This window comes from Anser brachyrhynchus (genome assembly GCF_964034855.1).
Source record: "Anser brachyrhynchus genome assembly, chromosome: 1".
NCBI lineage: Eukaryota > Metazoa > Chordata > Aves > Anseriformes > Anatidae > Anser > Anser brachyrhynchus.
Genome location: NC_137694.1, coordinates 192,807,692 through 193,384,407, shown reverse-complemented (window position 1 = coordinate 193,384,407; position 576,716 = coordinate 192,807,692). Strand labels below are relative to the sequence as shown.

The window sequence follows — 576,716 nt, the reverse complement described above, 5'->3', positions numbered from 1 at the left end:
TCAACATCTGAAGTTTTATGAAGATGGATTCTCAATCCTCTGTAGAGGCATCCTTCAGCAAGAAGTTCTGCAGTCAGTGATTTATAAAATACAAACAAATATGTTTTTCAGGCACTTATTCTCAAGGGCTGGATTCTGGATTCTGAATTTTGGACTTTTTCTCCCCCAGCTTATTTTTCACTGCTCATTATTTTCTGTGAGTCACAGAGATGTGGGAGATGTTTGACTGTAGAATGGAAAAATTCTTAGTTGATTTTTTTTTAATGTAACAGCAGTATCTTCTTCAATTGTACTTTCTGTCTTTTAGCAGCCAAGAAAAATGTAAATTTTTGCCGTTCATTTTGTAGGCTATTTAGCCAGTTAGCTTACCTGATTGGTGATAGACTACTTTTACTAGCTTTGGTCTTAAAAGATGGACACAGCTGTGAATGGCTCTTCTAAGGCACAGCTCGAGGGGAGGATACGTTGTGGTGCTGACCTGTCTCTGGAACTGTGACGAAGTCAAAAGAATCCAATGCCACATACAATAATGAGAAATATGGCCATCCGAAAAAATACTGGCAAGAAATTTTCAGTGCTTTAAGCAGTACTTTGAATCTTGCACGCACTGGTACCTTCGGGATTATTATTTCCTGCAGAGCAATATATTTTGCATCCAAATTAGTTGCACTCTAAGGATGTTTGCTTCATTTGGCCCTTACCTTTTGCACTCTGTGCTTTGTGTTAGTAATTTTCTTTATTCTCTTGTTAAAGAATCAGAGAGATATGACTAAAAAAAAAAACAGTTGAAAGCAGTTATTACCTACAGTGTATTTTATTTGTATGATATCCTGTAATTGTATTGTTTTGACTTTGTTAGGAAATTTAATTTCTTAGCAGAACTTGCAATGTTGCAAGTTAAAATTTCTTAATAACCTTTTGTTTTTGGAAGACGCCATCTGCTGTAGCTTCCACTTGTATTTGTGTGCTTTTAGTGGTTTTAAAATTAGAGTCTGTTTAACTGAAATTCAGAATACCAAATTCTTCCCTAATAGACAACAGCACAAGACAGTTAATTGAAATTACTGGGTCTATTACAATTACATTATTTCTATATTGTGTATTCCAGAGGAAGTATATATTGCATACTGATTTTCCTAACTTACCAGAAGTACAGAAGTCTGCATGTACTAGGCAATATGCCCAAGCAGAGCAAGTACTAGGAAGACTTGAGTTCTGGTCTTGGTGCTACTATGGTATTTGGGAAATCGTAAAAACACATGCAGTATCTTAGATTAGTGGTCTGCGTAGATGTTATCTTGTCCCTTCAGTGTTTTATATGGACAGTTGCTTCATCTTCTCATACTGTTCTTTTCTGTAAAATTAACAAAATTATAAAGATGCACGGAATATGATTTAGGCATCAGCTTGAATAGACACTGGATTTGAGATAGTTTAAATACATTATATTCTCAAAATAGCCTATGTAATAGCTAGAGTATTCATCTTTTAATGCATTTAATGCTTTAGAATATCTTCTGTAGTTTGCTTGAGGGAAGATCAGATTATTGAAGAATATAGCTCTCATTATGATGACCTTGATGTTACGACTGCATAGAGAATACAAATTAAAAAATAACCCACCTAATGTGAATGGGAAAAAAATACGATACAGATCTAAGATAGAGATCTTACACAAATTTCATATGTAAGCTCCTATCATTGCATAATCATTCTCAGAACTGCTCGCTTCATTGCTTACTTTGTAGTTTTTTTTTTTGTTTTTGGTTTTTTTTAGGAAACTCTTCAGTTCTTAGATCTTGTACCTATTAGTGTTCTTAAAAATGAAAGAGTTGTCTAAGTGGTTTGTTGTACTTAAATGAATGGAAGTAGTAATAGAAGTAGGTTGATCCTTGAAGATAGCTATCGTTTTAGAGAACAGTGCTGCCTGGCTTACAATTTCTGCTTGTCATTATCTGGATATCTAGCATTCTGAGGATATGTAATTCCAAGTCAATGCTTCTGCAGGGATCTATATGAAAAACAAATTATGCAATTTTTTTGTCTGTTTCTTCAGGGATTTGATAAGTACAGATTTAAGCATAGTGTTTTGAGAGAATGCAGACACCACATAAACCATAGGGTTGTGAAGGAAAGGTATTCAGGTAAAAATGTCTTGAAATATAGTGTATTATGCAACCTGAATTTGTCTGAAGCCCCGATTGTTAGCTGTTGTTGTATTCATTTAGTTTTCAATATTTAACTCTTAATTGTGATATCTCTCTGTAAAAATTACTTTGTTCCTAATATTTAAAATCTGTTTCCAGGCTGCAAGCTGCTATATAAACAAGACTTTGCAAGACGGTTAGGACTGAGATGTGTTACTTGTAATTACTGCTCGCAGCTGTGCAAAAAGGGAGCAACTAAGGAACTTGATGGTGTAGTGAGAGATTTCTGCAGTGAAGAGTGCTGTAAAAAATTTCAGGACTGGTACTACAAGGCAAGTAACTCAGAATTTTTGACAAGAGCTCCAGAGTTTAACAAAACAAAAATGCACATGTGAGGATATCTCAAGGACTGTGCAGCAAATACGGCTTACTTCAGCAAAGCATTTGCTGCACAAAAAGCAAATGTATTAATTTCATCATTTGAATTTTCTTAGAACATAGAGCAGCATTTCTATGATCTGATTTATTAATTCATTTGGCAAAGCAGTCTTGAGTTACAGAAGAAAAAAGAAAAAAACTACTATGTATTTGTTACTTTACAATTCCAATTTTCCCCCCTCAATTGATACTATATTTTTCTTGTCAAAATTACTTACATATGTATTCAGAATGTTGAAAACACTGTTAGTTAGCAGCTGTATGATACCTTAAGCTTACTGATGATAAACTAGGTTGGCAGAGTTTATCCTGTTCCTGCTTTTGCCTCCTTTTTTGCCTTTTCCCTTCTCCCACAGTTTGAACTGCAGAGGCTTTCACTGTTGATTATTTCCCAGTGGAAAGGATGCCAAAGGGAAAAGCAAGACCAAATGGATTTCTAATAAAAGTTTAAAACAAATGTGATGGCATCTGTTTCTAAATCTCTGGAAGCTTAACTACCTTGTGAAGCACAACCAGCAAAGAGTTCACGTTAAGAGGTTTTTTTTTTTGTTTTCATTTTTTTTGAAAGAAGTAAAGGTGAAATTGGACTGGGTTTAACCTGCGATTAGTACCATGGAACATCCTGGAAAGCTACACTGATAATATCAAAACAAGAGCTATACTTGTGGATGCAATTGAAAAAAAAGACAATACAAAATTTGTCACCTTACCAAAACTCTGTTCAGAGCCTGGAAGGCAATAAAAAGCTTGAAATGTTAGAGGTCTAGATAAAAGTCCTGTAATTCAAGATGATCTACCTACCATAAAAGACCTAAATCTGAAGACATATCTGATATTTTGGAATGGCAGGTTCCAGAAGTGTTACTGCCCAACACTGTAAAGTCTTTATTTTGAATAATGTACATAGGGTCCTTTTAGAATTTTCTGAAAAAAAACTACTGAAGACCAGTATCAGTTTCTTATGTCTCTTGTGATAATAGGGTGATGAAGCTTGGCTGCAGAGTTCTTAGACTTAAAATGTTATTTCATACAATAATATTATATCAATATGCCTTAAAACTTGAGGTATGGGATGAAGTTTATCCCTTATTAAAAAATGCCTCCTAATAGAGAATTCAATAAAGCTTTGGTGTGCTTTAGAAACCTCTTGGTGATTCAGCGAATAATACAGTCTGGGGATGTGTGTACCAAACTAGTGTCATATCATAAACTTCTATGGAAGTTTGTACTGTGATTCAGATTTGGGAAACACTTGAAAACTCTGGCGTTAGTTTATCCTTCTGATCTGTGGGATAAAGCAATAACTGAATTAGCCCATTAAGTCTGCTTAAGAAATGGTGTTGGTACCGTGGTACGGGAAAATAAGATATGATGCCATGAAAAAGTAATTCAAGCAGACTTACTGGCAACTAGTGACTTTTGATACTTTTGATGACACTGAACTGTTAGATATTTTTACTTTCTGAATCTTGTCCTTGCTAGTGGAACTAGTGTTACATGATGTTGAATTGTTGATTGTCATTTTTTTCCAAATACTTCTTAAAGCCTTTGCCTAAAGTTCAGGTTAAAGAAGCTGGCATTTTTTAAAGTTCTGGTTATAGAAGCTTGGGATTTATTGCATAGAGAAGACAAGTACTAGGTTAGGTTTGGGGTGTGTGTATTTTGCTAAAACTGACTTTTTTTTTTTCCTTTACATTCTTGCTGGTAACTCCTCCCTCTTTTTATAAAAGTCATTCCAGGTATCCTAGGTTTGGTAGCATATTGTTAGTGAACATTCTTACCTAGTCATAAGTAGGTAATGATCAAAATAGAGAAAGACAGAATAGATATAGGCCCCTCCCTCGATTTGTACTTCATTTCCTGTTTTGTCTGTTAGCTTCTTGAAAGAATAGATACATATGTATGAGCTTTGTCTCATTTATGCAGTGTCCAGTGCTATTTTGGAGTTTCAATTGAATGTATACATAAAGAGAAATAAGTAGTAATAACCTAGTAATGTTTTAACGTCAGCATTGTGCTCATTAAACAAGTGTTTGTCTCCATTTTCTTTGTCTACTTTCTTTTATGGACACATTTTTCTCATGTAGTTTTATCTGGAAAACATCTTAACATTTACAAAATAATTATTTATGGGAGGGCTTCCCTGAGTGCAAAAGTTCTCTTCACAGAAAGCTAGAAAAAGATAGCAGAGGTAGAAGCACATCAGGCTTATCTAGAAGTATTCCTCAAACCTAATGCAAGGGATTGAAATGTAAAAGAATAGTTAGGTCATCATCATCTGGTGAATGACAGCTGAAATTGGTTGGTACCAAGTTCTGAGGATGTTTTGTAGTATGGTGTCCAATGCACTTCTGAGAAGAGAAGCAAAAAATTCGGTGTCTTGAGGCTAGTTCCCTATGTTATTAGTGCTCCTCCTTGTAAACTTTAATTGCATGCTGTGGTTTGGATCATAATTTCACAGTCATTTTTCAGATTTCAATATAAATATTTTAGTAGCCTGTTTGATGACAGTTTCAATCATTTGATGTTTCTCATACAAGAGAACTGAAAGTATCTTGACAAAGATTATACAGTTTTGAGAACAGTACAGAAATTGGTTTCTTAAAATACACATTGTGAAACATTGCTGAAAATACCACAGCTCAAGTGCAAATATAGGTCATTCCAGTCTGCAGTGGAATAGTGATTGGATTGAACATGTATGGTAATAATTGCGTATTCAGTGGAGGTCAGATGTCTACAGCCAAAACTAAGTTGGAGGTGAGGAGCTGCAGTCTGAGGCATAAGCAAATAACAATGATTGTCAGCCATGGTAAAATTTGAAATGATGGAGCCAACATTAATCTAGAAGGTAAAGGCAGCAAGACACCCTTATGAAATTTCTCTTGTCCAAATTTAGCCATTGTATAGTTAGACATCTCAATTTCAAGCAGTTACCCTTTCTTGTATAATAAGGCACTCTCGGGAAACATCTCTTGCTTTCTACTTTTGCAGATGGAACCAAAGTAGCTTGGAATAGACAGCCAAGATAAGGTGAAATTAACGTCAGCCCAGATCTTTGGAGAACATTGGAAACAGGTCAATGGAGGATTAAAAATGTAAATAAAAAGCCCCACATGTGAAAACTTATACTTTAAACCAACTTTGGGGCAAACAGAATCGATTCTTACATTTTTAGTTGGACACAAGCGATTTGAGCATGTTGAAGTGTGGGGAAGGAATTGGACCAAAAAGCAGTCGTGAGTGGAATAGGAGTTAGGTGAAAATGGAGCACAGAGGGTATAGGTGGATCTTTTAGACATACAGTGTTAGAACAGACTCAAAGGCAAGGATTTTGGAGATTCAGTTCATGAGTAGTTCCAGTACCTTAAATAAAAACAAATGGGAAGGAAGGAAAAAGCAGAAAACCATGATTTCGGGTTTTTCCTTTCACTAATTTCAAGGTCAGGGAAGCGGGAGAGTAAGCAGGTAGTAGGAAGCTTCAGTGCATGGGAAGGTTTATAGAATTGACTGCAGTTATGGTTATGGAAATATTTAGAATTAATGTAGTAAACGTGGAGATGAGAACTGTAGCATCCATACAGGGGAATATTGGGTTTGCTAAGGAGTGGTGGTTTACCATGTCTAAGGAAACTGATTGTTTTTTTTTCCAGCTAAATACCATAGTAGCAGTCCAGGGGAGACATTAATTCACTTATTCAAAGGCTTAAATGAAAGAGCAGAAAATAGAGGGAGAAAGCAATTAGTAGCCCGAAGACTGTAGTTGCTGCATTTTACAAGATTTAGCACCTTCTTGCTTTGAAGGACAGAGAAAACTGAGAAGAAAATGGCACTTTGGTAGTCAAGCTGTGTGCAGTAGGTGAGAATAGGTGGGCTTTTCTGTACGGGGGTCAGCTGTCACTCTTAATGATCATTGTTAGAGGGGCTTGAGATTTAAAATTAGAGTGAATTATACAATTTTTTATTTTTTTCCTACTGGTATTTCATCCTTCTGGTGGTTTTGTAAAGATGCATTTGCACTGAAGTTGTGAATTCAGTTTCCCTAAACTGATAACACCTAGGCTATTTTGATAACACTCCATGCTTCGTCTGCTTCCCCACTTCCAAGAATACAATTTACTTGCTCTTTTGTCCCTCTGAGAACATCTATGTTGCAAAATGAATTGTGGACCAGCATCGGCAGAAAGTCAAAGTGACAAATGTAACCAAAAGTAAGGGATGGGGAGGCAGCGTGGTGCTGCAAGGCTCCTGCCCTTGTGTGGCAGGCAGGTGCATAAGCACTACTGCTGGCACCTGCCCCAGGGAAGGGGAGAATACCTGCCCTTTCTGTGGCACCCTTAATTGCTTTATTTGCTTTGATTGCTCCCAGGCAGGTTGAAACATGTTTATTTAAAGGAAATACGTGCATACGTATATGTACTTGAAGCTGGTTATACTGTTAGAATCAAGTCTCTCAATATATCATTCATAATATTTGAAAACTACAGCTAAAAGCTGAATTTCCTGCATTGCCAGAGAATGGTGCTGGACTGGTCAAGTACAATGAAGGGACTTAACATTTAATTACCTTTTACATTTGAACTAATTGGCCTTTTGATACATTTTTTGGAATTGTAAGAACTACAGTTGGACCATTTTTTTCAGCCATCAGAGCCTTGTGCATAACTGCAGTGTTGTGTATGGTTTTGCATATTAATGTTTTATGTTGCATACTATCATAATTTCCCTCCTCCTTTTCTGGCTATACTATTAGATTGAGTTATTTGGGATTCCTAAGCATCCATAAAGTGTTTTTTTTGGGGGGTGGCTTATTTTTAAAGACCACTTTGGGATGGAGATTGCAAGAAAATATCAAGGGGAACAACACTGCAAACAGTTCTTCACTTACTGAAGATCTGAAACTGGGACTAGTACTCTTCAGATGATATTTTATAGCATGGCTAATTAAATTCTGTGGAACCAATTTAGTAGAAAAATGTCTTTATTAGTGATGCCTCATGAAGTTATCCTGTAGGCTGGTGAATAACAAAGTTTTGAGTTTCAAGTTGTGTGCTAACTGGAATCCTCTTTAGGTTGAGAGCTATTTTTGTTGCTTTTAAATCATTGTGAGAGAATAAATTTGAAGGAACTAATTAATAATTGGAATCTAAAATTGTTGTCAAACTACCAAAATAATGGAAATAGAAAAGTTATTTACACCGAAGGGCCCTGATCTGACACCTAGAGAAGTGATTTTGTTTTCTTTAAGTCACAAATGGGGGAAAAACAAACAAACAAAAAAAAACCACAAACCAGTCTTGGGGGAGAGTATCCTACTTGTCCTGGGTTCAAGCAAGTCATTAAGGAATCTCACTTTTGTCTCTTGTTTGCAGAAGGTTTTAGTAGAATTAATGAAAATTGATGTGCAAAAATGAGCAAATTTTAAGACTTAGTGTTTAATTGAAACACAGCATGTTAATTATATTAATTATGGGTATTAACCCTCAGCAAACACTTGAAAGTAAAGTGACTAATGTGTATAAATGTGGGTTAGAGGGTTGTATAAATATAGAGCCTACATGAGTGAGACTTAACTGTGTAGCAGTAACGATTCTTCAGTACTTTCAAAAACGTAACCTTTTAAAATGTAAAAGTATTTTTTTTCCAAGGCTTATTTAAAATGTCACAATCTTTCTTTGCATTAAGGCTGCACGATGTGACTGTTGTAAGTCTCAAGGAAATCTCAAAGAGAAGGTGCAGTGGCGTGGAGAAATGAAACACTTCTGTGATCAGCACTGTTTGCTCCGTTTCTACTGTCAACAAAATGAACCAAATCTGGCAACCCAAAAAGGACCTGAGAACTTACAATACGGTACGTGCTGCCTTACCCTTGCTAAATGGCAAACAAAATGCTTCTTCTAAGTGAAAAATTCAAAGCTGCTTGAATTATTTTTTTGTTGTAATAAACTTGCTTGTGTTAGAGACTGCCCATTTTTGTTTTGTCACCAGATGCATTATTTATTGAGTTGCTAGATATTTTTTTATCCTAACTCTGTATTTTAATGCTCTTTTGAGAGCGGAAACATTTTCAGCTAATCAAATGCTTTTGTAATCACTTTTTTCAAAAACTAGATCTTTTTAGGTTAAGCGTAATTTTAGTGTTTTACCTTCATGGGGATAGAAAGTGGCTTCCTCTTTCATTGTGCTCCAGTGTTTTGTTACTTGCTCTGTGGAAGCATTTCTTTTCAAAACATGTTTTGGTCAAAGAGACCAGATAAACGCACTCAGAATTAAAAGGAAATGAAGAAATTGAATTAAAAGGAAACAAATGAAACAAACTCAAAGAAAATGAGAAAATGAGAATTATCTAGATGTGAGCAATGCATTGCCTTTTTTTTTTTTTTTTCCTATTGGCAATAGGTACCTTATATGTTTTCTGATGGGGCCAGAATGCATGTTCACATGGTTTACAGTGATCTAAATTGCTCGTCAGCATGCAAGTGAATCACCTTTTCAATGAATATAATTATATCAACACAGCTTCTTTGTATGGCTGTTTTCATATTTGAACTTTCCGATATATACTTTTATGAATGAGGTTATAGTCACATCTGTCTGCAGCATTGATTTGGCTTTTGGCTTTGTGTAAGGTCTGATGCCAGAGTAGTGAGGTGTTTGTGATGAGCAGTGTTGAGTACAGTTCTCACCTGTGGTACAGCGCTAAACAGTGCTGTTAATTTGACATTACCCTGATGATACGTGTTGTCTGAGTTGCTTACTGAAATCTATTACGATCATGAAAAAGGGGGAAAAAATCTAAAAATGTTTTCTTGCATTTTTTAGATCAGGGCTGTCAAACTCCTCGAACAAAAATAACAGTAAGTACATATTTTTAACATACATATAACCTAATTGGAGGCATTTAAAATGTGAGATCCTGGTGGCTAAAGATGACACTGTTAAAAATACCACAAACCAATGTCTTTGAATGATACTAAACTAAATTTGTGGGTATTTTTTAGTCTTTGTCACGTCAGTAGTTGAAATTAACTTTTAAATGTTCATATTTTATCTTTTCAATGTCTTCTGACATTGAAGCCTTTTATTTTACATCTGTGCTGCACGAAAGTGTAGTTACTCCATGAAGTCTGTCTGTTTTTTTGTGTTTAGACTGATTAGGTGTATTATTGAGTATAGAAGGGGAAGAGAATTTCCTTGATCAGTTAGAATATTGAGGTTGTGTTTCAGCTTTGAAGGGCTGAAAACAAAGCATCAGTTCTTAAATTCTAAGTGCTAAGAGTAGAATAATTGGAACACAAGGCCTGACTGACTTTGCTGCAAGTGGCAGAGTATGGAAGCACCACCTTCTGCAGGATTGCTGTCTGTGAGGGTGGACATCATGAGCGGAGCAGTAGCCTTCACTTTGAGTTTATCAGTTTTTGTCAACTAGTCATAAATACCATTATTAATAATATTTTTTTCATTGAACTTAGTGAATTTGGTTTGAAACTTGGTTTTGCTTTGTCACAAGATCTCACTTTTCTGTGAAAGAAGTATCTCAACTTCTTAATGAAAATATGGTTCTGTAAGGCAATTCTTAGTTTTAAGTGAAAGTACTGTGATGGCATTATAAAACACATTAATGAAAAACACAGAAAATAGCTGGATACCTGGGTAATAATAATTGGAATAGTTGACTGGAACTTGGGTAACTGGAGATACCAGCAAGCTAAACCGTCACGTTAAAAACATTTGGTATTTTATGTTTAATAGCTTCCAAAGATATTAATATGGTCTATAACTTTTTAAAAGATCATATAAAAGCTATGATAATAATAAATAAATGTGATACAATTATTTTTTACACTTTAGAAGGTGTTCTGCCTGTTAGTCTTCTGTTATGATTTTACGTTCTTTCCATATTTAAAAGGACACGTGGGGCTAGTCTTACAACATATGACCAAGTAAAAGTGACGGTCTCTGTTTCTTAAATCAGGTTCTAAAAGAGGTGCCAGGGGACAAAAAAACATGTTAGGAGCAAGATTTTTTTTTACCTGTTGACTGTAAAAATGCAGTTTGAGCATTGTGATATTCCCAAGTATTTGTTGACGCTATTGTAGAGCCAGCAGGGGGAGCTCAAAGTTTATACTTTAAGTATTAAAATTGTTTAGAGTGTTTTATCTAGAAATGATCATTTTTTTTAAAGTGATTTTTGGATTATAGCATACTTCAAGAAGATCAGACTTTGAGCCAAAAAATAGTTTTGCTATTCATCCTGGATTCTTTTTAACAGCTAAAATTATTTTAAAGTTATAAAATAGCTTAGATTTTACTTCCATGTATACAAGAAAGAAAAAAAAAAGTTGTTGATTGAAGTGCTAGCCCAGAATGAGCAAAACACTACTATGTTACATTCATTTTAGTAGCAGCTCACTACTAGAAATGCAGAATAGCACACAGTTAAAGAATAATAGTTAGTGCTGTTGTGTGCTTGAGCTTTCTCTTCAGTATCTTGTGCATGGAAAGTATCAACTGATACATTACATCAAAAAACCTTGTGTTGTTGCACTACGTTGACTTCAATACGTTTTCTTTTATTTGCTTGCCTGTAGGGCTCAGCACCACCACCTTCTCCAACACCTAACAGAGAAATGAAGAACAAGGCAGTTCTTTGCAAACCTTTGACGATGACGAAAGCCACATACTGTAAACCTCATATGCAGACAAAATCTTGTCAGACAGGTAACTCTTGAACCACTCTTTACTTTGTTACAGGCTTTTTTTTAAACCGTTATTCTCTTGGAACATATGGCAAATATTTTGATTTTTTTCCCTAACCTGCAGGTGTAAAATATATTTAAGTACCTGGCAGTGTTTGCCTTTTTCTTTTTTCTTTTAATAGAAGATGATTGGAAAAAAGAGTATGTCCCAGTGCCTATTCCTGTACCTGTCTATGTTCCGGTGCCTATGAACATGTATAGTCAAAATGTTCCTGTTCCTACAACAGTTCCTGTTCCGGTAAGTCAGACCAGCTTTATGTTTAAATTGGCATCCATTCACTTGAATGCAAGGGACCACTTTGTACTGCTGACTGTTCTCATTCTGCTCCACCTAAATGACTGCAGGATACTGCTGCACAATTTATTGACTTGGGATCAGAAATCTGACAGTGGCATATAATTTCCTGATTGTTCTTTAGGACCCATCTGCTTGCTTGTGTGAAAATCTTGCACTGCTGAACATTTTAGAAACAATTCTGAGTGATTTTTTTGTTTGCTGAATAACCATTAAACAACTAGATTTGTTCTTGTTTGTGATGGAGAAACTGAAAGATTGTGTTAGGGAGGGATGGCAGAGCAGGATAAACAAGAACAAAGAAAGGCAAATAAAAGAATCTTGTACTGGGAAAAGAAAGTAAGTTAAATTTGTTATCATTTACGTACCAAATCTCATCCAAACAGTGGTTAAAAAAAGAAAAAAATGAATTCATGAAATTCCATCTTTCACAAACAAGTCACTAAAAGAGGATGTTGATTTGTCCAAACTGTTAGTCTGAAGTTATAGTCAGAATGAGGTGTAGAGCTCCAAAATTCCTTCTGTTCTGATTTTGACACACTATAGTTCGTTGTATCTTTTTTTTGTGTCCTTTCCTTTTCTCCCTTCCATTCTGAATCATTTGTATTGATTTTTTTAACCTGTCAGCAATTTTTTTAGCCCACACTGAAGTGATATTTTTCTAATCTGTTTTAATTCGGTCTTCTAGAAGGGTATAGAGTTGGCATTCCTGTGTTGGTCACTGTTGTTGCTTTGTTGCAGCATTTTTTTAAATCTCTTCCTCCCTGTCTACACAGGTGCCAGTTCCAGTTTTCTTGCCCACTACTCTGGATAGCACAGAGAAAATCCTTGCAGCAATAGAAGAGCTGAGGGGAAAAGTGCCCTCAAATCCTCTGGAATCTGAGCTACTGACTTTGTCGGGGATGTTGCCTGAACATGATGGAAAAGCAGAAGTTTCTGACATGGCCAGTGAGTTAGTTACCATGTATTAGACTCTTTGGAGTGCTGGGGTGTATGTAAATAAAGAAGTTTTTTTTGATGGTTCTGTCAGTGCAACAGTGCTATTATTGAGTACTTATATTAAGTTGAAATCTTAATTATTTAAATATTTTAGAACATTTTAGCACATTTGAAGTAAAAAAAACTTTTTGAAGTCTCTTGCATGACTTTGGTGGGCAAAGTCATTTGTCTTATCTTTGTCTGTAAAAATATAAACATTTCTTTGCTTGTGCCAGCGTCCTGGCTGATAGCAAGCGGTCATCTGTGTTTGTACCCACAGGTTTTCTTCTCAGTGTAACTCAAAACAAGTCATAACCAGACCACTCTTCCTTCCAGACATGCTCAAGTCAAAACTTTAGGGGAAGTGTTCTCCACAGCTGTGTCCTTGAGGTTCACACCTCACATGGGTGTGAACAGCTTCCTCTGAACATGGTGGGAGACAGCAGGGGCCCATTCTCTTTGTGGTGATACTTTACTATGCACATTTTACGTTGTGTGTGCGGAAGCAGGGGTCTGCTAAAACTTAGAGAAACATACATTTCACAAGTGGAACTGCGGTCAACAAAACCAGATTACCTAATGATGCTTTGGCTCTTGATTGATTCTCACATGCAAGTATCATCTCTCTGAAGATAGTAACACATCAGCTGATACATCATTGCGGTTGTGATGCTCAGATGGCTTGTCATCCCAGCAGGGCACCTAAAAGGAGAGAATTCTCTCTGGGATCACTTTACATCTGAAGATCAAAAAATCCTGCATATCTTGTAATGCTGTTTTTTTTCCAATGCACATATCTATGTCCCTCTTTCCTAGCTCTGCTTTCCAAAATCCTCAAGTCTCTTCTGTAACTTTTCAAGAGAATTTGCTGTCTCTTTCAAAAAATTAGACTTTAAGGTTTTTCCATGACTCAGGTGAAGATTTTTTTTTCAAGCTCTTTCAACAAGTGTATCAACGGTGTTGATAAAGGACATGAACTAATGACTTGGGCCTGGTATATAGGAAGCCAACGGTGATAGAGAAGTTGCCAGTCCCAGGAGGCATATTGTTCCTTAAAATGTTGCCATTCTCTCACTAAAGCTGGACGTTTCTGGTAGCACTGCAAGGTTCTGGAGTACCGTGTCCAGTTCTGGGCTTCCCAGTACCAGAGGGACCTGGGCACACTGGAGAGAGCCCAGCGCAGGGCCACCAGGATGATGAAGGCACTGGGAGCATCTGTGCTGTGAGCAGAGGCTGGGAGAGCTGGGACTGCTCAGCCTGGAGAAGAGGAGGCTCAGGGGGATCTCATCCATGTCCCTAAATCCCTAAAGGGAGGGCGCAGAGAGGCCGGAGCCAGGCTCTGCTCGGTGGTGCCCAGTGCCAGGACAGGAGGCCATGGGCACAGCCGGGCACCCAGGAGGCTCCCTCTGAGCACCAGGCAGCACTTCTGTGTCAAGCTTTTGTTTCTCTCAGCCTGCCTTCCTTGTTTGCTTTTGAAGGATATCTTTCACTGACTTGAAAGTCTGTTCTGTTTGCTGGCCAAATTATGTAGAAAAGTAGTTATATATTTCAAGCCTATTTGTGTTCTGTGATAGGTTGATATGATCCAGATTCCCCAGTATCTGGTATTCTGTACACTAAGAGACTCATCTTAATGAAGAAGGACAGATGGGATCATAAGTATCTTTTCTGTTTAAAGGAAATCAGATTGAAGAAGTAAATCTGAGATCCCCAAAACAACAAAATCTAGCATCGTGATGAGCAGAAAAAGCAGTTTTAGAACCAATCAGGTTATAACAGTCTAAGTCTGTCCAATTTGACTAATCCACGTTAGTTAAAATATAAGTTTTTTTCATTTTTCTTTGTTTATTTTATTTATAGGTGTGATAGTTGAGTCAAATCTACTGAACTCAGAAACAGAAGCACAGAGAAGCTTGCCAGATGTTCCATATGAACGAGACCTTGATATTGAAATAGACTTTCCAAGAGGTATTTTTTCTATAATTTTAATATATATTGTAAAACAGACATTATGGACAGCCATTATACTTTGTTTCATCATCCTTTCACGGGAGCTTAATTTGATTGCAAAATCTACTTGGCTGACTCTCTTAGTAAAACTTTGCCATGCTGTTGCAGTACTGGGGACTTCCAAAGGACTTTCTCCATCTTTCTAAACATGGTATTTTAAACAGCATGGAAAGATAAGGAAGGAGTTAATCTTTCATAAGGTTATGGCTTATATGGATGTATCTTTTTTTTTTGGACATGGATTTAGGAAGGATATTTTGGAGGCTTGAAGTTTCAGACGGCATGTATCATGGAAAACAATAATGAATTCATCCTGAATCACCAGATATTTGCATGTGAAGTGAAATGATGGTTTAGAGTGGAGATGACAAGTAGATACTTTACTCGGACAGATAACGATAGGACAAGGGGGAATGGTTTTAAATTAAAAGGGGACATTTAGATTAGAGGTTAGGAGAAAGTTTTTCACTCAGAGAGTGGTGAGGCACAGAAACAGATTGCCCAGAGAGGTTGTGGATGCCCTGTCCCTGGAGATGTTCAAGGCCAGGTTAGCTGAGGCCCTGAGCAACCTGATCTAGTGGGTGGTGTCCATGCCTACAGCAGGGGGTTTGGAACTAGATGATCCTTGAAGTCCCTTCCAATCCAGGCCATTCTATTATTCTAAGACAAAAGGACAAATTTCCCACTGAAGTTTATTAGGAAGTAGCAGACTAGACTGCTGCACTTCACTTGTGTTACCTTTTAGTATCTTATTCGCGTCCATACATGTATTTGAAAAAGTTAATATTTGAATTAACAGGAAAATCACTAGTTTGAGACCTTTCTTGAAAGAAGGTCTTGGTTTTAAATTTTACAATTTCTACTGTTCTCTACAGGATGCAGGCAAAAAGTCTTTATTTCCTTACGCTGTGTCCTAATCAATACAAGAAAGCTCCTGGCTATAGGTAGAACTCCTTAGATGTAGCTTCTTTGGACGTATAACTCATACCTTCCCTGGGTAATTTCTATATCTGCTGTTGAAAGTCTCCTTTTGCCTTGTGCTGTAGATATCCACACTACTTGCCCAAACTGAGTTTCTCAGTTTGCTGCATGTCTAATTTGAAGATCAAGTCTTGGAATTAGGAAAACAGATTGACATTAATCTGAGGAAGTATTATTAGCAATATGTACCCTCTTTTTTTTTAACCCTCTTAATAAGAATGTTTTTTTCTTCCATGCTTTTTTTTCCTTCCTTATGTAAAAAGCCTAAGTGGAATAGTAAACAGTAGCAGTTTATAGTAGATGTTAATTGTCTTGGAGTGCTTCTGGTATTAGATTCTTTGTGATAGCAGGAGAAAGGCTGGTGTTTAGTCTGGGGTAGAGTTCTTAAATCTTTGAATGCAAAGGATATTTTATTTGGACCAGTTTTCCTACTTGTGGTGATTACACTTGGTGATAGTTTGAATAAGTTCTTGAGTAGTAAGGTGGTAAAATTGGAATAATCTTCAGAAGAGCATTGTTTTGAATGAAGTCATTGTTTGATAGTTGCATGAGAGATGAACCATCTTCAGTAAAGTAAATAAATTTGGAACTTATACCATTAAATCTATTCATATATTCTGTCATTCTGCTGTGTTGCCTGATGTAATAGACCTTCATCCTAACCCAGAAATGTTAAATAAATAGTACTTTGTCGTAATGCATTTTTATCTGTTTACCTGTATTACCATAATATCCGTCACAAGCTAGGCCTCCACCTTGTAAATATAGACTAAAAGCAGTTTCTCTGAAAGAACTGACATTCTTGACGCATTTTTAATCACATACAGTAGCTATATAAAATGCAAAACATGACTACAAAAGAGAACAGTCAATGAGCATAGTGCTTGTATTAAGTTAATTTGTATTTTTCCATTCATAGTTGCTCATTTTCATCGTAACTTAAACTTCTTGATACCAAAGACTGTCTAGGCAGGAAAAATTGTGTGAAGGTCCAGAGTAAGAAATGCTGTCGTAGTGATGTGAGATAGTTTTTGAAAATGTTCAGCATTGCATACTTTGCAATTTATTTCAAAAAAGCATTTTGGTAGTTTTGCCTTACCTTTAAAGTAAGAATAGGCTTATTCCATCTTAGTAAAATCCAGTCCTCGTTAACGTTTCATGTGTGCTTTTGTAGACCCTATATGTTAATGCATGCTGATATAGTTCATTGTCTTTTCAAATCAGTATTATCCAAAAGGAGTTAAAAATTAAGTTTCTGTTAATGTATTTTCAGCAACTGAGGAGCTTGATACAGAAAATGAGTTTTTATTGCCTCCCGTTTTTGGGGAAGAATATGAGGAACAGCCAAGGCCTCGCTCCAAAAAGAAGGTAATCACATAATTCTATTAAAAAGGCACAACATTTTAGTGGGCAAAAATATGCCATGATTTTTTCAATTTTCATACTGCTCATAGGCTCGTATTGCCTATGTACCTAGGGTATATAGTACCCTATCTTTTTGATGTAAATTGATACATAAAATAAGGACTTTATTTTAGTCCTCTGACTGTTAACAGTAAACTGTTAGATTTAATAGGATGATAGCAGTTTCTAAATTCTGATCCCATTCTTGCTATAAAAGATTCACGTTGATAGATTTGTGGATGTAGTGTGTCAGTGCTTCACCTGTTTTATATACTTACTGTATTTTCAATAATGTTTTTCTGCTTCAATTTAAACAAAACTCTCATGATTTAATTTTATAGTAAAATAGAAGAATGTTGGCATTACCATGGCTTATAGTGAGACAATAGCACGTACTGTATAAAATGGTTAAAAGAAGTTACTTTATTTGCTTGTAATTTTCCTAGATTTTATTTTCAGTTAAAATCCTAGTTTAGACATTGCAAACAAATTAGCCCTATTCTTTTATTTAGAAGGAAACTAACAGGCAATAGAGTTTCTGATGCCTGGCACAAAGCTGATAATAAAACTTACTAAGAATGAATGGGTCTGGTTTTAAATTTGGAGTCTGTACTATTGGTACTATCCCTTTAATTACACTGCTAGGCATGCTTTAATTTTGGACCAGTGTTGGCTTTCCCATTGATGGGTTCAGCTAAGCCTAAAAGTTGACCTGACAGATTGCTAGCATCTTTAACATCCTATGCATTGACAAAATGAAATCCTAAAAACACACTGAATTATTGGGTGCCTTATGTTCATTGCTTAATATGATATAACCAATGCAGCAACTCCATTATCAAAAATCTTTTGTCTGTTTTAGAAATCAGTTTGAAAGGTGAATTAGAAATGACTGTCAGCTTAAGTAAACACTCCTCTTAGAAGTATATTCAACACAGAAACTACCTGCTGGCTCTAGCTGAAGGAAACGTATGTTCCTTTATACTGAACCTTTAGTTTGTAATTTGGCCTGCAGCTTGCTTATTCTGCCCAGCTTCTGTTATTCCTGTTAGAAGCTATTAGTAGCATTAACCACTTTGTTTCAATGGCAGGGAGTGAAGAGGAAAGCGGTGTCAGAGTACCAGTCTCATGATGATAGCTCTGAAAACTCAGAGTGTAGTTTTCCATTTAAATATGCATATGGTGTAAACGCGTGGAAGCACTGGGTGAAGTCTCGGCACTTAAACGAAGAGCTGCCAGAATTAGAGGAACTGAAATCAAGTAAGTATATCCAAAAGTCTGGCATCCAGATTTTAATTTGGTAGTGAGAATTGCTGATATTGTCTGATTTTTCAGCTGGAATTTTTAGTAGAAATTTTCACATGTCCCTAGTGTTCCTACAAAAACTGTGATTATTTTACCACAGAGTTGCCACACTCTTTTTTTCCTAAAGAAATTTTCCCTACTTGGCTCAACATTCCAGGACTTACACTTCTAGTGAAGTCAGGACAGAACCTTTCTAGCTCTTCTTCATGCCCATTTAGGTTTTTTGTTTGCATCCTGATTTTCCTTGTATTCTAACTTGCCTTAGAGTTTGCACCTTTTTTGGGCTTCTTCTGAATTGCAAGGGAGGGGCATCCTACTTCTTGTAGGATGAAGAGATCTTCACCAAAGGCTGGCATTACAAGGCTTTGGAGTTCTGACATGGTGTGGCCTTCACTCCTGTGGAGCGCTGCTGCTCTTTCTGCAAAGCTCTGCTGTATGGACATGTATTTACACTGAGGGGAAAAGAAGGGACTGCTGGTACTCTTGCTGTTCTTCAGTTCCCACATGCATCTTAGCATTGTTGTGTTATGCTGTTGGATCTTTGGAAACTGTCATTTCCCCTGAAGGTCTCCCTCTACAACACTGTGTTCACTTCGGCATCTTGGGCTACTTCCTGCCTCTGTGTCATCCTCAGCTGTGCATGACAGTAATTCTTCAGTGGGTGATGCTGCACTTGGTTAATTAATTAGACTTTACTCTGGTAGCCTCGCCTATTTTAATATAGGCCTAACATTTGAACTACTTGTTACATTTAGACTCATTCATTGGTTAGTGTAGAGGACATCAAGCCAGTTTTTCCCCCTTTAGTCCAAAAATACCCCATCCCACCCCCAGCATGTAATAATACTGTTGTATAATGTAGCGTTTTTTCTTTATTTTACAGCAAAGTCTGTGAAATTAAAGGAAGATCTATTATCACATACTTCAGCTGAGTTAAACTATGGGTTGGCACATTTTGTCAATGAAATTCGAAGGCCAAATGGAGAGAACTATGCACCTGACAGCATCTATTATCTGTGTCTTGGGATTCAGGAGGTTAGTAGAGGCTGTAGAGATGGGAAATTGAGCTGTTGATTTGACTCTAATCCATTTCAGTGGGAGAATGGAGATAATGTGGATTTATTGTCTGAGAAGAGGCTAGGAGCTATTCTTAATATAATGGCTGTGATCTGGAACACAGAGAGGCTGTTGTATATATCATATTATAGAAAGCTGTCTGTAGAGAAAATGAGTTTGCAGACCCATGCAGAAAACTCAAATGTAAGCTGGTATATTATAATTTTAAGCTTTTTGCTGGGTTAAAGCAAGGAATTTGTAATCTAAAATGACACAATTTTTCCAAATGCTGTGCTTCATTTGATTGCTAGAGATGGCTTAATGTAAAAGAAGAATGAAATTAGGAATGAGCTGTAAAGATTTTACTAATTCAGTTACTTAGCAGATAGTGGAAACAAGCTATTTGAAGTGTTGTTTTGGGAGAGCGTAATTTATCAAATATTGAAGATGGGGACAGTCAGTTCTCTCTCTGGAATGCAAGAAACTGTGTTGTATTTTTTGCCTTCCACCCCAAATTGCAATTATATTTCAAAGCAAAAGGGAGGCAGTTTAGATGTATTTTATGTGAAGGCAATAACACATCACTAAATATGGAAAAAAAGCTATTCCACAGCTTATCTTTTAAGCAGAGAATGTCTTATTTTTTGGTACATAAGGCAAATCATAGATAAAATAAACCATGTTCAGAGCTGAGAACACAGAAAATTTCATTTAAGTTAAAAGGCAATAAAAATGCATATGATGTGGAAAGCAAGATGTTCACAAACTTTGTCATCCTGCTTAAACTTTTTTAATGTATAAGGCAAAGTACTTGAATGACAAATATTCAACAAATCTTTAAATCAAATAAATATTTTAACCAAAATATTTTAAAAAGAAATAGTGCTTCTAATAACTTTTCCGTATTAAGAGTATACAAAATTAAAGAGTTAGTTGGTATCGTTCCCTCATGGTTGAAATTTCAGAAGTGAGCCTTCATTGGCATTTTAGTCAATATTGCTACAAAGCATGTTTCAAATTCAGCTAGCTTTCTGCCACTGCACTTGCATGATCTGCTGTCTCTCTGTATCTTTCTGTTGAATAGAAAATATTCATATTGAGCTGATAAACATAGAGGAGCTATGTGTTTATAAAATGGAACTTGACTAATAACTTTTCTCTTTTTCAATTTTTCTTTGTGCCATTGACATTGTTTATTTTGTCTATTGTGAAAGCTAATTATACAGAGAATAAGATTTTTTTAGCTCATCAGAACCAGTGTTTGTGTTGTACAACACAAATATCAGGAGCTCTAACACATCTACAATGCCGAAACATTAAAGGAATAACTACTATTTATACGATTATGTAATTATTGCTTATATTTAGCATCCAGTATTTAATACAGGTGGTGTTAACAGCCCCACTTCGTTGTCTGGCCCAGTTGCGCCACTGGTACTCAGATTTATAGGAATTTTTGCCCTTGTTCTGAAGAGTTTGTGTTTCACAGAGGCAAGAGGAGCACAAATCTGGCAAGGGTTGCGGCAAACTTCTGTGTGCTAATGGCAAATTGTGTGCATTACCCTTTCGAAGAAAGAGGTTTAAACACACTATTGGTACTCTAAACACAATGTAGTTACCACAAAATGCAAACAAACTCCATTGCCTTCCAGTATTTTCTTACTTCTTCTTTCCATCTGACAACCCCCATATGGGTACTCCTGAAAGACAGGATAAATTGTCTGTTACTGTGTAAAGGGTATTGGCTCTGTTTAACTCAGAAGGGGCTCAGAGAACATTAAATGATGCCAGATAAGGATAAAATTATGCCAAAGATCAGCAATATTTTACTAACTTGGAGTAATACATCAAAGAAAGAGAGTGGGGAAGATGTGAGTTAGAAAGAGAGCACTCTCCCCCTCCATCAAAGTTACCAAACTCACTATGGTGAAGCACTGGCTCAGGCTGGAGCTTTTCTTCCTGGCTGTAGCATGGCTAGAGCACAGTGGAAGTGCTCAGGAGTCCATCAAGTCTTCAGCTGTCTTTCTGACTGTAACTTGTTTTTTTTCCTTAAAGGAAGCACTTGAAAAATCTGTTACAGAATACTAGTCCTTGATTCAAAGCAGTACCTTTTCTCCGTTCAGTTTCACTTGCAACTGAAATTGTTCTACCTCTGACCAGAATTGGTTCGATAATGATTTTGACATCTTTGAAGTACAGTTCTTGAAAATACCACACTTCAAAGTAGAGGTTGTCGCATGATGGGGTGGCCATCTAGCAGAAAGGGGTCCTGTGGAAAAAGGTGTTAGCCTGCCTTGCACTCCTGCTGCATCATGGCTCTCAGACTTTGTCCCAGTATAAGATGACTTTTTGCACATGTGGCACTGAGGGGAAGAGGGGCACTGAGGTGTTCGCAGCAGTGGCAGAAAAAGTGATCTTGGTGCACTGGGAGAGGTGGAATTAAAGCCAGTTCAGTTGGTCACCTTTTCCTTCAGCCCTTGATAAATCTGTCTGCATACTCTCAGCAAAATGCTAATGAAACAAGAGTGCATAATCTAATAGTAAGTCTAATAACGGGGTGGTTTGGGCAAAATTCAGGCTGTTATTGCTAAGCAGGTGTTTAAATGTGCTTTGGGCTGTAATTCAGGCTGTTTTCCATTGCAGAAAGCAGCATGCCCAATGGTGCCTTCCTGGTGGCTCTGGTTTCCTTAGAGCTCATAGAACCATTAAGGTTGGAAAAGATCTTCAAGATCATCTGGTCCAACCATCACCCTACCACCATCTCACTTGGAAGCTGCTAATGCTAATCCTGCCCCCTCCAGAGCTTGTAGTGTAGCAGAGCATAGCACTATGATATAGAAATGAAGGTTTGCTGACATGCATTTGGTAGTTGTGTAGCAGGGAAGACCCTAATGTGGCATTATCATGTAGACCCTGCAGCATTAATGGTCTGTGAGCCTCACAGATTTTTACAGGGGATGTCAGGGTTTAGCCAAACATATTCTGAACCAGAAAACCGTAATGTTTTTAGTTGAATTGTCACAGGCTTGGGTAGGAATTGGTTTCAAATGAGTTTTCGCTCTGATGTCAGTATTGCTGCCAGTGCTTGATTGAGACCTATGGGAGTGTTTAATACAGAGAAAAGGAAAACTCAATGAGGAAAAATGTTCAAGGGAGAGAGAAGCAAACCCTATGATGCTTATAGTAAGCAGTATTGTCTGGTTTGGAATTGCTTTGTAAAATCAAAACCAATGTATTTAGAAACAATCACATTTTGGGGAATATTGTACTTTGAAGAATACCTGCCTGAAGGAAGATGTGCTGGAAGCTTCTAGGAAGTGTGTTAATTCATTTTTCCTTATTACAAAAGTAAACTGCAAAGATAAGCAAATCAAGATATGCTGAACTGTTTAGTAAAAATGAGTGCAGTTTAATGTTATTTCAAGTAGGTGTACAGAAATAGATACCATTTCCAGAACTGGGTACATTTTTTGTGTCTGTCACATTTATTGTATTCACTAACAGGCTTGTTCACACAAAGATAACACTGGAGTGGAAATTTTAAGAATCCAATCCTCCGTTTCTTAGAAATGTCTCCAGAGAGGATAACATCAAACACTAGTATAGCCTTCAGCCATGAGTTCTTGGTAAAGGTTCAGAAGAGTTTCTGTTTGTAAGGTCAAGAGGGTGAAGAAGATAGACAGCAGAATAGGCAGGTGCCTTGCATCAACCTATCATTTTTCTTGTACTGCTTTTTTTTTCTCTGACTTCTGTGTTGTAGATGCTTTTGTCATTGACCAGACTTCACGAATAAAATGGCAGTTTCTTGCTAAATGTATTTTTTCTTTGAAGAAATAGCTGGAGGAAAAGATGAATTAGTATTATTTTTTTTCAGTGACTCACCGTTCACTGATACAATGTTGGATACAAGAACATTTTAGAGAAAAATGTTAGAGTTGTAATTAATCTATGATTCATATCTAGTTAAAAATTTACAATATACATTGCATTGGAGTTTTAAAACTTTTCCAGTATTTAGTAGGTTTTCATTTTATTTTCAGATACTGTTTTTTTTGAGAGTGCAAGTATTGTACTGACAAACAACCCTGTAGTGCACAGGATTTGGTCTAATCTGACATTGTAAATATTGTCTGTTACTCTCTTCTCTGTAGTATTTATATGGAAGTAATCGAAAAGACAACATATTTATTGATCCAGTCTACCAGACGTTTGAACAGGAATTAAGTAAAATCCTTAGAAGTTGGCAACCAAGCATACTTCCAGATGGTAATTTTCTTTTTGGTCATGTATGTTTTTCATCTCTTAATAGCTCCGTGTTCTTAAACATGTAGTTATATAGAAACATTTTATGTATTGTGATAGTAACTGATCAAAATATATAGATAGTAACTGATCAAAAATCACAAAGATTTCATCTAAGACTTCAATTAAGATTGTACCTGTAATTCTTATCTTTTTTCTTGGTAATCCATGTTGCAAGAATTGATTTTGCCACCACCTGTTAGTTTTAAATTGACTATCCATTTTCAGGAGAGAGAAACCAGAAAAAGCAGCTTGTTTTCAACTTTTTACCTGAGCAGGATTAATTTTTGCCCAAGTGAGTTCTCAAATGGGAAACAGGCAGGTGGGCACTGGGCTAATGAGCTATGTATTAAGCCTTAACTGGACTGGGAGAACTCTCAGTTTTGAGCCTTTTCCTCAGGAATATTGTTGGTTCATGGAGAAAACGGAAGTGTGGTATTCTAGGAAATTTTTCCCAGCAGATCAATTTTGGTACTAAACTGCAGAATCCATTCTTCTTCCATCTGTGCCACAATCTTCTTGTGAGTGAGGGCTCCTTCTTACCAGCCCCTTTCCTCTCTCTACTTGATATTGTCTTTTTTTTCTGTATAGCTTTGGAGGGCTTTGTTTCTGGCCCTCCCTATACAAACAAATTCCCTGGAAGTAATTTCCAAGTGAGATATCCATGAGCAATAAGAATGAAGGTGTGGCTATCCAGAAGTCTTTCATGAGCAGATTAAAGAAAACTCAAAAATATGCTTTTTTGAAGGGACTAAGATTAGCCCCTTGAACATTTGCTTTTATGTAATAAAGTGAGGGAGTGACATGTAAGAAATACTGTTGCAATAATTAAAGAAATGTATTCTGTGTAAAATTGCATATACTGATATATTCCTCATCAACCATCTCTTCCTGAAACAGTGGGTGCTGGTGTCTTTACTGGGTGTTTTTTGAGGGCATGGATGTATAATAAAATATGAGAGGCTTCTCTCATAAGCATTTTACTACATTTTACATCAAGCAAGAACTTTATTCTTTTACATCTCGACAGTTTATGGGCTAATCCATTTTCTCTTTTTTTTTTTTCCTGAAGGGTCGATATTCTCTCGAGTTGAAGAAGATTATCTATGGAGGATTAAACAGCTAGGATCACATTCACCAGCTGCTCTTCTGAATACGCTGTTCTACTTTAACACCAAGTATTTTGGTCTGAAAACAGTGGAGCAGCACTTAAGACTTTCTTTTGGCACTGTTTTTAGACAGTGGAAGAAAAATCCTCTAACAATGGAAAGTAAAGCTTGTCTTCGATATCAAGTGTCTTCCCTATGCAGAGCTGATAGTGAAGGTAGTATGACAGTTCCAAAATAAGTATTGCAGGAGCATATAAGTATTGCATCCACCTTTCACTCATCTGAGGGACATCTGGGCACCTTGCCAGGAGCCAGAGTTCTGCTGTTGCGTAAAGTTTAGCAGCCCTTGGCTCCTGGATCTTTAATGGGAGTATGTTGTCTGTGGAGACTACAGTAATAGTCTGCAGTAAATGATCCCTTTCAGCTCACTGGTCTCCATGATACATCTGGGACTTTGTTGTGGCTATGGGTTGCATTTCCAGTGTGCAGATATACATAGCTGTGGTGACTGAATTGCAGTACCTGGTGGGTTGAATTTTAGTGAGCCCACTCTGGGGCGTTTATTGAAAAATGTGCAATAACTTCAAGTTATGGCTTAGATGTTCTTGGTTTTCTTCTTAAAGATAAAATTACTACTGGAAAAAGGAAACATGAAGACGATGAACCAATATTTGAACAAATTGAAAACACATCTGATCCAGCTAGGTGCCCTGTGAAAATGTTTGAATGCTATTTGTCTAAAAGGTACGTATGAAGTGGTAATACAGAGTAGACCTGATACAAAAGGGGTACGTTTTGATGATGAAATATGCTCAAGCAAAAGAATGAATTGAATTCTTCTAAAAAATATGAAACGAAAGCATGGAAATTTCCAGTCCTGTAAATGGGCAATACCTGAAAAGTGTGGGAGCAGTGGAGTACTTCAGTATTGGTTGTCAAGGGCTCCATCTGGGAATGACAATATGATTCAATTTTCTTAACCAAGCAACATCAAACATCTCTGCAGAGAAATATCAACAAGGAATCTGGTAGGTTTTGCTACTGAGGGTGTTCGTGAGGTCAGCGTCTCTTCAGTAAGAAGCTGGTCAAGACAATGGATTTACTTCACATTAAGTCATCAGGAATTTGAAATGTAGATACTTTTTAGGTATCTCAAAGTAAGTTAAAATATTTTTGTAGTAGAAAAAATATTACTGACAGTGACCCAGCATTTAGAAATAGTTTGTTTCCTTCCAGTCTGCTCAGAAATTAATACATTAAAAAGGAAAAAAAAAACTTAGGGAAAATTAAAAAAAAAAAAAAAAAATTAGCAGCTACATGTTTTGGAAGTGTTTGAAAAGGGGATTTTGTGGGAAGTATTTTTCATTAATTGGAACAGCCACCACAGCAACTGATTTTAGTGGAGTTTTTTTTTTACGTAACTGTAAGTGGAATATAGGCAAGTGATACAGGAGAAGAAAAATTACACAGTAGATCAAAGGAAACAACACATGGTATGTGTTAGGAAACAATGTTTTACTCTTAAAACTGAAGAAAGATGTAGACAGAAGTGCAAGTATATGATGTTATAAAGAGAAACTTATGGTTGTCTGTTAATGCAAGCACCTCATTTTTCATTAATTCAGTTATGGGTGTTGGGGGGGTGGATTGTTGTTTTTTCACCTTTCCACTATCTACTGTCATGATCTGACGAGGGTATATTATTATGCTGTTGAAGGTGGTTTTTTTTTTTTTTTAACTGATACTCACATCCGGTAGTGGGGAGGAGATCAAATCACTTTTCTTTAGAAACATCTCAAGTTTGTGAAAAAGAACATATGTAAGTCCATTTGGAGCATTGTTTAGGGTCCCACTGTCTTGCAGATATTGAGATATTGGTCACCACTGCCGTCTAGAGCAGCAGACTGCTTTTTCTGGTTCCAATTCTAACAACATGTACTTTGCATCTTTGAAATCATGTAATTAACATATTTAACACTTTAAAATCTATTGTGTGTGAAATATTGTAAAAATTTTAGGTAATGTTAGCTTTTTGAAATATACTTGCCAAACTGTGGTTGAAATATACTTGCCAAACAGTTGACAATTGCAACTGATATCTGAGGGATCTTCTCATTCACAGTTGTGAGCAATATACCGTTGCTTGTTCCTGTAAAAATACTGGCTTTTCCAAAAAGTGGGAAGGGGGGTTAAAATATTTATATTATTAGAATATTTTAAACCATCGGATTTTTGGCGTCTAATCTGGCAATCTGATTGATGTGAGAACTGAAAAAATCAACATTCACCCCATCAGATGAAAGTAACACATGAAATTTTATCAGCCAGTTTGGGAAGATGGGCTTGATATTTTTACTAAAAACTGTGAAATACAGTTGGCTCCTGAAGTCTGTAGTATTTATCATATAGTCATAGAATAGCTTGGGTTGGAAGGGACCTTAAAGATCATCTAACTCCAACCCCCCTGCCATAGACAGGGATGTTACCCACTAGATCAGGTGGGCCAAGTCCCCATCCAGCCTGGTCTTGAACACCTCCAGAAATGGAGCATCCTTTTATGAAGGATAGAGCGTGAATGAGCACTTGTATATGCAGGATTGAAAATTATTTCCTGAGACTTGCTTAAATGGGCAAAATACTAGAATTCCTAGTGATTTAGAGGATATGTCTGAGTTGGATCAAGAATGTATATGAATTCTAAAATATAACAGGTCAGGTGTTAGGGTATTTTAAGGCTTAGTGACCAACCCTCTGAGTGAAATAGAAGGAATTTTAGTATTTTTCCACATTAATCTTCATTTCGTAACTTGCCTAAATACATGTAGAATTTCATTAACACAGTGTCAGAAATATTAATGTATTAATACGTTCCGTGAAAATGTTATTCTAACTCCCCTTGTTTTCCACCTTGTAGCCCACAGAATCTGAATCAGAGGACGGACATGTTCTATTTGCAACCAGAATGCTCTGTCTCCTCGGATAGTCCTATCTGGTACACTTCCACCTCACTGGACCGCAACACTTTGGAAAATATGCTCGTACGGGTTCTTTTAGTAAAAGATATTTATGAAAAAGACAATTATGAACTGGATGAGGACATAGATTAAAACAAACTTCCAAAAACATTCAAGAAAACAAACAGCATTAGATATAGTCATGCTGCTAGACCTTTATTATGGAGAACATTTCAAGTTTACCCTTTGTTTTATGAGTTTTGTAGCAGTGTGTACCCTCACCTGGGTATTACCATGTAAATAATCTGTGAGTGAAAGTTTCCATTATTCTGCGTAGTGATTTTAGGACACATAACAAACACATTTCAGATTCTTTTTTTTTTATTTTATTATTTATTTGATTAGGTATGTTTGTAACTTTTTACATTGCAAAATATGAATGAGAATGTGCCATGTGTAATTTTTTTTTTCTTGTAGTAAGAGACAACCATATTGCACAACTTTGCTGTTGCAAACTTCCTTGAAAGGACACTCTTTTAATGGGTTCTTAAACCGGATGGTTGTGTATGGGTAGCACTACTAAAGTTTAGAACTTGCTGTGTCTTTCAGAATTTTTAAATAAATTGTAAACTAATAGGTTTTTTACTTTTTAGTTACTGAAGCCTTATAAGGTTATGTAGAGAGATTCCATCTTATGTACCAAAAATAGACAAAAGAGAATGCTGTCAATATTGGTGTACTGTAATGTGAATCTATTCTGGTGAAAACATTTCTTTTGTTGCCCTTATTAAAACCTTAGTGTCCTTTCCTTATTTGTGACTCTCTCTCAATTGCCCCTACAAATAATATATGTATATATATAAATAAATGAGCATAAGCTTAAAGCATGTGATCATCAAGACATGTATTTTGTTTAAAAAAAGGCAAAAAAGGCAAAAACAAAGAAAAGGGAAAGATTAAAAAAAATGTCTGATGACAGTGCTGTATAATTCTTTTCCATTACTTTTCCTGCCATAAATGCTGGTACCTCATATTACTGTAAATCTGTCTTTGTAGCCTTAGCGAAAGGAATTTTAATGCTGTATTACATAAAGTAATACAGTGTACTAAATTTGAACTTCTTTGTCCTTGCATTGCTGTACTTAAATACAGTGAATACTTGACTATGGGTGGGAAAATTCTTTTGACTAATGCCTCCATTCAAAAGCCATATGATATGTGATGTTGCAGAGAAAGTTGAAAGATCATTTTTTTGAAGAAAACTCCTTTCATGTGTTCTGTATCTTTTCATTGTGCTTATTTTGCATAAGGAGTCTGATTTCCAGATACATGTTTATCTGCTCAAGTTTTGTTCCTTGCTCTTGTTTAACTGATGTGAGCAATATGGTGGCTGATACAATGACTTTGCTATTGTACTGAAAACATTGTAGTAGAATATTCTACTATAAAGTAGTAGTCATGACTTTTGCTTTCTTAAGTAACTTGAATTATGTTGAGAGGAATCATCTGTTAAAGGGGAAACTTTGTGTATGCATATATATACACCACCTTAGGACTCATTTCTTGCAAGGGCTGCATGGCTTTTTCATTTTCCTTAGATTAAAAGAATGCACATAAGGACTTATCTTTCTATGTAGAGAAATAAAGCTTCAGTTGCTTTGTTTTGGTAAGCAAGTTTATTTAAACTTCTGCTATTCTTGTGTGTCCATGAATACATATTAACTTTAGATATCACTATTTCAAAAGTAGATGTGTATATACTTATATATTTTTTCATTTTTTTCTCTTGACTCTAACCTTCCTGTGAAATCAAGAAATAATACACAGCAACACTCAGTAGATAACTTATAGCTACAATGCTCTTTTCCCTTTGTGAATGCACAAGAACTTAGTTCTTTAATAAGTTTTTTGTTGTTTTGTTTGTTTTTCAAGCAACAGCAATACAGTGTATCCGTGATACGTAAAAGAAATGAAGTTGAGCATCGTAATCATAGTTTTGTTCTGACCACTCTGGTTGACATCTCACTTGACCATCTTAAATTTTAAGTATGGGAGCATTCACTACTATTTACCTACCTAAAATGTATCATGTGATTAACATGGAATATTTCTTTTAAACATTCATTTAAATGTTTTGAGAAACGGTAATAAGAATCACTTGTATCCTCTTCTGTGTAATTTCAGACTTCAGTTACTTCAGCATGGGCTTCAATCTCGCCCTGTTTCAGACAGTGTTTAACCACAAACACACTTGTAAAACTACAGACTTTTATCATGAAACCTGAAGTACCCTGAATCAGGACTAAAGTTCAGTGTGTGTATGTTGAGTGTTTAGTCTCAAACAGAATCTGAATTGTTATTATCAAAATCAGATTGTCTATTTCTTAAATAATAAGGTTAGTTTGAAACATGGTATGCTGAACAACGCATGTACATTTTCAATGTCATTAGAAAACAAGGAATGCTCTCTTAATTTTATCAGAAATCATATTATCCTGAATTCATCACATTTACTACACAGGATTCACCTTTCATCAGTAAAAATATTAAAGTTAGGATTTGAAATAACTTTTACATACAGATCCATGTTGGAAACAAAAAGGTTTGACAAAAAAGTAAGTTATATTCCAGAAGATGGAGCTATTCCATCGTCAACCATAATGTTTTCCATGGGTTTAGCATGTCAAGGCCAAACATTGTAAACTTCTGAGATACAGTGGTCAAGAATGCATCAAGGCTCAATGTAAATGTGCTCTTCCTAAATTCGAGTGTTAATGATTGTTGTGCAGCAAAATGTGCAATGCTCTGTCCTACACAGAGCTCCCAAGCTGACTATATGCATCTGAATCCTGCCCTCTCTTTCCACCGTGAGAGGGAAGTGTGAAGTGGTAACCTGGATATTCTGGCCATCTCTGTAAGCTCTGGCACAGCTCACCTGCAAAGTGCATGTGGGAAGTGCTCTACATCTCCTCCATTGGAGATCTAGTCTTGAACAATTCGTCAGTGAAGTTGTAGCCTCAAGATACTGGGAAAATGAGAAAGCAGCTGTAAGCAAATTACATAGAAAATATGCCTCATTATGAAAAAATGAAAAACTCATGCGATCTTCAGAAAAGTAATTTGCTTCGTCAGTCACATTTTTTTCTGTGTATAATTGTGCAGTAATTTTGGGAGTGTGAGAAAAATGCAGCCTAGGTGTTTTTGTAATTACTGAACTAAGCGTAAATTACTGAAAAAAAAGGTTGTCATTGTGGAGTAATTTCGAAGGTGTACAATGTTATTTGCCTTTAAAATGCCACTGTGTGAATCTATAATGCAACAAAATTTGTTTTCTTATTATCTATGACTTTGTCCTATGAGAGGCTGTGTAAATAGGAGAGGTGGCCAACAAAGCTGGCAGTCCTGAAAGCTGGCAGAAATGTCTTTGGGATGGAAGAGAAAAGATGGGAGTGGTAATGGGCATGCACACCATATTTCCATTTTAGCAGACTTTTTTCTTTTGGGGGAGGGTATATGAAAGTTCCTTCTCATTCTAATATTCTTTCCCATTTTGTTCTGCTGCTGTTAGGAAGGGCAGTTATGTATTTACATTACATTACAAGTAGAAGGGAGTATGATGTAGACTAAGCTGAGTGGGAGCTTTCCAGCTTCCTCTTGCACCAAGGGCATCAGGACTTTCAATGAAACTGAAATTCAAAATATTTTAAGGCCAAGGAGTTACCGAGATTTAAAATAGTATGAGACCCTCATAAGTGAAACAAGACTGTCTGGGTTACAACAACAAATGCTAATGATGTTTTGGAAATGTATTAAAGCTGCCTTGACGTTTGAGTTACCCTCTGTTTAGGGCTAGACTGAAGCCGTAGGGTTTGTGTGTGTCTCCTGAAGAGCCTGATCATGGCTAACAGCACAGACTGTACTCTCCCCATGGCCTTGGGGATTTGTCAAGTCAGAAATAAATCTTTTCAAATTAAAAATCTGCTACAGTAATGTTGAAATCTGAAAGCCTTAGAACATGAGCCATGGCACAGGTGCTTGAAACCACAACGTAATGGGGCAAGTGCTTCAATATCTAGGCTCATGCTAGTGTTTGTAGTGGTAATTGCCTGTCTGTTTGGACATCCACAAGCACAGCAGCCATCTCACAGGCATAAAAAGATGATGTGGGGATGTGGGGATGTTCTTTGCACTGCTCCATCTGGATCTGCCAGCCTTGGGAGAGTGGCTCTGCCTTGGCAGGGCCCCAGCTTGCTGTGGGCGGCCCCGAATTAGGCCATGGCCAGAGAAAGCTGTAATGATAATTCCACTTCTTCCTTATCCTTCAGTAAGGCATAATTTCACCTTCGTGTTACCTTTACAAAAGTCCTCACCATCCCCAAGCCAGTTCTCACAGGCAGAATACCAGAAAGGATTTGAGTGAGACACTTGGGTGGTGAGCATCTTCAGGGATACGTGGTGGTGGCTGGAGAAGCTGGTGTTGTTGGGTGAGGGGAGTGCGCTAATGCAAACAGAGAAGGGACAGAAAAGATTGGTTGTATCTGTGTTGAACAGTTTACAGGATTTAGGACTGTAGGCTTTGCACTCTGAAAGTCCCTTCCAGGCTTCTGTCCCTATTCAAACTTGCTGCACAGCCTGTCTCAAAGGATTTCACCCAGCTACTGCTCTATGCTGTTAGTGGGCTTAGAAACAAGGTAGATATTTAAAAGCATTTTGTATAGCTAGTTCTATTTTCAGGATATCAGTATTTTGGTGTTTCCAAATGCATTAATTTCATACAACTGGAAAATTTTTGTATTTCCTCGCCTAAGAATCATTTGTCTTCATAGAGTAAAGCAATTGATACAGCAGTTGTGGCATATTTGCTTGTGCATAATTTGAGCAGGGAAGGATGCAGTTAAATCCCTGTATGGTGTACCAGGTACCAGCAAGGAGTCACAAAACTTTACCTGTTTAATCAAATATTTTTCTATCTCTAGCCTCTTTTTTTCTTTTTCTCAAAAGAAAAAAAAAAAAAGAAGAAAATATGTAAAGAAAGTTGAGTCCTTGGAAACAGCCCTTAAGGACATCGTCAGTCGGGTTTTCTCTGCTGCTGGCCGTCAGATGTGAGAGCTGGCTGAGGTGATCCTTGTGTTTATCACAGCTAGGAAAAGCAGCCCAGAGTCTGCTCCCCTCATGAACCATGGCATTATCCAGGCAAACCAGTGGCAGTCCTGGAAACGCCTTCGAGTCGAACGATTTCTGCAAACTGAAAGCAAATACAGAAAGAAAACGGGAAGGTGGAGCTGAGCTTTCATTTCTCATTCAAGCGATTTGTGTACTCTCAGACTCTGCAGATGTGAGCATAAGCAGGAATTGGACACAACCTGAGTTTTGCTTCCCCCATGGCATGGAGATTGTTGGAGAAGTGGCATGTGGCCCTGGATGAGGCCTGCTCCTGCCTGCCATCCCGTTTTGCACCATCAAAGCCTGTCACATCAGCGCTGAGAGCTTCCCAGAACTGCGTGCCAAGCTGAAGTCTTTATTTTACTGGTTGTACCTGCCTTTGCCCAAAACTGTGAAAACGAGGGTTTGACTGGAGGGCAAATGCTGAAAATGACTAACCCTCAGTGGTGCTTGCAGGTTGTGCAGGAGGTGAAAGCTATTGACAACAAGGCCCAGGGATGCCAGGAAGGGGAGCCAGCATTTTGTGTTCGAGAGGTCTGGAGAGAACAAGACCTAGCATTGAACTGCCTCCATTTTTCAGCTGTTGCCTGACTTTGAGGAAAATAAGCAAATGGTGAATTGGTGGCTCATTCTGACCTGCCATTTCCCCAGCAAAGGCAGACTGGTTTGGTTTCTCTTAGAAGAGGTCCTCAAGAATAGGTCTTCTGCCAGGTACAAGGAAGGGTTAGGTTTGTTAGCATTTATTTTCCTTTTTTCCTTTTTTTTTTTTTTTAATAAGTGCTCCTGGTTCAGTCACAGGGGAGGGAAGTGCTCAGGGCATTATTGGTTGTGTCATGTACAGGTAAGATTTGAGAGCCTGTGCCTAGATAGTTTTAAGTCCTCTATTTTGCTATTGCACTAAAATTTTGGTTCATAAAACATTAAGCCTCCATGTTCTGTCTTAGAAATGAACAGGAACATCCTTGTCATCTGTATAATTTAAACTGCTGACGTTTCCTGTGTGACAAATCACTAAAAGTGCTTTTCTGGTTTAAAAAAAAAAGACGTATTTTATTTCTTGGTATGTTTGCTGAGTAAACAATATGCTTCCAACTGTCATGAAGATGTTTTCTGTTTTCAGCATACATTATGCAGGCGATGTGAATGTAGTATTTGCATTTCTAGTCTTTAATTAAGCATTTTTGGAATACCCTACTTGAAGCTAAAAGGAAGCTTTTCAGCTCAGGACAAAGCTGTGTCACCGTGGCAAACAAAGGTACCCGCCACCACTGCCAAATGATCGACCTGGACAAAAATAATTCCTGAAAGTTTCCCCTCCTCGTTGCATCTGAAAACATCTTCTATTTGTTTTTTCTCTAATACCAGAAAGGAAATCCATGTTAGTACATAACAAATCAATGATAGTAATCAAAAGAATAGATACTGAAAGATCTACAGTCTGATTTCCATTAACTTAAAAAATAAAGCTTTATTTTATTTATTTATTATTTATTTATTTATTAAGATTAAAGCTGAAGGTGAAAGTTGTTTAAGAAAAAGTTTTAAAAGAGAGCAGGAGCAAGAGCATTAGTTGATGGGCTTAAAATCAGCTAAGGCAGCTAAAAAATAAATAATTAAAATTCTCTGTGAGCGTGTCCTTCAGTTCAGGTTTGTTGGAGGACAAGAACCCAGGTGTCTTTTGCAATGTACAGACTTGTTCATACACATTTTCTTATATCTTGGGTAGTTTCTACAGGCAATGTTCCTGAAGTGATATACTTTAAAGAAGTATCTATAGATTGCACTGTCTGTTACTATATTGTGAGAAAAATCTCAAATAATTTTCTTCAGGATCTTCTGTGAAGCTATTTTATTTGCGATTGCAATGGCGGGCGTCCTGTCAATCAGGAGCGCATTTTTGTAAACAAATCATAACCTTCTATTCCCTACTTCCCGATGCCTGATCACCTTCCCCGTTTCCTCTTTGGTTGACTACTACAGGTTCACAAGCTACTCGACGCTCCTCTATACCATATACGTTCAAATTTTCTTTTTTTCAACCCTTTAATTTCTCCTTTCTTAAGTTCTGAGAACTTGTGATCTTTGTTTTACTGTTCTCACACTGCTCATCCTCTTTTTCTCAAGCTTCTACCTTATTTTGGAACAGTGAGGCCTTATACTGTCTACTTATCTACTTAGCATTTCTCCTTATTATGACCACACAACTACCTTGGAATACAGAAAAGTAATTCTCTACTGCAAAAACACAACTTTGTTTCTCACATATGTATTTATATATGTGTGTATGTATGCTCACCTGGAGAAGGGACCATGTTACACTGCAGCCATTGTTTCCTCTGGCCCTCAGGCAATAAGTGTTTCTTATTCTAAAATCTCGCCTCATCCACAAAGTCCAACATTCATTTTCACGTTTAAAAAAACAATGTCTGCTAACTCCCCAAGGAGGACATTCTTGTTGGTGTCATCATCATGGCAAAATAATGTGATTTCTCCTCCAGCTTGACTGGAGAATCCCATAAAGGAAGCTCTTTGGAGAGGAGGTACAGAGCAGTAACCTAACTCTTCACATCAACTGAATCCCCTGAACCGTGAGAAACAGCTTGGGTTAGTTAGGTTTTGGTACTTTGCCAAAATAGAAGAGGATCCTATAAAATTCCTTAGTAACAATATGGTCGGAGTTTAACAAGGGTCCAGACTTTGTGGTGCAATCATTGACCTTTCTGGGGAATGAAAGCCTAGCAAAGATGTAGAAATGATTTCTATGGGAGAAGGACTGAAATATCCAGACTGTTTAAGCTCAGAAGGGAGGAAGTGAATAATGGGATGTCAATATGAGGTGTCAAGCAAAAGAATTAAAAGTTAAAGTGAAGAGAGCCACCCCTTCACAGCACCTTGTTAGTCCACATAAACCCCCTGGGGTGTGATCTCAGGGTGGGAGCAGTGCTAAATCTTCCAGGTAAGACTTGTGTTTTTGAGAGCAATCACAAGAACAGTTTATAGTTATATATTTTTTTTCAATTATTAGAAAGTGAATTCGCTGGCCTGTATATTTAAGCAAGTATCCTAGCTCCTTCTGTTCCTTCAGCAGCACCCTGGGACAGATGGCTGCAGTACAGGTACAAACAGGTGAGCAGAAAAGCCTCAGAGAAGTAAGACCACGTATGGGATGTATTGTGCTTTGCCTGCCCAGAGGCACAGCAATTCCCAACACAAGGAAGGAGGTTCCTGAGTTACAGGGGAGCTGCCTCTTGCTACTGTCTTCTGAGATGAGTTACCAGGAGGAAAAAGATTTCCTGGTCCCAGCAACATGCCCATGGCCACTGCAGGGCAGAGGTGCACTGGCGTGGGATGCATTTGGTCTGATGAGTGAGGCCTGGAGCTACCGGTGGCAACGGAGGTGCTGTTCCTGGGAAAAGCACCTCTAACCCCCTCCTGTGTTCACTCTTGTGTTTGGCTGCTCCTGTCTGTCCATTCCTGTTCACTAATGGAGAAATTCAGTTGACCTGCTGGAGAAGTTCCCCACTCACAAGGAGCAAAGCAGTGGCAGTTCTGCTGCAGAACACGAAACTGCTTTCACGTTTTTAGAACATATGTTTCAGAAGATATGGTGGTATCAGCTACGTATGTTTTCTTCTAACACAGCTCCCCTCCGTTCAAGACTAGGAAAAATGTATGAAATTACATATGCGGGGGTGGGGGTGGGGGTGGGGGGGAAGAGAGATGGATGTTCTCAGTTGTTTGTGTGTTTTTTTGTTGTTTTTGTAGAAACATTTCTCAATAATATATGTATAATATTTTATAGAAATAGGATGTCTGTTAAGATTTAAAGATCCAAGCAAAAGTGACCAGATGTTGAAAAAGGAATGTGACCACAGCAAGACTTCAGATTGAAGAATTAAATCTGAGTTTAGTTTCAAAAAAAAAAAAAAAAAGGCCCAAAGTGATGTTAGTGTGAAGAACCACGAGCAAAAGGTGTCCAGTATCGCCCTGGTGCCGCCCACTGTAAGGGTTCATGTAGTGGAAGCATCCAACAGGAGACTCACCTCACTACAGATCTCACCAGCTGTGAGGTGGGAATCACATGAACCCACGGGGCTGGGAGGGTGCATGGAGTTAGACCTCCTTCCAAAACCCATGGGAGTACGCTGGGGTACTCGTGCAGATTCACCTCAGAAGTTGTCCCAGATGTTGATGGATGGTTTGGATCTGGAGCTGAAGGCAGTGAGTTACAGCGTAAAGATGTTGCTCTGCTGCACATATCAGTTGCAGAAGGTGACTTTGCTTGGTTGCCTTAGCTTTGCAGTCCTGGGGCATGTTGGCCCTGGCAGGGTTTTGATGATTTATGATTGCAGAGCCTGGCTGAACGTCCATCCAAAGCCTACTGTGACTTCTCACACACATCATGGCACATGTTAGGTTTGTAACATAACATTAAAAACTGACGAGCAAAATGCTTTTATGAATGTCTCCTGCAGTGGATGGACACACACAAAAGCTGTCCCTCAGAACTCCTGTTTTCCTCTTGACATCTCAGCAGAAGCCTGCCAGCTTTCCCTGCTGTAGAGTTTTTGGTAGACCATAGAGGTGCATGTGAGCACTGGCACAGGCTGTCCAGAGAGGCTGTGGAGTCTCCCTCCTTGGACAAGCCACCTGGATGTGGTCCTGAGCAGCCTGCTCTGGGTGTCCCTGCTTGAGCAGGGGTGGGACCAGATGGACCCAGAAGTGCCTTCCCACCTCAGGCATTCTGTGATGTTGTGATGTGAAGGATAGGGAATTAGACGTAAGATGGCTTGTTTGAATGCAGATCTGGAAGCTCTGCTAAAACCTATTTTTATTTGATTCTTGACTTCCACGGGAAGTCAGCACTCAGGTGCCCAAACTGTACCTTACAGAAAATGCAGGTACCAAGGAGAATGTCAGGAATCTTCCAAAGACTTAGACTGCCTTGTACAGCTCTTTATTTGGAGAGATTTTGAAGGTGACCTTTTATAGCGCAACATTTCTGGTTCATGACAATCACTTTGCTGAACTGTTGGTAGAGGAATCAACAGAGCCAAGTCTGTTGTTTCAGGAAGGTAACTTAGCACAGTAGTAAAGGCCTTTGAAACAGCTTTAATGGTTTCATAAATTGAGATCATGACACAGTGTGGACTGTAACAATCACGGTTTGGACTCTGTAAAAGATCTGTTTCTCTGTCTGATTAACAAAGACAGCACAAAAAACCACCACCACCAAACCCTCTTGCATTCAACTCCCAGCTTCATCACCATGTGTTTGAAAGGGCTAATCCTCATCACTAGTGGGAATAGCTCAACAGACAGCCCTGATAGTAGTAGCTATGAACACTGGGAATGTGGAACAGGTCCCTTTTGCAGGTTACCAAATGTGTGATACAAGTACTGGGAATCTGGCAAAGGAAAACATTTCACAAGGGAGAAGCAGGGAGCTTTTGCTCGAACAGCAGTACAAATTCCTCAGATTGCCTTTGCTTATTTGGCAATGTATGAATTATTTGCAAGATAGAGGAAAGAGAGGTCTGTTCTTGCCACGACGCTGATCATTTGCTTGTTACAAGAAGAGCTTATGATGACTGCATACATGAATCCAGCAAAAGGCACAAAGGAAATCGCTGTACAAGCAGCGTCTCCCACTGGGGTCATGTTCAGCAGTGATCTTTGAGCACATGTAAGACACCGGACACAAATAACTGCTTCTTTTAACAGAAAACGTTCATTTAATACTAAGCATTTTGCCTGGTATTTTTCCTCAGTATCAAGCAGTATTTCTTTAACACAAAACCACTATTTGTATTTTAACCTTTGCAAGCAGCTCATCTCACAGCTGCTGTATTACCTGCCGCTAGCAGGGCCTGACCCAGCAGTGGCTGCAGGAAATGAAAGTGGCGACATTGGTTTCAGGGAGCTTTGGACACAGATCAACGGACATGTCGCGGTGATTATATTTCTCAGTTACAATAAGACTTAAATTGGTTAGATTTTTTTTTTTTCTGTAAATGGGTTCATTAACTCCATTTACTATATATTGCTGTAGTACCTGCCAGGTTTGATTTCCACATGGTTTGGGTCCGAAGAAGTTCAGCAGTCATCCTCATGGAAGAAACAATATGTGTCTGCAGGCAAGTACCTTATATATTACACTAATCCATTACTTGTACTCATTTTCAATATAATTTTCAACTGTTCAATGTTGTAGGTGCTGTGAAAAGGTTTCTGGCTAAACAGAAATCTCACTAGCTGTGCTGGGTAAAACAACTCATGTACATATAAATATATAAGTGAAAGCAGACCACAGTGCAACTATTGCACACTTCTCAATGAGGCAAAAAAGAACGATCAAGAGCAGATTGGAAAAAATTCAGAATTACGGAAGTCTGTGGTAATTGGTGATTAATTTATTTTAAAGTAGGTGATCAAAACCAGTTCCTTAAATAGTACCTGATGATGTCAGCCCGTAAATTAATTAATTAATGGCATACAAAGATAAATGATACATCAGAGGTATTTCTACTAAAATACGTCCTCTTGCAACAGAAGGCAATCGTTTGAAATCTTTTTCTTTCTTTTTTTTTTCTTTCTCCAAATTTGGTGTTGCTGACAAGAAGAGAGCCTTTTTATGCCATTGTGCAAGGTTTCTGAGACGGTCACATGCGCGAGAGCGCAGTCAATGCATAACAAAGACTGCTGTGCATAACTGACACCACATACAATGAAAGGTTGATGTAACCACATTTCAGTTAACTCTGTGAAAAATCAGGCACATTAGCAACGTGGGTTTCACAGGGTTTCGTGTTAGGGTGAAATGAAATACATCAATTACACATTACTGTTAACAAGGAAAAGATTTTCATAATTCCGTTTTTTTTTAAAGAATGATGCGGAAAACAATAATTTAGTTTCAATTCTCTTTTTTTCCTGAGCTTCCATTTCAGTGTGCTATGTGTCCAAACAGCCCCAAGCTGGCATTACTGAAGCATTGACTTGCTCCTGCTGTATGGTGAATAGTGTGCCCTTGCCGCATGGTTTGGGGAATATGTGCTACATATTTGGGAAAGATGTGCTACAACAAAGCAGGACAAGAAAAAGACAATGCTAACCAGAGATATTCAAACAAAAATGTACAGTTAAAAACCTGTCAGAAGAAATTTCACCGTGCACATTACTTTTTTGCTATTTGATAGACCAGGGATAAATGAAGTGAAGCCACAGAGCACAGCAGCAGACCCACACCACCCAAGCACTTCAATGCAGTTGTTTCCCCCCTTCCAGCCCAAACGTGCCTGCAGAGCCAATCTCACTCACTCTATACACAACCAGATGGCATCCAGCCATCTGCCCAGCCAGGATGACACCTCCAGGGGAGGACACAAAGTTTCCCCACAAGTGTCTTTAGGACAGTCCATCCTCCTTGTTCCCCACAGGAGAGCACCACAGCCATGTGAAACTTTGGGATGACAGAAACAAGAACACCATACCTTTTCTGGGACATGCTGAACTCACTGTCCAACTGCTTGTGTAAGTGCCCAGTAGACATCAGGTCTGTGGTAGACATCAACATTCGCAGGGAAGCTTATCTTAACATGTCTGAGGAAAACAAAACAAAACAAAAAAACTCTCTTCAGCCAGGCACACTGGGATGTCTTGTGACTGCCACCCACAGATGGTACTTGAAGACTGAAAAGATGGAGGAAAGCAGACTTCTGTGCAGTCTCATTTTCTTCCTGGCTCTAATTCATCATTGTGGAGCTGCCTGCTGCAAAGTGCCACTGCTGTGGTTGTGACATCTTGGCCAGGAAAATGGATCCAATGCTGCCTCAGGGTGTCTTCTGCTCTTGGAAGAGGAAGATACAGATGTCATAGAATCATATAATCATAGAATCATAAAGATTGGAAAAGACCTCCAAGATCATCTGGTCCAACCATCACCCTACCACCAATGTCACCCACTAAAACATGTCCCTAAGCACCACGTCCAACCTTTCCTTGAACACCCCCAGGGACGGTGACTCCACCACCTCCCTGGGCAACCTGTCCCAATGCCTGACTGCTCTTTCTGAGAAGAAATGTCTCCTCATTTCCAACCTAAACCTCCCCTGGTGAAACTTAAGGCCATTCCCTCTAGTCCTGTCACTAGTTACCTGTGAGAAGAGGCCGACCCCCAGCTCCCCACACCTTCCTTTCAGGTAGTTGTAGAGAGCAATGAGGTCTCCCCTGAGCCTCCTCTTCTCCAGACCAAACCACCCCGATTCCCTCAGCCGCTCCTCACAGGACTTGTGTTCCAGGCCCTTCACCAGCTTTGTAGGCCTCGATGTCTTTCTTGAAGTGAAGGGCTGTCAAATCAGTCACTGCCTTCCTGGCACCTATGGGACGTGCTGGTTTAAATCCAGCCCAGCCACAACCATCAAGCATGCAACAAGAACAGTCCTCTGGGCTCCTGGATGCTCAGGGCAGAGTGAAAGACACCATCATTGATGGGTCCTCCCTGAACGTACCATCCAAGGATGACAGGTGGAATTTCCTCTCCCAGGACAATAGAGGGGTCCTGTGGCCCTTTGGCTGACAGAAAGGAGATGTAACCCTGGGTGTATGGGTATAAGGCTAAGAGGAGAGCTGCCCCAGACATGATTTAACATCTGATTCTCTCAGTATGGAGGAGAGGTGTTGGGAGACAGCACCTGGCAGCTTGGGAGAGGTGGCTGCATCTGAGACCAGAGAGGCTGTAGCATCTGCCACCTCCTGTGCAAGTACCTGTGCTTCTCCTGACACCTGCTTTGTGAGCGGCACCGTGCTGAAGACCTTGCACCACATGCGCAGGAGCTCAGCACTGAGGACCACGCACCATGTATGCAGGAGCACCACGCTGAGGACCATGCAGCATGTATAGCGGAGCACTGCAGTGAAGACCAGGCACCATGTACACAGGAGGGCCACACGCCACATATAAGTGAAGATCACACTCCTTGGGTTTAGATGGCGGCTGCAGTTTTTGTGGCAGTTTTGGGAAATGTTCAGAGGTGAGTCAGGATGAGCTGTGCACAAGGTCACCACATCCTCCCTCAGACAGAAAGCTATTGGATTCTTGCTGAGAGAAATCACTGGCCTAAGCCAGCCATGCCAAGGATGTCCACAGCCCTGGGGCTGACAGCAGGTAATGTTTGCAGGCCAACAGAGGCCTTATCCATGTTTCCTTCTGTGTTTTATGGAGAGCAAGCCTTGTTGGGGAATGTTTTTCATCAAGAAAAAGAAGCTTTATCACAGTAAAAATAACATGCCTGCTGCTGGGATCCCTCCTGGAGCTGTGTGGTGTTTGGTGTCTTCAGTCATCTCTGCTCTGAGCCCCACAGCCAGCATAACTAATGGGGTCTTTCCAGAAAAAATGATATGGGAGGAGGTTATAAAGCATCTCTAACTCCAGACTGTTTTCTGCCTCATCTGCTCCATGCGTCCTGTGGTCAGATACATGGATTACAGACATTTTCCTTGACCTGAAGATACACAGAAACATCATTGCAGCTTTTCCTGTTAGAACTCCCCTTGGCTACCTCCACATTCAGTACGACTACAGGCAGCTTTAGGGCACGACTCTTCATGCATATCCCAGTGTGACATAAAGCAAAACTGGAGAATCACATTGCACAAGTGACTGTTTCCCACCATTGCCTCTAAGGCAACACAAATTTAATCTCATCTAAACTTGCACGAGGTGAATCACATCCCACATACTATTAAGTAACCCAAATAACTCTCAGGGTCTTTTACATTCTCTATTTAATTTTCTAGATGTAAAGGTGTAATATCGTGACCCGTCAAAAATCAAGAAGCTGTGACAGAGAGCTGTTAGAGGAATATTTCCATGTTAATAGCCATATTACATCTGTGTATTTTCATAGCCTGCATGCACTTGGGAGCCCTGAGCTGACTGTGAGCAAACCCACAGCCGGAAAGCAAGCGATGAAATTTCCCTTCCTCACCCAGCTGCTACAGAGTATGAGGAGGTAGGACGCTGCTCTAACTACCGTCACATATGTGCTTAGAAACTGCTTGAAATAGTCATTTGGCTATTTAACTACTATTTTTGCTGAGTAAATCCTGATTTAATGGCAAAGTAACACTTTCATGCAGTGGATTCTGGAAGAAATGGAGGACTGTGGGAGCCAGCAAAAGGGTCTGGTCTGGCTGCTCCCATCCCATGGGGAGATAGCCTCTGACAGCTGCAGGAACGGTCACACCAATTCCCACACTGGACCCTGTTCACATATTAGAGCTGTACAGCAAGGCTGCAAACAGAAAGGGATAGCAGCAGACTGATGTCCACAGGGCTGGGCCCAGCTAGGAGGAGAGCTGAGATGCAACAAGACCATGAAAGCTATGAAAAGACAGGACATCATCAAGAAGGTCTTGAAGAAGATCAGGACATCACACTGGAAGAAAGATCACACAGAATCACACACAGAATGCTTTGGGTTGGAAGGGACCTTAAAGATCATCAACTTTGTGAGGTTCACGTGGTTTCCTGTTCAGTTCTCTCTGGATGGCATCCCTTCCCTCCAGCGTGTTGACCACACCACACAGCTTGGTGTCATCAGCAAACTTGCTGAGGATGCACTCCATCCCACTGTCCATGTCACCAACAAAGGTATTAAATGGTGCTGGTTCCTGAGGAACACCACCTGTCAGTGATCTCCACCTGGACACTGAGCCATTGACTGCAACTCTTTGAGTGCGACCATCCAGCCAATTCCTTACCCACCAAGTGGTCCATCTGTCAGATCCATGTCTCCATTTTAGAGATAAGGATGTGATGCAGGACAGAATCAAATGCTTTGCACATGTCAAAGTAGATGATATTAATTGATCTTCCCCTATCCACCAATGCTGTATCCTCATCATAGAGGGCCACCAGATTTGTCAGGCACAATCTGCCCTGGACAAATTTAATTCTAAATGGGCTTTGTCTTTCCTAATCTGATCCCTGGCTGCTCAGAAAATTTCTCTGTATCCCTCCCAGGCTGTCTGTTCTCCACCCTCTGTCAGCCTCCTTTTTCTGTTTGGCCAGGAGCTCCTTGTTCATCCATGCAGGCCCAACTTCATCTTTGTTGGGATGTGTTGTTCCTGAATAAAGTTTTTACAGAACTATTTTCTAAAGTAGTCAACTATTTCTAACATCTAGTATCTTTACTGTTTATTCTAAATAATTGTAACCAATTCTGTAGTTCACAGATTTGTATCAGATTTCATATAGTACTAACGCTACCATAATGATTTCTCTTAGACTATATATATGCCACTGCAGTGCTTTATCAGCTTTATTTAATGACATGCACAATAGCCCTTTGAGGTGAGTATTGGGGATATAGAAAAGCTGAGACATGGGAAGATATTTATTAAAGCTATTTTGTGAACAGTCTACTGGAACGGATGGTCTCTGAGAAGACAAATGAGGAACCAAGAGAAGAGCTATATGCACTGTGGAAGAGGGCTTTAAAATGGAGAAACAGGTTTCTTTAGTCATATTTCTTCATTATTCTTTTTGTTTTGTTTTGTTTTGTTTTGTGTTGTTTTGTTTTCCCCAGAAGGAATGTGCTGCTACTGGGTGGAAACCTCCCATCCTTGCACACCTGGATTTCAGCAAAGCTGGAGAAGATTTGGTTTAGGAGATGAGTTAAACTGGCTCAGCCATGGGTGTGACTTGGAAGTGTGCAGGTGGATGTGTGTGGGGCCCAGGACCAGGGTTACAAGTACAGGTATGTTACTAGCCTCACCCCAACCACACCAAGCACTTGAACTGCTAAATAAAATAAGGTCCAGACCGAACCCTGGCCCTGGGGCAAAACACAAGACAAGCTCACCCTGGCACTGCACCACCAAGTGCCCAACCCCTGTGGGCTGGAAGGGATGTCCTCCCTCCCACCCGCCGCTCAGCTCAAGCACAGCGTACTCTTCTTTGGCTCAGCTTCAGGCAGTGCCCCGCTACCTTTTAATTTCACATTATTTTGATATGCAGAGCTCTTTAAAGTAAGAGAAAGGGAAAGAAACAAAAAAAAACAAGATTTTTGGACTGGTTTTGTCAGTCATTAGAAACATGAAAGCTATTTACATGGTGTTATCGGCAAACAGTCTGAAACAAATTTGAACCACAAGTTTTTGAAAAATAAAAGCTTTTGCTCTATTATGGCTTGATTTATTTCATAAGGCCAACACTGCGTTACCTATCATAAACCTACCTAATCACTATCCTTCAACCTTTTGATATTTATCCTCATCATATATTGCCAGCAAGCCAAGAAAAAAAAAGTGAACACCACAAAGTAGTGTTAGTGCATGAAGTATGAAGCTGATATCGTGTTAAATAAGGTTGTCTTGAGTGATGTCCTGTATTTCTGTGAAAGAAGGTTCTTGCTCACTGTTTCAGCTGTTCCAGTTTATTTTAAACACATCAGGACATTTTTTTTGGAAGATGGAGATTTCTATCAAGCGGTGTTGGCCAGACTCCAGAGTTCTTCTATTCATCTAGAGCTATAACAGTACTGAACACATAGCTGTGAGTGTGAAAGCAATTTTCACCCCTGCATTTTTGTTTCTGTTCAATCCTCTTGTCCTTTTAGACAGCATAATAGAAGTGCTGCAGTAAGCAGGGTCAAGTAGGATATGCCGGTGAGAAATGTTAAAATGAGACTATAGGCTGTGATTATGGGCTCTAATGTGTGATGAATCCTTTTAAATCACATGATATGAACAAATGTCACCATTTATTATAAAACAACAAAGTGTCCAGCTACAGGAGGAATAGAATGGATGACAACTGCATTTTTAAATGCTTTGTTTAAGCAAGTACAATGTGATCTTTTTAGGCAACTAGGAAAAACTGAAGTTAAAGTAATTGCATTTCCAGCCTGTTTCAGTTAGAACAAGTACCTTTTCAGGGGATGAGGATTCAGTGCTCTTTATGACTCTCATGGGCAGTCAACATCCACCTCCTTCTCTCAACTCAAGTGGAAATTAAAATTTGTTATTAAGATAAAATATTAATTAAATATTTAATGAATTCATGATGCGTTATTAAAAATGTAAATATAGGAAGTTCAAGTCCAATTCTGTTGTAAAATTACTTCTAGTTCTTGCTTTTATTATCATTTTCTTAAGACTTTGGTTTATGCCAAGATGTAGAAGAACTCTGCAAATAATACCATCCATTTTGACACATCAAGAACTCTCCATCCAATCTTCTAATTAAAAATATCACAAAATATTTCTAGTGTTCAAGACAATCAAGAGGTGTTATACCTGAAGGGACAACAGGAACCACCATGACCTAGGAGCCAGTCTGTGCAGACATCCGTGGTCGCTCCAGATCTTAGAGTTGACCTGTTGAATATATTCTGCTATATATGAGCAATTGAGTTAATTCTTTATCTAGTTTAATTCACAGAGCCAGGACAGGGCAGTAAATCCAGGCAGGGGTACTGAGACTATCAGGGGGAAGCAACCACTTAAGCTGCCAGCAGCCAGGTAAGCTTGTTTGATCATAAAACTGGGGACACAGTCTCTCTGAGTGGTCTTTTAAATTGCTCGGAAGTTCTGTCAGAAGCATGAAGGTACTGCTGGGCTTTCTGGTGCCTTCTGCCAACCCAAAACAGGCTGTCATGCTGCCCTCCAGACTGCACAACAACTCTGATTCTTCAACTTTCTTGAGCTGGATGACCAGCTGAGGAACCTGAATGTACACAAGTGCATGGGACCTGATGAGATACACGCACAGGTCCTGAGGGAACTGGCGGATGTAGTTGCTAAGCCACTGTTCATCATGTATTAAAAGTTGTGGCAGCCCAGACAATATCCACTGTTCTCTCCTCATCTACCAGGCCAGTCATGTCATCGCAGAAGATTAAGTTGGTGAAGCATGACTTCCCCTTGAAACTAAGAACTTTTTAGTGCAGCAGGCACGCTCCTTCAGACATGGTGCATGGGTTGACAACTTCAGAAAAAGAGATTGCCTGCATGCTGCTGCTGAATCACTCTGTTCCAGGCCTGGTGAAGAGTTATAAATAAAACAAATTAAACAAGTGTATAATTGGGCATTCTGCAGCACTAACTTCCTCTTCAAATGAAGCGTAAGGGTGACAAAGTAATTGCAAGTAACACAGCTGTACCCATGTCCAGTCATGTTCAAGGCTTACAAAAGGATAATAAAAGAATTATAAAGTCAATGTTTTCCAATCTGAGAAATCAGGACAAAACAGGAAAGAAAGAAAGAAAGAAAGAAAGAAAGAAAGAAAGAAAGAAAGAAAGAAAGAAAGAAAGAAAGAAAGAAAGAAAGAAAGAAAGAAAGAAAGAAAGAAAGAAAGAAAGAAAGAAAGAAAGAAAGAAAGAAAGAAAGAAAGAAAGAAAGAAAGAGAAAGAAAGAAAAAGAGAAAGAGAGAGAGAGAGAAAGAAAGACAGAAAGAAAGAAAGAAAGAAAGAAAGAAAGAAAGAAAGAAAGAAAGAAAGAAAGAAAGAAAGAAAGAAAAAGAGTATAACTGTGTATTTCCAAACCACAAGCAGAGAGCGAATGACTCAGCCCAGGTTGGATAGGAAATTTGCAGGAAAGTTGGAATATAAAGCTGTGTCTTAATTTTTCTCTGATTCCTCAACCATAAAATCAGTATTATGTTTTTTATATATGGAATATCTCCCTTAATTTCTTGGTAAAGGAAGTCTCTGGTGTTGATAACAGCCAAATTATCTTTATACGTAACGGTATATGTTTACAAAGTTTGCATCTCATTAGAATTCATGTTTGCCAAAATTCACAGAGAAATCACTATATCAGCTCTTTGGTTAGCATAGGAAATTTCTGAAGCCCAAGGCAAAAACTGTCTTCTCTGGAGACAGGGAATTGCTAATGTCCATGGGAAACCAGGAATTACTGGAGAAGACGGGCATAGACTTGGCTGTATATCAGAAAGTCATTTTCTATAGCCCTGACACCAGTTAGGTGACTGCAGCCAGGAAATAAGATTCACACATCAGCTATGCATCATTTGCTTTGTCAGACAGACTTTTTCTTGATTTGAACCCTTTTCTACCATTATTTCAGTCCCTGAATATCTGGCAAGAGCCCAACGAACTGCTCTGTGCTTAAGGAACATGACAAAGCACTGCAAAATGCACAGGTGAGATGATGAAGGCAGCTGCTGACTGCTACGGCCACAGTACTTTCTCTGCTCACTTGGTTTCTGTCTTCCTTTACTGACGACAGCAACAGGAGTTCAAAAGGTGGCCATTGGATCAGAAACCCTTTCACACAGCTTTGCTGGAAGGAAAGGGAAATTAAAGTTAACAAGAAAGAAATACCACTGCACGTTATCAGAAATCATGTCCATAATTTCCCATGTCCTGGAGCTGCATGATTTACTGCTGAACTAACACAATAATGCTAGAACATTGCAATACAATGCGTCATCTAAATGATCAGCATGGATTTTTTTTTAATGTTTTAAAGTACAAAGTTAAAAAGGACTAAGTCTGCTAAAGGGAAGATCAGTCAAGGAAAAGCATGCTGGAAAAGATTTAGGCTGGGACTGCAGCACAACATTAGAAGGACCAGTTGTCAGCAACAGAAAAACATCCCTAAGCAACTCAAAATTAATTTAGATCACAGCAACAATTTATTCTTCACCAGGTAATGAGCACAGTACATTGTCTTGCTTCAGAGTTCCCAGGAGAATTAATGTTCAAGGCAGGATGTTGCCCTCTGAAGCTGGAGGAAGAGAAATGTCAGAGGACACCTGGCTATTTAGCCTTGCTACCTTCTCAAGAGCAAGGGTTATGTTTTTCATGTGAGTAGTTCACATACCCAGATACTCCCTGGGAAACCAATAGAGCCTGGCCTGATTATTGAACATTGGCATTTTCTTGTCTGTTCTTAGAGAAAAACATCTCATTGTTCCATAGGTAACTTCACAAGTATGTCTGTAAGGTGACCATGATCTCCACGTCCAGCTAGGTCTCTCTTGGCAGCTCTATTCTGCTGATGTTGGGTGTGGACATTATGTGACCTCAGTGTCTTTCCAGCCTTGACCTTTGTAGAACAGCAATTAACAAAATCTCTATCAACAGCTTAAATGCCAGGAAGAGCACCTTTTCATAAAGACTTGTGAAAAAACAAAGCACTAAAACGGGGGTCACTGTAAGCAAACAAGCACATCAGAAAAGTGAATTTTTTAGTTACACAAATTTGACCTTAGAAAAGCATTTTATTTCTCCTGGAGGATGCTGAGATCCCACACCCTTGTGCTGGGAGCCAGGTAAGTTCTTGCCTGTGGCTCACCAACCCCAGGACTTCCCTGCCCACCTCTTCCCTGCCTTACAAAAGCATTCACCAGGATAAAACATGGGAGAAATAAAGAGTTTGTCAAGCACTGGGAAGTCAGAGGTCTCTCCCCATGGAAAGATGCACAGCTGCTGACTTGAGGCAACCTACTCAGCCCCTGGCCTAAGCCCCCCCTCCTCCTGAAGTTGTGGATGCCCCATCCCTGGAAGTGTCTAAGCCAGGTTGGATGTAGCTTTGAGCAACCTAGTCTAGTGAAAGAAGTCCCTGCCTGCAGCAGGGGGTTTGGACTAGATAATCTTAAAAGGTCCCTTCCTACCCATACCATTCTATGGTTCTATGACATTGTGATAATTTGTGTCGGCAGAGACAACTGTTCTTGTTTCTGCACCTGCATTCCTCATTGCAAACAGTCTTTCCGTGCTCTTTTATGGGCCTAAATTTGCTGCATACCCCAGAAACCACAGGATGGACAACAGGACTCAACCCAAGTTGGCTGGGTTGAGTCCGTCCCTCCCAAGGTTCATGGTGTTTAATGGCAAAGTACAACACTAGACACATGGAGTGTGGCGATACGGGGCATGGAGGAGTACTGTGTCTCCATGGGACACAGCTAAATACCTTCATTTATTCTCTTATCCAGCTAAGTAATAATCATGTGTAGGATTTACTCTGCCTAAGACTACCTATCTAAGGTAGCTGCCTTGGTTGTCTCTGCAGAGAGAACAGCCTTTCCCCATGGAAAATACTCCTAGAAGAAACACACCTGAGGACTAGGGGTAAATCACTGCCTGGAGACACCACTGTCACCCCATTGCCTACTGGATGAGCTTGCATTGATGGGATGGACCAGCTGTGCAGCACTTGTTTTGTCTATCATAGCTGGGCCATTTAGAAAGGGAATTTCCATTCCCTAATCCAGGCAGCCTTCGCATTTGATGAGCTGCTCCAGGCTTTACCATTAAGTACCCTTGGACTGCTGAGTGAGCCCTTCAGAAGTCACAGCAGGGGTTATCAGCAATGCAGGGAAGGGAGGAGCAGAGCGCACAAAACTTCCAGGAAAAAGACTATTGTTTTTCCTTGCCATTTTCTAAGAAAAGCAGCAGCATAAACAGTCCATGTGGGAATATGGGCATACAGAAACTGAAATACCACAAAATTCATGACTGTATTTCTGAGGTCTGAAAATATGAACAACACACACTTCTGGTATGCGCATACAAAAAAGCCAGGTAGGATCAAACTAAACAGAATTGTCTTATTTTCCCACCGGAGGAAAGCTTATTCAGTTCTCCAGCAGGCAGGCACTTCTGAAATTAAGAATCATTGTTTTATTAGTGATATGAATAAATATAAAGCATCAGAACAGTGTCTATAGAAGTGGAAATCAGAGTGTGGAAAAGCATCTTCTGGCTGTATTTTAAAAGGAGTTTCATTATTTTAGGATGTCACTTTTAGGTTTGAGCCCAGGCTTGTAGAAATGGGAGAAAAGCCTTCGAGACTTCTATTTCAAACCCTTAAGCTGTAAGTTATTTCCTATTTAAATAGGCCCATTTTCTTTAGCCTGCAGAGAGTGGAAGCAAGTACAAATAGCCTGGGAGGGATTCAGAAATATTGTCCAAACAGCCAGGGATCAAGTTAGGAAAGCCAAAATCCTTTTAGAATTAAATTTGGGAGAATGGGGGCTGCGGTCAGTCCCTGACGCTTCGTCTCCACCGCTCCCTCACGGTCCCTCTCTGCCCCCGCTCCCCGTGGGGTCCCTCCCACGGGATGCCGTCCTTCCCGAACTGAGCCTGGGGGGCTGCCCACAGGCCGCAGCTCTTCCAGAACTGCTGCCACACGGCTCCGTACCACGGGGTCCATCCCCCAGGAGCAAACTGCTCCAGCACGGGTCCCCCACGGGCGGCAGCTCCCCCCAGACCCCCTGCTCCTGCGTGGGCTCCTCTCCACGGGCTGCAGCTCCGGCCCGGGGCCTGCTCCTGCGGGGGCTCTCCATGGGCCGCAGCCTCCTCCAGGCCACATCCACCTGCTCCACCGGGGGCTCCTCCACGGGCTGCAGCGTGGAGATCTGCTCCGTGTGGGACCCGTGGGCTGCAGGGGGACAGCCTGCTCCACCAGGGGCCTCTCCACGGGCCGCAGGGGAACTGCTGCTGCGTGCCTGGAGCACCTCCTGCCCTCCTGCTGCACTCACCTTGGGGGCTGCAGGGCTGCTTCTCATTCCTCACTCTACCAGCTGCTGTAGTACAGCAGGTGTTTTTTTTTTTTTTTTTTTTTTTTTTTTTTTTTCCCCCTTTTTCAATCTGCTTTCACAGAGGTACAAACAACATCACTTACTGGCTCAGCTCTGGGCAGCAGCAGATCCCTTTGGAGCCAGCTGAAACTGGCCCTTATCTGACACGGGGCAGCCTCTGGACTCTTCTCCCAGAAGCTACCCCTGCAGCTCCCCACCACCATCACCTCTCCATGTAAACCCACCACACTCAGAAACTCATGGATTGCGGTTTTCTTTTGTTTGCCACTAACTGTATGTAAGACAGCTGTAACTTGTTCCATCTTAGGGCATCTTAGTAGCTTCCTGGAAGTAAATATCCTGTGTTAGATCTATTCACAAAAAGACGGTGGTGTTGATGCTTAAGAAATGTTCAGAATGCCACAGGCAGTTCAGAATGCCACAGGCAGCCTGAGCTAAATTCTCTAGTTACATTGTCTACACTGCCTATAAGAGATTTAAACATATATTTCACAACCTGCATGAAGACAATGTCAGTATAATAATAATTTTAAATGAGATTCAGGTAAGGAAATGACAAAATGCTACAGCATCCTATATTTATCTCATTGGGATTTCCTTTTCTCTCAAAATAAAACTGAAAGCAGCATATTCTCTTCGGGGCAGTAACCACAGCGTAACTTCCCAACATCATGTGCTGACATTCAATTTGTGTTGGCTCTGTCTTTGCATCAGTCATTATTGCATCTGTGAGTATCTTTACGTGTTTCAGTCTTTGCATCATCAGTGCTTGTATCTCCCAGTATCTCTTTGTATTCTCATATTGTATTTTTGACATTGACCTGTAGCTGAAGCACACCAAAGTCATATCTGTGCAGTATCTGCAGCAAGACTATTGTAGCAGAAATCATCTCCAATCCCCTCTGTGTGGCACAGCATCAAGGGAAATGTGATTTTTTTTTGTCACCCGAATCCCATACCAAATTAGATTCCTAACAATAAACTGAAAGCATTTCTCTCTTTGTATTAACCATTTTACCTCAAATTTTGTGTAAAAGATGAAAGTTACTGTCTATGGAAAATATCAGTTTGATAATGCTGAAATCCTCTTCTTCAACAGATCAGAGACACCCTGTTGCCTCCACACTAGTCCTGAGTACTTCCAGCTGGGATCTCAAGTGCTGGCGTACCAGAGGGGAAAGGGCAAAGGACTGAGTGTTGGTGCACTTTCTGTGCTTGACCCCATCGCTAGCCCTGTCAGCAAGTTGCCTCTTGTGACGGTGGCTTTGAGTGTGTAAACATCAGCGCAGGACGGGAAGACGAAGAGCCAGGCACCATTTCCGTCCCTGCAGGCTGGAGGGAGTCACGTCCACAGCACAGAGGCTCCTCCCCACCACCAGGCCAAGGTCTAGTTCATGTCTAGGCCTACTCCGAAGCACATGCTCTTCTCTTCCTGAGATCTACTTGGCATTATAAAAATGGTTGTCTTATTAGTGCAGCAGAAATCCCACAATATACTTCCAGTCACTGCCTCCCGAGACAAGGCTGTAAGCTCCTCCAGCCTCTGTTAGCTCTCCCAGTGTTTTGAAGACATTGTGTTTGGGTTTAGCCACCAACACTGCGCTTTCTCAAAAATAAAATCGTACTGCTTGAAGGATCCCACAAAATGTAATGTCTCAAAACTTGGGAAGTTTCTTGTTGTTGTCCAGTGCATGGAAAACCAGTGAACACAGTGCAGTAATACAGTGCAGTTGCCTTCTCATGATAGACAAAAAAAGCCTGGAGATGTATGGAGTTTGCCTCTCTCAGATCATTTCCCCATGTGACACTGTTTACATTCCCATCAGTCATGCATTGGAGCTTGCCATGTTACACTGAAGCCCCATCACCAATGGCATGTCCTCAAATTCTTCCTTAGTTTGGGGCTTCCCTCTAAAATTATTCTGGCTTGTGTTTTAGGGGTTTGGTGGCACATAATTCAGATGAAAGAAGACTATGGTAAAAGTCATGGAACTGTATGGGATGGCTTGCAATGTCCTTAGCTAGTTAGTGGAGGTATTGAGACAGGGCAGGGATTTTTAGAGCTGTAGTAAAGAACAAAATGATATACAGAATAAACAGTGTTATAATTATAAATAAATAATTTTAAATAGGTTGTTTTCTGGAACACTCATAGTTTGGCTATTGGACACAAACTTCTAAATCATGGTTGCTGAATTTCAACTATTATTGTGTATTGCTTGTACAAATTACTATAGCCTGCTCTTGAAAATGTACCTCCTTTCCAGTAGCTAACAGTATGTCTGTACAACTTAAAGCTTCTCACCTGCAGATGTGAAAGCACTTCTTAAAGCAGGTGAAAGTCATGTGCCCCTTTCAGAGATGGAGAAAGGGAGGTACTGGGAGCTTGCAGGACATTCTCAAGGTTAACGCAAAGGCACTGCTGAGAGACTTGAGGTTTTGTGGCTGTTGGACCAACGGTGAGCAAAAAGAGTATGCTCTAAAATGCTGGGGGAACATTTGGAGAAGAGTCAGTACAAAAGTAAGCCACTGCAGCAGACGGGCAGTGAGTGCCAGAGCTTGCCTGCTCTGTAAATCAGTCTTGGCAGGAGGTCACTTTTAGGAGAGGTTAGTCCAGCCAGCTAGCCCACCTTGGAGATGCTGGGCTGGCATACATGGTTTGCAATTCCCCATCTTTTTGACATAAATTCAGAGATACAGAAAAATGTTCAGTCAAGCTGACAGATCAGTTGTGTTTTGAAAACTCAGTATGTGCTTTTCAGGCTTGGTGACCTGCACTTTGCAATTATTCTTCGAAACAAACCAGCTGAGCTTGCAGGAGTAGGGGACATGAAGCTGATTACGCCTCCTGGGCCCACTTCACTGTGTCATTCATGCCTATCTCTGAGCACTGTAATGATAACACAGTGTTGTATACAGAAGGGAAAATAGTTGCTTGGTAACTACTCTACATTTTGAACTTAACTCTTTACCCTTCAAGGTTGTCCATGTCTGGTGTCTTCTTAAGGACCATCCAGCTTTGACTCCATTAGACAGAATTTTATGTTAGTTTCTTACGTGTAAATATTATACAACTTAGCCTGAAAAGCAGAGCCCTAAAATTTTGTTTGACCGCTGTTGGACAAAAGAGCAGCCAGACAGTGAAGGTGCTGGTGACAACGCACAACAAAGGTCTCTGCAAAGCTGTGGAGGAATGTTCCTTGTGAGGAGCCCAGCTGGGACTCCCTGCAGCCAAAAGTTATCTTTCTTGGCTAGTAGCTGTAAGCACAACCAAGTTCCCTTTGCATATCACAGATATTAATTTGTTATTTTTCTAGGACAAAATGTTTATAAGTCAAGCATGGATGTATTCTGCGAGCAGCCCCTTTTTGCTCCAGGGAGGCAGTAAGATCTCAGCTGACCCACTCCACAGCTGGCTGCTCTGGGGGAAAGATGCAGAAAGACCCATTATACAGTTAGCAGAAAACATAGCCAGAGACTGTCGTACAGGGTCTCCGTGCAACTGGGCTCCTGCCACAGGCAGATAAGCATCCTGAAGTGAGCAGATTCCCATGTGTGCAGATATGTCAACACTGTTGACTGCAGCACAGTGCAGAGATGCCTGAGAGCATTAAAATGAATAATCTGGGGTCCAGAATCACAATAAGAGTCAAACCAAGGACTCAGGGATAGATAGAACAGTTCATAAAAGGAAAAAAAATAATGTATATATATATTTCTGAGCTATGAAGAAGGGAAAATACACTTTCAGCCTGTCATTTCTAGGTGACACTAGCCAACCTATCAGAAAAAAAAAAAAAAAAAGTATGGGCAGAACTCTCTGTTTGTCCTTGGAAGTTTTCCCAGAACTAGGCGGATTTCTATGTCTGGCTCTCTTTGTGTGTGTTTATCTGTGAGATATTTAATTTGCATGAGCCTGTTTCATTTTTCATGACCAATTTTACAGCGTAACCCATGTACCTTTCAACTTTGTTTCTTTAAAGACTGTTATCTTTTAAGCTATCTTTTAAGTCTGTCTCAAGAAATCACCTAAGAATCTGCTTAGAATTAAGCTAAGGGAAGGTTCATAATAGAGTTAAACTAAATCAGTATATAGGCACTTTCACATAAGGGATATTTTCAGAAAAATACTGAGTAGCACCTGATCCTAAGTGAAACTGGTCTTTGAATTTCGTAAGTAAACAGTGTTTAGGTGTTGATGAGCAGATTTAAAAGCAGGGATTTCGAAAGACTGTAGATAATTCATAAGCACAAATTAACACTGACTTTCACCAGAGCCTGTAATTCCTTATTATCCTATAAACTCCTTAAAAAATAAAGTCTGTGGAAGAGGTTGCTTAACCTTTTTTACAGGGTTAATGCTGCCAATCTGCCTTGGTGAGCAAGCCCCAGGAACTGGCACAGTTCTCCTGCCTGTCAGGTAGCTATAATGTTCATGACATACAGGCACCAGCATCTGGCACACGTAGTGATTTCCAGAGACATTTCTGAAGCTCAGGTACATCCTGCTGCTGGGCCCCAAGGTCCTGAGAAGACCGTCTCTGGTGAGATACTCTTGGGATTTGGTTCTGTCTTCTCCAGCTGGTTCATCTGTTCTACACACCATCTGACAGTGCCTGGGGAGGTGCCCAGGCCTGCAGGGGACATGGGCTGACTGGTGCCAGGAGCTGACATGGCTCAACAGTGTCAGCTGCAGGCGCAACACTCAAGCAGACTCTGCAGGAAGAGGTAGTACCATTAACAGTATCCTACAAGGTGGCACAGAAAGCTCTGAGAATCAGCACTAATGCAATACCACTCCACAGAGGTCATGCATTAGAAATGTTTACCCAGAAAGACAGCAGTCACTGAATCACCCATGGTGTAGACAGAGCCCAGCTGTAAGAATGTATAGAGAGATATCCATAGGAAATGACATCAAGATGATGCCCATGAGAGACCAACAGGATGGTAGCATTTAGTAAGCAAAAAATGTTTGGAAGTGAAGGGTATGGACTGTCTCTTGTCTATGCTGGGCTGGAACTGATAAACATCTTCAAGATGAAGTGTCAGATGAAGAGCAATTGTAGCTTGGAAATTCCTCTGGAAGTGTGTGATAGCCTCAAGGAGATGACAGGTAAACTCATAAGAAGTTCTCCCCAAATCACAGAATCACAGAATGGTTGAGGTTGGAAGGGACCTCCAGAGATCATCTAGTCCAATCCCCCTGCTCAAGCAGGGTCACCTAGAGCATGTTAAACGATGGCATCCAGGTGGGTTTTGAATATCCCCAAAGAAGGAGACTCCACAACCTCTCTGGGCAGCTTGTTCCAGTACTCCATCATCTGAATTGTCACATCTGTGACTGTGATTCCAAGTCAGGTGGAAAGAAATCCATTAAGGAATCCAGCCAGGAGATCTCTTGCTGTCCAGAGATCCTGAGGAGCTCTGATACTGGCAGTGAGGCCTTTGTGCTTTCCCAATGGCCTCACTGCCTAGACTGCTAATGCCACCACCCAGAGCCAGGACTAAAACAAAAATGTCCATACACTCAGTCTCCAGAAGGCTCTGCCACTTCCATAGGTGAAAGACCAACTAAACCTGGCTCCCACGGCGGCCAGTATCACAGTCACTAAGAGCAGTGCCCCAAGCTCTAATGGCATGTTGCCTCAGTCCCTGCCAGCAGGGTCCTTTCCATTGAAGAGAGCGTTCCCAAAGTACCAGTGCTCTTTAGCAAACCCCATCAACCAGCCAAGCTCCAACTTGTGGGAGAAAAATGTTGAGAGCTCCCAAGAATCATCAGCACTTTAATTCCTGCCTGAACTCCAGGCTGTCACAGCAGCCATATGGGAGAAAGTCTGCCAAGCCGCAGATGTGCCACAGGCTGGATGCAGTTCAGATGAAACAGGTCAGGTCAGTGGGGTCATGAACCTCGCTGTAAGCCGGGGCTGAAAATTGCAAGGCAATACTGCCTGATGTTACAAAGATGATCAAGATTGTCACAGACAACACCGGGTAAGGCAGGAATGTTGATCTGCTTGAGCATAGGAAGGCTTTACAGAGGGATCTGGATAGGCTGGACTGATGGGCCAAGGCCAACTGTATAAGGCTGAACATGTCTAAGTGCTAGGTCCTGCATCTGGGGCACAGCAACCCCAAGCAGTGCTACAGGCTGGGGGAAGAGTGGCTGGAAAGCTGCCCATCGGAAAGGGATCTTGGGGTACTGGTTGATAGCCAGCTAAATGTGTGCCAGCTGTGTGTTCAGGTGGCCAAGAAGGCCAGTGGCGTCCTGGCTGGCATCAGAAGTGTGGCCAGCAGGAGCAGGGGGGTGATTGTCCCCCTGTACTCGGCTCTGGTGAGGCCTCACCTCGAGTACTGTGTTCAGCTTTGGGCCCCTCACTACAAGAAGGACATCGAGGCCCTGGAGCATGTCCAGAGAAGGGCTACAAAGCTGGTGAAGGGCCTGGAACACAAGTCCTGTGAGGAGCGGCTGAGGGAACTGGGGTTGTTTAGTCTGGAGAAGAGGAGGCTCAGGGGAGACCTCATTGCTCTCTACAACTACCTGAAAGGAGTTTGTAGCAGGGTGGGGGTCACTCTCTTCTCTCAAGCAACAAATGATAGGACTAGAGGGAATGGCCTCAAGTTGTGCCAGGGGAGGTTCAGGTTGGATATTAGGAGACATTTCTTCTCAGAGAGGGTTGTGAAGCATTGGAGCAGGCTGCCCAGGGAAGTGGTTGAGTCACCCTCCCTGGAGGGATTCAAAAGATGTGTAGATGTGGTGCTTAGGGACATGGTTTAGTGGTAGACTTGGTAGTGCTAGGTTAACAGTTGGACTTGATGATCTTAGAAGTCTATTCCAACCTAAGTGATACTGTGATTCTCTGATTCTATAAGATTGCTTTAGGATGCTGGAATGGACCCAAAAGTTAATAATAACAACAACAACAACAACAAATGCAGGCAGGAGAGCGTAAGCAAGTTGCCTGAACAGCTCTTTTGAACCACAGACACTGTCTTGAGCTCTAATCATAAGAAAAGCATCACAAGCAGTAGCTTTTTAAACTCTGAGAATAGCTAAACTTCCCTACTCTCTGCTAAGGCCTCTATTCCATAAAGAAATTGAAAGTCGCCCCGAGATCTGTAGTTATTTATAAACCATCTTCTTGTAGGAAACTCTATAAATATCCTGAGTGATAAGCGTGCCCTTATTCCTCCGACAGTGGCCAACTAAGAAAAAAGGGAAATCACTTTTGTCCTGCTGAAACTTCCTCATCCACCTCCTCTGTCCCCAACCCACCCCAGCAATACAACAGCAAAATTGTCAGGGCTGGACCTGACCTCACATCACCTGCCAGACCCGGATCTCTGTATCTGACGAGGTGATAGCTGGGCATTTGACCACCCCACACAGCTAATAAACCCAACAGGAGACAAAGGACATTTGGTAGACAAAGCAAGAAAATAGACGTTACCCAATGTAGAAGATATTATTCTAACTGCAAAGATTCTTGCTAGGAACAGGTCAAATAACTTCAAATCTGGTCCTAGCTATCATACCAAAGATTAAACAAACAAACAAACAACACAATAAAATCCTAACTTCACCTCACACAGGAGGATTCCTCGCCTAGTTCTTCCAAAATATATTTCACAATGCTTTCAGTTTACTCCCTTCTTTGTTCAATTCTGTTTGATCCCTTCTTGCTGCTGAAGTTTTTGAAAGGGCTATTGCAAACTTACCTGCAAATCAGAAACCTCACTCCTGCCCAGCTAGCTGTGTACATCTCTGATTGCTCACTGTCACACCGTGGCAGTCCTGGGAGTCATCCTCTCAAGGAGGAAAATGAGGGCAACTTGCTTGATTTTACTCAGTTCCTGTGAGGTCTCACCTGGAATAGTGTGTCCAGTTTCAGTTCAAGAGGGATGTGGAGAACCTGGAGAGGATCGAGCAAGGGTCAGTCAAGATGGCCAGGGGCCTGGAGCCCCAGGGGGATGCTGTGGGAGATGGGCTTATTTAGTTTGGCAAATAGAAAGCTAAGCGAAGGTGTAACAGGAGGCTAATGCACTTGGGAGGAGGTTACAAACACAATAGAGCCTAATGCTTCTTGCACGTGGCAGATGGTGTAAAAAAGTGGCAACGGCCACAGGCTGCAGCTTGGGATGTTCACAGTGGACATCTAGAAAAACAGAGGATATAGCTTGTGAGATCACCATCCTTGGGGGTTTCTGACACTGATACTGATGGCCTAAAATGCACAGCACATCTGTTCCTCTGATGCAGTCTGAACAACCAGTGATCTCTAAAAGAACCACGTTGCTGAAGGCTGAGGAGCTTGGTGGGAATAGCAGTGGCTGTATCACTTATAACACAGCATTTGGAACTGAAAACTACAGAGAAATCAAGCCTGAAAACAGAGAAAAAAATGTTACATTATCTTCTCTAAAGATGAATTAATATTAAATTAATTCTGGATCTGATTTGTTTCAGTCTTCACTCTCTTCAATTCCTTTTATCACTCTTGAGGACTATTCTGTAAGAGCATTTCAACCCCTTTTGAATTAAGCATGTAACACAAAGAGTCACACATTTTAGAACTGGTGAAACAAACACGCTGTTTCTCTGTATCAAAAGTGTACAAATGAGTTACAGCATACATGTCCTAGAAAAAAAAAAGTCCTGTCCGGCAGCTATAATGTCACTCTGTAGTTAGGGTGAACATTTCTGCTGTCACTAAAATACCACAGACGTAGCCAATTGAACAAAAATGGTACTGTCTAAACAAACTCAACACACAATGGCCAGTTCCTAGCCTCAGAGGTTCAGCAGACCAACTATGCTCCAGACAATGCTGAGTTTGTTCAAAGTGATGACACTTTTAGTTGTGCATGCTTATATATGAGTTATTGTAAAGTTGCTTCGGGCTTAATTCATTCCTGCTGCAACACCAACGAGTGTACTTACAGCAGAGATTAATTTGGCCCATTATGTACTAAACTTGCAGATCTTTCTTTAAAAAAGAACTATTCTTTCTGCAATTGATCTTGTCCACGGCAGTCATTTAAACACAAAGGAAGTCTTATCTGTGTTTCACCAGTGTGATGGAGTTATACTGGATTTACGTTGTTGCAACTGAGAGAATTCTTTCAGCTGAAAATAAAGACAGCTACCCACATTACATGCAGATCACTGCACTTCTCCTATACACCAAAAAAACTTGTAATGCACATTTCAGTGTCATGCATGACTTGCTATAGCAGCCGTAGGGAAAAGGAATTCAGAGTGGTACACAAAACTGTGTTAGAAAGTTAGGTCATGGCTTTATTTGTAACAGATTTTCACACCTAAGCAAATACATTTAGGCTTTCCCATTACACATGGATGATGAGTAGTCCATCCTCTCTCCAGTTTATTCGGCAGCAATGGGATTATTATCCCATCTGTATCCTCTGTGGAGATGGCGCTTCAGCACTCTGGATATGAAAGCTTTGAACTCAAGGATGAAGGAATAAGATTCAAAACAACAACTAGGTGTCTAAAACAACTATGGATGGAATTTAGGTGCCTTCAGGGAAGAGCTCAGAAATCACCCCATCATCATCACCTCTGCTTTGTTTGGCTTGACACTACATGAGGTGCAGCTACACTTCACATGTTGCAAAATAACCTTAAAATAATACAAAACAGAAAAAAAAAGAAAAAAAAAAGAGCTGAATTCCAGAATGGTACTTTGCTTCCAAAACAATCATCTGTTTTTTTCCTTAATACAAAATGCTTTAGAGAGAATTTCTCAGAGTTTAATTCATGAAAGATATATGAAAACATATTGCTTCTTGATTTGAAATCTCAGGCTTTCTTATGAAATAGAAATTCTGAATGTTAACTGGCTGTAGCTACAACTTACATCTTGCAGTGATGAGCTCCTGTTTCACAGACTAAGCCAACAGAAGTAGGCACAGTCCTTGCCTGAAAGCATTTCTTTTGTGGTGGTTATAAACTTTCTGTAAGAGAAAGAAGCTTTTAAAAAGCAATTGGTGTCAGGACAAAGCCAGGCAGGGAACAGTGGTCTGTGCTGGAAGATGAAAAAATCCCAAATGGCCATTGAGTGGTTTCAGCACTAGATCTTTACCATTAAAATATGCCTGGAGCTTGCCTCTACTGCCTTCTCACAACTGGTTTTGTCTCCAGCTTGCTTCCTTTCACATCATCCTGACATTTATACTCCAAATGAAAGAAAACTCATCTAGTGAGCTGAGTGCACTGTGCAAAGGTTTTTCTAGGTTCAAAATGGATTTGTTCAAGCATACTATAGGAATAGCCATATCGGTACATGAAGTTTTACAGGCTTGGAAAGATTTGCTTGGTATTTTAGTTGTCCTATAAACATATAAATGACAAACAGGGGATGTTTTTGATCCTACTTGATAAAAGCAGTGTGATCGGTGGGCAGCAATCTTGTTTGTAACTCTTCAGCCCCAGAAGACCAAAACTCTAGGAAATTGCTGTCATTCTGAGGACTGCTCAGGTATTTTTCCTTTGAAGAAATGTTGGTTATGCTGTGGCCAGAAGCTGTGGTTGCAGCATACTGCAGAGGACCCTGTGCTAACTGGGACCTCTGGGCGTTTGGGTTTCCACAGCAGGGAAGTGACAGACATCTCGTGGCCCTCGGGCAGATCCCTGACACTTGCCTGGCACTGATAGCAGGGCTGGCCTGCATGAGCAGGCAAACGTAATGCAGGGATCATTTGGTAGACCCTTGGCCAAGAATTTCTCCCTCAAAGCATTGGGCTTGACTACATGGAGCAGAGAGTTAGTAAAACTCCAGGATGCTGCGAAGCAGGACAGCTAGTGGTGCATGTTTCTGGTATCCCAGCCAGGTTGGATTTGCTACAGGGTTTTCTCAGTCCTGTCCAGGTCACGCCAGTGTTGCCTGTCTTGTCATGAAAATAGATGGTTTGGTTTACAAAAACTCACTGTTCTATTTGAACAAACCACACGTGAGCACGTCTGCTAAATGTGACAGTGCTGAGTATAGCTTCGCGGTCATACGTACATTAGGACAAATCATGCTCAGCATTGTGATAGCTATTTGTGACAAAACTTCAGCCACACTAAACCGTGGTTAATTTAAATAACTTTAACTGATGCTGTCAGTCCTTACTGCTCATTCTGTTGTCTGATTTTGTTGTTTTTACTGAATTCCAATCTCAGTCACGGGACTGTTTAAAGATACATACCAGGCCCTACAGGGGGTACAGGCGGTCTGAAAGACAGATGCAAATTTATGACTGAAGAAAAAAAAAGAAAAATTTAAATCCCTCCTAGAGAGCAGAGAGGCAGAAAGGAGGGATGGTGAATGGGGGTATGAAAACTACCTCTGTTTTAGAGACCTGGTACAACGTATTTATATTCAGCATGAAACACCCCTTAACAAAGAACTAGTAAGAAATGCAACTACTCTATGATTCTGCTTTTCCTCATCTTCCACTGCTCATAATGAAGAAGCTACTTTCTCAGATTATCTGTGACTAATTCAAAGAAGAACAAGTTTGCTTAGGCAAACCATTCTCAGCTGCTTACTTCTGCATTTTGTGCTGAATTTTCATAACAAACCACACTAGATAAGCCATGCAAAGCAAACAGTAGGTTCCCCTGTGGGGCTGGATAACCCAACCATAATTATCCCTTAATATCTGCTCAGAAGACCACAACATTCCTTAAAGCCAAAGTCTTTAGAAAGTTTCATCTTGCCAAATTGGAAGTGAGAATATACACTGGCTGTTAACTGCTTTCTCCTCCTTTCCAGTTCTCATTTAATTTAGGAGTATAGAAATATAAGACGTATTTTTTTGTGTGTGTGGAAAATAAGGTTTTTATTTCACTTTCCCACCATCTACTCACAGACTTTGGTGGATCTTGTATAAACACAGGAGAAATCTGTACCACAGAATAGAGAGCAGAAACCTGTTAAGCACTTTGTATTTTCAGAAATATTCTCTAAATAGCACAGGAACTCTTTAAAAAGCCATGTCTCACATTACTCAGAACAGCCAAAGCCTGGACATTTTTATATGTTTTATCATGCTTTCACGGGACAAATAAATAGGATTGAGGATGAAGAATTGCAGGTATTTTATTTTATTTTTCCCCTCTGCAGCTGTGCATGATCTCATGATTTTGGTGTTAACATACTTGTCCCTGCTCTCTGCAGCACCAGGCACCTTAACACCTGTAGCCACTGCCATAAGTGCTGAGTGTCACCCTTGAAAATGGGGTATGGCAAAAGTTCCTGTCATTGGAGACCCTCCTCTTGATCCCGAAAAAAGTTCTGATAGACCTTATACTACTAGTAGTGACACAGAGATATGCAGATCAGCTACTTTGAGAAAAAGGGAGGTAACTACTATGATGGACAGCATTTTGTTGCTATCTATCACTAATTCATTTTTTTAAAAGAAAAAAAAAAACAAAACACAAAACAACCAACCACCACACTTACACAATGAAGTGTAGGTGGTGCAAACCAACTGTTCTACTAATGCAGTAGCAGTACTTTCAGTTACCAGAAATTCTGGCCTAGTAAATTCTTGCACATACCTGTAAGTTCTAAAATGTACGTTTCCTCAAACACTCTTTTCCTGGACTAGGACTCTCCAACAGTGAATTCTTCCTAGACCATCTCTATGAGATGGTCTCTTCTGTTTTGAGATTTTGGATAAACATCTGCTTATTCCATTGTCAACTGAAAATAGACACAAAGATGGTTAGACCTGAGACACACCCAGTTGCCAAAAACGCTGCTCCTCATTTGGCTTCCAGTACCGCTGTACAGTGCAGGGTCACAGGAGAAGGTTGGAGAGCTGCCCCCAACACACCTCCTCCACTCACCACCACGAGCTTCGCTGTGCCCTGCCACGGTACGGGGGGAGAGGCTATACTGGTGTACGGCTATCAACTTGATTGCAGCTCGTAGTTAGCAATCGGACTGATGCACCAGAGGTGAGAACACAGCCCAAATTGGACTCAGGTCAAATTCGGAGCTTTGGTAGCAGACTGAATCTACATCATTTCACACAGATGTCGTTGAGGGGCAATAAGGACAGATATTTCTAAAGGGATTTTCACAATTGGTCTTTGTACCCTGCTTAAAGGTAGAGAATTGCATGATGCTACTTCATTTTTAAACTCTGGGAGGCACAATGGGAACATTAAACTTCTGTGGTTATTTCTGTGTTGTTTTTTTTTTGGGGGGGGGGGAGTTGGTTGGTTGGTTGTTTTTTTTTTTTACCATTTCCAAACAGAGAGTTTTGTTCCTACACACTGAGATGATTTTGGTTATTCCTCCACAATTCTCATCAAGCTGCCTTGCTCAATGTGGCAAGGCAGCCCCGGAAGCAAACAATATCCCCACCATCACACAGGCCTTTAGAGGTTAAGAGTAGCAACACTCGTGCTTCATGCTCCTGCCAGCAATTCTTTGGGAGGCTGGATGCCCTGTGAAGGCAGCGTGGCTGCCTCCCAAGATCGGGAGAGCCCAGTGCACAGCCACGCTCTGTACCAGCTGGTGCTCTCGACTCTTTTTGGAGTACTCTGCCCGTTCTTCAAATGGCGTGGTTGTGGAACTTTGCAGTGAAATCTGCATCTAAATGAAAAGAATGCAACATATTCTGGCCACATATATTTGTAGTAAAAAGTGCTCTTGGTCAGGGACAAGGGAGTTCTCTTTACCCATGCAGCTGGTATCACTATTACCACTTTATTCACATTCTTCCTTGGCTTCTTCCCACTGCTGTGCATTATCTTAGAACTATCCATATTATAGCCTTGTCAGTTTGCTTTACCCTTTCCCAGTCTTCAAAGACGTTGGATAAATCTGCTTTACCATACGGATGCATCAGGTAGAGCAGACACGGTATTGCCTGAGCACAGGAGGCATCAAAAATACACTAGGCTGGGCTAACACAAGAGAAATACCCAGTGCCACAGGATAGAAAAGCTCCTGCCCTCCCAGATCCATGGCACTGGCGTATAAATGATGTACATGAAAGTAAGATTTACAAAACTCCTATACTTACTTTATCTTTTCTACAGTCACTTAATCTAGCCCACATTGCTGCTCTTCACAAATTAAACTTGGACCTGGACTCAAGTACATCATACATTTTCAGTAGCAAATTGGGTTACACTCCTGTGTGCTAAACTGTGAACTTTGCCTACAAGGGGCAAATCTCAAACACGGTGGGTACCCAGCATTATCCCTAGTAAGGACACTAAAAACCACTGGGCATTTATAGTAAGAGTCTCGTTAGACAAACCAGCTAGATGCATCATAGTCTGTATAAGTGAAAGTCACTGGGGTAAAAGATGGGAGTCACTATTAACACCATAACAGCATGAGATAAATGTGTGTGTCAAAATAAGAGCCAAGTTTAAACGTGCGTCTGGCAGAAGGCAGAGGAAGACCTCCCGCTGATTTCAAGGCGGCCAGCATTTCACCCCTTGCACTTGCCAGTGCGGGTCCTGACCAGCCACGTCTTCTGGACTGTGAACTTCCTTTGAAGGCACTGGGAGCTCTGCATGGAGGTGGGTTTCAAACATCCAGTTCTCCAACAGCTGCAATTCAGCAAGCATGCCATGTGAAGAAGAGAGCTAACTGACTTTGCTTAACTGTTCAGTCATCCCGGTATTTCAAAAGACCATCTACACAGCCATGAAAATTTAATCTAGAAGAGACAATACTGTGGTACAAAAAGTTTATTTAGTCAAGAGTTTGTAAACATTTGAGGTAAATTAACATTTACATCGACTTGTTTCTTACAGAGTTTAATACACAAGGCACTTCTTTGAAGACAGCACTTTTTAACTGTTTACTGCTTTTATGGTTATTACAAGTCCCTGATGGCCCAGAAAACTTGTTATGTTTGTTGTCAGGTTCTGTCATGTAAAAGACAAACATTCAGGAAGCAACAAGAAAGCTCTGAGTAAGCTTTCTTATGCTTTACAACCCTTTAACTGTGAGAAACAGTGTCAATGGGAACAGGAATATATTCTCCATCTTAAAGTACGTTCACATTTCTTGCATAACTCTTCAAGGACTAAAACTTCTGGAATTTGATTGGCATCTTACAATGAACTTAAAATGCAAATCTACAATTTCTTTTTCACATCAGTGTTTTTTGCTTATGCAAATAGTCCCATTACTTTAATGATCTTATTTGCAAGAGTAAAAATAACTTGGATGAAATTGCATTTGCAGGCTCAGAACCATATTGTTGGCTAGAAAACAAAACATTTACCTTTTTGCAAAATCTCCTACGTGTAACAGTGCAGTGTTTCTCCACGAGTAGTTTGTCTGGAATTTTAAAGCAGGCTGTAAATTTAGTTCTTAAAGGACATATACCACAGCTAGTTTTTGTCATTGAACCTCTACACACACAAGAAGGCGTATCAATAATAATGAACTTAATTCAATAATAATGAATTTACTGGGTAATAATTAAGTTTATGGTGAAAAGTATCTTTTTCCATAGTGTGCTCCCTATATATCCAGCTCCCATAGTTTAACCATACAGAGAAAACTGATGCTATAGATCAGTGATCAGGTTTCATTTTCTTTAATGGTACTGCCTTATGTCCGAAGAGTTCCTGTGTTAGAGTAAGACATTTCTGACATTTCACTTTTAGGTTTAAGATTTTGGCAGAGTCGTTCTTTTACTTCTCATACAAATGTAAACTTGGAAAACAATTTCATCCAAATGTGCAATCTGAAATCAAAAACTGAATGTAAACTTCAGAAAATCAAAATTACAAGAGCACACTTTTCACAAGAAAAATCAAAGTAAATGAAACAAAAACATTTGGGAAAAAAAAAAGCCAGCCTGTTCAAATCCATGGTGTTAGTGTATGTATTAAAAAAAAAATAAAAATAAAAATAAAAATAAAAATAAAAATAAAAATAAAAATAAAAATAAAAATAAAAATAAAAATAAAAATAAAAATAAAAATAAAAATAAAAATAAAAATAAAAATAAAAATAAAAATAAAAATAAAACGAGCTGGGGGCTCAATGCTCTGCTTTTGCAGACAAGCTTTTGCAGACTGTTATCACTCACACAAACTCAGCGGAATGCAACAATTCGTATCAGCAGAGGGGATGGTCCCATGAATCACTGAAAAAGGACCTAAGTATTCATCTGAGTTTTAAAGCTTGCCTTAATTATTTTACCGATCCTATACTTATGTATTCATACCAGAAAATAATCTCAAGAGCTGCAAAATGTCAGACATTTAATTAGCTCCATGTGCCTTTATAAATGACAAATATACTGAGCCAAATCAATCCCTGGAACCATTTTGCACACAACTGGCTTCCAAATTACACCAGAGAAGAACACAGCTCATCTACTTCATCAGTGGATACTACTTATTTTCAAGGATTTAGGATTTTTCAATGCCATCATGGACCAACAAATTCAAGGAGCACTTTTTTTAATCTATGAAAAACCAAGAGATTGATTTTCATAGACAAAATATACCACTTTTATAAAGGGAAGGTTCTAGCAGGCTGTTTTCATTTAATCAAAATAGAAAGGGAAAAAATGTGTGGTTTAAAATCATCTGTACTTGGTTTTCTTTTCTATTAACTGACAGCTGCACTAATTAAAAAGCTCAGTGACAGAAAACAGATCAACTGTGCCCATGGCCAAGAAACTATGTATTTATGTGCAGTATAGATATATTTTTATTACATCTTTGTAAAACTATTATGAAGAATGTAATGTTGCCATCAGTGATTTCAAAAATGTGTTTCATAGAATTCCTGCGGTTGGACGGGACCTCTGGAAGTCATCTAGTCCAACCCCCTTGCTCAAAGCAAGGTCAACTAGTAACAGGGAGATGACTCACTGCAAAAAGAGTAGCACATCATACACCTGGTAGCCTGTTCAAAGAGTATCTTTTTTTTGTTGTTTTTTCTTTTTCTCTTCTTCATAGTTTACCTTAGATTTTTATTTTTTTTTCCACTTTAGTTAAGACAATCTTCCCACATTCTATTAAAAGAGAAAAAAAAATTGAGTTGTTTTGTTTGGTTGATTGATCAGGCATGATTCTGTTCCTCTTCCGCAATAACTGGCTTCAGGTTGGGGGTGTGAATACAATCTTTCAGGCTTGTAGCTTGAATGGCCATGTGAGCAGGCTAAATCAAAGTACTATTTGCTACCAGCCCCCTCTTTGGGATTAACTAATGCCTAAGAGTAAACAACTTGAAAATTAACAGATATTTTTGCCAACAGACTCTGTTCTGCAAGTTAGTGAGTGTTTGTGCATTTTTTCCAGAATTACGGAAGATAGCAAACTAATCTTTTTTAATACCAAAACAGGGCAAATACCTTTAATCATTGAAACACTCACCTTTTGATACATTAACTAATACCTATGTACTGAAAATACCTTATTAGACACTAAATAATTTCTATCTGTAATTCTTATTCAGGAAAAGAGTGAAAAGGATTGGGCCCTATCATAATTTTTCCATTAGTTCCAAATTAAGATCTGTAGTCTTATTTTAACACTGTGCATTAGGACAAATCCGGAGTTTGGTCCTTATGCTTTACTCACATATGTTGAATTCAATGATAATTCATGAGCAAAGATTAATTAAAATATTCCAAATCTGCCACATCAATGGGATTTTTTTTTCCAACAGATCCCAAACGTGACACGGCAACTAAAAGGAGTGGTTAGCACTAAAGGGGAGTTCAACTGAAACAGTTACCTGGGCTTAAAGGAAGAAGCAATTACTGCACTCCGAATAAAATTGTAGGTAACCAAGGAGCTTGACACTGTAGAGTTACTTGGTGGAACTTAAACAAGGTGATCCTAAAAGCACAACCTGTGAGTTGTAGCTTTGCTTTCTCAGACTAGTATTGCTTTGATGTGGAGCCTGCTCTGTCAGATTACTCTTAGGGACTGCAAAAGACTTGCATTTCTCCCCCTGAACTTAACAGAACAGAAAGAAAAAAAAAGAAAAAAAAGAAAAAAAGAAAAAAAAGATCTTTTACAGCTTTCCGGCAGTAGTTACTCTGCCTGAAAATACCATACATTCCACAAAAGCACCCAAACTCTCTGCAGGCCTAACCACACACATTAATTCAAAAGGGCAGACTAGATATCAGTTGATCCTAAGTTAAAACTATCTCTCTTCTTATTTCTTTATATACAATATGGATGCAGTCCTGCAGGGGACACTCTCTAAGGGCTGCAGTAAGTTACAGACTGCAAGATACAGGGCTCCATCAAACAAAAAGTCAGTTTTGCTCTCAGGCCTCGATATAAAAAAGCACATATTCCAGTTGGTCTGGTTTATAGAAACACACTCCAGAGAGACTTTGGCTTCATTCTTCAGAAGCATAAAGGAAAGGAAAATACAGCCCTTGAGTTATGGTGTACTAAAACACAGAGATGCATATTGCATTCTTGCAGCAATTTAATTATTTGGCATTTACCAAAACTTAAAAACTGCTACTATAGATGCTAATACGGCTGAAATTTTTGAGTGCTAAATTCTGCCTTTGTTTACATGTAGGCAACTGTATCACCTCTACGTTCAGCACAGTTGCAGGAAAACAACACAGAGCAGGATTTAGCTTTTAGCTTTCTTGCAGAAAGGGGTTTTATGGCTTATAACACAGAAAATTCACAAGAGCATGCCCGAAGCTGAACACCTAATAGTAGATATATTTACTGTACTGCTGTACATTGACTTTTAATGCAGTGTCTGCCCCAAGATCCGTGGCAGCAGAAAGACTTCTCACCTGCTTCACTACAAGCAGGTCAAGAAGTCACGAGACAGCACACCCAAGGGTTGCAGAACAGTGCCTCTGACCATGAGAAACTCCTTCTGTCTATTCGAAAGGAGTAAAAAAAAATCTTTAATCTTGAGTGGTGGGAACATATTTTAATTGTCGAATAAAATAAACACGTTGAGGAAAACATTTAACAGCAGAGTAACTGGCAATTGTAAGTGTTTGCTACAGGGTGACCCTGCTTCGCCCGAGGAAGGGCTGCACTGCCAGGCCAAATACTCTGACCACGCAAGGGGCTATCCCAGTGTGTTCGACTGCTCTTCTCCAGTTACAGTGCTTCCAATTGACAGCAGCCATAGGACCGACTCTGAGCTTCAGTTCCTTTGGATTTTGCTTAGAACAGAAGTTGGGCCTAATCCTGTGTTCCTTTGTACCCAAACTCTTACCAGCCTTACCAAGCATGCAAAATTCCGACTGATTTCTGCAAGAGTACTTGTCACAAAGGATAGGAGGACTAAGTCAGTTAAAAGGAAAGCTGCACCTTAGAAAAAAGTACCCAGCAGTTTCCTCCACCCGTTTTTAAGGGAAATGCACGATTTTCAAAAGCAGGATTTTAATGTCTTTATCTAAGGCCCCAAATCTACACTCCTTCTGGCTCCCAAAACTCCGTATGAATTCTAGTTTTGACTGAATATGGCCTGCGAGATCCATCCCCAAATCTTGCTCCTTGTTAAAATGAATGGAAATTCTGCAAGTGACTTCAGTGGGATCAAAACAGACCCTTTAGCCACTAGCATGTTGCCCAGATATTTTAGCCACCTTTTCTGCAATACAGTGTTGTCTAAATCTGTTTTTACGGACTTGTCAGACACTACAGATTGCTGTTAAAGGACAGGGTAGATCATAACAGGAAATAGTGTTGCTTTGGGACTTTCACCATTAGTTAAGTTTCTTTCCCCTTACATTTTCTTGTAAGATCAAAAATCAAACTAAAATGAGTAAGTACACATCCAAGTAAGTTTAAACCTACAGATCAAAATTACTCTAAAAATGTTTAAATACTTAAAAATATGCACTCAAGTTTACTTCTAAAAAGCTTTTTTTCAACAAACTTAAGCTGGTATCTAATAGTCTAAAATGCAGAGCTGTACTTCATCCTATTGTTTGTCCACAGGCAACGTATGGGGCCACAATGTCTTGAAATCATAATCCTTGCTTTCTGAAGAGAAATTGTTCTGTGTAATCATTTCTGAGGTGTGTGGTTTACATTCCTGTCCTCTGCTAAGCAATTTCAGAAGCCATCTAAAATTATAATCAAACATGCTGAAATGTATTTGTGGGCTTAAAAAAAATGGTGTGATCATGGTTGGCAACACTGGATAGAAGGTCAAACCGAACACTTCCTAACAGGTCAAGAGTAAAAAAAAAAAATAAATAAAGGAGAAAGATGAACTTCAAAGTGATAAAATCTATTACAGGGGTTACCTAAACTTTGCCCAGCCAAGAGGATCACACTGGCAACTTGCCATGAGCACAAAGGCTTCATTAAGCTGTGATATACGGAAGAGACTGCCGTCGCCTTGGTCTTTAACATGGCAAGTTGTTCCATAGAGGTGACGGGTGCCAACAGGCAATATGCCATCCTGGTGTTTGCCATCGGGCTCTATTAGGATTTAAGAGGAAGAAAATAAGTCATGGTGACTGCTCACGAACAGCTTGTGTGAAAAGGCTGGAAGGCAAGGGCGTGAAGGAGATGATGGGCAGGCACATGGGCACTAAGGGTATCAATGTTCTTCTCAAATCAAAGTCAGCCTTGGGGCACAAGACCAGCTCCCATCGCCACCTGCTACCTGTGCAGGCCTCCACTACGGCTGCCCTTGGGAGATCCGCCACGGACATTAAAGAGAGGGGGGTTGGTCCCCTGGCCCACGGGCTGCACTTCGGCCACCCCTGACCTATTAGAAAATGTTGCTATTTTTCCCCACTACAACTCACAGAGTGCAAAAAAACAGCAAGCGTCAAAGTTTGAAACCCAGGCCTTTCCCCGCCCGCGCCGGGCCTGGCACCCCCGGGGGCAGCTCCCCTGCCCGCTCTGCCTCCAGCCACCTGCCCCGCTGCGCCGAGGCGACCGCGCTACACGGCCAGGTCGTCTGACCTGGCTCTGCTGCTGCTCGACTTACTGGCCCTGCTCAAGCGCCGCGTGTCGACGAGCAGCGGCGGCTCGTGCATCTCCACGGTGGTGCAGGCGGCCGAGACGGGCCGTTCCTCCGCCAGCTCCTCCTCACCCTCCACGTCCCACTTGGTGCCGCTCGCCCCGCTCAGGCTGGTGCTGCTGCTGCTGCTGGCCGCCGCGACGGGTGGCCCGGCTGGGGGTGGGAGAAGCTGCTCCAGTGGCTCTTCCTGCTCTGGGAGGGGACGCCGGACGCTGCTGGGGGTGGAGGAGCCCGGCGAGCTGGAGGGAGCCTTCCCCTGCTGCTCAGCTGCCATGTTGACCCAGTTCTGCTCGGCTGCCAGCGCATGGTTTTTGCTGTTGAAGTAGTTGATGACGGCCGGCGTAGGCGTGGGGATGGGCGTCGGGATGGTGACAGGAGTGGAGACGGGCGTGGGGGTGATGGCACGGTGCCTCTCCTCAGGAACTGGCGGAGCCACGGGGTAGCTTGCCACTGAGGCCGTGTTGGAGGGGGGCCGCGCTCTGGGAGCAGCCGCAGCGTAGTACGGTGCCATGGTCACCGGGGCCAGCAGCGGCGTGACAGCGCGGGTGTCAGGCAGAACGGGAGGGGGTGCCGTGGTTGTTACCACCACGGGTGGTGCCGGCGGCGGCAGGGACACGGGTTTGGTCTCCCCTGTTACCATGACCGGTGTCAGTGTTGTGATCGGCATCTCAAGGCTGTACTGGCTCGTCATGCCCTGCTTGAGCTTCTTCCACCCCAAGTGATATATCTCAAGCATGTTCAGCAGCAGAGAGACAGAGGCCACCACCAACATGAAGATGATGAAGATGGTCTTCTCAGTGGGCCGTGAGATGAAGCAGTCCACGGTGTGTGGGCAAGGTGGGCGGCTGCACTGGTAGACTGGCTTTAGTTCAAAGCCATATAGGAAGTACTGGCCCACAATGAAGCCCACCTCAAAGAGTGTCTTGAAAATGATGTTGAAGACGTAGGTACGGAGTAGTGCGCCCCCCATACGGATTCTACCGCGTTCGTCACGGATTGGGAGCTTCTCTTTCCCCCTTTTGGCAGGAGGATCCTTGGCGTTATTGCTGCCTCCACCACCACTGCCAGACATTGCTGCTCCTGGGTAGTTGTTGTCTTTGACGCTTCCCTTCTTTTTCAGTTCCTCTTCTTTCTCTTTCCTCTTCTCCTCCATGCGTACAATGTGCAGCACATGGCCCAGGTAGATGAGGGTTGGAGTGGAGACAAAAATGATCTGCAGCACCCAGAAGCGGATGTGAGAAATGGGGAAGGCTTTGTCATAGCAAACATTTTCGCAACCAGGTTGCTGAGTGTTGCACGTAAAGTCTGACTGCTCGTCTCCCCAGACCTCCTCAGCAGCGGCCCCCAGCACCAGTATCCTGAAGATAAACAGCACCGTCAGCCAAACCTTGCCAATAACCGTGGAGTGCTCCTGCGCGTTCTCTAACAGCCTCCCCAGAAAGCTCCAGTCGCCCATCGTTCCAGTTTTCTAACCTACAATAAGAGCAATTAGAGCAACGTTAAAACATCTTACAATTACACAATGCTGCGACAGAACAGATTGTTCCTTGACAAATGACATTCTTAAGTGCACTTCCTTTGGCAGAACATTGCACGCCTGTGCTCAGAATTACAAACCCTGCGTCCCAGGCAGCCATGGGTCTGGGGGAGCACAGGAGCAGGATGCTCAGTGCTCTCACTAGCCACTACAGGTGTGTCTACACACAGTGGCAGGCAAAACACACTCAGAACTAGAATTTCTACTACATTTAAATATTTGAACAATGTCATCTCTCTGTTTCTTCCACCTGAGATGCCTCTAGCTGTTCCTGACTATTTTTAGAAAGGAACAGATGGAAATTGGTTCAATTAATTAGAATATTCTTACTCATAAAGTGACTGCACTTGTATCACTGTGTGATACAAAGTTTGGCTAACGAACTTTTTTTTGTTATCAGGATTTATTTATTATAGCATTCAGGGGACTAGTAGTATCTCAGGTCTCTGCTATTTTAACCCTATACAAATAGATGATTATTCAAAAACTATCAAATGTACAGTTTAATTCTATGTGTACACCATCAACACAAATGTTCTCCAAGCTTACTCATGTTTGAGTCTGTTTATTTCTGGAAAGAGAATTATTGGAATATCTAAAAATATTGGGGAAAATGACAAATTCTGAGAGGAACAGTGGAAAGGTTTCTATACTGTTTTCCCTAATGTCCTGCCACTTGTGGTTACTGTACTGCAACATCAATAAAATTATTTCTAAAAAAAAACCACCATAGCTCAGGGCACTTCAGCAACTGTGCACAGAGAAATAAAATGACATGATCTTACTTCTGTGAGAAACAACTGGCATATATTTTCAGTGGCTTCCAATAATTCATATATGATGGGCTTCCCACGTTCGGTTCTAGTCAGTGACACAATTCTGATTTGGAAAGACTTTTTATTTTATTTTAAAGATTTATTTTTTTTTAATCAGATTCCTTGTCAGCTGTCTTCAACTGAGAAACAAGCTACAATTTGCTAGTATCGCTTCTGTTATCCCTCGCTTGTTTTCAATTGGAATATAAGTAAGCATACTGCAATATATGTAAGAAGTACATTTCATACTCCTAACAAACACACTTCTACCTTTTAGATGTCATCCTTCAAATGAAAACAAACCACAAAACTTTACTTTCATCTGTCTTCGATATTTTCAGGAATAATTAATTGTAATTACAAATCAGATACAACAATCAACACGCAAGAAAAATCACTATTAAAAAAGATATTATCCTGCCATCCCTCCTTTAAAAATTTCAACTTACTTTTATTAATATAACTGAATTACACTTTGCTCTTTTTAGCTTTATACTTAATTTTTTTGTCTAAATACCTGTGAATGTTACTATTCCTAAAATGAATTCATCATTACATGTAACAAATTACCAGTGAAAAAACTGAATATTTTTGGTATTTAATTTATTGTGATTTCCAGCAACAGTGTTGCTGAATTTCAAGAGGAAGCATTTCCAAAGTCAGTACTGAACATCTTTGAAGCTGTCAGTTAAAGTAGTTATTTTGTTAGTTTTGTATATTGTTATATTTGTATAGCTTGATTTTACTATGAGGAACTGAGATACCTGTAATTGCAGAGTAGTATTCTTCCACACAAAAAGCAACATTTTTGGAAATCCCAGAATGCTAATACACTTTACCCTCAGAAAGTTAATTCAGCGTAAACTTCCCTATCTAAAAATAGATATTTGATTTCCTACAAAAACACATTGCCTTTAATATTATAGAATTCCTTTTCCAGCACAGCGTGATAAATTGTAAACTATGGTATTAATATACTGATTTTGTACAGTAATGCTTCTGGTCTCAAAACAGTTTTTAATCTTTCTCTTTTTTTTGGAAATATATTCAGGGTGTTTCTAAAGAATGTATTTTTCTCTCTCAAAATATTAACCCAAGGCTGCATAAACTTTGTTAGGATATTCTATTTCTTTAACACTAATTTAGTATCTTTACATGATTTTTAATTTTTATTCTCAATCTTATCAGTTTAGTTCTATCTTAATGTTGTTCAGTAATTTTCTTATTTTGACTGTAAAAGTTGTTGCAACAGCAACAGCAAAAGGAATAATGTGATATTGGGTGGATTCAAGAAATTTAGCATAATACCAAAATCAGCACTTCATTTATCTTCTGTCCTTTGCATTATTCTATCATTTTAAGTTATCTCGCTCTTTGTTTTCTGCCCAGATACGCAAAGTGGAAGGTTCAAGTAATAAGTAGTCAAAATTAAGGTTTGTTCTTTGGTTACTAGTATTCGTAATAGAAAGCTTCTGGACTGGAAAAATTTAACACACCAAATTTTCTTTATCTTCAAAATTTTGGTCCATTTTCAGCATGGTCACCCTTGCTTCCATTGGGCTAGGTGCCGCAAACTGTTCTTAACAAAGAGAGATAACACTTTCTGTTGTTCCCCAAAATGAAGTCAATCTGCCCTCATGAAAAATTATAATCCATGCAGTGTAAGGTGAACAGACAGCAATTGTCTTTTTTTTTTAATATGGACACATCAATAAGCAATGTTCACTACAATTAAAGTAGGATTTTTTGTGCTTTTTGGAAGAATTATCTACTGAGTAGTGGAAGAACAAAAATAATAATTTGTAAAAAGCAAAGGAATCTAACTTATTTTCAGTCTTTCTCCATCCACTAATACTACTGAAGATGTTTTTTTCCCTTTTTGCTACAATGCCCAGTCTGAGATACTTCAGGACACCAAAGGTATGACACAATGATGCATTTCTCAAAGGATACACTTAAAAGGGATTCTAATTGCTTACATTAATAAAAGATTTATATCGAAGTCTGAAAATCCATGCAGTACACAGACAAAAAGTCCTTAAGAAGAGTGGATACTTCATAGCATCTAAACTGCACAGAGGTGAAAACCTCAGTGTTCATCTCAGTAATAACTGCAGCAATCGTTGCCTTCACCACAAACCTGTATCACCTATACCAAAATATGGGAAGGACATAATTTCCAAAGACAATGCAAAGATACTTAGCTCCAATGGCTAGAGGGTTTGAAGAAATCCAGGTCCTTTATCTCCCTTCATTGTTAATAAATAAACCAGTGAGTAATTCCTAAAGCCAATGTAATGCATCCAAAAATAACACCAACCATTTTAAAGGGGTGTTTTGATATAAATAATGATTAAATGACATCAGACTAAATCCAAGAGCTCACAGACCTCATGGAATATTTGAGTAGTCACCACTGAGTTCAACAACAAAATACCTACATTTAAATTTAAACAGACATTACTCAGTATTTTAGCTGAGAACATTTCCAAGCTTGCTTTTGTAGTATTAAACTTCAGCTGCATAGTACTACTTCCAGCACTGTTGGTCATGATTTCAAATACAAAGACAGGAAATTGCTTAGTCCTAACCTCATATATGGTTTGTGAAGGGAGACATTCTTTCCTTCTGTGATTGGAAAAATACAGATTAAAAAATGAAACATCTGTCATGAAATGTATTTCATGAAATTATTAGAGAAATGCTTGCAAAAGAATGACAGAGAATCTGTCTCAGAAAACAATTTGATTCAATAGTATGAAAAGCTAGGATTTCATGCACCTTGGGATTGTGTCATAAGAACTGGGAGCTGTATATTTTTTGTGTCACTTAAAAAAATCATTCCGCTGAGACAGAAACTGAAAAATAGGCAGGTCACAAAAAATGGCATGGAATTATGTTTAAGTATCAATGTTCTGCCATTAGTTACCAAGTTTAGTACAAGCACGAACAGACTTTGTGGATGTTGCATTTGTTTGTGAGTGTGACAAAGAGAATGAGCAAGACAGAGAATAAATTTTAAAAGCCATGATGTCAAATATATCCCTCTACAGGAAAGAAATAATTATCTGGCATTTATAACTTGCCAGGTACTTCCTCTATTTTTATTTCTGACCCCATCACAGAAGAGGTTTATCACTGTCAAGTGTATAAAATAAGATATTTCATTTATAATTTCACTCATACATGTATGTTTATATAGGCATATATATATATATATATACACACACAACTAATTACACAGCTAGGCTGCATATACTACCAGATTATGACAGCTGGTGTGTTTATGATTTTGTAATACTGGTATATCTAAAAAAGTCCTTTAGCAATTATTTTGAGACCTAACACATGTCTCTGTCAGAATACGAATTCAGCCCACATTTTCTTTCATTTCTTGTGGTAGTCCGTAATATCTTGGGATTTGGGTTTTTATCTTCAAATTACCTTACCCCTAATTTGGGGTTTTTACCTTCAAATTACCAAATTATCTTCAAATTATTTTATCTTCAAATTTTACCTTCAAATTACCAAAATGGGTTTTATCTTCAATTTTTATCTTCAAATACAAACCAGTATGAGAAAAAAAATGCTGTTAAAAGAGAACACAACTTGCAATACTTCCTTGTTTTTACACTAAAAGATCAAGTAACTACATATCAGTTTTTTGTCTCTGGTAATCCATAACCAATGAAAGTAGTAGTCACTTTGCACAAAGTTTGCAGTGGACTGTGTCATTCCAGACAAACTGGAAGATCTGGAGGGACAGAATGAGCTACTATAATTCCCAGTGAAAACTAATGGTATTTGGTCATGTAAATAAATGATACACAACAGCTGAAGTTTCATAATTTGTTTTATAAACTTATTTTGAATGAGGGCTTGAAAGATATCTTTCTTATGCTCACAGTGTAACAGTTTCAGAGGCTTCTATTATCACTTTCATCACATTTTAAACACTTGTGAGAAAAAAATCCCCTGTTTTAAACTCACTACTACTGTGAAGCCCCTTCCTTAAATCCTAGGCAAAACCTCTTGACTTCAGTGAAAGTTTGTCCTGAGTAAAGCAAAAGTGCAAGGAGCCCAGGAGGAGAACTACACTCCACCTGCTAAACTCCTCTGTTCCCGGGCATAGCAAACCTTTGCTCAGATTCACTGCTCACAGGAAAAATGACAGGAACAGAAAGTAACCCCTTTCCTTCCCCAGCATACTGAAATGCCACCTAAGAGCTCTACTTTGGAATTAAAAGACAGCGACTTACCAATAAAACACTCTGAAAGGTGAGAAGAGTGTGAAGCTACGGAAGAGTGGGCACTACGGAATAGCCGTCGAGCGTGAGGGGGACAGTCCCTACATCCCGAGTGAGTGAAGCATGAATGAGACAGATCTGTCAGGTGTCCACATACGATCAGCCACATGGATCTAAAAACTGCACAGTAAGGAGCGTCCCACCCCCTGCCCCAGATGTACAGAGGAAAGATGAGCTTTTCTGGCAGTTCAAAGATTCAAGACCCTTTTTCACCACAGAGAAGCAGGCACCCAGAGGACAGGCTGAAGTACGATGGGACTTCAGGCACGTTACAGTAACTGCAAGGCAGTGCCAGATACCCTGTTCAAACTTCTTAAAGTACATTTTTGTCTTATGGAAACGAATTAATTTTTCTTCTAGTTTAATTCTGAAGTGCTCTGGTAGGATTTTCCCTTTTCCCTTTGAAGTTCCCTTAAAGGGAAACTCTAGTTGTTCTGGCTACTCAGTTCAATTCCTTTTCACATCTATGTCAGGCTCTTACACAACTAACACACACTCAGGATTCCTAATAACATCCCAGGCTTATGTGATTTCTTCAGCGAGTCAGGGATGGACCCAAAATACCTCTCTGATACTCTTTTTGCCTATGGGGAAAAAAATGACACAACCTTCCTTCCTGCTAACACTGGCCAACTTTTGCCTAATCGAGCTATAAATATCTTCCGAAGAGTTTTAAAGAGCATTTACTCATTTAAAATACTTTGCATCCCTTTAGAGTCCCAAGTGAACAAGTGAGTAACTGGCATGTTTTTGGTTAATTCTCAGGCCACAGATGTGACCAGAGTGAGGCAAAAGCCTGGTCCCTGTGTGGCCCGAGGGAGGCCAGCTAGGTGTTTTCCCCATGATCGGGTGAAACCCTTGATCGGTCAGGTAAATCAGAGCTCACTGCATGAAACGTCAGAAGCAGCTTGGGTTATGTTCAGTAACGCTGTCATTCTGTGTGGCACCGTTCACAAGGGTGGAAGTAAGTCTGCCTCCGCGGTACGTCTTGGATTTCATTGCTCTCCAAGTGTAAAAGTGGCTTGCAATGCACACTGATGCTCAAAAGTTAGCGGGAACCCTTAAGGATGAAACAACATCCCCTACACACACACCCTTGCACGGCAACAGCTGTGACAATCCCTGACACACAAAAAAATCCGGCTCCCCCCTCTCCCCTGCATTTCCCGAGGTATTTTATGAACTCTGGACACTTCCCCCTGTTACCAGTCCCCAACCAGCTCCCTCGGCGGGTCAGCCCGTGAGCCCCCGCCCGCCCTACTTACGCGAGGCTGTTTTAATTAGCGAAAGCCGAACTCCTTCGGGGGGAGCCCGGACAGCGTCCGATCATTGCTCGTTTAACCGGGCCCGGGGGGAGTCACAGTAAGCCCCCAAATTTTAGCTCGGGCTATGGAAGAAAGCAGGGGGGCGCCGCTCCCTACCTGCTGCCTGGCCGCGCCCTCAGCCGCCCGCCCGCGGCGGGGCCCCCGCGGCAGCAGCGGGTCCCCGTCCCTCCCTCTTCCCCCTCCCCTCGCCCGCCTCCCTCCCCAGCCTGGCCGGGCCCCGGAGGCCCCGTTCCCGTCCCGGGGCCGCTCCGTGGCTATGGCCGGCACACCGCTGTCAGCAGCGGCCGCCGCTCCCGGGCGGCGGTGGAAGAGGGCAGGGCGCCGGGGCGTGAGGGGCACCGACCGCCGCCATGTCGCGGGGCGCAGCAGCGCCGCACGGTGGCGGCCCCCAGCCCGCCGGTGGCCCGCTGCCCGCCACTGTGCTTTAGATATATCCGAAATATAAGTTATTCGCGCAAAGGAGTTGGTTTTGTTTCCCTCAGACCAAGCCCGAATCCATAAATGGAGGCTCAGGGAGCAAAGAGCCTCCCACTGTAAGCGAAGAGCAGGTTTGAAACCACCTGGTGAAACTAAACACATACAAGTCTATGGGACCTGATGCCGTGCTTCCCCAGGTCCTGAGGGAACTGGCTGATGTAGCTGGCAAGCCTCTCTCCATCGTGTTTGAAAAATCTTGGCAGTCAGGCGAAGTCCATGGTGACTGGAAAGAGGGAAACATCACTCCCATTTTTAAAAAGGGTAGAAAGGAGGACCTGGGGAACTACAGGCAGGTGAGCCTCACCTCTGTGCCTGGGAAGATCATGGAACAAATCCTCCTGGAAGCAATGTCGAGGCACATGCAGGACAAAGAGGTGATCCAAGACAGCCTGCATGGCTTCACCAAGGGTAAATCGTGCCTGACCAGCCTGGTGGCCTTCTAAAACGGAGTGACTGCATCAGTTGACAAGGGAAGACCAACCAATGTCGGTCCTGGACTTCTGCAAGGCTGATGACACAGTCCCACATGACATCCTGGTCTCCAAATTGGAGATATATGGATTTGTTGGGTGGACCATTCAGTGGATAAGGAGTTGGACTGAAGGTTGCACCCAGAGAGTGGTGGTCAAGGGCTCTATGTCCAAGTTGAGGCCGGTGACAAGTGGTGTCCCTCAGGGGTCTGTCCTGGGACCAGTACTGTTTAATATCTTTATCAATGTCATAGACACTGGGACTGAGTGCACCCTCAGCAAGTTTGCGGATGACACCAAGCTGAGTGGTGCGGTTGATACCAAGGAAGGAAGAGATGCCATCCAAAGGGACCTGGACAAGCTTAAGAGTTGGGCCCACGTGAACTGCATGAGGTTCAACAAGTCCAAATGCAAGGTGCTGCACCTGGGCTGGGGCAATCCCAGACAGGAGCACAGACTGGGAGAAGAACTCACTGAGAGCATCCCTGCAGAGGACTTGGGGGTTTTGGTGGACGAAAAGCTTGACACAAGCCAGCAGTGCGTGCCTGCAGCCCAGAAGGCCAACTGCGTCCTGGGCTGCACCAACAGAGGGGTGGGCAGCGGGTGGAGGGAGGGGATTGTGCCCCTCTGCTCTGCCCTTGTGAAGCCCCACCTGGAGTGCTGCGTCCAGGTGTGAGCCCCCAGCACAGGAAAGATGTGGGGCTGTTAGAGCGGGTCCAGAGAAGGGCTACAAAGATGATCAGAGGGCTGGAGCACCTCTCCTGTGAAGAAAGGCTGAGAGAGCTGGGGACGTTCAGCCTGAAGAAGAGAAGGCTCCGGGGAGAAATCAATGCACCCTTCCAATACTTAAAGGAGGCTTATGAAAAAGATGGAGAGTGACTCTTTGCTCAATCAGATAATGACAGGACAAAGGGAAATGGTTTAAAACCAAAAGAGGGGAGATTTAGATTAGAGGTTAGGAGGAAATTATTCAGTCAGAGGGTGGTGAGGCACTGGAACAGGTTGCCCAGAGAGGTTGTGGATGCCCCATCCCTGGAAGTGTTCAAGACCAGGTTAGCTGAGGCCCTGAGCAACCTGATCTAGTGGGTGGCTTGCCTGCCTATGGCAAGGGGGTTGGAACTAGATCATATTTTGAGGTCCCTTCCAACCCAAGCCATTCTATGATTTTACGATGAAGTAAGTCTTTCTGCTGCCTGCGTGTCCTGTACAAAGAGCTCCCGGCCCCACAAGCTGGGGTGCTTTGCATGCAGCGGTTATGACCCTATGTCAGGCCATATCCTTTCACTGACAGAAGAGAAGTGGCATTGCATCAGCTCCTTATGGGGTTTCGAGAGCCTCCTCAAGTTCTACAAATGGCAAGGCTGGGTCTTCAGGGTTTGAGAGCCTATACCTGTGACTGAGCCTATGTTAAGAAAAGAAGGCATTATGGGCAATATTTTTTAAAAGCATTTTTTCAAAGACTCTCCTCAGTCAAGGATAGCTGCCATGCCATTGTGTGCAGACCATTTAAAGAACCTAATATATTGCAACTCTGTCCAGATGATGATTTAAACTCGTCTCTTAGTATTTTCAGCACCAGTACTCAAATATTTTGCTATCCCCTATATTTTGATTAGTCTTTTTTGTGTTCTTGACTGTTACTCTGAGAAAAGAAAACATTGGACAGAATGATTTATTCTAGCACAATGACTCTTCAGCAATAGCATATAGTTTCTGTTCATAGCTACTCTACAGTCAGAGAGCTGTAAACTTGACCATACCAGGTTGTCTTCAAAGCTCTCTGTTGCTCTATTCAGTAAAAATAACATTCATGAGAAATTTTGAGACACTTTGAAGAGCTGTGTGTAGCAGAGGACCAGTGACAAACTGAGCCAGAGGATCCACATGTGCCTGTATCCTTGCAATGCTTGGTTGCTACCTCTTAAATCTTTCAGCTGAAAATTCTAAGGAGGAAGATGTATGTTGACCTAAGCAGTAGTGGTGGCACTTGGACGAATGATTATCACCAGAGGTGGGTGATATATCCAAAACACAGTGCTGCCATGATTGTCAGTGTTGTAGAACCACAGTGTGGATCCTGAAGCAGTGGGGCATGATGGCAATGGAGGGAGTCCCAGCAGCCCCTGTAGCTCCTGACATTACAACTTCCTTCAAGCAGCAAAGCCCCTCAGCTGAAAGGTTTGATTTTAGGAAGAAGAAGAGAGAGATCTCACTTCCAACCATCTGTCCAAAAGGTTTAATACTATGAAGTGCTTGCTGTTTCCGTGATTGCTTTTTCAGTATCTTGCAGGTGTGAAGTGGTATTTCCCACCAGCTGTATAAACTGACCTTAACACTCTTTTCTTAGAAAAATGTTCTTGATCAGGAGAGCAGTGAGGTTATAGAGGAGCTTTTCAGTACCACCACCAAGGATTTTTAAGATAAAATTCAATACATCTTCAAATGGGGATAATCTGATGCCGTGGCTGCCCACTGCGGGTCTGCCTATCCACGAACAGTTTCCTTTCCAGGAATTCCCTTCTGGGTTCTTACAAGAAGAGTTTTGCACTGTCAACAAACCTCTCTGGGACAGTTGTAGAAAATTCACAAGTGAGAAGGCCAAATCCCCAGGGGAAACCTGAAAGGAGCACCTTTAAAAATAAAGGACTAATTATGTACTGGTGAATACACAAGCATGTAAGCATGTTGAGGAGGCATGAGGGGTTATTTTTTAGTCATTTACCAGAACATGAGGATCTGAAGCCAAATTAGGGGGGAAAGAGAAAGAATAGTACTTGTCTCCCTGAGGAATTTGTTCAGAAGAAAGGTATGCTTGGGTTTAAAAAATGGTGGTAAGAAGTGTCTCTTCCCCTGGACACTCTGATAGTAGGATTCCCATGAAGGGGCCATCCTGCCAACACCCTCATCGGCACTTGTCTTTAAAGGTTTAGAGCACTGCCAGATGCCACTTCAGTGTGCGCCAAATCCCTAGGTCCTTTTTATGTTCAAAGGCCTCTCTCCATTGTTATTAACACTAGATAGCAGCATAAAACTTAAGTCCATATTTACTTTTTTACATTAAAATGAATATTTACATAATTTTCATCTTCCATCCAGGCCTCCACACAGGTGATGACCCTGGTTCCTTTAGCAGAAGAAGTGGAATTAGAAGTGGTACATCGCTATCAGCAGTGCTGATAGCACTTGTGTCCACGCAGCCTCAAAAAGAGCTATGAATACCTTAATTTCTGCTTGTTGTGGCACCCTGCATGATATGCCAATAAAAAGAATTTACTTGACATGCCACTGTGCTACAGAAGATGGCACCAAAGATATTTAAATGCTGAGAAAGGCTGCTGTTCCCTCAGGGCGCACAATTTCAAGCAAGAAGCACTGAAGTCTTTTCTTCTCTAGTTGTTTTCTACATGGATGAATCAAAATACTTTGGAACCTATTAGCTATTAAATAGATTGGTAATAAAAAGATTGAATTTCTGGCTTAATCTCACATTATAGTTACTATTATTATTGTACCAATTAGTAATTAGTGTTCTGTTAGACACTACTAAGAAGCATGTTAGAGAACATATTAACAAATAAGAGCTGATGACAGGAAAAGTTATTGTGATTATTTTGTATTATAAAAATTATATTTTATTTGTAATAAGAGTTGTTGTGATTTCTAGTTTGTAGGAACAGAGGCACAGGAAGACTTAATAACTTATCCTAGGTTATACAGAAAATCTGCAGCAGAGCTGAGAATGGCACTGACATCCTAGGCTGGCGTTTTACCCAGTAGAGCAAGCTTTGTCTCAAAAGTCCTTTGGAAATTGTGGGAGGCCTAACACAATGAAGAAATCAGGCTGTTCTGGGATGCGTACCAGTGAGATGCTTTCAGGTCATCCTCTTGGGAGCAAAAGCCCTATGTGATGAAGAAGAGGAAAAATTACAACTGTTCAAGCTAGGTGTTTGTATGGAGGAGGAATCAAAACGAGAGATGCAGGATGTGCAGAATCTTAAAAGGAATGGCACTTTTTATCACTTGGTCATGGCAAGAAGTTTTTGTTTGTTTGTTTTCCAAACTACTGACAGAAAAGTGAGGAAATAAAAGACAAATATTGATATTTGAAATATATTAATGCCTGCCACAAGCCTGTCAGGAAGCTAACTGAGCTGAAAACAGAACAAAAGGCAGAGTTCAAATAGTTCTCTGTTGAGTTAGTGAGTTAAAGCAACACCTACAAGGGCTGAGGGGGGATTGTGTTGCAGCAAGGGACAAGAGGGCAGTAGGTGAGAAGCAGGACTAGTAGAGAGCAGGGAAGGTACAGCAGCGAAAGAGGGAAAAGGTAGGAAGACTTTTGCCTTTCTAGTAGCAGCCACCTATGAAAATACACCCAGAGGCTGTGATTTGAAATTGCATTGCGTGTAGCAGCAAATACGACTTAACATATTGCCATTCCCTCCACCCCTTCCGCTCATTCCCTGCAGCTCTTCTTGCCCAACACCATGGCCTACTGCCCCACAGTCACGTCAGCATAAGCGTTTATTCATGTGCCCTCCCTGTAAGTCATATCAAGGAACTGGTCCAGCTAAAAATCAATGCACCAAAGCAAAACACTTGTTTCTGTATCAGCTAAAAGAGTCACCAAATGCAGTGCTGAGCGCAGCTGTGCAAACAACCATGCTGGCACGATACAGGTCCTGGAGTGGAGGCGCTGGGTTGGATGGGGAGGGAGAGACACAGATGGGGTTAGGGGTGAGTAGGAAGCGATGACATCAACGTTAACATCCTAAACGAGTGCTACCAGTGGATGCTTTGTAATGCCAAACCACAACCAAAGCTTCTGTACAAGGAAACTGCCCGCCTGATGTTCTTGTCCATTGTACTCAGGGTAAGAGCAAATAAAATGTATTTACCAGGAATATACCTTATTGACATACATCATGACTTTGTCAAGGCCTCAAACACCAGATACCTTCCACGGAAAGGAACAGCAAAAGGAGCGGAAAAACAAGCAGAGCTCATGTATGGGAAACTTTCTCTGCAAAATTCAAACTGCTGCACAATGCGATGGCCTGGTTTGAACTGAAAGAAACCGGTAAAACAAAATGGCTTGCTATCACTGTGAAACTTCTGGATGCAGACCAGGCTGCAGAGAGCTCCACCTACATATAGTCAACTGGGCAGCAAAACTGAAAATTGGTCTGGGTTTTGGTCTTCCTCCTATTGCAAGGAATGCCTGTGTTGTGAGATATAAAACTGAGGCAGAAAGAGCTTTTTACCCACTCTGCTGAGGAGAAAAAAAAAAAAAAGAACAAACTATTACCAACTTCACTTATATGAATTGCAATTTTACTTGGATAAGTGTATGCCACCTTGTATGCTTTTGTCAAGTGGAATTTATTATGGTGCAAGAATGTGTTATTGCAATGGCTAAAAGCAGAAAGAAACCCTGCTGACAGAGATCATACTGGATAGACCTGTGCACTGACATGTAGACTTGAATTCATGTGAAAAAGATTTTGATTTAGTAGCTGAGCTTTGGCTCAGCAAAAAGAGCCTGTACAACTTGACTGTTCAGTTGGTGCCCCCTTAGCCACAGATTTTAGAAGTTCCCTTTGTCCCATAGCAGAATCCTGTATCTAGACCACCCTCAGCAAATGTTGGACTAGGTTGCCGTTTAACAATCTTCAGTGATGAAAAGTCCGTCATCTAACTCAGTGCTTAGCCCTCTTCACAGCATGCTTTTTGCAGTGATTAGCCCACATCTCATTCCAACATAAGCCTTTTACTTCTTGCCAGCAGATATAAAGAACAGCATCCTCATCTTCCTTGCCACAGTCTTTTGCATAGTTGGGGAGTTCTGTGGCTCTTTCTTCACACTTTTCCAGGCTGGCCCATTTCTTTCAAGCTTTCCTCACAAGTTCTGTGTTTTAGATATTTGGTCATCTATTATTCCCAACTCCAGCTGATACATGGGCTTTTTTAACAGAAGGTGCCCAGAAGTAGGATCCAGATAAGGACTTCAAGGTCCTAAGAATACTGGAAACATTATTACAAACATCATATTTTTGGCAAACCTTTAATACATACCAGTATGATATTTTTCCAAGTCAATAACGTTATTGACTCATGTTCCATGGATGGTCTACTACAAACTCCAGCTCTTCCCTTCAAAAATTGTTCATTGCGTCAGAACAGTTCTCCATCCTACAATTTTTCAAGTGCTCAGTGTTTCACAACGATAGCCTTTAGTCCTTCCCAACTTCCCAAGTCCTTCTCAAACTGCTTTGGTTATACCATTTCTCCCGGTGATAAGGATCTTATCGAATTCCAGGACTGCCTTCCCAAGCACCTGCAGTTCCTCCCAGCTGCATAGAGTTTATCCCACTTGGTGGATCCTCACACTTTGACAATGAATCATTAACAACTATTTTACTGCTATATACAAAACCTGTTATCGTGGCCTAGGCAGAAATCATTCCTGACAAATCCATGTTGCAATGTCTCAGTCTTCTATCAGATAACAGTTAGATAATGATTCAGTCGGGTTGTTCCTCTGTGTCTGGATGCACATGTGTATGGATGTGTTTGGTTTTGTTAATTTGTGCTGGAGAGATTGTGGAGGCTCCTTACACCGTATATTAAACACTCAGTCCTTGGACAGGACGCAACATCCAGGCCAGGGACATGACTAACCATAAGCAGGTATTACAGGAATGATGTAACACACAATAGGTTTGAAATCTTTACCACACAATAATTATAAAATATTTTTTCTGGCACCCGTCATTGCAGTGATCTTAACAAACAATGCTTGATTAAACATCCCTGCTCCCTGTGAACACGACATAGTTATCGTCTTTATCTTTCAGTTGGGAAAACTCAGGAACAACGGGATTAAGGGCTAAGTCTGTACTAGGACTGCTATAATACTTTCAGATCAAGTGAGATGAGTCTTAGGACAAGAGCAATGTTGGATACCAGACAGAAAATTTTACAGTCTCCCTATCAAAAGAAGGTGCTGCAGTCTTGCTAACGGGTGGATCTCTTGGAGGAGTAATTTTTTTATTCTCTTAGGGACTGAACCTCAGTCAGAAAATATCTGCAAAACATTTTAAACAAAATGTCATGATTCTGGCTTAAACAGTTTTAAGACTGCTATTTTCTTTCACAGCTGACAAGCCTATATTACTGTAATTGCCAAGAGGACAGCAAAGATATATGCTGCCTAAGCCAGTAAGCCCAGCACAGCTTGCCCACTGAAAAATGCTGCCTGCTTCGGACCCGTGTGGCTGCAGTATTTACTAACCTGGGCACTGTTCTGGGCTATGAGTGACACGCTGAAATGTCGTTTGGTTTTAGTAGTGCACAGAATGCACACTGCTGTTTGAAACAGCAGCCTGATAGCAAGGCTTTATGTGAACAGCTTCTAAGATACAATGAAAAAGCAAATAGAAAGCAGCATTTAAACATGATATTGTATTCATCCAAAACCTGCAGTGATTCATAGCTTGGCTGTATAAGTTCCCCTACCAGTTCACTCTAAACACATTCCCTTAAAGTCTAAGTCATGTTGGTGTGATAGCACTCCTTTACCAGAAAGGCTGATGCAAGCATCTGGCTACCTGGCAGGATGCTTGGAGAGAATTTTATTTTATTAGTTGGATTGCTGTGGGCATAGAGCAGGTGGATGTAAAAATAATCACTGAGTTACCGTCGGTGATTTACAGGGCAGAAAAAAGGAGGAGGTGAGTACAATTACACGGCCAGTTCTGGGGATGAATTCTAGAGGGACCAGCCATGGCACAAGTAAGCTGTCTCAGAGGTGGAAAGTCAGAAGTGTGACTTGTTCCTTCAGCTTGCTCCATTAAAGCTTAGTACATTTCCAAGCCTAGGGCATAAAGACGTTTCTGATGGCTAGGAAGATATATCAAGAAAATACCCAAGTCAGAGCTGGGACAACTTTACAGAAGTGAAATATATTCTGTAAAAGAAAATGACAACAAGCTGGGTTGGCCAGATGGGGAAGAAAGTACATGTAGCTCCTGAAGTATTTTGAAGATCATTACCATTAGCTAATTAAGTCTTGGATAGTTACCATTACGTTTGCTATTGCCTTAGCTACAAGCAGGTTTAAATGACTGTGTACATACTATGATGGTGAAAATCCAAGGAAAACTGTAATTAACACCCAGAGTAGTGACTGCCCTGGTTATCAGAACAGGTAAACACAAAACACAGTGAAATTCATTATGATTTTGTTGCCCACAAGCCACATTAGCCTAGGTTGTAGGGGAGGGAATTGTAATTAGGGAAAATGAGAAATTAATCTCCATAGGGCTGTTTTTAGTAATGTGCTCCTGGTGTTGTGTATTTGCTGTTGTATATTTACTTTTTACCAAAAAAAGCAACTTTCGACAATGCTGCTGTTTTGAACCGAACCTCCATGGTACAGGAGTGCACATCTCTGTATGGACCCTATCATTTGTCTTTTATATTCTTGCTGTTGGATAGAAAATAATATAGTACATTGGTTCATGATAGAAAACCTTTAATAAAGGTACTTCTATATCCAGGAGTCGGATAGGATCCACCCGAGGGTACTGAGAGAACTGGCGGAGGAGCTGGCCAAGCCACTTTCCATTATTTATCGGCAGTCCTGGCTATCAGGGGAGGTCCCAGTCTACTGGCAGCTAGGAAACGTGATGCCCATCTACAAGAAGGGTTGGAGGGTAGACCCGGGGAACTATAGGCCTGTTAGCTTGACCTCAGTGCCAGGGAAGCTCACGGAGCAGATTATCTTGAGTGTCATTACACGGCACTTGCAGGGCAACCAGGCGATCAGGCCCAGTCAGCATGGGTTTATGAAAGGTAGGTCCTGCTTGACGAACCTGATCTCCTTCTATGACCAAGTGACGCGCTTGGTGGAGGAGGGGAAGGCTGTGGATGTGATCTACCTTGACCTCAGTAAGGCTTTTGACACCGTTTCCCACAACATTCTCCTCAAGAAACTGGCTGCTCGGGGCTTGGACTGGCGTACGCTTTGTTGGGTTAAAAACTGGCTGGATGGCCGGGCCCAAAGAGTTGTGGTGAATTGAGCCAAATCCAGTTGGAGGCCGGTTACTAGTGGAGTCCCCCAGGGCTCAGTGCTGGGGCCGGTCCTCTTTAATATCTTTATCGATGATCTGGATGAGGGGATCGAGTGCACCCTCAGTAAGTTTGCAGATGACACCAAGTTAGGTGTGTGTGTCGATCTGCTCGAGGGAAGGAAGGCTCTGCAGGAGGATCTGGATAGGCTGGACTGATGGGCTGAGGTCAACTGCATGAAGTTCAACAAGGCTAAGTGCCGGCTCCTGCATCTGGGGCGTAAAAACCCCAAGCAGCGCTACAGGCTGGGAGAAGAGTGGTTGGAAAGCTGCCTGGCCGAGAAGGACCTGGGAGTACTGGTTGATAGTCGGCTGAATATGAGCCAGCAGTGTGCCCAGGTGGCCAAGAAGGCCAACAGCATCCTGGCTTGCATAAGAAGCAGTGTGGCCAGCAGGTCTAAGGAGGTGATTGTTCCCCTGTACTCAGCTCTGGTGAGGCCGCACCTCGAGTACTGTGTTCAGTTTTGGGCCCCTCGCTACAGGAAGGACATGGAGGTGCTCGAGAGAGTCCAGGGAAGGGTAACGAAGCTGGTGAGGGGTCTGGAGAACAAGTCTTACGAGGAGCGGCTGAGGGAGCTGGGGTGGTTTAGCCTGGAGAAGAGGAGGCTCAGGGGCGACCTCATCGCTCTCTACAGTTACCTTAAAGGAGGCTGTAGAGAGGTGGGGGTTGGTCTATTCTCCCACGTGCCTGGTGACAGGACGAGGGGGAATGGGCTAAAGTTGCGCCAGGGGAGGTTTAGGTTGGATGTTAGGAAGAACTTCTTTACTGAAAGGGTTGTTAGGCATTGGAATGGGCTGCCCAGGGAAGTGGTTGAGTCACCATCCCTGGAGGTCTTTAAAAGACGTTTAGATGTAGCCCTTAGTGATATGGTTTAGTGTAGGACTTGTTAGTGTTAGGACAGAGGTCTTGGAGGTCTCTTCCAACCTAGACGATTCTGTGATTCTGTGATTCTGAGTCAGAATGAGGACTTCTGGCTTCCTTTTAATGTAGCCTTTCTCCCATAGGAGTTTTTGTTCTTTGTTTTGTTTTCTCTAGCTGGGTCTATGAACTAATAGTGAAGTTTGCTTTCCTCCCCTTCTGACAAGCATAGTTGTAGGCTTGGTTTCAAGGCTTTGGGGTGAAAGTTTAGCCTTGATGAAGCCAATGGAAAACCTCTGGTGATTTCAGCCAAGGTTTAATTCTAGCCTGTCCCACTCCTACACTTCCCAGTTTGGATACCACATTATTTGATGCTTTACATCCTTGCTCTGCTGTACTCTAGGCAGTAAGGAGTCAGCCTTCTTTACAGTCAGGACTTCAGATTTGCTGCCTTATTCTTCAACAGCCTTGTAACCTTCATTCTGCGAAGTCCAGGAACCACATGCTAAAGGTGTAAACACTGTGTATTTCAGGAAAGAACACACACAATTCCAAAACAGCATTGTATTTTAATCTGTATCAAATCTATTTGTAGGTCAACCATGCAATGTAGAACAGAAATAGGTGCAAAGTGTTTAGTTCCTATTATCTGAACATTTTTTTCCCTACAAAGCAGCTATTTAGACAAATAAAAACATAAACGGAAATCTCAGAGACAATAAACACCTCCTGCTAGAGCTATTATCATCTGATATTGCAGTTCCAAACTGAACTCCTCTCTTGGCCACGTCCAGCCACTTTCCCAATTTCTGTCTTTTTTTTCCTTGTATAATACCTGGTTGCCAAACTAGTAGCTGAAGATAATTAACCTCATCTTGCTGGCGTTACCAGTTGTGGTGCAGCTCATTTGAAGTTCCAGTTAAAGGCACACTGGGAAAACAAACTCTCCCCCTGGCGGAGTGGGTTAGGTTGTTTATGAGCCTTTTCCAGCTGCAGCTCTGCTAGTACAGGAATGATTTACACCACATACTTGATTTCTAGCACTGATCACACGTGGCCTTCCACTATGGGCTCATAAAGTCTGCAGGATGTAGCTGGTAGCAAAGGCAGTGTAAGTGGTTGAAAACAACCTGTGGCAGAAGGCTAAATGCTTACAGTAGCTCTTGGCTATTAAATGCATTATTGGCGCATACGTTTTCTATTGCAGTAAACAGATTTTCATTAGACATGTTAGACAATACATGGCACGTATAAGTAATACAGAAAACAGACACCACAAAAGTGCTTTAATTATGCTTTCGGCAGAAAATAAAAATCTTGTTGTTACAAAAGAAATGTAATACTAGAGCACCGGGAATGTAGATAGTTTGTTCTTTGTACTCACACACGGAACAATGCAGGAACTTTACCAAGCACAAACCTGATATGTGCCAAACTTTGCTCTTTAGAGTTGAATTAAGGTTGTTTTCAGAGACCAGGTTTCCAGTTCCTCATTATTGACTTTCCATCATTTTGTTCATGCTTCCAAGGATGCTGTTCCTATTATTTTTTTCCCCACTCCCCTGTTAGAGGGAAGGTTTCCATCTGCAGTCAAGCTGCGATGCTGGATACAGCACACAAGCAATGGGAGCCTGCTTGTGCTCCGCTTCCAGTACACAGTGACAGGTCACGAGTCTCAATTAAGGCAGCTTTGTTTATCCAACAGTGATAAATTTAAAAGTATTTGAGGAGACAGATGCAAAAAAGAGAACCTAAGATAACGCTCATTCTTTTGGGAGGAAAGCTAGTTCTTAAAGCTAAGGAGAAACAGGCAGCTTTCTAGAAGTGAGTTCAATGGGCAGGCACTTGGGAGGTACACAGCATTGCTGTATGTGCTGGTGTAGCTGCCTAGGACAGGCATAAAAGCAGAACATGTTTCGAGACTATTCTGGAGAGATGAGACTGACTCACATAGATCAAGTTAGTATGCTACAATTCACAGCTCAGCAACGTGAACTTCAAGAAAAACATCAAGTTCCCAAGATCCTCCTCATTTCTGATTGGGACACTTTGCTATTTCAGCTCCGCAAATTGTCTGAAATTCTTGCTGAACATATGGTAACAAGAGGAAGGGTGTTTCAGTCTCACAACGTGGAATGTCAGAGATTGGGAGTGGTTTGATGCACTTACTTGAAAGGTACCTCAGAGTGGGAGAAGGTTTCACGAAGAAAAGCTATACAGGATGAATGAGTAATAAGAAAAAAAGAGACTGATGGAAGGAGCACCAATGGGTGCAATCTACTTCACATCAAGCCGTAAGTGTTGAAGCACTTCTGGAAAACAAACAGAATGAAACAATGAGGCATTTTTTCTTGATCTTTACTAAAAAAAAAAAAAATTAAAGGTACACATCTGAAGGAAGCCCAGTCAGGAGATACAGTCTTATCAAATAAAGTCTACTATACTGTGATTCTTCACAAAATGTTGGGGAGGCAACAGCCCTTTTCTTTCACCTGATGAAGAGAAGGAAAAATAAACTTCATTCCTCCCACTGCTGCAGCCCCTTTGAGTGCAGGGAGGAGCACTGACTACAAGCAGTTGAGACTGGCCACCCCCAGCCCCATAGGAGTGGCTCCACAGTGCAGGAAAGAACATAAAAAATTAAAAAATAAAAATAAATTGCTGGTCCCCAGCAAAGCTGATAGCATTTGCTAAGGAGTTCATGTCTCTCCAGAATGCTTAGAGAGAATAGGATGCATTCTATAATGGTCATGTCTGTCTTCTCCAGGAGCTGGAAGTTCCTCCCAAAAAACCCTTCATCCCACTTTTGACCAAAACCCTTTGTTTTTGGCCTGCCTCTGAAGCTGACATTGTGTTTGATTCCCTGCTCTCTTGTGGACACTAGAGCCTTCTCTGGGCTTTTCCACTCCCACTTTTTGAAGAGTGACCATCACAGCAGGAGGCATACTTGGAAGAGCTGCTGCCAAAAGACTTTTCTCTCTACTTGTGGATGAATTAGCCCATAATCTTGAAACTTGCCTCAGTATCAGCTTCCCAAGCAGGCTATCATTATAAAAACATAGCCTTTTATTTTTATCCTTTTCTTTGAGTGTGAAAATATTGCCAATTGTTTTCTGACACCTAAGAAAATTTGAGGGAAATGGGGAGCTAGGAAATCCTGGAACTGGGAGATTATTTTAAAGCTGCTGTTTTCCTGGATTGTTTCATGCAAATTTTTGCTACTAGGTAACACAACTCAGCTAGATTCAACGTCATGCAGATCCCAGACACAGCAAGCATGAAAATAGTAAATGTAGTTTTCTCGGTGGGCCGAGACACAAAGCAGTCCACTACATTGGGGCAGGGCCACGCATCACACTTCACCAGGCGAGGCATCTGGTACCCATCGTACATGTAGTAGAACACGTACATGAAGACTGCTTCAAAGATGATCCTGAAGAAGATGCTGCTGGTGTATGTCCACCACAGGGGACCTCGAATGTGAATCTTTTCGTTTTTCAGCTCTTCTATATCAATTTTCTCACCGTTTCTGAACCGCCGTTTCTTCTCATGCCTGGTGTAAGCTACGTGCATGGCCACCAGCAGTGCAGGTGTGGAGACAAAGATCAGCTGCAGGGCCCAGAGTCTGATGTGAGAGATGGGGAAAAAGTGATCATAGCAAACATTTCTACACCCAGGTTGCAGAGTATTGCAGACAAAATCTTGTTGTTCATCTCCCCAGACTCTCTCTGCAGCCACAACCAGGATCATGATGCGGAAGATGAATAGGACCGTGAGCCATATCTTCCCAATGCTGGTGGAGTGTTTGTTTACACCTCCCAAAATTGCCTGCAGAGATCCCCAATCCATTTTCTCTTCTGTGTCCTTTTACCTGTAAGATGACACAAAACACCAAATAGTTACTTTTTGAGGGGCAAAGAATAATTTCCATATCTTCTATCAAGAAGAGGACTTCCTAGCACTCACTTGAGAATCATAGTAAAATGCAAGTCACTTTCATTAATACCACCCATATGTTCATGGATTCAAACAGCCTATTAGATTCTCTCCTTCCGTATATTTACAATGGAACAAGCATACCTTCTTAACAAGACTTTGGGTAGGAAATAAGTTACACCTTCAAATATATTTCCTCCCTGCATCCTCTGTGCCTTTACTTCCCTTTCCTGAGATATTTCTCTGTGGTTCGCCCTGTGCTTTGCCTCCCAATGCATTTCCCAAAGCAATAGAAAATGATATCACCGCATAAGTTAATGCCACATCTGGACAACACAAGTGATTTTATAGGATTTCTTTGCCAATACCACAGCCCTAGAAGGCTGGGCTGTGCTTACTTTGCTTCCCAGGTAAGTACTACTTGACTATCTCCGGCAGAAGCCCTCACTCCTCCCAGACACCTCCAGCAGGCCCCCAAGGCTGTCTGCTGAAGCTCAGACACATCCTTTGCTTGGCAGGGCCTTCATCACTGTAAGTACAGCATTTGATTATGCCAATGCTGCTGAGAAACCTCAAGCTGGCTCTGTTGGGGCTGCATGCATAGATAGCCCTAACCAGCAGGCACAGGAAGGCACTGCAGAGCCTGCCCTTCCACATTCATCGCTATCTCATCAGAAAAGGAGACGAGCAGAGCCAAAGAGTTGAGAGACAAAGCCCTTAGCTAAAGAGTTTATGTTGATTTTCTAGATGCTATCACACCCCAGTAAAATAAACAGGAGACTGAACGTCAGAGAAACTCTATTTCAGCTTTCCTCCCTTCCTCATACTCTTGAAGAGAATCTATCCTCTTTACCATATGGAAAAAAAAAAAAAGCTTAAGTTTTGCAGAAGTCAGAGTTCAGTCTCATCTTTCACTGGTCAGCAGCCATTTGGAAACTCTCCCTAAACCGGACAAAACACGAGATCCTTAGCTGGGAGCTCACATAGCTGGTCCAGCCAGGTTAGGGCTTGAGCTGCTGTGCAGAGCAGCACTGGCCTGCACAGGAGCCATGGAGCCCCTTCTCCCCCTGGAGCAGTGCACATGCTTTAGGGAGAGCACGGTACCTTGCAACAGCACACTGGTAAAGTCTTCAAATCCTCTAACTCTCATATAACAGGAGAAAGAAGAATAAATAAATACAACTTCTTCACGCCGCTGCCGTTACGGTATGAGTGAGGGCCCGGCATGCCCCAACACATACCCTTGGTACGAGGGCCTAGCTTGTACAGACAGGCCTCGAGGCACGAGGAGCAGGTCACATTTACTGTCACGAAGAAAGGTTAAATTGGGTAAGAAAATAAAAAAGCCTTGAGAAGGTGCCTGCAATTCCTCCCGCTGTTCATGATCTCACACTGCCGAGACTGGCAACGTTTTACGCAGCTTTTTATGTTGACCTGAACCCATGGCCGTGATCAGATACCTGCATCTTTTGGTTAAGAGTTCCTCTTTTTGTGTAGTCATTAAAATAGCTACGTAAGAGATATATACATATAAATCAGTGAAATCTTCAGGAGGGGCTAATCGGGACCGAAGGAAGGTTATCTGAGTGCGCACCCCATCGGGATGAACCACCCTGGCTCCAATAGCCGGCTCACACCACGGTTTTGAACCAGCGCTGCAAAATTTGGGGAAAAAGAGTAATAATAATACCACAGGACAGCTACAAGACACCTCCCTGCTCAGCTGCCCCTTCCCAAAGCGCCCCGTCTCCATCAGGCACCCCCCCTAACCCCGACCCCACCGGCGGGCAGGAGCCGCCGCGGAGCCTCACCTGGCGCGGCTCAGCTCGGCGCGGCTGCGGCTCCGGCGGTGGCAGCGGAGCGGCCGGTGCCCGGCTCGCCGCCCCGCGGCTCTGAGGTCCCTCCCCGCTCACCTGCCGCCGCTTTTAACCCGCCCCGAGCCCGCCTCCGCCCGCCGGGGCCGGGCCGGGGATCGGGGCCGGGGCTGGGCCGGGGTTGGGCCTGAGCCAGGCCGGGGCTAGGCCAGGCCGCCCCCCCCCCCCCCCGCCATCCCGAGGCACCAGCCCCTTTGCAGTCTTCTGAACCGCCCCCCCGCTGCCCCTTCGCAGTCTTGTAAACACCACCGTTCACAGCCCAGGGAAGGGTTTTTGTTTTTCTTTTTAAAGCGCCGTGACCAAAAATCCTGCCGGAAAAGAACGCTGTGCTGCAGCGGGTGTGTGAAAAGGCTGGAAGATGGTGAAGTGCCGTGCCCATCGCTTGTGAGATAATAAAAACTTCTCCGAGTACATTAAAGCGCCGCTGGAAATGGTTGTGTTTATTTTTTTTGTCGTGTTATCTGTCCCGCGTATTGTACTAAGCACCCAGCTGGGGTTTATGAGGCGTGTCTGGAAGTAGGAACGCTTTCATCAGCAGTGATTCAAATGTAATTTAAGCTTGATCTGGTAATTTGTATAGATAACAATTACAGAAAACTAGCACTTGTGTGTATGTGTGTGTCTGCAAAATGGCCAAGTGACTTTGCTTCTGCACTGGGAGGTTTAGAAAATAAAGTCAGGTATGTAAGATCTTGAAGAAGAAGAAGAGGAAGAGAAAGAAGAACAAATGTCTGAAAGAATCGACTTTGTTTTAAAAAATAATATCAAAGTTTGAAAAGTCTGATGGCGGTAACTGTACTGCTTGAAAGAAATCCTCTTCTCATGTTGCTCACTGCTACTATCTATGGTGGCATTCACTCACAGCCAAACAAAAACGATGGTAAAGCTGAGTGTTACCTTTATTTTCTTTCATTTCTGTTTGCTTGCTTTTATGCAGGAGGAAGTACCTAACACTTTATTTGGGAAGGAGAAGGGAAAGTTGGCCAGAATTCTGTCCAAGCACGAGCTCAGAGATGCCTGCACCCCGCTGAATGCCCGGCTGGTTGGCAGGAGGTGCAAGATCCAAGTGCTACCAACTCTGGCATCTTTAAAGGTTCAGCTGTAGGGGTGGTTTGTTCTGGTAGCACTGCCGGTGGTGAATGTTACCAAGTGTGCATGTTTGTGCAGTACACTGATTCTCGTGGGTTGTAAGATAATGCAGAAATAAAAGCATTTCATAAAAATTGGAAAATACTGTTGTAATTTTCTCAATGAAGAAACAGTTATTAGCTTATTTCCAGAGAGCAGAATTCTTGGCATCATCTTCCAATAATCTGTCTTAGCTATTTCCAAAGTTTGTGTCTCCGTCTCTTCATTTCACAGGCCATGGGCACCTCCAGAAGCTCTGTCTGGATGTATATTTATAATAGCCTTTGATTCACTTTCTGGCATTGCTTTGTCTAATGTTTTGATGTTGCCTGCATCTGAATTATAAAAATATTTTGAATTTATCCCATGTGTATCTCAAAAAACACAAAATCATGGAGTAATTATCTCAAAGGCTTAACTATATTGTGAAAAAAAAATCATTTCATTTATTTAAGACCTATTTTTATATAATTTCATGGGACACTCTTTATTCCTCACCACTAGGAGTAATAGCCAGTTATTTTTCCCTGTTCGACTCCTCTGTGCATTCATGAACGCAGAAATTTGTGTCATATCCTCTCTCCATCCTTTTTATTTTGCACCGCAAAGCCTGATTTGTTACATCCTTGTCATGTAGGAGCTGCTATATAATTTTATCATCATCATCACAATTTTTTGTGCCTTTTTATGAGGATGGTCCAAGTACCTGCAGTATGCACAGTTGATATGTACAGAGCAATGTTTTCTGTTGCATCCTCCATCATTTTCTAGTAATCCTTATTTACTTGTTTCTACTTTTCAGGCATCTCAGAGCAATGAGTTGACTTTTCCATAGTCACTCCAAGTTTCTTTCCTAAGACTTCTGGCAGCTAGAACCGGTACCTCCTGGGGCGCACACATATACTTGAACAGGTATACTTCAGATTGATTTTCCTCCCTGTGTATTAGTTTACACAAGCTGACACCAGGTTTTGTTTGCCATTTTATTATCTGCTATGGATAAGATAATTATCCACTATGGAGAAGATCTTCTGCTATCCCTTATGGACAGGTTTAGTTTTGATTACGATGAAGCATCAGTTTTTTAATGTGCTATTCACAACATTTTGATTTTTCCTAAGTCATATGTGTAGCAACCTCTTTATTCATCACTCCTGATTAAAGCAAGGCTCTTTCAACACCTAGCACCTTCCTTGCTACTTGTCACTTGGAATTATTTTTGACCAACTGGAAATATAGCTATAGAGTCAGATTGTATTTCGGAAATAGTTTTCATTTCTTCAAGGCTGGGCTAAATATGTTACACCTGACATTTTTCACCAACATCAGCAATAAAAGCACCTTCCCAGTTCAACTCAGCATGTGTAACCGGTTTGTCTCCACATTAATTCTTCAAACACTCATTTTAGTCATGCTAAGACCAAAACCACCACAGTTTGATAGCCTTTGAGCTGTCTGTTTGGTCTACTTCGATATCTTTGCACACACATTAGTGTCTGAAACACGCATCCAAACATTATTTTCATGTTCACGTAAATTGCCATCCCAGCGTTTACACAAATGAGCCTTTGCATTTTATGCAACAGTGCCTGAAGTATTGTTGACAAAGTCAGGCTAACGCAAATACCTGGTCATAGGAGCTGCAGTCTGTAAAGCCCTGCCCTCCAAGTCTACTATGTGGCACTGAGTTCCTAAAATGCACCACAAAGACCACTGAAACGAGAAGCCAGTGCAGTAGACATCAACCCTTCCTTATGCTCACTCACTGCCCAGCTCAAGAAATTCAGGAGGTTCCTGGAGAGGGATGCAGCACCTAGCTTTCCTCCACGAGCTAGATCCATCTTTACCACACCATTCCTTAAAATTACTCTACGAAATTATTACATGAAACAGCTTGGGCATAGAATAGAATATTCTTGTAGAATAACAGAGAATTAAAACCAGTTTAATTCAGGTGTAAAACAAAACAAAACAACAGTGTGACACTTTAAAGTGACACTTTTAAAGTGTCAGTAGCAGCCTGTGCCCTTGTTTCACCCCTTTCTGGCATCCAGAAGGATTCAGTTTTGTAGTGTCTGTTCGCCTTTTTTCCTTAATTCAGATGGGTTTGTATGGCTGCCTCACCATCCCAGGTCCTTCACCCAAGCCTTGAGGCTCTGGAGGACACTTTCCCATGGCCAGACCTCACAGCTCATGGGGTGTCCACAGGCCCACCTTCCCCTGGCCACATCTCACACGAGCAGCTGGCCCTGCTTGTGCACAAAAGCTCAAACGCCTTCACTGGTAAAACAGAGATGGTGGGTAGAGCCTGTATTTCCCATCTATTGCTCAAAAAATGTTTTGGGAGAGGGTCGCAGGTCTCTTGTCAGAGAGGTGGGATGGTCCCTTTCCACAGAGGGGTCCTGTTTCACCCCCAGCTCTGTCAAGAAATGTGCCGCAGACCCAAGCAGAGGAAGGTTCATGAGAGATGATCGTGATGTTCTTTGCTTCTGGGGCTGTGCTTTCCTCTGTCCCTAAAAAATAATCTCCCCTCAGGGGAGAGCGGGTGCAGGGTACAGGCCAGAACTAGTGGCAGACCTAACTTTTGGCTAATTCCTGTCCTTTGTTATGCACATTACATACCTGCAAATGAACTATTAGAGTTTAGGCTATTAGAGTTTTATCAGGTTTGCCAAGAACACTTTAATCTTTGATGCTTATCTGAGGACCTTTTGTTCTTCCATATCTCTTGGAGCACACAGAGCTTAGAAGAAGCCCACATTAATTTACTTATTCAGAGATAAGAATAGGAAGAAGCCAGTGAGAGAAATCGGTGGCAAGCACTGAAGACTGAGGAGAGAAATTGCTAAGGGCAGGGTTGATGGAGCACAATGAAAGCTGTAAAGGACAGAGAGTGGGCAGTGTCTCTGAAGGAAAGGCTGGATGCCAGCAGTGGGAGAAGGGCTGATTCTGTACATCCCCACAGAGGGAAGGGGGGACGTGGGAGGAGAGCTTTCAAAATAAAACTTCTGCTGTAAATCAGTGGACTCAGTGACAGGAGCTCAAGCGAAAGGGTGGGGAGAGCGCAGACAGCATCCAAAAAAGGACGAATGATTCCACCATGGAAAGTGGGCTGGATTCACATTTTGCATTGTTTCAATTCAATCTGAGAAAAGTGCCTTTTCTGGTTCCTTTTGTCAATATTCAAGTCACTGACTACGTGACTAATCCAGCAGTTTGCTGAGGTCTCAAGTGCAAGTCCTGAATCAGATTAAAAACAAGGACAGCATGATTCAGTAACGACTTGGTTGCACCTATGTATGCATCATATTAACCCAGTCATTTATTGAGCGCAAATATATGGTGGGAAACACTTCCTCTTGCTCACCTATTCGGAGACAAAGGAATTGAACTGGGTTTGGGAAGGATCATGAGGAACTAAAGGATACAGATAAAATCTCGGGCTCTTAAAAAAAAAAAGGCAAAAAAAAGAAAAAAAAGGAAAAAAAAGGGAAAAAAAAGAAGTGACTTTTACAAAGAGGTTTCCAGGCAGAAGCTACACACCAAAATGTGCCACCCACAGATCTATGCTGAGTGACAGCTGTGGTCTGAAATCACATGTATTTGCATGGCTCTCAGGGTCAGCTGCAACCTCAGGACCCTTTGGGTGTCATCTCCAAGTCCAGTGCTTCTCCCTGGAGCAATGGGACATGTGAAGCCATAGGAGATGCCTATGGGCATAGGAGATGAAATAAGGACAGGTCAACTTCTCAGACACATACTATTTGTATTTTGATTCCCCATTTTTTCTGCATTCCCTGATTTTAGACTTTTTTTCACTTGTATTTCTGCTACTTGTCACTCATCCCATCAGATGGCTCCTTCGCAGCTCAAGGCCAGAAGTTCTTTCTTTATTCAAGAAGGTCTCCATCGCCACTGAGACGTGAAAATAATTTAGCACTCTGCAAGGTGGTTGTGTGCATAATTTGGAGAATGCTTAAAACCTGCTGACTTTTGGTGGCCGTCTGTACTCAGTGCAGCAGATTCAAGGAGAGGATAGCGTGACAGGGTCAAATACTAATGCTGGGGGGGGGAAAATCTTCAGTGCCTGCAGAGCATTTGGGCACTGAAGCATGCAAAGCTATGTGCAAAGCTGGCACTGGTCCTCCTATGCAGAAACAACACCAGGAGGGTGCTTGTGATGACAAAACCAAGCAGGCAGCTGCATGCTGAAGCTTGACTGCTGTTAGTCAATGGGCAACAATTTGGAGCTGGAAAGTCAACTGAAATTATGCAAGACTGTGAGACTCTGGTTTGTACAGGAAGTAATAAAGGGAACTGAAGCAGTAGGCTTCAGGAAGAGCTGTTTGACCAAAGGCCATTGAGTATATTATGAAAAAAAGGGTATATTCCCAGATTATACATGTGCTGAGAAGGTAATTGGAAGCCTACCACATGAAGTAACAGAGGCAGCACTGGGGAAGTACAAGCCATGAGCACCTTAAAGAACACAAAGTAGGTGAGGTGGTAGTGTCTGCCTGGATCTGCCCCTCCTCTTTGGGAGTAGGCTGTTCTGAGTGAACGCTGTGGTTCATCAATGTCTATGCTGGACACCAGACAGCATTCAGGAAGGGTTCAAACAGCGTGTGCTCATCGATGTTCCACAGACTTGAAAAGATAGCAGCGATGATCTGTACGCTACCTCATACCAGCAGAGTGGGGAGCGAAGGCAGCCTGCCGGAATGATTGTGCTGACCTGGAACAACCAGACGCAAAACCCAACAGCAAAGTACATGAAAATACTGCTGAGCTGAGGGCAGCTCTCTTTGTCAGAGAGAGGCAGGGTCTGCTTCTCTTGGGGCAGGGCTATGGAATGGTATTGCTGCTTGGAAGGACTCCTCTGGGTTCTATGGCATATACAAACCCCAGACTGGTAACACGAGTCGCAGATAGTGCACTTGATATGTAAAAGCTGATAAGCAAACACAAGAATAAATCCAGGGGAAGTATTAGATACTTAGGTAACACAAGTAAAAAACAAATGAACAAACAAAACAAAAAACAAACAAAAACCACATAGATATACATTTTAATGAAATAATTCTTCTGCAGTTGACTAAAATGTCCTGAGGCCAGTGAGTATGACCCTTTCTGTGCCCATATTTTTGTTTGTGCTCCATTCCTTTGCTGCATTTCTGCAGGTGATAAATGACTGTTAAGTATAAACAGGTGGATTTTCAGTATTTGAGGGCCTGGTTGATAACGACCAATGCTTATGATTTAAGACCCACACTCTGATAAATTTGGTCTACAACAGAAGATGATAGCCAGACTGCGTGAGCTGTTCATAGAACGAGTCAGTAATTAATGGCAGTTTAAATCATTGTGAACAGCCTTGGGAAGTGTGAAGTGGTTGTTGCTTTGTATTTTATAGTCCTTGTCTGTAACAGGTTGAAAAGGAGTAAGGATGTTGGCTCCTCCCTGGCTTTGGGCAACAAGAGGTGGAGAAGACTGAGGATGGCAATATCCTTGGGGTACAAGGGCTGCTGGTGAAGAGGTCCCTGGACCCCTTCTCTGTAGCATGAACTGTCTGGCTGCTGTTTCAGGCTCTCCCTGACATCTTTATGCACTTCACAATAGCACTTCCCAGTTCTGGCTTTCCTAAGGGTCCCATTTCCTTGCCTGAAGGACAGTGCCTTCTCAGCCCTGTCACTCTCCCCATTCTTTTGGTCAGCAGCTGCCACAGGGTGCAAAAACTAAGAACTTGCCTCGGTTCTGCATTTCCTTTTGCTGAGGACCAAGGAGTCCCCAGTGTGCAGAATACACCCAAGGAGAAGAACGGCTGTTCCCTGGGCCTGGCTCAGGCTGTGGAAAGGGACTTCCAATCTCTTTGGGGAAAGAATTGTATTCAAAAAGATAAGCTGCAAACTGCTAGGATCTTCCCTGGAAGGTCTCTCCAGGATTTCTGTGCAAATGCAGGTGTGTTGGAGCTGCACAGAGCCGGGGGAAAGAGCTCAGGAGGTTCCCTACTCTTAGACTAAAACAGCTGAACTCGGACCAAGCCGAAGGGACCAGATCATTAAGGAATGGAGCAACAATTACTGCTAAATTCATTTAAGGAGGGAGCCTCCCTCCCCTGGGGACGATGGAGCCCCAGGGAAGGTCAATGTTGCAGGCACCAAGGTCTGTTCTGTTGATTGCAGAAGTCCCAGCAGAGCCCATTGCAGAGATCTGTGGGCAGGGATCTTGGAGACACAGAAGAAGCAGAGCCATCATGCCAAGCAGTGCCAAAGAGCCACACAGCATCTCTTCAGACATGCCACCGAGATTGTTTCCGAGCAATGTATGCATTCAGGCTTACAAAATAGCCAGACGGTCACAGGACATATCACTTTCAACCAATACCCCAAGAAAAGGAAATAATAAATTCCTTGGGCCAGGAATGTTTCTGCCTCTGCCCTTCACTTTATTTAAATACAGCATAAAGGGCAGGGAAAGGTGGACGTCCAAGAAAACTACTGTCTTTTGCAATGTTTGCATTACCCAGGTACTCTGAGCACTTGAAGGCTCCAGCTAAGCAGCTACTTGATGACTTGCTGGGGTATTTTTATGGGTCAGTAGATCATTTCTTTTATTAAGAAATATGTTTCTGACAGGTTACTACTCACTCGAAATTCTTTCACAATGCCTAAATGTTCCCGTACAACGTTACTTTATTACGAGTAAATGGTGGCAGAATAAATTGACTACAAAAAAAACCCACAAATGTATTCCTTTGGTATCTGACCACATAAATCATTTTGAAAGAGAGGCTGGATTTTGGGAACCCTGAAGGGGAAATGCCAAAATCACACACATTGAACGACTGCAGCCTTGTGTGAGCTGGAGCTTCCTTGCCAGAGCTCCTCTTGTCTCAGCCCCCAGCCACCAACTTTACAGCAGCTCCTTGCATGCTCAGCTCATGGAAAAAAAATGTGAAATGAATCAGGACTAAGCTGATTAAGAAGTGTTATTGCTAGGTGTTTAATTGTTATGTGTAGAGTGTCAGTGTAAGGGTGCTCGTAAATCAATCGCAGTAGTTTCTATAATTTCAAAGGAGATAGAATCTACTGGAAATTGTCCGACAGACAACATTTCCGTGAAGCTACAAGGAAATTCGAGGCGGGATTAGTATGTGCAGTTTCCCGTTCCCACCAGGGACTGCTGTAGAAACACTTTATTTCCAAACTGCAACCCGCAATCACAGGTGAGTACATTCTTCCTTGTGTCAAGACACGTTGCATTGTAGTGAAGCTTATTGTATATGCTGGGAACAGGAATTTTGCCTATAAATCAGCAAAATACACACGCATGCCTATAGCTCCAGGGGCATGAAATGTTGGCATAAAACAAGATTGTTCTTGCCCTTTTAGTTATGCATAGCTCCGGTTTGCCTACTTAATTGGATTTGCATCTCTCTTTCTTTTCTATGGCACTCAGCCAGTACTACCCACTAGTGTAGTTGTACTGCCTGCTGATATGAAAATCACAGCAAGATCAATAAAAACAACCACATAGGTTTTTCTTTTTCCTTTAGCTCATTTGAACTGTGATATGGCAGAGCTGGGAGAAGACCTCCTCTGGCATGAAAGACACTTCCACACCTCTTCCCACCAAAGGCTTAGCACCTTGCTTTCTCCTAAGAGCAGCTGCTGGTGCTGATGATTTCATGCTAAATGCATAAACCGTCCCGGGAACAGAATCCCAAACCAAGGATCTTCTCCTTTTTCACACCTGTCTCATTTATAGAATAGCTTTTGGCTATGCGTATATTGCACTACATTTCAGTAGATTACATTATGCTGCAGTACACAATGCTGCAATAGGACACTTGCAGACACAGGTGATGGCTACAGACATTCGTAACTATTGCAGCCCAGCAAGAGCACTCTGTAGGAAGGGCTGGTGCAGAGGATCACACTGCATACATGTCTATGGGGTTTGCTTTGAGCCAGCCCCCATGGACTGATCCCCCTGGCAGCCAGAGCACATGGGCTGTGCTTCAGGAGTATGTCTTCCAGTTTTGCTCAGTCTAAAAGAGACTCAGGCTGACTCTCTACAACTACCTGAAAGGAGGTTGGAGTGAAAGGGTATCGGTCTCTTTTCTCAGGTCACAAGTGATAGGATGCAAGGAAACAGTCTCAGGTTGTACCAGGGGATGTTTAGATTGGATATTAGAAACAATTTCCTCACGGAGAGAGTGGTCAAGCATTGGAATGGGCTGCCCAGGGAGGTGGTGGCATCACCATCCCTGGAAGCATTTAAAATGTGTGGACGTGACATTAAGGGAGTTGGTGTAGTGATGGGATTTGGTATGTCAGGTTGATGGTTGGACTTGATGGTCTTGAAGGTCTTTTCCAACCTGGATGGTTCTGTGATTGTGACTCCACAGTGCAATCCAAAACAGTGGGGTGAAGATAACCAGGAGATTCACTTCAGCACTGTGTTCCCACCTTGGTGAAAATGACAGTGTAGAGACACCCTTAGCTTTTCCCAGACTCACCCAGGATATGGAGATTTTGCTTTGCTTGGCCTGAGAGGACTCAAACCTTTACCTCGTACTCCCCACACAGTGCTATAGCCACCAGGCTGCAGGTAGCCCATGCTGGTGTTGCTCTCCACCCTTCCTGCAGGATTTATCCAGCTTGGCAGAGGGGAAGAAGTCAGGACAAAAGGACAGGGGAGACAACTTGTGGGAGAAGATTCCTTAAGGTCTGGGGACTCATCTGGGAAAGGGGGAAAAGCACTGAATTTACCCAATGTTCAAATTGGTTTAGCATCAACAAATGAAGCTAAAGTAAAGCATATAAACTTTAGACAAATTGAAGCATACCTACCACAGTTTCGCAGAAATTTATTGAGATAAATATAATGTTTAGTTAATCTGATCAGCTTTTCTGCTTTAGACATAGCCCAAGAAAAACAGATAGTCCTTCTCTCTCAAGCGTGCCATGTCCTCCAAATCCTGCTTCAAACTTGCAGACCGGGCCGTGCAACCTCTTGAAGCCCCTTGGCCCTCTCATTTCTGGTATTTACTTTCATTTTTGCTTGTGTGTGGAAATCAAAAAAAAAAAAAAAAGTAGTATATCTTCCTAACAGTTCCGTTAGGAAAAGATGCATTTGTTGCTGGTTTTGTAATGACCTTTAATACATGGCTATCCTCCAGTGATTAATTTTTCGATGGTTAACTGGATAATGCCTTCCAGCTCTTCAGTGAAGGAGGCTGTGTAAAACCAGAACTGTTAAAAAAGCCAGCAGCGAGCGCTAGCTTGCTGAGCAGTGAGTTAAGCTGGTGAATCATGTGTGCACCAAGCAATGCTGTACGTCCCCAGGCCCAGGGGAGGCCATGCCGCGTCCTCCTTCAGCTGAGTCCTGCGGAGAGGCCCCAGGGCAGAGCATAGCTCTGGGTCTGGAGGGGGTTGTGAGCAGCTGCTGGGATGCCTTCCACTACCCAAACCTTCGACTGCTGGTCCAGGCTTTCCTGCACAGTGATAAAGGCATTAGATAGGTTTGGGATGAGATCCAAGACTCTTCAGGTACTTAAGATTTAAATAAATATCAGACACCTACGTTCAGAGCTGCAATAAAGAAAACCCCCATTCAGCTGCCACCCAGCCCTCCAGGTATTAAATTCACCCGGCACCTTCCAGTGTGACCTGCGAGTCCCCGGGCACCCACAGCTCCGCTTCACCGTGTCTCCTGACGGTGCCAGGGCCTGGCTGCCCCTTTACACTGCAATGGCAGCTGTGGATTTTGGGGTGTGAATCACCCACCCTGGCGTGACCAAACACCCGCCCACAAGCAAGAAATCTGTTTTAGCTCCTAATTAGCACAAGGGACTTCGGATGGAAGTACCTGCTTTCCCTGGGACGGAGAGTAGTGTTGACAGGAGAAGAGGGGAGATGCCAGGAGCCAGTGGGAGAAAGTGTGGGCAGGTCGGGTTCTCCCTTAGCATGCTGCAAGCTGCAAGCAGCCTCAGCCGTGACACTGAATTTTGCAACAAGCAGTGGATAAACACAAAAATTATCAGGTGATCAGGCTGCGAGGAAGGAAACCTGAGTAGTATGGTATTCCCCTTTGATCCATAACTCCTCAGCCCCCATGAAATTTAATATAGTCAGTGCAGTTCCAGCGTCTGACCCTCTGTGGGTATCATAATCTGCCCCCCTCCATGCCAGCATGATTGGATGGCATAATTATCAATTTCATTATTAATTTTCTTAATTATACATCTGAATAATTTGATTTATCTCTGTCATCACTATGTGTGGAGCAGAGGCAGGCAGGCCAGCTCTCACCCCTGAATCAGTTCAGTTCAGGGGAAATCAGGGCCTTGGAGGAGGAGTTCAAATTTTTCCTAGAATGCATTTTAACTTCCATTGACCTCCTACCCTTGTGTTGCTGCTAAAATGATCTTTCTCCAAAGATCTTCAGTTCTTCTCTGATCTTGACTAATTCACTCTTGTAGTTTGATGATTTTGTCTTCTCTCAGCCTATTTAAATACTGCTTTAACAAGAATAATAATCAGGGACGCCAAAATAAAATTGAACCTTCAACACAGTGTTTTAAGTGTTTACTGGGAGCGCTAATTTATTCTGTATTAGTACAAAATATTAACCATGTGTCATACTTGTGCACCTGCATAAATGCCTATATATATATATATCAATCATTTCATATAGAGAAAGCTTCAATAAAAAGGCCTGTGAGGACACAGGACAGCCATGCTTCCTTGCGGTTTGAGCAAGAAGAGGGATGTGCAGGTTTATGTTTCATTGAGGAGTGGGGAAGTGATGTCCGGTATCAGCACCCCACTGGTGGTCCTGACTGGTGTCCTTGGTGGGGCTGAGTACCTGACTGCATGACCCCCCTGGGTCAGCAGTTCCTGGGGAGCTCAAAGCCTCCCAGGTGGCTGTGGTGTGTGAGGTGTGAGCACTCCTGCTCCCTGCTCCAGCCTTATCTGCGCTGGGAAACTTTACGGGAACTAGTTAAATTTTGACTAGATAAGAAACCAAGAAACCGGATACTGAGTAACCGTGACTGTTTTTTCAGACTGTCTATTAAAGCTCTGGAGGATGCTTTTAAACTGGTTTTTATTATCACCGACAGTACTTGTCTTGCACGCCTACCTGGGAGATAGTTTGATTAAACCCCAGTCACGCACCCTATTAACAGCATTAAACTCTCCCTCTGGTGTCACCCAGGTCTAGAAAAACACCATGAGAGTCGTTACAGGTGTCGCTGTTGTGGACTTCAGTGCCGGGGACAGGCATGGTGTTTTACCTGGGCCAAGGGTTTCACCAGCTGCTTTCCTTTCCAGCCTTCCCATGGATCGTCGGTGGCACCAAAGGACATGGTCTGATTCTTCCTGGAGGTTGTTGTCATGTTTTACGTGATGTTACTGTTGTGTTTTTGTGGTTTTGTGAGCACGACTACATGTCAGCATGGGCCTGCCGGTCCATGTTGTGCTCGGCCAGCATTGCTTGCAGTGGGTGGCCTTGGTGGCAAGGAGGACTGCTCACCCAGGCGGCAGAAGTGCCGCGAGGAGGTCATGGCTGCGGTGTGCCGTGGGATCTGGTGTTGCAAAAGGGCTGTGCAGAAAGAGGCTGGGTGGCATCACTGAGTTTTTAAGGAGTTACACCCTTCCCACAAGCCAGGCCCAAGCCCGGGGAGATCAACAGGGATTTTCTGAGTGGCAGTGAGGAGCCTTGGATCAAGCCCTGAAACTTCTGCAAACACTCAGAAAGTGCTGATGTGGCTTTTGCAGGAGGAGGCTGGAGCAGAAGCTCTGGCATGGGTGGGTGGCCTGGCAGCACAGCCAGGAGGTACCCGGGTGGGGACAAGACACAGGGAGCGGTGTTGCTGTCCCTGTGCTTCTTGGCACGGACGAGGCAGGGTGCTGGCTGCGGCCCTTGCTAGGGCTTGAAGGCTGAGTCAAGCCCCTGCCAGAGCCTCTCCCTGTCTGTTCCTCCCACGGACCCACCTGCCCGTTGCTCTGTGTCAGATGAGGCGTTGGGAGAAACCCACCTGAGCCCTGCACACTGAAGAGGCAGCTGTGCTCCATAAGCTCACATCGGGGGTGCAGAGTCCCCATCAGGGTGTTTGCTGGGGTGGAGATAGTCTCTGCCCATGGGCCTCCCTGGGGGACAGCAGGTGTAGGATCTCAGACCCAGCAGTGGCTTCAGAAGCTGTGCTCTCTGACAGCAGAGCAGAATTTTTTCTGTGATGATTGCACACCAAGCAACTTCACCAGACACAGGTTACATCAGAAAGGGCATGGGGAACTCATGCCCCTCTGCCTGCCCTCTGTGGTAAGAGCAGCATCTGGTAACAAAGAAAAGAAACAGGGCAATTGTTCTTAGCCAAGGTCCACAGCTGCTCCCTTTCCAAAACAATAAAATTTTACAAATCTTAATTTGAGCTATGAGTGAGCATAACCAAGATCCACACAAAAGGGACTCCTGGGCAGGCTGTTGGGCACAGCCTTTCCAGGCTTGCTGTGCAATGGTCATCGCAAGTGGCAAAGGGAAGAGCCAGCAAGGCAGGGAGTGCTACTTTATGAAGGATAGAAATAGATTTATTTCAGAACACAGCAATAAAGCTTTGGTTTAGTGAGGGATATAGAGCTAAGAGTGGCATTTAGGAAAACACACCAAGCAATTGGGAGCAGAGGTCTGCCTCGGGTTGGTGGTGGCAATCCTTTCTGGCATGCTGCGGCAGCGTGATGGTAGGTGACATGGTGGGGCACTGTGGTACGCTCCCCTAGGCCTCTGCTCAGGGCACCCACACTCTGATCTGGTGTGGACCAACACAGCAAGGAGCTCACAAATGAGGCACTGGGCTGGGGTAGGAAGGTTAGCGACACAGGAGGTTGAGAGGGGTTTCAGAGCATCTCGCCACTGGTCTGGTTTGTGGTTTTGTCATCTGGGGTTGCTGGGAAGGGGTTAGGTGAACGGATGAACAAAACTAAGGTTTCAGGGGGTTTGGCTGAGAAGAAAGAGGGACAGAGGAGAACATGCAGTGGGGCTAGAGTCAACGGCTGCTTTGTGTAATGGGAGCAGAGCCCAGCAGGTGCAGAGCCTCTCTGCTCTGTGCCAGTGCGGCCTCACCTCAAGTACTGTGTGCAGTTTTGGGGTGCTACAGTATCAGGACATAAAACTACTAGAGAGTGTCCAAAGGAGGGCTACGAAGATGGTGAAAGGTCCAGAGGGAAGATGTATGAGGAGTGGCTGATGTCCCTTGGTGTGCTCAGCCCAGGGCAGAGCAGGCTGAGGGGAGGCCTCATGGCGGCCTGCAGCTCCCTCACGAGGGGAGCGGAGGGGCAGGCGCTGAGCTCTGCTCTCTGGGGACAGCGACAGGACCCGAGGGCACGGCATGGAGCTGGGACAGGGGAGGGTCAGGCTGGGGGTTAGGGAAAGGTTCTGCACCCAGAGGGTGGCCGGGCACTGGGACAGGCTCCCCAGGGCAGTGGTCATGGCACTGAGCCTGCTGGAGTTCAAGGAGTGCTTGGACAACACTCTCAGACATCTGCTCTGATTTTTGGATGGTCCAGGAGTTGGACTTGATGATCCTTGTGGGTCTCTTCCAACTCAGGACAGCCTGTGACTCTAAGAGCCAGTCTGGGCTCCTGCCTGTTTGATAGGAAAGCAGGTGAGGGGGGATTTGTAGGAGAGCTTTTCCAGCGGCTCTGATTAGTCATTTGGCACCACAACCAATTTAAGCAATCTCTGCCCCAGGCATAACAAAGGGGAAAGTCACAGGGTGGGGTACAATGCCAGGGACGGGCAGGGACAATTAAGCCATCTCCAGCTAAGAAACTCACTGAACTGCCATGGGGTGGTGGTGTCAGCACGGCGCAGATTGCCAGTCACCAGTGGGTCAGAGACCCCATAACACCTTATGAGGCCATGGGATGTGGCAGGCGGTAGGAAGGTGACTTGGAGAAACCAGAACAAGCGCCTGCTTTTGCCAACTTTGCCAAATACTGCAAGCTGCAATTTCCTCGTGATCCTATGTACTTTAGCTTAATGCAATGGGAGATTGGGAATACAATTCAGAGGGCACTGAAAAATTAAGGGACTTTTCCTTGGCCATAACAAAAGCCAGATGATGTTTCAGACAGAGTGCCTGTGGTTAGGGTTGCACGGTAGTGTGACAGGAAACATCACGGCTAAACACATTTCAGTCACAACTGGTCCTCCCTGTTGAGTCAATAAATTTGCACTAGCGTAGCCTTGGACAAGTTCTGGCTCCTGTCTGTGGTGTAGATTAGACAGGGACTGGCACATTTGTTTCTGGTCCAACTGGCTGTCAGGACACTCCAGCAGTGGAGAAGGGTTGTTTCTGCCAGCATCTTATCAAGTCCTACTCATCACACATGAACCAACCAACCCAAACCCATTTACAGTAACACCATACATACAGCTGTGCTGACGCACAAGGGATCACAGACACCCAATTTCTTCATTTAAGCTTTGCCCACTTATCCAGGCTTAAAATAACAGACATGATATTCTGAAAAAAAAAAAAAATAGAATAAAACCACTGTTTGAAAATGTGAGTGGGAAATGAAAATACCATATAGAGAGCTACTGTTACGTCCCAGTTTGGGGTTTAGCTAGCATGCCCTTTGTGGTAAACCAAGTAAAAATACTTGTCCTCCATCTGAGGATGATGTGTTTACCTTAAGGTGTTTTCCAGATTTATTGACGTTCGGCATGAGGCTATTTCAGTTTGAGCACCTCAAGTGATGAGGCATGATCAGGCATAATAATTAACCAATCTCCCTGTACAGCGCACAATTCACAGCATGCCCCGGATGAAAGTCCACAGCTACAGTTGCTCTGTGAAATATAGCTCTGGATTGAAAATAGCTGCCTCTTCACACCTCCAGCCCAGCACTGCGTGAAGCCTGAAATCTGTGTTTGTTCTTTGACAGAATGGGGGGGAGGCAATTTGCTGGGCAGGGGTGGAGAGGTACTGCCCAAGCACTGACCTTACCCATTGTAAAGGAGCAGCTCCACAACAGTAATTAGGTTTATACAATTGTCTTAGCAGTCCACATAGCCTGTACTACTTGGAGCTGCTGCAAGGCCATCATTTGCATGCCTACAAAGGCAAGCTCTTGTATTGCTCTTCCTTTCTGCTTGGATTTTCAGTCAGCAGAGAGAACAATCCAAGCATACAAATTTACAGTTTTGTACTTATACTTTTTTTCCCCTCAAGCTTGCATGTAGATGCATTCAGAAGACTATCAATAACTTCTTTTCAGAACAGTGATTAATGAAAGAAAGTGAAAATGCAGGGAAGATCAGGAGTTTGCCAGTAGAAGAGAATAGATAAGTGACAGCCATCAGTTTAGGGCCTCATCTGGGGACAGATCTGATGTTAGATATCTTCTCTCAGTGCTGCTTGTGCCTGCACCCTATTAGGATCCTACATAAAGCAAGAAATAAACCCAAAGCTCTTAGAACATGGCCACAAAGTAAGAAAAAGTGAGATGCAACAGAAAAACAGAAGGGAAATTTAAAACTGAAGGTGATTTATGCACCTGGTGCAATCGCTGCTCCTAGGGATACCTGCACTGGCCCTTTGAAAAAGTTGCTTCATGGTACAAGAACAATGATGCTAACCCATTTGCTCCAATATGAAAAAGAGCAACTACAAGGACTGTGGATTCATGACTTACTGTGAAGAGAGGCAACTGAAAATAGGAGAGAAAGCACCATAGCTAGAGTCTTGCTACAGTCACCTCTTTGACCTTTCAGGATCCTTTACTTTCAACAGCACATCCATCTCAAAACCACATACCGCTGTGCAGAGAGGAGTTACACATTCCCCCCCTGTAGTGGAGGTACAACAGAATCCGGATATCAACTCAGGCTTGAAATGAGTGGTGCATGCACATGTGTACTTCGGATGTAATTCCTTGCTCAAAAACAGAACCTTTCATAAACTGCTCAAGATTTCACTAGCAGTCACATATAGACTCTCACTTCATTGCCAAAGTTTTAAAGTGTTTGCCTTTTATTCAGACTTTCTCCATTTCCAGTGTTTAAGATACTTTTCCATGTCTTTAAAACCAAAGAGGCCCTAGTTTCATAACAGCACCAGTCTACCACAAAAAAAGTTAAAACACAAAAGGTTCCATGATGTGATATAGCATAAAGAATTAAATACAGCTAATACATTACAGACAAACATGTGTAAGTGGAATATTTACATAAAATTTGGTATGTTCTTATAAAACTGGCAGTACACAATGAAAAGATTAATAAGAATACTTATATCTTGTCTGCTAGATGTTCAAAGTGGGTCTACTCAGACTGCATCTAGTATTGTCACGCTGGCTTTATGCATGACTTTGCACTCAGAACCTAGCTACCCTAATTATCCACTACCTGTGGTGGGTTTTCACACAGCTTCCCCCATAGCAGGGGCTATGCAGGTGCCTCAAGTTACCTGTCCAGACTCAAGCAGTGCTTGCAAAGCTATAAAGATGTGGCCTACTACCATCTCCTCTCTATGAGTATGGTATTTCAGGGTTTACTTGCATAAGCCTGCTAGTCAAAACAGAGTCAATTACTTACTGTAACACCTTAAGTAACATGGAATCTTAGACTTTACAAAAATATTTTAATTGTCAGTTCACAAGTAAAAACTATCGCTATTACAAAACATCTTGTAACATTAGAATGTCTATCTTGGAAAAAAATTTTGTTCTTATTGCTGTTGCAGATAGTTTACAGAAACTGTATCAGCATGAAGGTATTAGTGGGTTTCCCAGTTGCCAGCTAGCTTTTAAGGATGTTTGTAGGAAGATACACTTCCCTATTTAACCCTCATAAATTTCACATGTTTAGGCTGCCCTGGCTTTTCTTTCCCTTCCAAACAAGTGCATAATTGACACATGCTACTACATTGCAAAAATCACACCCAATGTAAGTTGTTTAGCGTAACAAATTTCATTTGCAGCCTTTAGACAAAGAATATTTACTCCAGAAAGAGTAAGTACCAGCACTGACACTACCTTAGCTACTTGAAAATCCTATAACTGTGTTCTGACAGCTATCAGATATTAGCTCGTTCATTTCATTTTGTTTGGTTTCTTCTTTATTCTCGTGGTTGGGGTGATGTTTTGCATTTCCAGCTTTTTTAGATCTTCTGAGAAAAAATTTTGTCAGTAAGTAACATAATTCGGCCACATTTAAAAGAATGCAAATGCTGGACACTGCAATCATGAAAATAGTAAACACTGTCTTTTCAGTAGGTCGAGAAACAAAGCAGTCTACCGTGTTGGGGCAAGGCCAAGCATTACATTTCATTAAGCGAGGCATTCGGAACCCATCATACATGAAATAAAATGCATACATGAAGACTGCTTCAAAGATCAGTCTGAAGAAGATGCTGCTGGTGTATGTCCACCACAAGGAACCCTCAATACGAAACCTCTGGCTTCTGATTTCTTCAATGTCCTTGTACTCGCATTTCTTGTCTCCCTTTCTGAACTGCCGTTTCTTCTCATGCCTCCTGTAAGCTACGTGCATGGCCACCAGCAGCGCAGGTGTGGAGACAAAGATCAGCTGCAGGGCCCAGAGTCTGATGTGAGAGATGGGGAAAAAGTGATCATAGCAAACATTTTTGCAACCAGGTTGCAGAGTGTTGCAGACAAAGTCATCTTGTTCATCTCCCCAGACTCTCTCTGCAGCCACAACCAGGATCATGATGCGGAAGATGAATAGGACCGTGAGCCATATCTTCCCAATGCTGGTGGAGTGTTTGTTTACCCCTCCCAAAATGGTGTGCAGAGATCCCCAATCCATTGTCTCGTTTTAATCGTATGACCTGAGACAAGACAAAAACAAACAAAATAAAGATTAATCAGGATGGGAAACAAACACTGTCAAGCACACGTTATAAAATAAAGGCAATGTTGGATAATTGCAGAGCATTAACGGGCTGTGGTAACATCTTGCTGATAGAGTGGTCTTACCTATAAGCAAAGTGACACCATAACCACATTTCATCAGGCTGTATTTCATTACTTGATTACAGAGATGGAATCAACTTCATCTTACTTCAACGTGTATTTGGCAACTGAAAATATCTATTAGCTGCATCAATGAGGAAAGTCAGGCAAGGAAAATTGATGAAAACGGCCTTAAATTAAAAGCTACAACCATCAGTAAGTTTTGACAGCAGTTATGAAGAATAGAAGATGACATCAGTCAAAGGTAAGGTGTTATGCTGAAACGTAAGCAGAATGAGAAATTACTAGAGCCTCTGGACTTCTCAGGGTGTGGTGAAGAAGCTCTGTGAATGTTACAGAAAACTGAAGAAACTGGAAAACAAAACCTGTATGATCCATTTTCACGAGTACGTTCCAGGAATAAGAGATAGACCTTGAGGAGTGCTTCTACCTTACATGAGAAGATCTGGATAACCTGCAATCCAAATTTTTAAGGATGTGACTGTAGGGCGCTCTGCACTGTTAGTTGAAGCAAACTCCACAGTAGGGAAATTTTGGTCATGATCCATCTTCTTATCTTGAGGTGGATGTTTAAAAAAAAAATCAATATTATGAGATTCATCCCAAAGTTGTGTTTCTCTCCACTAACTACAAAAAATAGCCTTGGATAACCAGTCAGATGCAGGACTTCATTCTCCATGCCTATCCAAGTGAATTTCCCTTAATAACACTGCCTGGAATAGGGGAGAAGTCTAAGAGGCTGGGAGAAAGCTGAAGTCAACATTTGAAGAGTTCAAACAAGCCAAAAGTAGCTCAGAGACTCTTCAACAGAAGCAGCATTTCAGAGCACTGTAACGAGTTAGAGAATCACAGAATGGCCAAGGTTGGAAGGGACCTCTGAAGATCATCTAGTCCAACCACCCTGCCAAGCAGGGTCACCTAGAGCACCTTTCACCTTTGCCTCCCCCCTGCCTCCCCAGGAACACTGCAATTGTTTGTGGAAGCCAAGTAAATCCAGCCAACCATTCACAGAAAGCGTTAATAGGCATTCCACACCTCCACCCCCTTCAGACAGACTTACACAGAGGTAGTTTGCACATTACTCTGAAATTAAGAAACCAACATTTCTTGTGCCCATCAGGCAGACACTTTAAAAGCACTCATTGACCTCTGTTCTGAACTGCCTTGTCAAGGCATTTCTCAACTTTATGAATTCCATCGTCTTCCAGAGGTCATCTTCCTTTGGCATTTACAGCACAGGGCACCAATAAAAAAGTAATCCTGTTTTTTGGAGAAAGGTCAGTAGCCACTGGTGCAAAGGCCACTGCAGTTATCACGTGATGTAGTTAAGATTTTTACTAACTCTGAGCTAGGTCACATTGCACAAGGAAGAAAATGAAGATATATCTTTGGAACTATCTTCTGCATTGCACTCCAATTTCGAACAATGGGAAAAATCTTACTGCCTTCCAACTGAATTACACACACCCTGTAAATCACATACAATACAAAGCAAAGAATATGATAGCTCAGGCAAATTGAGGAAATTTAACCATTATGTGAATACAAGGTTGTTTTTACATGCTTATGCACACTGGAGTATAAGTCCTGTACAAAATGGGCACCATGTCAACTGTGCCATCACACACATCAAAACCCCATCATTTAAATCTACCAGACTCCTTACATTTCTTGTTTCAGCTGACAGAAGAGGGCACGATGACTATCTCCTTACAACATAAGAGTCTGAGAAGTGGAACATGTGTACTCCCTTCCCATAAGCTTTCCTTTATCGACATACACCAAAACCGCTGCCTTGCTGTTGCTACAGCTTCACGAGAATTTGTTTCCACGTACAATCACTCCTTGTCTCCCTGTGCAGAAGGGGATTCCAAAATAAATCACCTCAGGGTGTAGTTAAAGGGTACCTTGTCTTCGGTGGCAAAGCCAGATACAGATGCTTCCCCACCACTAGTCGTTCCTGAGGTCACACTGCAGCTCTCCATCTCCTGCAGCACTGCAGGGGTACATTATAACAAACAGCCAACTAGTTTGTTCAGAAGTTATTCCCAGTACAATTATGTGTTGTTCCCCCCCCCCCCCAACTGACCCATTTCACTAGCACACAGCCCCACAAACCATTTGAAAGGCACTTAAAAATATATACATATATATTGCAATTTATGGAATAGATTGAGCAGCCAGTGGGGAAAAATGGTTGAGGAAGCATCACTGCTGAGGACAATATATTATGAAACTATATCATCCACTGGACTTGTTCCATCTCCTTCGAGAGTATATTGTACTTCAATCCTAGTGAAAGCATGTTTGTATCTGGATGTGTGCAGAAAAAGCCACTATGCTTCGGAGAGGCAGTCTTTCTTCATCTGACCTGACTGGCAAGTAAAACAAGTCTCAGGCTCATTGAGCCACTTCCTCTCCTTCCCCCCCTCAAGAAGTCTTTGCCTGTCATATCTGCCCAAACCTTCCCCCCTCCACTGTTCCCACCCGCCTTTCCAAGTCCTCCAACTATCTCCTCTACCCCTCCTGCCACCATCCCGTTCCTCCTGCTGCTTGCAGAGCTAGTCACCAACCTTTGCCCCTCCTTGCCTTTGACTTGATTTTATGCTGGTGGAGAGGCATGTGACTTCTGAGACATTTGAGAGATCGATAGAAGCACTGATCATCAGATACTGCAACCAGTAAAACTCCCAAAGAGCAATGCAGTTGAGATTGTAGGGCCATATTCAGGCAACTTGAATTCCATCCAAGTACTCTGGAACCAGTGTTTCCTACTAGCTTGCTTTAAACATCTCAACAACGCAATTTAGAGAACATAATAAAGGCAATTCAGAAACTGCTCTGCAGTGCCCACCTTTCTCTCCAGTAAAGAGACACAGTGACCAAAGCCAAATTCAAGGTAACTCAGAATGGCCCTTCACACTATTAACCCATCAATTCAGATTGTTCCAGCTAGACATCCAGCTTGGGCTATCTGTAGTGATGTGATGGCTCATTTACTCCTAACTTACTCAAAAGCTAAGGTATTGACTCATGATCAGACGTTATCTTTCTTCCGAATACTTGCTTTCAAGACCATGTTACTAGGAAGTAAAATATTAACTGTCTGGCTGACCAAAGGAGAAGAAAGCAGGAAAACTATTCCCCTTTAACGGGTGCTAACTCTTATTTTCAGAGTCACTCCAGATACTATTTATGTGTAAGCCGATCCACCTAAATGTATACAGAAGTTACAGTTTGCAGTCAGCGACTTACCTGTTTTGCTCATCCCAGAAGTAAAGCATGTTATAGGAATAAGTTAAACACAAACTTGGGTGAAATAGGGACATAAAAAGAGTAGAGTGGGAGTAGGGACTGGGAATGAAAATAAGAGGAGGATTAGAAGAACAGACGATAAGCCAGTGAAGCTGAGGAGCTAAGCATTTAGAATGCACCTTTACATGAGACAAAGTTAAGTGTTACATTTTCTTAAAAAAAAAAATGGGCACAAAGATAAGCCTTTACAGCTCTCAGCATAAATCACTGTCCTGCTGTCAGCTGAACCTTCTGTTCCTTCACCTGAGAAATCAGAAGATTGATCTGAGAAATCCGAAGAGCAGGATAGTACAGCTGTTTCAGTAGGAGTTAAAAGTGATCATTAGAGATCACCATGCTCCACCGAAGAGCTAGCAATAAAGGAAGTAGTTCTAGATGATCACACAACCCATGGAGAGGCACATGAAATGTAGCTCTCATCTTGCTGCTGTCTAGCCCACTAACAGTACCTGAGCTTTCTAGGGGGGGAAAAAGAAAGCTTAACTATTTCCCCAGCTTTTGGGCAAGTCTTGAGCTCTGTGCTGCCATGACTAGACTGCTTACTACTTAAAATAGTTCCTATAAGTCTACATTAAACTGCAATCACAGCATTCTGCATATACCCACTAAAATCTCTGCAATGCACAAGACCAAGGACAGTTGCCATTGAGCACCAGCATTTCGGAATACAGCTAGTTAGCAGATGCTTTCTTTCTTTTCCCCACTCTGTTAAGAACTGTTACACTGAGAAATCATTAGTCAATGGTTAAAGCCATGGCTTCAGCACACACAGTTAAAAGTACAGCAAAGGTGAAAACAACATAAAATACATTATTAAGAGTACCAGGAGTCACCAGTCTGGTGTGACACCCTGCCACTTTCCGTAGTGCCTCCAGATACTGATATAAGATCAGTAATCTACAAAGAAACGTCACTTTATTCAACATAGGAATACATTAGCTGAGATAAACTTCAGCAAAAAAAACACTCACTGGTCCTGGCCAGGGCAGTGGACAGAGGTAACTCAGATGCCTGAGAGCGGCAGTTCCAACACAATTTCATCCAAGAAGAAATCTTTAGAACATCTGATCTGCTCCAGATAAAAGGTAAAAGCTATTTTATGGCCCCCATTCACACAAGAAGTATTACTGCTTGTTGAGGTACAGCACATGTTTAACAGCTCTGCTGATACAATCTTCCCTTCAGGTCTTGATCTAGACAGTTACATTGTAAGCACCAGCCAGGAGAGGGGCTGCCACCAGCATCAAAGTGCCTTAGAGCTATATATGCTGTCTCCTATCCAAGTTTGAAGAACAGCCAAACCTGGATTTCAGCAGCTTGTTACCAGCATAAACTAGACCCCGTGTTGGCAGAGTGAAGTTATTTGTAAGCAAGAGTGCAAGCGTGAAGATTTTATTATATTGTTGAGTTAGTTCTGGTGCTATAATGAAAAAGAAACAAAGTATTACCCGGACAGATCCCAAGAAGCTCTTAAAAAGATATTTAACTTCTTCCAGAGACAGCATCCTTTTATCTCATCATGAGAGGTTGGCATAGAGGCTACAGCCCTTAGTTGCCAACTCCCAGACCACCTACTTACCTTTAAGCCTGTGCCATGCCTCAGTTTCCCAGACACTAAGTGGGATAACAGTCTCACGGGGTTGGTCTGCCGTGCCCCACTGTAGGCTTCACAGATTCATACTTTGTTATCAGTGCACCAAAACAGGTAAGTAAGTACCAGCTCCACGGTGAAGCACAGAGCTTAAATCTGTTCAGGATGTTCCCACTACTGAAGAACACAGCTCCCCACATTACTATAGCTTCAATGCAGAGTTCACACTGTAAGATGCAGCTCTGAATTCAAGACTTTGTCAAAGCAAAATCCTTTCGTTTCACTATTAAACTTCCTGCTATTTTAATTTTACAGCAGGATATTCAGAATGTTCCAACTGCATGCTCCTCAAGTGTCAATAGCTCTACTTCTTTACTAAGAAGTTGAATAAGGATCAGAAGAGCAGTCTAACAATCACAAAAGCCTGTGCAATTTTCTCTAGTAGCTCTTAAACTTTGTTCTGCACACCTATCTGCAGATCAGAGTGGAAACTGGAGAGCAACAGAAGAGCTAGGACAGATAGGAGTTACAGTTTATCTGATTTGACACAGGAACAGGCAAGGACTAATCAGGAACAGGAAACCTCTGACAGGTTTGAACACAGCAAGCATTTTACATTTCTTCTACTCAAGTTTATGGAAACAGGATGCATTTTTTGCTCTATCTAAGCCTTGTGTAAAACCCAGAAATAGCCTTTAACACGACAGATTATGACCCCACACGCATGCAGTTAAATGTTAAAAACATTGCTAAGTAATTATCAACAGCTTTAAGGGTTCCGCTCCACACCGACTGCCGCATTAAGCCTGTCCCGTGTTCATGCCCTTACAGACTTTAAGTCATTTCCCAAGCATGTTCAGAAACACATGTAGCTTCTCCACCAGCCCACAACTGTAAATTAAGAATTAGCATCCTCCAGAACATCTCTGCACAAAATTCACTCCACTCGTGGAAAACTGGGCATCAGAAAAAACAATCATGCTTGAAGGCATAACACGGCAGAAGAATTCCAACTGGAATTTGGCCCGTCAGCCATTTCTGAAGGAAAGGTTGGCAGGGAAAGACTGCTTAAGACTTCTTGCTTCAAAAAGGAACTCAAATTCCTGAGGGTTATTTCTTTACTGATGTTGGCATCCTATTTCCCCTATTTTTAAAGAACATCTTTGGTTCGCTATGCTTTGCTCCCAGTCATGAAAATAGCAACATTATTTGCAGAACTTTTTTTTAAACTAGTTATTTAATTCTTATTTCCTCCTCCCCCACCCAAGGGGAACATCCAATATTCCCCTCTACAAATTCACCATGTTTTGGCAAGTTACTGTCTGTCACACACAGAGCTTGCACCCTTTCGGAAATACTGAATAAATTTATATACGTGATGATTTTATACTGCAGTCTAGTTTTTCTTTGAATGTGTATTTTGTTAGCATTTCTTTTTAACAAAAACAGAGATAGAAATCAAGTTTTCCCTTTAAAAATATACATTACAGGAAGAACCATGCATGAGATCAGGAATAGAATTAGTTTTCAACTTTCTTTTAGCAATTAATAGATGTATTTGGTTTTTTCCTCCACTCCTTTTGTTTTGACAGCACTTTATCTTTCCTCATGTATCATCACTTCAGACTTTTCTTTACGCAAAAGACTGTTTAGTCAGGCAAGACTCAGTCCTCCTGTTAGATAAGTTATCAGTCATCACTAATAGCAATTAAAAGCAGTGACAAACAGAAGGAAAACAGCAGAAGAGAAACAAAAATTCAATCCATGTTCCTGTTTGCAGAAGTTTCTCAAACCATTTCTTTCACTGAAGCTGTTCACAGGAACACCAAGAAGAAAAATCCAACTTATAAAGTGTCCTTTCTACTGACAAAGTCAACTGAATAAATGAAATGCTTTTTAGAATAACTTAAACCTCAAATTGCTGCTAATTTACCAGATACTGAGGTATTCCGCTGTATCTTTTTCACTGTATAGTTACTTTTTGTAAAAATTAAATGAGGCTGCCCAAGTAATCTGTCTGGGTTAGACTTCAAGGGATGCAAAACAACAACACAGGCAGAGGCCCAAGCTTTAGAGATCTGAGAGAACTAGCCCCATCAGGATAGAAATGAATTCTTCCAGAGATGTATCTCAATTCATGACTTCTTATTGCTCCATTTTTAATCTCTGTGATATGTAGCCCTTCTACCAATGAAGAGACTGACAGTTCTGGGGACTCAAGTCCTGATGGATGTTCACTAGAGGAACAATCTCATAGCTCTGCAAGCATGTTGTAAATCTCACCTGGGAAAATACCCTGCAAACCCCAGCTGACATGTGGGGGTGTCTCCTTCTCCAAGCTTACTGCAGAAGGCTGAGGCTTGAGCCACCACTGCCTTGTCCTCAGCTGTCTGTCTCTACAAATGTCTGTACATCTTCCTGCCTGCTGCCTTTCCTACCTTACTTTAGGTCAAGCCTCTCAGAAAGCAGGGTTTCCAGGCTGAACACCAGAGACCAAGGGAGACTAGAAACTACATAACTTCACTAACAAAAATCAAGGATGAAACTGTATTTTGTTCTACTGTCAGCTCAGTGCACACACATATGTTGTGGTAAGCACAAATACAACCCAGACCAAAACCCATATATCATTTCAAACAAACCACACTCAACAGCAAGCTTATTAGTGATCAAAGTCAGAAAGACAGGGTTTTAAAAAAAGAGTACACTTAAGACAAACGGCTACTTCCTTCTTTTAACGCTCTGCCTGCTCTCTTAGAATATTTCTATGCCGCGTGGTAAAATCCAGTGAAGCACAAAACAAAAATACATCCTTCTATGTGTGTGTATGGGGGAGAATAAAGAGTAAATAAACAAAGAGAGATTCTTCAACACAAGAGATGGGAAAAGTAACACCTAGGAAAACCCAGTGACAGGAGAAAGAGCCGTACCCTGAATGCCACCCAAAAGCAGCCAAGTGCCATCCACTTCAGCATGCCAAGCACTCTTGTTCTTACTCCAACACGTCTCTTGAGTTTTATTGAAACAGCACTTGAGTGTCCACCCCGACACCCGGAGATACGTTTATTTCTGACTCACACCTCTCATTTCCTATTCCCCCGTGATTCTGAGGAATGTTTCCAGTGTGTGCCCAGGTGCTCACCAGACCTGTCAGTTGCACTGATGCAAGCTGTTTATCTCGGTGCAACTCTCAGCATCGGTAGGTGTGTCGCGAATTACCTGTAATTGCGGAAGCCTTTAGCTCGCTCGGGTTTTTAGCCGGTCGGGTGCTTCACATAACGTGCTCGCAGAGAGCTGCTGATAGAGAAGCGGGGGGACAAAAAGAAAGAAGAAAAGAGTTGTTCGGCACTCAGGAGCACGCCGGAGCTGGGGAAGGGAAGCGTGAGGCCGGGCTGAGGGGAGCCGGGAGCCCGCCCGGGCAGCGCCCCAGGGCTCGGGGCCGGGCTGAGGCGGGTCCCGGCCCCTCACCGGGCGGCACCGAGCGCGGCGGCCCCGAGCCGAGCCGGGCCGGGCCGGGCCTGCCCCGCACCCCCGTCCTTCGCCTCAAGGAGGGCACCGTGGAGCGGCCTCCCCCGGCGGCCGGCCCCAGCTCCCTCCCTCCCTCTCGCCTCACCTGCCCCGTCGGTGCCCACGCAGGGAGATGAACGCCCCGGGAGCCCCCTACCCCGGGCTGGGCTGGGCTGCGGGTCCGGCGGTGGCAGCGGAGCGGCCGGTGCCCGGCTCGCCGCCCCGCGGCTCTGAGGTCCCTCCCCGCTCACCTGCCGCCGCTTTTAACCCGCCCCGAGCCCGCCTCCGCCCGCCGGGGCCGGGCCGGGGATCGAGGCCGGGGCAGGCATGGGGGCGCCCGGCCCCGCGGCGGGGCCCGGCTCTGAGGGGCCTCTCCCGTGCCCCTGCCCCGCTCCGTCCCTTCCTGCCTGGCCCCCGTACTCTGCCTCGTCAAACGCAGGCCTTTTCCTCGGGACAAAACAACGGAGGCCTTTACTTATGAAAATCATTACAGAATTACTGGCAAACGGCAGCCGGAAAAGCCCAGAGCTGCTGGCTTTCCCAATTTTGTCCTAAAAGGTGATTGAAATGCTACAGCAGCACCCAACAAGCCTGCAGGCTTCCAGCGGGCTGCAGATCTGTGTCACTACAAGACCTCTTTGCAGAGCTTTCTGTTTCCAAGGAATACAGTTGCTGAGGAAACACTTCAGTTTCTTAACCTTTGGGTTCAAAAATCCCTGCCTGAAACTCTGAGTTCTCCATCTTGCACACATGAACATCAAACTAGAGGTTTCTAATCCTCTACCTAAATTTCTGAAGAAAACATACAGTACAGTAGTACTTTTCCTCAGGTTTTGGACTTGGTTAAGGTACTGGTATAAGGGTTCAGATGGCAAACCACTTCTAGTTAAATTCTTCTGTCCTTTATCTTCACTTCCTAGAATAATAAAATAAATAAATAGATCGAAAATCTTTTGCAAAAGTCAATGGTTTCTTTGATCACATGCTCAGTTTTGAGAGGTAGAAGTGTCTGACACAAGCAACTCAATCTGGACATTTGAAAGAAAAGAAATTTCCGTCAGCTGTGATTCAAATATCACCCCCCGTTTCTGTGGCACTCATCCTTCATCCTTGCCCTCACACCTGGCTCCACGCAACCTGCATGGTAGGACCACGGGGAAATTCATGTTTTAGGGGATCTCAGGAGGTCTATCCCGACCTCCTGGTCCAAGCAGGATCAGCTCTTCTTTCGGACCACTCAGCCATTACTCAGCATCTGTAGGGGCTCAGTGCTTGCATCAGCTGGAGTCGGGTCACCGCCGCATCTGCAGGACCAGACCCAAGATACATGATGCTACGGTGAGCTAGACAGGCATAAATACCTCAGGCCTGAGTCTTCCGTCGCTCGCTGCCTTCTGTGGAAGTTGTGCATTCAGACGACGTTCAAGGTTCATGCGTACAGCGCGAACGAGGAAGGGAGGTGCCTCAGGACCCGGCCATGTGGCTGTACTTTGTGAAAGGGAAGCCCATCTCTCCATGTAAGAATAACTTTGGAGGAAACATCTGGGACTCATGTATCTTTCCCTCTCCAGTCACATTCCATCTTGATTCGGTGACCTCTGAAGAGTAGAATTTGTCCCCTCTGTCATTACCAGGTCAAATTTTTTTTTAAAGATTGTGTATATTTAGCTGCGGCAGAGGATTTTGAGTTTGTGCTGTTTCGGAAGTCCACATTTACTGCCAAAAAAAAGTTTTTTTACAATAGGAAAAGTATTATGAGAAATGCGTGGAGACAAGACTCCGTGAAATTACCTAAAGGAGATGAGCCATGGCATGGACCTCTCCTATCTGCCTTGCAGGCAGGTCTTTCCTGCACTGCCTTCGGGAGGGTGTTGCAGTCAGATGCCAACATCTGGCCTTTCTCCTAGAACAGAAACCTACAGTTCTGGCAGCAAGAAAACTCTTCCATGATGTTCTGTGTTCCCAAAAGGAGGCAATTTCCAAAGCAATTCTGTAGCTGGAACCATGGTGGGAAGCAGCGAGTGAACAGGTGACTGGGGAGCAAGGGGCCAGGCTTTCCTCTGCTAGGTCATTTTTTTCATCTTTCCATGTACTTACACACGGTGTCAGGTGCTACTTGTCCCACCTGGTAGTGTCAGCCTGCTGTTTGACTCCAATTATAAGTAATGATGCCAGGGATACGAGAACACGAAGTGTTGGGAATGTAAGGAACATAAAAAGGGTTTTATAATCCTATGATTTTCTCTTTAATTATGGAAGAAAGGTTGAAATATAATTAGTAGTTGTCTACATATTGGAATTAAATTGTACTTATTTCTTTACAGACAAGGAATGGTTTATGCGTAATTTAGTCAGCATAGAAGTACTGCTTGATAAACCTGTGAAATAAATACATGTAAATTAATTACTTTTGAGCTATGACAACTCCTCCTTCTGTAAGAGCTGCAGCTGTGCACTATAATGTGAATGAGTAAAGTCTTCTTGTTGACATAATTTTTAAGTTAAAAGGGGGAAGGAAGGGAAGGATAGAGACAGAAACCATCTATTATTGACATGTAAACAAAGATGAAAATTAAAGTTACAGGGCTCAGAAATTCCATGCTACTAGATACATGGTAATTCAGATGCAAAAGAAACATTTTTCTAAATACAATTTTTGGAAAATAAATAAATACATAAATAGAGATGATTGCCACAGCATAATGTTAAGGACCAAGAGTATTTTTAGATATAAAGCCTAACTTTAGGATATAAGCCAGTCTCTTTGCTAGTGCATAACTTTGTACTTGTCCTAGTCACAAGTAAAGCTGACTATCCTACGAGAACATTTGCATCATTAGCAGCTTTTTAAAAATGCTTGTATAGTTCAAGTTCTCATCGTGACCACCCTAAGCAAACCAGAGCTTGAGACAGCCAGAACTTCTGACCGAAATTTTAACATCGTTTTCATACGGTTCATTAAACTGAAGATTTGCACAAAACGTTTCCAACTTCTCAGTATTTTTATAATTCAGAAGGAATGAGAAAAGGAAGGAAGTTTCTTTTCCATTTTCCCATGGCAGACCGCAGTTCAAAAATTGCACTGACGACTGGAAGTGGGAGTTTTTTCTTACTGCAGATTTCTGGTTCCTTTCCAAGCTTTCATATCTCTATTTAGACTCTTGTAGCCTTCTGACTATTTTAGCCATTCAGAGGAGGAAAAAGAAAATTAACTCCAGTGCCTCAGTGTGAAAGTATTGTGCAGGTATGCCTCAAAGTGTGTGCTCTCTTGTGGCACGTTTTGTTTGTACGCAACAGGCATTCATATGGTGCTGATACTATATACAAAATTTTGAATGCAGCACCAATCCTCTTGTACACTGCTCAGGAATCTGCTCTTTTTTACTACTTATTTTCAGTTTAATTTATCGGCAGACACTCTTATGGGGATTGTATTAGCCCTGGTTTACATGCTGTTTGGAAATCCCAAGACCTCATCTATCCAGAAACAACACCCAAAGAGTCACTTCCTCTCCAATATAATTACTTCAATGAAAACGTGTGGTGTTATAAAGGTTGTCCATGTAATATAGCTGCTCATTAACCATTGCAGCTCCTGAAGCATTTGTAATTCTACTAATGCCTGACTACTTTTCACCACCAGCAGCAACCTTACAGGTACTTTCACAGAACAAGTGGGATTGCACTTGTTTGAACAATGGGGCAGATGGCTGTTACCCATATCTTTCTGAGCTCAGGTTGTCCTCATCAATGAAACCTTCCCTCTTTTATTTTCAGTTAACTGATATTCATGGCATAGCCCAAGACAAACACACCCTGGACAGAGTGCTTTCTTGTAGGATAACTCAGCGAGCTTGGTGATGTTCTCCGCTTTTGGAGACAGAAGGAACAGAAAAGATAGAAAAGACCAGCACCACAAACTCAAATGATAAGGGAGACCAGTGAAAGGGGATGAAAACGGTTCCTTGTACTGCTAGTACATGAGCAGCCTGACTCGTGCCAATCCATGTGATTTGTAGTGTTTACTTCAAAAAGGACGTACACAGACATTTTAGTACAAGTGCCCTAATAGCCATGCTCACTCAGGACACCACGGGAAAGTGCACCTCTCACGCATCGTAGGTAGGGCAGGCTAAATCGTCAGCAGGCGCCCGTCTCTCAGGTGATTTCTTAAGCTGACAGCTCCGGATATCCAGCATCACCCAGATTTGGAAGGGAGGGCCTTTCCCATCCCTAGGCAGCCCAGTAATTTTCACAACGCTATTGCTAATTTGGAAGCTGGCAGTTTCCACCTCCCCACCCCTTTGGTTTATTACAGACATTTCATCAGACCAGCTGCAGTCTGCCATGTCTTTCTTTACTTGCTCTGGGCAAGGGGGGACTAGGAGGGCTGTCAGCAGCAATGCACGGTTGCTGCTGTGATGTTTCTCCTGAAGCAGGCGGCTGCAGCGAGAATCCCCCTGCTCCCGTGGCTGCTAGCCCAGGCTCCGGATGTACCATGGAGGCTTCCAGCTGATTTAATCAGTTCGTTGTTCTCTGGTTTGATGTAATAAGTTCATTGTTCCCCAGTTCAACTTAATTGAGTCATTGTTACCTGATTTAACTGACCGATTGCTGCCTGACTTGATTTAATTAATTGCCGCCTGACTTGCTGAATATGCAAGCTCCCACTGCTGGCTGCCAGCATGGCTCACAGCTCCTAGCCTGGGCTGCCTACCTCTGCCCCCTCCCCTCTAACAACCCTGTCTTCTCCTGGGACCTGCTTTCTGATCTCTAGCCGCAGCCTTTGGTCCCTTCCTGCTTCTCCATTTTGTTCCTGTAGCTCTTCCTCAACCCAAGGAGTTTCTCTCCCTCATCCTCTAATCCTCCTCTTCCTTTTCCTCTGATTTTCCCTGGCTTTTGCCCTAAGCCTGCCTCCAGCCTTCCCCCCAGAGCTCTCCCCACTGTGTCCCAAAGTAACCATCCCTGCTGCAGTTCCTCTGAAGCTGCTCCTGAGCTTCCCCAAAGGCATTTTACTTGCTTCATGTGTCCTAGATTGTACTTCCTATAGTAGATTTATTTTTTTATCCTCTTCTGCCTAGCAGTCCTACACAGGCAGCAGCACTTGCCTGGTGTTTTCCTTTTTCCTTTACTTCCACTTGTTGCTGGTACCCAGCTTTCTCTTCCTTTAAGGTATCATCAGGAAGCCTCTCCCTTGGTGTCTGTTACCTAGCATCATACAGGCTCTTTGCTCTTCTTTCTTCCTTCTCTACTTTGCATCCATTCAATTCCTTTGAGATTTCTATTTCCACTGTAATTGCTCCTTATCTTTTCCACCACTCTACGTTTTTCACCTGAAATGTTTTTCTGATGATGGCTCAGGCTTCTTACTGGCCCCCAGTTCATTTTCCCAGTCTCCCCCAATCTTCTTGGCTTATTCCTCTGCATGTCCTTCTGTCTCCATTCAGCAGAAAAATGAGGTGTAGGCATTTCTTGCCCTCTTCTGTCTTCTGTTCTGCTCTACTCTCCATCTGATGCTAGGAGTAGACATGCAATTTTGCAAGCAGAGTTACTTTTTTCGAGGCAGGTGTGTCTGGTGGTAAGTCTGTATTTATGTTAATGATTGGGGTGAGCCCAGGCTTCCCTTGGCCACCTCAGTTCAGTGCATACAGGTAAAGTCAGCTCTGCCTGAACTGTCAGTCTAGTATGCACAACTTCTTGTGTGATCATACATCCCTCCTGGCTTTGCATTGACCAGGCCCTGTTGGCCACATCACTCTTTCTGGCCCATGCTTACACTTTGTATTTACTTGTTTTCTCTTTTTTTTCTCCATTAAGTGCCTTGGAAGAGAGTCCAGGAAGGATTCCTTGTCTGTACAGAGTAATCCTCATCACTTGGTGGCAAACTGACAGGTGGCTTCTGTATTACCAGGAACAGATTTGAGGTGTGTTGCTCATCCTTCCTCTGGCTTTCTCTTTTTCACTAATGTGCCAATTTTTTCTTCCAGAGAGAATCTCACTGTCTACAAAGATACCTGCACTGGGTTTAAGTGACAAGGGATTGGTAGCAGGGGGGTAGCAGGGGTGGCCTCTGTGAGCAAATGTCAGATCAGAGCCAGCTCCAAAGGGACCCACCACTGGCCAGAGCCGAGCCATGATTGACACTGGTTGGGTCTCTGGGAGAAAGACTGAAGAAAGGGAAAACCTGCTGTGCTACAGCAGCTGGGAGAGAGGGGTGAGAGCTGAGAGAGAAGCAGCCCTGCAGCCCCCAAGGTGAGTGCAGCAGGAGGGCAGGAGGTGCTCCAGGCACGCAGCACAAGTTCCCCTGCGGCCCGTGGAGAGGCCCCTGGTGGAGCAGGCTGTCCCCCTGCAGCCCACGGGTCCCACACGGAGCAGATCTCCACGCTGCAGCCCGTGGAGGAGCCCCCGGTGGAGCAGGTGGATGTGGCCTGGAGGAGGCTGCGGCCCATGGAGAGCCCCCGCAGGAGCAGGCCCCGGGCCGGAGCTGCAGCCCGTGGAGAGGAGCCCCCGCAGGAGCAGGGGGTCTGGGGGGAGCTGCCGCACGTGGGGGACCCGTGCTGGAGCAGTTTGCTCCTGGGGGATGGACCCCGTGGTACGGAGCCGTGTGGGAGCAGTTCTGGAAGAGCTGCGGCCTGTGGGCAGCCCCCCAGGCTCAGTTCGGGAAGGACGGCATCCCGTGGGAGGGACCCCACGGGGAGCAGGGGCAGAGAGGGACCGTGAGGGAGCGGCGGAGACGAAGCGTCAGGGACTGACCGCAGCCCCCATTCCCCGTTCCCCTGGGGTGCTCAGGGGGAGGAGGTGAAAGAGGGTGGATGGGAGGAAGGTGGTGTTAGTTTTGTTTTTAGTTTCTCACTGCTCTAGCTTGTTAGTAATAGGTAATAAATTTCTCTAATCTAATCAGCCCCCACTCCCCATTCCCCTGTGTTGCCTGGGGGGAGGAGGTAGGTGGTTTTGGTTTGCTTTCAGTTCTCACTGCTCTAGTCTGCTAGTGATAGGTAATAAATTTTATTAAACTCCATATGGTGAGTCTGTTCTGCCTGTCTCAATAACTGTTGAATGATCTCCCTGTCCTTATCTCAATCCTTGAATCCTTTCCATCATATTTTCTCCCCTTTTTTTCTTTGAGGAGGGTGAGTGAGAGAGCAGCAATGGTGGAGGTTCAGCTGCCCAGCAGGGTAAAACTACCAGAATATCTCTCCAGCCTGTTCTTCTAAAGCTTCCCTCCAACCTTCAGGAGGAAGGCTACACTGTGTGGCTAATGCTCTTCAATTTCACTTGCAGTGAATTAGCCTGTCTCTGCATTGCTTTGCATGGATGGCAAAGCCATTGTATTCCTAGCACGTTTTTGTTCTGCCTCTGGTTGTTAGATACCAGATTACAGTGATGTTGAATACCCAAGAACCTTGGATGACGGTTTGGGAGAGCTGGGTTTCGGCTTTTTGAAAAACAGCCACACAAGTGCTGTTTTCACCAGAAACGTTCATCTCTTTATTTCCTGCAGCTACAAATTCACTTCAGTTTGTCTCTTTTTCTTGCAGGTTCATACACTCAATAACAACTCTCTAGGGAAGACCTCAGCACGGTAGGCAGGGCAGGATGCACAACTTCTGTATATTCCTGTTAATGCAAGCCGGTCATATCCCTGCTGCTCTGTCACCCATTCTCTCTCCTGTATAAGTGACCACCTTTGAATTCATCTTTACAGGTCCTCCTATTATGAGCTTCAGACAGCTTGCATGATTTACAAAGGTTGTCTGACTTTCCAGAAGATACAGACACTGGCAATCCCTCTCCCATTACTAGTATACATAGGTATGACACCCAGCCCTGTTCTCATAAAAGCTGCTGCCAAACCTCTCAAAAATGTTATGAGAATAGGATTGGTCCACAGACATTTAATTTCATTCTCCACTATAGTAATTAAAATAACATTAAAATTAGATCTAAAGTTAGACTTTTTAAAATTACTAGATGTTAGACTCTTCTTGACATCTTCCAATTTGGTAAGGCATCTTTCTGACAGTGGCTCCATTAAAAAGTCATCACATCACTGAGCTGATACTTTTAAAATATGGATGCTCAAGGCTTTTAAAATGTGGTGCACAGATTAAGAAAGACAGAAATGAGGACAACTACCCTTTAATGTACAGCCAGCTTTTCCACCTGTATTTGCAAAGCACCCCTGTGGCAAGAACAACAGCTGCATAGATAGTAACATAAAGAAAGTATTTACGGCCTTTTACCTTTATTTGGTGTGAGGTATTTTGTCCTCCAAAATGTTAATGACAGCCTAAAATTGTTCCCTTTTTCAGCTCCACCCTGCCCTTCAAAGACATCTGCAGTTTGGGAAAACACTGATATGAAGCACTGCACACTTTCTTCAGAAATTACAAATGAAGTTAACCTGTGCGAGTAATTTCAAAGCAGTGTTATAGGCTTTCACTGGTATCACTATATTGATGTAATTACTCTGTTGTTAATACGCTTAAACAAAGAGAAGGGGAGAGAGAGAAAAAACAACAGCAACAGCAACAAACAGCACTGCTACGAGATTATTTATGCAAGTGGTTTTAACTCAAACTGAAAAAAAAAGTTCAGATGTAACCATTTCAAAGGACTTGCATCCAAGGAAGAGTTGTTACATACTGCATGGTTACATTCATAGGGCTACAAAGATGGTGAAGGGTCTAGAGGGGAAGACATATGAGGAGCAGCTGATGTCCCTTGGTTTGCTCAGCCCAGAGCAGAGCAGGCTGAGGGGAGGCCTCATGGCGGCCTGCAGCTCCCTCACGAGGGGAGCGGAGGGGCAGGCGCTGAGCTCTGCTCTCTGGGGACAGCGACAGGACCCGAGGGAACGGCATGGGGCTGGGACAGGGGAGGGTCAGGCTGGGTGTTAGGAAAAGGTTCTGCACCCAGAGGGTGGAAGGGCACTGGGACAGGCTCCCCAGGGCAGTGGTCATGGCACTGAGCCTGCTGGAGTTCAAGGAGTGCTTGGACAACACTCTCAGACATCTGCTTTGATTTTTGGATGGTCCAGGAGTTGGACTTGATGATCCTCGTGGGTCCCCTCCAACTCAGGATATTCTGTGATTCTACCATTCTCTGATGTGGTTTTTCCCTGTCCCATGGGTTGTATGTAGCTCAGAGAGGTCACCCCGTTACCCAAAAAGTTTGTGTCATCTTCCAAAACATGCAGGCAGAGCACCTTCAGCATGGACTGGGGCATGGGGTGTTGCTTCCCCGCACAATGTGTTGTGAGATATTCGTCATGGTGCTACTGCAAGGTAGTACTGCTTATATACTGGTAGGTTGTTGAGGTCTTTTTTCCCTCCATCAGTAAATCCAAAGACCTTTCTCTCCTCCTCTCTCTTTATCATGTAGTTTTCCTTCCTCTCCATTTCAAATTGCAGAACTATAGTGAAGGACAAGACATTTCTCTGCATTGTCCTGATGGGAGTCAGGATCGCTGCGTGGGTAGGTGGCTTCATCCCATGTCTCCAGGGCTGTGGATCACCTTAACAGCAGCAGTTTCCACAACTTCCCTTTCCACCACAACATCTTTTCATCTTTCCTTGTCCATGGTAGAAGATCTTAATGAACACAGGACAGCTACTAACATGACAACCCTTAGTTAACATCAGTACAGCTACTTAAAAAGGCCAAATCCTACACATACCTTAGATATGCATATTAACAAAAAGCCCCATTTCCCCCAATGCATATGAACAATACCACCTGCAAATGTCACCACAATATATTCAAGAGTTGAAAATTTTCCAGTTAAATCATGCTGGTAATTGTCTTCTCTGGCTGATCGGGGTGGTGGAATACCCCTAATTTGGAAAGTATTGTTATACCTGACCTGAAATAGGACCAGCTTCCAAGGATGAGAGGGGCCTCTCTGGGGAGGTCTCTTAGAGGCAACATTTCTGGGGGTAGGCCAGGTTTCTGTGTAGGTCACAGAAAACTAAATTAGCTTGATCTCACATTCCTTACACACACATGCACATGAGATCACAAAAGCCAAGAAGCCATATGCTGGATGTAGATAACAGCAGAAGATGGCCAAAGGAGTTTAGCCACTTGTGTCTGCTCCTATTTGACAGTCAGTAAGAGACATGAATTTGGGAAAGAATACAGAGCCATATAAATACACAGGCTGTCCATCTTCCTTATTGGCTCAGTCAGGAAGAGTAAATATGTATGTATACACCTCTAGTTCAGCTGCTCCTCTTTCACAGCATCCAGGTGTACTGCAAAAAAAATGGTCTCGCTCTCTGAAGATTTGCCTTTTTTTCTGCTCTATCATTATTTGCTATTCAATGTTTACAACTGTTTTTTGCAGCTGTGCAAAGTATCCTGCAGGACAGAGGTTCCATGTATTAAACCTTAAGTGTGAGTTGATACAGGCCTACAGAATTTAGCCTTAGTGACCCAGTGCTGGGTCCTTATGAAGTGCAGGAACTTATGAAGTACGAAGAAAGCCATAATGAATTAGCCACAAGGTTCCTGAGTGACTAAGCTCCCAAGAATTTTGCTCTCTTCTTCCGTGGCTGCTTCTATGGCTACTTAGAGAAACTGCACAGTAACACAGTCTCACTGTTTTCCTGTATGTTTTTTACTTCTATGTATGTTTCAGCCATGAAAGACAATGCTTTGTTTTGGCAAAAAGAATTATTATGTAAGTATATTTATGGGCCTTTGACTTTGCCCCATCAGTTGGTAACTGCAGCTGCACATTCACTAAATGGATAGTAATATAAGAAAATAACTTCAAATGCCATCTATTACATTGTCGTTTTCACCTTGTAAATGATCATATATAAGAAATATCACTACTGAGGTTCCTAACAGCTGATGTCAATCTTCAGAGCTTCAGTTGTGTGTTTTTTCTGCTGTCCCTGGAGATCTGAGGGTCTGACAAGGATATTTTTATACATCCACAAAATCATTCAAAGGGATTATTTGCATAAGCAGGTATTCACCTATGTATATGTTTGCATAATCAAGCTCTAAACAAGTAATGGCATCTGTCCAAACCCCATGTGATAGAAATGCAGAAAGTTGCCACTGTCCTCAAATGCCAAATGTTCCTTAATATCTTTGGCCAAGGAGTAAAAACAAGGCTCCCTACTGGTGCAGAGCTGAAACTCCACCAGTAATTCACATTTTTCTTCATGACTTAAAGTGATCTTTACCCATTAATTTATTGCCTGTTCCCAGACTTCCAAGGTTCAGAAGGAGCGGGCTCTCCTGGAGCTGCCCAGCTCTCCCTGCACAGCTGGACCAGGCTGATCTGTCACCTTGAACCACGATGAGGTCTGTGTGACGGAGGTTCTGGGGTTCTTATGACTCTCATCCTCCCACGTCCTCTTTCCTCCCACACATCCTGCTGCTTGTCACTTGGGACTTGTCACTACACTTGACACCTTTTACACTCTCAGTAAAGGCCTGTTCTTGCAAGCATTTTGATTGCCTAAACAGCTCAAAAGCACTGGCAAAATAATAATGGATTTCCTTGAGTTATTCCAAACAGATCATGACTTCAAAGGCATGATTTGCAAAAATTTTTTGTCAAGTGCAAAATTTTGCGACATCAGCCACTGGATTTGAAGAGGAGCCATTCCCAATGTGTGCTCACAGATGCATCTCAAAAGCAAAACATTCTAAGAAAACACTCCTTATGCAAGTTGAGTAACCTGAACTCTGAAACACAGGTATGGGCTGAGCAGAAAGCCAGCATCATCTTCCAGCTCAAGCGCTATTGTCCCCAGCTCTGACACTTGCCTAACTTTAAAAAGACCTAAGGTGTGCAGATGCAGTGACTAATTGAAGGTCTTGACAGACCTCCCCTCTACCTCTCAGCTCAGAATGACTAAACTGGGCTGCCAGGCTCTGCAGGAAGAGAAAGAAGGAAGGGGACTTCCCGGCTTTCATCCCTCTGCAATGATCCTCAGTCTGCGTGAATCAAAGCCCCAGAGGTAATCTCTCTTTCAGCAACAAGGATCCCCAAGTGGGATGGCCCAGGGTAGTCAAGCCAGTCTCAACAGAGTTGTCCTGGTTAAAATCATAGCCTGGCTTTGACTTGGTCAGGTACACTTCATGAACTGTATGAGGTCCTACCCGAAGAGTTAAGAAACATATCCCCCACCCTGCAGGAGATCATCACAGAAATCCTGTGGGATGTCTTCCATCCCCTACTGCATGTGGGCCTTGGAGAGGGTGCCGCAATCAGCCAGTGACTATTAGCATCTTTCTGGCATTTCTGTTGGGCCTGTTAATACTATCAAGGAGTTTTCATTCAACCAGCACTATTGGTTTTCAGTGGCCAGTGAGTGCCTCTTATCTAATTCCTGCTCAGCAGAAAGGGATGGACTCCCTTTCTACCTGGGTCAGCCCACACCATCAAAAACCACCCTGGGCCGCAGCTGCTCCTAGTGAGCCTTGGGCTAACATACAGACATGCTCCCCCTGCCCCAGTGTTCAGCCTTCTCCTTGCCTCTCTTCTCCACCAGCCCTGCCAAGCTGAGTGGGCAGGGGTTGGGCAATGCAGGGCAGTCACACCCTCTGCTTTTCGCGGTCTGGCATAATGATGTTATTTTCTAAAGCAGCAGAAAGGCCTGTGTAGCACCTGTGGCTCCTGAGGGATGCAATCTCCATTTTTTTTCTGCTGCTTTATGTGCATGTCTGTGTGGTAATCTGCAGTGTGGGGATTACAGAGCTGACTCAGGCTGTGGAAAGACTTCTTGTCTTCTGGCACTTAAAGGCCCCCATTGAATCCATGCTAGACGTGTTTAGGTCACAGGGAAACCTCCTTCCTTGTCATGCAGCAACCAGTTTGGCTCCTAAGGAAGGACTCTTCCCACTTATCCTATCAAGCCCAGTGATGGATGGGCTTCTGCATATTTAGTCTTGCCCATCATGCCTATGGGACCTCATCCCCTCTGCGGTACACACCAGCTAACCTCTCTGGGACTCTACCAATCAGCAGTTTGTATGGTTGGAGATAACAGGCCCAGGCCACCAACTCCTGTGGCTGCAAACCTCCAGCCTCCCAGGTGTCCTCACAGCATGAGGTCTTCCTGCGTCACTGCATACATAACCTCATGTATTGGGTTTATGTGGCAAGGTTTTGGTAGGGGGGGGGCTGCAGGGGTGGCTTCTGTGAGCAGAGCCCAGCAGCTCCCCCATGTTAGATAAGGGACAGTTTCAGCCAGCTCCAAAGTGACCTGCCGCTGGCTGGAGCCAAGCCAATAAATGATGTTGTTTGTGCCTCTGGGAGAGCATATATAAGAAAGAGAAAACGAACTGCTGTACAACAGCAGCTGGGAGTGTTGTCTGTAGGACTACAGGAGAGTGAGGAGTAAGAACCAGAAGGAGGGCAGGAGGTGCTCCAGGCACGCAGCACAAGTTCCCCTGCGGCCCGTGGAGAGGCCCCTGGTGGAGCAGGCTGTCCCCCTGCAGCCCACGGGTCCCACACGGAGCAGATCTCCACGCTGCAGCCCGTGGAGGAGCCCCCGGTGGAGCAGGTGGATGTGGCCTGGAGGAGGCTGCGGCCCATGGAGAGCCCCCGCAGGAGCAGGCCCCGGGCCGGAGCTGCAGCCCGTGGAGAGGAGCCCACGCAGGAGCAGGGGGTCTGGGGGGAGCTGCCGCCCGTGGGGGACCCGTGCTGGAGCAGTTTGCTCCTGGGGGATGGACCCAGTGGTACGGAGCCGTGTGGCAGCAGTTCTGGAAGAGCTGCGGCCTGTGGGCAGCCCCCCAGGCTCAGTTCGGGAAGGACGGCATCCCGTGGGAGGGACCCCACGGGGAGCAGGGGCAGAGAGGGACCGTGAGGGAGCGGCGGAGATGAAGCGTCAGGGACTGACCGCAGCCCCCATTGCCCTTCACTGCTCGCGGGGAGGAGGTAGAAAAGGGTGGATGGGGGGAAGGTGTTTTTAGTTTCTCACCGCTCTAGCTTGTTAGTAATAGGTAATAAATTTCTCTTATCTCCCTATGCTGAGCCTATTCTGCCCACGACGATAATTATTGAGTGATCTTCCTGTCCTTATCTCAACCCTTGAACCCTTTGCATCATATTTTCTCCCCCTTTCCCTTTGAGAAGGGGGAACGAGAGAGCAGTTGTGGTGGAGCTTAGCTGCCCAGCTGAGTAAAGCCACCACAGTGACCCTTCGCAAACTACCTCCTGCTCTGCCTTCCCCATCCCATGCAGCAAATCTTTTTCATACAACACTTTCAGGATCTCCCATAGCTGTGGAGGAGGAAAAATTTGCCTGGTAGCCATGAAACCAGATTTGCTTTGGTTGCAGATTTTTCTCCACCCTGTGAAAACAGCAAGGAGCTGACTTTTTTTTTTTTTTTGAACTACAAAGTTCAGCTTCTCCATACAAGATTGTCAGACACTCATCTCAGCCAGGGTTGGTGGGATGGGCAAGAGGGGAGATGACTGACTGAATGTAGCTAAAAGATCATCTCTGACATAAGATATGACGTAAAATAGAACCATAGAATCATTTAAGTTGGAAAACACCTCTAAGATCATCAAGTCAAATCATTAACATAGCAAAAGCCATTTGAAAAATCCTACCAAAATCCGTATGAAAGCCAAGTGAAAGGCAGACCGAAAGACATTAGACTGTGTTTTGGTCATGTATACAGTCCTCTGCCAGGAGGAGAGAAAGACTAGAAAAAAGGGAAGGGCAGGTATGAAATGGGATTGGCAACCATCATCAGCTTAACCAAAATGGGCACTTAATAATGTTTGGAAGTGACTCAGATTTTGATGCTGTCTTTTAATTTGGGATCGATACCTGCATAGATCGCATGGCACATTGGTAGGAGGAGTGGTAGGAGAACATAGGTGACATTAGAGCAGGATAATTGTTTATGTTTGGTGTCCAGCCAAAATTCACATTGCAGAAAGGTCTAAAATGCAAGTTTGACAGAACAGTCCAAATAGAAAGGGAAGTTTGGCCAGTGTGTAAAGGCCGACCCACACCTTGCTCAAACTGCGTCCTTTTTGTATGTGTTGCCTTAAATTTAACAAAGCAAATCCCATAACAGCAGTTGTTTTCAACTAGGGCAGGTGGATTCAGATCTTGAGAAACCAGTGGTCTCCTGCACGGAAAGAAAATGTGAATAATCCCCACAGGGAGTTTCTGCGGGCAGGATCTGTCCACGCTTACCCGCCTCCCTGTTCTCGTGTTTCCTCAGTTTCCCTGCAGAAGATGGAACCACAGAAAGCAGGCCCTTTGATGGGCTGTTTCCACTGTGCCACAGGGCTAATGCATTACCCCAGCATGTTCAGGATATGAAAGGGAAGCCAGGGTGGCTAGGAAGCCTTTTAACTCTTCGCAATTATAAATGTTTCTGTTTAACTTTCAGAATCCCACTTCCCTTGGGGGAAATTGCTGCTTCTTTTTCTTCTACCACCCAATGTGAGTGCAAACCTGTTATTAATGGCACTCCTTTCCCATGGATGCATTTTTCTTGGTTCAAGAGATTCTAGTAAATTCTGAATTTCAAGGGGAAACTTGAGTCTTTTTTTTTTTTTAATTGAAGCATCCTGTGTTTTATGAGAGCAGAGGAGTTCTCTCTATTCCAGTATGTTGTCCTTCACCAGGACCCTCAGCATCAGGGACTCCTTCCTTTTCTGGTACTTTATATACATCTCTGCCCTTTCTTCAACCATAAAATAACCACACCAGCAAGAAAATAAAAGTCACTGCCTACTTGTAAAACAAAATTATATGATAAATTAACAAAAGCAGAGAATAAGCCAGAGGTAAACAACTCTCTTCCCCTGCCTTTATGAGAGATGAGTCTGGTTCATTAAACCCCCATCCCAAATGTAAGCAGGAAGGAGAGTTGCAAGGATGTCCAGAGGGTTTTATTCTCTGGACCAAAATTGAGGTCTCCAAAGCCTGTGTGGTCTGCGGACCGTACCACCAGCTGAGTAGGGGTAGAAAATGTTTTCTTACCTTGCTGGTTTGCTACCTGGAGTCTCACTCTTCCAAGCAGTGACCAAGACCTCCCTTCCCATTTCTGCTGGCTCCTAAAGGAGCCTATTTTATTTTTATTTTCTTCTAATTTTTGTAAATGTTTGCTGTGAAAACCACCTTTCTGAAGTGGATACAATCCATATATAGCCCAACCTCTGAATCATCAGAACTGCCCCATTAGTGAGGGCTCTCTGGCCCTTTCTGTGCCTTCAAGTCCATCTCATCAGCATAGAGTAATGCTGATGGAGGAAAGGGAATCAGACCCTTGCATTTTTCATGCCTGCATGGCTTTGTCATGACACTTATCTCCTCTTACCCATTGACTTTGTAATGAACGTGTACAAGGTCTTCCAAACCCTCTTGGGAAATCAGACATCCACTTGCTTTCCCACCCAACGTCCTATCCTAACCCCCGAGAACAAGTGTTCCCCAGGGCTTTTCATTCAGGGGGCCCTCTGGCATGTGGCTGGTGTCTTAAGAAGGAAAACATTATATGAGCTGCTCACGTCTCACCTTGAGTCAACCTCTTCCCTCTTTGCAAAGCCAGGGAAAGGCTTTCAGGATGGCACTAGCTAGTTGGGGGCTGCTGGCGCTGCTGAGCATGTACTTACCTGCTTTCAAGCTGCTCCAGGGCACGTGCAGTGCTCATCGAAAGCTCAGGTCCTGCAGATTATAAAACCTGGGGACCCAAATCCCTGCAGGCCCAGTAGAAAGAGTGCAGTATTTGAAAGAGTGGCAGAAGTGCACAGTCTGGTCCTGATGAGGTAGCAAAGAGACTTAATGAAAAAAAAAATAAACAAATCCTAACAAGCACGGGATACTAATTTTAAGAAGTAATTCACATATTACATATTGCTTAAGGGCAGAATTCATGCTGCCTAACATACTTTCCCAAGTTTGCAATGCATGCCCTTTGCAACACAATAAGTAGGTACTTTTTAACACTTTCTGCGTCCACAAAGCTGTCTGTATAACCCATGCCACATCAGATCTTCACAAGGCATGATTTCAGGAATACATATTATTGTTGTGAAGGAGATCCCTGATGAGATCCATCCTTGCTTCCCTGGTGAGACCCATCCTTGCTCTCTCTCCCTGAAGGGTCGAGGCTAGAATTGCAACCTCACTGAGCAGGGAGGAGGAGAAGATGCCCATTAACCCCTTCATTAAGTGCTGAGATGACAGTCACAAGGCAGGGTGTGTCCAGAAGAGCCAGATGAGCAACTTTTGCAGAGAAATGAGACCAGAAATCCCATTTGAATCCCACAGATCTGTGGACAGTGCCAGCAGTAACAGCACTGAGTTTTGGTGAAACTTTCCATTTCCAGGGCTCAGAGAAGCCCATGGCGATTAACCATCCAAGTTCACCCTAGGGAAACAAAAATTTCCATTTTAAAGCTGAGGAACACTTAAGCAGGGAGAAGGTAACCAGAGTGCCATAACATCAAGCAGTCATCAGCACAGGACAGCTGTCCCCAAAGAGTTTGGTAGAAGGGCACAAGGCCACTGAGATATTCTGCCAAAAGTCATGGCTGCAGGAGTTGCCAAGGTCTTGTTTTCTCATACAAGGGCTAAAGGGTCCCGAGGAAAGGGTGTTCTTTGACTTCTGTAGGTGAATGGTATTTGGGGTTGGTCACCTGCACGCAGGGGAACCTCAGTGTGTGGTAAAACCTCTGCTCAGCGATCTGTACCAAGATCTCAGCCACCTGCTCTGGATCAGAGCCAAAACAACATCCCGTAAGAGGAAACTCTGGGAAAGAATTAGTGGATGTTTACTGAAAAACAATAAAAATGTATAAATATTGTCCAGATCTGAACTTCCAGCATCCCAGGCTCTTGGTGTCTTCCTCAAGATAAACACGTGTCAGAGGAAAGAAACAAGTACCTTATCAACCAAATTACAAGCAGGCCAGAAGGCAAAGAATACGTTGCATGAGATAAATCTTCGTGTATAGAACTACCCGTGTCTAAAAGCACAACTAAATCATTTTCTGACAAAGACCAATGCACATTTCAAATAAAGCTGACTTTCCCTTCCCAGTTCTTTTCTCATTCCATCTTTCTTTCTTCTCTGTTTTTACTTCTCTGAATTTCATGTTGGTAAATATTTCTGCCTGTTGCTCTGATAACCATATCTGATTACAGAGGCTTGAAGCATAACCGATGATGAAAGACAACCTGAGGGATACTGGACTGCGCACACCACAGGGGCGTGGACATAAACCCCTGAACTATGCCGGCTGTGTGACCAGAGTCGTTCTACCTGTAGGTTAAGTCAAGATAGGAACCTGCTTGCTGGCTGCACAGGGGGTTAGACCAAACCGAAATCCCTCATGGTGGCTAAAAAAAAGTGAGGAGAGGTGGTTTGAGATGGGGCTGAGGATGCAGGAGGGTGCTGAGCCCACCAACACCTTCCCCAACACACAAACTTCTGGTCAACCTCCACCCTGATGGTGAGGCCCCAGCCTGTTTAATGGGAGGAGAGTGTTGGCCCTACCAGCCATCAGTGGGGTTTTTCACCAGTGGGGAGCAGTGGTGCTGGGGCTCCTTGGGCACCCAACTCGAGGTTGCCTCTGCTTTTCCTTGCCTTCAAAGCCGATCACAGCACGGGCTCACGGCAGCGTGCGGCGGCAGGCACCCGTCAGCCCTTTGGGGGGGTTGCAGAAAGTGGTTGAACATGTCTGATCAGGACAAGAGGATGAGTAATGGCCCCAGACTGGCCTGGGCAGCACCAGGGAGGCTTCATGACTCGCTGGTGCGCGGGTGAGAGGGGACACTTCTTGCTAGAGCCGAGGGCAGGGCGAGAAAAGCCTCCTCGCTCTCCTGGAGGCCAAGCGGGGTCTCTCCTCCAGCTCAGGAGCCTGTGAACAGGAGATTTGCCTCCTGTTTTAGAACATAAGGGGGCAGTTTGCAGGATTTTGCAAATGCTGGCTGGTGATGGATTCCCTTTGTGAAAACCCAGCCTTGCTGGTTACCTGGGGTAGGTGAAAACCTTTGCACACAACACAGACAACCAGTGGATGTCAAACCAAAACCTGCTTCCCACAGTCCTGCAGATTGTGGAAAAAAAGAAAGAAAAACTCATCTTAAAGTACCAAGTGCTTTAATATAAACAGCTAATAAGAAGTGTACTTTACAGTAAGAACTTGTGTGATCTCCATGTCAGAATCCTGATTTTGTGAAGCCCCTGAGTGCCAGTTCCAGGGTGGTGCTGGGCTGCGTGCACCAGAGGTTTTTTAGGTGGTGCTTTAGGAGGCTCAGGCCTTAAAGGGAACTCCCAGAGGAGTGCTATGGCCACAGACATGTCGCTTTTAACACTTAACAATTATCCAACGCTTAATGCCTCTGTTCACCTCTACCTGTGGCATTAAGGCAGCTGTCAGTAAAGTGACACGGTGTGTTTAAGCTTTCCTTGTTATTTAATCAAGGCAGGATAAATAAAGCAGCTTTCTGCAGGTTTGCAGATGCCCACACAGCAGACCTGTGCTATCTCAGCTCTCCACCAGCCAGTACAACGTCATGAAATGATTGCTGTGTTTCTCCAGACTCTTGGGCTGTGTTTAACGCTGCAACAAATCCCTCGCAGTGGGGCACCGCGGAGGATCTCCGGCCAGAAGAACTGGGAGAGGTGGTTGCTCCAAGCGGGGCTGTGTTTGTGCACTGGAGGTGGCTATGAGCGGAGAGGGAAGGGATTTTTCCTGCAAAGCGTGTGGCTGAGGAGGAGGCAGGAGTGGGGGTGACTCAGAGCCCAGCCCAGGCTTCCCTCCGTGCCGGCCACAAGAGCTGGGCAGGAGATTTTAGGGAGGAGGAGGAGGATCAAGCCACTCATCATCCACTCCCTGCCCTCCACCCATTCCCTCTCTGCTCATCTAGACAGGGCTGGAAATGGCAGCCACGAGCGAGGGCAAAAGGTGCAGGCAGTCTGGGTGGGGGTCCGGCTGGGGACACCCCTGTGTCCAGCCCGGGTCATCATGGTCACCAAGGAAGTCCACCTGGGAAGAACTGGGAGAGGACAAATGTTGTCGTCACGAGCGATGACTTGATGCACTTTAATGGACACTGAGATCTTCTCTGAATGAATTAATGGCAGTGGGGGGATCCTGGTCAGGATATGGCTTGACAAAGCAAGGAGCATTCAGAGAGCACAGGAATCAGAAGAAACTTATGGAATCATAAGGATAAATTAGGGGAACTTGGCTCATTTAGAGACGAATACTGGGAACAAAGATGGTAACAGCCCTCTATCACATAAAACTTTCATAAGGAGGTGACCATTTTACATTATCTGCTGAGACATAGACGTGAAGAAATAAGTTGTCCTTCTGCAAGAAGGAATGTTTTGACTGGCTACTAGGGAACATCTCCAAAACGTACAAGGCGTGGAGCACGGGAAGAGGCTGGAGACTCCTTTTCCATAGAGATCTTCGCAACTCCTCACACATCACCATGATGTCTCCCTCCATCCTCGGGTCCACAGTCCCTCCACAGCCTGCTGCTGGTGGGACACGATGGTGCGGAGCCTGAGGCCAGAGGTCCTCCAGGTCCCTGCCTGGTGCACACGTCATTGCCAGAAACACGGCACTAAGTATTCTTGGCAGGAGCTGTAACTTGGCTTGAACAAGCACTTGATAAGATCCGTGAAGCTAAACAAGGATTGCTACTCTATAAGAAAGTGTTGAACACCAAGTATGCCCCACTTTCTGTCATCTAAAGCACTTTAATTTTGTAAGCGTCATTCATAACACATCTGGTGCCAACTATTTTCATCTACTTATAGGCAATATTAAATGAGATACTGCTTTAATTTTGCTGAGCCAGACAGAGATAATATCCCCAGGAAGCAGTTCAAGTTTGTAAAAAAAAAAACAACACAATGTAGGTTGCTAAGTGATAACCATTTGCAAAGCCCAAATACTTACACAAAGAAAGTGATTAATTCAGGACATTCTTTACATATCACCTCTATAATTTTTTTGGCCGTAGCCCATTATGTACCTTTATCTCACAACCTACTTTCTTTATTTGTCTTACCACCAATTCTTTTAATCTGCAGGTTTTTTTCCCCAAACTTACAAATCTAATGCGCCCAGCCTTCTGTATGCTGCAGCCATCCTCAGTCCATGGAATAATGCCCATGGACCTGCTGTGCACAGATTCGGACACATTTGCACTTTGACACCACATAAAGGTTCCAAAGAATGGTTTCAGTACTGGGACTCACTCAACACCCGTGGCTGAGCCACGTCTCCATTTGTCATCGCCCATGGAGCAGCTCCTGCATGCAGGGCATTTACCTGCTCTCTGCAAACTCCTGCTGCTGCACAGCAACATTTTTCCCTCTTCCTTAGATGAAGACCTAGTTGATGAGACAGCTGTAAAACCAAGATGGCAAAACTGATGTTTGCAGGGTGATGGAAAGTGTTGTCACTAATTCGAACACAATGGCTACCTACGCTGAGTTACCTGCAGCAATCAATGCTCGTTGCTGAGCATTCAGATCTTCCATGGAATACCTCTCACAGCCCCCAAATGCAAAATCTTTGTTGAGAAAAATGGTGAAAATCATGGGAGCTTCACAATTCCTTGGCTGTCCTTAGTACTTGACTTCAATCAGTGGCCTAATTGGGTTTTGCCAATTCCTCGAGAGCTGCAATCACCTCTGTGCATTTTTTTATGACAACATTGTCACTTGAGCGCCTGTATGATTTACTGCTTGCCCTGCGAGGTGCAGCATCCTGGAGCAAACGCCTCCAGCAAGGAATGAGCACAACCAGTCCATGTTGTCCTCCAGCTCTCACTCCGGCTGTTGGAGGTGACCGCCTTGTCCTCGGCCACTTTGAACTGATGTGAATCCACTGACAGCTACTTTCACCAGGGCTTTCAGTACCAACTCCCATTGTGTCTCTAAAGAAGTCTTGAGAGCACCCTCACTCCATCTGCTTTCGGAGATCTTTTCTGATGTTTCAGTGGCTTTTCCTGCTAGTTGTACAGCCGTGCCCTGCTCCATTTGATTCTCCTGTCAATCATGCCAGAAATAGCAAAACCCTCAACCTCCCCATTTGTTTCATACATCCTAGAGCTGCCGTTCATGTGCCATAGACCTCTAAGAGCCAAGAGCAGATGGATACTGTGGTGTGGGCCCCACTGAGAGGAGCGGCAAACAGCTCCATCACAGTGTTGATGTGGGGCTGGACTGTGCACGATGAAGAGCTGGATACCAGATGCACTGGATACCAGATGCAGCTTTCATACCAGTTACCTGCCCCTAGAGCCGGCTATAGGCTGATAAACCAGGGAGGTCTGCTTCACTGCCTTCCCACATGGCACAGGACAGCCCTTTTGTACCTGGATTAGAACAGTTCAATTGGAAGGGATCTACAAAGATCATTCAGTCCAACTGCCTGACCACTTCAGGGCTAACCAAAAGTTAAAGCATATTTTTAAGGGCATTATCCAAATGCTTCTTGAACATTGACGGGCATGGGGCATCAACCACCTCACTCAGAAGCCTGTACCAGTGTCTGACCACCCTCACGGTACAGAAATTTCCCCTCATGTCTAGTGTGACCCTCCATGGTGCAGCTTTGTGCCATACCTGGGAGCATTCCCAGGGAGCAGAGACCAGCACCTCCCTCTAGAGCTGCTTCCCTTTTCTGTTCCCAATTCTGTCGCTGCCTCAGTGTTAACACTGATCCCTCCTGACTGGCTTCCCAATTAATTCAACTCACCAATGCTCACATCGCGATGGATGGCACAGTCTGGTCCTTCACCTGAGCCTCCTTTCACACCCCCTTCACCTCCACCATCTCTGTTCCGTTATGACTACTGTCATTGGCCTACATTCGTGTATCTTGACCTTATTTCCCATTTCCTTCATGCTTTCCCCTTTCTAACAGCTATGAGTATGAGCTCTTGGTGATTTCTTCATTACTTTGTGCAATGGTGATGTCTCAGCAGCCTTGACTTATTCATACCTTTTCTGTAACAATTTTATTCTATGGCTTGTGTAGATTTACCACGTTTGCTTACACCTTTCTGTGATGCGCACTCTATCTTGGATTGTTTCCTCGAATATTTGTCCTCTGGTTTACCGTGAGCCTTTCTTCTTAGAACCATCCAAAGTGCTCTGAAAGTTGCTCTTTGGAAACCACCTTCTACGAGTGAACACTTGCTTACTGTGATCCAGCCCTTACTTATTGTGATCAGGTGTCACCCCACCTTTTTCTTGGTCTTCCTCTTGTCTCTTTGTTAGATGAACTAATTGCCGGCTGCATGAGCATTGGGTGTATGCTTATATTAAGCATTAGGCAATGTTGTATATTTTGTTTTTAATTTGTATGTTTATAGGGATGAAGGGTTTCTGATTTGTGCTAACTATATCTTCATCATCTCTAAAAGATGTGTATCTAATCTTCCCTAAAAGACCTCAAAGACCTTTGCAACTGCTCTAAGCAGCTTGTTTGGTTGCTTAACTTACTCTTAGGAAGATTTTTTTCTTTCTTAATTGTAAGCTGTGAATCAAACTCTCTTAATGCTTTTGTTTTGACCTAAGATAAACTTGGTACAATCTTGTAAAAGCTGCAATAATATTCCTTAACTTATTTTATTAGCAGTGGAGTCCAAGAGTGTAGGAGCAACATTCATGACCACATGAGCAGTTATAAATTAGTGGGAAATGGAAGAACAGCCAAAATTGCGGGCATCAGAAGGAGGAGATGAGGAACTATGTGCAGCAGGTGATAAACCTGTTTGGTTTACCGCTGTCTTAGTGTGATGTGGGTTCGCCCCCCTGTCAGGCTTTTCTAACTTGCCAGGCTTAGGGCTGAGACTGTGGCTTGAGAAAACAACCTCTGCCAAGGTACAGGCTTCGATCAGCCTCTGTCCCCAGCCCAGAGCCCCTGGGAACTGCAGAGGCCCCAGGTGTCCACCTGCCTCCACCTGGGGGGGGAGAATGGAAAAGCAAAGATGCAGCTGAGCAGTGAGGGGGCAGCTGAAAGGAAGAGGAAACTCTAAGGGACCCCTAAACAGTCATGGATTTGGGGAAAAAACATAGAAGAAAATGGTGTAGAAAAGCAGGAACTGTATAAAGCTACAGATTAAAAAATAGCTAGGAGAAAGCATGATGAGTAAGAATAAATGGCATAAGCAATGAGAGTGGCCCAGGACCATTGCCCATTCCTGGCCAGGGAAGGGAGATGCTGGCACACACCTGGGGATGGCCACACGTAGCCTTCTGATGTCACGGCCACGCTCCGGGCTGTTGTGCAGCCCTGCACTATCTGCTGGGCTTCCTGTGAGCTTGCTGCCGAAGGTGAAAACGTACTGTCATAAAATCCTCTCCAATAAATCTGTCTTAATTGAGTCAGCTTGCAATTTAGTTGTGGAGATGATAATTTCTCCACCCAGCTACTGTGGTTTTCCCGGGCATGTGAACAGGGGATTTTGACCGAGGATGGAGGATCCTGCTAAGTTTGTGCAACTGTAGCTGGTCCCGTGCCCAGACTGAGAAAAAGACCTACAAAAGGAGAAGCGTATACTAAACACTTCATAATTCTACCAAAAAAGGAAAGAAAAAGAGGAGCAGGTGACAAGGATTTGATAAAACTGGTTTTCTCTGGTGGATACTATAGGATAAACCACACACAAAATCAAAATAATAATAATAAAAAAAGTAAAAAACAAAGTGTAAATAATAGCTCAAGTAGCAAAAAGAATAAAGACTACCCGAGAAAGGATCGTGTTTGGAAGGGCTGTGTCTGCAGAACAGAAAATCAGTAAAATATGTCTCGTGGCTGGAGGGAAAAGAACAGAAAATGAGATCTGGAAGGAGCTGGGGCTCAGACGAGTTGCAGCAGTGCATGTGGCAGAAGACAGAGCGCTGCTCAGCTGTGGCGTGGAGCCTGGCATGCCCACCACACGTGGAGTCCAAAGGTGGCCAACATGAGCAGGGGGTGGGAGGTCAGCCCTGGGAGCCCAAAAGGGGCCGTGACTTCTGCTGGGAGGGGAGAGGGCTGAAGAGGGGCACCATCAGGTTTAGCAAAAAATAGGGAATGCAGAGCTGTTCTTCTTTAATCAAACAATATTAAAATGAGGGGGCAGGCACTGAAAGTGACAATTTAAAACATTTCACACAGGCCAGTGAAATTGCAGAAGTTCAACGCCGCAGGAAGCTGAGGTGGAGCACTGGTGGGTTCAAACAGGGACAAGACCAGCTCTGGAGCAAGAGGTTCAAATCCAGATAGGGAGGAAGGATCCATGAAGGACATAGGCAGGGATGTATGGCTGACATCCCCCATCTGACAAGTGTGGAGGCATCATGGGGTGAATTGCAAGAAGCAGATGAGTTCACATCTTCTCCCTTAAATGGTGCAGGCTCCTGGCAGTAAAGGACTACCAGCGTGATCTGGGAGGGCATTTCTCACACTCACGTGCCAGCAGTATGAATCAAGGAGCAGAAAGCAGGACTCTGGACTCCTGCCTGTTGAGTTGTCCTCCAAAAGGAGGATAAGGAAATGAAAGTGGCATGGGGACGCAACGCAGTCATTACGCACAGCGGAAGCAGGACCGTGAGGCAGAGTGTGGTCATAAAACATGTGGAAGGGCAGATGAAAGCCCAGAAGTGATGATCAAGAAGGGTTTTACCAGAGCCTGATGGAGCAAGAGAAGATATAAGTGAAGTGATGAGGGTTTGGAATAACATTCCCAATTACTGAGGCCACACTCGCTACCAGGGTCCTGCTTCTACCACTCTGCAGCTTCAAATATAACCCCCCCATGGTATATAAAGGCCTCGTGCCAATAACTTCGAGTTGGTCACCAATGAGCTCAGCAGCCACTGAGTCAACAGGTAAGTGCTGAGTCAGCCATAAAAAAGGGAGCAGCTTAATCTTGGAACATATCACAAGATTAAATTGGAGCAGCCAAACATCACTGTCAACAGAGAGGATTAGGAAAGGACTCCGGCTGTTCACCACTAGCAGCACATGGCATTTTGTAGGAGGAATCTGAACCAGAGATGTTGCTGCCAATGGGCTCCTGAGCTGCTCCTGGGGAACAGCAGCGTGATGCTGGGGAAGGATCAAAAAAGGCTCTGGAGACATCAGCCAAGGTTATGTGGGGTCCAGATGGCCAGAGGTCTCCATCTGGATCCCATCTATTGAGTGAAAAAAATATCAGTAACCACCACAAATTCAGTTTGCTTGCAGAGGCTGGAGTGGGAGACCTGTAAAACCTCTGGGTAGCGATTAATTCCCGTGTGTAGCTTTGAAACTAAAGATGATCCCCTAAGCAGATAAGAAACATTAACAATAAAGAAAAGGGTCATCGGAAGAGAGTGGAAGCAGGGTTGTATGATAAAGGGTGATTGGACAATTCAGAGGAAGGTTTAAAAAATAAAAAAGGAAAAAGAAGAAATATAAAGTGTACTTTATATAAGCATATGGCTACATGAGCTTGGAGAATGTGCTCTAGGTGATCCTGCTTGGCAGGGGGTTGGACTAAATGATCTTCAGAGGCCTCTTCCAACCTCAACCATTCTGTGATTCCGTGATCATGCAAAGGACCATATACTAAAAAAAGGGCTGGAAAACACAAAGTCTTCCTTTCCTTAAAGAAACTTCTTGAGGAAATGCACCCACATAGGAAGATTTACGAAATGCAACCAGAGTAATGCAGGTCCCATTCCTACTCTTGAAAATTAGCTTGGTGCATGTTGCAAAAGTAGGAGAGCACTATGATCTTAATGATAAACTAACCAGGCTACCCATGGTAACTGAGCTTACGGTTCTAGTCTTTGTGCTTTCATGTTATACTATTAAACTAGTAAAGAAGGTGATCATGTATTGTTTCGGAAGTCTCTCAGCAATGCCTTAATTAGGTAGCTTCCAAATTATCACTTCTTTTTATGCCCCCAAAAATCATGATTATGGTCACATCTAGCCCTTCTTGTAGGCTCTAACATCCAGTAGTGATCGCTTGTGCCCTTTAATTATGACAATACAGGTTTCTGAGCCTTTGATATGACCACCTGAAGAAGGTCCTACAACTGCACACATCTTGGCAAAGGAGCCACATGCTGCTATAAGGTGAATGTTCATTCCACAGCAAGTTCTTAAGCTTTCCTCACAGAGAAATAATGCTACCATAGGGTGGCAGCTGGTGGTAACCTGCACTAGGGAAAATCAGAAAAGCTGCAGCAGAGATCACGGAAGAAAGAGCGTGGCCTCACTTGGATTTGCAGGTAAATTATCTTGGAAGGAATAAAAAAAAAAAAAAAAAGATTTTACAGGTGAATAGTCCAAGTTTGGAAGACAGGCCAATGTGGATAAACTATTAATATCCACTTCTAGCTATGCAACATGCTATGGCCAGGGTTCCCATAGAATCACAGAATGGTTTGGGTTGGAAGGGACCTTAAAGCCCACCCAGTTCCAACCCCCTGCCATGGGTAGGGACACCTCCCACCAGACGAGGTTGCCCAAAGCCCCATCCAGCCTGGCCTTGAACACCTCTAGGGATGGGGCATCCACAGCTTCTCTGGGCAGCCTGTGCCAGGGCCTCACCACCCTCACAGTGAAGAATTTCTTCCTAATATCTCACCAAAATCTACCCTCTTTCAGACCATGAGCTGGTGTGAGCAGACTGGGCTATGCAGGCAGAACTCTCTTGTTACAGAAACAGGGCAGCAAGTTAAGCAGGATCCATGAGGCCTAGGAAATGGAACAAAAATCAGGGTTGTTGACAAGGCACCCATGCTGAGTATCTACTGAACTGCAGCTGCACCAGCACAGCCAGGTGCTGCGTATGACAGGAAGGTCCCTTTGGTGGCTTTCCAGAAACACACGGGCACATTACAGGAGAGGTAGGAGTGGGAAATTGCATTTTCCTTTGCTCTGAATATACAGAAGAATAAATGTTGCACAGAGACAGAACTGCTAACACAGTGGGCATGGCAATACTTACCTGGGCATCCAGTCAGCACCCACTCTCTGAGTAGTTTGTCTCTGCCAGCTATATGACAGCAGTGTGGTGAGTTGTTAGGGCAGCACTATCCCAAGGTAGCACTGCAGAGAGGCCTGAACAGGATTTTTTTTAAAGACTAAAGAACAGAAGTTATACTCAGACACAATAAGCATTGTTCATACAGTGTACGAGGACAACACTAGCACATACCTCACTTTTACTGATGATTAAATATGATTGCATTAATCCCTATCTAATGGTTTTGTTTACACTGAAGTATTCAGATACTAAAATCAGATTAATAAATAAGAAGGTAAAGCTCAGGTTACTAAAAAAAACACTTTTATTTGTAGTAATATAAATAATACCTGCATCTTATTAGAAATTTTGTATTTTTCTCTTGTCATAACCTTATTTTTAATAGCTTTTGTTTTGTAAATGACAGGCTAGAGAAGTGGGATGTTCCTCTCTGAGCGATTGTAGCTATATTCAGACTGTAAAAATGGATCAAACTTCTGTTGTCACCCTTTAGTAGGCACTAACACTGATTTTCATAACAGGGAGGTGATGTCTGGAATTAACTTTTCTTCCTAAAAAAGAATACCAAAAGCCAATGCAAGACATGGTTCTGGATGGCAGAATTACACAGTGATACTTGATGCTACTCCATACACTCCGGCATGATGTGCATCACATACAGGCACTGCCCATTCAGTTAAATTGCCTGGTTATGCGATTCTCTAATTCCACTATCCCGCATGTTTGAAATGGCACAAGTACCTGTTTCCATTACCCCATGGGTTTGAAATGACACTGCTGAGTAATATCGGAAAAATCTCTCTTTGTGGTCTTAGGGTGCTCTGGGACGTAGAAAGCTCTGCACTTCTCTGTCTGCCTTCTCTGTATTACGTCGCTGATTCCAACAGCTTGTCTTTGCACATAAACACTTTCTGGATGTCATGGTTTTGGCCGGGATAATTTTCTTTGCAGAGGCTTGTATGATGCTGTGTTATGGATTTCTGATGAAAATAGCGCTGATAACACAGGGATGGTTTAGTTGTTGCAGAGCAGCGCTCACACAGAGCCAAGGACTGTTCAGCTCCCGGTGCTGCCCTGCCAGCGAGGTACCTGGGGGTGCCCAGGGAGCTGGGAGGGGACACAGCCAGGAGCTGGCCCAGCCTGGCCAAAGGGATGCCCCATGCCACCAGGCTCAGCAATAACAGCTGGGGTAAAGAAGGAGGAAGGGGAGGATGTTGGGACATGAAAATTGCCAAGGTTTTCACTGAGGTAGCTGCTCTAGGGAAGCACAAGGGTAGACCGTTCCCACTGGCAGTGCCAGTTTTAATTTATGTTTAAGCAGTTACTGGGCAAGCCAAATAAACAACAAAAATCCACCTAATTTCTCTTTCAGAAGAACCAGTTCCATCAATGCTGTTCCCAGCAACTCCTAGCTAAATGACAACCTTTCTCCAGTCATATCAGATCAACAGCAAGGGTTTTCCAGCCTCATCCCTGCCTCCTTGGACTGCACAAAATGCTCCCATTGTATTACTGTGGTGTGTTACCGGTTTGAAGCAGCCCAAAACAAGCAACTGTGGCTTCATCTGGAAAGTATGTATTGTTATGATATTGTAAAATTAAGTGCAAGATCCAATGTTAAAACCTGTAAGAAGTACAGAGGAAGGTTTTCACAACAGCTGAAATTACAGGAGCTTTTTAATGCCTTCAGCTGGAAAACATCACATTTTGTCGTGGCAGCCCAGAGGTGTTGGACCCATATGGAGTTCAGGGTCCCTTGGGCAGTGTGCAGTTCTGTGGCAGTAATTGTCACCTGGGCTTAAGCCAAACTTTACAAACATCCCTTCTGGGGCAAATTTTCAGCCCTATATTCTATAAAATGAAATCTTAAAAAATAAAAAGCAAAAATTCAACTTCAGCACAAAGGTTTCCTATAGTCACATGTAAGTACGGGCTCGTGACCTTTCCATGTTGGACTGCACTTCACTCACAGATAAACAAGATCGTGGATGCTTCTGCCCCTTGTACATCTCCACTTCTTGCGAGTACAGGTCTGAAATCCAAGCAGGAGAAAGAACTCTACAAAGCCAAGCATTAATGTCTCCAGGTCACCGGGGCTGAAGAAGAAACCCCACACACGAGTGCCGTGGCTCGGACCCAGAGCTGGACCTGTCAGTCCCCACTGAAGGGCAGAGACATTTCTGGGATTTCTGTCATCAGAACATTTTCTCATATGTTCCCTTAGTGTTTTGGGAAGGAAAAATGCTGAGGGATGTGCAAGCCTATGGAGAATTTATCTGAATGTACTTTAAGGAGATACGTCATGCAGTTTCCCAGCAAACCAGAAACCCTAAGCAGCCTGACGCATTGCAAAACAGTCCTCTGAATTTTGTGGAAACAATGCCCTCACCAACACTCTTTTTTAGCTATTGTCTGTTCTGTTGTCTTTAGATAGTGTCTGTTGGGAATGGTGCATGCTTTTCCTCACAGCCAGAGGACGTCGAACCAATATTTGATGGGCTACGTGCAAGAAACCTGCTGGTCTGGCTGCAGGTGGCCACGGCCTCCTTTGCTGACACCTCCTCAGAGCGCTTCACAAGAACAGATCCGCGTGTGCAGGCCTGGGCTTCTCAGCACACCGAGGGCCCAGCATTCAGGGCCGCCCTGTTTTGCCTCAACGCTGCTCCAAGTTAGGGCTCTCCAGCACCTTTTCATACTTTTTTCACCCAATTCTTATCAAACTATTGATATGAGGGCATTGCTATTTAGATTGCCAGATCTTTTCCAACCCCCTGTTAAACAAATTATTGATATGAGAGGCTTGTGTTACATTCAGAGATGTAGGAAAGGAGGGACTGGACTTCCTTCAACGAAGCAGGTATTTCCTTGTAGCCGCCATTTCTTCCTCATCTGATGCAAAAACACTGATTTGAATTTCCTACCAGCATTAAATGATATGAACACACTGTTACTCTGCTTCCACTAAGAAGCAGTAACTAATAGTAAAATACACCTAACAAGGAAAACGATCAGTAACAAATTGGTAAAACAGAGAATACAGTGCAACAAAAATGTGGTTTAAAAATGACCTATAGGTGTAATGATTAAAAACAATACAGGATCCTAAAATACGCAGTTATGTAAAAAAAAAACACAATAAATTCTTTCAAAATATCTCTTAGTTTACCACCGAACAATTGCTTGAACCTTGCTTCTTCTGCTAATAATCAAACAAAATAAATATTTGACCTTAGCTGGGGTAGTTCTGCAACTTGCTAGGACTGTTGGTGTTAAAAGTCCCCGTAACACACTCGAGGTGCAGTCTATCACCGCAAGTCTATTGCATTTGAGGAAAAAAAAATAATGGGAAAAAATCATGGGATAAAAGGAGTGACACAAATTTGAAAGTAATTAAACCAATTAATTTATCAGAATCAGGATTTGTATCTAACAAGCAGTTCAGCTCCAGCAAGTTGCTCCCCAGAAGGGATTCTTCAACACCCAATTAGCAGACCAATTGCACAGGCCTACAAGCAGTTCCTTGCAAATTACCAGCCAAATACCCTGGAAGTAGTTAGTGATGGACTGTTAGGGGAAGCTAAGAGCCAAGAGGGGAAAGTAAAGGAAAAAAGTGAAATGGGAGAGAGGATAGGAAGGAGAGAGAGAAGGCAAGACTGAAGAGGAAAAATCAGGGAGGAAAAAAAAAGGCAAGAAAAAAAGAAAGCTTTCTAGCAAGACTAGAAACTAGGAGTTTGTATCCCAAAAGGCCAATTCAGACCTTGAGAGCAAACCCTGTGAAAAATTTCTGTGATCTCCTGCCTCTGGAAATAAGAGGAATCTATCCTGGGCAACCCACTGCTCCTCACGGCAGCCCCAAGAAGGGGAGATGTTGCACAACGTGAACACAGCACCACATTCTCCCAGGGAATTTTTGGTGGGTCAAAGTTTTCTGTAAGGAATTCCTTATATGTAAAAAGCCATGCCAATTTAATGACATTAAATTTTTCTTCCCAAGAAAATACATGGAAAAAAAAAAAAAGAATGTATTTCCATCCATTCAAACCATCCTAAATTTCAGTTACAATTTAAGTTATAAAGTACTCAATTAATGTGATAATTTGAACTAATCTATCTATCTATCTATATATTCTTTGGAGATAATTTGCATAAACCACAGCAACTTTTGATACAAAATAGGCCAAAATCAAAGGAAACTTGGAGTCAGGATAGCTGAGGCTGGAAGGGAGCTTAGGAGGTCTCTGGTCCAACCTCCTGCTGATTAAAAGGGATTAATTGTGAATAGGGTACAAAACCTTGGGAAGAAGAGAGCCCATCTTATCCTTTTGGCTAACTTTTCTTAACATTTTCCAGTTGTTGTTGTATTTATCAGCTAGCAATTTTGTGTGCTTCAAATCCTAAGCAAATGCTAGGTAGAATACATTTTTTTGCTGAGCCTCTCCCCCACCAGAAGCTGTGAACCTGGGTGGGGAGCAGTGCTCTGAAGTGAGCTTTGCTGTGTCCTGACCTGGCGAGGAGCTGGGTCACCGCACAGGAGCGTTCTGGCACTCTCCTGTTCCTTCCTAAGGCTTTTGCCCAGACAGAAAACCACTCCCTTGTAGCAGGGCCTGGTGTCTGCAGCAAGTGGTCACCCACACAAGAGTGAAAAAGTGCTAGAGACTGCACATTATTTCTTGCCTATTTATTCCCATCAACTTCAATAAATTGTTTTATCAAGGCACCGGTTTCTGAAGACATGGATGTAGTCCTGCCACTAGAGCATCACACAAGACCACAGGAGAATGCCTTTCTCATTAAAATCTTTTATTCATAAGCAAATAATAAAAATGGAGGCAAATATTTGATGACACGATCGAGTTTTAAAATATCTCAGAAAAAAGCAATGCGAGCTAATTAGTTATGACAGTGTCGTATGCTCATAGCGGAACAGGTCTGATCTTGAAAGTAATTGGAACCTTCTAAGGCCTTGTCTAAAATACAAAACATACATCAAATGAGGAAAATCAGCCTCAATTAATTTATTATTGTTTAATAAGGCACCAAGAGCAAGGGCTGACCTCCCCAACTTCAGATGGCTAAATGAAGGTTGTGCCTGTCACTGTGACAATAAAAAGCATTAGAAGAAATCTGACAATTTTAGGTTAAAACTGGGATAAAATAAATTGAACTTACAAATTCTCCTTTCTCTCTGCTGATTATAAAAGAGCATAGCACAATCTCTGCATCATGCCTCCCATCCCATGCTTCACATCCAGAGGTGTGCTCTTGGCCCACCACGTGCATCAAGCGACGCAATTTATCTCAGGTCTTGTTCATTGCAACCTGCGCAGAACTAAGTGGTGTTAGTGTGCACATGCAGACACTGCTGCTGTTCAGCACCAGAACTAATTAAGCTGCGGTAACCTGTTTGTGTATCTGCATCTTCTGTAATGAACAAGATTTGAAATGGCCCTGAGCTGAGCATTAGCAAAGCAAGAGCTTAACGCTTTGGGATCTGTGCTGTGACTGAAGGTATGTGACCAGCTGGCACAAAATTCAGAAATGCTTAACTCGAGTAATGTGGGTGCAATGCACTGTTTTGAGTTATTATCTGCATAACAATGCTGCCCTAAGGTTCCAGCTAAAATCAAAATCCAGCTATATTACATGGTACACATATTTGTAAGACAACTTCGTCCGCTGTGGACTGAAGCTTGCCACTGCAGCAACAGAAGACACTACTACCTCCAGGTGCACACTCCAGCCTTACACAAACTTTCTGCCTCCTGCAGGAAGGACAGCAGTAAAGCTTAAGCACTACACCTAAGCCACTGCATCTTTCCTTCTCTAGGGGAGCAAGATATCAGATACCTGGGTTCTACAGCTGAGCCCTAAAGAAACAGTCATTGTTTCTGATGTACAAAATAGACGAGGAAGCAAAGATGTGAACTGGCTTCCCAAGATCACTCAGAAGGTTATGGAGTAGCCTGGAAGAGTCCAGACCAATCCACTCTACCACATCATCTCCCCAAAAAACTTTCAATCACATTACTTGATTTCTCATAGGCAAATCTTACAATAGATCATATGTCTACATAGCAATGCCTACTGACAGGTAGTCATACCTGACTGAAGTTTGGGCAAAGCCATGGGTTATCAAGTGCATGGTCTGAAGAACTGAGTACAGGTCTCTGGTAAATCTTCAGAACTAGAAGAAGGGGGTGAGGGAAGGATCTATTTACTCACATTTAGATCATCACACTAGTACAGAAGTGCCAAAGGGAGGGAAAGGACGAATAATTCTTTCCCTTACATTGTGGAAGGGTTACAGAGCTAAGCTGAAGTGACGCTTACTGCTGCTGAGGTCTCAGCTCACTGGCCAGCAAATCTACTCTTTGCTTAACACAACCTCCCCCTACCTACAGTCAGTGCTTTACAAATTAACCTCACTGCCACGCTGATTGGCGGGTGAGGGCTTGTTTTCTCCAGTGACAAACAGCTGATGTTTGCCAATTTCAGATCCCTGCATAAGCAAATATTGTTCAAGCGCTGAATTTCTAAGCAAGCTGAAAAAATGCATTAAAACGTGATTGTGTTCCAGCATTGCACAATATTCATACTGCTAAAGCTACTTAATGCTTGCACATCCAATGCATATATATAATTTGATAAAGTTTTAACTGAACTTTTAATAACTGTTTCCAGTTACTCATGAATTATGTCATGAAAGAATTGGACCAAAAGTTTCATTGGTCTCCACACAAGTGCATATCACTGCTTGTACATTCAGTCTCCTCTTCTGTGTGACCAAAATTTTCCACTTTTTATGAAGAACTGCTCTTCATTTGGTCTCTCCTGTTAGACAAGGTGCACCTCAGTTAGATGACATTTGTTTTTTCAGCTTGGCAAGACCAGTAAGACATTCATCTCTCCATTCTCTCCTGGCATTGAGGTGTTTCGGAACAACTGGAATTTTTTCAGACATTGCCTGAAACAGAAAATTTAAGAGATGGTTAAATCTCATTTTCCTGAGTAGTAAAAAGGATTGTTTTCTTGCTTTCACTGCATCAGACCAAGTAACCTTCAACACACACTGTAACATAGTCTATCACAAGCAATAGGCCACTAATTCTTCACAAGGCTGACTGGAAATTATCTAAAATGTATGAGAGAAGTGCTCCCACTTGGAGAAGGTTGGCTTGAATGTCGCAATGAACGTGTCTACAGAAACATCAGTGCATCAGTTTCTTTTCTTAGTTTACCCCACACAGCCACTGTCTCGCCTATTTGACAATAATCTTTCATTAAGTAGGAAGGAGGCCGCCTGGCCTTTTACGTGGCTAAACATATACTCTAAACCAAATTTGTGTGTGTGTATTTAAAGCTGCAGTCTCTCTTCTGGCTCCTAATAAATGTAATGGGAGATAACATTTTTTTTGAAAACATTTGTTTTAGGAATGACAGTTACAGTTGAAATGACAGGGAAAGAGATGTAACAAACCCAGAATTTTATTTTATTTTATTTTTTTAATGGAAAATGGGGGAAAGAACATAGAGCATTATTTGAGGGTCCAAAGATAGAAGCCTGAACGAATCAGAAGGCAGAAATATTATTTGCAAGTAAATGGCGGGGAAAAAGAAGTGCTTTGCTTCTGAGTGCATAAACAAAGCTGCCTAGATGTATCTGTTAAATACATCACTGAAAGTAGAAGAACAGATAGAAAACTCAAGCAAGCTAGCACAAGGGAAACAGATTTTCATTTAAGGAAAAAAAGCTGTGTTTGAGAGTGGAGGTACAGATTACAAGGCCATCTTTGCCAAAGCAGCACCTGAGGTCTTAGGTTTAAAAGGCAATTGTTGAGAAACTGGATAAAACCTGGTTCTGCTACTAATAATTGGCAAGTTACAGTCACTCCAGAAAAAAAAAAAATCTGGGGGAGGGATAGATGAGTAAGATAAGAGATATTTAATGTTTTACACTTAAGAGAGGATTCTTGCAAGCTCATCTTTGGCATTGAAGACTGTAGATAATAGACACAGAAACAGATGCTGAACTGGAATCTGGCATTCCATAAAGAAAACCAACCTGTTTCATTCTAATTAAAAGCTTCTAATTGTGAATAACTCCACAGTTGTCACAGATTATTATTACAAGCAGACTATATTGTTTAAGCATAGAAGAATCTTCCTTTTTAACAGAGCTGATGTTGAAATTGCATTAACAAAGAGGAACAAAAAAGCTATTTTCCAGACAGATTGCCTGCATACGTGGAATTAATCTGTGACAGTTAAACATAAACAGTTTATTACATACACACGTTCTTCAGCAAAGCATTAAAAAAGGCAATGATGAAAAGGTAGAATTAGGAAATGGCAATACTTCAGAGTTAACTGCTACGGACACATATAATATCCTATATGGTGAATATAAACAAATTGTTGGCTTTGAAACATAATAGACAAACTGGGTCCTGATACAGCATAGCACTTAAAAAACACATCTTTTCTGTAAGCATGCTTAACGTAAACACACCTTTGTATGCATTACAGACTGAAGATCTAGTTTGTAAATATACTAAGTCAATAGAACAGCTGGAGGAGAAAAGCTATAGGACTTATGCAGGAAGATTGAGTAAGAGGAAGACACAGGGAGAAAAGTCATTGTGTAGGAAAGGAAATTCGGAGCTGTGCATATAACAGTAGAGGACAGAACAGACACAATAAGAAATAGCGTGGGGGATTTAATGTAAATAACCCATGGTTGTTTGCGGTTGACTCCTCTGGCTAGTCATGTTACTCACCTGCTAGATCATATTCCCTTGATGTACTTCAAAGTGCTTTGGAAAAGGGACTTATATAATCATATACATTCTGTACCGATCTTTTCGCTCAAGGTACACATTCACACAAGAAACAGAGAACAGATGCCTCTAACAGTAAATTGAAATTATACATACATTAAAACAAAAGCTAACATTCTTTGTTCTGAAAGTCATTGCATCTATTGACTCTCTATATATTTACCTGACTGATTTTCTGCTCAGTTTCGCCTGAAAATTCTGGAACTGGTCCAAAGGTGTTCAAAACAAGTTTCATACCTTCACGGTATCTTTCACAATAATTTGAAATACCTAAAAATAAGAGTGAAAAAGTACACTTGAACAGAAATTCCTACTTTAACTTCAATAACTACCTGTGCTTAAGCTTTGTCTTAAATCAAGAGTCCAAAAACGGTGTGCTATTATGCCTAAGACACCTCGTTATCACAAGGAAAAATGGGTTCTATCCACTGCACTTTCATTAAAGTTCAAGAAAAAAACATTTAGGACATGCCTTCACTGCAAAACCAATTAATGTTCCATACCAGCAGGCAACGCTATGTGAGGGATGCAGTAGGCAACCATGGGTATACTTGTGCTTTGTTACTTGAGACAAGAAAACCTCCCCAAACAGTGTTCATAGGGAGAATGTTCTCACCTCTTCTCTCCTCCTGTTTGGTATGTGTCTTACCAGGTGAAGCATCCCTGTTTTTGATTTTATTTATTGAACTTGAATGTATCAAGAGCAGCAAAGCTCTGGGGAAAAGAGTCAAAGGCATAGAGACCCAGGTGGTCTTCACTGAAGGAGAAAGGCTTGAGGAGAAACAGATGGATACTTGCAGATGAACACCTTGTTGTGCAACTACGGGTGACAAAAGGGATTTGGCTTTTATGACCACAAAGCCCTCTCTGAGGGTTGATCCCTGCTAGAGGAAAATGGGATTCACCCAACAAAATGAGGGAAACGCATCTTTGCCATAAAGCTGGCAGATCTGGTGAGGAAAGCTTTATATTAGGAACAATGGAAAAGCAACGTTACAACCTGTAGTCAGATGACAAAGGGGTGTACTGGGGTGAAAACAAAGGAATGGACAGTAAGACAAACCTCACAAAAAATAGAACAAGGCAGGAGGAGTCCACCTGTAGTGCACATGCAGCCTGGGAAACAAGCAGGATGAGAGCTCCATGTGCGGTCACACAATGACGGGACTGTTAGAGTAACTGAGGCGTGGTGGGATCACTCACATCACTGGAGCGTTGCAGTGGACAACACAAATTCTTCAGGAAAGACAGGCAGAGAAGACAAGGAGGGGGGGTTGCTATCTCTGTAAAGAAGCAGCTCAGATCTGTGGAGCTCTTTTATGGGATGGGTGACAGACTTGAGAGCTTGTGGGTCAGCACCAGCAGAGAGGCCAGTAAAGAGGATCTCACAGTGGGAGTGTGTTACAGGCCATCCACACAATCAGGGTAAGTAGGTGGATGAATTAAAAAGCTGGAAGACAACACATAAGAACAAAAGCAGGCAAGCTTATTTCTGGAGGGTGTCAGGGACATCCTCGTGATAAAGGTACTGGATGGGCCAACCAGGGGTGCTGCAAAGCTGGCTCTGCTGTTCAGTAACAAGGAAGTTCTGGTTGGGGTATGAGAATCAATGGCAGCCTTGACTGTAGCAACCACGAAATATTGGAGTTGAAGATCCTGAAAGGAGTAAGGAAGAGTATTAGTGGAGTACAGACCCTGATCTTCGGGGCAGCAGACTTGAGCTGATTCAGAAAACTGGTGAGATCCCAATGAGATGCTGCTCTGAGGGGTGAGGCACCTCAGGAAAGCTGGCCGTTCTTTAAGGACAGCATCCTCCAAGGGCAAGACCTTGATTCTCAGGAAGAGAGGTAGATAAGGAGAAATTTAAAAACACTGTCCATGCACGTCCAATGCAATGTTGACAGAAAAGCCAAAGCTCAACTCCAGTTGAGACTTGCAGAGATGTCAAGGATAACACGAAGGGCTTCTACTGTTATATTAGTAATAAAAGGTTGAACAAGGGAAGTCTGGGCCTGTTGCTGAATTAGTGACTTAGTGACTGGAGAAACAGGTAATGCTGAGTAACTCATTGCTTTCTTTGCTTCAGCAAGGTCTCCCATGCCTCTGTGCTTAAGAGGCAGGGTTCAAGGGAGAAAAGAGCAACCAGCAGTAGGTGAGGATCTAGTCAGGGATTACTTGCAAGAACTCAGCCCTACCTGAGTCCATCAGACCACACAGACTGCATTCAAGGATATGAGAGAAATGGCCAACGTCCTTGCAATGCCACATATTGTAAAATCATGACAATTAATACATTGACCAAATCATTTGAGATTCCCAAATGACAGCAAATATTGCAAATATTGCCCTCATCCTCAGAAAAGGTCAGAAGAACAATCCAGGGTACTACAGGCCAATTGATCTCACTTCTGTCCCCGAGAAAATCAAGGAGCAAGTCCTTGACTGGAAACAAATTCTTGGGCACAGGAGTAAGAGGAAAGTGATTGTTAACAGTCAGCATGTACTTGCCAATGGTGTATCATATTGGACCAGCCTCACTGACTTCTGTTATAAAATCACTGGATTTATGGGTAATGGGAAAGTAGCGGACATCATTTACTTCAACTTCAGAAGGGCATTTGACACTGATCCCATAATAGTCTTGTATCAAACTTAGGACATTAGGGTCTAGATGTTTGGATAATTAGATGTATAAAGATGCAGTGAATGCTCAGGCTCAGAAGGTAGCAGTTAATGGGTTATACTCTACTCAGAGGCCAATAAAAGTGGAGTACCACAGGAATCTATCCCGAGAACTGTACTGCATAATAGTAATTAAGTCTTTGAATGATACTAAGCTGGTTAGGGAGATGGTTAGGGAGCTCCTTAGGGAGGGAGGGGGAGGACCAGCCAATACTCTGGAGGACAAGTATCCAGAACAACTTACGCTGGAAGAATGGGTCGACAGAGACCTTAAAAAAATAATTAACAAGGACAAATGGAAGGCCCTACACCTCAGAAGAAAGAACTCAATCATGGAATGGTTGAGGTTGCAAGGCACATCTGGATCTCATCTGGTTCAACACTCCCGCTCAAGCAGGAACACCTAGAGCAGCTTGCCCAGCACCATATCCAGGTGCCTTTTGAAGATCTCCAAAAAGAGAGACTCTGCCTTTCTGGGCAACCTGTTGCATTGTTCAGTCAACTCAACTTGTAACAACACAGACTCATGCATCCCAAGAACTCCCATTCCCTGTAGGCAACAAGCTGAACGTAGCACCTCTCAGTATAACCCACTTTACTCTTTGATAGCCGTTGCATGGAGCAGCTGCATTTTTCAGCAGTGGAAACAAATACCCTCAGACACCACTACTGAAAGGGTCAGGATCTACAAGGTCAGCCAAAAGGCTCCTGACATCAAATGTGCAAAATACAGATTCAGCACCAGTAGCAAGAGGCTTGGAGAAAAGAGAAGAATGACTTTTCCAATTAAAATTGACAATGACACACCAGTCTTAAAGAAGAGAGCATTAAAAGGACCAGCTGTAACAGTGTGAATTTTCTTCATCCTAGCACAGAAAAATGGCCATTGGGAAAGCTACATTCAATGGATAGATAAGAAAGGGAGCAGGGAAGCTGGAAATCTAAACCCATTAGAATCTGTACCCAAAGGCTGAAGTCCTGCTGACAAATAAAGCCTCTGACTGACGACTTCTGACCAGCACCCTAGAAAACACGTAGTGAGAGAGCCATAGAACCAGCTAGCTGGTAATGATGGCTAAAACAGCAGTCAAGTAGACCTTGGCCAAAGGTAGGGCTTCCAATAGCAATCCCAAAATAATTAGTGCTGAGGCATTAGAGAGCAGCTATAATGATAAATGTACCGAAAAGAGAACTCAGTCATTCAGCCAGACACACATATCTAGCGGACTTCTTACTGCTGCTAACTATCACATAATCAAGAAGGGACAAGACAGCCTTTCCCAGTGAACATCAATCTAGAAGTCATAAGCTGCACCACAACAGTAAACAAGCGATGCTGTTCTGTCAGTAAGCAAGTCAACACAAATAAGAATGCGATTATCCCAATGAATAACGTAAATCTGAGACGGGAAGTTCTGAATATCCACTAAAAGTTTGTGACAAATTGCCTTTTCTGAGAACCTTAGAACGGAAGAACTTTCACCCTTCATTTTCATTTTAAGTAACTAATTATCCATGCAAAGAGAAAGAGAAAGCTCCAGAAAACAAAGGCAGGTGGGGACAGTCACCAACTCTTTCACGAAGGCTCAGGAAATTGTACAGACTGAGAAGCATGAGTCTGAACTCATCGTGGTCTTATCCAACCACAAAATGTGAGAAACTTAAGTGGGGTGGCCTGACTACCGCACCAAAGAATCCTAGGTCAGGTCATTAAGTAGTCTCTTTCCTGAACAGCTTACAAACAGTTCCCTGGAATGCAATACTGTGTGGTATCAATACCACAGAAGTCACACCTGTCTAACCCTAAATGGCTGAGGTTAAAGGTGGATGAAGGAACGGAAACCTCAGACTACTGGCAACCATGAATCATAAACTACAATACTTATATGGCACAGCACGCCTCTTAGCCTGAAATCGCTGAAGTACATGCATTCCAAAAGGCTTCTGAGGTCAGTAAGAGTATGGAGAATGTTGTTGTTCCTGGACCTGAGACGGAAGAACTTTCAAAAGACAGATGCTTCCATTAAGAAATTAGCACTCTGAAGTTAGGATGATCATCACAAACAACCAAAGGGAGAGAATGGGGGAACATATCCATTGCAAGAGAGCAACCTGGGAAGATTTGAGCGCATTGAACCCTCTTCAAAAATGGATTAGAAACATGCTCCAGTGTCAGAAGGAAAGAAACTCTGAGAAAAAGGACAACCTTGTAGTATCCTGAAGCTATATGTGGTGCCAAGAGCATACCAATCAGCATTTAGTCAACCTGCCTCCTTCTGTTATCTATCTACCCATGGAGCACACCTGCTCCTTGAACCCTCTCTGGCATGTTCTGGTCTTCTCCAACACACACACAAAAAAAAAAAGTAGGACAGCTGGTCATACAAATCAAACAAAATAGAAAGCTTCCACATAACTAGAGAACTGATATATTGTATCAGTTGTATGTAACTTTTTATGTGTGTCAGTCAAGAAAACTGACAAAGCCAGAACCATTCGAATTGCCTAGTGGCCTCCAAAACATCATTGACAGGAAGTGTGATTCAGGAAGAAAAGCATTATTGTGGGATGTTGAACAGGCTGTGATATAATTTTATCTCTTCATTGAGGGCATAAGCAGAGACCATCCTCCTCCACAAAATCTCTGCAAAGGACCACTGGTTATTGGAACACTGACTATACCCTGTTATTAGCATAATTAGCATAAAGGGCCTGTCTGCTACCTCTTAACAGCTAGGTTCACAGACTCTGGCACCTAAAGCCAACCTAGATCAACCTGCAGCAGATATTCTGAGTGATACTCATGCACCAACCGCAAGATGACAATGCTTATATTTCACCTTACTCATGTGACCTGCTTCTTGTAACAGTGAAGAGTCTGAGCAAAATGTTTGCCCCCACGCTCTGCAACGTCACAGAAAGTTCCCAGATACAGAAGTAGAAACGGCTGACGCTGAGGAGTGCAGAACTATATGGGCACCTTGCTAACGCACAGCTGCTAGCAGCAGCTGTTGCCAGCTGGACAATCACAAAAGCAGGAATCGCTATTCAGCCAAACATGGCAATTCAAGCAATTAGTAATCGAACGAATGGTAAACAAAGTAGTGTCAGTTACCAGTTATTCTGGTGCTTAAACAGCTGACACAGGCCTATGACACCTAGATGAGTGCTGAATAGTTTGGGATTGGTAATTTTCCAGAACCCAAGGTGAACCTCTCAACCACCTGGTCAGCCTGTGTAATAATACCATAGATCTGAGTAGTTCCAATTCTTGTACAGTCAAGAGAAGGTAGAACAGAAGTCTGTGTCAGCATTTTTTTTCAGGAGCCTCAGCCTAAAGAGAGAACATTAGTATTTTGGGAAGCAGAATGCTTGGACTTGGCTTATCCATTTACCTAGTGGATGTGAACTCCTGGGTTGGAGATGGCCTTCAAAGCTCACTCAGCCAGCTAGTCCTGGAAATTGAGCTCCTACTGGCAGCTCACCTACAGCATGAATGAATCAGAATAATTTCTGGGTGGGTGTATCTCACCAAGGTAACAAAGACATGCCAAACGCAGGTTGGGTAATACAATTCACTCACTGCATGCAGTGTATGAATGAAAAGAAGCCTTAAGCAAAGTCATCAAAACAAGAAAAGATAAAAACAAAGTATTATGGCTGGAGAGAAGAGCAGCAATATAGTTTACCACAACATTGTGGCTGAAATAGCAACACACAGGCATGTATATGCTGCTTGCCAGATGGTGTGGATGCTCTATGCAAACACCTTCCAGTCTCAGGAGAAGGGAACACACTGAAAGTTGAATATACACATAGTACTACTCAAAGACTTTAAAAAGAATAAATTCATTTCAAAATAGGTAACTCAAGATAGCACTCCCAGCGTGAAATCTCAAGAGACACAGAATGTTTGACTTGATATAAGTAGTCAAGATCAAACCTATGCTGCCAGCTTTAAGAAACTGCTTGAGCAATGGGGAATATTGCTGGAAAAATCACTTTGCTTTTCAAACGCAAACTCAAAATGATAAATATTTGACTCCAGATCTTCAGACTTAAGAGTTCCTTGACTCAAAGGTCAGGGCTACTGCAAAAGTGGATGAGAAGAGCACTTGACTGGAGCATAGGGACCAGAAGATGGAAAACAAGTATGACAGAGTCCCTTTAACTTTAATCCTTGTTGATACTACCCAGACAGCATCTAAAGCTGGATGAATTAGCATCTGTAAACAGTGTGAGATAAGACAGTGCAGCACCTGGGAGCTGGAGAAACAGGAAAATGGTGGCAAATAGGGCTATTAAAGACACTCACCATCTTTCCTTGCATCCAGTTACTGTGCCTCATTATCTCCAACTGGAAAAATAAGAATGACACAAGATGCATCTCGGACAAAGAGGGGAAACAACTTGCAGTACAGGAATGCCAACAGTTTCCTTTTACCCGTGCGGTTTGTTGTCTCCCTGTCTAACCTCTGTCTTCCTTGCACACTGACCTCATCCATGTTGGAAAGAGGCAGCTGGGAAAGAAGGCAGATGTTGCAGAAGGCACCTGAGAACTACAACCACAGAACAGAAATACCTCCAGAGAAGGCAGGAGTCCCCTGAATCTCCCTTCTACCACGCTTCCAACTATGGTGAAGAGGGGAAGAAGAGGAAGGAATAACAAGGTGTTTTAAGGGAGCAGCAGATGTGGATTACAGAGATGAAAAGGGGTACATTCTAGCTACCATGGAAGTCTCTATCCCGCTCAGCATTTCTGCCTGGTACAGTGCAGTTAAAAGAACATGTTACCATGAGATGAGGGCATTCATTCAAGGCTGTTTAGCTGCCCATACCTTGCCCAATAGGAAATGCAAGGCTCTTTTATACCGCCGCCAAAGGAAGAGTAAGCTACACTTCTGGTTTGCAGGTACTCACCTAAAGGACTTGCACTGGTGTGATGCAAACATAGGTATTAGTGAAATGCCTCTAGTTGCATCAAGATGAACGGGGCATTGAGGATGGAAAAGAAAAGGAACTCTGGATGGACTTTTAGCTTAGAAGTATGCATAAAATGCTTTTTGTCCTTTAGAAGACCTCTTTGTAAGTGAAGGTCCTATATATAGAGGCAATGGGAGGAACAGTGAAAAAGAAGGGAAAACATTGTGACATAAAAGGTAGCACATGCATTATGTAGTTCATGCATTACAGCATGTAAAGAGCTTCAAGTAACTTAGCTTCTTGTATGCTAAGTCTCCTTCCTTCTTCATAAGAAGGACAACAGGCACGAAGGCTGAAGGATGCAAGCAAACAAACTTGGTAAACTAGTTTGGCAAGGACATTACACGTGGGGCAAAATGAGGAAGGCACTGAGATGTTTGTGAGACAGAAAAAGAGACAGTGGCATTAACTTGACTACTTTTAAATCTGATGAGCAATGTAATAAGAAGATACTGTAATGACTCAAAAACAGAAGGCAAGATGGTCTAGCCACTGATGTAACATCAAATATTTGAAAAGACTGGGGTGGGGTCATTTTAGCAGGTAAAATCTAAGAAGAGGTTGCACTTTGTAAGACTGAAGGTGAGTATAGATAAGATCAGAAAAAAGGGGTGTACTTCAGGAACACCATGGAGGAATTTGTCACGGCTAGGATATGTTCAGAGAAAAAAGTCCCAACCTCTTTGTTTTGCTGACATTGTAAGTTTGAGGAAAACTTTTTACCTGTAATCCTATCTTCATCAAGGGTGTGTTCAGACACAAATGTATGCTCTCAGTTAGGGTGTGAATTCACAGGACACTTGCTACCCTACATTAATTCCATGTGAGGTTACTTAAGCTGCATGAGTACTTTCAACTACACTAAGACAGTCGTAGCAACGAAAAAGTTTTATTCTCACTGGTGCTGTGTTACTATCTCAGTAGCAGTGTACAAATATTCCTTTTGTTAGATCAGCTTCGTATATGGGATGAGCTCCATATACCAGGTCACTTGATGAGCATGCAAATTCCTCTGCTAGCACAAGGGAGAAGAAGGCACTGAGATGGATTCTTGAGAATCAAGCTTTATCGTGATCGCTTGAGCAAAAAAACATGTAGAATTCCTGTGCAAGATAAGTTGCTCCCTTCAGAAGATGCAGAGACCCACTTTGCACCTAATGGTCCATAGTGGGAAACTGGTGAAACCAGCCACTGCACTGAAAAATCAAAATAAAAAAGAATAACCTTTGCTTACTATACACAAGCGTTCTCATAGAAAAAACCTCCAGCTGCAGATGCAAACAGCAGTTCTAGGAGACTATAAACTGCTTTAATCACCCTATTGGAAAGCAAACAATGTGAGTAAACAGGTATGAAATAATTGGTGGGCACATGAAAGAAGAGATTGTAGGATTATGTATCACTGTGATCATCTCAGCTCTACAAGTATTCCTGAAATAAATGGAGATATTTCAGTATCATAAAACACAACACATGAGCTAGACAGAAAGAGGGGCAATCTTCCTTTTCTTTGATTTGACTACCTTAACCTAAAGAGATTCTGCTTACTTGTGTCACAAAAGCTCTTGAACTGGGTTGAATCTTTGTTTGCTCCCTTTATGGAGGAATTAATCCAGAGGACATAACAATGAAAATAACCTATGCTTTAGAACTGGCCAGCATGTATGTCTACCATAATTGTTAAAATACATACTTGGCTATGTTTTGCCAAATCAGGCAAGAAAAACCTTGCTTTGAATTATGGGTTATAATTCTCCCTCTTTCTCTTTGATCCTTTGTGCCTTTCATACAACACAATCACTCTACTCCTATCATCCAAAATCTATTCATCTGACAGGTGCTTCCAAGATGAGTTTGAGTTAGCATTCTTTCTTCCAGTAAGAGAAGCAAAATTTTGACCGCAAAGAGTCATACTGTGCTTACTGGCTATCTGTGCTTTTAAGGACCATATATCAAATCCATTTTCCATACAGTCCATGCTATGGACACCTCACAAATACCACAGTGAATAACAGGCAGAATATGAATCTGGAATGGTGTTTTTATAAATACAATACAGAAAAATAGCAACAAAGATCCTTCAACCTCCCCATATCCAGCTCCTGTACTAATATTACCAGGTTTAGATCAAGATTAAATTATAATTATAGCTCACTAAATACCCCAATAATAAAAGTAACAGACCTAAGACAGACAACTATGAAATATGAATGAAGAACTTCTGCTGCAAACATGTAAAATACTGTATATGTTGCTCTGGCCTCTGGTTTTACAGATGATTTTTTCTAAGGTCTTAAAAGCAATTGCCAGTTCAAGAAATAGGAGATACAATCTCACTGAGGCTGCATAATAGAAGCATTTAGTTTGGAAATGACCTTTATCATCATCTATTCCAACCTTCAAAATCATATTAAGTATCTTCACAGGTAACTATCATGGAACTGTTTCTGGTATGAAGAATTCTTTTTATTGATGTAAGTAAAATTAGTAAAGATTGTGTGATAAATGTTGATGGATGTGTATTTTAATGATACAGGCACATATACAGGAGGGACACTATCTGCTAACATAATCCCTCAATAAGGAAGCAGGTAAAATGACTCTACTGAAGTCTATTCGTGTTCCTTGTAAAAGGAACTTAACGGCATTTGTTGTGCTACTGCCATGAGAAATCATAAGATGAAACTCAAAAAACAGCTTACTGAAAGTGAAACCAACAATCAACATTATGATATGTAAATTGAATGTGCCTTTTTTTTTTTTAAAGGGGGGTTACCTTTGTGTCTGTTGCCATTCAGTTCTCAAGTTGCTGTTGCTGCTTCTGCTCCTTTTAGTGGCTTGACATTATCACTTTGATGTTCAAAGCTGTTGGCTCACAGCCATATATTCAGAATTCCCATTACTCACGCATGGATTAACTGGTAGTCTAAGGTGGCCTAGATAATAGCTTTTGATAAAGCTACTTATGAGTATGCAGGAAAGGACTGAAGAACTAATACATGGGAACCCTGGCATTAGCACATAGGAGGTTCATGGGAGGATCTTGATGTATTGCATGTCAAATTAACGCTGACTTCAAAAGAAATCTTTGGAGTAATATTCTTTATTCAAAACCAAACAAAAATATCACACCGCCCTTACAGGGAAAAACGGTCTTCCCCACCTTCCAGGATTTCCCACAAACACTATTTTCCTCTCATGCTTCCTGCATCCCTACTATGCTTCCTCATTGATTTGCTAAGCAGTGAGGTTAAGATTGTGGGAAATTAACATCTTAAGTCTAGAAAGGTAGCTGCTGTGAAGCTGGCAAACCTGCTGGACAGGCAAACAAGCAGGAGAGCAGAGGTATCTCCATCTCCATTTCTCTCTGCTGCTCAAAAATAGACACCTAGTGCAATGCATCATGAGAGTGCTGTCCTGGGCAAGCAGGTGAGGTCCATGCTACTCCTTACTATGGGAAGCAATTCTGGGCAAACAAAGAAGTTGGCAGTGGTATAAGTGTGACCATAAGCCATCGTGTGTCCTGACATCAGCAATTTTTATGTAGAACTGTCTCTGATGAGAGCAGCAGCTTGAATAAGTCTGCCAGCACAAACTGAAGCAGCTCTGGAGTTGAAGAAAAGGCATCTTCTAGATCAGGAGCGAAGGAATACTTCTCATGATCAAAGTTACTGAACAAACACAAAAGCACCTTGTCAGCAAGTGGCCCAGTTCACAAGTGTACTAGTTACGTTATATCAAAGTAATTTTTAATTGAAAATGTTATATAATGCTAAAATAACTATATAGGTATATTTTGGCTTTGTATTTTGCAAACCCACCACAAAGCTACTCTTTGGGTTTATCAGTCTCCTCAATTCTATTTTGTAAATTTTCCTCCTCTGATCTTGAATACTAATATTCCTAACAAAAGGTAGCATTAATCTAGAATCTGGATAATCTCTGCCATGAATAAGCAACTTACCTACCAATTGCAAATGCTACTTAAAACTGGTTTGAGATGGCAAATTTCAGAAGTGTTTTTGTAACAGTAACTACTTCCTGGTGGGAAGAAGGAAACTAAGCTGAATCACGATGGAGCATTAAATGTCAAAGGGCACTCCAGGAAGAATATCAAAACCAACCCAAATGATTATAAATTCCATTCATCTCAAGTAAATTTTTTTTTTAAATCCATGATCCTTAATTCTAAGATTTATATATAAATAAGATAAAGGATACCCAAGAATGATTCAGCCTCTGAAACCATTTTTTTTTTCTGGTATTAATACACGTCGTTCTGTTTTTATGCTTTAGTTGAGGCAGTCCAGCAAGTTGCTCTGACAGAACCACCTGCACAAAGACAGTTCATGCAGAGGAAGCATGGCAGGTTAGTAGAATCAGGTGGCAAGGACTGGAGAACCCTGGCCTGCAGGACTCCACGTAGATTGCTGTGTTTAAGGATTGTGCAATGTGCATCTGTTCTGATCTATCTAAAGAATGCATATGCTTTATATTGAGTAAGTCTATATTCAGTGGAGAAATTACTGGAAAATTTCTTGGGGAAGCTTTTAGGAAGATGCCTCTACTTAGATGGATGGATGTTGTTTCCCCTAACAATTGCACAAAAGCAATCACTTTGTGACATTTAATTTACTGGTATGCCACCAAACTGACAAGCTGAAAGCCTCTGGTGGAGGACACAGCTCCACATTCATGTCAAAATTGCCAATTTGGCCTTAAGAGACAATTTTTTGCAAAGTGACTGATCAATAAGTCATAAAACACTCCTTTTTTCCACTGATATTTTACAACCTTGGTTTCTTATTTTCATTTCATTATTGTATTCTTATGCATTGCAGCAGTTCCTGAAAGATCCATCTATGGAGAAGGGGGCTGCCATGTCAAGGACAATACAAAAGCAGAATAAAGACAGCCCACAACATAAAAAAAATTAAAAATGTGTTTAGGTAGTCTTTAGGAAGTAAAGATCATTCATGTTTGGAACATTTATTGCTTAAACCTTTGTGGCCCCAGTCTCTAATTTTGATTTCATTTTATGCAATTCACTTTTTATTTAGCTTGGATTTATATATACACAATTCCAGAAACACGTAAAATCTGTCTTGATTATGCAAGACATGTTGAACTGTTACCTGACTGCTTCAACTAATTCAACTTTGTAAGCACAGTGTTTTGCAGACAGAAACAATTTCACTTCAAGAACTAAACCAGTTTAAATTAAACCAGCACCAGCCATACTTACAGTGAACCTTTTGCTACCAGTTCCTCAAAGAAAAAAAAAAGGCACTCACCTATGGAAAGCGAGTTTCTGTTGACATGGGATTATCAGATACACTTTTTCCTGACACTCACACAGTCCTGAACTATGTGTACAGCAATGGTTTCAAAGCACTGGGACAGATCTTGGAAAAATGAGGTACACAGCTGGTGTTTCAATTAGACGTCATTTTTGACATTATGCAATGTAAGACTTTCTCCATATCTCATTTCAAGGTACCTACCTTCTGCATTAAGATGCATGGTTTCCAGAGGTCCAATAAACGCATATCGCATTCCCAATCCATCAGACATCACAAGGTCTAGATCAGTAGGAGATATTATTCCTTCCTATATAGCAGAAGAGGAAAACTTGTGAATGTTAAGTTTTAATGCAAAACTGACTGCTTTTTGCATATAATTTAAAAAAATAAGATTTAAGAAGTAATAAAAAGTGAGACTAGAAATAGCAGTTAGTAAATATTCGCCAGAATCGTGTACCTACTATACAAGTCTTCTTATAATTCAGGATAAACATTAATTCACCTAACTTTTTTTAAAACACATTGGTAAGATCACTGTACTTCATAATCTAAATACATTTTGACAGTACCTTATTTTTTAAATTGATAGTAGATTAATACACTATGTAATACGAACTACCTGTACACATCAGTTTGCCTGATACTTACTACTTACAGTAATTCATGTATTAAAATTAAATTGACCTGTTTATGTCAACCAATAAACACTTTTCTTAAAAAAAGAGAATCAGAGAGCACATAGCAAGGGTGACACTCTTAATAGCACATGACCAAAAAGAGTTTATAGTAAAGTCCAAGTACCATACCAGCACTTTTAAATACAGAAATTTTAGCTAAATCTTACACCTCCCTTCATGTTCTCCTAGTTCAGGATTTTTGTGCAGACTTGCAATTGGCAGAATGGGGGTGCAGCACTGGCACTACCCTGAGGCCACCTGAAAAAAAAAAGGCTAGGACCAAACATGTAGGCAATGCAGCTGCCACTCCCTTGCAAAAAACTCACTGAATATTCAACCTACACAGCCTCAACCTGCCCAGATTCTCGAGTTCATTGCCAGTCTCAAACCTCAGAGTTGGCAGGATCAGAAGTATACAAAATGAAGAATTTCTCCTGTTAAAAACTGAGTGCTGCTGTTCCACCCAGATGGTGTCACTTACAGGAAAGCCAACGCCCCCATCAGGTTAGGGCAAGTACATTAAGGCTTATAAAAAATGAGTTACTGTTCATTACCTTGCAGCTTTACTTAAGAAAAATAATATTTATCATATGAAGTTGATTTTCCACCTACTGGAAAGGCCTGAACGAACTAAGACCTGTTCTAACTACTCCCATCAGATACAGCTTCATTTCAAGAACTTGTCTTTATTCCCAATGACAAAAGAAAAATTATTTCCTTCTGGTTGTTAAGGTGAGAGAGATGCTGAATTGTTTGTCTACCTGTAGCCTACCTGGAGGTGATCCCCCTACTCAGCACCTCTTGCTCCATGAGCCTTCTTTAGCTGCAGAAGGCAAGTAGATATACTTGTCTGCTTGGCCAAGACAGGATTTTTTTTTTTTTTTGTTAACCTTCCCTCTTGCAGGACCACGTCTGACACGCTCCTTTGTACCACACGGTGATCAGCTAGAGCTACAAGCATGTGGGACAGCTCTCCTGACCTGCTGCAGACTCTGATGTCTGAGCTAGACGTCTAGACTCTCTTTACGATCAGTAGGGGAAAAAAAGGAGATCAGCGTCCTTAAGCATGCATCTGGAGTAGGCCAGATGAGTTGTATCCTGAAAGGGCCTAATTTTCCTCATGCACGGAAAAACAAGTAAGGAGCTTGCAAGTCAAACATCTGCACTGTACAAGTCTCAGCTTAAGTGAGCTGAATCCCATCCACAGTGTCCTATGTTTGTCAAACACATCTACTGTTACTTTAGAAGAAAATGATAAGCCAAGGACCAACATAACTTCCATAACCAAAGAAACCGAGTTTTTAATCCCCTCAGGCTTAAATAGAGCCTTTTATAATATTCAATCTCAAGTCTCAAACTGTTAGTAGGCATTGCTCCTATCAAAAATAACCCTGTCTGAGTCACTGTTGCAGAAGACTTTTGAAATCTATCTTGAAAAAGGAAACAATGACATTATTATTACGATCAACCCACCATGTTTGCAACATGCAGCTCTGGTAACAATTTAATTATAATCATAGAATAGGTAGGGTTGGAAGGGACCTGAAAGATCATCCAGTTCCAACCCCAAGTTGGGCACACAATGGCAGGGATAAGGAAGCATTATTTTCTTCAACCCAAACGTAAGGCAGTGGTACGGTAATTTGTCTAGAGGAAGACAAGAAGGTCTGTGTAAAGACAGGTCCAAGTGCAAACCTCGGCATTCAGGTTACAGAACGGATGTCAGTGAAACAATCAGGCACCACATGTTCTGTGAAAGTTTTTTTCTCCTGAAATAACACCACAACTTCTTTGAACAAGAATAGCAAAGTCAACAAAAGCACCCTTCTGTTGGCAGTGCTTCATCCGAACAATGAGTTATGCTGGTAAAGCTGTGCTTGATGAGTGATTTTTTTTTTCTTCCCCTCTCAGGTTGACAAAGATTTGCAGACAATTAACCACAAGTTCCAGACAAGCATCTGAATGGCAGCAGCACTTAAACTATAATATTAAAGAGTTAACAGCCTTACATAAGACTTTTGAAACAATTCAGAATCAATGCAGATTAATTTTCAAACGAAAAAGTGATCTCTTCCTTCCGATACTGTAGTCTTCAGTACCAACATTTGAAGAGCTGGAGCTCTCAGGATCACAGGGTGAGCGCTTTGCTCTTGGCCTTCTGCCTAAAGCTGTAATTTTATGGCTATGACCGCTAAAAGGCAAAAATTGTGGTTAACAGAAGGAAAATAAAACAGATCCCTCCAGCTGAGGTCTCTTATTCTGTACATATAAGCTCAATTTTCTTTGTCACACAGATCCTCTTAAAGAAAAGTCTTTTACCTTGTTCTGTTCAGAAACAAGAAGACAAGTAAGAAATATGTTCAACAGTCTTTCTCTAGGGGATAACTACTCCCACTTATGTTAAAGAGATCATTAAGTTCGTGGAATGATTCAGCGGGGTAGGTGCAAGGTCAGCGAGGTGTCTTCCACAAGGATTGGTGTTTATGCTAAGAAGTAAACAAGAAAGTCTTCCAACCCAGTTTCATTAAGTCTAGGTGTGAAACAACCCTCCCGAGGAGGATTTTTCCTCCTCTTCATTCTGCCTAACCCTTCTTGCAAGTCTTCCCCTTAAGCACTTGTCAAAGGGAAGAGGAAGTACATAAAAGTTAAAGCTTTGTTTACCAGAAGCTGACTGACTTTCACAGATACAGAATTCAGGAGGTAATTTAAAACAAATTCCACCAAAATCCTCAGTGACCGCAATGGGCAGCCAAACTTCAAGATCTACACTAGATCAGAATCCTCCACACTGCTTATGACACCACTTAGATACCACAATCAGATCTTCCCACGTATTTTAATCTCCTGTGATGCCAGAGTATTATCCTTCGGTAATTTAGTGATCCTCGCTATGTGGGGACCCTGTTCTCCTTTCCAAAAGCCTGTGGCGGTTCTGCCATCTCCACCTTTGGGCCCTGACCAGCCTGCCAGGTTTTACGTCTGTGAGTCACACCTGCACCTCAACTTCTGTCACCGACTTGGATTGTCATCATATCAAATATGTCACGGACAAAAAACAATCTTATTTTTTCCTGCTGCTACCAATTCACCACGTTCTCCTACTAACTCCAGCCTGTCTGGAGTTATTTTGGACTCTACTCCCTCCTTGACCACATAATAGGTCTCCAGATTTGCCACTGGATCCTCTGAATCTCTACGGTCCAGTCTTTTTTCTCTCCGATTGCTACTAATATATTCATTCTCTGTCAAAAGCACTCGTTACACCCTTTACTTCTTCACTATCACTTCAATCAAGTCCCTTCGATCCACACCCTGATGAAATCTTTTTCCAGTCCTATCATTGAGCATATGACTTTTCTCCTAGATCCCTCTACCAGCTCCATTTCTTCCCATTTCATCACGTTTGAGAAACTTATCCTACAGTTTACACCTCCTTACTTTGCTGGCCCTCATCTTCCCCCATGACACCCTCACACACCTCACCCTGTAAGAACAACTGAGTATCAACACTATTTTTCTCCCTGGGCTTTTGATCTTCTTTTTATGATGTCCACTTTTTATGGATACTGCATAAACTGCATGCTTAACCCTCTACAGTTATCTTTGATTCTTGTAAAGGATCTCTGACCAACACTGTAATACAATTAATAATAACGAATTTGGAATTTTGAAGCCTTACCAGTATTTAAGAACAGCCAAACTAGCCACCTGAGATGGGTGAGGTACATAAATTAGGGACTGAAGCCAATGCACATTCTTGCTGTGAAAATGAACTGAAATGGACACAGCCAAACCACAACTGCTTATTTTCCAATAGAGTAACAAAACAAAACAAAACACTAAATAGCAGGACCACCCATTCTTAATGAACACAGTCTCCATGACTATAACTTAAAGAGTAAACCCATTTTTAAAGAAACTTTTATTAAAGCGGTACTAAGAGCTTACATAGAGGACAAAACATAATCTTTGAGACATGCACCATATGATCCATCTCACAAAGTAGTTTCAGCACGTTCTTAAAGGCAGCTGAAACTCCTAAATAAAGCAAATAAAGAGGCCAAGTCTCTGCTCCTACGAGCTACGAACAAAATCAGATATAGCAGTGGTTACTGTCAATGGAGGTATGAGAAAGTAAATAAATGATAACAGGGAATAATAGAGAAAGCTGTCAGGTATTTTTCTCTACTGTTGGTTACAGATTATTTTAATAGTTACAAACTTAAAATATCAAAATTTAAGGTTAAGACGACTAGGAAGATCAGAGCAGTAAAGGTCTTCAAACTCAACATCTCACAGTATGTCTCTTACTCTCATTATAAACGGCTTTGCAACCAAAGAATTAAAAATATAAAGCCTACAAGAACTTCTTGTATGTCCTGGATGGTTTTACGTTAGTTTTCTCCAGGAAGTTCTCAGATACTTGACCTCAAAGAGGAAGACATGGAAACAGACAACTGGAGTCTTCCCAATACCTGCATTTTCATGGAATAGATGTGGAGCCCGGGGAGAGAGAAAACCAATACAAGAAGTTCCTGCCACAAACACCTGCGCTGCCCAAGAGCTTGTAACTTGCATGTCAAAACAATGTTCAACAAGACATCGTGTCACACAAAAAGACTAGCTCAGATCTAAAATAAAACATCTCATTGCAGCACTCGTCTTGAAGGAGAACATTCGCTTGAATTCCTTCTTTTCAGCCCATAAGTGAATCTACGGTCTTTGCTGCTAACTTCTCGTAAAGTTGAACTCCTGTATCCTTAAAACAACATTTCATGTTATCTACCTCGCCAAAGTTCTCAGTACCAAAGTGTACTCTCTGCACATCACCAAACCAGTCTTTGCTCTCCTACTTCCCTAAAAAATTGGTTCTCAACCTCCAGTTCTTCTAATTTTTCGTCACATTAACCTCCCACTCCCACATTTGGCCCAGTCCTGCATTCACTCAGTTTGTGCCCGGGTTCAATATACCAGCTCATGGGTGCTTGAGGACCCCAACATCTTTGGGAAAGGCAAACTGTATCCCAATGTCTGGGTTTATCATTGCTACTTTCATCACCTTGCCCTGAAATTTGCTGTGCTCTGCTTAAGCACCCATGCCCACGTGCAGTTAGGTCACCATGTGGAATCTGAGCCTGATCGCAACCTGCTGGCAAGCCCCCCCCCAGATTTCTGGCTGTTGCACTTCCTACTCTTAGACCCCAGACAGCAGAAATTGGCAAGTCCAATGCATGATCCAGCAAGCAATTATATTTATCACAGGAATTCAGAGCAAGCAATGAAGGCTTTGGGACTGCAGTGCTTGCTTTCTGTACAGCCCCATGTTCAAATGCTCCTCATCAGGTGACACAATCGTAGCTTTGCATCAGAGCCCTTCTCCTGTGGTGCGATTCCTGCCCCATGCCTCACGCATCTCATCACAACACTGCTAAAGAAAAGGGGGACTGGCAAGCTGTCAGTTACTGAGCTACATTTGGGAACTAAAACATACCCTGCAAACTGTTCAGTCTACTCTTGATAATGTTTTCCAGATAAACGGTGTTAGCACAGCTGTACCTGCATGTCTATCACCAATGCCCTTTTAAACGGTACATACATACTTCTACCAGTGAACTTTCAACTAGTTTCTTGGATGAAGTAAGATCAGCTAATTAAAAAAACTAAAAGAAAAGGTGATTGTCATGAAAGTACCTCTGCACATGTGCAGGTGTAAGGCTGCTCCCCCTGCTATTACTGTAAATATTTTTGAAGTGAAGACCCAGATGAGAATTTTCAAGTTTACGTTTCAAAGTCCTCACAGAGGGTTGTTTACATAAAGGGGCTGATTTAAGATAGTTTGAAGTGGCTTCAAAACACTTAAGATCACTGCTGTGTTTCTTTCCTGGTTCACACATGGCATTTTTAACAAGGACATAAATATTTCTGCATATGTCAGAGAGCAGTTGCAAATACAGCAGTCCTCTGTCAACAACATAGATTTTCCCCCAAGTACTCACCATGTTAAAAACAAATTCAAAGAAAACTCATAACAGAAGTATGAGCACTGATCAATTTATGAAAAGTAATGGCAGGCATACAAAGACACTTGTTCTGGCATTTTACAACCAGCAATAAAACAAGTATGCTTGAAATCATGTTTTATGGTTCCATTTCACTGTTCTTTTACAACAGTCAAAAGCAGTATACAATTATTAGCATTAAAATACCAAAGCATTCATAACTAATTTCATAAGAATGCCTGTGTTCTGCATCCAAAATGTCTTAGACTGCCAAATCTAATACACACAATTTACCTATCTAACCACAAAAGGATTAATACTAGGGTCATTTTGGACAAACGGGTTTTATTACTATGTCTCTATTTATTACTATGTCTCTATTGCTAATATTTGTAGTTTAGCTTCCACCTACAGTACTTCTTAGGGTAGCAAAAAGTTTTGTTACTACAAAGAATCAGTATGACCTTCTGCAGCAAGAAAATAAGAACACCAAATAAAATTTGATTTTTTAGGAGCTTTTCAAAAATTGTGAGCTGGGGATGCTGATGTTTTTCAAAGTATTTTAACCCTCAAAAATAAGGACTAAAAAGTGACTTTAAAAGTCAGAACCAAGAAATACATTTTCTCCGCTTTGAAAATGGAAAACACCAAAAGAACATGACTTGCAATGAAAACGACGAAGTTGGCAGCACAACAGTAGGAAGAAAAACTGCTCAAGGCCTTTATTTTTCACCTATCTACAGTGATTCTCCCCCAACAAAGGGGCTGTTTAGCCCCAAGTCATACAGCTGAAACTATACGCCTTTGATACCTGGTATTCGTCTAGACTTTTGAAATGGAAATACAATCAAAGTTGTTGCAGTTTAAATGTGTATTTGCCTGAAATGCAATAAAATTAAAACCAGAACAACTTGGAAACTTAGATAAAGCACAATGAAAGCAACTTCGTCAGTGCTTAAAGCACTGTTGTGTTACTATTAACAGAATACCACCCACAGGTTTATACTAAAGGTACAGGTTCATACTGGAAGTTCACCTCGTCAGTACCTTTTTTCTCCCACTGATAATAGCCTACAGAGTGTTCTTATCTTTCCATAATCAAAGAGCACACACAGAGTGATACTTTCATAGTTCAATCACAAGCAGTATCTCAGCTCCCAGCAATCCAGTCTTTCAGATTTTGAGAGTTGGAGGTTGTTTCTACATTGTTTTCATTTAACATAAATGTGTCTAAATGTTCCCTGAACCAATTCATAGTTTTGGCATCCAAGGTCTCTGTGACAGCAAGTTTCACAATTCAGCTTAAGCCTCTTAGAGTCATGAAATAATCCTACATTTTTGAGGCATTACTTTCCCTGATATATATGCCTACGCATTACCAAACTTACTGGTCCACAATTTGCCAACTACACTTGAAGCTTTTTTTTTTTTTTTAATCTCAGGTGTAAATGCTAACTTCCATTTCTACAACGCTATGCTAGCAGGTGTGTAAAAAGATGCTTACACCAGTATTTCATGACCTTAATATTTGAGCTCTGGGAGTCTTTGATAAGTTCAATTTCCCTTTCATTATCTGCTGCTATTCATTTCATCTTTCCCCTTCTAAAAAATCTTGTTCTTCGCATGACTGAAACAACTTGTTAGACCCCTTTCTTTTAAGGAAAGATTAGAGTTGGAGAACCTCCTCAACAGTGAGCACCACAGTTCAGTAAACAAAATCACAGAATGGCCGAGGTTGGAAGGGACCTCTGAAGATCATTTAGTCCAACCCCCCGCCGAGCAGGATCACCTAGAGCACATTCCACAGGATGGCATCCAGGCGGGTTTTAAATATCTCCAAAGAAGGAGACTCCACCACCTCTCTGTGCAACCTGTCTTCAGTCTTCTTTTCCAGGCTAAACGGGCCCAGTTCTTTCAACCTGTCCTTGTACAACAGGTACTCCAGTCCTCTAATCATCTTTGTAGCCCTCCTCTGGACTCACTCCAATAGTTCCATGTCCCTCTTGTACTGGGGAGCCCAGAACTGGACACACTACTCCAGGTGTGGCCTCACCAGGGCTGAGTAGAGGGGGAGGATCACTTCACTTGACCTGCTGGCAACACTTACAAATGTACCCCAGGATGCTGTTGGCCTTCTTGGCCCACAAGTGCTCATGGTCAGCCTGCTGTCCACCAGGACTCCCAGGTCCTTCTCCACAGAGCTGCTCTCCAGCAGGCCAGCCCAGCCTGTACTGGTCATGGTGTTATTCCTCCCTAGGTGCAGGACCCTGCACTTGCCCTTGAACTTCATGAGGTTCTTCTCAGCCCACCTCTCCAGCCTGTTGACATCCCTCTGAACGGCAGCACAGCCCTCTGGGCTATCAGCAACTCCTCCCAGCTTCATGTCATCAGCAAACCTGCTGAGGGTGCACTCTGTTCCATCGTCCAGCTCACTGATGAATAAGTTGAACAAGACTGGACCCAGTACTGACCTGACCCCTAGGGGACACCACTAGCTACAGGCCTCCAACTAGACTGCACCACTAAGCACAACCCTCTGAGCTCTGCCATCCAGCCAACTGCCAATCCACCATCCACTCATCTAGGCTGCACTTCCTGAGCTTGACTATGAGGATGTTATGGGAGACAATGTCAAAAGCCTTGCTGAGGTCAAGGTAGACCACATCCACCACTCTCCCCTCATCTACCCTGCTAGTCATCTTGTCATAGAAAGATATCACATTGGTTAAGCATGATTTCCCCCTGGTGAATCCATGCTGACTATTCCTGATCACCTTCTTATCCTCTACATGCTTGGAGATGATCTCCAGGATGAGCTGTTCCAACACCTTTCCAGGGATGGAGGTGAGGCTGACTGGCCTGTAGTTGCCTGGGTCCTCCCTTCTTGCCTTTTTTGAAGACTGGCATGATGTTGGCTTTCTTCTAGTCCTCAGGCACCTCTCCTGTTCTCCAAGACCTTTCAAAGATGATGGAGAGTGGCCTAGCAATAACATCGGCCATTTTCCCCTAGGGGTTTGTCTTCCTTGTTCACATTTTTGGTAGTAGTTTTTATTTTCTTTTTTTTTTTTTTCTCTTGATAAGCCTTATTATGGGTTGAAAAATAATTTAAAGGTTAATATCCTTTCTATCCTATGTCTTTCAACATGAGTACAGCTTTCTGAAGGGTTTTTTAATCATATACTTAAGGTTTTGCTTTAACTTTTTTAATAACAGATACCTTTTTTAATTTAAAGAAACATCTTCAGTAGAAGCTCAGTTCCTTCCCAATATCACTATGTATTATTACTCATCATCTCCTTTACATTGTTGCATTGTGTTGCTAGTGGAAGCTAACTGAAAGTAAAATCAGTTGAGCAAATATGTTTAGATACTGTTTTGGAAAGAGTTGTTTTATTTACAATATGTTAATATTACCTTAGTTCCAAGATCTTTACCTGTATCTGTGTGCATTTGTTATTTTTTTTAAACAGCTTGAAAAAAAATAAAAGAAGTCAAAGTAGTCTTTGGCTGACAAAAAAGTCAGCCCCACTCACACCAGTTAAATCTCTTCTCAACAGAATTCCAACAGCCTCTTAATTCAGCTCTTCCTGGTGAAAGAATGGATTTTGTAGCACAGAACATGCAACTGTGGGAAAAGCTGAAGCAAAACAAACAGATGATTCTCAGCTAGAAGTCAGAATGGGAGGAGGAGAGATCTGTCTTTACCTACAAGTATCAAATGAACCTAAGAGTTCAATTCCTGAAAGGCCACACAGAAAACCATTTAAAACATTTCATAATAACTGAAAAGTAAGCCAGCAACATTCAGAAAAATAACAGGAAATAGTGAGACAACATAGAAAAAATAAAAATCAGCATCTTGATTTCTGCACTTTCAACGTTGTTCTTTTGATTGTCCTAAAAAATGACAGTATTCTGAAATGAAAGCAGGATAAAGGATAGTTGTTAAGATCATATCACTTTGTTTTTCATAAACTTTGCTATTTATTACTGACATCACTTCTTACTGTTTTTAACTTACATGCTAATTTTAATTTTCATGTACACAAGGGACAGTTTAATAAAAAAGACAATTTTATAGGGAATTTAAATATATAATCTTGCTTGCCTCTACAAAACTGACAGTGTGTAAAAATTGCAAAAATATATACGTACACCCACAAGTCTCCAGGCTTCACTTATCACTGCATACTGGAGCCGATTCAGAACAAAGCCCTCAATTTCTCTGTTTAATTTGACAGGAGATTGTCCAATCTTCTTCATAAGAGCGTATGTTCTCTCTATAGTAGAAGGATCTGTTTCTGGATGCGGAACAATTTCAACCAATGGCACAAAGTAAGGTGGATTTACCTGAAGAAGAAACACAGAAGAAGAATGTCAGCTATGAGACTAACAGACCAAGTTAATATAAAGCGTATCTATAACTTTCTACTAGTGTGGATATTTTCCAGTGAATAGAGTAGGTCTGATCTTTAGACCCTGAGACAATTCACCAGTTCAGTAAAAAAAAGTATATTAATTCAAATTAAAAAATAAAATCTTCTATGATTAAATCTAGCTCTGTTTAATCGCAACAAAGTTCACGTAGCCTAAGGAGGAGAACACTTCAGTACTAGAAGGCTTTATGCCGACTTGAATAACTGATGTTTTCCCAATATGCAGGTTGGTTTTTGCTGTAAAAAATGACCACCACTTGTCTTCCCAAATTAAACAAGGCATTTCCTTTTAGATAATCAGAAAATTTGTAACAAAATTATTGCTATGCACCACCTGTATGATGCAAAGCTCAACACATAAATGGCTACTGGCCCAAGCCTGTGAATATATTGTAAACACATTAACAGATATCACATAATACATACTTCCAAAAAAGAACGCTGTGGAACAGGTTACCTTCAGACACTGTACCTCCTTAAAAAAAAAAAGCCACAAAAACCTACTTCTCCATGACTCTTCCCAAATGTAATTTTACACACAAGTCTCGACTTGTGTGCAGTGTGTTTTTGAAGTTATAAACAAAAAATTCTAACGAACATCCTAGAAGTGCCTAAAGTTCTTCAGGTCAGCGTTACAGGCAGTAGCCAGTGTGTGCTCCTCCCAGAAATAGGAGTCCTTAAACTATATTCTTAAGGTCTTAAATGAAGCTCTTGTACTCATTTCCAAGTAACAGTCAGACCCAACATACCATAAATGACCACCAGAAAAAACATCCACATTTAAAGGATGGTAATTAAATACTGATTCTTTCACCATGCTCCCTTGCAGTCAGCTGCTCTTAACTGTACTCATGTAAATGCAAATGCAGGACTCAAGTCACAGCAGTGTGCCAGCAGTCCTTCCTCTGGTTTGTTTTTTGTTTCAGTACTTACATGTTTTCCTTTACTGTAGCATCTGACCAACACATAACCTGCTGTACAGCTATGCCTGCTCTAACCCATGTAATACATTTACTTCATTTTCTTTGGCAGTGTCACCACCAAAGCTGTGTGGTGTGATGGACACCGCTGCAGACATGGCGGTGCCAGGCAATTCAGCAAGACCTGAAACAGTGCAAGCTCCAAGAAGTTCTCTGAAGGCTTTTCTAACCCTTAAGTATATCACCGGGTCTCATCAGAAAGAAGACGAGCTAATTGTTGAGCAAGACTGAGGCTATTATGAATTTCTTCCACGATTAGTTTTGACAGAGACCTTATTGAAATATTTTATTTCACGGACTTGGCACAAGGAGTGTATGGGTGTGTTACTGAGCACACTGTGGAGACTTAGGAGGATAATTGTTTAAGAGTGAGATAATTGATGCTGGTAAAAACTAGAAGTGGTAAAATGTAGATGAAATTGAAAGGGAGAAAAAAAAAAGACTTCTAAAATCAGAAGGGTAATGCAAAGGCATTCTTAAGAGAGCAGGAGAATTTACCTTACTCAGCCTAACAAAATGATAACTAAGAAGGGATAAATGAAGTAGAGAGACAGAATTAGACTAGAAAAAAGCTACACAACTACATAGTCTACACAAGCAAATTTTAACAGACCATTAGTAAGATTGAAATAAAAGGAAACTTCATATAGAAGCAGTCAAGTAAAAAAAACTAAGAGGGAGCTTAATATATTTTAAGACAACTTGATGACATGCCTCCTCTTACAGCAAGGAACTTCACTCGGTGGCAGTCTCCTCTAGCTCCATGTTTCCAGCTGTGTGATCTGGCAGGCTCATATGGTACTTGAGAAGTGAACTGCTGTGCAGACCTCTACCGCCACAAGGCCTGAAACTGCTGACAGAACAGCTGTGCCTGTAAGTATTGCATGCACTTCTATCATACAGCTGTGCTGCAGGATTTCATTTATTTTTTCTGATTACTGAGCTTATTATGTTAAGCAAAGTGAAGAGTTCCTTCTGGCCTTTGGGCATTTCACTTCATTTCTCCTCAGCATGCTCACCTGTGCCAGAGGCTTTACAACTTGAGCTTTTTATTTTTCTGGAATAACAAATTCCACACTTCTTATTTTCAGTGTCTTTCTGAACAGATTACTTCCTTCAGCCACCATTCCCCATGTCCTACTTTTGTTTAAGTTGCTAGTAAGGTCATGATTAAAACAAAACAATCAAAAACCAACTACTACTACAAAGCAAATATTTTTCTTGATATAACGAATAGAGAAATGCCCCTGGAATAGTACACTCCCCTTTGGGTGAAGCTGAGACTACTAAGAAAGTGGTCTCAGACTGCAAAGCCATCTCGGAACAATGAGACATTTTATGGCACTCTGAAGTATTTACTTTGGAAAATACACATATCCTTACAACAGCAACTTAGAAAAATGTTTATGCAGAAACTAGCTACTTTGCCAGATCTGATCAAAGATGGTTTCAGAAGTAGATCCTATGAAGGCTGCAGCTGAAACTAAATGGAGCAACCAGTACAAACCAGCTTGGGATAACAATAAAAGAGTAATGGAAAAAAAAAGAAAGGCTGACAGGCAGAAGAACACAGGAAGAAGCCTAGGGAATGGTAATAAATATATAAAATCATAGTTATAGTTCCTTAATACAGAAGCTTAGAAGAAGAGACATGATCTTTTGCACTATGGAAAGTTACAACCCTGGAAATCTGAGATAAGGAACTCCTGAGTTTTAGACTGGAGAAAGGCTAAACTTAGGCACAGATACATACTTTGAAGCTTGATTTCTTTTTCCAATTAAAAGGGGATAAAAAAAATCAGTTTTAAGGAGAGAAACCAATCCTTTTGTTCCTTTTGCTCATCAGTCACCCCAAGACACAATACTAGTGGTGAAGGGGTGTCAAAAGGGCTGACCAAATGCTTTGACACTGCAGCATTAGGCTACAGGCAGCTGTAGAGATATCACAATGAAGTAGTGCTGTATTTTTGTGTTCACATTGCCATTCTGGAGCATGCCAACGGAATTGGCATTTACTGTACATTCTGAGCCTGTACATTCTACCCTGGAAAGACAAAATGTAGTAATGTTTTAGCTGGCAGGTCAAGGGAGGGGATTCTCCCCCTCTGCTCTCGTGAGACCCCACCTGGAGCCCTGCGTTCAGCTCTGGGTCCCCCAGCACAAGAACAATGTCGAGGTATTAGAACAAGTCCAGAGGAGGGCCACAAAGATGATCAAGGGGCTGGAGCAGCTCTCCTGCAAAGACAGGCTGAGGGAGTTGGGGTTGTTCAGCCTGGAGAAGAGAAGGCTCCGGGGAGACCTCAAAGTGGTCTTCTGACACCTAAAGGGGGCCTACAGGAAAAGCTGGGGAGGGACTCTTTGTTAGGGAGTGGAGTGACAGGATAAGGGGTAATGGTTTTAAACTACAAGAGGGGAGATTTAGATTAGATATAAGGAAGAAATTCTCTACTCAGTGGGTGGTGAGGCCCTGGAACAGGCTGCCTGGAGAAACTGTGGATACCCCATCCCTGGGGAAGTGTTCAAGGCCAGGCTGGATGGGGCTTTGAGCAACCTGGTCTAGTGGGTAACATCCCTGCCCATGGCAGGGGGGTTGGAATTCAATAATCCTTAAGATACCTTGCAACTCAAACTATTCAGTGATTCTATGAACCACAGACAGCAGAAGAGTACCGTTCTCCAGTTACTGCAAGCCTTCATGACCACAGCCCTCTTAACCTAACATTAGTCTTGTGTTTGAAAAATCAGTTGACAGACTCAGAGTCCAGAAGACAGAGCAGGAAGAATCCCAGTGATTAAGACAAAATGTTCCTCCACGCTGAGGACAGAGGTGAAAAACAGCTGTCCAGCAGCCCCACAAATGCTTACAGAGGCTCAAAGGTAGCCTTCAACATTTTGAGGTTCTGCTGCCACCTCTAGTCATGCTACTTATGCATCACTTGTCCCAGTCAGACACAAAGCATGCAAATTCAGCTTTAAGTACGATTTGTTCCATTTCATCTGCCTGCTGCTCCTCTTCAGGTGTACCACCTCTGCATGAAAAATCTGATGAAGCCAGAGTTAAAGCTTCCCACCTTTCATCTGCATTACCTGACAAGTGCATACAGCTTGCTGTTTGGAACCTTACTGATACTGAACATCAGCTGAAAAATGACACCAGGAAAAATAATGATGCCATGAGAAGAACGTAGGGAATATTATAAGTTTGTCTACCGAACAGAGACTCCCTGTACTTTGAGAACTATTAGTTGGAATAACACAGCAATGTGAGCACAAGAATTTACACAGAAGGTATCTAGAACCGACAGTACAAAACATGCACTCATTCTCAATTTAGTATATGCTGTCACACAGAATGACCAAACTAAAGCATTTCCAAAAATTCAGGCCCTGCACACTAACAGAGATGTGAAAGCACTCCACATATCCTCTCTCAATCTGCTGGGAAGAAATTGGGACACAGTTTAACTAAATACCTATAATGTTACTATAAAAACAATACATGTCATCATACTTACAGGATGCGACACAATACACTGCTTAACATGCTTAAGGCCAGTGAACAGTTTGCTGGGTAAGAGACAAGAGGTCGAGCTGCTCAAGATAACATTGTCACCAACAATAAGATCCAGCTGACCAAAAATCTTCTTTTTCAGTTCCAGGTTCTCTGGAGTACATTCCTGAAATAACAAAAAACAGTATTAGAAGTCTTCTATTTTAATAGCACTTATCTATGCATTTCAGACTTCACTGATCCATACAAACCATCAGTTTTAATTCAGCCTAGATGCACCAGTGAGCCATACTACAAAGATACCTTTCTACACACAAAGGAGTGAAAGCCCTAGAGGTTCTCTGTTGCAGAAGATGGATGACTACATACCGCTGGAGATTCAACACAAAGCAGATGATTCTGCTTTGTATAAAGTATAGACTTCTATTCATACAAAGAGGTAACATAGTAAGGAGGAATAAGACTTGTTCTTTTGTTGTTGTTTTGCTTTTATTTAAAAAAAAAAAAGAGAACCTCAAATGAAGTAAGTCAGTGGTCTTTTGTTCTTTTTCAGACAAGACAGAAATGAACATATGTAGCTCAAAAGAAGACAAACCTATGATTTCCAGAACTATGGCAGAAAAACACAACTTACAGTTCCGGAACCTGCACCAAAATATCTGTGACCCTCATGCTTGAAAAGCTTAAATACAGACACCTACTTCAACTGTGAGAAAGATTTTTGAAGTAGAATGCATGCTATCGAAACTTCTCCCAAGCTATGGAGCACATTCAGCTCTACAGAGCTGTGAAGTTTTACCTGTATGAGCCAACAGCCAGAATCTCCAGTCCCCAGAATTTGAAAGTTATCCCCATGAGCTGCCTGAAGGAGAGCATGCAGAAATGCATGCAGAAATCCACCAGTCTGAGAGCAACACGGACATGGGAGAACAACTACAGTGGATCCCACAATCAATAGGAAAGGCTTCAGTCTGGCCAGGACAAAACAGGGGAATAAAGCCAGCCAGCTTTTTGTTTGTTTTTATTGTTTTTTTTTTTTGTTCCCCAGAAGTGTTCTACAAAGTCTTAGAAGAATCCTAAACTTGCAAAACTTCAGCTTCCCATCAAAACACAGAAAATACCTACTTTTTTTCCAGCCCTAAGCTTCTCCCACCTATCAGCATTTCATTCGGTCCTTCCTGTTATGCTGAACTCAGCAGGAATGCCCAGGGCCACAGTTTTTCCATCAGGCTGGATATAAATGGGTTAAGACTAATTTGAAGTCTTCCAAGAAAATAAGCACGTTGCTGCATGGGACAGTACTAAAAGTTCCATGATGCAGGAGAGATAAACGGGGTCATTTAAGAACTCCAGAGAGAGCTCAAAGTAATAGGCATCCTTATCAAAACAAAGTGATACTCTGCTCATAACCAGCAAGCTTGGAGCCTGGAATTAAGTTTAAATAGTTTCTTTTAGTAAAGCCAAAGATGAAGAGAAGTCCGCAGATACTGTTCAGGCTAATAAACGGGTCTCACTGAATAGACGTATTGTGAACTTGAAACTCTAAGCCTCCTCTCACATCAGATGATAATCAAAGAGGCAAATTCAAATCTGCTGGAAACTCAAACCTCTGCCGCGGTTACGTAAGGTTTCTGAATGGGCCATTTGCTTGAAGTTTCTCATATATCGTCACAATTGTATTCAGGTTCTTGGACCACTGCAATAAAGCTTCTGTCCTCATCAGGCATGCAATTATTTTCTCAGACACACCAATTCCCTTAAGAACAGAGAAAATTAAGCTCTAAACAACCTATTAAACAGGAGCCTCACTTGCTGTCAGTTTTGGAGCCTGGAGAGGTCTGAGGCTATTCTGTTTACCCTGAGAAAAAGAAGATCAAACAGCAAGATAAGATACAGTTTTAAAGCTACTACAGTCTCTGTCAAAGAATCAGCGCAAAAAAAGGTTAGCAAACACCTCAGTGCATTTTAAGTGACACTGTATATTTCTGTGCCCTTTTTGTAGAGATTGCACTTCTCATTTGCGAGAAACAGTGAGCCTTTATTCCAAGGCTTGAGCGCCTGGACAAGGCTACTGCTAATCTGACTAAAAATTTATTAGATGTCCTCTTCAGCAGCCTGAGAAGAACACGACACCTGCTTATTTTTAAAACCCACCTCCTGGAATAGTTGCATTGTATTAAAAACTTCTAGTCAGACAGTTTAATGCCTGTTATCTGTACGTTCAGAGAACACATAGCTGCTACTTGGCCAGCCTATGAACACTGAAGGAACTAGACAAGGTAAGGCCATGCCAGACTTCCTCCCCAACAGTGATACCCAGATGTGGTGATCAGGGTCTAGTCGGCCCTAACTAAGAATCTGCACTCACATACGATGTGACCATTTGAATGCCAGTACATACAAATCTAGGAAATTTAATCTGTTGAAATCAAGTGGGTTTGTGTTTTTGTACAGGCTTTTCCCACCGTGCCGTCTGCACTCCCACGCACATCCACGCTCACCTGAGAGCACAGCTTCTTTTACCTATATTAAATGCTGGCATCTACCCAGATTCTTCCTATCCGTTCTTCGGTATGCCAAGGAAGCAATTCACCTGCATCACCCTCTAGCAAACACTCCCCAAAACGCTATCTTGCAAAATACCTCCCTTCTCCTTGCACCAGCAACTGGAGTTGCTGCCAAGGCAATGGATTTACTAGCACTGTGAGGTGAAGAAGCAAAGCATGGCCTGAAGCAAAGCACTGCAACACAGCGGTATAGTCCTAAAATAGCAGTACAAGCATCACAGTGTAAGATGAAAGCCCAAGATTTAAGCTGGCATGGAGATTACTAATTGTTCAGCAACAAGCAAGCCAGCTTTCTATAACAGCACCTGACAATGCTGTCAGAGCGAGAAGCAGAGACATCTCTATAAGCAAGTATGGAGCTTGACAGTGGTCACCAAGCATGAGGAATCCCTGAATAAACTGAAAGCCACAGCTGTACAATGACGAGTTCCCACCTCTTGACTAGATTCTGGCTGCTGTGTATTCAAGAAGCAATGAAGAAAACACTTATTCTCTGAGAACGTTAGTATGAACATTTACAACAATATAAGTCTCTGCAAGTGAAGACAGATCAATTTTGAGCTTGAAGGAACTAATCCTTGAAAATCCACCCACATTCCAGCTCACAGCATGTTATGAAGTCCCCTAGGCAGATACTCCTCCTCTCCTACCTTCATTTGGCACGCGGAGCACACCACCTAACCCCCAGCGGTTGTACTTCACCGCCATGCTGCAGCTGCTGCAGCAGGAACGCCCTACAGCCTTGCCCTAACCACAACAAAAGATAGAAAATTACTTGCAAGAGCTCTGGGCCTTCTTAGTCCCCACCGAATTCAACAGGGCTTCAAGCAGCAGGTGAGCTGTTTAGAAAGCATAACCACTTCAACTGCTACAAGCACGCTCTTCATCTTGTGCAGTTAAGTGAGGATCTCCAAACATACCACGAACCTTGGCTCCGTTCCTGTGTTTGTACACATGTAATTTACAGCACTGTAAGTGGTCTTAGCTTTTCCTTTTCTACAGAATGCTTTCCAGAGCCAGGTGACAGCGATCCTCTCATACACAAAGATGTACAGCAGCCACCTTTGGAGTGCCGACCTGTCCCACGAGCTGGACCCGGACCGACAGCACTCCTGGGACACAACCACTTTAATTCCTACAGCAACAGACCACCAGCTTCTGGAGGGAATAGGAAGATCTTCAGAGGATTAAGAAACAAAGAGCAGAGAGACCTCTGCAACTCCAAGCTGCTTTTCTGAAAGTCTTGGTGCCTAATCCCTTTATACAAATACCTTCATTATCTTCTATAGCTATAATCCACTAGAAAGAACACAGAAAAGACTTCAGGCATAATTGTTTTATTTTTAATCCACCAAATCATGTTAGAAAGATGTATCTTTAAAAACAAAGCCTGATTTACACAAACCTACATAAAGCAGGGATCCATGGATTTTAAACTGTATTAAGTTCATCTCTATAAGGCCAGACATCGGTAAGATCTGAAAATTTAGTTAAACAAAAGACTTCAAAGATCTATTAACTATATTTAGCAACTGTACAGTCAAAAGCCTTTATTCCAAATTATTTAGCAAATCTAAATAAAGGAATCTTGTAGAAAAAAACAGCTGACTTCAAAAACAGATTGTACAAATGCTAAAATAAGCTATCTGTAAATTAAACCTTGCAATTTAGCAGACAATTCTTGTACAATATTACTTGCACAGCTGAGATTATTGAAGTTATCGAAGCAATACTGCACTTGTGTATGCAGATGAACAGCTACGCTCATCACTATTGCCATTTCACAGAATCCATATCAACCAAAATCAAATTATATTTTCAGTAAAACAGTGTTTAAAACACTCACTACTATAATTAGTAGTTCAAGACTAACTATTATTTCTGTTTAGGCTTTTGTTAGACTTGCTAGTTTCATCTTTTCTGCAGGGTTTAGGTCTGCAATTCTCTTCTGGAAGATCGAAGGTACACTGTCAAGGAAAGAGGGACTTGCTTCTTTTTGTTCTGTCACACACTGAGACACAGCCTGCTCAGCAGACGAGTCACACACATGAACCACACCACTGCAATTAAGAAGTGTGACATTTTGACTGCAAAGCTTAGGGGTTCTGCAAGCAAAGCGGGCTGAGAAAGAAAAGTGTTTTTAACATCAGAACAAGCTATTATGTAAGAATACCAATTTTGTTTCTGATGTTACTGTTATCACCGATTTAGCTCAACTATCAAGTATTTTACATTTGTTAAACAGGTTTGGTAACTTAACAAAATTCAAAATGATTACATATTCCAAGTGAAAATATATGACAGCAAGTATTCTAGATTTTCCTATTATCCCACCCTTTTTTCTAAAAAAAAATTACAAAGTAATTTTAGGTGCTTATTTTGAGACATGTTTTAAGATAAGTAGTATGTGGATATACCAGTAACTGTTATATGAACAAGTTTAAAATTAAGACCCTATTTCTTTATCAATTTCTACACAAACTCTAAGTATTTTTTTATTATTATTATTTATCCTAGTCAAAATCATTCAAAGCATTTTGTTGTTTTAGCCAAATGACAAGTAGTTTGACTGTAAAATATGTAAACAATGACTGTATGGTGCAACTCTATGAGACAGATCTCACCACACTATATGTTTTTTCATGTATTCCTTTAGCTTTTCTGTCCTAAAATGAATTTATGACTATATGTATTTATAAATAGAGCTTTCATCATCTGTATCAGAAGCTTAAAAGATGGATGGTCTAAAATATTGTAGGGTGATAACCCCCTCCACCTCTGTTTTTTTTAATAATTGATTTAAAAATACACACATGCACACAGAGACAAGTGGAACCTTCCCAAACCAAATGACATGAACACAATGGCTCAGAGACAAAAGTTACCTAGGTTTTCCCTAAGAATGTAAGAAACATCCTCTAGCCTTGTCCCCCGCCTTGCCTAACTGCTATAAAAACCTGCTGATATTTCATGCCACCAGTTTCCCATAGCAGGCAACTTCAGCAGTTCACCACCCACAACGTAACGTGGTGCTTTCTGTCAAGGGGCTCCAGTCCCCTCATCATGTCAGTTGCTCTCCTCTGCACCTCCCCTAGTTCTCACCCATCCTTGTTGGGATGAGTTCTGTCTGCAGGTCTAGCACCTATGAGACAAGGGCACACCAAAGTTTCATACAGCAGTATGACAATAACCTCCCACTCACCTCTCATCCCTTCCCAAGTGATACTCAACATTTTGCAAGCTTTTTTTTTTTTTTTGGCTGCAAACACACACTGCATTGATGATTTAAGAGAACTTTTTAGAGAAAAGTTGGACAATTACATTTTCGTTCCCAAACTGCAACTGCTACTTGTGACTTCAGAATCATGTAGCCATGATTTAAATAGTTTTTCCTTATGTTCTTTCACATCTGTGTTACTACTCACCTAGTACTTTCTCTCTGCTCAGGTTTAGGAGGCTTGTCAGGAATTTCTTAGGCTTGCATTGCATTAGGCCACCTAAAAGAATTTACTATCACCTGCAAACTCAAGTACCAGGAGTGTGTACCAACATTCTCAGGTCAATGATGAAAATATTGATTAAAATCAGTTCCAGCAACAACGTGTAAAAGCTTCCTTAAGATATCTACATAAGGAAGCATAACAGGATAAAAAAAGAAAGAAGAACAGCCTCCCCACACCCTGACTTAAGGTATACTCCTTTACACTCTGAAGTGAATCACTCAAGTGTTAATTCCTTCCTCTGGCACAGGACAGAGAAGTAAAGATGATGATCACAGAGTCTCTAAAGAAAATATTTTTCCCCTTTTCCTAGCATGTTGAAATTAATTCCAGATCAGGTCTTTCCAGCCCTATCAGAGTTCTAACAATGACTTTCCAAAACATTTGCTCTTAAATCTGTGGTTAAATATGAGTCCTGGGATTGTCCACAAGTTGTCTTGACTTCACAAATCAGTAACAAGTGCAAGGAGCAGCACGTACAGGGTACTAACACACTACTCAGACAACAAGCAGAAGGGAAGAGATAGGATGCATGTGCAGGTCTTGCAAAGTTGCAAGCGTAGATTGTTTTAAAAAAGTCACTGCACATTATTCCCGGGTTCTCGTATTACAGAAGTCAAAAAGAACTGAACTATTAGCTTTCTCTTAGTCTCTCAAGTTATTTTGAAAGCCAGGGGCATTAAAGTGCTTTACAGCTTTAGTTTTTAAGGTCGTCACTCTAAGCTTTCCCCTGCTCAACCTCAAATCACAAGAAACAACCATATCTAGTAATTAAGTATATTAACTAAGATGAGATGTCAAATAAGAATGCATCATTTCAAACTACAAGGATGGGGTGTGGGTGGGGAGAAACATTTCTTTCAGTCTCCTTTTAAGGAGAGCTATTACCCGTATCTGAGGGTGAAGGTAAGGACAGCTGCTGGACAGGAGACATTTGCACACACCAGCGTAGGGGTGTGGGACACGGCACAGGAACAGCAGATGCACACACAGCTGTTAGTGAGGGAGGCCCCAGGCTATGTAGCATCCTTCGGTGTGGTATCAGCATTTTGATCGGTTAAAATGAGGAAGATTAAAAAGAAAAGAAAAAAGAAAGTCAACAACATACCCTAATAATTGACATGGCTATGTTAGAGCACGACTACAGCTTGAGCCCCAGCAGCTCAGAGCACAGGGAGCACCTGGCTGAGCACGGCAGGGAGGTGAGATCAAGAGACTGGCCCCAAAACACTTGGGGGTGAAGCAGGAACCCAGGCTACGTGGGATACAAGCCAAGGAAAGACAGCTCAACGGGTTGCCTGCCCCTCTCCCCCCTGCAGACATGCATTCCACACAGCTGGTGCAGGACTTCCTCCAAAATGGGGTTTAAGCACATGTTCAAATACTGGATCGGTAACACAATATGTCTGTGGACAAAAGACTCAGATGTTAAACAGCTTAGTTACCCTAAAACAAGCCACACAGCCTGAGCAATCAAGTCTTTGTTTTCAACCTGAACACGAACTGGTATCCTTCTCTCTTACCCGTGGCTTACAGGATAAGGACAGCAGCACGCTAACTGAAGAGCAGACCACTGAGTCATTAATGAGGGGGAACACATTACCGCTGCTGGTGACACTATAAAAATGGTAAATAAAATGGAAGGGCATGGTCACATATGTTCACATCCCAGGGTTCAGTAACAGACTCAGAATAAGGGTAGGTAATAAAGTGCTTAACAGGGGGAAGAAAAAGGAATCCCATCATGACGATTTTAAAAACAAGTCGAACCATTTCTGACAGACAGTTGTCCAAGTATGACTGATCCTGCCTTGCGGCAGTGCATGGACTAAGTAACCTCTGAAGTTCCTTCCAGACAGGCTTTGGACAACTTGGGAGCTGGCAGGGCAGCTAAAGGTAAGGGTGAACCTTCTAATAAAGGTGAAATCCTCTCATAGGCTCTTCTGTTGAGGAGCAGAGGCTTAGAGTCAGGGCAACCCCTATACAAGGTTAACTCCAATTCATATTGTTTGGACTTGTTTAAATTTCAGTTCAAAACATATAAGTGTCTTACAGCAAATCTACAAGTATCCAGCTTTCAGAATGGTGTTATGGTAATATTCTGAAAGGCTTTAACAGAACTTAAAACCATCAACTAAAGGGCAACAGACCAGCAAGCCTAATTTGTTATGGAGCAGTTACAAAGGCAGCAGTTAAAACATCAGCATTTCTAAGCTAATCTGACTTTGAAAAGAAATAAAAATTAGAAATTTTGTGGCTATTAACTCACCTCAAATCTACCTAAATAACTTGTTAGGTGCCTTCACTGTATGAGTTCATACTAGAGGGAAATCTGATGCTTCCTAAATCACTAGCTCTTGACTGACATGAGAGACTGTCTACCACATGACACTGTACAAATAAATACCACTTTGGTGAGGTGAAATCTAGCATTTCAATGGAAACATTTTGTACCTTCCTACAGTTCAGAAACATGCCCTGTTAAGGAACTGGAGCAGTAAAATATCAAGTTGCAGCCACTGTACACTGTTAGAACAAACAAGTGAATTACAGGTGTCTGCTCAACCTTCAGTCAGTACAAAGCACAGAACAGGAGCTGGGCAAGCAGAATTACATGTTATCTAAATCAGAGTAAAAACTTGCAGATTTAGGAGGTTTTTTTTGTGGAGAATTATTGTGTTGTTTTTTTTTTTAAATACATAAATGAAGGCAAGTTTCATCTCGTTTATCGTCAGTATCATGCTATGAAGACAAGCACCTTTTTCCCTGAGGTTACTGTATCCTACAAAGCTTTCAAGAGACAAACAGAGATGATGATCAGGGCTGCCACAGGAGGGATTAGAATCCTTTTTGGTCCTTCAGGGAAGGGGCAAAAAGATCTCAACATGTGGCTGATCAACATCCTCCACCCCACATACTTTCTCGAAGAATCAGACCTGCTGTTTCCTTCTACTGTGATCCCATCCAACCTGAAAAACAGGGAAAAGTGCCAGGGGAAGGAATCCAGGAAAGGCAATGGAAATATAATACAGTTCTTGAAAGGAGACCAGAGAACAGTGAAAAAACACAGGAGCAGGGTTAACTGCTGGGCAGGACAACAGTTACGGCAGTGAAGACCTCCTCTAACAGGGACCAAAACCATTTTAAGGTCTGTAATGGTTGACAGTGCCAGCTGGTACATGCATATGCTACATGGGAGTGAACGTTAGAAAGTTTGGAAGAATAAAAGTCCATTCAACAGCAGCACCACAGCTGCCTACTCAGACTTCCAGTTCATCTCAAGCATGGACTTCATAAAGTATTTTACAGCAAGTCTTTGAGCTCTAACTGTTTCACTCCTAAAAATGGAGAACAGTTTTCCTCAAGCTTCTACAGAGATGGCGAGCCAGTTAACATCCCTAGAACCAGCTCCCTCAGAAGCTGAAATGGAATTGCTGGTGCCTCAGACCAGTGTTTGAGGTAGATAAGGTAAAACCAGGCCTAAGGTTATATTTGCCCAGTTAAGAGCAAACAGATCCGTGTTTGCCTGTCCAGTGCTTCAAGCTGACCATATACCAGTCCCAAAGAAGTTGTTACTCAATGCTTGCACACACCGCCTTGCAGCAGCTTTTCATTTACAGAGGTACTTCATTAACACAGCTTCCAAACCAGGATTGTCTCCCAGCCTACGAGCTCAGGGCAGCTGAAGGCACCTTTGCACATTGACCTGTCTGCAGACAGGTCATCACCAGAAGTACAAACCTTCTTGGAAGCCATCAGAAGAGCAGAACAAACGCTAACAGTAGAAATTGGTACCAATCAGTCAAGTAAGTTTATGTGACAAGAGACACGAGACAACAACCATCAGGACTCCCAAGTCAATGCTGATATCCCATCCTGAAGCACCTCCAGACTTTCTGAAAGTTAATAATTAAAAAAAAGTGCTACCACCTTAAAATTATTTAATTTATGTCTACCTGGGAGATAATACATCCAGGAAGGTCTGAAAGAAACCAAGCCAAAAATCTATTAGTGTTATTATTACCAGTTCAAGAGTTTGCACATGTAAGGTAGGATGGTGGGAGGCAGTCCTCCCATTTTAATATAAGAGTGGGAAAAAAAAAAAAAAAAAAAACAAACCTGCTCTAGGGCTTTTTTTTGGCAAAGTTCCTTTAAAATGTAAAAGGATAAATACCTCACACCACAGGGATTATGAATTCTCTCCACTGCAGTAGTCTGAATTTCAAGCTTAACATCATCCTCTTGCCAGCCTGCTTTGTCCCATGCCACAGCCCAGCTGGCAGGCTCAGAGAGCACCTCCCTGCCACCCTCCAGCCCCAGCTGCAAGGAGCCCTGCCAAGGCAAGCAGCTCACCGTGACCACTGGCCTCAAAGCCAAGGCACTCTCCCTGCTTGCTGCTGGAGAACACGGTAGGTAGCTCAAGTATCAAGCATTAGATCTCACCAACAACTAGTCATTTTATCCTCCTATGAGAGCTAATAAGCTTTGGAAGAATTTAGTAGCAGAAAAATAGAACAAAGCATATAAAGATAGGCTTTTACTTTAATAGCACCATGGTAAGAGATTATACAAACGCTGCACTGATTTTTATTATTTAGTAATTAGAGGCACTTCCAACTGCTTCTAAGTAGCACATGAAAACTGAGAGGTGAAATTGCACTTTCATCATTTTCCTGGGTGAATGCTCAGTTTTAAAGCAAAAAGCAAATTCATTTCCTTCTGAAGATGATGTAAAGCATACCAAATCATCAAGATAGCTTACTTCATAAAAGCATCCAGGAGATAGAAGATATAAACAAAGACACAACAAGGCATACCTTGTTTTTAGAAGTTCACAACACTACTGTTCCAAATTTTCTTCTCAGTCCTTCTAATTATTTCTTGCATCTTTCACTTCACTTTTTCATTTTATCTTCATTACTGCTACTCAAGAAGTTCTGTATTTTTATTATCTCACCCCATTTGTTTCAAGTTATGTCCCACTAAAACAGCATAGAAGGCTATCTGCAGAATTCATTCAAGCAGTGCAAACATCAAGGAAATTTTTAGTTTGAGGTGGACTTACTCTACATAGGCCAAATTTGAAAATAAGTTAAGATTTAACCAACTGAAATCTAGTGTAAAGAAATGCAGATCTCATGGAAGTCTTCTGACAAGTTAATCAGTAGGCTTTTATCACTAGGCCAGAAAATTAAGCCCTCTATATTCAACCAAGATTAACACAAATGAAGTTTTAATTTATAAGTAACCAATAATTAAAAATAAAAAATAAGAAAAAAACAATACATTTGTCCTCATAGTCCATCTTGTCCTTCCAGGTTTAAAGCTGTACTCTGTGAAGTTTCAGAAGTTTAATATGGTTCAGCCAGCCAGAAAGTAGTCAGTTCAATGCTGAAATAGGGCTATGAACCTAAAAATAAGGATTCTCTTTTATTTCTCTTCACACCCCCAAAAGAATAAATTAAAGACTAGTTCAAATAATTTGTCTGCTTACATTGTATATCTGGTAACACATTTCAAGCCAAAATTTGATACTATGGCCTGGAACTGATAAGCTGATATGAACACCACCACAAGTGTTTCACACTAAAGGCTTGTTACCCATCAGCGTACTGCACCTACTTCATTTATTTATATGCTTAACATGTAGCTGTTAAGTGTTATCAGAAGGATTAAGAGAACATAAGATAGTACCAGAAAGCTTGAGAGCTTGAGCTACCCCAGGTAGATTGTTGCTATTCAGACACTGTGAACAAAACACTGCTGTCTTCAACTACCTGAGGGGAGCACACAGAAGCCAGATTCTTCTTAAAGGTCCATGGTGAGAGGACGAGAGGCAAGAGACAAGAGTTGCAAGAAGGGAAATTCCAGTTAGATACTAGGAAAGAAGTTTCACAATGAGGTTAATCAAATACTGTAACAAGTTACCTGAAGAGACTGGAAGTCTTCATCCTTAGAGATACGCAAAACTCAACTGGACAAACCCTGAGCAAGCTGATGTAAGTTGGCCCTGCTTTGAGCAGCAGGTTGGACCAGGTGACTTCCACAGGTCCCTTCCAACACAGAATTACTCTGATTTTGCAACACTTGCCCAATACCTGCTTCACTGATCAGCTGATCAAGAAGAATATGAAGGGGGCAAAAAAATGCAGCCCCTGATTTAATCTGAAGTAGCATGCAGGACCTTGCTCAAAACTCTTACAGCTGAAGAGTGTCTCTATCAGGAATAAACATTCAAAATCCCTAGGTGCAACAAGTGCCAGTAACTCCATCACAACTGCACTCAGCTTCAGAAGAAGACAGTAAAATACAAGTGAGGATGCTTGAAAGCAGATGCACACTTGTCAGTAAAATAGGACCAGATACTTACAGGTGGCATGGAAGGAACAGACATACCGTATTGACATACTAGGTGGTAAGAAATGCTTGAAAGAGAAAAACAGGCAAAACTAGGAGTCTGCTAGGACCAAGAAGGCAGACTTCATAAAGCTGTGATGACCAGGTGCTCAAATGATCACGCCAGTGAAAGACTGTTAATTTGCCAAAGACAAAAAAATGCACAGAAAAAAAGTTATTTCTCCTTCTTCAAAATGCGTTAAGAAGAGTAATGTATGGAGACAAGAAATGACCTAAGCACAGAAGGAACGTCTGGATAAAACACACAGAACAACAATTTTTTTTTATATACTTCTGTTTCTCCTTTCTACTCCTTGCAGACACTGAAGCTCTCCTCTTGGGAACTCCCAGGGTCTGTCTCAAGTGGGAAGAAGTGGAAGAAATCTTAGAACAAACAGAAGGGGGATCAAAAATCAAGGTACTGGGACACGGTATCCAGTTTTGCTGTGTTTGCAGTACCCAAAACAGTAAGTGATACACAACTCTGCTCACTTGAAACAACTGAACATATGCATTTTGATACCAAAGAGCAGGAGAGTAGCAAGCACGGTGCCAATTTTAAGGGAACTAAGAAAAGATTTCAACACTGAGCCTGTAAGCTTTATGACTCTATTAAACAAGTTAAGAAAAAAGGGTAGCACTGAATGAGCTTTAAATAAATGTGGAAGAGTCAAAGCAACGTTTTCAAAGAGAAGCACTGCCTCACAAATCTAGTTGAATTCTCTAAATGAGGCAACAGGCACAGGAGTCACGCAGCTGATGCAGCCAGTAAGGATGTCCAGAAGTCTTGTAACAAAGTCATTTGACATATATAGGCTTTCAAGGAAGTTAACCAGCTACGTGAGGGAAAAATAGTCCTTTCATGGACAGTAACTGGTAAGGATAGTAAGCATCAAGTAAGAAGAACAGTCAGCTCTTACTCAGTGAAAAATGCTGACCAGTGCTGTTTCACAGAGATGAAATGACCTGCAAGTTAGCTCATAGAATTAAGCTGATCCTTGTTATTACTACTGCAAACATCTGCAGAAGGACTTTATAAGACTGAGTGAATAGACAGTAAACTTGCAGATTAAACTCTGTAGACACGATACATACGTGAAAACAATATGAACTGACAAACTCTAAGCTCATTACTAATGAGGAAGTAAGATACTGGGCTAACACTATATAGTTTCATGATCTTGTGAAAAGGAAGTAGACAAAATAGTTCATGACTGTAGGAATCTGCAAGTGCATTCACACCTTGACTCCTCTGTGAGGCTTTGCTCTGCCTCCCATTCTTCTACACTCAACTGGCTACTTCAGAGGAAGAAAGGGTCTGGACATGTCCTCTTTTAGTTCCATTTATTATTAAGGATGTACTGCAGCTAAGCAGACTGTAGGATTTACAACCTGAAACACTGCAAATTGTGAACTCTTGGGTGCAACACATGTTGTGGGAAAGTTAATGGTACAACTCTGGAACAGTACTGGGCAACCACATAGGGTAGAGCATTTTGAGTTCTGTGCAGACTCATTCAGACTTTACTCCAGAAATGGTCGCTAATGCACCTATTCCCTTAACTATGCCCACATCAGCGAGCATATGAGTAGTTGTGCAGCACAGACTAATCAGGTCCAGTAGTTTAACTTGTTCCCCAGCCAAATTTTATTAGCAGCACAGATCCAGCCCTGTCTACTAACCTTATTTTTAATACTCTAACACTCTGTGGATAGTTGGTTTTGGCTACAGTTCTCCCTCTTCATGCAGCACTCTTTGCAGCGTCCGTGACAAGCGATTGCGGCAGAGACAGGATGTGCACTCCACAGAGCCTAACCTGTTTTTGCCTGAGGGCACAAGCAAGAAGAGGCTTGCTTTCCATCATAGTCACAAGTGAGCCCTGGGCATAGCCATATTCCCTCCCTTACCCAGATACCTGGAGAAGAAATACTTTTTAGTCCTAGCTCTAGCATGAGCAATGTTGCCTAAATAGATAAGCTCTCCCCCAAGAATCTCCTGCCCCACATTCCTTCTTCTAACAGGTATGGTCTTTGTTGCACGTGGAGGTCAGCAATTCTCTCTCAGCTTAGCCAGCTGTCAGCCTCTTCCAACATAACCCAGAAGAAACTTGCAAGGACTCTTGAGTAGGCAAACCTGCAAAGAGACACGATCTCCCCTGCTGGAATACTAGGCTGGAAAGAATTTTAATCATAACAAGCACAACCATCCTCACAGGGTCAGGGTGTTGAACTCTACCGCCCACCTACTGCACAGTAATTTTTCATCATCTTTCTTAAACTGTTTGCTAGTTGTTGTTAAATCTTTGCTTACCTGAATGAAAGCAGCACCCTCTACTGCTGTCTTCAGGTCTGTGCAGATGCTGATGAGAGCCAACTGCTTCTCTGCACTCAAAGATCCTTTCAGGAATCCTGACGCCTCCAGCTCTTTCATTTGTTTCCTGACAGAAACAAGACACATATAAGTACTTGATCTTTAAGTACATTTTTAAGCCACCTTTACTTTTTTTGTTTTTTAAATAAAAGCTTCTTAACAACCCATTGATATGAACACTATATATGCCACAGCAAACATTTATACTCAAGAATATAAAGGTTAGTTTCGGTCATTTCTCCCTGCTGAGGTTTTTCTTCTCTTCAGCCATGGGTAGCTGCAAGATTTATTCCTAGTCCCAAATTTGTCACCGCTTCAAGGCCGTTTTCACTAGCGCAGAATCAGCAAGAGTTTTTCTACTTACATTTAATGGGAATAGAGATATCTTTAATTTAGTTCCTCTAGTATTACAAACAACAGCTCTTGTTGACACCTCTGTAGGATCAGTTTAACTGTATTAAAAATAAATAAATACATCCCATACTGCCAGGAGTCATTCCTAAAAAAATACATTCCCCTAGCACAGATAATGACTACAGAGCAAATGTCTGAAAATTCCTGTAGTTATTAAACTAAGTGGCCGGAGTTTGAACTGAACTTTCAAGTACACGACTGCTGGGGTTGGACACACCACCTGAGAAAGTGCCTCCAGAGCTTAAAACCCTCAAAAGTCAAGAGCAAGCCTCAAAATTGTATAAGTAATTGAGAGGTGTAATTTCCACAGAAATTAAGTGGGATTAAAGCACCTCATCACAATCAACCTGAAGCTATTTGATGTAGCCATTATTACAGTTAAATCTGTTGGTTACCTCAAGGCAGAACTCCTCTAAAGCCTTTGTTTATTATTCAGCAAAAATTGCTCATCCTGAAGAGGAGGAAATTGAGCTAATGATTAGCAGTGGGAGAAAAAATAATCCTCTGTTCTCCCTACCAAACAAGTTCCGAAACTTTGGCTTCTTTTTGAATGCCTCCTTAGACAGCAAGTAAATTGCACTTGGCACCCAACTGGAGGGTGGAAAAGACACAGCAAACAGAGAAGCTGTACAGCCTGAAAAGAAAAAGTTAGTGTATTTTTGTGTTACACGAATCACACAGCTGAATATTGAAACAACCAGGGATCCATCATGCTTTTTCTAAGTGACTGCAGCACAGACATGACAGTCTTCGCAAGGGGCTTTCTGGGACAGCGCATGTTAAATGTGTAGAAGATATTTATATAGACCAAGATGACCTCTGTATCCAGCCACAACCCAGTCCTTAGTAAGCCTGCCCAGGTCCCCCCTCATACCCAAACAGTACCACTGGATTTGTTTTTGCATCTAAAGACCTCAGAAGAGATGGGGCCCCCTGAGTCCATCAATATTTTTCCAAGCAGCACTTCAAATTAAGGGAAAGGGATGTAGGTTGCCCTGCCTCTCCTCCTCTTCTTCTCTACGCTCTTCAGGCTGCCGGCTGAGCAGTGTGGGATAACACACCCACACTTCGTCAGGCCATCCCTTTATTTAGAGCTCCTTCCTGTCAACAAGTCTTGAGCCCACAGATCTAATATTAAGCTTCCTCCTCCACATTTCTTAAAGAGACTGAGGGGGATTCATCTCACCTACCCTGTCAGCATGTACATCTGAGACAATCACCTTCAGCTCTCGTTTTAGAGAAGGGAGAACAAAGTGTTTCGGGTACATTTGCCTGATCTTTTTTAGGCACCCAAATATGCAATCTTTCTCATCTTATGACAGAAGCAGCTATTTTCACTCACGGAGAAATAGGTAGAATGAGCCATTTAGACCACAGTATTCTGAAGCTACCAAAGATAAAAGTTTTCAGAGATTTATTTAAAGACAACCCAGTTCCCACTGAGCTATACAGAAGGAAGTCAAACCTCAGAGATTCAATGGGCCTTCAGACCTTCAGCTTGAAATGGCTCACTAAATCAACCATCGGCTTCCAGAGAATCAGAATTTTACTTCAGCAACTGTGTGGCTGGATTGTGTCCAAGAAAATACAAGTATAGGCTCTAGTAGTTCCATCATGGCTTTATTAAGAGGTCATAACCACCTGCTGCCCTGCAAGTTACTTTGATGCCCTCCCTCCCACTGAAAGTAGTGTAAAGGAGAGTATTTGTTTCCCAGCAGACAATCCAGATTCCTAATGCATCTCTCCAACACCACCCCAGAGCTGCAACACCTTACCACGAAAATCTGGGTAAGGAGCACGCTGCAGCAGTCACAAGTGTATAGACCAGTTCTGCTCCTGGTTTAGCACAAGAGCCAGAAGAGGCAAACACCTTCTAATCTCCATGGACTTTGCACCTTCAATCAAAGTATTTCCTATAATTTGGGAGTAGGCAAGATGTCAACTGAAATTCTATATGAAATTGGTAAAGTTTAACACTCTACCTTCCAAAACAGAATACGCACCCACATTTTAACATGTGCAGAATAAACACATTTCAACTTTCAAATACACACAAGAAAAAAAAGCTATAAAACACACACAGCTAACTCCTACAAGCATTAACTTTCTCCTCTTCAAGGAAATCCTTCAATACTTAACTCCAGATAATCTTTTCTGTGGTGCAAGTTCTGATATTTTATTTTTGTAACAGCTGATCATTGACCATGTTTTTTTTAAACTGTTTTAGGCAGAGCACGCCTCAGTAAACGGCTAGGCATGGTATTCTGTTTACATTGGACAACACCTTTGAAAAGGTTAGTTCTTAGCTAGAAAATGAAGCCAGGAGTTATGCACTTTTCAGGCACTGCCCAGGTCTGTCATGTTTGCTGTTCTGGAGTCCTTTGGATTTTAAACCAATACTAACGTTTCTATCAGTCTGTGTAGTTCAAAATTGATGCAGAGTTCTATCAGCTTTTTGCTTCTTTTCTCAAATACGGATTTATACTCAAGAACTCTGGTTAATGCCACAGAAATAAGCAGAAAATCCATCAAGTTTCTCAGTAAGTTCCCCACTCAGCTCCTTGACAAACAGCAGTGGGACAGCTGGAAAGCACAGCCTTCTGACTCTTCGGTAATCTGTGTGGCAAGGGACGGGGAACAGGACACTTCAGCTCCCTTTTTACAAACTGCCAGGGTACACCACGGGTAGCTAGGCAAAAGTTCTAATTGACTTTCTAAGGCTTCTGGCACACTAAAGATGCCAGCACTTCGTGTGTAAAGGGACAGGAGCATCTAAACTAAAATATCCAAACTTCTGGCTCCTGATGCCTTCCTTGTGAGGTGAAATGGTAGGGGACCAATTAATTCAGAATGCATCAAATATCCATTCATCAGAAGTCCATTTCACAGGCACAGTTGCCTGAATCCAGCATCCTCTTGCCATAGCCCATACCTTTTTTTTTTTAAGCAAAGTTTGAAGAGACCACAACAGAATTGTGCCCTTCTACAAAGGAGGTGAAGCTCCTGTTCACTTTCTGTGCAGTATTAGACTTCCACATTCCTCCTGGTCCTCTGAAACTCCATACCATGATTGGTAACTGAGGGATTCAAACCAGCCAGCAACATATGTGGCATTTACTCATCTTCCACAAGCTCTTGCTGAAGTTTGCAGCACCTGTCTCCTGTTCTTTTCCTTTCTTTCCTCTGCCAGTTTCCTTCCACCCATTCCTGCTTCTGCCACAAGCCATTACGCACTACACTGTGCACAGAGAATATAGTTTCTTAACTAACCTACAAAGCTACTGTCTTCATTCTTCAGAATTTGAGGCTAGATCATTCCTCCCTCACCCCCTCTTCTTCCCAAAGAAAATCCTCTGTTAACATCACCAAGCTTGCAATTTAAATTTTACTTAGAACATAGAACATGAAATGCAATTAATGCACTACTTCAATTTTGGCTTCCCCCTTCCCTAGAGGATTTTTTTTGCCCTTTCACTAATGTATTTATTGACAGTTTGGTTATTTTCTTCCACAAATGAATTCTAAGTCTTCCAAATGGTAAACCCTACTTACGTTCCCTTAGGGTACTAGACTGCCACAGAAGAAGTGTGATCAATGGAAGAGAGCTTCCCCATACTTACCATACATTAAGGCACACAACTGACTGGTTTATGCATACAGCAGTGCACCACTGACCTCTACTGGGTGAGTTTTTATTCAGAGCAGCCTCATGTTCGGGGTGATGATCGCCGAGTACGATCACAGACTCAAAGGCCATGGCAGCTGTTGCTGGAGAACACACCACAGGACTTCACTCTGCAGTTGTGTCATGGTGCACATGAAGCAACAGCTTGAAAAATTTGACTCGGTACCCATAAGGTCTTCAGAGAATGGTGAATTCATGTCCGTAAGAAAATACTGCTTCCTTTTAGAGCCCACCCTTCAACAAGCTCCAGAGCTTCTCTGTTGTACAGGACTGCCCATGTCAACACTGTTCTGGGAACCGAACTGTTATTTACTTCAAGGTAAGGTATGGAATCTATAGCTAATGACTACTGAATCACAACTTACTGACCAGATCAGCAAGGGGAAGGGAGGCGAAGAAGAAGCAACACCAGAAATGCTTCTTCACAACTTCGGCCAGCCACCTTTGCCCAAAGACCAGAGCCAGTAACCAGTCATGGCACCAGACTGCTATCTACTGCTGTTTGATAAATGAGGGAATAGCTGGAATGGAAAGAATCACAGAATCATTTGGTTGGAAAAGAACTCCAAGATCACCGAGTCCAACCTCTGACCTAACACTAACAAGTCCTCCCACTAAACCATATCACTAAGCTCTAAATCTAAATGTCTTTTAAAGACCTCCAGGAAAAAACAAAACCCCACAGAACCCACATCACATCACCAGCCCCACAGATCTAGCCTGAGACACAACAAATCAAGCTTGCAAACAAATGCCCCTGACCCTAGGACCAGCTGTCTACACACGCAATGGCCAAACACTAAGGTGCTGATATTGAGTTGCAAGTGGCCGTTTGAAAGTATTCTCATCCAAATCCTCTCTTCCTGCTTTCCCCAAACTGAATATAAGCATACAACTTACACATTACAAGTTTTCCACCCAGAACAGCAGGACAAGCTGGTCCAGACACGAGAGATCCAGAGCTGTCAAATGCACTTTCTCCACAGAAGTGTCTGTACATTAAAGTAGGACAGTTGCTCATCTTCCTCTGGCACAGTTTTGAAGAGGCAGAAAGCAAAGGACTCCAGAGCAGCTGGTGCACAGCATAAAAGCAAGGCAACGCATGCAAGCCGATCTGACTTCTGAGACCTCCTAAAGGTTCACATGCACACACGGGCACGCAGGGGCCTCAGGAAGTCTCAAGTCCAGCTTGCACCTGCAGCAGTACTATTGCTTAGACCAGATGAGGTTAACCTTGGCTTTGCGCAGCCAAACCTTGAAAGCCTTCAGGAATGGAAGTTTCATCACCTTGTCAGATAACCTGTTACTTCTGCATACCAGGCAAGCATCAACACCGTAACTGTTCTCAAAACACAGCCTTTGTCATTGCAAAAGTCAGTCTTATTTAAAGCTTTTATTTGAGCTGCCAAGGGGAACTGGCTGCCACACAGGAATGAGGAGAAAGACAGCATTTCTCTTTGGATACTGTTTCAATTGACTTGCAAACACTCAAGGAGTAAATGCCAAGTCTACTCTCTACATCTAGAAACATTACACTGACACAGATGGAAGTTTGTTTTTGTTTTTTCAACCACAGAGAAAGGCAATGTATTTAGGTCTCCCAATCTTTTATGTCCTGTCTCATCAGCTGACGAATACGAAACTTTAAAGCTTTGAAAGTCCTCTTTGCATCTTGAAAGTATCCTATTATTATTACAGCTGGGGAAAGGACCCTAAGAGAATGGAAGCAGACACCACGCCTAAAGGGACTTGGCTCTACCACTTCCAAATGTAAGTGGCTCAGCAAGACCTCAGGGCATGGACAGAATGAGTACATCACCACCCTCACATGACCGAGTAGACAAGCCCCACAGCACCTCTTCACACCATCACCACCGTTAAGTCTCAGGAGACAGCTAAAGCATTTCTGAATGCAGAACTTCTGAGAAGTAGCATTACCAACCTGCCCTGCCTTCCAGTTCCTTAGAAGAGCTTGGAAACTCTTTTCCTCCCCAGTGGAAAGGGTGGCTAGAGGAAGCTACCGTTCTAGAACTGTTTCCGGGAAACAATTAGACTAGTCTCAAACATCCCATCTTATTTTTCCATATAGAATTCATTCTACAGCTTCACTATCTTTTTATTACAGCATTTTACTGTGTTTTACCTATCTTTATCAGCTATGTGATTATGTTTATAACAGTAGCACGGTAACTATTTGAAAAAAGTTTACATATTACAAGAGTCAAAGTGTTTTTGGGGGACATGCACCAAAGCATTTCCACACAGTATGTTTTAGGATTACTTCCAGGAACAGGGCACTACTTGTTTTTCTAAATCTCTTTATTTTAAAGCTCAAATCTTGCATTCAAACCAGAATTACATGGACTCTGAAGAAAGCATATTGGATATGTAAATTTACATTTTCCAAAGCAGGTTAGTACAGGTTCTTTCAGTAGGTCAAGCAGGGCATAAAGCTGTTCGATAGTTTGTTTTCTTCTCCGGAAGAAGTTGTTCCGTTAGAGCAGACACTGGTTAATAATGCTAATGGTACACCCAGTTCAATCCCGTGTGCAGTCATTTTTTGTGTCAGGGCACTGACTACCAAGCGTGTATCAACAAGTATGTAGGAAATCTACTGTACCACGCTAGGCCTCAATAACCACACTCTCATTTCCTTTCCATATCTGGCCTACTGGCGTTGTGGCAACCTGACACTTATTTCCATTTGTGTCAGTAGATGGAAATATCACAGTTTAGTCTCATTTTTGACCAGGTGTTCTGAAAAACGTGACAGTACATTTCAGACTTCCCACAGATACATGCAGGTCCCATCCTCAATGCAAGCCCCTCCCAGCCTCCATGCCAGTCCTCTTGCAAGCCTGCACACAACGGCTGTGAGAGTTGGATTCATTAGATTAATGAATCCCGAAGTGCCCTACTGAAACACAGATTATATAAATCCAGAAAGAGTTACAAGTCAACGTACTAAAAGTCAATCATATAACAGTTAACAAATTATCTCTACTCCTTGTAGACGTGGCTACTGTGTACTACTCAAATCCACTTTTCCTTGGTTTAGGACAATAAAACTAAGAAGTCCTCTGTATTCTTCAGTTTTTCTTTAATATGTAAAGGACATACAACTAAGTCATAGACTTTAAACTAAAACGGAACACAACTCTTTTCAATACTAAAGCTAAAAAACCACCAACAAAACAAAACAACTAACCAAACAAACAAACAAAAAAACCCACACAGTCAAATCTAAGAACTTCCCTAAATTATTAGCAATGTGGAGAGAACGGAAAGCACATCCCAGCAAACCCAGAGGAGCAACCACCAGCTGGCTCTGTCATAAAGGTTCCACGGGCAGTCCCTGCTGCTCTCTTCTACAAGCCTTCATTACCTACTTAAGCTCCAGCTCTTATAGAAGTATCATATCAGTAATCCAGACAGATTTACTGCAGATTGTGTGCTATGAAACCAGTGCAAAAAAAAAAAGTTTGACTGTATTTGGATAGATACAATCATTAAAATACTGGTTGATGAAACTACGTAGCTTGTGTTCTTGTCAAAAAAAAGAACACTATGTTTTATTGAAACTAGACTTTTTAACTAAGATGTTACAACAGCCAGGATACATAAGTTAATTATAGGTTGAGTTAAAAACACCTTATTTGAAAGGCAAAACCTGCCTTGAACTCCTATTGAACAGCATGTGCAGGCACAGGACAGTACACTGACACACCCAAATGCCTCTCTACCCTACTACACACTATAATTAGTTTTTCTTCTCCAACCTGAAATCCTTGGAAAACTGCAGTTGTCATTCTGCTATCAGCAAAAGAAAAAAAATGGGGTGAGTGCTAGCTTTACTAATGCAGACCACAAGTCCCCTCCCAACTCCAGAAATCCAGAATCTCATCGTGGCTACTGCTATGACAGCAATTCTGCAAAAAAAAAATTAAAGTACCATCATATAGGTGTAGTAACAGAGACATTAGGGTTGACTAACACTTATCTTGAGAGTTTTGATGAAATGGAAAAAAAAACACAACCATCCAAAAAAAAAACTGTAAGTAACAGATTTTCCCCCTTTCTTCACTACCAACTTTTTACTTAAAAAAAATCTCACTAGACATAACATACTGTTTCACATCTAAATTCCTACAACAGGGCTAGTGTACAGGAGCTCCTGAAGTCACTCTTCCTTGCTGTAAGCCTTGTTACCGAAAGCAACACACCACAATCCCTTCTTAGGTACAACTTAATCCCCATACAGGCTGCTGCACAGCAGCTAACATGTCACATTGCAAGACAGCAAGAGAGGAGGGCTGAAGCACTTAGCTGGAAGCTTATCAGGAAGCAATCTGAACTTCAGCATTAAATGCTGATATAGCAATATGAGGCTGGACACAGAACCACTCTATCAATGTACACTCTCACATACACAAGCACTAAACTTCCAGGACGGGCAAAAAAAGGTTGAGTAGAACCAACCAGTCACTGTCCCTTCTAACATAAGAACTAGGGGCCAAACAAAGCACCTGAGGAGTCAGGTTCAAAACAAACAAGAAGAACAGTTCTTCACACAGCAAGCAATAAACCCGCAGAACACAAAGTCCCTTGGCAAGGAGGCTGCAAAAAGATTTACACAGGTTCAAGGCAAGGTTAAGAGAAATACTTGGAAGAAGTATAGTTAAGAGTCACTCAGTACATAAGCAACTTCTAGGCACTACAGGTCAGGGGAGGGAGGGCAGACAGCCAGGACTTGAATTTGCAGCTCCATGTTTCCAAAGCGTGGGGCTTCAGCTGTAGTGCCACAGGGTTAACAGAAAAGGACTAGGGGGCTACTGTCAGAAGCATTTTGACTGTTCTCATGTTCAAGTCCTCAAATTCGCAACTTCTAAAGGTGCTTCCAAGCCTCTCTTGTAGCTGTTCAGCAGCTGTGTCTTTAATAGAACTAGCCACCTCTTCTGCTAGGATGCTGAAATGTTACTTTAAGAATTTTTTTAAAACCTAGTTATAGAAAAGTGGTAATCGCAGTAGGTCTCTTTAGCAATCAGTATTAGCCTCTTTGAGTTCTGAAGAAGTCCTTGTTGTCTTCCTATGCAAAAACTCTTATGCTCCTGTATTTCAAGCTTAGTCTATAGATAACCTAATCATGGAAGACATGGTTTCAAGAACTTGGATTTAAATTTAAGGTCTTAAACCATTATTTAATTACTGAAGTGCTCTTCAGAAGTGTCATTGAGAGATTTAGAGGCACAGTTCTGATCTTAACAGGAGTTGTACTTTTAAGTTAAAGCCTTCTTTAATGCTTAAAATCTATATTCTCTTGAATAGTAAGATGAGGCTGTTCATTCATAATTACAGAAATCCCACAGATTCATTGCAACGTCAGTCATTTCAAGTCAGGTGACCTACCGTATGTTTTCCAGTGCACTTGTTAATTGTTGTTGTGCAATGTCATAAAGCTTCACTTTGAAGCCTCCAGCAGCAAACACCATGGCCCAGCTGCGACCAATGAGTCCGCTGAAAAGGAAATAAATGTTAACCAGTTAATAAAGTAGCATTTATCTGGGGTGGGGTGGAGAAGGTCCAACAACAAGCAGTGCAAGAACTAAAACAGTCCAGACTCTACAACAATCGATCCAAAAATCACTTACATGTTGATAAGAAACCAACCTCTCTCTGTAACAAAGCAATATCCTTTGCTAGTTGTGTAGCAGATTCTGAGTGCTGGGAGAAAGATAACAAGAAAAAAAAAAAGAGAAAAAGGCTAGCAGAATTCTAAAGAGTAGGAACTGCTACTCTGGGACGCTGGATTCAAGTATTAACAGTTTTGTCAGCTGCAATCCTAACCTGGAACTGGTGCATGGAATCACATTATGAAGGGTTTGTTTTTTCATTTTTTTGAAATTGATTCAATCCTAACCTGGAACTGGTGCATGGAATCACATTATGAAGGGTTTGTTTTTTCATTTTTTTGAAATTGATTTGTTTAATTCGAAGTCTGAATACGGAGAGCAGCCCATTTGTCCAGGAGTTCAAGATCCTGCTTCAGAGATAATCAGAGAAACCTAAGGCCCAGCTACTGCACTCATGGATCCGCCACAATTCAGGAAATACCGTGAGCGTGTGAAAACCAAGAAAAAAAAAACACGTGGTTTTTATGCTACTTTTCCACCTACCCATGTCTAGCATCACCTTTGCTTTTAGATGAAACATCCTACCATGCTGGAGGCCTGCAGGAGCAGTCTGCCCACATCTTGTGATAAAGCAATATTACTTGTAGCCCATTATTACGAAATATATAAAGGAAATGTACAGTAACTGATAATTTCATCATGTCTACCAAAGCAATGCAGGTTTTTAATTTAAGTAACTTTACTAGCAGGCATTAGCCTCTTTAAACATAAGTACTGAGACACAGTACAGCAAGATTAAGTAACATCACAAACAATAATCCTAACAGCAACAAGAACAGAACTCTATATCCATGAATATTATTACTGGTGTTGATTATCACATGCATTTCTTGACATTTCTGAGATTGCTGTCCTTGTAACATTAAACTTAAGCAATGTCTGTCAACTGGAAAAACGAAAGGCAAGTAGGTCATCAGTAAACAATGATATGGGGGGTAAAAATTCAGAGATAAAGCAGGAGGCCAGATAAGAAAAGGAAGAGAAAACAGGAACGTGTTCAGCCTTTAGTTAAAGAAGAATAAAAATGGAACAAAACAGGAAGTTTCAGGAAATAGCAGGAATCAGTGGAAATAACTGGGGGTGGGGTGCAGGGTGAAACTGTGTATTTAGTGTTGTTAGATGAGAATTTACTGTCTATATAAAATAGATCATTTAAAAGAAAAAGCAAACATCTTCACTGCAGCAAGCCCAGATCTCAGCAGTTCTCAGGCAAACTACAGAACAAGCACTTATGGAAAAGTAACATATGGGTCATCGTTTGTTAGCTATGATAACTTCCCAGCTAACAAATACTTCTCAGCTACAAGCATTTGGACCACCTGAACCCCTAAACAAGTATATCTAAGCCATTAGTATCTTTATAAACATCGCCTCTCTCAAACTGCACTTTTAAATTAACTTTCTTTAAAAAAAAAAAAAAAATCAACATTTGATCAAATAATTTATTCTGATATTGATTTTCAGGATTGTGTGATTTCTTTGGCGCTATCAAGCGTACAAAGTCAGTGGTAGGTACCAGACTTGTGCGTTGGAGCAGCAGTGCACGACAGCAACATGCCGGGTGATGCTGATGCACTTGACCCCAAGACATTCCTTTAAGACAGGCAGACACTGTCATTTTGGGCCCAGAGCTGCAGCCCGTGGATCCAGACCTGCTCGCTTGGCTTTGGCTGCTATGGGTGGCAGGTTCCCTCCTTGGACAGGCAGCACAGAGCCCGGCTCTCCGGACACTTCTTCATGTCACCGAGTGCCACCGGTAGCAGCGGGTTTCATCGCTGGCGCGTGACAGCAGCCAGACACGTGCCTCCGACCTCGAGCAGCCTCGCTGCCAGCGTCGCCTAACCAGCTTATTGCTCAAATAAACGAATTTTAGCTTAAGAGGACGAAGCGATGCCTTCACAGCCAAACCCACCGCGGCGTGCCCAACCGAGGACCACGCCGTGGGCACACGGGAGAAGCCCGAGGGCTGGTCACCGCTCACGGCAGCAGCTGTTAAACCTGCCCCCAGCCTCCTGCGGGCTTCCAGCCGCACCAAGGCGGCACAGCACCGGGCCGGAGAGGGCACCGAGAGCCCGGCCGGCCGCGAGAGGCGCTGCCCCGCTGCCCCCCGGCTGTTCCTTCCAGCCGGCTCCCGGAGCCCCCCAGATGCGGGCGGGGAAGGAGAGGCCTCACCTGCCGACCACGGCAACCTGCGAGGACTCCATGCCCGCGGGGGACGCGGCCGAGCAACAGCCACCGCCACCGCCACCGCCGCCGCCTTTAAGGCGCCCGCTCCCCACCCACGGCGGCCGCCATGTCGCGGCCGCCCCCATTGGCTCCTGCTACCGCTGGCCGCGCCTCTCGGGCCGGGCCGGGCCGGGCCGGCCTCGCCTCGCTCCCACGACGGGAGGGAGACCGCCCCCGGTGGCTCTCGGCCGGGGCTCGCCTCGTCTCCTGCCGCAGCCATGCCGGCCCTACACGGAGGCTCGTCCCCTCCGAAAACGGGGCGCCGTGCTGCGGTCCCCCCCGGGGAAGGACGGGAGCTGTGTGCTCAGCCCCACGCCGTGCCAGGAGGCAGCAGGGGAGGGCAGCCCCTTCCAGGCTCAGGGCAGGCTTTGCTGCGGTACAGCCTGCCCGTTCCGCCTCGAAGGGAGTGTACCCAACCACTGCCGAAATCCGGCCTTAAAGTTGAGGCCCAAGTTACCCTACTGTCCAAAAGCATAGACCCTGCTGGCCGCATCAGGTGTTCAGGTTCAACATGAGCTCCTGATGAAACTGAAACACCTTCGAGGATGGGGGCCCTGGGATTTGCAGCCTTCTCTGAAGAAGCAAAGCCCCCATCCCATGACGCTTGGGCCACAGAAAGTACGAGAAAGTGTGTCAAAGCCCACAGCTCTCAGTTTCCTGATGAGGGCACAAATGAATTCCAAAATGAAGTTCAAAGTCCAAAATATTTCCTTTTTTTTTTTCCATTAGGGAATAATATTATAATAAAAATATAATAAAATGTAATACAATAAATTAATTTATTATAATAAATTATAATATATATTTATTGTAATTAAATTATAGTAAAAATTTATAATTTCATACTGTTAAAATACTTTTCTCTTGAATCCTGATAAATAATATATTTTTGTTGGCTTTCCTTGATTTTTGCACAAAAACTTTTATATTGTGAAAAAAACGTGACATTAGAATGTCAACATAATTTTTTAATAATCTTGACAGCTCTATAGTATCAGCTGTTCTGCTGGAATGCTGTGTTACTCATTTTTTCTAATTCTATACAGTTCCTACTCACCTGCATGTTGCTCTGTAATCATGCTGGATATTCCTGAAAAGAAACAAAATTTAAGATTTTAAATGCCTACTTGTTAGCAAAGATAGCAAAGCACCCATAGAGTAGTGGTCAGTGGCTCTGTGTCCAGGAGGCCGGTGACGAGTGGTGTCCCTCAGGGGTCTGTCCTGGGACTGGTACTTTTCAATATCTTCATCAATGACATAGACGATGGGGTTGAGTGCACCCTCAGCAAGTTTGCAGATGACACCAAGCTGAGTGGTGTGGTTGATACCAAGGAAGGAAGAGATGCCATCCAAAGGGACCTGGACTGGCTGGAGAATTGTGCCCATGTGAACCGCATGATGTTCAACAAGTCCAAGTGCAAGGTGCTGCACCTGGGCTGGGGCAATCCCAGACAGGAGCACAGACTGGGAGAAGAACTCATTGAGAGCAGCCCTGTGGAGAAGGACTTGGGGGTTCTGGTAGACGAAGGGCCCAACACGAGCCAGCAGTGCGTGCCTGCAGCCCAGAAGGCCAACTGCGTCCTGGGCTGCACTAACAGAGGGGTGGCCTGCAGGTGGACAGAGGTGACTGTCCTCCTCTACTCTGCCCTCGTGAGGCCCCACCTGGAGCACTGCATCCAGGTGTGAGCCCCCAGCACAAGAAAGATGTGGGACTGTTAGAGCAGGTCCAGAGGAGGGCCATGAAGATGATGAAAGGGCTGGAGCACCTCTCCTGTGAAGAAAGGCTGAGAGAGCTGGGAATGTTCAGCCTGGAGAAGAGAAGGCTCCGGGGAGACCTCGTTGCGGCCTTTCATGACTTAAAGGGGTCTTATAAAAAAGATGGAGGACTCTTTACTCAGGTAGATAATGATAGGACAAGGGGGAATGGTCTTAAACTAAAGGAGGATAGATTTAGATTAGACATTAGGAGGAAATTCTTCACTGTAAGGGTAGTGAAGCACTGGAAAAGGTTGCCCAGAGAAGCTGTGGATGCCCCATCCCTGGAGGTGTTCAAGGCCAGGCTGGATGGGGCCTTGGCCAACGTGATCTAGTGGGTGACATCCCTGCCCATGGCAAGGGGCTTGGAGTTAGACTATCTTTAAGGTCCCTTCCAACCTGAGCCATTCTATGATTCTTTGGTTATATTACTGTACTCTTAATATAGCTGAAAACCACCTGTAAGTTATGTGTTACTGGCATACTGAAAACCAAGTTGAAAATTGATACATTTTTTTCAGAATAAGTGTTTCGTAATTACTGATGAAAAATTTCAGTGAAACATTATTTGGCTATCATTTCTTCTAGTTTCCAAGGGGGAAAAAAATACTAAAACATAACATAACTAAAAACATAATCATTTTGTATGTCCACCACCCTCACTAGCACTTCACTAAGTCCAGCCATACTTAGCACAGAAACAGAGATCTCAGAAGTGTAAATTCCTAAAGCTTTCATGAGGACTAGTCATAGGACAGCAGATGGAAAACCACGCCAGTATCTTCGTGACCTCAGGACCTAAATGCTGCACGTGTGACCTGAGAGCTGCCAGCAGTTAGGAGATGTAGGAGGAGCAAAGCAGAGATACCTGGGCCACAAGAAGACGGAAGTAAGTAAGAGGGCAGTGTGCAGGAAACCTGGCCTTGCCAGTTCGTGGCTCACAGTTTGCTAAGGCTGGCACAGAAAGCATCGTTTTATGATTATAGCAAATACCAGTTTTGCTCCTTTGAAGACTAATTTGAAATGGCATGACTTGGCATGTGTTACAAAGAACTTTGTTTAGACAAAGCATAACTGAAGCAATGTATACTTTGTGGGCTCAAGTTTTTACTTCAAAGAAAAAAAGTAAGTTCCCAGAACATAAAACTGATGTATTTTGGGCTTGGGAACCATGGTTTTCAAAACAAGCTCACTATCACTCTTATTTGGAAATACCCACTGGTTATTTCAGTATTCCTTGATATACGTAGGTGTGCATTTATACCTGGAGTTGTCATAAGAACTACTAGACTTTTAGAGACAAAAGCAGTTATAGCTGGGCAAATCGATATTGCAAAATGAAGAGCTCAGTTAAACAATTCAGGAGGGGTTACTACAGGAACTATCTGAGAACTAATCATAGTTGTGATAACAGCAATTACAAGGCCTTCACCCTGCTGGTGAACAAAACAAGAGGTCTATGGTAATGAAATCCGAACTATTTTATTACCTTCAATGTAGTAGTAACAATGCTACGTAACTCTGCATTAGTTATTTTATTAGGGCATGACAACAGCCACATGCCCCATTGTTTCCAATGGCCAAACTCACCAGTGAGCCCAAACTGTCAACACATGAATAGGAGAGAGGTTTGCAAGATGAAAGAGGAATGCAGAGAATTAAATTGTAAGAAGCATAGGTCAAGGGAAGACAATATGGTTAAAAAGAAAAACCAGAAAGTTTAATTTTTGCGCAAAATAAGGACTTTTAGGCCCAGTACTTGGAGTCTCCAAGAATAAGGAGCAGTGATTCTCCTCCCTCTCCTGCAGTTCACATGGGAGGCCAGAAAATATCTTCAGCCCAAAGGCTGAAGATCAAAACCTTTCTGATGGCTTCATCAAAACCTTTTAACAATAATATGGTGGAAAGCCCTGGGCTCCATTAGAGACTGAGAAGTGGAGCTTACATTAGCAGCAGAAGAGGCCTATGTGGAGCCCATATGCACTCACCAGCCTCTGTATTCTTTTCTGAAGTCCAACAGCAGTAGGAGCAGACCTGACTTGTCATCTTGGGAGCTGCAAAGTTGACTCCTCCATGTTTCCAGTCTCTGTTGAGCATGCTCCTCTGCAGCCCCCTGGGAGGAGGTGAAAACCCCTATTGGCTGCAGAGAGGAGGTGGGATTACTGTAGGGGAGGAGCTGGGCACTATAAGAGAGTCTTGGAATAAATGACATGGGAGTCTCCAATGCTTGCTGGGACCAGTAGGGGTTGGAATGTGTGGGAGATGGAAGGGTGAGTTCCCATGCAGAAAATAAGGGAATCACATGCCTCAAAAATACAGAGTATCCTAGCCTGAACTTCTGGAGTAGGATGAAAACAGAGGCATAGTTCACCCTCATTAAGTATTAGATTGGTTTAATATGTTACTTGTACATTTGGGTTGTTCTGGTGAACATTTCTTTTGTAGTTAGCTATGATATGTTACTACTATGATACTAATGGTTCAGGAAATATAATAAGCTCAAATAATAATTTAGTAACTTTATTCCTATTATGTAGAGTTCTAACTAATGGCTTGCACACTAATTATAATTAGTGACTACTTTAAAATTATACTACAATTAAAACTATAACTCTAATTATTGCTAGTAGTTTATGCAGTTAACTTAGGTGGTCATTCACAGTGCAAGTGGTCTGATGCAAATATTACCAGTAGTGCTAGAACTTGATTCTTGAACAATCTGCAGCAATTGGAAAGTCCATAGTAAAAAATTACGCAAAGGCATGATTTAGCAAAGCTAGGGAGAATTGTATCTTATAATAGTAGAAATACCCATCAACAAGATAATTTCCCTGTTGTAAATGTCTTTTAAGCCCAAACTACAATATATGTATTACTTATAACATGGATTATAAGGAGGTTCCATTGACTTCTGTTTGTTTTCAAATTGAACATAAATTTACTTGCTTTAATAAATAGGCTAAATATTAATTGATATTTAGGACAGAATTATAATGAATATAATCCCCCCTTTGGAACGATATTTGAATAACGCTATTGAAAATTTTCAGTATAACCTTTTACAATATTTTTACCTAATTAATTCTTTATTGAGAACCTAACCCTGAAAAAATTCTGATCCTTGTACTTATCATTGCAGCAAGAGTGGATCTATAAACATCATCTTTAAACTTTCTCTTAATATAATTTATATATATTTATGCACAGCAATTTAGAGATCACAAATATAAAGTTTAAGTCTCCTACAAGAGACAAAAGACTTATTTTTTTATGCTTGGAAACCTTTACTGGAAGAACTTTATGTTAAAAAGTGCTACAGAGATTTTTTAACAGCTCAGGAATAATGAGCTAATGTATAAAGGCTCTGACACCTGTACCGTTCATATGCTTGATAAAAAGAGGAAAGTAATATGCAATACGTATCTGTTCATGTTGATGAGATAAATGAGCCCAGAGTATCAGGGCTGTAACATAATTCACTCAGCAAAATAGTGAAGATTGAATTTCCAAGCATAGGAAGAGCTTGATCTGAGGCTTTAATTTTTATTTTTAATTCTCAGTACAATAATTTTGTTACCAATAAGTTCAATTACTACTCAACTCTTAAATTGTCAACTAAAGAAAAAAAGAAAAAGTATTAGAAATGCTTTAATTTTAAACATGTTTCATATTTTCTTTCCCCTCAACAATTTCTGTAGGTATACTGACAAGATCTATGAAGTTTTGAGAGGAGTGGTTAATGGCAGCTTTACTGTGTGTGACAGTTAAGTTGAAGTGTCTTCACATGGTAGTAGAAAAGTTCTGAACGTTTGGTCAGACCAAAATTCAATGCTAGAAAATTACTCACTTTTAGAAGATTTTAATGGGAGAAATACTTTTCCAATTCAGAATGATTTCAAAAAAAGAAAAACACAGCTTCAGGGTAGATCAGACAAACAGTTAAACCGACAGAGCAAGGGTAGGGCATGTGCCAACAATGATTACAACATGCAGACAGAGGCCAGTAACCCCTGAACCCAAGTTAGTAGCTGCTGGAACAGTTTGTTTGAGTCCTTACTTGCAGCGTCAGTGCTGCAAAAAGACAGATGCACCATGTATTTATTGAACTGCAAGGAAATTCCTCGCTTAAGAGGATGTCTCTGTGGTCTCCTTAACCTGCCATAAAGTTTTCACTGAATCAATGAGACCAGGAACACAATGTCTTAAAAGTTAACTGAACAACAACAAAATCAGATCTGTAGTATGCTTTAATTGCAGAAACAGCTAACGCAGTGTAAGTCAGCATACAGATCTGGGACAGGAATGAAAATCAGAAGGGGGAGAAAGAGTTGGACAACTTAATTTAGTGACAGTGCTGACATCTTAAAATGATCGGGAGTTCACAGCATATGATGTTGCTTGGGCTGCTTGTAACATTTAACATTTTTGGGGGACAGCTTCACAATCCAGGTCACCCTCAGGACTTAACCCAAAACAGTAAAGGCAGATGTATCACTTGGGTTTCACCCCATTGTGCAACCTTGGAAGAGCATGTCTCATAATCCCATCCCATGAGTAAGGCCCAGTGTTGTCACGGTGGATCTTGAGACTGAGGTTTTGTGTTAAATCTTTATGCATTAAAGTTTACTTATACTTCACGAAAAATAAAAAAAGTTACAGCTTTTAGAAGCATAAATAAAGCCTGTTAATGTGGGCAATGCACAGTGCTGGACCAGGGGCTGGAGTCAACTCTCTCTGCTGTTAACGTAGCCCATTACAGTGTTAGCTAATTATTGTTCTCCCATACAATTCCCTGTATGGTCTGGGAATAGAGGCCAGGAACATCTTCCAACAGCTGGTTTTGGAGGGTAAGGAAGTTTGATGTGAGCACAGTCAGATTCCAGTTGTGTCCTGACACTGTTTTATTTACAAGATAAGTGCCCTGACTCCTTAGCATGGAGTTCCTTTTCTCCAGTGCCCTAAAGAATTGGGCTGAAAACACCGCAAGGCACTGAGCACTGGTATGCACAGGTCCCTGAGATGGACGAGCTGGGTAGCAGAGCTAGGGCTTCTGCTACAGCATGTACCTGCTGCTCAGTCTGAGTGTGTCTGGGGACCGACAGAAAATCTAAAAAACATAGGCTTAATTTTACATGAGGGGTCACAGGCAGAAAAGGGAGGATAGTAGTGTATATGTATTTTTTATCCTGAAGTTCATAATTTGTGGCAAGTAATTCACCTGAAATTTTTTTCCACCTGGAGTCTGTTACTCAGCAAAATACTTGTATTTCAGAAATACCAGGGATAAAGATTCTCATGTCCAAAGGTCTCAAGTCTAAAGTTTCTGTGTGAAAGTGGTTCATGCATGGAACGTTAACAAGTTAATACAAGAAGCGATAATGTGTTAATACTTCTTTATGTTATCTTTGTTTCCCTTGCTGGGAGCCGGAATAGAAAGACCTTTCACTCGTATCCTCTGTGCCTTATCTCTTTTGAAAGGACTTTGAGGCTGAAAGAAGGTGAGCAGCAGAAAGCACAGACATTGTGTAATGCTCACAAACCTTGACCATAAAAAGGGTATCCTGGCTGACCACATGCTGCGTAGTAGCTTTGTAGCTTTCTTAGGTGTCATCTATATCTTTCAGTGTCAGGCAGCAGGGGCAGCTTACAATTGGCCTCATAAATCTTTTTCTCTCTCAAAATGCTGTAGGCAAGTTCAGAGGTCTCTGGTCTGTTCTGTTTCCCATTGAACACTGGATCATTTCAGTTCACAGAGTGCAATGATTTGTTGTGGGCAAACTAGCTGTCACTCATCAGATTTTTATTTCTAGACACAGCAAAGCAATGTCCAGCAGATAAGAAATCTTACTTCCATTTATATTATCATTATCCCATGGACTAAAGGCAGGCAGTCTGTTGAGCCTGTCATCCCTCACAGGAGCTTTGTGTTCCTCTTCTGGAAGCTGAGGAAAGCATAGGGGAAAACAAAACTTGCTTGTTATGTCCATTGTATGACACATCTTTTTATTCCTTAGCACGTATTCCCATCTTGAAACTATGACAACCTAACTCGGGAAATTAAGTGTATGTGTAAGCGTTTGCAGGTAAGAATAAGTCCGAAAAGAAGCAAAAAAAAGTGAAGTTTAGTTCACATGTAGCTCTAGCCCAGGGATCAACACTAATCCACTTTAAAAGTCTGTCCAAAGAAGTGGAGGACAGAATTGTATTTCTGTGAAGTTTACAAAAAGTGTTGGTTTTTAGCCCTCAGGACGCAGCAAGCACCCTGCCAACCCCCTCCAGCCCCGCCCTCCATCCCCCGCCGCCATTTGCGGCGGGAACCCGCCCTCACGGGGGAGAGACGCCCAGGCGGGGGCAAAGGCTTCGGCGGCGGCTGTGCGCATGCGCCCCGCTCTGGTCTCCTGGCAACCGGGCGCGGGGCATCAGGGGATCGCGGCTGCACCCGTCACCCGGGCAACGCGGGCAGGGGGCCTGGGGCCCGGGCTCAGGATCGGGCCCGGGCTTCCCGCAGCAGGAGGTGGGCAGTCCTGGCTTGTATCGGGAATAGTGTGGCCAGCAGGAGCAGGGAGGCGATCGTCCCCCTGTACTCGGCTCTTGTGAGGCCGCACCTCGAGTACGGTGTTCAGCTTTGGGCCCCTCACTACAAGGAGGACATCGAGGCCCTGGAGAGTGTCCAGGGAAGGGCCTGGAACACAAGTCCTGTGAGGAGCGGCTGAGGGAACTGGGGTTGTTCAGTCTTGAGAAGAGGAGGCTCGGGGAGACCTCATTGCTCTCTACAACTGCCTGAAAGGAAGGTGTGGGGAGCTGGGGGTCAGCCTCTTCTCACAGATAACCAGTGATAGGACTAGAAGGAATGGCCTCAAGTTGCACCAGGGGAGGTTTAGGTTGGAAATGAGGAGACTCTTTCTCAGAAAGAGCAGTCAGGCATTGGGATGGGTTGCCCAGGGAGGTGGTAGCATCACCATTATATTTAAGATTTATATATGTATCTTATATGCCATATTTGTCATGTTAACTATTTCACAGAAAAAATGATGCAAAACGTGCACCTGGCTCCTGAGGAAGATGAAGATGATCTTTATTCTGGCTACAATGATTATAATCCCACTTTTGACACAGAGGTAAAAGTGCTTGCTCTTTCCCACCTTTCCTTTACATAGGATTCATTTTTAAGTACAAACTTGGGTACAGTAATGTGCAAGGACACTACTGCTTTGACGTGAAATATTCTGTATTTAGCAAGAATTATGAAGTTTCACCAGGATCTTTTGGAATAATTATTTCGGATAGTTACCTTCTCTAACAAAATGGTTTTGTAGCAGGTCTAATACACTGTAATGATTATAATTTATTAAATTCTAATTATCTGAAGTCCATATTCATATTCACATGCAATGTGGTGTGCAGCTGCAAGGTTCCTGATAAAAGAGGCAGCTTACCAGTCATTGGTCTCTTACTGTGCTGCAGCTGAGGGAGATGAGAAATGAGTAGAGTTCCCCCCCCCCGCAACTCCCTATGCAACCAGTAGAGCATCTGGGATGGCCAAGTAACCCTGCAGACCACTTTCTGGAAACTGCTGGTGTAGTGGAATTGGAGCAATAAGAGGGAACAGGAGTGTATTTTGGTCCAAACCCCACAACCCTACCTAAAGCAGGACTAACGTTGCCAGACTTCCCTGGCATTCTGCATGAAATCCCTACAGTCAAGTCAATGGGAGTTTTAGCGTAACCTCAATGACATGAGATATCTTAATGCATGGGCGTGACAGACATTGATGTCAGTTAAAATTCAGAAAAACAACTAAGAGTAAGCTTTTGGACAGAAAAAAAAAAGTTATATTTCATCACTTAAGCTCTGCGTCCTCAGGGTTACACTTTTCAGGAAATAATGAAGATTTCTTAATCTAAAATACCAAAAAAGGTAGACCAACTAAAATCATTACTTACTGTCAGTAAAACTTATCATTCAGTTATCAAGTGTTTTTGGAAGAAGAATCATTTTTTACCTGTCTGCTTTCAGTAGTCAAAATGTTCTGGGATTGTGGCTTTGGATGGTGAGGTTTAAAGAAGTTCTTTTATTCTTTCTAGGATTTAGAAAATGATATAGGTTTTCAACAGGCAGCAAGAACAAGTCATGGGAGAAGACCCCCTGTAAGTACATATTAAAATATATCATAGAATCACAGAATGGTTTGGGTTGGAAGGGAACTTAAAGATCATCCAATTCTAAACACCTGCCATGGGCAGGGACACCTCCCACCAGACCAGGTTGCCCAAAGCCCCATCCAGCCTGGCCTTGAACGTCTCCAGGGATGGGGCATCCACAGCTTCTCTGGGCAACCTGTGCCAGGGCCTCAACACCCTGAGTAAAGATTTTGCTCCTAATGTCTAATCTAAATGTACTCTCTTCTAGTTTAAAACCATTCCCCTTGTCCTATCACTGCAAGGAGTCCCTCCCCAGCTTTCCGGTAGGCTCCCTTTAGGTACTGGAAGGCTGCTGTAAGGTCTCCTTGGAGCCTTCTCTTCTCCAGGCTGAACAACCCCAGCTCCCTCAGCCTGTCCTCACAGGAGAGGTGCTCCAGCCCTTCTCATCTTCATGGCCCTCCTCTGGACCTGACTTAACAGGTCCATGTCTTTCTTGTGCTGGGGCCCCCAGAGCCAAATGCAGTACTCCAGGTACTTCTACACTAGTGTACACTTCTACTAGTGTAGAAGTTCTCTAGAGCCCTAGCTCTAATTTTAGCTCCGATACCCAAGCAAAGTTTGTCTCTTATCTTTTTGTCTACTACTAACATGAAGATGTGTTTTAAATATTGATAGAAAATTAAGTAAAAAATTAGCAGAATATTAATTCTGGAGTATTAAGTTAGCAGAATATTAAGTTCTGGAGTTAAGCTGGAAGACAGCAAACAAGGAATTTTGGTTGGAAACATGTATTGATGTTTGATGAAATGAAATAAAGGATTGTTAAAGAACAAAACTAAATATTATCAAAGGACTCTAATATTCTATGCAGACAATTACTGGCCCTGGCATTATACTAAGGTTGAGATACATACTAGAAAGTGTAATCTAGAAAACCATGTGTTGTTCTGATTTTTTTTCCTCCATACTCATGTAAATTACGTCAATTCTTACTTTCATTTAGCTGTGACATAACCCCTCTCAATTTTCAAAACTAAATACAGGTTTGGTACCTGCACTTTTGAGGTACATATTGTATGACTAAAGAAGAGGTGAAACTGTCCGATTAGCATTACTTATTTGCCAGAATAATTTATTTCTACAAGTTGTATAACAGTTGAAGCATTATTTCTACAAATTCACTGTGTAAAAATACTAATCAACACACAGTTGTTCATTGCTTTCTTTCTCCCTTCCAGGTGACAGCCAAAATTCCCGGTACATCAGCTTCGAGACCTTTAGGTACTGCATTTGGGGTAGGTTTTTGTTCTATTGTATATATAATGAAAGTGAGATATTTACCAAAAAAATGCCAAAAATTAAGTTTATCATTTAATCCCTTGCGAAAAGCTCTTGTCTAAATTTTCTCCAGTTAGACATTTAAATCTCCAGTTAGACATTTATTTATTAATTTTCTAAGTGCACAGACCGGTCTTGGAGTGTGCAAACTATGCTCTTTTGAATTAAGCTAAATCAAGTGATGCAGTCTAGAAGTAGATCAAGTGTTCTCCAACCAGTAATGGATCAGTCTGCAGGACCACCCTAGAGATAGAAACCCCCAAAGCACTGTCCAGTCCATGATACTACCTCTTTCACTCTGCAAATTTGCTTCTCCTGCTCCACAATCCTTATTAATGTAAATACAGCCTTAAGCAGGAGAAAAAAACAATCGTGATACGTGATGGATAGTAGGTAAAACAGTAAAACTTAGGGGTAGAAATCAGGAATATTTTCTCATGGCCTGAAGACCTTTTATTTTTGTCTATTTGTATTGCATGTGTAGCAACCTTTAGTATTTACTAGTGTTTCATACATTTACTCCTTTACACTTCTAACAGTAATACCAAAGGACAATACGTGACATGTCAGCTAATGGAAAAGATAGCCACTGGCAGTTTCAAAGCATATCTGTGTTTATTGTAAAATAAATCTGCATGAAAGTATGACAAAATCTCTCCCCAAAATTCGTAGTTAAGTGCAAAAAAACTCTGCAGTGAAATGATGTTTGGAGGCTGTCCAAAACATAACAAAATAGACGAATTACAGTTTGTAATCTTGTATCAGCCGTACTCAGAACCTTACTGCAGTGTTTTGTGTAAATTACTTGTAATGGATTTTGAAATGCATAATTTTTAATAATTGAAATTAATTTCAACAATTTAATATTGGAAAATATTGTTGCCTTAGAAATTTCCATGGAATTTACATCTTTTGAAGGCCTGGCAGAAATATCCAAATACATAAAAACAGTATTAAATATTTATGCTAACTGAAGTGGTCCACATCTTCAAGTTTACCAGGCACAAGTATGTTACACATGAATAATGTAAATGGGACTTCTACTAAGAAATTCTGAGTTTAATAAGCTCTTAAAACTAAATTGTGGAAAGACTATGTATGGCCTTTTCAGGCTTCTAGTGCCTTGTGAATACTAGTTTCAAACAAGTTCCTTGTTTTTGTAGTCAAAGGCAACTTTAACTTCATCTATGGGAAGACCAATGACAGGAGCTATACAGGTAAAAGTTTCTAGTATTTGTTTTATATTGTCTCACAACAGTTATGTCTGCTACATGTTTGGGTTTGATACAAATATTTAAGAGTTAATTGAAATAAGAATACAAAAGATTATTTTAAATTTGTACTTTTTTAAAGTACTACTGCTATCAGCAAATGTGTTTTTGTTGACTATGTTATCTGAGCACACAGTTGGAGCCAGTATCATTGTAATTGTTTTTAAAACTTCCTGACATACATTGAATAGCTTTTCTTTGAAAGAGGAAGAAAATTCTGTTTTTTTTTACATCTTTCTTATGTATTTGTACTTCAGAAAGAATTTACTGCAACACATCCATGACTTTCCATACCACCATCCTTAAACTTATTGACTTTGTGTTAAATATATATCAATATATATCCACTTTGTGTCAGTCCAGGTGGGAGACAGGAATTATCAGAGAACATTAGGAATGGGGCTGCTCCCTAGTGGAAGGGAAGCCAAGCCAAACCAGGAGCCCAGGAAGAAATCACATGGACAGCAGTGCAGGGGGCCTCACCAGCCGAGACAGTCCCACAGTACCTGAGCAAGCCAAGTAGGTTCCACATGGAAATGGTGGCTATGTCCAACTAAAAGTCCAGAAAATAAGGCAATGTAATGGAGATGGAGCAGGTTCAAGGTCAAGCCAAAAATTCAATGCGTGGGCCATGATTAGGAGCAGTGACCCTTGGGCACATCCATGGCAGCAAGGCTGAGATTAATCCAGGAAGTCACTCTGCTGGATGAAATCTGGATTGAAGAAGTGTTATAGCAAACACAGAAAACAGTACTCCTCAGCATAGACCAGGGAAGAGCTGGGAGCCCAGGGCTGAGCTTAAATAAACCTCCTGGACCTATGGGTAGGGTGTGTGGGCGGAGGTCCCAGGTGGTCAAAACCATTAAGGTTTATGAGTTGCACTCAGGGGCCTGACTTTTTTTAGTTTAATAAGATGGTATTGGGGTTGGGTCAGACATTTTGGGGAAGAACTGTCTGATAGTAATTTACTAATACAGAAAATTTCTAGTTTCTTTTTGTCTCTCTTGGTTTAAATCAAATCAAACATTCTGATTACCAGCAAAGTCTAAAAATAGTATAAAATTAGTAATAAAAAGAAAAAAAATCTTCTTTCTGAAACAGTATGACAGACAGTAAGCTAAAGCACATTACAGATCTCAAGACCAACAATTCTTAAGATTTTTCTAAAAATAAAAATGTGTGAAATTAAGTATTGTGAATACGTGTACAATTTTCAGTGCATATTTTTATCAATTCTAGTTTCCATATACTGTTTGCTGCTCTTCTTTGTGGACAGTTATAATGTATAATGTTTGGGAAATACACAGGTCGATAAAAACAGTTTAAAAATACGCAATTTTCTGAGGTGGTAACAATTGCTTGTTGTATTTAAAGGTTTTGTAATATGTAACTGATGCACATACTGTCCACAATTTGTTTTTTTACAAACACTCAATGTTTCTTTGTTTTTATTTAAGGATGGGGTTTCTCGACCCATGACAGCAGTGCATGCTGCAGGTTACACTAAGGCAGCTATGAGAGGTACGGTTTGTAGAAATTGCTATCTGCCAGATGAAGATGTTATTTTACAATTTTCAGTACTGTGTTAATTTTGCAGGTTCTTTATTTGATCCTCTTGGCCAAGCAAGAGGTCCCGCTCCACCTTTGGAAATGAAAAATCCAGACAGGTTTGTTCTAAATGATTTCAAAGCATTTACAGCAACAAAAAACAGCTGATAGCAGAGCTTAGAAACATCCAGGCAATTAAAAATCCTTGAGGGGCCAAACTTGTAACTGTGTAATGCCACAAACATTTATATACATGGTTAGCTGACTCCCCAGAGTAGTTGCGCTGACTTTAGGGACAGTCTGATTTCAGAGATTTTTGGCTCTGACTGTAGCCCAGCAGCCTGGATGTAGCTGTTGCCACACAAATACTCTTAAGACTGAACAGGATTGTGGAGAACTATGAAAGAACGTATTGCGGGCAAGGAACACCATGATGCACGTAGCTCTGTGCGAGGACTTGTGTGGGTTTGCCTGCTGTTTCTCCCTGTTTGCTGTCTGAACTTAACACCTGAGGTAGAACTGAGGTTGTGAAAGTCTTGTGGTCTGGTGTGAATATTGGTGAGCGGGCTGAGAGGAAGTCCTTGAGCTTAAATTCCTTAAATATAGGTATGTAGGAGTAGGGAATCCTACTGATATGTTTGGTTATTTAAATGAGGTTATTTAAATACAGTTGAATAAGAACTTTTAACCAAAATCTGCACATGCAAGCTATGCTCTAAAGTTTTCTATGCAAATGAGTTTCAATTAATTGCTTTTAATACAATATTTTGTTTCACAAGATATTTGATTTGGAAGTTTCACCAGTTAATCTGCTTGTTCTGTTGTTGTTTCACCTCAACAAATTGGGTGCATGAAATTTGCATGTCTGTCATGTTCTCATAAGAGGATTTGTGTTTTCTTAGGTCTTTGTGTGTATGAATGTGATACCTTTGGAGGGTTCTCTCTGGGCATAGTTTCACATTATATTTTCTTTGATGGGAAAATCGGTTAGTTGTGACCTGATACATCACTGAGTTGTTTTATTGAGAGTATCCTGCACAAAAACTTAGTGTTTGCCATTACATTACTGGTGGTAATCAATCCTTTTATTCTTGTTTTGTTTTTGTTGTTGTTGTGTTTTGTGTTTTTTTTTTTAGTTCAGAAGAGAAGATTAGGCAGTTAGAAAAAAAAGTGAATGAACTGGTTGAAGAAAGTTGCATTGCCAACAGCTGTGGAGACTTGAAATTGGTATTTTTTCTGGATTTCATTTCTCTTTTGATATTATTTGAAGCACAATTTGCATAGTTAGATGATTTGAATTAGTTTGGGGTTCAAACACTTCAAATTATTAAAATCATCTTAATTCTAATTTTATGACTCTTCCAATACAGTGATAGCTTGTGTTGCCCCCCAGTAAAGATAGGACTTCTATTGTTATGTATGTATTTGTTAGGATTTCAGTGTTATAAAGACTCCCTTCCCCATATCTCCACTGGCCTCTTCATATAGGTCTAATCTGTTAATCATAACCGGCACAGATAAGTCCAGTTTAACATATGGACTCTATGGAAATGGCAGACCCTTCTTCCATATCAGGCATGTAAAAACCGTCTTTGCAAAAATTGATCTCCGGATATGTACGGATCTTGTCTGAGTGGCATTCTGTTTTCTTGGTATTACTCAGGCCTTTTGGATAATGTCATTTTCATCCAGGACTGATCCTTAGCACCAGGGTCAATTGCATGTAATCCACCTCCACAGTAGCCTTCTCTGTCAGGGATTTACTGGTGCTGTAGCATATGGAAGACCCTTACTATATTGCTTTTGTTGCGCCATAAGGGATTAGCAGCAAAATGAATTACTTCATCTTCTCTTCAGTTTTTCAGACAAGGGGACCTTCCAAGCTAAGCACACCCTGAATTGCAAACACTAGTACCCTTCACAGGACAGTGGCAATAAAGCACACCAACCTTGGTTGGGTTCCTGTGTATCAAAATAACTTCTAACTCTTACTTTTTAGGACAAGGCTTATACTTTTTTCCATATCCTTTGGGTTGGCCAACTCTAGCTCCTAAACTACTGGGTTACTGGGAGACCTTACTAACTAGTACCCCAAGCAGCCTGAAGTCTGCTCTCCCCATATCCAGGACTGAAGTTTTGGTGGCAGTTTTCCTTCTACCACTAAAGATTTTAAACTCAACTACTTCATGGCCACAATGGCCAAGATGTCCATCAATCACCACTTCACTCACAAGACACTCTCTGATTACAAGCAACAAATCTAGAATCCTAGTTCGCTCCCTTAGTTCCTGTACTAAGGTTACCATGAAGGTGTTTTAGGGATCTCCTGGACTTGATGTATCAGCTGTGTGATTTTCCCAGTTAATATCTGGCAAGTTGAAGTCACCCAAAAGGACAAGAGGGGCTATCTAGAGGTTATCTCTTAGTTCCTTAAAGACTAATTCATCAGTGTCATTGTCCTGGCTGGGTGGTCTGTAGTAGACTCCCACAACATCTGCTTTATTTGTTTGTCCCTTAATCCTTACCCAGAGGCTCTCAGCTGTGTCATTGCCAGCTGCGAGCTCCATGCTGTCCAACCCCTCCACTACATCCAGCACTACTACCCCCCCTTGCCTGCTCTGCCTGTCCCTTCTGAAGAGCCTGTGTCCATCCTAACACACCAGTTGCAGGACTCTTCCCACCAGGTCTCACTTATGCCAATGATGTCGTAGCTCTGGGACTGAGCCAAGGCTTCTAGCTCCTCTTGCTTCCTCCTCACGCTACGTGTATTGGTGTACAAACATTTCAAATGTGCCTCATTGTACCCAGCACCTCATGGAGCTGGCTGAAGGATCTCACTAACATGCAGTTCCTCAAATTTTGGCATGCTATTCCATACCTTATCACTGGGGAGCCTGTTTTTATCCCTTCCCCCTTTCAAATCTATGATTAATACGTTCCTACAGTTGCGATTATGGCATATGTACATATACACAGTGTAACTATACTTCTCTAAAACTATTACAGCTAAGCTGACTTAGACAACAGTATGTCTGCTTATAGCCAATCAACACCTTTCTGTGGGTTATAGTGCTACTTTTCAAGCACTGTGTGCAGTCTGAGCATCTGAAGAAAATGGACATGAGTATATTATTTTCATACTTGTTTTGAATGTATTTTTGTGGTCTTGGATTAGTAAGATTCAAGGCATCACTAAATTTTGGTCATTTATTTAAGGCTCTGGAAAAAGCAAAAGAAGCTGGAAGAAAGGAAAGAGTATTGGTGAGACAACGTGAACAAATTTCTACTCCAGAAAACATCAACTTAGATCTCACATACTCAGTAAGCGCTTAGAAATCTTCAGTGACTGAGGCATGTTGGTAGCTAACCTATTAATGATGTTTCAGTGTTTGCTAAGTGAGTTTATTGTAATCATAGAATCATTTAGGGTTGAAAAGACCTTCAAGGTCATCAAGTCCAACCGTAAACCTGACCTACCAAGTCCCATCACTAAACCATGTCCATTAGTGCCACGTCCATACATCTTAAATACCTCCAGGGGTGGGGGGATGGGGACTTCACCACTTCCCTGCGTGTTCAGATCAGATACAGTCTAAATTTAAAAAGAAAAAAAGTTTATAAAGATAAAGTGAATGACTTCTTAAAGTTAAAAACTTAATATTGGATTGCAAAGATCCATATATATTATCAAATCTATTCCCTTGCAAGTCTATGCCCTCTTGAGTACCACAGGAACCACATAGTCAACATTAATTGAAGAACTGCACCCATGAACATTAATTCCAGCCACCTACTCACATAAAAAGCATGCATATTAAAATATCAAAATATAACAAATGTAAACCCCACGCTTCAGAAACAAGTCTAGAAAATATAATGAAGAAAGCAGAAGAGATCAGACAGACGCTGCCTTTATTTTGAACCATAAAGTGTCAGGGAATATATTATGTGAAAAAGGACATATTAATATCCTGACTTGTAAAGCAGATATTTAGATTTACTTTCTGGTTTTCAAATTAGTAGTTTTGCTGTTTTTTTTAAAAAAAAAAAATGGTTACAACATAAATAAAAATATTCGGGAGAAATTTAAGGTTATACTCCAGGTATTGCTGTAGAGAAAATGATAAGCAATGAATACATCAGGTTAGGCAGACTCAGTCATTAATTTTACAGTGAAGTTCAGAGTAAAGCTGGGCAGAAAAATGTTTAAGTATTTTACCAGACCCCAATGGAACTTCTGTTTTGAAACAACAGTTCAAAAAATTATCTCTCCGTAAACTGAGGGACCACTGATAGTAGGACAGTTTTCCACACGTTGTTGGTCATAAATTACATAGTTTCTGAGTATTGTCTTAAACAAATGCTTCTAATAACCTTGCATTATAACACTGTCTTTATGTAGCATGATTTTTGTTCGTAGTTAAGTTAAAAAAAAAAAAAAAGAATAAAATGAAATCAATACTTTTTAGGTAAAATTAATGTGAAACTGTCTGCTATGAACTCAAATTTATTACTGTTGAGAGAACTTTTATTGTACCTATAATTCCATTTTTTGATAGGTTCTTTTCAATCTGGCTAGTCAGTATGCTGCTAATGAAATGTATGCTGAAGCACTGAATACTTATCAAGTTATAGTGAAGAATAAGATGTTCAGCAATGGAGGTAGGTTACATTCCAAAATGAATTAAAATTGGTAGCCAAGCTTTCTAAATCAGGACTTCCTCTCCCTTGTGTTGACTCACAGAGATCTCAGTTCTCATGTCTGCCAGGGTGACTGGCAGATACACACTGTCTGACCTGCTCTCATTTAGTGTGGTTGTGCTCATGAAATCTTTGCTTTCCATGAGCTAAGCTAAACGTAAAGTCAAATACATGATTTTCTCATGGAACATGCTACATTGTCTGCTCTAATACTATTTTATTCTCTTTTGACTCAACTTGCCCTTCTAAAATCTTCCTTCAGTATTTTGCACATCTTTGAGACTTCTGCAGACTCCACTTGCTTTTTCTCAGAGATGCTTATTTACAGCTGCCTTCTTGGAGCGCACTATAAAAAATTCCTACTCATTCCTCAATTCACAACCAAAATCAGATATACATCTTACATTGATAGCTCTTTTTTAGACTTCACTACTGCTTTAACTCCTTCTGGGTGAAAGTTACCAGGAGGCTGTTCCTTGCAGGGGTTCTTTAAAGGAATACTGGTACCATATAATGAAGACAAATTTATTAAAAAGTTGTTCTGCTCTCCCTTTGAAACAATTTTTAAAAATACTCTAACTATGCTTTAAAAGACTGTAACTCATTCACTTCTTATGATAGGTAGACTGAAGGTCAATATGGGAAATATATATTTAAAACAACGAAACTATTCCAAAGCTATCAAATTCTACCGTATGGCTCTAGACCAGATTCCTAGTGTCCACAAAGAGATGAGGTGAGTTTATGCTATTAGGGTTCTGAAATGCAAGTTTTGAGTACAATGTCATAGTTAAAAATGTAATCTAATTCTGATTTCTTTATTTAGGATTAATATAATGCAAAATATTGGAGTTGCATTTATTAAAACTGGCCAATACATTGATGCCATTTCTTCCTTTGAACATATAATGAGCATGTCCCCAAATCTGAAGGCAGGCTTCAACTTGATCCTATGTTATTTTGCTATTGGAGACAGTGAACAAATGAAAAAAGCATTCCAAAAACTGATTGCGGTTCCCTTGGAAGTGGATTATGATGACAAATACATTTCAACAAATGTAAGTTTGAACAAAATAAACTATGTTTTTATATGGTAATTCAGGAGAAAGGGGAAGAGATGTTGAATGCTTTGATGATACTGAATATGTAAATTGATGTGTATTTACATATCTAAAATTACATTTTTTAGTAGAATGAATTAAGCGTGACAGTACTGCTCAGAAATGTAAAATATGTTGAGAATATTCAATTTTTTTTTTCAGAAGATAGGGTTTACATGATGTCCATACCTCACAGTTGTTTTATTAAAGATTTTGTTGAAATTCATCTGGCTGACTTACATAGCTCATTCATTGCTTTGCCTCCTTTAGTTACCTAACATGATAGTAAATGATTTATAACCTAAAATAAAAGGAGCAAAGCAATGAGTGAATTAATGCAAGTAATCTCAAATGAGTGATAATAAAACTTGTAATATCGTAGTGTATTTTATAGAAGGAAGATTTTAGTGAAGTTTGTAGATGCTTAATTTAGCTTAGAATTTGTTGGAATCTGAACTTCCTCATGACCACATGGCTGAGCACTGAAACAGGATGAAAGTAGTTGTAATGTCAAACTTCAGATTTTGTACTTAGATTTAAAACTACTTTAAATTGAAGTCAGCTTTTTGAAATGTGAAAAGTAAATAACTGACATTGTAGACTATGTAATCTGTTTATGTTTGCAGTCAAATTGTCTATAAAATAATTAAAATGCATGTATACTGGCATAATTACTTACAGTTGTTTTGTCCCCATCCAGGATGATCCACATACCAATCTACTGATTGAAGCCATTAAAAATGACAGTTTAAGACAAATAGAACGTGAGAGGTAATAGTGGAGTTTGTTCTTTCTTCACTCTGATGCCATGGATTTTAGTTCCTCAAAGCATTACCAATCTTCTTGTGTGTCCACAGCTATTGATATAAAAGTGTCCTCGTAATTTTTAAGAAAGAACGTGTTTGGAAGAACCAACTGAATCACTGAGTTTAGTGTCCTACAGTTGTAAAAAAAAGATATAAAATAGGGGTTTAATGCAGAAGGGGAAATAAAACATCTATCTCATATGCTATGGTTTACACAGCATAAAATTGCAGCTTTTATTTTGTTTTGTTTGTTTATTTTTTTAAGTAAAACTACAGTGTGCAGTGAAAGGAAAACAGGAAAAACTGAGAGCACTGTGAAGATACAGGGCAGTGGTGTTAGCAGGGACTGGTTAGATTGAGTTTTCAGAATGTCCCAAGTGCAGGAAAAGGCAAGAACAAGATTTGGTTATATTTTGCATACATGGTTTTGAAATGGTGACGTTTGTGTTTTTTCTTTTTCCTTAGGAAATCCATGGCAGAGGAATACATCATGACAGCTGCTAAACTGATTGCACCAGTAATTGAAACATCTTTTGCTGTTGGCTATGACTGGTAAGAGTTAAGCAGGCCTTCATTTTGTCTAACCCGTATGTCAGTCTCTGGTGCTGGTTATTAGACCGGATTCACAAACTTGAAGAGTCTGGAAAATACAATTTGTTGCACATCTCAAGCACAGGGTCCAGGCTGTTTTCAGTTTGCCTCCATAATCCACTGGAGGGAAGAAAAAAAAAAAGGAATTTCACTGCATTACTAAAACTCAACTGTTAATTATACCTTTTGAACTGTTGTGTATTAGCACAAAGGGAGTTTTGTAAAATTCAATTACATTCGAAAATAAATTTGACAATTCAAGAACTTATTAAAAGTCTTGACCTGCAAACGCGCTGCAGAAGACAATAATCACGATTCCTTATGGTAAGGTAGCAGATAGCAAAGGGAAGACTTGGGGTGCCTAAGAAGTTCTCATTACTCCACAAAGTCGTTATATAAAACTACTGAAATCTAAATCTTACTAGAAACGTTTAGTTGCATTTAATTTGTAAACTTAGTGTTTGTAAATAAAGGGGTCTCTGCTTCTGGCAGAGGAGTTGGAATTAGATGATTTATAAGATCCCTTCCAACCCAAAGCATTCTATGATTCTAAATGTAAACTTCATCTACTGTTTCTTTAACATATATACAAGCACAGTGATAGGCTGGTGATACAGTTTAGTGTTCTGGATTTTATATCCAGTTTATTTTTCAATTTACAGCTTACAGAATACTCTTTAAAAAAGACACTTTCTATAATGACAGCATAAAAATTATTAGTATAACTTGTTGAGCTATTTTGTTAACTTTTAAATTTTTCTATTATAAGGACCTATTTTGATATTTTAAGTATTTTTGTAACCTTATTGGAAGGTAATGTACACAAATGAATCTGCAAACACAGCATTACTAACAGATAAGTTCAGTGTTAGATTTTCTTAACGTTTGAAAAAATAGGGTAGGGAACTGAAGGAAGTTTGATACGAAAAGGGAACTTTCCTGCCTTTACTTTTTTTTTTGGCCAATTAGCAATATTTTCAAAATTTGAAGGTCCTGTGACTGTAATTTATTAATGAAGCTATTTATAGGAGTATGAAATAATCTCTCATGCCGAGGACATGTTTAGTCCGCCACAGCCCACAAGGTGGTGTTTGATGATTTAATAATCATTATAATCCAATCATTTCCTTACTTTTCCCATTCTGACTTATCAGAACAGTATGTCTTGTGAAAATAAGTTTGTTGCTTTATAACTTCTTAGCAGTGGCTGAGTAAGTCTGATTTGTTTGTTCTGTATATTGGTTTTTCTTCATGAAAACCAAGTAAGTTTCCCTTATTTCAAGGTTTGTCAGATACTCAGTTTTCTTGGTGCTATCCACAAAATACTTTTCGTGAAGTAAAATGTTCTCTTTCATGTCTGTTATTTAAACAACTAAATGGTGAGATGTGTGGGATTGTTTTGCATATATCAGGACAGATTTACTCTTCGCTCTCCTAGGCTGAAGTATTCAAGCCCTGTAAAGAAGTTGTAAATGTTAGTTTAACGAGCATTTTGAGTTTGGTTTTCCAAGTACTACAGTTTGCCATGAGTCCTCTGAATATTAAATGTGCTTTTAATCAGATTAATTTTCTTCACAAAAATAAAGCGGGGACAAATATTCTTTCTATGTCATAACTTCTTACTGAGAGTTCTTAAAGTGTGATGTAATCTTGGGACTATTCTGTCATCATAAGGAACAGATGGATAGATAGATCTCTGCATTTTATGGTTAGAAGTAACAGGAACAGTTGAAAACTGTTCTGGGGCCTTTCTGTTATTACAGACCTGTGCAGAAATTGCCTTTCTTTCAGTATAATTTTTCCTCCAGTGTCAGAAAGCACTTGTATACTTTGTATAGTGACAATCCATGTGCCAACCCAATTACAGAAGCTGGCAGTTTGTTAAATTAAACTGTTGTTGGCAAATTAGCCAACTATTAAAATAAAAGGGCTTTCCACCACTTAGGGAAAGTGGGAGGGATTAAAGTATCACAGAAAGTTGTACATTGTGTGCTTAATTCCGAACAGTTTAGGAGACCAGTATATACATTCAATCAAAAAAAAAAAAAAAGGTCTTGCCTCAAGTGATTAGGTATTTTTAAAATACACCACATCAAACTCTAAAAGATGGTGTCTGTGAATGAACATCTGAACTGTCTCCTCCATTCTGTTTTCCCCTCACTTTGCAGAAGACCCTAAGCCAAAAGTAACTGGGGGATGAGCAGAAAGAAGTTTACAATTATGACTTTATTATTATGTAGCTCAGGAACACAGTCTACCATCTGTTCACAAAGCTGCTTTATGGGTTTGGTAGTATCATACACAACAGGAGATCAGGTTTGAAAAATGAGCTGAGAGAACCTGTCCAAAGAAGGAGTTTCCCCCAAAACAATAGTGTGAAGTTAAGCATAATAAGGCTTTATATAAAGGCTGAGTGTTACTTTAGGAGTTATTTCTATGTTTTTATTTTGCATATTGTCCCTATTTTCCTCCATATTTCTGTGAAAATACTCACAGATATATTAATTATAGATAACATACACAAAATATGTGAGTATTTTCACAGAACGTACGTTAGTGCAGGTCAAACAATGTGTCCCGAGCTCAGTGCTATTTTGCTGTAATAATTCTGACATAAAAAAAAAAATATCTAAAAACAGAACGGAACCAAGATTCCATTTCAAAGAATGGAATCCAAGACCAAGCACTGAGTAATTTATCCAGCATCTGTTTAGGTCAATATTTGACATCAGTATTGCAAAGTTCACTCAGTGATGGAAAATAACATTTTTTTTTTCATTCAGTGGCCTAAATATAATGAGAACAGAGTTACTGAGGTTGATTATGGGAACAAAGTGTGTTCATAAATATTTTTAATCAAAGTGCTGTTTGCCTTTGTAAAGAAGGAATAGCTAAGGACATTTGGAAAGCGAATTGGCAGCAAAAGTATGTAACAAAGTGGCATTTGCACAGATGCATTTTGTTTATCAGATTTCTTTCTCTTGCAGGTGTGTTGAAGTAGTGAAAGCTTCCCACTATGTAGAGTTAGCCAATGACCTGGAAATAAATAAAGCCACTACTTATTTGAGGCAACAGGATTTTAACCAGGTATAGCAACTTTTCACATTTTTTTTTAAATAATATATTTTTTTTAATATTGTATTGTTAAAGACATCTTACATTGCCACTGCATGATTTTCAGCAAGGATAAGAACGATCTGGGCAAGCCCAATAATTACATTGAAGCTCCTCAGTAAAATAACTTTATAAAAACACATTGCAAAGAGATGAGTTTCATCTAAATGAAATTTCTGACATAGAAGTTACAGTGAATGGAGTTCATTTCAAAATTAAGACACCTACTTTTAGTTATCTTCACTGGGTGTCTAAGCTCGCTTTGCAGTTAATGGAAATGTAGTCGGGACAGTGAATTGGAGCCTAAAGAGCGGTTTGCTAATCAGCCAGGAGGTTATTTTCATTAGTATGATCTGAATCTTTCGCTGTTACGTTGACTTTAACACCAAAATATTTGCAGATGCACTTCGTATGTATCAATACTGTTGATGTTATCCTATTCTCACTTCTACCTGTGCATCACAGCATTACCTAAAATATTATAATGTCACCTTGAACTTTGGTCAGCCTTCCTATCCTGCTATTGAAATACAAACTGGAGTTAAATTGTCTGCTCAGGAGTTTGGAAAGTTCTACATCTCTCATAAAAGATTGTTTGCCTAGAGAGCATAGAGAACTAGTATGAATCACCATTACATGAATTACCATTACTGAAAAGATACTATAATGGTTTAAGGTACAGTATGCAATAGCAAGTGAGGGAGGTCATAGAAAAGACACAGTATCGCTGCTTTCAAGTAAAAGCATGGCTCATTGCTCAAAATTTAACTGGCAGAAGTTCAGAAGATGAAGCTACTAAAATCATTGTTATTTTAGTGTGTATCATAGATATTGTTACACGCATCCTATTCATTGCTTTGTTAGATTTTTAAATATACCTGTGAAGTAACTTTTGGCCATGTAAGTAGAAACTATGTGTATGTCTTTAGGTAGGTAAGGTCACTTTCCACAGCTTGCCATCCAGTAGCTATTATAGACAAATCTTTGCCCATGAATTTCATGTTGAATTGCTCTCATGGTAGAAATTATCCCTAATCTCTTGTTAATATGCACAGCAGGCTATTAGCTGTAGCTTTCCTTTTATACACACATAAATTGCCAGTGAAGGTGTATAAATTAATACTGCAATTTACCAGGTGTAAGTTTTTGTTATTGTCTAAGTTCATGTGCCTTATATTGTTTTATTTTCAGTCAAATGCATTTTTTGCTCTTAATGAAATTTTTAATAGGTTTTAGTACAATTTATAATACCAAATTTTCATCATGTGAAAAAGGCTCGTTTAGAAATGATAGCAGCTGGAAAACAACTTTATCCGCACAAGTCAGATATCTGACAGGATTTGCTCAATTTCCTTCTAACATGCACTGTTCAATACAGTCAATGATAGGAACGTTGAATAAACGAGAAGGAATATAGTAGCCTGTGGGTTGTACAAGTGGCAAGAAATAGAGAGAATCGTATACAGCAAAATTATAGTGGAAGCTGAATGCCTCTGTCATCTAAGGGCCTTCACCTTCCCATAGCTTGGAAGGATGCACACAGGGCCATGTGCTTAACTTAAGCCCACCTTCCTTTCTCTGTATTTAAGCTCTTCTGGATTCTTGAGCTGCTCCTGTCCACCCTGTCCTCTTTTCCTTCCCTGTAGATATAGCAAGAAAGCTATCCTTTTATTATACTGCATGTCTGACAGATAGCTTTTCTTATATATATATATATGAAAAGTACTATGAGAGTTTGGAAAATTTTGACTTTAGCTTTTTTGATCATTTTTGGAGAGTGAGAGATGTACAGGTAGGTAGAGAGTAATATGATCTCAAGAATTCACTGTTTGGATGGTATTTTATTCACAGTCTCCAGTTAGTATCCAATATAGGGTATAAAAATTGTTTCTCAGAGATAAAAGCAGATACAGAGTTTGTTGATGATGTTCCTGTGGAGTCCTTCAGTGCAGGGAGAGGGAAGGGCATTGGAGGTTTGGAGTAAATGGGGAAGGTGCACTTTTTGCCTAGATTATAGGACCTATAACCTGCGCTGGAACTACTTGGTAGTAGAGTGGGACTACAGAACGGTAATTGCATGGAGTCTTTTTTTTTCTAACTGCAGCTGCCAGTTACATTCATCCAGTCTGTCTTTTGTTCATATACTTAGTAACTCACCACCTGCTCTACACACCTTTGGCTGAAGAACAGGAATGGAAACTTCTTGAAATATTTAGTTTTAGGCTGAAGGTTTAAGTTTCCGAAAAACTGAAATGGATTTCTGCTGTAACTCTAATGGGCTTAATGTGCTTATCATAATTAATACTGTTTTAAAATAGCCCTAACAAAAAAATAAAATAAATCTAGGTTGGAAATTCCCACAGTATATCTAGACTGCAGTCTATTATTGAAAGGGCTTATGTATTGGATATTTAAAATGTTTTCTTAATTTCAAAGAAGAACTTCGAAAATTAATTTTAAAATAAAAGCCTGTAAGTTAGTTATGCAGCTCCTTAACATCTCTGGCAGACCCTGCTTCAGTCAGGCAAGCTGTTTTCAAGTTTAACTTCTGTAAGCAAGTAATTTAGGTACAATGGAATCGTGTTATAAAGAATAATTAGGGCAATCTGTTTTATGATTGTTGAATCTAATAAACATTATTGATGGGATTAAAAAGTTACAAAATTATTTAGAAATTTCATTTAGTTGATGTTAAAGAGAGCCCTTACACTCTGCAAGGATGGAAGGAGTCTTGCTATTGATTTTCATCCTAAGGCTCCTAATTGCTGAAATGGTTTAAGAGACCTGCAGCTTGGTTACCAGTAAGTGAATAGAGTTCAGAGTCGTATGAACTTTTCATTATAAGTGAAAAATAGATTACATCCACTATAGTCTTTACAGTCAAAGGTGCCATTTAGCTGTAATAGCAAAGCTAAACATATCAGATACAACAAGAAATGGCTTTTCAGAAAATGATTTTCAACTATATAGCTCTTACTTTCACTAAAAAAGATTCCATTGTAAGAAATGCATGGCTTTTACTCAAAGAAGCAAGTCTGTGCTTAGGAATAGGGTATCTCAGATACAGTTTTATATCTGTAAATAGTTTGGACAATTCCCTTTTTGCAGAAAGTCACAAATAAATACAAAAGATTGAAATTGTCATAGCTGAAGTCTCACATACCAGATAGCACAAACTGTGCGGTCAAACTTTTGAAATGCTCTCTTTGGTTGAAATTGCTTTGTTTCTTCTGAGAGTTTTCTGTTGTTAGGAGAATATTATGATCTTTAGTAGTTAATAGTTCTGCGTTGAATGTAGTTCACTAAATCCATTAACTGCAACTAGCTTTATATACTTTGTCGCTTTACACATCATTAGGACTGTTGTGTATTTCATGTGAAGTAACTGAAAACAGTATGGATGACAGTCAATTAACACTTGTTTTCTTCTGGTTTGTTTTGGCATGCCACATATGGTGTGATGCATTCATTTTGATATGTAAACAGTGGGTTATAGGTTTCATGCAAAGGAAGAAGGAAACTTGAGTTGCAAATGTTGACGGCTAAACTGAAGTTGCCACATCTGTGTTGTAATAGGCAACAGAACTGGGCCCACTGTAATATTCTAAGTTTGTGTAATTAATATAAATATTTACTGTAAAGAAAGATTTTCTTAACAGTTTAGTCTGCAGTTACAAATGTTATTATATAGTCAATGAAAAAAAGCAGCCCTGATATTAAAGTTTCTTTGATAGTTTATTAAATTTACCTTTTCTTTACTTTTGTCCATGAACTTCTTCATTTCAAAGTTTATGAATTTTATTTTTTTGGGGGTAAAATATTTCTTTATCTTCTATTCTCAGTCTTCACATAATTGAATAATTCCTAAACTTAGGTGTTTTCATCATATTTCACAAAACAACTTCAGGTTGAAATCCAATCCTACATGTCCTTGAATATTTTTACATAGTATGTATTTATTTTATCTTTTTCATAAAGAGTTTTAGACTCAGTCCTTTTGTGTTCACTTAGAGAACTGGAAAAATAGGTGTGAGAGTTTTAATCTGTTGGCTGTATTAAAACAAATAATATAAACTTATGTTTTCTATGTATATAGAATTGTTATCAGATATCTGTATTTCAAGGTACCTATATCTAATCTAAATTCTAAATAAAAAGTGGTATATAGCTGATGCTATTTAAGTTTTGTGACCAAGATTAATATCATATATATATTTGTGTGTGTGTCTGTAATCATGTGTTACAAGCTGTAGTAATTATCATGTATGTGATTATATGAGGTGGTAATTTTAGATGTTTATTACTGTGTAATTTATCAGTGCTTTCTGAAAGAATTTGGTGTAAGTTTGCTTCAATGGGAATTAACTTGTTTCTGAACTGCTTCTAGGCATTGGAGACTTTAAAAATGTTTGAAAAAAAGGATAGCAGAGTAAAGAGCGCAGCTGCAACAAACCTTTCATTCCTTTATTATTTGGTAAGTGTTTGCTTCAACAAAACCTGTTAAGAAGAACCGAAGTTGATATAGCAATTTCTGGATCTTTGAGCAATTTTTGTGTTTGTCTAAATAATCTGTGTAAACAACAAGAAACTGCCTGTCATAAGAGCTGTTCTGGAACATGCTTTTGTGGCTGTGGTCTGGGGCATGTCCCTTGTCTGCTGCTGCTGGGAGGGAGTGAGATGGATGCCCACACCACAGAAGTATGCCTGGAGTGTGATTGTGTGATTTGTGATTTGTTCATCACCTGCATTTAAAACTTAGCTCCTGAAGACCGTGGCTGAACTTCAAGAACATGTGAAGTATGTACGTTAGTCAGGAGTGTTTGCATATGAAATCTGTAGGGTTTGTGGGGCTGTTGTTGTTGTTTTTAAACAAATAGTACTTTTTTGCAGCTAAGAAAACTTCCAGACTGAATGCAACAGAATGGCAAGTCTGAAGTGTTAAGCTCCCTGAAACTTGAACGAGATGATCTGCCCTATAAAAATACATAAGGAATATTTTAGTACTAAAGAATGTATTATTTTTTCATTCTTAATCTTTTGAAATTCCACTACAGTAACTGGAAGAAGCCAGAGCTGCAAGGAGATTGACTGACAAATGACTAATGCAATGTTTGTTTTGTTCATATAGGAGAATGAATTGGCACAAGCATCTAACTATGCAGATTTAGCTGTAAATTCTGATAGGTACAATCCAGCAGCTCTAACTAACAAAGGAAATACTGTTTTTGCAAATGGAGACTATGAAAAAGCAGCTGAGTTTTATAAGGAAGCTCTCAGGAATGATTCCTCTTGCACTGAAGCACTTTATAATCTTGGTAAGCCAAAGGTGCTTTTGTGATTTAGCTTTTGTCTAAAGGTGATACTAGTGTTTCTGAGAATCTGGCTTTCTTGTATATAAATTTATTATTTTATTGTTTATTACTTTATTATTAATTTATAATTTATTACTTTATTCAGTAATTTGTTATAGCAGGATATTAACTTCCTATCTCTTCTACAAAAAAAAATGTTAATCATCTACAATTATTACTTGATATTGATAAGTCATTTTGAATATTAAAAAAATACTGTACATATTACTATCTACTAAAACCTACCAGCGCTGGCATTATTGAACCATCACAGTCATTCCACTCCTGAAAACCATCCCTTGCCCTCATTAATGTTGTTCAGAAAGTGAGAATGTTCTTGGTCTTTGATTAGGTTCCTGCTCCTTGCCTCTATTATTTTAAGTCATGCTAGCTGGAAGGAATTACAAGGATGACCCAAGTATAGAGTACATTGATGTCATGGCAGTTACACTTCTGCTGAGTTTCATGTGCCTATTTTATTTTTCTTCATTACCATGTCAATTAATGTGCTGAATACATTTTTATCTCATTGCATTTGTATTGTAACCTTTATTGTTTAGGTTTAACATACAAGAAGTTAAGCAGAATAGACGAAGCTTTGGATTGTTTTCTGAAACTCCATGCGATCCTTCGAAATAGTGCCCAAGTCCTTCACCAAATAGCAAACATGTATCTTTTTTCTGGGTTATCATAAGGAATGGTGGTTTTAGTAGATGATGGTGTGATGGTGGTTTGGGTAGACTCATTTAATCTGAAATATGTGTTCTAGCCACGACAAGGAGACTAAAAAATTTACTGTAGTGTCCATTATAACTAGGATGATCGTGCATAGATTGGTTCTCTCATGTTTGTAAAAACAAGGACAGAACTTACAACCTTCTTCGACATTTCTGATGAAGCAAGTGGAAAAATACGTTAATACTGTTTGCATTGCATTAATCAGCGTGTCAGGGAATAGTTAAACATTTACACTCAGTATTAAAGTGTGCTCTGGAATATTTAAATGCTGCTGATTTTATTATGAAACTAATGTCACAGATGTAAGCACAGTTGAGTAAAACCTGAAAGAAAAAATAACTAATGAAATTGAAGTTCTGTTGGGAAGGCTGTTTTCAGGCTAGTGTATGTGTAAGAAAGTAATTGTCTCCCACTGCTGCAAAAGCAGAACAGATTGGAAAGCCAAGCATGGGGTGGGGTGTGTTTTGGCTTTGCACATCACCAGTGATATTCTACAGTATGAATTCCTTTAACAATGTTTCTGAGGATGTGCAAACCATAATAAAATCATCCCCAAGGCAGAACAGATTCCAGTTTCTGTACTACACTTCCAAGGGTAATGAAGGTAATAAAAATATATTTTAGTCAGTAAAATAAGCAACCTCCAGAAATATGAAAGGGCTGTGGTTTCTATTCCTTGCCTTGCCCATTTCACAACAGAATAAATGGCCTTACAGTTCCCAATTCTGTCTGGGTGAGAGTTTCTGTGCTCCACTGCTGTGTAAAACTGCTGTCTACCAGTGCTCACAAGCTTCTTCCACGATGGGTAAGGGTAAGGTGCAGCAAAAAATTGAAAAACATGTTGGGAAGTAGCTCTAACTCGCAGTGCTGCAGATCTGAGCTGCTGTGCAGCTTAGGGGTGACTAAGGAAGGGAGAGCACGCTGTAGGAATAATTAAAACCAAAGCTGCTTCTGTTCTCTGGACCAGAATTGTACAGTCTGTGCTGTGCTTCTTAGACATAGAGCAGAAGATCTCACTGCAGGCAAAAGTCTGTTCTTGAACATAGCAGTTTTACGTAATCGATTATTTAGGTCAAAATTATATATTATGAAAAATAAACCAAGTCGTGAAGGCTACAAATAAATTTCCTGGTTCTCACTCTTCACTCTTATAAATGAGGAAATCTAAGTAAAATTAGTGACTAACATAGAAGATAACCAAGCCCAAGGTGTTTTTTAAGGTGACAGATCAGCCTCTAAAGGGAGGAATTCTTCACTGTGAGGGTGGTGAGGCCCTGGCACAGGTTGCCCAGAGAAGCTGTGGATGCCCCATCCCTGGAGGTGTTCAAGGCCAGGCTGGATGGGGCTTTGGGCAACCTGGTCTGGTGGGAGGTGTCCCTGCCCATGGCAGGGGGTTGGAATGAGGTGATCTTTAAGGTCCCTTCCAACCCAAACCATTCTGTGATTCTATGAATTATTTCTTTTTCACAAAAATACTTTCTGATGCTGAAGAAATTATGAAACCAATGTGTAAAAGTTAACAATATATGTCCATACTACAGTGACTGGTATATCTGTCCAGCGTGTGGGTTACATTATGTAAAGCAATAGGAATTCTGAGTAGATCAAAATAGAATATCATCATCATTAGTCCTTGACTGAAAAAAAAAACTCAGATATGAAATGATGGACGATCCCAATCAAGCCATAGAGTGGCTTATGCAGCTGATCAGTGTAGTACCAACTGACCCTCATGTCCTTTCAAAGCTAGGGAAATTATATGACAATGAAGGTGATAAATCTCAAGCTTTTCATTATTACTACGAGGTACTTGCTTTTTGTTATTTTTCCAATGCATAATAAAAATCTTTCTCATAAGTAAAGAAAATGTTGTCACATGTTCCCGTATCACATTAACAATTGATTGTTTTTAAACTATTCAAAATGTCACCCAAAATAAGAAAGAATGAGATTTTGAGGGGGCAAGAGAGTTGGCAAAATCTAATTTTTGTAGTCAGATCCTGAAGAAACTTAGTCTGTGTTTCCACATGGTATTTGACCCTCCACCTTTCATTTTTCTTGTAGTCATTATTTAGATTGGCCCCTAACAATTTCAATATAAATTTGGTTTGAGACACGTTATCAAAAATGGATATAACAAATGTGATTTTAAAAGGTGCATAACTTGGCAGCATTAATTGGAAGGTATGTCTGTGTAATGGATATGGTTATACATATATGTTTGTGTTTATGGGTATATATTTATAGATACATTAATGGTACAGTTACACGTAATATACACACAGTTGCCTAAAGATAGGTGTCCTCTCTCCTTTCAAGCTGTCTGTGGTACTGGCTGTGGTTTCTAGAGATCCTTTTGTTTTAGAAACAGGAGAAAGGAAGTTTCTTTGCAAGCCAAGAGTTCTTTTTTTTTTTTTGTGTAAAGTGTGGATGACCAAAGTCTGTGTTGCAGTTCTGAGTATTAGTAGGTTGTGCGTGATTATAATTTTGGCGCCTATTTCAATGGAAATTTCTAAGAATCCAAAAATGTTATTTACATACCTATGTATTTCATAGAAAAGAATGCTTTTAGGTTAGTTTTTCTGAAGACTGACTTAAGTGTGAAATTGTAAATGTATTAGTTACCATTGTTTAACAGTTTAGGTAACTTATTCACATATAGAGCTGATCTAAGTAAACATTTTAGCTGTTGCAAACTGTTTAAAATAGTATTTCAAATAAGGCTAGATGGAAAATGTGACAGGCTCATCTCAGGTAACTTCTAAAAAGCATTCTGTAATTAGAAAATCTGGCATGCTTTTTTTTTTTTCTTCTTAGGATTAGTTCGTACAGTACACTGCTTCCATTCATATATTGCATATTTTTGGCATCTGGGGAATTAAACACTTGAGTAAGATATTCCAGAAGTAACATAAAGATGTTGTTTATCAGTAAAATTGTGTTTCTTTCACCTTTCCTATTTTGTCAGTCGTACCGGTATTTCCCTTCAAACATTGAGGTCATTGAATGGCTTGGAGCCTATTACATTGACACCCAGTTTTGTGAAAAAGCCATTGAGTACTTTGAAAGAGCAGCACTTATCCTGTAAGTAATTATTATTTTATGCCTACTCAAATATTTTGTGATTGGACATGCGTAATCATGCCTAGAGATAAATTAACCTAATACTGTAAGCAAATACCAGAGTTAATTATATTTGGATTATTATTTAATTTTCTCAACCTTTTGTTCATTTACAGGATGGTATTGTTCTTACTGTGCAGTTTCAATGTTAAGTAAGATCCTCCATTGGGCCCAAGAGTGTATGAGATATTTGAACCTCTTTTCTCTATCCTCTACCATTAAACACAGCTGTGAAGTGGGGAACAGCTCTAGTAAGCCCCCAAGACTTCCTTCTCTATAGATTTATATGAACTGTTTCCTTTCTGTTTTTTTGCTGTTGTTTTTTTTTTTTTTAATCACACAGTGAGGATTTGATGGTTTAGATAAATGTATCTTTTAGCAGTTCTTGCTGCATTTTCCCTTCTCACGTAACTTCTACTACCACAAAAAGAATAATATTACAAACAAAGTGTAGAAGTAAGCATGTTCCATGCAGAATTACCATGGTCAGTGGAAGTAGGCTGACGTATCAAATTGGTCTTGACGTAGGTATTTGATATATAGTAAATTAAACTTAATTAATGAAATTGACCTTTAGCAGAATATGATGTACTTAAGAAAGTGAGTCTGTAGGCTAAGCATTCTATTCTAGATCAGAAAAGGGAGCTTATGAGACGAAAGCTTAACAAAATTTCGGTCTAATTTAAATCTGCAAACCACAGTTCAAATGGAATTCCAAAAAGACATGCATTTGGTCGTCTTGTGTGGAAACAAAGATTTCTCCCCATGTTCATGAGGAATTTTATGGTAATAGACCAACTGAAATTCATAGAAACAAAATTAACTCCAGCAAGTGTGAATTTTCCCCCTGTACTCAGCTCTGGTGAGGCCGCACTTCGAGTGCTGTGTTCAGCTTTGGGCCCCTCACTACAAGAAGGACATCGAGGCCCTGGAGAGTGTCCAGGGAAGGGCTGTGAAGCTGGTGAAGGGCCTGGAACACAAGTCCTGTGAGGAGCAGCTGAGGGAACTGGGGTTGTTTAGTCTGGAGAAGAGGCGGCTCAGGGGAGACCTCCATTGCTCCCTGCAACTACCTGAAAGGAAGCTGTGGGGAGCTGGGGGTCAGCCTCTTCTCGCAGATAACCAATGATAGGACTAGAGGGAATGGCCTCAAGTTGTGCCAGGGGAGGTTTAGGATGGAAATGAGGAGACATTTCTTCTCAGAAAGAGCGGTCAGGCATTTGACTGGTTGCCCAGAGAAGTGGTGTTGTCACCATCCCTGGGGGTGTTCAAGGAAAGGTTGGACGTGGTGCTTAGGGACATGATTTAGTGGGTGACATTGGTGGTAGGGGGCTGGTTGGACCAGATGATCTTGGAGGTCTTTTCCAACCTTAATGATTCTGTGATTCTAAATTTTTCTTGTGTGTTTTGAGAATCCTACAGAAAATCAGACTAAGGAAAACTCATTACTACTTGCCTTGTGATGCTCTAATATTTGATATTCTTTTTCTTCTGTGAATGTGAATGACATACATGAACAAGACAGCATATGAACAAGGAAAGATTATATGCAAATATTGTTAGATGTTCAGTACGAAATATTAATTCTGGTTTAGAAGGGGCTTCAGTTAGAAATGACTAATTACTATAGAAGAGAAGAGCATAGGTTTAAATAGGGATTAAAGGTTGCAATAAAAATATATGGGAAAACAGATTTCACTCAAGGTAATAATTATTAAGAAAGACATACAGATTAGGTGAAAAAATATAGGAGACAGTTCACAAAATTAAAAATTAGGAAAATGTAAACATAAATATACTTTAAACAAAGAGTTAACTGAAGTTGTGCCTGTTCTCATATTGGTCACTGAACTTACACTTTGAACTTTTTATGGTACACGGAAAATACAGAACCTGGTTGAAATTCATAGTTACTTTTTGTAATACACAATCATATTGTTTTGAGTGACAACAATAATAAAAGCACAAAATCTCAGAAAACTTCTTTAAAAAGCAAATAAAACAATACACCAAACTCACTAGCTTTCCATCATGCCAGTAGCAACAATGCATTACTCCTAAATGAGGTATCACATAAACTGCTTTTAAATGAACAAACTAGATTAAGATCATATTCCTGATGTTTAGCATTCAGTCTGAGTCACAGCTTGGGGAAGCTACACAATGCATCGGTGTGGCCTTTCACCATACCTGTGTTGCTTAGCACAATTGACAGTATGCAAATAGATGCAGAGACTGTTTTTTTCATGCTGGTGTTGTTGTGCTTTAGACTCCTTCTTACCTCATGAAAATGTTTGCAAATCTTTATCTGTGCAGGGTATGATCAATGTGATTCTATTGTAAATCTAATTTTTCATTTAAAATAAACATTTAAAATAATGTAATTTCATATTGTAATTAGAGGATATAAATATTTGAAATTATGGATGTAGCAGCTGTAAAATATTCCATTATGCATTATTCTTCCATTCTGCAATCACTTGGTCCTACAAACAAATCTGTACAAATTGCAAAGAAAAGATTGGTAGCATAGAGTAACAAATATTTCAGTAGTTGATAGTGTGTTGACACCGCATACCCTAGAAGAGATGAAAGAAGTTCCATCAAAATACGGGGTCTTGTTGCTGAACATACATCGGCATCTGAGCCTGGTGTAGGCCTCAGTTGGTTTTTCACCAGCTAGTCATTTACAGCCAGGAGATGCCTGGCAGTTTCTGGTATGTTCTTGTCTCCATTTTTTCTTCTTTTGCACACAACACTTACGGAGAGGTTTGCTAGTACTCCTTTCACTATAAATACTGCCCACCTTAAAAATTTGTATTTTAGTCAAGCTATTAGATCACAGATGCTGGCGCTCACAGCCCTCTTAGAAACTGGAAAAAAACAGCTGAAACTAAAAAGAATTATTTCATAATCTTGTTTTGGCAAAGATCTAAATATTTTAGGCTTCAAGTTGCAGTCAGTCCTTGCATGAAGCATGAAGTATTTGGACTGTAAAGTACTTACAAATAATTGGCATACGAAATTCTTCATTATTATCTGTAACTGTAATCTATCTGTAATACAGAGAAATAATTTATTAGGATTATATATTAGGGATTATATTATTAGTACATAACACAACATAGATATTTGGGTGTTTATTTGTTATTAAAAATAGTCTAGATATGCTAATTGATAAATATGAATGTTGACATGGATTGCTGAATAAGTATCACTTCTAACTGTAAATAAAATTACATTTAAAAAATTATAACTTTGCTTTAGTCATGACCAGCATTTCTTTAGTTTAACATTATTTACTGTATTCAGTGTTTTAATCACAATAATTAGCATTTAGAATTTCCTTCTAAGATGATGTTAGACAGTTTTTTTTACCAGCATACACAGATCTATCATTACTAAAGTTAATTGTGAAGCTGATGCTGACTGCTGACAAGTTATTCTCTCTAGAATTTAAACACTGGACTGCATAATAAACTTCCGTAGAATGGTGTTGGTGTCTGTTTGGCTACCTTTATAGTTTGCAGGAGACATATCTAGCTGAAACTGAAAAATGTGAAGCAGATGACTTTTCCAAGATTGTTCGGTGACTGTCAGGCAAAGAAGCAGATTAGCTAGAGTTAAAAAAGGCCTATGCTGTGACTGCAGGGACTGAAGAAAATAAATACAAAGACTGTCCTGTAAATGATAGTGTGCAGTGTGTTTTGGGTATGCTAAACTGTAAGTCACATGAGAAGTGCTTCAGCTTCAGAATACCTTCACACAATTGACATGAAATTTTCCTAATTTGCGTGCTATCTTGAGAAGAGTGAGGAAGGAGTCCTCACAGTTTTGTTGTATATGAGCAAATGTCTCATATTTTCTCTGGCCGTAAGTATCGCCATTACATTTTAAAATGGAGATAGAAAGGTGATGGCACATCTAGGTGATGGCACAGTGGAAAGCTCTAAGTGGGGAGGTCTTTGCAAATGCTATGCAGAATGTTTTGCCTATTGTTTGGCAACGTGCATAATTTTATTTATTTATGTGCAGACCTACACAAGTGAAGTGGCAGCTGATGGTTGCCAGTTGCTATCGAAGAAGTGGTAAGTTCTGTAACATTTTTAGTAATTAGTTGAAGGTTTATTTTGTTTTGTTTGATGTTTTGATTTTTTTTTCCTTTTGATCTTTCTGTCTGATGTCAATACTGGTCTAAACTTTGTTTAAAAATTGTTATATATTATTTTGTTAGAAATGTTTTGTTTATATGCAATAAAGTGTGACTTCTCTTTTAACTCTGAGAAGTATGCCTTTACTGACATATGCATAAAATACTCTTTATGCTGTTAAATAATTAAAATAAAGAAGAAAAAGCAGCATAAATCATCTGCTAGATTTTTTTTAATGTAACTAGTAGTACCATCTGATCTAACGTAGTCATGAGATTTTAAAGTTGTTTAATGACCATTCATTTCCAACAGTAGTTGTAATTTTTAGATATTATAGTAGTATTTGCATTACACAAACAAAAAGCAGTCTTAATGTGTTTTCTTACTGTGAATATAGTATGTCAACAGGCAAAATAGAAAGAGACTAATCTTTCTAGTTTTTTTCATCACTTAATCCTGTAAATAATACTCTTCTTTCTTGTTGACCCATTTTGTCATTCTCCTTTTTCCTTCTTTAGAACTTTGCAGGACTCAATTCCATAATAAACAATTGTATTTTCTCACTGATATTTAATTCAACAGTGAAAGAAGGAACGGGACCTGGGGAAGTTAGTGAATTAAGAACAGTCAGCACCATCCAAAAAGAAGCAGATTAACTTCTTTCCCAGGAAAGAAACACGTTTTTGGCTGTTTTTTAGATCATTTATGATTCACTGGCAAAATTCCCAGATTATCATGTTAACACATAGAAAGTCAGATTGATCTCTATCTCACATTAGGAAAATAAAAACGGTGATATCTGAACAAACTTTTTTGTCAGTTATGGATATGAATTTTTAGCTTCTCAGGCTCTGTCAGTCCTTTGCATAATGATCAATCTGAGCCAAATTGGAGGCAGAAGTCTTAAAGTCTAATTATTTTGCTACCAGATTTGTGAAAACTGCTGTTTGGGCAAAACAAAATGAGAGAGAGAAACAAGTATTCTGATTGAAGGAAATACAGGCAGAGTGCAGCAGTTACGCATTTCTATTTGATCAATCCATATATTTTTGCAGCCTCAGATAAGCCACGGTGTGTTTAATATGTCTTATCTGGTAGATGCCTCATAGGAAGTTGAGGTTGTACAGGCAGGTATAAAAAAGGTCAAAAATCAGGAAACTGTTTTTCACAGAATAATTTGGGCTATTTTCAAATGCTTTTAATTTTTACTATCAGGGAGTAATTAAAGAATGTTAAGTTTGTTTTTATCAAATTTGCTTTTATAATATTAAATCATGTACTCAAACTGGCAAGATGAAGTGAAATCAAACTGTATCAATTCCTCATCAGATATTCTTTTTTATGTTTTGGATATATGGGTAGGAGATATTTGTTTTGTTTGCAGGTAATTACCAGAAAGCTCTAGAGAAATACAAGGTCATTCACAGAAAATTCCCAGAGAATGTCGAATGTAAGTTGTTTCATTGAGTAGTAATCCATATGATGTAAGTTTTTTTCATATAAAAATATTTTCATTAACTTTTTTTTAAATTCATGTTATTGCCCCATTTTTTTTGTAACACTAATGAAGTGTGCTTTAAGAAATATTAGGATAATGCTGGAGAAAGATGAAAATAAACTTTAACTGTAGCTGATGGGTTGAGCTCATTCTCTTGCATACTTGCTAGATTCTATGTTACTTGTCTTCTCAAAAGAGAGATTAAAAATACATGCATTTTTGCTTCTAGTCTCTACTAGTTGAAACTCACACTGCAAGTTTCCATATATGAGAAAATTATATTGTTTTTACCAAAGCAAAGCCTTCATAAAGAACGTAAAGGATGTGATTTTGTGGTTGGGTTTTTAAGTATAGTTGGTCAAGTAGTTGGTCTCTAGAGAAAATCCTTAGAGAATTTCAAACTGCACTATGAGAAACATATATTTGAAGAAACATTTGAAAAGACACTTTGCTGAACCAGTCACACCTGTAGTCTAAATGAAAAAGCCCTGTAGAAAATAGAGGCTGTCACTGGTTGTTTTGAATATCCTTTTGCATCCCACACTGCCTTTAGTTTTACTAATTCCAAAATACAATGTTGTCACCAATAAGCCTACAATTTTAAATTTTATGTGGGAAGAGTGTTTATTGTATGTTAAAATAAAATTGTGTCATTCTGCTTTAACAAATGTACTTTTTTTTTTTAAAGAGGAATCATAGAGCTCTGTTGTTTAAGAGAAATTTAGTACTACGACATCTCAAAGTTATAAGCAAAATGTTATGTTCATAGTGGTCACTGACATTTCAGAGGAGTGGAGTATTTACTAAACCTTTTAGAAATGCCACTATTTTTCTGAATGTAGTTTCTACAAATTACAAAACTGAGGCAGCAGTTGGACAAGAAATGTAAGCGATAGAACAGTTTTCTGCTGCTGGAACCATGGTTCTTCACTCTTCCCTCCCTGGCCATATGCACCCAACCCTCTTCCTTATGCCGGTTCCAATGCTTATCTGATCCCTTAGTGAACAGGTGCAGCTCACTAAAGCAGCAGAAAACTAACTTAGCACTAAAATAAAAAAGAAATACATTTATGAAAGTAGTCAGGAGGGAAGTGAATCATGTCATGCTTGTTTCTGCTTCAGAGGTAGTTCTTTCAAGGGGATGTTGACAAACACAGGAATAGCAACAAAATTTTGGGAGTCTGGTGATGACTGTTTCTTGGAGTCCTCTTGGTTCCGTGCTACAGTTGTATTTGATCTTCATGTCTGTATTTTTTATTCTATAGAATTAATACTTATCTTAAAAAATCACCTAGAGCAACAGAAGAAACAAAGCATTCTGATTCATTTGGCATTTGTAAAATTGTTTCCAACAAAATGCTATTGGTAGTGTTTCCTCAGTAATAAATTAGTACTGCTATTATGCTTTCCAGTTTCCAAAATATTTTGTCAAGCATTCTGAGCCAGAAGTATTCAGTATGTCTTGCATCTTTGTATATAAATGGTATTTGCACTGTTTGTGGACACAGACATTGCATCACAGAAAGTGCTGAATTTTTGCATACTATCGTAACTTGCATAGTGCTATTGGGCTAGAGTCACCTGGTATTCCCAGCTATTTGCAATGTTCCATGCGCTGTTTTGTATGTCCAGTTCTGGTAGAGTGCACTTGTAGTGTGACCTCCTCGTAAGCCTTTTTCTAACAATGTTTTGCTTTTCAATTAGGCCTCCGATTTTTAGTTCGTCTCTGCACAGATATGGGACTGAAAGAAGTCCAAGAATATATGACAAAGCTCAAAAAAGTGGAAAAATTAAAAGAAATAAGAGAGCAGGTAAGCCTGTTTCTTTCTGCAATAATAGTTTCACTGCACAAAGCCAAAACAGTATTTTTGATGCTTTAAAATAAAATAATTTTTATTTAATTTTATTTAATTTCTCCTGTTTTGGAGAGGCTCCTGTTTTGAATTTGGGGTTTCTTAGTTTTGAATTAGTGCATTCATTTGAATTGTGCATCAGCATTAAATCTGTCTGAATTTTTTTTGAGCACTGGATTTTCTGTGATTTTAAATACCAGTGAAAGATGGGTTATGTGTATGGGATGGGAATGCTGGAGCCACCCACATAATTCAGCCTCTCTGGAATGTCGTCTTTCCTACTTATTTGCCAGACTGTGCGAAGTATATTTACCAGCCAAGTAATAATGCAGCTATAGAGGGATGGGGGGAGCGTAAGAATTTGTTCATGTAGTAGAACTCCTTTTTGCTGTATACAAAACTGCAACATTGCATTACATAAATCACATAGGTATGAAGTAAATCATTCATGTCAGTGGCAAATTGTAAACTGAAAAAAAAAATATGGAAAAACTAAAGGTGAAAGGTGTGAAATCACAACTTGTGTTGTATTCAGAGCGGTGTGGGTGTGTGTTAATAGTTTTCTTGTTATTCTTGTGATAAAGTAAGATTTAAAAATTAAAAACAGGTTCTTATTTGGAAGCATTGTCTGTGTTATTGAGCTGTAGAGTATTCAAGCTTGCTCTTCCTGTCCAGTGAATTGTCTGAAAGCTGCAGAGTTCCATTAGGACACATTAAGTCTTACCTAATTTAACTAGTAAGACTCACTGACTCCCTTTCAATGTCAGATAATGTGTAAATACATCCTTAGTTACTTCAATTTTACTTCAATTCTAGAGAGTCTAAGTATGCACGTGTAGGCTGGGGCATTTCAGAAGTGAAAAGAGCTCATAAAGGGGAATGCTGATCAAACAATTCCAAATTTATGCTACAGCCTCGCTTTGGATTTTCTGTAAATGTGAAATTTGAGCACTTCAAAAAATAAACAAAAGAAAGCAGTCTAAAAATGTAGTAGTGCTAATATTCATCTATGTCTCCCCCATAATAACAGTAAACAAAGCAGATAACCAGATACAATATTCCTATTCTACAAAACAATTAAAGAAGTCCTCTCTGAACTGTGTTAAACATGCTTTTCTTAGTTTTTAGGTAGTATCAATTCGATATCAGTTATAGTTCCTTGCAATACTACCTAGTACCTCAGTACTTTACTTGGGAAAGCTCAGAGATGAAACGAGCTGAAAACTGGATTATTTTAGTTGGTGAGAAGTAGAGAGGTCCCTGGAGATGGGGAGGTAATCTAGTTCCTGATATATAGTTCCAGCATTTTTTGCACTGAATATTTTAATTATGTACCATACATCTGCAAATGTTGACAACTCTAAGAAAAATACATTTTTCTTTTGAGAAAAGTGATATTTGAATTTGTAAATAATAATAGTAATAAGTTTGCAAAATTTCCTCATGTTTATTTCATGTTGGAAACCTGAGCTTTCTTGAACAGAGTTCTGTACTATCTGGTGGGAAAAAGCTATTAGCAAGTATTAAAGAAGATTAAATTCTCTAAATTATTTAAGAACTGAGATTTCTGTAGCACATGTATGTGGTTTTTTTGTTTTGTTTTGTTTTGCTTTTTTCATTCTAACCACCTTTTGTTAAGGGATTTTAGTACCTGAATGATACAGATTTCAATGGAATTCAGTTTAGATGCCTGGTAGCACAAGACAGAATCTCAATACTATCTTGCAAACAATAGTCCTCCACTTCCTTTTTAGTATTGGTATTACATCTGGCTTTCCATCCGCGTTTGTTTTGTTTGTTTGTTTGAAGTTTTATTCTGTGTGTGTGCGCATGTTTTACTCTTATGTCTACCATCTGGCATTGGGAATTACTAGGTATTTTTGTCCTAGGAAATTCTTCCTGTCATTCATGGGCATATAGTCATAAACCATATTTTCAAGCTCTAAAATTATCAAATTTAATATTTCACCACCTCAGTTTCCAAAAGGAACACTGGTTTCAGTTAACAAAACCAGATACAACTCAATTCCTGCTCCCAGTTTTAGACTAACCTGTGGTTTCTTGATTGCACTCAGTAAAGAGAAAAAGATAAATGCCAGTGTAATATACCTGCATTTCAAAGTCTGCACACAGACTTTGTCTCTGTGTAGAAATTTATCAAAATTTGCTGTTTTGGCATCATTTTGCCAGAATAAATGTATCCACATGGATTTTATACCAAAATAAATATTCTGGAGTACTTATTTCACTTAGTTCTCAAATATGGGCAAGTTGTTAAATGCTTCCAGCCAAGAATCTGGGAACGTCTGCGGGGTTCATTCACTGTAGAAGTTTTTCTCCCTGTTTCTCTCAGCATTGGATTTTTGCTGTAACCTTCATGTTATTTTTTAATGCATTAATATTTCTTTTTCATGTTTCAGTTTAATAAAAGGCAAGTATTAGTGTAAAAGTTCACATTAGCTTCTTGGTGTTGATGTATACACACATTACCATTTATTTCCATTAAGAGAGCTGAATGACTGAAAAGAGGGGACTGATTGGGTGTGGTGTGAAGCAATGATGATAGGTGCGAACACAGGGGGGGGATTTACTGCATTTACCTTCAGGCATCCACGTCTGGACTAATCATCCTTAAATTTCTTTTGCAGTCATAGGAGAGAAATAGGCATTTTTAGTGTGGAAATCGCTGGACTATTTTAAGTGTCTGCCTTCAGTATGGATGACTTATAAGCTACTCACTTGGAACTTTACAGGAATTACTCATATGCTTAAGCTTTAGGACTTCTGTAACATTTTGGGAATAAAGTCCAATGATGTAAATACCATGAGGGTACTGTCATATAGGGACCACTTCCCTCTGACAGACAAAAGCTGAACTTCTGAGAGACTGAGGGATCATGCAGCATTTGGATAGTCTGTACATTCTTCCTGAAGGGCATGTTGCTTCACGGGACGGTGAACAGGATACCTAGTCCAAAATTGAAAGAACATATTATAGACTTGAGGGTTTACCAAAATAAATAAAAAGTATGAGAATTCTGGTCCCAGACTGGGTAGTTCCAACACCATTCCTGGTTTCATGCTAGGCATGTTGCTTTCCTGTCTGAGTCCTGTGAATTTTGATTTAAGGGTTCTTCCTTTTCATTTTGGCAAGAAGCTTGGAAGTTCTTTCACTTCTGTGTCGTTCCAGCTTTGCCAGACTCTATGATATTTTTCTGGTGAAAAAATGAGTGAAGAAGCTACAGTAATACATAGCTAGGTAGTGTGCACGTGTTTTAAGCAGATCCTGAATTCAAAAGATACAGAGATTACTTTATTAACAGCCAGGTATTTTAAATGCCAAGTATTTGTACCTGTACATAAAAAAGTCCCTTACCGAGATGTACCTTCTTGTAACTCACAAGATATATGCATGAGAAATTTGGTGTTTAGCCAGGAGAAGCCAGTTCTGCCATGTGATACAGAGGTATTGCTTTGATAAACTGTTAAAGTTTTCAAATAACCCTAAAAAAACACAGCTGGAAGATGTTTATGGTACCTTCCTCAGTGCAAGAGGGCTGCCTTTTTAAGCATAGTTTTTAAAGTATTTGCCTTCACCTTTATCTTACATTTAACACTCAACAGCAAATTAAATTTTGCTGTAAAGTACAGTCCTGTGCCAAGTATTCAAATTGTAAGATCTATGGAGTGAATAGTTCTTTTTATAGATTTCCCTACTTCCCCCCCCTTGAATCTTTACAATAATAAAACGCTTGTAGGATTTACAAGACGTTAATAGGCAGAGGCTACTTTGAACTCATGCAAGGAGGGCTGTGTTGCCTGTTTTTTCAGCTGTACTTTACAAAGGTTCATCTGAACTATTTTTATGCACATTCCTTGTATAAATTTTATCTGAAGGAAAATAATTTATTGAGATATTCTGTATGAATTTCACAGGACTCTAGTTTTATGTAAACATTGTTTTTAACGCTGACTTTGAGGATAATTTTATCCTTTGAATACACAAGGTTTATTAGTTACAGTATAGTAAGCCTAGTTTAATATTCTTCTCCTGTTTTAGTAATAAGCTAGGTTGAGTTTTCAATAATTATTTCTAACGCATATTACTAAACGTTTTTTTTTGTTCTGTTCTTTTCAAACCTGTTTCACTGTTCTCCAGCGCATTAAGTCTGGCAGAGATGGCAGTGCACGTAGCCGCAAAGAAGGAAATGCTGGTGGCGGTAAGTACTTAATGCCTCTGCTTAAATATCAGACTTGTCAGGATTCTAAAGAAAATAGTTTTTCTTAAAGCGTTTGTAAAAGCGCCTTACATTTCTAAATGCACATAAATATTCAGTGAGTAATAAGCAAGCACTTCACAAATTTTGTTTCAGACTTCCTGATTATCTTATTGTACAAAACCTCAACCAGTATTAAAGCATGGATTTGGTCTAAGGTTGGTATTTTATATGCAGATCTCAGTGTATCCCTAAAGCTAAATCCCGACTTGTTTTTAATACTGTGGACTTGAACATTTTTATTCCATTAACTTGGGATGAAATTTGGAATAGTTACTATAAGGAGTCATTTATTAAAATGAAACAGAATGGGTAAGCCATGAACTACAGAAGTTCATTGTATCTTTATTTAGCATGGAGAAAAAGGAATTTTGTGCTTACCATCTAGTCTTTTGCAGTGTTTGTTACAAGCTCAAGAGGCTATTTTGTGCAACGAACCCTGTAATAAGCAGACCCCTGTACTACCTTTGAGCTCCTTCCTCCCATTTTCCCAGAATGGCAAATTTGAAGTCCTAGCAGCATCCACAAAGAAAAGCTCACTCTCTGACTGTTATGTCTCTGTGCTCCTATAGATTCACAATGCTGAGTTTCATAAATGTAAAACTCTAGCAAGGTAAGTCTGGAAGCTTGCCTGCTTAGCCTTTTCTGCACTAGGCAGTCTGCATACTGCAGAACTAATGATTTTTCCCTCCCATTATTAAATTCATGAAACATTAGTACTGTTAAACCTAACTGTTCCCCGCTGCCGTTCTAAGGAAACTACCAGACTTCAGGCTAATTTGGCCAGCTGGAAAAAAATCCATTTTGACTCAAATAGGAAATGGTTTCTTTGTATTCTGTTTTTGTTTTATCTTACATCGGTGGGTGTCATAGAAGATCTCCCCTAGAAATTCTTGCTTTTCTTCCCTTCCTTTTACAGAGAAACGATTCATGGATTTTTTTTTTCTTAGGTGGTAATTTTATTTCTCCACCTATATATCAGATGTTTTACTACACTGATCCAATTCTGTAGGGTCATGGAAATCATCTTAAAATGACCTTGGAATTATTTTGCATTTAGGAAGACTGATCTCCTGATTTATCTAGGAGTTTAGACTGAGTACTGGATTCTTAAGAGAGACCTCATTCCTTTTTTAGCTCAGTAGTTTCACTAAGGAAACTTTTAAATAATTTCTTGTTAAGTAGAAAAAAACATTGTTCGGCTCAGATTGAATTATACCTGTTCTGGGCCTCAGGTCAAAACAATTCCTGGGGTGAAGTTCCTTATTTTGGTAACAGAATCACAGAAGAGTTCTTACTTTTAGAATTCATTTGGAGGTGAGATTAGTAAGGTAGAGGGATGGAAATGTTTCTGGACTCTCCTTTATAACATAAGCTCTATGATGAGGCAATCAAATAGAGGTGCCAGCAAAACAGCAGTGTGAGAGGGCATCAGGACAGATTTTTATCATCAAGTGGAGATCTACTTCGGCTTACAATAAATAGAAATGAAGAGCAGGCAAGGGTATTTAGTGCTGTGCAAAACATTGCATCAGGCATCCAGGCAAATGGCACAACGGGTTTCTCTTCTTATAACTATATTTTGTCATTATATCTACCCTTCTTAGTGAAAGAAGTGTGGAGAGAGAGTAAGAGAGTCAGTACTTTAGCAATGGAGAATATAAATAAAAACCAAGCTGGATAAATGCTGAGACAACATTAATCCCACAAACGACCACTTTGTCAATACTTTCTTTAAAAACAGAAATATCTCTGGAAAGTTTTATTTAAAAAAAAAAGAGGAAAAAGAAAAATTATCTCCCCCTTAAAAAAGTTGAGTACTTCAGGAACTTTGCAAACTCTACTAATTCCAAGGGATTACTTTCCACCTTCCATAATCAGAGTAATTGGAGAAGAGCAGATGCAAACGAAGAGGATGAGGGGATAAGCAAGGTCAGAACTGACCTAGAATTTGTCCTATCAGTAATTCTTAGATTGTTGCTCAAGATACTGTGTCAAATTCATGAAAGAATGGAAAAAAACAGTTTGGGAACAAGTCTGTGTAAGAGCATGTTTGGGAAGCTGCTAGTATACAAAGTCAGTGCCAGAGATCCAACCTTTCTGCAAATGACTCAGCAAACAAGCAGAGGTACAAAGAAGGTCCTGTACTGAGCCTGGAGTTAACTTTTGGAGGGGATTCTTAATTAAAAGTTGTGGTGAATGTAGATATATATATTTATATGTAAGGAATGAAAGGCATTACACATTTTTAACTAGTAATGTTGATTCTGGGGAGTCAGTCTTCCTTATCAGTGAAGAAGCTGCACACTTGCGGCAGCAAACATTAAAGACTACATTGTAGTTTGTCTGCCTTTTCTTGAGGAAGACTGAAGGAAACCTGAAGATACAAACATTATTTTGTCCAAAGTTTAGCGTTGTTCACCCGGGTTATGAATCTGTGTTTTACAGTGCAAGAAATTTCTGTACACAGCCTGCATGGCGACACGCATGAAATATAAACAATGGTTACTTTATTTTAAGATCTTAATACACTTTGGAAATATTAATGACTTCAATATAAGAAAAGAAACATTTATAAGCATTTTGAGTTTCATCTCTTCCAGTGCTGTTGCCAAGACCTAAAGGGATCATTTTCCTTCATTGTATGAGGGATTTGCCATCATTACTGAACCCAGTGAAGCATGGAATCATCCTTAGTTTAGTACTTACTAGCTAAATGAAGTGTGTATGCATTCCAAATATTTTAAGTATGATGCAGGTTTTATTTCTTTCCTCTTACCAGCTCAGTGTCTCCATACTTACTGGCATCCCTAGGAGACTTTTTTCCCCTCAAGTATTTTGTCTCTATATTATTTGTAGTAGGTGTATTAATACTTCAGGCTTCTTTGTTTCAGGAAGTATTATTTAAAATTGCTTTTAAAGAGGAAGCTATGACAAAAGAGAAATCAACAAGGTTTGTACTTAAAACCTTACTCTGTAGGGTTTGTACACCTATTACTTTGCCAATATAAATTAAAACAGAAGAAACATGAGATGCACCAAACCATAATTTGAAGAATATGATTACAGTATGCATAGATGGTAGACAGAATGGAAAAAGGGCAACCAAAAAAACTAGTATCTGAGTGTCAGTTAAAGTCCACTCTTGTATTGTGAGAAGAATAAGCATTAAATCTAAAATGCCTACCAAAAATTGAACACATTTGTTCACTCTTCTTATAAATGTTTCTTCTCTTTGTGAATATCAGATTAATGATTTTTGTTCCTTTCGATTCACGTTGGAAGGAAATTACATTGATATAATCCCTTAAAACTTTTCTTGTTAATTAAAAAAAAATGGAAAAAAAATTAACAGCTTTTTTCAGCATTTTCACTTTTCCATGTTTTGCCAAGATGTGATACTAACATCCAGAATTTGGAAGTTAGGACATTGTGGGTTTCACTACTGTAAGAGATTTTTGCTGTTCAAGACCATAAGGCCTTTCATAGATAAGTGAAAGTATGACCTTAAGGCATACATTACAGTAGCAGTGTTTACTTGGTCTCTGCATTTGCCCTGCTCTCTGAATGGGGAGGTTTGTACCAGATGAGAGGGGAGTTGTGTGTATGAGGAGTCGTGCAGTCTCGGACAGAAGCCCAAAGAAGTAACGTAGGATTCAGAAGATGAAAGGCTGAGCATTTTGCATTCTCCTTGCTACCTAAGCCTGTCCAGATGAATTTGGGAAGGAACATGCACAAGAATAGTTTGTCTTTTCCCTTTTTCATTTCAGCTGTGATGATATTAGAGGTGAAATGGGTTTGTCCATCCCAAACAAACATCCCGTATTCAAACACCCTATAGCACCCTATAGGGATCTCTTCAAATAATATGCAAGCACTTTCTGAGTGTTAAGGCAATAAGCATCCTAAATAATCTTCACTGTGGTTGAGGCAGGAGATTCTCCTGTTACTCTGCAGCAAGAACTGCACGATCACTTATATTTGCTAGGTTTTGTGTGTCTATTTATGCTTCATTAATTACAAATTGTCGTAGGGTGGTTCCATCTGTGTGTACTGTTTTGTTGTTTTTTTAAAAAAGAGTTGTGTTTTAGGTTTTATTTTTTATAAATGGGAAAGGAAAAGTATCTGAATGACGAGAATATCTTAATCTGCTGCATCGGAACTCACCTAAGGAGTTAGCTTAACTGACACACCAGAAACAACCTTCATTCAACTAAATTTCAAAGCAGAATGAACTGCAGAGAAGCTAAAAGTTGCACGTGCTTCTCACTTCTTTCCTCAGTTTTAATACGATATTCTGTACGCTATACGGAACTTACTGTTCAAATTAAATCAAAACAAAGCCCTCTCTTCTCCAAAGAAGGTGCCTTCATCCCAAATGTGAAAGGTGCAAAGAGCTGCATTTCAGTGCTTAAAATAGGATTATTCCAAGACAGGGTTACTTTTGCAATATGTTGCTTTATTCATTTTTCTGCCATGTAAAATTAACCATTTTTTAAAAACTAAGTTTTATCCTTGATTCTTTCGATGTTGGTTTGTATTTTGTTTTAAATTGTATGGGGAGGAATTAATTCAAATTAGGTTTTGTTTGGAGGTTGAACAAATCTGAATGAACAGAACATATTATAGATTTAATGCATAATTTTATTAATATCCTAAATACAACATTATGGGCATGACTTCTTAACCAGATGAGAGGAGGAATGTACCGTTACAGATATCAGCACGCAGAATATTTGTGTCTTTATATGCATAGATCCCAGTTGATGCTATTGCACGCAGAATGTGAGGAGAAGATGATGTCAGTGTGATAATCCAAGTCCAATATAAACATTTTATAGAGTAAATATATCTTAAAAAATATATTGCCAAGCACTGCTTAATCAGTTAATTTTGTTTTTTTCAACCAAGATCTGGAGCCATATTCCTGCAATCAGTTTATGTGCATGCATCCACATTCTCAACCCAGAGTGGGTACACAGCGACTGGCTTCCACACAACCTACAGTAATAACATAGCTTTAAAAAAAATCACAATACATAAATGTGTTAGGAGCATGTATTCATTACAGTGAAGGTTTTATTGGATAAAGAAAGCAATTTAGTTCAGCACTGAGTTTTCCATTATTCAAAAACTTTATTTAATTAGGAGCATTGGTTTGTGCAGTTACTCAAGTAATATATATAGAATTTGTTTGCAGTTTGAGAAATGTTTACCTGTAGTCCTTTGATGGCAAATGCAATCAGACAGATGTTAGCACTCAAAACTGTACTTTTAGTAGCTAAATTCTACAAAAAAAAAAAAAAGGCCTTTGATCCAGACTTTTTATCATTATTCTTTGTCCCAGTGTTACCTTTGTTTATTTCCTGTGTATTACTTCAGTAAAAGTTAGTTTCATTCCCCACAGGAAGCTCAGGTAGAAACTGTAAAACTCACCCCGCGTACCTCACAAGTAAGTATGTTTGTGATGACCTAATTTAAAAATGATTCTTCCCCTGAAGTTCTATTTGGTGTAGGATACCAAAATCCTGAACTCTGTATTGCAAGCCAGTGTTCCTTAACTTTGGCAAGTTACGTATGTATACTGAATATAAACATATAGATGATTTATCTACAAACAGAACTATAAAAAGTAGTTTCAAGATGAGGTTCAAACTTCTGGCAGATAAAGTTATATAGTCAGCGGAATTTTACATAGCTACCATGTTGGCAGCCAAATCCTGTATTGTGGCAGAGCTTCGAGAAAGGCCATACCCCAAATGGCTCACCAGCTAGGACACTTCCTGAAAGATGGGAGCTGTGGGATTGACCTCCCTCAGGTGAAGGATGGCGTTGAAGTCAGATCGCTCATGTCCTTCGCTGCTGTCTGACATCTACATGTAAGGTAGATGGTGTTAACCACCTCTTATTCTCTTCCAGCCGTACTTTAAAAAGAAAGATACTCTTCTTAGAGCATAGTGCAGTCTTTGGAGACTTGAAATGGTTTCATATATTAGCTTAATTCAAACTAACTGTAGGCTGCTCCCAAAAGAGATCTTAACCTTCCCTCCACGCTTGCTTTAATGGTCTCGCTAGAGGTAAGGTGAGCTGCATTAATTTGCTGATAAACTTGTAAAAAAGTTTCTGCTGTGTTAGTGGGCTAGTTCAGTTCACTAACCTGACAGTAAATAACGTGTCTGGGCAACTGAATCCTAAAAAGCTACGTTTGTGCCTACAGTTACATTTGCTCACCGTAATAGCACGCAGAATCCTGTTGACGATACTGATTCATAAACTGGAAGGGGAATTTAGGCACAGAGGTCACGTGCTGAACATCCTGCAGGCATCTTGCTGCTCAGGATGGCCATCTGGGGCAACTCAATCATAGCAATAAGTGTTCAGGGAAATTCAAAGCTCGTGAGGTTGAGGCACTTCAAGGGTTGCACATCTAATAGTGGATGGGAAAGAGAAAATAGGAGAAAATTTGTCTTACAGATTTGGTCTTAGTGCTTTATTCCTGTCTTGGATATAGTCCTAATAAAATTTAAGGATCCTAGGATGACTAAGAAAGGTTGTTTAAAATTGTTCAATTTAGGACAGTAAGATGTACAGGTAACTTGTGCATATGAGGTTTATTTCAGTCATTTTGTTTTGTCTACCATCCTTTCTTCTTCATTTGGTTAATACCAAATGCTTCAGCTTCATTGGGTAATATCACTGAAACTTTGTTTTACTTCCTTCATAGTAGAAAACCTTAGATATGCCATCTTCTTGATCTTTTATTTTCACTACACCAAGTTCTTCCTTTCTGGGACCAACCAATTGTCCCTTTGTACGTGGCACTGGTGAGACCACACCTTGAATATTGTGTTCAGTTTTGAGCCCCTCGCTACAAGAATAACATTGAGTTGTTTGAGTGTGTGCAGAGAAGAGCAACAAAGCTGGTGAAGGGACTAGAAAACAAGACTTACAAGGAGTGACAGAAGGAATTGGGGCTGTTTATTCTGGAGAAGAGGAGGTTGAGGGGATACCTCATCACTCTCTACGTCTACCTGAAATGAGGTTGTAGCAAGGAGGGTGGTGGTCTCTTCTCAGGTGACAATTGATAGGATGCAAGGAAATGGTCTCAAGTTATGCCAGGGGGGTAATGGACATTCCTAAAGCCTGGATTGGACATTAGGAAGAATTTCTTCATGGAGAGGGTGGCCAAGCACTGGAACAGGATGCGCAGGGAAGTGGTAGAGTCCCTGTCCCTGGAGGTATTTAAGAGATGTGTAGATGTGGCACTAAGGGACATGGTTTAGTGATGAGACTTTTCAGGTCAGGTTGATGGTTGGACTTGATCTTGAAGGTGTTTTCCAGCCTAACTGATTCTATGATTCTCATTAATGCAGTTCCTCCAACGTGTTCAGTCTTCCCCTCTTGTGGTTTCTGCTGTATCTTTCCCATCTTTGTGTCTCTTCCATACTTCTTCCAGTTTTCTTCACTTTGTAAATTGCTTGTTTTCCCTTTCACAAGGCTCTGTGCGTATTTCTACTCTATTCCTCTCCCTGTAAACCATTTTTGTATTGCCCTCTAACTGTACTCAACATGTTTTCATCCACATCATCTTTGAAGCTCAGCACCAACCTCCGGTTGTGCAGGCCTGTTTCAAAGCCCACTGAAATCAAGAGGAGGGCCTTTTTAATTTCACAGCCCTCTGATTGATCCCCTTGCAATCAAACGCCTTGGTTTATTCAGATTATTCAAATCCTTTGCTAGGCATTTACTTCTTCCATGACACCTGTCACAGAGAATTGAGCAAAAGGAGGTCAATGGATGTTAAAGTTGACTTCCCTTGCTTTGAAATTTCAACCATAATCTGTCTCCTGTAAATGTATTAACCATTTGACATATATGTATTAGGCTGTATGCAGTAGATCTTTTTCAGAGCAGAAGCATTTTCTTCCAATTTAGGCCTGATTAAACGTCAGTCTGCAGTAGTTTTTATAGAGAAATGAAGGTCTGTGCACTTTGTGGAAGAATATTTTTTTAAAATAGTACTAAATTCATAAAAAGAACATTTGTAGTAAGTAAGACAATGGAAATGTGTTGCCAAGTCCAGGCTGTGTAATTAATGTTTGCTGAATTAAACCCATCTCTCTTCCTTACAGATGGAGTTTTAATAACCACATTGTTTTGTGCTGTGTGTTTGTATTTGGCTGCATGGCATGTCCTGCCTTGTAAATACACCAAGCCAAACATGAAACATTTTTGCCTAGGAGGAAAAAAAAAAAAATTAAATAAAAATCAGTTGTAGCAAGTGAGATTGAAAGGTTGCCATGAATGTGAAAAGGAGATTCAGAGGTGAACAGAATATTTAAAGTGTCTGGAATACTGCTGTGGCAAGAGAATGTTAATCTGATGTTGTCTGGGCACGAGGCAGCCCTCAGAGCTGACACATTCCTAGGGGCCCCACTGCAAGCTGAGCTGCCAGCACAGTGTTTACAGCAGGATGCAGGGCCGAGATGGTCTGTATACATGAACTGTGCCTGCCTGCCATGCAGACAACACATGCCAAATATACTCTTCTAATTTAAAGCAAAGTTAATGTTGTATTTAACCTTGACAGCATTGAACAGGTGGATCAGACTAATATATTAGTAAGCACACAGGCATACGAAATGTCAAAATGCACTGTGACAGTGCTTATATTTATCATGGTTATTTTAACTCCAAAATGTGACTGTAATTTATAAGCAACTGAAATGTCAGCATTTGAAGCAGAAATAGCTTAGTATGTTTACTCCAAAATAAATAAAGCTATATATTAGGAGAAAAAAAGACATTAGAACACACACATGCATGCACACAGTATCCATTGTGTTGTAATAACTACTATTACAAATGAGTACTGTATCCATCGTGAAAAGATGGTTTCATCCAAATCTTGTTTGACAGATAGTGGCTTAATTTATCTTGTTCTTGTATCATGATTTCACAAAACATGACAGCATGTTACTTGTCATTTATTTTTTTTCTTTTCTTCCAGATACTGGTGGTACCAAAGGGGAAAAACTGAGTGCCAAACTAAAAGCTTTGCCTGGAACAAGTGAACCTTATGAAAGTAGCAGCAGTAAAGAAATAGGCAAGTGGGCAGCTTACACCTTCTGACTTTTCTGGCCCTCAAAGAGAGGAGAGTTAGAAAAATTAAGTTATTGGAAGGGCAAGTATAATTACATACTTAGGAAAGCATTTTCCCCCCGATTTAGTTGCATTCTGTAGAACTCACTTTAAAGTAATTATAAATATTAAGAAATGTGGCCTATGTAAATATTTATTTACTTTTGATATTTGTCTGCTGCAACCTTAAAGCTGCGTTTTCAAATGGGTATAAGGGATTTAAAAACTTTAATCCTTGTGGAATGTGTTACTTCCTAGAATGCCCTTCCTTGACTAGCTTATCACCACCTTCCTGTTCCATGTACCTTTCTGAAGTCTTATTCTCACTTAATGTCTGTACAAAAATAAAGAAAAAAAAAGTGGAAAAAATTAAAAAAAAAAAAAAAGAGCTCGTATCATCAGAACTCAGGTAACTTTGCCCTAGTGCTGTGCCTCACTTCCCAAATGTGGTATTTGCTTTCAGTGCTCGTATGATCTTTCTAGTCTGCATTTCAAAAACACTTTTACAGATGTGTCATGTTAAAAAGCAGTCTTATGTTTGATTGTATATGTTTAAAGCAAAACTAAAATTACTTGCAGGTAACTGTTTCAAATGTGCTTGTTTAAACCCTAGATGCCTCCTACGTAGATCCACTTGGCCCACAAGCAGAAAGACCGAAAACTGCAGCAAGAAAGAGAACTGAGGAAGATGACTTTGCTGATGAAGAACTAGGAGAGGATTTGCTTCCAGAATAATATATGGTCCACTCATAATTTTTTCTCCTTTTAAAAGATTTAGCAGAAAAATACTCCTTTGTGATGACTTTTTAGTGGGTTTTGATAAAATACCTGTGAAACACTTCTTATTTATGGTACGATATATAAAAAATACATTTTTGAAGATAAAAATAAATAACCCCACCAGATTTTATTTTTATTCCTGCATAAAAACTACACAGGCTCTCAAACTCAGCGCAAACTATATCAAATGTATAAAACTTTTGCTTTCAGAAATACATATGGTGATAGTATGAAATGCAGCAGTCTCTAAAATTTCACCTTTCACTGTGAGATACCTCAAAGTGATATTATAAGGTTGGAAGTCCCATATTCATCATTCAAAGCCACAATTTATTTAAGGTATGTGGATTGACTTCCTGAAAATGCTGGATATGACCTTGTTCATCTCTGAGGTCACAATTCAGTGAAACACACTGTTACCGAAGAAAGTATCTTACTGTTAGTTTATGTGTAGCTGAACCAGGGCCATTCTGCAGTCTCTTGGCAATCTGCTAGGTATTTCTGCAATTAGGTTGGGTTTTCAGGGTTTAGAATGGGAAGGGAAGGGAAGGAAAAAGCTTAAGAAGGAAGCGGATGCCACCTATCTTATTTCTGCAAGTCTCCCCTGTTGTGCAGTTCTCTCCCAGCAGCAGGACAGAAAGGAAAAAAGATGACTTCATCTGCTGCAGGTTCAACTCAGCTGAGCAGGAGGCCTTCCATGTCTTTTAGCATAAGAAATACAGAAAAGTGTGGCATCTTCTGTCTCTGGTGAACCCCAGTTTCACTGCAGCCTTTATATTACATTTCTCTGCTCCTTGACAGTAGTCCAAAGACAGTACACACCTGTCAACACAGAGACAATGTGTGCACTATTGTCATCTTGCTATATGCTGGTCCTTTGCAGCCGGCTGGAACTGGCCAGGTCAGGCATGGGGCAGCCTCGACCTCTCCTCACAGAGGCCACCCCTGCAGCCCCCTGGTTGCCAGCACCTTGGCACTTACATCCAATAACACAGTGCAGCTTTTTTAAATTAATTTAGTTAGAAAGACAGGGGAGGCAGGAAGGGAATTCAGCTGAACAGTTCTTAGAGAAGGGCTCGGGCAAATGACTTAACCTTATGTCCACATTTTGCACCCATCTTTCTCTTGCTATCATCTTCAGTTCTGTCGTATCTATTGCTCTGGTCCTGGGATGACATATTCCTGCATATTACAGTAGTTATTTTCTGTAGGGCTTACAGTCTTGGAAGACGCGGGCTTCCAGGTTACAACAGGCAGGAGGAAGCATTTTCAGCTGCAGGTAGCAGTGGAATGGAGTATGTGTCTAATTAAAGTGGGAGAGAGTGTATGGGACCGTCACAAGATACAGTGGAAAACAAAGGAAAAGACAAGATACAGTCACACTGTCATCTAACACAAAAGCATCTACTTAAATACTGCAATTGCACAGACAAATCCATGATAAAGTGGTATGAGTTATTAATTATTTGGGATATGGTTCACAGCCAATCAGTCTGCAGAAACACTCCTATAGACAGATTTGATCAGTAGGAATTTCTTGGTTTCGTTTGCCCAGATGCACAGCTGCATTATGTGAAATTCTGTGTTTTACAAACAAAGAGTTTCGCTTTTGTTCCATTTCTGCACAAACTCCCAGGAACTTCTGGAACATGTTGTTTCTTATAGCATGAGGATCTGATTATGTCATGGTTTGGGTTACAGTGTATTTGCACATTATTTTGCAAGAGCTTGACAAAGTCATGTGATCAAGCTGCAACACTGGAAGGGTAAGTCCTGCTGACAGTCAAAATGATGTAGTCCAAATTCAGCTCCTTCAAAACCATGTTAGCCATGGCTGTGTCTCTGCTAGAAACAAAACACTGCCTGCTCTGGCAGGCCTAGAGCAGGGGAGCTGATGTGTGTACCCATCCATACTGTAAGACCATCAGCACGCTCTGTGGTACAGATTTGACCCGTGACTATTGGTGGTCTCCCAGACAATTCCCTGGCGTGGCCCGAAGCCTGGCATGGGCCAGGAACCATTCTTAATAGGCAGCTTAGGTGCGGCCTCCTCCTCCTGGCTGAGATGTTCTGCACGTAGGAAGACAAGATGTGATATCCCTCCTGGACTCCAGGCAGGAGAGTGATCTTTCGTGTGGACATACACCTGGAATCCCTTCAGGAAACAGCAGCTGTGTGTGCTTCCAAAGCACTCTGTCACCACATTATTGGAGGGCCTCAAGCTCTCCAATGAACACACCTGCCTGATTCAGGTAGCTCGGGTCTAGAAGTAAGTGTGGCCATGTTAGTGGGGCACCGTCCAGAACAATTACCTGGGTTATAGGTGGTTATTGTGCTGTGTTGATATGGTGACCATGCCCCCGTTAGGGTGCTAACCTGGCTGGCATTCAGCTTAGGAACCATGTGAGTTGTGTTCCGTGCTGTCACGTAGAAAGCCCTCAGCCCTGTGGTAGATCTCCGAAACTGCAGGAGTGGAAACACTGTGAGCTAAGTACGTCTACCTTGATCCCAGAAACTCAAGGAGAAATGATCGGTCAGCTTTGGTCATATAAAACAGACTCCATCTCCAGAAGCCACGCTGCAGGTACGTGCTTCTGACACCATTAAAGCTCTGTTTCTGTGTTTATAATTTTAGAAATAGTAGGTCATTTAAAATTCCTGAATAAAGTTTTGTAAATGCAATAGGACTGCTGTCATTTTTATTTATTCATTTATTTAATCTTAGGAAGGCAGCAGTATTAAACCTAGCAAAATGCTAATCCTTTTGAGATCCTGTTTCAGCTTGTATTATCATGAAAAACGTATTAAACAATCCTTGGTTGACCTCTCAGACCAGAGATAAGAAGTTGTCTTCAGGATGTGCTGGATTCAGTTAGATGCAAGTAGTTACCTTTCTCTTGACAGGTATGAAATATGTCATGGGGTACAGTAGGCTCCCTTATAATGACCCTGTGAATTGCTGTAATTTTACAAAACACAGAAATTCAGCTTCCTTCGATGAAGGTGGAAAGTGGTCACAGGAATTCTGTCCCTTGAAACAGACATTTGTCTTCTTGAGTCTCTCTAGAGTCTTCTGTGTGCATTACTGCTTCATAAGTGGGCAGGAAAACAAAACAAAACAAAAAATCAATCAAACAAAAACTTTTGACGACAGCTTCTCAGAGCATGGGCTGTGGGCACGTTTACCTCAGCCCTGCCCTGTTCTGGTGCAGCAGCTCCGGGTCAGGGGGTCTCCTCGCAGCACCTGCAGTGACACTGCAGACCATGGTCCTGATGGCTGAGCCCTGCTCTGTGCAGCAGGGATGAGCTGCCTGCCCACAGACAGAGACAGTGGACTTTTGGGCATTACATTTTGGGCATCTAGTGCAATGTGAGCTGCCCTTGTGCATCCCACCTGGCTGATCCCAGACCCAGCGTCCTATCTGCCAGTTTCATGCATGCACATAGGATATCAGGATGTGAGACAGCCAAAGTGGCACGAGGTGATCATGTTAAACACCTGGATTGCTCCCTGGTGTTCAGACACTCCGTTTGTTTGTCTGCACCCTCATGCTGAGCTCCACCTCCCTCTCCTGGTCCCTGCCACCATGAGGAGGCCGAGGGGAGGTGGGGTGGGATGGGACAGGGCTGTGACAGGCCTTGGAGTGACAACAGCCCCACATGAGAGGCTGTCCTCACACAGATGGGAGTGACTGTGGGCTCTCTGTGTCGGCCATTTTCCCACAGAGTTCTGGGTTTTGTCCATCCCACTATGTTTGAACAAGGCAGAAGAGCAGCAGCCCTATTTTTACCAGCAGCCGAGTGCTGGGCCTTCCATCAGCTCCAAGCACCCACCCTGTGATGTGGTGGCCATGTCACAGCAGCAGAACGTTGGCGGTGCCCATGTCACAGCCGCCACGGGACGGGTATAAAAAGGGCTGTGAGCTGAGCCAGACAGCCCAGGCTGGAGGCGAGGAGTGGGTGAGCAAAGGCCGTGGTGGGGAGGAGGGCAGAGGTGGGGAGGGCTGGGACCAAGCAGGGAGCCAGGGGTTGTCCCTGACAGGACAGGCAGCGGCTGTTGTTTCTTTGTTGTCTAGAGCTGGAGGCTTGGACAGGGAAATGACCAGACCACAGCTGTGTCTTTTGGCCACCAGGGAGATGTGGGACTAACAGGCAGCCTTGGCCTGTGGTGGGGAGAGCCCTTTGCCAGAGCAAGGGCTGTCCTTGCCTACTGAGGGTGGCTGCTGCCCGTGTCTGTTGGTGTTACCCTGGTTTTGCAGCTGCAGGACCAGACTGGGCTCACAGGCAGCTGGATGTGTCCCACAGCTCTGATGAGGGGAGCTCCATGCCCTTGCTGTTTCTCTGTGTGAAAATCACAGAATCACAGAACGGCCGAGGTTGGCAGATCATGATCTCTGAAGATCATTTAGTCCAACCCCCCTGCCGAGCAGGATCACCTAGAGCACATTGCGCAGGATGGCATCCAGGCAGGGTTTGAATATCTCCAGAGAAGGAGACTCCACAACCTCTCTGGGCAACCTGTCCCAGAGCTCTGTCACCTCACAGTACAGAAGTGCCCCCTCGTATTGAGCCAGAATCGCCTGTGCTTCAGTTTGTGTCTGTTGCCTCTCATCCTCTCACTGGGCACAACTGAAAAGAGACCGGCTCCATCCTCTTGACACCCTCCCCTCAGCTATTTGTATACATAATGAGGTCTCCCCTCAGTCTTCTCTTTTCCAGGCTAAACAGGCCCAGTTTAATCTCAAAGTGCATCTCAAAACAAAAGTTTCCAATTCATGAACCTAATGGCTGGTTCTTCTGGTTTGTGTGGTCCTTGTTTCCTTATCATATTTAAATATCTTTATATGTGATATATGCATATAAATAAATAAATATATATAAATATATATTTAAGCATATTCTACACCCCTTCTATTATATGTGTACAGAAATCTGTAAATATTTTGTTATGCACACATAATGATATAAAGGGAGTGGGAAGCCAGTCGGTGCTCTGAGATCATGTAGGTATGAGGGTTTCAAAATGTGGCAAATGGACAGTCACACAGCAGTACAGAAACACATGGGACGTGAGGCACCAGTCACGTCCTTCATTCAGCATGAGGAGGCAGGAGGCTGGGGCATGTTGTGCCTAACAGGCTCTATGCAGACCTCACCATGGGGTTGGGCACAACTGGGATGCTCTGTGCTCTGTCTGGTGATTTCATCTGAGGCCTTCAAAGGAAAGCATTTCACTGTCTTACCTGTCTTCTGTTAGAAAACATCCATTACCCATGGAAGTCCTTGTAGGTTTTTCCATAAGTCAATGACAATGGTACAATACCAGTACATTAATAACATTTCAATAACTCCTAAAAGTCGTGGTAGAATCTAAGTTTTACCAAAGTATATAAGCCAATTTTTTTACAATTCAGAAGTCTCTGGGGTCCACTGTCATGAGTACTGCACTGTTTTAGTTCCTGTGTACTGGAATCTCATCAGTTGCCTTCCTATGATTCTTTTTATTATTACTTGAATCAGTGAGATTGCTAATTGGATAGTATGACGCAACTAGTGTACAGAATTGGAATATTTTCTAGAAACTCAGAGCCTTAAATTTTTTGGCAATTTAACATCTATGGCATTGTTTCCACTCCTTCCGCTCTGAAGTTTTGAGCCAGACTTCTCCCAGTAATGTTGATGTAAAGCCAAGTGAGACATCCTCAAGCAACTCAGAAAGTGTTAAGAAAAGATACTGGTTTAACATAAGAAGAGTATTATAAAAAGATGTGTTACGATAAGTCTTAATCATGTTGCAACACATCACTTGGAGGTGTTGAAGTTACACTAGGACAGGTGTAGTACAGGGCTTGGGGTTAGGCTGGATGAGGATAAATGGAAAGCCACTCTCCACAGCCTGTTGCCCCAGGACACAAAGACTGCAAAGGAAAAAGTTTTGAATTCCATTAGAAAAGAAGTCCTTCCTCAGAGCTGAAACCTGATTCAAATCCCATACAGTTCAAGGTTATGATACCTCTCGTGCATGAGTATTTACCGACTTATGATTCATAAGGTACCAAACCCACAAAAATCACATTTGGGCTCAACTTAATCACTTTTCAAAACCCATGAAATTAAGTCACTTAATCACATTAAGTATGCCAGATCATTATGTTTTAAATCTGGCGTGGTCTGTGAAATTGATGTCTTGTATTTCTGTGGTACCAAGCTGAGGTTTCACAGGATCCAGAGGGAAGGGCTCTGGTAGGCAAAAAGCAAGCTTTACTACCCTTATGACTTTGGTCTCTTCAAAGATCTGCTTGGTACAGCCCATAGGATGGAAGAGGGGCCCAGGAAAGCTGGTTGACATTCAAGGATCTCCTCCTCCAGACTCAAGAGAGGTCCATCCCAATGAGCAGGAAGTCAGGCAAAAATGCCAGGAGGCCTTTGTGGATAAACAAGGAGCTCCACACAAAAATGAAGCATAGAGAGGGTAGAAGCAAGGACAGGTAACCTGGGAAGAAGACAGAGTCATTGTCTGAGAATCCAGGGATGAAGTTAGGAAAGCTAAAGCCCAAATTGAATTGAATCTGGCCAGAGATGTAAAAGACGACAAGAAGGACTTCTGTGAGTTCATAGGTGACAAAAGGAACACTAGGGAAAATGTGGGCCCATTAATGAGTAAGAAAATGGACCTGGTTACGCAGACCACAGAGAAGGCTGAGGTACTGGATGACACTTTCACCTCAGTCTTTACCAGCAAGACTGGCTTTCAGGCATCACAGGTCCCAGAAACCAGTGGAAATGGCTAGAGCAAGGAAGACATACCCCCTTGGTGGAAGAAGGTACTTGATAAGTCAGGCAATACTTCATCAAATTGCAAATACGTACATCAATTGGGCCCTGATGGGATGCACCTATGAGTGCTAAGGGAGCTGGCTGATGTTATGGCAAGGACTCTCTCAATAATTTTCAAATGATCATGACAACTGGGAGAAGCATCCAAGCACTGGAGGAAAGAAAACGACACTCCTATCTTCAAGAAGGGCAAGGAAGAGGACCTAGGGAACCACAAGCCAGTCAGCTTCACAGCAGTCCCTGGGAAGGTGATGGAGCAGCTAATCCTGGAAAGCGTTTCCAGGAATATGAAGGACAAGAAAACCACCAGGTGTAGGAAGCATGGACTCACCAAGGGGAAGTCATGCTTGACTTAAGATGTAATGGCTGTCCCATTAGAGGAGGGGAGAGCAGTAGATATTGTCAGTAATACTTTTGAAACAGTCTTCCATAATATCCTCATAGACAAGATGATGAAGCTGGATTAGCAGACAGTGAGGTGGACAGAAAACTGGCTGAATGCCCAGGCCTAGAGAGTAGTGGCTAGTGGCACAAAGTCATGTTGGAGGACACTCACTATCAATGTGCCCTAGGGGTTAATAATGGGTCCAGTCCTGTTCATTGTCTTCATTAATGATATGTATGAATCTGGGCAGAATGTGCCCTCATCAAGTTTACAGATGACACAAAGCTGGGAGGTGTAGCTGATACAGCAGAGGGCCATGCTGCCATCCAGAGGGACCTCAACAGGCTGGGGAAATGGGCTGTCAGCACCTCATAGAGTTCAACAAGGAAAAATGCAAAGTCCTTCACCTGGAGAGGAAAAAACCCAGTCACCAGGACTTATTGGGGGCAACCCAGGTGGAAAGCAGCTGTGCAAAAAAGGCCAAGGTGGTCCTGCTGGGCACCAAGCTGAACATGAGGCAGCAATGTGCTCTTGCTGTAAAGGAAGCTTGCAGTATCCTGGGCTGCATTAGGAAAAGTATTGCCAGCAGGTCACAGGTGGTGATCCTTCCCCTCTAGGCAGCACTGGTGAGGCCACACCTGGAGTGCTGGGTCCAGTTCTGGGCTCCCCAGTACCAGAGGGACCTGGGCATACTGGAGAGAGCCCAAGGCAGGGCCACCAGGATGATGAAGGCACTGGAGCATCTCTGCTGTGAGGAGAGGCTGTGAGAGCTGGGGCTGCTCAGCCTGGAGAAGAGGAGGCTCAGGGGGATCTCATCCATGTCCCTAAATCCCTGAAGGGAGGGTGCAGAGAGGCCGGAGCCAGGCTCTGCTCAGTGACCCCCAGAGAGGCTGTGGGGTCTCCTCCTTGGGGATCTCCAGAAGCCGCCTGGACGTGGTCCTGGGCAGCCTGCTCTGGGTGTCCCTGCTTGAGCAGGGGTGGCACCAGACACTTCTGCAGCTCGGTGTGCCCAATCCACCCCGGCCGCGGGTTCCCCCCCTTGTTCCCCCTCCCCGGTCCCGGTCTCTGGGCAGCTCCCGGCGCGGAGCGCCTGAGACGCTGCTGGCACGCGGGGAGATGCAGCGCGGAGCGGGGCACTTTTCCAACAGCTCCTCCGGCGGGAGAGCCAGCGGCAGGCTCCCCTCGGCTTCCTCGGGCCGCCGCCATGCAGCGAGGCAGGGTAAGGGCGGCGGGGAGCCACGGGGAGGGAGCCGAGGGCCGGGGCAGGGGCATGGGGGGAGCCGGGCAGGGCGGCGGGGCCGGGGTCCGGGGGTCGCCCGGCTGCGTCCCCGCTGACGGCGGCGTCGTTGCAGGTGCTGGCGGCGCTGCTGTGCGCCGCGCTGCTCCCGCTCCCCTCGGACGCCGCCAAAGCTCCCAAACGGCCGGCTCGGCCCCGGAGCTGCGGCGAGCGGCCCGAGGAGCTGCTGGAGCAGCTGTACGGGCGGCTGGCCGCCGGCATGCTCAGCGCCTTCCACCACACCCTGCAGCCCGAGCCGCCCGGCCGCCAGCACAACGCCAGCTGCCCGGCGGGGGCACGGCCGGCCGGCGACAAGAGGCTCCGGCTGCCCGTCAACCTGCGCAGCGCCTCGCCCTGGGCGTACAGGTGAGCGGCGGAGGGGCGAGAGGGGTCGGGGTGGCTCGGAGGGGGGCGACACGGGCGGCGACGGGGGCTCCGGGGTCTATGCCGCTGCTCGGAGGGGCGGCGGGGACGGGCGGGAGGCGGTGGGTGAGGAGAGACCGGGGGGAAAGGGGGGCCGGGGAGGGATGGGGGCGAGGCGGGAGGGGGGCGAGGTGCGGCTGCACGCACTGGGAGCACTCCCTAAGGGGGTCCGGGCAGCGTCGTGTGAGAGCCCCAGCCGGACGGCATGCAGAGGGGGGGCTGACTGGATGCAGAGGGGAACATGGCTGGACATGGGAGGGAACCCAACTGTGCACAGAGGGGAACATGACTGGACACAGAAGGCAACATGACTGGACACAGAGGGGAACATGACTGGACACGAGGGGGAAACCTGACTGGACACAGCAGGGAACCTGACTGGACATGGAGAGGAGCCTGACTGGACTTAGAGGTGAACCTCACTGGACATAGGGAGGAACATGACTGGATGCAGGGGAGAACATGACTGGACACAGAAGGGAACCTGACTGGACACAGAGGGGAATCTGACTGGATGCAGAGGGGAACATGACTAGACACAAAGGGAAACCTGACTGGACACAGGGAGGAACCTGACTGGACATGGCGGGGAACCTGACTGGACTTAGAGGTAAACCTGACTGGACATAGGGAGGAACATGACTGGACACAGAGGTGAACGTGACTGAGCACAGGGGGGAACCTGACTGGACTCAGCAGGGAACCTGACTGGACGCCAAGATGAACCTGGCTGGACACACAGGACCATCGGCAGCAGTCCGCGGCCAAGCACTCTGCCCATCACCTCACGGCAGCCCCATGGGGCTCAGGTGCTCTCCCCGAGCTGTGACCCCAGCCACCGCTGGTTTCTAAATGCACCTGAGAGCAGCACGTGCTCTGGGCGCAGACCAACGGAGCTGTATCTTCACGTATCCCAAGACTGATATTCCCAGCGGCTTTCTGTCCAGTTTGCGTAGGAGAGGCATGAGTGCCGCAGTTCTCTACATCTGTTTTCAACCAGCACTTCACAAACACACATCCTCCGAGGTGGCTGACAGGCTGTTTTTAGGGGGGTGTAAAAAAAAAATAAGCAAACTAAATCTGCTGTTAGGCTGCTTAATACCCCAAAACAAGGGTCTGCGCTTCTGTGGGATACTCTGAAAAAGCTTGGAAACTTTGGTCCCATTCTCACTGATAAGTCTTCTGGTAGTTTTGGCTGAAAAAGAGTGACAGATTTGGGGGCACAATTTCCAGCTTTCTGTGAAGACACTGCAGGCAATGGGAAGCTAAAACACGTACAAACTTTAAAGGAACTTTCTTGCTACTTTCTGTGTGTTATCTTTCATAAATACTCTGACACAGTTACTGTATATCCAGCAAACTTAAATACATCTCCTTGTTAGCAATCTCCCATAAACATTTATTTTGTGGCATGGTTTTTGCCCACTTTTAGTTTAAGAAGTAATCCTACTGAGAGAAAAATGGTTTATTTGATCAATAAGCCTTTCATAAACAAAGTATTTTTAGAAATAGTATTTTTAGTAATACATTTTTTCAAAGCAGACTGAGAACTTTTTAACCAATCTAAACATGCAAAAAACAAGTATGATGAACACCTACCAGTAGGCTCAGGTATTTTTACATTGGTTTTCACTCGTGCTATCAGAAAATTTTTCTCCTTGTCTGAAAGTGGTGATTTCCATACTCACATCTCTTTGGGCAGGTATTTATTTTCAGTTGGAGCTCTGTAGAGGCTTAGTTCATAAGAGAGAACACTGTCTAGTTAGCAGAGCTCACTGCTTTGTCTCTTGATCCCATTTTTACTTCACCATTACCAGTATGAGACAGCAACAGACATTGCAAGATGTGTGATGAAAGTGTAAAGTACAAAATTGCTCATTATGAACAGTAATGTGCTTTTATTATTACAACCTGCTGTTTCATAGATTGTGAAGCCAGATAGAAAAAACATTAGGAAGATCAGGTCTGCTGTGCAGCATTCAGGTGGCAGGCATTCACCCCGTTACCCTCTAAGCAGTCTCCCAAATCCCATTGGAGCTGCTGTGTCTCTTCAAAAAGGGTGTGCTGCTCTCCATTAAAGCAGATCGTGGCACGTTATGTCTTGTCAGTGGTTAACCAACTCCATTTAAATGATCCCAACAATTTCTTTTCCATGGCAAGGGTGTTATTCTGAAAATCCGCGTACAGCTCTCTCCTGTGTTACCGAACTATTTTTATGATCCTGCTTACATCTAATTCTTTCAGGTTTTCCTCATAAATTGCTCCCCTTCCCTTATCTTACCAAGGGTCATGGCTGTTGCCTGCTGCTGTGTCTTTGAATCACTGGGGTCATTCACGCAGTGAAGGCCCAGAAGTGAGCTCACCAAGTTCCACCTGTGAAGAGCAGGCAGTCCCCTCTTTTATGGCAGGATGGGGTACCCCCAAAGCACGACTGGCACTGTTTGAATCTTGCATTGAGATTCCTGCCCAGCCCCAGCGTCTTGCAGACTTCAGAAGCTCTCCAGCCTCTTTTCTGCCACTAAAGAGTTACAGAGCAGTTGATTTCTCCTTAATGCAGACAGGGTCTTTTTTCTTTTAGACCTGCATTTTCATGTCTGAGATATATTGTGCTATTTCTCTGTCTTCACTGGTGTTGCAGCAGTTCCCGTTGTGACCATCTGCAGATTTCATTAACATACTGTTTATACTCCCCATTCCAGATCATTAATAACAAAGATATTAAGTCTGGCTCTACTTACCTTCCCCTGCAGATCTCCCTAGGCACCTGTTCCCAGCTGTTTAACACTGCTTCTTGTAATTCTTCTGCTCGCATGACAGTTCAAGTCAACTGAAATTTTTTCAAACCAGCATTTGTGAGAAAGAATCAAATAAATTACTTAGGGATCCGTGCATAACATCCACCCTACTTGGCTGCCTGTATCCAAGTTTGTCATTCTGTTCAGTGTGGAAGAATTAGGCTTGACTGGGTAAAAGTACAGGTGATCCTTATGTGGTTTCTTTCCTTGTCTTTGTTCTGTTCTCATTACTTATTTTGTATTTAATATCTTTAATTTTGTTATACAAATTACAAGACTTACTTCACTTCTGGCTTGCTACAACCCAGAGATAAAGGAGTTGCACATGGATTGCACCAAGCATCCATCTGATCCAACATCCTGCTGCTGGCAGGTAACTAACAGTTGGTATTTCAAGCAAAAGCTAGGGGAAAATATTAATTCATCTGCCTGATACTGAAATTCCATCCTGACGGTCACAGGAGATCAATGTATAGCTCGGAGCATGAAGTTTAGCCACCTGTATCGCTCTTTACCCTGCAGAGCTATAAAGAGACATCAGAGTTCCCTGAACTGAAGTCAGTTGAGCTGAGTGAAATCTGGAGGATGCTGGATGTGCTCAGCACTGCAGGAAGCTGGTCCAGGAATTACCCATTTTTTAAAAAAAGTAGAGTCAGCAGCAGAAGCTCTGCCCTGAAAGCAGCATGCTGTGAAGTCATCAGGCTGATGGTGTGCCAGTTTCTGACATCTCTCCAGGCACTGCTTGTCCTTCTTGGTAGCATTGCGTGGATACTCAGTGAAACCCAGAAAGCCTGCTTCTGCAAAGAAGTGCCGTGGTCCTTGGCCATTCCTGTGTTTCACAGGAGCTTCACAGGAGTTCGTGCAGGGGCTTTTCTCACCGTCCTGCCGACAGCACAGGATGGGTGTCGCTTGTTAAAATCTACAGAAGCCACAAGCATGGTGGATCCTTACCAAGGCAAGCTCAGCTCCAGAGATGCACGTGCAAGCAACTTTACTCACGGACGCGAGCCATTAAAAAGGGGTTAATTTTAAGCACGTGCCTACATGTCTGTAGGCTCCGATCATAAAGCTAGGTGTAAAGGTTGAACCGTCTGGTCCCACTGAAGTCAATGGCAAGTTTGCAGACAGTGCTGATCTGTGATTTCTTTGACTGCTGTTCCATTAATCAGCCTCAGGTGCTGTTCCATTAATCAGCTGTTTATTTTCATCGGCTTCAGTTTTATTATCTGTTCTTTTAGGGCTCTAATACCTTTCATGGCTAGAAATTACAGGAAGTTATAGGAATACATTCAGAGGCTTCTGCAAACACACTTCTGCATGAATTTGGCAAAACCCTTTATGTATATTCAAGAATTCATTCCTGATTCTGAATTTCCAAGTCTCATGGCTTCTGTGTCTGTCTCTGGGAGCCTACTCCTGTGTTTACTAAAGGTTCACTTACTGGGTTGAAAGATGAGGTTAGAGCTTTAGTTTCTCAAAAGCTGAGCCTGCCTTCTTTTGTTTTGCATCCAACATTTTGTCTCTACTAGAAAAGTAATAAAGAACTTCTGTAGAGAGGTGATGATTTCCATGGGGGGTTGTTTACTGATAGGCAGTACGATGAAACAATCAGCAAAGCTTCTCAACATCCTTTAAGGATTCCTTCTTAAACTCCTTTCCCGTACTGAGTTCCTAGGGAGCAACACTGAGTAAAACAGAGATTTAATTGTTATTGTCAGTGTTAACCTGATCATGAAACCCTAGCTAGTCCCTTTCTCAAATGTTGCCTAGCTTGTTTTTTCTGCTTTTAAAAAACAATTTCAGTTTATACACATCCTTGGCTTAGTGCTTATTTACATAAAATCTCAACAAAAGCAATACAGGCAAGTTTGTCTTTACCACTAAAGGCAAGCTTGTCCGCTGTGCTTTTGAAAAAATGTCATACAAGAGGTGGCGTTTCCTTTAAATAAGACTCCAATGATTTTCAAGAACCTTACCCAGGACGTTTTCCAAGATTTAACGCTATCGTGTGGCTCACCATGCAAGACCCAGAGATGCAGGTGAGGGCAAGAACAGAAGGGGACGCAGAACTGCTGTCCTTGTGGTTTGAGCGCATGCTCGTACAACAGCTGGATGTTATCAGAGGTCTAACATGCACATCATCGTCCCTTTACTTCGCGCTCTGAAATATTTACAGGATTAGGAGCTAACAACTATTTTTTTCTCTTAGCAAGTATTTCTCTGTAGCAGGCATTCTTTTGTTGAGTTTACGTTGTGCTTAGTTTATTTGATACGCAGGTAGCTAAGTACAGTGCTCATGTAACTGAATAGCCTCACAACAGCTGTGATTTTCTGAAGAGGTAGCTGTACCTGCCGAATCCAGCACAGCATCTGACTCTCTGGATTTGGACTACGAAGTGCTAATATTATTAAAAATGCTACATATGAAAGTAGCAGTACAGGACAAGACAGATGAAGTCTTTGCAAGAGCTTTGCTTGTGACAGAAGCGTCTCTCGTGATTTCCAGGCTTAGTGCATAAACGGCAGGAAGTTTGTTTTTCACTGGGAGCTCTCAAAACACTTACAGGGTCATAAGGAAAAGCAACCTAGAACAAGTAACACTTCATTAGCAGTTCCAGTTCAGTACAAACCCGCTTCTTGTTCCAGCAGATGGAAACACAGCAGCCCCGCACAGCTCGCTGCCCTGTCACTTGCAGCTGAGGAGCACAGGTTAGGCAGTCAGCTTGCTGCATTAACAGCAACATCAACAGCTCCTCTCAGCTGACTGCTGTGTCCACCTGTTAGGTGCATCTTCCACTACGCGCAGGAAGGAGTCAGGGAGAACTTGGGGCATGCTTTTTATCCAGTTCTTTAACCCAAGTTTAACCAAACATGTTTGTCCTGTTGCAGAAGACTTAAAAATGTGACTGGTAGAGCTTGGAGTAATGGAGTTGCATCAAGCTTCAGCAGGAGAGCCTGTCGTTGTATGCACAAAGTGATTACATGCAATGCATGAAGGCAGGTCACACAAGTGCCCTCACATGGCTAGGTTACTGGGGTTTGCTGGCAGTTCAGACCCCATCGGTCTGGGCTGCCTAGAAACAGTAAAATGAGGCTTCAGTTACATTCGTTGCCTTTCTTAACAGGTTTGAGCTGAAGATGCAGAACCTTGGGTACGGTTCCAAAGCGCAGTGTACATTTAGTGCAGCATTCAGTTTCAGGAGGCATTGTTCCCCAACTTCTGGTTCGTTATTACTGAAGTTCTGGTCTGGATGCAAAACCACCTCTATGTTTTGCCTTCATTTTGGGGTTTGGAGCCTCTGTGATTCCTTTCACTCCTCATCTCATGGAGTAGCGGTTTCTATACCACACTTGAGAATATAAGAGATTTTCCAAATAAAGTAGGAAATCACACCACACCATCCTTCCAGAAAACCTCACTGATGCCAGACTTTTGCCACACGAGAATTCAGAATGGGGAAGTTTGTTGTAGACCCTGATTCCACTGACACGGTCCTCTTGTTATTAGTGGAAGTGCTGTTTGCATCAAGCTTTTCTGTGCTTTCCAGTAACATCATAAACCAGGTGCTAGAGATAACACAGTATAGGAAATACTGGCTTGACACACGGTGAGTTTAACAGCCTGCCACTGAAATTATTCACATTTGGGTTTGAAATGGGAATGTATCGCAGGAGAAATGACCGTATTCCACTTTCTGCTGGCTAGCAGACATTTTATTTCACATTGGTGTGAGATCCTGTAACATGAAGGTATTTCCTGGGGAAAGTAAGCAAGTGCAAATGGGACAGAGAAGCTTTGCAAAACGCATCTGCAGTGTCACAGATGTCTGGCTGTGGGAGAACTGGTCGCATTTCTCTGCAAGGAAATCAAGTTCCTTAAACAGGCAAAGAATCCAGAATATACGGTAAAATATATACCACAAAAATAACAGTAAAAAAGTATTTTCTTTGATGAAGGGATAATCGGGTTTGTGTTTGTCTAAAGCTGTGGTTCCAGATTTGTTTTAATGTGATACACTGGCGTTACTCCTCCTGAAAAGAGCAGTCCCCCTCCGCCCCCATCTACAGCTGCGTGTCCGTGCTGCCTCGTTTGTGTAGGACTCTGCTCACATGCGGCAAGACAGCTGAAGACCCGAATCCAGCTTTCAGCCAGGCTGCTTTCCAGTTGGAGATATTCCCCCATCAGTCCTGTGACCAGAAGGACATGAGCACCAGCACAGGGCAGAGGTGCGAGGGAGAGCCCGGCTGCTTTTTTGGCAGCTGCAGATTTTGTTGAATTAAGTGCCCGTGTCGTTACAGCTGGAGGCAGGCTTACGCTGCCCCTCCTGCAGCAGAAGTCCCTTCTCCTCTCAGAGGCCACTTGAAAGATTAAAGGCTGACATGTTTGGGATGGGCAGTGATGCAAGCCCTGATGCGCAGACTGTGGCATTCCGGGAAACATAATTTAGGGAATCACTTTAAATCCACTGAGTTTTTCAAATGGTTATTTTAAAACTGCTGCGGGAAGGGGGGCATTGTATATTCAGTTTGTATCACCCCATAAATAATGATATTGATGGATAGTTACTTCATTTGTTCACTTTTCTCATGTAGCTGTCCCACTTCATCTCCTGCTTGGTGGTCCTACCCTGATCCTGTATAGAGGGTGGTTTAAAACCCGGTGCAAGAAACTGTACTGGCTTTGCAGCGCTTCACATCACAATAAGCATTACAGCTGTGTACGTCCCCTAATATCAAACCTTTGACTGTTACTCATTTTTTTAGCCTCCCCTGCTGTAATTTCCAGGCCAAGCACAGGAAATGATTGATTATGTTTGCAAGAAAAACCCCACTCTGCTTCACTGCTGGAAAACTTACCAAATAAAGAGGCAGTCAAACTATGCAGCAGAGCCTCTGGGCAGACCGGGGAATCTCCTGTGGAGGTTTTTAAGAACAGGCTGGACAAACATCAGCAAACGCATCCAAACTAGCCTCGGTGGAGGCGTTTGGCCCAGATGACCTCCCAGAGCGTCCTCCCACTCCCGCAGCCTGCAGGAGAGGCCTGGCAGCGTGCTGCGCGTGGGTGAACAGCGTGCTGTGTGAAGGAGGAGCAGGGGCACGGGGAAGAAAAGGGTTTTCTGTTAGGTGAGAGATGAGTGAGTGCTGCTGGTAAGAAACGCGGGGTCAGCATCCTCCCCAGGGCTCTGGGGAAGGAGCACAGGGGCGGCCCGCGCTGACATGCAGCGCGTGGTTCAACCAGCTCTGAAGCAGGGCCAGTGCTGAAGCGCCAGGGAAGAAGGGGATCTGGGGAGAGGTTGCAGGCACAAGGAGGACTGCAGGCATTATGTTACACGTGTAAAAAACATCCTCTTTTTCTGGCAATGCAAACATTTTTGCTGGACTCATGGTACCCAGTTGTAATTAACAAGTTACAGCCATGCCCTGCGATTATTTCCAGTATAAGCAAGAAAAGTGGGTGAAGAACTAAGCAACAAATACATCATCACCATGATATTCTTTGTAACTACACACTTCATTTTTTATGCTGTGTACTCCTTTTTAATTTCAAAAAAACCAAGCTGACTTTATCAGCTTTTACTGTCTGCTGAGAACACCAGTTTTAAGACAGTCAGGATCACTATTACTTGAAACCCTAATATAATGCCTTTATTTCTGCCTCCAACTGTGACCAGTGAGGAATGTTGTATCTTGGACTCTGTTGGTGCAAGCCGTAGTTAGGCTCCAAGCTTTCCAGCGACTGCTAATGGGAACTTTCCAGAAATGGTGCTTTAGTAAGCAAAGTGAACGGGTAAAACAACAAAATGTAGGACAACAAAAAATAGAGGATGCACACTCTGGAACCTTTGGGGCAATGCCTTACTTCAAAATGTAGCAGGAGAGGGCAGCAAAAACATTAATATTGCAGTTTATCTCAGCGTAGGCGTGCATGTGTTATTATTCTGTTAGAGGGAGAAGTAGAGACAAGAGAGGTGAATTAGAGAAAGAAATGCTGAGTTCTGCTTTGAAGGAAAAGGAACATTTACAACCCTGAACACTCCAAGCATACCTTAACTCTATTTAAATTATAAAATTTTAAATCATCACGTCATAGCTTCTATGGTAACAATGCTAACAAGTAGTTGTAGTAATTTTTAAGAATTCAAGGCGGATCAAAAGTTTGGAAATGTCCAAGGTTCTTTTTTAATGTTCCAGTTACCCACTCAGTCAAATGCAAGACTTGCTCCTTTTAAACCCCCAAATCCCACATTTCAGAAAGCCAGGCACTTCATACTTCAGCGTGCCCTGTAGGACCCGAGCAGCTCTGTAAGTTAGCTGTTCATGCTTTTTCTTTCCGTTTTACAAATAAGAAGCCAGACAGCAACAACTACAGCTGTTTTTGCTGGCCAAAAAAAGAAGAAAAAAAAGCCAACAACAAAAACGCTATATAAATGTTTACAGTCAAATAACTTTATAATAATGCTTTCCAGATGAATACATAGAGAGATACTAATGAATCTTTATTATTTGCTTTCCTGTAGAATTTCATACGATCCCACGAGATACCCTAAGTACATTCCTGAAGCATACTGTCTGTGCAAGGGCTGCCTCATGGGGATCTTTGGCGAGGAGAATTTTCACTTCCGCAGCACCCCCGTGTACATGCCCACCGTCATCCTCCGCCGCACCTCGTCGTGTGCCGGGGGCCGCTACGTGTACACGGAAGACTACGTCACTATCCCAGTGGGCTGCACTTGTGTCCCTGAGCAAGAGAAAGAGGCCGAAAGCGTAAATTCCAGCATAGATAAGCAAGAAATGAAGTTGCTCGTAAACCAGAACAAGCCATCATCAGAATGAAGAGTGTATGAAGAATCATCTGTACAGGATTCACATCGTTTCACCACCTCAGGAAACTGCACGACAGCAGAGAACACACCGGCTTACCCTGATTCTCTACTCACAGTTATTTCAGTTATAAGATGGAAATTTTTGTCCGGTCGCTCAGATCATTAGCGACGGCAATTCATACCAAGAACTTCTTTAGCTTATGTAAGTATTTGTTGCAAATTCCAGTGTAGCTTCTTTTTTTTTTTTCCTTAGAGCAGAACATTTTATTCTTGCTTATTCACAGTAAATTTTAGGTGATGCAAATGTACGACATGCTGTCTATTACTATAGCAGACTACTGGTTGTAGATATTTTGAAGGAGTCTCTTATATTCTACTTTTAAATACTTTTATATAAAGATCATACAGCTACCACATGTGTGTCAAGTCAGCAGTTAAAAGGATGTTTTTTCAGGCAGGGAGAGCCTTCCTCTATACTGCATATCTCAACTCAAAGCAGCGTTCTTGGCTGTTACACCTTTGGCTGTTTATAAACTACAGAACGGGAACCTTCGCTGTGCTGGAGTCATTCATGAAACAACATCCTACGAGTGCTGTTTTTAAACTTGCCAAATTGCTAAGCGTACAAAACTGTTGAGAAAAAGCATGCTAGAATATTATAAAAGGGCAGCGGACTTTTCTGGTGTGGACTATGTCTAATTGCAGAGAAAATATCCATTAGAAAAAACAGCTTGGTTCCCAAGAGTTCTGTATTAGATTTCATTCACCATTAACTGCTTGCTGTTTCTTGTGATAAAATTGTGTTCTGTGAAGTTGAAAGGCCAAAACGTTTTTCATGTTAGGAGAGGAATTTCTCCATTAAAAAATCAAGTACAAAGGGTAGGCTTCATTCACGTACCTGCAGATGAGTAAACAGTCTACGTACTTAACATTTAGATGGTACAGAGGTCACTAAAGTGAGTCCAGACAACTCAAACTTGTTAAATCCAAATTATTTATACCATTAGTGCTGCTCGTTTTTCCCTGGGCTACCAGTAGCAGACAATCACCTGCAAAAACAGTCTTCCGTCTCTGCAGCCTACAGGAGGTTGGGGGCAAGACCTAACTGCAAACCCTCGGTACACAAAAACCCATGTTTCCAGAGCGAGGGTCCGAAGGCTGACTTAGTTGAGGGAATGATAATCAGGAATAGCTGGGCATACCCCGCATGATCACAACTGCTTAGAGAGCTGCAATCACCAAAGCTGATAAATCTCAGAATGAACAGCAGAGTGTCTTTTAACAGTCAAATGATCGTGACTGCAATGTCATTGCGAAACGGAATAAATACCGTATGTGCCAAGGTATTTGCTACATCGAGAATCTCCAAATTGGGCTTAGTTCACATGGAGGAAGCCCCTACTGTACACAATGACACACTCACTCCTTCGGGCTGTCATTGGATGAAGAATGGAAAGACTACAAGCCGAACAGAATTAACAAGCTAATAGAGAATTAAAATCATATGACGACAACTTGTCTTGGTGGGTAATTACTGACTGTGCCCCTTACGACTCAGTACAGCATAATAGTATTTTCATAGTGCAATCTGTCTAGCTTCTTACAAAGCTTAAAACAACTTTAAGAGCTTCAGAAACCAATAAAAGGAAGATTCCCATCACAATGTCAGATTGACGTTTATAACTGGTTTTTCTTTGGAGATGTTTTTTTCACAATTCTACTTGTCTTTAGCTCTGTGTCTCCTCAAACCGGGATGCTTCTAGCTCAAAGGGATGCTCAAAGAAAGGTTCAAAGGAGGTCACAAAGTGTTGACGCTACTCAGAGAACAGCTAATTGCCTAGCTGCTGCCGGCAATTAAAGCTAGTTACCTGTTCCCCAGAGAACGTAAATACTTGCAGCTATTACAGCCACTTTTCCGTCCTCCTAATGTGGAAGGACTTCTTACCCTCTGAGAAAAGGGAAATGCTAATCAAAGACAGAGGGCCTCAGAAGGGAAGCACAGCCAGAGAAACACTGCGTTAGATGATGCTTCAGCAGTCCCAGTTCCTTAAGGTTTCACTATTACGTAGTGTTTTCTCTCCACACTCACTCTTCACACAGGGTGAAATCGGACCTTCAGACTTCCCAACATATAAATTCACTGTAAAATACAGTAAAGCCCCACAGCAACAACAAAAAGACCCCAAACCGTACAGCCCTCAACACTTAGTAAATACTCAACTGCTAAGTTAAGGAGTGTACATGCATTTATTTGTGTGGTATTGAGAAGGAAAAAAAAAAAAAATAAAAATCTCACTTTTTGTTGTAACACTCTGTCCTGCGGGCAGAAATTACGGAATCAGTTTGAGGTTTTCCAAGTAACCAGAGCATGTTCTGGGAATTCCTGGGAATGCTGGGCTAAGAGCAGGTAAATGGAACACAACTGGTTCTGCCAATCCAGAAAAACAGATGCTTTAGCTTACATAAAGCTCCAGGAATTGGATGACTGAAAGGAAAGTATTAGGGAACTGCAAAACCTCAACGGATCAATAGATTATGTATTTTGGCGACCTCCTTCTCCTCATATGCAACAAGTGCAGAAAGCTTCCTATGGTCGCAGGCACCTTCATGCTATTCCACTTAGAAACCGTTTTCCTTTTTTAATCTCCATTCACTTCTGTGACAAACACTTTGGCTGAGCCAATTTGCTTCCTGGTCCAGCTCTCCCATTAGATGTCTCTTAAAAGCTGTGTTTATGTTTCAGCGTGAGCAACTGTTTGATAATAATTTGTTAGTGAACAAGTGTTTCTTAATACTTCACATCAAAAGCTATTAGCCATGCAAACATTTGTTAACCTTCATAACACCCTTCCATTATACCCCCCCCCCCCCCCCCGCCACGTTACTCATGTGGAAAAGTTCAAGTATTAAATGCTGTTTGCGTTTGTTTGGATTTTTTTCCTTTTTTTTTTTTTTTTAAGATATCATCACATCATGGATTTATATCAGGTTGACTTCAGCAGCGGTGTGACATTTTCCAGCTTCTAGCCCTCCGGTTACAGCTGCCATAGCCTTGCCTTTAATTTGCACGGGGGGAGGGAAGTTCATTGGAGTTGCTTCAAGGCTCACAAACTGTTGACACAAGGCAGACATGAAATGCCTCATTGAACCAGCTCCAGGCCCAATAAATGCAAACAATTCAAAGCTGAAACTATCTGGCAGCTGCGGCTGATTTGAGAATTTTTTTGTTGTGCCAGGAAAATCTTTTCCTTCAATGAGGTTGTCCCTGGAATACATTAGGAGCCACAAAACATGGAACAATATCCTCAGTAAAGAACTTTTCTTCTCTGTAGTATCACTTAAGATACGTTGGAAAATTCGTATCACGCAGGAAGGCTGAGGAAACCCTGAGATGCCAGCTTTGGTTTAAAGGCCTGTCATTGCACGGAGGTGTGAGCAGGCAGTGGCCTACAGCTGCAAGTAAACACGAAATCACCAGCAGCAAGGGGAAAAGGGAAAAAGGCTATTACACACACCAGAAAGCATAAACGCCTGTTAATTTCTCTGGGATTAAGCAGCAGATTTACCATAACTACCTGGAGAGCTACGCGTTTTTGCTGGGTGGCATCAGCTACCACTTGGTTTTGCAGCCCTTCTTTCTAAGGAGGCTGCAAAATAGGTGAAGTGGAGAAGCAGCTACAAGAGGTACTTCCCCTTGCCCTGTGCAGTGGCATGGGCAGAGGGGGGAAGGCAGCCGTGCTGTACGGAGCCTGGCCAGCTCTGCGACACCCAGCTAAGTGCAGCGGCAATTTTAATGGGAAATGCAGGTCAGAGCTTAATGAAAGTACCGTGGATTTCATGCAATGGCAGTTCTCAAAATGCTCCACCTGTCATCTCGGGGGAGATGCGGGCAGCTGTGGGATCTGCTCCTCCACCTGCAGCCGCAAGCCCGTGCGCACGATGCCGGGTTTCCTCCGCCGAGTGTCACCGTTGTATGGACACACGCGGCCGCACGGCGCTGAGATGTCCTGCCGCCGCACGGCTGCAGCGTGTCATAATAAAGCGTGCTTCCGCAGTCATAAACGCCTCTGGAAGAGTGGCATCATAATGAAAACTTCACCACAGGCTGCTCCAAGAGAAAGGCAGTCCCTAAAAGATCCAGAGTAAAGCCAGCCACTCGTTACTTGACGCTGAAGATTTTGTTTTATAATCATGTCACAGAAAAGGGAGCTATTTTGCTGTTACGTAATAGGTCTTAGAGCTGACACAAAGTACAAATTCACTACGGATTTTTGTGACTTGCAGCCTCAGGAGCACAGATACTTCCCCAGAAAGGACAAAACCAGCTTACATCCTCTCGCTGATGAAGGCTGTGTGAATGCCACCAGTCAAGCTCTGCTTGGGCAGCTGCCCGAGCTCACCAGCCTTCTAAGGGAGAAGCTGTTGGACAACGGGCTGCTCTGTTGAGCGCATCTACAAAACTGTACATGTTCCCTCATTTTCATAATCACACGTCTTCACAGTGCCTCTTTTCAAAGCGGCCTGACCAGCGTGTGAAAGCAGCAGTAACGTTCTTGGTGAACTGATTTTCTTGGTACAGCTCAACGTTGTACGTTTTTAAGAAAAGGAATGGGTCTCTGATGAAGTTGGCAAAACTATCTTTCAGTTCTGTTGTAGAGAGCCCAACAACGCAGATTTAGCAAAAGGAAGCAGACAACTGCAGGACATTAGCAGCAAAGCAACAACATATGTGAAGCTTGTATTCAAACAGCACGTTCTAATTTAGGTGGGCAGAGTATCGTCAGTTCTGGCAGCCGTACCGTACCTGTCCCTTCTGAAGCCTCTATGCAGTTCAGGAGTTTCAGTTCAAGTTTCAGGAGGCGCTTCACATTGCATTGTTTCCATCTGCCTGGTGTGCAAGACATTTGTGATAATAAACACAAACCAGCCTACAGCTGTGATTTGTGCCCATGCCTACACATTTAACACTGTTTTGCTTTCTTATTTTGGAACTGGCCACGTAACAGCAATGGCTCGGGCTCTTGGAACACTGCTAATAACCCCAGCTGGATGTCACCTGCAGGCAGTAATTTTCAGGGGGAATTCTGGCTTTATGGGGCTCAACAGCAAGGATGCTTTCTGGTTTGAATGGCAGGACAGTATCGGCCACAGACGTGCAGTGACTTGAATCTGCCTCAGCTCTCCATTTCCCCTGTGTGCTCTTCCTCCACGCTTTCCTTAACAGTATGTTACCCGTCACCTGATGGAAACCAACACCTGTGAAAGAAAAAACTGGTACCACAAAACTCAGGAACACTATAAAGGGGGGAGGCACAGGCAAAAAAAGTGAGGAGGGAAAACTTAGGAAGTGAACGGGTCTCTGAAAGCAGAGAGGAGAGCAAAAGTGGCTTGGAAGCATATGTATGAACCAGCCTGGGGTCTGACTCAGGAAGTTTGATTCTCTGAGTGCTCCAAGAGGTTTATATAACATCTATGTTATTTCTGCTCATTACTATTACACTATCAGATGGGAAAATCTTCATCCAAACAGGACAAATACACAGAAACATGACTATGATCTATCTCTACATTATTAGAATTCTTGCCTCAAAAGTTTAATTAGGTTTATCTCCACTACAAAATAAATTTCTTAATACTTCCTCTAGGTGCTTCATTTTGTAGATGCAGCATTTCTGTTAGCCTTTTACGTGATCCCAATATATATAGTATAGAAAGACAAGAAGACAAGTACATATGTTCTGTGTATTTATAGCTGATAAAAACTGTTGAGTGCCTTGCAATTTACGAATCAGCTTTCACCCAAAAATGTATCAGCAGTGTAGCCAAGAAGTCAGAGAAAATTAGCTTTAAAAAATTCCAGTTATCAAAAATCTCTCCTATCCCAAAGGAAAGTTTTTCTAATGTATTGTCTATTGTGATTGAAATTGCTTGAAATACAGCCAAACCCTTGTATATAAAATTTAAATTTGCCTGTTAGAAATAACAGGAGTTTGTCAATACATTATGGTATACCTCAGTGGCCTTGTAAGATCCAGCAATTTCTAATATGTTGCTATTCTACTACTATGCTTCTCTCTGTGGAACAGGAGGCAAACATGAAAAATGGGTATTTGGGAAAAAAAGGTCTGTTCTTGAAACTACAAACATGACATACCCATACATCATTGTTAACTTGGTAGTGAAATCAATTAAAATGTAGGCACTGCATTGAATCAGAGCCGTTATGATTCAAGAGTTAATGGACATGTGCAGGTCACATTACTACAGAAGCAGGATCTCAGCCAGCAGCAAGGGTAACAAAGTGAGAACCCATGAACACAGTCTGAAGCACTAATGCAAGCATGGGTTAATTCCTGGCGTTTTATTACTTACCTCATATTTTAGGGTGATTTGACCTGACTAATGTATAGGATCCCTAATGAATGTAAAGCTCTCTCTCATGGGGAAATCTGTATTGTGCTTTTTTCAAGGAGACATCAAGTTTATACCAACCTTTGGAGATTAGCTTAGCTAGGAAATTAAAAGATCTACTTGATATTTTTTTTGGTTGTTTATAAAAAGTTCAGGCTTTGTTGCTTATGTTTATTCTGTATCACAAAATAAATGCATTGCACTTCTGCAAAGAGATGTTAAACACTGTTTTTTTCAAGTACAACACACATACACAAGTTTATATGGTGATAATTGATGACAAAGTAGATCTTTTACAAAAAGAAAGATTAGGTTTGTGACAAAGCTCTAGAAAAGGTGAAACAACCACCAAATTTTTATAAAAAGCCAGTCTGGCAACAATAACAGATAGTAGGTCTTATCTTACTTGGCAGCTCTTAAGTAGTTCTGATTATTAAAAGCAACTGGAGAGGCCTCCCCAGAAGGAGACCTGCTTTCTCTTTAGTTATCCTTTATAAAAATATCAGGCTGCTGGACAACGAATCTGAAAACACATGACACGTTGAGAACAAACATGTCTCAAGGTGAAAGGAGACCAATATTCATGCTCTTTCAATCATCCACTAGCTACTAAGTCATCAGTTATGATGCAGATGACAATTCTGATGTCCGGGAGGAAAGCACTTGCGTGGTGTTACAAGTCAACCAGCTAAAATCACTTCAGAGGTGTCACTGAAAAGTCCCTGAATGGAAGAAACTTGTGGTTGGAATGAAACTCTAACAAAGAAGTTCCCATTGCCCAGCACCTACATTGTTTGGTCCCCATTTACCTACCAGGTAAGATAAAAACACACAATATTTGCAAATGCTTACACCGAGAGAGACTATCACCCTGTGTTGATTAAATTTAGCCCAGAAAATATCCCCTGGAGCTGAACGTTTCAGCATGAAGAAACGTGCAGTCACTGAGAAAAACATACAAAGGAACTTGAGTGAAAAAGTTACAGATCTTCCCGTGAGAATCAGTCCAGTCCTGAAGCATAGTTCACGTAACATCGAAATTCATTAGCTAAATTTCGAGAGTGTTTTGGAATAAACTTGCATATCTTCACACCCAGATGCTTTGCTGCCTGTTCCTCCATGACTGCACCTGCAGCAAAAATAATTAGTATTTGGTGAGAAACGCAGTAACAGAATGTTTGGCCTTTTGGATTAGCTCCTCATGAACGCGTATGCAGAGAAACAGCTTTTTTTTGAGGGAGCAAGGCTTAAAGCAGCTACACCTTCAGCCCTCTTTGGCAACTGAAGCTGTTGGGAAATCTAAATCTGAAAGAACTGAAGAAGCTCCAAGGAAATGAATGTCATAAAAGTTTCATAAAAATAGGTAGAGGGTAAGATCGGTGCCCCCTTTATAAAAAACAGAAATTTGAACTCAATCTTCTTGCTACATGCCAAAGAATTTACATGGTGGGGAGCCATGGGAAATGCAAACAGATTACATATACTCCTCTATTTAAATAAACCACAGCGTGGTATTTATAGCTACACACTGAGAAATCACTTTCTTGAGCAGTATTTGTCAAACTTTGTAAACTGAAGGACCACCTATCCATTTCAGGGAAAAAAAAACCTGAGAACTATCCTTGTGCATAACTGCCATTTACAAGTAAACAAAGAAGTAGGCTTTCTACATCCACATACTATTTTCATTTTTCTCTATTTTGCCTACTTGGTTGACTGCCCAGAATTGTACGCATATATGGGTTTTGTCTTTTGTTTTTTGAAAAAATTACTTGGATGTTTTCAGATGTCTTGTAATAAGATTACAGATTTAAGAACCACCAGGACTAAGGTAGATACTCGGAGCTTCTTAAAACTAGCGAGTGCGTCTTCATGAAGAAGGGCCTAAAAATGCAGCTGGCAAGTCTTCCAGTTTTACTGCTGTGATCACTGATTTTTAATTCCTCCTGCTGCATTTCAGTGCCTAATAACCAATTACCTGAATCACAGTGGAGAGTCCTCATATATTCATTCACATTACAATTTCTATATTTACCAGTAAGGAGCCAGTGATATGAGAACAAGAAAGTGTCTTTTTTGTGTTTTTGTTTTCAAGGCTTAGCTAGAATCATCCCACTTTACTACGCAAAGGCCGTTCCAACCTCTTCGTCCTTCTTTCTGCTTAGCTCACCTTAGTTTTTCTAAATATACAGCAGCTGAAATCTTGCAGCTACGGATATGCTGAGGAATCACAAACTCATTGCATTGTTTAAAAAGATGTTAACAGTAGGTTGCATGTATGTTTGTCATAGCCAGATTTCAATCACTACAATTGTAGAGAATGCCCCTTTACAAATAAATAAATAAATAAAAATCTGGAACTTTGCAGAATGTTTTTACAATTCTTCAAAAATTTACTAAAACTCATAATGCCATAAGAAAAAAAATTACTGACTTAACTACTAAAATACACATCCCTTCAATGAAAAATAAAAGTTGAACTAAAGTATTCCAGTAAAACATTACCCCCTTCAGGATGCACAGTCTTCCTAGAATTACTTATAAATTAGTATTACCGAGTTAGTATTTTTCTCACTTCAGTAAGTTTCTCTTTTGAGAGGAAAGAAAAAAAAGATGCTCAAAAGTGACCTAAATATTTTATTAATTATACCTGTGCAAAGCAGAATCTTTCCTTTTGTTAAGTATCTGATGGTCTCTGCAGTTTTTTGAAGACACTCCTCAGACAGATAGGGTGGATCTGCTATTACAATGTCAAAACTGTGTGGCAGGAGGTTTTCCGGTAAGTTCAAAGGGTTGTTGTAATCATAGAAGATAAATTCTTCTCCATATACAGAAAACCTCCTGTCGTACTCCAGAATAACCACTGAAAAATCTTTGTCATCCTGTTCCTTCAGTTTCTGATAGACGCTTGGTGCACTAACACAGGCTATCCTGAAAGGGAGACAACAACTTAGAAAACTGATTTTAAAAGGCAACAAACAAAGAAATAATTGCAGCAAAGACAATCCCATAAGTTCTCAGGGCTGCTTTGGGAAAACAGTTTAAGCATTTGTCCCAGAAAATGTGAGCTATTCTTCCTCAAATCTAAGAAATAATTACTTTGGAAAAATCAAAGAATGGAGTTTTAAGTATTCAGGCCATTACATGTTCAGCTTCCATGCCACACAGAGACCTTAAAGGTCTTAAAGGTGAAAATCTTAATTTACAACAAGGAAATATATTGAAAATTTAAGTTAAAATTGAAAAATAATCCTTACAGAAATAGGAGGAAAAACAAGTTTTTCCGTCTGTTCTGCAGAAATGTATAAAAACAGAAAAAATAATTAGAAGTCACTAATAAGCTCTGGAGCTCATTATATTTCTCAGAAAAAAAAAAGAAAAAAAAAGGATTTATAATCAATTTTTGCAAGGCAGAGGCTACAGCATTCAATGAAACACTAATCTGTAAGCTCAGTATGAACTATTACCTAACTAAATAATGGCATGGGCATTTCTGCCGCATCTCCACCAAATGCTGAGGTACAAAGAGTAATGAATTAAACTGCATGCTCTCCCTGCATAAATGAAATAATTACAGAAAAGGCGTGACAAATCTACAAAACAGACATTAAAACCTACCTGCCACCTTTTCCAGCTGCCACAATTGCTTCATTAGCCAGGCATGATGCAGTTTCATCGCTGTACCAAAACTGGCTCAGTTGCTGAGAAAAATAACGCACAATTATAAACATCAAACCTTCTGATTGTGCTATGTACAATTAGGTGTTGTGAGTCCTATTAGAAGAAAAACAAAATCCACAGCAACTTCTCAGTTCACAAACTACAAAGGTGACAATTTTTCTGAGAGTCTTTTTACTTCTGTAAACCAATGAGAGACAGCACGTAGCTTACACTGTGTGCTTCCACAGCACTTACTATGGTATCAGGAAAACCAAGTAATGCAAAATCACTGAGAAGGTTAGTTCAAACCATGCAGATGTACAGTATTTATATACTCTTAAATTGAGTTACTTCAGTGGGAAAGGAAAAAAGGACTCGAAAAATGACAGTATAGAAGGAAATAAAGTATAGAAGTACTAAAGAAGATATAAGAAACAGGAAAAAAAAAAGAATACATAGACAAATCCAAAGTCAGTCTGTTAGAAGAAAAAATGCAACAAGGCAGCCACCCACAAAACCAACAAAATAAACACAAAAAGAAATACGATGTGAAAGGAAAGAACATTCAGCCTCGTTACACTGTGTTGCCTCAAACCAAGGGAAGAATCTTCACTACCCTCACATGCCAGGCTGGAGTTAAAAGTTTCCAGAAGGCATAGAGGCTTCTTAGTTGGCAGCTTTATTCCTTCTGTGCATGTAATTAGCCTGATTTAATATTAAGGCAAATAAGCTTGCAGTATTATTGTCCATAAATAGTTTTGCCACTCTGGGAACATCTTGAGTGTTCCCCTTTTCATTTCATTAATTATCGACAAAAGAAACCTGGTGAGGGCTGTTCCTCTGTAATGCTCACTACCTGTGCTTCATTCACTAAGTTCAGTTTCTTACCCAGTTTTCTTCTATCGAGCCAACAGAATATTGATTAAACCCTTGGGAGGTCTTCGTGCCCTCCCTCTGCTGCTGTTCCAAATAGAACTCCTGGAGGGCAGCCAACGTATGGGCTGAAAGCTGGGGAACGTCATCATCATCATCATCCATTTTTCTAGACATCAACCACAGGAAAAAAAATAATTAACCGTTTTCAGTAGTGGAAGCTTTTAATAATGGCCCACTCTCCCAAGATAAAACATTTCCTGACTTTGCAGGCTTAGTCTAATAGCTAATGGAAAAACCTCTGAACAAGAGAAAAACATAGAGCTTTTCCAGAGAGAATTCAGGAACTGGTCCCTTTCCATATGACATAGATGTGGCTTGTATTCTTATAGGGATGTTGTCGTTACAGTTTGTTATACCCCGCATCCATACACCACTTTTATTTCAGCTTGCAGGAAAAGGCTATAGTGGATTTTGCAAATACTGTAGAAATGATTCCCTCCCCTCCTAGACATAATGATAGCTATTGATCACTTCTTGCCATGCTGAAGAGGCACACAGTTCTGACTCAAAGAGAAGTAAACTCTTGTTCTAGGATCAGCATCACCTGGCTTCACCTCTCACACCACAAATGCCAGAAAGCTTCAGCAGACAAGAGGCTCAAGATGTTTTCCTAAGGTAGCACTACGTGACTGACAATTTGTGTGTTTTACGCGTGAGAACACGGGCACAGCTCGTACCCAAAGGGCACGGCGAGCACTAGATGCCGAGAGCAGCCGTTTGCAGGGACCTCAGAGCTGGGCACCCCCTGCACCCCTCGACCGCGCACGGCCAGGCAGCAGCCCAGGCCTGTGTGTCCTTCCCAGAAGAGACGGTGCCACCTCGTGGAGCGAAGGTGACAACAGCAGAAATCAAGCATGTGAAAAGCACAGGAGAAAACTCGGAAATCCAAGATTCTTCTCTCAGGAAATCAGCTTTTTCTGCATCCGTTCTAAGAATTCATACGTGTCCAAGGACTTCAGCAGGACTCGGAATGGGTGTGCGCTTTCCTTCGTGCAGAGGCTGTGTGTGGTGCAGGCTGCGCAGAAACACGTGCCACCTCAACCATACGTAACGTGGAGAGCTAAGAAGACTTAATTTGAAGTACAGCTGCTTACATTTGCCCCTCTCTCTGCTCTCGTTGTTACAAGGAGGACTCCAGAACTCACGGCCTCCTCCCCTTCTGCTCCCTCCTGCAGCGCTTCCTGGACACTTCCTAAATCTGTTTCTCCCTACTGACTGAAAAAACAGTGCCATTAGCCTGCTGCTGTGGGATAACCCATCGCTATTCACTAGAAGCTCTGGCTCCTGCCGAGCACTGTGCCGGCATCCCTCCATCCCTCGGAGCCTGAAGGCCTTGCGCAGGAGGGGATCTTGGAGCCAGAGGGCAAAACAGCTCAGTTTGTTCCTACTGCTCGGTGAACGAAACACAAATGCTTTGAAATTATTATTTATATTATTAAATTTCATATTATTAATATAGTTTCCTAATAAAATTACTACAAGTTCACACAGAATAGAGTTTCTAACAATGCACAGTGCTAACATCCACTTTAGGCCCTGTACAAGAACCCTTTTTGCTGGGACAGATGTTACAAGTTTACAACTACTCTTCATGGACCAGCTGATCTTGAAGGTCTTTTCCAACCTTAATGATCCAATGATTCCATGATTCAATGATTCTATGACTTTCTTTTTTATTAAGTGTATCGTAGATGCAGTAATCTGGTTTGCTGTTATCCCTAAGGCAAGCACACTTCTAGGCTTTGACACTGAGAAACCAAAACTGATGCAAATTTGCAGTTCTTAAGTCAAAACCTTTTTTATTTTACATTCAGTGAACCCATACAGGCATTCGCAAGGATTAAATCTATGCCCGTGAAATGAAATCCTCACAGATAAAATTGCTGATGAAGCAATTATCCGTTGTTTCAGTGGATGGAAAGGGATACAACCACAGGCATCCTTTTTCTATAAATGATATTTTAGCTCCTTTTTCATGGTCTTCCTTCTGGTTTGTAAATTAAAGCTTTAGGAACCAAGCAGCAATTAACTGTGAGGCTGCAAGGAAAGGTAACTGAGAATATATGGTAGCAAAATCATTAGGTACATCCATTAAGAACACTGCCAAAAACCAAAACCTTTTTCTGAACATATGTACATTGTCTACATATAACTGACTTAAGTCATCAGCATGAAGACATTTTCTTGCATATGAAGTACATTAGAAAGCTATTAAAGTAAGTGAGTTTATGTGAACAAGACTTGTAAATTCCTTTGGCTTCAAGTGAGTAGAAAGTTGTACTACTTGAAACCTCCCTATAGCCCTCCCAGAAAGTACACCGCTCCCAAGTCCAAAAACAACCCTCAAAGTTTTGAGGAGGATGGGAGGAAGCAGAGAAACCCACGGCGCCTCTAGCACTATCAGTAGGAATACCAAGTTTAAAACTAGCAGTGTGCCAAGTCTTCTTTACTATTAAGTCTAAAGGGCTGCATTTGCACCTAATTAAAAAGCAAAACAATAAGGAATAAGATCTCCAAGAGGCTGGAAAAGTAAGACTTGGTGTGAAGTTAGATGTCATCAAAAGGATAGCAGGAAAAAAAAGGGGTTAAGCACCTGTGGATAGAAATAAGAATAAATAGGCAGGATTGTGTTCATGGGATAGATTTGAATGCTACCGGCCTCTAAAGGGGCAGACCTACCCAGCAAATGAGAAAAGTGACTACAACTGCACCGTATGACCTACTGCTCGCACAGTGCTGTGGGTGGGATGAAGGGGGAAGGTGCCTGCAGGCTCCTCAGTCCCTTGCCCCGTGCACAGCTGAGTCTGGCTCTGACCAGCTGACAAACATCCAGGAAACGCTGGCACTACTGCGTGAGAGCTCCTCAAAGAAAACAGAAAAACAAAAAAAGAAAGCTAATAAAAGCAAGTGAAAACAGTAGCACTGAAGACCCCCATGCCTTGTCTACACAGGAACACTGTATGATGTAACACTGGTTACCAGCTCTCATGTATGAAAACTCTAATTTTATATAGCCAAGTCCTAAAATAGAGAAAAAATAAATAACAAGTTAGAAAGAACTTGTTAGAATGGAAAAATTAACTCAAAAATTCCTTCAGTATTTCACAGTCCTCCTGTACCCCCTGTACATTTGGTCCATCCATACCTACGAAGCTGTGGTCACCTGGAAAGCAGCGTTCTTTGAGCACAGTGCAGCTGCTGTGTGCAAATGTAACTGTGCCCCTACGCACAGAAGCGTGGAAATGCAGTCATCGGGTTCGCTGAGGCGAGGTGAGGCCACGTGCCTGTGTACCATTGCTCACCCCGTAACTACAGAAAATGCAGCTGGATGCTTCCAGATCCACAGCACTGAGGGACGTGCCACTTCTGCAGGGGAAGGCAAGCACGAGGTGGGACATATGTTACAAAGCCACCTCAGAAAACTTTCTTAAAGCAAGGAACAGATCTTTTACCTACAGACTGCACCACAGGTGGCTGGCTGCCATTTCTCTGCCAATGAAGAGAGTTACCTGACTAGGCCAGGCCTCCCCAGCGATCCACAGAACACAAAGTGCCGTTTGGTACACACACAGGCACACTGCTCTGCCAGTTTCCAGTATTCACTCTCTTATGGTGCCCTGAAGAAGTCATCTTGGTGTAATAAAATGTCCCTTTCACTGAAGGGGGGAAGGGAAGACTACTGCAAGGCCAAGGAATATTAATACAAGCGGAAAGTGGTCCTGTTAATTGCTGGGAGGGGAGGAAGGAGGAGGAGAAGGACACTGTTAGCCCCTTAGACCTCACACCAAGAATGTAAGTGCACATGCAACTTCAGAAAATACTTTGTTCTAGAGCAGCTTAGATGTACAAAAAGAACATGTGCAGCTGAGTAAAACAATAGTATTTTTCCCAAGCCATCCGTGTTAGTAGCTGAGACAAACAGCTGGTCATCGGTGGTGTTTGTGTCACATACCAAGGGAACCTGGACAATGCTACGCTGCCACGAGGGGCTCCTGGAGGAGCAATCGCTGCCTGAGGGTGAACAAGAAGTCCTGACCAGGGGGACTGAAATGTTGTGAGAAGGCTGAGCTGGGCCTCACAACCATAGAAACACGAAGTTACTGCACCCTTTTCGATCCCCAGCCACTTAACACGCACAAGGACCCAAGTCTCAGGTCTCCAGTGACCAGTGGCCGGCTGTCAAACAGGAACTCTAAATCACGAGTGGATTTGGGGGGGATCCTGTCCTAAACACAGTAAAAACACAGACAGAGAAAGGATCTCCCCTGTTGGAAACAATTATTCATGTCTTTAAATTCATGTTTATTTTAAATAAATAATAATTAGTAAATTTATTCATGTTCTTTAAATCCAAGAAGCAGCTGAGTGAGAGGTCAGCTTTTGTTCAAGTGTCTAACAAGTTACCTGAGTGTTGCCAAATGCGCTTTCAGGAGAAGGACTGACAGGACAAAATGTATCAAGTACATCAGTCCAAAGTAATTTGGACACAAAAATTCCCCTTGCTAGCTAGTGTGGTCTAGCCAGGAGAAACTGAAAAAGGCTAGGCCATATGTACATCTGTTTTGTAGTCTTCCTAATGCGGACCAAAACTTCTCAAACCTCAAGCAGCCACTCGCTTCCTTGCAGTCAGCTGTGGAGTTTTGGGGCCCAGGTGCCATACAACGATCCAGCCCCTGAAGGGGATGCCAATTCGGGAAACATCAGAAAAGCAGACCTGACAAACCTGCACACAAATGTAAAGCAGTTTTCTTGTGTTTCTTAGACGAGGGAAGGAGGGACAAGGAGGATGTGTGAAGCAGAGGCAGCTCACCTGCCACAAATCTGAGAATGGCTCCACTTGAAGGATCAAGTCTGGAGAGCTTTTTATTTACAACCACAGCAAAAGGTTCAAAAGAAAAGCTGTACGAGTTCAAATCAAGGGTAGATAGTGGTAATTCTGTCTTGGAGGTAGCCAAAAGCAGCTGTCTCAGAGTGAGACTGAGGCACGTACAGGTGATACTTCCCCACTCTACACCCTCCCAGTCTTTAACTGTTTTCCACTAAAGATATTTCAGCATCTGAAGTGATTTGTTCTGTGAATGTAGTTCTCCAAAAGACATTTGTGCAGTATTCCTTAAATTCACATAAAGTTCTTCAATTGATAATGCCCCCTTTTAAGTCACATTTTATGAAAAACTGCCTACTCTTGCTGTGAACGTGGCTACTGGCTTCACGAGACGCGATACTTCCCTTACGGCAATAGACAGCAGACATCAGAGCCCCGTTATTCCCTGTCTCACACTGCTCCACATGCCATTTCACAGACACCTGGAGGTCATCCCCCTTTCCTCAAGTCTTTCCATACATTTGCTGATCCTTGTTAAACTCTTCTAATACACCCCTTCTTTGAGATGAGGGAACTGGAATTGTAGGTAACATTTAAGATTAGGGTGATTACACACTTACTGTATGGTTTTATGATGTTTTCTGTTACATTCTATTTTTCCTTTAAAAAAAAATCTATCATTTAATTGCTGCTACCACACATTGATTTGATGTTTTTGGAGAATTACACATCATAACCACAAAGTCTCCTGCCTGAGTACGAATGGTATTTAATGTGATTAAGCAGAATTTACAAAGAAATTGAAAAGGACCTGCCAAGAGCTCCAAGATACCAGGCCATACATAACAAAACTAAACAGCAGTTCTGGGCTCTTCATCTCAACAAGCAGAGTAAATGCTGAAACTAGAAAAGGCTCAAGAAGAGTTTTAAGACATCCAAAGACTAGAATAGCTTCTGCAGGGGAGTAAGTGTAAGTAACTTGAGAGGGGACTGGCAGAGCCTGTAACCTTAAGAGGCATGAACAGTGCGGGCACTGACCTACTGCTGTGTTTTCTAAGGCAAGAACTGGCAGGCAACAAGTGTGGCCTCAAGAGCCAGGTTCACCAGGACAGTAAGGTGCTGCCCGGCACAAGGCACAGCAGAGCTGCAGAATCTCTCTCACAGGGTACGCTACAGGGTAATGCTTGGCAGTGCCTTGAGGCGAGACTGGAGAGCTCAGAGGTGCGGGGTGCAGAGGGTCGCTCTGCACAGAGACCCCTCAGGATTCAAAAAGCAAGGGCTGAAGGCCGGGTGGCCACTGGAAGGAGAAGGGAAGTGTTTTACATCCCATCCCGATCTGCTTGCTTTTCCACAAGGATCATCTGATTTTGGGAAACAGAGAGCAGGTCAGATGCAGAACTGGTTACCTTCCTACGCGTGCGTGCTAAAGAGTGGCTCCCGACTAAGGAGCCCCTCTCACAGAATGGCCGAGGTTGGCAGGGACCTCTGGAGATCATCCAGTCCAACTCCCTGCCGAGCAGGATCGCCTAGAGCACGTTGCGCAGGATGGCATCCAGGCGGGGTTTGAATATCTCCAGAGAAGGAGACCACAGCCTCTCTGGGCAGCCTGTCCCAGAGCTCTGTCACCTCACGGTACAGAAGTGCCCCCTCGTATTGAGCCAGAACCTCCTGGGCTTCAGTTTGTGCCCGGTGCCTCTCGTCCTGTCGCTGGGCACAACTGAACAGAGACCGGCTCCACCCCCTTCCTCCCATTACCGCACGGCACCAGAGATGTCACCCCCATGCCAGCCGCCCCGCGCCCCCTCAGCCCCCCCGGGAGGCGCAGCCCCGCCACACGAACCACCCCCGATCCCAGCCCCCCCCGCCCGCCATTACGGCGGAGGGGAAGGGCGCGGACGAGCACCGCGGCCCCCCAGAGCCGCAGCACTGCGGCCGGGCCGAGCCCACTCACCGGCCGCCAGATCCCTCCGCGCACGCAGGCCCCGCCCCAGCGCCGCGCGCAGCCCTGCCGGCCCCTCCCCCCCCCCGCGGTTCCCGCCTTTTCTGAGGGCTCCCAACCGTCCTGGGCTGGTAGCGGCGCCGCGGCTGCCTTCAGCCGCCCGCTAAAAGCCCCCCAAAAAGCTAAAACCCGTTTTTAGGGTTACAGCGCCCGGCCCCGTCCCCAGACACCGCCCCGCGGCTCATAGCTGTCGTTCTCCAGGCATCTCAACCCCCCGGTGGTTCAAGAGGCTTTAAAACGGTCTCCAGAAATGATTACACCTCAAATATGAGCCTCGTAAAAGCATATAAACTCCACAGAGAGCTGCAGCAGCAAAACACTCAGGTGGCATCTCTGAGCATTGTTCCCTCACAGACCAAAGTGGTTTTGATGCTGAGGTCGTTCCACACCAAGGCTCAAAAATCTTCCATTTCCCCTGCCCTTATGGGTACTGACTGCTGGGAGAAACATCCAGGGCTTTTAACAGCCCGTTTCACACCTACAGGAAGGGTAGGTGTGAGATGTACCTGGAGCACCGCGTTCAGCTCTGGGGCCCTCAGCACAAGGAGAGGGACCTGTTGGAGCAAGTCCAGAAGAGGGCTATAAAGATGAGAAGGGCTGGAGCAGCTCTCCTGTGAGGACAGGCTGAGAGAGCTGGGGTTGTTCAGCCTGGAGAAGAGAAGGCTCCAGGGAGACCTTACAGCAGGCTGCCAGTACCTAAAGGGGCCTACAGGAAAGCTGGGGAGGGACTCTGTCAGGGAGCAGTGGTAGGACAAGGCGGAATGGCTTTAAACTACAAGAGGGGAGATTTAGATTAGATATAAGGACGAAATTCTTCCCTCAGAGGGTGGTGAGGCCCTGGCACAGGCTGCCCAGAGAAGCTGTGGATGCCCCATCCCTGGAGGTGCTCAAGGCCAGGCTGGATGGGGCTTTGGGCAACCTGGTCTGGTGGGAGGTGTCCCCGCCCATGGCAGGGGGTTGGAACTAGATAACCCTTACTAATCACTTCAGACACCTGACTGGAAAATAAAAATAAAAATTGCAAGGAGAGTGTAGTGAGGAGTGGTACAAAATAATCAATTAACTCCCATTTTTACAGGTTTCCTGCAGCTCTTTTAAGATTTCCTGTTACCTGAAATACTGTTTTAGGGCTCCCTTTCTTGCCCAGAGACAGAATTTAAGCTGCTTGATAAAAGAGTTTCATAAGAGCGATTTTAGAAGTATATTCATTTGAATCAATTCATTGTAGCTTTCCATTTGGGCATACAAACTTACTTCTCTACGACCTTCCTTGTGCAGACATGATGTGCTTTCTGGCACTTCTGGTCATTTCTTATTGCCTGAAAACAAAATCTTCCTCACCCCTCTTTTTCTTTTCTTCATTGTTCTCTACAAAGTCAGGTCTTGCCACAATAATTTGTTAAAACCATTTTCATAACATTAGGTTTCTTGTTTCAGAGTTGCTCTGTGACTGTCCTATAAACACTTTTTCCTTTGGACCCCTGTACCTACTACCCCACTATCTTCCATTTAGAAACAGCACTTCATGTCAGTAGGAAACTGTGGGCTTGTTCACTTCTTTTTTTGAAGGACAACTTTTAAGCAGCCTGAACTTGTCATTCAGTGCATTACCCCTCTGCTTTGAAAGGTCACCAAACAAGGTCTTCATTCCAGCATTAAAGATTGTCCTACACGGAGTGCACCCATATCCATCCGTATTACACTGCTGCAGTCATTTAAAACAACAAAAACTTTTCCGTGCATTGCTGCACAGCGAGTTACCTGATATGTGTAACATTAGTGCATGCAGCAAGAAATCAGGCTCAGATCCTAGAAAGAAATGACACTTATTTAAATGTCATTCACCCACTCCATGCAAGTTTGTGAAGCATTTTATGTGAAAAAGAGTTACACACAGGGCTGATAAGTAGGACTGAAGAATGAAAGGACAGAGGAGGTTGGGCAGACACGTACGATCAGTCCAGATTTCCTGGAGCAACAGTCTCCCGTGCACCTAATGATCCTTCCGTGCAGAACAGTTACAGAGATCACGTAAGGGCACATGGAAGGGGCTCAGGGGGCAAGGAGGACAACGTCATTTAGGTTGCGATACCAGGTACTGTATGGCAACAAATACACACACAGCTCAACACTGCTCAAATCCCTTACAAGATGGTGCTAGCAGGAAAGCACAGGAGAAGCTGGACTGACCCTGTATGAAGGAAAGCAAGCTATGTCCTGCAACGCAGCTTCTTTGGGATGCGAGGGCAAACCAACCATAAACATGGGAACACCTGTAACATGAACCCTGCAAGAAATTTCTTATTACTAGGTTTTATTCTTTCTTAATTCCTTTTTGCAGGAAGGTGCTTCAAGTCAAGCTACCCGCACTGTGTCCTTTGTCACAGACCCATACGTCTTCTTGAAATACAGCAGCGCCAAGGGCATCTCTAAGACTTTAATCTGACGATGTGGACCACTTCTGCCTTACTAATACATTTGCTACTGCTCTATGTTGGAGCAGTTCAGAAATAGAGCATAAAACAGTTTTTAAAGATTCAGTCCCTCCCTGGAAAGTAATAGCAACTTGCTGCTCATAAGGCTTTCACATTTCCATATTTGGGTTTTTCTTATTTTATTGACAATCACATTTTTTTCTTTACTGATGAAAGTCTATGCTTTCAAGTCTTTCTGTAGCAGAAGCTATAGCCATGTGAAAGAATACTAGTTAAATCTCATTACCTCATACGAAAATAATTATTAAATTCCAATAGTAGTCTTTGCTGTTGCCACTATTTAAGTCTAAAAAAAATGATACTTCTTTTCCCCCAAACTTTGACATTTTTAGGAATGGCAAACCACATTTCATTTGGAAGCCAACCAAGCATGCAATACTTAACCATATGAGCGTTACTTCTAGTGAACGTCAATATAATCCTACTTCTGAAGATGGAAAATAGAAATATTCCCTTTACAGAACAACCTGTAACATCTCATCTTTGTAAGAAAAACTTACTGCACTTTGTTTCAGTACTGAGTTGTTCTACTACAGATGCAGATAAAAGGTGACGTAGAGCCCGGTGGGGTAGTTCTGTGAGCCATGTGCGTTGCAGCTTCCCCAGCACATGGGGCGTGCAGGAATATGGGTTACTAGACAGCCTTTTAGAAGCTTTCAGTCCCTCTCTGAATTTAAGTACAGTAGGAAGTAGTTTTCACCCTCAATTTATGGACTCCCAACTTAACAGAAATGCAAACCTCAGAAATACTGCAGTGACACAGGAACATAATGACTTCTTTTGTCAGGCTTTGTGGATCACTTGCAAGTAGTTCAGGGACCACAAAGAGGGCTACAGACCTCAGACAGAAACCACTAGGTAAAGTCTAACAATCCTGATATTCTAAAGGGATTTTAGAAGTCATTAAAAAACAAACAACCTCGAAACAGTGCTAGTGTCTATACCTTTGTACATTTTAACACCCATTGATTTTACTATGCCATACTGCCCCCGATTTATGCAGCTCTCTACCTCAAAAATAAATAAATAAATGCACAAGATACATACTAACAAAGAAACTCGATGGAATTTTGTGGCCAGAGCCTTCTGGTGTTTGCTTTCGCCTTTTCCCCCCAAAGATGTAATCACTCTGCCATCACAAGAAGCAGGAAGGAAAATATATAAAATATATTTAGCAAAACCAGTAAAATTAAAGTGGAACAGAAAATGCAGTCAAGTAGCAAACATTATGTACAGCAGCAGGTTTTACACAGTTTTTCCTACACATACCTCTGTACTTATTTCACACACACTTTTTAAGGAGAAGGAAGAAAACAGAAATAAGCTAGTGTTACGAAAGAAAACATTTTTTTTTCCTGAACAGCAAACGGGGTTTATCACTGTTTTTGCTTTTGAAACTCCAGTTTGGACTATATATATGTCTAAGAAAAATAAGAGGACACCATCTTCCCAGTCCCCAGATTAAAATTAAACTGTCCTCCTTCTGCAGACCATACTGGTATCTTAAATACAGTCACACTCATAGGATCTAGACATTATCTGGCCACCTTAAAGGATGTAGGTAACAAACATTTTAACCGAGATACAAAACAGGTATCTAATTTTTCCAGCTTTCCTGAGGCTGAGTGAAATGTTTAAATACATGTGCGCTTATCAAAATCCATGTTACAGTACATTTTTTTTTAACAGTAGTTTGTTAAGAAATCATGAAAGTGCATAACAGCCTAAAAGCAGGCAAAAAGTACTTAGGAACAGTCTTTCCTTAAAATGGCAGAAGAACGCATGCCTTCCCCAAAGCAGTGTTGGTCTGGTGAGAGGACGTCAGTGATCTTCCTAAGGACTCCAAAGTGTGGTGGTGGGCTTTTGGTTTTGGTTTTCTTTCTCTGAGTTACAGCAATCACTTGAGTGAGCAAAAGACTGCTAGAAGTACTGGTGCAGCACTAGAATTAAAGCCAACGTCCTGACAACTTATTAAACCAAGTTATGAACGAAACTTTCATATCAATACTCGTTAAACGAGTCTAGTGATGACTTTCAGTCGGTAAACAGCACACACAGGGACGGATTGGAAGCGGCTCGAATACACCACAAACCCAAAGGGTAGCATCCACGGCAATAAGTTAAAGGAAATCAAACGTACTCCTTCACAGCAGTGAACAGTAGGCCAGACACCAAGGGGAAGAAAAAAAGGAAGCAAATCACACACCAAGCTGCTGCCTTCTTCAGAAGACAACACAGGATCAGAAAAAAACCAAATTCGGTAATATCTGATAGATGTTAGGGTAAAAACAGTTGTTCCGTGAGATTCAGAGAGGAGGAGAAAGAACAGCAGTTACACATCAGCCACAGTGGGTACCTTCAGTGCTTTTTGGAGATGACGATTTGCCTGGAATGATTCCCAACATAAGAAAGATTTTATTATTTAATTAGCAAACCCCACACTGATTGTGTCATGTTTTATACAACTCCAAAACAGCACTCTCTTTAAAACCAAAAAACCTGCTGATGAAATGGCAGCTTTTACTAATCCTCATCAGGATGAGGCCAGTTACCAAATCATAGGTTAATGCTTGTATTCTGAATGGGTTTTTCTTCTTTCTTCTTACAGATTAGCTTGATTTTTATCTTACACAGCAAGGACGCAAACTTTTTACTTTCTTCTCCTCCTGCCCTCCTCCAGTTCATGTCGGACCTCCTCCTTTGCTGATATGCCAAGCTCCCCTCGGAACACTGAGGTTTCCTAATTTTTTCTTATAATAAACAGCAATCAGTGAAGGAAAAACCCCAAATGCCAAAACCCCCAAACGCTAACTTCACCACATACAACTGAAGCAAATGGAAATTTCTTAAAGGCAAAATTAATGGGTTTTGCATACACTTACAGAAACAAGTGTGAATAAAGGTTTTGTACCCAAATCATTCAAGTTTATTCCAGACCTCGTATTTAAGGTAGAGTACTTCAATTTTCTACACGCAAGGCTCTTGGATACACTGCTGTTTTCAGGCTTGCCAAGCTGTTTTCAGGGTTTTGCTCAAAATTACCTTAGACATTTCCGTCCTTCACCAAAACATTCACTGAACGAAACCAGGCCAATATAAATACCTTGTTGCAAGAATTTTACTTTTGAAACCAGTAAAATTTTAGTGAGACACAGAGCCAAGGTGTATAGCAAGCTGTCACCACCACAGTTGTAGCGTAGTTTTACTTTCAGGATTTGTGTTTTGTTTTTGTTTCTAAAGTTGTGAATGAATGAAAGTAAGAGGGGAACAAAATAGCTGTAGTTCTTCCAAATGTAATTACGTTATAGCACATTAGGAACTGCTGCCTTTAACCAAACTTTCCCGAAATACATAAAGTGAGATACTGTTGGATGTAATTTACACGAGAACCAATTACAAGCTTGGAGAACATTTCTGTGCCAGTTAATCACAGACTGTTTAGATTAAATCTGCACACAAAACTCAAGACCCAGAAATCAGTATTGTTTCTGGGGGTACAAACACCCAATAACAGTGACCTGAAAAGTCACCATCAGATTTGGTTTTTATTTTTTTGAGGATGGAAATGAAAGTAATTTGATTATATATTCACAGTCATTTCTGGTAGCTCACTCTGGTGCTCCAGCATGAGATTCTCCTGTCACACCTGATCACGTTTTCTTCTGTTGATGGACAAACTCATGCCTTAAATGCTGATATAAATCTAAAGTCACTCCATCAACTTTAACCAAATTACCGTTAATTCACATATCCAGAGAGCACAATTGTTAGCCTGAGTTTTCATAACATTCCTGGTTTTGTTCCCACCATAAGGAGGCATAACAAATGCTATTTCAGGGATTCATCACAGGTGGGATTGTAGAAAAATATAAACAAGAATACACACAAATCACACATGGCCAAACCAAAATAAAAGTCTTTAGTGGAAAACAATTTTATCCTCCTCCTGCTTATGGATCTTTAAAAATACAGAAAGCGTTCATTTCAAAATTGAAAATTCAGTTGTGATAAGGCTTGATTACAGAGCCACTTCCCAAGTTTTATTGCAATAAACTGTGAAATATTTCTATGCAACTTCATATCTTCAACTGTACAGGTAAAACAATACTTGAAATTAACTAGCACTTCAATCCCTGCTTTTTTTTTTTTTAATATATAAACTCAACATAGTACTGAATTATACATTTAAAATATTTACACATTTGACTGACAGCAGGTACTAGCATTTATTGCCTTAAAGCTGCATGTTCACTGCATGGAGGTTCCTCATTTTGCACAAAGGGAACAAGTAAAGGAGGATAATCTCATTTTTCCTAATTATAAAATCTAGGGTAGTTCAATGGGAGACTGAAGTGTGCTGAGGAATGCTATTAGAAAGTCTGTTTGCTTCTTAAAATCAATTTCAAGTATCAAGCTGTAATAGAAATAAATTGCATGGGTGGTATCTTTCATTTGAGGTTGGAAGGGTTTTCCCAATCTTTTATAAGAATGGCTTAGAAGGGCATGAAAGGCAGGACAGGGAAAGGGAAGAAATAGAAAAGCAGAACCTGCTTTAACTCACCGAGGAGAACAGAAGGCCAGGAATACCTTATTTCTCAGTTGCTAGGGCACCAATAAATCTCATATTGCTTTTGTTTTTCTTCTCCATTTTATTTTTTAAGACAGGTGAGAGCTTAAGGCTCTAGAGCAAATCACAGTTTGCTTCATGATTAGTGCTAGGAAGCATTAATCTCATTTGCCACAAGGAGGACATGATCTACTCCTACTAAAAACAAATTTAAAGGCTTTGGGGGGCCGGCTCTTTATGTTTTAATTGATGCCAATAGGCTTTAGTTGTATTGAGCAGAACTTGAGTGACTAGTAGAGGCATGGAAGAAATGAGAGGTGTTTGTTCATTGCAGAAAAGCCTAAAAGAAAAGAAAAAAAGGCAAAAAAAACCTACCACCACAAGTAGCACTTGTCACAAGTAGAGGCACCAAAGCCCGAATACCTAACAACTGTCCTCTTTCTATTTAGACCACAACTGAGGCACCATGGTGGGGAATCACGTCTTACTGAAGAAGAAACCACCATTTTAACTGGCTGTAACCGAAGCAGCTGCAACGTACAGCAAACATTTCTGTACTGCAGTAATTCCCATTCTTGTGGAATACTGGTCTGCTGCTGCCTCTACTGTTTTATAATTATCAATCTTCTGTTTGCATCACAGTAAATCTTACACCTCACAAAACTAACAGTAAAATATTTAATATTTACAGAGCATTTCAGATCCTCAATGCATTTTATAGGCATAAGCTAATCCTCACAACATCCCTGTGAGGTAGGTAAGTGTTATCGCTATTTTTACAAAGACACGGATTTAGCGACTTGCCAATGGCCACGGAGGACCCAGTGGAAAAACTGATACAAAATTAGAGGAGCCTGGCTCCTACTCCTGCGCTTATATTCATCAAGCTACTTCCATAAAGAACACCCCTTCTTACGTAATTATTCAACTGAAATTACTTGAAGTGTTTTATAAAAGAAATGCTGCAGTTGTGTCTCTGAATAGTTTTTACAGATCACAAATTAGAATTTACATCACCTCTTAAAGGATTACATTTTAAATGGACAACTGACTGTTCTGAGCAAGCTTATTTCCTAGAACTACATGGCTTAAATACAAAGGGATTTACCCAGGTAAACACTGGGGCTTTAGCAAGTGCTACGCACCAACCATGAGATGACTGCGATTCAAACCCCTCTCTTTCAACTTGCAGGATTTGGACATGCTGAGAAAACAAGTTTCTCGTTCCTGAGGAAAACAGTGAGCCCTTTATCACTGAACAGTGAAACACAAACTTCTGGGCAATAAGATGTGGCAGATTCATGTGGTAACTCAGTGAAGATAGTTAAGGCATAATGCATGTGAAAGTGGAAGTTTAATGCAGTCCACTTCTCCCTGCCCATGTGTATCTGTGCTTTCAAAGTCTTGAATTTCATGAACCAACCAAATGGTCACGCTAGCCAGCAACAAAACTTAAAGGCTGAACAACAGAAAATTATTACACCAGCATTAGAAAATAGCTATTATGACAGAGAAGGGGCTGGAGAAATGGGAAAGAAGCTACTTGCTTTCTCCTGTTGGAGTGAAAACACTGGAGCAATAATCTGCTTTAGCAAAAAGAATGTTATGGCTAGACAAATAGTATTTGTTACAATTACGTCATGCAGCATTTATAATTCCGTTTGAATTGCTTTTTCTTTCCTTTCAAGACACAGGTGCCTTTTTAAAACCATTATTGATTTTGCACGGTGAATGGAAAAATCAATGCAGTGATGCTATCAACGTTTCAGAACAGTTACTTGAATTCAGCTCTCAGGGTCTACTGAAAATGGTCTATGTGCCCTTCCTGTGGGCTTGAATGAGCCTTTGCATCTAGATTTACAGCAACTGAATGTGTAGAAGATCAACAAAGATTTGTTTTGGGGAGTTTTTGTTTGTTCTGGTTTTGGAAGGGATATATAAGCCAAAGATTAGGTAGAAGCAGCCACCTAGCCAGCAGGAGTATGAATTAGGAAAACTGAATCCCAGGAATCTTTTCAACAATTTCATGGATGCCACCAAGTAGAGACATCTTTGCATTTGCTGTGAAAGAAACATAAAATGGCAAGGAAAGATCCACGTTGGACGCATGAGAACGGAAGAAAGGAATTAAAACCAAGAAAGAATGTTGTTTAGCACAGCATTAAGCAGAAAAATTACACAACCCCCCTACTAGGACAGTTTCCCTTTAAAATAACATTGATTTTAAATAGAAGGGCAAAAGAAAGTTTCAAACAATCTTCAAATCTTATCTTTGAAAGTAATGTTCACACTTTAACAAGTTTTGATAGACAAAATATGCTGTGCATCAGTGCTTGTTACAGTGCAATGGGCCTGATTCGAAAAGTAATGGGTATGCCCATTGCTTTGTTCTGAATACCATCTCAATTTGTACTCCCATTTATCAGTTACAATCCTCAAGAGAATTTCAAAATTTTAAAGTTAATAAATATTTTTAAATATTGAGCCAGCTTTAGGATTAAAAAAGTGATAGTGGCAGAGCTAGCAATAGAGGAAGTGATGACCGAACTTACAAGGTATTCAGTCAGATCCAAAGAAGTTGAAGGTATTTGCCATGATCTCTGTGAAGACTCTGGGCTGGATATTTGACAGCATCATGACAAACCAGCAGCTCTTACAGCCACTTCTGTTCCCAGGCTTTACTGCCCTTCATTTAAAAACAACGACAACAACAACAAAACAAACCACAAATCAAACAAAAAAGTTTCAGAACTGCTGCCCGATGTAATGTATGAACCCAGAGAAACTCCAGAAGCAGTTTTAGAAAAATAGCGAAGATCTAAACAAGTTAAAAGAGATCGACCTGCTGGGATCGTTATCATTTCTGCAAGTGCACAGGCAAAAGATTTTTTGAAGAAATGCACTAGAGCTTCAGGAAAAAAATTGAGTGCAGTACTCCTGTTCTAAAAAATGATGAGCATTATCTTAGAAATAAAATACTAGTTGGGAAGGTACATTACCTAACAAGTTTTATGGTCACTTTTTAATGTGTAAATCTGCTTGTTCACATAAATTAAGAGAGAAATATAATGAAGAAGTGGCTTTTTTAGCCTTGTGGATCCATGCTTCAGAGAGGTATGGGTTTAACTGAGAAATAAAAAAGTCTTAGATCACTTATAGCACAGTATTACAGATCTGTCTTTTTAAAATTCTGGCTATTGTGACTAATTCTGAGATGAACAGCTGCAGAATGGCACAGAGTTGCAAACATGATGCTATATAGAGCCACGTAAAGGTGTATACTGTACATTTTATATAAATTTTAAAAACACATGGGAAACATTCAACAGCATTATCTGACAGAGGTCTTCAACAAAAGGGCCAACTTCTGCCTCCATGTATTTCCACAAAAGATGTTTTAGTAGACATGCAACAGTTGCGTTTGCTTCAGTTCTCTCTGGTGCATGACGGGAGATGAAATAGGCCTTGCTTTTGTGTTCGTGTGCTACTCTCCCTTGTTGGTCCACTATACTCAGGGCACTGTTCTCTGCTGTTGTAATAGCTAAAGTGCTGATATAAAAAGAATGAGCAAGAGCAGAGCAGCTGGGATGGCTCTGTAGAAGTGGAACTAGATTCAGCAAAAAAAAAAAATCAAAATTCCCTATAGCACTACACATCCCAATTACCTTTCTCGACTGGAGTCAAGTAAGCGTGGCCCTTGAGTGAAAGGGTTTGATGCCCCTGTTCTAGCATAATTGTTTTAGCTAATGCCCCAACTTTAAAATGATTGTAAGTCAGGAATATACACCTTTTGAGTTGTTATTGCTTAAGCAAACAGTTCAGTGTAGAAATACATTGCAGTTGCGTGCAACCTGGATATGAATCAAAACAGATACTGAAAGTAAAACTACACGTGAACCTTGCGTTAGACACTCAATTCCAAAATGACACGTGTCAACAGGAAGGGCTGCAACAGGCACACAGCAGCTTAATGCCAACATCCTAAACCAACGCTGACGAGTCAAATCTTGCCTTAAATTTTTTTTAAGTATATGAACTTTTTTTTTCTTTTAAATTAAGGCAATGAAATGGCTACAGTTCCTAAAGTTCATTTCTAGGGGAACAAAAATATACACCTTCTTTCTTCTGAACTTTAGGCAGCAGAACGTAATGTAAAAACCTGCATTACAAAAACACGCAATGTCAGGTTGATATAGAAAAACAAAACTAAACACGAGTTAAAATACCATTTGGTTATTTTTTTTCCCCATTGGAACACAAAACTCAAACTTTAGAGAGGAAAAAATAAAGCTTAAAATCAGTGAAACCATTTAGAGCTTTTTATGCATCTGCATAAAACTCTAACATGATTCTGGGTAGAAAAGAAATCTGCGCGTTTATCTGGCCACTCATTTTAAACCAGTGGGGGGAAAAGGCACTGAATTTATTTTTCATTGTGCCCATATCTGTTTGCACATATATGGAAAAAAATTCAATTCAAATTTTCTGTTCATTCTTTCCCACATACAAGGATGACAGATTGCAGCTAACACATAATAGCAGAAGCTGATTCAAAGTTGACCTCTCCTATTCCACTGTGTTATGTTCTAACTTCCAGGCTCTCTAGAATCCGAGATGGCTGCAAAGAACCCAGAGACAGGTACAAGATTTAGTCAGCATTCAGCATTTCTCAGTGCATTTTGCAGAAAGGGTCTAAATTAGGCATAGAGTTTTGTTGTTTATTTTACACAGAGAAGTCCACCAACATTTGCCATAAATTCTTCTAAACTCTTTAAGAAGGCCATCTTCTGCTTACGGTCCAGTGTAGGAGGAGTGCTGCTTGCAGTAAGCTTGTTGAAGGCATCTGCTAATCGCTGGTAAATTACTGGATCCTGTTGAGTTGATAGCAATGTTTCAACTAGCTCTGAATATTCAGCCTGTTAAATAAACACAAGTCCTATTAACTTTAAAAAAAAAACACAAAAAAAACCACAATACATACAGCTTCTCTCATCAGGACAAAATCCAGAATTAAAAGCTCTGACAGGAAACTCTCAGTACCTCTCCACCTACCATCCAGTTTCACCAGCAAGCATACTAAAAGCAGCTATGGATTTGCAGCCTTTCACCTTCTCCAAAACAGATAAAAGTCTTTCAACTAGACCAGGTTTTAAGTCTAGAAGAAATATTCTGAGCTTGGCCACAGTCCTCTGAAGTGCAGAGTAAAAAAACTTTAAGCACTCCCTTCAAAGTCCTTTCTGTCTTTTAGCATATGCGCATTCACATAAATGGCACTTCTCTTCCTTCACACCGGCCCCACGTTCAGTGTGCCACACCAACCATTTCCTCCCACAGTTTTCCTTTTTTCTAGAGTCCCTTCCCTTCCTTAGGACATATGGCTTAGATTCCTTTCTAAGAGTCTCCCACTTATGCTTACTCGGACACCAACAGAAGATGAAGAAACATGTTAAGCAATTAAAAAGACAGTAAAAGATCGGCTGAGGGTTTTAAGAACAGCAAAATGATCGCTGTTCAGAGAGTAACTGGCTCCTGGCTCCACTGCTGCAGGGAACACGTAGCTACACACAGCTCTTAGAGGAGACTTAACAGAGACCGTGGAGGCTGCAGCAGCAGGGGATGAGAATCTGTCACCGTCCCTGGGGGTGTTCAAGGAAAGGTTGGACGTGGTGTTTAGGGACATGGTTTAGTGGGTGACATTGGTGGCAGGGGAATGGTTGGACCAGGTGATCTTGGAGGTCTTTTCCAACCTTAATGATTCTATGATCATTTTGAAGGTTTTGAAGACACAGCTGGGAAAATCCCTGAGCAAACCAATCTGAATTCAGCATTGACCCCACTTCGAGCAAGAAGTTGGACTACAGATCTCCTGAGGGTCCCTCCAACCTGAATGATTCTACGATTTGCTAAATGCACAGTAATTGACCATTCTCCATCAAAAAGTGAGTAGTTTTCAGTGTTCTTAAGTGTTTAAATGTCATACCTGATGCAAGCACACTAATGTGTAGAATGCTTCACCTGCTGCAGTTGTCATTTCTGTATTGTGCTTCTGAAGTACCAGCATATCAAAGACCATCTGAAATCACAAACCAAAAGCTGTTTCAGAAGTGTAAACTTAACTTCCTGCTTTATAAACATCTGCTGTTGAACCTCGTATCTTCACTTCCAATAATAGTAATGAATGTGTATTCACAAACATCCAAGATTTTTGTTTCTTTCTTTCTTTTTTAAATTTAAGCATCGGTAATTGGAAACTAAATTATTTTAGAAGTTGAGCTTTGGCTTACTGGCACTAATTCATGCCTCAAAGCACTGAAACCTATTGTTGATTTATATGTGGTCTTCAAAGAGAAGCAACATCTCTTGTATTTTTCAACAAAAGCTGCAAATAACTCAGAGAAAGAATGAAAAAAAGCCTTTGCTCTTCCAGTAAAAACCAGGAATTTGTTCCTCAAGTTTTGGAACCTCCTACAGCTCACAGAAAGTCAAACAGGGAATAGAAAATAAGAATGATTTTAAAACTTTAAGTGAAAATTTAAGAAAGGGCGGAAAGCTATGTTAACCTAGAAGAAATAAAGAGACAAATAAAATTATTTAAGGTGTTTCTTATTCTCTTAGCTTCAGTGAGATGAGCTCTTAATGAGAAGTCCAAATGTCAGTTCGGTAAGAAAATATGTCTTAAGCAAAACTGAAGTATTCACTGAAATCAGGAGATAAGTATACAAGTTCCCCAATTACTTTTTTTCCTCATTTGCCATTAGCAAGAAGCCAGCTGCTACCAGATTGATCTGAAATGTAATGAGACAGAGGGGATGGTTCTTAAAGGAAACTGACAAGTATGATAGTGGATTAAAAAAAAGCATAATTTATTGGATAAATTGAATAAATAGCAGCATTTTCCTTTCTTCATAGTATACCCAATTATGCTCGCTCTTCTGCCTCGTTTTAGTACTCTACCTAGCCTTTTACTTGGCGGTTTTTTATTTGACAGCTTTCACAGTAAATTTAAGTGGTGAAACTGTCAGAGTCATTCTAGAGCTCAAGTACAGAGCATAAATAAGAGTAAATTGCATTCTGAGGTGCTCAGATCTTTTGCTGAATGGTGAAAAGTCATTTTCTCCTCTACACCTCTATCTTTCTTTGTAACACAGTCCAATGTCTCTGGTCCTCCATGTTCTTCTTCAACTGCCAGTTCTTTAGGTAACAGGCTGTTTCTTAATATTTGTGTGTGATGCTCATTAATCTAGTCAGATATTATCACTATTTGGTCTCTTGACACCACCTGTATGCAAAAAAACAAAACAAAACACAACACAGAAAACAGCTGTCTTACCTTAAGAAAGTGCCTTGTTGCTAGAAAGAGAGCTGAATCTGTTTCTTGTGCTTTTGCACACTGTTCTGCTAACGGTGTTACAGCCTCCAGACAGAGCTGGCAAACCTCAGAACTCATTCTGATAACAGGCATTAAAGAATCAATGTCAGATTTCAATGAAATTGTGGCAAAACTTCCCAATGGCATCACTACAAAATACTTTAAATGCTTCTATGTTTCAAAATGTCTTTTTACTATAAAGCTGTTAATAAAATAATAAAAAAAGGGGAAAAAGAACTCTAACTTTGTTGCTTTCTTTTATTAGCTACATACCCTAAAGTAACATAACCCTCTCTGACATAACATTTTCAGAAAGAGGCCCTTATGGTCAAGCTCATCTGTTTCTGACACGTGCCACAGATTAGTGAAAATGGTACTCCCGTTGTAAGAGGGAGAGCCCATTGGCAACGTGACAGGAAATGCTCTGGAGCCAGCCCAATAGAACAGCAGCAGTGTTTTGTATTACCAGCTGAGAAACTAATTCAGGAATGGCTTTGGGATACCAGCTGAAGGCTTATGAAGTTACACACTCTGAAGTGAAGTAATGGAGGAGGCAGGAATGGGTGCCAGAAAAAACTTACACGCTAAACCACTTAAACACTGCATTCAAGCAACAAGTCAGAGGAAATTCAGCTAGTACTGGAATCTCAATAGACACTACAGTGAAACTCTCAGTCGCCAGAGAGCAGAGAGGAAGAGTAGATTATGGATGTGTAACTATAGATACAGAGATAGATAGGAAAGGAAAAAATGCAAAGAAAAAGAACCAAGACTTAACATGTCTTTATAAAGGAAGCTAAGATTTTTAGACACTCTCAAACTCTGTAAAGGATACGATGACATCCCTAACTCCAGTGAGTACATCAGGCTCTTAAAGAGGTCCTCTGGAAGTTGTGGAATTTTCTCAGGGAATATCTCACAGATGAAAGTGATTAATTTGTAATATTGATTACAAAGGGATGGAAACTGTCAAAAGAAAAACAAGGGCATTTTAGAACGACATAGCTCTATCCTGATGTTATTTCCAGCTGTATAAAGAGACAGATCTGATGCTTTCCACTGAAGAAGAAAAGACAGTTCTAGGCAACAACCTCAGTCATCAGTGTCTACAGCTATATTAGCAAAAAGTATGGTGCAATAAAAGCAGACTGATAAAGCAGAAACGTTTAAGTTGATGACAGGTGTCCAGCATCTACTCCATACAAAGTCATGGAGTTTTTCTTCACACATGAGCAAGTCTAGTCCCGTGGAGTAAAACCCTCATTAGCGTCTGGAGAACAAGAGGGGTGCTCCTAGGGCACATCCTTTGACTTGATTTATCTAAAATGGAGGTAGCTCCCATGCTCAGTGGGTGCTACCAGGTGAGAACCAAAGCCTATTAAGAGGGGACAACTGAGCTACCCTTCAGAATTGTTCCCCTGATTCAAAATAAATATTAGCATAGTGTAACCCAATGAAATACTGCCATTTGGTTGCTTCAGATTTTACTGTCCTACTGACAACCTGCTGTCTATGAAATGAAAGCATTGCAAAAATAATTAGAGTTGCAATTTGCTCCCACATTATTTTTTGTTTTGACTAATATCACTGCTGATGCTTCCTGTCACATTTCTGACACTATCACAAAAATGATTCCACAGGCCACATTTCAGGGTTGGCTAATTGTTAACCTGCACAGACTTGCTTTTAGAGGGAAAAAATATTTGTTTAGGCCTTCCAAACATGTGTTTCCACAGGTTAAAATACTTATTTTCTAATGGTATCTATAACTAGAGAAGCTATTTACTTTTTTAAAAGCCTAGAAAATCTAACTTGTGGAGGTGAAGCGCAATTTAGAGCCCATTTCTGGGAATTCATTACTATAAACCTTTCACATTCTAGCAGTTACATGTGAAAATATACTTACCTTCAGCAGATCCTGGGACATTAGAGGCAGAACTAGATTAACCCCATATAAGACAACATCTGCTGCCGATACAGATCTATTTGTGGCTTGCCCAGGCTCATGTCCTCTAAATACTTCATCTGTAGAAAAGAAAAAATATTTTGTAAAAGAAGAGGATCAAATATATTGAAGAAAGAGTCACATTTCTTTATTAAAGACATTTTTAATGATAGGACTATCACACTCTTCCCAAACGAAAACACGAGGCACTGTATTAAAATAGAAACTTAGTGAGTAGAGACTGCCACATCACTCTATATTTATATTCATTAGGACTAAGCATTTCATAATCACATGTACCAGATGGCATACTAACCAGAACACTTGAGATACTTTGAGAGCTCCCTTCCATTACAGAATGGAAGGAAGCTCTCTTACACTTGTTTCTAGTGATATCTGCTTCATGCTTGCAGAAATAGACAGTGAGCAAAATATTCTAGCATTTCTCTACTTTCTGTACATTTCTATATAGTATACATTGTAATATATACTTATGTGAATTTTATAAACACAAAGAAATAAATGGAGGAAGTTACTGAAGAAAACTCTGTAATTTAGAACTTGCCAAGTTTCTCCAGTTCCTGTTAAGACCTGTACTTCCCAGTGACTACCAACGACCTTACTTTTATAATTCTGGCATTAAGTTAATAATAGCGACCAGAGAAGTTTCAATACATTTGATATCTGGGTATTATGTTTAGGTAGTATTCACAGTCCTTAGTTTCATGGCATTTTTTTTACAGTATTTTGATGCTTCTAACAACCAATGTCTGATCTCAAAAAGAATGTGTAAGATGGCACTGAGATGTCCACTTGATGGACAAAGTCTAATTTTGGTTCTGCATTTTTGTGTTGTACATACAGAACAGAAAAACGAGACAGATGCACTGAATTTCAGAGTACAAGGTTCCCTCTCCTTCAAAACCTTAGTGCCTTAGAACAGCAGTGAAAAAGATCAAAACCATGTAGGCAGATTCAGTTTGCTGCTGAGCAAGTCTTCTGTGCAAACAGTATAGGGCATGGTAAGAAATAAATTGTGCAAATGTGTTTTAACTTATTCAAAAGCAATGCAACACAGCTAAAAGCTAGAGGTGGCTGATAAAATTGCATTAGTCCTGAATATGAAGTGGCAAAGACACAGAAGAAAGCAACAGGCTGGGAAAAAAAATAAAAATAAAATAAAAAACTAACCCATTCCTACATACTATAACACATATTCTGTGAATGAAGAATACAGAAAACCCTCAAACTTGACACATTTTCACTTGACAATTTTCACGAGCTCAGCATTTTGCAAAGTTAGGATCTTGTACTACAAAGACAACCCATCTGCTCTTGCAGTAATTTGCTAATCTGACTTCTCTGTAGTTTCTGCTACTACGTGTTCAGACTTGTAGCATTCATTTTTTAAGTTGTTGTTGTCAATATGCCCTATTTATTTTACAAGAGCAGTAGTTATTTCTGAATACTGGAAGATGTGCCGTACTGTGAAAAGTTCTTCCTTTGCTACTTGCACAATAAATAATTTTCATATCCTGAGCAAACCTGAACTCGAGTTTCCAATTTACCTGAATTGAACTCATGCCCTATGACGGCTGTTGTGTGTTGTGTTTTTTTGTTTTTTTTTTTTTTTAACTGTTTAGAATACAAATTATGGCTCAGCAATTACCAATTCCTCCATACCTGTATCACTGAAATCTATGAATTCTTTTGATAGAAGATTAGTGAGAAGCTCCATAATAAGGAGGAGATCCTGGTACTGATCTTCTTCTGCTGTAACATCTATCCGTTGCCGACCTAGATTATTCTTGGAATACACCTGGAGCAGAGTTAGGCAGGCCTCATACAAGTTCATGGCTTTGGCCTAGAAAACAGCATTAGATAACAAGAAAATTTTATATGTTAAAAGTGACACCCTTTGCTTTAAGATGGTGCTACATGGTTGATGATACCTGAAGGTTTTAATTTCAGTTATAATATGGATTTTCATAACAACCACACACAGAATCATCAAGGAAACAGCTATCTTAAATACTGAGAACACTTACTGCCATATATTTACACGCTACTGACAAACATTATAACATTACTTTTATCAGTTCCTCAATCTTAACAAAAAAGAGTGACTTGGGCCAGGCTGACACATCTCACCAGTCTCGCAAACCAGATTAAAATTATCAACAAGATCCCTAAGGGACTCACTTCTGCTATCAAAATTTGGAGCCATAATACTCTGTGCATACCCATATTGAAGTAGGCTTCTCCTAGATGCAAAAGCCATCGCTTCTGGATGCAAGAGCAAAATTAGCCAACAGTGCAAAAATGTAAGCAGCCTGCATCAACTCATTTTACCCGATAATTTCTTGGTAACCACTATGCACTGTTTAGAACCAAAGCAGCATCTCTACAGTATGCATTTGTCATATGAAACAGTACTGCAACTCTGCTACAAAAGCGTTCAGAGAAGTTTGGTACGGTTAAGTAAGCATTCAACACGGTCTGTACTCTTGCCACCCCTGCATGTTAAGACTGGTGATGAATTACGGTCAAGTTTATTGCTAAGAGAACAGTCTAGACGTCCTGCTTTTAATCTTTGGGAGTGTATCTTTTTAAACAAAGGAATTCCTCTAGCAGATGCGACCATAGAGCATTTCTTTCTATATAGACAGAATAGTGACATAAGCATACAGGGTTTCTTTCCGTATAGAATACAAAAATCACTCTGCTATTTTGTACAATGCATGCGCGCACACACACACACACTCACTTCTCCTCCTTCCCCTCTTGGTTGTATTTACCTCTCCAAGATAGCAAATTTGTTTATGTGCAACTTCAACAAAGACTTCTATTATGAGATTAACAGTCTCTGGTGTGTTTTTGTATACTTCCATTAATCCAATGCAATTATTAAGGAAGTCCATTAGGAAATTAAAGAGAATTGCTACATTATCAATCTGGGTAGCCTCAGCAATGCCACAGAGTGCTTCCAACGTAGCAGTGATTTCCTGTTTCACTTCCTCCTCTTGGCAGATCTGCTGAAAGTTTTCTTGGTTTATCACATTCAGGAATCGCTGCTGAAGTGGCTGAAGAACCTTAGTTTTTTTTTTAGAAAAGTCACATTAAAATAAGTATATTATTACAGGAATGAAATCTGAGGTTTAAGTAATTCAGCAAGCAGATGAGTTGTTTTTAGCACAGCAGTACAACAATCAATCAATTCTAGTTTGCAATGGCTCAATTATGTTATTTTTCTGTCACATTAACATAAACTGAAGTGCTAGTGATTAGTGATTCTCATTATCCACCATCACCTGCAGGTTGGTTGCAAAATGAGCACCTCCATAAATATTTAATATTATTTTGTAGTGTTTAAACAAATAACAAGGACTTTCTCTGAGTCACATTATTTGATTCTTTTCCAGATTCAGTATTAGCAACAAAAGGTCAGCAATGAAAGCATTAATTAAAAATCATGTTCGCAATTATCTTTCTCTTATTACAATTCTTGGTAGTACAATTTCTCTTATAATCAGCATATGTGACTACGTTTGTAAACTAACCCAATTTGAACCAATTTAGACATTTCCATAGAACAGTTAAATGTTTTTCCCCAATTACTTCCAGTGCCTTATCACCTTACCTTCAATCACTAACTTCATAACTTTCCTAATGAAAATAAGCTTCTCTCAGAAGGACAGTGCTTTTCAAACTTCAAAGCTAATGTGGTGCAGCTGAAGTGTGATCAGGAAGCATTAGAGCACCAACCTTTCCAGTATTAAATATCTGAGCACTAATGGAACCAGGGCACAGAAAAGCTGGTCGAGAAGCTTCATTATTTTTCACATTAGTCTTACTGTCATTATCGATAAGTGAATAAATGAATAATTCATAAACACCACGAAATTAAAATAGACGAAATGGCACAACTCTGATGAAAGCCCTTAACCTTCACAAAAGGTCTCTTCCAAGTGTACTGCTAGACTGGCTATTTCATGAATCCCCAAGTAATTTTGAGTTGTTTCTGTTTAGGTAGTAACGGTTTAGATATCAAGGACAACACCAATAAGCTGCCAAAAAATTATGGCCCTTCAAAGAAAATCGTTAAAAAAAATATTGGCATTAGATGTTCAAAATGTGAAGATTTTGTATATTATGTATGTGATGCCGAGTTTGCATCACCATAAAACTCCTTAAACTAACTTCAAACTTTGGTTTTATTACTTGCAAAAATTAGGGTAACAGAAGCATCAAAACAGCTTACCTCTGTCCAGTATTGTTGTTTTGTTTCTGTATCCATATGAGCAAAACCTCCTAAAACTAAAGCTTTCATTAGTGTTCTCTGCACAGAACTGGACAAATAGTGAAGGGGAGGGCTTCGCCTTGCAAATTGTTTAGCTAAATTCCACCAGTTTTCACATTGAATAACTAAGTTTGCCCTAGAAGGGGGAAAAATATTTTGATTAAAGAAAATACTCCAAAAATTGTATGAACAAAGTGCATCAGGCAGCTAGCAATTGTCAGAAGATTTTTATTTTTATTTTTTAATTTAATTCCTTTATTGTAAGGCTAAATTGCCTTTTGACTTTCATCTTATGTCTCAACCATAAAATTTCTGAAGTGTATACTCTGAAAGTAGCTCAATTCATATGGGAGAAAAGCAGGGAAGTACTTAGTTTTACACACAGACAGACAGACACATAGTTAATGGATATATTGAATGGATTAAAAGCTTAGTCTCATTATGTCATGATAAAATAAGCAGTTTATTCCAAAACTAGCTCCTGTGGTTTTTATTTATCTTTAAAAAAATTCTCCTCAAACATTTAACTCCTCAAACTTCAGTCTTTCAGACTGAATGCATGATTGCATGTCAATTCACAGAAGCAAAACATTCAAGAATTTTCTTCTTCACAGTTTGTAATACCAAAGAAATTTCTGAAATTTCTCTGAACCCACCAAACCCTATTTTTTTTTTCTTTAAAAGGTTTATTAAACATATTTTATACTGGCTTAGCCAGTATCTGAACTCAATCTGAAACAACTTGTTCAACAAAAACAAACAAACAAAAATCCTTGCAATAAGAGTGGAGACCAGGAGAATTTTCCTTTCTCACTGTTTGTGTGAGGCACAAAGGTAGGGGAAGGAGAGTGCACTGATAAATAATAATAAAGATTAGGTTAATGTTTTGTCAAATCTAGGTCTCACTCCTCACTTGGTCAGACAATTTTTTCCTCCGTTTATAGTACGTTACTAAAGTAATTTGACTTACAGAGACATGAATATAAAGTGCCCCATATCTGGATTACTTTGGCCAAAAAAATTTAAAGGAAGCAAAAGAAATTTTTTGACTTCCAGAGGTGTAGCAACTTACCGCTCTCTCCTTTCCACTAATGTTACTAGCAGTTGTACAGTATCATTTGCAAGGTCCTGCTCTGAACTCCACACTGCCAGGTTACTGATCACTTTTTCTAAAAGGTAACCCACAATCCACTGGGAACCCTCAGTATCAGCACCAAATGCTGTACTAAATGGCAGACTTATCTATAAGAAAAGCATTAAAATGAGTGAGTTTTACAGAAGGCAGAACCTCAAAGTGTATGGTAATCAGTCAGCAAATTCTTTTCAGGCTGTCACTTCTTCCCTACTTAAAATACACAAAAGTTACATAGACGAAGGCAAAGAATACCTGTAACAGAAAAATCTTTGCCAAATTTATCTTGCAATTTTAAGCACAACACCTAAAAGAAAGAAAAGTATCAACCTCATCACAATAGCAGGTTTAAGTATGTCTAGCTTTTAATGCCAAGGAAAGTTCAGAAGCTTTAAAAATTAAGAGAAAGATACCAAAAAATCATCTCCCAAAAGTGTTTCCATGAATTTATGATGAAATTCCTCAAAATAAAGTGATAAAAATAACTCAAAATAAGCCTAACTCTTGATCTAGTTTGAATCTTGTAAGAATTTATTTTCATCGCAGTCTTTTCTACATCTGCTTTCTGCATTATTCCTTCAATCTACACAGATTTTAGGGAAGATGTCACATTCTGGTCCTGGTACGTTAAAATATGCTTCCTTGAAATTGCCTGCTTGCCTATCTTCAGGAAAAAAAAAGTGTAAGAGTGAAATCCAAAAGCTTTGTAATATTTGTGCAGGGGCTTCCTGTCAGCACACCACCATTTCTGATTTTAAAATTCATAATATATACATGACTGAGTATAAGATTTAAAAAGAGGTGTTCAACCTCTTTTACATGCCAACACAAACTAAACGTGTACATTTCCTAGACACCCTGTTTCATGCTCTCCAATTCTTTCCCAGCTGATATCTTTGCTCTGCTACAAGTTGAATAATATAATTTAAATTCATTACAAGTCTTCAGTATCCCTAACTTTGTTAAGGGCTCCTGAAGCGTTAGTATTCTTAGTTGCTTCAGTAGTGAAAATAAGGGGAGGAGGCGGCGGCTTCCTTCTCAGAAGTTAGAGCCAACAGGACCTTTTCATGAGTGGCCTCCATTAGCTAGCTGGAGTATAGTTAGTTGTATAAGCAAAATCAGGATCAAGGTATAATCATGATTAGTGCTTTCCAAACACGATAAAATGTTGCCCTTTAGAAAGAACGCATCATAGAAATCATGATATATACAATGAGAACATATGAGAATAGGGAGAGGAGAGAAAGTAACATGATTTTAGCTTATATATACCACCTAGTGATGGTGTTAGATATCTAATTCAGAATTACGACCAGGTTACTCAATAAATCATTCATCAAGGGCAACCACTGTATTAAAGATGAACTGTAAGATCTGATGTAGTTTATAAAATTGCTGTGGTAGGTGAATTTCACCCGCTATACAACCTGAGAGAGCACTATGCTACTGTGATGCTACTAGCTAAAAAAATCACATTTATACCAAGATGTGCAAGAAGGGTCCCCTAACAACTTATATTTATAATGAAAAATAAAGGAAGAAAACACCTACTTTCAAACAATTTAAAAACTAACCCCAAATACAATATTAAAAATGCTTTATCACTGCACCTTAGGATAGCTACACTGATATCTGCATTCCAAGAATATTTTTGCTAATACTCACCAATTCATTCATAAAGGTTATATCCTTACCTGATCATACAGCTTTTCATCCACCAGGAGGTAAGTCTTTGCCCAACGCTTGAGGAACCATACAATATCTTTGCCCATCTGCGGGCTCAGAAGGTGCGTGAGATTTGCCCTTATTGCTCGAGATTCTACTTCTGACACTCTTAAAATAGCCGATAACAACCTGCAGATTTAAAACACAACAAGGATGTTGAGGGTGTTCTTTGGAAAAGTAGTGTGACTCTACGAAACACTTATTTTTTCATGAAATATGAGGAAGGAACAGGATAATGAAGTATTTCAACTCTAACGAAGTGGAGAGCAGTTAACTTGTTTCTTTAAATCCAAGGAGAGAGAGAAAATGGCAAATACCCTCCACAAAGTCAGAATATAAGGTGATCTTTGACTTCAAAAACACTGCAACAGAAGAATCCCGACAAGCATTCTGACGTTGTGGGAACGCAGACACATGTACCGCTACCTGTAATGTTTGAAAAGCTTTATGGAAAAACTGATTCTCCCTTTCCTGCATGAACCACCTCCTTCGTTACAAATTGTGGCCTAATCATGCAGCTTTTGCAGTATGATACAGCTACAGCAATGTCCAGTTTTTTCTTACTTTTTCATTACCACAGAGAAACAACATGATGTAGCAGACCACCAAGTGATTGCATTAATACACTCAGTCAAGAAAACTATATTTAATATTAGCTTTTACAGTACCTCAATTAAATTTGGTAAGAATTTGCTAGTCCTCAAGCAATTTATGAGCTGGTGGTGGTCTATTTCTGTTTTTAATCCCATCTGCACTAAGACATTGCAATCAGAAATTCTGGGTTTTGACCAGTTCCTGTAGCTGCCAGGCTTGTCATCAATGACCACTATTCAAACCTCTACATGTGTTAGCCCGTGAAGCACTTAACTGCCCATGAAGATCCATTTTTCTAGCCTTTTCCAGAGAACGGAAATCCCTTATGCTGTTCCTTAAATATGTTAATAATAATAATGTGTACATAAGGGGCAACAACTCTTCCCCCCACTGAAGACCAAAGCTGCTACTGCCAAGCTGAGGCAGTAAATCACGACATTATAGACAGAAAATTTTTGATAACATACTATAGGCTGTGTTGCTCTAAAAACAACTGTTTTTTTTTTTTTTTTTTTTTTTTTTTTTAAGTAATTTGAGTCGTTTTAAGGACTTTCTGTAACAAACAGATCAAAGACAGGCTTTCAGTAGTGATAAAGTATTTCTATTTATTTTAATAGGTAGATCATGTCCTCAATTACAACTATTAGGTCATCAAGCTAGTCATTTCTGCCATCCCATCTCAACTGAGTTTTATCTGTTTTGATGCCATACTTTTTCTTCCTTTCAGTCCTCCCCCTAGGTCAACTTGACTTGAAACATTATCTGTAATCTCTCTGCCTATCTCCATCCTAAAAAATATATATATATACACATATACATAAACATCACTTCATCTTTTCTGTCTTTTCTTTTATAGCATTGCCTTAACAGATCAGTTATAAAACCATTCTTACAAATTATTTGCCTTTACTTTAAGACTAGTTAAAAGAGACATTTCATTTCCAATGTTCAGTGTTTACATATGGCTTTTTTTTTTTTTTTCAATTCACAGAAGTCCATTCACATTCTCACTTTTTCTCTGAAAAAGTATTTGACATACTTAACACATGACGCATTCTTACCTAATTACAGAATCAGTTCTGTTGTACCCTGGGATGGAAGAGGCCTTTTCTCCTGGAGATCCCAGAATTTGAAGTGTTGTGTTGATGTCAACCTCAGCTGAATGTTTAATGGAGTATTCCATTACTTCTGGAGGTATTAGCGGAGTCTCTCCCTGAGTATCATTAGCCAAGAGGTAGCCTTACATTAAAAAAAGAAAGAATGATCACAACTTTCTACCCTATGTTAACTTAGAGCTTTTTGATTAGAGAGTCCATTGGATTAACTGCAGACATTACACCAGAATCAAATGTTTATACAACCCCTGACTAACACCGATTAAATATGTATAATTAACTTCAGAATATTTAAAGCCATTCTGTAAAAAAGAACCTAAAGCGACAGTAAACTAATGCTGAAAAATAAACCACCAAATTAAATAATAAAAGAGGGAGAAGAGCTTTGCTCTGTGTGAAAGAATAACAGCCAATTCAGGTACCTGAAAGAATATTCTACAACATTGTGGTCACTTTTTTCTCCTTCAGTTATGTGATAAAAATTGTTCAATTTTACAGCTTCCCTACTGAGTCCATCTCATCTGACACTTCTACTCTGCTAATATTTCAAATCTATAGAATCTTTCAGACACCAAACAAACGTGCTATAATAAAGTTTTCCTTGCATAGCAACAGCAGATCAGGTAAAGCAATGGTTTTCACAGTAAAATACTCTGGTGTCTAGATAATTAATATTAATTCCAGATTTAGTCATAGTTTTCAGTGTCTGATCTCATAATCATCTGAGCTACAAATATAAACTTCATCCTACAGCGATACAAAAATATTATAAACACATTTATGCCAACATCTGAGAGCAACTAAAACATCAGACATTCAAAAAGACCCCACAAAATATTTCATAAAGTATACATTTCTCCTAATAAAATACAGACACTGTCTTAGCTGATGTTACGCTTTGCAAACAGATGTAAGATAGTTCCACCTAAAAATCAAAAATAAAAATGTTCTAAACTCAAGTTCCCTGAAACACAGCAAAAAGCCAGGACATGGATCATCAGTCCTGAGAGATTCTGGAACTTACTCGATTCTTCGCACCACTGAGTAACACTGCTATCCTGATCTCATGTGTGTTCCCTTAAGTCATGTGAGCCCAGACAATATAACTGAAACCACGAACAGGCTAATTTCTTGAATAGATGGATCTCAGAAGTCTATGACAAAATTACTTGAGGGAATTTCCAAAGGACATACCTCATGAAAAGATTACATTAATCTTTTAAAGATAATTTTCATGTTACTGCAGACAGATGAAAGTGAGACAAAAACTTCGTAAGTAGTTTGCAATGCAAGCATTTTTCTTTCCTAAGATGTTCCAGGTGCAACAGCAATATCAGAATAAGTGCTATTTAACACTGTTCACCTACCTGTGACTAAAATAAGCCAATGAATATCCTCATACAGGTCATCAAGCACTTTATTGTCAATTGAGGCTGATGCTGGTGAGGCAAGTAACTGCTGCTGATGTCTTTGCAACTGACCATGGAGCCTTGTAACTCGGTCTTCTAATAAACTGTGGACAAAAAATAATTAAATAACTTCACTGGTTTTAAATTGTTTCAGCAAAGTCAAGCTCTTCCAATTTGGTGGATTTATTCATTTGCATTCATACTATTCTTCCATACCTTGTAAGAAGAGGTATACAGTGTTCTGCAGCAATTCTTCCCAGCATGCCTACGCTGGCCAACTGGTCACAGAACTGGTCTCTGTCGTCTTCCTGCAGTTCACTTATTTCTTCTTCTTCCCGAGAGGCCACACCATTGGCAGTCTGATGTTATTTCAACAAAATTAGAAGCAACCAGTTAATGTTACACTTGCTAAAACTTATCACCACCACACTTTTCTACGTAAATTTGGGTTTTCCTTCCAGGGTGTTTTGCACTGATACACAACAGGCTTGTGCCAAATTAGATACAGATGAGGTAAAAAGAGGAGTAAATATGACTTTATATTGTTTTGAAATCAGCATTTCACAAACTTATCAGCAAAATCAGCTCCTTGCATATTTGCTACCATTTCCAACAGTGCTCTCAAGTCAAAAGATTCACTGTTAGTGAAAAAAGTCAAATATAAGAGTTATGAAAATTGATACTCATTATAAGCACAGGCTGGAAAGCAGCAAACAGCTTCTTTATACCACATACATAAATCAGCTCTGGTAAGCATCCACTGCTAGAGGTACAAAATGATGTACTGAATGACTCTCATTCACATAGATGGTTTGCAAACCCAATGGTCAGGAGACTTCTAAAACACATTTGGATTTCAAATCATATATATAATCAGGCCAAGAACAATTTTAAACACTTTGCTTTGTCCTATTCATTAGTCAAAGATACTGTTCCCAGTTCTCTGAGATCTTAAAAATAAATTACAAGAGAGGTAGTATTCTTCACGATAAAGTGAATGTCACCTCTTTCAATAAAGATTTTCTATAACTTATTGTTTGAAAAAAACACACCTTTAAAAAGTAAATGCTACAACCTCAGAAAAAATAGAAGGCAAAATAAAAATATCTCAAGATGAGATTCCTCTCGCCTTGGCTATATTTTAAGACTACCTAGTAATCAGAGCTTATTTTCTTGAAGAGTTGATCCCTTATACGTAGAAATCACATATCAATGTTAGAAGTGTTTTCAAAAATCTCTTGACGAATGACAGAATTTACACAACTACCATTCAAATCCAAGTGACGGAGAAAGCTATCGTTACATATTGTTTCTACAAAGGCTCTGGAAAATTGAATCTAAACACATTTTCTTACCTAAAGTGCTTTTACCCCATCTTTTCTTTATCTAACCCAGCAAATCATTCTCCTTTGGCAACTTCAAAGTTGCAGCTGTTTACTGAAGAGTGAGTCTCTGCTCTCAAAGCAGAGACTGAAAGTTCCTGTTACTGCTTTGATATCGAACAAGAAGCATTCTAAAATGCCAGCTGTGGCTTTTAAAAGGTTACCCATGGGATAAATGACTTATCTCACAGAATGACATGAATTAACCTGTGTATACGAGCTATGTCAAGACCGCCTGATATGAATTCAAAGTTCTCTTGTGAAATATTCCTCTCTGTTTGGCATTGTTATTACCATCTGTTACATATCAAGATACTAGACATGGGTTTTATACAGGGCTTTTCAGAATGAGGTACCCTGGAGATCTTTGCATAGCATCAAATTTAAGAGATCAATTTTATATAGCTAACGAATCAAATCTATGCAGTAATTAATACATTCAGCATCTACATCCAAGTTTCAGCACCACAATCTATTTCAGTAAGATCCATACTCCTGGCAAAGAGACTAACGGGTTTTCTCTCTCAGAGGGCCAAGAGATAGCTGAGGTAGTTTTAAGTTTTCTTGAGAACAGCCACCTCAAAAATTCAGTAAGGAATTTATGTACCATTTTATCCAGAAGAACCGCATAGTATTTCATGCTTCTTTTAGTCTAAGCATAGTCATTCTACATTTTCTCAGATTACACTTCAAAAGTATAATCTGAAGATAACGTATGGGAAATAACAGGATAAAAGGCTTCCAATTTCATTGAAGACTTTAATTATAACCCAAATCCAGAGAAGGATGGTCAGAAGTTTAGTCGTTGCATCTATAGGGAAGACCAGCAGGAAACACGTCAATTTTACTAACAGGTTTATTTTATTTATTTTTAAAAGTAACTTCCAACTTTGTATTCCTTCATTTCCTTTTCATAATGAGAGAAACAGACTGGAAAATGACCTCTGATTAACAAATTCAGCAAATTTTTCATTTCCATTCAAAGCCACAAGTAGTAAATTTATACTAGCTCCCTTGAGCTACATAATAAAGTATACAACAACAACAAAATCTCCACATGGGTTAGTTACTCCATATTATCATCAGAAACTACCACTATAAGGGCTTACCAAATTCCTTGTACCATCAGGAGCAGCTAGATGGCACTGAATGTAAGAATTAAAGACCTGAACAGCATGTTGGGTAAAGAAACCTTTATGGAAATGTTTGTCATCTTGTACCAAAGTAAGCCAAGATTCCAGCAACTTATCATATGCTTCCATATATACCATGTCATCTTTGTCAAGCTGTAAGAGATGAAAGAAACAAAACAAACATCTTATTCCTAAACTAAACCAGAGAAAGATACTTATATTCATTACTATTTAACAGATGTTCTTCTAATGTTGAAGCAATTTAAAAAAAAAAAATCACAAAACTTATTATTGGCTATCCTTGAAGAGATCAGAAAGAACTGAAGCAATGCATCGAAAAGGTCAATGCAGCTTTGCTAGAATTAAAAAACAAAACAAAAAAACCACTGTGTTTAGCTATTTCTTTTCTTCTAACGTTCAAAACCAAACCAGACTTGATTTAAGCCTTTCATACATACACATGATCACCTAAATGCAGGAGCTACAATGCTTTCTCTCCAGCGACACCAAGCATCTCAGCTCATACCAGAAACAACAATGAATGGAGCTATTTCTGTTTAATTAGACACAGAACACGTGCATATACATTAGCACATATTCCGCTATTTTTGAAATAAAGAGACAGAAAAGATGACAACTCTCTGTTTTGGAGAAAATCATTACAAACTGCATGTATTAAAGAAACCCTGCTGTGGGCAGCCAGTTTTGATGATGATACACAACTTCTCATTCTGTGAACAAAGAAAGATCACAATTCCATAGAATAAGCCTGCATCTACAATTCATTAGTGCATTTTAACTGTCACTTCATGCTTTTAGCTTTTCACATATATTTATATGGGGTACATAAGTTGCAAAAGGAAATTCATATCTGAACAAGAAAACTCTTGAGTTACAGGGCAGCTAAAGAACCCAGACAGCAGAAGGGTTGTTTCTCTTGAAAAGGACATTTAATGCAATTATCATTTTATTTTTTTTCCACTTGGTGCGAAAGTTGAACTTTAGTAAATACAACCACTTTCAGATAACTTAAGTATGACTCCATGGATGGATTTGCTAGTACTGCGAGACTTTTCTTTCCTCTAAGAAGTCTTCTCAACTTTTAACCAACATGATTGCTCACCAAGGTTACTTTGAGATAGCAGAGCTTAGTAAAATGATTCCTTGATGAAATACAGAGATACTAAGGCCTTTATCATGCCCCAGGCAGAGGAATTCCTAACTTTCAGTGAAGTTACAAACATGGCTGCATGAACAAAGGAAAAAAAAAGTTGGCTGGATGACTGACTAAGAGGGAAAACTGATACCATGTTGGAAGCATTTCAAGATATTTTCACAGCATCATTCTGTAACTGCAAAATGGTCGTATTTACCTTAGCTAAAATATGGGACACGTGCAAGTTTGAAAACAAAAGCTGAAGATGATGATGAGAGAGACCAAACTGTATTCAATGCTAACATAAAACAAATTTAGGACAGGCACAGCATGTCTTTTTAGTTTGGCGAAAGGACATTCATTGAAACAAACACTTTGATATGCGTATATATATATGTATTTTTTAACTTACATACAATTAGTAATTTATAAAAATCCAGAAAATAACACAAGTAACAACGTCCTTTTATGAGGAAAAAAACAACTCAGATTTGAGAAGGTAATACAGAATAAACCATTTTTGTATAGTATTACCAATACCTTATGGTATTTTCATAAGGAAGCTAGGATTAGTAAGTGCCTCCATAAAGTAGGTGCCCAAGCAGTAGAGTTCGTTGATCTTGAACGAATAAAATCACAAAGGAACCTTACTAAAAATTCCCAATCTTGTTTTAGATTAGTGATTCAGATGAAAGGCTACAGCTGGGCTACTGAAGATGTCATGCAGGTAGACTGTACGTGACAAGCTGCAGACTGGGGAGCAGAAACTTTCCGATGGATCTACCAGAAGCGATTGGCAGGGCCCAGTTCAGGATTCAAGATCTTCAGGAGAAGCAAAGTACAACCACTAACATCAAAGTGATGCTGCTAAATTTCTCCAAGATTCTTCCTTCACAGTCTGCTGACCCTCTGAAGAAAGAACACTTCTAAAACTTGCTAAGTAGCAGCAAACTTGGAAAAGTTAGGAGCAAAGTAGAGAGAGAGACCAAATTCAGAATGATCTCTCCCTTAAGCAACTTAAAAAAAATATATATATATCATAAATCAGGAACACCACATTAAGAAATCCACCTGAGAAAAAGAAACCTTTGAGAGCATTTCTGTTTGCATTTTCATTCAACATCCTGCTCATACTCTTCACTAATTCTGATCAACTATTACATACTCCTACTTCTGCATAAGCATTAGCCTTGAGCAAAGGAAAGCTTAACTGTGGACAAGCATCTTCTCTCAGACCCAGCGTTATTAAAGGAAGAGATGATTGGTCCAAACTGCATCATAAATTAACCTCAATCATTGCTGAAGCTTACTGTCCTCCACAGCATAGCTGTTCAGGCAAATGTTCCAACAACTTCCCTCAATCAACAGCCAAGTAAATGTAAAACAACATTTGAACGTTTGGATTGTGTGTGGGTTTTTTTTCCTCCCCCTTTGCTGAATATCAATATTAGCAACAGCAGCAAGTACCATCAGCAACCGCTTCTGATTCTGTGCCAAGACACGTGCTGCTTTGAAGTGGTTTGCGCATTACCGTTTGGGACCTCCTGATTTTGACAGGTTCAACAGCAAACTTCTGGCTAAGCTGATTCCCTGCGTCTGATGGGTTTTCTGCAACATTCACACAAGCCATTCTGCTGGCACACAAAGTGGCAGAAATATGGGAAAAACAGTTTGCCCCACAAGCAAAGCTTTACTGCGTACACCTGTCTGTGTTCTGCTGCACTTTAGATTTCTGAATCTCAGGTTCCTACTGAGCCCAATGCATGTGGTATTTCACCTTTCACCAAAAACTCTTAATTACAGAAAGCAATTAAGCTCATGAGCACATGAGTTCACTAAGTACATCACTACAAGCAATCTAAGCAAGTAGCTTAGGTGCTTCGGGACATAGTTTAGTGGTGGACTAGGTAGTGTTACACACTGATTGGACTTGATGATCTTAAAGGTCTTTTCCAACCTACATGACTCTATGAAACACACTGACCAGGGCAGGCACATTCCTAAGCCAAAAGATTGCCTTCAGGGATGCAAACAAGTATTTCTACAGTCACGGCACACCGTGCCATTACACCATCTGGATTAAGTCAGCAATAGTTTGAAATACTCTGTAGTGCACCTTATTGCTGATACGATGATAAGGTATACGAATTATTTTTTGAAGACTGAATACCACAGAATTTTGTGATTATCCTGGAGATCAGAGCAACCACATGAAGTTGAGATATAAGCTATACAACTGTTAGACTGACGACACAATGAAGTGATGAAAGCGTGATGTTTCTTTCTTCCACAGAACACTTTAAAGATTCTACGACAACGAACAAGTTCTCTCTTTAAGGAAAAAACAAATTGCAGTCTTCTTTCTTATCTTGCTGGATTTGATAACATTGTAATATAATATTGAAAAGACTTTCTTCAGCAAAAACTAGAGGATTATGTATGCATAGGCAGACACATTCACTAGGCACTAGCAGCAAGCCATTTCCAAAACAAACTCTTTGTACCAGACAGTGGTACGAGCTACCTCGGGCTTTTGCTGAGAGATGAAGTACTCTGAGTTGTTGCTGAGCACTCCTGAAGTTAAATATGGTTGTGTATTCTAGCTCTCCAGTAACAAGAGGCTAACTGAAGAAATGTATATCCTCTAGTCCCTTTCATTTAAATGATAGGTATCAAGCCTAGTCAGTATACATAGCAAAACTGGAAAAAAAAAATCATTTTTTTTTTAATGATAATGGGGAAAACCCACGATGGTGTCTAGAGAGCTTCATTTAAATCAATAACTATTCCATGTATATAGCTCAGGTGAAAGATGCACCTTAATTCTTATGGGCTTTTTTCATAATTAAGTCTCCTTAGACATTTTTATTTTTAAAGTGTGTTTTTTTTTGGTGTTTGTTTTTTTTTGGAAGCAGAGGATTTAGCCTATCAAAATGGAACCTCTATGTTACAACCAAGGTTTGAAAGAAGTAAGCAAACAGAAAAGTCCTCTGAATTCCCGCTCCAGATTTGTATGTAGAATTATTACTTGAACTGTGTCAGTAACAGAGGGATGATTTAAGCAGTTTTATAGTATGGGGTTAACAACAGATCTTAACAGCTACATTAACTTAAAACAGAAGTTCCTGCCTGTAAAACCCCTGACAGCATAAGTTTCAGTCTGTCCATATGTTCACACAGTGATTTTAAGCTTTCAGGTTTGTAGCGTGTTCATTATCTACAACACTTTTCAGAGAAGTCCCACAAGAGTAATCCAGCAACATTTAAAGACTTTCATACTTTTTTAACGTACCCATTCTTTTAAAAGTGAAAATATGAAGCAGGTGCTTTAAATCAAAAGTTTGAAAGATGCAGTGTGCAACTGAGCAATATGTTGCACATAATAAAAAAAAACAAAACCCTTTCAGATGTGATTTCAGAAATATCTAGAACAAAAGCACCGTGTTTCACAACAGTTATTGACAAAACAGCCAGATTCTCACATCACTTATGCCTATTACAAAGAGAAGGAAACAAAAAGAATACCTACTTTTTGAGAATGAATACTTACCACTTCTTCCAAGGCAGCACTTCTTCCAAAAGAACAAGTGAGATGTGCGAGGCAGTTAACAAATGAAGAGAAAAGTTCATTTGGAATGGCAGTTAAAATATTTCGAGGAAATACGGTTATCAGGTTGCTGATAATACTGGAAATTCCCACTGCTTCAGAGTCTTCTATTTCAATTCTATAGATAGAAATAGGAGTTAGTTAGCTGCCATCAAGAAAAATGTTAAAAGCCAATTGATTTTCTAGATACGTTTTCAATCAATAAATCTATCTCGTGTTAGTTTAAGAAGCACCTACTTGAAGATGCATTTTTTAAAATGTCAATCATCCAAGAGTAAACACAGATTATACCCAGAAATAAGCAAGTCATACCAGTTCTTCACACACACACACTGCACTCCAAACTAAAAGATTAAAAGATGCCATCTAAATTTAGAGAGCAGGCATACATACCCATTGATAGTATTCAGTAATCCCTCAATGAAGTGTGCCAGGTAATCAACTTGTGAACCTTCGTCAGGAAAGACTGACCCATGCAAAGACGCCAGCTGTGCCAGACACTGTAATGAATCTTGGGCCATATCTGTATCTTCTCTGATTTTTCGATGCACCTTTCAGGAAGCGAGATAGTTAATAATACACGGAAAATAGGATGTTCTTACAACAGTCACATGGCTCTCAATCCGAAAGAGCACACACCAAAAAAAGCTTACTATAACTTCTATTCAGTCTGAAATGTGAGGGTTTCTACAACTCCCTAAACCCTAGCAAATGTCACGATTGCGACTCGGTTCACAAAATCGCGAGCCTCAAATTAACTCACTGATACCAACATTTAGTTAAGTCTTACTTACATTTTGAAAATTGAACTGTGTACCGAATGTTATGTCTTAAAGAGAGAAACAGATGCCAGCCAGTCAGACATACTGCTCCTTCTAAAAACAGCAATAATGACAGTCATCTCTATTATGCTAACTATGCCTAGGCTACGGAGTCTTGCTAAAGTTAGTCAACAAGTTCAATCAAGATTATATAGATGCTTCTTTAGCAGAGGTAAACACTGAAGACATATACAAAAATGAATGCATCACTTCCTTGGCAACACCCTTACATTATACAGGGCCAAGTCATCTTCTTTCATTTCTGCGCTGTGTTACATCACTACTTCTGCTGCTAAGACCTTCTAGATTCAAATCTGCTAATATTTCCAGCAGACATATTCTCAAAATTCATGCTACAATTATCAACTACGTATTTTTAAGTATTTTCTTACGCTCACACCTTCTGTTTTTTCATGTAAGTTTTACTGAAAAATACAGGGTAGCTTTTTCCTCCACATGCAATTTACTTAAATTATATCATAAAAGTACAGTTAAGACACTCTGACCACTTCCCTGTGGCATTTTATCTTCAGCTTCACCTAACTCATAACCAGTTGGATTAGCTGCATGGTTAACCTCTGAAAGATTAAACTGCCAGGAGAAACAAGCCCTGAAACAGAAATACCCCTTCTAATATGCATTCCACACTTGGTTGAGATTTCAAGTGAAGGCTTCCTCTTTAACATGGCAGTCTTGCCAAGTTTTGCAAGGTTATTAAAATTTCTTAGATCAGTTATATGAATATGAACGACCACCATTCACTTACATTACTTCAAATAGCAAGCTAATACCACCAGCCTCAACCATTGCGAATCAGGAATCTAAAACCAAAACTGACAGCACACTGCCCTGGCTAGCCTTCATTCAAAAATAATCAAATATAGGCCTGCTTTGGTTGCCATTATTTAAAATGCAAATGCATTACAAAAATTTTGCATGTTATTGAAAACAATACCCTCGTCACAAATAAGTAGTCTTGTAAACCAGCCAAAGAGAGAGATTAAATTCAGACAACTTCATACTTTTAAACAAGGAAGGGTTAATACGTAAGCCAAAAAGTTATTTGCATGTGGAGGTTCACAGCTGACAGTAGCAACTGTCTGGATAGTCTAGACAGCTGTTCAGATTGTGTGTAGCTGCTAAGAGGTCTGCCAGTGATTTTTTCACCTTTTCAAAACTGCTGGAACAGACAAAACTTTCAGTTAAAAAAATAATAACTTGTAAAAAAAAATCCTACAAAGTATAGACATGTATCCAAACACATATCTGACAACTCTCAAGCACTGGAGATTTCCATTTGCTTGGTCTGAAAACAACTTAGTCCCAGCTTTGAACACATTATTTCTTTGCTCTGCAAAAATGAAATAGCGTGAGAATGATGAATTCTCAGGTCCCAAGAGATTTAAGATAACAAAATATCATAGTAAACTAATTTATAAACCAATAATGTTGCTGCTGCAGCATTTCCTGGCAGAACAAAGACTACCAACTTTCCCCCCCAACAGTGGTGGAAAGTAACATTACTTTTATCCAGTTTTAATATCAGACCTCTTTTTAAACCACAGGAAGTGAATATTACATTCCCCCCTCCCCATTCTATCTCTTCCCCATCACTCCTAACTTCATCTATCTCAATTTAACTTGCTTTGATTCACTTTGTGCTGCGGAAAGAGATGCAAAACTTCGTATGCTGGAACTGGCTAGAAAATGGCAATTACATTACTTGTTTTTAGCTCTTCTGTCGAGCAAATGCTCTAAGATCAGCAAAAAAATACCGTTCATTTGAGAGCTGTTACACCTTATCTGAAAGGCATAGTCTAACCACTGCTCACAATGCTTGGTTTCATTTGATGAATACATGTTCAACAGTACTAAACAGAACAAAGCTTAGATAACCATACACTTTTTTCCTTAGTTAATGGTTACCAATTTAAGGCAATTTACAGGCAAAACACATATCTGTTAACCTAAGAAAAACACAATACTTTGTTTGCTTTGAAAAACCAGCTGAAGTTAACACAATCAGTCCTACCTGATGCAAAAGGAAGGATCCAAGAGTAAAGTTTAAAAACAGGCAGGAGCTGCTTTCCCTGTGGTCTGGACTATGAAAGTTGAAGAATGAAACTTACTGTAAAGAAAAGCTCCATAACTCTGCTGTCCAGGAGGGTCTCACGCCAGGATTCTGTTGGCTTTAGCATCACATTTTGTGAGGATTCAAACATAGCTATATAATGTCTGCCCAGTTATCTGGTGTCAAGGTCAACAATAACATTCCTACTTGGCTTTAAAAAAATCCTAGATACAACAGGATCCATTCAGAAAGAATGTAATGGAAACAAACTTTAAGCCTCTTCACATACACAGCATAATTCATGCATGAGGCCAAGGAATAAAAGGTATTAAGTATTGAAAAAAAGAATGCTCCAGGAATGTTAGATAAGAGTTTGATCATAATTATGAGACATACCATAGTGATACGATCACTTTGATAACCAGGGTGTCTAATGTGACACAGCGAGAAGGGAAAAAAGCAACCGCAATTAACAGGTGTTAAAATTTATGCAAAATGGGAAATCATTTTCTAAAAAATTTTCCTGGCAGCTTTTAAAAAGGCCTTAGGATAGCTAAAGATAGCCCATTGAAATCTATATCCTATTTTTCTAAATAGCCAAATATGCATCACAGAATGCAGATATGTTAGCCCCGCATTAATGGACATTTTTTATCATGCTGTGAAGAACAAAAGCGTAAGGCACCACAAGGCAGTCATATTAAACATATGCTTGTAAAAAACCCACAATAAAAAGCACCCACACTAAAACCATGCCTTCCCTGCACTCATTTCAGTTATTACCATATCTTTGGGCATAATTTAGTTTTTACAAAATTCTGCCAGTGCAGAAAAATAACAAATACATGCATGGAAAAAATCAATTAAACAAGCACGTTACATTCTTTTGTCAGTCTGATCACACAGAGTAGCATTTATTACAGATTTTTGAAAGTGCTTCCTACTGTGACACCCCTCAATCCAAATAGCAGTAAAACTGCTTCAACATAGTTATGATTTCATTTGTCTTTTTAAAACCTTTCACTGCTCCCTCTGAACCCTTTGTATCCCAGCCATCAGAATAAGCAACAGCATGCTCAACTGCATATAATCTACTCATCGGTAAACAATGAACAGTATTAACTTTTGTAAAGTTTTCGGGTATTATAAAAAAAAGTTTATCCAAAAAAAATTGTATGCTTCCAAATAAAAATAAATTTTACAACAGTACCATTCAGGAAAGCAGATCCCTTGAAATCTGATGGGATTTGTTTAAGAGAACAATGTATAAAGCAAACATCTATTTTAATATGAAGGATTGTTGTGCAAGGCAGGAGACACAATTCTGTTTTATTTACACTTGCCCTCTGAGTTCTGCCAAACACAGAAAATCACAGTAACACTGTGCAGAACAGTTTCAAAAAAGCCACTTTTTCCACGGCACAGCACCAAGTGGAAATTCACTGATAGTATGTGCCCAGAGCTGCATTCAGCACATTACAATGCACGAGAACAATCACAGATTTTCACACACGTTGAAACAAAACCAGTTTCATGATTCTCAAAATATCAGTGTGTTGAACACTACCAGATTTGCAATATTTTAGACACTGAAAATTTTTTTTTAAAAATCGAAAACAGATAATTCTCTATTTTACTTTCATCTGAAATACAAATGTCATTTAGGTGATCGAAAACACTTCAATTCTTCCAGATAAAAATAAAATATAGGCATGAAATTATCACATGCATCCTTTATCAGAATAATATTACAAATTAAGACTAATGTAATCAGTGCTGGTGCATTAAGTTATGCTTTTTTTTCCTTCTCACTTATAATATTCTAAGAAGAAAAAAACATTTTAAAATTGTTTATTTTCAAGAGGGTTCTTTGCCTTAACTCTCTTGTAAAAGACTGGCATCCTTACCGAAGAAAGACTACAGATACATTATCAGTCTCTGAAAATCAATTTGCTCTCCACTAGCTTGAGTTTACGGAGGGGACGAGCTACATAACACTTTTCACGTGGAATGGAAGAAGGGCCGCTTTGCTGTCACTATTTTAACAAGCCCCAGTATTTAGTGGCCCTATCCTGTTATTTTTAGTGCCGTTTCTCACGCTAACGGACTGATGACATATCTGACAGACTTGTAGGTAAAATATCTGTTCATGAAACAATACAAATAATGGCTGCAGCTATTACAGAGATTTTACAGCCATTTTCTGTCCCACACCAGGTGAATGCAGACATTAGCGTAAGCTGGGTGTGGAGATGCTTGCTGCCATGAAACATCTGAACTTCTGCCTTATTAGCAGCAGCCCAGTTGTGCCAAACCTGAAAAAATGGCACTAAATTACCTACTATAGGGGTGTATACAGGACAAAGGCAGTCTTCATCATCAAAACACGCAACAACATGAACGAATCTCTACTGTAAAGTGTAAGAGTATAACTAGATGCCTTCATGTTTCATAAAGCTCTGGTGATCCCTGATTAGTGCCTAGAGAGAAAGAGGAGAAAACATGGTTTAAGATGGATTTTCTTTTATCTTTGCGTACATTCATGTATGCAGCCGTTAGCTCTGCACTTGGTTTTGTTTAATGAACTGGACAAATAAGAGTAATCTGTCTTAAAAATATTAACTTCTCATTTTTAAAGTATAATTTGGAAAAAAGTTCTCTGTGATTCTTGGAGGAAAATACTAAAAAAAAAAAAGAAAAAAGATAAACAAATGTGTAATTTTCTTCCCATTCTTTGCCTCTCTTCCAGGATGGGTGAAGATAAATATCAAAATATTTCATATCCTAAGGCAGCCATAGGGGGATTATAACACTTCAGGACTTACCACAAATTCTATTTTTTGCAAATGGATCCCAAGGTTGTGTTTTTGTGTGTTTTATTTTTTTTTTTCCCCTCCATGAGAGGGGAGGCTTGCCCTGCCACAAAGAAGGAAACAAGGAATTTAAAAATCAAAGCTAAGGCTGCACCTACCAGACTCCCATCTGCAATTTTTTCCATAGCAGTGAAGAACCCAGAAATGGATGAAAAACTCCTGGAGTGATGAGGCCCGATTTTTTATTTTAACTTTGTTGTTGTTGTTGTTGTTGTTAAGTTGTTTTAATCATTTTACCTTTGTTGTCTGGAATCCTTCTGGAGAGCTTTGTATCAGTCTTACTTATACTTTACAAATAAAAATCCATTATTAAGGTAACAGCTTGGAAATCTGCCATCCAGTGTTATAATGCTAGCATACTGATTACATTTATATTTTTAAGACCTCCTCTGGCTTGCTAGTTAGTCAGCCAAGCACATGGGATGAGTCTAGCATCAACTCTAGAACTGATGCAGAAGCTTGCTGCCCCCTATGGAGAACGGTTTCACAAATCTTTATATAACTCACACTCCTAGGAAACAGATCCAGCATTCAGTTGCAGAAAGGTAGGCTTAAACATTTAATTGTTAAAAACTACTTTATGTGGGAGACACCAAATTCAGATTGTGTCTGCAAAGCAGCAGGCAGAGGAGGTGTAGGAAGACCCCAGCTAACCTTAAAACCAGCCAATTCTGGAGCAGCCACCAGCGTAGCCATGCCAGCACAGAGTCTCATGTTGACCACCCAAGTGGATTAATTCTGCAGCCCCTGCTAAAATTTGCTATCCCTACTAAAATTTGCTACCACAGCTCTACATCTAACAGTAAGCAAGCTAATCACTTCAAGCCTAACTTCTGCTTAAACCACACCTATGCAGAAGTGATGGCCATACAGATGCAGCCCAAGACTCACACCTTCCCACTGCCAGCCACCTCGGAAGCTGATGAATTTCTAAGCAGTAGGGATTCCAAAGTTTGTTTGTTTGTGGGTTTTTTTTTTGTTGTTTTTGTTTTTTTTTTTACTTAAGAGGGATAAAACTGACAAAAGTAAAAGGCAACTCTTTCTTTTACACTTTCTTCAACACAGCTGTTTTAGTTGCAGTGAATTTTTCCTCATATCCCAAACAACAGCCAGGACAGTAACTCATCCCTTCGTTTTTCACATAAAGACTGTAGTAAATTCAGGATAACCCCAGGCTGTTAGCAAACAGAAGACCTAAGGAAAGCAGCCCTGCTGCTGAAGAAAACCCATGTTGTCTCTCCTCGGCTCAGTCGTACCTGCAGTTGTGCAACAAATCACAGTCAGGACCTCACCCCGCTAGAAAGAAGCTCTCAGCCAGGCGGTTCCCTGCTCAATATCACGCTCCTGAGAGATGCTGGGACAGGATGCTTTTCAGCAGCGATGCCAACTCAAATCATTCCTCAAAACAAACCTGGTGTTGTTTTTTTTTTTTGAGTACTCTGTGTTTTTCATGCACTTCCATTATGCACAACAGATGCTACCAATCTGGGTTGGACTGACTTCAAATCCTGAAAGTCTGCAGAACTGTATGGTTCGCAGGATCTCCCAGAGGTCTCTCATTCTGGCTTGAGCCATTTTCACAACAGAGATATGAAGAGCTTGTTCCTTTACATGTATAGCCGAGGAACACCCATACTAAAACCAGAATTCCGATCAGACAAAAGCTTCAGTCAGTTCATACAATTGCCATTGCACCATTAATTTTGATGGAATGGCAGCGATGCGTATTAGAGGAGTGCATCCCATCAGGGTTACGTAACCTGTATTTTAAATCCAATCCCTTTTTCTACATTCATCTGAAAACTTGCCAGCTTGCCTCCTAGCAAGAAGAGGCACCAAATCCAAAACAAAAACTAAAGCTAAAGTTCCTGTTTATTCGTGTACTATTAGTGCTCTCTACAAAAAGCTGTAAAAAACTGTACCTTTATGAATAAAATAAGGGATAAATTGTTCTATAATAGCTCCTAATGACAGATCAGGAACACCTTTTTGTAGATGGGAGATAGCAGGACAAAGGCCTGATTAAAAACTTCTGCATTCGTGGGCATTCATCCAAAGTCTATTAGAACGCAGCTGCCAAGAACGGATAAATCCCAAAGTCAAGAAGTGGTAAGAAACACCTCTGGAGGTAAAAGAATCTGATTACGTCCTGACTCTGTAGGACAGATTATACATCCACGTCAAAGTGCATTAGGGTCCAGCAACACTGAATTCCTTAACTGGGGTCTTTGGACACTCCTAATGTACTAGGAGTGGGATCCTTGAAGGCACTCTTATAAAGGAGAGGGCTGTATCTCTTATTACCCATCATTTGCTTGCACTTCCTTAACTATTCAAAACATTCATTGAAGAAAAGATTCAGTTTAAAACCAATTCCATCCAAGTAACCAATATCTAACTGTGCTGTGACAGCACTGTGAAAAGAAACCCTACAGAAGCCAACATGCCACAACCGACTGCCATACGTTCTTAGTGCAAAATAGGAATTCTATGCTATTGTCCTTTCCAACAGTACTGCCAAAAATCCCCGAAGCATCTGCAAACATCAGGTGAACTAATGCCTAGAGGTAACAGATGAAAACAACAATAGACGATTGCCTGTGTGCTAGAAAATGAAATGGAAGAAACTGCACATGACTGAGAGGAAGCCTCCTAAGCCATCATGCCTTACTACTGCAGTAAGACACTCAATAATTACTGAGTTCCAGCTTAAGAGCAGGTTGGTGTCAGCCTCTCTTCTTTCACTGTTCAACAAGGTGGCTACTCCAGAATGCATCTTTTATGCCAGCTCTTCTTGCTGGTAATAAACAATTTATATTTACTACAGCTCTTCTAATAGCTGGCAGCGCTGCCTAAGACTGCATTTAACAATGCAACACATACCGAGTTGTCCTGTAACAGCACTTCTTGAGAAGTCACATTTTGATGTAATTCGTGCAATTTAGTGATGTAAATGCTGTGCCTCAGTGAAAAATCACTAAGTCACTGAAAAGCACATATTTATGCTGCTTTTTTGTAGGGGGCAGGGGGCACAGAATACCAGAATCCTGCTAAAGATTATGTACAGATACTGCAGATTACTGCTATGCTGCAAGGAATACTGAGAATCAATTATCTTGTCGGGAATATCAACTAAAGGAAAATATATATATATACACATATGTGGATACTATGGATCATTTTACTCCATGCTTTAGGTATTAAATTTATGCCCATTGCTTTGGCATGCGTACTGGCAAGATTTGGAAAGAGGATACCAACTGATCAATTGGCATTCCTATGTTCTTGTGTAATGTGCTACCTATGTAGAAACTGCAGCCAAGTTAAGCTTCACTGTCCAGGAACTAACAATCAACAGCTACATCAACATGCGGCTGTCACCCTAACAGCTACTGAATCTTAGTTAAGACCCTCTTTTCTCAAAAGTGATTAAAGCCATTCCAAGTTCTGTGAAAACAGGTTGCTAAATAGAGGAAGGAGAGTACAACCAGTGTCATAATTCTTACAGCAAAATGAAATGCCCAACGGCAGAAAACAAAATGATATAATGTAGAACCTAAGTTATAAAAAGATGTGAAATAGAACCATATAAGAGCACTTGTGATGGTTCAAACTAAAAGGTCTATCTACACCATAAGCAGTCTCCAGAAGTGGCCAGAATTTAACAGCAATAGTATCTCAAGTAGGCCAAGTAGCAGAAAACTCTGTTAATCTCAAATAGTGATATGCCTTGCTTAGCTATTACAATTAACACTTATTTACAAATACGTATAGATTGGATCACTTCTAATTATATACAGGTGTAAACAAAAGCTGCAAGTCTCAAGGCCTGAATAAATTTGTACCAACATCCTGCTTGTATTTAACTAGACCCACCATTGCAAACCTTAAGGTTAGGATAAAGTGTTCATGAAAAAGCTAGAGCTTTCACTTTCAAACTGTAACATCATCGGTATTTGTGATGGTGTACGTCAGAGGTTTGCATTAGGCAAGACTAAAAATCAGAGGAAATGACCTCCACCCACCACTACACAACACAAAGGCATTTCCTTTCTATCTACAGTGACTGCTTTAAAAATCAGAAGTGTTCACACATTATTTGAATTCTCACAAATCCCAAATTCTCTTCTGAAAACTTTTATAAGATGCAATAATTTGATTCCAGTCTCAGTCTTGTAAGCACACGCACTAAATTCCTCTCTGGCCCCTTGCCAAACCACCTCAGTGGTTAATAGGCGTGGAATATTTACTTTTCATCCACGGCACTTTCCAAAAAGACAGTATCTGGCATTCTACTTTACAGATGTGAACCAAAGAACATCCACTTTCACTTCTGCTGCTCATTACATAATGAACAAAGACAATATAGAAACACACACACGCTGCCTTCTGATTGTCAAACTCAAAATCCTGCATAGAGGGTTTGAAGGCAACACCAAGGTTGCTGCAGTATGTGTAACAGTAGCAAATTATTCAGACAGTTTTAAGAAAAAAGCTTATAAAGCAGCTTAACAGGTTGGCTCTGGGTAAGTTTGCTCAGTATCTTAAAGTTGGTATAGCTATTAAGAGTTGTCGTAATGCTGTACCCTGTATTTCTACCATATTCTTCTGGCCCATTTTTCAGGCTAAGCATTTTTCACCTCTCTTCTTCCCACCCTCACCAAGACTCACTCTCTCTGATTCTTCATTATATTCCCGTTTCTTCCTCTGCTTACCATCTCCACATTTCCCTGGACATTCATAACCAGCACACACCACAAAAATATGAAAAGGGAAGCAACAGCACCAGTATATCGGCAAACAACAAAAAAAGGAGATTCCATCTCTTCTCTTTTACTGGGGGAATCCTCTGAGCATGCACATCTTGAAATGACAGGGCATTCATCTACCCACTTCTCATCTCTGAGAGCAAAAAGAAAGACCAGACCTCTGCATAAAAATTAAACAAAGCTTACTTAGATCTCTTCACCATTTGGTTCTGCACTAAAGTAGTTTGTTACACTTTCCCCATCCCTTGCTACAACCAGATACATGCCAGGAGGATCATCAGCTCTGAACTGGAAGCTGCTCTGCTGAACTAATTTTGCCTTTTATATAAAATACTTTAATGAAAACTAACAGCAGCTTCTTCATATAAGTACCTCTTAAGCAAACACAGGAGTGAAAAAAAAAACATAAATCAAGGACTAAATATAAGACTTTAATTTACATTTTTCTCTCCTCACATTTACTTATCACCCATCAGAGGTGATCCAAGTCAGTTGAAATAAAGGGCCTGACATTAAAAGGATATAATTTGGAGGAAGGAAGTTCCAGCTTAAGACCTGATTGGCTAGTGCAAGATAACGCTGAAACACTGAAGACATCTGAGCATTGAGGTTTTCACGTCTGCTGAATTCCTGAAGTACCTCTACTGTGAGCATGAAGATCTGCCGCAGATCATCCTCCTACAGTCAGGACGAACACAACATATTAACAGAGTCTCTCAGTCATTTGTGTGTTCACCCAAGTTTTCATTAAAAAGCAGAAAATATTCCAAAGTTGACAGTGAGAACCCCCATCTTATCTGCCAAAACTAATGCAACATGTTGGTAAATAATAACAAAAATATTTATGTAAGTTTAGTCATTAAAGGAAAAACTTAATATCTTTTTAACAACTGGTGGAGTAGGGGTGTGGTCTTTGGCATAAAAAAAAAGTTGGTAAGTTGTTCCACAACAGTCAGAGTTTAAAGCAATGCCTTCACAAAAACATTTCTGCCTGGCCAAACAATACATCTGAGACAACCAGACTACACCATCTGCAATAATATTTTTAAATACATAGCTCTCCTTGGCTTTAAACCAAAGCTATATTTAAGACTATCATTGTTCCACAGAGTATTCGTTTTGTTTGCAATTGGTAGCCAAGGAATTAAAGAGCCCAACCGTGTAAAGATCTGTAGCTCTACATTCATAAAATGGGCAAAGAGATGGCACTTTTTTGATACAAGTATTTAAAAAATACATTATCAATTTTCCTAAGGTAGCCAATATCTGTATTTATAATATATATTAGTCCAATCAAATGCTGTCAAGCATACACTGTAACTGAATGCACCTAGTGCAAGAAAGTACTTTTGCTTCTTAATATATAGATTTTAGAAACACAGGTAGCATATATTGATACAGAACTAGTTTACCTGAAATATACGTTTACAGTTACCATGGAACTCCATGCTTAGTCCAATGTTGCTGGTTTTACTTGAACTTGAGAATTCGCTCAACAACGCCGTTAAAATGGAACAGGCCAAAGTTTGCTATAAAAAAAATAAGGGGGAATAATATAACTAAAAGATGTCCAACAACATAACACCACCTACGTTGTCCTTAAGTTACTTTATTAGCATATTTCTGCAGCTATTAATTCAGTTTCTTCTAACACAAATTAGAACAACTCAAACTTTCAGGATTACAGATGCTTGGGTGAGCCATCTCTGAAATCATCCAAGCTCCACCCTTACACAAGAAATTCAAGTATCTGAGCAGCATAAAAAACTAGCACCTGTACAATCAGCTCTACAAAATGGAAACAAACACCGCAATCCATTTGCCAGCCTGTTAATTTTCTCTCCCCATGCACGTGGTTTTACAGGTACTAGGATCAGGGAAGATTCAGTTTATACTTTTTTTCTACCCATCTAACAGTTCAGATCACTCTGAAGTTTATTTTGGCACTTCTTTGCATTTGCTACACTTACCGTGTTGGTATTTGATCATGATTAAACGTATACCACAGAAAGTGATAAAAACTAGTCAAAAACAGCACCTGCAATGCACCCTCTTTTCCCTCTCCCTCATCAAAAAAGGAGAGGAATATGCAGAAAGCTCTGATGCTTAAAAGCTTTTAGATACTCTCCTCCAAAGCACAAGATCCACAAGCCTCAGAAAGAACCTTGAAAGCTACTCTTTTGGAATGGTGTCCCTGAAGCAATATAAAAACGGGTGAGGAAAAAAAACATTAATTTTAGAGAAACAGATACATGAAGATTGTATGTTCAAGTATCATCTTCATTCTCAAAATTTAAGGTAAGGTAAATCAAATGCTCATGATAAAACACAATTTAAAAGCCAACTTTTCTTTATGAAACACTTTTCCAGCCATAGTTGCTATTTTTGAAATAAAAAAGGCTTTTTTTCCTGATGCCAAAGTCCAGTAGCCATCATCACCAGTTTTAACAAATTTCTGTAACTGAACGTTAAACACAAAAGAAAGCTAATGCGGTATAATGGGGATGTAAAAAGTACTTCAGAGGCGTGCCATATACTAATGTAATAAACACAATAGAAACTATATACCAACGAAATGAAAACACTTTTTGTTAGACAGACTCTTAACAAAAAACTTGAAGATCACTGGCTATACTCCTAGACCGTTCGGAGCCAAGGTGCCAGGGATGGACAGAGGGATAGGAATTGTTAAAGGGTCATGCATGCCAGCAAGTGTCCAGGGGTTAAACAGAAATATGCACACTACCTCTGAACACCCGAAAGATTAAAGTGGAGATGATACTATTTATGCAAGCTCATACAACAGCTGAGACCAGTGCCATCCACCCACCAACTGCAACATCTTTGTTCAGAAATGCCTCTGAAGTCAGTACCTTGACCCCCCAGACAACTAGTTATCTTAGCTAGTATACACTAAATTAACATTCTTACTTGCTAAATAAGTCCCAGACAGATCAAACATAGCAGCTTCCTGATAACATATGGGTGTTCTTTTCTACTACATAATAAAGCTGTACAGCAGGCCAGCATATTGCTGATCAGTTGCTAAATCTAAATTTTCCCATTTTAAGGAAATAACTATTTATTTCAAGAAGGCTATTTCAAGTAGACTATTTCTCATCTAGTCACTCATGATAAAAGCAACAGTTTGCCAGTGAAAAGCACCACACTTTAATTTGCTCCAGCAGAAATGCAATTTTGTCAGTTCTATACAAGATTCAGAGTACTCCTAACTAGCTCGAACACTTCAGTATTTTATTTCCAAATTTCCATGTAAGCTATTTCTGCAACAAACTATTATTTAAATTTGCAGGAAGTCCAGATTTGAGCTGATATAAAAATTTAGGCTAACACTGAGTTTCAAGTCCAACATTAAGAGTTCCATATGAAAAGAATTAATCTGATAAAAAAAAAAACAACCAAACAAAAATACAACCCATCCTCTCCACTCCCCCCAAAAAGAGAAAGAAAAACAGTGAAGTTAAGCTCTAGAACAACACTTCAGATAAGAATACATGTTTTTAAAGGAATAATGCATAAGTTTCCAGAGAATACTGCCCAGTTCCATTCTGCGCCAGGAGATGCAGACATCTCACAAGGCTCTCTAAATACTTTAATACAGACTTGAGTTTATACTTGAATTACAAACGCACTGATACATCACTATGTCTCAGAGCTGAAAAGTAAGGACACCACTAGTTGTAATCACAGATCCCCAGAGTTTGATGCTCCACGATTACCACCCGGTATCAGTGGTTGTGCTGCTAAAACTGCTTCACCGTGTGGAGACCTCCTCAGCACGCTGCCATTCGGAGCAGCACGGGACAAGCAGGGCAGTGATGCAGACCACCCATCCCTGGCGGCTGGTTGCCAATTACTAGAAAAATAAGTGGGTTAGAATGACAGATAAGGAGCAAATGGAAAAATTATGTGTTCCCACTGTGACTAGAAATATTTAGTATCAGCTGAAATTGACATCTTCTCCTTTCATTCTCTCTGTTGTTTATACAGTATGTAACCACGTAGCCTTTCTGTTCAAGTAGTAACATGTTAAAGCATCGAAAAAATGGCATCCTGGATGTTTTTTAGGCTTTCCTCCTGGTTTCAAGGAGAAATTTAAAAGGAAGGATAAATTTTAGGATTCATGATGAAGAAAGCTCCTCAAAGACGTAAAGAGCAGTGGCTCCTTAAACTACAAAAAAAAAAAAAGCTGTTTCTGAGGGATCCTGCTTCGAGCCCATTGCAAAAGTTGGAGACGTGACCACTGATTTCAGCAACAGGTATTTCAGGTAGTTCTGACCTCGGTAACTGCTCTGAGCACGGAAGGAGGAAAAGCAGCACGTTACTGGAGATCTTCACACTTTATTCCTTCCAGCAGCCTCGCTCACAGCAAACACCAGGACACACTGCAGCCCTCCATCCTCCTTCCCTCCCCAAAACTTCTCCCTCCCGCTGCATTCCCAGCACCCCACCATCTCCTTCCCCGTGGTATTTTGCTTCCTGGCGTGCAAATCCTGCCTCATCCCAAGGGTGCTGTGGGCATGAGGGGCACACGTGTGCCCTTGTGTCGCTACCTGCCCCTGCCCCTTTCACCTGTGAGGAGCTGTAAGCGTGCCCGGATACCCAGGTCACCAGAGCAGCAGCAGCAGGCCAGAGGAAAGGTTGTGGCCTAAAATTTAAAATCTACCTCAACAACAGGCAGAGGAGACTGCCGGACACAGGCTTTCTAGAAGGAAGAAAGTTTACACAGTTTACAGGCAAGAGCCGAGGGACTGAAATTACTCTTTGCGAAGAGTAATTTCACTATAGGTTAGTAAGTAAAATTTTGAAATACATTTTTCGAATTTACACATTTGGTACGTACACATTTGGCATGAAGACAAAAAATCTCAACACAATTTGCTATGGTATTAGAAGAAAGATTTCAAAAACCTGAAAAGCGACACAAATTCATAGAAACACAGTTGTGCTCCGTGAAATAAAATCGCTTCCTTTAACATAATGAAACTGAATACTCTTAACACATGTGAAGTATTAAATTTTTTAAAGGTTTTCTGCCATGCCACTGAAGAGATGAACAATCCAATTTAATAATACCATACAGTAATAAGTAGAAAATGCACGTGATGCCGGGCATCATATTAAAAGTCAGCTCTGAGTGTCTATTGCCCAGTAATGCCATTAACTTCATACCAGTAAGAGTACACCTCTGAACATGGCTTGACTCACTTGCTAGCGATTTCACTAGTTCTGCCACAAGTACATGCCCAAACAATAACCCCATCTAACAAAATAAAATACCTCTCTTGTTGAGAGCGGACTGCCTCTGAGAATAGCTTGGCACTCTCCCCAGTTAGCTTTATTACCAGGAATAAACTTTATGAAAGATCGCTATACATAAAATAGACTCTCAGCTGCTCAAACAGAAGATCAATGGGACTTGTGATAAGAGATTAACTTGGCAATCAGACACCCAGTAGTGACATCGTTTTAGTGGGTTTCTTTTTAAATAAAACGCAGACACTACAGGAGGGCCATGCACCATTTTAACAGCAAACATTTATTCATAGTTCATAAAACTCAGATGCATTAGGAAAATGCAACTTATTCCTGCAAGTGGAATGTCCCCTATAACAAAAGTTAAAGCCATAATGTTTGAAGGGATTTCACACTTGTGCCTGGACTGCCCATGGAATAAGTGAACTGCTTCATTTGAGGGTAGTTAGGTTACAAAGCATCTGAAAGGAAGAAGAGTTCAAATGTGGCTTAGGAAAAAATGGACATGTGGTACACCAGCTCCGAGGCAGAAAAGCCAACAGACAAAGCAGAAAACTACACCACCAAAAATGTTTCCCCTGTTCTGAAATTCAGGCTGTCAAGAGGCTTGATTTGATCATTCATTTCTCTACAATAAAATGAGCTATCGAGCAACTGCGCCACATTCCCACATGCTATGCAATGTCATTCATACCTACAGAAAAAGGGAGCAAATATATTTAAAAGACGACAGATCTCACTTATTTGCAGAGCAAATAAGATCTACTCTGTTACATTAAATCATTGCCTGCCTGAATGTGTACTTATAGGACTTTGTCTCAATTCTTTTAACATAAACTTACTGAAACCAAAGGGAAACACCAAGAAGCGTTTAACAACATCCTTAAATCAGCTAGTTTTAACTTGTGTGAAAGCAGGAAGAGTAGGACAGTAGATCTACTCAGAGGCAAAATTTGCTGTGCTGTTTCTAGGTGATAGAATTCTGTGGTGAGAATACATAAAAAGCAGTTTTACCAAAGAAATTGTTTAAAGCAAGGCTTCCTTTATAAAGGAGGTAATAGGCTTCTTCCCTAAGTTCCCTGAACAAGCGCAGCTGTATATCCTAACATTTTCAGAGAATATAAATCCCCAAAACATAAGCTGCATCTCCAAATGCAAAGGTAACAGTTAACAGGATGGCGACAAGACCAAAAGAAATACCATTATGTGCACAGAGTAACTGGGGACACTCCAGATTTTCAACACGTAACAGGACTGCAACAGGGAAATTAAAAAAAAAAAAGCCAACAACTGACACACTAGGAGCTGAAGAAGAGCTGAAGTAGTAGCTCCCAAACAAACAGCAAACCAATGGAATATATTCTGAATATAGGCAAGCACCAGAAGAACCCACTGGACTTCATCTATTTTATCCTTCCCAAATGAGCCAACTGGTGGAAAAAGAAGCTGTGGAGCAGGGACTGGACGATAGGAATAGGACCCACAGCTGCAGATTTGTGCTGTCAGCAGTAACAGACTGGCTGGGCAGAGCACCCCTTTCCTCCCCACTCCTTCTCCACCACGACAGATGAGCGGCTCTGGGTTAATGTGCCGTGCCTACAGCAGCACAGGCAGTGAGACCACGCTTCTGCTTCTTGGGGGAAACCTGGACTAACCATGCAAGGCAACCCCCAAAACTAAGCCGAGAAAGAGGAAACCAATTCCCCTGCAAATCACTGGGGGCCACAGGAAGATGATCTTGTGGCATGTGAAATATGAGCACTTTGGCCAAAGGGAGAAGGAAAGTAGCAGCTCCTAATGATTGCTGAAGAGGTCGGTCCAGGCTGAGTTTGCTCAAGCTTGGGGTGCAAAATGTCCTTTCTGGAGACAGACGATTTGAAGCAGAAACCAGGAGGTGGGAAAAAAGTAACCTTGTAAAAAAAAAAGTGAAGGTCTGAAAGCCATTTATCTAGAGGTAACATATCCTTCCTCCAGGTTCTTGTCTGAAAAGCACCAGCTGGATCTTCTCTCCTACGGTAGTTGCATGAACAAATCCAAGACCCTCAATTAAATTCAAAATATCAAATAGTAAGAGTAACCATGCGGCTTGCCATCAGTATAACCCAGCGTTAGAATTAGAGGATGATGTATATTTAGTTTTGGCAAGTCATGCTCCTGGCAAGTGCTCTTTGGCAGGCAGGAGTCCGTTCTCTCTCTACTTTTCCCAGTACTCATTCCTGGCCTTGGCCCCCTGTGCCTGCCATACTGTCAAGATGTGCCAAATGACCTGTGCTACATGGCTGTGCTCCAGAGCAGATCTGCTTTTTAAAAAAAGAAAAAGGGCTAGGAGGGAGAAACCTGGTTGTTTTTACGTTCAGTAATAAACTGTCTGCCTATGTATGTCTTCAGAAAGGTAGTACCCCTGAGAGGCAATAAAGGCCAAGCAGACAGGGTCAATAAGCTTCTTAAAGAGGCTCTTCTCCTGAAGCCTGCTTATTTGCATGTCACCACAGTACTAAAAGAAATAAATATATAGTTAAAACACATGGAAAGGTATTGTTTCTTCCTTACCACTGAATCTACATCCAAGGGCCTCCACATCTGCACATCTCATGAGATGGCCAAATTGAGGAAATAGAGCCTTGGAAACCATACACAGAACAGGGAGCACACAGCTCTCCTCTGGATCATGGCTCCTCACTTTCCAACCCTGTCTTTGAAACCGTAGCCCTATTGTAAATGATAATACTGGGAGCTGTGAATTTGTAATATTCAAGTTATTAAGCAACTAAGCTGGAGTACTGTATTTTATCTCTGACAAAATAGGCTTTCTTTCAAAACAGAAATCTGAAAGCTTTAAAAAGCACCCTGGTTAATACAAACATTGAAAAATACTTGTATTTTAAACTTCTTTTGCAGTTTCAACCTTGCACTTGGAGTAGTTTTTGGATCCCTAGAATTCCCCAAACTATTTTTAACACCCGAGCTTAGGCCTTTATAGGCCACTTGTGAAAATGAAGGAAACAGCTTAAATATCCTCATTTACCATCTGTTTTTTAAACTCAGTATGTTTCAAGGGCAGTAAGGTGCACAGGAAAAGGTAGTCATTTTTTTGGACCAGAACATATAGCTGAGGGTAGAGACAAGGCATGTGTGTGAGGGGGAAATAACATAAAAGGTTTTGTCAAAATTCTCGAAATGTAAAAGTCGAGAGAGCCTCTCCAACTCTTACCCTACCACATTAGACAGCAACAGCTAGACAGGGATCAGAGTAAAATTCCTCTTAAAGAACAGAAATATGGCCCATAAATGCTACTTTAACGTAACTAGTCATCTAGTCATCCATTATTATTGACAGATTAGTTGCACAGAACCACAGAATGTTTGGGCTGGAAGGGACCTTAAAGACCATCTAATTCCAACCCCGTGCCATGGGCAGGGACACCTCCCACCAGCCCAGGTTGCCCAAAGCCCCATCCAGCCTGGCCTTGAACATCTCCAGGGATGGGGCATCCACAGCTTCTCTGGGCAGCCTGTGCCAGGGCCTCACCACCCTCCTGGTTAAGAATTTCTTCCTTCTATCTAATCTAAACCTACCTTTTTTTAGATTAAAACTGCTACTCCTTGTCCTATCACTCCGCTCCCTGACAAAAAGTCACAGAATCACAGAATCATTAAGGCTGGAAAAGACCTCCAAGATCATCTGGTCCAAACATCCCCCTACCACCAGTATCACCCACTAAACCATGTCCAACCTTTCCTCTAAATCTTCTTTGTAGGCCCCCTTCATATACTAGAAGGCCACTATAAGGCCTCCCCAGAACCTTCTCTTCTCTAGGCTGAATGACTCCAACTTTCTGAGCCTCGAAGGGAAAGCCATATACTTCAATGAAGATAAATGTCCAGAGTTCTGATTGTTCATATTTCCCATTCTTCACATGAGATCCACATCACATTCCCATTCAGTTTTTGGTAACCTGGAACATCTCCATCTCTTCTCTAGCCCAACTTCGAATATCAGGAAACAGACTAACATATTTGTAAATTTTAAGATAGAAGCAACTGTTAGGACCGCAGAGTTCTTCCAGCAAGTCTTGACAACTTTTTCATATACAGAAAACATAAGGGTTCAGATATGGAACTATATAGTAGGATTCATCCTACTGTATGCTTTGTAGATCCAAAAAACACTGCTTCTGAGGCTTCCCAGTCCTGTGTCAGGTCTGCAGCTGTTGGACCATGTCTGCATCCGCCTACCCGTGTTCTGGAAGAATCCACATCCTAGTGCAGACAAAGTCCATCTGATTGTGTTTGCATGCAGACTGGTTCCTGCTCCTGGGAATGGATTACCTTAGCTGCCAGGATTCCTGTCCTTCTGGCAGGAATGAAGAACAAACTAAATCAATCCTTCAGCTATGCAAAAGCACAATATTCTAACACAAATAGAAAAGGCCAAGAAACTGAAGGTATTTATAGTTGAGAAGAACTTGGCCCACACAGTTCGTCAAAATCAGTGACAGAAAACATGTATTTAGCATTTTCAGATTGGCTCGTGACACTGTGCCTACTGCCAGAAACTCTGTCCCCCAGAGATGAAGACTTTGAAAAGAGATGTTGAAATTGCTATTGGAGGGAGCTTACAGCCTGTCCTTGAGCAGGGTTGCTTGTGTGGATGCTCTAGGAAGAGCCAAGAAAGAACAGAAATAGAAACTCCAAAGCTAATCCTCACCGCCCCAGAGGTTTACTACCTAAAGTTGTTTATAAATTAGCAGGCAGACAGATCCTCTGTACTCCGCTTTCCCTTCTCAGACAGAGGTCTCTTCCATAGGACCCATAAAGGTCTGTACTGTGGAGAAACAACAGCAGGAGCCAATGCTCCAGGTCCAAACCCTGGCTCTAACCACACATCCTTCCTATCCCTGTAGTATTGCCTCTCCTTAACACCCTGTTATTTTCTTAACAAGTACATAGCGTTCCACTGTTAACAGATTACTGGATACTAAAGCCAGCTTTTTAATCTCCTGCCCACTTTCTTCCTCTCATCACTGTTCCTCTCCTTCTGTTCCTTCTGATCTCTTTCAGTTTTTCATTCTCAACAGTCTTGCTCACACATCAGTTTGCGACATTATTCAACGTGCCTTCAAGTTCCATCCTGAAAACACATCGATTTCTGAAGATATTTTTAACCAATACTTGGGAAGAAAAAGGACCCAAACACAGATGACAGTAGAATCTGCATTCACTGCTGTCTTTACACCTACATTCAGGACTTGACCCTGTCAACATGCTACTGAAAAGTCCCCAAAGGTTAGGGAACTAGTACAGGTGTCTGACAGGAACCGGACAGATATTTGCTGGGAGTGGAAAAGATTAAGTACCTACTTCATGCTTATAAAATAAAGAAGGAGCAGGTAGCTTCACAGCCCACACAGATGAGAAAACAAGCAGGAAGCAGGCAAGAGACCATTTTGCTTTTTTAAAAAAGGACTCTCTCAGTTCCCAACTGCTATGTAAGTTAAGTAACTACGTCTTCAGCTTAAGCCACCCCTTTCCTTCACATTTAGCCCCAAGTTCTTTACGTTCCTTTTCTGAATAGACCGAAAAGTGTTTTCTTTTCCCTGCTGTAGTGACAAAACACATCCTCTTTTTTCAACAGTTTCCCATCCAGTCTTTCCTTGTTACCCCAATAAGACTGATTCAGCTGTAGGGTCACCTGTAGAAAGCCACCGTCAATGGCTAAGAGCCATACCTGAAAGCTTTGAACACTTCCAAGCACAAAATGACCTGCTGCTGACCCCGCGTTATTTCTGCAGCTGCTGGACTGAACCTCAGGGGGGGAAGATGCAAATAAGTGGGCAGTAGATCAGAAGAAAGTGGGGAGCAGAAGTCTGGGAAGGATGCAGAAATGGGTGAGGAGGCCAGAGAGAGAACTGGGAGTCACAAAGGTGTGACAGGCTCCAGAAACTTGAGAGCATAACGCTGGAGGCAAAAGCGCACAGCACATCACAGCAAGGACATGAGTAAAAGACGTTGAAAGAACCAAGACAAAGGGAGGTACTGAAGGCTGGAAAACATCCACTGATCTCTCCCAACACCCATACCCCGTCCTATCTGCCTCCCTGACTGGGGTGGTGGCCTATTTTTGTCAATAAACAATATAAACATATCCAGTAGAGTGCAGAAATGTCCATGGTGGTACATCTCCAAATCACTGGCCCGACAGTGTACCCTGGACCTTGAAAGCAGTACCACCACCTCAGCTTCATACCATATCCTGAGGCACTCTTACTGCGGACTCCATGTCACACCAACACAACCGCACCACTGCAGCTCCACACAGAGCCTAAGGGGCATAGCAAAACACCACAGGGATGCTGATAAAAACACCCACCCATATTTGAAAAGTTAAGTGGACATGTAATTTATTACCTTTTAAATTTATTACATCTTTATACAAAGGCATACCCTGAACTCAGAGTTTAGCTGTAATAGGTACTGGGCTAAACCACACAATATTACTACTGCTTCTTATTGTGTCTTAAACACACCAAGTCTTGGGTCACCTGAAACTGTGCCAGCACTAGGGATTCTCTTGCAGCGAAGTCTCGGAAGACAAAACCATTTGTAAGAACAAATCTTTATTACTATACAAAATATAGTATTTTACAACATAAAGCCCCCTGAAGTACATGGGAGCACATGTTTACTACCAGCCTGTCAAAACGTACTGTGCTTTATGGAAAACGTGTTCCAACAGCATCACGTGTCATTTTTTCTAGCATACTGTAAGAGAAGATATTCTATAATCGAGACATTTTTAATATCCTTCCTAAAACTTGAGCACAAATACTTCGGAAAAACTATGGAGAAAGTGTTGTTTGTGAAAGGGGTGGGTAAGGGGAAACTTCGTCTCCGTACGGTGGCAGCAAGTGGCACTTGGAGAAGAGGAGAGTAAAATCCTGCCCCTTCCCCCAGCTGGAGCTCAACTGTGATGCCCCCTGCGCTCTGTGGCGAGCCTGTGGCGATATACTTCCAGCTGGCAGTCTCAGCGTGCTGCATGCCGTGCTCAGCGCAGCGTGCCTGTACATTAATGCATACGCAGAATACAACTCCAGAAGCAGCACTGTGCAAGTTAACTCAGAGACGACTTCTCTGTGAACATCCAAAGTTTTGATTTACTCCCTACTTGTATCTTTTGGAAAGATCATATAAGCTACATAAGCACACACAGAGGCACGCAAAGAGCTTTTGAAATCCTCCATTGTAACTCCATTTAAAAAATAAAACTACGTTCCCTGGAAGAAAGCACGAACTAAGCATTGTTCTTCTAAACAAATGCCCATTTCTATCCAAATTACACACAATCAAAAGGCTGAAATATTCTCATTAAGGTAAGTAACAGCGAAAGTCAGGTTTAAAAACGTAACAGAAATTTCCATACCCTGGAGGGATATCGGCTGTGCTCAGAGGTGACACACTATTTTTAGGACCATGACATGAGCTGCATTACTTGTAGTACACTTTGATCAAATTTTTCAGAGTTAAACATTTGCTGCTCACAACTAGCGTAACTGCTGCTCCAAACGCACAAGAGTCAACTCCTTCAAGGTCTGACTTTTCTGAGAAAAGCTTCAGTTAAAGATTTCATCACAGATCTACATAATCTTTGATTTGCAATTGGTAGAAGAAAAATCACCTCTTTAATCTCTAGTTACATGCCTCTATTATGACCTATTCTAAACATATCTCCTGGCATAGCAAACGGAATTTCACTAAATGCACAGATAGATATTGGACACCTTGTTTCCACTTTGAGCTCAGTGTGGAAGGTAACACTTACCCCAGTAGTATGACATTAAATCTAGAATAAGTTTTGTATTTCCATTCCCTGTTTTCCTTCCTCACGCCCCTTTCTCTCCACCTACCCGCCTCCTGGTAGCCTATTGCGACAGCTGAGCCACAGGAGGGTGCAGCACTGCACAGATGGAAACAGGACAGTGCCACGAACCTGCCAGCTAATGGAAAATCCATTTCAGATCAAGCTGTTAAAGAAACCCACTGAAACAAACGACAACAAAAAAAAACTATCATATTAATGGCAGGTAAAGTGACTATTCAGAGAAGCCTAGTCCCTAAAAAACATGGTATAGTGTCTACCAAAGAATTGCACATACTACTACTAGTCCCAAGACATTTTTATTCAGAAATCTCAGATTTAGTAAATGATTGCTTGAATAGCTATCAACTAGCTCTATCCAATTCTAATGGTTATCAAACAAATTGAATAGCTATTACTAATTCTCATTTTTATATAAGAAAAGTAGATTTTATAATCACTAAGTACACAACTTCTATACTGATATAGATTGCTTAAGTTTTGAAGGGGGAGGAGAGGGACAGAAACTTACCACAGTGGGGTTACCGCTGCTGATCAACTGGCTGACTTCATGAAAAATGCTTTTGCAGTCGATAGACTTGTCTAATGATCCCCGTTTCACTATCACCGCTACTGCTAATAGAATCTGCTCCCGAACGTACTTTTGAAGGCTGTAAACAACATTGCAAAAATAGATTTGAAAACAATTTTGGAAATCAATGCTCAAAGTTTTAAATGTAATTCTTTTTCAAACCTTGTGTATGAATACATCAAGGCAAGCTGACAACTCTATGGAAGTCAACTAAGTGTTAAGAAATTGGAAGAAAAATTACTGTTTTATTGGTCTTCCACCACTATCCTTGGAAACACAAAGATAACAAGGCTATGCAGAGTTCTACATGTTCAGCAGCATTTTTCCTTATACTTACTTAGGCCTTTGTAAGACATAAGTTAGAAGGAATGTTCGCAATGATTCGATGCTAGTTTTTTCCAACAGAATCCATTCTCTTACAACTGCTTCCATTATCGCTGTAGCAGCTTGAAAAAGAACATAATCCACTTTACTAGTTTCTGTGGGGAAAAACAAAGGCAGTTTGAGTATCGAAAGACAGACGTATTTACCTTCTACATATTTCTAACAAAAAAATAATGGACTTTACTATTAAATAATTATTAAATATAATTTTGTTACTATGAAAACAAAGAATGTATACTTTAAAAGAGGAAAAAAATAATCAGTAACCCAGTTGAGTAAGAGACTTGGGGGAAGAAAAGCTGGCTATACCAGGAGACGGGGCCCAAGATCAAGAACGAGGCCACTAACACAACTGTGGAACAAAAAATATAGATGACAGATTTAGTCACAGTACATTAAAATATGATTAAATTGTCAGCTATGCCAAAACGAAGAGTCCTCTATCATTCGAGTGCTTGCCTTTGGAAGCAACGGTACATAGAATTACATGCATTTTATGGATGGCAATAAGAAGTAACTCACACCTAAAGGTAGCATTTGTGCTTAATTACCAAAGCAAAAGTTTTACTGGCTGGTGTATTTAAGGTTTTCTACACTAAGTTTAAGCTTGCATGTTTATCTTGAGGTAGTCAAAATATAACAACTTACTGAAGTTTAGAAATCATTAGCCCTTATTATTTGAATATCTGATTACTTTGTACATACGCAGGCTAAAGAAACTAGAAAAAGATGTTATGGAAAATGGTGACTGTTTATACTACAATTTAAAGAGAAGCCCCAGAATTTGAATGTAATTCATAACATGATGATATAAAGCTACAGGGCTGTTTTGTTGGGGTTTCTTTGTTGGTTTTTCCTGTTTGTTTTGGTTTGGGGGCATTTTTTTGATCCTTTGCTTTTAAAATTTTTAACTTAGAAATAGGAGGTAGTATTTAACTAGACGGTTTCAAAACAGTTTGAGTCTGTAGAAAACAGAAAAAGCATTCAGAAAAAGCATAGCCACAAGGTGGCAAAAACGTAAAATATGAAAGGTGAAATAAAATTCCAGAGCCAGAAATGGAGTTTGGGCTATGGTGTGCAACCTGCCAGGACCAGAAAAAACGTGTTTGCTGAAGAAAGCCTCAGTCATGGGATGGTGGTCTTTAAACAACTACAAAACAAACTTTGTTCCACTGAATATACACACACAAGTCTATAATATGTGTTCCTTTATATGCAGGTTCTATACAAAGATAGCATCCAATTTGCTAGAATGTTTTTAAGTAATTTAATCAGGCTTCAAATCTAAACCCTACCCAGGTAAACATGCTTAAATTAAAAACAAACCACCTTTAAATCTACTAAGCTTAATTTGAAAAACTAAGTAACCACTTAATTAAAAGATTAATGTGCATGTCCATCACATACATAAAGATGAGCCAAATTATTCCTGCACAGGAATTTTAATTCTGACACTTTCTGATTTCTGGGTCTCTTTTTTCAAACTGTACAAAGCCCATACGAAAAGAGAATGCTAGTAAAAAAATAAAAGAGGATGGAATTTCTTCTTTGCGTCAAGTACCACAGATGCACAACTGCAATCATTAACAGTACAGACCTCCAGCACTCAGTGTAAGCTTACAACTAGTCAAAGCACCATTATCCTCTACATGAAGTTACTAAAGAAAGACAGGACAAGCTTTGCCAGTACATTTAACAGCTATAAGCTTACAGCAGAAGAACGTAGAGCCTCATGCTTTGTGGGTTCAACTATAGGTTTCTAAACAAACCATGCAGTGGTGGCTCATCTCCTTTTCATTATGCTCATCATCTCAGTTGCTCTCCCTGTGTGGCTCATACACTCTTCATGAACACCATCAACGTTATTATCGCTCTCTATCTTCCATTCCTGTTTCTGTCTTGACCGCTTTTCTCCTGTTTCTTTTTTAAAGCCAGCCCTATCTGCCTTCTGGTTCCTACCTATCCTTACCTGCTCATATTCCTTCAATCAGCTGTTCTTTCTGTCCACACTGTATGAACACTTACTCAAGAAGCAAGAAGTCTGGGGAAAAATCTTTCTGTTCCAGGTTCTTTCTGTTCTCGGCATCTCAACTGCCTACTGGAGAAGCCACTGCAAGGAAAACACTGCCCTATCTGGAAACTCGCTGGTTTCACAATGGTGATAGCAAATGAGCAGTTCAAAGATGTTTTATTTCTAGACATTCAAAAGGCATTAAAACCAAGTTCACATTCCTTCCAACCAGTTATATTTGAGAAGAAAAAAATAGAACTATCGCTGCAGACATTTTTCATTAATAATGCTAAACTGTGTTCCTTTCTTTGTCAACCAGATGCAGAGATATATCCCCCCTTCGAACAGACAATATTGCTAGGAATATTTCATAAATTTCCATTACTTCTAAGTAGTGACAAATACATCACTTAGAGATCTAAATGTTCTGCAAGCAAGGTTACTTACATATGTTCTTTTGCCTACTTAAAATTCTTTAAAAATCAATGGTGGGGAAAAAATGGGGTGGGGGGAAGAGAGGAAGGGTGAGTTGTCCTAACTAAAAGCAAACAGTGTCGTTACAGCCTTCACGACCAGACAAAGTACTACTGTAATATCCTAAAACCTTGAACTCATTTGTAGAAAAAAATTTGGTTTGCGAGTGGGTGTAGGAAAGTAACCACACCCTGCTCTATATATTAAAGCATAATTTAAAAACATAGTAGAAGGCCTGCAATATTAATACTTTAATATTCGTGAGCTATACTTCTCTAATCCAGAAAATTTTGAAATAACTTTAAAAACACTGTGGAATGAATGAAGTATGAAAATAATAATTTTAGCCATTAGAAATGTCTAAATTCTTAAATATCTCTCTGTTCCGCATGGCAAAATCTTTGAAATTGAAAGTTGCTTCCCCCTGCTGCATGTGTTCTTTTCCACACATTTCCAGGTTTTCCAGGAATTTTTGATAAAAGATGACACCTACCTACCCCTCTCCTTCCCCCACACATACAATCCCACAAAACTTGGAATCAATATTCTGTTGCTTCTATTAGGTGGACAGAAATTTTTCCAAATAATTTTTGAAAAAAGCTGTGCTGCTAACAGCAACTAAGACATTCAACCTGAAACAGATTCCTGCCATGGAAAAGTTCATCACCAGTACAAGAGCTGGCAGCAGCAGATGTATCAACCAATAGTATAATGGGAAGTATCAAGCAATCCTGCTACAGAGAGTTCTGCAAATTCCACAGATTAGACAGTATTACAATAAGCATGTAATAGAGGAAAGGCTAATCTATTACATCAGTTTAATAACTTTGCCAAATGAAGTTATACTTTACTGACTTCAGAGCTGCCAGAAACAAAACCTAGAGCAGCATGAGGCTTCACCCTCTACCATTACTGATCTTTGGCTAATGCTATCTAGCAGCTCAGCAGACATTTAAGTTGTAGTTTCAAGTAGACTTTAAGCAAAAACGAATGCCAAAAGAAGCAGCCATGCCATCTCACAACCTGATCCCTCCTATTCTTGTGCCATGATTTCTCACATTTGGGTAAAAACATTTGCAAAGCGAACCTGGAACAGTTTTTTGATCTGCTTAAAGCCATCCTGTTTATTTGCCAGTACATTATTCAGCTTACCATGTGGCCACCACACAGGATGCAACATGTGAACAGGACCTGGCACTGAATGTTGAAAGCAGTACTATCCCTTTCAACAGCAATGCCAGATTAAAGCTCTTCCAGGAGAGTAACTTTTAAATCAATTTTTTTAGGTACTGCTTAAACACAGTGTATTACTAATACAAAGATCTGAATTACTTTGCTTACATTTTAAAATCATTTCTTACTTGCTTGTAAATCTACTTTCAATACTTAAAAACAATACGCATTTCAAATCTTTTAAATGAGACGTTTGTCCAAGCCTTAAAGAAAATAAAATACAAATAAAAAAAAAATCACTAAATTCTTCAGTTTTCTCTGTTCCGCATGGCAAAAGCCCCTAACTGGACAAAGCTCCTAACAATCTGTTCTGAATGTAATGTTGACCAGGCTTCCAGCATAGAGCCAGCCTGAGATCCCTTCCAAGCACAGTCATTGTGTAACTATTATACTGAAACAAATATATGAAACATGAAATCTGGGGGGGGAAAACAAAAACAAATGCCACGCAAACAGAAAGCACCCTTCCTCAAAATTAAAACTAATGTCCGTACTCCCAGTCGTAGAAGAACATAGTTCCAGTTAGAGAAACTGCTTAACTGCATTTATTAAAACTTACCCAAAATATGCTTGCAAACAGCAAATGGTGATTTTGATTTCCGAAACGATAAGAATATGTGTTCGGCATGTTGGCGTTGTTCATTATTGACCATGGAAGGTGGTGCCTGAAAGAGAAAAGAGTTACTCAGGTACTAAAAAGCAGTTACACTACAACCCAATTGTAAATATATGAGCCATGTCATGAACTTAGAAATATTTGCCTTGTTAAATATCAAAAGCGAGTATCACTTGGTAAAACTACCTGTTCTTTCTTAGTCACAGCTTCTTCTTCTATACCACTGTGTGTGCTCATAAGTGTGACCATTAAGACATCAGGCAGAAAGCAAATAACTTTATGTTCTGAATGATGCTTTAGAAGATTGTCAACCCAATCCTTTTTTTCCCAAACCAAAAATATCATTGCACATCAGTTATGTTGTCAACATGCAAACAGTCACAGAAACAAAGTTCTATTTTTTCTTTAGCTCTTTCTTTTTTTAAAAAAAGACTTGAATGTCTAATAAAGTCGAGGGATTAAGAATCTTGACTATGGATACGCTTTAAAATCACATATTGGCAGTAACATACTACCCTCTAGTGTTTAACATTAAAGTTGACATCTTAAAGATGGAGCAAGGGCTCAGATTCTAGAGGTCAGCTCATTTGGGGATGGCCGCACTGGTCCCCCAGTGGCCTTGTATCACGGGCAGCTTGGCTGTCCAGATGACTCCTGCTTCTCCACTACTGCTGGAAGCCAGCTCCACATTGCTTCTCTAAGTGAAAGTCACCTACAAATAAAGCACGAAACCACACAGGACCCTGGATTACCATGAGATGGGATGGAGCACTGATGACAGTGCTAACAGTCTCCAGAGCAGACTTGCCACACTGAGCAATCCTGAGACCCCCACCAGCCCACGAGGTAAGAACAACCCTGCAGACAACACCAGCTGTTCACAAAGCCTTGCTGTTCTTCCCCTTTGCCATTAGTATTCTCCAATGTTGGATATTTGGGATTTATCTCAACAAGTACATAGCAAAAAAATACTCTTACAGGGAACTGATATCACAAGGCAGTGTAAGCTGAACTGATACACCTCTAAGAAAGGAACATGCGCAGGTAGAAAGACTAAGGCTCCATTGATAGAAAGGATCCGAGGATGTTGGTCAATACTCGTCTCACCATGAGCTGGCAGTGTGCCCAGGTGGCCAAGAAGGCCAACAGCATCCTGGTTTGTGTCAGGAATAGTGTAGCCAGCAGGGCCAGGGAGGTGATCGTCCCCCTGTACTCTGCTCTGGTGAGGCTGCACCTCGAGTGCTGTGTTCAGCTTTGGGCCCCTCACTACAAGAAGGACATGGAGGTGCTGGAGCATGTCCAGAGAAGGGCTACGAAGCTGGTGAAGGGCCTGGAACACAAGTCCTGTGAGGAGCAGCTGAGGGAACTGGGGTTGTTTAGTCTGGAGAAGAGGCGGCTCAGGGAAAACCCTATTGTTCCCCCCAGCTACCTGAAAGGAAGGTGTGGGGATCTGGGGGTCAGCCTCTTCTCACAGGTGACTAGTGATGGGACTAGAGGGAACGGCCTCAAGTTGTGCCAGGGGAGGTTTAGGTTGGAAATGAGGAGACATTTCTTCTCAGAAAGAGCAGTCAGGCATTGGGACGGGTTGCCCAGGGAGGTGGTGGAGTCACCGTCCCTGGGGGTGTTCAAGGAGAGGTTGGACATGGTGCTTAGGGACATGGTTTAGTGGGTGACATTGGCGGTTCAGGGACAGTTGGACCAGATGATTTTGTAGGTCTTTCCCAACCTTAATGACTCTACGAGCACGGCCTTGCATAAAAAGTACAAAGCCAGGTTGAGATGTTAGAGTACGTTACTGAACTTTAGCTGAACTTCTAAACTCCCCATCTGAGTCTTATCCCCGGCAATCCAAGGATCATACAAGAGCTGCATTTTTTGATCTGTACCTGCTGCTCCTGGAATAAAAGCATGAACACCTTAGCATAAAGACCAGGGTATTAAATTTAAGATTAATATTTTCCAGTAAATACATTCAATCTGATTTTATTATTTCATCCTTGACAAAACACAGAAAATGGAAGATTCAAACATGAGCTAGTAAATCCACAGATTAAAACTGATGCTCCTCAATCATTTTCTCAATAATCTGACCAAATGAAGCAAAGGAAAGCAGACTGCTGATCATCTGATTAAGTGGATCCTAATGAGCAGCTGTGCCCCTTCTTACACATCATTTTTTTTTTCCCCACTGAAGAATAAATGCCCTGTACTTTCACAAGCCCGTGCTCTGCTTAAAAAAGAAAAGCCTCACATAATTAAGGCACGTGCTGCTTGCACGATAAAACCCAAACTCTGCTGCATATATCGCATCCAGCCGTCACCAGGAGCTGTCCCCATCCGAGGTGGTTTCTGCAGTCAGAGCGGCAGTGCTTCTCTGGGCAGGCTCCAACTACATTCAGTGCCACAGGCCCTGCTGAGCTGAACGCTAGGTAAGTATTTGGAGCAGGTTATCAAGAGCCCAGGGATGAAAACACAGCCTGACACGCACCTCAGTCTGTGCTGTTGCATATAAACCCAAATGCAAAACACGGCCCCCACTTCTCCCCTTTGTGTGGGTGAGCATTTGTGCAAACACACAGATGGCCAGACCAAGGAAGTGGTCATGAAAAAGCATCCCAAAGGCAGGCTTATTTTTTGCACCTGGATCAGTCCTCCAGCCTGGTTCACCGTAAGGCAGCACAGCACAGGATGTGTGTCATAGGGTGCTTTTTTTCAGCACCATCTACCATTTAGAGTACATTTAATCTACGGCCTCTGAACGTCATGGGAATCCTCTGAAGGCTCAAGAAATACACAACTTTGGTCAATGAAGTTTCATGAGAACTAAGAATGAAGCTTCCCAAAGACAAGTGACTTACTTCTAGTAACCCTCTGCCACCAAAAGGAGAAGTCTCACTTCCTTTCTTGCTCTCACCCACATGGCCCCGTCACCTCCTTGCACTATCCCTTATATTACCTAGCCTGCCCACCCCAAAAAAGTGACACTGCCCTTTCAGCACTACTGATCTTGCAGATCAGCTCTGCAATCTTGTGAAACCTCACTAATTACAGCAACATCAGAAGAAATCCTTTGGGTGCAAGTGACAAAATCTGGAGTCATTCATACGCACATTCTTAGAGCAAGAAAAGCAAATCAGGGCTATTTGTTGTCAATTTTGCATTAACAAAGTTTGAGTTTCTCATGCAAAGTTTATCTGTTTCCAGTGTTCTGTAATACTTAAGGACAGACCTCTTTTAGGAAGATCAGCAGTAAATTGCTGCACAACTGTAAAAAAGAAATAATTAAAGCTGTTTTAGTCCCTTATGCTTACAGTAACTAGAAAAAAGCTCTTATTTCACATTACTTTAACTCTTCTGGCTTTCTGAAGTATGATTACAGAAGACCTGTGGCACTTTGGGAAGGTATAAGGCACATCATATTCCTATATTAATTAAAATAGTAATAATTATATATTATGAACTCACACTCTCAAAACTGTCGTGATTAGAGAAGTGCTACAGGCGAGCTTTGGACTGTAAAGTGCAGCCACCAGAGGGAGCTTAAAGCTCACAGTCTTCTGTCTTCACGGTACTCAATATCAGTTATTGGTAAATTGAAAGTACTTTAAAGTCCAGCTAATTTAAGGCTTTAAAGAAAAACCCAGCACATGCATATTCTGTGCACAAATTTCACATTACAAGACCACTGGCTTAAGTGAGCCTGACACAACAGTGTTGGAAACATACCCCAGCCTACCTGCTGTGCTTGGAAGATCTCCCAGAATACCTACACGTTCACGATCTTATTTCAAATTGCAGAGAAGAGTTTGAAGGAGACAATCAAGCTTAGAGGGAATTAAAAATTGGAATGGTAACGATCGGGTTCCTTTGGCATGCTGAAACTACTGCCAGTCATACCATTTCCCTTTCTGTACTACCTGATATTACTGCTAACAACTATTTGCAAATTTTGTCTTATAAGTTACCTATACAAAGTTCTCCAGGACAAGGATGTTTTCCAGCACAGCAAGATATGAGGTATCACCCCATAAGCAGACAGCTCCTAGGTAACACAGCATTGCAAATAAAATTACTTCCTTTCAGCTACCAGCACTGTCTGGATGCAGAACAGGAACAGCAACAGCAGCGTTTGCTGATCAACTCCAGCAGGACCACAGACTCCAGTGACCGTTATCCACACAAGAAGGAAAGAAAGGCTGAAAAAAGACAACACTAGTCTGGCAGACAAACACCTTCAAGGCTGCTACACTTATCTGCAAGCCTGGACAGCTAGTAAGAAAGAAAATAATGTGACCAGTTTTATTTAAGTATGCAACAAAAACAAAAATTGCAACAAAGCCAGTAAGCATGTTAGAAGACACAAATCCTGCACGTGTTCAGGGAAATCCCATACTTTTTCTGCAGTTGTGAAAAATCTTGCCTGCCATTTTTTTCTGCTCAATGAAGAAGCACAGGAAAGATGCGGTCTTTGCTTTCTCTTTGCAACTCCTCTGAGAGACCACAGATAACAGCAATGACTCTCCTCAAGTCACCAGCAGTAAATGGGACAGTGAAAAAAGTCCTTCTGAGGAAAGCAGAAACACTAACTTCGGGAGAAAACAGAGTCAAAAGTAGAAAACTCCTTTTTTGACTCAGAGTCAAAAAAAAAAAAAGGAAGGAGATGGAGACTGATATTCCCCATGTTATGTTAAATGTATGGTTGAATCCTCAGCATCTTTCTAATATTTTGGGATACAGACTGATGCAATTTGAAGGAATGTGTTGGCACAGATCATAGGTACACACATTTTTCTGGTGTAGTGTTAAGTATGCTTCAAATTTCATTAAACACACAGGGAATGACTATAGCTCTTTCTGTATATAAAGATCAGTTCTGACAGGAACAAGTCCCTCCATTTGCATTTCAAACACAACCAAGCCCAAAAGTTAGGCAGTGATCTTCAGTGGTTAAGAGAGAAATTAGCTCCTTATAAAATATATGCTTCATTAGACTCTTAATAGTTTCCTTTAACAGACATGCCAACCTTCAATTGATCTTGCACTTTCTGTACGTAAAAATCAATAAAATCATCAAGCTTTTCAGGAAATACCCTATCCCATTTTACATGCAAGGAGAAATGCTTTGGAAGGTCAGGAACTGCCGCCGTGAAGCTAATCCCAAGTCAGGTTTTTCCTTCCGTGATTTCCTGAATCCTAACCAACTCCTCCATCAAAACGCTGTGCTCTATTAGAGCAGATGCATCACAAGGAACTAAACACAACTTCCGTGCAATTGCCTTTTCATTCCAGTGTGGAACTGGATAAAAAATGAAGTTGGATTCAGGTTTCTGCCAGAAACAGAGGTTCCATCCCAATGAGCTCCAGTTCAGCATACCCCCTTAAATCCCCTCTCTCACACTTTCTTACCTGTGTGAGCACATTATGAGAAACCCCACTGTGGACAGAGCTTCAGCACCTCTCCCCCTACCAACAAAATAAGGGGAGCCCCAGCACTGCTCATAACAAAGCTCTACTTCTGGCAACCTTAGCATTAGCAACCTGCTGATGTGAAAAACGCAGGAGCCAGGAACAGAACAAATTAATCATACTGAATTGTTCCAAAGTGCACTTGGATCCTCAAGAATACAGACAGCACTGGTAGGCTTTTAGCCAGATTTCCCATTCCTTCATCCCTTCATCTTGTACTATGTGAGTATAAAGAAGAGCACCTGACACAGCAGCACCACTTAATTCCGTAATTTTGTATATTGCCACTTACTTTTTCGTCACCAAATAATCCTTGTCTTTGTTTCTTCCTTAGAAATCTGTGTTACGTAACTTTAATTATATTTTTTTTCCTGCTCTTCCTTTGATGGTACACCATAAATTTAAATGACATATTATTCACCGATGCCGTGAAAAAGGGCAGCACAATTGGGAAGGAATAAAAGGGCTACAAATTTAGCATACGCTACCTAGGCAGAAAGTGATTAATGCAAACAAATATTAAAAATAAAGTATTAATTCACAGTACACTCAAAATAGGACAGTAAAAGCTATGTGAAAGGGTTAGATCAAACGTCATTTGGAAAACAAACATGACTAGGAAACCCCTGGTGAAGGTACATGTGGGAAAAAGGGGGTAAAAATAAATGTTTGGGGTTTTTGTTTTGTTTTAAATAGAAGTAGTAGTTAGATGCAGATAGAGGATGTAAAGTTACACATATGTATTCCGATCCACATGCTCAGTACAAGCGTTTCCTACCTCAATAACATACCTTTTAAAAAATATAACTGAAGTTGTCATTGACAGAAAGTGCCAAGCAATGAAGGCGATGAAGACATGAGAATGATAGTGAATGGGTTTCAAATGTCAGACGCAATCTTTGTAAGCCATTTGAAGTTGTATCTGCTTTTTCAGCCCCTTCCACTTTTGAGAACAGTCTTTGCTTTAAAAAGAAAGTATCAAATCTCCCAGCCCGCCTATTATAGGCGGGCAGTTTCATTTTGAACATCTACTATACAAAATATCACATTTATAAGTGACATTGTTTTCTTGAAGGTTTTAGGTGTCAGAGTCTATTACTTCTGGACAGGGACAGTATCTTACAATTAAAAATGTCTAACATTCAAGTGACAATGTTATCATTAAAAATCAGTAACTGAAGAGCTTTTCATTCAAGTATTATTGAGTTAACCAGTTTACGCTTATCTCTGCATTATACTCTTGCTAAAAAGCAAAAAAAAACACCACCACCCACGATCTCATATAAACATAATTAAGAATCAGATGAACAACATTTATTCCTTGCAGACAGAAAAGTTTGCTAGAGACAAATTCTGCTTTTTCACAGACTTCTGCTGTGGCACGACAGCACAGGATACAGCCAAATTGAGCATCCTTCTGCAATTACCCAGAGGGAAATCGGCAAATTAGCATGGCTTAAAGAACAATCATGTACTCCTCCAGACTCTGCTGCTTTTTAAGAGAACACAGAAAAAGTGCACTGGAGTGTTTTAAGCTGACACCCACAGTATTCCCACCTACAAGAAATGTCTCCTGTGAACAGCACAGCCTAAACACTAGTAGCATTATGAAAAGGCAAATATGCCTACTGAGAGAATTTTCTTGGATTTAGAACAGATCAAATTGCTTGTACCTGCTACTATTAAAGCCAAGAAGAATCTGTCTTGCCAAAGGCAATGTTTATGTCTGCAAGTAAAGTACATCACAAACTCAACAAGGGTAGAAATAAAAAAAACCTCGAGATTTCTACTGAAAGCGTGACTTCATAAAACTCACCCCAAACTTCCCAAAGTGAGCTTCCCTAGATACGTAGGAGAATCTTGCCTTCTCTGTAGTCAAGAGGGAAAATAAAACTGTTCCCTAACTGCAGTCTGTGGGCCACTATCAGCTGATGAAAAACCAATTAAACATGTTAGCTGTTCCTCAAAAATGGTGTCTAGACTCTGCTACAGGGAGTCTGGAAGCCTCAAAAAGACAAAAAACGGAATCTGTGCCGATACACGAGGACAAGCAAAAGGCACCACAGACAGCAGTGTCACCACTGGGTCTGGACCTCGCTGACAGCCACCACTAGGCAAGACATGCTTCGAGAAGCAGGGAGGGAAGGGAGCCCAGATGGCTCGCCAACACGTCAGGCAGGCAAGGAAGCCAAGCAACAGTGAGGCATATGCAAAGTAAAAAGATCATGAGTAAACCCGAGAAGCATGTGCAGGGGAACACCATGTGATAGTGATAACGTAGTTGCGAGTATGGGCAAAAATAGGAGAAAGAGGAAAATCAAACACAAGGGCAAGCAGTATTTTTAACTAGTGCACTTACTGTATTAAGAAAAGCTAAATATATTACTCCACCCATGTAAACGATCATTATAGTGGAGCCAGACCTAAGTCATGAAGTTTTACAATGCACTTCTAAAATGCTCAAAACCTCCCAAAAGAAAGACTTCTGTCTTAAAACAGACAAAAACCCTTAGAGAATTACTTACCAGTGCAATCCTTCTACATAAGCGAGTAAATTATACAGAAGAATGGGATTCCCAGAATAAGGAGATTCCAAGTTTAACTCTACTGAAGTCAAGGACAGCAACATGCCCCAAGACTGCGTTACACTACCTTCTGTGGAGTCAAGCCACAAAACTCCATCCCTGTTTTGCTAGTAACCCTTTTCTTGTGTTTTACATAGGCTGTAAGAAAAAAAAAAAAAAACACAGCATATTCAATAACCATCATTTGCCTTAGGAAAACATGGAATCAGAGAGCTCAAATACAGGAGCCAGACCCAGACAGCTGGACGGGTGGCAGCACTCTTCTTCACAGCCTTTCACCCTGTGTTTCTAGGGGACACTAACACCTAACCGCGCGGGAATATCACATCCACTCGTGAAACAGACCCCACCAGACAATGATTCAGGCTATGCAAGGTTGCTCTTCAGCATTCAGCAACTGATTCCCAAGTGGATGAGATGTTCTTCCCTCAGGCACCAGGCCAGAATGCAGTTTAGACAACCAGCATTGATAGCTTCTTTTGCTGCCCACCTTCAGATCTGGCATTACATGAAAGTGAGAGCCCTGAGTAATAGCTAAGTTACTACAGAAAACCTAGCTAGCATAATAAACAACTTAAACTATGTTCCAATTCCTTCTTTTGCACTTGCTTCCTGGGGTAATCATTGAAATTTCAACACGAACTCATTTTTCAAATTAAAAGATACCTAAGATTGGTAAGAAAGATGAAATAGATAGTTTCTGGCCAGACCTGCAATAAAGACAACATAGCGAGATTTAAAACTTTTCTGAATAAAAACTTAGTTTGATTAAAAAAAAAAATATTTCCCCAAATTCATTATCCGATGAATTATTTAAAACCCAGAGTGCCCAGTATTTCTCAGTTTATATTTGGAACAATGCGTGACTGCTCAAGGAATTACCTCCTACACATCTGCTCACTCACATCTTGCTTTCATGCAAACTTAACAATAGGATTATTTTTATTTCCTATCATTTTGTTTTGTATTTTGGAGCTTAAGTACTTAATACAATCTTTTGCAAGCAAACCAGAAGATAAATTGTGGTTTGTGATAAGATCTATTCTCAGTTTTGAAACAGTCTTATATAACACACTATACCCATTAATTGAAGGGAGAGCCAAAGTAAATCACTGCCATCAGTATCAAAATGTCTGCTGAGATGAAACTTCCTCTCCAAGATAAGCAATGAAAACTAGAGATATTACTCCTCCAGTAACAATTTGACCCTCAAATGTATGTTATTACATGCTCTCCACTGAAATTAGCATTCATTTACCTGCACAACACACTACACGTATGTTATTTGTAGTAACCAGCCTGCAGAGGCAACTGTCCTCATAAGGACACAGCTTCCACTGTCCATGCCTGTTTTTCAGCATCAAAACAGGTACCCAAGACCTGCTGCTCGAAGATGAATGAGTAGGACTTGGAAGGCTGAAGGGAGGAAGGTAGAGCAGTGTCTTTGTTAGAAGAGGCACGACCACGGAGAACCAAGAGGAAAGAATACAAGCTGATGAAGGTATAGCCCTCAAGTAGATGTGGTAGGATGCTGACAAATGGATGCCTGCAGCTGGTCTAAATATCCATATGCGTTGTTCATCCGCTATCATCGCTGGCTGCTGTCAGTCTCCTCACAGTATTATTGGGCACTTTCTCCTTCCTGGCTATTGTGCACACTACTCAACAAGAAAATTCACAAATTCAACTAAACTAACAGTATGTTAGCTCGCATGAACCTACTCTAAGTAGGTTAGGTGAACAGGATCAGCTCAGACTCCATCTACCCTGTGGAGGATTGCTCCCACAGAATTTCAAAGAATGATCAAATTCTGCATGGGAAAGTTCTGTACATCCCAAGAGTTATTATTTGAAACTTGTCAGTGTCGGACCAAACTCACACGGCCCCATACAAAGTTATCACAATAGCAGCACGCACAGAGTTAGAACAGATCTTACACTTCAATCAAGATCTAGTTTTCTTTTTAAATCTAAATGCTTTCTTTATAATCCCTAGGACAAGAAAATGTTTGAATTTCATTCCAAGAAAATTCAGTGTAAACTTTAACAGACTTTTCTTCTTAACTTCAGAGAAGTCTTAACTTCACTAAATTTAATCAGTGAAAGCCTGGATACAGCATGACAAAACAGTGAAGAAATAAGACTCAAAAAACTGTGCCCTTTACACGTATGTTACTGTTTCCTCCATAACTGCAGTTACAACATTGGTTTAAGCACACTGACAACAGATAAAGCTGAGAAATGTCCTACAATATACACCTAACTTATGGTAGTCTGGCTCGAGCAGCCGCAGGATGAATGCTGACACAAGGTCACAGCTCATTCTTAAATAAAGCCTTATTTCCTAATCTCCACATTCACTGTTCTAAAGTTTCAAAGCACAAGCAAGGTCTGGCAGGCAGTTCTGTTTAGCAAAGTAATCTCTAAAATGTCTGGTGGATGCTGATGGATAAATCCACACAGAGTTCCTGAAGTCAGCAAGACTCTTCAAAGCCACAAAATGTCAATCCCTGCAGACCTGAGAAAGTTCTGCCAGCACAGAGTAAGTGCAACTCAAAAAGGACAAAGATAAAAACATAACTACACCAAATAGTTAAGGAAAACATCATTGTTCCAAATTGCTTTAAACCATTTCGTGTTAACAGGGAGAATCAGTTAGCTTTGACTACATCAGGAATGAAACGTCATACTGCAGTAGGACAGGAACCCTGTCCCCTGGAGCTGGAGAGAACTTTGCCTCTGCATCTGGCAGCATGGGGAAGAGAAGGGTTGGTGGCAATGGACCCAGCTTTTCTCTCAGCTCCTACCAACTACAGGTACTTCTCTGTTTCTCCTGCAGGGAGGCATTAAAGATAAATGGGTCCCAACTTAAGGCCTTGTGTCTGTTATCCTACAGGGTGGGAAGGAGAAGAATCTCACCATCCCCTATCCCCCTGGCAGGTCATTCTCCAGCAGGATTAGATTAGCTGACAACCAGGATAGGAAGCTGATACATCCACAGCCCCTAAAATCATAGCTGCACCTTGATGATAAGATTCAAGTAGCTCACCTCTTAATTGCCCATTACTGTACCTCTGAGACAGTATAGGTATGGCTTACTACCAGAGTCAGGACTGTAACACTGTATTTCAAAACAAAGTTTTAAGTCAAGAACCACTGTTGCGACCCCTCCTCTACTATACACCACATCGTAATAATGCTGGCAATGGCCCTATTCATTCCCCAAAGCCCAAAAGTTGAGATGTAGATGATGTACAGCCTTTTTATTAGGCTCACTGTACATCAAATAATATCAAGCACCTGCCCTCCTACCACAAGAGAAACTTTAATCTTATTATCCCTATCTGAAAAAGTGTTTTGTGGTATCTATTTTTTTCCTTTGCCCAATTTCCAATCATATTTGCTGAAACTACAGCTATAACCACCCATTTTGCAAGGGTAGCATTATTTTTACTCACGTAGCCTTCTACAGTAAGCACCTGCAGATGGAGCACGGCATCACAGAGGTAAGAGCCACTGCCCTAGGGCTAAGAAGACAAGTTCACAAAAACTTGATAGGGACCAGAATAGCAGTCATATCTCTGCAGCATCATCTGCAAAAGCCACTCACGGTGCCTTCACGGCTCATGCATTAAAACTTAAGGACAAACACAATACTCAATTCTATCTACCTCATGCTAATTTCTGACTATAGTTTCTCCAAAAGGAAAAACAAAGAAAACAGGTCAAAAAGCAATCAGAGAGGACAGCACACAGGTATTGGCGGTGCAGTAAACCCTGCTGAAGCCAGGTCAAACACTGACAGACCTGTCCAGCCACGAGGCCACTGCTCTGGGCAAGGGCGGCGAGGCGCAGGCTGGAGGCCTCATGGCAGGAGGAGCAGCAGGCCCGGGCTGGGGCACCCACAGTGCTAAAACACACCACTGCCCACACCCGGTGGGAAGTCGTCATTCGGTGAAAGAAACCAAGACAATGACGCATTTTTTGCGTCTTAAAGTTGAGGCTCTGCCTCTCATCAGAAGCGTTTCCTCCCACCACTAATGAGGAAAGGCAGGCCCACACGTCCGCCAGCTGCCCAGCTCCAAACCTCAGGTTTTAGCACTTCCTCCTCCAGCAACCTTGCTAAAATTTCAAAACCATTTCATTCCGGCACAGTTATTTTGAAGGAGTTAATTAAAAGTGAGACGAAAAATTTTGAGTTTTCAAAGTACCTCCAAATTTGACAAGGAAAACTCCTCTGGCTTAGTGTATTTTCCAAATGGCACGGCCTGAAATACCACGTGTTTTTACTTGGCTTTACTAAAAGCTTTTAAACTGTTATTAACGGAAGCTTACAAACAGACATAGGTAAAATACATAATACCTGAATCAGAAATGTAACTACAGAAACATGAAATCAGGGTTTAGCCAAAAAAAAAAAAAAAAAGGCAGCAGAACATAGGCCCAAGGAGGAAGCTCATCACCGGAGCCAGCCCGGAGGGTAAGGAAGCACAGAGAAATGGTGAAACTACAGAGGATTTTGTAAAGCAACCAATTTCTGTCACTCCAAAGCAGGAAAATATCTGGGCTTTCCCTAGACACTTCAAAAAAAAAAAAGCTCCTTAACATTTCTTCCACTACTAGGAAATAGCAAGAAAAATATCTATTACTGTACATAATTTAGAAGATGGGATCGCATTTATTTTTTTAAACTAATTTTTTCTGCTTTTACAGATACAGCTTGAACCATGTGTTACCAGTGTCGTTACATCTCTGTATTCAAGCTCCACCAAACATACGGACAGGCAGTCACACAGTACGTATCTTGAGATTTTCTAAAAAACACTTCTTTTATGAAGAATATACTTTTTCACACGCACAGATTCTGGGATTTTGTTTTGTTCAGAAGAGGCAACTTTAAAGATTCCCTTAAAGTTAAGTGCCTGAGTTCATTCCAAGAAGCCTGAGTAATTCAGCTAAATTTCGAGCTTTGAACAGTCGCAGGACTCCACATATTTACTGAAAAATGATTGCGAAGAAAACGTAGTCGTCATTACATATTTTATCCTTATTGCTCTTAAGGAGAATATTATTGTAATATGAACATGAGACTAGCTCCAGAAAAAATACTATCATTTCTCTTTATTATTAGAATGTAATATTTATATATTCCCCACTAAACAATTCATTATCCTGAAGCTACCCAACATCTGGTCTTAATAGCACTTAAGACAACCTCACAAAGTAACAGCTTTGCAGCTAAACCTCCCTAAATCCTCAGGAAGAAGCATGTTTGTTTTTTGGGGTTGGGCTTTGTTGTTGTGAGAGGTAAGGAAAGCACTATTGATGTTTTCTTCATCAGAAAAAGAGGCACGTGCATGTTTTCCTAACTTCTTAATACATTTTTTCTATGACAATACAAGACTTTAGCTATCTCGGAAGCTACCAAAAAAGTGTGGTTGATAGAGCAGTAGTCAAATAACAGCAACTAAAAGCCAACACTATTAGCAAAGCAAATAGTATATGTCAGTGGCTGAAGAGATGACAAAGAATAGTTAAGACCTTAAAGGGGGGGTGGAAAAATGTATGATCAGTGCAGAAAGTGTCAAAAGCTCTGTGTACATAAAAATCCGCGTCAATCTTAAAACGTAAGGCTTTTCAGCCACAGCTTAAACACACAAATGCAGCTTTAAGGCATCTAGTATCAAGCCAGCATCTGACACAAGAAGGGTCCAGAGAGGACCCCCAACTGATGACATTTGTCCCCACATCACCAACACGGGCAGCTTCCCCCTGTCCCCAGCCTGGCTGCATGGCAGTGCAACTTTTTTTGTGTTGCCACATGACAGAAAAGTGGCATTTCTGCAGTAACGGGTCAACAAGTGCGTGGCAGAGCCAATGTGGTTTGTGCCTGTACAACTGTTTCCGTTGTTGTGCTAGCTTTGATACTGTTTGTATATAATCGTTAATGCCACAATCAACAATAGTTGGAATATTATTCTTATAAAAGCATGGTATAACGGTATTTTTTGTGTTGGTTGTCATCTGCTTGAACCACTGATCTCTGTGCACCAGCCTCAGGAGTACCCCCAACCGCTGGATCCTCAGACTCTGCATTACCAATGCTGCAACCTGCTTTGTGAATTCCGCAAGTTGCCTCTGCCCTCCTTTACCTGGAAAATCCCAGCAGATGGCTTATTTACTTGGGATGTGAAATAGCCAAGTTCAAGCTCCTTCCAAAGCAGCCTGAAAAAAATAGTGAACGTGCCTCAACCACCCCTTGTTGTTTTAAAAGCTACCCAGCTACCCATTTCTGAACAGGAATATACCACCCATGCTAATATAGCCCTAATGCCATACTACAACAAGCCCCCAAAACATCAACAGCCCAAACATTAACAACCCGCTTACCAGAGAAAGAAAATACTTCAGTGAAGTACATGAAATACAAATTCCATGCAATTTTTCTGTATCTCTTCCCATTAACAGATACGGAAACCCATCTATGAAGGATGCCAGTATTATCCTTCCCCTTCATTAGATGGATCATGCAGACAGGATCCTGGTCTACATTACCAGGAGTGAAGAGGTGCTGCCTTTGCAGAGCTTCCAGGGTGCAGTGCCAGGAGAGGGAATGCAGCGCTGGAGACCTTCTTCCTCTCTTTCCAGCCACGTTACCTCCTCTCCACCCCTACTCACACATTATTAATATTATCTCGTGCTGGCTTTGGCAAATGGCAGGTCCTTCTGTAAGCCAGTCCAACTCACTGAAGTAGCAGATAACCAAGCCAGCAAAAAGACGAGTAATGGTTTTCCTCAGCCATTTGCTGTTAGACTGGTTTAGGTTTCTCTGAAAACACAGCCAACACCTGCATCACACTTACAAGCCCAGGGCTGCAGATGTTCTTCGCCTTGGCCAAGCCCTTTGAAATCCCAGAGACCCCTGTCAAGAACTGACAGATTCCATGGCAAAACACCGTATAGCACTTCACTGATTCCACAGTTGCAAATAAATTACAAAAGTCCTTGTGATAAGGTGTGTTTTCAACACCACAAGTTGTGTCTCTACCGTTTTGCACAGCTGCACGAAACAGCTGGACTGCAGGAGGATAAATACTGAACGTCGTAGCTTCAACACAAACCAGGATACATCCCTAGCCTTTCTGCACGTTCACTTTCACAGTTCTGCAAATGTTGAAGCCAGTAGGCAACACTAAAAAGCTTCTCTGTTATAGAGTAACATGAACAATAAATTTTCATTCATAGCTCCTATATTAAGCCAAATAACTTTAAATGTATTTTCCATTAAAAAAAAAGAATAAAATGAAATCAGTCCTGATCTGAAGGTAAAAGAGAAGTATATCTGCTACTTCCTAAGTGGATTAACAGCACAATTTGACCAAAGTTTCTTTTGGGAGCACAGACATCCTTTTTCATCTCAGTCAAGGTAGTACAATTGTTCAAAATGCAACACAGTGAAAATAATTTCAGTTAATTTTTTTTTTTCTCCCTGCATCCACTTCCCAACCCAGCCACCCAGACCGGCATACTACAGCTCAGCGTCTGGGCAGAGCCAAGGGCGGCACTGAACAACCACCACTCACCGCTAAGCCTCAGAGACGGGAAGATTTGGGGGGTTCCTTTTTGGGAGGTGGGGACGGGAGAGAAGGCTATTTTAAATGTATCCTCCTGCCAGCCTTCCCCCATTTCTTACACTCCCAACAACTACTCCACGCTCACCAGGGTGGTTTATACAGACTTTAAAGGAATGGAAAAAGACCTGAAGGTTGACTGTATCAATGTCTCCTGCTCAGATATGACAGCCTCCCTTCCAAACATCTCCCAGCACGTGTGTTTTTATGCCACTCACACACCCCACTAGGCACCAGAATTGCTCCAAATTTTACTGCTTTCCCTATACCACGGTCACTGCCCCAGCACAGGTTATCTGTTCCACTTCCTTTTGTTCTGGGGAAACCAAGGAAGCCCGGAAAGCAGGAAACATACATACAAGGAATACATTTGCCCTTGGTAAAATGGAAGACGTGACCATCTTAATCCCAAATCCCAACCTTACACCAAGCCAGGACACAGAAGTGGAAGAAACGCTCCTAGGTATACCTGATCTAGACAGACTTTTTAGTACCAAAACAATGCCAGAAATTCACAGAAAGGAGTGTATCACTTGGCTGCTTGTGACAGCACCAGCTCAACTTAATAATCAGGAGAACTTCTTCCACCCCTCCATATGGAAAGCCATTAATTAACTAATGAACACAGATTATCGTACCAACAGTAAGGCTCTTAGGAAGCAGGTTAAAGGGAAGAAAACAGTAGGTAGTGCCGGAAGAAGAATTATCCAGATGGAGTTATCAACTAATGAAGCTCCCCGACGGACTATTCTAGAAGCAGACACACGGTATTTTCATTAAGAACTCAGAATAAAGTATAGAAACATGCTAAGGCAACAATGACACGTGCAACGAGTGAGAAACAACGCTGGTTGAAAAGATGAATATTCCCTCTGTGAAACAATCAGAAAAAAACAAACCCTACATGTCAAGAGTCCCGTTTTGCTAGATGCTACGTTTGCTTTTTAAAGATATCAGAAGCTGCAGCAATCTTCACATTCCTGTTGTCACCTCCTCACCCTCGGCACCGTCTGCTTTGGGTACACGCCGTGCACGCTTGCTCCCAGCTCCCAGGTGAAAGTTTCATTAGCATGCCGTGCACTGCGTGTACTTATTCCCAAACTGTAACCTGAACTGCGTGCCTGTAAAACACACCAACCATACCAGTTCTTAAGCAAAAGGCGGAACAACTATACATACACAATGAGGGACTCTTGCATTACTGAGTACCACTCCAGAAAAAGATCTGGACTGCTCGAGCATAGTCCTCTGAGAACATCACCTTGATGCTCTGAAGTAATAAAGAAAAGCATAACGTTAAGTACTGCTAGGAAAGGAATACAGAAGCATACCAAAAATTTACAGCCATCTAAACTCCTCATGTTCCCACATCACAAAAGAATGCAGTTCTGGTTGGTCCATCTCAAAAACTCTGCAGAGGAATACAGGGATGATCAGCTGTACAGGACATCTCCTATTTGAAAAGCTGACCAGGTATAAAAGATGACAAGAGGGTGCGGTATGACAGACAGCTATAAAAATCAAAGTGTACAGTAGAAGAAAACCCAGCACGATGACTTGCTATTTCTCATAATTCAATAATGAATGAAACGATCAAACAGCAGGCTTCTCTCAAGTAACAGAATGTTTTCTTTTGTTCTTTCCCCAAAAAAACTCCTGTTCAACTCATTACTACTAAACAAATATAATATAAAAAACTAAGAAAATCAAACATATACATTTATTCCAGAAACAACTAGATATGAGGGGAAGAAAATTTCATCAATAATCATTAAGCAACAACGCTACCTGGAGCTCTTCAAAATACTAATTCAAATATGGTAAAGCACATACCAGCGAAAAGATTATCTCTATTTTTTGAGGCCCTTCTTCTAAGCCAGCAGCTAGAAACCACTGCTGGAAACAGAACTGAGCTAGGCAGATGTTTAGTCTAATCCAGCCATAGTATTATGGCACACGTCCAGCTTGTTTTGTTAGGTGATGACCTGGAAGACTTCAACAAGTCTCAGCATTGAAGTGATTCATTTGCCTGGATTTCTTCCAACAGGTAACCTGCCATAAGAAAATGAGAGCTAGTACATCTCTTCCTTTCATCCTTACCATTATTCAAGCATCACGATCTGAAGAACTGCCCCACAAAGAAGACAGGCTGCAACGAGAAACTGAACTTAGAAAATGGAGGATTGCCATGGTCCAAACTCCAAGGAAGACAGGTCCAAAGAAAATCCCATACAAATTGTCAGGGTAGATGATACAAACAATTTGTTCTTAGGTTTTAAGAATACTAATGTGCTCCCTTATGCTGTTACTCTACAAGCTTATTGAAACATCTGAAAGACAAGTTCATTTCACCACAGTTAGACTACCCAACTTTAACCTCGGATGGGCAAGACGTATCACAAACTAAGAAATACCCCAAGAAGAAAGAAATTCCCCTCCACCATCACCCCCAAAACAGACCACAGTGAGAACAGAACATTTAAAAACTTGTAAATAAGGGAATTATTTTGTAAAAGCCTTCACTCAGACATTCTTGAACCTGCCCATTAATGCAACCCAGAACATACCGCACAGAATAGCTTAGGATGACAGGAACCTCTGAATGCCACTCAGCCCAAACTGCTGCCAAAAACAGAACTTGATTCAAAGTTAGATCAGGTCGCTCATGGTCTCATTCAGTCAAGTTTTAGATTTCTCCAAAGATGGGAGATTCCACAGCCTCTCCAGGCAGCCTGTTCCACTGCCTCCACCAACCATACTTACTAGGGAAGTTTTCTCCTCCTATCCAGCTGGAATTTCTCTTTCTGAAACTTGTAACCTCGTATCTTTTCACCGTGTGCCTTGCATTTCTAATACCCAGACGGTCTGACTTGGCAAATAAATTTTACACTGAAGGTGTGTGATACAATTGTGCCAATCTGACGGCTCATCAGTGCTAATGAGGCACACTGGCCCTGCACACGTCCAGCAATCTAATTTCAGCCCCCTCCTTGTGCTAGCTTTGCAACTTAAATGGCTGCACAGATCATCAATTCATCTTGCTAACCTGACAGAAATCCATTCCCTTGTTTAATTCTTATGTCCTCTTTGCAATATTAATATGTTCAGCACAGGTCACAAGGGAGAAAGTGAAGCTGCAGGTAGGAACAGAGCATCCCGTTTTGGAGGGGGCCAGGGAACAAGCTGTAGCCTGTGAATGTAGATTTAGGTGACACAGAACATCATATGCTAAAAAAGCGTCAATCGGCTTTAATAAACTGCCAACAATAAAATTCTTATGCACACTTCCAACTTCATGCTCTCACCTATGGGATGAAGCTTACATTTCTTTCCTTAATGCAGCCTGCCCTCCTAATCCACAAAGAGAGCAATTAAAACAGTGCTCAACTGACATTAATTATATTTAGCATTAATTACCACCTGAGCTAAACACAACATAAGAGAAAGGAAACATACGTTACAGCTCAGGGATGCCACCCTGTTTGGAAATGGAGCAGCATTGTACTCACTTCATTTCACACGGATTCTGGTGTGCACAGTCTTCACCGAGCCAGAGTCACACAGGTCAAAGGTACAGAGCAGCCCGTGGCACTGAACCACAGCACGGCATTTTGGGTTTAAGCTACAAGGCATTGTGGGAAACTTACATTAAGCACACAGGTTGGAAAGGAATCAAGTGGAAAAAAAAAAAAGTGTGTACTTTTTAGTATGGCAAATACTCTTATACACACCAAAGAAAACTGCCAAAGGACCAGCATTCAAAGTCCTATTTGGCAGCTAATGACAACTTCAACTTCATCTAACTACTCTCTAACTGATACCGAATTTCAACCATTTTCCAAACCGTACCTTTTGAACACGGGCTGCCTAGAGCCCCTTGAAAAGCATTATTGTAATAAAGGACAAGCATTTTTACACAGCTGTAAGAGAAACCTGGTGAGCGAACAGATTGAAATCTCTCCATTTTTCACACACTGCATGCCATGATTCATAAAGATCAGCAATTTGTGAGCTCAGAATAAACTTCTCTCATATCTGACACATAAAAAGTAGTTTTCTAAAGGAAAACTCAACTAACCCAGAGCAATAAAAAAAAAGAATTATGAAAATACTTATCAAAGATTTAGAGAGCTCAAGGTGATCCATACTTACCCTATAGGAAAGTTAATTAAACATTCTTTTTTTATTATTATTAGCATGTCTGAATTCCTCTAGTCGATTCTCCTCCCCCACGGTTCTGTATTTCAGCTTGAAAACAAGACAAACACCACGTAAACTGCCACCGCTCCCTGCTCCATCCTCAGAAACTTTGCACCACCTTTGATGCCTCCTTCCCAGCTGAATTTTGCATGGACTGCCAGTGTCATCTGCCTCAGGTAAGGAGAGCAAACCATCTGGCTTCCCTGAATCTCCCCACCACTTGCTGCCCGGTTAAAACCTGCTGCCATCTGTCAGACCATTCACAGCTCATTTTTCAGGTACGGCTCCACTTCAACGCGCCAGCCTCTGCTGACCTCCATTACCAGCACCAGGTTCACCACCCTCCTCTCCCAGGTCCTCGGATTTTTACATAAATAATTAATCCTATCAGTTCGTTTGATCAGTTCGTGCCTCCCAGCTGCCACACATAATTACTCATTGCCCCCAGCTCCAAACAGACCTTTTACAAGATTTTACCAAACGGTATAGGAAATTTAAATGAAGATTATCACTGCCCAGGTGCGATCCTGCAACAGGATTTTGCTCTCATTTGTCCACAGTTGAAGGAACAGGCGCAGGGTGTTTGACCCTTTCAGGGCTGGGGGTCCCATATCTACCTTCGTACAGCCGCACGCCAGGCTAGCTGAACTCCTCTCCGCTGTCACCCCAAAAACCTGGCAGTTCTTGGGACGTGAGGCACAGGGCAGAAACCGTAAGCGGTTCCCACAGCCCTCATAGCCAGCCTGCCTTAAAGCCTGATCGGGTTCCTTAGCCTCAGAGACAGCTTCCAGAAACCTCTCTGCTCCTCAGGAACAGGGATCTAACTCCTGCCAGTTCAGGGATGTCTACAGGACTTCCAAGAGCAGCTCTGAAGGAAAAAAAGAAACAACAACAAACAAACAAGCAGCAGCTCATGCCTGCAACAAGTCTTTTTTCATACTGATAGTGGCTGGAGGGAGAGAGGAAGGTAGAAATATCAGCAAAGATTCTAACAGCCACGTGTTTGCAGACTTGAGACAGAGTTTAACCAGCAAGTTTAGCACCTATTCTTCAACAGAAGCATCAACGCTGCCGTAAAAGGCTGGCATCTTTTCACTGCATTGACATTTCCGATTACTTTATCTCCACATTAATAGGCATTTTCCTCTCTGTGGTAGCCAGACTAGGGAAACTGCCACCACGAGCAGCGTTAAGTTTCCCAGCACGGATGCACAATGCTGGAGATGCCACTCCACGTGCTTGATACCAAAACCTACCCAACTCGGGGCTTCCTTCCACAGCCAAGTTGTGTGTCATACTAATACTTGCTACGTATTTCCTCTACACAGTCAAGCACTTCTGGTAATTACAGCAACTGCGTTATTTAAAAGAAAACAAGATGCAGAGACTATGAGGCTGTCTAACGACCTGTGCAGCTCAGTTTTGCAAAGGAACGCATGAACCAAAAGCAAAGCAAAGCTTAAAGCATATCACTGTGTGCATGCCTTGAGAAGTTTTGTTGGTGGTGGGTTTTTTTTCCTAAAAGGATTAGTGCTTGTTGGTATCTTACTTTCTCATTTGGAAAGATATTCAACATTTTCCAGGCTGATTTCAGATGGAGAACACAGGTGTATTTCGATGAGGATACCCAGGGCTGAAGCTTTGCTCTGCCGGCTCCAGCCAGACACTTACCGCACGGGCTCTGCACGCTCTCCAGCTGTCGATACAGGACAAACCTCCCCAGTTCTCTCGCTTGGTTCGCTTCAAACCCCTTCAGTACCCACAACCTGCTAACTCTCCCTCCGTCGGGCCCACATTTCGGTACGATACACTCCAGTTTCGCGGGGAGCCGTGTCAGCTAGGCATTTCTGGAAGACCTGCACGTCCTCCCTGCCAACCCCGCTGCCCAGCACGCTGCTCTCCGCTCAGAGGAGCCCAAAAACTTTCACGAGGACCCCCGGCGATGCTCGGCGGGCGGCCGCTTGCCCCCAGCTCCTCACTACACGTGCTTTCCCCCCCGGCCAGCCCTGAGCGGAGCCGCCAGGACGGGGGCGCGGAGACCCCCCGGACACCATCCTCGTCCTGAGGGGGGGGGGGGGGGCTCCGCGTTGCTCCAGCAAAGAGAAAACTCTGGAAAAGAAAAGCGGGGGGAGGCTGCGGGGCGAGGGGGCGGCAAGGGGACGGGGGGGAAGGAGGGGAGAAGAGGGGAAGGAGGGGAGAAGAGGGGAAGGAGAGGGGGAAAGGGGGGAAGGGGGGAAGGCGCGGGCCCCGCCGCCCTCACCATCAGCACTTTGGCCGCGTTCTCCAGCTGGGCGATCACCTCGGGGGCCCCCCCCGCTGCCGCCGCCGCCGCCGCCATCATGGTCTCCGTTCAATGACGCGCCATGCGCTGCATTGTGGGTCGAGGCGGCCGCACAGCCAATCCCGCCCGCGGCCCCGGCGCCCGGCCCGAGCGGCGGAGCCGCCGCCGCAGGCAGCGCGACGGCCGCGGGCAGCCCCACCGCCAGCAGCGGGCACCGAGCGGCCCCGCCGCACGCAGCGCCCACCGCCCGCCGCCCACCGCCCGGCCCTGCGCGCCCGCCTCCGGGGCGGGCCCCGCGGGGGAGCCGGGGAGGAGCCGCCGCCGCCGCTGGTGGTGGTGGTGGTGGTGGTGGTGGTGGTGGGGACGCGGGTTCGAGGCTGCCCCCCGCCGCTGTACGGTCAGGGCAGGTTGTAAAGTGAGGGGAAAGGTGGGGGGTGGTCCGGACAGAGTTGGCTCGGGGGTTGGAGGTGGGTTGGGGAGCGGAGTGGGGCTGAGGGGGGTGCTGGAGGGGTGCTTGGTGGGTAGATGTAAGGAGCAGGGGGAGGCACGTGTGCCACCAGAACCCGCGCTGCTGTTTCTCTTTGGCGTAGGAGTTTGATTAAATACAGAATCACAAAGTGGCCGAGGTTGGCAGGGACCTCTGGAGATCATCCAGGCCAACCTCCTGTCGAGCAGGATCACCTACAGCACGTTGCGCAGGATGGCATCCAGGCGGGGTTTGAATATCTCCAGAGAAGGAGACTCCACAGCCTCTCTGGGCAGCCTGTCCCAGTGCTCTGTCACCTCACAGTACAGAAGTGTCCTCTCATATTGAGCCAGAACCTCCTGTGCTTCAGTTTGTGAAATACTGTCACTGCACCTAGATTGCACTCTGGAGCATGCAAGCTTTGATACCTTCAGATGAGCTTAAATCAGAAGACCTGCCCTGAGCATTGAGTGCACTGGGCCAACTGGAGCTCCTGCGGTATGTCCCTCATGGGCCAGACACGTAACAGCACCCACTGTTCGGCACACAGACCCTCCCTAGCCACCCCACTCCGGCCGCAGTGCAGTGTCTGCAGCCCTGGTCCTCACAGCTCCGCTGTGCTGAAGATTTTGGGGTTTGGAAGGTATCACTGGGACCTGGTAGTGTGAAATGAGTGTAAATGTCCAGCGTTTGCATGCAAGGGATGCAGGATAATAATGGAAGGAAGAAGAATGCATCAAGGAAATAGGATGACAGGAAGAAATACGACTTACTTATTGAATAGAAGAATGAAAGGTGTCGGTATTTTTTCCCCAAGAAGGGGCAGCTTTCAAGGCTCAAGGGGGCATGGCAATGCTTACTACTCAACAAGATTAGAAATACCAGTCAAACTATGTGAAAGCTTGATTTTGTGGTTTGTCGAGAATGTAATGTAATTGTAAATGTAAAACATTAAACGTGTTTCAGGGTGCTGTTCTATCCTAATTTCACTGCTGAAGAGTGTGGGGAGCTCAGCAGGGCTGCACTAGGGGTGAGAGAGAGGTATAAGGGAAATGGAACCAGCAGTCAGAGATGGAGGACGTCAAAGGTAGTGAGAGTGTGACAACACACTTAGGTCCTGAAGTGTGTTTATTGGGCAAACTGCAATATGCAATGAGTCTAAAGAATGGTAAAATGAGCTAAGGAACTAGAAATGTGCATACAAAGCAGTAATGTCAAAAAAAATGATCACTGGAAAAGCTGTTTTAAGGATTTCTGGGTTCAGTAAGGCACTACTTCAGTTGAGTATTTCTGTATTTGTAACTTGTATCCAAAATGAGATTCTTCAACAACTTCTGCAGCCTGCTTAAAGGTCCTCCATTCTCCTGTGGATTCATGCGTTCAGCAGCACACTCAAATAGCCATGGTATCAATAGAAACAGCATTGTATTGTTCAGGTTGGGAACACTCAGAAAGTCTCCACACCAGGCTTCTGCTCAACAGACCACGTTGCTGAGGGCTTGGCCAGCTGGGTCTTGAAAACCTCCAAGAACGGAGAGTGCATGCCCCATCTGGGCAGTCTGTGCCAGTACTTGATGGTTGCCGCAATGAAGCTTTTTCCCCTTAAATCAGAACCTCCCTGTATGACTGCTGCCTTTCAGCCAGCTGCCGTGCACCTCAGTAAGGAGTTTTGCTCCATCTTCATGATAATCTCAGGTACTAGAAGGAAGCTCTTGGGTTCCCCTGCAGGACTTCTGACTGAATGTGGTTCTCTCAGCCTCTCCTCACAGGGCGCATGCTCCCAGCCCCTCGCCATCTTGGTTGCTCTCAGCTGCACTCTGCAATTTGTCAACATCTTTTTTGCACTGGGGGGACAATGTGGGAGGTAGTTTTTCAACACGAGCTAATAAGCACTGAGTGAAGAGGACTAATAAGTCTGTTGATCTACTGGCTTCATGCCTGTAAAAATAACCTAGTGTGTCTTTACGGAGGTAGCCTTACTCGCTGCTGTGGTGTGCTGCTTGCTTTATGTTTTAGCTTGGTTTCTGCCAGGGCCAAGCAGATTGCACGACTGGTTGCCCTGACAGCCTCACCAGAGACTTTAGCATGTGCAATGCTGCAGGTTTACCTGTGCCCAGTCCTGTCTCCCGTCTTTGTTCATTAATTGGCCTTCCTAGGTGGACCTGTGCAATATGTAGCCTTGTCTCTGGCCCCTTCTCCTGCATGGACCTTGTCTCTGTATCCTGCTGTTCCTGACTAGACTTTCTGGCAGAACCCTGGACCTGCCTGGCTATCTCACCTTGTGCTTGGACTGTCAACAACAGCATCACCAGCCCAGTCCTGCCCAAATCCTGAGGGCACTGCCCTGGTGAGCTGCCCTCACGGAGCAGCCCTGCTCTTCTTGGCCATGATACAGTACACCAGGGCCTCCAGAGTCCTCTTTCGGTGAGTCCCCGGCGTGCACTGCCGCGGTGGTTATTCCATCTCAGGTACAGCACTTTGCTTCGCATCTTAGGGCCCCATCCACTGGTTCCTTGCATGGGCATAGTGGTTTGGTCTTCCCCTTCTCCTCCTGCAGTTTTTTTTTTCTCTATCTGAGCATACTTCGAAGGCAATATGTTAATTAAATCCTCTGATTTTTAATTATTTATTTATTTTTACAGATGTATACAATGCGTGCAGCAAAAAAACCTTGCATTTTACTATATTGTCATCAAGTGCATCTTGCCCATATTTCCAGTGGAAAGACTGAGTGGAGTAATCTGCATTAAAAACAAACATGTTCCAGTGGTCACATTTTGTCTCAGCTGCATTACAATCTCAATGTTCTCTTGGCTGGTCTTAGAAAAGCTTATTGTCCATTTATCTTGTCAGAAGGAATGCTGAAGCTATTTCTGCTGTTGGCTAAAAAAGATGCATCAAATTCTTCCTTAACGCTTCCCTCTTTTGTGGTGTTAATATTCTTAAAATAGTTCAAAGCTTTTAGACTCACAGCCAGGCCAGAAAGGGTGTTGCTGGTAATGGAGCCTGTGCTTTTTGCTTTAGCAATTTGTTCTCTGTCTTGCTTTCTTTCACAGCTGAAAACATCCAACTTGTGCTGGTTTTGGTCAAAGATTAAAATGTTGAAACAAATGAGCCAATAAAATAGTTGTTTATTATTATTATAAAATATATGTTGATCAAACATTAATATGTACACACACGGTAACACCAAGAAAGATCACAGAATCACAGGATGGCTGAGGTTGGACATCTGGAGGCCACTTGGTGGAGGCCATCTGGAGGCCCCCCAAGCAGGGACACCCAGAGCAGGCTGCCCAGGACCACGTCCAGGCGGCTTTTGGAGATCCCCAAGGAGGAGACCCCACAGCCTCTCTGGGCAGCCTGTGCCAGGGCTCCGTCACCCGCCCAGCACAGAAGCGCTGCCTGGTGCTCAGAGGGAGCCTCCTGGGTGCCCGGCTGTGCCCATGGCCTCCTGTCCTGGTGCTGGGCACCGCTGAGCAGAGCCTGGCTCCGTCCTCTCTGCACCCTCTCTTCAGGGATTTTATAGACATTGATAAGATTTCCCCTGTTTTACAGATACGATTTGTTTATTTGAGACCATCTGAGAAAGTCTACGGTGAAGAAATTGAAGTGACTGAGCACTAAGTTGGATGAGACAAGGAAGCAAAACTCAGTAGGGAGGTGAATCACTGGTATGAAAGAGCAATAACAATTGCAAGCTTGCAAGAGGCAAGCTTGGGAGGCATTTATCTTTCATTTCTGGTTGGGTTGAAGCTTTTGAAACCATCCTCCCCTATCACGTTGTGTATCTTATTTCCTACTCTTGAAACTCTAGTATTCCTAAGACTGTTTCCTTCCCATTTCCCAAATGTATTCAAGCAATCTCTTCCTATATAGCCTGTGCTTATTTTTCAGTGGACGTCATTTCTCTGGCCAGGATGTCTCGTTTGCTTGCTTTCCTAGGCAACTTTCCTCTAACTTCAATGGTCAAATTTCTGAAACAAGTCCTGTAATAAATACTGCAAATAAGCTGCAAATACATTCTGCAGTAAATTCCAGCAATATCTTCTGGCTTATTGCTGTCTTTTCACCAGCAACTGTCAGAAATCTGCTCAGAGTGGTGGCTCCAGCCAGTGCTACCTGTTCCAGCTGTCCCAAGAGATGCTCATCTCCAGTGACAGAGGAGATCTTCCACCACTGTGAATTACTTGGCAGGGTCATTTCAAACAGTTCTTTGTAATTCCTTCTGGCACCCTAGCTAGGTTTCAACACAAATGACCTCAGTTGATTTCAATACAAATGACCTCAGTAAATTTTTTGGAATATAGTTTTTGTGCAAGGTACCTGTGGTAGCATAAAGAATATATATATTTACACTTAAATGGTAGTCACTGCTGAGAACAGAGAAAAATAAAGTTGAAAGATTGAACTGAGGCTTTTGTAGAAAAGCAGTTTATTTGGAAAATAGGTTCAAAGTTTGAGAAAGCAAAACTTTTGATTCGAAAGTGTCTCTTCCCATACCTGATAACCAACTTGTGTTTGGCTACCTTTGAACTAACAAACTGGGAAAGTTTATACATATTTGAGCTGATAAAGCAATTGTAGGCTTCTGATTGAGCCTAAGAATGAAAATTCATCTTGGTGTTCACAGCAGACCTCAGATCAGTCCTCTCCCTCACAGCTCTCGCATGTGCCTGGGCTGCACGTCTCATCATCCAGAGCAGGCTCCAGCTCCTCACAGCTTCTGCTCGTGGCTTGAAGCCATGTAATCACCATCCACTTCTTCCTTGCTCCAGTGTCCTTTCAGGACACAGAGAACAGTGCACTTCTTATTATCCCCCAAACTCTTTAGTGAATAAATTAAGATCCAGCTGTAAATGTAGTAAAAGCAACTTGCCTGTCGGAGGTACCTTACCTTCCTTGCTGAGGAAGTGCAGAAGTGCAGGATGAATCAAAATGGTGAAACAAATTCTAGGAATTTGCTCTAGGAGAGCATCTGTCTTTGTCTGTCTGCTCTTGCATTGCTCTGCTGAGGGGCTTAAACCAGACTTCATATTTTTACTGTTTGTTTTGTTTCACAAGGGTGACTTGGTTTCTGGGGTGTATTTGTAGCAGCACTGAAGATTCACAACTGCAAGTAGACAACAAGATCCATTGGGAGCAATTAAAAATAAACTTATTTGGTATCTGAAGAAGAAAAGAGATCCCTTAGTTCAAGTTTTTTGTGCTCTGAATTAGACCATTGGCTCTTCAGTGTATTTCTTACAAAACAACAGTACACAATGCTGCGAAGCCAGATTACTCATTCAGTGCTTGTTATTATAGCCATGAGCAAACCTTGGAATTCTTGGTTTTGTTAAGAATGGAGTTTGGCTACAGATGGGGTGTGTTTTGTGTGAGGTTCATTGGGAAGAGGTGAAATATTAAGGATTTAAGTGAAGGTCTCACACTTAACCTGGCCTCTCACCAGCAAGGCATTACGTGGGGGTAAATCTGTGTGACACCAGGAGTCAAAACATCAGTATAAGAAAAAAAGTAAGATAGTTGGATGGCAGCAGTGTTGCTAGGTGTCTGCTTTTGGCATCTTGTGACACTTATTCCTGTATTCAAAACTACAATAGCAAGAGCATAAGTGTTGTTTAAAACGAGTGTAAAATGGGACAGTCACTGAGTTTAGCTGCTTTGACCTTCAGAGTTATCTTTGGGATCTGTGACTAGTTGACTAAGATATGCTGTGTATAACTCACATTTGGAAGTTTATCAGCAGTAACTGTAAGTATTTGGAAAATGTGTATGTTTTCCTTCGCAAAGCCTCCGTGCTGACTCTACTGTGCTATTTGGGAACACGTTACTGGTACACTATATACCAGGATGATAGTTTAAGCTAGCCTGTTTCATCTGTCCATAGCAAGCACTTAAAAATCTTCATGCAGCAGATATCTGTGTTCAAGCAGACAAAATGCTGACTCAGATTGCCAGCTTACTGCTTCTTTCGTCCCAGACTGTTGTGAAGCTTGCCAACCCAAATGGGATCGATGTAGCACCAGAGTGTTTTAGGCTACTGTCTCTAGACACTTGTTTCATGTTAAGTGTCATTCACTGAAGATTAAGTCATCCTTTTGATTAGTGGAGGCTATAGTACTGATGCCTTAGTCTCTCCTCTGTGAGATCATTCTGTTCTGACCCTGCTCTAAGGATACCTGCAAAGGGCTTCCTACTCCAACAATTTATTTCCACGGCCACTTGCTTAGGAGATGTTTTTTTCCTTCTTCTCAGTAGCTTACAAGTCACAGCCAGGTTCTCACTGGTCCTGCAGAAAAAGCAAGAACCCAAGTTTCTTGTCCTCACAGCTCATACTGAGCAGCTGTTTCAGAGGGTGACTTCTGAGAGCTGCAATTCTTCTGACTTCCAGCTTATTTACTTCCACTCTATTTGCAGCCAGCTTGCTGACACAGGATTCGATACTGTTCCTTATCCTAATTAGATTTTCTTCCTTCTTGGTGTTTATTCCAGGTATATTTAGAAAGTTATGTTGCCCTCATTCATCATTTTGCTAGTTCATATAGAATTAGAACAGGTTCCTTCCCAGAAGTAATTTCTGTCTCTTTGATCCTACTAGCACTTCTCTTCTAACATGAGTTGATCAGTCTCAAAAAATGACCACCAGAATGGTAAGTGATATTGCAGGCTGAGCTTTACAAGGACATTACTTTTTCTGTAGCTCTCTTAAAAATGCATAGACCAAGGCTGTAAAATTGCCTTCCCTGGTTTCGCATCTGCATCATTTTAGTGCCTTATTACTCTTAAAATCACCTGATAAGCGTACATACATTACAGCAGGAATTTTAGGGTGCTGATCCCAGAAGTCTTACAATAAGAAACTTCATTCCATTTCTATTATTCCATGCTTCAAAGTAATTTAGTTTTTCCTTTTACTGTACTTTCAGTAGTCTTTTACTCAATGTGCCTGAATACTATTTGCAGATTTCATTATCATGCTCTACTTTTTGTTCTCAAGCCATTTGTAAAAGTATTAAAATTGGGCCTATTTTTAGTCTTTCCACCCCTTGACATGCCTCTTTGCGATGAGGTCTATGTGGCAGAAATACCATCTCTACGTTTCGTCAGCAGCCCTGCAAGGACTTCACTGCAGAGTGTCTTAGTGGTAGAATCAGCCCTGCTCAGGGCAATTCAGGTAAACAACCGTAATGAAGTTCCTATTCCCTCTAATAAATTCCAGACAGGAATTCCATTTCTCTCCATCTTGCAGGAGGGCCTTGAGAGTCTCAAGCAGCTCTATAAAAATTTCAGATTAACCACCCTTTCCAAAGCTCTGCCCCCATCCCATTTAAGTACCCCACTCCCGTTTATTTACCCAGCCCTTCCTAGTGGGAGCTCTGTGAGACCTCCAGCCAGCCCCTCGGGCAGCAGTTCAGAGCCTTGCCCCTACTTTGCTTCCCCTGAGGTCTGACACTGTGGGTACCTTGGCAGCCAGCTCTGTGATTTTTCTGAAGAAGGTGGTCTGCAAATCCTTCCACCGCCACTCTACCTCTGGTCTGTCAGCATGGGGGAACCAGGGGATAAATCTTTCAAGCTGTTTTTCCTCCATTAGGATTTTCTTTGGTCCCCCAGACTTGGAGCTCCAGTTCTGGGAGGCCAATGGACAAGTCTGTAGCGTCTCTTGGGTTTTCCAAGTGGTTATAGTACGATTATTATGTTTTAAGACAGTTCTTCCCATAGATACCTCACGATATACCAGTTAGATATTTTCTCCCACAAGTTGCCAAGCAGTCCCACGTGGCTGCTGCTGCTTGCTTGCTTTTTCCCCATCTGCATGCTTCAGGTGCTGCCCACCCTTTTGGTCAGCCTAGCTGGGGTACACTTACTCCACTGCTGAGACACGACCTGCTTTATGGCTGCTGAAAGCTGCCACTAACAAGAAAATGGGAGGAAAGGTATTAGTGGGTTGATCTTTATGGGTCTAGAAGCATTCAGTCAAGACTGATGAACCTCTGCTCCCTTTTCTTTCCAATACGATCAGTTTTCTCTGACAGTTTCCATTCTAACAGCCTTCAGCATCTCTAGCTTAACTAATCATTTTGTATGCGATAGAAGAGCAATCATTTCTGAACTCCAGAAAATTTAGTCTGGAATAAATGAATGCTTTGAGTCCATAGTTTTTTTGGTTCTTCAGAATAAATGCATAGGTACATAGCCATTACCATTTTGGATTAGACCTTACGTAGATGTAATATTATGTCTTATATCTAGAGCTGCTGAGGATGAAATGCTCAGAAGGAAATGGGATGTAAATAAACAGCTGCAGATAGGGACTGATCTGACTTCAGTGCATGCCATCCCCATCTTTATCAATTAGACATGGAAAAAACTATCCTTTCCAAAGACAGAAGACTTTTTAGTATTAGCTTTTGGGTGTAGAAATATGCAACAGCACTTGTGAACACTTCTTATAGACAGTTAATTTCTTTCTTATACACAGTTAATTTTTATTTTATTTTTTTTTCCTTAAATCTGTGTCCTCAGCGCCTTGCTCAGAGCTGTGCTGTGTGGTACGGGGTCTGCCAAGACATCTCCAATCGTCAGTGCAGCATGGGAGCCCCACGGCACTCCTTCAAAATGCCCCCCCTCACTTTGCTTCTTTCACCTCTGTCAAAAATAAATTAAAAAAAAAAATGAGAGCGGATGTGGCGCTGGGTGAAAGATGCCATGTGAAGATGCTCAGCAGATTTGTTTTATTTTGTTCTGTGTTCTCTGACCATTGTAACCTTTTACATGCTTACACGGCTATGCTGCATGTTTACCAGAGCTTCAATAAGCTGCCTGTGTTCATGCTCAGGTGCTTTTCTTGAGATGATCAGATTAATTTAGACCCTTTGAAGGTGCATAGATAATTTATATTTTTTTGTCTCCAGTGCTTGTTTTATTGCATTGTCACTATTGAATTTTCATTTTATATCAGGTTGTCCATTCATATATTCTGATTAAATCTCCCTTGAGTACCGTGGCCTGCTCCTGTTTTTTAAGATAATTAATTTAATTGTGATGTCTACAGATTTGTTATCTAATATTTCCCTTTCCAGATGGTACTATCTTAAACAATAATGGAATTAATACACAACCTTGAGGCACCTGTTCTTAATTTTATCAGTTACAGCATAAATCTCTGTTAGGTTTTTGTATTTTTAACTAGTTCCTTTCCATTTGATTATTTGAATTCTCATTTCAGAACCACTTAATTTCTTAAAACAGTCTCTTGAAAGTCTGAATAAATATAAATTACTTCTCCCTTTTCCATCATTTTATCACAAGTTTTAAGAAATACTATGAGATTGGTGGAACATGATTGTCTTGCGCAGGAAGTATGCTAGTTAAATGTTAGCAAGCTCAGTCAAGTAAGAAAGAAGCAAAGAGAATTGTTAAGTGAAAAGATGCATATTTTATAGACTTCCCTATTTTCTTTCCCAATTAGCAGAGTATTAAAGGAATGAATGTTTAAAAGTATTTCAGCAATGACTCGTTATTAGTTGTCCATGTATGATGTTGTCAGTGAAGTTACATTCACATGGTTATTCAGGTAAATTCAGATGAAAGAAGTTGCGTTTATTTGTTTCTTTGGAGAAAGGCCCAGGTATATTTAATCACAGAACTGTTTTATTTTGTGATTACATTTGCACTGACCGAAAAAGCAAATACTTAACAATTTGCTTAGGCAGTCACACACCGAAATATTACGTTGTGATGTAAGGCAACACCTCTCTTAGAGGAGCAGCTTTTTGTATTAACTACTCAAAGGAATAGCTGTAGTAAATAATTAAGTCAATTTGCTGGGATTACACCTTCCCGAACCAGGCCTGCTAAAACTGTAGTTTGCTTGCAAGCATTTTGTGAATAAAGACAACATCCATAATATTGAATCTGAGAACCAGTCTTTCTTCTCGGTGACCTGCTCGTCTTGTGTGCTAAACCTCGAGACCTCTTTCAGGTGTCATCCCCAAGGATGTCCCTGCACAGGGTAGGGTCAGAGATGGGAGCTGATAACCTGAAATCAGCATGCGATCTGTTCCAGAGGAAAAACTCTTAACACGGGGATTGAGGACTCATGATGGTCTAGACTGTACTCATGAGTGTCCCAGTTACTCATCTGGGGTCAGATGGGGTTTGGTCTGGGGATTCTGGGGACATTACCCTTAGAAGCATGCTTGATGACACAGTATATGAAAAAATACCAAATTTAAAGTCAGCCTAACTCTTAATTTAAAAACCTTTGTGAGCAAACAATCAATGTAAAATTTAAATAGTGAAACTAATTGTCCTGTGCAATCTAAAAGCGTAGGTAAGGCTCCTGCTTCAGAGAAACTAAGGCAGTGATCCTAATTTATAATCAGTCTCTATACATCACTCGTAAGTGCTCTGACAGCTTATTTTAAAACTTTTAAGTTCAAAACCAAGTTGATAATCTGTTAATAATTTGCCATCAGGAAAATATTCGAATTGGGATTTTAATTTGAGAAAACAAAAATGATCTGTGGGATTACTCATCTTCACAAGCAGAAATTTTTCATATGCAAATCACCTGACTGCTTCACGTTATTCTTAGCTGTAGCATCTGCCAGCACATTTTTCAGTAATTCTACATAAAGTGTCATTTGAAAGTGAGCATCAGGGTAAACAGTCTGCCTAAATGACTGGAGCTATTGAAATAAACAGTTTCGCTAGCCTCAGCGATAGTGCTGCTGCTGCTGCTCTCAGAGGAGGGTCTCCCTCAGGCACTAATTGCTCGGGGGGGGGGGACAAGTTTCAGGGTGGCAGAGGAGCCAGACGTCTCTGAAGCTTGGCAGTGCCATTTTCTGCACAGAAATGCTGACTGAAATTTGTCCTTTACCTTGTATTAGAGTGAGAAAATGGTATCATCAAGGCAAAATCCTCAACCATGGTAGTGGTAAAGGAGGGGGAAGTGGCACATATAGCAAGAAGGCGTCATGCTGAGTCAGATTCAGTTTGTTTCTGGTGGGCATTTAAGGGACTTATGTGCTGGACAAAATGCTGAGGGAGGTTTTGTACCTGGATGTTTGGACACCTGTGATAAGAGTCGTATTATGACCGTGCCTGGTTTGCTCTAGTGCTGCTGTTTGGCAACTCCGTTCTTGCAAGGTGTTAGTATGGAACAGCTTCTATTTGCTGCCATCATCATAACTCATTATCAGCAGCTGTGTTTAGGAATAACTCATCCAGAGTAATCTAAGGTAAAAGCGTATCATTGCTAATATGCTGAAAAATGGGAAATAGCAGGTCTGTATGATCCACCACAGGAACCTTTCAAGAGCTGAAGCAGGGCCACCAGCAGCAGCTCCCTTTTCTGAGACCCAGTGGTGCAATGCCCTCCCTCCTGTCCCCTTGCTAGCTGTTGTTCTGACACAAAGAACTGCCATTCATAAAGAAATGCAACAGCATTGTTTTGGACTGGATAAACCCTGAAGCGGAAGGCCAAGATGATTAAGGCAAATAAACTCTGAGACCATGTTTGTTAGCCAGGAAGTGGTTATTACCAAATTGGCAGGAAATGTGCCAGAGGCTGATGTACCAACTCCGACATAGCTCTACGTATCGGTCAGCTTTACTCAGTGTCATTGAAGTACTGGAACAACAATGCCAACTACATTAACTTTTGTCTGAGAACAGCCAATTGCATTTTTTTTCACCCAACCCTGCAAATAAATCCACCTTTATTTAGAGGAAGTACATATAGTTTCTCTGCCCCAACTACTTAGGTGAAGATGGTGTCAGTGAAATGGGACTGGCACTGCTGTTGAGAGGGCATTTGGAGAGATGGCAGCTACGCTGTATGACACCGTGCAAATGACAAGAGCAAGAAGGAGGAAGCAGGATGGAGTACAAAGAGTAATTCAACAGCTGCCATTGCTGGAGGCTACTTCTCATGAAGCACTGCCGTGACACTGTTCAGAGAGAGGTGACATCCCGGGGTGCTCAGGTGCACCTTCTTTCCACTCATGAGGCAGTTTTAGCAAAACTAAAACACTAGTGTGTCCCTCGCACACTGGTAGAGCCGTGCAAGCTTCCCTGCTGATCAGTGGCATCCTGGACTGATCAAGCCTGGTTATCAACCACTTTGATAGAACAAGGGGTAATGGTTTTAAACTAAAAGAGGGGAGATTTAGATTAGGTGTAAGGGGGAAATTCTTCCCTCAGAGGGTGGTGAGGCCCTGGCACAGGCTGCCCAGAGAAGCTGTGGATGCCCCATCCCTGGAGGTGTTCAAGGCCAGGCTGGATGGGGCTTTGGGCAACCTGGTGTGGTGGGAGGTGTCCCTGCCCATGGCAGGGGGTTGGAACTGGGTGGGCTTTAAGGTCCCTTCCAACCCAAACCATTCTGTGATTCTGTGACTTTATGACCATGGATGGAAAAGGAGTACCGTGGGCACAATCACCCCAGAACTGTGCTCCAAACTGGGAAAGAACAGCATAGGGCTGATTCATCTAGCAGCAGCAGTCCCCAGAGTAAGCCAGTGATTCATCCAGTTTCTCTGGCAGGAAGATAAGATGCCCTTTCCAGGTGTCTTTTTCTTTTCTTCTTCTTTTTTAATGGAACTCTTTTTTGAACATTTTGCAGTTGCTAGTTATTTGAAAAAGAGGATTACCTTATAGTCAGCTTCACAAATGGATGCTTCGCTGAAAACTGAGTATTAAAAAAAAAAACAGATATATGTGCCACTTGTTAGACATCAACATAAGTTAAGCCGTAAGGAACGATCCAGCCCGTGCAACAGTAAGAACGATGTATTAGAATAATACGCAATGTAGTTCAATTTCAAGGCTCTACTAGCACAATTCAGGAAATTAAAACTTAAAAGAACTTTTTTTCTTTTTTTTTAACTACTTTTAAACGTTTGGAAAATTCCAGAAGACAAACAGTTCACTTCTGCTTATGGAACAGTATATCTTTGTTTTAAGCCTCTGTTCAGGTGACAGGTGTCTTGGTTCTTGTCCAGAGGAAGGTGAGCTGTACGTGTCCTTCCTCTTTTGCTGAAATACCCGGCAGTGGAATATCTCCATCACAGTTTCAAAGGTCATTCAGGTCTGACACCACCAGTTTCACTTCCTCAAATGTCAGTACAACAGTCTGGGATGCTGTGCTCTGGCACGAGGATGTTATGGTGATATTATGGACTGTGATGGTCTTGTGGGGTCAAAACAGATTGAATTTTGCAAATCCATTACAGTTTTCTTTTAGCATTTATGTGGAGTCATTGTAACTGATATTTATTTTATAAAACTATTCTTGGTCACAGTTTTTAAAACTATCAGTCAATTAAGTTTTAAATCTGAGAAGTTTCTAAAATCTAGCTGAAAAAGATAAAATTATTTTTTCTTTTCAGTCCCACCAGGCTTGATACCAGGACCTGACTTACTTGGCAGTGCTGGCAGGCCCTTGCCCAGTCTGCACGTAATGTAAATGGTTATTACACACTCTTTTCATTTTAAGGCACCTAAAATACCGTCAGTAAGTCAAAAAGGTTGGGGGAAGCTCAAATTGTTCTTTTAAATCCAACATCATCTACTTACAGCTTGGTTTAAAATGAGTGTGCAAAAGTCTTACCACAAGATGGCCCCTACCAACCACAGCTCACACGCATGAAGGCCGCATCGCTGAGTACCAAGATGCTGCTTGTTCCCTTCCATGTCTTGATGAGTCCAGGAATTACTGTCATGAAGTGTTCCTGTGAGAAATGCCTTTCCAAAATTATCAAGCCTCTTTGAAGCAATCATCCTTTGGCTCCACGGTAGTTTAATTCTATGTGCCAAGCACTCTCTGCCCAGATCAAGAGTTTCTCAGCAGCCACAGTTTTAAATATTTTGCACAGCTTATTTTGTTGTGGTTATGTGAAGACTAGATGATGTCTAAAATAATCAGATTTAGGATGAAATTTGAGCCCCTTGTCAACAGATTTCAGGAAGGTGAAGGCTGAGATGTTCTGTGAGGAGGCAGTCCAGGAGCACAGGGCCCAGTGGAGGGAAGGGGCCACACACAGGACACTGACCCTAGGAGATGAAATTAAGTTTACAGAACATATTTTTGTCTCCTTGGCTGCTGGAGTGAGAACAGTTAGATCAACAGTTAGCACTTAATCTAGTGAGATCACAGGGTGCTCTCAGCTCTCATTAGTACCCGTGGCTGCTGAGGACATCCAGACCTCAACCAGAAAGATAGCCAAGGGCAGATTAACAAAGGGGACTTCAGTGCCTGAACTTGTGGTGTCATTTGTATTCTATAGCCTTAAATTACATAGATAGGTCTCACAATTAATTCTTAGGGTGAGGCGGGCATTTTATTAGAATTTTATTATATATGCATATAAATATATATACACATATATATTTCATATTTATATATTATACATAAACATGTGTATTTATAAATATAAATAATATATGTATGTGTACATATATTTTTTTGATCTGGTTAGTCACCTGAGATAGATAGCCAAATTAAACAGAGAAAAAAATACTTATGTTACTAATTTGGTACCTCTGGCCAGACATTGGCATCTGCTCATGGACAGGAGACATCCAAAACCAGTCTTTCTTGCCTGTGAGCAAATAGGAAACTGCTTTACTTGAGTGTGGTCAGGACAATCATGGCTGGAGGGCTCATCTGCAAGGTGAGCCTTTTGTGGAGCCAGAAGTTTCTCTTACAGAATCACAGACTGGCCGAGGTCTGAATATCACCTAGTCCAATCCCCCTGCTGAGCAGGATCACCTAGAGCACGTTGCGCAGGATGGCATCCAGGCGGGGTTTGAATATCTCCAGAGAAGGAGACTCCACAACCTCTCTGGGCAACCTGTCCCAGTGCTCCGTCACCCTCACAGTAAAGAAGTGCCCCCTCATATTCAGCCAAAACATCCTGTGCTTCAGTTTGTGCCTGTTGCCTCTTGTCCTGTTGCTGGGCACAACTGAAAAGAGACGGGCTTCATCCTCTTGATGCCCTCCCCTCAGATATTTATACGCATTGATGAGACCTCCCCTCAGTCTTCTCTTTTCCAGGCTAAACAGGCCCAGCTCTCTCAGCCTCCCCCCTAGAAAGGGAAACCTCTTAAAACAAAACAAAACAAAACAAAACAACAATAACTACAACAACAAAAAACGTATAAATTAGTATAAACTATACAATAACATTTGCATTCAGATATAGAGGAAAGAAACCAAGAATTACTGCTCTGAAGCAGAAACCTCACCCTACATCCTATTCCAGTACCCTAATGAGCAAGCTGCAATTAGCCACCCTTTGTCTCAGAGCTACCCAGAACATGTCTAAGTGGGCTCTGCTGATCAGGTACTCACTCCCTTGTCTAGGTTGGGAATCTCATTTTGTGTCAACCTGGCATTAACTTGAAGAAGGACCCTTGGCAGCTTGTAAGGAGCGAAGCAGGGTTTGGTGTTTGCATGTCTTCGTCCCAGGAATTCAAGGATCCTGTGGGATTTGGACTTGTGGGGGCTTTTGTGATCATTGTGCAGCAATCTGAGAGTTGCCAGAGCTGGCTAAATGATAACAAGAGGCAACTGGTATCTCAGATGCATGTGAGCACCTCTTAGGAACTGAGTTCCTGCTCAAAGATATGACAATGAGACATCCATCCATCCACCCACTGCTCAAGCATGTGTTAGGGAGAGTTATGGTGGAGAAGGAAAGTAATCCCAGTGACAAGCCTTCACATTTCTTCTGGGTATGAAGAAAAAAATGAAGCCAAAGTTAATGGCAGACTGGAGGGATCACAGAGCAAGGTACTTTCTGACCCTCCATCTCTCCTCACATCACCTTGTGTCCACTGACAGCAAGGGTGAAGAGGAAGCAAAGCATGCCACCAGTGATGGGCATTTTCCCCCAAAATCTCCACTGGCCCCATACTGGCCACCTCTTCTTTCTTCTCACTGGGGATGACCAGCCCTAGCTGCTGCATGCGTGGACTCAAAGGGGAATGCTTCGCCTTTGATTCATATCATAGGATTTTAAAATAAACTAGAAGCTGATTTGCAAAGGCATCGGTATTCTTTAATGTCTTTTCCCTGGGCTTTGAACATCCTCTGCCTATGTGTTTCCACTGCTTGTCTTGGGACATTTACCATTAAATGCTCTGTCAGATTCTGGTATCCCTCCTGTGACCACTCACCTGCTGTTACTCACTTCAAAAATAAATCCAGACACTAAGGGAAAGAGTCTTAACAAAAGCACAATGTGTTCATGTTAATAAAAGCACATATTAACTCTAGGCTTCCCAGTGCAGGAGAAAGCTGTCTGCAAATCGGGCTGGGGAAACTGGATAAACCTATGCTGTTCTGCCTGGTGTTCTGTAAGCAATTAAAACGCATGCTGATAGCATGGGTTTGTGATCCACTGCACACTGCGGTGTGGAGTTGTTCAGTGCCCACAGGAACCGCAGAAGAATGGGGAGGCAGAAAACTGTCAGCGACTGAAGTTCTCCATAGACAAGCCACTGTGAATTGTAAAGAGAACGAGAAAAAACATTTGGGGTTTGGGTTATTATAGGACATAATGCTGCGTGTAAAACCATCCCATCGTTGTGCTCCCCAGCTGAGATAATTTGGAAGCTGTTGGTGGTATTATCTTGACAGACGTGAGCAGTAATTATCCTACCCGAAAGAGGGCAGCAGTCGAACTCCTATGGCCTATTTCGTGCTATAATGAAAAATGGTTTTCAGCAATGAAAAATGTTGTTTCAAGTAGCTCAATAACTGGGAACACTGCCAGAGCCCGACAATATAAGCTGTTATTTTATTGGTATTTCTCAAAAGGAACTCAAGCCTGATTATGTTGACACTCAGAAAATGCAAAGTAACATTTAAATTCATAATAAGGGGATGAAGAAGCTTTGTGCAATAGTAAGGCTGCTAATCTCTTAATTTAAGTCAGTCATTTATCTGCAAAATGAATTTAAATGTGTTGGGAAAGAGGAAATAAAGCCATAGATCTGCAATGTGCTTCGGGATGTTTCCTCCACATCCCGTGGACTTCAGCTGCTCTCACTGGGGCTGTCCATACCACAGCACAACTCATCCTCAGCAGGGAGCCACAAAGTCACTCCTGAGCCCACCGATCATCACTGTTTTCTTCCTCTTGATGGGCACAGACATCCTTCACTTTCCCCACTAGTTCTCAGTTTCTAAACAAGGGGATTTTTCCTTCCAGGTACAATATTTTCCATCATTTTTATGCTGCTGTGACTTCTACCCTCTGCCTGGGGAGTGTTGCAGCAGGTCCTGGCCATCGTGGGCCTAGAGCCAGAGACTCCTCCAGGTGGGAAGAGGCCCCAGTGGTCTCTAGACCAAGCTCCTGCTCAAGGCAATATCCATACTGAGTTCAGACCGGGCAGCTTAGGGCAACCTCAGGTCACCTCAAGGTGTCTTACGGCTGAGGTGGAGCAGGAACCAAAGCAGGAATGTGCTGAAAGCAATTCAGTCTGCTTTGGCAAACCCACTTATTAAAATCAGCTGATTACTGAACCAGCTATTAAAAATCCCTCTAAGCAACCTCCACACCGAGCAATTGCAGTTTTGCAGCTTCCAACCAGGTTTCTCACCTTGTGTAGATTTTGAAGTAGACTAAATTTAGTAGAACCTGAACACTGGGTACAGGCCGTAGACGCACAGCCACCCCAGTCACTGTTGCTGAGCAGACTGGTGCTAGGACATCTTCTCAGCCCTGCTCAAGGGTCTTCATTTTACTGTGATTTTGAGTAATTAGGCTTCGAGGTCGTGACTGCATTAATTACCAGGGCCAAGGGCAAGACGGTTAGGAACATGGAGCTGGCTTTGGCTAGGGAGCTACGTATGGAAGGGGTGTCTCTCGGTGGCCATGACTATGATCTTCATTTTCAGTCAAGGCAGCCCAGGAGGCCTCTGTAACCCAGCAGCAGTCTGTGGGGACAGGAAAGATGGAGGTGCCCAGAACACTGCTTGCTGCAGGCATCACGCGCCGTGCTCAGCAGTGGTAGCAGAGACAAAGACCTGTCTGCCACCAGTGGATGGCTGCATGTCCCCAGTGCTGCTTCCTTCTCCTGTAACAGCAAGATGGCAAATCTCCTGGGCCATGATCACCCACACCGCTTGGCTACTTGCTGGCCCTATGTTAGGCTGTCCCAGTTATTGGGCTTCAAGAAAAAACATCCTCAGGGGAGGGGATACACGTCCAAATCAGCAAGGACACAGGCCTACAGGTACCACCCCACCTCAGAAGCTGGGATCGGTCCCTGGTCCACTTCTGTCAGGACAGCTATAGACATTATTTCCTGCTGCATTCCCATGCATCATGCTCACTCCTTCCAGTCTGCTTGTGGCCTTAGGTCAGCAAGCCTTAAACTGACTGGCCATGAAATGCTTTCACATCACTACTTGTCATCTGCATTGGCTTTTACCTTGAATTGCGTGAGGCAGCAAACCAGAACTGGGCTACAGTTCATCTTGGACACAACACGAACAAAATGTTCCTGCGTTAATTCAAACACGAAGCCACTCGGGACACTAATTCCAGTGACCACCATTACCCCGAGCTGGAACATAACAATGAAAAAAAATACTTGCAAATGAGCAAACCATGGCGTTTCAGTAAAGTGAAGCAAACCATGTGTGCAGTTGTGTCAGTCCCTCGGCCCCTAGCCCAGTCTCACGTTGGCAGGCTACAAAGTGACGCTGCAGGAGGTCCAGCACCGGCAGAACTGACCGTGGTCACAGGTACCAACCGCTGGGGTGGGGGCACGGGAGGTGTCCCCCCAGCACACGGCGCCCTCCACCACGGGATGGTGTGGACACCACCACAGCACGTCGCCAACCTGCTGTGAGCGCCACTTACAGCCCCAGTGGGATACGGATCGGATTTAAAAGCAGGGCAAGAAGACCGATGGCATCAGCGTTGCATGCGAGATGAGGTTCCCAATTAAGCTCATTTTTATTCCAGATATTACTCAATTTGTTCGACCTCTCTCGTTATTTTTAGAGCTAGTTTAAATTGGTAGGTCCTGTTTAAATTGGCAGGTGTTGCTATGTGGGAAATTGAACGTTAAAAAAAAAAAATCCTTCAGTCTTAAATTGGAACACAGTTGGAAATTTCCAAGAAATTATATTTCCAAAATCTCTTCTGGAAACATCAAAATGACCTATTCACAGCAGTTCATTTTTATTCTTATAATTTTGAATATAATGTGTTATATGCAATACAAGCCCTTGGCCTTTCTATTACTTTTTTTTTCTTTTTCATGGAAACAAAATATTTTTATCTTTTTTTTTTTTTAATGTATAATTATAAACACACCACTAAGTTCCCCCCAAAGTGTTTCCATTCTGTCAAACCAACATTTGGCATTTGAGAAGCATTTTCTTTGGGGGAAAAAAAAAAAAAAGTCACTGATCTGGATTCGCCTCTTTCTGCCCCAGTGGCTTGGTCTTCAGCGACACAAATAGAGTTCCCTGAGGGAAAGAGCCCGTCCCCACTGGCTTCCTGGGAACGGAAAGATGACTGTCTGCTGGGACAGACTCCCTTTTATTTAAATAATCCCTCTAGCACTAAGCACTTTGGGGCAGAGCACTAGCTTGTGTCAGTGCTCCGGGACTACTCCGCAGCCAGGACAAGGAACCCGTTGGGAAGCTGAGTGCAGCAACGGCACCGCTCCTGCTGTTAAAATGCCACCGGTGTCCCTCGAGGCCTGCAGGAGACCGGCACCATCACCACCAGTGTTCCCACACGCATGCCAAAATCTCAACAACTTCATGACCCTTCCTGCAGCCCTTTAGCCATACCTTGTTACAAAGTCTTTCGGGTGGACCCTTTCTCTTTGTGCATTTCTACCATAACAGCACAATTCTTGGCCAACAAACACAACTTTGCAGCTCACACCGCCACAGGACGTGCCAGCCCGGAGCCGTGGCCAGCCTGGAGCCGTGACCAGCCTGGAGCCGTGGCCAGCCCAAGCCAGCGCTGGCCGCAGGCCCACAGGAGCGGGAAGTCAGACTGAGGATCTCCAGAGGTGCCTTCCGACCGGCACTTCTGTGGTCCTTTTTATTCACCCCTGCTCACATCCAAAGCGAATACAGCTGGAAAGCCTCAATACCCATGGCCGTTTGTCACTCCGTTTGGTTTGGGTATCTGCTGTCTCCCCGCTCTCCACCCAAGTGAGTTCCTCCTTTTAAAAAAGGAGATTCGTTACAGCATCGCATCAAGCCACACACTGCTCAGATGATTTTGAAGTAGTTTATTGCAAATCGGTCCTAAATTTTGACCTCTTAAACATCTAAAAAACAAAACAAAAAAACTTACTAATCCTGCGATGTTGAACAAAACCCAAACTATACATATAGGTGATGAACGCATGCAAGGCATGTGTATATTCATCTGATGACTGTTTTGTAAGTATTTGCTAATGAACCTTTGTCCTTGTGATGATGATCCTGTGGCAAAGTTATGAACATAACAAGTAAATCTGTGTTCCTTTCTTTCCTTTTTTATGGTTGTATTATGTCTGACCCGCTCTAACAGGTCCCCATCTTTCTTCTACCGGGGAACCCAGAACTAGATGCGATATCCAGGTGGGGTCTCATGCCATGACTGCAGCTCTTTGGACCCAAACAGAGCCATCAGTGCTCTCTTTGGAAGGAGCAGGTGTGCAGCCAAGGTGACAAAAGACTTGGTATGTGCTGTGGTTTAACAAATGCACATACCTGCAGGTTTAGGCACTCACCTCCTAGCCAGCAGCACAGGAAAAAAAGATAGCTGTCCAACACCACAAAAGCAGGAAAAAAAGAAAAGTTACTACTTAGTACAAGGATAATTATAGGATGGTTGATGTGGCCTTCAGAGGGACGGTCAGGAATTTAGAGGAAAAAATGATTATCTCTGGGAAGTACTTCATGACAGACAGCAAGCTGCTTTGTGGCAGCTGGCAGAGCATGGCAGTAAGCTGCTGCTCTGAATTCCTTTAAAGCAGCCCAGGGGTGGAGGTGGTGTTGGAGGTGAATGGTTCCTTCCCATAGTGTGACCCCGGAGCTGCGGGTCTGGCTTGCTCCACGCACACGTGCAGGCTCCCTCCTGCCCAGCAGCACTCTCAGAATAGGGTGTCTTTGGCTGTATGCTTCCCAAAAATACAAGACATCACGTATAAATGTTCCCCTCAACACACACCAACACCCATGGGGTAATGGCTGCACAGCGCAGCAAGGCTGGACCAGCTTTGAAGACTTTCCTGGCTCCCACTCACGATCTGGTGCCATCAGCTGTTGCCTCTTGCCTGTTCATTCCCCTCACACGTTCAATCCCCCCTTCACAGAGGAGCTGCTGAGACCAAGTGCCTGGGGCTTTCCTGGCTAACAGGGATGCCAGGGGCAGTTTCTTTACATACCTAAAAGAGCAGATACAGGCTCGGGTATTTTTCCTCCTGCTGAAGGAACGGCGCCGTCCCGTCAGCTTAGGAGCTGACGATTCGAACATAAATTGTCAGTCCATTTGAACTTAAATTGACCATGGCACCAGGCTCCATTTTCTCCTGTGGGGCTGGGAGCTACTGTTGCCTTTGCAGGAGGTGACCACAGCTTTACGGATCAGATCCTGAGTTTATTTTGATAAGAATGGGCCCAGGACTGGTTTCACCAAATGCTGCTCATGGCTCATTCCCTGCTCAGACCAGAAGCCAGAGGAAGGCACAACTTCCATGTTCTTGCTGCAGTGGATTTCTTTGCCAGGAAAAACATTTTTACACTTTTTTTTGTGTGTGTTTTAACGGTTGCTATTCCTACATTATCTATTCCTGAGATTATTTCCTGTGGGAAAGATTTAATATTTTTAATTCCAATAATATTTTTAGTAACAGTTGCTATTTTCTGCCAACGTTTCTGTATTTTGGGATAGGACCAAATTATATGTTCTAAATTCCTATTCTCATTGCAGTTTCTCTAGGAAGGCTTTTAAAGCAGTTATTTCGTACCTCATAAGCTACAGGGAAGAGATCGGAATTCTCTTAAGTTTATGAGCCCGATTTTCCATCCAGTTCCAGGCAATAGCCCCGCTTCCTGCACAGCTAATTTCATTCTTCCATTGCAATTTAAAAGTCAAATGCTTTTCTCCCTCATTTAGCTTTCATGTTATTCAAGCTAGGTTCTAACTTCTTAGCTTGTAACTTCCACTGGTTAATTCCTTCATGGTGAACCAGGAATAATATTGCTTATTGAGGGCTGTTGCTGTTCCTTGGCAAATCTGAACGCCCTGGAGAATGGAGATGTGACGGGCTGCAGAGGCCCTTTCTGTTTCTGTGCCACTGGCGCCACTACAATATGAAGTTTCCATTCTGGAAACAGCAATTATTTAAATTTTCAGAGGTGATTATTTTAACTTTTGCACACAAAGTACGCGTTGTTGCTGTGCATGTGTCACTGCTGACAGCCAGGAATGAAATTCCTGCCCCACTGAGATCAGCGGCAGGTTCACCCTGACTTAGTCAAGGTAGGATTACGTCTCAAATGGTGCGCTACTTCCAAATTAATGAACTCCTTACTTTCAATCAGGAATACATACATCTAAAGGTTTTTCTTTTTAAACAAACAAACATTGAATAACTTCTTAAAATATTTTTAAAATGTTTAAAATGCTTAAAATATTTTGTGTGTGTGTCGGGGGGAAGCTCAATAGAATTGAGAATGCCCAGAACCAGTCCCAATATATGTTGTATTAGTTACCTGTCCAAGTTTCATAAAATTTACTCCCAACTTTCTGTTCACCCCTGAGATGTACGAGAAGGATGGGAACCTTCTAGAGACAGTACCTGGTAAGCTGAAAAGATTTGTTTTCCAGTTCAGTTCTTCAGGTGAAATGGAAGTTGGCTTTTGTTCCCCGCAGCAGATTCTAAGTGAGTCAATCCTTTCAGCAGGGAATCACTGCTTTCTTTTTGGGCTAGTTTCTCATTTCACTCAATTGCAAAGACACCATATTTGAAGGTGAAATACTTACCTTTTTGAAACATAGCAGAGGAAAGAGCCAGAGGGGCAGGCACACCTCTTTGTGGCTGTCCTGGCAGAGCTGCCACTGCTGTGAAAGTGATGATGTTGAATTTTATGTTATCTACTGACTCTGTTACACTAAAAATCATCTTAATGTACCCAGAAATTCTATGCCAAACACTACAAAGAGAGATGAGATTTGGATCATGTGTTTGTAGCTCAAACCCATCACTAACATTACAAAGCAAACCCCTTGAAAATTCTGCCTTAAAGTAGAAATTACCCTTTCAAAGAACACATACTGCAGTTTAGATTTTGATTCAGATTTTTAATAAATTGTGCCAGTAGAAGCTTTCAAAGGCAATGATATATCAATAAATAACAGTTAAATTGAGTTCCTGAGAAAGAACCTACCACATGAAAGAATGTCAGATAGATGTAAATAACAAAAAATGGCATTACTATATAAAAAAGCAGTAATACTGAATCTTACATGAACTGTCACAACACAAGCACTGCATACCTCAAAACATTCCTTTCATACAAATGTAAACAAATACACAATCATTTTTGTTTAGTTTAGGCTGATGAATTTATATGTTGTTGCTTAGATATCTAAACACTGGATAGGATATGCTAAAACATTAAGGAATAATATGTGGAATAATATACGGAAAAAATAATGAAGTTCCAGATTTAAAAATAAAATAAAGCAAAAACACCTTAAAGGAGTGTTTTCCTCAAATGTTATTACGTCAATCACTTTAAATAGGACTGTTACACTAATCTGAATTAAGGATTTTTGTGTGTGTTTACTTAGTTATATATAATATATATGCAAATATGTATGGCTTAATTACTTTAGTATTCTGATATCACCTTGAATAAGTCTCACTTATACATATAAGAAAAATGCTTATTTTAACATAGTTAAGAATTGATATTTCAAAGTATGCTTATAATCTGACAGAAATGAAGGACTGTTGTGCTCCACCACAGCAACATTTTCATCTGAAGACAACAGGACAGAATGACCTATGAACAACGCCAACGTTCTCAGACGTCAGCGCCTGTAACGTTAGGATCCTAAATGGATACACAGACAGTCGTGCAGAGATCCGATGTCTGGAAAAGCCATGTCCCTCCAGATTCCACAGAAATCAGAGGGGCTGCACGTACTCACCACATCAGCCTCATCTCGTTTAGGATCTCGGTGTGTTGCAGGAGCACAGCTCGAGACATTCTGGTTTGAAGACACTGAGCTACTTGTTAGTACTGGTGCTCTGCGTTACTGACAGCGTTAAACGACGAACACTGTGCTGCATGCTATGTGAATGAGCCAGGTCTAGACTGTTGTCACGAATCAGCTTTGTAGTAATGGTCTTGGCTATTGATCCTTCGTGGGGAAACGTGTGCCAACGATCAACGGTTACTAAAACGATCCACTACATCAGACCACAAAATCACTATTCAGTTATAATCTTTGCAAATCTGTTTTACAAAATTAATATTGGATACAATCATAAGAGGAAACCATCCACACGATACATTATGAACACATGGTTTAAAATGGTCTAATTTTAGACCCTCAGTAAAAATGGATCCACAGGACCTGCCTGTGAATGGCAAGAAAAGGCCATTTCAAATAGAAAAAACACTGCTCATGCAACATTCTTCACACACTAGACAAAGAAATCACACCCATATAGTCACTTGCTCACACTTTCTATTACACTCCAATAAGCAGAAGGAAATAAAGCAGCTTTAAGGTTATGTCACAATTTTGAAATGTGGAAAATACATATAACAAACAAAAATTATGGTGCGAATACAATGGCATCAGTAAATTTAGAAAATTAGAGAGTGGAGGTGGTTTTTTTTTCTTCCTTTTTTTTTTTTTTCTTTCTTACATTATTGCACAGAGACCTTTCATCACATGTTCTTCAGCTTTATGCATTTTCCTAAATGTGAAATAAGTGCTATGGATAAAATAAAAATGTAGAAAAGAAGAACAGCAGCATGATTTGTCAAAGTTAATCCCTATAATTTAGTAGGAAAAGAAACCCCTGCTATAAACAAAATATAAGTGCTCTTTATTCATTTAAAAAATAACGCTGACAGTTGCAGAAGTCTGTAAATGTTTATCTGAGTAGGGGGAAGCTGACCTCAAACAAAAATAGGCCTAGAAATGATAGACTTCTGGCCTTGTAGATTTTGGTGAAGACCAGGATTTCAAGTGTAATTATCAACAAAGTTATTTACAGTAAAACTGACCTGAACTTTCAAGAGTGCCATTTTTGGGACCTGGCCCTGCAAGTTTCTGACTCCACAGGATGACTTCAGTCTCAGCCGAAGTTACACCTGACCAAGCACTGCAGGATCAACTCCTAAAGGATCAGTTAAGGGCCCTACTGGATTTGAGATTAGTCTTATCTGGAGCACTCTATACAATAATTTACACATATACAGGCTGACAAGCTCCAGTCTGATCCACCACATCTTTGTCTTCTACATCGGACTTCTCAGACTGGCCAACTTCCATTCCAGAAGGTTTGGGATACCTGAACGGATACCCATTGTCATCGAAGAACCTTCGGAAAGTAAACTCGTAAAAGGCATGCTCTGTGTGCTTGCTGTTGGAAGAGGCTAACGGATCCCATGTCCTGGTGCTGTCACCACTAGCATCATTCCAAGGACTTTCTTCTTCAACTGGATCAAAATTTGAAGTGTCCATTGGATGGCTGATCTTTGGAACGTAGGGAGCTGGCTGCCTGCGGATATCAGTAGAGAAGTCCATAGAGTGAAAGAAAGAATGGGCTTTAATATCATCTGCTCCGTTTCTTCCGAGCCTGTCCTCAGCAGCACAGCAGAGCTTTGTGATGAGATCAGTTGCCTCGGGGCTTAGCTTGATCTGTGAGGGAATGTGCAGTGTGCTTTCCCAGTTTATCACCTGAAGATGAGAAAGGTATTAAATGACTTCTAATCCTGGAAACAGGATCCTTCTGATCCTTCTGTCAACACTAACTGCACAGAAGTATACACGTAGCTAGTCCAGCCACATTCTGTATAGTTACTTCAGAGGTTCAAGAGCCCAGTGATGGGATTGCATCAGCTGTTAATAGGTTTCTTTAATGATTCAAGAAAGATCGCCAGAGAGCAGATAGAAGCAATTACATTTTAAAAAAGACGTATTTCCTCTTGAAAGCTCCTGTTGCCAGATTTGAGAATATATTGTTTATACATGACTTAACAGAATGAATTCAAGGAGTTGCTTCATTTAGCCTCCAAAATGTAAAAATAGCGAAGTGATTATGAGATGCATTCTTTCTAATAAATACTACTTACTGCTTGGCTTTAAAACACTCACGTTGCCAACTGAAATTATCATCGGTGTATCAGCTTACTCAAATCTGATATGCACCCTAAAAAATTTATATGGATGAACTTGGGCTTCAGAAACCAAAACTGTGCTGAGTAGATTCATAAAGCTGGTAACTATATCTATGAGGGCTGGACAAGTCAATTCTGGTCTGATATTCACAATCTTCACTGATTGGAAAAGGGTTTGTCCCTGGTGTAAAGCTATTTAAAATCACGATTTTGTAATCACTGTTCCTTTCTCTAGTAAAACCAGAGGGGATTGGTCTGTACAGAGAAGAGGAGGAAAAGGAAAAGATTAACGTTTTGCTACTACAGATTGGAATTTTGTTTCAACTTACCTTCAGTTGGGTTTCTGTGGGTGTAGGAGCCAGGAAAGGAGGCTGTCCCACTAACATCTCAAAGAGGATGACACCAACACTCCACCAGTCACAGAGCTGAGTGTATCCTGAAAGGCAAGTCCAAAGGTTGTCCTCCATTAGCCAAGGAGAATATGCATAGAGCTACTATTTCTTCTTGCAATTAAGCATCAAAACATACAGCACAAATTTCTGTCTTTTCTCAAACAACTGACCTAAAACCAAAGGACTCCCAATCCACCTTCACCATGAAGTTGCTTCTGCTTGCTGACCTAAATTCTGCTGCTGTCAGTGAAGATCTAATAGTGTTGTCTGGGAATCATTTTGAATAAATTTGATTCTCAATAATAGTGCGTGGGGAAATCACATAATTAGACCAAGTGAAGTTTTTTTTTTCATACCCCATCCCACAGCTACATCCCTACACAGCACACACTGGTCCTCAAAGAACAAAAAAAAGGCTTAGTGATTGATGCCCTCCCCTTGGTTCAGTGGAGGTGACACCTCGGGTTGGAAAAGATGCTGAAAAGATACAGCCTATTTCTAGAGACATAAGAAAGATACGGATGACTTTCTGAGCAAGTTTCAAGCAGTGGAACATTTTCAATCATTTAATTACTCAGATAAAACAAATGAGGTATATGTTTGAGATTTCTGAAAGGAATGAAGGACTTAAAACACTGAGTTCTATGCAGATTTGTGCCATCAGATGATGTAGGATTTAATCCAAAAATCTCTTGAATTGAGAAAGAGTTGAGATTAGGTCTAGGATCAGGCTTGCAGACAAATTTGAACAACTAATCTCCTCACTACAGTGACTGTGTCTGTATTTCATGGATAGCTACCAGATGTTGTCTACATTCCTGAAGCGGAGCTTTTGAATGCAGTGTGCCCAGCGTAATCTGTACAAGACTTTTTGCTGTATTTCCCTGAGATTCTGTATGGGAATCTGGTGAATGCTTCCACAAGTTTCTAACAGCCTTATTTAAGTGACCAATCTGAGTGACTCAGAACCATCAGTTGGCTACTTGCTGGTCTATGCAAGCCTGCTAGTGGCCGCAGTCATCCTCATAGTGGCCATAAGCACAGATAATCTTCTCTGTACTTTAGAAACAGTAGCTGCCAACACCATCTGACGTATTTATTAGCAGTCTCATGAAAGGCTTCTGAGTGAAGAGACAAAGCACGACAACCTTCAATGTCCGCAATATGAAGCTCATCATTGGAGCATGTACAGAAAGCTGCTCCTTAATCTGAGCTGAGTGTCTGTGGACTTCAGAACGTCAAGCTTCCACAGCAGCAAACTTTTGAAGGAAAAAAAATGAAGTATTTCAAAACATTGGTGCTCATTTAAACAGTAGAAAATCCAGGTTATCTACCTTTACGAAGCAGGACTTCAGGAGCAATGTAATTAGGGGTTCCAACTAACGAGTGAGCTAGGCATCTCTGATGTTGCTTCTTAGCTCTTTGTTCCAATGTCTTCAGCCTATCTCCACATCTACAGTTGGACGCATCATCCCAAAGATCACTGGGCTCCATGCTGTCTTGTCTGATATGGCTCCCTTTGAAGTGGGAGAGAAAGTTTACATTTAGACTCATAAAACACAACACTCAAAAAGGAAAGAATTTATTTAGATCTAGTTTTGCCGTCTTCCTCTGTCACTAAAGAACAGCACTTAAGCTTTAAACCTAAGGCAATTACTTCTGCCCTCTTCTTCACAACTGATTTTCCTTAACCAGCAGAGTGTCTCTGTCTCAGTGCAGGGAAGCACGTTGCCATACGGGAGATACAGAATAATGGAGTATATTTAGATTAGCTATGGCAATTGTGTATTACCTTTCACCGATAGACTCCAATACCCTTCAATGGCAAGCACAGAAGGTGCCTGGATTACTTTAAATCTGGGATTAATTTCTTTCACCATCAGAGCCCCTCCGAACAAGAATGAACTGAAGAAGTACAGCTACTGCTACGGTCAGCCAGACTACTGACAGGGATTTGAACAGTACTGGAAACAAAAGACTAGAAACAAACTAATTGCCAGAGACAAACACACCGTAATTCACCTGACATTTCTGCCAAGAGGTAACTACTTCAGGATAAACAGAGCAAATGAAGCCTAATACCTTTCTGGTAGTATTTTGAATTGTGAGTCCACCTGAATCCCGTACAGAGTCCGAAGTCTGTCAGTTTGATATGCCCATCGAGGTCTATCAGAATGTTGTCAGGCTTGATGTCTCTATGAATAAATCCCATTTTGTGCACGCTCTCGATAGCCAAAGTGAGCTCTGCAATATAAAACCTGGCCAGACGCTCCGGGAAGACCTCCATCCGAATCAGTAGACTCATCATATCCCCACCAGGGATGTAGTCCATCACAAAGTACAAGTTCTCTTTATCTTGGAAGGAATAATAGAGTTTAACCACCCACTCATTGTCTGCCTCAGCAAGTATGTCCCTTTCTGCCTTGACATGAGCCACCTGGTTCCGGTTCAGGACATCTTTCTTTCGCAGAGTTTTCATGGCATAAAGGGCATGGGTATCCACTTTGCAGGCCAGACACACTTCTCCAAACGCACCAATACCCAGAGTCTTGATTTTCACAAACATAGATTTGTCCATTTTGGCCCTTTTAAGTCTGTTGTAGTTGGACTCCTTCTGGTAGAGAATTTTCCTCATTTGTTCCTGTTCTGCTTCACAAAGGCCTGCCTAGATAAGAGAAAGCAAACCACGAGAGCTAGTGAGGTTATATTCATAGCAACAGAACAATGAACCAGCATTCCCAAGACACGTCTCAGAAAAATTAACCAAGAACCAGAAAAGAGATACTCATGAGAGAGATAATCTCTTGTCTGTCTGCCAAGGTATTTCTGAAATACTTGCAAGTTCATTTGCCCTACCAGGTTACCTGCATTGTCTCTAAGATTGCCCTTTCTCTCTCATTCTGCTGAGCTAGGAGGCATGGGGCAATGCTGTCAGGGGAAAAGAACAGAACAAACCTGATCACGGGGTTCGGTTTATACCTTTCAACTGTGCACTTTGCCACCGCACTCCACCATACATATGCACAATGCAGCACAAATTAAACTGATATCCAGATGAAGCAGCCCACTTTGTTCATTAATGGTTCTCCAGAGGAACTCACACGATCCTATCTACCAGTGCTGGTTGATTGTTGCTTTTTGCATGGTAATTAAGAAGCTGGTTTTGACCTACACATTCCCTAGTGCTTTGTGAACCCTCTTCTTTAGAAAATTTTTCTTCTTCTACCATGTACAGCTTCCACTCGCAAGCTTTGTAGATCTCTCCCCTCTTCCTTCACAAAATATACACATATAACCCTCAGCTCTGGCCTCCCTCCAGCTACTGCAGCCTAGACCCTGGTTCTGTTCCCCCCCCCCCCCCCCCCCCATTTTACTGTTTCCCCTCTGAACCTAAACCGTAACAGATCTGGCTTGTCCAGCCACCTCCTACCCCCAGAGAGCCTCTGAGCAATTGCAGGTAACATTTCACATGGCTGCAAGGAGATACCTTGTGGAAAAGGGGGGAATAAGAAGTATGCAGCCAGGCTTTCCCCACCCTTCAAGACAGAGCCTGCACACTTCTGTCTTCAGTGCCCATCCCCTCTCCTGAGGGCCACTGGTTGCCTCCACCAACAGAAGCCCCGGGCTGATCCCCAGGATCCTCTGGCTGCTCTAGCAGCCCCCTTCTTTATGAATAACCTGGTTCCAGAATCCTGAATTAAGGGACATCAACGGAAACATTTGTAGAGGAAGATTAGTGCCTGATGAGAAGGGGCAGTGGGGAAGACGGTGGATGGAGCTGAAGCTGACTGATTAGCAGGCTAAAGACCCAAGCATTCACCCGCAAGGCTGCTGCTTTGATTGAATTTTTCATTTCACACCTGTAGTCTAGGCCTTTGAAGATGAATGTGGGCAGCCAGACTGCACAGCAAAATCCGCACGGTACAAAAATGAAATCTGTATGAATAAAGGATGGAGGAGGTCTGAAGAAACTTGCACAACAGGTAGGATGAATTTTCAGACTGAAGGCAAAAGCCAAATCAAAACTAATAATACTGTTTTTATTATAGATCGGGGTACTCTCTTTACATTTTAAAAGGAGTGTTTATTGTTTTAACGTAAAATAATTAGTGTGCTGTGTTCTTGGTTAATTCTAGAATAATGCAATATTCAGGTAGCCAAAATCTCCTGAGTTTGCAGTGCATTCCTGCAGCCAGTGATGAGGTTGCTAGGGGAAGGAGCTGTTTGTGTTTATCGTTGAACTATCTGAGTTATGAAGTGAAGGAGAGCTGAAGAGCCAGAAAAGAGAAGAACTAATGCAATTAGCTGCTGGTTTCCTTCTCTGGAGATCATCAATCTCAGGAACACATTCATTAAATCCAAGCAGTGCAACATCATCTATACTTGTGGTGAGGTCAAACTATTAACTGTCACTAAAATATATTGACCTTTCAAGAGATTTTAGAGACACGTTCATTTTATCTTAACCTCAGCAAATGAATTGCCGGGTTTTCTAGAGCAACATGAGCATCAAATTAATCAGCTCTGGAAACTGACTGTGCTAAGGAAGATCAGGTAGTTAATTAGCCATTATGCATTAATAACAGCTTTCCTTAGAGCTTATCCTTAAATACAAAAGTAGACTAGTCATATTCTAGTCATGCCTGAGAAAAAAATAAAAAAATAAAAATAAATCCACATTTAAAGATTTAAAACAGAACTGTCAGAACAACCATTAGAACTTGGCAGCTTTGTTTTAAACAGCCCTATCAGGGAATCAGCTTGGGCTTGAGTGCTACCATTAGGCATAAGAGCAGCTCTTGCTCAAAGTGCATCTCTCTGAGACCTGCTTCTAGAACAAGTTCCAGCAAGGGTCCCAAGACCGTTTAAAGCTGGCCAAGACATGATTACTTGCATGATATTATTACTAGCATGTGTTCAACAGACAACTTTTAGTCAAGTATTCATCTGAAAATATGGCATAGTAAATCTACTGCCAAGTTAAACTGTGCTTTGGTGAATAAGCGGTTGCTATCATGGAATAGGTAGGAAGAGCTGGAGCAAAGAGAAAACCTTTTCCAGAGTTTTGCAAGAGCTGGATACTGCCAGTGTTATCTTGGCCTCAAATCTGGCTTCTGCGTTCTTTCCTAAGCAAACCTAATACTTTCCTACTAAGGGTGTTTTTGCTTCATTTTACTTTTCTGGTATGAAGGTATATTATTTCTTCTCTCAGGTTTTTCAAACAGCCTCCCACATGTGCATCCAGGCTTCTCAGGGAAATAGTCTGGTACAGGCAGGTATTGAATACCTTTATACATTTTGGAGTGAGAGTAATAATTTGACCCCATTAGATTTACTATTTAAAAAAAAGAAGAATTACTTTAGCCATTTCTTGCTCCAGCTGCAGTCTTCTGTTAATTTTCTGCTGGTAGGTCTTTATGACATTTTCTACGTGCTGCTCCATGTAGAACTTGAAGGCAAACGGCGAGTAGCTCTTGATTCGGGATTCCCGCTTTTCCTCATCTTTGCCGTTTTTTCTCACAGGCACCGGAGATGTCTGGATCTGCTTTTTATCCTTGCTGGGTTTCTCAGCTTTAGCGTTCTTGCTGCTTTTGTCATTTCGCTCGCTGTTCTCCTCGGCCTTATTGCATGGTGGGTTGGGGACTACACGGAGGGTCTGCTCTACACCCATGCACAAGCAGTTGATATCGAACTGCTCGGAGCTACTGGGAAGCAACAAATGCTTGGGATACGGTGGTGGCGGGCACCGCAGCTCCTGGTTAGCGTATTCCACTTCCAGCTGATAGGCGTTGGGTGCTCCAACAGTTGGCACGTGCTGCTCCATGATCTCTAAGCCATCCACAGCCGGTGCCTGTGCAGGTAACCAGCCAGGATGGGAAGGTCCCACCGCCGTCTGAGGCTCGGGTCTCATCACTCGCATGCTCTTCACTGGCTGGAGGATGTGAGCAGAGGTGACCGCTGTGATTGTATTCGGAGATGTAATCGAAGGATCGGGTTTTCCTGGGGGAACCTGTCTTATCGACACGGTCACCTGGGGCTGCTGCTGATGGTTGTTGAAGGAGTTTGTTCTGCTCGGCACTGTGGCATCTGGTCTGAAGGATACGTGTTGCCGTGGAGATGTTTCTATTCCTGGGTTTTGTAAAGAATCTCGCCGTGACGGCGTTGCTGCCTGCCACTGCTGAACTTGAGGATTGTTCATGTCGTAGAGATCCATGTTTAGGCTATTTCTAGATGGAGTTAGCAGATTTTGCGGTGGACTGTCTGAAAAATCATTAGCAAATGCTGGACCTCTGGATATCACGTGCATTTGATGAGAGGAAGGACTTGCCTGTTTGTGATGAGAATGGGATATATACAGGCTTGCCGGTGCCTGCTGAAATGCATGACCAGAGTTATTTTGAACAACCGCCCCTTTATTCGGGAGGTTGGCGTATCCTCCCTCCTGCTGCATCTTGTTTTGGAAGGAAGGACTCCGCTGAACACCATACCCCATGGCTTCCCCCTGCACCATCATGTGCTGCCTACTGTAGTGTTGGCTGTTGGAGCCATGGGAGGCCTGCAGCTGCAAGGCTGGGCTGCTGTGATTAGCCACGGGATAATTAATGACAGAAGACTCGATATTTGCAGGGTACGTTTTCTGCTGATGGCTTGTTGGTGTGCTGTGCGTGCCTACTCCGGAGGGCCGCTGTACGGGAGCGTTCATAGCCGTAGGCTGCGAAGCTGAGATTAAATAGTCCATGTATGGCCTCGGAACTTCAGTTAGCATATTTGTACCTTCTGCTCCAAAGCCTGTCCCTTCATAGGCTGCATTACCGATCTGATGGTAGGACGGAAAAGATTCATTTGATCCTTCGAAGCTTGGCCTGCGGGTTACGTTATTTGGCACAATACCCTTTCCTTTGTAAAAAGAACACAGAAGAATGTTAGGAAACAATTCAGGTGAACCAATTACTTTGCATTACTCATCCATCCATCCTTACACACACAAAGCCTAGAATATGTGTTACAAAAGAAATAATCTAAAACCTAAATTAAGCACTCTGGACATTTGAAGTGATAGGTGCCAAGTATTGCTACTGATAACGAGCTACTGGCCCAAAATACTGCTCATGCCAGGAATCATCAGGGAGTTCTACCAAATCATGAAAATAGAAGCACAAATTCCTGTACTGTGAAGTCATCATATTACGCTTCAGCCTGTATTTTTTAAAGCCGGACCGGTGTTACCAGTCATTACTCACAGACAGGAGAAGGAAGCAACAGAGCAGGGGTTAAGTACAGCACCAACAGGAGAAAAAAAGCTCCCTGAACGACTGTCAGTACAACTTTAAGACAACATTACTATAATCAATTAGTCTACCTCTTCTGCACAGTGCGCTCACTGCTCACGCTGGGGATCTGCTTGCATCTTGGTCCCATCGTTCTGAAAACCCTTGCTTCCTTTCATTTACAACGATGGCATCATGCAGCTTACCCTGTCTTTTTCCCAACGTGCTGGGCACAGAGTGTCCCCTCCTATGACTTATCTGCCTCCCGTTGGGAAGCTTGAAGAATATGCAGGGACAAGATAGCAGCATTCCTACGCTGGATGTGCTAAGGGTACTTTTCGTCAGTTCTTTGATCTACGGACAAATTGCAGGTGTAGAAAGCACTGGCTGTGCTAAACAGACAGGGAGACACTCTGTGCTGCCCCTGTGCTGTTCCCCCCTCTGGTTCTTCAGCTTTCACGAATCACAGGACTTGACCCACGTACACCTAAACAACTTCCTTTTAAAACCTTCACAAGGCCCTCAAGACGAGAACTTGAACGCTGAACTGCAAGCATTTCCAGCTATTTCCACTACAGCACGTCCCTGCATACTTACAAGCCCTACTATATACATGGTCACAGGAGCGCACACTTCATTAAGACAGGTCTCTGCACCGTTTCTGCACGCTGAAGAAGCTGTCCCCATGCTAAATGACACTTTCACAAACAATGCAATGTTTTGAAATGGAATCAGCTTGGACAAATTATCAATGTTCTTTCAGGCGAAATCTTGAAAGAACAACAATTTCTTAACCGGCAGCAATTTTTCCTATGATAACATAAGGCCATTGTTATCAAGGCTGTACCTATAACTGCTCCCTGGAAGCTGATCTGTTGAGACACAAAGAGGTGCACTGATAAGGCTGTGGCAATGCAAAGCATCCCAAGAAGTGGCTGCTCTGGTCTGGACATGGGAGACAGCCGTATCACCCATTTGTCATCCCTGTCAATAGGATTCACACTGAGCCTCAGGATAAACTGACTTTGTCAGAGCTATGAAGGAAACCAGCAGCAATGTCTGCCCTCGTCTGGGACACATACTTCAGCTGTGCAAGGTATCTTACTGATGTCAAGAGAGGTCTGACCTTCGCCTCCTGGATTTGTGTACCAGCAAGTCTGCCCTAGTCTGTTTGAGGAATATTTGGAACTGTGAAGATACCAACCATGGTATAGAATCATAGGATCATTCAGGTGGGAGAAGACCTCTAAGATCATCTAGTCCAACCTTTAACCTAGTACTGACAAGTCCGCCACTAAACTATGCTACTGAGTTCTACACCTGCACGTTTCTTGAAGACCTCCAGGGATGGTGACTCAACCACTTCCTTGGGCAGCCTATTCCAATACCCCACAACCCTGCCAGTAAATAAATTTCTCCTAATATCCAACCTAAACCTCCCCTGGCATAACCTGAGGCCATTTCCATTTTCTTATCACTTGGTGTTAGGAGAAGAGCCCAATCCCCATTATGCCACATCCTCCTTTAAGGTAACTGTAGATATTTAGGTAACTACAATTTTGGATATATTAGACAGATCTAATTTTAGATATTAAGGTAACTGTACCTCCTTTAAGGTAATAGTTGCAGATGATCCCACCCCCCTTCCTGTTCAACACAACTCTTGCAACTATCTCTTGCCTGTGAAGCATTTTAGATCAGAGTGTATTCTGTAAGATTCATCAACTATACCCATCAGATAAACGGGTTTTATACAGAGTCTCTGTCCAACTGTAATATCTGGTAAGTTTTATTTAAGTCTTGCCAGCATGCTAAAACTCGTTAGCTTTAAAGTTAAAACAGGACTAAAATGAGTAATTTGAAAATCTACTTCCACAGGTCAATATATGGAATTCAAAAGCATGTTTTAAATTTGCAAACTGCAAATGAAAAGTTAGCAGATAGCATTATATGCTTGCAAAACAAGTGCAGGAGACCTGTGCTATCCTAGCACGAACAATACAACACCTAACAAATTAACATGACTCTACTGCACCTCAAGCAAGCAAACATTAATTGCTTGATGTTTATGTTTTATGTACCCTAAAAATAAATGCAGATTTTTAAGTACTCAAAACAGTTGTATGCATTGGAATATTAAGAAAGCAAAAACAAACACAAACGAAATATAACTGAACAATTAAAGCTTCTGCCTGGAAAGATTTTTCAACCCTTTCAAAGGAAATGTGTCTTCTTTAGGACTGGGTGTGTTCTTTCACTTACTTAAAGGAATAAAACCTTTATAATATAAAGCAAAATATAGTTGACAAATTCTGTTACTTTAACTCCTCCTTAAAGCCCCGTTGAGGCCACATTTGTGCATGTATTACAGAAAAACTCTGCAAATACCAAACCTGGCCAGTACTGCTACTTCTGTCAGGTGGACATCCTACAGGGTAAAACTCTAGGAAATGACTAAGGCTGGTAGAAAGAGCAGCTGAGCATGTCCAACAGAACATGCTCGTGACAGCAGCTCCGCAACACACCCAACCCTTCTCCCACTAACCCCTCTGCAGCACATAACGCTACTGTGTAACTGTGCAGGCTCAGCCAGCCAGAGGGCAGTTATTTGCTTGGCCATCTTCTGAAACTGAAAGAAAAGTAACAAGCTATCTGAGCTAGAATGTATCCCCATTACTGATCAAAAGCATTCTAACATGCCACAAGCCCTAACATCTGAATGGAAACAACCCTCAGAGGCCTTCTGTCTGCTGCAGTCTGATGTTTGTGATCAGGCAAATGCAGAGCCCAAATCCTCCCGTTTAATTGACGTGAAACAGAGCTGTAGACTAGCAAGGATGAGTGGACAGCTTCTGCCATCTTGGCCTGAGGTGTTTCCACAGTGTACTTACATGGATGTTAACGTGAATGAGCTCCTGGGAAGCGACCTATCTCACAACTCACAGCCATTACCTACGTACAAGCTTTTACCTTGTGGTGAATTTGGGACGGTTGAGATGACTTGCACTGACGGATAACTAGCTTTGAGTTAGTAAGGTGGAGAACAAGCTGCACGTGGACAACTGCTGTGATGCAAGTGAGCGGTGTTCAGCTTGCAGGGTAATCTTCATGTAACCGGCCTCCTATGAGACTGCTATGAAACGCTGCTGATCCCCTTCTTCAAACAAGTCTACTTTGAAAATTGGCTTATTTGCAAAAAAGAACACAACTTAAAGAAAAGTTCATGCTTACCTGGTGAGGTCTGCTTAATTACGCGCACTATCTGTTCGTTTCTAGGATCCAAGTAGCCCATCTTGCTGATATACTCCAGAGCTGCTTCAATACTCCTGCTACCCGTCTGCTTCAGTGCTCGGACAGCCATCTCCTGCACAAGACAAACAAGAGTTGAATCGCATTCAGACCAAACCCAAGCACTGCAGGCTACAAAGCAGCAAGCTTTCTTACATTTATAGGAACATTTTGTAACTCCCACCAGATAACAGCTGCCTGAAGCCACATGGACTCGTATTTTGAAAACATCTGTATGCTTTATACAACTCAAAAATTAAAAAAATAACTCCGCCTACCCACATTCTCCTAACTCAAGAAGTATCAAACTGAAACCTGTGCTTTACGAATCCTTAAAATAAACTTGGGTCAGATCCGGGAAAGGCAATGTAAATTGAATTAGGGTGAAACAGAGTGAACTACTCAGCTTTTGGTATTTGAGAGCATCTCAGCCACACCTACGTGTTTCTGTGCAGCAAGCACAACTTCAAACTTTCTAAATGCCGCAAAATTTTCTCCTGAGCAAATCCTGGCCCCATTTAGGGTCAATGGGGGAAGACTGCAAAAATAATGTGGTGCCAGACACAACGCAAAAACTAAAACCGGTGCAAAAATGAATACTCCAGTTGACCTACTCCATCACAACACTATTAGCGTCCCCTGGTCTACAGCCAGGAATTCACTCTCCTGGAGTTTGTTTATACATTTACTTATGGCTTAGGTATACGGAATAGTTTTCAACAATGACTCGAGCCTCTGGCTGGAAAGTAAAACTCACAAATCCTCCCAAGGCTGCACGGTCTTTTCTGAGATGATGGAGAAATTGAAATTCCGGGGCTTGAATGCTGAATTCGTCTCACTGAACTTCAGCCATCTCAGCTAGATTAACTAGCTTGAAGTAGTTGCTGAGAACCTTGCCATAGTTACTCCAGAAGGCAATTGGTAAAACAGATCTCACAGGAGATAAACCGACCTTTGGTGACGGAAGATCAGAAGACTAACTTGAACTTAGCTCTTAGTTGGCTGAAGTTGGCTGAAATAAATGTCACCATCAAGGACTTGCCTGCAAGTATCCTATCATCTTGCCACTTTTTTTTTTGCCATTTCTAGGGGAATGCTGTCACTGCAACCTGCCCACGGGCGCTGAATCAGATGGAGTTGGTGCCTTCTTGGCTTGCAGATGTGAGGCTGGCTTGGCACAGGCACTCAGCTCTCCCCGGGGCAGAGCACGCAGGTAGCCCCGGCACGCGTTCCCCTTTTCCAGGGTGTCTGGAGCAGAGAACAACTTGGCTTCCGCGAACTGCGCGTGGTGCAACGCACTGTTAGCAAGAGGGGAGCATCTCAGATGTCACCAACTCACACTTCGCACGGAGCCACGTGCTGGCACTTGGCATTTCGCTCCGCTTAGCTCAGCCCCCTCCCACTCCCCCCAAAACAGCAGTATTTGCTCCATTACTCAGAGGTTCTGCTCGGGGAATAACTACAGCAAGTTTGAATATTTTTCATACAATTTATGACTCATAATTCATAGAAAGGCAATAGTTGGTTTCACATTTCCTATAGCTGAATTATTTCACTGGCATCAACACATTACTAAGGGCAATTTTAAATCAACAAAAACTATTATGTATGAAGGAAAGAATTTCCCACAATGTTTTTTTTTCCCCTTTTTTTTTCCCTCCTTCTTCTGGATACATTTCTAAAGCATTAGCAAATTCGCATCCTAGTGCTCAGCACTCTCATCGTCGAGGGACTCTGGGCTGCTAGCACGCTCTGCCCATTTACACCAGCTGGATCTTGCCTTGGCCCCCAAGACCACGTTCCTAAATCAAACGTGCTCAATGTGCACAACTGAGAGGTCTATGTGCTGGATTCGATGTTGTCTTCTTTGGTTTTGTCTACAATGGGGTACCAAGAGAATACATGCTTGGTAAACAACTGTCTAAATGATTACTAAGCCAGCCCACACAGTGCACTTCTCCCCCTCTTAAGGGTGTTAGTACTACAGAATTCAACGAGCCTAAAAGAAGTTTGCCTTTTATCACCACCATAGTGATGTTATCTCCAAAAACAAACCTTTCCCCTATATTGGCACTACTGTTCTCACCTTTTGCCATTGCTACTGCCAGAACAGCAGCATTGAAATGGCTCCACTCAAAGCTGCACGTCCAGCCTTCAGCAGATGTGATGGGGCTTCAGATGCGAACTTCTGGGGGAACAATGGGAGGGGAAAAGCCCAGGACATCTCAGGGCTGTGTGGTAACCTCAGAGAGCTGGTAAGAGCTCAGGAGCAGCAGATGTGTCACCAACAACCTCACCCCTGCAAGCCCTCGGTGCAGACAGCAGCCCTGGACCCAGCTCTCAGCCTCTTGTCTCCGTGAGCCCGCTCTCAGAAGCATCTCCTCACTGCCCACCCTGTTTGCTTGGCACTTACATTACTGCTGAAAAAACCTAAGCAAGTTTTTATCTGTGGTTCAAAAGAACACCTGTGTTCCCCAAATCCCATAGCTTTGGCCTTTCCCCTCCATAAACAGCATGAGACAAATAACCCTTGTTTGTGACACTGCTTCCCCAAAGTCTTGCATCACCTCTACGAAAAGGGAGAGTGACCAAAAAAAACCACCACCACCGCCTCCAACAACAACAAAAAAAACAACACAGGAATTTATGGAAATCGATATAAAGCCTGGTTTAAGGTAGGGGAAGGAGTGCAGAAGATGGATTAAACAGTGTCAGCAATTACACTCGTGGGAGAGCTGGAGGTTGAGGGCAGAGACTTGAGTCAGATGGAGGGTGTTTGTGAGAAGCAGCAGAATGGGCTCAAGGAGAGAAATCAATGCCAACTTGCAAACTAATCCTGTAGGTGGTAGAAAGAAAGGGGAAACAACAGGACAGACACTGGGCAAGGATGAACGTGCACAGCTGCACTGCCACAGCCAGGGTTGCCTTGATGCTACACCACTCTAAGGTGAGTGCATTTTAGAAACGGGAGGAGGAGTAGACCAGAAATGAGGCACGGAAAAAAAAAAAAAGATCCACTTGGAGCCGTATCCAACGCCAAAACATTCAAGCAGGCACAGGATCAAATCCAGTTCCCACTGAGGTCGACAGAGATTTCCATTAAGCGCAAGGTACTGCATCAGGCCCTCTGTCCCTGCTTGTTTCCTTTTCACCGGGCCAAACGCTGTCAGCCGCAGCGTGGTTGGAGCAGGCTGCCCGCTGGCTGCGTTGGGCTCAGCCCGCGGCCAGCTGTCAGGCTCCAAGCAGAACACAAGCCCCTGGCAGCGCGCACAAACCGCGAGGGAACAGAGCGCTCCCGGCCCCGGCTCATTCTTCGCATTCTGTGTATTCCCCTCGGAGGATTCAAACATCTCTACACAGGGAGTTCAGGCACCTTTTTGCTTTCAGATCCTGCTAGCTGTCGGTGGAGGAAAAAAAAAAAGTGAAGAAAAAACTACAATGGGAAAGTGTGCTTTTACAAATACCTCTAATTTTATAATTAACGTGACAGCTGCAATATTAAAAATGAGGTTTCAGTGGGCAGCTGTGGTTCTGGACAGATCGGATGGAAAAGCAGCGTCAGGCCAAGAACACCAATGCAGAGACTCTCAGTTTTTTGTGGACTGAGGCAACTCTGCAGGATCCCAGTTTTGTGGGTTCGCAGAGAAAAAGGGGAGAGGGGCTGCTCCCCAGCCAGTGCCTGCAGCAGAGCGCTGCACGGTCGACACGCTCAGCAGTTTCCCCATCCCTGCTCCAGTGGAAGGCAGCTCGCCAAGACGTTTCAAGATGTTGCTAGAAGGAAAGCCACCTTCGAGGCTCAGCTGCTCACCAGGGAGAATCCTTGTTTGATGGTAAACAGCTAGCTGGATGTGTGCACATTCAGGCTCCCTCTCGCCCCGGAGGCAACGTGAAAGGCTTTCCCCGTTTTACCCTCCTGCCTGGCTGCTCTCCACCAGCGCTGGCAGCAACAGGCGTTCTTGCTGTACTCCAGGGTTGTCCAGCAACATTTTTCATTCAGAAAGCTCCCAGTTGCCAAGATGGATTTATCATCCAAGGGAAGATTGCACAAGAGGTTACAATAAGCAAGGACTTTTTCCCAAGAACATTGTGTCTGAAGGAGACAATAGGTCCTCCAAAGATTTGGCAAGGGCAATTAATTGCTAACAACAACAAAAAAATTAATTGCTTGCTTTCCATTCACAACGGAGGATGGGCAACAGATGCAGGAAACAGATACAGGTTCCCTCCGGAAGGGAGAAAACTAAGGCTCATGCCAGAAGAGATGATCCAGAATTGATTACGAACCTTTCAGAGATAGTTCGCCATTGTAGGAAATTTCATTCATGATTTTAAACATGCAAAACCCAAGAAATTCAGGAAACGATGTGTACAATACGCCTCGTTGGGATTACTGCTGCCCCACAGAATAGAGAACTGTGTTTTTTAATATTCCCTAGCTGTAATTATTCTCTAGTCGAACACTTCGTCTACTGTTTTGCTTGACTTCAGGCTGCCAGTACGAGGGGCTCCATTTTGCCCACAAATCCCCATGTGTAACTAAAATCCCAATTAAAATATTCCAGATACATGACTAAAGAGCTGTCCTGAGAATCATTAGAGCTCCTCAGTTTTAAAATACCAAAGAAGCAGGAGGAAAATACCACAGGCAAAGACCTTCTGAGTGCCTGTTTGTTTGACGCAGGATCACTCAGTCCTTTCACAAACCACGTAATCCATTCAGAAACCAAGGGGAACAAACCTCATGGCTAGTTAAGGTTTTTCTGCCCTCTCTGCTCCAGTTAGAAAGCTCTTCCGAAGCTACATTGCTCTGATGGCTACATAGGCTCCTCTTATTATGTACAGTCAGTTAAAGACAATCTAAACTAAAGGCAGAGGGAACTAAACTTCCACAGCTCTGCTGTTATCTACAGGGAGCCCCCTTCATCCTTAGGGCTGCTGTTTGGCCTCCTGGGCTAAACAGCCCACATTCCTTTAGCTTTCTCTTGTAGAACAGGCTCTTCATTCTCCTTATCGCTGCAGTGACCCTCCTCTGTATCAACAAGGATCGGACTGCAAGGTAGTTTTTGCTAAGAGCGGCACACAGCGCTCTAGGTGAGATGCACACGGTGGTGAAGTTACCCTTGAGGTAAAGCCATTCTTTGTCTTTGGTGATTTCAGCACAAGAAGTTTGAGCTCTGGGCTTTAATCACAGCTTGTAGATCTTGCTTGCAGGCCTCTGCCCTTTGTGCTCCTGGATTCAAGCAATGAAATATGCTCAAAAGATTCAGCCTAGAGTAGGAAGCAAAAAAGATGCTGGCCAACTACAGCGTCAGTGCTCCTGGGTCCCAGGACAGAAACCCTCATGTTGCCACCACCACAGACCAGCTCTGGAAGATTACCTTAATCCTCTAAGCCACAGGACACGGCACATTTAGTGTGGCTAATGGAAGGAATGAGGTAAAATTAAACAAAAGTAATTTGGAGATTGAGAAGCATCTTTTGATGATCAAAATAATAGCTGTTCAAAATGTTTCCAGCATCTTTCCAGATTTAAAACAGCTCTGGAAGATTAAAATACAAACAAGACAAATAAAAAAATTTGAAATTTATCAAGTTTTTGTAGTAGTTAGTTTCTGTGTTTTACTAGCCCTACGGCTAATACGCAGCTTTCTTTCAGAACTATTACAGAAAAAGAAAACATAAGACAATCATCATGACACTTCTCCACTGTTTTTTTCCCCAGCTGTTTTTCCTTAAGATCATGACTAACCAAAGCTAGTTAAGTTGTTCCAAATGAAAAAAACCCTGATCTATAGACTTAGCAGCAGGGTACGCTTAAAAAGAACAGTCATCATAACATCCTCAACAACTTAGAAAGGGGAAGAGATAAGATTGTTAAAGTTGAAGAAGGCTAAGTGCTGGGTCCTGCACTTGGGGCACAACAACCCCATGCAGCGCTACAGGCTGGGGAGAGTGGCTGGAAAGCTGTGCAGAGGAAAGGACCCTGGGGGTATTGGTTGATGGCCAGCTGAATGCGTGCCAGCTGTGTGCTCAGGTGGCCAAGAAGGCCAACAGCATCCTGGCTTGTATCAGAAATGGTGTGGCCAGCAGGACCAGGGAGGTGATCGTCCCCCTGTACTCTGCTCTGGTGAGGCCTCTGGTGAGGCACCTCGAGTGCTGTGTTCAGTTTGGGCCCTCACTACAAGGAGGACATTGAGACCCTGGAGAGTATCCAGGTAAGGGCTATGAAGCTGGTGAAGGGCCTGGAACACAAGTCCTGTGAGGAGCAGCTGAGGGAACTGGGGTTGTTTAGTCTGTGGAAGAGGAGGCTCGGGGGAGACCTCATTGCTCTCTGCAACTGCCTGAAAGGAAGCTGTGGGGAGCTGGGGGTCGGCCTCTTCTCACAGATAACTAGTGATAGGACTAGAGGGAATGGCCTCAAGTTGTGCCAGGGGAGGTTCAGGTTGGAAAATAGGAGATATTTCTTCACTGAAAGTGTTGTGAGGCATTGGAACAGGCTGCCTAGGGAAGTGGTTGAGTCACCATCCCTGAAGGGATTCACAAGATGGGTGGATGTGGTGCTTAGGGACATGGTTTAGTGGAAGATTTGGCAGCGCTAGGTTAACAGTTGCACTTGATAACTGTAGAGGTCTTTTCCAGCCAAAGCGATTCTACTAAAAAACAAAAACATAAAAGGAAAGCAACAAGAGCTGAAGACAGTAACTGGAAAAATGACATAGCTCCCTAGCAGGTGCCTCAAAAGACAGCAACTGCATCCAAATACTTTTTTTTGAACACAGTGCAGCTCACATCAGGTAGGAGCACATGACATTGCCGTTTTACCTGCAACACAGGGCTCGCTCCCCCCTCAGCTTCTGGCCACTGGCTGTGTGAGGCTGCCGCCATTTCACGCTGCGGCCCTCACGCTCCGCGAGCTGGGCAAATATGGCTCTTCGTGTGAGCAGGAGAGATACGAGCTTCGGGCTCTAAGCCAGCCCAAGGTCCCCAAGTTAAGACATTTGGAAGCGCACCAAGCATGGCTGCTCAACATACTTCCAAACAAATGCTTGTAAAACAGAGTATTTATAACAAGGCAGCTCCAGACAAAGAGCGCACATGTAAACACTTCAAGGAGCTCTGCTGAACTATTACAGAGATCCAATCTGTTTCTAGAAAAAACGCACACATACCGTGGTGTCAATTCTCAAATCCTATCAGATTTAATCAGATAGCTCCTGCTAATGTCTCGGAGTGTGTGTTTATGTATAAGCACATGGGCACGTCATATAATGAGTGCATGTATGTGAGTTTGTCAATATTAATCTAACGTCAGGTAAGCCTGGGAGCCCTTTGAAAGGCTTTAAAAGACACTTTAACAGACACTACATGTTCTTTCATGAAGAAAGAAGGGTTTTCTGTCGCCCATCAGACAAGACAAGGAATTTACACTTACATTTAGTACAGCATTTCTGGTAGCATGGGAAGGACTTGGAATGGGGAAGGTCTGCAGGGAACCAAAAAGGTCCTGCCCCAAGAAACAAATCAGCACGTTGCATGAAGCCCAACTGCCACGAAAGAATAACCAAAATCGGGCAAGGAAAGTGACCACAGCATTAACAACAATGAAGAGGGAGTGAGAATATTCAAAAGCTACCATGAATATCACTTTTCTTCCCCCTCTTTCTGCCAAACAGGCTAGAAGCAAGAACAGAGCTGAGCTGTTGTATCCCGAGCAGGAGGCAGGTGTGGGTGGAAGGGGGAAAGCAGCCGGCCCTGCTGCAGAGGCAGCTTGGTCGATAGACCTGAGGGCCATGACCGAGTCCTGTCCTTCCCCTGCCCCCACCTGGCCTTGCCAAAAACACTTCTGTGGCTAAAGAGATGGTGGTAGAAGGCCGGTGTCATGGCACCCAAAGCCTCCTGCACTGTGCCGAGCCCTACGCATACACAAGGGAGGAGTCCTACCCTAAAAGAGATTTCTAATTTAAACCAGAACAATTACATGTCCAGCCATAGCTGTTCCTCATTATTCTAAGCCTGCTCTTTGGAGAGCTATTTAAACTATTTAGAGTTCAGCCTAACCAAGTGACCCATGACCGGTTCACAAACAGACAAGGATCTACAAATCTCTCCTGATCTTTACTCAGCACTGGAGCAGAAGGAACTCAAACCAGAAGTGTTGTTAGGTGCTAAATCAGAAATCCTACAGTCTCAGGCCAAATTACGTTATCTGAGCAGCCTTTGTAAGTGACTGCATCAGCAGGTTTATGTTACAGAGCAGCAGGGAAGATCGTACTTGCCTCATGCACGTTGTATACGTGCACACGTGTGCGCACAGCACCTTTTCTAAGGCATTACTTTACTTTCCCCAAGCACTTTGGGGGCAGGAACAGGGAACTTCCCACCCTCTGGGCAGGGTCTGCAGCAGGCTCTCAGCTCCAGCTCACTCCTGTCCCTCCTGACCAGCAGCCTTCGCAGTGATGACCGCTGCTCCGTCACACAAGGCCTCAGGCACACGCCCTGCAGCAACCAGCGAGGCTGCAGAGCTTCTCCCAGTGCCAGGAGCCACGCCAAGCCACCACTCCTCGATGCTTTTTGGGGTGGCAAAGGTACCACGACAACCCAGAGTAGCTTCTGACCTCTGAAGGAAAGGAAACGGAGGGCAATCAGAAAGTAAATTGAAGTATAAGCACATGAGTTGTCCCAAACCATGAAGCGTCATCACGCATCTTGAAATGTGAAACCCCTTCTAGGGTCCTGGTCACACTTCTGGATAAGTAAGGTGCCACCACACATCCACACGCCACCCCCTTTTGACACCACATCCAACACCAGGCCAGCTCTGAGGCTTGCGCCTGGGACCCGAAGAACAAGTGTTGCCCATCCAGCACTCCAAATCCTTTGTACGGGGCAGAGAAACCAAGGCAATGAAGAGCTCGCTGCCGGCCCTCTCTGCTCTGAATGCCGGCCCTCTCTGTTGTGAATGAAGTTTGTTAGAGCCTTGAATACACCACCTCCCATCCCCACCTTCCACCTCCTTTTCCGCTAACAGTTTGCTGCAGGTGAGTCAAGGCTGACAGCGGCCTCAGTCCTGTCGGCAGCAGCACTGAGAGGACTGCCAGGGTTTGCCAAAAGCCATTAGCAGACCAAAAAAATAAAAATATAAAAATCAGGCTGTATAGCCTTTTATAACTAGGAGGACACATGTGGTGCAAGAATCTTCAAATACTCTTCTGCCATTTGAAACCTCCCTCTGGATTTACATCCAGAAAGCAATACTGGATCCAGAAGGTCAATTTAAGGAAAAAATTCAGCTTGAGAAGAAAAACAGGAAACATTTTTCTATCGCTTTTCCAGTACACTGAGAGGTACTTACAGTGCCAGAAGAGCAGGAGAGGTGCTGTGCATTCACCAGTGCAGTCAGGGCTGGGGAATGGGCAGAAGTCAGCCACACTACCTGCTCCTCACCTGCTTTGGCCCTGGCCCCATGATCACCATCAGTGCTGCCATTAACACCAACCTGGGTATTAAAGGCCAATTTGAGGAAATAAACACCGCAGCACCCAGCAAAGAACCAAAACAAGCTACTGGGGGGATATGTTAAAAGTTGCCTTCAGGAATTTATCGATTCCACTACAGTCTCACAAAGTCCTGTGAATAAAAGGTGGTGTCTGCTGCTCCGTGCTCAGGGGGTCTGAGAAGCGCCCCGAGGCTCGGGGCACGCAGTCCTAAATAAAAACACCAAGCAGCAGCCCAGTCCCCACAGAACAGCGACAGTCACTCAGGACGCATTAAGATGGCAGTTCCTGCAAAAGCAGCATCTTGCTGTGCAAAGGCCAGCTGGTGTTTAAAAAGGGCTGCCTCCTGGACTTCTTTTCTCCCAGGTGGGCAGTTTTGTACCCTTAGTATTTTACACCATCAACCAGGCACATCTTCTGCAAGAGCAGCAGGCATCCCTGTGCTCCCCCAGCCCCATTTTTGACATGCCGAGCTGTCAATGATGCCACAGCTCCTTCCCGATAGCTCCCACATCCCTTTTTTCCTTTTTTTTTTTTTTTTACCCTCTCAGGGCAAGTAAATCAAGCTGGATAGAATAGCAGCTCAGTGAAGGTTTCATGATGAGCTTATTCCCCTTCATTAGCAGCAAGTGATGTGTTTGCTAATTTTATTGCTCATGTTAGCCCAAAATGCGTTTGCCTGGCACCACATTTACAATGCTGCTGTTTGTGTATCAAAGCATTTCTCTTCAGTGGCCACAGACTAAAACGAGTGGTTCTCATCGCTCCTTCCTTCTACTATACAGATACATACATAGCGAATTATATATAAAAGATTTTTACAAATATTCAGAGCTTGCAAACCATTTCTTAGTCAAACTGGATACGAGGGACTTATAAAGTAGGTATTCTGAGTCAGCGAGATGAGTTATGAGCTCTGTTGTCCAGGAATAAGGCCCCAAAGCACAGAAGAGAACTGTGTCAGGGACTGGAGGAGCTTTTGGCGCTGCCACAGCCAGCTGCTCCCCAGGAACTCACGTGGTGCTGCGGATCTGAAATGTTAGTGCTGCCGACAGCACTTCTCCATACCCACCTCGACTAACTGCATTTTGCAGCCATCCTTGTGCCTCTGTCGGATTTACTGAGCGCTGCCAGCTTAAGGCATTACAAGTTCTATATTTCATAAGATTTTAACATTTAAAGACCAATACCCCTCTGCCCTCCTGTTCTTGTAACTTCACATAGTTTTATTCAGCCTTAAAACACTACAGCTCTCAGGTGTTGTTTAAAAACTCTTCTCCAAGGCAAGACAAACGTATATAAAGACAGGATTTACACCACAGTGAGACCCCAGCTGACACCCAGCAGTAACGCACGTTCGGAGAGAGAAGAAATAATCCCAGAAATGTAGCTCTGCTGGGAGGCAAACAGAGGCTGCGTCTCCCAGCCTCACAGCCCAACGCAGCACGGCTCACGTGACTGGAGAAACATCTGGGTTTTATCTGGAGATTCCTAATATTTTTCAGCGCACACACACACACACACACAATGCGTGTTAGGCAAGACAGCTTGGCGCGTTCACTCTTCGAAGAGTAGGAAGAAGTATGCTGGGATTCTGACATGCAACACTGTTTTAAAATTTGCTGGCAACTTGGATTATTTATTTAATTGGAATTCTTTCTCTCTTTAATTTCTCATTTATATATATGGAAAAGGCATTTAACCTTTAAGATTTTAAAATCAATATACTTGACTTTGTATTACAAGATACTCCAGCCCCACAGCACTAAGGATCTCATTAGACATTTTCCAGAAGTCTCTGCATAGTTTCCTTAACTCAAACACACACTCACAACTACAGGTCCAAAAGCAAGAATTGCTCAGTACCACTGACTACGAATCATTTTTAAGACTACAAAAACACCCATTTGTGCTAAATGATCTGTCTGACTACTAGCCACTGCAGCTTTCTGCAGTCACACGATAAAACTCACCTCTAACAGTGCTAGAGGGGAAAAGAAAAAAAGAAAAAGAAAGAAAAACCCCAGCTGGATAAAATATCTTAAGGTCAGTCTTTTTACATGTAAAGCAGCCGCAGCAGCATTATTCACATTCTTAGCACATAACTGACCGGGACGAGATTCCAGGAGAGGCAAACAATTCGCCCAAGAGAGCAGTTGCATCTTCCTCGGCTCCGGAGCTGCTGGGGGAGGGAGGAGTGCCCGCCAGGGTCCCCGAAACGGACGAGGAGTGGGAAGAAAAGGAAAGGCTGCTTCTGCTCCACGGAGTGCAACACACAAAGCCAGCTGGTAACAAACAGTGTCACTGATGGCCTAGAGGAACCGCGTAAGCAGACACCCAAGTCTGGTTAAACACAGGAGAGTAGAGGGGGAAACAGTAGATAATATTGAACGGGACAATTAAAAGGAATTGTTATCTGGCTTCACTTTTACTGCCTAATTCCAAAATATCTTCTGCAAGTGCAAATCCCTGTCTTTCCATGTTTCTACAACAACCCTCATAAATTGTCCTCTTAATCTTGTATTTCCTTAGCAGTACCATTACTCAGTTCACCTGGATGTTATTTCTGTTGGCTACAGGTGAAGTGGCACACCTCAGTAATGAAGACACATAGGACTCACACGTAGCACTGAAGAATCATCTTTCCTGCTCCGCTCCATTTACATGCAAAGGCTGTTGTCTATTTTAGCCTGCTATGAGAAAAGACATCCTCTTCTGAGATCCTCCTCGAAGCCATCCCTTTAACATTATCTCCTCACAAACCTGCCATCAGCTATCAGCGAAATCAACCACAGCAGCACGAAAGATGCCCGTGGCACTACTAGGGGCATACTCAGCACTGGTGACTTAGGAGTCACAGATTATCTTCCAGCTGCAACTGCGTTGGCAAAAACCTACTGCCTCTCTCCTGACCACGCTGCAGCCCCCTCGTTGTCAGCCCACAGGTTTGAAGAGCCCTACAATTCAGCTGTTGGAGCTAACTCAGCTCATTTTGACCCAAGAGAGCAGGGGTTAACTCAAGCTCAGCTGGGGTGGTAAAACCTGGGCAAGGAGAGGAGGAGTAAGAAGAGGCAGCACGAAGCAGAGGCATCTGGGGAGCACAGCTGGAAAGAGGAGAACACGTGAGCACAGGCTGAGCTGCTCTCACCATCTCTTCTGATGGTGGTTGACAGCCAAAGAAGGCAGCTCTCAGCTTCCCTACTCCTTCTAAGCCCCCTGCCTTCCCCCCAGTTGTGCTCATGTCTCTCCCACCGAACCCAAAACGTTATTTGTAACCTGGTTCCCCCGAGCAGTCCCCACTCAGCTCTGTGACACACTGCCAGCACAGCTCCCGGGAACCAGCCGGGAAGGATGGAGCAGAAGAGCAGCGGCTCCGGCAGCACCCGAGGGCAGCTCTGCCGGGGCCCCAGCCCAGGGGCTCCTCTCCTTCCTTCACAGCTGCCAAACGGATAAGCTCCTGGTACCTCAGACCATGAGACTTTCTTTTTTTCCCCCTTCTCTGTTGCCTTAAGAAAGTTCTTAATTGCAGTATTTTGTGTGTCGGTGTCATGTTAGGTTTAACAAGCTAATCCCTCTCTTAGCCGTGCAGTTATCACCTAATATTTCAAGGCAACAACAGGGCATTTCTCAAAACTACATTTGATCATCTGAAAAAGATATAGCCAAGGGGAAACAGTCTTACACGACAGGATATAAATCAACACGTTAGACGATTTTAAACCACAGGAGGAAGGAAAAAAACCTCACTGTATCAAGCCAATAAAAACCCTGCAGCACTGACTCTAGAAGATATTGGACCTATTCCATAACAACTCTATTTCTTAGGAAAATACAGTATTTTGAACTCTAAGAGGTCTGAATTTGATTCTGTTAAACTGAAAGGAAAGAGATAGAGGAAAGACGAGCAGAGGACATGATTCCCCTTATCCTTCCTCCACAGCTCAAGTCTGAGAAGGCTCAAGCCCACAGACAAACAGCTCCTTCCAGCCAGAAGCTTGGTGCTGACACCTCTGCTTACCAATAACCCTGGCAGTGGCCAGATGTTCTCCACCTCCCTCTTTCAATCTTGCGCTCGAGCTTTTAGGGGACTCGTTTTCCAACGCTCTCAACCCACGCCACGCGATAGGAAGACAAACGGCGATTGTTTTCCAGGCTTCATTATTATTAGAGCAGCACACGCTCAGGTGCATGAATGCTGTTCAGAGGCAGCTATGTTTCTGCAGAGATCCTTATGGGATACATTAAGAAACGAGTTAGAGACAAGTAACCACGTTTCTTCCTCAAGAAAGAGGAAGAACTTACGAACTTGTTCTTAAGAACAAGGTTCTCCATGCACCTGTTCTACAGAGCTCCCAAAGGTAAGGATTTGCTCCTGGTTAGGTGATCAGGTCCCAGATCCCTCAATTCCCCCGAGGAGAGTTGGGTGGAGGCAGCATTCCTGCTGCTTTCCAGCCTGTGTGCGTGCTGCCATGCACTGCTAAGCAGGTGCTGCATCGCCCCGCACTGCGGGTTCAAGGAAAGAGCTGCGCTCACACTCCCGGAGCACGCCAAGTCCCAACCAAAGCTTAGCACCCACAGCAGGGACACCGGGAGGTGGTCTCTGGTGGGTGTGTGAACTCAGACATCAAAACACAGTCAGCTCCAAATCCTGGAGTGATCTGTACAGCCCCAGAGAAATGCACTTTCCTCACTTCCACCACGCGTCTTACTGTGGGCTCCTGCCTCTGTGTGTGCTGCGGCGGCTGACGCTGCAAGGCGCAGGATGACAGATTTCTGATCCCCGAACAGCAGCGCCCGAGACGACACTTTCCTTCCAAGGTCAGCACTCACCTCTCGCAATTAGCATTGCGACTGCCTGCTCCTTTTCTTCAAGGCATCCACCACCTCTTAAAATCACCGAGATAACAGTTCACTGTGAATCAAGCTTTTCAGTAACTGCCACCACCTTCAGAGACCAACCGCAGAAGCCACGGATAAGCGAGCTTGGAATATGCATGCACATACAAATACAGGCGCACCTGGGGAAACCTGAATTTAGGCAATTTCTCCTACAACTAAAACTTGCAGGATTTATACTGCAGAATACGCAATATCTGAAATGTTGAACAGTCCACGTGAAGGAGTGCCCTGCAAAGAAAGCAGTAACACAGTCACACTAGTTCCACGCGCGCCCCATCCCTTCCTGTAACAACCTGACACCTACATTTTAGGTAGGATCTGTGCTATAAATGCCACAGGAGCTTTAAATCAGAGTTACAGTGCTCACATCCAAGTGATCCGTCTGACCACCAACTTCTGCATTCCCTCACAAACAAAGCACTCGGTGGGGACATCCCACCAGCTACTTTTTTTTTCCCTATTCACTATTTGTTACTTTATTCCCTATTACTCCTGCTCCACACATTTACCCACGTTCTCAAAACATCCTCAAGCTCTCCACTTCAAGAGTGCTGAGTAGAATGGCAGAGATATCCACGCAGAACAATAAAAACACACTAAAAATCATCACCTTTTATTTTCTCTGTGTTGCAAACGTGAAACCCTAGGTGAAGGCAAACTCCTGTTAGCCATTTACGTGGGTAACGTGAGCGGTACCACACCAAACTTTCCCCAATTTCTAACATGCAGGTCTTAAAGCAAAGATCCTGGCCAGCCAGGAGAGGTACCGCCATGTTCTCATACATCATTACAAGTGCTTGAAAAACTCTGTGGGCATCAACATCAAAATTTAAAGAGGGAAAATAGCAGAACGCTTCAGAAGAGAGAAATGTCTTAACTGGTTATTAAACATAGCTACAGCTGGTAATTAACTGTGTAATCTGAAATCTGAGCTACAGATAGCAGATGAATTTGAACAGATTTCCATGTAAGGCTAAAATCTGTACCAAAACCTAACTTCAATTAAACAGACTTGGTATGCGTGTACTGGTGGAACGGGAGGACTCTCACTGCTCCAAGTAAGAAGCAAGGCTCTGGCCCGAGGAAATCGATCGGGATTTCACTACTGATTTCCAAGAAGACGGCACTGGAGCACAAGAATCTTCCAGCGCAGTGGGGCTGGGGACGCAGCCCCAGTCTGGATAGGTGCAGTTGATCTGCAGTCCCCGACACATTTCTCTTCCCAGCTTTCCCAGCTCAAGGCACAACAACTCCGCTTGTGCAGACTTCTCACCTTTTGTCTCCTGTCCCAGAGCATCCGAGGGACCCCCTGTTGTTGCAGGTAGGGGCTGAGGGAGGAGAACGCAGCTCCTCAGTAGCTGAAGAAATGCAAAGGCCTCCCCGCCCCCCCAGCGCTTCCTGCAATGCTCCATACGCTCCAGTCGTATACCACTACGAGCTGGATCGCAGCTCGGTGCATTCCACTGCACTTTGTCACGCTTCCCTGACCGATACTATGCCAAAAATGACTAGCTTTAACAGTTCTCTGGTGAATAAAAGAGCTTTTGCAACTCTGAAACAGAGCTGAGATTTTAATTCATGTTAAATCTGCTTTTCTGCTCTGAAGGAACATTTTTAATGGTGCCTGTAATTCCCTTTCTGGGCTTTTTTTCTGACTGCTGTGGTGACTTTTGTGAAGATAAAGGGAAAATTTGAGCTCGATGGTTTTTAAAAGCGTTAAACAGACCTCTAAAATACAACTGGAGGAAGTAAAAACATGAACTAGCGCAACACGAAGATGAAAAAGATTTCTATCGCATTCACATAAACCAAGAAATTGATGGCAGCAGGCCAGGCGGGACTCAGAAGACAGCTAGCGCCGAGAACAAAATCCAAAGTGCAGCTGGACTATCTAAACAAGCACAGAGCAACATTATCCAAGATTTGCACGTTGCCTGTTTATTTACTCAGTACCCAACCGAGCAGAAGTTTGTGGAATAATACAGCCTGCTCCTGCAAGCATCCCTTCCTCTCAGATACTCTGAGCGCTGACAGTTACAGGCACGATGCTCAGCTGCGTTTTCAAGACTATGCCCTGAGAAATTTTCCTTTTTAACCTTTTATTAAAAAAAACTTGCCCACTATTACTGAAAAAAGATGATTATGAGAAAAACGTGAAACTAACCTAAGCACTCAACAGAGCGAGGCGTTCGTTATGTCGGTGCTCGGTGCCCCTCCCCAGTGGAGGAATACCAGCGGATTGCACCCAAAAAAGGGATCCCACTTCTCTCCAAGCCAGTTCGGTTTGCTCAGCACATCCAGATCTGCCGCTGGTTCCAGCCCATTTTTGGAACGGAGGGTTTCGCTCTCCAGCCCCATCTCCACGCGGAGCTGGAAACACGCCTGCCCCAATTGCTACTTGCACATGGAAATAATAAGGCTATTTTTACATGAAAAGCAAATCCTTTATTTTCCCCAAAGCGAGAACAGCCACTGCAACAAGCACGGGAGCGAGATGTTTGGAATAGAGGAGGGAGTTACCCGCAATTACAAAAAGCAATTAAGCCTTGAGAGCTGAGCACGTGGGCAGGATGAGTGGTTAAGCCTGACTTTAGACAGCGAGCGCACAAAAAACCACCAAACAGAGGGAAATAGGGAGCAACCCGGAGCCTTTAAACCCAACGGGCTGGGCAGGCGGGGGAAGATGCCTCTGCCTCTCCCTGGCTCAGGCTGCTGGCCCCTCCACACCAAACACACAGCAGCTTCGGCCGTGCGGACAGCTTGGGTGCTGAGAAACCAAAGGAGGACCTCAGCAGGCACAATCAGGATTTTCACCCTTAAGAACTGCATCCAATTTTCAAGGCAGGTAGGTATTTCATCAGGATTAACACCCCTTCAGTTAAAACCAGTCTGCGACGGATGGCTGAGCCTGGTGCTAGCAGCCCTGTGACCCGACCGCCCTCCTCCCCATGAGCACCAAACATCGTGCTGCTCACCCAGCCAGGTCCTGCTTCTTATTTTTTTTAGCAGGGGCATCGTCCTTACTGTGCTTCCCCTCTGCCCTTGCTGGTGCCAGTCATCGCTTTCCTCCTCAGCAGTAAGAGCTCCTCTAGCCATTAGCTGCCACAGTCTCATAGTGTCAAAAAAGTAAAAAAAGAAAAAAAAAAAAAAAAAATAGGGATTAAGAATTAGTTCCACCAAGGCTCTTCCCAGACTGGGAAACCACAGAACTTCCAATGTGAAAGTGGAGAAACAATTCAGAACTGGGGTCTAGTGGCAAGGGTTCTCCCAAACTCACGACCTCAAGAACCTGTGTACGAGTAAGGTTGGTGGCACTTTGGCAGGCTGACTCAGGGTTTTGTCTCGTGGTGAGCCATGGTCCTGTTCCAAGGCTGGAGGACAGAGGAAAGGAACGAAATTTTATGCCCAGCTGGAAGCAACATAACTGGCCTCCCCTCGACATGGTGCTAATGCTCCAGCTGTAGCTGTTTGGCCCAGGCAGGCAGGGGACAACCGAGTTCACACTCGGCAAGCAGCGGCCTGCTCGGGGGCACAGCCGCTCCCCTCCATGAGGGGATGGAAAGAAAATGTCCCTTAATGGTATTCTTCTGTTTCTGTAAAGCACGAAGGGCTGCTAATTGCCCAAAATAGCACTCCTGGAGATGCTGAGCAGGCAGCAGGACGTTCTGACCTTCCCAGGAATCCAGAAGGCAGCGCTACCTCCGGCACCAGAGCTGTGCACAGCCTGTGTGCTGCGGCTCCGAGTGTCCTTCTCCTCCTGAAGGAGGTGGTCCAGGCCCAGGAGGTGACAGTGACACAGTGACAGTGACCCTGAGCTCCTGCAAATACAGAACGGGACCTGCAACAGCAGGTTCTCAACCTCCAGCTGCTCCTAACACTGACGTGCTGCATAAAGTTCCTGGAAAAGTGGAACCGATGGGTTACAGAAGGCTTTACAGCACCAAAGCAGCACTGAGAAATACTTTTTCTAGGCTGCTTTCATGTGGCTCAAAACCCTGAAGGTTCCCTTCTCAATAAACAGAGATGGGGGTGGAGGGGGGTGGAAACCAATGCAAAAGGGAATTCTTGTGGCTTGCTTTTGAGTTTGTTGGCATTCTCCTGTGAGGTCCTGCTTTTGTAGCATGGGGAACTGGCTCTCCGCGTGCCCTATAACAAACTGATGATTTTTGCCCACTTATAGATGTCTTCTGTGCTGCAGGTCTTTGAGTTGTGCTGCTGGGCACGGCACCATCATTGTTTCCCCACCATGTGCATGACTGCGACACCATAGACTTGTTTCGCTGGTTCTTCAGAGCACATCTTCAAGCAAGCACTTGATGTAGCAATGGCTAGAGTGTTTGAAAGAAAAGAATTCAGCCCTGCTCCAGCACCCAGGCAGCTGGTCGCTCCTGCTTCTGGACAGCAAACATCACACAGGCAATCAGGAGATCATCTGAAGGCACTGTGAAGAAAATGAGCTCTGCAACCCAAAAACAGGCTTCAGCCAGGTGGAATACACATTATTTAGTAGCTACGTGGCGCCAGGATAAAAACAGCTCAGTACAGACTGGACTGGTCTTCGCTCAGATTTATTAACTGCGACAAAGACTTATTTTACCAAGATACCCTGCCTGTATTAGTACGCCCAAAGTTCCAGCCACATTAATTGATGGGATTACACACCGTTATTAGGCTGACATCCGGCAGGAACAGAGAATGATTGGAGTAACTGTGTCTAGTTTAAGCATAGGCTATGACACCAAATGGAAGAGAAGATGCAGAAATGAAGACATGGGACATACTGTCACAGTCCAGTTGCATCTACAACTGTTTAAGATGTCACATAAAATCTTAAAAAAGTTGAAGTCTTCTTTTAGAGAAGAGTTCATTCCTAATACTTCAGAAGTATAAAAGTGTAATTAATTTGGTGTATCCAGAGGCATATGGGGAAGATTATGAGGGAGGTCTTGAATATTAGCTATTCAAACCAGTCGAGCAAAAACAATGCAGCAGAACAACCGGTAGAGGAAGGCACAGAATTGAACAGCCTTGAAGATATTTAGCATTTCACACAGTGGAAGAATAAAACCAAGAGAAGGAAGCTGCAGAGCAGCAGCAACAATGATCTGCGCCCATACCTACATTTTTTTGTTCTGAAATCAGCAGATGTGCATCAATTCATAAACAGTGGATAAAAACCCAAACCTAGCCATATAAACACTTCCATAGCAGTAATTTTACACTGCTCTTTGTCCTAAAGTCCATCTATTTGAAGGGTAGGAACTTAACCATATTGTCACTTAGTACCAGTAGCCTCCTTTCTAGCATTTTATATGTGTAAGGAGTGATACACTATCTGCGTGTTTCTGATGAAATGACTTATTTACAAATCATGCAATAAAAGAACGAAGGATATGGGTAACAGTTGCAAGATGCTCAGTCATTTAAGCAATCTACATTTAAATTTCGATGTTTTTCCACATGTTGCATTCATTCTTCTCTAAACGCACAGAGAATGATCCGTTGCAGCAACAATTTCATATATACACAGGCCAGTAACAACTAAAGGCAAGGCAGCACCTCCACAGGCTGTCCTGCCACAGCTGTTACCTGACTCAAAGTAACTGGTAGGCAGTGCTCTTCGGCTTCAGCCTTCTGAAGCACAACTGACCTAGAAATAATTTAGTAAAAACTATTTTCATATCCTCTCCTGTTCTCTCCTTCCTTTCCCTCCTGGGGAACTATTTTTAATTGCTTGGATTCAGTTAAAATGAAGAGTACAAGTTTCTAACCAGGGACAGTCCATCTCTTGCACTGCAGGGAAGCAGCACACAGCCTCAAACATCAGTATCTTATTTAATCAGACTGAAAAAGAAACATTCAGAGCAGTGACTAATCGTACGGGTTAAGTTCTTTGTTAACAGCTGGTACCATGCAGACACTGCAGTTGTCATAATGCATATACAAACACATGCATCTCTTGGGTGAAATCTGATTTCTGCATACCAACTTGTATACGACAACAGTTTCTGATCAACTGCCAGTGACAATCTGGGTGGCAGGACAACATCATGGGAACTAAATCAGTTTTGCTGCACTGCAACCATAGCTGGGTGACCCCATCAAGACCACAGAATCATTAAGGTTGGAAAAGCCCTCCAAGATCATCTGGTCCAACCATCCCCCTACCACCAATGTCACCCACTAAACCATGTCCCTAAGCACCACGTCCAACCTTTCCTTGAACACCACCAGGGACGGTGACTCCACCACTTCACTGTCAACAGAACCACCTTGGCAGAGGCAAGGTGTATCAGGGAAGGCACCTCAGCTGCCGCGTAATGGGAAGTCAAAATATTCCAGGAGCATCAGTATTTTGGTGGCCAGCAGCTGATGTGTAGAAAGCACACCTAATGGGCGTACCCAATACGTAAGAAAAACAGCAGCTGCCATCACCAAGTAAGCACAGCTTGAAGGTCCCTTTCCTCTCTCCTTATTACTTTAGGTAGCACTGCATATGTGCATTTGCAAGTCGCAGAGACAGCCAGCACCCAAGGAACAAGGGGTATCTGGGCTGCAGCCGGATTTACAGAGGGTTATGGGGTGGAGAAGAGGCAGGCAGGGCATAGAGCTCACCACCGCGCCAGTCACTCAGCAGGAACTGAGCTCCGTGCCCAAGGGAGCACCACCAAGCTATGGTCTGCTGGAGAGCGATGCGACCGACCATACGGCAAACCAGCTCTGCTGCTGCTGCGCCACGCAGCTTGCCCACCTTCAGAGCAGCAGCGGTGTGATTCTCAGCCCCTGCCTCCTGTGCACGGCCATACCGCTCACTGCTTGTCCTTCCAGCAGCGCCCTGGTAAGAATTCGGTCAGCATCTTGAGTATTGCAAGAAAATTGACATGCAGTTGTAATGTACCATGTTTTCAGAAAGCGTAGAGTCACAGTAACTTCGTTCTGCCCTTGGGCAAGCATACCAAGATCAGGTAATTGTATTTTATAAACAAAATACAGGAAAAAAGTAGTTTAGTCCCTTTTAATGTACTAGATTATCTTATGCAACTGAATATGGCAACAGTATTACCATTTCTACACAGCATATCGATGAAATTTCCCCTTTAACTAAGAGTTAACCTAGTTTCAGTTCTGCTGATCAAATAACTTCAAAGTGTCTGCAAAATATTTTTCCTGTGGATACAGAAAAAAAAAGGGAGGGGGGGAACAGGGCAAGGAGAATTGCAATTTTAAGTTGCTCTATGTATATTCAGCCGTGCTTTAGAAAAATACTCCATGCTACTGGCATATACCACATGAGAAGCAGCCAGAGACTTATTTGCTTTCCACTGACATTCAATTTGCAGCTTTAAAATAAACTTATTTAGTTTAGCAACTATCAAAAAAATAATTTAGTTGAGGGAGCTAGAATTAAATGAGTTTCCATAATGAACCCCTTAGATTACCTCTAACAAGGACTGCAGCGTGCAAAGGCCTTTGCATTAGGCCTTCCTACTGCCATCCCTCTCCAAGTTTAAAATCTTCTTCCCGTTTTTATTTTTAAAAACACATGTGCAGAGATGCTATTTTTCAGGCTCGGAATAAAATCACACTGGTTACTCTCAGACGCTGAAAACGACAGCAGAGATTTCGGCTGAGAGTGACAAAACCTGTGAAAGGAACAGTTACACCCTAATACTATTGTGATAGCAGCTTCCTGTTACACTAATGGCAACCTTTACTTTTGGCCACAAGGGCTTTTCTATTCAGAGACTGAGCTTAATGCTTATGCGGAATTTCTACTGACAGTGATGAAGCCATTTCCTTTTTTATTAAAAAGATTCATTGCTCGCCCTTTTCCTAGCAATTACATTTCCATAAATACAAGCTAACCCTGTACCCTGCTACAGCGATACAAAACTTTACTGTTCTACTCACCCCAAGCTTCTAGAATTATTATCTGACAGGAAGAATTAGTTCAGTTTAATATAACTCAGGATTCATACGGACCTACAGTTGAAATCTGGCATCTGATTCCTGTTCTGTCATTTCAAACAGCCCTACAAGGATGTCCCAATTTATTCGGTGTAGTTTGCCAAAGAAGAAAGGAGACCAGCAAGAATAAAGGGCAGAATTTAAAATTTTCTGCAGTCTTGTTCAGTGCCATGTTAGCGTCCAGCTGCCAAGAAACTACATTTCACCGCGAAAAGAAGCAATCACCTACTACTGCTAAAGAACACTTCTTCCACCATGAAAATTCAAGAGGAGAGACAAAATTCTTCATCTCCCTTCTGCAGGACTAAGTCACACTTGCACACGAGATCCACAGAGCACCTTTCCTAAATACATTGCAGGAACTGCCTTGTAACACTTAGAGGATTTAAGTATGTTCACTAAGGCAGGAGCATCAAGAAGTAACAGCAGTACGGGAAGGCTGGAGACAAGAGAAATGGTATAAGAGAGAGAAAAATGTCAGCAGGTATCAGCTCAAAAGCAATCCCTGCCTCCTGCTTTCAGCCCCTGGAAAGCCATGACTCACTTTTTTTCCCTGAAGCAGCTAAAAGCTGAAATTACTTGGATAGCCAACTTCAGGCAAATGGATAGGAAAACACATCCCTTTACAGGCCTTGATGGAAGAATACTGCAAGATACCAGCAACTTCTCAGAAGTTAAAAAAAGAAATAGAAGAAAAATTAAAGGAGAAGGTTATGAAATGAGCTCTTGACATAGCTAGCAGAGAGAAGACAGAGGGAACAACCTACCTTCGAATGAGGGTAGTAAAAGAGCACACCAGAGACTACTGGCCTCAATTATGAAATCTACTTCAGCTGCTAAAATAAAATTCTCCCCCTGCATTCAGCAGTGAGTGCCCTCATTTAGAGGCCCTTTTTTTCCCTCATAACCCAAAAATACTTACTCCTTCCTGGCCTGCAAAATACCTCGAGATGACTCTGTTGCCACCTTTGACACATGCCCCACAAAATAATCCACGTAATTTTCTACTAGCTCATTCTTCAGTCATTTTTCATTAACAACTCAATCTCACCCAAAACACACAGAAGATGACTAAGGTGTTCATCCCGGAGGTTCTGGTATGTAACTGAGCAAGCAGAGCTCTCACACAGGTAAAGTTCATCCAAGCAGGAGACAATTTTGCCACGGGACAGGCTAATGTTATTAAATTAATTCCCCCCCATTTGCTCAGGACTATTACAAGATTTGCTGACCTTGAAGGCAGACTGTATTTCCTAGCCTTGCCCTCTTTAGGGAATCTATGGCACAAGATACTTCACTACAAGCAGAACTCCAGGCAGGAACAGTCTGTAACACTGTACAAAACCAGAACATGGTGCTTCGTCTGCTTCCTCTTGTTGCTCCAAGGATTGGATAAAAAGACTCAAGTCATACTACTCGTTAACACGCTGCTGGATACCACATGGATTATATGAGAATATGTAGGACATAAAACCCCATATAGAAAAGAAAAACCAGAACACCAATTCCACGTGCGTAACAAGAATGCTTTCTGCTGGAGCTTCGTTTGCAACAGGAGAATTTCCCTCACTTAAAGGAGCACAAATATTTGTTCTAATGGAGATAAATGTTGCATTCCCCATCCCAAAAGTTTCCCCAAGTCAAGTGCAGTTCACAAAGCCAGGTGGAATCCTTGCCAAATGGGTTAAACAAGAAGGATGCAATCCCTGATAAGGAGACCAAAGGAATCCTGGAATGCGAGAAGAAAAAAAACCCACATACTTCTACAAGCTGAGTTCCAAGAATTTAATGTAACACAGACAACAAGATGGTCAGCTTGATATTCTTATATATTACAGTAGCCACAAACACCATTCCAGTTCCTTGAAAGACCCTGTAATTAGTGCCCAGAGGACAGAGGTTCCCCTTAGGAATGTGCTGATACTGGCACAGGTGGGGTGTACATGTTTTATTACAGAGTTATTCCAAAAAGCCTCTAGAAAAAGTGAAGCATGAGGACTTCCATGCCTCACGTTCTCACTGTCGTTCAGGGTGTAGTGCATGCTGCACATTACTGGAGATATGCAGCCTATAAGAAAATCCTAAAACATCCTTGTTTGTTAAAAATAGCTGCCTGGAGATCTTCATCCAGAAAGCCCACCACCGCTCAGAGAAAGGGTTTGCTTGAGGAAAAGAAGAGACAAGTGTATAACGTGCCTCAGTTCATCTAGGACTGCTGCAGCCCACACGAAATCACAATGTCGGCGGCTGTTTGTGCTCGGAGGAAGTACAGTAAGTACAGTGCAGCCCATTCAGGTTGGTGGAATGCCGCGGATCACACACTCAATTGCATCTATTCATCAGGAAAACCCTGCGCACAGCAGCAGCTGCAGTTACCGCCACGCCCCACGCCCCATCCAGCTGCCCCAGGTGATCGCAGCGGTTCTGCAGCCCGCAGGACGGACGCCCCGCGCCCCGCTGCCTCCTTGTCACGCCGTCGAGGCCAAGGAGCTATATTTACTAAAGAACAGCGCATCAGCAGTGCTTTTGGCTTCCAGCTTTTGCAACAAATAAGGTCAGGCCTTTTGCAGTCATGTTCGATGAGTTTCAAAACAATTTATGCCGCGCTAATTATTTTTGATTGAAACTCGCTAAATAATTACTGTTGAAAAGATGACTTCAGCAAACAACGGGCAAGTTGCTCCATTTGAGAACAACTATGACTAATTACGTGTGCGATTTTGTCTCTTTGTAATTAAAAAAGAAAGGGTGCCATTCGGGATCCTTTCAGGTCAGCAGCCAAGTCCCTGTTAAGTCTTTGGGGCCAGATGTCACCACAAAGTCACAAGCTACACAATGGCTGAAAATAAGGCTTCGTGAAGGCACCCGGGCCACTTAAAAGGACACTTGTGGCTCCCTGATCAGTTTAACAGTCTGTCTGCACGTGTAACATCTCTGATGACTGTAAGTGAAAGACACAAGAGTTCTGTATTTACTTTGTGAATTACCCTGCATTTTATACCCTTGTTAAGTTTACCAGCCAGCCCGTAACCGATTTCCTGTCTGCGTGAGTCTTTCACAGAGAGCGAGGAAAGTAGTAAAACATTATGATGTTTCCTTTTTCTTTAATTAAGCCAATTTCAAATTGATCTTAATCCTTTCTCCCTCTGCACCTTCCCCTCCCAACAGGCACAACCCCGAGTCCTTGGGCGGAACAGGGAGCTATAAACCCTGCCTTCATGTTACCTGAGAGCATCTCTTGCAGTACACCCAGTGACTGCAGTTGGAAAGCTAACTGGAGGTATGCTAGGTGAGCAAGGCTCCTAAGAGTAACAAATTCAAGTATATTTTTCCCATTCCCTACAGTTTATACTCCTTCCTCCTTGCCACTGCTCCCCTCCACCCTTCCAGAAACCCAACAAACAAGCGGGTCCTGGCACGGCACCCGCTGGCCCAGAGGGGACTAAAACCACCCTCAAAGGACCCGAGGTTGATCTGACTCTGTTCAGCCAGAGACCCGTTGGCTGCCTGCTGGACTGGAGATGTCCCCGCAGTAGGGATTTACAAGTTTCAGTTCACAAGCAGGGACGAGGGAGCTTGGGACGGCTGATGAATTTATTCCACATCATGCTCTGCAACAGCTCAGCAGCTAATTCAAAACAGCTCTGGCACCAGGAGGAAAGGAAGAATCTGGAGGCAGTAATCGAGCCTGTCACCCTACCCCACGCCATCCCCAGGGCCAGACCCCATTCACACCAACTCAAGAAGCTCCATTCATTCATTCACAGCCCTCCAAGACAGCCAAGCTTCACACGGCCTGGACCCGCAGGAGGAAACAGAGCTCTTTTAGCCACCAGGCTCCAGTTTTGGAATCCCTGTCTGGACTCCAGCCAAATATGATCCTGCTTATGCTTCGGCTCGAACTCAAAGTACACCTGAGGGATGGCCCCACTAACTCCATTTCCAAGCAACAAGTCACAGCTAAGGAAGCAAGCTAAAGGCAAGGATGGAAGAATCACAGTCAGTGAGGAAAGATGGAAAAACGCAAAACCAAATTTAAGGAGGTTGCAGAAATCTCCACATCAGAACTGTGCTCGTTTTCTGTAAGATTTAATACCATTCTAGCAATATTCAAGGCAAAACAGCTAAAGATATTATAAGTGTTACACGTACAGCGCATTACACCATGCTCAATAGCGAGACATTTTAGCAGGTGCTCAGGTATCTCTGTTTTATACATTGGCTTGACGTCTCCGCGCTGCAGTGTGCTCAACAAGCTTTCCAAGATTTCAGTCCAACAAGCTTGTTCTGTGTGTGAACGATTTGTCCTTGTAACCTACCAAATGTACATTTCCAATCCAGAATCCAGCTGTGCTCATTTAACCTTGGCTCATACGCACGGGGAGTGTTCTCATCCCAAACGGCTAGGGAAATTTAGAGGGTAGAGTTCTGAAAAACACTGCTTTCATGGCACGCTTAAGATGACAGAGAAAATCCTCAGTTCCACCAGCTGAATTATTCACCACAGCGGCTTGTTTCGCGGGGCGAGGAAGTGTTTAGGTGTACTGCCGCAGTTTTCACTGGATCTGCGATCTACTCTGGCTCTGATCATCTCCCATAGCATAAACTCTGGAACAGAAGCAGCCCTAATCAACGTCTGTATAGCTCCAAAGAAATGCTGCCTGTTTGTAATAATGCCTGATGTTAGCCTGGTTACACAGGCTCAGAATATGACCTACGAGAGTCAGACGCTGCCATGAATGAACAAAGGTTAAGTTTTGAAATCAAGGAAATACCACTGAAAGCACGCTGGGTTTAAGTCTCTCCAGTGTACGTCTAGGACTGTGAACTGAAATACTTGAGCTTGACAAACAACTGCCATTCAGTCACGGGGGAAAAATGTTATTTCTACAACAACCAGAACCCAGACCAGAAACAGCACACTCACTCTCTCTCCAAAGAGAAATGCTGAACTGTTCCTGGACAGAGGTGAAAGTCAACACCAGAACTGGAAGTACTGGTATGTGCAGCTTAACCCCGAAAGCCCATGTTCTGCACCAGGTGAATGGTTGCTGACTTGGTGCTGGAACACGTTCTCCATCCCAGAATGGCAAAACCATGTATTTATGTGCTGAGTCTCTTCTCTGAGACAGGGCTACCAGCCCCTGACAGAAGCAGAGAAGAAGAGACATCCAGCCAGTTCCACCTGCTTCTTGCAAACAGCAAGGGAGATTCTCCAAAGACCATTTAGTGTCTCTGTCATTTCTTCCACTTGCTTCTGACAGTGAATGCGGTTTAGATGTGCTAGACAAAATGCAACCCTAACACTCGTACCTAGAACCTGTTACAGTACTGAGGACAGAAGAGAAAAAAGACAAGCTACCCTGTTAAGCCTTATGCATCAAGTTGAGAAGTCACAGAAATCCCACAGGTCACCATGGCCATCTTTAACACGGATTTGCCCCCGTGTTAGGCATGCCTCTCAGCTGCAAGTTCACCTCCTACAGCAACAGGACTGCCAGAAGAGTCAGTGTGTTTCGTCAACCAGCACACCTGATAACCACCATCAAAACCCTTTCTTCAGCCCCAAGTATAACCTTGTTTTGACCAGAGCGACAATCCCCCCTCCCCAAACTCGTACGTACCTGATCACAACCTGCATTCACCAGCTCCTGGAGCATCTGCCGATTTACTTCAACAGCCGCTGTAGTGCCCGACTCATTCGCAAAGGGCAGCAAAGAATATCTGATTTCTCGTAGAGCTTTCTGGTAAGGTCCAAACTTGGGTGTCTGTCTCATCTGCTGCTGCCTTGCAGCATCCTTCCCTACTAAAAGCTTAGGGTCCAGAGAAGTTTCGCTGCCCGGTCCAATAGGCAGCCCCTGACCTGAAGATTTGGATGGTTGCTTTAAACCTTCTCGAATCTCTTGTAATCTTTGTCTGCTGTTTCCAGAGTATGTCGTAGCAGGAAAAGTCTTTGGCCTCATTGTTAATCCAGTTTTCTCTGAGCATAAATACAGATTTATTCTTAGTTTTTCAGTTACTTTAGTTCTAGAAAGTGGCGCTTGATGGTATCAATTTCTTGTAAACATAATCCTTCAAAGAGAAAAGAAAAAAGGCAAAATCCCGAAGAGATCTCTGCCAACGTTTTACTTCAGCTCACGATCTTCATGTTTCCTACAGAAAACGAAAATCCTTGGAATCATCATTTTGCAGACTGACAGTGTCTGAAACAAAATAAAATAGAAAGTACATGCAATTAAGTTGATATTGTAAATGCCTCTGAAGGGACAGCATGATGATTAATCAAGTGAAAGTGAATCAGTTTAACCTATTAAGCTGTCACAGCTGGATTCCCTTTAATTATTATCACTTTATCTGTTTTCAAGAATAGGATTTCAAAAGGCTTTCTCAACATAATCAAAGAAGCGTTTGTCTTTAAAGTTCTATTTTGAAAATAAATGAAAATAAAAACCTCAAAAACTACAAAGTTTAGGAATTTCATACACTACCTAACTGTGGCAAGATTCCCACCCAATTGCATAACCAAGTCCTGGACAAGCCTATCCGATTTCATAATTAGGGAAGAGTATGCTCATGAAACATTTCCCCCCCACACTTCAGATTTTGTTTGTTTTACACTAGCTGAGCTCAGTTTCAGACGTTTATGAAAAAGATTTATAATGGAAATATTGATGACTCTAACCATAGCAACTTCTAGGATTTCAATAACAAAGTGAGTAACAGAAAGACAAGACATTTTGCCACTCCACATGAATATCTTAGAGAAGTTTGAAGGTAAGAATTCTCCCCAGAACTGGAAAGAGGGGAGAAAAAGGGGGCGGGGGGTGTGACTGATATTTCCCTTAGCTGTGCCTAATAGGGAAGAAAGGGAAGACAAGGAGAAGGAGCTCTTCAGTAACAGCAGGAAAGCCAGAGCCAGCTCAGTTAAGATTAAAGCAGACAAAAGGCAAGGCTGAGATACAGCTGCACGCATCTCTTCTATGTACGGCAGAGGACAGCTACACAACCACACAGCAGAGCTGAGCTACTGCGTAGCGTGTGATATCCCTACAGCACGAAGATACAGAAAGAATCCTTTGTTTCCTGAGTCTTTGTGGCATCCTCACACAGTGGCGTAGGTACCAAGGATGCATTTCAGAAGAGGATTAAGGAGATCGTTCATCAGAAGTGTCACATGCTACTGATGCTGCTTCCACAAGTTCACTTCTGCTGCTAGCACTTGCAAAGTGACTCTACGCTGCTGCTCAAGCTGCTTTGTTGAAAAGGCTGGAATTCTGTTCAGGTGTTTTGAAACCTCAGACACAGAAGATGGTAAAACTCTGGATGTTATTGGTCACTCAGAAGACGACAACTCTCCCCTGCTGTTCCCTTCCCCCAGCTTTGAGAAGGGGGCTTCACTTCTGATCACTGCATTTTTGGCGTCACTAAGAGCTTCTTCAGAAAGTATTTTCCACTATTTTTACACACTGACAATCAAACTCGACTGCAGCAACCATTCCTGTGCTAGCTACAGCATTCCCAACAAAATGCCCGTTTCCATACTTTTACCACCACTTCTCACAGACAAGCAAACAGCTTAACAGAGTGAAGGCGGAGGGTCTGGACACATTCACTGCTGAAGCCCATCATCACTTACTCACTAGCATTGGGTCTGCTGAGACGGGGTCAAGCTTTCCTCTAAAACCAAGCACTGAAAAAAGGAAAAGCAACAGCGAGGCCAGCCCCTGGACTCCTTTATGGTAGCTCACCACTTTGAAACACAGGCCCCCAATCTAATCACTTTAGATATTGTCCACGTTACGCTCCTAACTACACATGCCATGCACAGCTCTACTGGGAAGTTTCCATACAGCTTAACATCAGCCCTGTCCAGGACACATCTCTGCTGACCGTGGCAGAGGTCTACACCGAAAGCTGAAGGATCAAACTGCCAGAGAACACACGAGGAGGGCACACACATGGGAACACCCACATCAACTTCTTGCTAACGCTGAAACACCGAGCTGTCTAGAGGTTACTTGTCACATACTAAAGATCTTGAGCACTAAGGATTGCCTGCAACCCTAACTCTCATACAGGTCTGGAAGTGACATAGACATCCACATTGGACAGGGTTTGTGACCTGTTTTAAAGAAAGAACAGCTTTGTCACATTTATATTTTGATATTTTTAAAACAAATCAGCTATTAGTCAAGGAGAGATCAAGTTTTCACTATTCTCAGTGAAGATAAAACCAACTGAAGGATCACAATGACAGAATTTTGTCTACTTAAAGAGTTCAGCAACAGACAGTACACAGCCTCAGTAATGTGTTTAAAAAAAAAAAAAAAGGATGGTATTGCAGCCTTTTAGGACTACATCATAACTAGCCAGTACTTAAAAGATACAGAGCAATTAACTGGTCTATGACTGTCCTTCCTCTTCTGACAGCAGCAGGCACCATATGGCTGGGTTTAGGAATCTGGGTTGTTCTTCCTCTTTTCAGACCCCGTGCCAATCCTCAGGCCTGGGACGTGCGGGAAGAGCTCGCGACCCCCCCCACCCTTTTCCCACAAAGGACTGCTTTCCCACTTACACACATGCTTCACATAAAGAACTTCGGTGACCTTTAGCCTAGGCTCGAGTCTAATAATGCTAGGTCAAGCCAGCTGGCAGCTTCTTCAGCTTACGTTCACAATACTGCTAAACCAGAAAGAAATGTTGATTGTTTAGACAGCATGAATGAGAACAGCAACAGCAGCAAGTACTGGAGCTAACTGTAAGCACACTTTATATCTTGCAGAAGTTTTTGTGTTTCTTTAAAAAAAAAAACATAAAACTAGATACGTAAGACAAGCCAAGAAAACAGAACATTAAGTTTTACAGATGATTTACAAAGAAAGACAAGATGCCTGCTTTTTAAGATCTTCCTGTGAATAAAAGGGCTGCATGTTTTAAAAGAAGCAGAGCGTGTAAGTATTTGACTGTTCATCTGCATTTGGCTAACTCCAAATCCTTCTAAAACTCACCTTGCCTACAGCATGTATATATCAGTAGACTTCTTGCCATCACCAGAAATATTTTTCAGCTTCAATTCATTCTGACTAGATACTCCTAAGGTGTTTTCTATTCAAAATGTTATATATCTTGTGCTGATTAGAAGCTTGTCCGTTACTCTTAAGATAGAATATTACAAATAAGAGTAGCATCACTTTAATTACATCACAGTAGAACAATTTTTGAATAACTGGCATCTTTTTTTCCCCTCATTTGAGAAATACCAATAGCTGCTCTCGCAGCAACCACAGTGAATTTATATGCTGAGGTCTGTGCTCTCAGCAGCACTAAGCAGTCTCACCAACAGGCTGCACATGCTGGTGGCTCGGCAGGGCTGGGACACGGGCAAGAAACTACAGCTCAGATCTGTTTCAAGAGCAAAGTCCCGAAGCCTGAGCTGGTGAGCTGCTTCCGAGTGTGTAACTCTGCAGGCACCGCGGGGAGGAACTAGGGATGTCTGCTGAAGTAAGGAGTAAAGTTTTAAGAAACTGACACAACTGCTATCTCCCACTCAATTTACTGGCATAGCACTGTTTTTTTTTTGCTTGTGAATTCGTGGAAACACACGCTGGCCACTTTGCAGCGAAGGTCTGAGGCAGATCCAGGGAAGGGGGGTTCAGGAATTCCACCGCAATACAAACCATGCTCCCCCTTTACAAGCAAAGGCATGCTGTAAGCAGCAAGGAGCACCGAAATGAGGACCTTCCCCCAAACCATTCCTTCATCACGTAACAAAACCACCCAGAAGTAACTCTGTGCAAGCCCTAAGCACCGTCCCAGTCCGGCACTGGGGGAAGCAGCTCACCTTCCCCATCCCCAGCAAACCAATCCACGGCAGGACCTGGACATTACGCACAACTTGTTGGTTTTTTTTTTTCCCTTCTTTTTTTTGCGTCACTCGGGCGAGCGCCTTGGGAAGGGCAGGGGACACACTTCAACCCAGGGGAGAGGCCGAAGGGCTGGATTTTGGCAGTGACCTTCAGCTGGCGGGCGGCAGCCGGAGCCCCGCTGCTTCGGCGGTGGGGCAGGGGGCCTCAAACCCAGCCTGGACACCTCAAGCCCCCCTCTTGGAGCCCCAACCCCGTTGTTTTCGTGGGCAGAAAGCTCCCCAAAAAATATTAAGACCGGGCTCCGGCCCGGGACAGCGGCCTCCTGTCACGGGGGGGTGGGACACAAAATGTCGGGCAGGCGGCGGGGCTGGCCCGGGGGGAGGCTGGGGGGGGGTGAGGGACATGGCAGCCGCCTCTACGACCCCCTCCCAAATATTTCCTCAGACGGGACACGGCACCTCCCGCCTCCTTTCGGCAGGGCGCTGCCAACTTTCTCCTCAGGGAACCGAAAGCAGAAAGAGGGGGGAAAAAGGGGAAAAAAAGAAGCGGGGGGGGGGGGGGGGGGGGAGCACCCGAAGCCGGGTTAAGGTAAAAAAAAAAAAAAAAAAAAAAAAAACAAACGTCACCCTTCGCTCCCTACCTCACCTCCTCGGGGTGCCCGGCGCCGCCTCCGGGCTCCGTCACGCAGCGGCTCGGCGGCGACGGGCGCCGCGTCCCCGAGGGCTCGGGGCGCTCTCCTCCATCTTCCCCCTCGGCCGGCCCGGGCGCCGAGTGCGGGGCGCAGCCGGGACATTCGCTGCATTGTTAGCATTCCTCGCCCGGCACGTGACCGCGCCGCCCGCGTCATCGCACCCCTCCCGCCACATACCAGCGGGGGGAGGCGCTTGGCGGCGGGAACGGCCGCTACGGCGCCCCGTGAGGGGGGGTTGTGTTTATAGGAACCGTGTGGCACTTCGGTCCTTTCCCCAAAATCTCTGTTTTACCTCACAAACAACTCCTCCTGTCCCCCCGCTCCGCCGCTCTCCTCACAAACAAGTCGTCGTGTCCCCCCCCCCCCTCCGCCATCTTCTTCCCCCCTCTCCTTCGCCCGACGGGCCCTCAACCGCCTCACGATACTTGCCCCCTCTCCTCCACTCTTCCCCAACCGCCTCAAGATAAAGCCCCAAAGTGGTCTCGATGAGTGGTGTTATCCCGACCGCGATGGTGATGGCGATGGGAGCCCGGCCCGCTGGCAGAGGGGCTTGAGGGTCGCTGAGGTGTGAGGAAAATGGCACTGCCTCAGCCTGTGGAGGTGGTTGGGGAAAGGTGTGAAGAGAGCTGACGTGGTGTTTGTCAACAGGCTGGATGCCCCAAACTCTTTTAAATCAAATAATTTTGCAGTGAGGCTCTATTATTATCATTATCCCTTTTATTCTCAACTCATTCCACACATTCACAAAGCACAGCATGTCTATCAACACCTATTTGGGCATTTCTTCTTCAGGACTGTGGGCTCTTATTTGTTCGGGGGGGGGGGGAGATTGCTTATTTTTAATGTATTTATTTTCATCAACAATGAGGAGACAAGAGGGTTATGAGGTGCCAGAGGAGGACAGCCAGGGAATTCACATCTGGATCAAAAATTCAGACCCAAGCTGCAATGGATTTTTGGATGCAGAGCTCATATTTAAGCTCATTACAGATGGAACTGCCTGGATCCGAGCCTGTTTTTCATGGAAGCCTGAATATTCTAATTTCAGATATCTCTGTGGTCTGTAACAAAGACAATTGTCAACTAGAAACAGCTCACCCCAAAAATATAGCAATGTTTGGATCTGGGAAGAAGGTGAGAAGGCTGGCTTTGGCCCCCTCAGTGTGACAGGACACTAGCAATAACCACGGAACACTAACAAAGATTAAGAACAGTAAGAAAATAACCTCTTCTGTACATATGTGTATAGTTAGATCATTAACGTGGAAGAAGACTGCAGTCCTGAAATACAACTTCAAAATCCTTGAAATCCTGTTGCAGAACTGGGAGTAGGAGCTCCATGCCTGATTCATTGCAAAGGCTCTCTTCTCAGCCTGGAAAGGTTTCTCTGTTGTGTGAAGGGGAAATATTGGTCCTGTGAACACTTAAGATGCATGGTTATCTTTACTTACATGAGCAGTCCCACTGTCTTCAGCAAGACTGAGAGCATGTATAAAGAGAAGTCTGTGCATAACTCTCTTTCTAGTATGGGAGCTATATTTGCAGTCTTTTCTGAGCCATGGGGACTATTTTGGCGAGTAATGTTACTTATGGACGGTCCTATCTAAAGATATTTCTTTGGGATTGTTTATCATCCTTTTTTATGTTCTTCTTGCAATCTGCCAATAGCTTATAGTTGACGCTGGTTTGGAAGAAGGCGGTGAATGTTAAGTGGCTGCAAATAGACTGCTGTATTTCATGAGAAAAAATACAGCCTGGTGCACGGAAATTGTTTAGCGTCTTATTTGAGGGCAGCCAGTTACTGTATATAAATTACTGTCGGAATTTCAGTAGTGTCCTTGACTGGAATATATTGCAGGGAGTAGGGGGGGAGGGAGCTTCTGGCTCTGGGGAGCTAAAGAAACCCATTAGACTCAGAGCAGATTCCAGTGTTGGCAGAGTATTGCAGGGTAAAGTGGTTCATTTTGCAATCTTCAAATACCTGCAAAACTGAAGTAAATTTTAAATGATACGACAGATGCAGCATGGCTTCATTTTCTGAATTACTGCTGTGCTTAACCGATGAAGCATAGCAACGTGATTGCCCAAACCAGCGATTGCTCAATGGCTTGAGACCTTTTCCCAACAAAGTTCAGGCTGGCTTAAAGGAACAGCATCAAGATAAAAATTGCTTAGTCTGTGCTAATGTGTTCTTTCGTAAGATTTGGTTGTCATCCATATTCTTAAATCTAGGTAAAACAGATCTGTTAATTTATTTTTCTCCATCGGAGCTGTTTGTTTTCCTTTAGCATTCCAATCCACCTGGGAATGAAACTCAGCTGCACTATTTCACCTCCCGGTTCCAGCCAGCTGCACTTTCTGAATTTCATGCATTTGCACAGAACTGCTGGGTTTGAATTCCTACCAGCAGCATCAGGTACAAGAGAGAGAGGTTACATCTGCTCCCACAAAGTACCTGTATTTGGCTGGTCCACCACAGATGAGGAGACTCCTTAGACTATTTCTGCCTTTAGAAACTCAAAGTATTAGTTCAAGTCCATTGAAAATACTAAAGAAATGGAATTCAGTTGGGCTGTAGCACGATAAAACAACTCTGTTAAAACATGATTTGATCTCTGGTTTTGGAGATGACTCTGTATCAGTCACATCTTTCCTCCCAGCCTGTGTTCTACAGAGCAAGGTATTGCCGCAGGGAAAGATGCTACATAAAGAGAACAATACAATTTGTCTGTACCAGCAAATCCGTTTACAGGCTAGACCATGAGATCATAATCTGCCATGTGTAAGGGTTAGTGTGTTATTCATGGCTCCACTTAAATGAGTTACTCTGCTGGCTCCATGATCATTACAGCATCCAGCCCTTGCCTGAGCAGCTGTCTGCCCCACTGTGTGGGTACGCTGAGAGGGAGCACAGCTCCACGGCTCCATGTTTTCTTCTTCCTCCCACCTGAGACAGCAAGGGAGGCAGGAGCTCTGTGCAGCTCTCTCCCATCCCCTCCCCTCTAATGCAGTGAGTCTCCTCATCCCCCTGTTCTCTTGTATCACCGCTAGCTGGGCCACGGTGTGAGCTTCTGAACTATTATATTTGGAACCAACTACCAAATTGTGCTGCTAAAAATACTCGTAACAACCAAATAATTGTGATGTGGGTGGATGAACTTTTCTCTGCACAGTACTGGTAGTCAATAAAACCTTGAACCCATTCAGAAAACAGAAAAGAAAGATAAAGCAGGATCATCAGCAATGACTAGTTCTCTGCCAGTCTTTTTTCAAACAGGAACAAACACACACAAAACGATTATGAACATGTAAACATGTATGTGTGAGCAGACAGACACAAAGAATTTGCTGACAGCGACACCCTTCACTAGGACAACATGTCTAGAACAAACCACGGTGATACACAGTCAATGATGTGCAAGGAAAAAAGACTGAGGTAAACATCACTGAAATGTATTAAAACAAGAACATCTATTTTGCTTGCAGAGTGGTACTGGGGAATCAGTACGCAAAATCTCCAATGCTAAACCAGTGGGAATCTTCCCAAACTTCCAATGCTAAACCAGTTAGAAACAGGCGTTCAAAGTCCAACATGGCATGGACAATGCAACCTGTAAATATAATGTGTATGTTTACCAATGATGCAAAATGACAGTCGTGACAGGCAAAGCCAGGCTTATGTGTTCAGTAATTGGGAGGGTAAAAAACCCTAAATTCTAACTAAATTCTAACCACAGTTTAGATACGCTTTTTTTCTTCTCAGTCAGGACTGTGTCTATGAGATCCATCACAGCATTTGTTTTGGGTGTCAAGGGGGTAGCAAATCTAAGAGCTGGTTCTTTAGAAATACATTTGATTTCAACACAAAATGGGTGAAATAGGACAAATCTTACTTTGAAACTGACTCAGCTTTGCAGAGGAAACACAAAGCCAGGCTCACTTCACTGGGAAAGGCATTGTGGATGCTCAGACTGCCTGTATAGCCCTCATGCAGAGGGGTTCAAACCTCTGAATTTCACAAAGACCCACGTTCCTATGTACTCTGCCCCCAGCCCCAGACTTGGTATCAATCATTGACTTCGGCCGGAGCCTGAGAGGGCAGCAGGAATGTCGTGACTCTGTGTGGAATTTCACCAACATCAGCCAGCTGTGCTCTCCATTTGCGAATCAATCAGCCAAATTTTCAAGTCCCTGCAGTCAGCTTGGTGACATTCCTTTCTTCAGATGCAGTCCAGATGGCTGTTGAACACCACGGCCAACCAATTCCAAAACGTTAGGAAATGTTCTCAGGCAGCGCCCTTCTGATCCTGGAGAAAATGAGAAGGGGGAAATGCAGGACACATGAAGCCCTGGCATCTGGTGAGGGCATCCAGCAGCCATCAATCTGGCCTGTAATTATCTTTTCATCAAAGGCCTGGCACGGTAGCTGTTAGCTTCTCCCGGCATAACAATACCCCCACCAGGGCTCTGCCCTTCCTGCCACAGATGCCCGAATGATTCACACCCGAGACAGAAAGAAAAGGTGTGGGAGGAATGCGAGTCTTGGCATGGTGCAGAAAGAGAGGGACTCTGGAACCAGCGAGGACAAAAGTAGCTGTGCAAAGTGGCTGTGTGGGGAGGGAAAGAACAGGAGAAAAATGAGGGAGCTGGGAGAAAACCCTGCCCTGGGGAACTAATGAGGCACCTTCCTTCTCCAGTACCTGGGAGAAGAAAATCCCAAGAAATTCTCAGAGACACTGGAATGGAGGTGAGAGGTGGGGATTGGGAAGCTCCTAGAGGAGTACAGGGTGGGGAGGCAGCACCAGGGCATGTGGGGAGGAACGAGCCATGTGTGTAGCCTATGGAGACTATAAACTGTCCCTGTCCTCTACAGACACCAGCGCAAAAGCATTTTACAACCATACAGAGACCATCCAAGGCTTCAAAAGGCTGATATCCTACTAAAACATTTCCTACCGATGATGAGGGAGGGGGTGATAGCCAGGTCTGTTGGGCCAAAGGTAGCACAGTTCAGCTTTTCTCCATTCACTCACACGTTTTAGGACTGTCAGCAAACTGTTTCGCTTCTGCACCTCATCTTCCCTGTCTGTAAGGAAAAGGGAATGATTTGCACGTCTTGGAAGGACTAGGAAATCTCTGGATGAATGGCTTTCCCTGTGAGCTATCATTATTTTAAATTGATGCCTCAAAGCCCAGTGGCGTAGTTTAACATTGATTTAATAGAAAGCTGTGTTCATTTCTACGATAATTTAGTGTACCTACTTAGAAGCCTGGTATTAAAGTCCTGTATAGCACTACCCACTGGAAAATTATACATTTTTTAAAGTTTCTATCTACTACCATTTGCGTTAGACTGATCTAATGACTGAATTTGAAAACTGTTGACTGTAAGGGAATTTATATTGCCACCTCTACAATAAACTGCACATATTTCAAGCAAGTTTATCAAGAAAAGGATGTCTTTGATGTTTCTCAGCTGTTAACCTGAAGTCAGTGTTTTGATGTTTTCTGTTACTGACTTGGAGTATGGGAGAAAAAATCTCCAAATTCCTCTGATAAATTTGGTTTACAGGAAACATGAAATCTGGAAAGCAGAAAAAATGGTGTCTCATTCCACTGGGAATACAGACATAAGTTATTATGTTGGTATACAATGACACATACTTTATTGAACAGCACATACATAGGGGAGATCTGAGATTTTTTAGATAGGACCCTGGAGGAGAGACAAAGATGACACGAGACAGAGGCTATAATCTTCTCAAATTAAGCCCCAAAACAGAAGTGAACAAAACTTTCTTGAAAGCAGGTACTTTCAGTTAGTTACCCGCTTGCAATTAATGCCCAGTCAGTAAAGCTAAACATCACATTCCCCAAAAGCACCGCCAGAAGTGTACCTACTAGGTGGCTCACCAGAGAACCCAGGCAGGAGTTTGCCAGTAGGGAGGCTGTCAGCAAAATGTCATACAGATGCAGCTGTCGCAGAAGGGGGATGCACACAACCACACGGCTCAGATCCTCAGGGTCAGTTAGGAACCCACATCCATTTGGTTGCAAACTAGACTGAGTCACAGGCATTTAACCACGATTACTCCTAACCCTTCTAAGAGCAAAACACTAAGACCTTTTCAGAAAGCCTCAAGGTGTTCACATCTTGGAAGCTGGTAAGATCCTCCTTGTCCTAAGACAAGGCTGAAGGTATTGCTAGCGAGAATAAAGGTACTAACCAAGGATTTTAACAGTGAGGACTGTCAGTACAGTATCCCTGAAAATTAAAACTAGGCAGGTTACCACCATCTCAACTTACAAACATATAAATGGTTCTCTCCCAGCTAAAGGGTAGAATTGAGTCAGAAGTTAATAGGCTTTAAATAGGCTGTCTTATCAGAAGCAATAGAAGGAAAAGCAACACTTCAGAAAAGGACATCCTAAAAAGAATGTGCCAGATTAGATATTTGAACACGTTTTGGGTTCCCGACATAATGCACGTTTTAGGCTAGATGTGGGACTTGGAGGAAAGCATTCCTCTTCTAAGATGCCCTTGGATCAGCCAGAATCTACAGAAGCAGGGAAGTAGAGTTGGAAGATTATCAAAAAATAGTGACCATGGTAATGAGCTTTGGATCAGATCTTTCAACAAGACTTGGATCCTGTAAGCCTTGTTATTATGACTAAATCAGATCAAAAAAAAAAAAAAAAAAGACAGAATTTCAAATGATTAAATCCTGAAAGAAAACTGGACATGGAACAGAGTAAAGGAAGGGATAGGGTAAAAAAAATGGGCACTGACATGTGTTGTGAAGTGCTATTAATATGTATTCAAAGACAATTAAAATAATAGTACAGATGGGCAAGGAAGTACAACCACGGATAAGAGAAAGACACATAGTTCAGAGGAAGAGAGCTAGACAGATTGCAGATTGACATCAGTAATGTACAATGGAAAAAGGGTGAGCCAATATAGAAGAAGAAAGTTCAGCTGTAAGAGAGGTTGAACTACGTGCACTCATATATTCCATATACACTGAATAAGACCACCATGGAAACAGGGATACAGGTCAGCTATAGGCAGAAGTGGTGAGCTTTTAAAAAAACTATTTTGTCTCTGTTTTTATTAAGTCTGCTTTTGTATGAAAGTGTGTGGGAAATAGGTGACAGAAGTGACCATAAATTAAGACCACGCTAACACAAGACAATCTCACACAGGAACAGCTACTGGGCAATAACATTGCAGACAACTGTGGGTCAAGTATGAAGAGTCAGAGGGGATGTCCAGTCTCTTGGTTCCAGGCTGCTGCCTGGACACAAAGCTCTAAGGAAACCTGTAAGGCTGAGGTCTTGTCCTAGGCAGCCTGTAGAAATTCCGATCCTCCTCGCCTCTTTGACACACAGTAATTTTCCAGTTGTGCTGTAAGCCCAGCGCTGCGTCTCATTTGCCTAAATAAACTGGCTGTTCTTGGTGATTGTGCCAAGTGAGCTGGCCCTGTGTTGGCATACCTGTCACAGCCGTGCAGCGCAGCGGGGCGAGGCCGTGGCTGCTGGCTGCCAGCATCTCTGGAGCTCAGAGCACTGGGGGGTTGCAGCACTCTCCTGTTCAAGCTCTGCTTAAAAAAGTGGCAAGTTCTCAGGGCTGCTGCTGAGCCCAATGCTCAGACACCACATTTCTGGGGCTCTAAGATGGGGCCTGAGAGCTGAGCAGTTGTCCGGTGCAGTTGTGATGGCTCCAGAGTCTGCATGAGCTCCAGAGGCAGCCTCTGCTGTTTGGATCGCCTGCAGGAAATAAACAGAGTAACACACAACTCATCAAAGCACCTTAAAGCAGCATAAGAAACTCCAGTCAACAAACCTCACGTGTTTTCTTGGGGGGGAGAAAAAAATACTGAGTAGAGGAAAAACTACCGTCACACCTCTGTGTACTCTGGGTGCTGAGGTCCTGCATGCTTTGTGCTTGTTTACATACCTTTATCAGCAAAGAAAGACAGCAGAAAACTGAGAAAAGGTATTTACTAATGGCTGTGAGATGAGTGACCTGCACAAATAAAATGTCTCGGCCTGAATCCTGCAGATCAGTTAGTATAATCACAACTGGGATGAATGGAGGTAACTATCTCCCTGGATGGCCTTTGCAATAGAAACATAAAATTGCATGTTGGGACTTGTCATCCATTTCAAAAATAAAGCTTTATGGAAATCAGGCCTGGGATTACAGCCCCTAAAATGCTGTTGTGGGGAAATTGAGTGAGGTCTGCATAGGAGCCTGTGAAAAATCCCCAACTGTCCGTAATGACTAGAATATCATCACAGAATAACATAACTTGAAAACAGTATCCAGACCGAAAGACATTTCACTCTAAAAACGCTTCACAGCCGTGGGCTCCCACTTGATGACTATCATTATCCCCGCTTGTCTGTCTTCCACCCAGTCTTTCAACCTACATCTATTTTGAACTTGCTTCCCACACCAGCCACTGCTTTTAGCTCGCTTCAGCAGTACGCACGGGCTTATCAAAAAGCTCCGCAGCAGTCCTGGACAGACTTCCAATTTTTTGCTATTCTCTCCCAGTCTATGCTGTACGTTACCTTTGCATACTGTGTTAAGAGCTCATAAAACCTGAAGTCCGTGATTAAAGGAAAAAGGCTTTGAATGGCAGGGGTAGTTTTATTCATCACCAGTCACTGAAACTGCAGGATGGATATGAAGTGATTTGCAAATAATTAAAATGCAGAATTTGGTTAACAATGAGCATCACCAGCTGCCTGACTCTGTAACTTAAATGAGTAGTCTTCTGTGAGGCTTGGGATATTGTAAACTCAAAAATTGTAGAATTATTATACTGTAAAACAAAGTGAATAGTGACACACACGTCACAACAGATTGTTTTAAGTTGTTTTTCGTGACAGCGTGAAAACACCTCAAGTGGCCCTTACTTTTCCATCACCATGACTACAACTCTTTGCCACTTGCTCCAGGTGCTGTGAATTCAGGTGTTTACAGTTACTCTCCAGGGCTCTTTGTGCTCCTTTTAGCCTACCAGTTCAGTCTAATTGCTCTTTCATCTACTTTCCCCCTCTCATATGATCACATTTAACTCCAAGTGCTCTATAGCACTCTGCAATGCCAAATCCTTGCCGTGCATGTAGCAGCAGGGCAGGCTCAGGATGTTGTGAGCTTCTGTGCACACCAGGTCTGTTTAACTGCCCGTGGTGTACGAAGCAATAGGGGTGTAAAAACCTGAAGTCACTTTTTAAGAAGCTATGTACCCAGCTGTATCAGTGCAGCGGGAGATGTTTGGCTGCCTGGTGGCTCCTGGAACATCGCTCTCCTGCCCAGCATGCCCCGGCGTTTCAGCTGTGTCTTTCTAGTGGGGAAATGATTTTGTATCCTGTCCGTGACTGCCCAATTTCATATTCCTGTTTTGTTTTGTTTTTAGTTTCTTCTCTTGAAGTCCCTGTTGCTATTACATATGCATTTTGCCTCAAATGGCTTTTTTTTTCCCAGTATAAAAGTATCAGTACTCTCTAAATCGGCTTTTGGTACTTGAGTTGTTTTCACTTCTTTCATTTCATTGCACATAACCAGCCTCTCATTAAAGGTCTAATCTGAGGCTTGTCGTTTCTGTCTCGGTATCTTCGTCTTCTTGCAGTGGCCCTTCCTTTCCGATCACCATGGCTACGATTATTCTCTGTGCTCTGGCCATTCCTCGCTGCAGCTGCTGTAATCTGCACGTAGCTACGCCGCAGGCTCCCCTGTACTCCTTAGCCTAACCAAGAGGGGGTAATCTACGTCCTTCTCCCCCACACTTTAAGGACACCATCTCCTTTCTTAATCCTTTCATTGGCTTTCTGCCTCCTCACTCACAGGGAGCTCTCTCCTCTTCAGTTTTCCTCTTCTGTTCCCCTCCGGTGCCCGCTTCCCACACCACCTCTCGGCTCCTCCCAGCTGCTCTTCGGTAGTCTGCATTTATTTTGGTCGCTGCATGTGTATACAGTGAAATAACAGCAATTTCACAGGGAGGAGAACTTACACACAGGTTGATTCCCTGACTCCTTAAGATCATCTTTGAGAACCTCAGCAGGTTGGAAAAGACACCCCGGTGTTTCTGAGTGGCATCCCGTCCTTCAGCCCCTGGCCTCTCCCTCCTCAGCTCCATCCTTCAGCCTCCTGCCCTGCTGATTCTTGGTCTCTGCAGGATCTATTTTTTCTCTCAAGACAACTGCTTCATGGTTTTTCCTGACCGTGTTTGACTCTGAATTCTTTGGGAATGAGATTAGTTCACCTTTATAGTGCCGTATAAATGCTTATCCCATCATAATTATAGTAGCCAGTGGCTCAGACGTGCCGTGCTGTGCTCTGGGAGGAAGCAGACAGATTTCCGTGCGTCACGCAGAAGAAAGCGACAGGCTGCGTTCGTTCGTTAATTAAAACATTTCAGTGACTTTAGCTTGAGCAATATCAAACTGCCTTGGATAGCCTACATGTGCCTCAGTTAAGATTTCAGATACGATCTCCTGCCGGAACTGACAAGATGCCCCGGTAACAGCGACAGTCAGGGTGAAGCACAGGAACAGAAAGCGTGACCCTGTCTGTCCCCTCACCTTCTGGGGCCTTAAATATTTCCAGAAAACTCTTTGTGTCTTAAAGTTTGAAATACCTCCCTCATCTTTTTCTGGATTTATTGCCCTGACAGGTTCAAAGGCCCTTGGGCCTCCTTCAACTAAATTAAACACAGCATTGGCTGGGGTAATGGTCACTTCTGTCCTGAGCCAAGGAAGGTCCCAAGGGCCACGGTGTGTTAATCCCGTGTAGCATCTGGCCTTCTTTTTGGCTGGTTTTGTTTGTTCGTCTGTTTGTTTTCATAATTAAGCAGCTGGACAAAGTGTGGGTCAGCCTTGGCCCACATTGTTATACCCAGACTCACCAGAACCAGAGTCAGTGAGCGAATATGAAGTAAATTTAGTAAGGCTGTACAGCAATTCAATAATTTACCATGAAGATAAAAGGTGATCTGCACTGACATCAGGTCTCTGGTCACCGCCTGTCCGCTCAGAGCTGGAACAGGCTGTCCAGAGAGGCTGTAGAGTCTCCATCCATGGAGATATTCAAAACCTGACTGGACCTGGTCCTGGACCACCTGCTCTAGCTGACCCTGCTTGAGCAGGGTTTAGAAGTAGAGAGATGATCTCAAGAGGACCTTCCTTCCTCAGATAGTCCATGGCTCTAGGAGCTGGGCCCTGCCCTGGTTTGTATCACCTACATACAGCAGAGAATTCCTACATGGGCTGCAAAGGCCTTTGTCTGAAGTCAAAGCAGGGTGGGGGGAGGAGGAACCCCATTCATCCTGGCACGAAAGTTCAGCTGGAGAATTGTTCTTTCCCTAACCTTATTCTCTCCTAGTCACGTTTTTGATGACTAACACTCGGGAACCCAGAGTTCACCGGGCTGAACTTATTCACGGGCCGAGCATTATGAAAGCGCCCTCTGAGGCAGTTTCCTCTCCCGCTGCCACACCATTGAAGGCAGCCCTGACCTTCAGGGACCACCCTCTTCAGGAATGGAGGGTTATTCAGCCTGCATCCTGTCTGGGAGCCACACGCCCCTCCTGAGCAGCCGGTGCGGGTCCTGACCGTGCGTCTCGGCGTGTTCCCGCTCCCAGGAGCGCTGGCTTGTGAGGGGGGGACCCACGCTTCCCGGTGCCAGGTCAGAGCGCTGATCCCTCTGGGCACACGCGGCTGAAGCTAGATCAATCCCACAAACCTGCCGGCAGAGGTGTCAGCAGCTTGGCTGGCTTCAGAAGGAAAACACACCCTTTAGGTATTGGCTTGCATATCGGTCGGCCTCCGCCGAATGCGTGTAGGAAGCAGGGATCTGGCTCCCACTAATCCTTATTCAAGATAAGCCCTTTGAAGTGCGTGTACGCTGCAGGCAGGGCCAGCCTGGCAGTTTTGCCAAGTCGGTGAAACGTTTTGACAGCAACTGCTTTCCTTTTCCCCAAAACAACAACTGGCTCTTGTTCTGCCTATTTTAATCCTGAAAAAAAAAAAAAACCCACCCCAACCCTTGTCGCATTTCCGTCCTGCTCTCCATTACTATGGGTGAACACCATTGCCGCCGCAATTTCCCTCATGCATGAATAAAGGGGCTGATTGCATACAAATCTCCTTTTTCTCCATGCCCAGCCCTACTGGGCTGAGCACGGCGCCTGTCCCGGGTCTGTACTGGTCCCAGCAAGAGGCTGGCGAAAGAGGGCAGGTTGCGGAGCCGAGAACAGACTGTGCTTGCTGTTCCTCATGCCAGTGAGAGTCAACGCAGTCCTTCCTCACAGAGCATCACAGGAATGTAAGGCTGGGAAGGATCTAGTGTAGGCTGTCCCTCTTCACTCTGGCATATTTTTGTCTGGTCTTAAAAACTCCAGCGCTGAAGATTCCTTGCATTTCTCCTCAGCAGCTTGGTCTAGTGTTTCACGTTGTGTTTGAGGTTTCCCCATGTGCAGATATCTAGGGGGTTTCTTTTGCTGCCCAGAAAAAAAAAATATGCCTGCACAGAGTTTTGAGGATTGTCTGTGCTGTAGCTTGAATAGGAAGGCTACGCATTTGGAAAAATTGGACGTATCCCCAGGATCTGTGCTGACCTATTGTCCAACATGCGCGCAGGAAACCCGACCAGGAAGCACTGCTCTTACTCTACGTGATGCAGTTGCTTGCTGAAAACACGGCAAATTCACGGCGTCCCAAAAGCATATCTGATTACAGAATCCGAGGGGAAGCACTGGATTTACTGCGTGGGCACTGCAGAGCATGACAGGAGCAGGCAATATACACCGAAACTGCGATCCTAAAGACATGCAACATCAATTCTGCAATGCCCAGGGTCTTACGGGCTGACATTACTGCGGTTTTGTGTCCTGCTTCGAGCCCCATTCATCTGCTGCAGCCCTTCTGGGCCTCGACCTTCTCTTTCTTCCCCAATTATTCTTCCTCCCCGTATCAGACACACTCATGATTACCTTAGGCACCCTGACATACTGGTCCCACTGCTGCTGCCCCACTGGTGTGGGGGGACAGAGCTCTGGGGTGAGCAGGGGGGGCAAACCAGAAGGTACCAGGTGAGATGCGCAGAAGGAACGTGTGATTTTGGGGAGCAGTGCTTCCCTCCTTGTCTTCCAGCACCCCTCATGGCTGTGCTTTTATACCAAGGCACGGCTCTTTGCATGACCTCAGGGCGACCTAGAAAAAGGGGAATTCCACACGAAATAATATTTTGCTTTTCGCTTGGGCTGTTTTTAGTCCAGCCAACAAGCAGTTGTGCTGGTCTGACCGAAGCTGCCATTTGGCTGCCTCACAGCAGAAGTGAGGGGCTGGGACAAAAGCGTTGTAGACTGGTGCTGCGATGAAGACCACGGCATGCAGGCTGCCCCAGGAGCAGCAGCAGGGTCACTCAGCCAGCTCTGGTTATTCTCCCCAACCCTTCATCCCCTCCTCCCTGCCATCCCCTCCACTGCCACTTGGGTATATCACGCAGTGACGTGGGTGGCTGTTCGTCGAACCCATCCAGCTGAAAACCAGTCCACTAGAGCAGAAGCAGAAAGGAGCATCTCCAGTGCCATCACCCCCTCAGCAGGGTGCCCCGACCAGCCCCAGGCAGCTCTGCGGGCAGCACACCCAGTGGGGTGAGATGCCAGGGGACAGCTTGGGTAACCCTGCACTGCTGCCACAAAGTCCCGCATCAGCCTCAGCCTCACCGTGTGAAACCACAGCCCGAAAGCAGCAGTTTCTTCACACCTAAATTAACCATATTCACCTATTTAATTTCTCAGCACAGCCTTCCACTGAAGGGGTGGGTGGCAATTTTTCTTGAAAAATCACATTGTTTTGTTAGCAAATAAACTAACGTTTGACACAACATCCGCCATGTCTGCCAGATCGGGAGGGTTTTCTTTCTTTTCTCAGGCTCTTTTCCTCTTTTTCTTTTTTCTTCCACTGTTATTCTCTTAACTTAGTCTAGACCATCCTTTAGCAGCAAGTCAGTGACTTGCTTTGGGCAAAACAATTTGTACACTAGATTTATTGTCTTCCTGCTTGGATGTCCATCTTGTAATGTCTTCTGCATACAAGCCCATCCAAGTTTCTTTCTCTCTTTTTTCCTCTTTACTTTGGGCTTAGTGTTTTGAAGGAAGTTGATCAAACTGAGCATTCTTGTGAACTTAAGCTCGGTTGCCAAGAATGTAAGTGATTCATCCTCCTGTAAGGAAAAGTGCTGGCAATAAAACATCCCCCATTCCCCTTTTTTACATGCAAAATACTGTTAGTACTCCAAACAAGCAAATCTTGTTACTCAGAACAAAGTGTTATGCTATTAATTGCACGACAACTAGAATTCTTAAAATACTTTCAACCTCTATTCTTAGAAGAAGGAAATATTACCAGCAGAGGCCTTGAAGCTGATGAGATGTAAATTACGAGCGCTAGTAAGCACAATGAAAAGGTACCTTGCCTCACATCCTTCATATTGTTACCTTGTTCTCAGCAGGACACAAATTACACTTTGTGTCACAGATATTTTAAGAAGCCTTCAGAGAAATGTGAAATAATTTCGGGGGGGGAAACTGTGCTATTTTTTTTAATGAGGACAGCACGGGAGCTGAACGATCTGTTCAGCGAGGGCGGTTTTCTGTCCCAGCTTGTCCCCAGGACTGTGCTGGTGTGGCAGGACCGGTGTGTGCCTTGGGGCCACTTTGCAGGCTCCCAGGGGAGATCCCACAGCTGCAGTACCTGCACACGGAGACCTCTCCTGTGCCCTGCTCTGCCCCAGTGCCCCAGCAAGAGGAGGCTTTCATGTCTGTCACACAGAGCCCAGCACATGCCTCCCTAAGAGGTCATAGGGGTTGTCTATTGTTTGACAGTAAACAGAGGTGGCTTTGCATTAAATATGTTTGGTTGTTTGTTATATACCCAGGAAAGTGTTTGTTTTTTTTTTTTTCTTTAAAAGCTATGGCATTTTTAAAAAGGGTAGAAAGGAGGACCCAGGTAACTGCAGGCTGGTGAGCCTCACCTCTGTGCCTGGGAAGATCATGGAATGAATTCTCTTGGAGGCAATGTTAAGGCACATGCAGGACAAGGAGGTGGTCTGAGACAGCCTGCATGGCTTCACCAAGGGCAAATCGTGCCTGACCAACCTGGTGGCCTTCTAAAATGGAGTGACTGCATCAGTTGACAAGGGAACAGCAACTGATGTCATCTACTTGGACTTCTGTAAGGCTTTTGACACAGTTCCACACGACATCCTAATCTCTAAATTGGAAAGATATGGATTTGAAGGGTGGACCATCTGGTGGATAAGGAATTGGCTGGATGGCCACACCCAGAGAGTGGTGGTCAGTGGCTCTATGTCCAGGTGGACGCCGGTGATGAGTGGTGTCCCTCAGGGGTCTGTCCTGGGACTGGCACTTTTCAATATCTTCATCAATGACATAGACGATGGGGTTGAGTGCACCCTCAGCAAGTTTGCAGATGACACCAAGCTGAGTGGTACGGTTGACACCAAAGAAGGAAGAGATGCCACCCAAAGGGACCTGGACTGGCTGGAGAATTGTGCCCATGTGAACCGCATGAGGTTCAAGAAGTCCAAGTGCAAGGTGCTGCACCTGGATCGGGGCAATCCCAGCCATAAGCACAGACTGGGAGAAGAACTCATTGAGAGCAGCCCTGCGGAGAAGGACCTGGGGTATCTGGTGGATGAAAAGCTCGACACGAGCCAGCAGTGCGTGCCTGCAGCCCAGAAGGCCAACTGCGTCCTGGGCTGCACCAACAGAGGGGTGGGCAGCAGGTGGAGGGAGGGGATTGTGCCCCTCTGCTCTGCCCTTGTGAGGCCCCACCTGCAGTGCTGCGTCCAGGGCTGGGGCCCCCAGCACGAGAAAGATGTGGGGCTGTTAGAGTGGGTCCAGAGGAGGGACACAAAGATGATGAGTGGGCTGGAGCACCTCTCCTGTGAAGAAAGGCTGAGAGAGCTGGGGCTGTTCAGCCTGGAGAAGAGAAGGCTCCGGGGAGACCTCATTGTGGCCTTCCAATACTTAAAGGGGCCTTATAAAAGAGATGGAGAGTGAGTTTTTGCTCAGGTAGATAATGATAGGACAAAGGGGAATGGTCTTAAACTAAAAGAGGGGAGATTTAGATTAGAGGTTAGGAAGAAATTCTTCACTGTAAGGGTAGTGAGGCACAGGACCGGGCTGCCCAGAGAAGCTGTGGATGCCCCATCCCTGGAGGTGTTCAAGGCCAAGCTGGATGGGGCCTTGGCCAGCCTGATCTAGTGGGTGGCATCCCTGCCTATGGCAGGGACGTTGGAGTTTGATGATTTTTAAGGTCCCTTCCAACATGAGCCTTTCTATGATTCTATGATTAAATAAGAGGTTGCATTGCTGTTTGTCATGGCTTTGTCTTTGCTCTTGGCTGGGCTAGAAAACAGCATGCACAAAAGAATAATTTCCCACATTTCAGCAGTATCTCTGTGCTCAGTCAGTGACACATAGGTAGGACCAACAACACTGCCACCTGACATCTTCCAAACCTACCAAGGGCCAGCTGCTCTTCAAGCACTGTTCACCACCTATTATCTCTGCCAGCAAGTCTCCGATAAAGCCAACCACAGCCCTGGTCCTGATGACTGGGACTGCGGCATTGCAATCCCAGCAGGAAACCAGGACTTGTTCAAGCAGCCTGAAGAAAATGTAAAACCTCCCTCAGTTCATCTGTCAGCATCCAGTGTGTGTAGAGATAAAGGAGCTGTACAACTCACAGCCCATGGAGAGCAGGTGGATGAACTTCAGCACGCCCAGAAGCAGGTGCACAGCCCTTTCTTGGTGGCCTTCCATCACTGACCCCACCATGAATCACCAGCTGAAGGAAAGGTGCTCAAAGAAAGTGAAATGAAAAATTGTTCATCCAAGTCAAGGCATTCCTGGTGCAAGATGGAGCAAGAACTTCTCCATGACAGACCGGAGAGTTCATCTGCCATGTAAGGAGAGTTCATCTGCCATGTAAACAGACGATTGTGAAAAATATGGAATGTCTTCATATGCCAAATCATTTGCATCCACTGGCCGTAGTTCAAAGAATTGCGAGACATATTAACACAAACACACAAATCTCCCCGCTTCATTTGCAGCCCAGGATGGATTAACACTCATGGATTTCTCATTCTGACAACTCCTCATGGGTTCTAATCAGAAACCAATTAATAACATCTACAAACTATCATTTCAGCTACAGTCTTGGATAAAATCCTTTCTGAATCTCCTTTCTGTTACTGCCTGAGGCGTGTTTGGTCAGCAGCTCCCTACTGCTCTGGGTGAAGACAGACCCAAGTCTGAAACAAGCAATCAGCAGCAGAGTTGCTGCACTTTAACAGCATTTTTAAATCTGGCCTGTACACCAGAATTTGAACATAAAAGTTTAGCAATAACTGTGCCCTGTGTTCTTAATATTTCACTTTTATGTACTTAAAACATTGTGCTTACTTAATTGATCTCTAACAGTCAGTAAATCTAGCTGTACCTCAAGTAATAGAATTTTTGCAATTCTTGTATTTGAAAGTTTCACCTCCTTCCATATACAGTATCTCTTTTTCTATTGTTTCATTCAGCTACCTCCTGTTTAAAGGTAGCATTAAGTGATAACAATCTTTTAAAAAATCTGAACACTGCATTAAATTGGTGTGTCAGCTGGCAATTATTACGCCTTTGCATTCCTCAAACCCAAACAAAACACCAGAGCATATTTTATCTTGCTTCACCTTGACAGATCAAATCTAAGAGGTGCGGAAGAGCCATTTCTCTTGTTCTTCTATACCCTAAAGTTTAATATAAACGCATGTGAATTAGTCTTAGCTTTGTAACAGGGGTAACAAAGTATAAAGCTGACTGTGAAGTAGTGTCAAGCTAAGGTCTTCTTTTTTTTTTTCTTTTTCTTCTATTCACTTCTTTTTAAATAGTTGCTTTCTTTCCTTCCACTTTCTTCATTTGCAAGAATTCCCCCCCAGCAATTCAGCAAGACGCTTATTTATTTTTTGGAGTGTTACGCTTTCATACACAGCTTGTGAAAACAAAAAAGAGCCCTGCACAGAGCGGTTTGAAATGTCACGGTCTGTCACGCTGCCACATGAAATGTCACAATGTCCAGCCTGCCGCTGGAAAGCACAGGTTATGGGCAGATGTCGTGTTCTGGCTCCAGCCGTACCACCACAAGAGGATGCCCTTTATCACCGTTCCCTCTGGCCCACTGATGTGCCAGCGGAGCTGCGCGTGCGAACCCTTCCCCTTCCTCGCCCATTCCAGGCAAGATCAGCAAGATCGTTGTAAACAATTTAAATATGAAGTCTGTGCTAACCTGTTTCACACGAATAAGTCTGGGGAGAGCTTGTCACGACCAGCTCAGGCGAGAGAGCAGACCGAGACCGTAACAGCAGCGGTGAGGCAGGGAACAGCAAGAAACGCAAAAGCAGCGGCTTCTTCCTGCTGGCACCCTGGCAGCAGTGTGCACCTTTGACTTCCTGTGGGAGAGAATTTCCCCAGCATCTTTTGCCATGTGCCAAATGTAATATAACACAGCTAATAACAATAGGCACTGGTACATAAAGAGAATATTCTTTCCTAGTCAAAGGAACAGGCGTGCACAAATTTTCCATCAGGTTTTCTTTCAAAGAAATTGTGATCTGGGGAGCCAAAGTGATTCTGCCTTCCATCGTGCCTCCGGGACGTTCTGTTTTAATGGCACCATTCCCGCCACTATCGTTAAGATTATGTCAGTGTTTCCACTAAGCGCCGTGTCTCTGAGGGGCTTATGGTAACCAAGCTGTCAGAATTCATTCTGGGCTCAAACTTCACATACTGTAAATTCCCAGTGATGGATATTTCCTTTCTTCAAGGAAAAAAAAAATCGAGTTAATTGATATTGCAATACATAAAACACTGCATTCAGAAAGGAATTTGGGTTTATATTGCACTATTCAAAACGTTGCAAGTAATTTATAGCAGCCAGAACGTTCTGGTCTTGAGTGGCAAAAATAAAAAAAAAAAAAAAGGAAAGTTACAGAGTTGTGTTTTTTGCCCTGCATGTTGAGCCACAAAAGGTATTCCTGAGATGCAGATGGGCTGTCTCGGGGTGCTGAAGCTTTACTTTATGCTCGACAAGGCTTGCCACATGGAACTACTTATTTTGGAGAAAAGTTTCGCTCAGCTCTTTATTGTGATGTTTTTGGAAGCAGGACACATGTAACGGATTACACGACATCACCCTCTGCTATGAAGGATATGGCACCGCTCTCATAAACTTTCTGCGCGGTTCTGGGAGCCCCAGAACAAAGCTGAATAAAATATGACTGCTGTTGTGGCTGTAGTCTGACGAGACAGGGTTCATGTATCAACAGCTAAGTTGTCATTGAAGAATCAGCGTGACATGCCACAGACACGGGGAGCTTCTCAGTGTTAAGACCTGTCATCCTGGGCCAGAAAAGAGAAGGGAATATCTCGTCTGGGTGTGTGGGATTCATCTTTATGCTTCCACTATTTTCAGTAGGAATTGTGCACACCACAGGCTGGAAACTTACAGAGATGTATGGCAAGCTGAAGAGCAGCATACCCAGGGAGCCGTAAATAAAATGTATGCGCTTAGATACTCAGATCTCTCGGAATTTTTTACTTTAGAAGAAAAAGCTTGACTCTTAACATTCTTCTATATGGGAAGGGAAAAGTACAGATATTTAGGGGGAAGGTGCTGGAATAACCATCAACCTAGCCTGTTAATGCTTATTCACAGAAACGTTCCCACCAACATACAAGCAGGACTGTGTCTATCTGATGTAGATGCTCACCTCCTTCTCTCACTTCTTCATGTCTTGTTCAAGGATGGGACCACATTGGTCTAGGAAACAGCTGGGGAAGGGCTTTGCCTGCAGAGGAAACATGGAAGACAACGGTAAGGCCATCTGTACCAGATGGTGGTGCTGTGAGGGGACACACTGGCTTTGTCAAAGGGCTGCCTGAGAGTAGTGCTGTTGCCCTCAGAGCAGCCGGCCCAAGGGCTGCTGGTCAGACAGCATCGGCGTTCCCAGTTCAGACTGGTTTAGCTCAAGGGGTAGCAGCAATGCCTGCAACTGGGAAAAGCACCAGCGATGACAGAAACCTCCACGCTGGGTTTCCCACTGCTGCCCCCAGTAGTGGAGCTGCCCCAGTGAAGAACTGGGACACGCCACTACGAAGGGGCACAGGAAGGGGCCCACACTGCCAGGCTAACTGCCTGTGGAGACTTACAGCCCGACACGCTTCTGATGTTGGCTGTCCTCTCTATAAAACACATCTCATACACCATTAAAAAAATTTCCACTTATTGCAATGACAACCCATTTATTTCTTACAGTGTACGAACGTTTCGGTACTGAGGTAATTTAATACAAACAGTAGGGGGGGAAAACAAGAGTCTATGGTAGAGTATTACCCAAGTCATAAAATTGGTTTATTACTCTATTGTGTGCCTAAAATTTCTGGAACATTGTAGCAGATGTATTTTATAGTGAAATGACAACACATTTTAATGAAAACCAGGTTTAGATTCTGGCAACTTTTCTCCCTTAATTTTATATTTTGTGACTGAGTCTACGACCCCACCAGGAAAAATCAATAGAATGTTTAGTATGTCTCACCATCACACCTTGATGTTGAGTTGTATAGAGAAGAAAATAACTACGTGACAGAACAGGACTTACTTTTTCATTACTTGAAACCGAATTCTGTCTTCCTCTGTTGACAATTACAAGCTCTACTTTGCTCTGTTCCCTTTCAGGTGAAATCCAAGTGGTCATTACTATTTTTGCTGGACCTCTCTTGCGTAATACATAGCTCTGTTGTGGATTCAGAGAGCAAACAAAAAAACTGCTCTCCAGCCCTCTCCTTTCACTGCTCAGGATGGTGGGCAGGATCACATCCTGAGTCCCTTACTGGTGCCTGCTGCTGGGATTGGCACCTGGAGCGAAAAAACAGAGCCCCAGTGCTCCCAGGTGCTGTGCCCAGGCCTGTCACAGAGCACAGGAGCACGCTGAGCATCTTTCTGGATCCCTCACGCACACCGACATGGATCGGGTACAATTAGCTGCCCAATGTTAGCATGTCTCTGCTGACTACGGATAAATCGGCTTTTAAAAAGAGATTATTGTTCAGTCCAATGTATTTGCTTCATGGGAACATTTCTGACACAGGAGTAAACACCTCTGCCAAAATGTGTTTCTTTCTCAAAAGCACGTAGATGTTGCAGGTGTTCAAACAGCTGTAGGTATTGAAATGAACAAAAAATAACAGAAATGGGAGCGATAACTCTAATCTGCCTAATATTATTCTTGGAAGTATTTTTTTCTGAATCCGAATAAAAAGCATCCTGAGGATGCTCTTTCAGGAAACACCTGATCTGGAATAGTTCCATCCGAACGGCAGAAATATAACGCTTGGCAGCACCACAAACAGCTACGAGCAGGGTCTCACACTAGCAAGTATGAAGCAGCTTGTTTACAAGGCACACGAGTGGCTCTGCCTTCCACACAACACCTACCTTCCTGGAACATGCCCAAGGCCGTGCAGCTTGATCAGGGCTGGTGTGGCATAGCAGTTAAAAAACAACTTTGCAATTATGTGTAACAGAAAACCAACTGCAGAGACATTTTATCGACTTGTGGTCCTTCTGATGACTTTACAGAGAAAGAAAAAAGCATATATGTCATCTATAGACAAATATAGATTCCTCCCAGGCAGTCAAGTCTTGGTGCTTCTAAATTAGCGTACTGCCTCGTGGTCTCTGCATGCTTATGTACACAGCGACAGAGTCCTTTTATGTCTCTCAAACTGGCAGGCCATTCCTGCTGATCTTTTACCTCACACTCTCAATAATAAAACAAGCTGATTTACACTCCAAATAACTGATCCTGCAGATTGTTTCTAACCCAGTGTTTAAAAGCAGTGTCTGATTAACAGTCCAAAATGACATTGGTGATCATCTCTTTTCCACGTACCCTGTCACACTGCACTTAGGACAGTAGTTAAACACTTCCTAGCAACACTTTTATTGGTACAACTAACCCCCACCACAGATATCCATGGGTTGGAGAGGATTTTCTGCTGCATAGCACTCTTTTTTTTTTTTTTTTTTAATAAAAGACTCCAAAGCTACTCGTGGCCACATGCTAACATTGGATGACTGCTCTTAGCACCTTAGGAAGCACATACTGCCTGCAGCTGTTCCTCAAGGAAGTTTTCTCTGGAGTAACTTTGCCCTAATTCTACAGAAAGTTGCATTTCACTGACAGGGTGAAATAATTAAGCTCAACTTTCATCACAAAGCTTTGCCTGACTTTTCAGATATGATGCATCCAGACCACAAGAGAACAAGCACAAAAGGATCTTTAACTTGATTTTTAATCAACAGGAAATTATCACTGAAATTGAAAGGCACTTCTTGTAATTTTGACAGTTGCCAGTACTACCAGCACTCACACCTGAGCACACTGTAATGCACATAACAACCCCCTTTTTTGAACATCTCATTCTCAGCTAATGTGAAAATCTCAGGTAATGTGAAAATCTGAGGCCAGGTTGCCATTTTCAAAGGTTGAATAAAGACTCCCACCCAAATTACACCAGCATTACTGACAAATGCTGGCATGTAAGAGGTTAGTGTGGGCTGGGGATCCAGGAGCACTCCTAAGCTATCTGGCCAATGGCATCGATGTGCTCTTGGCCAATGCAGATTGCACCATAGCTTCAAACTCTCTCAACTTCCTTGGCTTTCCTTTTCCTTTGGGATGTGAAACGGCTACACCTCGTCTGTGACCTGAATGCACTCTAGTGCCCAGCTGCTTGGCTGCAGTATCATCCGCACAGGGCTCTTGTGAGACCACACTGACTCATTCCCCTCCTGACCGTACATTCAAGTTGAACAGGACCACAAAAGCCCAACGATTATGGAGCATTTTATGATCCCAACTCACCTCAATACAAAACAGGACAGTGAGCGAGAACATCTTATTCAACTGAGGCTTTAATGAAAACAGTGTTATTTTCTAGCAGCACTACAGGCTGTTTGAAATCTACACTGACTTTTGTACAAAACACGGGAAATTAAAACGCTGTAATGAAAACTAATGCACACAGAACATTCTGAATATAAAACGTATCTCTGATGTTACCAGGACACAAAATGTACGAAATACCAGCAATCGTATTTGCAGAGAAAATGCAATGGTGTTCTTCTACTTGCAGTTAAAAGCCTGTCTGCAGTAAAAACTCCATCAAATTTGAGTTTTTGCTCTCCAGATTGACTGTAAAGATGTTCAAAAGATGATTATGCTCTTGCCAAAACAGGCTACTTGAACTTCCCACAATCAAGAGAAAGACCAAGACCTCTACCGAAGAAACTTTTCTAGACACATATGCAACCATTCAAAATTAAGGAGCAGTATGTAGTCATAGTTAGCAAGAACTCACAAATCCTGTCCATATGCCTGAAGTCCTAGGAGCCATGGGAACGTGAACATCGCATGCTGCAAAGGGTGAGGTTAGTGCAGCTCCTTTGAACTGAAACACAATATACCCACAGGCCTGAAATATTCAGAATCCCTTGTTCTAGTCATCTGTTACAGTTTTGTAGTTTTTGCAAGGTTTACCTTTTTGGTAGATTTTCCAGGCTCACTTGTGCCACTGCTTGCTGTATTTCTCCCGAGGGCACTTTTCATTTACTGTCATCTTCTCTGTTCTGCCTAGAAAGTTTTAAGTTACACAACATCAACTTGCAATTTTTTTTCCCCTTTCGATCACTTACAGTAATTGATTAATTGGCCAGCAGGTTACTTGACCTACAATACTCTTCTCTAAATAGCTGCAGCAGTTTTTCCTAGTCCCATATCCTAATGGCACCAACACGTACTCTCATTCATACCTTTCATGTTCCAGTAAACAATTAAAAATTCACTATTTGAATAACCACTTAAATGGAAATTAAGTGTGTTAACAATTCTACAAGAGGAAATTCACACTTCTGAAACCACTTGTTTCAGATCTCTAAACGTTCATACTTGAAAATCTTTGATTCATATTTTGGTTATCTCCTTTACAACAAAGGCTAGAGACTTGCCTGTAATAAGGAGTCTTGCTTTATCTCAGTGTAAAGCTTTCATTTTCTTTTAGTGTATACCAGGGGAAGTTTGCATAAACACAGCATCCATGACAAGCAGAGGGGACCCCTCACTACCCAAAATCTAGGAAAATGTAATGAGCAGGTGAAGCAATTGACCATCTCACTGCCGCTAACGCGACAGACCTATTCCATTCCTGTTCTTCTCCTCCTTCTCCCAGTCACTCCTGGGCTCACACTTCCACCCCTCACCTTGCACCAGGTCTAGCAATCATGGAATCTGCTTAGAAACATGTCAGATGCAATAAATTGACAGAAAAGCAGCCCCCAACTGGATAGTTTCCTCCTAAATTAGGGAATTCATCTTGTTCTTGGAAGCATCCAGTAGAAGGGAGGAAAAAAGAAATCACATGGCTGAGAGTAAGGGCAGGCAACAGGGAGCTAACCCCCCACTTTTGGGGACAGCAAGCTGCGAGACTAACTCAGGTACACGTGGGACCTCAGCCTAAAGTGGTGGGAATGCAGCTTGCAGTGCTGTGCTTGGTTTCGCCAGACAGCGCTGTCTCCAGTAAAACCTGCGTCCTGCACGCCAGCTTACAGAGTGCATAACTGCATTCTCATTTCCAAATAATTTCCAACTTTCTCTTCCAAATGCTTAAGAATCTGAAATTTTAAACTGAAAATAAATTGCAATTGTTAGCACAGCTCACAAATAATAAATTAAGTCATACTTGAATTTACTTAAGACTCAAGCACACTAGGTCATTTTTCACATAAATAAAGCATTCAAAACGTTTAACAGAAGGAACTACTTAGATCTATATAGAACTGTGCTTTATTTGTTACAGCTGTTCTTTTATGATACCTGATCCTAGACATAAATTCCTTTGTTTTGAAAATGGTGGTGCACATATTGAGCCCAAAGCATATATTAACAGGGCAGATATAATTAATTCTAGCAGTGTAATAAACTGTATTGTTGCCTGGGAAATCAAATCCTGTAAATGGTGGCAAGGCTGAGTCATTCCCTTTGATAATAAAATGATGAGATGCTATAACTTAATATAGGTTAAAAACTGTACAATACTATCCAGGCTACCACAAAAGAAAGTTAATAAGAGCTGAGGGTGAACTCCTCAGGTTGTTGGTTCTGTTATCTTGTATTGTATTAGGTGTGCCATAAATCAACGTTTTAAACAAATTGCTGTTTGTTATATTAAAGGTGAGCTGCAAGACTTTTTTTTTTTTTTAAGTTTGGACTTGCAACCCTTTTTCTTCTTTACAAGGGAAACAGAAGGCTGTGAATGGGTGAATTTATATTATGAATTTATATATTATTTATATTTTTATATATTATTTATATTTTAATATATTTTTATATATTTTATATATTTTTATATTTATATTTTTATACTATTTATATAATTTATATATTATTTATATTTTGAATTTATATAATATATATATTTTTCTACCCTATATATTTTTTTAATAAATAATACATTGAAAACAAGTATCTACAGCATTTGGAAATGTGAAATCAAACTGCAACACCACCCTTACAGCACAGATATTTCAACATTTGTAACACTATATTAACCTTTTTTTTTTTAATTAAATATTTATACTGGGAGGGTGTTCAATCACTGGCATAGGCTGCCCAGAGAGATTGTGGAGTCTCCGTGCTTGGAGATATTCATACCCAACGGGACGTGGCCAGGAACAACCTGTCCTTGCTGACCCTGCACTGAGCAGGCGTTTGGAGCCTGTGGTCTCCTCCGGAGTTCCTGTCTGACCTCATCACTTCTGGGCCTCTGATACTTGTTTCACACCTACAAACACATACACGCTCCCATCACTTTACAGATGAATATAATGTTGTTTTACTTTTGAAATAAGAAATAAATTCACAGCATTTGAGGAAATGATGTAAGCATAAGTTCTCTGAAAACAAATGAATGCCCCCCCCTTCTGATAAAAATGACAACTCTCTTTTTTCTTTTTTAAAAAAAGTTATCAGATCAGAAACACACCTCTCTCATCTCCTTGTAGTGTAACACAAATCAGCAGACTCGAATTTAATCTAATACAAGATTCTATTCTTGGAAACAGAAGACCATAAATGGAAAGCCTACGGGTTTGGTCCTTCCAACACATGATATTAAGGGAGACTAAACTCAAAACATAATTTACCCCTTTCTAATTTATTTGAACCTACTAGTAGCTACAGTGGTGGATTATGTTATTTCTCTACATTAGACTTCTTTTTAAGTCTTTCTCTATGTAGAAGGAATTGCCTTTTTCCAAGAGGCATCAGCATCGCTTTACTAAAAGTTTTTCTAAGCAGGAGAAAACACAGGCAATGATTTCGGGTCTGTGACCACAACACCCAGCAGCACAGGGAGAGAAGCCTGCAGCAGCCCACCCCAGCCCCAGCCAAACCCGCAGAATCACAGAATCATTAAGGTTGGAAGAGACCTCCAAGATCATCCGCTCCAACCATCCCCCTACCACCATCACCCACTAAACCATATCCCTAAGCCCCACGTCCAACCTTTCCTTGAACACCCCCAGGCACTGTGACTCCACCACCTCCCTGGGCAACCCATCCCAATGCCTGACTGCTCTTTCTGAGAAGAAATGTCTCCTCATTGCCAACCTAAACCTCCCCTGGTGCAACTTAAGGCCATTCCCTCTAGTCCTGTCACTAGTTACCTGTGAGAAGAGGCTGACCCCCAGCTCCCCACACCTTCCTTTCAGGTAGTTGCAGAAAGCAATGAGGTCTCCCCTGAGCCTCCTCTTCCACAGACTTAACAACCCCAGCTCCCTCAGCCACTCCTCACAGGACTTGTGCTCCAGGCCCTTCACCAGCTTCGTAGCCCTTCCCTGGACACTCTCCAAGGCCTCGATGTCCTTCTTGTAGTGAGGGGCCCAAAACTGAACACAGCACTCGAGGTGCGGCCTCACCAGAGCAGAGTACAGGGGGACGATCACCTCCCTGGCCCTGCTGGCTACACTGTTCCTGACACAAACCAGGATGCTGTTGGCCTTCTTGGCCACCTGGGCACACTGCTGGGTCATGGTCAGGCAAGTATCAACCAACACTCCCAGATCCTTTTCCTCTGCACAACTTTCGAGGTACTGTCTCCCAAGCCTGTAGCGCTGCATGGGGTTGTCGTGACTGAAGCGCAGGACCTGGCACCTAGCCGTGTTGAACCTCATGAGAAAAGTGTGATATTCTGTTCAGATGAGGGACTTTATCTGATCTGATCTCCCTTCCCTTCCCTTCCCTTCCCTTCCCTTCCCTTCCCTTCCCTTCCCTTCCCTTCCCTTCCCTTCCCTCCCCTCAGTCCCACCCCCGCCATTCCCGCCTCCCCCCCGTCCTCTCGCGAGAGCCGCGGCCGGGCGCCGAGCAGCGACAAGATGGCGGTGGAGTCCCGCGTCACGCAGGAGGAGATCAAGAAGGAGCCGGAGAAGCCGATCGACCGCGAGAAGGTGCCGGGGCGGCTCCGTGCCGCTGCCCCCTCACTCCGCGGGGTCTCGGGGTGGCGGTGCGGGGTCCCGGCGGGGCGGTGCGGGGCCTTTCTGGGGGTGGTGTTGTTGGCGTTGGGGCCTGACCGCCGCCTCCTTCTCCCCCCTCAGACGTGCCCGCTGCTGCTCCGCGTCTTCACCACCAACAACGGGCGGCACCACCGCATGGACGAGTTCTCCCGCGGCAACGTGCCCTCCAGCGAGCTGCAGATCTACACCTGGTGAGTGCTCAGGGGCCCCGCGTCCCCTCCCCGACCCGGGGGGGGGGGGGGGGGGGCTGAGTGGCGGCCGCGTCTCGGCTCAGGCTGGTCTGTTGGCATTTTTTCGGGGTTCTCTTCTTTTTTAATTAATTTCACCCCAACAGCCCTACGTTCCACTAGCATCAGTTGTTACAGAAGTCTAGAGCTCCTCCATGAACTCTGTCGCTTTAATTCGGAGCCTCTTGAGAGTAAAGCAGCACATTTCTTTTCATATGGCCAGGTAGCACTGCTTTGCCAGCCACTTTTTATTGCTTTCAGTCACACTTCAGAACACCCCTTTAGTCTTTGTTGGTAACACTTCAGTATTTGCTTATAGCACTTCAAAGAGCTGTTTTGAAAGTGAATTATTAGAATCGCTCTGAAAGTGAATTATGCTACTTTTTAAACCTTGTTTTTCCTTAAAGGTTTCTGCTAGAGTTCTAACTTGTTTGTCATTGTACAGTTGAATAAATCCATTTTTTTGTGGCTAACAAAGCATACACTTCTGACTTACTGCTTAATGGGGTTTATGGACTCAGCCCAGGCTATTGATGATGTCTGAGCTGTTTGTCATCTGCAGAAATCAGAACGGGCATTGTCTGTCAACAGACTGCTCTTTGGTTGCTTAAAGCTTCGAGTGAGTGTAATTAGTGCTGCTTTGGTTGTGATGATTGGGTCCTTTTGTTCTTGGGATTCTAACTTTTGTTCTTGTTGAAGGGTGGGGAAAAGGAAGGGTTCTGTCTGTTACGGTGGGAATGGAGAACTCTGTTCATGATTGTTTGTTTTCTATCCCTGAACCTCCCTTGTTTTTAATATAAATACCAACTTAGATGTGAAGACTCGCTGTTCATTGTGGAAGTGCATTAATGTGTTAAAATAAAATTACTGTTTAAATTGTAACTTTTCTGAGAGACCTGGAGAAGCAGATGCTGAAGCAAAGAGAGGTAAAGAGACTTTGTCCCATGTCACCGTAAATTAAAAGATAAACTCCGTCTGGACCCACATCTGTCAAACCTTTGTCCACATTCTTAATGCACAAGAGCGTGCTGCTTCCAGTGCCCCGTAGGTGGTGAATTCTGCGGGGTGCTGTCACTGACCAGAGCAACTTCTTGTTGCTTGATTGCCAGATGAAAATATGTTGTTGGGAATGCCATGTCGTTGTGGAGTAGGTGGCTCCCTGTGTAGCTCAAGTATGTAAAACCTTCTTCTTCTTCAGATACCAGCGGAAGGCATGCGAAGGCAAGGAGATGTTTGTTTAAATAATTACAATATATTGGTCCCATCTTAAGTGGGTTTTGGAAAGCTGTTTCCATTGTTGTTGCTTTGAGAACATTAACCACTTTGGTTTGTTTGTTTAACCTAGGATGGATGCAACCCTGAAGGAGCTGACGAGTTTAGTGAAAGAGGTCTACCCAGAGGCACGGAAGAAGGGCACGCACTTCAATTTTGCAATTGTTTTTACAGATCTCAAGCGGCCCGGGTATAGGTAAGTGGCGTTTCTTCTCCAGACTAATAGAAGACTGGAAGCACCAGAGCAGTTACTTATTTTTCATTAACAAAGTCCAGTGCCCACAAAACAAATTTCTAAAGTTCTTGATAACAGACTACATGGTCACCACTACAAACTCTACATTTTGGTTGGCGGCTGTTGTAGTTTGTGTTCCCAAAACAATGAGCGTATTTGCTCAAAGACTTTGATTGGCAACCAACCAGAATATGGACGTACTGTGTGAGATGAGGCCTTGTTTCTGGTGATACGGAGCACTGGGACAGGCTCCCCAGGGCAGTGGTCACAGCACTGAGCCTGATGGAGTTCAGGAAGCATTTGGACAACACTCTCGGACATGGGGTCTGATTTTTGGGTGGCCCTTTGGGGACCCTGGAGTTGGACTCAGTGATCCTCGTGGGTCCCTTCCAGCTTGGGATATTCCATGATTCTATGGTACGAGGAGTGGTAGGTCATGTATCTGAGACTGTTTGAGTTTTAGGAGTGATCTCGTTACAGGTGTCTGCCTTCCAGAACTGTATGAGCCAGCGTTTGCTGGTAACCAGTGGATAGGCACGGCCCTACAGTCCGTGGGGCAGTACGGATCCTCCACCTAGTACTGGAGGGGAAAAAACCCTGTGAATGTAGGTAAAAGCTAAATACAGTATAGAGGGTGGCCAGGGAAGGCTGTAACGACCCAAAGCAGTCCCTGTTTTTGCCATGTATTGTACATCCGGAGAGATTGGGCTCTGACTAACCTGCCTTTTATCTCCCGTGTGCAGGGTGAAGGAGATCGGCAGCACCATGTCGGGCAGGAAGGGCACAGATGATTCTATGACGTTGCAGTCTCAGAAATTCCAGATCGGAGACTACTTGGACATAGCAATTACCCCTCCCAACCGCGCACCACCTCCGTCAAGCCGCATGAGACCATACTAAGCTGTTGCTTCTTTGTATGATTTCCTTTTGTGCTTATTCCTACTTGCTGTTCTAAAGCAGGCCTTTTTTTTTTATTGCTTTTGTTGCTAAGCAAGAACACTTGAAGGCAAAGCTAAGCGTCAGGAGTAAAAGTTAAATTCTAAACCTTAACTTTTAGTTTGCTTAGAAGTAACGCTTATTCTTTTAGAGGTGCCATCACTCTTTCCCTGACTGTTAGTTTGCAAAGTAAGTTGGTGTGTCCAGAGTTTCAAGATCTCCATAAAATGCGACCAAGAAGATTGCAGGTGTTCTGTAGTTCTGTCTTGTATGGATTAAAGATTGATGTTATTAATCTTTTGAATTTGAGAGTGTTTTTTTTTTTTATGTGTGTTTCTGCAGAGAAATTCGGAAGTTTGCTTTTAAGCAGAAGTTGAAATCGGTGACAGGAAGGTCATGGCCTTTATCTGGTAACTTTGGGGCTTGTTTTAGAGAAGCAGGTGGCCTTTTACAGCAGGATTCCTTAAACCACTGGTACCTGAATTTTGGAGGATGATCATGGAGGATGTGGCTGTAAGCGGGCAGACTTGGTGTTCCTCTTGCTGCTGCTGTAGGTACGTTGTCTGGGGAAGGTCAAAGGTGAGCTGTGTAAGGCTGCAGGATAGAGAGGAGAATGATGGTGGCTTCCTGGGGCTGCTCCATCTTCTTCCAAGAAGAGGACAGGCCTTGAATGATGAATTCAAGAAGTGGTCTTGGTGACACCCGGATATCTCAGCACACTGCAGAGCTGCTGAGGCAGATTTGGATTGGCACACTTGCACAGCAGCCCTGAATTCTGGAAATAACTGGTTTTGTCTTCAAAAATGGAAAATACAAAGCTGTCTTGGAATGTCGCTTTTTACACAATGGGTCCAAACTTCCTTGATGGCACACTCCATTGTTAACAATTTTTTTGAACATTTATCCTTCCCCCCCATCTAAGTTACACACATCTACTACTTTACTAATGTATTATGTGCGTTATAAAACTACACAAATAAGTTCATCTTTTTTTATTTTAAATGTTACCTCTAATAATGCAAAAAATACCTTCTTTTTATACCTACATGGTTTGTTTTGCACATCCTGCTTTGGAGACCAGTGCCAGAAGACTTGAATGTCTGCAGAGACCTGGCCAGAAGAAATCCAATATTGTCAGGCAGAGGATGTCTAAGTAATGTGCAAAACTACTTCATAGTGAAAATATATTTATGAAAATACATACTCTGACCAAGAGGACGAAGTCCAGGTTTGGCTTCATAAGTTTTGGGCAGGTGAATACTCTTTCCTCTTTCCCTTAGTTATCCAAATCTAATCAATAGATACAATCTTGGGCTTTATTTTGGCCTGAACTGGGTAAATCTTGCTGCTTAGTCCTTGATAAGATGATTTTTAGCAAGTAATTGGGGCTTGTATGGAGTGTTGATTTCTCAAGCTGCTGTAATCCCTGGGTGTCAGGACAAAGCCGGGTGATAGTGAGGTATGGTCCAAGGGTGTCCCGAAACTTTAAAACTCCCTGGTGAAGCTGGAGGCTGGCGGTGGGCGTCCAGCAGCTCAGTGGGCACCCAGCAGCCAGCTTCCAGCAGCTCAGCGGAGGGGAAGGGGCGGCTCGGGGCTTCTCTGCTCTCCTGCAGAACTGTCGGGGTGAAGCAGCTGGTGCTACCTCGCATCCTGAGGAACAGAAGGAAGAGGTGACCCGGCTGTCTCCCCGCAAGTCAGGGCCGTGATGGAAAGCGAACCTGAGGCTTTCCAGCGCTTGCCTGTTTCCTTCTGTCACTGCAGGGGGAGACGTTGAGACATGAAGGTACCTCGCTTCTGCGGCATCTCCCGGCTCTCCTGGGCTGCCTTCCTCTGCTGGCTGGCCCCGAGCAGTCCAGGGGCCGCAGGGCAGGCGCTGCTTGTGTCCGCTTGGTGCTGAGAGAAAGGCAAGGGCAGGAGCAGGAGAAGCTGTGCGCAGGGATGTCGTGCTCCCCACCTTTTTCTTTAAATTAAGAAAAGAATATAAATGCTGCTGGGGTAAGCAGTGTGTAATTAGGGCATTGAACAGCCTCCTACCAAAGGCAGAGAAGGGCCTTCAGTTGCAGGAATACTGGTATTTCCTCCTCCTTGTGTACTGGCTTGGGCTTTTGATGTCCTTACGGATAACTGGCAGAAATTAAATGTAGCCAATATACAGGCGTCTGTGACTTGGAGTTGCTCTGAGAAGCAGCTGGGACAGGAGGCATGGCCCAGCGAGGCTCCCAGCCGGCAGCAGGTCTGTGCACACCTCGGGAAAATGGGAACAACCCCTCAGTTTTACGTTCGGCAGCCTAAGAAGCAAAATCACAAGGAAATGAACACACAGATCTGCCTTCAGTAGCAAACCCCTCAGTTTGAAGGCTTAGGTTTGCAGTTCACCTTCGCATGACTTCCACGCAGGTATGAGCCTCAGCTGACCTCGCCCCTGAGTGCCTCTGGCCAAACGTCTGTCGGGGTTGAGATTTGTCCTTCAAAAACTCACACAGATGTCGTGCAGAAGTGAAGGGCGTTCAACTCCTATACCTTTCTTTTTAAAAAACATACCTGAGAAATCAGTGCAGTGCATGGTTCCCCACATTAAAAATCTGTTACGCAATCAAGTCCAACAGCAGCTGTTTCAAAGCCAGACATTGGGACACAACCATCCAGATGTTGAAAGAGGTGGAAGGGCAAGTGAAAGTTGTCACCTGCTGATTGCACCAGTAAGCAGCTCCCACGTCTCTTTCAAAACTCCTGGAAATGCTGAGGAAGGAAGTCAGTCGCTGAAAAGAACAAATTATGTACAAAGCAGCAGTTTGGAGAAATTAAAACATGGTCTCAAAGCTCAACAACAGTGAGCAATGCCATATGCTCAGGAAGCAGCACGCTGTAGCAAACACTACACACGGAGCTGGCAGTTAGCAGGACTTGCTTTGCACACCGAGATTTCACAAGGAGTTTCTGTCCCTCAGCAAGGCTGCTGCATGAAGTGGGGTTTTCCTTTGTCTCTTTCAATGCTCACAGCACTAACAGACAGCTTCTCATGTCACAGCTGGGCTTTCACCAGCACCCAACCTCTCATTTTATTTTTCTGGCAGCACAAGTGGAAGAACCCATCCTGTGCCAGGGTGCAGCAGGATGAAATGGCTCCAGCTAGAAAACCCAGGAAACTGTTTCCTTAATTTGTCCTTTTTGCATTCAGCTAGCTCAGCTGCTCTGCTCCCGCAGATGTGGCTTCATGTTTCTGTACTCCTTTGGCACACCTCTCCTGCTACCCCAGGTTTGTTTTTCCTGGAGGACTTTGTTCTGCTTCCCCAAGCAAACTTGGTTCTTAGAACAACTTTTTCCCTCTCATTTCATCCATCTAAACCAATGCTTTTTAAAAACTTAATAAGAAAGAAGGTGTGTCGCAACAAATGCTTTTTTATTTAAACACCAAAACCCTCACCATTACCTTGTTACAACTTGCATAACAACTGCTGATGCTGTTGCTTGTCAGGCTTTCATTTAACATAATGGGAAAAAAGTCAAATCCCTCTCTGATATTCCTCTCAGCCCTTAGACTAAGGGCTCTGTTCCCACAGCCCCCCTCTCACTTCACCGCCCCTCTGTTATGGGGTCTCGCTCCCACCCCAGGGGTGGCGTGTGTCTCTGTGATGACCTTGACCCTCACAAAAGTTTTTATGTAGAGGTTTCGGGAGAGGCTGGCTGCATTTCTGCTGATGAAGCTGGCGTCTGGGTTAAGTCCCTTCTTATTTAAGAGGTGAGGACAAACCACACTTGCCTCGTCAGTAAATTCTGTTGCATCAGAGATGTTCCTGGCTCCATCACCAAGCTATCCTGAGTGGAGCAATTCAGAAGGCTTAAGTTTTGCTTTACAGCTCTGGTCAAAAGCAGGCTCAGCCGTGACACAGCAGCAAAAAAAAAAGTATTATCTGCAAGTGGGCTCAGGAGGAGGAGTGATGGGTGCTGGAGTGAAGAAGAGGAGCTGCTTCAGCTGCCCTTGAACTTCTAATGGAGCTGTGGCCACAAAAAACCTTACCAAAACAGCTGTACAGACAGCCAAGCCAGCTCCATGCCTATATGCAAGGATGTGGTTTCATGAGCTGCTTAAACTGCTGGTGAGAAAGGACACCTGTGCTCGCCCTCCTCCTGGCCCTTTCCCTTCTGCCCCAGCACCAGTCAGTGCCCTTGCAGGTGAGCAGTGATTTGGGTCAGCGCAGAGCCCAGGAGTAATGTAACCTTGCAAAACAACAATCAGTTCTGGCGGCTGGGTGAGCAGGAATGCCTTCCCAGGCAGCCACAGCAGCAACTGCAGTGATGCAACCAAGGGCATGGGAGCCTGCAACTGGGGGAGAGGAAAGGCAGGACTGTGCAGCAAGGGCTTATATCGGTTTCCAACAACTGCATAAGCAATCAGTAGGGAGCAGAACTGCAGGGCTTTAACCAAGAACGCATCATGAAGGCATTTGAACACTTTCCTGCCGCGTACTCTGCAATGCGACCATCCTTTGCTTGATCTTTTCCTAGGAGAAATGCCCATGTAGCAGAGCATGTTCTTCCATGGACCGTTTTCCCATATTTGTGCCACCTTTTTAAAACCTTTCAACTTGAATTAGACAAGACAAGGCCAAAGCAGTGCATGGACCCGGTCAGCTCCTAGCTATTTTGTCAGCTGCCCCTTGTAAAAGTGGGTATTACCATAGGAATAGCACGAAGTTTTACCTTCTGGTTGATTGAGAATTAGGCGGCATCAATTGATATAGTTTTAGTAGAAAGTCGTATTTCTGTGGAACAGCATGCATGCGATTCCATAGTGCAGCCACTGGATGCTGTCACTGCTCCTTATAAATGCCACAATCTCTGTATTACTCTCCCATGGAGCAACAAGGCATGGGACTGTGAACAGTACTCCCAAAATCCAGGGCAGCTCCAATATCTGCTACAGATGTTGATGGGACACACGCAACCACCATGGGTACTGGAACATCTGAGTAACGACAACTGGCTTTCTAAAACAGAGAACAAAATAAATTTCACATCTTAAGGAAAATCTAAAGCATCCATGATGCTTTAAATAACCAAAGATGCCTGGGCTCCAGTTATTGCTCCAGTGATTTATAAAAACACCAATAAAAGCACAGCAGGAGGCACTAAAAGCCATGCTTGTCATTTGTCCACTTGACAGCCATCTGGGAAGCTTCGTTTCCTTGTGAGATCTATATTTGTATTTAACCTCAGGCAAAATATTTCAAAGAAAAGAAAGCATTTACCACTTCTAGGGGCTTCCGAGGCAGAACAATTTGAGACACTCCTTAGACAACAAATAGAATTATAGAGCAAATGCTCTGTTAGCTGACACATTTTATATCCTAAAACAAATGCAAAAACATTAAGAACTGTAGCAAATGAAGCCAAACCAAAGGCCATGTTTTTTTGGTTGCTTCCCAGATGTCCCAACTATTGAAGTGCAATTTCGTGCTGTGCTCAATCTGTTCTGACTGCAGGCTACTGCTAGAAGACGGGATCCCGTTCTCACCCTTCCCTCGCATCTGATCTAGCAACCAGGCAGAAGTTGAGTCTGAGATTACTAATTTCCATAATGAAGACAAACTAGAAAATAAAATTAATTAGCTTTCAGTGGCTCAGCAGGTGAAAACAATCCCTTGTAAAACCACACAACCTCTAAATTCTGTGCAAAAGAAGTGAAAAAACGTCTGCTAGGGGAAGCAGCCCCCAGTTAGGATTAAGAATAGCACAGAACATGCTCTGAGTCAACTTTGCCCGTTTTCAGGTGACAATGGTCCCTTACAGATAAAGGCCTTTGCTGCTTAATTAGCTGCTGTTTATCCAAACTGCACTTCCTGACAGGCCAGTGCTATTATTGCATCTACCCTACAACAAAACAACACACAACTTTTAAGTTCTTTTGTATGATTCCCACTCTAACCTGTCATTTCATTTCCATGCGCAGTGGGACAAGCCTTTCTGCAGCAGCAACACTGGCTTAAGGAGAGTCTTAACCTCCTCCAGCCCACATCCACGGTTGTTCCAGTGTTTGAGTGTGTGGTTTATCACATGGCCATGAACTGAGGAAACAAAAACTTTCCACCACCACCTTTCCCAGCTGATTTTGAACAGGGATTGGTTTCCTACACTGCTTGTTTCCACTTGTGCCTCCCCCATCCCCAATACTCAAGCTACCACTTTACTGAATGAAATCCATGCAAGACAAACTAAAACTAGCTTTTGCTGCTCTGATTATATCCACCTCATAGCAGTATTTCTCCTTACAAGAGGCTGTTAGCACAAACAGTAACTCTACTTGTATTGAGTAATTTTGTAAGAAAAAAAAAAACAACAAAATGAACTTGTAAAACTTCATTTGTAGATCCCAAATCATTGTTCTTATGCCAGCATCCTGTCCTAATACCTTAAGGGCAACAAAGATGGTGAAGGGTCCAGAGGGAAGACATATGAGGAGTGGCTGATGTCCCTTGGTTTGCTCAGCCCAGAGCAGAGCAGGCTGAGGGGAGGCCTCATGGCGGCCTGCAGCTCCCTCACGAGGGGAGCGGAGGGGCAGGCGCTGAGCTCTGCTCTCTGGGGACAGCGACAGGACCCGAGGGAACGGCATGGAGCTGGGACAGGGGAGGGTCAGGCTGGGGGTTAGGGAAAGGTTCTGCACCCAGAGGGTGGCCGGGCACTGGGACAGGCTCCCCAGGGCAGTGGTCATGGCACTGAGCCTGCTGGAGTTCAAGGAGTGCTTAGACAACACTCTCAGACATAGGGTCTGATATTTGGGTGGTCCTGTGTGGACGGTGTTTGTAGATGTCTTCCATCTTAGGATATTTTAATGAGAAGACCATAAGATTTTAAGATTTCAGTGTCATCCTGAAGAGAACTTCTGTCTCTACATGTTAACAGAATTATGCTGTTTTCACATTTAGGGAAGGGACAGTTATAAGCCTTATTATAAGTTTTACTAGTTGAAAGGAAAAAGAAATCCATCAAGGTCCTGGGTAGTCAGGCTCTTTGCTCCATTTGATGCTAAACCTAGTCTTTCAGGGTATCTGGATTGCTTCAGGGCAAGAAAGTATCATTCATCAAATAGCCATTAAGTGCAGGTGAATGGAGGCTATGAAACCCCCCCTGCTTAGTGCTGGTGAATCTGTCTGGCAAAAGGATTCTTGCTCTGGAACAGAATATTTTGTACCCTTTTAGGACCATGAAATTCCACGACTAGCATCCAGCCCGTTAAGTGGTTTTAGTCTGTGAAGACGGTGGAAGGAGATCTGGTCCTCATTCCCTGAAAGACTTGGGTAGAATGAATAAGAGTTTTTATAAGCAGCAGATGATTAGTTTTCCAAGCAGACACAAAGCAGCTGAGACAGATTTATTCAGAATTCAAAGTATTGGTCAATTTCAAAGAGTGACATAAAATATATACTTTTAAACAGAAGCTAGGAAAGAAAAAACTGTGCCCAGGCCAGAATTGGTAGAAAATCAGCATCTCCGGCTAATTTGATGCACGCTCATCCCAGGAAGTGGCTGGGATAACATGAAAAATTCTCCTACATTTACTAGGTTTTAGCCAGGACAAGTCCCTCTAGCAACCAAGAAAATACTTTCAGGCATCTCCAGATGTGTGCACATCCTGAGGATTTCAAAGAATGTCCAGCTGTGTTCAGAAAATTCAGGAAAGCACACTAAAATAACACTATTTTAGCTGCCAAGAGGAAGACTATATAAAGCTGGTAAACGCAGTACTCAAGTCACTCAGAGGATTAGCTGACACTGGTAACAGCAAACTGGCTCCAAGCAGGAATACATAGTTGGGATTTCTTTTGGACAAGACTAAAATCTCTGGTGGAAAAAAACAAACAAACAAACCAAAAAAACCTGCATCTCAACTGCTGTGACTACCAGATACCCAAAAGGTGCCAAACAGCTCTGAGAAGTTAAACTTGGTCAGCTATGCAGGGATACGTTTGCACAATTGGAAATGACAGCACCACTTACAGAACACACATGGCCGTGGTGCATGGGAGAGGAAAGCAATCATTCACATGCCTGCCAACAAATCTTTCAAGCAGTTAAAGACAGAGCAGATCTCTAACGAGTAGCAATTGCACAATATATTTTCAAGTTATTCGTATTCAAGACGGTCACCTTTTATGGCTATAGCTATCAGACTGCCAAAAGGAAAACAGATGCCTAGTACTTAATATGATGTCTATGTAAGAAAGCTATAATTGAAAGAGAAGCGCTAGAAATGCCCATTCATCAGACAGCCTGATGAAGGAATATCTGTCTGAATGCTTTAAAACAGTAAAGCAGGAGTTGCTCTTCACATAAATAGCAATTCTGTTGAAGATGCCAAATACTGTCAGAGTACTACACTTCAAACTCAGCCTCAAAGAGATATGCAGTGTCACTAGAACATCAAGAGATGCCTACTTTCTGGGCAGCGTACTGGACTTTCCCTTTATTGCAACTTAATTACATTTCTCTACAGCCTACTGCAAATGTATATACACATATATCCACAGCAAACACAAGAATCACATGGAACAACTGAGGTATTACATAATACGTGACCTTAGTCCTCTTTGAAGCAATATTAAAAAATATAAACAAAATCTATTTTGTCACTAATTTTAACAAAACATTATGTGTAAAGTCATTAGTTCGAATTAATCCATATCAAGTTTTCTCCAGGAAAACAACACACTTTTCTTTTGTTGGTCTTTTCTGCAGGTATTTCTTTTTGCTTTTTGAGCTTTCTGTGATTCAGTGATAAGATCCATGAAGGTGAAATATGGTCTTCAGCTTGATTTCAAACGTTTGGCTTGAAAAAACCAGGATAGGCTCTGCAAATATATCCAGAAGAGTTCATGAACCTATTATCACCTCAATCATATTCTGAATTAGCAGAAGACACAAACCTTGAAAACTTGCCTGACAAAAAAAAGGTCAACTAAAACAAGACCTTATACTATATCAGATTAATCAAATGGATTCCAACTCCAAGTATATTAAGATACCTACTTCTCTTCATCTCATTCTGAATTGTTGTGATTATTTTACTTCATATAATTTCCTTGTACCTCTTGCCCAAATAATCCGTAGTGACCTCAAGTTTAACAGATAAGCAAAAAGTATAACAGATGAGGAATATCTACACTTGATCAAGTTGTCAAAACTTCTATTTAGATCAATTTTTAAAATGCATTATTCCATCGTTCAAAGATTAGTTAACGCTTATTGTAGACTAATTTCATCTCACATATTGTTCATCAGGTGGCTTTGCATTTCAAAGAAATTGGTATTTGCCTGTACTGGTTTTGGCTGGGATAGGGCTAATTTTCTTCCTAGTAGCTGGTGCAGTCCTGTGTTTTGGATTTAGGATGAGAGTAATGCTGATAACACACCACCGTTGCAGTTGTTGCAGAGCAGCGCTCACACAGAGCCAAGGACTGTTCAGCTCCTGGTGCTGCCCTGCCAGCGAGGTACCTGGGGGTGCCCAGGGAGCTGGGAGGGGACACAGCCAGGAGCTGGCCCAGACTGGCCAAAGGGATGCCCCATGCCGTGGGGTGTCATGCTGAATCACAGGATCATTAAGGCTGGAAAAGACCTCCAAGATCATCTGGTCCAAGCATCCCCCTACCACCAATGTCACCCACTAAACCATGTCCCTAAGCACCACATCCAACCTTTCCTTGAACACCCCCAGGGACGGTGACCCCACCACCTCCCTGGGCAACCCGTTCCAAACTGGGGGGGCTGGCTGGGAGGGGGAGCTGCCACTGCTTGGGGACTGGCGGGGCATTGATCGGCTGGTGGCAAGCAATTGCACTGTGCATCTTTTTTTTCCTTTTTCACCCCCCTCTCCTTATTAAACTGTCTTCATCTCAGCCCATGAGTTCTCTACCCCATCCCATTGGCACTGGGGGGAGGGGTGAGCAAACAGCTCTGTGGTGCTGAGGTGCCTGCTGCCTTATGCCAAAAGGACCACCATAATTGGTTATGTCACTTTATATAATTTTCTCCATTCTTTAGCTTTATTGCCTAAATTTACTCAGAATAAAGCATAAAACACTCACGGAGGCTTTGATTACCAAAAAGCAAAATATACCTACAGCTAAAACCAGTAAAAACTTTGTTTTCCTTCAATTTTTAAAGCTTCTGATGATTCAAACACACAATTAATTATAGTATTTGTTCTTTATACAAAAGGCAGACATATCACGCCAAAGACTAGATATTTAGTCACATAAACAAGAGCTATTTTGGTAGCTGAAGAGCAAAAGCAACTGCGTTAATCTCTAAATGCGTTAAAGCATCTTCCTAGCTCCTCCAAATTCAATTATATAATCAAATTTGTAAAATGTGATCATACCTGTTCTCTTTGTTGCAGTAATCAGTGAAATCACTTTCAAATCTTGTAGTGCCTCCTGCCTTAGTCTCCATTTTCTTGGCTTTAGAAGAGTCTACTACTTTATGATTATACTTTGACAGAATCTACAGCAAACATTAAAAGGGAATTAAAATAATTATTTAAGAACTCAAAACAGGATTACAGTCTAGACATTTTCAATAAGCAGCAGAGAATCCTTTCTTTCTGAGGAACAAGATTTGATAGAATTCAACTCTTTTAATACTACTGTTTTGATATGAAAGCTATTCAGAAAAATACATATTAGCTGACCTGTAGAACATCATCTGGTATCCTTGTTATTTCTGGAGGTGGCGGAGTACTGAGCAAATGGTCATACTGTTTTATTTTAGGAGGAGAAGGGTCTCCCAAACGTTTAAGATACTCATCGGAGCTCACAGTAGGAGGAACGCTATCTTCTATGGTTTGTTTTATTTTTGCATCATTTTCTGTCACTGACTCACTCTTTTCCCCCAGCTTTACCTGTTGCAAAAGAAGTATTAGATGCCTTCAGTTAACTTATTTATCTTAGGTGGAGTATTAATAAATGTTCTTACAAAATTACCATTAGAAAGATCTACAATGACATACAGAAAAGTAGCATAGGAAAAGAATCCCAAATTGACATTTGAAAAACAATTTATGGTAAAAGCGTATCGAAGGATGTAATTGCTATTTACTACCATAGCTTCTACCTTCAGCCATCTTGTTTCAAAATCTGGAAGCGGTGGCGTTCCTGTATGATTAGGAAGAAGCAGTTTGTTTATGTCTTGTGACTTGGATAACACTGCACTATCTGTTCTGGAAGGGATTTTCAAACCAGGCGTACAGAACACGGGTACCATAGGAGAAGCCATACAGTCCGCTGCTGAAATTAGGAAAAAATAAATAAATGAATTGATAAATATACATACATATTGCCAGTTGCAGTGCCTCAGTTTAGTTTCCCAAATCTATTAGCTTTATATGGATTTATTTGCATACTCCAGAACACCTGTATCATTTTAGTTGACAACACTTCTAGTATGAAGAAACATCCAAGCTGCAGAGCTCTAATGGCAGCAAATGCAAACATACAAAAAAAATGTCCAGTCCTGCTACTGAATGTAACTGAGAAAGCCCAACTTAAATCACTATCGCTTTAGTTTCTCATATACTCAGTAGTCCGTATATTTGTTCCAAGACCTTCATACATTTTCAAGAGAGTATATTACATTTCCTCTCAAAGAAAATCTTAGTGCTACTCTTGAAAGCTCAAAGTAACTGTTTGGTTAGCATCTTTTAAAGCAGTTTCTTTCCTATTCTTTTAATTTCCTGGCTTGAAACAGATGCAATATTATTGGAAAAGGGCTAAATTGGCATAATAGTATTTTTATTGTTAATAAAAATAAATTACAATTATGAAATGATGGATGCCTCTGAATAATTCTAGATGGATAACAGTAGAAGAATGAGCAATGATTTATACTGAAGTGAACAGATTTCCCAAAGAAGCCACCAACTTTACATTTTCTGGACATTAATATGCAAATAATGACTGGGCCTGAATTAACTATATTTAAGATGAATCATAGTTTAAAAAATTACTATGTGTTAACATATGCATTATGAGAAAAACGCATATGTACATTTACTATAATTTTTTTTAACTTACCATTCTTGTCTGTTGTTTCTGCTTTTGGCCCAGGTGTAACCATGATTTCCTTGGATGTTGTTTTTGCTACATTCACTTCATGATCATCTTTTTTAAGTAAGCTGAAATCCAAAAACCTCGGTTAACTCTCAATATGAAGAAATCACCATGAAAGGAATACTGTCAACCCAGTCAGCCTAGTATTTGTTCATCAACATGAGTCTAAAATTTTTCTCCTGAAATACTTTACTATCTCCGATTCTACGGCTGTAATTTGTAGCATGTGAACATTCAGTCCAACCACGCTATTAAACATACTGAGACTTTAATCCAAGGTATTAAAAATAATATGTTTTCCCAGATCAGAATCAAATGTGTGAGGGGTAGAGCCTACTTCATTTTGAATTGCCTGCTGCCTGCAAATTCTAAATAACAGGAGAACATTGTCAATGAAAGCCCATGCAAAAAAAATCTCATAGCAACTAGATTTCACGGGTATTTCAGGTCTGTGCATTTCAAGATGTCTAACATGCTGTTGTAAGTTTCTGAGCCACAAATGGGCAAATTAAGAACACAGACACGTTTCTGTGCAATCTCTCAGTTGTAGTAACACCAACATAGAACAACCATCATAGAAGAAACACAATTTACAGACTAAGCAATTTTGTTGACTATTAAATTGTAACTTTCTCATAGCAACCATGACACGAAGATATTTCATCCTGGCTAGTGGTTCCTGACTCTAAACCTACTAATGGTATTCTGAATATTAAACGATTTTTAACTAGTTCTTAAAGTTTGAGTTAGATTATTATGTTAATCACTAACTGACTTCTGAGGGAAAAACCATTCAATATCAATTCCACAAAACTGGAAACAAATTTTGAAAACTCTTTTTTAACATCCAAGACATTTTAGTGGAAAAACGTGTAGACAGCTAAGAGAAAGTATTTTAAATGTTTAAAATACCTTTTTTTATACACATTTCTTTGTAGTATTTAAGTAATCTTCCACTTTTTCTCTGGTATTATCTCTGTTACGAGAACCAGATTTGGAGCTCCTCCATAAAAAGCCTATGACTATGAAAACCCATTTGAGGCAGCATATTTTAATTAGATGAACAAGCCTCAAGTTTTGAGTCTTTTTTTCTTATAAAAACAACAACAAAAACTAATTAAAGAAAACAATGTACTTTTTCAAGTCAGTTTTTCTTTGGTAATATTATAGATACCTGAAACCATCTGATTTTTAGTTTTTGTTATACTTGCTCTTCTCTGTTGTAAACACTTTTGTTCAGACACTTTCCACTTTTTTCTTTTCTAGTTACTTTTGGTTTCAGCTTTGTAGTAGGTACATGTAGAGTATGTTGTTTTTACCTGTTTCAGAACTGAAAATCTGAAAAAAACTAAACAGCTGGAGAATTGAGATCTATTCAATATTTATATTTATATGTTTTAGTAAAGTATGATTTTATACACAGAGAATTATTTTTATATATATATGTGTGTGTGTAAGTATATATACACACACACACACACACACATATATATATATAAAAATGAACTTTGGGATGTGTTTTTAAAGTGGTTTTCACACAATGCACAGCTGCTAGGCAGATTTCAGCTAGGTGTGATACCTGGCTGGCACAAGTAAGGGATGTGATAGGGCAGGGCTGTCTCCAAGAAAGTCAGAATTATTACCTGTCTTTATTTCTGGAAATCACATGTATAAAGCTACTTCCATTTGAACTAGTGTATGTTCCCAGAGTATCAGACAAGTTTAAAAAGATTATACCCATTATCCAGAAAAATTATCTTCAGTTTCTTTTGGCTTAATGTTCTACCTATTTAACATGCTGAACCTTCTCACTAAGGGGTCAGACAAATGCCTTTTGAAGATAAGAAGCAGTTAGACTGTTTCAGTCTTTCTAATCAAATTGCATGCTAACACTAACAACATTGCAAAATAAACAAATACACTGGCTAAACACATTTTAATTCTAATGATTTAGAGATTCTGAGTCCATGTGCAGCTTTAACTTTAGGCCCAATTATTGCTTGCGTGTCCATCTGTTTTTGGCCATTAACGTTGACAGTGATTCAACAAGCACCAACCATCCTGTATCTAATTCTCTACAGAATTTTGATATTTATCATTAGGGGTATGGAAGACTGACAGTGTTTATACACGATACCACCAGCAACAACAAAAAAAATCACATCTCCAGTGGGCCCTGTAATCATTTCACTCTAAGACACAGACAGGGACTGTACATTTGTGGATGTATCCATTTAGAAATTGTGGCCATAATTAAAGCTGAAGATCACATCTAAAAAAACTTATCATTAAACAGAAAAATTAGTAAAGAAGAATTCTAAAGTTAAAGAAAACAAAAGATCTTAAGTTGTGTAATAAGCTGAAGCTATTTACAAAATATTATTTGAGGAAATAATAAGATAGTACAGTGTGTTTCTACAGTAAGGCATTTAACCAAATGCTTCAGAAACTTCTTCCAGTGCTATATTCCTAAAGATTTTTAAAAGTTTAAATTGGTAATGTAACATCCACTTCAGGCAACGCATCCTCAAATACAAATCCTAGGTTAAGCAATGTAAAATGTCAGTTATATATTGTATTTTCCCCGTGTAAACAGATTGTATATGGGAGATTGTTTCTCTATTGAATTTTCCGTAGTTTTTTCTTGCTGTACTATTTTCTTGTTGCTACTGCCCGTCTTTTCTTCTGCAAACAGGTAATTTGTTTATTATCTACCAGCTGGTTAGTCCTGTGTCTATATCCAGCTCTCTACATGTATTTTCATGTACCCTTTGCATGCCAGATACTGATATGAAATACATCTCAGGTACACTCCTTCTCTTGACTGCACCACGGTAACAATCTGAACTTTAAATAATTTACTTACTTCTTGCTTGTCTCAGTAGTTTTACGAATAAGTGCCATTGTATAATCTTCATTCATACACATGGTATGTTCACTAATGCCAAAGTGTTCAAGTTTTGGTGTTAGGCACTCATAGTCATCCATTTTGAGCATACATTTTGGTGTTTTGGGCAAAATACAGGGGGTACGTGTTTTTAGTGGAGTCTTGGCTTTTGAATCTTCTTGTTGTGAATTTGCTGCTTGCTGTCCATTTACTGCACTCCAAGGCCTAGAGAAAGCATATTGTGAAAGACCAAAATCTGAAAGTTGGGGGTTACGCAGTGGGTCTCTGGGCACCAGTGGGTTCTCAGTACAAGTAGGAAGATGAGGTACATCATCTACTTTTTCTTCATCAGATTTATTCTGGGCAGACACCTTTGAATCACTGTTAACTTCCTCTTCCTGCTCCTCTGTTGGAGGAAAAAAAACCACTTTAAAATAATAAAATAAAATAACGTCAGAAGTTTCTCTTTTAAGAATTTATGAAGTAAGTTAGGAATCCTCACCCCTCTCCCAACAGTCTTTAAAAAAAAATCATTATTCTAAAAAATAGATTCCTTCTTTCATTTTAAAATGCTGAAACCTGAAGCTAAAACAGGTATCATGTCAGGCTAAGCTATATTTATAACACAGGTCACACACTTATTGAATTATCTATTGTTAAATATTATTTCTAGGAGTAAATGATACTGAAAGGTTCTTACACAAACATATTTTTAACAGAATTTACCTCTGCATGGAACAGACACAAAGTATTAATCTTGAATACATTTATTTGGTTTTGCTTCATGTTATTTATATTACTTGTTTTTTGTTATTTATTGCAAGAGTAGACATTCATTAAAAATGTACAACAAATGGTAATGAAAACAGATTTTGTATAGAACTGGAAATGTTTTTGGGGAAAAAAACAAAAGTTGCATGCAGTACTAGCGTGCTCATTATTCAGAAAAATTGCATGGAAGAAAGGTTACAAAGCAGTAACTAAAAACTCACAAAAGATTATTTTTTAGATAACAATAGTCCACTGCAGAAATAAACACAGGAGTAACTTGTACATTTCTGTAGCTATATAAACTGAAACACCCCGAAGCATTTGTGAATTTCTGCACGACATAAGCAGCAGGGGAAAATATTTAAAATAATATGGCAGAGGTATTACCTTTGCATGTGTACTGGGGTTACATGTGCAAATACACTTAGTTAAAAGATGCATCTTAAAAGAAATTAACCTTGTAGCTGTATCTGAAGCCCTCATTAAAGGTGTATAGAGAAAGGGAAGTAAGGCAGTATAAAATTAGAGCCTTCTGCGGTAGCTTTGTAAAACACTCAGTAGTTTAGCTCTGGGTGAACATGGCCCACGACCACAATGGTGTTTTGTGTAATTACTGGATAACACTCAGGAGAAGGTTCAGGCACGCCCTGCCAAAGGCATCTGGAAGACCAATTGGGCCCTTGATACAGAAAGGAATGTGTGTGGTACACACCATGGTATTATTTTAAACTCATTTCGCTCAGCTGGATTTTTCCACACAGGTGTGCATGCAGTTTCTGACTGGATTAAGCATCTTCAACTCAGTGATCAAGCTACTACCACTTCATAGACTATTATGTGTCACCTAAACTCTGTATGTGCTTCTCTTGTCCGACTTGTGCTACGCAGTGCATTAATTTAAGATTTTCTCTGTGGTGATTTAAGCTAATGTAACCACGTATGAATATAAACTATTGTAGATGTATCTACAATAGTTTCTCGTGCACGAGAAGCTGAAGCAGCGTAGCTCTCTAGGTTATGAGAGTACATTTGCTAACACGTTTTCTCAGGATAGCTATTAGTGAAGAGAAACACACACAAACTTAAAAGCATGTCAGGAGATCGGACTGTAAGCTTTTGGTGTTTAATTTATTCTGTGGGCACCAATCACAACAGAACCTTTTACCTTCAGGTTATTATAAAGCAAATAACAGATATACTTGACTTCTTAATTAACAAAAACATACCCACAGCAAAAGAGAAACCTTTTTAGAAAGTTCATTTATGTTTACACATTCTATTGCAAAAAATATTACCTGTAGAGATTTTGACACGTGGTTTGTAGCCATATTTCTGGAACAGCTCTCTTATTTTTCCCAGATCCGCTGCATTTCTTCGTATCAATATTTCACTTGCCTTTACAAAATCATTAATTTCTTGCCTTTCAGAACAACTCTTACCAAGACTGGCATTAACATCTTCCTTTGGTGGAGGAGGAAAGGAGAAATGTAACAATATTGGTTTTCAAATCACCACCTGGTAATTGTTTACACATTAAGCATTTTGGGAAGAATTAGTGAACTTCAATTCAGATGAGGATAAGCAGCACATTTAGGTCTTCTTTATACCCAAAAAATAGGTTACAAAACATCAGGAATATACAGGGCATTAAGTGTAAAAAAAATGTACAAATATTAAATTAAGGCGACAGTTCACAGTATAACTACTTCCCGGTAACCCATCAAACAAAAATGTGCTTTTACTCCATTAAAAATAGGAGTAAAATTACATAACAATTGGTTTTGGACTTTAACTTCCACATACAAAGAATGTAGGGCAAAACAGCTGGTAAACTTCAAGTTTACAGCTTAACTTACCCCTCAGTTACTTCATGCCCATTTCTAAAGCCTATTTTTCTGCTTCTATTAAAGAAATGGAGAACTTTATCTACAAGTTTAACTGAACGGCTGAAAGCGCAGGCTCTCCTGTGAAGGCTTCCTTTATTCTAAATGCTGGCCATTGAACAAAGACAGGTATGCCTCTTCCCAAGGGAGCTCCTGCATCCTGCTCCCCTACAGCTATGCCCTGGCATGGCTACAGCTTCCCCGTTCCCATTGTCCCCCGTGGACCCGACTGACAACAGCAAGTACAAACTTATAAACGCAGCTCTAAGTCACCCCAAATTTTTGGATTCTGCCTTGTATTTCCACAGCCATTATGAGGACTTTGAGGTAAATGAATAAAAATAAGGGTCAGAATTGCTGAATAAGAGTTGCATTGTGGCTTAAGGATCAAAATACAGCCATCAGTTTATGGACACCTCCCCCCCAGTTTTTCAAGAAGGGAGCAAGTTAAGACTTTACCTTCAGAGTCCTGATTTCACTGTGCAGGTCCTGTAAGACTCTTATTGGAGATTCTTCTTCATAGTCTTTGATATACACATTCACATAAAATGGTTTTGAAATGAAAAAAAGGGGGTTTAGTATTTTTTAGCATGAGTACATTGTACATCAGAATGTAGACACATCTTAGAGAAAGAATTGAGACAGAAAATTAAGATTAACTAGTTCATACCATGTACCTATAACTGGGTACCTTGCACTGCATGAGACTGCAGTTTGCACAGTGTGTTGAACTACACAGAGAAACTGCCCAGGCTTCTATTTTAGAGTTGCAGCTAATATTGTAAAAAATAACCTACAGCAGACATCACTGCAGTAGGTAGGTACGTGGAGAGCAAAGCATTATTTTGCTAAATTTTCATCCTTACAGAGCTTGATTTTGAAATAATAATTATAAAATGATCTGGATACCACTGACAAACAGACTTCACAAAAAGCTGAGTTCTTCTGCCTTATTTATATGCAGACAGGTCTTAGTATTATTCACTTATACAGGCAGCAGTCAAAAGCTGACATTACTTCTTTCACTGGAAATTAAGATTAATGCGAATAAATAGCATAGAAGAGGACACCTGCTGTGTGACAAGACATAGCAGAGCGATAAATTTAATTAGAGCCTTGAACTATTTGTTCAGACAGAGAACAAACCCTGAAAATGTGTTTTCCTGTCTTGATCTATTAAAAGGGTAAAAGCAAGAACGTGAGTCCTGCTTTATCATACAGACTCAAATTTATTTATGTATGTTGTGTGATAAAAGCTCATCTGCACACCCTCAAAAGTGCTCAGAGATGATGGTAGGGAAGGGGGCGCCCAGAGCTGAGCCAATAAGTGATGTTGTTTGTGCCTCTGGGAGAGCAGATTTAAGAATGAGAAAAACAAAAACGCTGTGCAACAGCAGCTGGGAGAGAGGAGTGAGAAGGGAGTGGTGATGTGGGGAAGAATAAGAATGGGAAAACAGGGGGGCGAGAGGATAAAAAGGGCCTGTTACTTGTAAATGGTTAAGTGGTTGTTACTCTCATCTAGTTGTGCCCTGTCCCTGGCTGCAAAGTCTATCCTGTGTTCTTATTAAGTTCCTTCCTAATGTCTTTCCTGGGTGAGGGCTCTCCATGCTGTGTGTGTACATGGGCGTGAGTGCAGTAGTTGGGCTGAGTCCACAGGTGGGAGTGCCGGAACGTCCATGGTGCAGCTACTGGGGTGAGTGCTTGTGATGAAGCTTGGGCTGGACCAGCCGGTGAGGGGCTGAAGTCAGCAGAGGGGTGAGGGGGTCCCTAGTGGGCAGAAGTGGGTCAGCCATCAGTGCCTGGGCAATGCCAGACAGCCCTGTGTGTGATGGCCTGCACCTGTGGCTGGAACAGGGCTGGGACCTGAGGGATGCGGGGCCCCCAGCCCACCTCTGGGACCTCAGCTGCCCCAGGAAGGAGGCGAGGCCAGACCTGCACTTATGTATTGGGTTTACACAGCAAGGTTTTGGTAGCAGGGGTGGCCTCTGTGAGCAGAGCCCAGCAGCTGCCCCATGCTAGATAAGGGCCAGTTTCAGCTGCCTCAAAAAGGACCCAGTGCTGGCCAGAGCTAAGCCAATAAGTGATGTTGTTGCACCTCTGGGTGAGGTGACTGAAAGAAGGGGAAATCTGCTGTACTACAGCAGCTGGGAGAGAGGGGTGAGAGCTGAGAGAGAAGCAGCCCTGCAGCCCCCAAGGTGAGTGCAGCAGGAGGGCAGGAGGTGCTCCAGGCACGCAGCACAAGTTCCCCTGCGGCCCGTGGAGAGGCCCCTGGTGGAGCAGGCTGTCCCCCTGCAGCCCACGGGTCCCACACGGAGCAGATCTCCACGCTGCAGCCCGTGGAGGAGCCCCCGGCGGAGCAGGTGGATGTGGCCTGGAGGAGGCTGCGGCCCATGGAGAGCCCCCGCAGGAGCAGGCCCCGGGCCGGAGCTGCAGCCCGTGGAGAGGAGCCCACGCAGGAGCAGGGGGTCTGGGGGGAGCTGCCGCCCGTGGGGGACCCGTGCTGGAGCAGTTTGCTCCTGGGGGATGGACCCCGTGGTACGGAGCCGTGTGGGAGCAGTTCTGGAAGAGCTGCGGCCTGTGGGCAGCCCCCCAGGCTCAGTTCGGGAAGGACGGCATCCCGTGGGAGGGACCCCACGGGGAGCAGGGGCAGGGAGGGACCGTGAGGGAGCAGCGGAGACGAAGCGTCAGGCACTGACCGCAGCCCCCGTTCCCCTGCACCACTGGGGGGAGGTGTTAGTCTGTTCCAGCTCTCACTGCTGGAAGCCTGCCTCACAGACTCACCCTCATCCTCCCGGCGCAGGGCCCGCTCCAGCTGCTTCGCCTCCCTCTCCAGCGTGAGGGCCAGGGCGCGCAGCTTCCCGAAGAACTCCCTGGACACGCCCGCGGCCCGCTGAGAGGAGCCGGGGGGAGCCATGGCCGCCGCTCGTTACAGCCGCCACCGGCCGTTGCCTTCAAACCGCCGCCCGCGCGCGCCATTGGCGCCGCCAGGCCCCGCCCGGCCGCCGCCAGCTCTCGCGAGCCGCGCTAGGCCCAACCCCTCCCCGCCGCCATCTTGTCGCCGGGCCGGGGCAGGGGCCGTGCCCGAGGGGTGAGCGCGGAGCGGGAGCGGGGCTCTCCTCAGCGGTACGGCGGGGAGGCGCCGGGCTCGGGCGGCTTGGGGAGCGCTGCGTAACGACACGGCGGGGTTAGGCACGGTCAGGGCTAACGGACGGGTTAATGAGGAGCGTGCGTGTCACGTCTGGGCTTGGCTTGGGCTTTTCTGCCTCTGTCCTAGCCGGGGGTTATGTCTGAAGCAGTATTTGGGCTTTGTGTTGCTGCTGGTTGGTCTAACGCAGGGTTTTGTCTTTCTCCACAAGCCTGGTTTTCCCCTAGTTCAAAACCAAGAGTGGATATTGTCATATTAGTAAGTTTACGGAGAGACCAGGTGATAACTTAATACTGGCATAGTGAACATATTACATGATAAAAAAGAGATCCAGAAGATGGACCTGGAAATACGCTATTTTAACAGTGCTGATATCTGTTTGTAGCATTAAGGAATGAAGTAAATCCTTTAACAGTATTTGGCTGTTTTTTTCGGGAATAATTTACAGAGGACATGCTTTAAAATGTTAAATCTCAAGGATTAACGTCTTAATAATACCTCTGTTCCTTAAGGATAACTGAGTAAACTCTCCAGTTAAATAAAAAACTTCAATTTTCCTTTTCTGGTCTTATGTTTCCAGCATATCTGCCATTGTACTGTCTTGTACAGAGTGGTTGTTTGCTAGTATCAGGGTCTGAACCTTATAACAGCTAGCTAAAAGGCAGCGTAATAAATACGTGCATGTTTTTCATTTTTCTTGTTAATTTTATTTTTGTCCCTAAGGTAATGGGTGTTTCATATTTTTTGTTTATATTTTAAGGTACCATGTTTTTAACAACAGTATTGCTCCGGAAGAGAATTCCTGGAAAACAATGGATTGGAAAATACAGGCGACCAAGGGTGGTTACCCTCTCAATGAAGCAGGCAATGATCCGAAGGTTAGAAATTGAAGCAGAGAATGAGTACTGGCTGAGTCGACCTTACCTGACACAGGAACAAGAATACAATCATAACAGAGAAGGGAGACGTGCAAAATGGGAAACTCTCAAAAGCACGATGACATCTAAGTTTCCTGAGCATAGATACATGAGCGATCACTTGAACCACTTAAATGTCTCAAAGAAATGGACATCTTGAATAACAGGGTGTACTTGTATTTGGCAGCTGTTGTGCACTGCCACAAAATATGTTGTTGTACCTGTTATGGTAGCTTTGTAATACAGTGTAATATGGGCAGATAAGTGACACTTTGCTGTGGTACACAAAAATCTTACATTAAAAGTAATCCTACAGAACAGTATTTAGTTTTATTAATTATATATATATATTAATATATATTAAGATGAACCAGAATTACAAAGTCACAGGTATATGAAGCTGCAGCTAATAGAAGATAAAATGTTCCATTTTCAAAACTTTCTGGAAAGAATTTAGTTGGGCTTGGTGATCTTCGAATCATTTAGGCGGGAAAAGACCTCTATAATTCCGTGATTCAATTGTTGAATTTCAATGCCAGTGTTATCATTATGGCAGTGTCCCACTGAGTCTTAATTGCCCTTACTTACAGAACTTAATTCTGATCAAAAAGAAACATTACTGATTCCTGTTTGAGCAGCGTGATTTCTACATGTTGTTTCATGTCCTGAAGGAACATCATCAGCCACAAGCTAAGTTTTTTATTTTTCCTGTAAAAACCAAGCAACCTGGAACATGTTTCAGGAGTGAGTGTAATCTTTGGTCGTTGCAGCTAGAGTGTGAAAATTATTTCCATCACTAGTTACAGATACGTTCCCAGGTACGTGGCAGTTCTTGCTGATCTAATACACACATACCATTTTCAGCTTATTTCACATACTTTTATTAAGTCAATGTTGCATTCACTGATGAAGTTGTGTCAAATACATTAATATTTTATCACTTTTGAAATATAGGCCTAAAATAGTACAACTTTGTATTTAAACATGACTTACATTTCAGAGGAGGATGAACAGGTTTAACACTGATGTTCAAAATCTCAAATGCGCTTTCTAATGGCTATAAATGGCTTGAGATAACATATGGAAAAGTATACATATGGGCAAATTGCACAATGCGATTAAAACACGAAGGAACTTCCAGGCAAAGTAATGTGATTTTGTACGTAATTCATTTATAAAAGCCCATTTTAAAAAGTTACTTCAAGTATTAAACTATAAATGGCAACATGTTTTTTTTTTCTGTGCATAGGACTAGTCCTATCTGCAGCATACAAAAAAATATAATAAATGTGTCATTACATGTATCTTACATTTAACCTGAAACCTAAATACAATTCATTACAAGTTTAGGCAGCACAATTAAAAATACCTGTGGAAGTAGAACAGCGAGGACATTGTGATTAGTGCAACTGTTGATAACCCTTGCTGGCAAATACAAAAGGAACTGCAGTGAGAACCCAGGGGTGTTCAGGTAAGTTTAAAAAGAGGGTGAGGGGACAGAGGGGCAGGTTGAACGCTTTAACAACAACAGGACTACTGCTTCTTTCTGTGATGTCTTTTATGGTCTTAAACACTTGCAGTTCAGAAAGATTTAAGTTTCTCACAACAAAGCTGACAGCAACAGGTTAAGGGACAGGAGAAATTAGAGAGGAACATGCTAAGCATTTAAGTTGTCAGCTAAATAATGTAAACAGAAGGGAATCCACATCACATATCACCATTAATGCTTTGGTGCCAATAATAATGGATACTTCATCCCCAACACATGTGCTTGACTGCTAAGCATGTGCTCTCTATTTCTTGTGGCAGGGCAAGGGGAAGGAAAGGTGGGGATACTCCCAAAAACAATGAAAGCAGTTTTGTAAACATCATCAGACTTAGCAATATAATGGAAACAAGATTCAAGTAATTGCTGCAAAACAAAACAGCCAAACACCAGTTGAAATCAGCATTAGCACTAACTACAACTTGCAGTTTCATTACATTTTGTGACAGTTATGTAATTAAGAAAAATGCATATAAAAACTGTCTATATATACAAAATAAATTGATAGAAATGAGTGTAGTAAATGTGTTCAGTATTATAACAACTTTATATGCAGCTGCTCTCTTTGGTGCCATTTAGGGAGAGAAGATCCTCTTATGTTGCATACCCAGCTATTTAATTTAATTTGTTTGATGTACTATGAAAAATGTATTCTTGATCTGCATTTACAGTTAAAGTAGCTCCTTGGAACCTCTTTAAATGTATACCTGAATCCCTCAATTATGTATAATTTTAGCCAGCGTCCTCAAAGAACATATACCGTGAAGCTCAAAGGATTTATGTGTTTATTTTTAAATAAATATGATCAGTCAGTGCTCCAGATCTAGGCAGATCTGGTCCGTCTGTGTCAGAGTCGATGCTTCTCTTGGTACATCTGCCACAGACATTAATCCTACTACAAATCCTGCCTTTTTTTTTTTTTTTTCCTCCTCTTGGGGCTCTGGTGAGCTACGACTGGACGGACTTCAAACTACAGCATGAAGTACTTTGAGCGGATACTGAATAGCGTTGAACTTAATGAAAACTTCCAAAACCCCCTAAAAGTATTTAGAAAGATAGAGAAGCAACACAAGATCAAACGAGGGAAGAAACTACCTGAAAAATGTAGGCATTTATAACACTAGAAAACATGCCCAGTTTCTAGATAGCATACCAAAAGTAGCTTGGTACCTGTGCATTCCCCGTTCAAAGGGTAGGTTTAACAAAAATGTTACCATGATTCCCACTCAAATCACTAAAAACAGAAATGTCAGAAGTCCTTCTAAAATAAACCTATGAATATTTGAAGTTTGGAAGTGGAATTTTTCAATCATTTATGGTACTTCTAACTTGTCAGTTATTAGAGAAACCTATACATTGTCCTGCCCTCTTCCCATAATATGCCCTTGATAGGAACAGCAGGTAGGTGTATCTTTACAGTCTGTAAATAAACCAATTGTCTGGGGAAAATAAAATATATATTAGTTGAGGTTTCTAAGATAGTTATTTTTTTTTTCCTATTCACATATTTCCTTGCATCATCTTCACAGGGAGAGCTTTATCAACTTCCATTTCAGAAATCTTGAAGAGAAAACATTGGAATCTTGTCTTGTGTCAGGCTTCAGCCTTAAACACTGGGAGTTCAAGTCATTTTGTGTGTGCATTGCCGTTGTGTGTATATGGACTTTTTTTTAAAGAAAAAAAACAGTAAAAAAAATACTATAGCACAGTTTCTGACTGCAGTTAATATTTACTATCCTACAGTAACTACAATGCTACTCACGGCTAGTAATTATTTTGAGGGATCTAAAAGCTTAAGCGCTGTTATTTTTAGTGATGAACATAAGTTATTTCCAAGACTTGCTGATATGTAGCATAGAACCAGCATGTACAACACAACCCAGCACCCTACAACTGTTGTTTTCTTAGGATCCATCTTCCCTTCCTGCCTCCTGAACAGGCAGGTCTGCTGCTCACTGCCTCCCCTGGAAGTGTGCAGCAGCTCAGCGCATGGATGTGAGCCAAAAGGCCCCATTTCGTGGTGAGCTCCGACAGACGGCCTGCCTCTGCTAGCAGCAATATGTAAGTCTGCTGGCAACTCAACAGCCCAGCAGCTTTTTGTCCTTTAAACCAAAGTTGGTTTTAGTTCCTGGCTTGCTCCCTCTTTTTGCCTGTCACGCTGCTCAGATACAGCACAGAATGCCCTTGCTTGTGGCTAGGGAGCTGGCAGGACAGGAACTCAAAGACAAGTATAGCCGCTGACCTGCCTTAGCAATGCCTCCTCCCTGGCCAGTGCCTGCAAGAAAAACCTGGCACTCACCATCCCACTCACTGGGCAACCCTAAAACAGTTCACCAATACAATTCACTTAGAGAACTTAATTCCTTTCTATGAGCCTAGGGTTACTCTTAGTACTCAGTTTTCTGAAGAAAACAAAACAAAACAAAAAAACCAGAGGGGTGTGCATTTGAAAGGATCACATTTGAACCATTTTACTACATTTTATATTTTTCAAGTGATTTTTCAGTAACATCTGCTTTTCTACCAACAGTAACTCTGGCCTCCAGAGTACCCCAAGCACAATGCTCTCTGACTTTTGTCATTGGAAACGTGAGAGAAATCTGGGACAAAATGTATGGGTGATTTGCATAAAGATGTCAGAACCATCAGCTCTTGAAGAAACACCACCAAAACATGAACCAATTTGCTACAGAATACACATGGATTTAGCCCAGCCTGCTTACCTGCATTTTTTTTTTTTCCTGTAGATTAACTACCCTGGCTGAAAAAATCAAACAAGTTATATTGATGTTAGCCTACAGTATACATGCATTCATATGAATATATACTGAGCAATTTGAGGGGCTGGGAGAGGACAGAGGCTATACTGCTGGATCTGTGAGGTTTACCACATTACAGAGATTTTGCTTCTAATTCTGCTAGGGAATGACTATGCATGTATTTATCTCCGCTGTAATACACTGATCCAGTAAAAGAGATTATATCCAGGGCCCTCAATTACAATTCCACCAGTGTTTGGGGCTGCACATTTTGGTATTTAGAGTGAGCAATTTGAGCTCACTGTCTTTCGTCTCTGTTCTCTTCCCAAGAAATTTTGCTGATGCATTCTCTCTTTGTGAGCTCAACATGTCAGTATTGCTGAAAGCTGATATTCAGATGAGCACTTTGCACTTGACATTTGAGGAAAAAAATAGCTAAATCTTTCAGATTAATGCATAGCAAATGTTTTAAGTTTGAAAATTAGCAAATGCAAAATTTATCATACAAAGTTTGAAGACACATTTTGCAACTTCTAAACATAACATGCCAACTTTGGACTATTACTTCTGTGTCAACAATACTCCACAGTGACCAAAACATGCCCATAGATTCTTGAAGTGTTCTTGTTGCAGAAGATTAACATTTAAGAAAATGTATTATTTCCAAAGACAAAGAAAACATTTGTTTAAGCCTTACAGTATAATTGATACCCTTGTATTTCCATCATAAACATACTGGACTTAAGTAGCAACCAGTCTGGTAGAGAAACCAAACAGGTTCCTTTCGTCCACATCATCACTTCAGCTACCCCCTTCAGTTTGTATCAAAACAGTTTACATCTATTTGTAATCAGCATCAGCTGAACATCAGAAAAGCTTCAGACAGTACAACTATTTTTCACGTTTGCCAGGTGCAAAACGTCAATAACACACAAAGATGAAGTAGCAGTCTTCTCTATAGAGGAGCAAGAGAAAATGAACAAAATCATGTCCTTTGCTGTTGGACTTGAGCTTACGATGGACTTTATTCCTCACACAGGAAACACATTTTGCCTTTTGTGAACAAGGTACATTATTACACAAAGCACTCATCTTTAGCAGTTCAGTATCACTTAAAATAGACTTGAAAGTGGCAGACTAAAGCATACAAATTTTTGGTGTGATAACACGAGTGCATGATCCAATGCTAATTTTCTCATAATTACTTGAAATTTGTTTAAATGGTACTTTAGAACCAATAAAAACTTGTGCCTTTATTAAAAAGATAAAACAAAAGTATAAAACAGTATTTATAAACCATCAAGAGTCCCATATAAAAAGCAGTACTCTTCCAGTTCCATTTGCTAACAACACGCAACTGCACTAACCTTTTTCTCAGGGGTATTTTGCCATTTTGTTACTGCTTCATACAGAACGCTGCTGCCGACATTAACAGAAAATGTAACAGTTTGTTAATTTCTTCTTGGGTTGGCTTTTCTTTGTATGCTGAGAGGCAATTGTTGAAAAGTAATAATCCATGTACTTGCAGCTAAAAGACAGTTCACTTCTTTGAGCTATGCTCTTGATATGGTTAAATAAATCAAGTTAAAAGGATGAGGGGGCTCAATTCTATAGCAAAAAAGCAACACCAAGTAAAAGGCTTTTGCTTTGTTGGCATTGCCTTGTTCCATAGCACAGCCAGTAGAAGGAATCCTCAGTCCTGAAATACTTGGGAGAGCTACAACCATGAACACGTCACCCAGTCCCTTCCTTTCAACAAAACCCAGTGTTTGTGCTATGGACAGTTGCATTTCAGACTCATCAGCCACACTCTGTCAATCCCCCACAATCCAACCCCTCCCCCTCTTTTTTATTTTTTTCTTCTTTCTTTCTGTTCTCTGCAGAACCTGCTATGGAAGTGACTTCTGCAGTGCCTAAGGTATGACGATCGCCTGTGAGGAGGTAGGAGTCCTTGCAGATCTACCCCCATCACCGCAGCATAACAGAAATGCATAGTTCCCACTCTGGACCTTGTGCATCCAAGCAGGGCACTTCAGGATTTGGCCCTTTGGTAGCAGTATATATATAATTCAGTGCTGCATAAATGCACGTTAAGAATCTTAAGGCATCTGTCTTAACTTCCCTGCTCTGCAATAGTGCTTACAAGAATCCATTGGACTGTGCAGAAACTTGAATTTCTTGTCTCTTCCTAAAATGCTCATGTTCCATTTTTTACTGATCAACTTTTTCCAAACAAAATTAAGTAATATTCAAGCACAAAATGTGTTGCAGAAACCTAACAAAACAAAACAAAACCTCATTAGTGGAATTGCACCGTTAGCTTTGAAAAAAGAAACACAACACGAAACAAATCATACTGCATTACAGGAATATCTAGATAACAGGTATTTTACTGCCTCCCGATTGGGACTGCAGCTAAGCTAAATTCAACTTATAATTAGCCTTCTGGGAGGTGTTTTTTTTTTTTTCTTCCCTTTTCTTCTCCTTTTAAACCTCATGTTTTATAAGATTATCTCCACTAAGAATGTCAAATCCATCACCATTGACCTGTGGCTAAAGTCTCTTGGATGTCTGGTTGGCAAGAATTGCTCATTCATTTTTAATTAAATTGACACATTTGGAGACACAAATGATATTTGTCTAGGTGAGTCTGGGGGACTGCTGGCTGGGAGATTTGTTGTCTTTTCTGTACAATGACATGGGAATTTTACTTAAGCCATAACTTTGATTGCTTCTACTGCATGCTACAGGTATAAAAATGAAAAAATGAAAAATACAGCTATCAGTCTATTACAAGGCATAGCAAAGTGCATGGAATGGATATTTTGGATCTCACAGCTATTGCATGGCTGCTTCCAGTTGTAGGGGACTGGAATTAACAAGCTAGGCGATCAGAAACCGATCAGATCCAACTAGACTCAGAACAGCTGAAACACTGTGGTACTGAGTTAAGTATTATTTGAGATAACACGTACCAAAATGCTTTGTGATGGGTGTGACTCTGACTCATTTAATTATACAACTTCTAAAACTATGCAGCTTGGGGAAGTGGGGTACACGGCACACCATCTTCCTTCGTTAAATTTGTCTGACTTTAGGAAGGGAGGGAGCTTGGAAAGGAAAGTCACACCAAACTATTACCAGATAATAGTCTGGTCTAAGCTGTCAGTCGTGCTCTCTCTCTAGGTCAGTGGGAAGAAGGATTAAGTACATTCTATAATACCCTGTCAAAGACTGCTGGCATGAACTGATCTCAGAAAGTATCTATTCTACTTTTCATAGAAAGGAAATGACTGAATAACCTGTTTAGATCAAATCAGATATTATAAAACTAGAGGCTGAAAGGAATCCCTTACTAGGGTACTTGTTTGAACATTTATACAGAGTGTCAAGAAAAGTACTACTAACTACTGTAATTTTGGCTATCCCTTGCAGAGACCTTTTAGATAGACTATTTCTTAGTAAATAAATAATAAAAAAAGATGATCCTAAAATTACTGAGCTTTAAGATCTTGAAGATTGTTCTCTCTTCAAACAAAATGGCACTTCCTTGTAAGGTCCCTGTTTCCAGCTTTTGCTGTACTTCTGTGTCAGGGATCACAGAGAGGCAATATAAATTCCTTCATGCAGGCCTTCTACAACTCTTTAAAAGAAACAAAGGGAGGTGGGGGGTAATGACTCAGCCCTCAGCATCTATGGTTGCTAGTTGTCCAAATCAGATCCGTTCCTCTTCTAGAAATAAAAATTTAACAGGAGTTTATAAACTCACTGCAGCATGAAGTCAACATAAAAGAGAAATTTAATTCAGTCACTGGAAATACACCAGGGCAAGCAGCAGCATTTGCTACATTTCCCTAGTGCAAAGTGTGCAGTGTGCGCAGAAGCTCTTACACAAAAGAAGATCATTGTTAATGTGTCGATGTGTCACAAGTGACACAAAGCAGTCCAGATGTAGACACCTATATTTACCGACACCTTCATTCCTTGTGCACACACTTTCTTGAAGTATAAGAGCAGAGCACGGTAAACCAATATACAATAACAATATAGTTAAGGGGTTGTTCCTTGAGAGAGTATCAAGACTTTCATCTTGAAATTGCCTGTTTAGCAGATGAGATTCTTTTCCCTGGTCAGGTAAAAATACAACATTACACACTTCAATCTAAATTACAGGATTAGGCCGACTCATCCTAGATCTAGCCAACCAATGTTTCCTACAGTACATTACTCCCACTCTCATCTCCTGGTGAGCCATTCTGAGCTTTATGTAGACTTTTTTTTTTTATGGCCACAAGATAGAGCACAGGAAGTTCTGCACCAACATGTGAAAGAACTTCTTCACAGTGTGGGTGACAGAGCACTGGAACAGGTTGCCCAGGGAGGTTGTGGAGTCTCCCTCTCTGGAGAAATTCAAAGCCCGTCTGGACGCCTACCTGGGCAGCCTGCTCTAAGGAACCTGCTTTGGCAGGGGGGTTGGACCCAATGATCTTTCGAGGTCCCTTCCAACCCCTGCAATTCTGTGATTCTGTGATTTTCTACGACTCATCCAACATCAGAGGACTTCTCTGCACTCCATGACTAGTGACTTTTGACCTCAAGATGTCTATTTTAGTTTACTCATATATATAAAGAAATAGCAATCAATTACGTTAGTCTTACCTGTTTCTCATTGAGATGGTTGGTTAGTAATAAGCTGAGATCAGCTTTCCAATGAAACTATAATATGCTTTTTTGTACCTAAAATATGAGAGAATCTCAATTATGTGTTTTTTTTTTCAGATCTGCACAGCAAATACCAAAGACTTCAAACCAGAAACCATGCTTATTGTGTTGTACCTATTTCAGAGAAATATTTTCCTCCCCCTAATCAAATATAAAATGAATCCAAAATGTCTCAGAAGAGGGAGTGAGAAAGCCAGATGTATCTACCCATTACCTTAGCCTTAAAACTCAGTTTGGAGCAGAGCAGGAGACACAAGTTAGCCTTAGCTTATAGACATGCTGACTGGATTCTATGTAACAAGGTTTCCTCTACCGGACTCCAACCAATTCCTAAGGGATTTTTAGGCTTAAAAAAAAACAAGAACAACAACAAAAAACAAACACACCCCACCCACCATGAACAAAATGACAGAGTAATCAGAAATGTTATGGTGCAGTCTACCTGATTTAACATTTTCCTCTTCAGGGCCACTTTCTACCCATTGACCATCACTGGCTAGCAATCGATTTTGTGATTCACTGAGAGGTCGAGGAGGAAAGGGCTGACTGGCTCCAGAGCTGAAAAGCAAGCAAAGTCAACAGAAATTCTGTAATTGCAAGAGTTGCTTAATTCAGACATTTCTAGATTGATAGACAAGAAATGGTATACTGACAACAATGTTACTGCCACACAGTTACAAAGAAAACCTAACCAGTACTATCTGGAAGAACAACCTGATGTTGTATTCCATCACTAAAAGCTAGGGTGTGCTGCTGAACATTTTAATGCAAAAGGCTACTCTGCTGTTGGCACAAGGGTACTGCTCTTGTGTAAATTCCACAGGTTGTATGGTACTGGAAGTGACTTCTCAGTCTTGCCTTTGGCCCTAATGCCTGATAACTCATGTAGCTGCTGTTGACAACAACCTTCAGCCATTCACCAAACACAGAAGCCTTCACATAAACGTCCTCAGAAGTTTCACGTACTCATGTGTCTTTGAATCTGAAGCAAGCTTCCTGAAAATACAAACCATGCAAATTTGGAGGTTTAAAATGAAACAACCTAGAAGAACTCCACTGCTCAAACCCAGCAATAGCCACATTATTTACCTCATGCAAACTATGACTCAGCATCCCTTGCTTAGGCATGCTGGAGGAAGTGAAATGCAAGTAATATTCACCCTTTCTTTCATTTGAAAAAATATCTTAAGTATTTTTTCCATGGACCATTATTCATTCTTCCCTAGGACTTTTTTTCTTCTTGTTAAAAGAGTCTGTAAGGTCTTCTACTTTCACTACTGTTCTGTTTCCTTAGAGCCACGTCCTCTTAAAAGTCTAAAACAAGGAATAGCCCTTCTGTATCAAGCAGCATCACATTTATTAGTTTTGATTCATTCTATCCTTCTTTGAAGACTTACAAATTCACTTTGAAACCAACAAGTTTAAACAATTAAAACAAAAAATAATTTTGAAACTTTTTTTTTTTTTTTAAACAGATGAATTATGGCACAGTACAGCTTAAGTGCAATAGTTACCTTTTGGCAGGTTCGTTTTGGCTTGAGACAGTTAGTTGCTCTGGATCCATAATCACCAAACGAGTTGGAAAACTACACCCATCGCCCAAACTAAACCAGAAACAAAGATTCAAATCACTGTTTGCAGTTGACAGGCTGGAATCAATTACTGAGTGCAGTGTTGAACTGCAGACTTGAGCAAGGCATTCCTACCACTAAACCCCATGACCAGTTAATTAAGCTTTGGAGCTCAAACAATTCCCACCCTACCACTCAGCGTGGGCTGCTGAGCACAGCACTTGCCTAGGTATTTCAGAAACAACATCATGTTTCTGTACAATGTAGCCCTGGTCTTCTCCCAAACCACTGTGCACAGGTAGTCAGACTATCCAGTATTTATAATCCCAGAAGCACAAACAATATTCTGGTGGTCATACTTTTTTCTTCCTCCCATCACTGTAAGATTAACTAAGCATTCTTTTAAAGCAAATTCAGTCAAGACAGAATGTGTTGGGAAAACACCCACCTGTAATATACCTTCCACCTTTTTATCATCATGTGAAAAGTCATATCAGTTGAGCAACTGGCTGAGGCAACTTTAGATCTTGTTATTACCCCTGCTGTTTGCTACCAGACCTCAGTTTGGCAAAAAGCTTCGCCCACATTTTAAGCTGATACACAAGCCTCCAAAAGCAGTGCTGAAACATGGCACCTACTTTGTTCTGCTGATTTTCTGGAGTGGTGGGAGTGAGCAACAGGTCAGTCTTACTTTATCGAGCTTCTCAGACATTCATCTGCAACTTCCTAACACTGGTTCAGATGAAATTTTAAAACTGCTATTTTCCAACATATCAACATTTTTTTCCACTGCTGCTTATTTACATTCACTTTCTCAGAAGGCTTTTAATAATGAATATGTCAGGTACAGCACAAGAAAAGCTGTCAAGTTTGTTGGGGATAAGAGGGGGTGTTTTTAAACTGATGTTGTTTCAGTGTAGCTGAAATTCAAAGAGCATTTGTGTCTCCCCTGTGCTGTTGATTTCTGCTTTATAACCAGGCACTAATACTACCGATCAAAAGGTGTAGAATTTTTGAAATACAATTCTCAAAACTTTCCAAACTTCTGTATTTAGAAGGCCCTTGTAAATGAGGCTCTCATCTCTGAATGAAAACCCTGTGCAGAGTCTTCTCAGTTTTCTCCTCCAGATTTTCTTCACACCAATCACACAAGATTTCCAAATTGGCTTTTCAATTGTGCTTCATTTTTCTCAGAAAAGAGGAAGCAAGGTGAAAATTAAGTCATCAATTTATTCCCCAATTCATTTCAAGTCAGATCAAATACCTGGTAAAAACAGGGAGCAGCCAATACTTCTTTTCATCTCCAAAAACCTCCCTTAGATTTTTGCCACATCCAAGAGAAAAGCCATTTTTATCAGGGCCATTTCGAAATGTGGGTGCACGGAATGTTTCTGTAAAAGAAAAACACACAACTTACTTTAAAGCAACAAGCAGTCAGGGAAAATAGACAGTCTCAAACTTCTCTACTGTGAACACAGTCTCAGGCAAGCTAAGACCATCTTGATGTGTATTATGAGGGAAAAAAATGATTGCCACCTGAAGTAATAAAAAACATTAAAAAAATCTAAGTGTTAAAGTTCACATAAGAACAGTCATCTTTCTCTCTTTACATTTAACTTAAGGTCTGAAGCAAAGCAAAGTACCATCAGCATGCTGAAGATACCGCATGCTCTCTTTGGCCTGTGCACATCTTTGAGCAGATGACAACTTCTGCATAAATAAGCAATTTACCATTGAGCATTACTGTACCTAAACTCATACAGGACAGGTTTTTTCCACCCTGTCCAGGGCTGAAGTCAAACTAAGAGCATACCACAGTATCAGAGAAAGATGAGATCTATTACATTAGAGAAACAGACACACCATGAGATACAGCAAACCACCTAAACTTGACCGACCTACTATTTACCTAGTCAGACAGGTTACACACTTGGCCAAGAACCAAGAGGACTCTTTCCTCTCTCCATACCAACACCTTGTCTTTTCACAATCATGAACCAGAAAGTAAATATTGATTGTGCTGTCAATGACCTACAATGACTTTTGGGCAAGGAACATGTTAACATTTCTTTCAAAGCTAAAAGAGATCCCGTGAAAATTCCTTAGCTTGTAGATACACAGAGGAAAAATGACTTAACCATCCTGTCAAGCAACCAAAAAAACCTCTTTTTCTTCTCTTGAAAAATTCTAACAAGCAGAAAGTAGTATCTCTTTCAATTAACTCATTTGTTTTTGGGAACAGAAATTGAACTTCCAACAAAAGGTAGAAGATTTTGACTTTAGTTGTGGCACTATCCACCACATCCCTGAAAAAAAAAAAAACACTTTAAAAATGCTTTAGCAGGAACTTAGATACTTTAACTAATGCAAGTAACTTCCTTACACTCATCAATGACATTTAGAATGTTTAGGCACAGAAGTTACCTGCAAGCCATATTCTTTTATTACTTAGGACACGTGCATCAGTGTTTCCATTTTTCTTGCAGTGCTTTTACAAGTCACTTCCTAATACCAAAGTCCACTTTATCTCGCAGGATTTAAGAATACTCTTTCAGATCTGGAGCAAAATGTATTATATTCGTACACAGGACAGCCCTCACCTCAGGTGGGGCCACCCAGCTACTCAAAGTATTGTAACAACAGGGTAACTGGTAAGTAGCAATTCTGTTACATTACTTAACACTATATAAAAACCACAACAAAAATGTGCCTCATTAGTCTCAAAATACAAATAAAACCAAAAAATTGACATTCATCATGAATCTCCACACTTGACTCCACCAGAGTATCCACTACACTAGGAAACGCAAGACAAGGTTTGACCATTTTTGCTTTCACCAAAAGTTCTTCTTGCAGCACAGAATTTTAAAATCCCATTAAACGTGAAAGTTTATCCTTCCATCATCAGCAACTTGTTTTTTGGGACAAGGAACAGTTCTGTACTCCAATTAACTGACCTATTGTTGATCTGTTTTTGCCAACTAGCCAGCAGTGGTAGCTGAAGAGCGACAGTATGCTGATGAAGAACATGGCTGCCACAAAGAAAAGGAATAGTACGTGGAATTTTGCATGGGTGTCTCGCAATTCATTCTGGGGAGAAAGAAAGAAAGAATGAGATTAACATGTTAACACTTCTTTAGCAGTTAATGCAGTATTATCACCAAACATTTTCTGCTACGCCCATTCTGATATAGATATTTCACCCCATTTTTCACAACGAAAAGCAGCACAAGCAGGGCCTTCCTTCCATGTCATGTTAAACCAGTGTCTATATAACAGCATTCGAAGGCTGATGGGTACCCCCTCCACCTGACTTTAGTTACATCACTGCACGTGTTCATCTGTCTGCTAGCACTGTATATAACCAGGTTAGTTTTTAAATGCACAGCAAGGGGCAAGTAAAAAAAAAAAAAAACAAAAATGTACTAAAAAACATTCACTGTGCAGCCACAGCCAAAGAAACACTGAAAACACATCCAAAATTGCTTTTCTTCAAGAGAAGAAGATACAATGAAAACTTCCAAACCCTCTCCTGGCAACTTAATAATACTGAAATACTGAAATAATACTTCTGAATAGGCATAAGGAACATGAATGGGAAGTGGCTTAGTTACATCGTGTTTCCAAGGCTGAACAACTCCCAGACAAGATCAGTTTCCTGGGACTGATCTTCAATTTTTGATAATCTCTCAGGTTTAGGAAACAACCAGCATGTACCTAGCAGAACAAATTTGCCATCTCTGACAAGCCAGAAGTTACTCACCAGAATATCTACATAAAAACCAACAATTTCAGTCCAACCACCAAAAAATAACCTCCCACCCACAGGCGATAGTCAATTCCACCCCCAGCCCCAACCATATTTAGGCTTGCGCTTTCAAGAGGCCAATAGGATTTGTAACAATACTATTCTAGTTCTATATCCTCAAAATTGCAGTACTTTTAAGCAGCTGACCTTTAGCAGCACTATGAAAGCAGAGATGCTATTTTTATTCAGCAGTTTAGTTAGCATTATTGCCATTACTTTTTCCATTAGCTCATTCAGCATACACACTTATCTGAGGCTTATTTTTTTTTAGATTATCTAGAAGACATTTCGATTAAGATCAAGTGCATACAGGTATATCTACATCCACATACACTGCCTATATTCATAAGCAAAAGAGATTACAAATTTTCTCCCTTTCAAACTATTTACACCATAGTTTGGTGTAAATAGCTACTACGAAGGATTGGATTAGAAAAACTATAGTAGGAACATTTTTTAAGTAATTACATCAATATTGAATTTTACCTTTGGACAATTCTCTGCAGCTTTCCTGCGGCAAAGCTTTGCACAAACAAAGAATTTATTAAACACTAATATTATGTTAAGACCAAATGTTTGAAAACAGCATGAGCTTTGTTAAGAAAGAAATGGTTGGTGTGCACACGTGCTCTCGGACGTGCCAAGTTCCAACGCCCATCAGCAGCCTTAGCCCCCGTTCTCCAAGAGAATGGAGGACAGAGTACACAAGAGCACATGACTAACTCCCAAGGCGTGTGATTTTCTTCTGAAGTACTGCTGTTCAGATTGGGGCTGGACCACTTTCAAGTGGTTTCCTTGTCCTGAGCAGCGTGACTGCACTGGGTGCGTTCTTTACTAGTTTCCTCCACGAGTAAGGTTTATGGTGACACTGTCTATGATGACACCATTCATACAACTCTGTAAAGCTAACAATACTCCAGAGAATAAGAATAAACCATAAAGCAATGGTTTATAAATAAACAAAATAATCTGACTTCAGAACATAACTATTACCATTAGATGTAGGTTCAGTCAAAAGCACAAAAAATAAGATACCATTCCTTCCACGACTTTGTTTAAAAAAAAAAAAACAACACCAAAAACCATCAACAACAAAACGTAACACATCAGTACTGTCTTTTTTCTTCCCAATGTCCTGCAATACTGAGAATTGTGTGAGAGATATTTTCAGTCTAACGCCTGAAATTCAACCAGTACTTAAGAAAAGAAAGAAAGAAACAAGAAAGCTTAGTTCAAGTTAGACTTCAAATTTCAAATTTTAAAGAATGTTATTAACCACCTTAGCTAAGATGCTAGCACTTCACAAATCTGTCCTACATAAGACGTATGGCTTTTCAGTAAGCCTAGGGAGAGCCCAAGCTTTTACCCTGGAGTCTGGCATATATTAACAGCAATTTCAAAAATGCTGGCTACCTTCTGATCATGCGAGAGTAAGCAAATGATAGAGTCCAGCTGTTTGAACTGCCATCTACATCCAGTTTCTTTATCTATTGCCTTTATTTACTTGTTTATTGGCTCTAGTTTTGCTTAGACAATTTGTGCTACAGCCCCTCTCCTCACTGCTGTGAATGGGGATGTGAAATATTTTGCGATCCCCTGAAATGAAGGCTAGCAAAAGACATACTCTAACTGCTGCTTGCTTCTAAGCTTTGTGTTAAAACTGTGATGCCTCTTCCTACCTCTGAGCACATTGTGGTTTCCTGGAAAACATGGTTACCAGATTAATTTTTGTAACTTCTCGATGGCATACATACACCCAAGCAGTCATGCTTGCCAATACTTCACTGTCAGTTTGCAATTTACACAAAAACAAAAAGATAACCAGAGCTTCCAGGTTCAGGCATTTCACTACACAATCATAGAGAGAGAGAGAGACTATATGCAACTAGATCCTTAAATACTACTAAGAATACAAAGTATTACTTATAGGACTCTTCTGGAACTGCTTACTTAAATGAAGTAGTTCTCTATGGACAATTCTCAGGCCAGTTGATTTTGGAGCTTAGAAGAGCAGTGACAGCTTAGTCTTTGTGTTTGGGCCAGAAAATAAAACTTTCTTTCAGTTGCATCTCCCTAGAACAGCAGGTCTATAACCTGGAGAAGGATTTTTTTTTTTTTAAATCATACATCATTAATTTGCCTGATCCCCTGGGAACATTTTCCTCTTCTGATTACACAGCTGGAGCCACTGGCTCTAAGTTCTTGAATGACAGTTGCAGAACTCAAGCATCTTTCAAAAAAGGCTAATTCTTTCCCGGAAAGAAGGGTGCAGGCTTTGAGCGCTTATCACAGACTTAATCACAGCTGTGTTCTAGCAGCAATCCACATGCCACAGCATGTGAAAAGAGTGAAACTTCAGTCATTAGTTATTTAAAATCTGTACATTTAGCAGCAGCACAGAAGAGACTTGTAGGTGGGAGAACTTCAGAGCTTACAAAGGGAAATGATATACCCAATAAAATTTGGTCTACTTAGCACACATAATAGCCTGACGGCAGTCACTATTCTGAAGGGTCCTTCACAACCTCCTGAACACGACAAGCACTGAGTCATTTGAGCACGTATCAGGTCACTTAAAAAATAATAAGAAAAAATAGTATCAGAGCTCAGCTTGTTACTCATCTTAAATCTAGAAGAAACTCAAACATCTAGTATACATCCCTATGTGTACAGACAGGAGGACTCAGTTCTAACAGAGGACCTGGAATTACTTTTCTTTAATTTTATTTTAAATAGAAGTGGAGTTTTTCAGAAGTATGTACCACCTGTCCCGGAACACATACTGTATCCTTAAATTAACTATGCTCAGGATTGCCAAAATAATTTGGAGGACACTGAAAGACATTGGAAACAGCTGGAAAAAAAACAGGTTTCAAGGTGGGAGGGAGCAGAACAAAGAGAGTGGATACAAACATACACTGGGAAGTGCTACCATGTACTATGTAAACAAGGCATCAAGAACTGGGCGTTCAGCCAGGACTGGTGCCTGTGTCAAATGCATTTTGTTAAGCGGTGGATTTATCTGCTTATCTTTAACAACTTCCTAGGTATTAGAATAAGAATTTTATGAGTATAGGAAAAGGAGTTACGAGTATAACAACAACAACAACGTGTCACTCATACTTCCTTGATCTATACAAACCAGATTTAAACTCCCACAGCAGAGTGTAAGCCTGTGGTAAACACTTAGAGCCAGCACGGCTGTTCCACCACAGCATGAACAGTATTAAAACCTTTTGTCAGTACTTCTGCACAGAGCATGAAAGATGCTATGCAAGTCTTGCAGGTGTGACAGATTTTTGGTGTGACAGATTATTTTTTTTTCAATCAGAAGAAGTGCATGTCTCACAATATTTGCTAGAATCTGCATGTGCATGTTGCATCTGTAAACAAATTCCATCAACAGTTCAAAACAATGGACTGCTAAAATTTGTGTAGGTAGCATGCACACCTTTAAAATCTCATTACTCCAACTTCTGAAGGTTACATTCCAAGTATTTCATCTTCTACCTGGCAATGGCTATATACGCTTTCTCTGAAAACATTTATAAGGAAGCAAAAAAGAAATGCTACCTTCTGAAAACCAAACTATAACATTTCTCACAGTCAAGCTATAAAGGAAAAAACAAAACAAATCTAGAGAGCCCTAACAGTTATCTGTCTGATGCTGTAGCAAACACTGCTGAGCATTAGCAACATAGTGAAGCAATCTACACGCAGGACGTATCCGTAGGCCACCCTGATCTACAGATGTAGAGAGAAGTTTCCAGGACTATTCTGTAGTCATCAGCACCCATCTAAACGCTTACATACTAGAGCCGTATTAAATTTTGCAAGTCCACATGATGATGGTGCCACCAACTCTTTCTGGAATTCCACTTTAATCAAGTTATTATAAAATCATAGGAATATTAGCTTTGTGGAACGAGTGTTTTAGTGTGAATAAAATCAGTCAGAGATCTATTCTAATTATAAGATCATGGTATCATCAAATTTTGTCTTGGAAGTAACAGGGAAATGAAAGCAACAAATGCAAGCACACAACTACATTTCCTGTTGTCACATTTCAGAAGTAGCCCATTCTTGCATAAAACATTTTAAGCATCTAAAGCATTAAAAATATATCCCTCTTAAGTTCACTTCCTCTGCTGAAGAGTCCACTTCAGTATCATGTCCAATGGGCTTTGGAATAGGCTTGCTGCAAATGTTGGTATTAAATGTTCATTGTGGTCAGATGTCCTACTGACTTTCATTGCAGTAACAGTTATGAAGTGAGGTGACAAAGCAAATTCATTTTACTTGCTCAAGCACTGACTGGTAAATATGTAAGAGCGCACTGACTGGTAAATATGTAAGAGCACATCTACAGTTTCATTGGAAATTGCATACAAAACACTGGAAAGCAGCCAGGCAGATGTTTGGAAGTGACACATTCACAAATTAATAATTTAACTATTTACAGTCAAGCAAGACTGAACAGCAGAATCAGATCATTTCATTCGCAACACCTGTTAAGCCACAGCTCTGAGTGATAAATACACCTGTGACTTTCATCTCACACAATACCAAAAGCTCAATTCCCACACACTGCTCTCCAGTGATGGGTTGCTACACAGAGCTCAGAGACTAAGAGAAACATAGTACTTTGGCAGATCAGACCCATAGGCTCAGATGAACACAAACAAATGTGTTTGCACCATTTATCTTACCTGTCTAATGACATCTGTCTCAAAGTACAGCTGTTCTGAATACATGATCAAGCTTCCGTTACCCTGACATGGCACTTTTCTCCAGTAAAGAGTCTTTCTTTTGCTATAGATAATTACTGCTCTTCACAGCTACAGCAAGTAGCGTCTAAGAAACACGTGCTGTCGTTTATTTATAAACATGTGATGGAAAGCTTTCCACTTAACAGCGATTTTCTTTCCCATGTTAGTTAATGGAATCTGATTAAGAGAATTCTGATGCTAGCTCTTCCGTCTCAAGAGACTGGAAGGCACAGTACAAGGTTTCGGAGATGAAAGAAAATGACATCAGAAGATGCTCTATTCAGCCTGGAACATAACTGCAACAAAAGTGATAGGAGCAATAACGCTGACATGCAAGGATGTTTACCTTTCACATATATTCTACTAAATCTAGTAAGGTACACGTATATGTATCTATTATTTTATCTATTATTACTGACAATGGTTACAAGGAACACGGATATCTTTAGCACCATATCTACCCATATCAGATCAATAAAACCCACTAGTATGAAGTTCAGACATGCCTACATAAGGACTCCAAAACAGAGACTGGTGAGTTCCCAAAAAATTCACCTGCCTTATCCAATAGCAGAGTAACCACAAAGGCACAAGATTATTTTGTATTTCACATCTGTTGGTATTTTGATGTATGTGTGTGTGTATACATATAAACATACACTCATGCATACACACGCGTAATTGTTTGATAAAACCAGGTCTTTCTATATCTACGTATCTATAACCAATACTCTCAAAGAAACCTGAGCTGTGACATTTGATTTTGATGGAGCAGAGAAACCGCAGTGTCCTCATCGGAACTTCTTCCCCCAATTATTCATCCTAGGCAGTGCAATAAATTTAATTAATATTCGGAAGGTTCTCCTGATTCAGTCACTTCGATCGATGCTGTTAATGGTAATGAACTATGGAACAGAGTAAATGGTGAGTGACAACATGCTGAGGCAGCCTTCAATAAACACATGCAAGATTAAACAAACAAACACAAAAAAGCCTTAGAACTTACTGTCCAGAACTTTATGAAGTACTGCAAGACTGTAGCAGCAACAAACAAACAGTACAGTAAGGAATACATTAAAAACAGGAGGAAGAATTTGTAGTTAGAAAATCCCACACAATTATTCACCCTAGAAGGAGGGGAAAGAGAAAGAGGTTACTATGATATACCAAAATAATAATAATTAAAAAAAAAACAGTACACTCAGCTGTTTTTGCAGAGCATAATGTGTATGATGTCAGTGGTATGTCCAAAACAGTTTGGCACTAGTGTTTCAGAAGCATTTTAAGCCATCATTTTGAATGAAGGCCAAGTTAGCTGGGCCCCTCCCACAAATTTTGCTCCCTCCCAGGAATTTCTACAGGACAAGGCATGAGCTGTCAAAGCATTAGATGCAAACAGTCTCTGTAGGAAGCATCTCGCATACTAGGAACTAATGACAGCGATTGCAGAAGATAACACAAATCTCTCCATCAATTTCAGTGGATGTCGCTTTTGTTATAAAAACACTTTCAAGTCAACTACTGATAGCAGTATCTTTGTAACAACAGCAGATAATATTTTTACTGACTACCAGTGAACACAAACTGCAGAAGAGCAACCATTTGAGGGGATGTTATGCATCATCTAGAACCAAGAACTGATTTACACAATGTAGTGGTTATCGCCTCTTCTGTTGATAACACCACCGAACTAAATGAAATGCCATTTCTCATAGGTCTTGTTAACTCCATGGTTTCTCTGTATAAGGAAAAACTGTATGGTTTGGGCTGCTGGGCCTGCAATGCTAACTTGCAACACACATGAACAAAATTTATTTTCATGTAATAAAGACTCAAGAAATTCTGTGAAAATCAAATTTTACTTCAAAGTTTCATTTTCTGAAGCAGCATGAAGGAGCTAATTAATCATTATAATACTGCCTTTTTTTTTTTTAAAATGAACTTACCATGGACAATGGTGGTCCATTTTTAGTACACATCTGAAAAAAGAGCAGAGGATATTTCCAGCAAGTTAAAGCAAAAAGTGTATTTGCTTTCTAAGACGTATGCTTTTACCTTCTATAATTTTTTTTTTTATTTGTAATTTCCTCACTGAAACTTTTTACAGGTCTTCTCATTCATGCTATGTCTCCACATTACAGCAGCCATCCTTTCAACCGAAAGGACTAAGTGAGATACAAGAGAGTTATGAAGAGAGCCTCTTAAATTAACATGGGGAGCATTACTGAGCAACACTCAAACCATGTTATTTATAGTTCATTAAGCCACACTAGTCTTACGTGTGCAATGAAAGAAAACAAATCCAAAGGACCCTTCACAGCTGTGTGGATAAGGTATGTCAGTGGGTCATTCATTTCAACTAAGTCTACCTTAGGGCTATTTTTGCTACCTTTTTGTCTGTTCCTTGCTCGTTTGTTTATGGTAATTGAGGGGAAAAAACAGCACAGTGGGTAAATTGAATAGTTCACAGGCCATTTTCATCCAGTTTTTGTAAAAAGTCGGATGCTAGACATTTCAGACAGACATTCATTTGCTAATAAATTTGATTTTAGCCAAAAGATGTGCATTAGGTTCTTTAGTTAAGTAGATTTCCTCAAGCTCAGACATACAAAGTCTCACTCACAGCTTCAGCGCCCTTACAGACTTCTCTGATGACTCAGAACGAGGTTAGGGAACAACAGTGGTGTCTTTTAAACAGCAAAGACATGCAATTCCACTGTCACTCTTTGAGATAAAGCAGTATTAGTAGCACACATCTGTTTCAAAGCTGCAGAAGCAAGATAAAATAGAAGAGCTCTATAATAACCACATGCTGGTATCTCAGACTTGCCTTTCTTTGCTTTCAATGCGAATTTATTTATTTTTACATAAGCACTGCTTTATAAAGCTATAAGCAGATTGCAGGTTTCCTAGAAAGTTCTGCCATTTTGGTCTACAGGGCTGCAACAATAATAATGCACTAATGGGAGGAACTTTGCTTTCTTGAAATCATGGTATGAAGGGTCTGAGAAGGGAACAAATTGTAAAATCTGCTGTTATGCAGGGGTTGACACACCGATGAAATGAACACACTGAAGTGATAGTAGAAGGAAAGAGAAACTCCATCATTTCAGATGCAGTAACTTACATGTCACACGCAGAACAGTGGTGGCAGCGGTCAGGTTTGATTAGCTGGCATCGATCACAGTATCTGATGGCTGCATTCAAGTGGCAAGGGTCAAGTTGTAAGAACTCGGTGAATTTTACAAAGACTTTCCCTCTTAATACAAACTGAATCTTAGAGAGCTCCCTCCCAATCACACCTGTTTTCACAGACCTACTCATACAATATATATGTTTGAGTTTTTTAAAGAAACATATAGAAGTATTTAAAACTCTTGTCAATTACTGCTATATGGAGTCCATTTCCATTTACTCGTTACCCGCTCAGTTTTCCTGTCCTTCACCCTCTGGCAATGACCTATCTTTTGTTTTCTTTCACCTCTGGAGAGAGTACCTAGGCATCCCATTGTGAAACTACAATTTTTCAGTAAGCCAACTTTCAACATTAGCCTTCTCTATCCTCTTCAGCAAACAGAGATCTAGCAGACTGTTCAGCAAATTAGCTCTTCCTCATTTTTCCAAGTTATTTTTAAATAAGTCTTCAAGCTCTTCTCAATGGAAACAAGACACCAGTACAGTCAGTTTGAAAGGAGGAGGAAAGCCAACACCTACAGCTGAGCAGAACTGCTAAGAGCTGGCAAGAGCTTCCCAGACCACTCCAGGGACTGGGATTCCCTCAGAGGGAGGTTTGTATTCAAAAAAAGCCAGGTATCCATAGACTTTGTTTGAAAAGACACAGTCGACTTTGGTGACTACTATCCTAAATATTTTATATTTTTGGAGAAAAATACAACATTCCTAGTTTCAAGAAAGAGAAACAGGTATATTTAAAAAATATATACATATGCATAAGACAACAGTTTCACAGATCATTCATATATAACTTGAAATAAAAATGTTTATACATATTAAAGCTCTGTACTGAATTATAGATGGGAGTGAAATAACATTTGATCCTTCTTAAATTCTAGCTTTAACTATGAAGTTTCTCCTCCCACAGAATTGATATAGCTCAGAAAAAGTAGTTTAAAGGGGGATATAAATGATTGTAAAATTAAGTGTAAAGTTTAATTTTCATCTATTTCCAGATGTAGTTCTTTTCAGTGGTTACTTTTTGTAGCCAGAAGTAGAGATAAATGTTGTTATTTGTTTGCTCACAAGAAGAGGAATTTTTTTTTTTTGAAAAAGTTATTCCATGTACTGGCTGTATGTAGAGATCCCCAGACAAAGGACTCGAGTTTCTCATGGTGGGAAAAAAAAAAACACACACACACAAAAAAAAAAAAAAAAAAAACACCACAAGGTCATGGCCTTTGCAGTACATGCTTAACAGATTATTCATTAACATCAAATGAATCTCACCAAATTAAACTAAGCAGCTTCAGGATCACAAAATTATCTTTGTATCTCACCTCGTGATGCTGTTGTCGTATAGATAGGCAGGTCTTTAGCAGCTCTTCTCAAAATCTCCTGCTGGGATTCTGGTCTCTCTTCCTTCTCATATTGTTCTTTATCAGCTTTTGACAAGCAGAACTGGGAAGGAAAAAGACAGAATGAAGGGATAAGAACAATTACTACTTTGTGTCCTACTCAAGTTCCAAGGAGAACCTTATGTATCTTAATCCTGTCTCTGGGTGACCCCTGACCTCCTCCTTCCCGCTGAATGCTACAGGAGACCCTCAAAACTACATGATGGTCCTGAGCATATTTTAAAGAGAATCACCTTTGTCTCCGTTCCATTATCTGCTTCATTTTCCCTTCGACACAAAGGAAGCCATAAGCTCAGGGGAGTTTTAAGAAGGTGGAACTTAACTCTTGATGAGAGTAAAGTTCTTTTATCCCACTTTCTGACTTAGAGAGGGGCATAAGCCAGAGAAAATAGTGAAGAGGGTGTGTGTGGAGTTCGGGGTGGCGACAAGGAACTTTTCATTGCTTCCTCAGAGAATTTGAGAGAGTTTAAATGGAATTTTTACTTGGGAGTAGTCAGCACTGGTTTCAAAATCCCTAACCTGCATTGGAAGCAACTTCAACAAAGCTTGTACAGCTTCAGAGTTAGAAACCTTGGTGTAGTATGAGGACCATTCCTGTTGAAGCCTTACTAAAATGTAAGGCTTTACCAGTATAACCTGGAGAGCTTCTACTCACTTGCAAAACACTTTGGTATCCACCGAAATTACAGCTTTACCATTAAGCCCCACAAAACCCAGTGTGCTGACGAGTCCCTGTGGAGTGGGGGCTGAACTCACAATTTCCTCTGGTATTTTCTATTCTGAAGCACTTTTAAACTCTGAGCTTCCCACAAGGACTACAAGAACCCTTTTTATGAGCACACATAGACAAAGTATTCATAGCAGTGAGTGGAAAATGCTGTGTGTGCAGCTGGAACAAAAATTGGCTTAGTGTGGCTTAACATGAACATATTTTCCTACCAAGAATATGTATATGACTAGTTCACATGGATTTTCATCTCATCATGTTCTTTTTCCTCTTTTGGATTTGAGTCGGTTGGCAAGCAACAGTGAAGACTCGACTTACAGAAAAGGAGGAAGCAGTAAGACGTTGCTGTAATTTCTCAGTGTTATTTCCCAATCTAGAATGCAAATAAATTGCCCCATATCCCACAGAATCTAATTGTCACCTGTTACATATGGTAGCATTCCAGTTATTGAGTCTACCCATCATTAAAGGGTGAAACATGAAGCATTGTTTCCTTTTAAATAATCAGAAATTAGTATCAATCTTTGCAAAGAATGAAAATGAAGTTTAATACTTAGTCATCATCAAGAGTTTGACCTCTTTTTTTTTTTTTTTTTTTAAATCTGTCTCTAAGCTAAAAGCCTAGGTATTTACTGAAATACAAAAACTGGAGATGCTCACATCAAAAACTTAAGACAGATCTGAAGCATCATGCCTTACTCCCTATTGCCCTTTTCTTTAAGAGTCTGCTAGGGTAGTGAATGGCTGTCTCCATGACCTGCAATCAAGCAGAGGTTGCATATACAAAACGCTACTTCTAGATGACACTTCTATGGTAAGTCATTGATGTACAGGAAGGGAACTAAAATACAAAATTTAAAACTTTTTGATTTTTTCCAAGTAGCATAATAATAAACTCTCAAAAAAAACTGAATAAGGATTTTGGTTTTCTGAAGTAATTATTTCTGTTCTAATTTCAGAAATTAAAAGGGACATGAAACCACAGATTTGCTAGACAATGGCAGGATATGTATGTTGAAAGACATCAAAAGTTGTCTATTACCACACAGCTAACAGAATTTCCAATGAGGTTCCACTAGTTCTTACCGAAAACAGAATGAGTCCCTTTGTTTCCTTCCTCCTTCTGGATCTAATAATGTTGATTGTTCTTTCTTATGACAAACGTACAGGGATTACACTAGAACAACAGCAGCTGCAGGATCTTTTTTTAGTTCAATAGTGTGATCACAGGATGCTATTTGTTTCACAAGAATGCCTAACTTCAATGACTAAAAATATATACATTTACACTTTCATACAATGAGGAGATTCTGAAGTCTGGTTTTAAATTAAAAAAAACCTGCAAAAATTACTCACTGATACATGAACAGAAGGGACTTCCCCACAGAGAGAGAGAGAGAATGTTCCCTGAGTAGCTTTTTTTTCCCCTATGAAAGAATTGTATTGAATCTATACCCACACTTAATATAGGAAACATTCCTTACGTGCCATATGCTGAAACCATCCCTTTCAGTCAACAAATATCAAAAGCTTGCTACAACATTACTGCAACTACAGGGTAAGTACTGTCAGAAATTGTTTTCTACTACTGAAGAACCCAAGCAGACAGTGAAAGTTATTAGACTGCTTTAGGAGCAGCCCAAGTTCACATACCTTACAAAAACTACAGTTGCAACCACATCGTAACCAGCTAACCTGCTTAACATTATCATTTGCCTACGGAACCATCCTAAACAAAGACAAATCATACCACCCTGAAGACATTTCAGGATGAAATGTCCTTGACTTTTTTCTCCTTTGCATTTGTAGGCTTAACTATTCAGTACTACTCTTTTCACTTAACTAAAATGCAGAATAGTCTTTAGCTTTTTTCACTTTGTATCTTAGAAAGCTGCAGAATATCTAAGACATAATTATGCACTACAGAGCAGTGTTTGCTTTTCCATAGAAGCATAGTTTTAACTCTTTACAAAAATGTTTAAAACTGACATAAGCAATGAAAGTCAGTCTTGCCAAAAATAGAATAAAAATGCAACTCCCACAGTGCAAACAAAGTCTCAAACAGTTTATCCAGTTTAAAAGCTTTTTAAAACCAAGGGAAGTATTTCAAATTTGGTGCCACCATCTCATCCCTACATATACATGCCTGAGGGAAAGTAGAAAGCAAGGTAATTCATTTCAGCCTTATTACTACGTTTTCCTACTTGAAGGTCAAAACTATAAAAAAATACAAAAATGCAGTCATTGGAGGTATTGATTTTAAAAATGTCAGAAGTCAAACAAACTACATTCTAGCAAAGCACTGTATCCCCAAATTTACTTTTTTGTCTTACTACTTTTGCACATATATGTGACTGTCAAGCTTGAGATGAATTAAACACATTTAATATAAGGAAATGCCATTATACAAAGCATGCAGTATTTTAGGAGTAATCTGATGATTTGCATTCATGATATGCTGTCAAGCTGTTCTATTTTAGATAATGAGAAGGGAAAGGTGAATCATGCATTACTGCAAACAAGTTTCATCACTGAAAACAGTTCATCTATTTATAAAAAAGCATTGACATTTTTCTAACGTCAGATTTACCTCATTGGAGGGGGATGCAGGAGATGTGAAAATTGTCTTCCAATACGACCATACAAACATGACAAATGACAGATGAAAAACCACAAGGTACACAACTGCAATAAAATACAAATAAAAATTTGGTGAATATAGCTGAAGAGAGCAAGAGATAAAACCCCTGATTTTTGATGAGGGCTAGACTATGACATTATGAATCAGCTGATAAGTTATATTAAACCTTTTGCCTGGGTAAATTTAGCACTCTGGCAGTGCCCACTTGAAAAAAAAAAAAAGAACACAAAAAGCCTCCATAACACCACCAACAAATCACTAAATGTCATAGTTGCTATTCATCAAGGAAATAATATGTTTTTATGTAAGATTCTACAGCAGATTTTGAAGGGAAAAAAACAAAACACAAAAAACCAGAAGTGAATACAGTTTCCCCTAAGGCATGCAAGTGATTAACCTGTTTAGATAAAGATGCTACAATTCTACTCTAGATTATGTGATAACTGGCCTACAGAGATCAATTTAATTTTTTAGTATGCATCAAGAGATGTACTTCTAATAGAAACAGCATAGTACTGTGCCATTGTAGAATGTACTGGTTTTCAATAGGAGTGAAAACCCCAAACCAAGAAGAGAGAGGACTAAACTCCAAGATGAGACTTTGCTACGAGTTAAAACTGTTTGGAAATCTTATATCAAATCTTCAGAGGAACATAACTTGGAAGAGTCCTGCTACTACAGCCACCATGGCAATAACAAGTACTATGGAGTCCCATCAATCTATGAATGGGTGTGTGTGATATAGTTGCCTTAAATACCAAAGGCTCAGACCTTATGACCAAGGAAGCTTCTTCCAATCTTGTTTCCTCTAACCGTTTCTTTTACCACTTGTAAAGAGGAAAAGGATCAGTAACGCCAGATCAGCAAGTCTTAGAAAATGTCATGCCAAATATTTACATTATCTTCATTTCTTTAGTTGCAATAAGAAGGAAACCTGACCTACTGTCCTATGCAGATACAGAGTTCTTTAAGAAGCCATATTACATACTTCATAGATTGCAGAACAGACCCTACACTTAAGGACCTTTCAGCAGTTCAAAAAAAAAAAACAACAAACAACAGGTACCCAGTCACAGCAGGCATAGTCTTAATTTATCATCTTTCAGGATTTTTACTATTCACTACAGTGAAAAGAACAAAACCAACCAACCACACAAACAAATCAAACTTGAGCTTCCTTCAAAGAATTCTGCTTTTTCTCTTTGCCTCTGACTCCTTCAGCTTCATAGATCTGGCAAATTTTCAACTGTGGAAGCAAGAAGCAAAGCCTTTTTCTAAAACCATCCTAAAATTGTCGCTTGAATCCTATTTCTGATAGGAAAGAACCTATGTTTCACTATGCTAGGCACTACATAATTAGAAACTGTGTTCTATTAAAAACATACTACACACATTCAAACATAACACGGTTAAGCAATTAAAAAGTGAGAAATCTGCAAAAGAGGAGAAAGACCTAAAATCTTCGTGGAAACAGCTGCATAAATCAAAGCTTTGGGGGCAAAAAGGGTGAGAGGGGTAGAATAGGAGGAAAGAGAAAACAAGATATAGTGGAGGGAAGGGCATGGCAAAACTCAGTTGCACAGTAAACAGTTAAATTCTGTCCATAAAACTCACCCCCAGAATCCAATCCCTTTTGGGTACCAGTACCACTCGGGACAGTACTCCCTACAGCATCTCACAGCAGTTTCAAATATAAATATAAGCTGGCTTCATTCCTATTCAGTTATTTTCTTGTAATTTGAAGACATGACAAAAACATCAAATACCTCAGACCCCAATATCTGCTGTTCTTGAGTCGTGAGGAAGTCCCAGCTAAGCTAGGGCGTCCAGGATTCCTGGTGCCGTGCTGTGGCCAAGCGAAGTGACTTCACTTTAAAGGCACTGATGCACATTAGACCCTAAGTTATGCCCTCGGGAGGACGATGTCATAAGATACGCTCTTAGCATCCTCCTGAAGCATGCTAAGCCTTCCTCAGATTTACCCCTCACAATTTTTCCTGCCTCATTCTTAACACCACTTTAAGGACAGAGTAGGATTACAGAGCTAATAATACTCAACAAAACCAAATTATACTGTGGAGAGATTGAGAGCTGACTATTCTACTATCCTAATGGATAAAAATCTACGCAAGAATATGAAAATACGAAGACACGGAAACAGTTAGCCTTAATGGGATGAAGAAATCATCAGCAATTGAATTACACATTGTAATTAAAAACCTGCAGTAAAAGAATTTGAACAGAGCACAATGAAAAATGGTGCAAAATATATTTGCTAGTATACATATTATTTATTTACATTGCAACATTTACCAGTGCTTTGGCCATTTGAATCTCCAGGTGGTATTTCCTGGCTATTGGAAGTTAGTTTGTAAGAACTTAATGAAACTTGGAACTTTTAAATGAAAAAACAACTTCACATTTCATTTTAAGATCAACTTCCACTGTAAAGAAATACATGCATGCAGGGTGCCTGTGACATGCCATAGAACTTCAAGTGCAAAAGGTGTGCAAGTGAAAAAAGCCTAACAGGCAGCTTTCAAAGATACTGTTCTCATTAATTAATCAAGCATTTGTCTTCTCTGGTAGATTTAAGAGAGCCTGCTTCGATCCAGCAGGCACTGCATTTGAATTAAAGCCAAAGATACAGCTACACTACACCACCATCACTGCTCTGCCAGCCTTCTTTAACACAGACATGAATCTTGCCTTTCTGAAAGGAACTAGAAAGCAAAACTTTACTTCTAGTAAAACCAGACAGTAAAAGCACAGCAGCAACCTGCAGAATTTTGGGATGTCTTCATGAAGCCCAGCTGTGCATTGCGATGTGAAAGCCCAGGCTAAGACACAGCTTCTGTCTTGAACAGCTTACCGTTTACTTTGGAGGTTTTCCCACTCTTTCACCTCTTTAAAAGATGAAAGAGGACAGACTCTATCAAGTTTCCTTCTTTTTACAGTTTTCTCCTGGATGCTCCCCACCAGGAAATAAACCGGTGGGTTACCTCCAAGTTCTGTGCTCTTTTGCAAAGATATTTAAGAGATGAAAGCCTCTTACCAGCGGTCTCACACCCTGAAGACAGCCTTCAGTGGATGATGAAACTGCCAGTCCATGCTTACCTTAAAATCATGATAACCACTCTCACGTTCCCGCTTAAGCTGAAATGAACTTCCAAATATCCCTAGAGTTTGTGGTTCTACGGGGAAAAAAAGCCTAAATCTTATAAAAAACAGCATTTTGAACTTCTGAAATTGAATGATCCTCTAGCCTAGTTTTTGTTCACAATTAAAAGCAGCAAGCATGCTGGAATTTCTTTGGTGAGTTTGAAGCTCTATAAATACTACCCACTGTGACGTACACTTGCCAAAGACAGTAATAAGGTGTAAGGAAAGTTTGTAAAAACAAGGCCTTAACCGCTTAACCTGGAAATTTAAAATTACAGTGTGCAGTCACCTTTGAAATGGCTGTGTTTTTTGTACAGTTCTAAGCAGTCCTGAGGAATGGGGCTCTGAGGAATCTGGTAAGCTGTTTGGAAAACAGCAAGGAGTACAACAATCCCTCCTCTTCCAAAAATCTTGCTGGGCAGAGGTTGCAAGGAGGATAGTAAGATGAATATTCATCGTTCCTTCAGGATGAAACAGAAAACGGACTGCTGCAGTTCCTTCTCTGTTCTGTTCTCAGAAGGTACCCATTTAAAAATATTTGCAAACCTAAATCATAGATACTTTACTCACGGGTCTTGTCTTCATCCCAAGCGGTACTATGAGCTCAGCATACTCAACCTCACAATATTTAACTTGTTTCTTAGCAATGATCTACTTACTACAGAGAGCTTACATATAAAGAAATACATTTAAATTCTATGTCCCTTAAGACTTGAGTGCAACAAAACTATTTATATTAATAAATAATAATTGTTACCTTTTTCTGCAGTTGAAGAAATAGTAACTGGAAGAGAAAAAAAAAGATATATGGTAAGTAAATCTGTATTGAATCAAAAATGTGGTTAAAAGTGAGACACGAGATAGATGACTTGTTCCAAATCATGTATCAGGTGTTAATAAAGCTTCCTGCCCAACTCAGGGTAAAACAGGACTTAGTATTCCTCCTGCCAGCCACTGAGGCTTGGTGAGTCAGCGGAAGAGCTGAAGAGATCCAGTTCTCTGCTCTAACCAGCAGAGGAGGAGCACACTCCTTTCCACAGCCATTAGTTAGATCATAATTTATACATGTTGCCCCTCAGACATGCACCCAGCACATTTTCTGGAGCACATCAACATCCAGGCCAACCTATTGTATTTCCCACCCCCCCCCCCCAACCCAAATTCTTGAGACAGTTGAAATCTCCCCACTTCCTCCTCTTCTGCACCTTCATTTCTTTTTATCCCAACACCAAATTCTTTTGCTCAAATCTATCTTGCATGCTCTCTGACTGGTACATCCTCTTGCTCTCAGGCTTCTCTGAAACCTTCCGAGTTCATTCATCACTTAGGCAAGACACTGATCAGAGAGCAGCTGTACTTGCTGGGTCACTTTGTTCATACCACTCTCCTTGCCGGGTCTCTTCCCTAGACACCGAATTCCTGAAAGTCAGTGACGAAAGGATCTTTTCCTGGCTCTTCACAGCAAATTTAAGTTTCTGGCCATCAACACGAGCAAAAGGTCAACAGAGCGTGCCCTGCCTACTGCCATTCACCTCACTCCGCATCGTCTCCTCTCTCTCAGCACTGACGTTTGTCCAGTCACCGGTCTGCACGTCAGCTCAAAGGAGCTTTTCCCCGATGCACACTAGAGAACTAAATCCGCAGGGCTTCGGTACGCGTTACAGGCTTCGTTCCACAGAGCTACTTTGGTCACAGAGGTAGCATGCGCCTCACTTAGCTGTAGATATCTATAGCAAAGGGGTCTGCAACCCTATTACACAACCGTGCCTCTTTATAGCATGCAGAGACGTAATGAGGTGATACCTCGATGTACAGATGAGCTCTTTTTGTTCAGATTTTGATTTTTTTCCTCTCTCCTTAAAATACACGTTCAGCACCCTGTCTGTCTGTCCACAGAAGCCTCTAGCTTCAGAGCTAAAGAAGGTTAACCCTAAAGAAAAGCAAATTTCACATTAGTTAGTGCGTATTAGATGTGCATACTTGCACAGACTCCTCCTGTGTTTCTGTCCAGAACAGGGACATAATCCAAACAAAAAACGAAGTACAAAACTAAACTGAGCCAAATTTCACAGAATCACAGAATCGAAGTGTTTGGAAGGGACCTCGAAAGATCATCGGGTCCAACTCCCCTGCCAAAGCAGGCTCCTTAGAGCAGGCTGCCCAGGTAGGCGTCCAGACAGGCCTTGAATATCTCCAGAGAGGGAGACTCCACAACCTCCCTAGGCAGCCCGTTCCAGTGCTGTCACCCTCACCATGAAGAAGTTCTTTCGCATGTTGGTGCTGAACTTCCTGTGCTCTATTTTGTGGCCATTGCCCCTTGTCCTATCCCCACAAACCACTGAGAAGAGGTTGGCCAAATCCCTCTGTCTCCCACACCTCAGGTATTTATACACATTGATAAGATCCCCTCTCAGTCTTCTCTTCTCAAGGCTGAACAGACCCAGGTCTCTCAGCCTTTCCTCATAGGAAAGATGCTCCAGGCCCCGTATCATCTTTGTGGCCCTCCACTGGACTCTTTCCAGGAGTTTCCTGTCTTTTTTGTACTGGGGAGCCCAGAACTGGACACAGTACTCCAGGTGAGGCCTGACCAGGGCGGAGAAGAGGGGGAGGATCACCTCCCTTGACCTGCTGGCCACACTCCTTTTAATGCACGCCAGGATCCCATTGGCCCTCTTGGCCACAAGGGCACACTGCTGGCTCACGGTCAACCTGTCATCCACCAGGACCCCCAGATCCTTCTCCCCTGAGCTCCTCTCCAGCAGGTCATCCCCCAGCCTGTACTGATACATCCGGTTGTTCCTTCCCAGGTGCAGGACTCTACTCTTGCTCTTATTAAACCTCATTTGGTTTCTTCCTGCCCATCTCTCCAGCTGGTCCAGGTCTCGCTGAATGGCGGCACAACCTTCTGGCGTGTCAGCCACTCCTCCCAGCTTCGTGTCATCAGCGTACTTGCTGAGGGCAGACACTATTCCCTCATCAAGGTCATCAATGAAGATGTTGAACAAAACCGGACCCAGCACCGACCCCTGGGGAACGCTGCTAGTCACAGGTCTCCAGCCGGACTCTGCGCCACCGATCACCACCCTCTGAGCTTGGCCAGTCAGCCAGTTCTCAACCCACCTAACTGTCCACTCCTCTATCCCACACTTTCTCAGCGTTGCTATCAGGATGTCATGGGAGACAGTATCGAAAGCCTTGCTAAAGTCAAGGTAGATGACATCCACTGATCTGCCCCCATCTACCCAGCTGGTGATGTCATCACAGAAGGCAACGAGGTTGGTCGAGCACGACTTCCCCTTGGTAAATCCATGCTGACTACTCCTCATAACATTCTTCTCTTCCAATTGCTTGGAGATGACATCCAGAACAAGCTGTTCCAACACCTTTCCAGGGACAGAGGTGAGACTGACTGGCCTGTAATTTCCCAGATCCTCCTTCTTGCCCTTCTTGAAGACCGGAGTGACATTGGCTATCCTCCAGTCTTCATGCACCTCTCCTGTTCTCCAGGACCTTTCAAAGATGATAGAGAGCGGTTTGGCGATCACCTCTGCCAACTCCCTTAGAACACGTGGATGCATCCCATCGGGACCCATAGATTTGTGTGCGCTGAGCCCACTCAGGCGCTCCCCAACTACCCTCGGGTCAACCACGGAGGAGCCCTCCATTTCCCAGTCCCTTTCTCCCCCCACCAAGGTCGAGGAGTCCTGGGGAGGAGTCCTTGAAGCAAAGACTGAAGCAAAGAAAGCATTCAGTATCTCAGCCTTCTCGGCATCTCCCATTACCAGGACACCCCCCTCGTTCAGCAAGGGACCTACATTATCCCTAGTCTTCCTTTTACTGTTTACATACTTAAAAAAACCCTTCTTATTAACTTTTATCTCTTTTGCAAGCCTCATCTCTAGGTGGGCTTTAGCCTTCCTCGTCGTGTCCCTGCAGGCCCTGACAACACTTCTATACTCTTCCCAAGAGGACAGGCCCTTTTTCCACATTTCATAGACCTTCCTCTTCCTTTTGATCTTATCGATTAGCTCCTTGCTCATCCATGCAGATTTCCTGCCCCCCTTCCCCGATTTCCTACTCTTAGGGATGCACCGATCCTGAGCTTGGAAGAAGTGCTGCTTAAATGCAGCCCAGCTCTCACAAGCACTCTTGCCTTCTAGCAACCTAGCCTAGGAGATAATTCCAAGCAGGTCCCGGAAGAGGTCAAAGTTGGCTCTTCGAAAGTCCAGGGTAGCAATCCTGCTTTTAGCCTTACTTCTTCCACCAAGTTCCATCTCAAACTCCACCATCTCATGGTCGCTGCATCCCAAGCTGCCCCCAACCTTCACAACCCTAACAAGTCCATCCCTGCTGGTAAGGACAAGGTCCAGAAGCACCCCCCGCCTCGTCGGCTCTTCCACCACCTGCATCAGAAAATTGTCTTCAGTGCATTGTAGGAACCGTTTGGACTGCTCGTGCCTGGCCGAGTTGCATACCCAACAGATGTCTGGACAATTGAAGTCCCCCATGAGAACCAGCGCCCGTTATTGTGAGGCTACTACCAGCTGTTTGTAGAAGGCCTCATCGACCACATCCTCCTGATCTGGTGACCTGTAGTACACCCCCACAACAGTGTCTCCCATACCAGCCCACCCCTTAATTCTCACCCACAAGCTCTCCACTTGTCCTTCACCCTCTCCCAGGTGGAACTGGGTACGCTCTAATTGCTCCCTCACATAAAGGGCAACCCCACCCCCTCGCTTCCCCAGCCTGTCTTTCCTAAAAAGGACCTAGCCCTCCATGACAGCGTTCCAGTCATGCGAGCTGTCCCACCACGTCTCTGTGATCGCAACGAGATCGTGGCCCTGTGACCGAACGCAGATCTCGAGCTCATCCTTTTTATTTCCCATGCTCCGCACATTGGTGTACAGGCACTTTAGGGAAGCAGCAGACGCAGTTACCTCTGGAGGGATGCAAGATGATGATTCCGGATGGGGTATCGGGATCATTACCATCTCTGAGGAGCCCTCCGACAATCGTATGGGACAACTCAGAGGTGCTTCCCTTCTGCCTTCAACAGTGACAGCAGTGACAACTTCCCCCAGCCCTTCTCTGTCACTTGTAGCTCCCCTCCCTTCCCCCGTCAAACCTAGTTTAAAGCCCTGGTAACCAGTCCAGAGAGCTCGCTCCCCAACACACTTGTGCCCCACTTGCTGAGTTGGAGGCGGTCATCAGCCCACATACCTGGCTTCTCAAAGGACTGACCAAGATCGAAATACCCAAATCCCTGGTCCGGACACCACCCCCTCAACCAGTCATTTACCTGTCCCGTTCTCCTCCTTCTTTCTGGGTCCCAGCCACCCAGCGGAAGGACAGAGGAGAATACTACCTGCACCCCCGATCCCTTCAACATCCTTCCCAGGGATGCAAAGTCCTTTTTAATATACCTCATTTTTCTAGTTGCAGCTTCCCTGGATCCAATCTGAATGACAACAAGAGGATAGTAGTCCTCCGGTTTAATGAGTTGTGGCAGAGCCTTCCTAACATCTCTGACACGTGCCCCAGGAAGACAGCACACCTCTCTGGATAGATTGTCTGGTCGACAAATGGGAGCCTCAGTGCCCCTGAGCAAGGAGTCTCCTATCACTAAGACTCTCCGTTCTTTTTTTGTGGCACTGGTTGTGATGCAGCGCCCCGTCCGGTCCCGATCCCTACGCTGAGTACTTCCCCCAATGTTGACACGTTTCTCCGGGTTGCTTTCCGGGTTCGGACTACTGTCCAGACCCTCAACCTCTTCCTTTTCCTGCCTAAGAGCCTCAAATCTATTTCCCAAGGACACCATGGGGGTTGGTGGCATCGTGGGTGTCGGGGGCAAACGTCGTCTTCTGCTGCAAGCTGTGACGAAGGTCCAGCCCCTTTTCTCTCGTGGGTGGTCAAGCCCTCTGTCCTGCATGTGATCTGCTGGGTCAGCTTCTACCGCTGGCAGGGACATAGGAGGGGGCTGCAGGGTATCAGCAGGGACAGGTTGACACCTCCTGTCTGTTACCCTCAGAGACTCCCAGGAGCCCCTCAGGCTGCCGATTTCTTGCTACAGCCCAGCCACCTGCTCAAGGAGTTCCTTCAGCAGGGCACACCTGTACCCACGACAGCCCTTTCCTCCCTCAGGACCCAGAAGGGTCTCCAGATACTGGAGCTCCCCACAGTCACCTGTCTGGACTGCCACTTCCCCCCTCAGGGGATCCACCTGAGTGCCCACATGAGTCTGGAGAGGCAGCATCTCCTCCCTTTGGGTTGCCGCCTCGGACCGGCCGCTGCGACGGGTGCCCACCCGTCTAGGTCTAGGTGCAACGAGGAAGCATTGCCCGAGGAGAGGAGGGGAAGAGAAAGGGAGGTGGGAAATGGGGGAGAGGGTCCTCCTCGTACTCCTCCCTGCCCCGCTTGAACTGCCCTGCCTGAACTGCCTGCGCTAACTGCCAAGCCGGTCCTGTTAGCGGCGTTCCCTAGGGACTGCTCTTATAGCGCCAGGGGGTGGGTGGGCTGCCGGCACCCCTGGCTCTGCCCGCGATGGCACAAGCACAGCTCCTGCCTGCTCGGGGGAGAGGGGGCTTTGATTTGATGTTTAAAGACTCAAAATAATGAACAGTCTTTACATCTAGAGAAAAGCTTAAGATCTTATCACCTGTGAGACTTTTTCAAAATAAATAAATAGATATGCTTCATAGAAATGAATTAAAGCCTTACAGAAGCAGGAAGATAATTTTCTTATTCTTACCCAGGTCTCCTGGATCAGAAAGCAGTTATGAGACCGTGCAGAACAATTTTAATTTGGCAAGCTCCTGCAGTCTGAGGTGAAAGAGAACACTGAAACACTTGTGATTTTTCATTCTGTCTTATCATCCTTAACTGAAATAAAAATAAAAGATAGCTAGTTCTTTTTTACCTCAAATTCATGTAAATTTTGGGATTCTGCTTTTATTTCTTGCACTGCTGTTACTCCCGCTCTCAGGCAGATTAAACGAAGGGCAATCCTAGTACTTGTCCAAAGTCACTTAGCACACGGAAGTCAACAGTTTCACAGGATCTTTACGTGATGAAGGGAAGCCTTCCTTTAAATAAGTTAACATTTAATCTTTCCATAGAACAGACCTGTGAGTATTTGCTAGGCTGGCAATGTAACAAGCAGCTTTACACCAGCAAGAAATCAATTCCAGCTTTTGAACTCCAGTTCAGGAAATAAACGCAGAACAAGACATTACCACTGCATCCCACAATCCCTGGCCTGCAGTTTCAGTTACAAGCTCAGCTCTCAGCTTTTGGCTGTCTCCTCTGCTGCTTCTAAGTAGTTAGATATTGCTGTCAGCCTCCACTGAAATTAATACCTGTTTCGCTTTAAACATTCCTAAAACACTTTTTTTTTTTATTGTCTTGGGGGTGGCATGCAGAAAATAAAGCAGCAACACTTCTTTTTTCTTTTTTTTTTGAACAAAATAAGCATTGCATATGATTTATATTTTAACTGCAGGATGCAACAGCACTATACATTAGATTAGATACATCAGAATCTGTTAGGGCCTTCAGCACCACAGTCAAGACAAACCTGTCCGTATTTCAGAAAAGTAAGCACTGCAAATGAACTTTTCTTTTGAGTATTTCAAAATATATCCCCATATCAGTCTACTGCTTAGCTACAAAAGGAAAATAAGATCAAGAGCAAAAATATTCTTAGGATTGGCTTCTTAAGTTTCTGGTTTCTAGAGAAGCCTTGAAGACTTCTAGAAAGATATTGCTAGGGAAAGATAAAAATATGACTAGACAGCATAAGTTGCAGTTTACTTCCTCGCAGAGAGCTGAGAAGTATGCACTCAGTGAGTTTCCATGCTGGCCTCATAATTGCAAAGGATTCAACATCTGTGTTACAGCTCTGTGCAGGTCTGCGAATAAAGCGACTGAGTAGGATCTGTTAGTCTGCAGCGCAGAGCTGTTCCTTGGTTACCTCAGTTTTTCCAAAATCAGCCTATGGCTCAACAGAGCCTGCCTGTAGAGGGAGGTGTGCCGGCCTACACTGAACTTCGTGCTGCTGCTGCTTGTCCAGGGATACGCGGGCCTAACAGGCTCGAGCGGCCGGTCCTGTGCCACCAGCAGCTCACACATTGCATCTCCTGGCGTTTCGGGGTCACTGTAACACGAAGCACGACAAACTTAGTACATGCTTTTGCTTCCTACAGAAAACAGCCTCCAAAATACACAACCCAGCCTTTTAATAGGCTGTGTTAAAATGGATTTTTTAACTCGGTCAACTTGGAGGACAAAAATTCCAGGTTTGACTTTAACATAGGAAAAAGTTGTCTTAGTTTTGATTTAGACACTGAGCATCACCCTTCGCTGTGAAGATATCTTATCCTTCGTGACCCCCGTTGTTCCTTACACCTCCTTGTAGCTAATCTTCCTTATATTGTTGTCTGTTATCTTTCATCTCACCTATGTCACATGAATCAAAGGAGTGGAAGCCTGCAGATTATCACAGGAAACAGTCCTGCAGACACAGGGACATCATTAGTTGTATAATAAATGACACGGGGGAAAAATGTCGTTTCTCAGAAGCATTTTTCTTGGAGCACAAACTGAAAGATGTAAAACTCAGAAAGCTTTGGAGAATATTTTAAGGAAACCTTCCAGGACATCTCAGAAAAACAAATACGTTTAGGGAGCTGAGCTGCTTTCAGTTTCAGGCTTAGTTTTGGGATTGCTATGAAGTGTCCCAGCACCTTCCAAATCACTGCATAATAAGGAAAAAAAAACAAAACACCACCACCACCACCAGAAAAACACAAAACAAATCTCTCTATTCTGTGGCAAAGAGGTGGAATGATTTGCCAAGACCTCGTGAGAGGTATGCTAAAAGAAGACATTCACCCTCAGCCTTGAAGGAAAAAGAAGCAAACAACCCTCCATCAAACCCACACACCACATATACTTACTCCCTAAGAGGCATATTCTGGTCAAAGCCACCCTTTGAGAGCCAGATACATTCTTTGCAGATCAAGAAATCCAACTGCAACTAGTGCAGTACAGAAAAGGAAAAGGATTGGTCTTGTTACTGATGTGCTGCGTATGTGTGTTCCCCCTTCTCCCCCCACAGTGGCTCCTGACCAAAGGCAGGCTTTGGGCATCACAGCCTATCCAAGGCTCTCAAGAGTAAACTTTAGATTTTGGCTGACATTGCTCATGGAGAGAAGAAAGAATGATAAATGTGCAATTGCATTCCTAAACTAGATGTACAGCTTCAACTTTTCTCAGTTTCTAAGGAAAATGGTTAAATATCTATAAACACACATATATACACAAATGCACTTGCATACACATAGGTACATATTTCCAAAAGTTACCAGTACTGAAACTCAGTAGAAACTTCCCATGGGCATTACCCTGCCTGCAAACGGGCAAGCACCACTTGTATTATCTCAAGTTTTTCACTTGTTAAGTGAAATCGAAACTGTAACTTGGATTTCTGGTAAAGTAATTCCCCTGTGCAATGCAGAGCGTAATCAGTTACTCACAAGGAAGCTGGTAGAAGTATCACTTACTGAAACAACTGGGGCAGACCGGGAATGAATTGCCTTGGAGAAACACTTACTCTACTTCTGTTACAGACCTGGGGCAGTGTCACAGAAGGAAGTCCTTAGCACCTCTCCGCTGTTCTCTCTACCCTGTGGCTCTGTGACCTTTCCACACTGAGCTATTTCTTATTTCCTGACTGGCAGTCACCCACTAGTGCTTTCTTCCCTAAGCAGCAGGGAGTTGTTTTTAGACAAATGACTCAAGACAACTGAGTTGACAGCATCACGTGGCCAAAAGCCAGCACAATAAGAGGCTGCCAGCTCCCTGCTGAAAGGCTACGGGGGCCCAGGATTGCATATGTCTTGCCACCAGCTGGAACAAACACCCTCTGCAAACGCTGGGGCCACAGGAACCTAGAGTGGTTTTATCTCCATATGTTGTTAGTCAGAATCTCCAGCTCTGGGGCACAGCTTTCCCCATGTTGCCCTCCCAAGTTGTTCCAGAAGTAACGTTTTTCAAACCAGTGATGCAAGAGAGGTGGCCCCACCGCCAGGCAACACTCAGCTCAGAGGCATAGCACGTGGCGACATCTGCTGCAGGGTGCAAGAAGTCAGCTCTCAACTATCTGCCCACTCCCCTGTGCAAGACCAAGGCAGCAAAAGCAAAGACTTGCCTTTCAGACACTTCAGCTCCTTCCAGCACTTTAGGTTTAAGCCACCCCTGAAGGCGAGTTTGAGAGAACACAAACAGCAGTGACAAAGGGTGAACTGCAGCGAGCGGCCTCTGGCTGCCCTGGGTCACAAACAGCAACGAGAGGGGAAAGAAACCCTGCTTTAGGTGACCGAGGTCTTACATTTGTGTGGCCATTTCTGCAAGCACGTGTGCCAGATCCCGAACTCCTCCCATGCTGTGCACAGCAGCTCCGCTGGAGCTAGCTACTTGGCTTCTTGGAGAGATCACAAGACGATGCCTTTCCTTCGAGTGATCACAAGATGATGCCTTTAAAGGCATCGCAGGGGGAGGAGAGGAGGAAAACACAGCCAGGGAAGAGACACCTTGCTGCAAGTGGGTTGCTCTGTTGTTGCCAGCATAAATGTCACCAAGTTTTCTGTTTGTGACCACCGCATTCATTGCTATAGGATTCAAAGAAGAATACTCATAGGGATAGGTAAGATGCATTAATATTTCAAATAAGGAAGTCAAAGATACACTGCAGCCTCTTACTGTTTGTTACCAGCCATGGTTACAATTTGTTGTATGGTTAAAACAATATTAACATAATTCTTTAACTACAGCAACATAGTTCTTCAACTACAGCAAGTAACTTAGAGAGGCCAGAGGCTTGCTGCCCAGCAAACATTCTCTTATCACAATAACAAATAAGGTTTTTTATTTATGGAAGGTCTTACTCACATATTCTCTGCACTGAAGTTGTAAAAGTACAAGCAGGGCTACAGCAGAAATTAACATAATCAATGCAAGACAGTCCTTGGGTACTGAGTTACATTTAGCAATGAATTAAGCTCTGAGAACTGAAAAAAAAAATTATTCTGCACATTCCTGGAATAGTATATTCTGTGCTACCACTTTCACAGTTCGAAAGCACAGCTACAAAGGCAGCTGACTTCTGGGAATCCACAAAATCCTATCAACGACTCCTTTACCTCCGCCTCTACAAAATATTCTTAAAATTTATACCAAGGGCCTCCTAATGGTCTGCACATCGTAAGTGATTTCAGAACCAAGAGTTACACTTGGTTAGCAAGCAAGAAGCATCAGTAGGACTTAATCTCAGTCCCACACTCGCGTCCACATTAGGCATTACAAGATGCATCAGCACAAACAACTAAAGGCTTTTTCTGGAAGCAGCATCTGACGTTAGCATTCAGCTGCAGCAACTCACCAGGTTTGCTGTCCCCGAAAAGCCCTATTCCCTGAAAAGCACTACTCACTTTTAATTTACCATAATTGCCCAAAGAAACCTAATGTAACTTGATTTTCTTCAGCTACTTAATCACTGGTGTCACTGCTCATTCTATTTGCATTTTGATAGATTTTAAACCCTAGCATTACTTCTACATGCTTTTCTTAGCCGCTTAGGAGAATAATTGGATTTCTTCTTTCAGACCTCTCCCCCCCAGTCTACTTTATCATAGCAATAACAGCTTTATTGCCCAGTAGTTTGGTAGTGCTGCACAGAAGCTGTTTTCAACATTGTCTTTAAGCTATTGTATAAAGCCAGAAGAAAGCTTGGTTTCTTCTTGGAAGACAGAGAGCCATTAGTTCCACACGTCAGTCAGCTGTGCCCCTTCTGGACCACAGGGAAAATGGGAAAAAAAAAACCAGAAATGGCAGAAAAAGCACAAAGTCAGATGCACCTGAGAGGAACCTATGTCCACACAACAAGTTAATTCCCCTTACAGTTGAAGGAGGGGTATTTATACTCAGGTTGGCAAACTCAAGCTCACTGTAACTCCGTGCTCAAGCATCTGTACTTGTCAAAGGGCTTTTTGTCTCAGGAGCAACTCCGGTTGGTTCTGTAGTTAAGGCGTAATGAGGATGCTTGCAAGAGATCTGAGACACAAATAAGAGCATCAGCTAGTGCCGACAGAGAGCCAGTATCAGGTGTTGTACAGGGTTGCCTTCCGCACTCTCCACAAGATTAAGTATTCTGCAGGTGATACTAGAAACCACCAATACATCTAAAGTAAAACAAACAAACAAACAAAAATAAACCCACCACGACACAATTCAATCTCTTAACAGATTTTTCCAGGTGAATGAAAACAGAGAAACCATCCTTATTTAACTGCTCCAAACAAATTCTGAAGGTGTGCAGATGTATCATTTGGTGACACGAACTCCAGACTGAGCTACCGTGACCTTCAGACAAACTATTGTGAAGTGGCAAGAGAACCACAAGACTGGAGGTCTCCACTTCCTTGGTAAGAAACCTGTCTCTGCATTTATCTTCAGATTCTTCCAAAATCAAATGTCTCCTTACTTAGCTATTGGCCCTGCCTGCAGCAAGATTTTCTTAAATATTAAAAATCTCCTTGCAGAACTCTGGGAAAAATCTCCTTGTAAATCTCAACGCGGAGTATTAGGTACTTTGTTTCTGAGACAAAGATCGTGCTGCTGCCAAGGTTATAAAATAATGGGAGAAATAAAACCACCCTGCAAGCAGACCTCTTTTGACACATTATGTCACTGAATTCCTCAAATTAAATTTTAAATTCAATTTTTTTGTACTGTTGGTCAGGTTTGGCTGGTCTTTGCCACCTGAGATTAAATATGGGCTTGCCTATGATGAGGAGAAGTCATTTTCTGCCAGCAACACATGAGCAACACAGCAGCCAGTAATGTAACTTCCACAAACCTCCTGTCAAGATATTAGTAAGCCAAGCTTACAAGCTTAATCAAGTCCTTTAAAGAAGCTTTGTTTTGAAAAACATGTCATTTAGAACCGTGTCTATCAGCTGTGTGCAAGCTTAATGGTGGGGAATTTGTGTCTTTATTAATATTTACAAGTCCTGGGTGTTAAATATTTAATACCGTATCATTTTTATTATTAAAGTATTTATGGACTAGATAGAGGTTCAGAGATTTTACACAGTGATTTTGAGATTCTGTCCGTGTATGGTTCATCATGTTGGCCGACAACAAATCCTGCCATCTTGTGATGCTGGAGCCTTTGCTGCTCATTCTTCTGGCAGAACAAAATGTCACTCATTAAACCTTCCTTAGTTTGAAATATCTTGGGACAAACCTTGACTGTAGCTAAATATACTTCCTCTAGTTTCCTTGCAAAAAGGAAGAAAAAAAAAAACCACCAATGGCCCCAGGAATATAACAAAAGAAGCAGGTGCTGTAGAGGGCAAAAAACATCCAGGATAACAGGACAGAAAGTTTTGGCTTGAGGACAAGATTTCCACCCGCTCCACCAGGAGATCTTATTTTACTGCTCGACCAGCCAGGAAAATGAACAAGCGACAGCACAAAGGCTGCACAAGCCACTACAAAGGGAATTTTGGATACTCCAGAACACTGATACTGCAGGTTAGAAAGTAATTCAGAATAAGCTGCATAGCTCTCACTCAGTAAATATTGCTTGAAACAGACAAAACCAAACAAAAACCCTAAAATAACACTTCCAAAAAAACAATCCTCCCAACTTCCCTGCCTCCAAAAAAACAAAAACAAAAAAACAACCAGCAAAGCAAGTCCTCAGAGCTTACCTGCCTGCTGACTGTTCAGCACATGTTCCTGGAAAGCATTAACTCAGAGCTCAGTAAAAGGTCAGCTGAACTACAGATCCTAACACAACGTGCCAAGGGAAGAAACAGCACTGCCTGTTACACCTCCAAGATGCATTAGGGCTCCCGTGACAAGGCACTGGATGTAACGCAGCACGACTGGCAAGCTGCCTAGCAAGGAACAAGTGAAGAATTTGATGTACGCATGACACCTGCAAAGTGAATTAACTTCTGCCGTTAACTTCTTTCCAGGATATCACGTGTTGTGATATAGCTGCAAGAATATCTTATTTGGCAGGTAAAGTACTGGAGAGCGGGGCACGTGTGGGAAGAAGGGAGAAACAGGATTGTTACAAGTTTGAGAACTTCAACAGAAAATAGCCACTCAAAAGAGAGAAGATAATCTAGTGCTCAACTGTCTTCACGCTTTCATTTCTTAAATATGTCTAAATTATGAATTATTTAAAAAGTTCAAGCCTGTCTTCTGCAGTAGGTAGTCCAGCAGGAATCTACCCTGCAACACAACAAGTATTAGCTTTGGTGCCACCATGTCATCCCTACATATACATGCCTGAGGGAAAGTAGAAAGCAAGGTAATTCATTTCAGCCTTATTACTATGTTTTCCTACTTGAAGGTCAAAACTATCTAAAAAATACAAAAATGCAGTCATTGGAGGTATTGATTTTAAAAATGTCAGAAGTCAAACAAACTACATCCTAGCAAAGCACTGTATCCCCAAATTTACTTTTTTGTCTTACTGCTTTTGCACATACACGTGACTGTCAAGCTTGAGATGAATTAAACACATTTAATATAAGGAAATGCCATTATACAAAGCACAGGAGGAGTAGCATAGGAGGAAAGAGAAAACAAGATATAGTGGAGGGAAGGGCATGGCAAAACTCAGTTGCACAGTAAACAGTTAAATTCTGTCCATAAAACTCACCCCCAGAATCCAATCCCTTTTGGGTACCAGTACCACTCGGGACAGTACTCCCTACAGCATCTCACAGCAGTTTCAAATATAAATATAAGCTGGCTTCATTCCTATTCAGTTATTTTCTTGTAATTTGAAGACATGACAAAAACATCAAATACCTCAGACCCCAATATCTGCTGTTCTTGAGTCGTGAGGAAGTCCCAGCTAAGCTAGGGCGTCCAGGATTCCTGGTGCCGTGCTGTGGCCAAGCGAAGTGACTTCACTTTAAAGGCACTGATGCACATTAGACCCTAAGTTATGCCCTCGGGAGGACGATGTCATAAGATACGCTCTTAGCATCCTCCTGAAGCATGCTAAGCCTTCCTCAGATTTACCCCTCACAATTTTTCCTGCCTCATTCTTAACACCACTTTAAGGACAGAGTAGGATTACAGAGCTAATAATACTCAACAAAACCAAATTATACTGTGGAGAGATTGAGAGCTGACTATTCTACTATCCTAATGGATAAAAATCTACGCAAGAATATGAAAATACGAAGACACGGAAACAGTTAGCCTTAATGGGATGAAGAAATCATCAGCAATTGAATTACACATTGTAATTAAAAACCTGCAGTAAAAGAATTTGAACAGAGCACAATGAAAAATGGTGCAAAATATATTTGCTAGTATACATATTATTTATTTACATTGCAACATTTACCAGTGCTTTGGCCATTTGAATCTCCAGGTGGTATTTCCTGGCTATTGGAAGTTAGTTTGTAAGAACTTAATGAAACTTGGAACTTTTAAATGAAAAAACAACTTCACATTTCATTTTAAGATCAACTTCCACTGTAAAGAAATACATGCATGCAGGGTGCCTGTGACATGCCATAGAACTTCAAGTGCAAAAGGTGTGCAAGTGAAAAAAGCCTAACAGGCAGCTTTCAAAGATACTGTTCTCATTAATTAATCAAGCATTTGTCTTCTCTGGTAGATTTAAGAGAGCCTGCTTCGATCCAGCAGGCACTGCATTTGAATTAAAGCCAAAGATACGACTACACTACACCACCATCACTGCTCTGCCAGCCTTCTTTAACACAGACATGAATCTTGCCTTTCTGAAAGGAACTAGAAAGCAAAACTTTACTTCTAGTAAAACCAGACAGTAAAAGCACAGCAGCAACCTGCAGAATTTTGGGATGTCTTCATGAAGCCCAGCTGTGCATTGCGATGTGAAAGCCCAGGCTAAGACACAGCTTCCGTCTTGAACAGCTTACCGTTTACTTTGGAGGTTTTCCCACTCCTTCACCTCTTTAAAAGATGAAAGAGGACAGACTCTATCAAGTTTCCTTCTTTTTACAGTTTTCTCCTGGATGCTCCCCACCAGGAAATAAACCGGTGGGTTACCTCCAAGTTCTGTGCTCTTTTGCAAAGATATTTAAGAGATGAAAGCCTCTTACCAGCGGTCTCACACCCTGAAGACAGCCTTCAGTGGATGATGAAACTGCCAGTCCATGCTTACCTTAAAATCATGATAACCACTCTCACGTTCCCGCTTAAGCTGAAATGAACTTCCAAATATCCCTAGAGTTTGTGGTTCTATGGGGAAAAAAGCCTAAAGTCTTATAAAAAACAGCATTTTGAACTTCTGAAATTGAATGATCTTCTAGCCTAGTTTTTGTTCACAATTAAAAGCAGCAAGCATGCTGGAATTTCTTTGGTGAGTTTGAAGCTCTATAAATACTACCCACTGTGACGTATACTTGCCAAAGACAGTAATAAGGTGTAAGGAAAGTTTGTAAAAACAAGGCCTTAACCGCTTAACCTGGAAATTTAAAATTACAATGTGCAGTCACCTTTGAAATGGCTGTGTTCTTTGCACAGTTCTAAGCAGTCCTGAGGAATGGGGCTCTGAGGAATCTGGTAAGCTGTTTGGAAAACAGCAAAGAGTACAACAATCCCTCCTCTTCCAAAAATCTTGCTGGGCAGAGGTTGCAAGGAGGATAGTAAGATGAATATTCATCGTTCCTTCAGGATGAAACAGAAAACGGACTGCTGCAGTTCCTTCTCTCTTCTGTTCTCAGAAGGTACCCATTTAAAAATATTTGCAAACCTAAATCATAGTTACTTTACTCACGGGTCTTGTCTTCATCCCAAGCGGTACTATGAGCTCAGCATACTCAACCTCACAATATTTAACTTGTTTCTTAGCAATGATCTACTTACTACAGAGAGCTTACATATAAAGAAATACATTTAAATTCTATGTCCCTTAAGACTTGAGTGCAACAAAACTATTTATATTAATAAATAATAATTGTTACTTTTTCTGCAGTAGAAGATATAGTAACTGGAAGAGAAAAAAAAAGTTTTAAGTAAATCTGTACTAAATCAAAAATGTGGTTAAAAGTGAGACACGAGATAGATGACTTGTTCCAAATCATGTATCAGGTGTTAATAAAGCCTCCCTGCCCAACTCAGGGTAAAACAGGACTTAGTATTCCTCCTGTCAGCCACTGAGGCTTGGTGGGTCAGCGGAAGGGGTGAAGAGATCCAGTTCTCTGCTCTAACCAGCAGAGGAGGAGCACACTCCTTTCCACAGCCATTAGTTAGATCAGAATTTATACATGTTGCCCTTCAGATATGCACCCAGCACATTTTCTGGAGCACATCAACATCCAGGCCAACCTGTTGTATTTCCCACCCCCCCCCCCCCAACCCAAATTCTTGAGACAGTTGAAATCTCCCCACTTCCTCCTCTTCTGCACCTTCATTTCTTTTTATCCCAACACCAAATTCTTCTGCTCAAATCTATCTTGCATGCTCTCTGACTGGTACATCCTCTTGCTCTCAGGCTTCTCTGAAACCTTTGGAGTTCATTCATCAGTTAGGCAAGACACTGACCAGAGAGCAGCTGTACTTGCTGGGTCACTTTGTTCATACCACTCTCCTTGCCGGGTCTCTTCCCTAGACACTGAATTCCTGAAAGTCAGTGACGAAAGGATCTTTTCCTGGCTCTTCACCCGATACAGCAAATTTAAGTTTCTGGCCATCAACACGAGCAAAAGGTCAACAGAGCGTGCCCTGCCTACTGCCATTCACCTCGCTCCACATCGTCTCCTCTCTCTCAGCACTGACGTTTGTCCAGTCACCGGTCTGCATGTCAGCTCAAAGGAGCTTTTCCCCGATGCACACTAGAGAACTAAATCCGCAGGGCTTCAGTACACGTTACAGGCTTCGTTCCACAGAGCTACTTTGGTCACAGAGGTAGCATGCGCCTCACTTAGCTGTAGATATCTATAGCAAAGGGGTCTGCAACCCTATTACACAACCGTGCCTCTTTATAGCACGCAGAGACGTAATGAGGTGATACCTTGATGTACAGACGAACCCTTTTTGTTCAGATTTTGATTTTTTCTTCTCTCCTTAAAATACACATTCAGCACCCTGTCTGTCTGTCCACAGAAGCCTCTAGCTTCAAGCTAAAGGAGGTTAATCCTAAAGAAAAGCAAATTTCACATTAGTTAGTGCGTATTAGATGTGCATACTTGCACAGCCTCCTCCTGTGTTTCTGTCCAGAACAGGGACATAATCCAAACAAAAAACGAAGTACAAAACTAAACTGAGCCAAATTTGATGCTTGAAGACTCAAAATAATGAACAGTCTTTACATCCAGAGAAAAGCTTAAAGATCTTATCACCTGTGAGACTTTTTCAAAATAAATAAGTAAATATGCTTCATAGAAATGAATTAAAGCCTTACAGAAGTAGGAAGATAATTTCCTTATTCTTACCCAGGTCTCCTGGATCAGAAAGCAGTTATGAGACCGTGCAGAACAATTTTAATTTGGCAAGATCCTGCAGTCTGAGGTGAAAGAGAACACTGAAACACTTGTGATTTTTCATTCTGTCTTATCATCCTTAACTGAAACAAAAATAAAAGATAGCTAGTTCTTTTTTACCTCAAATTCATGTAAATTTTGGGATTCTGCTTTTATTCCTCGCACTGCTGTTATTCCCGCTCTCAGGCAGATTAAACGAAGGGCAATCCTAGTACTTGTCCAAAGTCACTTAGCACACGGAAGTCAACAGTTTCACAGGATCTTTACGTGATGAAGGGAAGCCTTCCTTTAAATAAGTTAACATTTAATCTTTCCATAGAACAGACCTGTGAGTATTTGCTAGGCTGGCAATGTAACAAGCAGCTTTACACCAGCAAGAAATCGATTCCAGCTTTTGAACTCCAGTTCAGGAAATAAACGCAGAACAAGACATTACCACTGCATCCCACAATCCCTGGCCTGCAGTTTCAGTTACAAGCTCAGCTCTCAGCTTTTGGCTGCCTCCTCTGCTGCTTCTAAGTAGTCAGATATTGCTGTCAGCCTCCACTGAAATTAATACCTGTTTCGCTTTAAACATTCCTAAAACACTTTTTTTTTTTATTGTCTTGGGGGTGGGATGCAGAAAATAAAGCAGCATCACCTCTTTTTGCCTTTTTTTTGTTACAAGTTTGAGAACCTCAGTAGAAAATAGCCACACAAAAGAGAGAAGATAATCTAGTGCTCAACTGTCTTCACGCTTTCCTTTCTTAAATATGTCTAAATTATGAATTATTTAAAAAGTTCAAGCCTATCCTCTGCAGTAGGTAGTCCAGCAGGAATCTACCCTGCAACACAGCAAGTATTAGCTTTGTGTGTAATTATTTGGCTGAACTAAAGCTTTTTTTTTTAAATAAAAAGGTGAAACTTAAGGAGTAATATGTTAAACTGAAAAATATGCACACAGAAAATACCTCCACAAAAACTCCTATGTGCAATTTGCATCCTTTTCCAGACATTATTAAACAAAACCGAGCCAGAACAACCAACCAAACTTGCATGTTAGTCACACAGGATTTTCCAGAAGAGAAACCAAATTCTGTTGTTTTGGGCTCCTCTGCAATGCCCAGGAAAATCCCATGCCACAACCCCAGAGCTGTGAAAGCCCTCAGGTACCACCTATCCCAGCATTGTGGAAATACGTTTTGCTTCTCTGCTTTTTTAATCCAGATTTGACAAATGCAAAGGCACTGACTGCTTGCCAAGAAGAATGGTACAATAACAAATTCTCTGCATGCGCGTTAACTAGAGACAATAGCTGAGGCATTTCATGCCAGTTTTGAGCCTACCACAGACAACTGCAAGCCAGCTTATAACTTGGTTTAGTTCACTTCAAACAAATCTGTTCCTCTCAACTTCCCATTTAATCTGAATTGTTTCTTCCTCTCTGCAGTATTAGCTTGCCTAATTCCAGATGAGTTATGACTTACATCTCTCTTTTTTTTTTGTACCAAAGAAGCTAAAAAAGATGGAAAAAGTATCACTGCTTACTGCTTCACAAGAATTCCCCACTCTGGAGACTAACAGACATCAGGATGCACAACCCAAAGACCACAAACAAAAAAACTGGCATAGAAACCTCACTTGATCTCTGTTAATCATATGATTAAAATGGTTTCGTGGCTCAGATTTAAGGCAATGCTGCACCATATATAGCAGCAGAGAGAGCGTTAAAGAAACTGCAGAGGCAAGGCATGCTGCTCTCGTGATCTAACGATCTTGTGAGCAGATCCTTTCTGACAATCCTGTACCCGTAAGACACTTTTAATAGCCAAAAGGGAACACGAACAAGGAACTGATGAGCCATGTGGTCTTTACAAAGAAAGGAAAAGCAGGTGCTTGATATGCTGCAGAGGAGGAACTCGATTTTTAGCACAGATAAGAAGAGAGAGTTAAAAGTTACAAGAGGAGGCATTCCACCAAGGAAGAGGGGGGAAGGCCCATTTTTTTTTGCTTGGCACAGGACAGGAGGGGCTAAACATACCCTACAGAAAACAATTTATTGACAGCAGAAAGGAATGATGTTGGGGAACTGGCTAAAAGAGCAGATGTTTTTGTTATGGTTTCATTGCTCCTCTCACACCTGATTCATCTTGGTGGAGATGCAGCTGATGCAGGAAAGAGGCCTGTCTTTACTTGTCAAATGTTTCTATTAAACATCACACGCACACAATGGGGAGATGTTTAACAACTGAGCTGAGTTGAAAACTCCATAAAAAATGTTTCAGGAAAGGTGTTTGTAACACTGGGAATGAAAATACATCTTAAAACAGCAGGAATTCTTACCAGCTGCAAGAGGAGTGCTGAATGAAAAGAGCTGGACGAACATGGATGTATCGATTGGATTAAACAGGAACCCAACAAACCCTCAGCATTTACAGGCACAAGTTTCGACAGGCAGCTGGGATGCCTCCTGTCCCTGCTCTCCGTCACGGGCAGTCTCAAGCTCCAGACGTGAAGGCAGGTACGTTGCCACCTGAGTGCTGCACCTGCGACAGGTGTATGAAGAGCTCAGCTCTGATACCCATCTTTGTAACGCCGTAAATCCTTTGATTACAGAAAGCACGTCTCCATTAAGTCATAAGAATACGAGCTGCTAGAGAACAACGTTTTAATTATTTAAATTTCACGCAGAACCTGAAGTTCACGGTACACAGAGTCAGCGACCTCAAATTAATTACTGTCTGCTGAAAGCACGCGCTTGATATTCTGGCCCTTTTATCTCAAAGCATCTTGTAGGAAGACTGGCACACCAGTAAGTGACGAAGCGAAACCCCTAATTAAAAACAGAGGTGAGCTTTCAAATTTGCTAGGAGAACTCTAAGTGGACAGCAGCAAATTTCACCAGAATGGCCGGAAAGGTGGAGGAGAGAAGTTGGTGCTCCCTGTCAGGACGTGGCAGCTCTGAGCTCAGATCCTCATTTCGTGCCCGGCCTCTGGCCGCTCCCTGCACGCCTGGACCAAACCCAGGGGCATGGCTCGGTGACACAAGTGACAATGCAGGGCTGGGGCCAGGCACCGCACGGGGCTGGCAGCGAGGAGGGTGGAGCCCTTCCGCGGGCAGCGCTTGGGAAAGCAGAGAGCAAAGACAATGTCCCAAGAAACCAGGCTGAGCTAGCGCCGCTGCTCGTGGAAGGGTTTTTTCATTAGAGGACTGCCCAGAGAGCAGATTTCATACCATATAAAGGGCACGTGCCCACCCAGCCCTATAAACTAATATGACCAATGCAGTGCAAAGCACCAAATAAGCAGCTTGATAATCTTGCTGCCCAAGCTAAGCATCCAGTTTTCCAACACATCTGTATCCAGCCTGAGCACCTCGGCAGGAATCTGACTTATTCCTAACAACAGAAGAGGTTCTCGTTTCAGACGACAATCCATGTGCCTGAGCCAAGACACCACAACAGAACCAAGCGTGTCCACAGCATTTTAATTTCCTTATTCTGAAATTCGCAAGAGAGGCACATAAGCACGGTTAACTGTTACTAATGATCCGACGTGTTTAATTAGCTGTTCATTCTCCTGAAGAGGAACCCCCTGTTCCTCCGGGAACGGATTTGCACGCCTAACATGCCAACGCTGTAGTGTAGTGCTGATACTTTCGCTTTTCCTGTGGGCAGAAATCAGAAGTTACTGAGCTGCTGCTGCTTACACCACGTTGCCACTGCTTGCTAACTACTGCAGTCACATTTTAGGCAGAGATTTCTTCTTGGTTTCTTCCTGAGGAGGCAGATGGAATTACCTTCCCTCTGTGTGCTACGGACTCTTCAAATGGGAGCGTTACAACAGATCACCGAGGGCTTCTCATATTGACGGTGCTTTGGGGAAATCAGAGCCATCTCCCTTCTTAAAAGGGCCACTGCAGCCTTCAGAATAACCAGTTAAGTTTGTACCATTAGCACCAAGTTATGAATCCCAAATTACAGACTGCTTTGTTTGCCAAGATTTTAGACACATTAGACATTACACTGCATTAAAAAAAGCAAACTGCTCGGCAAGTAGATGCTATGAAAGTACACAAAGCTAATTACTCCCACAGCTTTCAAAAATCACAATTTTCCAGGCTTTGAGGAATTTAAGGCACAGAAACATTTAATAAAAGACCAGTAGGTTCCTAAACCAAGCCATTCTCCTTGTAACTAGTCCTGGCTCTTCTGGGCTGAGTTCTCAGAACATACAGTTTTAGCTACAGAAGTAAAATGCTACCCTTAACGAGATTTTTGTTTTTATATGTAAAACCAGCCAATAACCTTAGTTACGATCTGCAGAAAACTCAGCCAAAGTTAACATCTTTCTCAGTGCAGACCGCAGTACCGAATTCTGCCAGTGCTTCAGTAAAAGGGTTGTCTGTATGAAACAGACTGGTTTTACCCACTAACTTTTACTACAAACGTCAAAACAGCGACTTCTGACCGTGGTCTGGCCAGTCTGTTACAGCTGCTCACCCACAAAAAGGTTTTGAGGATGGAGGGAGAGGTAAAGAGACGCAAGGCAGCCCGAAGTGAAAACGAGCCCCAAGAGAAGAGCTCTGCTCACACTGAGCTTCTGAGGGGATGTGGCAACCAGAAACAATCGGTTCAATTCACTAACAACATAATAACGCCATTGTTTGCAAAAGCGAGGTTAAAAGCAAAACATGTTTTGATAACAAGAAAGAACAGAAGAAGTGGTTTTAGACTAATGAAAAGCTATTTTACAACCACCCATGCGTATTTCTAGGTGTGTTTTCTAAGTTTCCCTGCAAGTTACATGCAGAAAGAAAAGAGAATCGAGTAAGAAAGCGTTCATTCATGTTTTTCTCCTTTAACGCCTTTAAAGAAAACCTGAATGAGATGTGGCCACAAGCCTTTTGCACTTCCTTCAGTTATGTGTTCACAGTTCTTCCCACTCTGCTGACATTCCCTCGCTTCTACCCATTTGGTGAGAAAAGGGCATTTTCACCCTTCCGTTAGCTTAATAGCTAGCTTACCAGCTGGATCACAACTACACAGCAACAGGGCTCTAAAACGGCCAGCCTTCACCCAGATACTGCTGCAACGCTTCGGAGAAATACAACAATGTTTCTAGGGCAGGAAAACAACAGAATAGCTCATACTGAGAGCCTCCTTTCATCTCACCCATACCATTCCTCCTTGCTGTTCCCAGGCCGTACGTCAGTAACATAATTAACAGTTGTAGAAGAGGCATAACCAATTAAATGCACACTGGTGGTGAATTACAGAGTAAGCCTGAGTCCTTCAGACACCAATCACAGGACACTGAGCAGTAGGGGAATATCCTAGTGGAGGAGCGTGGGGCAAGCAGTGCTGGGAAGCAAAACTGAAAGGAAAAGAGAGCGATGGGATAGAAGAAGCAACCCTGATTTACTACACCATCTTCTACTTTGATTATTAAGAATATTTTCTGATACTACATTACACTTGCCTTCCTACTACACCTACTAACTGAATACATATGTTTAACTTTTAATTCATGAGCAGGGACTCAAAGGAGGAAAACAAACAGGATGGAAGAAATAGTTGGAGGGAACAAAGGCCTTCTTTCTTCCTGTTTCCTTGTAAGCTTCACATCTTAATAATTACCCAACCTTTACGAATAACCTTGGAGAAAAAAAAAAAAAAAAACACTGGTGTCTGTGTGGTTACAATTTCTGTATTACTCAGTCTTTACACATTTTTTTCTATTTTGTTTCCTCTTTTCTAAAACTTTCCTTCTTCCGTCTGTCTTTCCTTTACCCAGGCACACATCAGCTGCATATTGTGCCCTTTGCTAAAGACAGCCACAGAAGTGCAACAAGACATAAAGCCCTGCTTCTGCGCCTGCTGTATAGGCACATCTGCAGAGACCAATGTCACTTCATTCATTAGCAGTGCATTAATTGCATCCTAGCTCTTCTTCACAGTACACACTGCAGTAGTTTTCAAGCCAAAATAAAACATATGGAGCACGGCGAGAAAGTAAACATACCTGCCAAAAGAAACAGAAAATCCTGTGTTTTGCTATAAAACCTCTCTGTGCTTGTTTGAACTCAAATGCAGCATAATAGCAAAGCCAAAAAAGGGGAAGGAAAGAGCTGGGGGGGGGGGGGGGGGGGCAAGGGAGAGACTCAACCACAAACAAGCTCAGAAAAAATCCCTTTCCTCTTCCTTGAGGAGTTGACCTTTCATCAAAAGTATAAAGAAAATTCAACAGAAGGTTAAAAATAATAAAAAATCAATCAGAAAAAAAAAAACTCAGAAAAACAAATCTTGGTCACCAAGCACCATTTTGACATTTAACAACTGCTGTCAGTGACAGCAATAAAAATCAATAGGTAATTTTCTTACTAAATGACCACTTTCTCTTAATAGCCTGCATCTGCAGACATTAAAAATAAAGCTGATTTGTGAGCAAGAAGTGCCAGACGTCTAGAAACCAGATTTATAGATGTGAAAGTTCTCACATAAACAGGAACCAGCCCTTTCAATAATTTTCACACAAACGAAACCGTGCTGAATTTGGCAGGACTTTCTGCAGCCCTCTATGCCTGCGAAGGTCTTCCGTAACATCAGGGTCAAAGACATTTTTCTGAAGAAAATGATTCACCAGCAACCAGCCCTGACCCACTCTGTGATCAAGAAACAGAGCTGGGACTTGGGGGATCGAGGTCCTTTCCCTGATTCAGCCAGAGATCACCAACGAGACCCTGGGCAAGCCACTTTGTCTCTTGAATTTCTGTTCTTTTTTTATGATAAGAAACACATACCCCTGCCTTTTGCCGGAACAGTCAGACTTCAATCACAACTGTAAAATGTAAGTATATAACCCACATAGCCCCCCTCAGGACTACTGTAACAACCACCCATGCCCTCCAAACCAGAGTATTATCCAAAAGTTATCCAAAAACTAAGTACTGCGGACCAAAAAAACCCCACCCAACACCTTGGTTATTTCTAAAGGCCAGATATCTTTACAAGTTTAGGGCTACCAAAGCAACTATTTTACATGAACAGCGATAAGTGTAAGGACCCAAAGCCACTAGCACACCTATGCACACAGTTTAAAACAGTCCTGGTTCAACAAGTCTGGTTGCGTATCCCTGTATTTTTGCATTTCTCCTGCACAGGTAAATATCCTCCTGAACCAGACTTTAAGTTCCTCCTAAAGCCAGAAAAGGGTAAATATCATCCTGACTGACACCGACTACAAATAAGCTTTACATAACGCAGAACCCTACCACCACAAGCCTTGACGCAGCCCGACAAGCCCCTAAGCCCCAAATCCTGCTTAGGGAGGATGTTTCCAGCCTCTTTACACCTCAATGACAGCGGGGTCCGGGACTGTTCATTAGAAGGGGTGAAAGGAGTACAACGAGACGTGTTCAAGTAGTTATGTGGTACATGAGGAAGTTCCGGATCGGCTTCAAATAATCGAAATAGGAACGAGAAGGGGAAACTTCTCCCGGGCGGCAGGAGTTGTGAGGGGCATGGACCCCCCCACGGCCCCGGTAGGGATCCTAAGGGGGGCTGCCAGAGCCCGGGGATGGGGTCTTTGCCCCTCATCGTCCACCTGAGGCTCCTGTCCCCAAACGCCGTGCCCCGTCCCCCCGCCAGGCCTCCGCCGCCATGAGGCGCCTGAGGGCGGGTAGAGCCCCGCCGAGCCCCCTCCCGCCCTCCGCCACAGAGGCAACAGGTAAACCCGGCTCCGCTGCGCCCCCCCCACCCCCGGGGCTGGGGGCTTCCCCTCCGGGAGGGAAAATAACCCCCCTCCGGGGCGAAAGGAACCCCTCCGGGACTGCCCCCTCTCCGAAGCGCCGGGGAGAGGCCCCGTGAGGGCGGCGGGAGGCGAGGGGTCCCCGCGGGCGGCCGGCATCCCCTCGCCCTCCCTGCCCTCCCTCCCCGCACTCACACACACACAGCTCCACCACGTAGGCGTAGTAGGACCAGGCCACGACCAGGGCGATGAAGGCCACGGGCACCCAGGCCAGCACCTTCTGGCAGCACTTGAGGACGTGGGACGGCGCCATTTTCCTCGCCGAGCCCCCGCAGGAGGAGGCATCGGCGGCGGCGGCGGCGCTGCACGGGCGGCGGCGGCGGCTGCAGCAACGGCCGCCGCTGCGGAGCCGGCCCCGGGCGGCGCGGGCAGGCCCTGGGCGGGCCGCAGTGGGCGGGCGATGGGCGGCCCCGGAGCTCCGCCGCCTCCCGCACCGGGCTGCGAGCCCCCCAAAAGCTGCCTACATCCCCCCCCCCCCTCCTGCCCCGAGGTGTGCCCCCTTTAAACAGTTAATAAAGAACTTGTGGGGAAAAGGGGTCGCAGAGGTGCTCGGGGCGCTCGGCTGCGGGACCCGGAGGTGCTGAGTGGGGATGGTGGGTTTGGTTGTAGGGCTTCGTAGGCTGGAGGAGTCGCTGAAGGAGGTTTCATGCCTCACAGCAGCCCGACAGCGTCTCGTAAAAGTGGGCTCATTAAATGTCAGGCTTGCAGAACAGCAGTCTGAACCGTAACCGATGTGCGATGTTTCATGGACACTGCAGTCATGCATCAGCAAGTCTGCTGCTTGGTGGCATGTTCCTCTAGCTGAAACCCCAACCTCAAATCTCATTGCAGCTCTTTTGTGCTTTTTGCAGGCTGGTGGCAGCCCCATCCCTACGTGTGGGTCTGTCCCTGCAGTCATGCAAAAGGACGGATCCAGACCGTGACACCCAGTGCTGCACCAGACCTCGTGCTGACACAGTCAGCGTGCTCGTGGGGCTCTAATGGCTTGCTGAGTACAGCAAAGTACGGTGTTTCTTTATAAAGAACTTACCAGACTATTTGCCAAACTTCAGTTAATGCCTCTAAAATGTGGGCCCTACCATGACCTTCCAGAAATTCATTTCTTCAGCTGCATTGCTTTGCAGGAATCAACTTTCTTTAGTGCCGACTCTCTTTAATGTTGACATTTTTAATGTGTAAAATTTTTAGCTTCACTGCAGCCTCACTATTGGTAGAATCCTGAGACTGAAAGGAATCGGCATGTGACATGGCAAAATCCCCATTTATCTCCAAAATAAGAGGGTGCTCTTCCGCGTGGTTTCGGATGATAAAACTGCTGAACGCAACCTGCGGCCGGCAGCTGGGCGTTTTGGAGAAATGTCCCAACGTGACATTGCACAGCCACGTTATGAATCACAGAGTCACAGACTGGTTGAGGTTGGCAGGGACCTCTGGAGATCATCCTGTCCAACCCCCTGCCGAGCAGGATCACCCAGAGCACGCAGCGCAGGATGGCATCCAGGCGGGGTTTGAATATCTCCGGAGAAGGAGACCCCACAGCCTCTCTGGGCAGCCTGTCCCAGAGCTCTGTCACCTCACGGTACAGAAGCGCCCCCTCATATTAAGCCAGAACCCCCTGTGCTTCAGCCTGTGCCCTTGCCCCTCGCCCTGCCGCTGGGCTGTCGCACGACATCGCCGTCCCGCGGGGCACCGGCACCACCTGGTGGCGGCCGCGGGCACCGGCGGGCCCCGGGCCCCTGGACACCACCAGGGCTGACCTAAACCGACCGAAGGGATACCGGGTGCGGGTCTGGGCTCCCCCCTACAGGAGGGACGTAGAACTTCTAGAGAGGGTCCAGCGTAGAGCCACGGAGATGATGAAGGGATTGGAGCATCTGTCCTGTGAGGAAAGAGTAAGCGAGCCTGGCCTGTTTAGAGAATAGGAGACTGAGGGGGGATCTTATCAACCTCTACAAATACCTGAGGGGACAATGCAAAGAAGATGGGGCCAAACTCTCCTCAGTGGTGGCCAGTGATAGGACAAGGGGTAATGGCTATACATTGAACCACAGGAGGTTTCATCACCGTGTGAGGAAGAACTTCTTTATGGTTTGGGTGACAGAGCACTGGGACAGGTTGCCCAGAGAGGTTGTGGAGTCTCCTTCTCTGGAGATATTCAAACCCCGCCTGGATGCCATCCTGCGCAATGTGCTCTAGGTGATCCTGCTCGGCAGGGGGTTGGACCGGATGATCTCCAGAGGTCCCTTCCAACCTCGGCCATTCTGTGATTCTGTATTTCTGTCTGCATTACAACCAAATAGGGGCACAGTTATATCAGCCTACATATGGTGCAGGTTAGTTTGGGCCACTGAGCATGTCCCAACAAATACTAGTATTAATCCTGTAATATATGAGGTGAAATCGGGAACTGGAATGTCAGAATGAATTTTTCTAGAATATGTTCACAGTCTGCCTCTTCTATACTGCCTGGCATCCTGACTGCCTGGTGTACATTGTGGAATTAGTATAGAAGGCATGGGCACATCTGACATTTAAAGATCCTAAATTTGTTTGATACTGAAATGCTCACAGCTATCCTAAAGAAAATGGGAGGAATTTTGATTCCCATACAAAGTAATTCAATAACAAATTTTGGGTGGTTATCTGTTGCAGTGACAATGATAACCACTCGGGATAGCCAAGAGAGGCAGATGGCAAAAGTGACTGCCAATCTAATGGAAAATACCTCTCAGGCATTAAATTGAGCAGCATCTCTGGCTGTTTATTGTACCAAACATGACTGCTGGCAACTGGAACTGTGGTTAGATGCTTTTTTTTTTTTTTTGGGAAGAGTTAATTCCTTTCTCATGGGCAATGCAGCAGAGAGCCTATGTTATGAGGGTCAACAGGTGAGTGGTACTAATTTTCAGCTTGGCAACGGGATGGTTCTTTGACAATGGGATGGTGGCTTGTGGATTTATTAAAGGAGGAGTATGGACAGTGGGATATAAAACCTTGCATTAGCTTACTGAATGTCTCAGGTGAATGGCTGTGGGAACCTGATTTACAAGGGGAATGGGTACATATAGTAAGACCTTAAGTTTAATCAATCACAGTTAGAAATGAACAATTTCACAGCATGAGCTTTCTGCTAAGCCCTGTGGTCCACAGTATCGCCACATCGGTGGGAACAAGGCAGACTGGGAGCCCCAGTCTTCACCGGAGGGAGATCACGGTAGGAGCGTGGATGCCTCCACGCTGTAGGCATGCTGACCTGTAGACCCAAACTCAGGACACCAAAGGGAAGCCTCTTGGACAAGCCTGCTGGACTCCTTCAGATCCCTGCCCAGAAGACTTGGTGTGGGAAGGTGGAGTGAGGAGGAGTGGGCTTGAACCCTGATATCACCATGACATAGTGGAGAGGGAAGAGGGATAGGAGTGTAATGCAGTAGTGGTTGGGTATAATCTGTAAGATTTAAGAATGATAATTAGTTTTATTGTTGCGTGTGTTTTTAACTATTTAATTGCTCTATCAGTTTCTT

General features: G+C 42.0%; 14 protein-coding genes and 1 long non-coding RNA gene across 61 annotated transcripts in view; 6 read left to right on the top strand and 9 right to left on the bottom strand.

The window, feature by feature from the left end:
- Positions 1–28,617, top strand: part of ZMYM2 (zinc finger MYM-type containing 2) — a 91,842-nt gene extending 63,225 nt beyond the window's left edge. For all 13 annotated transcript variants that reach the window (XM_080590211.1, XM_080590216.1, XM_080590214.1 and 10 more), the window contains 14 exons: positions 2,307–2,479; positions 8,271–8,436; positions 9,408–9,442; positions 11,177–11,306; positions 11,467–11,582; positions 12,416–12,587; positions 14,478–14,585; positions 16,882–16,976; positions 18,104–18,272; positions 19,201–19,352; positions 23,525–23,639; positions 24,748–24,999; positions 25,408–25,528; positions 27,699–28,617. In XM_080590211.1, the coding sequence (XP_080446337.1) occupies positions 2,307–2,479; positions 8,271–8,436; positions 9,408–9,442; positions 11,177–11,306; positions 11,467–11,582; positions 12,416–12,587; positions 14,478–14,585; positions 16,882–16,976; positions 18,104–18,272; positions 19,201–19,352; positions 23,525–23,639; positions 24,748–24,999; positions 25,408–25,528; positions 27,699–27,891 (1,997 nt within the window). In that variant the 3' untranslated portion in view covers positions 27,892–28,617. The remainder of the gene's footprint in view (positions 1–2,306; positions 2,480–8,270; positions 8,437–9,407; positions 9,443–11,176; positions 11,307–11,466; positions 11,583–12,415; positions 12,588–14,477; positions 14,586–16,881; positions 16,977–18,103; positions 18,273–19,200; positions 19,353–23,524; positions 23,640–24,747; positions 25,000–25,407; positions 25,529–27,698) is intronic.
- A 37,581-nt stretch (positions 28,618–66,198) lies between these two features.
- On the bottom strand, positions 66,199–81,085 carry GJA3 (gap junction protein alpha 3). 7 transcript variants are annotated; one of them, XM_080577730.1, is made up of 4 exons: positions 80,726–80,742; positions 79,084–79,172; positions 72,440–73,945; positions 66,199–71,922 (listed from the first exon to the last, which is right to left on the bottom strand). In XM_080577730.1, the coding sequence occupies exons 3-4, from the start codon at positions 73,926–73,928 to the stop codon at positions 71,741–71,743; spliced, it is 1,671 nt and encodes a 556-aa protein (XP_080433856.1). In that variant the 5' UTR covers positions 73,929–73,945; positions 79,084–79,172; positions 80,726–80,742; the 3' UTR covers positions 66,199–71,740. The 7 variants fall into 7 exon arrangements, with proteins under 7 accessions (XP_080433856.1, XP_080433854.1, XP_080433859.1 ...); XM_080577728.1 differs by lacking the exon at positions 79,084–79,172 and having other exon boundaries at positions 80,726–81,085; XM_080577733.1 differs by lacking the exon at positions 79,084–79,172 and having other exon boundaries at positions 66,199–67,220; positions 80,726–81,085.
- Positions 81,086–92,648: 11,563 nt separating this feature from the next.
- On the bottom strand, positions 92,649–97,276 carry LOC308178533 (gap junction beta-6 protein-like). Its single transcript, XM_080557340.1, has 2 exons — positions 97,138–97,276; positions 92,649–95,261 (listed from the first exon to the last, which is right to left on the bottom strand). The coding sequence occupies exon 2, from the start codon at positions 95,237–95,239 to the stop codon at positions 94,562–94,564; it is 678 nt and encodes a 225-aa protein (XP_080413466.1). The 5' UTR covers positions 95,240–95,261; positions 97,138–97,276; the 3' UTR covers positions 92,649–94,561.
- A 17,074-nt stretch (positions 97,277–114,350) lies between these two features.
- On the bottom strand, positions 114,351–130,536 carry LOC308195666 (gap junction beta-6 protein). Of its 6 annotated transcripts, none has more exons than XR_013951710.1 (4): positions 129,111–130,536; positions 124,856–127,127; positions 124,462–124,539; positions 114,351–116,191 (listed from the first exon to the last, which is right to left on the bottom strand). XR_013951710.1 is itself a non-coding variant. In XM_080593507.1 (3 exons), the coding sequence occupies exon 3, from the start codon at positions 116,167–116,169 to the stop codon at positions 115,378–115,380; it is 792 nt and encodes a 263-aa protein (XP_080449633.1). In that variant the 5' UTR covers positions 116,170–116,191; positions 124,462–124,536; positions 124,856–125,015; the 3' UTR covers positions 114,351–115,377. The 6 variants fall into 6 exon arrangements, 4 of the variants coding, with proteins under 4 accessions (XP_080449633.1, XP_080449634.1, XP_080449636.1 ...); XR_013951711.1 differs by having other exon boundaries at positions 124,462–124,536; positions 129,111–130,522; XM_080593507.1 differs by lacking the exon at positions 129,111–130,536 and having other exon boundaries at positions 124,462–124,536; positions 124,856–125,015.
- Positions 118,344–134,834, top strand: LOC308195683. Its single transcript, XR_013951732.1, has 4 exons — positions 118,344–124,441; positions 130,567–130,673; positions 132,288–132,331; positions 132,455–134,834. It is a non-coding gene; the product is annotated as an uncharacterized lncRNA (long non-coding RNA).
- Positions 134,835–157,526: 22,692 nt separating this feature from the next.
- Positions 157,527–220,986, bottom strand: CRYL1 (crystallin lambda 1). Of its 5 annotated transcripts, none has more exons than XM_080576877.1 (9): positions 220,748–220,986; positions 218,062–218,094; positions 214,495–214,602; positions 204,930–205,056; positions 190,160–190,321; positions 185,384–185,578; positions 174,754–174,859; positions 161,748–161,854; positions 157,527–159,711 (listed from the first exon to the last, which is right to left on the bottom strand). In XM_080576877.1, the coding sequence occupies exons 1-9, from the start codon at positions 220,969–220,971 to the stop codon at positions 159,598–159,600; spliced, it is 1,176 nt and encodes a 391-aa protein (XP_080433003.1). In that variant the 5' UTR covers positions 220,972–220,986; the 3' UTR covers positions 157,527–159,597. The 5 variants fall into 5 exon arrangements, with proteins under 5 accessions (XP_080433003.1, XP_080433004.1, XP_080433005.1 ...); XM_080576880.1 differs by lacking the exons at positions 157,527–159,711; positions 161,748–161,854 and adding exons at positions 161,862–172,920; positions 174,544–174,654; XM_080576878.1 differs by lacking the exon at positions 218,062–218,094.
- Positions 220,987–225,117: 4,131 nt separating this feature from the next.
- IFT88 (intraflagellar transport 88) lies at positions 225,118–272,390 on the top strand. 4 transcript variants are annotated; one of them, XM_080576853.1, is made up of 27 exons: positions 225,118–225,273; positions 225,783–225,877; positions 226,844–226,906; positions 228,139–228,195; positions 229,402–229,455; positions 230,967–231,030; positions 231,107–231,176; positions 232,194–232,284; positions 234,274–234,378; positions 235,617–235,723; positions 236,384–236,494; positions 236,585–236,816; positions 237,559–237,629; positions 238,130–238,216; positions 241,243–241,342; positions 245,757–245,843; positions 246,498–246,684; positions 247,281–247,389; positions 249,114–249,264; positions 250,427–250,542; positions 254,614–254,666; positions 256,114–256,179; positions 257,932–258,038; positions 262,240–262,300; positions 267,765–267,809; positions 271,368–271,463; positions 272,112–272,390. In XM_080576853.1, the coding sequence occupies exons 1-27, from the start codon at positions 225,138–225,140 to the stop codon at positions 272,231–272,233; spliced, it is 2,643 nt and encodes an 880-aa protein (XP_080432979.1). In that variant the 5' UTR covers positions 225,118–225,137; the 3' UTR covers positions 272,234–272,390. The 4 variants fall into 4 exon arrangements, with proteins under 4 accessions (XP_080432979.1, XP_080432981.1, XP_080432980.1 ...); XM_080576855.1 differs by lacking the exon at positions 234,274–234,378; XM_080576854.1 differs by lacking the exon at positions 267,765–267,809.
- A 7,737-nt stretch (positions 272,391–280,127) lies between these two features.
- Positions 280,128–292,486, top strand: IL17D (interleukin 17D). The gene is made up of 3 exons (XM_080583717.1): positions 280,128–280,719; positions 280,853–281,142; positions 290,513–292,486. Exons 1-3 carry the CDS (start codon positions 280,705–280,707, stop codon positions 290,826–290,828), a joined length of 621 nt encoding a protein of 206 aa, XP_080439843.1. The 5' UTR covers positions 280,128–280,704; the 3' UTR covers positions 290,829–292,486.
- A 4,900-nt stretch (positions 292,487–297,386) lies between these two features.
- Positions 297,387–308,671, bottom strand: EEF1AKMT1 (EEF1A lysine methyltransferase 1). Of its 2 annotated transcripts, none has more exons than XM_080583691.1 (5): positions 308,602–308,671; positions 301,778–301,931; positions 300,848–300,930; positions 299,880–300,160; positions 297,387–298,358 (listed from the first exon to the last, which is right to left on the bottom strand). In XM_080583691.1, exons 2-5 carry the CDS (start codon positions 301,925–301,927, stop codon positions 298,231–298,233), a joined length of 642 nt encoding a protein of 213 aa, XP_080439817.1. In that variant the 5' UTR covers positions 301,928–301,931; positions 308,602–308,671; the 3' UTR covers positions 297,387–298,230. The 2 variants fall into 2 exon arrangements, with proteins under 2 accessions (XP_080439817.1, XP_080439818.1); XM_080583692.1 differs by lacking the exon at positions 308,602–308,671 and adding an exon at positions 302,920–303,036.
- Positions 308,672–312,289: 3,618 nt separating this feature from the next.
- XPO4 (exportin 4) lies at positions 312,290–393,939 on the bottom strand. 2 transcript variants are annotated; one of them, XM_080583687.1, is made up of 23 exons: positions 393,697–393,939; positions 371,498–371,603; positions 367,174–367,315; positions 366,777–366,915; positions 354,525–354,641; positions 353,637–353,790; positions 345,529–345,641; positions 342,972–343,129; positions 342,522–342,696; positions 337,792–337,968; positions 335,517–335,659; positions 335,259–335,404; positions 333,838–334,015; positions 332,152–332,311; positions 330,398–330,567; positions 329,287–329,461; positions 327,824–328,117; positions 326,709–326,889; positions 324,987–325,105; positions 323,916–324,046; positions 323,042–323,159; positions 321,692–321,784; positions 312,290–320,627 (listed from the first exon to the last, which is right to left on the bottom strand). In XM_080583687.1, the coding sequence occupies exons 1-23, from the start codon at positions 393,775–393,777 to the stop codon at positions 320,430–320,432; spliced, it is 3,468 nt and encodes a 1,155-aa protein (XP_080439813.1). In that variant the 5' UTR covers positions 393,778–393,939; the 3' UTR covers positions 312,290–320,429. The 2 variants fall into 2 exon arrangements, with proteins under 2 accessions (XP_080439813.1, XP_080439814.1); XM_080583688.1 differs by lacking the exon at positions 393,697–393,939 and adding an exon at positions 388,568–393,072.
- Positions 393,940–417,507: 23,568 nt separating this feature from the next.
- Positions 417,508–464,815, bottom strand: LATS2 (large tumor suppressor kinase 2). 4 transcript variants are annotated; one of them, XM_080591213.1, is made up of 8 exons: positions 464,400–464,815; positions 459,518–460,096; positions 431,476–431,608; positions 426,336–427,873; positions 423,059–423,641; positions 422,311–422,493; positions 420,914–421,020; positions 417,508–420,144 (listed from the first exon to the last, which is right to left on the bottom strand). In XM_080591213.1, exons 2-8 carry the CDS (start codon positions 459,854–459,856, stop codon positions 419,650–419,652), a joined length of 3,378 nt encoding a protein of 1,125 aa, XP_080447339.1. In that variant the 5' UTR covers positions 459,857–460,096; positions 464,400–464,815; the 3' UTR covers positions 417,508–419,649. The 4 variants fall into 4 exon arrangements, with proteins under 4 accessions (XP_080447339.1, XP_080447341.1, XP_080447338.1 ...); XM_080591215.1 differs by having other exon boundaries at positions 459,518–460,046; XM_080591212.1 differs by having other exon boundaries at positions 464,405–464,815.
- Positions 464,816–491,969: 27,154 nt separating this feature from the next.
- Positions 491,970–495,138, top strand: SAP18 (Sin3A associated protein 18). Its single transcript, XM_080591327.1, has 4 exons — positions 491,970–492,107; positions 492,255–492,364; positions 493,746–493,868; positions 494,651–495,138. Exons 1-4 carry the CDS (start codon positions 492,036–492,038, stop codon positions 494,805–494,807), a joined length of 462 nt encoding a protein of 153 aa, XP_080447453.1. The 5' UTR covers positions 491,970–492,035; the 3' UTR covers positions 494,808–495,138.
- SKA3 (spindle and kinetochore associated complex subunit 3) lies at positions 494,708–515,478 on the bottom strand. 6 transcript variants are annotated; one of them, XR_013950892.1, is made up of 11 exons: positions 515,267–515,478; positions 512,945–513,009; positions 511,898–512,063; positions 509,811–510,237; positions 506,909–507,009; positions 505,950–506,122; positions 505,528–505,737; positions 505,219–505,340; positions 497,385–499,831; positions 497,220–497,287; positions 494,708–497,131 (listed from the first exon to the last, which is right to left on the bottom strand). XR_013950892.1 is itself a non-coding variant. In XM_080591274.1 (9 exons), the coding sequence occupies exons 1-9, from the start codon at positions 515,397–515,399 to the stop codon at positions 499,762–499,764; spliced, it is 1,467 nt and encodes a 488-aa protein (XP_080447400.1). In that variant the 5' UTR covers positions 515,400–515,478; the 3' UTR covers positions 494,708–499,761. The 6 variants fall into 6 exon arrangements, 2 of the variants coding, with proteins under 2 accessions (XP_080447400.1, XP_080447401.1); XR_013950889.1 differs by having other exon boundaries at positions 494,708–496,797; positions 496,878–499,831; XR_013950890.1 differs by having other exon boundaries at positions 497,220–499,831.
- MRPL57 (mitochondrial ribosomal protein L57) lies at positions 515,477–516,869 on the top strand. 4 transcript variants are annotated; one of them, XM_080591403.1, is made up of 2 exons: positions 515,477–515,573; positions 516,391–516,869. In XM_080591403.1, the coding sequence occupies exon 2, from the start codon at positions 516,396–516,398 to the stop codon at positions 516,705–516,707; it is 312 nt and encodes a 103-aa protein (XP_080447529.1). In that variant the 5' UTR covers positions 515,477–515,573; positions 516,391–516,395; the 3' UTR covers positions 516,708–516,869. The 4 variants fall into 4 exon arrangements, with proteins under 4 accessions (XP_080447529.1, XP_080447528.1, XP_080447530.1 ...); XM_080591402.1 differs by having other exon boundaries at positions 515,478–515,608; XM_080591404.1 differs by having other exon boundaries at positions 515,554–515,669.
- A 543-nt stretch (positions 516,870–517,412) lies between these two features.
- Positions 517,413–573,584, bottom strand: ZDHHC20 (zDHHC palmitoyltransferase 20). 4 transcript variants are annotated; one of them, XM_080591285.1, is made up of 13 exons: positions 573,331–573,583; positions 547,602–547,628; positions 543,632–543,726; positions 540,237–540,357; positions 538,850–538,919; positions 537,669–537,701; positions 536,729–536,849; positions 530,103–530,235; positions 528,410–528,536; positions 527,089–527,178; positions 526,017–526,132; positions 525,512–525,589; positions 517,413–523,127 (listed from the first exon to the last, which is right to left on the bottom strand). In XM_080591285.1, exons 1-12 carry the CDS (start codon positions 573,446–573,448, stop codon positions 525,552–525,554), a joined length of 1,089 nt encoding a protein of 362 aa, XP_080447411.1. In that variant the 5' UTR covers positions 573,449–573,583; the 3' UTR covers positions 517,413–523,127; positions 525,512–525,551. The 4 variants fall into 4 exon arrangements, with proteins under 4 accessions (XP_080447411.1, XP_080447414.1, XP_080447413.1 ...); XM_080591286.1 differs by lacking the exon at positions 517,413–523,127 and adding an exon at positions 523,134–524,584; XM_080591288.1 differs by lacking the exon at positions 547,602–547,628 and having other exon boundaries at positions 573,331–573,584.
- Between the last annotated feature and the right edge of the window lie 3,132 nt (positions 573,585–576,716).

What these genes read in the sequence shown, in the direction of transcription:
- CRYL1 (XM_080576877.1), bottom strand. Translation starts at nt 220,971, where the DNA reads ATGTCATTTATTCCAAGACTCTCTTATAGTGCCCAGCTCCTCCCCTAC. An exon ending in GATTACAGAGCAACATGCAG is followed by an intron (nt 214,603 to 218,061) that starts GTGAGTAGGAAC and finishes TTTCCTTTTCAG; the next exon opens with CGGACTCATTGGTCGCAGCT. An exon ending in AAGCCTGGAGACTTGTGGGT is followed by an intron (nt 174,860 to 185,383) that starts GTACGTATATAT and finishes TCTGCTATATAG; the next exon opens with GAAGGAATAATATCTCCTAC.
- LOC308178533 (XM_080557340.1), bottom strand. Translation starts at nt 95,239, where the DNA reads ATGGATTGGGGATCTCTGCAGGCAATTTTGGGAGGTGTAAACAAACAC.
- EEF1AKMT1 (XM_080583691.1), bottom strand. Translation starts at nt 301,927, where the DNA reads ATGGATGATGATGATGATGACGTTCCCCAGCTTTCAGCCCATACGTTG. An exon ending in GCTCGATAGAAGAAAACTGG is followed by an intron (nt 300,931 to 301,777) that starts GTAAGAAACTGA and finishes TATTTTTCTCAG; the next exon opens with CAACTGAGCCAGTTTTGGTA. An exon ending in AAAGATTCTGCTTTGCACAG is followed by an intron (nt 298,359 to 299,879) that starts GTATAATTAATA and finishes TTTTTGCTGCAG; the next exon opens with GTGCAGTCATGGAGGAACAG.
- LOC308195666 (XM_080593507.1), bottom strand. Translation starts at nt 116,169, where the DNA reads ATGGATTGGGGATCTCTGCACACCATTTTGGGAGGGGTAAACAAACAC.
- LATS2 (XM_080591213.1), bottom strand. Translation starts at nt 459,856, where the DNA reads ATGAGGCCAAAGACTTTTCCTGCTACGACATACTCTGGAAACAGCAGA. An exon ending in TGGAGCAAGAAATGGCTAAA is followed by an intron (nt 423,642 to 426,335) that starts GTAATTCTTCTT and finishes TCTCTTATCTAG; the next exon opens with GCAGGCCTTTGTGAAGCAGA. An exon ending in CCACAGAAACCCAACTGAAG is followed by an intron (nt 420,145 to 420,913) that starts GTAAGTTGAAAC and finishes TCTCATCTTCAG; the next exon opens with GTGATAAACTGGGAAAGCAC.
- ZDHHC20 (XM_080591285.1), bottom strand. Translation starts at nt 573,448, where the DNA reads ATGGCGCCGTCCCACGTCCTCAAGTGCTGCCAGAAGGTGCTGGCCTGG. An exon ending in CTGCATCCCCCTCCAATGAG is followed by an intron (nt 540,358 to 543,631) that starts GTAAATCTGACG and finishes TTTCCTTCCCAG; the next exon opens with TTCTGCTTGTCAAAAGCTGA. An exon ending in ACTTCATAAAGTTCTGGACA is followed by an intron (nt 530,236 to 536,728) that starts GTAAGTTCTAAG and finishes CTTTCTCCCCAG; the next exon opens with AATGAATTGCGAGACACCCA.
- SKA3 (XM_080591274.1), bottom strand. Translation starts at nt 515,399, where the DNA reads ATGGCTCCCCCCGGCTCCTCTCAGCGGGCCGCGGGCGTGTCCAGGGAG. An exon ending in GTGAAATCAGGACTCTGAAG is followed by an intron (nt 512,064 to 512,944) that starts GTAAAGTCTTAA and finishes CCTCCACCAAAG; the next exon opens with GAAGATGTTAATGCCAGTCT. An exon ending in ACTACTGAGACAAGCAAGAA is followed by an intron (nt 507,010 to 509,810) that starts GTAAGTAAATTA and finishes TTTGGATTTCAG; the next exon opens with CTTACTTAAAAAAGATGATC.
- IFT88 (XM_080576853.1), top strand. Translation starts at nt 225,138, where the DNA reads ATGCGCCCCGCTCTGGTCTCCTGGCAACCGGGCGCGGGGCATCAGGGG. An exon ending in GAAATGAAAAATCCAGACAG is followed by an intron (nt 231,177 to 232,193) that starts GTTTGTTCTAAA and finishes TTTTTTTTTTAG; the next exon opens with TTCAGAAGAGAAGATTAGGC. An exon ending in CAGTTGCTATCGAAGAAGTG is followed by an intron (nt 254,667 to 256,113) that starts GTAAGTTCTGTA and finishes TTTTGTTTGCAG; the next exon opens with GTAATTACCAGAAAGCTCTA.
- MRPL57 (XM_080591403.1), top strand. Translation starts at nt 516,396, where the DNA reads ATGTTTTTAACAACAGTATTGCTCCGGAAGAGAATTCCTGGAAAACAA.
- IL17D (XM_080583717.1), top strand. An exon ending in GCCTCGCCCTGGGCGTACAG is followed by an intron (nt 281,143 to 290,512) that starts GTGAGCGGCGGA and finishes GCTTTCCTGTAG; the next exon opens with AATTTCATACGATCCCACGA.
- SAP18 (XM_080591327.1), top strand. Translation starts at nt 492,036, where the DNA reads ATGGCGGTGGAGTCCCGCGTCACGCAGGAGGAGATCAAGAAGGAGCCG. An exon ending in AGCCGATCGACCGCGAGAAG is followed by an intron (nt 492,108 to 492,254) that starts GTGCCGGGGCGG and finishes CTCCCCCCTCAG; the next exon opens with ACGTGCCCGCTGCTGCTCCG. An exon ending in CTCAAGCGGCCCGGGTATAG is followed by an intron (nt 493,869 to 494,650) that starts GTAAGTGGCGTT and finishes TCCCGTGTGCAG; the next exon opens with GGTGAAGGAGATCGGCAGCA.
- XPO4 (XM_080583687.1), bottom strand. Translation starts at nt 393,777, where the DNA reads ATGATGGCGGCGGCGGCGGCGGCAGCGGGGGGGGCCCCCGAGGTGATC. An exon ending in ACGCGGCCAAAGTGCTGATG is followed by an intron (nt 371,604 to 393,696) that starts GTGAGGGCGGCG and finishes TTTCTCTTTCAG; the next exon opens with GCACCACCTTCCATGGTCAA. An exon ending in CAACAAGGCACTTTCTTAAG is followed by an intron (nt 321,785 to 323,041) that starts GTAAGACAGCTG and finishes TTGTGATTTCAG; the next exon opens with ATGGTCTTTGATATGCTGGT.
- GJA3 (XM_080577728.1), bottom strand. Translation starts at nt 73,928, where the DNA reads ATGGGCGACTGGAGCTTTCTGGGGAGGCTGTTAGAGAACGCGCAGGAG. An exon ending in GCGGCGCTTGAGCAGGGCCA is followed by an intron (nt 71,923 to 72,439) that starts GTAAGTCGAGCA and finishes AAATCCTAATAG; the next exon opens with AGCCCGATGGCAAACACCAG.